The sequence below is a fragment of the Phasianus colchicus genome, chromosome 2 (genome assembly GCF_987193195.1).
Source record: "Phasianus colchicus chromosome 2, bPhaCol1.hap1.1, whole genome shotgun sequence".
Classification (NCBI taxonomy): domain Eukaryota; kingdom Metazoa; phylum Chordata; class Aves; order Galliformes; family Phasianidae; genus Phasianus; species Phasianus colchicus.
In genome coordinates this window covers 50,776,808-51,302,637 of record NC_143437.1, presented here as the reverse complement: position 1 = coordinate 51,302,637, position 525,830 = coordinate 50,776,808, and the positions used below count along the sequence as shown (strand labels likewise).

Below are 525,830 nucleotides of genomic sequence, written 5' to 3'. Positions count from 1 at the left end.
CTCTGCAGTTAGCTGTCTGCTTGTAAGAAGACATGGAGCAGGAGAAACACAGATCAGCATTATGTTAAGAAGTTTGCACATGGCGATTGTATTTCTTGAGCTGCTTAAGGGAAGGAATACCACATATTCATGAGGATTATTAGAACAAACAAGCTTAGGAAATGTGTTTATGCAAACCTGTTTTTTTTGTTTGTTTGTTTGTTTTTTGTTTTTGTATTTATCTTAAATTTCTTTTCTTTTTTTTTTTTTAAATAAAAGAGGCCCACTGAAGGAAGTCTACCAGCCACAATTGCTTTGCTGTGAAATTCTGCATCCTGGCTGTTGCAAACTTCAACACAAAGTAAACAGTGCCTGAACTCAGCATTCACAATTTAATAATTCTGTCCAAATTCTTACTTGTAGTCAAATTAAATTAGTACAAGCAATGCATGCTTCAACTGTACCATCACCTATATAACCTACTTACTTGCATACATATTTTCATGGCCTCATTTTAAGAAGCTTTGAATATTTGATACCAGAATCATTAAAATTGGTCTTTTGAACGAAAACGTGTCTACTTTCAGAAAGAGATAACAATTTTAGAAAAGATAGCTGGTTGTTTCTGAGTAGCTATATGTAGATCACTCTGTTTGCTTGTGTGCTGTAACAGTGACAGAGAAGGAAGAAGAGATAATGCAAAGCTCTTGTGTAAACTGTACATGAAAGAATTACATTATATTAAGTTATATAACAATGTCAATGGACATAATTTTGCTGAACATTTTAAAGCAAGACAATTTGTTTTATAACACTGAGAATTTTAAGTTCCTCAGAAAGACACAGTGGATTTCATAGGTTTTATGCCCTACTTTAAGTCTTTGTGAATGATTAATAGGGACAGATCTTATCTGACTCTCTTAAATGTAGAATCTTGGCACTGTTCAAATCAAGATTAAATAACATTATTATTCCTTTTTCTCATCTCTTTCTTCCTAGTCCTGGAGATTTGAAAGAAAGTGACTTACTGATTGATGCGAACTCAAAAAAACTATCCTAAGAAGAAAACCTATCTAGGATTTTATCATCAAAGACAAAGACAAAAAACAAATTATTATCTCTCAAAGCTCAATGATTCCTCTTGCAGATACAGTGGTGGTCTTGGCACAATTTACAATCAAAATGTATGCATTGTTTTAGCTTTATGCATACTAATAGCATCTAAATACTAATATATAGTATTTAGAATCACAGAATGGATTAATAGGCTGGAAGTGACCTTAAAAACCACTGAGCTCCAATCCTCCTGCTGTGGGCAGTATTGCTACCGACTAGATCCGGCTGCCCGGGGTCCCATATTTATATCATATTTGCTGTAGCTGTCAGATAAAACAAAAAGTGGTATATCCTCCCTTAGTGTTGTCACCCTGCTGTTTGAAATTCCAAGAGGTTTTATTATTTGTGCTGGAATCATAAAGAATTACAGTGCTAATGCTACTCCAAAACACACAATCATAGAATGATAGAATTGCTCAGGTTGGAAAAGACCTCAAAGATCATCAAGTCCAACCACAACTTAAGCATACTACCCTAACTCTAACAACCCTCTGCTAAATCATATCCCTGAGCACCACATCCGAACGAATTTTAAACACATCCAGGGATGGTGACTCAACCACCTCCCTGGGGAGCCTATTCTGTGCTTAACAACCCCTTCTGTAAAGAAGCGTTTCCTGATATCCAACCTAATCTTACCCTGGCGCAACTTGAGGCCATTTCCCCTCATCCTGTCACCTGTCACCAGTGAGAAGAGACCAACCCCACTCTCGCTGTAAGCACCTTTTAGATATTGGAAGAGAGCAATAAGGCCTCCCCTCAGCCTCCTTTCCCCCAGACTAAACAGCTCCAGTTCCTTCAGTCTGTCCTCACAAGGTATATTCTCCAAGCCCTTCACAAGCCTTGTTGCCTTTGTTTGGACCTGCTCCAGCACCTCAATGTCATTTTTGTACTGAGGTGCCCAAAACTGAACAAGGCACTCGAGGTGAAGCCTCACCAATGCCAAGTACAGGGGCAGGATTACTTCCCTAGTCCTGCTCACCACACCATTCCTGATACAAGCCAGGATGCTGTTGGCCTTCTTGGCAACCTGGGCACGCTGCTGGCTCATATTCGGCTGACTGTCCATCAGTACACCAAGGTCCCTTTCACATATAGGACCCTGGGGTGCTTTCTCCTAATGGAGGAAGACTGGCAGTTAGTGAGGTGCTCTCAAAAACGGAGCTGGGGCTGATGAGTCAGCTGTACGGCAGTAACAACCGTATTCCGTAACAACTGCTGCTTCGCTGTGTGAAACGCTGTTCCACTGGCATAGCACATGCATTAGTAGGAAACGGCTTCGGATTGGTTTGCAGAAGTACCACGACCAGGAAGTTTCCCAAAATACTGATTTTTTGCCTAGCAACCCAATCCCCTGCAATCAGACCCCTAGATACACACTATAAACGATCACGAAGAGGTTCAAAGAAGGAAAGTGAGGAAGAAGCGCTTGTGCTCTGTTTAGATGTGTTTTTCTCCCTCGGTGTGGTGCCAGATCCGAGCCGTACGTCAGTCACCCACACTGCTGTGGGAAGCAGCGCGCACTGACACAGTGACTCTGCCACGGAGTTTAAAACGGGAGACGCAATCTGGAACCTCGGAACGTATCTCACAGCAACGACATCCGTCAAGACAGCTCAGTGAAATTCATTGGGAGCAAAGATTTCAGTTTCGTTTAGTGAAGTCCATGACGCTGTCACTGAGATTTACATAGAAATCCCTTCCGAGCGTGCTCGTATAGCCGTGTTCTACGAGAGGCTGCGACTTCTGCTCATTCACCCCCGAGTTACGAGGTCACTGGGTAAGCCCACGCCACCCACATATACGGGCGCCCACAGCGGCTGCGCAGCTCAGGAGAAGGAGGAGAAGATGGAAGGGCGGCCGCGCGTCTCTGCCCCGCTCCTTTTCCTTCCGGGTTAGCTGCCGCCGCCGCGTCCTCCCGCAGCCCGGCCATGGGGGATTCCCCGCAGGCTGCGACTCCGCTGGACCCCGCGCTGGGGACGCCTCTTCCCCGGGGCCGCGGGAGCACTGCGGCCCCCCAGGACAAGCTCTTCCTCATTAAAGGTGCTGGAAGCGCCTCCCCTCTCCTCCCCTCCCCACTCGGGTCACGGGCGGGCGGCAGCACGTGGGGCGTGCGTGGCTGAGCCCTGAGAGGGCGCGCTGTGGACGCGCGGGCTGCGGGAGTCGGGAGACGCCGCCCCGGGCGGAGGGTGCTCAGTCACTGCCTCCGGGTGCTTCTCTTCGTTGTAGTGCTTTCCTGGCCCAGGTCCCACGGCTGGAGGCTGTGCATCAAACTCCTCCTCTTCTTTGGGCAGAAATTAATTAAAAGCCAGTTGCTATTTCTGTAATCGGGAAAATGTTGCTGCTTAGCAGACCTTGAAGCGTAAAATGCAGTGGGCACCCTGTGTTCTGTCAGCTTGTTGGAGGTCCTCCTGATCCCAGGCTGCATGTCCTCCGCACATCTCACTGACACAGCTACAGCAAACTTCTCCATCACAGTAATATCACAATTAAGTTTTAGAAAGCGAGACCTGGCATAAGGAGATTTTGATTCTTGCCTTCTATTCAAGTGATATATATATTCAAACTTTTTTACTCAACAGATATTTCTGTTAGGAAAAGAAGACAAGCTGGGTATCAAACAACTGCAAAGGCAGAGCTTGTTGCCTCTACTGAGGGCATTTTGGTGTGAGCCAGGTGCTGTACAGTGCATTCAGGGTCCATAGGAGGCCTTTTCTTAGAAGTGGTCTGATATGGCTGCAGGTCCCTTTCCAATGCAAGAAGCAGATCCCAAGTGGCTGCAGAAGATCTGGCAGCGAGGAGTACTTTGTATCTCAAGGAAGCTCATGTGGTTTTGTTGGTTTTTAGGTTTGTTTGTTTTTTAAATAGATGATTAGAACATAAAGCTGACAATGCCAAAGAGAACGTGTTACTTACAGAACAGTGTTCCGAGGCAGGTTTTCAGATGGCTGTTTGAAGTCACCAGTGGTGCAGCAGGAAAAGCACATCTTGGAACACAGAGCTGATTTTAGCATCCTGATTCTGGAGTGAGGCTACAGAGGGAGCATGAGAATTTGGAAGTGCTGTGAAAAGGCATCCTGGGATGTGGGTGACTTCTGCCTTGTGCAGTTTGCAAATAGATGCTTGCTATTTGTTTTCAAAAGGCTCCATTTCAAAATATGCTTTCCTCCTTACCATAGGTAGTTAATATAAATAATTTAGACAACTGTTCCTTTCCCCTCAGTATATGCTAACAGACCTTTCTTTTTCAGGTGTTGCTTTCAAAACAAGTTGCTTTTTGTTATTCCTCCCTCTAAGAGATAAGATCTTAATTTTTTTGTCTTAAACTTTTCTTGGCAGGTGGAATTTTTCTAGGTACGGTTGCTACAGCAGGAATGATAGCAGGTTTTGGCACCACGCTTGCCATGGCAAAAAAGAAGAACCCAAACTGGTTCAGTAAGGTTTGTTCATTTAAACTGTTTCCCAGTTTTTATACACAGGAAAAAAACAAAGCATTACTACAAAGCACTTTATGCAGATATACGTACAGTTTGGCTGTGCAGAGTTGATGGCCAGAGCACTAGACTTCATTAAACGTTTGCTAGGAATAGTGTATGATTTCTGGTTGCTCAACTTAAATACTGCAAAGTGTAGAAAGAAAATGATACTTCTTGTGAAGGTGTGATAGGCGAGTGATTTCAAAAGGGAAGGCTAGACTTTATGAATTATGTAACTGCCTATAGGGGATCTCTGAGGTTTTGCCACCAAAGAGGTAAATATTACTTAAATTTATAGTTAGTACAGGTCATTGCCTGTTATTAAAAATAACACATTATTTCAGTAATAGAAGCATAACTATAAATAACTAAGGGTAATTGCATCCATATTAGACATTTGACCCCGAAATAATATGTTTTCCATTTAGGATGAAGCCATAGCTTGACAGATACTTCAAGCAAACATAAACCAGCACTGCTGGTCAAAGAAGTAGTCCAGCCATCCCAGAATGAATGCTGGGAAGAAATGCAAGACCCCTTCTTTCACCATCTTTGCTGGCTTGTGCCAGCTTTTGTGTCAGTGAAACTGCAGCATGAAAAATCAGAGTAGAAATAAGAAACAAACACAGTACAGTCTGTGACCAATTAAAATAGATGAATCGGAGAAAAAAAATAAATAGCAATTTAAAAGGGAAGATGTAGCATCACATCATCTTGGCTTCATGATTGCTTTCAGACCATATGACAAGACTTGTCTTACAGAACAGCATCAGTGTTATGGGAGAGAGATAAAGCTGAAAATGAACTTCTTCCATGTTATTGAAATTAAGTAAGCATTTATAGAACCAGACCCCAAATTTACTCAGAACTTTTACTACATCATCCTGTTTTGTGAGGAACCACTGCAGAGACTTTTGTTTAAAACATCTTTTGGGAAGGGGGAACGTGTATTAAATTTAAGTGCTCAGATGCAGCAGCCTTCTTGTGAGAAATGTCCAATTTTACCATCATTTTTCCGGGTGTTTAGTTTTAGAATAGTTTATAAACTGATGAAGTTGAATATATTTATTTTAGGCACAGCTTCCTTTCAGACACATTCTTGTCCACAAGGAGATAGTTGGAAAATTGAGGCCTTTATCATTGCTCCTATGTCCTCCAGAAATAAATTAAGTGCGTAGCATATATTTTGGGAAACAAACCAGCAAATCCTGCCCTGTATTCTACTGGCCTTGTTTTTTGTTTTTGGTTTTTTTGTAAGAAGATTTGAGCATTGTTCAATAGCTTATTTTTTTTCAAATCAAAGAGGTTTTTTTCCCCTCCCCCCCAGTATTGGAGCAGTAACAGGGAGAAAACAATGTATAGAATAACAGGCTAATGATTAAAATTCTGTTCTCCTAAAAATGTTCTTTTCTTAGTTACACCTTTTTCCCCCATGCTGTCATAGTATTCTACTGTTGTCCTCTTAATTTTTTAGCATTTCTTGATCAGCTTTCTTGATGCTCTGAACAGCATATTGGATAATCTTATAACTAACTGTGGTGTTTACAGTAATCCCTATCTTTATACTTAACATCCTTTAGCAATCAGCTTGAGACAGAACACTTTTTGACTGCTGTTAGTGAAACCAAATCAACCATTTCCACATAGCGCTTTTTTTTTTTTTTTGAGACAATCTAGCATTTAAATAGTGGTCGAGTTATTTTCGCCAGCAATTTTCACAGATAATGACTCCTATTTAAAGATTCAGTGTAGAGGATATTTTCATCCATTCTTTTTCTATCTTCCAAATGGAAATTCTACACATTGTGTATGCGTTGACTGTTGAGGTAGGAGAATGTCAGAAATCATCAGCATTTTTAAATCTACTCAATACAATCTCTCCTGAAAGAGTTAGGAAAGTTCAGTAGCTGCAGGAAGAAAATAGTAGAACTCGGTTTAATGGTCTGGTTAGAGAGCTATTGTTTGTGCCTGTGTATCTGTGTGTATATACATAGCTAACATTATTAACAGCTTCCACTTTGGGATGTCCAAATCAGAACAAATGAGAAATAAAATGGATTTTAGTTGTGTCCTTTGCATGTTGGTGTTTGTCCTTGGTAACTGCCCAGAACCATATCCAAAGGACAAATGTTAATACTGAGCACTGTCTGAGGATCATTTTAACATTTTGATGAATACAAAGCCAAGAGGAAAAAAAAGAAATCCAACCACTACTGATGCTTTTTCACTGGCCAAATACCATTCTGATAGACGCTGTACATGCATTTAGTTTCATCAAAGAAAGAAATTGAAAGGGACTGAAGCTGCCCTGTAGCAGCTAAATACAGTGTAGGGGGCATTGCTGTCCAAGAATGGCTGGCTAGCAGCAAACTAGGCCATTTGGTGTGGACTGACTGATGTGAGCCACCATGTGTATGAGCCCTTCATAGCTGCACCCTATACTGATGTGCTGTGACAAAAGTTTTCATTGTGGCTGGGAGTCTGTCATGGTTGAGACTCCATTCCTCTTGGCCTGAGATGACTTTCCCAAGTTTTTTTTGTATTTTTGCAACACATCTCATGGAAGACTCAAGCAGCAGAATCTCAAAAAACACCCACTGTTATTTCTGACAAAAATGGGAAGTGTGAAAATGGAATAGTGCTATCTTTGTTGCCACTCAGTGAACTCTGCAGGGAAATGAGGCTTAATGTTGCTATTTGTTCCTTTCAAAATTTTCCTAAACAGCTTCTAGAATTCCTTCAGAGTTGCAGCATCTCAAAATTGGTCACTGTTACATCCTACATCAAGCTGAAAAATGCATAGGTTCCTCCACTTTCCTAATCTACTTTTACAGGAGCTTAGATAAAGATTTACAGGCTAACGGTCATGCCCCACTCACACCACACCTGAAGAAATCATACCAAAATCAATTCTATAGAAGGATTGTGTTCCAGTGCAGCTGTCTTGTTTTTTAGTCCAGTTGCAGCTTTTGAGTAGTGTGATAACTATCAGATTCTTGTGCCTATTGAACAGTTCATTTCAGCATCTTCAGGTATTAAAACTCCCCAGAAGCTACTGACAATCATGAAAGCTGTTCCTGGTGAGAAAGCAGCTCATACGTCCACTTGCTTGCACTTTGGGCCTGCTGGCATCCATAACAAGAGTTTCTATGGCATCACATAAACTGGCAAGAGAAGAAAAATTCTGGAGCAATAAGTTAACTTGTTTCATTTCTATTTTTCTTTTTTCCAGTTGTTGTTCACTTCGCCTTGGTCTTTTTTTTTTTTCCCTAGGGTATCACTGCTACAGCTGCATTACCTGAGAGCGGCTCATCACTGGCCTTACGTGCCCTAGGATGGGGTTCTCTGTATGCATGGTGTGGAGTTGGATTACTAAGTTTTGCCATCTGGAAGGCTCTGGGTGTTCACAGTGTGAGTAGCAAATACGATTCTCCAAATACTGTATTTTTTCCAGAATTATTCATCATATTCTGTACTACTTCAACCTGGCAGTACCCTTGATTCTCAACATGTACAGTGACTAACCAGAGGGCTGTGCAGTCTGGAAAGTCATTTTTGCATCTTTTGTAAATGGGATATTGCAGAGAAGACACTTTAGGGGGAACAACTGTTCTGTCCTGCTTGTATTTATTTGCACACATTTCAAGTTCTTCAAGAGTCAGTGTTCTCCTTTAGAGACTAAAATAGTGGCTGCAGACTTTCTGCATCCTTTGCTCATTGAATTGAAGGCTACCCCCAAATCTTCTTTTTATAGCTGTCTATTTGTCTATTTTCTGCATCAGGACATTGAGGATGTAAGAAAAATGGGGATGAAGATAGCTTTCTTCCTAGTGCATTTCTGTAAGGAGCAAAGGGGCAGAAATTAGAGGATTTGCGTGTAACAGTGTGATGTTCCATGATATGCCACATCAAGGCAAAGAAACTTGGGAAGTACCTGCATGCCTCAAGGGGCAAAAGCTATCTTTAATAAAGTTCTCACGTTCTACTATATCACTATGTTGAGCGTGAACACTGGAGTTATGTAAGCGTTTTGGCTTGCCCCCAGTAATGAGCCATGACTGAAGAGACACCCTGCAGCTGGCAGAACTCCACTTCCTTTTAAGGAGTAGGAATGAATAGACTTCCCTTACCTTCTATGAAAAATTATTTCTATTTCCAGCAGAACATTTCATGATCTCCCAACACTAAGAGCAGCAATATATTGTTCCACCCTAATGCTATTCTCATTAATACCTTAATTCAAGTTCTCGCTTCCTATCTACTCTGCTAATGAATCCTGTGAGTTAGCCATTTGGGTCCTGTGACAATCAGAAACATCAACACAATAGAACAGTGATACAAGAGGTATGATGACAAAGGGACTCATGCAATAGAAAGGTGTTAAAAAAAGAAAAAGTGCTCACCCATCTCTGAAGATCTAGGCTCACAATAGAAACTCCACAAGGAAGGGATCTCCAACCAGAGATCCTTCCCCAGTGGCAGTCAGCCCTTATATGAGGTCTAAGAAGGGTGCAGCCAGGCTCCACCCCTTCCAGTCACACAGCTGAATTGCCTTCATCTGTGCTCCCAAGGCTGAGCAGGTCCTTTCCCCAGGTGCTCAATCAGTGGTTCAGGCCCTGACTCAACAGTTAACCATACTGGTCCCAGCATGCACAAATTCCTTAGTTTCTAATGTTGATTCTCAGTAAGAACCAATAAAGGAAAACGGGATGTAAGATGCTCAAGTCCTGCTTGTTAGGCAGTAGAGGAATAGCACAAAAAGGAAGAAAGCAGGCATACCAATTTATACTGTGTGCTGAGCTATGCAATCTAGCAGCCTGCTGAATTTACTGTCACCTACATCATCAGCCAATAGGATTCACTTCACGCCATGCTGCTGATTCTTGTTTTCACTCAGAGTACTTCTGGTCCTGCTGAAGGACACTGTGACGCTAGTCAGCAACTTACATTAACTGTTTGTCAGTAGCCTTAATTTTTATTTCCTTAGAAAATGCTGACCCGGACACACAGCTGCTTCGTTTTCTTGTGAGGCTGCTTTCACCAAGACTATATGACAGGGAAGAAGAACACAAGCTTGAGGTGGCTAAGTGCAGGAAATGTCACAGTCTGACAGCAGGATCTCATGTCATAAGGGCACAGCAGCAGTGTTAACAAATGCTAACCATTTGTCATCAGAAAGTCATTCTTTATTTTATTCTGTGTTGCCTTAGTGTTGAAAGGAGATAGGGCAAACTTAAGAGACTCTTGCAAACACCTTTTGGTATTGGTTTCTTTATGCAGAATGCTTTTGTTTAACAGCGTGGCACAGTTAGAACTGCAGACACTGAAGGAAGTGGATTTCTGTCAAGAGGCTGAGGCTACAAATAATTTTGAACCACCCTCTTCCTCTGCTTTTCACTGACATATTTATTGCTTTCGCTATGGATTTAAATTCATAAATTGGAAGGAGGAAACTCATATGATAGTGCTACTCATTATAGCATAAATGCAAATTTACATTTCTAAGTTTCTGCCATGCATTTCTTTATCCTGTTTTACTGTATGTGTTAAATATATGTTTAAAAGCAGAAATGTCTTGAAGATGAAATATTGATGACCAGAGAAAAGGGACTCTGGAAATATAATTCTAAAGAACAAGTAATTTTTGATTGTTGTTAACACTTTGCATGCTGCTTTAACATAACACTGAGGAGGAAATACTATCTCATGGAAGATGTTACTTTTATGCATTAAGTATCATCTTCATGAGCACCTGAGGTTAAATAAGTATTACGAGCTGGCTGGCACATCATTAGTTCAGGATCCCTAGGAATATGCTAATTCTGAGAAAGGGTTTTCCCATTTCAGAGAAGCACAATAGTTTTGAAAATTCTTTATCTCTGCTTCTGTGCCAGCAGTAATATACTAGCAATCAGTCAATTCCAATGCTAACTTTTAGGGATGAACAAGATACATTTGTATCTTGTACATAAAACTAATAATTGTTAGATAGTCACAAAAATAAGTTTAATTTTGTGTGAAAATATTTACTGGGGTTATGGTAAAATAAGATTTCTTTAAACATTAACTTTTTAGACCACAAAAGCTACTGCAGGTTTTATGTTAGTCCCAATATTTTCAAATGAGCATTTTAATTTCAGTTGAGCAACTTGAGAAAAATCTGTTGTAGGCTTACCTGAATATAAATACCTTGATTCTTCAGCGTAGTTTAATTCTATGAACTCCATTACTCAGTAACAACTGCAGGTTCCCCATGCCACAGCTGTGAAGAATGTGAAGTTAAAATTCCAAGCTAAGCACACTGTATGTATATTTGAAAGCTCTGACATTAAAACAAATGTTAGTCTCTGAAAGTGCTGTTTTATACATGACCTTAGAGAAATTTCAATTCATCTTGATGCCTGGAACTTTTGTGATCTTAATAACTAAACTTTTGGCAGCTGAACAAGAAGAGCTTGCTGCCCTGTTCCTTTACCTTACTGCCTTCAGCAATAACCAACTGCCTTTGGGATGTGCTGATTAGTGGTCTGCCCCTGATGCTGTCCTCTCTCAGCTGGGCACTGACTTCAGTTGTTTAAGAGCTGCTGGTAATAATGATAACATTATCAACAGCTCATATGGTGTTTCAGTATTGTTAGGCATAATAAAATTTTAATTGTAAACAACACAGATGTTTTGTTTAGCAAACAAAAAAGTTTCAACTGTCACACTTAAAAGTACATTAATTCCAGTGTGCTCTCAAATCCATCCACATGCTCTGTCCTTTCCAGTGAGCAGAAGACTGACTTTCACTTACAGTCTGGAGGAGAGTTCTGAGTCTAGTGAAACCAAGCTGCTGTGTTGTTTAATGCCTAATACTGTCTCAGGGAGTAAATCTTGACAAGAAGCCACAGTGGAAAATCAGATATGATGGGTCGGAGATCTCACAGGAATGGCTGTGCTACTGAGCAGTTCCACCCCTGACTGATTAACCCATGTGAACTGCTGAAGGTCATACACACCACAGCTTGCTTTGACTCTGCAGGAGAAGAAGGGCAAAGGTGGGCAGTAAATTTGGAGAAGTGCAGCCAACAGTGTGTTTGCCCTTTGAACCCTGCTCACTTTGGCCACGCTCTGGTTTGAAACAGTGCACTGCTGAGCTGGTGTGAATGAATGCTAGTCAGTGTGCCTGCTGTGAGGCCTTTCATAGCTGCCTGCATAGGAAGAGGTGGTGAGCATCTTCCACACACCAAAAAAGGGCAAAACTAAACCCAGCGATGGGTCTGCTACAATGCGATGTGTAGTTGTTGTCTTTTCTTTTTAAGAAAAAAAGTCTATATTATCAGACACCTATCTGCTACACCTGCCTGGGCAAAGCAGACTTGGTGCGAGAGGGGCAGGGGATGTGACCCTCCTACACAGAGCTAAAGGGCTTGGGGATGTGTTTGTAGTTTGTTCTGCACTGCAGCTACATCTGCTGGTAGCAGAAGAGAAAGCCACTATATTTAGAATGTTCTTAAAACACTGCTGTCACAGTGCCTCCTTTCAGCTCTTAAATGGCTTTATTGATAAAGGTGGTAAGCCTACCGATTTTTATGCTAGCATGAAAACTCAGGAGTGAGAGTAAGAAACTGATCTTTATGTCTTGGTAAGGGATATAAAAAATTTATGCAGTCTCAGAATGGGTTGTTAAGATCCCCTGACTGCAGTTGTTGCTGTTGTCATCTTTGAATAGGGTACTAAGTAATAAACCCTACTAAATTTCAGTGAGCTCCTATCCCTAAAATGAGAAGTGATGGGTCAGTGAGGACTTGTTTTGATAATAGTTTAAATTCTATTTTTCATGAATGTAAAAGAGAAATCTTCACTTTCAGATCCTAGGAGCTGATTGTTTTCTATTTTCACGTACATTGGGCCCCATGCAGAAATTATCCAGATGTTGTTAACATGTCATTAACATGTCATTAGCATGACTTTTTAACTAACTTCCAGTGAACTCTTAGGAAAGCAGTCCATCTTTGATGTCAAGGTCCAGCAGTTCTGTCGGTGTGAGCAAGTGTCAGTGACCAGCAGCACTGGGCCAATGAAGCAGTTTGGGCCTGGGGCTCTAATATCTACAACCATTCCAGGGGATATTTTAAATTTGAGCTGACGCTAGCCTTGTCCCACGATGTGAATGCCTGTTTGCAGCTGGAGTACACTAGAAGTGCTCCTAGAACATACCTCCAGTTTTGTTTCACCCTAAAGACATCCATCTGGGGTGTTCTGAGACTGTTCAGCTCATGCCCAGTATGGACAACTGGGAGATTCACAACCAAAGCACATTCCTGGTCTGAACTCCAGTGCTCACCCAGACATGCCTGCAGCCTCCCACTATGAGGCACTTCATAGAACAGAAGAATGTATGTAATACTAAACACAGGCCTAACAACTGACATACTACTTTGAACAACAAGTATATTTACTATCTAATAACTTTCATATAGGTACAGTGAGCTGACTATATCCTGATGGATAACACAGAGGTGTTGAAAATAATTCTGTAGAAAATAATGGGTTTGGCATGTTTTTCATTTCATTATATCTAAGAAGTCATAGTTGAAGCATCTTATTTTATTACTCTCTATACAAAATACTTCATGAATTTTGAAATCTTTAAGAATAAATGATGTTTCAGTAAATAAAATTTTTGTAAGTAAAGAAATAAAAAAAAAAAATCTTAAAACCTTGTTATTTCAGTTGACTTGAATGAGAAGTTGATATAAAAAAAATGAAACCTTTCTGATGTTGTGTCTCTGTTCTACAGATGCTGTGGTCTGCCATACCTTTTTGTTGTTTGTAAGTCACAGTTCAAAGTCTGTATTAAAATGAGTTCAGATGTAATTTAGTTTGAGCAACATTATATCTTAATTTGAATCATTAGGCAGTAGAGCATTAGAGGCTAGCCTTGATCCAACAAAAGTTTTAAAGTATGTGCTTAAACTTAGGTATATGTTAAAAGAAGGGCTATAAGAAAGAAAGGGATAGTCTCTTCAGTAGGGTCAGTTGTGAGAGGACCTTCAAACTGAAAGAGGGGAAATTTAGACTGGATATAAGAAATATTTTTTTACAGTAAGAATGGCAAGGCACTGGAACTGGTTGCCCGGAGAGTTGATGGATGCACCATCCCTGGAGACATTCAAGGTCAGGCTGGAGCGGCTGTGGGTGTCCCTGTTCATTGCAGGGGAGTTGGACTAGATGACCTTTAAAGGTTCCTTCCAACTCAAATGAGCCTATGATTCTATGATATAAATTTATGGTTTAATAAATATTGTAACGTACTGTAGCAGTGGTTTCATGTTCAGATCAGTGGTCACACCTGATAGAATTGTGATTCCTCCTCCTACATTACTAGCTGCCCAGACAATGTATTTATAAGCATAGGGTTATCAGAAGTCAGAGGGAACTGATCAGAAATTAAAGGACATATAGTCCTTTATAAATTATTTTCTGATGATAAATTGTCCAAAGTTAGTGGCACGTAGGCAGTTCTAGTCTCAGGTATGTCCTTGAAAGCACATAGAGCACTGCCATTTGCAGTGACAAGAGAGCTGTGTCTGCGAGGATTAAAGGGGACCTGCAGTTACAATACTTGAAGAAATTTATGGTCACAGCATAGTCTTGGAAACGGAGGAAAAATATATTATTTTGTCTCTGAACAAGGCCCAAATTCTGTTGTTTTATTTCTGTAATATTGCTTCATTTTGATCTTTAATTAAGCTAACGTTATAGTAAAATAATAAATTAAAAGCCTAAAGCAAAGCAGGGTTGCAGTTGGAGTGATTTATCTGGTCTCTTGCCTTTTCCTTTGCTGCTTAAACTGATGTTTTTTGAAAGGCAGAAACATACTTGCTTGTCTGTACAAGCAAGATACACACTGTGGTGACCCCTTGCTTTATTTAATGAATAAAATGCATACGGTCTACCTTTGTGATATAAATTATTCCTTGTTTTTCAAAAAGGTCTTCCTGACCTATCCCTCTATCCCCAAGTGTTTCGTTCTTCTTAATCCTCAACCTGCTGACTTTGGAGAGTTGCAGAGTCTGATTCTCACATAGCTGACTGTCAGCAGTATATTGTTTAAACTTGTTTTGCATTCAGTGTGCTTATTTTACAGGAATAACTGATGTCGATAATCCTATTAAGCTGAATTCCAGTTTGCTTACAATTTAATTGCCATTAGTCAACAGGACCAAATCCTTCGAAAATATTTCACAGTTTTCTAGAAGTTAAGTTGTAAATCCTCACTTTAGATAAGCAGTTTTTCTTTAAATTAAAAATTTGCAGCAATAGAATACTTGACAGAGTTTAGAACATATCTGTGAATGCTTGTTGTTCCTTTTGAATTAATTTGTTTTTAAATAACAGGGATTTTGAACCTTTTTTTAAAAGAAGAAAAGTGTTTCAATAAAACTGAGCCACGGAACAATTAACAAGCAAGATAAATTGTGCTTTAAGAGCCCTTTTGCTCTTCATGCCCTCAGTAAATTTCCTCAGAAATGAAAGCATTTGTTCTCCCAAGGGAAGAGGGCCAGGATGATTCATACGTAGGTTTGTTGCTTATATATCTGTTCTATGGAAAGCTGAGAAAATACTGAGAACTAGTAATTTGTGACTAATATAGATACAAAATATTAGTTATCATTTTTATGGTGACTCCTAATGAAATATCCTTTTTCATTGATTATAACCTTTAAAATATTAACAATCTAACACAATTGCACAGCTGTGTAGAGACATCTAAAGCAATTAAACACAATACAGAGATTATATGCTTACTATGGTTTTGTTGGTAAGGACAATTCCTACACAAGGTGCTTTTATCTAGAGGAAATCTAATTTCTGAATACTCATTTTAAGCAAAACAATACTACCATCACCCCATCTACTTTGGGAGATATTTGATAATATTTTTGAGACTGTAGTCACAAGTACATTATAAATACAAATGAGTATTGGGTCTAAGGGATGGATGATTTAAAAATGTAAGTACGGAGACATAGTCTTCACAAATTTTTAGCATCCATAAAAAATACTAAGATGTACAGATCTCAATCAAATACTGACATTTTGCAGAAGCTTAAATTTTTATACTGTTTTGTAGATGTCCAAATGCTGCTTGAAAGCAGTGTATCTACTAGAATCATTCTAGGATCATCCTAAAGTCATTCCTAGATTGCTATTATTTTTAATTTTAGTTTTATTTAATCCTCCTATAGATTTAGTACCAGTACAAATTAACACTTCCTCCTTCTATTTATACACGTATTGTCTGTACTGCTTGTATTATCTAATTAGTTTGGTGTGGAGAAAACTTGCCTCCACACATATGTACTGCTTTTATTTTGCAGAAGGAGTAGAATATATAATCAAAGAACCTATGAAACTTTGCTCGTACTTGATAATGCAGAATGCTTATTCAAGGAATAAGATCATCTTTTTCTTAGTGGAAAGCTGCTACATCTGCATTGTCTGTAGGGACAGCTGTAAGTATTTCAAGAATATAGGAAGACGGTAACTGTAGCTCTCTTGAGGAATTATTTCATTGTCTTGGAAGAGACTCTTTAATGTCAGCTGACAGCAAACTGTTGGAAAGTTAGGTAGGTCTTTCAGTTCTTGAAGGGAGCTTATAAACAGGAGGGAGACTGACTTTTTACAATGTAGTAATGGTAGGACAAGGGAAAATTACTTTAAACTAAAAGAGAGGAAGTTTAAGTTGGATCTTAGGCAGCAATTCTTTACTCAGAGGGCAGTGAGGCATTGACACAGACTGCCCAGAGAAGCTGGGGTGTCCCATTCCTGGAGGAGCTCAAGGCCAGGTTGGATGGGCCCTGAGCAGCCTGACCTGATGGGGGGCAGCCCTGCCCATGGCAGAGGGTTGGAACTGGGTGGGCTTTAAGGTGCCTTTCAACCTAAGCCATTTTGCGATTCCATGATAGAATAAAACAACACTCAGTCTTTGGTTGGATGTTGCCTGGAAGTAGACAAGTGGATCCGCACACTCCTTGGCTCTGTGTAATGCAAACTACAAATATATAACTAAAATCTGAATAAAAGCTTACCTGATTGGTGTAAGTTTTTATGTTGCATCTCAGTACTATGACATCTTCAAGTGTGGCAGCATGGCCATCCTAGTCATGTGCTCCTGTTTTCATGCAGGTTGCTCTGCTTGCCTGAAAGTGCATGGTTGTCCGCATTCTGGCTCTGTGTGCAGCAAGAGCTCCAACGTGTGGCCTGCACGCAATTCAGTCCCATTCCAGGCATCAAGTCTTGTGAATTGCTTAAGGCTGAGGCTTTGATTTGGTTTTCTCAGCCGTGGCCCTCATTTCTGGATAACACATACTAGGAATTCCTGGTCATACAGAGGAAAGAATTACTCAGTTTACCTTTTGAAAGAACTGCCTACTTGCAGACAATTCATGTTTTTCATTCAGTTCAGAAATCCAAATTACAGCACACAAGAGCTTGTGCAGTGGGAATGCTCATCCTGATGCTTTGGGTCCATTAACTAGCATGCTTCATACAGTCACATATTTAACTGTTTTAAATTGTAGATTACATTAATTTTTCAAATTGTGCAAGATGACTAAGGAGAAATGAGTAATACACCATAGAAGACTAATCACGTGGATGTCCTTTTCAGGCACCCAGATTTGAAAGTAAGACTCTGCAGAAACAAATGGAATGTTTGTCAATGGTTTAAAAAAATCACTCAATTTTTCTGCATCATATGAAAGCCTTTTGCAACAAGCAAGTGTAATCCAAACTTTGTACTATTATTTTTGTTTGGAAGTCTGATGCAGCATCTAGATCTGCACCAGCATCTGGTGAAATCAATAGAATCACAGAATCACCAAGGTTGGAAAAGACCTTCAAGATCATCCACTCCAACCATCATAGCTATAGGCTTGAGACTGAAACACTAACATTGTCTGCTTTGAGAAATCATTCACTAGAACAACTTCAGCTCTTGGCCTTCTATTTCAGAAAAATCATCTTAGTTATTCATAGAATTTTAAGGCATACTCATAGAGCTCTAAGTATAAGAAAGTAACTGTTTTTTAAGATTGTAGTTTACAAGACTACTGCCCTCATGTATATAAATGAAAGTCAGTTTTTCCCACTGAGCACAAATTGCTAAGCATCTCCTTTATTATTATTATTTTTAAATTCAGAGTAATCACAGCAGCTTTCTTTTCTTTAGGCTTTTCTACTGGTCTGGCATCTTCTTTCTTTTACTACAGAGGTGTAGAAACAGACTTCCAAGCTACCAGTTAACAATCCCAATATTGAGAGCTAAGTGCCATTCACTCAGAAATTGGACTGAAGTGAAGCTACTGCAACGTGCTCATGATGTAGAGCAGGGCCTTACCAATGAGAGATGCATGGACTCTGAGTAACCTGAACACCTTTGCCAATGAAGTATAAGATCTAAGAATATGAACCAGAGCACTACTTTCTGTGCCTACTGTAGAGGTCAGCGTACAAGCTGGTACAAGGTGACCTGCAACAAGCACTCCATTTTACCGTGGCAGTCAGAGAATTGCCTTCAGCCAGCAGGCTGTCTGCTCTGCTCTTGGAGTGCTGTAAAGGTTCAGTGCATGCTGTTTTCCACAAATAACCTGCTATTTCTGTATGCAGACCTTGGTAAGCGTTAGCTGACAAGAGCAACAGCAATCACTTTGAGATTTGGGAAAAGGTAGCAAGAACAATCCTCTCTGATGTTCTTAAATCCAAGGCAGCCTATCTCATCTCGGGTTCCTTGTGAGGTGAAAGGTGACTGATGAGAATGTAAGACGTGGACATGCTGTGTTGTGCTCTCAGTCAGTATTCCAGTTCAGGGGATCTAACCTCATTTCACTTGGAAGATAATGTAAGCAGTTCTTACTGGTACAAGCACTAAAATAGGAAACTAATAATTCCTAGAATTTGGGTTGGCCTATTATGAATGTCAGACGTTAAAGAGAACATTTCTTTGCAAGACTTTCATTCTAGGATTCAAACAGACTTTTTTTAGCCTCTCTTCCATTCATTTTAATATGAACGGCCACATAAGTGCTCTCAGTAATAGTGCTATCCCAATTTTTGTGTGACATTCTGTCAACGATGTACATTAAAAAGACATTATTAACTGCAAGATGCTTTTAGGTCCCCGTATTTTTGCCACCTGAGGCAGGATCATTAGGTTAAGATAGGAAAATAACAGTGATCTGTAGCTATTACAGATTATTTAATGCACCAAGGTAGATGATACCCTTTTAGAAAGAAGCCTGACAGTCAGAGGTGGAGCAGTTACTGTAATTTATTTGGCAGGAAAAACAGTATCAAGCTTTGCAATGTCTGTGATTAAAAATAAAAAAATCACTTGAGTGAAATTCACTTTTGAGAGTTGCCTCCAGGAACGGAGGATGCTGGAATGTTAAATCAGGAAATGTGCTACAAATCGTTCATGTGCCACTGGATTCAGAAGCAGGGTTTGAGTGAGTGGTCTGTGATCAGGAAGGCAGCCAAAAGAGGTAGAATACATTCAGCTTTTAGCACACATTTTACTACACTATTAATTGGGGACATCACAGTTGAGCCGACTGCCCCAGGGTCAGTGTGTCTGACAATCATAAAAAAGCAGCTACTACTAAACGTTCCAGTATTTAGTACGTAGGCATGTTAGCTTTTCTAATTAAATTAATGCTTGTTGATTTGAGACCACTGGCATGTGTATTATGGAATCTGGAAGAAATACAGGAGGCTTCTGGGTTGGACAGAGAAGAGACCTTCTAAGCAATTTCTGAAAAAAAGGCAAGGCAAGACACGGGTTCTGAATTGCAAGGTTTCCCTCATTAATCAGGGTGCAATATTCATATAATATAAAGCCAGGTTAGTCATCTTCAGAAGAAGCTCACTCCAGTGCATGAGGCTGACTGGATGCCAGGAAATCCAGTTCACAGGATAACTCATTTGTATCTTTGCTGAAAAACAGGGACTCTCTGAAGTTGCCATAGGCCTGGGTTGATGTTACCAACCAAATGCAATCAAGAACAAATGCGAGGCCAGCATGAGTTAGTTTGGAGGCCAAATTTATTCTAAAAACAGGTTGGTCAGTCAACAGCCAAGGTACAGAGTGCATGGTCAATGACTGAGAGAAGTCACAGCCTAAAATTTGATACTAGAAGGATTCACAAGCAGCAGACATTGACACTGGGAGAGAAGGAACTCTGTTGCAGTTTTCATCATGATTTATGTCTATGGTCCCACTCCATCAGAGGAAGGTTTTTTGAAGCCTTCTCCGTGTTTTTTGGCAGTGTGGCTAGGGAGCTGTAAAGGAGCTTTGTGTACTGGGAGGACAGTGGCCAAGATTTGAAAATACATTGAGTTTATGTAACTAGCACAACTTGGAAATGGAGGAAGAAACTCAAAATCTGAGGGCATTAGTGGTGCAGATGAGAAAGAAATACCTTGGAAATCCTATTCCAAGCTCTAGTGAAACCCTACTGCACTTTCTTACTGGGAAGAAAGAGAAAAAATAATAAAAATCTGTGTGAAGTACCAGTTACATTGCTTAATGTATTACTCAAAAACTATTGTGGAGAGAAATAGTGGGATGTAGGATTTTTAACTTGCATTGAAATGAGAATGTCAAGTAATAGCAGCTGTGACATTTGTATTGTGAACAAATTGACCCCAGTTAGACACACCAAGAAGATATCAGGTACTTCTTAGGTCCACGACAGTCACTGTAGAGAATGCTTTTCCTAAATAGCTGACAACCTAAGGCATAATGTTGAAAAGTCAATCCACGCTGGTGATCAGCTTAGTATTATGATTTATTAAAGTAGTTCACTGTTCAGCATGGAAATCACAAAAGAAGAAACTCTGAATAAAAATGTAAAACAGTCAAGCCTCCGAACTACAATTAGAAATATTTTGTATAGATAGGGGTCATGGAAAAAGATGTAGATGCCTGCAAGAGCAAAGTGATGGCATTAAGTCTGGCATTGCTTGCAAAATGGTTTTACAAACAAGCATCGGAATCTGAGAAGATAAGGCTGAAGAAATTCATCACAGGGTCTTAAAAATGAACAAAAAAAGGCATTAGATATTTCAAATTCTGTCTATGTGCTAAAGGAAAATTGCTTTTCCAGAAAATGAATTGCTTTTACCTGCAGAACATAAGTTAGCATTCTGAGAGAAGTCTGAGTATTCTTAAATCTACAGTTGATAGCAGTGTTTTGGTGCTTTCTAGATACTTTTATTTTTTCTTTCATAATAGACTTGTAATATTTTATTTTCTAGTCAAGCTTGCTTTGTGCATCGTGGACCAACATAATAAAATAGGAGATAATTGGAGCAGCCCTTGTATGTAAAAATATTGGAAGAAAAGAACCCATCAAATCTAAACAGCAACTTTTAAGAAAAGTGATTTTTAATGAAATTAATTCTCAGTTCTGGCCTGACAAAACAATAGAATCAGCCATTAAAATGATTACCATAAATATAGATTTGGTGTTTGATTTTAATGCATTAATATGTAGAATATGAAGACAGCAATCTTTCTTTTTCAAAGCACACATTTTAATTTATCAATCAAGAAAGAAAAGCATGGTCCTATGTATAATTATGAATTTTCTTTTCCTGTCTATTAATAAATAAATTTTAATAAGATTTTGTTTAATCACCTGTATCTATACTGTTGGATAAACTAAAACTGTCAGAGCTGAACATTTTCTTTAATCTTGTTCTAAAATCCTCAAACAGAGCTATTATAACAGATCTTCAATCTAGAGAAAGTGCAGAATAAGGCACTGCGTTGAAAATATGACTGCATTCTATTGAAGTAATTTTACACAAACAAAAAAAATTAACATTTATATATATATATTCACACAATAGCTCATATAATAGTAGTGAATCATTCAGACAAGTGGTCCAAGTTAGACACCCCAGTGTGATTCTTTAGATGTGGGATTTTGTAGCGGGTCCCTTTCATACTTTTTTTTTCCCACTTAATTAATTGAACCAGTATAATTAAAGGGAACATCTTACTTTGCTGTTATTTTTAAGGCCTTTTTACATCTTCTTTACCTCAAACAGCTATATTTTGTGGAGTAAGCCTCTTATTAATAGTTGACTACTTTTATTTCTTAACCTCTTTTATAGATGAAAGAATTCCGAACTAAAATGCAGTCAATGTTTCCAGCAATACCTAAAAATAGTGAGTCCACCGTTGAATGGGAAGACTTACTTAAATCAAAGTGAAAGAATCAGAAGCATTTGGAGATAGCTTTTTCAGCAAGAAAAGGAGCAGAAGCATCAGAAGAGTCTCATCTGAATGAAAGAGAAAAAAAATCAGACTGAGCAAGTTACCAATTGAGTTCACTGAACCTGGGGATGCCAAGTTAACATCTCAGTGGCAAGATAATTAAAATAATAATTTATACTGTATTTCTTCAGTGTGTTTGGTATGGCTGATTTGTGAGAAAATGATCCTTCCAAGGTAAGTTGGTTCCAACTTGAAAAAAGGCATTGCATTATGAAGACTTAAAAAAACCAACAGCTTTAATCGTTAATATATAAGGACAGAACCTCAATAAACTTTTATCCCATCCTGCCTTTAAAGAGTAATTTTAGGTTATTTTTCAAGGAAACAAAGAACAATGCTTTCAGTGCCATTTACATGCATCATTAGGAATGTAAATATCAAGATAATTATAAAAGGTCCATCAGTGAGCCTGAAGATAAAGGTTACAGTGCACTCTTCTAAAAATAAAGGAAGTATTTAAAGTTGTATCAAAAGAAAGTGTCTAAAACAAGCTGTTTTTGTCTGTCTGATTGGAAAGTTTAAAACATCAAATACAGAAGTAATGACCTGCTGAGCTCCTCTGCAGAGCAGCAGTAGAGACCTCAATGAAGTCACTATTTTTTCAGTAGTAGCTTTTTTATTGGATCCCACAATTGTGAATCTGACCGTCTGTATAAAATCTATTATATTTGTATGAATAATGTAAGTGAAAAATATATAAAATAGTGTTATGTCCAGTCTGTCCTACACAACAGATATTTTCAGCCAACAAAGCGTGTGTTTTCTGGGGGGTGTTTTTTAGTGGTTCCTGTGGCTCTTCTATTAGGAAAAGCATTGTGTCATTTTTCCACACTGCAGTAATCTCATGAGGCATAGGCATAACTAAGAAGAATAATATATTGTACCCAAACACTGTATTTGCAGAACTGGAGATTTGTAAAATTGCAGAAATAAAAAAATAAATTAGTACCAGTAAACAATTCTTTGTTGAGTGAATGCTCAGTTATCAGGGCTTTTTTTATCAGTTGCACACATTCCAATTAAAACAGCTGCCAGATTTAATAAAGTCCGCTTAGAACCTGTCTTTTGTGATTAAATCTTTATATTTCTAGGAAAGAATGTTAAAAAAAAAAAAAAAACTTTATATGTCAGATAAATAATAGAGAAGTGTAGTTTTCCTATGAAACATGACAGCACTAGAATAATATCTTTAACACAACTGAAGTATAACAGATGACATCTTTTCCATAGTTTGATTATTGTAATCCGGTATTAAATAAATTGTGAATGCTGCTATCCTATGCACATGAGCAATGGTACTATTTCCATATTTCTATTTGTGTGCATGGGGATTGCCTGTAGTGCCTATGCTTATGCATATTAGTGCTGAGTCATCAAGTTTAACATGTAGCCATGCCATTAAAACTGATCAGGTACTGAACTAAATTCAATAAATGCAAGTCTTATTATGCTCTTAAAGCTGACCAACTTTAGTTTTTAAGGTGGAACTCAAGTGACTTGGATTTATCTGTTAAATTAACTTTCAGTAAAATCTCATCTGAGTTAGTCATCCAAGCTCCCTGTACCATCAATGGAGAAAGACAGGAGTGGTCAGAGAGTGACTTACTCTGTGCTGCAGTGAATGACCAGTCCTGGAATTTTACAAATCATCTGAACCATGCCAGCTGCCTGTGAAATTTGCAAACAAATCTTTAAAACAGGACGTATATCACATATAGAGGACACGAACAGAATGATGTAGTAAACCAGTGCTAAGATAAAAGGCTTTGCACAAAACATCTTCCAAAGAATGAGAAATTCATAGATTGTCATATTATTCCAAGCTTTATTGTGTGATTTTGGCTAGAAATGGGTTTTCTGTAGATGAAGGCTCATATAGAAGAGTACAATCATAATTTAAAAGTACATCAAGTTTCATGCTGAAATTCACAGGAATTTTAATCTTTGCACTGTGCAACTCTTTTTCACTAGGTGAAAATTTTGTCGAATTTGGGATGCTGCTCTTTTTATGAAAATATTTAGCACAGTTACCCTAAACCACAACAAAGCACTAGAAAATTTGCCATTCTCTGTACAGATAGAAGGAAAAAGCACATAGCGTATAAGTAGTAGCTAGACACCTTAATGTATGTGGCTAATGCAACTGAGCAAATAAAGCCACAAACAGCAACAGACAAAAATAAATAAATAAATCAGGTTTCAAGACTTAAATTCTGCAAGTAGATATTGGACCAAAAAAGTTGATGGGTCCAGCGACTACTCAATTGCTCATTTATTAAATAATAATAATAATAATAATGATAATAATAAAAAAAATCTGACCTTTTACTTTCTTTCTGCATCAAGGGAGTATGAGAATAAAACATGGAAGAGGAGGTTCATTATCAGCTTTTCCTGTGCAAAGACTTATGCTAAATAATGAGATGCTTGCAGCCCTGCAAATAAAAGTGGGTAATGTACATGAGTTACTCTAAAAATAATGATTCCTTGTTTATTTCCATGGAAACTACAACAGATACAAAGAGCACAATAACGCTATTTGATAGAGCAGTTTCTCAGCTACAAAACACTATTTGTCAACGCAGTCACCACCATTAATCATGCATTTTTGCCAGCAATGAGCAAGAGCCTGCATGCTACTCTCCTAACAATTTGAACCAGTGGAGATGACCACTGCTACTGTTGCCACTGCTGAAATGCACCACCCGCTGCCTCACTGTGCTCACATTCACTGTTTGGTCTCCATAAACATTCAGCAAGTGTTGATGAACATCAGTGGGTGCTATTTTTTCCACAGAGTGATACACTTTAGTTTCATACGCTCTTCCCTGTCAGACACCATCTGTCACACAGCAAAAAAACGTGATGGAATTTTGGCAGGAAGGTTCAACCTCTACTGCCATAGCGCCGACTTCTGCCTTTGAAGCCTAGGCCAACATTATAAAATAGGAGGCACTTCTTTCAGAGCAGCCTTCACAGCATAATGAGTTTGAGCAGGCCACTGCGTTTCATTTGCAGTGTCATTCACCAACTTTCTGATCACAGTTAGTTATAAGAATAGCAGAGGTCACGTGTGTTGCTAAAATTAGCCTATAGGCTAATACTATTAATAAGCTCCCTTCTTACTGTATTTCATAAAAGCAAAAGGAGATGTGGGAAAATGGAGATGGAGAGCAGAATAGGCACAGCTATGCAGGAAGCAGTGATGGTGCAGGCACAGCTCCCCTCTCATAGTTAGGATGGAAGCCTCCACAACGCCACCAGCCCCAAGGTCAGCAAGAGTGCTTTTGCTGCAGAAGATGACAAATGAAAACAAACTGGAAATGCTTGCTTTATTTGCTCCACTGCCCCCTCTGGCAAAAGTGTCTCAGGGGTTTTTGCTGTGATTTTCGTCACTGATGGCATCTGCTGACTTAAACAAGGCTCCTCAGAGCTCATCTCTTCTGAAAATTCAGGTGACCTAGTATACACGCAGAGAAGAGTAGCTTTCAATATTTAAGCTGCCATTCAAAAATCTCTGGAGAGTTAAGTGCCTGAAAATCAATTAAGGCTGAAGAGCTGAATCAACACTGCTGGAGTCTGGGCTGGTGGCTGCAAAATTTCTAGATGTTTTGAGCCTGATAGGCCAGGAAATAATCCCATCTGGGCAAATGGTCTGTTTTAGCAGTCAGGATTAAGCTGACAAGTTTTCTGTGATTTGTCTATTTCGTTAATAGCAGGGGCATATTGTTAATTTAGCTAATGGGAAGAAAAAATGTTTAACAGTTAATTCAATCCTTTATGTGGAACACCATCTGTGTGCTGAATGTCCCTGGATGCAGAAGAGAGGAAGTCATACAGCATTTCAACCTTCTTTACTGTCATTATCTTGGGCAAGTATGATAAACAACCATATTTATTTTCTGGAGCATATAGAGTTTTAATCAACCTATTAAGCAGGGTGACATTTTTCACAAATGTTAGAAGGCACAAAATTGACATTATCTCCCTATACGCAATGCAATTCATGGGCGCTGAGCAATAGAAGCTTAGACCAGAGCAAACGAGACAAGTTGTTTTTCCTTTCACATCTAAATAAAGCTATTTGAAGAGACTTTAGTCAAGCATACTCACAGATTAATCCTGGAATTCTGGAAGGAAGCAGAGAAATCGGCTTTTGTAAACTGTAATACTGAAAGTGTAAGAGAAAGTTTTAATCCTCCACGTCCAAAAATCATCCTTTTATGTGTGGTTGAACACATTTATATGAAATAAGTTTTGCTATTATTGGAGACTCGTGAGAATGGTTCAGTTATTCATCAGTCTGGCAGCTGAGAATCCCGCTTTCCTTCCAGTTTGATGTGTGTTCCTGATTGTCAGCAAAGCGGGTAGGGGGCACTTAACAATTAACACTTTGGGTGGGAACAGTTCTAGACCCAAACTATGAAATAACAACTGTGAGAAGGCAGAAATGCCTTTTGCAGGTTATGATAAGACATGCATTTACTTTCTAAATGTCAGCATTGATTACAGTGCCTTGTAGCAGTACTTAACCACTGCAGAAGTGACACCAGAGAACAAGGTAAAACCATGAGAACATTTTTTGCTGACACACAGAAATACGGAAAAGAGAATAAAGCCTCTCACAATTTACCTATGGTATTTTAACTCTTCTCTCTAGGGATTGGATGAGAAAACTAAATCAAAGCTGAATTTTGCCACCTGAATTTGCCCATTACCAAAATGGCGGTGGTTCCACAGCCCTCTCTGCTATTTCTCCTATTCCTTCAGATTGGATTCACTGTGGATAGCGGAGAGATGGCAGTTAAGTGAGAGGACTCGTATGGATTGCATAGACAAGGAACTGTAATTTCTTTTCTGGCATGTGTTTTGTGGAAGCTCACAATGGCATCACATGGCTCTAAAATCTACAACACCAGAGATGAGACAGTTTCTTAATGCCCTGAGAGGTTTGGTCTCAGGAAAGGCTGCTGGCACCTGCAGGCTGGCACACACAGAGCAAGGAGGGAATGTAAACCCTTCTGCAGCAGCCTTGTGCATCCTCTTGTCCCCAGGACCCACCTCTGTGCTTGCACCCACACAGTGGTGCAAGGCTCCCCTCTCCTGATAGAGAGGCAGCTGTCACTGGTTTGTATAGCCGTTAGGCCAAGCACAACAGATACATATGTGGTGTTTGTTTCTTTTCTGTTTAAGTTGATTACCAACACCTACTGTCCTAAACTGACTTAATGTTTCCTGCTTTGCTCTTATTTTGCGGTTTTTCCTAAAATATATATATCGAAGTAGAGCAAATAACAGAGATTGGAAACATTTGCTTTCATGGTTGGCTGGATTCTTCTAGTATGGAAACATTTCCTCTGTTATCCTTAAAAAGAAACATTTTTCCGTTGACTGAATTTTTTTAATCCTGTGCCACTGGACTTGATTTACATTCTTCTTGTCCATAAGGCCCCTGGAGGTTTTGCAAGCCATAGCAACTGATTTAACCCAGTTCCCAATTCCTATACTTTCCCTTGGCTGTTGGACTATGACTTTATATTGATAAAGTGTACCAGACAGGTTATTGTTCTCTACTCTGCTTGGCTACTCAGCTTCTTTATTGTTTGCTATGACTTATCTCCAGAGTAGCGTGTGGATAATATGCAGAAAGTCTGGAATTCACTCATATATCTGGGTTTGGCTCATTGCTTTCATACTAAATTACTCTACAGAGACCTACATAGATCCATACCAGTTCTTAGTACTTCTCCTCTAATTTAGATTCTTTTTGCTTTAAATAGAGTGGGGAAAAAAAGATAAGTGACTTTAGATGTTTGGATTTTGGATGCTCGTAGTGAGAGTTAACCAAATAATATTGACCCACACCTTTTGCAGCACTTTAAAGGAGAAGGATTTTTGGATTGAGCACTCAGGGTCACTTCGACTTTTTTTTTTGTTGATTTTTTAAAATTTACTTTTAATTTTGGCTTATTACATGATGTAATATGCCTATCTGTATGTGACCACAGTATGCTTCTAATTTAAAAGGTATTTTTATGGGTCACAAGTTTATTTTGATGTCACTTATGAGAACACTCTATGTTGCAAAAAAATAAATTGCAGTTTTTCAGCTGAAAAATAAAAGCTCACATATCACAGACCACTTTATGCTAAACAGTACCCTAATATCAAAGGACAGGGCATGCAGACATTTCTTTTCATTGAATGCACTAGATTTATGCTACCAATTCCTACAGACACTGAAAGAAGCATACTTTGCACTTAAATCAAATGTTTAAGAATTCTGAATTTCAATGTAAAGTGTACAAAAAAAAAAAAAAAAAAAAAAAAAAAAAAAAGCAGCAAACCATACCAGAAACAGTATAATTAATTGCATATGTTTTTAGGCCAATTGCTAATGTATACTCACAAATGAATAATAATATTGCTAGCAGACTGAAAAGTCACAACAGAAACACTTATGTTTTGAGTTAAACTTCTTTTCCCCCTTTACTGCTAAGCAACATTCTTCCTCTCCAAAACTTACTGCTTTGGGCCATCACTGTCATTGAAAACACCACAAGTTTTCTCTCAGGCAGCTATCACTGGTAGACAGAAAAACGTTGAAGAAGAGGGTGCGAGTCCAGGTCAGAATTGTATGGCACTTGGCTGGCCTGACCTCAAACCAGTTGCAGAGTGGTGGGTTGTTAGGGTTTCTTTTGTGGGGTTCTTTTCAGTTTCTTTAAAGCTGAAACTTTGAAGCTCAAAATCCTCAGAAGGAACAGAAAAAGAAAGCTCATGCAAACAAACACGACTGATCTTTACACAGCTTTGATCTCTTATATATCTATAGTGCCTTTCATCATGAAGGAGCCCAATAAGATTTATAAACTGCCTTCAAAGAGAAATCTCTTATCCTCTATATCACAACGTGCACACCACTGAAAACCAGCCTTCAGAGTAGATGATGACCCGTAGCATAATGTATATTAACAAGCAGTAGGAGAATAATTAGCAGATAGTGAAGAATACGTTACTTGGTAGGAGCTGTAACGCCAGAGAAAATAGTAAAGACCTCAGTTTTAATGGTACGTTTACCTAAACTGAAAAGAAACGCGTCTGTGAGAGAGATTCATACTAACCACAAGGGCAGCATGTCTGCACTGTCACCTCAGTCCCAGTCACTCCCTCAGCCCCAACTGGCCATTATATTCAGTTAGTTTGAGACTGCCTTAAAGTTTTTGCCCTGGAAAATATTCCAAGAGGAAAAGACACAGGATCCAGACAGTTTCTACACATGAACACATATGCTCCTCAGCTTTCCACACTGCAAACGTCCCTATACCCCTCTACATTTCAAGACCCTGCATGACCGACAGTACACGTGGGGACAAGCAGAACATTTGATTCCAGGAGGCAGAACAGCCCTCCGAGCACCATTTCAAATTCCTGATGACTGTAACCCTGGAACAGCTCAGCAAGTGCTGAGTTACACTGACCTATCTTCAGAACAGGGGATGCCGCACCTCTTCCACACATGCACTAGCATCCCACTTTGGCATGGAAAATTTTTATAGGCACATTTGTGTGCTCTCTCTGGATCTCTCTTGGCCTTAGGGAGCCCAGCTGAAACAGCTCTTCTCTCTCCTTTCCATTAGCCAGAATCTTTGATTAGCTGAGCCTCCAACTGTCTGAAAATTGCAGGCACCCTTGAAGACTTTCAGGTAATTGCAATCTCTACTGCATTTCAAAGCTAAAGCTTAGGTTACTAAGCCATCTCCATAATGTCTGATCAATGAAGTGATCAATTAAGAATGGGAAAACGAGCTATGGTACAGTGAGTGGAATGGCTAATGACCTAACACGGAGAAGTCCTTTAATCTCAGGCTTCCAGGACTGCATGCCAATCTGCTCTGCCAGAAAGCCAGCAGGGTTCTGCAAAGTTGGAAATTGTCTTAAAAAAACACAAAAAAACAGAAAACAAGTGGATACTAGATAAAACCTATTAAAACTAGAAGCATCTTAAGGACCTAGAGCGGGCTGAGGAAAAATTCCAAATGTTTGTTTAACTGATACATGAGATTGTTTGCCCTAGTAACTCTGTCTGTTTGATATGTATGAGGCTTTGAATATTTTATAACAGTGATGGCTGTGTTCACTTAAAGGCAGCTGCTTAAAAAAATTTAGAATTCCAGAAAACACTTTGTCTTTCAACTCAGCATTATGTAATGTTTCAGGCTTGATACTCATTTTCTTTGAAGGCTTTTCCTACTGATAACATCAGAAGCATCACCCAAGAAAGATGTGTCATCTTAAAAAAAAAAAAAAAAAAAAAAAAGGTGTTGTTGGGTCTTTTTGGTTTTGTTTTGTTTTCTTTTTTATTCTGCTGACAGATAATGAGTGCTAATGCTTCATCTGAAACAAAAAAAATGATAGCTGAATTGGAAGAGTGCTAGAGAGGAGGGCACTGGGGAACGCATTTGTGAACCATCACACAAATTCTCAGAGAAGCCCAGGCAGAAATTCAGAACATCACATCTTAATAGAACATAATGTACTCCAGAAAGAGTAGAGATAATGTATCTTAATGTATTCAATATTTGCCTTTGATGTAAGCTTAAGCATTATTCCATATGCTTTACTCCATCACTAAATTAATTTCAGTTGGAAATCATCATGCATTAATTAACAAATATGACTAAGCTCCAGCTCACTTGTTTTCCTGGGTTATTTGATGTTGGCTGCAAGATGGTTACATCGCAGAATTTTCTTTATAATAGCTGTGGCTAACACAGCTATTTGTGTTGCCAGATTTGCTCACTGTTGCTCAGGCACAAACATAGCTCAGCTGTACATGGAGGAGAGGGATTAGGAAAGGAAGGACCTGAACCTCTTCAGAAAATTTGCACACATATAGGATTTTCAATAAAGTAAAACAGAAAAAATTAGAATCTATTTTTACAGGGAAAGGATCGACCCATTTGGACAAACACTCTACGTATTCAAAAGGCAATTACTGCAAGCAAACGCTTGCTTGAGTAAAGTCTGTGTTACAGACCACTTCCTGACCTAATGCTGCAGTTTGTTTTGAACAGATTTTACGTGAATTTTCAAGAACATTTTAAATAATAGATGTGCCATAATTACAGCCTGTGTTTCTTACGAGAGGGGTTTTACTATTCAGATCTTGTCATTTTAAGATCAAAAGATTTCTATTTCAAAACTGTCTTCCTTGCTGAGCTCTAGACAGACAGAAAATTTTGTGAGTTGCCAGAACCTTAGCTGTTGTAAGCTCCATTACCATTAAACTAAAGACACATTCCTGAAAATCCTTTCTTACTCAAGCAGCTTATTGCACTATTGACTGTGTTTTTTAATAGAGAAGCCCATGTTCCCTCTAAAATAAATAAATAAATAAAAAATCTAGGGAGCCTCTTGTGTGAGGCATACTGGTGTTTTATATTAAAGCCACTATAAAAGAAATAAAAAAAAGTACCCAACAGTAGAACTTCCATTTTTACCTATTTATCCTTTAAAAAGTATTTTTGGCCATATTTCATGGCACCTTGTTGATCACCAGAGATCCCTGAAATGCACGATAAGAATACTGTTGTAATCAAAGAAATCGAGGGGCAAAATCTATTATTCAGGTTTTCTAAAACTTTTATTTGTTGATAACTCATCATTATAAAGTACCTCTTCAGCCAAAGGATCAAGGTTCATAAATCTAGATCCTTATAGGCACAACTCATCCAATCTGCCTCACTAGTCAGATGTGGAGAAATTGCAGCAGCTCACAGGTAGGGGAGGCAGTGCTTGGATCACCAGGAGGTAGCATTCACAGGCAGTCTTTGCCTGCTCAAATTCAAGACCAAATTACAAAGACAGATTGAGTGCAATAACGATGAACACACAAATTGTTTGCAAGAGCTTCAGCCCAAATGTTTTCAAAGAAAAAATCTTTCCAGAGTGATGATTTTTCCTATTACACGTTGCTTTAAATCCTAAGAAAATAGAGCACTTCCAAGTTCAGGTTCTAATAAGTGAGTTAGTTTGGGTCAGAATGAAGCTGTATACGTTGTACTCATGACCGCTCTAGTGATGTGCCAATCTTGAACCATTTGCTTAATCCTTATTAAAATTCCTACTAGCTTTTAAAGGACATTAGTTAAAGTGGATATTACTGTAGGGAAAAGCAGCCCTCAAGCCTCCTCTTCATGAAGCCGCATACACCTAGCCATTGCCTCTGCTGAGCTAGCAGCAGCAGTTGTGTTGAGAGCCAATCAGAGAAGACTCAAACTGAAAGACTATTTCCCCCCAGAATTTTATTTCCCAGCTGCTCTGTTTCCCTGACCAAGAGCATCCCAGTTCCCTGTGCTGGCACAGAATACGTGGTAGGGCACAGATGAGGACTGGTTTTGAGCAGCAATGAAATGCTAGGCAAACAATGACTTTAGAGAAGACAGACCTGGATGGTGCCTTTGGCTGTAAAAATCATGACCCTAACAAACAGGAAAACTCATTACAATTCCGCATGTTTGAGCAAAATTTGGTAAATTCTATTTACCAAAACTTCTATAGTCAGTGAAGTCTCAATTAAAGGAAAGCTTGATATACTGGAACATAAGGCTGAACTGAACAAGAGTGAGTGGTAAGGAGGGAAGAAAGACATGACAATGACAGAGGCACAATAATTAATTTTTAGAAAGTCATTTTGAAAAATAAATCTGACCAAAGTATTATGGGCTGAGCACTAGAGTCTCATCTTATAATACAATGCCTGGAATTAACTTTTTATTTTTATCATCCTGCTGGCAATCTGTTAGCATTATTACGCTTTCCATTTAAAAAGCCTTCTCATCCGTAGCAGATGTTCAGCTTTCTACATGTATGTTCTGTAATTCCTCTTAACTCTACTAATGGGAATTACAAGTTTTCTTACATTACCTCCACAGTGCCTGTAGCATCCTCTTAAAATTTGAATTGAAAGCTTCTACTGGCGTTTTCCTACTTTGACAAAATAGTATTTAAACATCCTCACAAAATAGCCTCTGCAGTATCCCTAATGGGCAGTAGCTGTAACCCCTGGAGCACCTATTCATTTTGAAATATAAAGTTGAAAGCCTTAGCTGGCTTTAATAGCTCCAAGCTGTCACAAAAGAAATGGGTTGGTTATAATGTGGTAAGGAAAAATTTGAGTATGAAATATATATACAGTACTACTTGCACTTGCCCTGAAATAGTTTTTCTGCTATTTTGTATCTTGTGATAGAAGTCAACGTGTGTGATTAACAGTATAACAAGTAAAGGAAGCATCTCAGAATGCTGTTTGTTGTCCTGCCAGCCAAATGGAACATATGGGGTGCGTGCCTCCCATATGATAGGTAGAGGTAAAGGAGGTCAAACATACACTGCAGCAGAATGCTTCCTGACATTAATAAGTTTTAATTTTCCTAAAATAGGCAGGCAGTTTTCTCCCTTAGTATATCTGTTACCATTTTATTTCCCCCAATTCTAAATTCTCTTATTTTTGAAATAAAATATTTAGGCAGTTAGGCTCTGCACCTGTGGTTGGTAGCAGAAACAAGAGTAGAAACAGCAGAAAAAAGAAGAAATGGGTGTTCGCAGTGGGTGAAGAACATGGATTAACAGAAGGCCAGTAAGACCAACATCTCTAGAAAGGCCACCGTCTGTGTCCTTTCCAGTGTCTAAAGAAGTGCTACAAAGGTGGTGAAAGGCTATGAAGCAAGATGTATGAGGAGAGGCCAAGGTCCTTGGGTTTGTTCATCCAACCCAGAGGAGGCCGAGGGGAGGCCTTTGGTGGCTGCAGCTCCTGCAGCAGTGGGGCAGTGCTGAGCTCTGCTGTTTTGTGACAGCAGCAGGCCCTGAGGGAATGGCATGGGGCTGTATCAGGGGAAGGTCAGGTTGGGTGTTAGGAAAAGGTTCTTCACCAGAGGATGATGAGCACAGAACAGGCTCCCCAGAACAGTGATCACTGTATTCTTGCATCATTACTGTCTAACAGTTAAAATTTCTACGACACAACTTGCTCCCCCAAACCTGCATACCTCAGCTTTGCAAATTTGTTCTTTTACTTTCTTTAATAGATTTCATGGTGATTTTCTCAAGAAAAAACAGCACAAACTAAAATGTGTCTAGCACAATACAACACAAGCTCTCTCAGACCCCCTGCTTGCTGGAACATTCCAGCCACCCCACTTATTTATGCATCTGTTTTCACCCTTGCTGCCACTCCCAGCAGGGGCACAAGGAAGGTCTGCAACCTGTGCAGAGCTTGGCTGAGAGTTGTAAGGGAAGTGATGAGGAGAGCAATTTTAGCCATGAATATCTTAATGAAGCTTCTGCGCTGACCTTACACACTTCTGATTAAGCAAATATGCAAATGTAAAGCAGTACAGAGCTGGATTAACACTCAAAGATTTTTAAAAAGCTACTGTGGCTACATGCAGAGTGACCTTTAGGCCTGCTCAAATCTGTTAGAATGCAGATGGGGAAAAAGAAAGATGATATAAAGATAGGCTCCATCTTACTATCTATCTTGCAACCACCACAAAATGGGCCACAGGAGAAAACGAATATCCAGATCAAGGTTTTACAGCTGATGCAGTTTCAGAGCAAGAGATTATTCTGCATCATACCTGGGGATGGCTCTGCCAGTACCTTCCAAAACCAAAAAGGCAGCTCATTAGTCATTTTATACTTTACACGACAAGAAAGGAGAACTAGTAGATAAGATTCCAAAGCTGGGTTCCAACAGTGCTACTGAGATTCAAAGTGGATCAGGAAATCCAAGGGAAGAAGTATGCTCAACTCAGTCACAGGATGCCATTCCATACAGATCTAAGGAATCTGCTCTCTTCTGATATTGAAATAGTGACTGAAATAGTGACTAGGAGCAAATACCTCAAGTCATTTTAGAGAAAACTTCTGTAATGAGGATATACATACGTATTGTCAGATGCTATGGTCTGTATAACTCAGTTGTCTAAGCTGTGGTTCAAAGGGGTGGATACCAAGATCCATGGATGCCAGAAAGCTATTCTAATATTTTTCTGCTAAGAGAAGTGGCTAGATATGGAAAATGATGTGGAGGAAAATGTTAAGAAGCACAGTGGCAAGATTAAACGTTAGAACTATCTTTCTTTCAGCAAGTTTTCAGGGCAATTTACAGTCAACTACAACTACATGCTATTTCTAGTAACACAGCAGTGGAGGAAACCTCCTGGGTTCTCAAGACCCTGTGTTAGCAAGGGCCACATTATATTCCATATTTCCTAAATCAGGGATTTTTGTTGCCTCTGTTTTCACTATTCTCACTCCTTTGGGAAAGGCTGGTCCAGTGGCCTTCCCTCATAACTGGAATTTGTCTTCTAATTTCCAGCCTCAGTGTATTCATAGCTAACTTCTGCCCATTTGTATTGAAATCTGATGATTTCTTTTTATCAGTGCGTTTATCTTCAAGAGTTATTTTAACAAAAAAGGGAGTGAAACAGGAGAATATTATAAATGTGATGAGATCCTGTACTTGTATAAGCTGGCCTGACTTTAATACTAATACATATTTTGCCTTGGAATTTAAAAAAAAATCTTCATGTGCTTATTTTCAGGCTAGGTGTGAAATCAAATGTCTGTGCTAAAAGGCTATGAATATATCCATAGCAAACACACACGAAACTACACTTCCAAATAAAATTAATCCAATTTTTCCCCCTAGAAAAACTGAACACTAAACAAAAAAATAGGTTTCCTATTCCAACTTCCGCTAATATTTTATTAAAAACACTTCTTCATTCTTGATCCCATTATAATCCTGCATTAATGTAGCATGTCTATTACTTTTTATTATTTTCATCAATCAACTGTGCATTACTAAATTTTGAGAGTGTTGTGGAATATACTTCTTTACCTGATGTGTACTTGAGGTTCCAGAATATCTTTATACAATTGGCAACAAAATATTATAATGCAGTGTGTTATTTTTACTTGAAGATAAACAAATAAGGTTTAAGATTCACCACAGCTCAAAACACTATGAAATGTTCACTTATGAAAATGCTCACTATGAAAAGTTACAGTTAAGAGGCCTGAAAAGCATCTTTTATACCATAGACATAATCCCTCAGTTTTTGAATCTGATTCTTTACAAGTGTTAGTCATTCTTGAGTGGTGTAAGTAGTTATGTTCCAATACTTTGATAAATCAAAGGATAACAAAAACTTTGACAACAATAACAGGAGCACTTGCTTTTTTAGTAATAACAAAGCTATAAGGGGAGCAAATTTTCGCTGCTCTAAGGAAGTAGAAATAATTCCCTTTTTCTACTAATTATAGAGCATATTTCTTCCTGTGGCTTAACCCCAACAATTTTTATTTACAAAGTCGCTACTGCCATATTTTGTGCATTTTGTGATGACAAATATCACATAGGCTTTGAGGTAAACCAAAACAACTCGGGCTGATTCAGTATTGGGTCCGAGTCCTACAATAAAGCTGACTGCTCTGTGGTTAAAACAGAAACTGAATTTTCATTTGAAAATACAAACCAGATTTTTGTACCTTTACATGTTATGAATCGTTACGTAGTAAATATCCTGCCTTATTTCTGCCCAATATGAGAAATTCATATTGCAGCAGGGGGGTTAGTATGGCTGATGGCACTAGTGCCATTTCTGCTTACAAAGTCTATAAACCAGATTGAAACCTTCTTTATTAAAAGAAGGTAGGAAAAAAAAAAAAAACAAAACAAGAGGACTCTGTGAAACATAATTGGGATCAATAGAAATAACTAATTCTCAGATACATTCTTCAGGTTTTTAGACCATTCTTTATTATTCAATACTAAAGGCATAATTATACATTAAATTATAGCAGATGGCACCAGGAACTTGTAGAAGTATCATTTGTTAATATATTCTGCTGGTCTTATTCAGCAAGGTAGTACAACTTGGCATAAATTATACTTTCTTCTGGCTTTCTGGCACGTCGGTTATGTTGCATACATTCTATTGTGGCCGTACTCCATTCTTACCCTCTAAACCACAACTAAAATGTCATCTTTTTAGACTTAAGTTGGGAACAGTGAAATCTTTGTGTGTCAGAGACAGAGATTCCAATGGCTGGTTAATCTTATATCCAAGTCCACTCATCTCCTTCCTTCCAGACTAGTCAGTCACCCTCAAAAGAGTAGGTTGCCAAGAGGACAGACTGGAAATATTCTAAGGGAGAAGAATGAAAACTAGAAGTGGATTCAGATCCAAGTATGTCCCTTCAGTGCAAGAAAACATCAGATGCAGGACAGCAAGCATTTGGATCAGCTTGTTATGATGGTGCAGGGCTGAGATGAAGGTAAGAAGGGCTACATGCAGTGTCACCTCCATACAGTGGTTCTTCTCCCAGGACACTGCCTGGGCACAGCAAAGACTTGCTTCTCAGGAGAAAAATGCAGGCAGCCATGTTACCTGCCAGATACAGAATCAAATTTAGCAACCCTCGTGAGAGATAACCATCTCATGTTTTGTTTGCCTTGTAAAGAAGTCTTGAATGCAGGTAGGGCAGCTTGGGGAACCGTTGCAGCTGACACTGAGAGCAAGGAAGGCTGAGCAGCAGGACGGTAAACCTATGCCATTGACACCTGCAGTCAGCTCGGGAGAAGTCACTCAGAGAGTAATGCTGAATATTAAGCTGTAATGTACCAGCTCTCCAGCAGAGGGTAGCATTCGTATGTGGAAAAAAAAAAATGCATCTCTAAAAATGCTTTCTGCTGCATCTTTTACAACAGCGAGGAATCTCAGACTTCTCCCTTCTAATTAGTTCATAGGTAGATGAACTCATCATCCAACCACCTAACCCTGAACATTTAAAAAAAAATATGGAAAAGTACCATATTAAAAAAGTTAAGTCAAGATTTAAGATTACATATTTAAATGAAAATTATCAGCAATGAAATAATTAATATTCCAGAAGCAAAGTTGACATGAACTCTATCTATATCTTGCATTCTGCATATTTTAGAATGCAAGGAGTATTATGGTATTGATTAAATACAGACAAATTAGGAGCTTCTAAATCAATCCCAATCAGAGAAGGGGACCTCAAATAAGAAGGTGTTGAACACTGTGTGTACGTGTATGTGTGTAAAATCAATGAGACTGTGTGTGTTCCAGCAGACACGTGCCTGAGGCTCCTGTTTTTGAAAAAAGGGGGAGCAGGAAGATAACTCAATATGATTCCTGAAACCAATTCTTTTACCACAATTCATCTTTGCAGTTTCATTCTTTCAGTCATTTTATCTGGTTGCATTAGTCTATGTAGTCTAATCAGCCTACCTATAGAGGCTGAGCCATTGCTGGAGCTACTCTGCTTGCTTGTGGCCTTTTTTCTAGCTGTTCATTTGTCTGAATTTGTTTTTCCAATGTGATAGTACGTAACTTTACAAACAGGTCACTGCCCCCCAATATAAAGATGCTGGAAGGCAGGCAGACAGTTTGAATGTTCCAGTCACAGCACACAGACGACTGATCTACAAGGCTACCACCCTCTCCAAGATGACAACTGTGATTAGGAGATCAAAAAAGATTTGGGAAAGGGTTACTATATAAACAGAAGTCAAAGGGACTGCTGAAAGCAGCAGCCATGTTTTAAGATGCTGAATTAACCTCCGGACTTCAGGAGCCCACCTATAACTGTGTGAGATTTTTCACTGTCACACTTGCTTTCCATAGATGGAATTCATGGTAATGGGTAGAATCTGACTGACTGAGAAGAGAACAAATCAGTAAATTTTATGTATGGTTTTGAGACACTGACTATCAAATTTACTGATCTTGTGGTTTTTGCCATACTGCAAAATCATGATAAAACATGAATCACAGTGCAACCTGTGGAGATGAGAATACAGCATGAAATGGATTTCTGCTCTGTGTCTTTCTGATAAGATATTGATGTGAAAAACCCTCAAAAATTCAATTGGCTGTGTATGCTACCCTTCAGCATTCAGAATAATAAAGGTTTACACACTTCTGGTGTTTCTAAGACAGAAAAAGATCTGTTGAAACACTAAGGTTTAATATCCAGGTCAGTGATATTTTATTCCTAAACCTGCAGCACTAAATTTGCCCATATATCAAAAACACTGTTGATTTCAGGGTGAAGAGTCTTGTACAAGGGCTTACAAAATCAAAGCCTAGGGATGGATAGAGAGGAAAATCAGGAGTTAATTGAAAAAAGATGGGCAACAAAAACACGCAGAAATAAAAAGAAAGTATGCCAAAGTACTAGAAAATGGAGGAAAAAAGGGTGACAAACATAGAAGACAAAATTTGGTATAATTTGTGGAATTTAGATGTCTTTCATAAATACAGTTGTCTATGCAGCTAAGAAAAGACTGTCACTGCAACACAAAAAGTGTTATTTCATTTTTCTATTTAAAATGTTCAGTATTTGTAATCTAATAGTCACAGAAGTAGTTTTAAATCGCTCTTCTTTCTACTACTCTTACTACTTCTTTCTTTCATATTCCAGCACTACTTCCTACTTTTACTTCCACAAGAACTCTAATCAAAGAAGAAAGAAATTGACATGCTCAAATGCCAACTTTTTTTTCAATTCTTCTGGTGCACTCTTGCCCTCAGAATCTCATCCAATTTTTCCAGTTCCAACTGGTCCAATGAAAGATAACAGTTCTTTCAAGAAATCTTGCCCTGCCTACAATAAAATATCAGTGTGATCCACTGTGACCTTCGTTTTTTCCTCCTGCTGTAATTCAAAGTTTCATTCCCCAAGCCTTTCAGTTGCCTTAATGACTCCATCCCCACACGGACAACTGGCTTCCCTGAAACCCACTTCCAGTCTGTTTTTTATCCTTCTTTTTAGGTACTCTGGAGCTCCTCACCCAAGAGCCCTCTCAGCTAGTTTCCAGCGCACAAGAGTAAAAATGCCCACTCTTACTTTAAGCCTCTCCTGTTCCCAAAGGCCTTTGCCTGTTCCATCACATTTCTTTGCCTTAACATACTTGGAGTACGAGCTTTCAGAGGGTCTGCATGCATTCTTTCTTACTTACCCGTACCGAACAAAGTATTGAACAAAGTCATGTCTGGATCCTTGGTTAAATTTCCTAGGCACTGCTATGATCATACAAATAGTCTATTGGGAAAGTGTAGAAAGTTATTCTTTCTAAGACTGCATTAGTTAAGGATGAATATGTTCATCCTTCTAAATGATACATTCATTCATGTAAGTGCTAGAGTCGTATCAATTAGGCTAATTCACTTGAGTAAAGTTATACTTAAGTATTTGAAGGACTGAAGCTACGCTTCCACAGAGAACTCTGCCTTCAACAATTATCACAAACACCTACATTTTGCTACAGGGGAAAACTGAAATTAAATTAAAATCTGTTATAGAAAATAGAGATGAAAACACTCCCAGTCCACAATCCTGAAACATTCAAGGAAGAAACATTTGAAATAAAAATATTCATTTATCCCCCTTTTTTCCACAGATGAATACAAAGCTCAAGAATCCCAACAGTGGGGAAAAAAAATGTTGGAATTGTACTGTGGATGATACTTGCCATACAACCCACCTGCAGCAAACTCCACAGATGTTCAATAAGCTTGCCATGCAGAAATCTTATCTGATTTTTTTCTAGGTAGAGGATGATTTAAGCCTTGAAGCACAACCCTCCTTAAGAGTCAGAAATTACAAAGTGAAAAACAAAATTAAGAAACTTCGGTACACATAGAGGAAAATCTGCTTCAGTAGAGAAGGAGGTAAAAAGAAATGAACATTTCTGATAAACTTATTTGTCATTGCTTGCAGAACACCTTGTGGAGAAAAGCAAGAAATATGGGATCTTATGCTGTCCATGGAGACACCACACACTGTGAAGGATAAGGCTTTCCTGGTATCTTGTTTTTTACTTTCACCTTTGCAATGGCACACATTGTATCAGAAAGTTTTAAAAGCAAAATAGAGGTTAGATCCATTTTCGATACTCTAAATTAGAAGAATAAATGAATCACCCAACTGTAGTTAATGGGCAATTAACATAATTCTGGTCCTGTGTAGCTGAAAGATAATGAAAAAGCTGATTGCAAATGAACCAGCAGTAATGTGGGAGGTCATAATAGTCCCATAACTCTGAATGAGAAACCAATTTCTCCTCTAACACTAGATGTTTTGATTGGTGAAGGGCTTTATCGTACTATGAAATTTGCCCATGATAGTATGAGATACATAAAAAAAAAAGGTTCTGCTGTGCAAAGAGTGGATGGCTTATGGAATAGGTAATCTCAGAAACTGCATGAGCCTGTACTAGCTATCATAAACTAGAGGGTAATTAAGAGTGCAATGGTGAATAGAGAGAAGCATATATCTGAATAATGAGTTCACAACTGTACTACAACAGGGCAACAAAGCACCAGGAGAAATACAGCAGGGTGTCAAACTCTGTTCCAGCCTGGAGACTGGATGCGCTGTTGCCCTCTAACTCGGCCCACCTCCTGGAGACCACGTAATCTCTTATTTGTGCTCAATTTGTTCTTAGTTAAGAAAGGGGTAATGGGGTGGGATGAATTCCACCCACAGTGCTTTTCTCTTCTCTTTGTTTACTATCTATGTCCTGATCCTATTAAAACTTAAGATCTTGTTCAGCAAATTGTCATCAGATAAAGTAAATTACATTTAATGCTAGTGATAATGCTGTCAAAATCAAGAAAACAATTGTGTCTAGGGCAAGGACCGCCTCTTTCCCTAGAATTTTAAGTAAATCTATGTTTAGTTCCTTTGTGACTTTTGAGGAGGGAAAAAAGGTAAACATTTTAGAACTGAATTGAAATAGCAAACGAATCTATGTCCTAGAAACAGGTGACATGTTAATAAGTGCACACTCATACACAAAATAAAAAACTAACCTTCTGTCCTTCTATTTTTCTTGTTTTTTACCAGTATTCCTATGTCTTTCCTATCAGGCTGAATAAAATGATGGTAAATTTAACTAATGCTAAACTTTATATCATAACAAATCAATAGGTTATTTCCGCATCATGTTATGTGCAAAATATATGAAGTAAATAGATAAAGTGACAGCACTTGTTAAGCACTCAAATATTCAGCATAACAGAATGCACAGATTGCAAGTGACCATTTTAGGAAGATCTTTACCTCACCTGTTGCACCACTATCCTATTGTTGAAGTAAGTGGTAACAGAAGTCACTTGAACTTTCAGGATGACCATCTTTCTGGACTGCAGCTCTGACATGGAATCACCAAAGCACATGACACCAAGCTGTCATTACTATAGTAAATAACTCCTCTTCATTCACTCATACTGGTACATGTATCACAGCAGAAGTAACTCCTATTTATTTCCATTTAAATTATGACAGATACTAAGAACGCAGTAACAGACACGTAGAATCACCAAGGTTGGAAAAGACCTCCAAGATTATTCAGTCCAACTATCCACATGTCACCGACATCTCCCACTAAACCACATCCCTCAGTACAACAACCAAATGTTTCTTGAACATCTCCAGGGATGGTGACACCACCCCATCACTCAGCAGCCTGTTTCAGTGCCTGACCACTCTTTCGGAGAAGTAGTATTTCCTAGTATCCTACCTGAATCTCCCCTGGCACAACTTGAGGCCACTTGCTCTAGTTCTATTGCTAGTTATATAGGAGAAGGGGCCAACTCCCACCTCAGCACAGCCTCCCTTCAGGCAGTTATAGAGAGCGAAAAGGTCACCCCAAGCCTCCTCTACTCAAGACTAAACAATCCCAGTTCCCTCAGCTGCTCCTCATAAGACTTGTGCTCCAGACCCCTCACAGCTTTGTTGCCCTTCTCTGAACACGCTCCAGGACCTCAGTGTCTTTCTTGTAGTGAGGGGTTGTACCAAACTGAGCAGAGTACTTGAGGTGCAGCCTCATTAGTGCTGTGTATCTTCAGGAACAGAGGGATGATCACTTTCCTGCTCCTGCTGGCAACACTATTTCTGATACAAGCCAGGATGCCACTGCTGACTCATGTTTGGCCAAGTGTCAACCAATATACCCAGGTCCATTTCCTCTATACCATCTTCCAGCTACTCAGTCCCAAGCCTGTAGCATATGAAGTATCTACTTGATAGAACAAATTCTCAACTACAAGACGTTCTTTTTCAACAGTCACCACTATTAGCTGTGCATTTTCATCAGTGATAAACAAGAGCCCACATGCCACATTCAAAAACCTGCACGACTATCCAGAACGTGGCTTGTCTTTCATGTTGCTGTTGCCACTGCTGAGATGTACCACCCACCACCTCACGGTGCTCACATCCACTGTTTGGTCTCCACCAACTCTCAGCAAATGTCAATGAGTGTCAGTGGATTCCATTTCTTCCTCATGGAGCAATTTAATGACAAACCCTTACTTCATGCATATTTCCATGTAAGACACCATTTTGTCAGACTTCCTCTCTACTATCATCTGTCACATGGCAATGTAATGTAAGGGAATACTGGTGGGAAGGTTCAACCTCTACTGCTATACAACCAACATCTGCCTCATCTATTCTTCTTTGTGGAGTGTGTAACACAGTACATAGTACAGGATTCAATTAGGAGAAAAAATATATATCAGCTAACATATTACTGTCCTTCTCAGATAAAGGTTAAAGCAACATTTGTTGGAATAGCTTCAAAGCCATCACGTTTACCTACTGAGAAAATCAGTATTAGCCTAAGGAAGGACTAGTAATAACATGAATTCACTTGGGAAAAAAAGTCAGCATTGCTTTTATAATGAAGAGTCCTATCTTCCAAATTTACAAGAGGTCTCTAGAGATACCAACACATAAGTGGCTGTTAATTCAGCTGTCATAATCTACTTGGACTTCCAAAGGACTTGGACAAAATCATTCACCAAAGTTTTTAGAGAAAGCTAAGTGGTGATGGAAAAAAGGGAAAGATGGCTGCACAGGATAAATAAGTAGTTAAAAGATAAGGCAAAGAGACAAAAACCAAATGGATAGTCTTCGCAATGGTGTGTGTTCCACCCTTCAAATTCCTGTGAGATCTGAGCTGGCATCTGAGGTAGTTAATGTATTCATAAATCATTTGGAAAAGTGGGTGAGTAGTGAGTTACAAAAGTTTGATGATGATAGCAAGATAGCAAGGACAAGCAGTGACCAAAAAATCCTATAGATGAGCCTTATGAAACCAAGTGGCTAAGCAATTAAATGGCAGGTGAAATTTTGGTGAAATTCAATGTAGAGAAATGGAGAACAACGCACACAGGAAGAGCAGTTCACTTAGGAGACAGATCTAGGCTCATTGTAGATAGTCCTATAAAAATATCAAGCTAATGCTTAATAGCAGTCAAGGAGGAAAACCAGATGTTAGAAATTGTTTAGAAACATGTTGAGAACAAAACAGAGAACATGATTTTGTTGCAGCAGGAAAGCACCATTCAACCTCTGTTTGTGCTGAATGCCTCCACCTTTCAAAAGAATTCAGGTAAAATGAGATGTTTCAGAGGAAAGCAAAAAGAGTGACAACTGAAGCTGCAGAACTCTTAAGAAAATTTACTCAGCAACTACCTGAGGGGATATTGATACACTTATTCCTGGAAAACAGGTGGTCTGTAAGAACAAATTCTTCTCCACAAGGCTGGTCTCAATCCATTCTACGCTCAACATGCATCTGTGTTTGGACCAGGGCAGTCCCAAGCACAGGTAGAGCTTGGGCAGAGAATGGCTTGACAGCAGCCATGAGGAGAAGGATTTGGGAGTGTCAGTCGATGAAAGATTCAACATGAGCCAGCAGTGTGTGCTTGCAGCCCAGAAGGCCAACTGTATCTTGGGTTGCCTCAAGAGGAGAGCAACCAGCAGATTGAGGGAGGTGATTCAGCCCCTCTATTCTGCTCTCACGAGACCCTTCATGGATTACTACATCCACATCTGCAGCCCCCAATGCAAGGATATGCAAGGATATGGAGCTGTTGGAGCAGGTCCAGAGGAAGGCCGTGAAGATGATCACAAAGCTGGAGCACCTCACCTATGAGGACAGGCTGAGAGCTGGGGGCTCTGCAGCCTGCAGAAGACAAAGCTCTGAGGAGACCTTATAGTGGCCTTCCAGTATGTGAAGGGGGTCTACAGAAAAGCTGGGGAGGGACTTTTTGTGAGCATATATGTAGTGACAGAGTTAGGGTAAATGGTCCTTTCCAACCAAATCATTCTATGATTCTACAACATGACAGAAGTCTGAGAAATCATGAACAGAATGAAGAGAATGGATCTTGAGCCTTACCACATGAAAACTAAGGAATGTAAAATGAAGAAGGTACAAACTTCTTTGTACAATAGGAGGGACATTCTTTGAGTTTGTGATGTATGAATGAATGGATGATAAGGGGGGGAAATAGCTAAGTAGGAGATTTACCAAAAATGCAGACTACATCTAAAGAAAATCCTTTGAGCTGGGCATAGTTGAAGGCTGGTAGAGCAGCAAGAGGAAGCATCATGTAGAAACAGATGCTGGGCTAGATGGGTCTTTGGTCTTTCTGGTAATCGCTCTTAGTGTGATTTTCAACAGATTGTCCCATCTGCATTATTCAAAATACAATTGGCTGACTAAGATGAGGGAGTGAGTAACACATGCTATGTGACTTAGAGGTGGTAGGTTTCTCAAACCTTATGTCAATACAGATTGAGGATAACTGATAGCTGGCAGAAGTCAACAAACAGCAGAAGTAGGCCCTTTAAGAAATACATGAAGCTCCTTAACTCACATCAATCAATCTCTTATTTTCTTTGATTATTTAACAAGCCATTTCTTATACCAGAGAGATACTTTCCCACCCTCTACCTTCCAATGAGTTATAACAGAGATCATTTCCTCCTAGTGATCTATGACAATTTGTCAGGCTGTCCCAAAATGTTCCAGTGCAGTCTCCTTCTTAAACAAATATTTATACTGCGTTCACTATAATAAAATCCAAATGACTTCAGATAATGGATCCATCTGGGAAAGAAGAAAGGATCTCAATCTGAAAGGAGACCGAGCTTGGGGGGCTATATAAAAGAGATTCAAATACATTGCTGCTTATGTTGGACTAGACGATCTTAGAGGTCTTTCCAACCTTAATGGTTCTGTGATTCTATGACACCTCTGGATAGAACTGATATTTATACTTTTCTAAATTACTATTTTTTACATGCAGGACCCTCTCAATTTTAAGACCCTATATGGTATCCTGGACTCCATCAGAAGAGAGGTGGCCAGCAGGGACAGGGAGGTGATTGCCCCCCTCTACTCTGCTCTTGTGAGGCCCCATCTGGAGTACTGTGTCCAGGTTTGGGGCCTCCAATACAAGACAGACAGAGAGCTGTTGGAGGAGAGGGTCCAGAGAAGAGCCACAAAGATGATCAGAAGGCTGGAGCACCTCCTCTACAAAGACAAGCTGAAGGAGCTGGGCTTGTTCAGCCTGGAGGAAAGGCGGCTGCAGGGTGACCTCATTGCAGCCTTTCAGTACCTAAAGGGAGCCTACAAACAGGAGGGGACTCAACTCTTTAGAAGGGTAGATAACAAGGACAAGGGGAAATGGTTTGAAGTTGAGGGAGGGGAGATTTAGGTTGGATGTCAGGGGGAAGTTCTTTACTATGAGAGTGGTGAGGTGCTGGAACAGGCTGCCCATGAAGGTTGTGGATGCCCCAACCCTGGAGGTGTTCAAGGCCAGATTGGATGTGGCCCTGGGCAAGCTGGTCTAGCATTAAATGGGGAGGTTGGTGGCCTTGCATGTGGCAGGTGTGTTGGAGATTCATGATCCTTGGGGTACCTTCCCAATATACTGCGTTCACTGGCCATTCTGTGATTCTGCATTATGCTGCATAATTCCATGAAATAATTTCATGGATGTAGACTGTGGCAAGAAGCAAGGCAGTTTGCCCTATGTTATACTGCCTCTACCAGATCTGTTAATCTGAGAACTTCTTGGTTTTCCTCACAGCTCCTGAATGAAGAAATTGCCTGAACCCTGACTACTCTTTGTAGAAAGAGACTACTACAAGTACAGTGGAAATAAAGCATCCTGCAGAAGGACTATACCCAGTGCCTGCCACACTGATTTTATTCTGTAAAGGTGAGATCACCTGCAAAGCTCTAATGTACAGTGCTGCTTTGGCAGCAAGACATGCTGTTATTGCTGAGCCACACATAACCTTATCGAGATATCTCTCTGCCCAGTCCTTCCAGAACAGTGCTTGAGATGGGAGACTCTCTCCCATTTTTCTTGCTATAGATCTGCTTATTCTTTCTGTTATCACTGCTCCCAATATGCATTATCTCTGCGTTATCATTTACAACAAAGCCAAAAGAAGAAAAGCTCCCACTGTAAAATAGTGAACTTAAAAACCTAGCTTATCTGATCAAAAGCTTTGGCTATTTCCCAGGGAGAGAGCAGCCTTGGGTTTATTGCCCATAGAGAAGCCTGTTCTTATTAATCAAGGCACCTCAGCACATTATTCAATGAATTGCCATGCTCAGTGAAACTGAGCTAGTTGCTGCTTTTATGGATCAACACTTCCTAGACTATTTAGAAAAAGTATCACAACCTTGGCAAAAACCATTTCCTCCTTATAAAATACTTGCTTGTACTAGAAGCCATCTCAAGGCTTTCAATTCCACTTCAGAATTCTATTTTTGGAGTCCAAGGGGGATTTAAATAGTGCTTTGACCTGACACAAGCTTTCAGCACAAGGTTAAATTTAGCCTTGTATGGACTTGCTGCTAAAATTGCTGACTATAATGAATTGAGGAGGGCTTGTTCTACATACATCTTTAGTACGTACCTTAAATGTTCCATGGATTTCCATGATGGCTAAAATTTCCCTGAATCTGTGTAGCACAATAAAAAAAGACAAACAGCGTTTGCAAGATCTGCTCTCACAGTCAGCAATACCTGTGTTTCTCTAGCAAATCCAGAAGAAAAATAGCAAAACCTTATTTTAAGAAGAAATGAATTAGGATTCCCTGGTAATTTACAACTAAAGAAGCCGTCCTCATTTCACTCTGATATATGATCGTGCTGTTGTCAACCATGGCTCCGTTCCTTTGCAAAAAATTTGTACAGTTTGTCAACTTAAAAAAAATAGGAAGGACACAGGGGGAGTGATCTCATGGATATTAAGCTACTTTGAGTTCTACTAGGTAGGAGAGATTATTAATATCCTACTGGCAGATACGTGTTTGACCCATATTAAATAGTAGAGAAGACAAAAACAAGCATAGGAAGACAAATCACAGAAAATCAGACACAGCTGATTTTGTTGCTCACGGATAATATAGTTATGGGGAGCAGACACACAGGAGATCAAGACCCCCCTGTTCACAGTGTTGGCAGTTTTGTGTGCTGTGATATTTGTTCCAGATGCAGCCATGAACATAGGTTTTTAATATAATATAGATTAATAATCAGTCCTGAATATGTCGCCCAAGTTCAACCTGTAACAGGGACAGTTACATACATTGCTTCAAACTTCCTGATCTAGATAAATTTCTGTTCCAAGCTTGAGCTGGGGTAATGAAAAATATTCCCAGGATGGTCTCAGTTTCATAACTACACATCAGACATGAGCAAAAAGAACCTGAAACCAAACCAACAAAACATGAAATGAAGCCAAACAACTTACAGCAGTAGAACAAAGCAATGAAGAATGACAAAACCAATGAAGAAATCCACAATGTGTTCACCTGTGCCTCACAGTAATTAATGCTTTTTGAGATTTTAGATAAACTTTTATTTGTTGTAATAGAAACAGATTTCCCAGATCTCTTATTTCAGCTCTCAAGCTCCACCTTCTCTTAGCTTTGTCTGAAATTAGCCACATTTTCTACCACTTTAATAAACGTGAAATACAATTTGGAAATTATCTGTTTGCATCAGTGCTGGCAATAAACAATAGTTCAAATTTTGAGAGTCAAGGCTTCAGTAATAAGGCCTGATTTTCTTAGCAATCAGATGCATACACATGCATATACACACACAAATGCACGCACACCACATGTCTTTGTGAATAGGGCCCAAAACAGCTGCAACCTTCCAGAAATTAATTGGATTCTGGATCATTTGCATTTTTATATAGTTTACCAACAAAAGATGGAGATAGCAAGTTTATTAAAATGAAAAAGAGAATGAGAAAGAAAGAGAGGAGGAGGAAAGGTGAACGTTCTGGCTGAACCACTAATCCAAATTTTAATACCCCCAGTTCCTATTCACCTTATAATACAGCAGCAGATCCTCTAAGGTGGAAATTGATATGCAGGTCTAAACTGCAGGCAGCTGCTAAAGACTCCTACTGATGCCTGAGGCCTTTACAGTTCCTCATCTGGGTAGGCATTATGATTTGATAATGGCCATTTTCAGACAACACCCAAGGCAATTCTAGGATTTGCTGTCACAATAGACACTGAAAATAAAGTCAGTGTAAATAGATTAAGAAATTGACAGAATAACAAGGCAGAAAGAATTAGAATGAATACACAAATGGCAGATGACAACTCAATGCATTGTGCTGCAGAGATGGGATAAGGAAAGTAGAGCTGGAGAATTTATCTGCTGACTGTATGCCTTCAACCTGCTTCCTGACTTTGTGGATGTTTATTTCAGTGAGAAATGAAATCTTTATTAGAAAATTTCTTATCTCTTTTGTTGCCCATTGAAAAACTTCCCTTCTGCTCGACTGAAAGTGAAAGCTTCTGATCTGTAGAAGGACCAAGAATACAGATTGTCTATGTAGTCAGCTACTGACCAGTGGGGAAAATTGACACCCCGTTTCACTTGGGAATAGGAAAGAAATACAGAAGGCAGAGTGATCTTCAAATTATACAGGCATCAGAATGGACATTAGGTGACCAGGAGGTAGCCAGGGCTTTGTATTACATTACACAATTTATTTACAAGTTTCTTTGCAAAGCTTGAGCTGAGATGCAAATTAGGTTTAGTGTATGAACCGTCCAGTGGTATCTCTATTTGGTGTGTATATTCTGCTACAATAGGTGTATATATCTGCTATAAGTTTCACTCACTTTTGTTGTGATTATGACTTTATGCACAGTATAACTATGACTAGCAAATAGTTCATAGGATGCTTTTTGCATGACAGAGACAGAGCACATGCAAAGATAGACTGCTGGGCAGGGATACCCACTGCAGTTTTTTGGTAAAGGGACTAGAACTGCTACAAGGATGAAGATGAAATTTAGTTGTATTTTTTTGTGCTTGGTTAGATGAGGACGTAGAGAACTTCAATTTGATGTTAGTGCAATAAGTACTCCCCTCACTAGAATTTGAACCCACCAACATCCACCTCTGACATAACTGGCCAACTTAATAAAATAGGAGGCATTACTTCTGGAGCAGCCCTAGTGCCTGTTTTTCTAAAATAAAATAAATAAATCACTGAGAGGCTTTTAAAAGACCTCTGGCATTCGATCAAGGCAAATTCTTAACAGTTATCACAGAATATTCAACCAATACAACTTAAGTAATCTAGAGGAAGCTTAGACTTATCTTGAATAAAATACTTTTTGCTTTTCTTCATGGGAATTAAGCTAGTGCTGTATTGAATGGGAACAAATATATGGTGTGGGTTACATAGATAATACTCAAATCTTTCATATTTTATATACTACTAATATCTTATGCGGATCTCATGTATACAAATTTTCCATCAAATTCCTTAACATAACGCAACATAACAACCTTTTATTTCCCCACCTTTCTCCTCCACATCTTCTTTCCATTTGAAGTCTGACCACCTCTTGCGATGAAAGTGGGAACTAGTCAAAGTTGATATACATCTCCTTCCTTTTCTTGTTTCTTATACTCTTTGTTTTCCTCCCTTAGGTGTTATTTTTCATCCTCTTTCTTTCGATGTGCTTAGCCAAAAGAAAAACCATTTTTGCTTAATTCTCTCTTGCTCTCCTCTTACTCCACTTAATGTTACAGCCACTTTTTTTTTTGTTTGTTTTTTATACTGAGCACCCATGAGCTCCCCCTTAATCTCTGTATCTCTGTATCTCCATAAGGTTAGAATAAGAATAAATTTTATTTTACTTATGGCCAGAGAAATGAGAAATCAGGCATTGAGAACGAAGCAAAAAGAGCTGAACTGCCACAGAACCTTTAAGCATGAGGAAGGATGAGGAAATATCAGTTATGAAAGGAAGAGAAGGGAGGGAAGATTTCCATGAAGAAGATGGGAGAATGACAGAAAATGTAGGGGTAAATGACATTGTATTATTTTTATTTCCCATTTCAATGCTCCTTCACTCTTGAAGGACCCTGAGGCTGCAAGGAATATGTAGCTCTATTCAGCCTCAAATCAGTCCTGTTAAAAGGAATACCTTGAGTATACTGAGCATGCCAGCATTTAGAAATTAGACAGAAATGTGGCCTGCTCGTTTCTGACTGAATACACAGATACAGTGAGACATTATTTGGGGACATACCAACTCCTTATTTATCTAACTTTCATTAACTTTACAGGAAGCCTGCCAAAGTGTTCTGATAGTCCTGAACAGCCACGCAAGTAATAGGTCTTATAACCACACTAGATGTTTGCATGGCACAAATCAGGGTATCTTTTTTGCTTGGGGGTCCAATAATTTCCTGCTTTCAAGACAGTTAAGAAATGCGAGTTCGAGCTTGAAATCCTTGCCCCACCAAAGTCAAAGGCAGTACTTCCATTTAGCTGCTGCAGTGCTAACAACAGCTGGTTTCTAACCTAAAGGGAGCTAGCTGAACACAGTCTTTGTGATTGCATCTGATTTACATGAGTTAAAACACCAGAGGAAAAAACCTCAAAGCTAATGAATATTAGGGCAGGAATGATGGAGAAACTACAGGCACAGCAAAATCATGGAAGAACCAGAGGCAGGAGAGCAGGGGAGAAAGGATCCAGACAGGAATGGGAAAGGAACAGAAGAGAATCAGAATTGTCATGGACTACAGATTTGGTAGAAAGAGATAGGTAACAGCTCTGAGCCACTGTAAACAAACCAGATGCTGCTTCCATCAAGTGGCCTGAACTGAAGGCTCTGACAGAGGCAGCCAGACTTAGTATGTCTGTGGAAGGAGAAGCATTCTGCACTTGTGCTGGACATCTGACATCATATTGTCAAAGCTCACTTTGTTAATTTAAAATCTGCCTATTTCCTGTAACACCTGCCCCCACCCCCCCCACCAAATTATGAAATTTCTGTACATCTTAAACATTTAGCCTTTGTGGCTCCTCTTCTGCATGAGAAAGGTGACACATGTGAAGTCTATCTGGAGTCTGCCTTCTCCAGGTTAAGGAGGTGACACCAGTAGCAACTGCTTGTGTGAAAAGCCATATTTCACTTTTAGAAACCTTGCGGTTCTTCTCCAAGCAGAAATACAAATATTAAGCTGCTACTTCATTAGGTAATAGTAACCTATTAAATTACTTTACCTATTAATTTACTTTCTTCTCTGTAATGGGGAAGTGCTAATATAGAACTAATTTCACTCCTTGAGAGGTAGTAAGAGGAAAAACTGTTACACCTTCAAAACCAAATCTCAATAACAGACTGTGTTTGATGTTCATTTCTTATTGCCCTGTCAAAACTAGTTTAAACTGCCAGTGGACAGGTCACCTGCTACTCCCAGGAGTATATTCCCTTACTCCTGATGTCTTCGCTTTACACTAAGACAATTCTTTATCATTTACATCCTTTAAACATCTACAACTTAAATGTCATCTCAGTTATTCTTTCACAAAGCTGCCTAGACACTGTTCCGTTGATACATCCAGGCTGCTTTGTCTTCCTGTTGTTCTTTCTCAGGATTTCCCTTAGTTTATTGATCGTACTCCAGCAACATGCTGAATGAACACATACCTCGTCCTCCAGCCAGGCTACAACAGAACCACACACAGAGGGCTATTAAGCCAGTGCTCAGTGATGCACAGCTTTTGCAGATGCAGCCTGAAATTACGCTACACTTCATTGCTACTGTGTTATGTTACATATGCATGCTTAATTTTCTGTTCACTAGTACATTTTAACAATATGGAAGATGGTGGTATAAAGCTATTCAGCTGATTTACACCCTTTTCTGAGCACCGCTTGAATGCTGGTAATGATGTCATTAAAAAAAAATTCTGAAATCTGAATTGGGCTACTGGGGACTTCACCCAGAAAATACAATTGTTTGTTCTTTTTTTTATGCCATTATATTATGAGAGGTCTGAAGTTTAGCAAAATATTTACCTTTTGGAGCTAATGGAAATCAAGTTTTCGCTTCATATAGTATAAAAAAAAAAAGCCTGCTCAGATCTTAAGCTACCTGAACAAAAGAAACAGTTTTTTACTAATTAGTAAACAATCCTAATGCTCCAATGGAGCAGGCTAATTCAAAAAGAACTTGAGATTAAAAGATTAAAATTGGGATTGTACATAGGCTTTGTAAAGACTTCATACAGCGCTCTCCTGGCACATTATTAGCAGTATATTGTTGCATACAAAATTAAAAGTTCTTACAGTAAACTGATTGGTCTTTTGAAACATAGTTTATAGAGGAAAAAGCCCTCCAGAAATAAGTACATATAGGTGGCTTCAAATAGAGTCCTATTTTTGCAGCCACAGTGCTTTATACTGTTGTAGGTATAGGTATATAAAGGTGTAGGTACATATAAAGGTAGCTTTAGATGTAGAAAACAGGGTCTGGACAGAACAACTTGTAGATGGAAAACATCCACTATAGTACAAACTGCTTCAATAGTTTTTATATGCCATTGGAGGTAACAGATGAGAAGGGGTGAAGAAGGAATGTTTCTTCCTTCAATATCTTTGTATTATTCCTCTCCAAAAGGGAGGATGCTTTAGCAGCATGCATGGTTGCCTTGAGAAATCATGTAAACGTACCAATGCTGCTGCTAAATTAGCTTCCCCCAACAACATGGGCAACACTGCCAGCTATTCAGCTATTCACGTTACCTGGGATCCATGGTATGCAGTCAGATGGTTTGTTCACATGAAATCTAACTCATGTTCCACTACATTTCACCACTTTAAAAGTTACAGTTGCTCATGAAACAATTACTCCTTGTTGCAGTATAGACACAGTCAGCACACAGAAACAGTGCTTGATCAGCCAGCTCTTCTGTGATCCTCGTCACATCTTTTCCTACATTGACTTTCAACTCTGAATACTAGCAGCTGCAGACCAGAAGCAACGCCTTTCAGCTGCACCATCCTCTTCCTTTCAGATAAAGACAACACAATCACATTGAGGCACTCTGTAGATGAGAAGCCTGCAGTGCAACATTATCTAATAACTTAGTTTTTCTAAATCTTTTTCAAATCAGAGATGCCATAGAAATCAGCTTCTTATTGGCTCTTTAATCAGGTTTGAAGTCGGTAAAGCTATCTGTTCCACAGGCCAAGCCATCTTCCCTACAGATTTAGAAGATGAGTGTGTATGTAAGCTCCACTAAAACCAAGTCTAGCTGGAATTGGCAGCCCAACCCACAGTTAAATCAAAGCAACACAGAATATCTTGCTTTTATGCCAAAGTAATAAAAACTGTAATGAGACACACAAACACACACCCCTACCACAACATACATACATTGTGTCCAAGCCATACTTTTAATCTATGTCTAACTTTTTTCATAGTGACGAAGCACATTTCAGTCATTACTAGAGCCATTAATTTAAGTATCAGCAGCGTCTGGATGTACTGTTCTCCTACAGTGCCTAGTATGTCCATGCAGCCATTGATTTAAGAGACAATATCACTTGCTTCCAAGTTTATGAGGCAATAAACAGCTCCCGCATATTGATGAATGTGGAGGTGTTTGCTCAGCACATTTGCAGGGGACGTTTATTACCCAAGTGCTGTGCTTTAAAAGCAAATGAAATTGCAACTATTCTCACTTTCTTCTGTCAGGAGGGGGAAGAGAGAAAAATACTGTTGTTTTTAATTTGTTCCTCCACTTTCCCTCCTCCTGTGACTCATTAAAGTGACTGACACAGCCATGGACGCTTCCTTCATCTGTGCAGTTGACAACTACAGGCATTTTTACTTCGGTGGCTTTGCAGGAAACTGCTTTAGAAGAGGATGCAATTGTCAGACTATCAGAAAGACATGATTAAGATTATCCCTTAGTGCTTTATTACCCCATTATCCCCTTCCAAGGGATTAAATTAGCTCATCAGCATAACCACACACAGTTGTTAACCCTACGATAATTTTCGATGTTCTGACCATATAATATAAAAGTGAAATAACTGTTAACCTGCACAAAAGGGATCACGAGTGTTAGCAATTTAAAAGATGAGTCTTTGGATTGTACAACTGGCAAAACACTTCTTGGAAACTAAACCCCTTTTAAGTGTATGATGTCAGGAAGAAGAGAGGGTGAAGGAAAGCAATGAGATTGATTGCAAAGCTGCATGCCAAGTGAGTTGTTATGAGGACGCCAGAGAGAGTGATCCATGTAAAATGCAATAACTTACAAAAACACAAAACTGATCTATAGTTGCTGTAATTTCTCCTTTACTATTTGTTCCTATGAAAAGAGTGTTAGTGATGGTATTTTCCTCACAAGAATGTTTCTTAGCCATTATTAAAATATATAAACATTTTAATTTTTTTATTTGACTAGATTAGGAACTAGAGAAGATAGATAATTGAATTAAAACATCAATACAAAATCCTAAAGCAAACAAGTATTTTCCAAATCCTTGATAAGAACGGGTCGCTGAATCTTCTGGATTGTAAAATAAGTCTTTAACAGCAACAGATCTGACGTTTCAAGAAAAGGATGTCTGCTCCACTGGAAGTTTCAAACAACTCCATCCTTATCCTTACAATATGAGATTAGAAAAAAAAGTCAACTTTAAATATTTTGTAATGCACATTACTTCATTGTTTGTCTCATCATTCTTTTTTAATTTGACTCCTAGATATGTCAATCTGTATGCATTTATATGTACATTTTCATCTGAGCAGCCTCATTAAAACCAATGGCACACACTTTTGGGACAAGCCTGCTGCTAGCACAGCTATGCCAATGTGTTGTTACATGTCATTCTTCTCCTCAGTGTTTGAAGAAGGCCTTCAGCTCATCAAGAGGCATAAAAATTGTAACATTAAGAACAATTCAAAGTAGGGAAACTTTCATTGGTCATAGTTAACGAGCTCACAATTATGCTGTTGCAATATTCCATCACACCTGCTTTAATTCATATGTGTTGTCTTTTTCATGTTGGTCCTTTTCTCTACAATACAAAACACTTTCAAATAAAAATGAAGGAAAAATTCAAGTGAAAAGTCTGAAGAGAGTAGATTTGCTACGAAAAGGGAGCTTCAAGAAATGCTGACACCTGTTCTGTCTCAGTGGTCTTTTGCAAACTGGCTTCAACGTGCTCTGCTCTTGCTGTCCTTTGCCTTCTTATTGCTGTATGTTGCAGAGTAGTCTTTGCTATTAGCATAGTAATGTTAGGTTACCATATGTTATGAGTGAAGGAAATTAAAAGGAACAAGTCTTCTTACAGGTTTTGATCACCTCACTGATTGCTGCTTGAGGTGTTCATTGGAAGAGGTAGGGCTGGTCATAGAAAGCCACCTGTTTAGATGCTGCTCTAACATACTGAACTGGCAGCAAAAAAAAAAAAAAAAGCTTTCCAGAAAGTCAAGAAACTGAAAGTAACATTTTTTCCCTGCCTACTATTTTATATAGTAAGTGGAATTCTGAAATTGGATTTTTTACTTATTTATTCTTAAGGTCCTATCAGCATTTATACCTGTGCTCCAATTTAGAAATTGAAGTGAAACAGAGTGTCATCATATAATTGTTTAAGCTAGCTTTAATTACCTTAAACGTGAAACAAAATGCTCTCCTTCAGAACCATACTCCTTTTCCTTTCATTTCTCCTCTGCAAAGGGTCTCAAATGGAAGCAGTGCACTGTAGCTAGTATACTTCATTTGCAGGACAAATTTGGAAAGCCTCTGTATTCCGTACAAAGATTATGGGTTTCCCCAGAATCTCACACTGAATGATTATTTACTAGTAGCAAACATGTTTCCAATTAATTTCAACACAAATTATTTCAAAATACTCTTAGTCTGAAAGTTTACACAGTCGCTTGTATTTGCACATATTGCCTGGCCCAAGGGACATGTTAGTACTGGCAGCTAAGGGAAATCAAAAAAACCCTTTTGATAAAAGGAGAGAGGAGTGGTACAATCAGTTACATTTTCTAATGCTTTGCTATTTAGAGAACATGCAAATCTCTATTCCAGTCATAAAACAAACACAAGCCTTACATACACTCTCAATTGTCAAGTTTGTCCTCCCAGCCTGTTCCGTGCCCACCAAGTCTTCTCCTTTCCTCTGCTCCCCATTAAGAGCAAGCAAGCACCTAGTATGTCTACCTATTGTTGGAGAAATCCCCATAGCACACAGCCTAAATGTGTAAATGGAGCATTTTGCTAGCAAAGGGAATTATTTCCAAATGGGGTTTATAGAACCTTCCCTTTAGCTAGAACTAGGGTTTTTCAGCACACCTTTATCTAGAGCTGTCGTGGCCTAGAGATCACAGCCTTGCTTTACAGCTCCTGCTTGCTTGACAGCAGTCACTGACACTTTCCAACACAGCTATACTGTATCCAGCTACAATACCATGTATGATTTCATTTCAAAGCCCTTTTGTTCCTGTAGGGGTCCCATCAAGAAAAGCATATACCAAAAGTATAAATCCATAGAAAACACTGGCTCTCTGCATGAGTAAGAGATGTGTTGAAGGGGAAAAATAAAAAGGAATTATATCTGGCATGCGGCTTGTGTGATTTTCATATTTATTAGCATTATCAGATTTATGTTTATTCTTATGCATCTCTTGAGAAGTAGAGTTGATTTTTTTTTTTTTTTAATAGTAAAGGCAGCAATTGAAAAGGGCAAGAGCCTAGCTCTGGGACATAGGCATACTGCAAAACCATGCCCCCAGTGCAAGGACACCTTGGATGAGCCAGGACAAGTGAGATATGAACACTGGAGTACTCTGGAGGCCCCAAAGGGGGAGAAATCCCCTCCTTAATCAATTTGGAATCTTTGCCTACTGAATTTGTTCACCTCACCATTCCCCAGTTAACAGCCCCTTCCCCCCCCCCCCCCCCCACACACACACACACTTTGCTCTTGAAAACATCTGCACTTTGTGATGTGTTTTTAATACCATTTGTTATTTCCTGGGCAAAGCTGAACTGTGGCTCACCCTCCAAAAAACACAGACATAGACCTATAAAAACTATCGTGCTATAAAGGACTCCATAAAACAGTATGTTTTAATTGCATCCTGGTTTCAGCAAACTGTTTTGTACTGAAAGTTAACATTAGGTTGACACTTAACTTCTTTGGGCTTTTTATTCTTTTCAAACATAAATTATCAGAAGCTATTTGTTTTCATGAATGGAGGTAGCATTTGGGTGACTGATTAAGCATTTCAAAAAGCCATATAACCTACCCCAGTTTTTAATTAGTTGCACAAATTATCACCAAACACCATAAATTTAATGTCACCTCTTTTACAATAAGAAAATAAATACTGAGCAAGTAATAACACATTTATATGGATCAGCCAAGTATCCCGTGGGTAGGTTACTGTTATTTCTGATGCAGGAAAATGGGATTGAAGGAGGTGCCCAAGGTGATACGCCTGATTGATGGCTTGGGCCCTGCATCAGGGAAGTGACAAGGGAAATGGGGATGTTTGGCTTTGTGTGGTGATGGCCACATATTTTTCCCCTGGATAGAGATGTTGCAGAATCACAAATATGATCAGCTCAGCAATTACTGTCTTTCTTGGAAAATCTGTTTGTATTGTACATTTAATGATGTGCTTATTCTTGGCCAGGTAAATATTTCCCTCAAGAGTTCGCCTTCTCTCAGATTTTGCGCCTGTGAGATTACTACTAAGATGTATCTAAATGGTTTATTAACTGACTCCTCTGAAATCCACTACAGCAAATTGGTATCATTCTGCAGAAAAGATATATAGTAGCTACTGAGGCACAGTTTATCTCTCAAATGATATACCATACCAACTCAGGAGGTTAAAATCAACCAAGTGAATTTTCACATTACAGATTCTCAAAAGAATCAGATGGAAACTGATAACATGCAAGAGAACTGAAAGCACGAGAACTACTTCTGGTCAATCTGCAGTCAGTATCAGCCTGTTCCCCAGTATCTCATGGCAAACAAACAAACAAAAAACCTATGGCAGATCTGCAAGCACAGAAGGGTCCGCAGATAGTTAAGACATCTAGGTTTAGGAAAGAACTGACTCATTTTTCCCCTGTGGAACACTGTAACACACAGAGAAACTTACTTCAAGTCAGCATCCCATGAACAACCACAAAAACAAGCCTACATCATCTTAAGAGTTAACACTTTTTCTGGAGTGATCAAAATTTTACAAGGTAATGCAGAAGCAATTTCCCATAAGGAGCACTCATACAGACCACTCATGTTCACAGGAGTTAACAGATCCAACAAAGCCAGCCATAGCAGCTTGGCATGGTTTTTTTTTTTTTTCCCCCCCCAGCATGTCAGGATGCAGCTTTTTGTCAGGGATTACCAAAGAGCATCTCACACTCCCCCATCAGCCCAGCACCACCACTGGAGGCCCATGCCATGATGGCAGGCCACTGCCTAGGCTGCAGGCTCTGGCAGAAGCCTAGGCTGGCTCTGCCCTCCTGGGCCAGGCCTGCCTGCTGAACGCACTCAGGCACACTACAGTGCATAGGCTTAACTGCAGCCCCCACAGGTAGGAGCTTTCTGCTGCCAGATATTATGCAGGACCCCTGATGGGCCCAGCAGCCTATGTCAGACCCTGTGAAGTTCTAGTTACTATCACACTGCAATCGTGTATCTGAACTGCAGGCTACAATTGCACCTTAAGAGGAGCAGCACTGAGAGAACATCAGAGAAATCCGTCTAGCATACAATGCTATCAGTTGATGGCAGTTGCCTAGGGCAGAATGTAACAACGCAGGTACTTGGAAAGCCAGAGGTAGCATCACAAATGCCTCTTGCAGGAATCTGGCTAATTGCTTTTTGAACTCACAGAAACTTCTGACTGCTACATGAGGCCAAGGAGGTCTAAGCTATAACACGAAGTTAAGAAGCATCGCATCTTGTTTTCAATCAGCCATTTGCTAGCTCTAGTAGCAGCACCTGCTCCTTAGATCTCAAAAGGAGCAACTCCCTATCCACTTCTTTGACACAAGCTCATTGATCTGGATTAGCATCAGTTTTAGGCATTGCTCCCCTAGACTAAACCAACCTGGTTCAGCAGTTTCTCATTTGGAGGTTATCTCCTATCATTTTCCTCGCTCAGGGGGGGAGGCAGCACACTTTTCCCTTGCCCACCACTGGGTTCATAACAGCCCACAATGTTGGTACACAGGCAGGAGCAACAGCCCCAATGACCCTGCCTAGGGTCAAGGGATAGCCATTAGCCCCACAGCACCATGCACAGTGCATGTACACCTACTGCCCACCTCCCCCCAGCCCCAAACATTTACTCTGAGCTATGTTCAGGTGTTCACAGCTTCTCCCCAGCCTTTCAGCAAAGAGCTAAAATCTCCCCATAAAGGATTGGCCCACTGGGTTAAATTCACTAAATTAACAAGATTACCTCCACCTGAATAAGTTCTCTATTCCAATTATAGCTGGTTAAAGGAAAAGGCTGCAGAATCAGTGCTTGTTACAGAACACAGCTGACCCACTTAATGTTCAAATTAAGAAACAAATAGTAGGTGTTTCTTCTCTAGCCTATAGATCTGCACAGGGAAAAGGGAGAACTCGAGGTGTGAACCTAAAACAAATCTTGTCAGGTTGTCGGGCTGCACAGTTCAGAGCACTGAGACAAACTGCACAAAGCTGTGGTGGTTTTATACATTCACTCAGGTCTAAGTTCGTCACTATTGTGCCAAGGTTACATCTTCAGTTTCAGTGTTGTACAACTGCAGCTTGTTAAATGAAGAACAGAACAGTGTTTTTGCTTTTTTTCCTTAAAGGATAAACAATCTTTTTAAACATAAAGCTTTCTAATTGCTGGAAAACTGTGCAAGGGAAAAGCCATATGGTTTGCAATATTATTGGTCCAGTAATGCTGTGGAGAAATATGACATAGGCAATATCATCCCTCAATTGGCTACATTTCCCCAAACTTTAAACAAAATTATAGTTATAAATGCCAAGCAAATAATTATACCATGGGAAACATCAAATGCAGTCTTAATTCTTATTTTTGTCCCCCAGATTTTTTTTTTTTAAACATTGGAACTGAGGGCAAACACCTAATGTGTAAAATATATCAGAGTCTGGTAATTATGAAAGGAGAAATGTAATTAGTCATAATAATTCTAGGGATCAGTCTTTCTCAATTAAACTTGCAATTTATACATTTCCTGGAGGAGATGCTGAAATGTCTCAGATCTCAGTAGATTAAATTCTGTATGACAAAAAAAAAAAAAAGGCAACACTCCATAAAAGGTTGTCACAGAGCAAAGCAGAGATTCTGTCTGAACTCTTTGGAAAAAAGAAAAAAAACTGCTCAAATTTTGGAGTTTGCAATAGAACAAACTTTCAGCCCATAATGGGACTGTTCCACTGCATGCCCTGCCAGGGATAAGCTAGCCTTGAAGAGGGAGTGCAAAGGGAATGTGTTTTGACCTCTCTGCACTAGCAGACCCTCATCCCTGTGCACTATTAGCTTCCTGGGCTGCTGACAACATGTGTTGTAAGAATTCACTTTTAAAATACTGCCAGCAGTTCTAAGAGCAAAGGCTCTCTTTCACTCAGGAAAAACCAATTTTTATAGTGAATGAGAAACACCACTATGAGCAGTATTGGGGGGGGGGGGGCGCATCCACAGAATAATTAAACCCTTCAAGCCCTTGAAAAACAGGAGGTGTCTTTAATTCTATCCCACCTATAAGCTTTGTCCACACAGCAGAACCATGCCTAAGCCCAGGAACATTTTCTAGAAATATGTTCTACCCAGTACCAAACCTAATCGCTCTGCTCACTGAGGGGGGCACTTCTCAATGCCTCACAGAACCCATGACACCAATGGCTCTCCTTCTAGATCAGCATCCTTGTGATCACCTTGTGATGCACATGGAGTAGGAAGGCAACATCACTCCCCTCCACTGCATATGTGATTTGTAGTAACGCGTAGCTATTAAAACATTTGTTTGATCACACAGTAGTGCGATCAAAGGCAACTATAAACGGAGCCTGAATCAGCATACTTTGCCCTAAACTATTTATGGATGTTTCTGTAAATATTTTAAGCTAGATGTGTCTTCATTTGCTTTCAAAAGGTATTAATACATTTTTTGTATGTCTGCATCATCTGTAGGCTAAACTCTGATTAAGTGTCTGAGGAACCTAACCAAAATGAGTTCTGCTTGCAGAAAAATCACTTGTTTTTTTTGAGATGCAGTTAGGAAGAGAAGCATGGAAGTATCTAGATGGGAATCAGTTATCATACTGTCACACATATAACTCCCAGGTTATTTGTAAAAAAAAAATTCAGATCCCAGTCGGTACCTGTGTGCAAATACTACAAGAGGAAGTTTATCCTGGAGGGCCACCTCTTTCACAGCCTCTCCATTTTTAATCCTTCATAACCTTTACTTCCTTCACTAACGGTTCCTTTTTTTTGCTTCTAATTCTGAACATATTTGGACATATTTGGAAGTACAGAGCATTCAAGTATATGAACTACATGAAGATTCCCCACCCCCCCCCCCTCCAGGGAACAGGCTTTTAAAGTACCAGTTACCTGAAGAACAGTATGTGGAAGGAAACATGGGTAATTCTCTTAATTCCTGTATCAGTGTGCTTGAAACTTAGGAATCCTGCACTCATCTCTCAGTAAGGTTGTAATTTCAGATACTGCTGGGCAACTATCTGAATCTCTCTCCATGTTTACGTGGTCTATTCCTACATGCTGACAGTTTCACATCTGTAAATCTGATTAGCAGACAATATTTGACTTGATTAGTCAAGTGCAAAGCTCAATGCAGTCAGACATTTGAAATTAGAGATTTTCTGGGTCTGCGTTAATAGATTTGAGACCTGAGTAGGGTGCAAATGAACAACATGAGCCACGCATTCTTACAGACAGTACTTCATTTCCTCATATTCACAAGTACTGTATCAGGAACTGCTTGGAATTGGTATGTCCTTCCCTTGATAAGTGACCTGAGACCATGTTTTGCCATCAGAGCTTTCCTGGAGCTTCTCTAAACAGAAAGTAGTGAATTTGTGTAATACTAACCAGCAAATTCCCATTTCCTATTGTATACTGCCTGTACATTTTATATCATTGGAAGTCTAAAGGCTGCTTTCAGATAATTCTTTCACATGAGAAGAGCACAATATTCTCCATCCAGCCATTTACAAGGCTAATCTATCTGCAGTCTCTAAGCTCAGCCTCTTGTTTCCTTATTGCTTTTCCATTCCTATGACTCCCATTTCTCCTCAAATTGATGCCAATGCAAAACCTCTCTTCTAACAACTCTATCTCAGTGGAGCTTTTGTGATACCACACATTATGAATGCTGTGAAATCAGTTTCAGAGTAATGATATGCTATGTATGCTTAGAAAAACACGTTTCTAAATATCTCCTTGCATATTATTAAGGTTAGCGAACCAAAAACATGAGAACTTTTGTCACCGTGAGGGTAGAACACATTGGAAGATACATGTGACTATAGATGCAGGTCAGTTACGGCTTGGGAGAAAGAAACAGGAAAGGCTGCCATTTATTGTTTAAACCTGCCCAAGATATACATGATACTTTGCTGTCCAGAAAAAAAGATGTGGATACTTGCCCCTCAATCCTACAGAGCCTGGAACACAAGGTAAATTCACACTGCACTGAAGTAATTGTAGCATTGAAAACCCCTAATACTGAAAAAGCTTGCAAGAAATGAAGCAAGATTTATGACCATGCACTACACTCTGTTACTCACATCACAGTGATTAGCTTCAGGAATAAGTTTCACTCTCTGGTAACATACCCCAGTATGGTACCCATGTGTATAGATCCTGTTATCTGTATTCAGAGACTCTGAATATTATCCTAAATCAGATTAAAAATACAACACAAGAGTAACAGGACATTATGACAGTGCAAATTAATGGTGTAAGGAAAAGATCGATAAATAGAAAGAAAGGCTGAAAATTGCTTTGGGGTGAGGAGAGTTATTCCCACAGAAAGACTGTTTGCATTGATTTAATTTCTGACATGCTTTGTTTTCGAGATTTGTAATGATCTATACTATTACTGTTCGTTCTGAAGCATTGTCAGAAGGCCTGAACAAAGACATGAGTAAGCAAGAATGGGAAAAAACAGATTTTACTGTCTGCATGCCACCTATGAAGGGCAGAAATCACCTATAGGCACACAAAAACATGAAATGGATGAACAGGATTGGCAGGAGGCTGAAGCAGACCAGAGTTCAGAGTGCAGAAGTTGAGAGAAGTATGGCAACTGAGAAAAGTTTCCCAGACACAGTGTTTTAATAATCACTGACCTTGCACAAAACAGCACAGGAAAAAGCCAGTGCTCCTCAGATTAAATACAGGGCAAAAATCAACAGAACTGACATTAAATGAGCTTCCCTCTCATGCATACTTTTACTCCTCTATCTCCTTCTCCTTGGCTATATTAGCTGTGTGCCATCCTCAGTAACTTAAATCTGCTTTTCCCTTCCCCCAGACAACAATTCTTTCACCCTCTCTCCCCTCCCCATCTCTCTGAAACGCACAGGGTAACATCTACATCCAAACCAACGCTTTCATAATATGAGAGAGCCATTTACCAATGAAAATTTGTAATTTCTGAGAAAAGAGTTTAAAAAGAATCCAAACCCTGAAATCACAACACTATATTTAAACAGCGAGAATCCATGGAATAGTTGGCTTTCATTTGGTGCTCATATGAATGCACAAATGCATACCAAAAGACTTTTTCCTAGGTCATTTGCTTTATCATAAAGCAGCCACTGGGAAACTTAGCAGTTAAATTGCATCAAGACCAATGCTAGCTATACTGGTATTTTGCATCACAGAAGGCAATTCCAGCATTTGTTTGCTTTTGGAGCAAAGTACTCCTTCCATGTGGACACCCTCACAATGACGACTATATTTTTACAAAAAGGCCACCTTTGGGTTTGACTTCCCTCTGTCACTCACTTTTACGTGTTCTACTTCCTTCCTCATTCCTGCCAGGACACACAGGAGGGCCCTGGGGCCTGTAAGGATGAGATACCCATTGGTTCAGGTAAAAAAAAAAAAATATATATATATATATATATATCAGTAAGCAGTTGAAACGTGCAGTACAGTTTTTCCTTTCTTGTTTTGTCCGCTGCAGATGAGAGAGCTCACACACATCTCCCCAGCAGGGCAGCAGGGAAGGGACAGCAACAAGCAGTCAGTGGATAGAGGTAGCGATGGCTGGAATCAGCACTGCCAGTGAGGAGAACAGCTGTGCTCTGGCCATTTGTCAGTACAGTCAGTGTTTGTCAACGCAGTCAATGAGGTCATTTGTCAAAGCAAAACTCTGCTGAGTTCCCAGATGCCTCATTCTTTGATGTGAACTTCCTTAACATAAGTGCAGGAATAAAAATGATGTTCTTCTCGTTACAAGAATAAATTCATTAAAGGTTAGAGCAAAATTCAAAACAATTACAAGGAAGCATTTACCTCTCCACAGATAGCACCTCTTATTTTTGCCAGCAATTTGGAAAACTAATTAAAATAATGGATTATTCTACTTGATGTTTTAAACTAATCAGTAATGTTAATATTCCATGGATTTGCTCTTTCCTATAACACTTCTCTCAAAAGCCTTTTTAACCTGACACTTTTAAATAAAAAAAAAAATCTCGCTCTTTTAAATTATTTCTAATCCAGCAAATAATGAAAGGTCAGCTTGCTGGTATTTGCATGGGTGCTGAAAAGCACAGGTCATTGGGCCTGGGTGGCTGAGGGTGTTTAATAGCCCAGAGTACCTTTTTCCAAGGAGAAATGTCAGACTCCGATCTCATGATATTGATGTACAAATGCAGGTTCATCGACCGACACAGAATCCCATTATCTCAAATGGGGCTTTACACAGGCATCTGCCCTACTAGCAAGAATCAAGAACTTTATGATTGGAACCTCACTCTTGAACAACGGGAGTTCACATCTCATAACCTCCTCCCTCCTGCGTGCTCCATTCCCATGTTGTCACACAGTTGACAGATTCTGAAAATTTAGGAAAAACAGATGCAGAACTCCCTTTTAGTCTACAGACTGACTTTTCACTATCACAACCTGAAGCACGCTTACTGGTTAGTACAATAACTCCCATGAGGCGACTTGGTCTGTAGATAAATACTGGGGCTCGATCTCCAGGAAAGGTTTCCACAACACCTTTCAGGTGCCAACTGTTTCATCGCAGCTAACCTTCTAAAGGGCCCAGCTCCTTCCAGATGGGCTTTCCAGAAGAGAAGACTGCTAACCTAGTGGTCAGGCTTGGATACCTTGCCTGAGGTTGTTTTCACAAGCACTACCTATATGTACATGCTGCTCAAAGCATCCATCTCTTCTACTTGCCTAAGAACTTAAATAAGGGAAAGAGATACTCAGTCGGGTTATAAATTATGAATAGTTCTTCAGTGTACTGAACTTTGAAGCTTAAATAACAGAGCAGTGAAAGATTGGAAAACTGAACCATGTACAATTTCAATATAGCACTATCCCAGAAACTCAGCTAAAACATCTTTATTTACTTTAGCTGGAATCTTCACTGAACCAAAAGTGCCTCTGGGGAATCAGCGAAGTGTTTGGTGAGATCTGACGAAGATTCAGGGGGAGGAGGCCATGGTTGGGGGGGGCAGGGGAGACTATCCACACTTCAAAGAGTTCCCTTCAGCATCACTATTTCAGAATCAGAATTACAAAACGTTTATTATTTATATTTTAGTTACTTAAACACTATATATTACTTAGCTAAGAACAAAGAGTTGGAAAACTATTTCTATGCTGTAAAAAAATTCTTTTGGACTTACTGTCTCATTTTACATTCCTTTTTCAAGACTTGTTTTTTCAAAAAGGAAACAAAAATAATTTTAAAGTTCTCACCTGTTGGTTGAGGTTCAAAGATTTTTTTCCCTTCATTTTGATACTATTTTTGTATGTGGCAAATGCGATCAAACAAAGATCACATTTGAATTTCAGTGACAAAGAGTCATAAGAAGGCAAACGCAAGAGTATTTGATACACACCCTAAAAAGCCTGCTGAAAGAACAAGTCCAAAAAAGTAAAAAACAAAATGGACACGACTTGCTGTTTTATTATGGCACATCATTTGATAATGACATAAATGGGGAAATACTTCCTAAAGCCAGGATGCCTAAAGGTGTTCAGCCACTGCAGCTATCACCTTTGGGCAGAAGGATGGAAAAGAAATGCCTGGAATTTTCAAAGCTTTCTGCATATTTGTCAAATTCTTTAAGTTCTTAAAGTAAATACTGAATTTCAAAAATAAGCTTGAATTCAGTGCACAGATATGTGACCGTAGGATGTGCTTGATGCAGACCTGAGTTTGCCTCAACATACCACAGCACTACTTTTTGGTCATCACGTGGCTGCCTTCCCACAGCTCTCAACCCAGCATGGAGATGCATGTGCAGTGGTCTCCATGTAAACAGTGATGGTGAAGGTGAGTTCCTATGGCTCTACCTAAAGGGCAGCAGCAAATCAGGTGCTCTATAATGGCACATTGCACATTTTAGCATCACTTCAGTGGAGTCATTGTCTATTGATTAATTTTATAGCCATATGTTAGCTAGATTGAAATATATGGCAAGCCAGACCTGAGTTACTGTGCCAGGGAGACAGAGGGGCCCTGCCAGCAAGGTGCTGTAAAGCTCTGAACTCCCTAACTCTGCTCCAGGTGAAGCAAACAGACAGCTGGTTACCTGCTGCTCTGCCAGTGTGACCAGAACTGCTCACACAGCTGAAAGGAGTCTCCTAGAAAAATAGCAATGCCTTGCCAACAGCACACTTCACTTTATACAGGCTATTGCAACCTTCATTTGCTTGAAATAGCAGCTATCATTTTTGGGGGGAGTACAGAAAGCAGAGATCTTAGGAAACCTCGCAACCTCTGCCTAAATAGAACAACTTTCCACCTTGTCCAAGAGTTGCTTCAGATCTTGAAAATGCTCTGGAATGCAAGAAGGTAGAATCAGACCATTTTTTCTTCTAGTTATAAAAACCTCATTTACTAAAGTCTCTGTGCTGGAAGCTCAGTCACTGTTTCTGCTTACTGTTGCTCAGCCCAACTTTGTTAGATTCAGCCTTCTCTTACTTCATGACAAATTAATGAAATACAGAATGTTTCCTTAATGTGACAGATACATTATCTGACTCAAGTCCAAAGAACCCACAGCCTCCAGGGCGAGTGCCATGCCAGGCTGGTTTCAGTTAACACATTTGATTTAACAATAGCAGTAGCACTGTACAAGCACACACAGACATTTAGGAGCAGTCAGCAGGCCACAGCCCAGCATATGCCCTGGGGTCCTTTAAACTCTTATCAACCTTTCTTCAGGCTGAAGAAGGGAAGAGAGGCGCTCAGAGCACTACACACCTTTTGACTGCTCCTTAAGAGAGTGATGTGGATGGCCAGTACACACAGAGCCCTGTGGCCAAAAGAATCCAGCTCTGCTGTTTCCACATAGTATGCGAAGACTGATCAGTGTCTGTTTACGCTTTCTCAGATTACATTGCTGAGGAGAAAGTTTAGAGAGCAGCCAACCTACTTTCTCCATCTAGTCTAAGATCTGAGAATATTATTGAGACCTTTGTTACTGCAGTCAGTTTTTAAATATTTACTTAGTCAATTTCTACCATTTTTGATGTTAAACATTGCTGCAAATCATTTGATCATCATTTTATTTCTAGTAAACAAAATAAAAATAAAGATTTGCTTAATATTTTACCCTAAGACCACCCAATGCCTCAAGCTGTAGGAATACCAAAAACCAATATTTTGCTTATTACCATACAGTCAAAGGGCAAAGTAGTCATTACTAATTAACTATCAAAACAGCACTGAAATTGAAAAAAGTGTACAAGACAACGAAGATATAGTAACATCATTTGTTTTTAGACTTTGACTTATGTACAAGTGCATAACACAAAGGGAAGCACAGTAATAACAACAGAACAAGAACTCAGACTGCAGCAAGCAATGACTTACTCAAATACAACAGCAGTTAACACAGAAAAAATTAGGAAAGAAGCTACTTACCATCAAAAGACCTCAAATGCATAGAGAATCCCAGAGAGATACTTTTGTCTCAACTGCCAGCCCTTAAACAAGGTGTGGGAAGGGGTGCGTCCTTGCTTTATCCCATCTGGTCACTCAGAGGTATTGCATGCACCTGAGCTCTCCTGGGTTGGCCCTGCCTTCCCACCAGGTGTTTAATCACTATTTCAGGCCATGACTTGGCATTTCTACAACAAGGTGATAACACTGATACATAATTAACTGTGGCAAAATCACTGTTTGATCTTGGGTGTTGCACAATGAATGTTACCTGTTGCTTTTCCCTTACAGCCAAAGAGCTTTAGAATAACAGGAGATGTTTCTGTCAACATTTGAGTCCGTGAAATATCATCATGCCACTAAAAAGGTTATAAGGTGTTATGTATTATCAGATACTTATAAACACGAGGTAAGATTTCCAATTTTTAATGGTTTAAGGATGATTCTTAAGTGGTTTTTCAGTCAAAGACTTTTCCTCGTGTTTCTTTCGTTATGATATAAAGGAATTCTTTAAAATTAGAACAACCTGATCTTCTGTGTGCATAAGTTTGACATACTGCATTAATTGCAGGGTTTTCATTGCAAGGCCAATGAAAAAAGCTTTGGTCATAAATAGAGATCTCCTGTGAAAGGAAAAAAAAAGTAATTCCAAGATATATATATACGCTTTTATACTCACCTCCCCGTTATGAGTCGCTGTGAACAATCATTCCCCTTAACTTGATTTTGTTCTGCATAAAATAAAATAGTATTGACTTTTCAGGAAATCACGGATGTTATTCAACAGATGAAATTTGATTAAAAAGGTGGGTCAGAGCTGCACAGTAAGCAGCTAGGAGGTGCATTGTGGGTGTGTGTGCTGACAGAGCCCAGCAGCGGCACAATGGCTGACCTGGGGCCTGTCACCCCCAGAGCCTGTCACCCCTGTCCTGGCAGCCCCCACAGGCTCTGCTGGTGCTCATGCTTCAGACACAGTGGTGCAAGCAATATTTTCCCTATGCAAATAGACTTGGACAGATTGCTGAAACCTACTAAATATTGATTCAGCTAAGACTTCGAATTAAGGTTAATGTAAATAGTGGATGTAAAGAGTTTTATGAATTGATTTCAAATAACAAAGATGTATTGAAATAGCGTTAAACCCAAGTACTATTTCAAACAATGAATTTAAGCTTACAGTAATTGAATTATGAATATGAATTATTGAGCACAGCTGAAACACAGTCTTAAGGGGAAAATGCACACTGCACAACACTTGGGCTCCCCAGAGAGAGTCCTTCAGGTCACACACTGCCCTGGTGCCACACGGCTGCTCCTGCTGCCAGCCCTGAGAGCAACTCTCTGAGTGTACAGTCATGGCAGCTGTCAAATTGTCCTGGGTGACAAAAACAAGCAAACCCAACACCTACATGCATCCAGCACTTAACTCATTCTGGCCTAACTGGGTTTAGAAACAGCACCGTGAGCAGCAGCTGTCATGTTTGCAGGAGTGGGTTGAGGACAGCCACCCTGTCACTCAGGTATGATCTCAGCCAGATCATTCAGACTGCAGCCAGAGAAAACAAGCTTATGGAAGAGAATGCCTGCTATTTCTATGTGAATAAATGCTAATGCTCAATTCCATTATGCTATGTAACTTCTGGGTTCAAAGGCAGGGAAAATGATACACTTGGAGATTTACTTCAGGACCGGGGCCGGAAGCACAAAGGTTCTAACTGCAGATCAAGGAAAGCAGGACACAGGAGAACATCTTCAGTGTAAGCACCTGTGCTCTATTTGCAGTTACTGCAAGGCATCACGAGCCTCTCCTGTGCAGTAAAGCAAATCATGTGGGTGGGAGAGCCCAGTATGAGCAAACAGATGAGCTTTCCCCCTCTACAGGCAGGGCAAGCTCTGCTGCTGGTGTAGGCCAGCATATCTGCCCAGGCTTCTACAGGGGGTGAGCGGCACATCATGTGGCTAGGAATACTAAATCTGGTTCCAGCTATTCAGGCAGTGCCTCTAGCTGTGGCCTCCTTCACGTCAAAGCGATGCTACCAGCACGCCTGTGCTTTACTATGGACCGTCTTTCCTACTGGTAGAAATGAGCACAGTGCCTCAGGGCATATTTGGACTTCACGGTTTTCCGTATAAGAGAAGGTATTCAATGGAATTGATCTTTGTGTATGTGTTACACGTGGATATATTTTCCTCTTCACGCCCTACACAAAAAATCTCTCTCCACTGATGGCCCACCAGTTAGTGCCTTGCTCCACAGGCTGCCTTGTCCAGGAAAGGGATGTGTATGGAAGAAGGCAAGAATATGCTGGGCTGATAGATATGGATGAGCCATATGGGGCACAGAACAGTGGCAGAGTTGACACAGGAGGCATAATGTTATTTTCATGGTGTACGACAGTCAAGCATCTAAGTGCTTTTAAACTGGCAGTTTTATTGAAATTCAAAGAAAACTATTTAATCAGAAGACCCTGTATAACAGAAAAGCCGAGGAGGGTAAAACTTCTGACTGGAAAGGCTGGTTATTCCTGCTCACCGAAAATAAGAAACATGCCCGTGTTTTGAAGCATGTAGGAGTGCAAGATGTATGACAAAGCCGTTTCTTCTTTATCTCTCCTTGACAGATCTCAACCACCTCCACACTGCTAGGGCTGGGGAATGACTGTAGTCACTTTTTCCTGCAGGATGAGAACCCTCAGGAGATGCCGCTGTCTCAAGAATTGGTTATAAAATTCAGCACAATGAACAAATCCTTCTGTATACCAAAAGGTATCAATAACAGACAAACTCCAGGCAATTCAGTTACTTAAAAGAGTAGCATTTGACACTAATGCATAGGGGAAGGGAAGGAAGCTACACGAATGGCTTAGGGAGTAAATGCTAGGCAAGAAAAGGAATGAAAAGGAAGCACTTCTCCTGCAGTGCTCAGTTAGATGTGCCAGTGAAAAATGCATGACTGTATAGAGCGCTCAGATGGAAATATGTAGACTTTTGTGGACGGCTACAAGACATCAATAACAAATAGGTTGTTAGCACAACTCAGTCTTTCTTAGCAGTGTACACAACGTACAAAGCCAGTTCTGCTACAGAAGCCTTGCTGTTCATAAGTTTTGATATTTCTTGCTCACTGTTTCTTCCTTACAGAGCTTTGCGTTTTATATAAAAACAGAAACCTAAAAGAACCTTTAGTGAAGAATTCACTGTAAGCTTTAGCAGTGGTGATAAACCAACGGAACACTATTTCTTTGCAAATTCTCTTAGACAAGGAGAGATTTAGTAGTTGACTTCATAGTTTTGTGTTACAATGAACACGAAATGTACTAGATTCAGTTATTTTTCTTTTTTCTTCTCAGTTGTAAATGTATACATAAAACTGAGAAACGATTTGCTGTAAGTGGAGTAGAACTGCATCACAGAGTAAGCATTTTCTAGCATGTCCAACAGTTTTCCATGTTAGATAATCTCTCTTTGTCCTGGCATGATTATATATAGACTGGCCTTCTTAAAATATTCTGCAGTGGAGCAGAAGTCAGAATGTTTGTCCTTCAGGAGTCTCTGTGCAGACATGGATAAACAATATGGAGATGCCTGAGCCATTTGGGATTCACTCTGCCAGCAAGGCAATTCCACCCCATCACCTTTCAATGTAAATAACTATCCTTAATTAATGGAGATGCAATATATACTAGAAGTAATGACAGACGGAGTAAATCAACAAATGCAGGGCAGGATGTTGTAGCTCCGCTGAAGGCATTTGGTGAAGATCTTCCCCCTTCATCTCATTAGTTTTGGTCAGTTAAAAAAACAATGTTAAGTAAAAAAAAACACAGTTTTTACGCTGTACAACAGTGCTGAAATGAAATACATTCCAGATGTCTGTTACAATAAATAGCTGGAAGCAGAAACCAAGCTACTCAGACATGGAGCTAGCTAAATCTCATATGCAGTCCAAAATGTCTGCAGCCACAGTTACAGAAAGGAAGGACAAACTTTGAAAACACTTTTCTGATGGTGCACAAATTAACATATGAATGTGAACTCAACAACAAAGTCAATATTAATCCTTCCCCATTCATGCTGTACTGGGGATTTGAAAATTAAATGTAATTTAAAGTTAGACGTAATGTAATTAAAGTTAAGTTAAATTTACCAGCCTGTGGAAGCTTCTATTTTCCTTCTCTTTCCCTCTCCCTACTTCTTCTACCTTTTAAAATCTCTTTTAACTTCCTTTTTCTTTATACCAACCACCAGTGAAATGCCAAATTCTTCTAGCTTGGTTAATTTGTTTCTTTGGAATGACCCAAATGTGGAAACTGAGCAATGCAGCTGAGACACAGGGATGCTCTTCTTTCAGAATGGTTTTCAGACTCTGCCTCCTTTTCTACAAATGGCTTCTTGTTCCTCTCTCCCTTCAGATTAAACTGTCCTTAAAAATATCCTTGCAATGGATAGGAGGAAAGGAATTGGGCACGGGAAGTGTTAGATTTCATGATGAGAAAAAGGAAGTTGGGGAGCCCTCAGAAATGTCACAAATTATCCTGGGAAAATGAACCTCACAAGTGGTATGGGTCTTTAATTCTAGATCTTCATAATTTCACTCTGTATGTAGTTCTCATATTTTAAGTTTACTGTTGCTTTTTTTTTTTTTTTTCCCCATTTTCCCCCATGTGTCCACCTGCAGTTACTTATTCATGACTTGGAACACAAACCGTTTGGAGCGGGGGCTGCTGTGTGCTGCTGTGTGTGGTTTCCCCATGTTTCCCCAACGTGGTAACACCACATCAGTGGTGATAAAAATAGCAGTCATCGAACCTCTCTGGAGATTTCTTGTTTCAAAATTTGAGATTGATCTCCCGTTTAAAATACTTTGTGATTATAATAGTGCTATTACAGAATTTGGGCAGTAGGTGCGAATTGGTTCTTTGAGTACACGCATAGTACTACTTGCAAAGTAATAAACCAGCACACAGTACGGCTTCATGTAAGGCTGAACAGGCCTTGCGTGTGCCACCTCACTTCAGCGCCGAATTCCAGTTCAGTTCCACATTGCCTCAGACATTGGCACTACAGACATCTACAGCTCCTCTTTTACATGGAAGAAGGAGGAGACAGTGAGCGATTTCTTCCTTGGTACCAATTAACAATGAACAGGAGCTTCAGAATGAAATAGCTGAGTAAAGCACAAAGACAAACGGTTACAATAATGGCTTTTAAATGTAGATCGATTTTTCTTCTGCATCCTTCCTTTTGGGTAGTTCAAAACATGGCATTTCTCAGCAGGTTATTTATTCACTTATTTTTTAAGGATATTGTAGGGAATTACAGAATCATAGAATCATTTAGGTTGGGAAAACACCTTTCAGATCAACAAGTTTATCCACTGACTTGACCTCTGCCAAATGAAAACCTGTTTTCCTGCCAAAAGGGACAGTTGTGTCTTAGTTCCAAATGCGACACTAAAGGTCAGGAAGATATAGGGATTCCATTTGTCTCATTGCTGCTATTTTAATCTGTAAGCAATCTGTTGCTTGGTCCTGTCCAACAACACTTAGCTGATTGATACAGTTAAATATCTGGGGGTTTGACTATTGCCTAAAATACTAACAGGCTGCTTCTCCCCCTGTAACTTGTGGGTTTAGAATTTCAAATACTGCAGCCTCTCATTAGTTCTTAAGAGTTCTTCTGAGTTTCGCTATACACTAGCCATGATCACACCAGCTCAACAATACAGATTTTTTAAAACTGGAAACACTAAATCCCTCTTGCAGGGACAGTACCGACAGCAGCTCTAATTTGCTCAGGTTTCAGCCAGAACACAGTAAGTTCAGAAGTTCCATGAGCAGGTCTTCTCCAAAGGCTTGAGAGAACATTAGTGGGAGAGGTGAGACCGTACACAGACAACGGAGTGAACCGGAGTTCTCATGCTTCACCTTTCTTCCAACAAATGTGTTGTAATATTAACCAGCGATTTTGATAATTACTGTTACTATTATAAATCATGTTCAGGCAGTATCTGTGTTAGCAACCCTTCCTCTCTGCGTTTCCAGTTCCCCAGCTAGTTCTATTACTTGGTCCACCTGGAAAAGCAGCAGTGATGTTACATACACGTGGACATCATATGGCTGGCTGGTGTCTTTTTTTTCTTTCCCACCACACTGTTAAACTGGGCTCAGTGCAGCTCTGAATATCACTGAAGCTCTAGCTGTGACAACTGAGTGCTTTGCCACAGGTGTAGCTTCCCCTGGAGGACTCTGGGTCTGAATGCAGAAGAGGAGGTACGAGATGTCCTTGAGAAGAGAGGGGTGAGCACCGCCCTGCAGAGGGTTTATCCAACAGCTTGCCTGTATCCATGGGGTGCTATCAAGCAGTAAAATGTTAGTAAGAAATAGGCTTAGTACGGGATACTGCTTCTACGCTGCCCCATATTAAGCAGTAAAAATCATCCCTGAAATATGACTCCTTCTGTGATGAAGAGTTACAAGCGAGTTATAATTTGCCATGTATTTCTGGGTACATTGTTATGCAAGGGAAGAAAGACTGCTGCAGCAGCGGTGTGGGAGGGGAGAGATTACTGAGTAAGGAATGCTAGAAAGCAAAATTACTCCTCGTGACACCAGGGAGTCACGTTTCTAACTTGCCTGATAACTGTATGTACTTCAGCTGTCTTGGAAACTCTCACACATACATGAGTGTTATAGCAATCCATATGAACAGGATGGGCAGTGCGCCAATGGGGGTTGTAATTTTCAAGCACCTCTGCATTGCAATTGGAGAGGGGAGGAGGATGTCCACTAACAGTGTAATTATATGGCAATTCCAGGGAAGTTGATTATTATTAGCTTTCTATGATCACGATAACAAAGTTAATGGTCCAAGATGAAACAGCAAAAATTAGTGCTTGAACAGCATTCAGCAACAAGGTATCACCAGGTGAGAGTGGATGTATCTGAAACCAGATAGTTCCTGAAACTGCAACGGCCATCTCCCACCAATTACAGCGATGGATGTGCTCTGTTAAAGCCTGATCCACTTTAATGGGGGAATCCCAGGATGAGAGGCCATGTAAGTATGCAATGACACATACAGTATGGAGAAGCGGGTGGGTGTTTATTCTAAATACCCACATCACGGGGGTATTTGCACCTTTAACCAACAGAGAGAATTACAGGTAGTGAATACAGATCAGTTTCTTCAAGTTGGTTATTGCTTTAACAAAATCTTCTGTCACTTTTTCTAACATCCATCTTCAGCCCCCCCCCCAGACAAAGCAATGAGACTGGATATCTGCATAGTCAGAACTATCATTTGCCAGCCATGTCTTCCCCTCTGAGGCTCTGTGGTTTTATAAATAATAATTAAAAACGCTTCTCTGTGCTGTGAGAAGGTTCTTCTAAAAGGAGAACAAGTTGCTGCAATACTTGAACAATAGAGTAATATTTTTGAAGGTCATAATAATAAAGTAGGGGAAAGAGAATAATCATTACTGCTCTTTCTTGTAATTAGTTTGCTTTCTGATATCCCACATTGCAACTAGAACATTATTCAAGAACACCCATCACAGTGCTTAACAAGATTTAATGTACATTTATTCTTAACATGTGGAACATATAAAGATTTTATACTGAATAAATGAAATTCATTAAGCCAGAGGAAAAGGAGGAATTTACATCAAGTTTTTTCTTTTTTAACTACATTATCTTGAAATACAAATGCAGATTCTTGTCACTGAAAAATCTTTGAAGTTGTGTTTCTTCCTTTTTTTCCTGTATATATTTTTTTTGTCTGTAGACTGGTAACCATTTTCTTAAATCAATCCATACGTAACCATTTCCACACCTTGATTTATAAAGCAAATTGTGATCGGCTGCTCTCCCGAAATAGAGCATGACTTTATACATACAGAAACTTGTACATTACCCTCAGTTGTTGATTTTCTGTGTTGGGTTTTTCTTTTTTTCTTTTTTTTTTTTTAATTATTTTTTGGAGATATGGCCCAAATGAAAGAAAAATAATTCTACTATCACTTTGTAGATACCACATCATGAAAAAGAAACTAAAAACTTCGTACTAAAAAAAAAAAAAAAAAAAAAAAAAAAGAGGGTATGTTTAATGTACAACTTCTATATACATCACGGCCCTTAGGCAATAAAAAAATATTTTAAAAAATGATTAAAGGAATTGTGAAGAACTGTCATTGTGGAAGGTCAAAAAAAAAAAACCAGATGTAGACAAGACAGTTCTGGTGAGGAAGCAATTGATGTTTATCATTAGGTTTTGTTTCAAAATCTTTCAACTTGAACTTTTTGTTTTGTTTTGCTCCTAGCCTAATGTTACCATTTCTCCAGAGGAGAAACCAGTATCGTTTTGTATTCTGACTACTGACTGACACCCTCCTTGATCCCCTACACCTACATCACTAGAATCTTCTATTGCACAGAGCTTTGGGTGATGGTATACAAGTTTTTTTTAATTTTTTCCTTATTTGAAAAAATAAAACACACAGGAACTTGGTATGTTGGTTACTTTTCACCTTTTTGTTTCAAAGTGGTGAGATTCTTTCCATCATACAATGGTTTGCTGTAACATTTTTTTTTTTAAAAAGACACTAGTTCGCTTCCCAAAAAATATGCAATACAAACATGGAAAAGAACATTGAAAAGGATAATCTATGGAAAAAAAAAAAAAAAAAAAAGTGTGACCTTTGAATGTACTAGACAGCAACTTTGGTTAAAAAAAAATAAAATAAAAAGATGTACTTATACACATAGACAGCAAATATTAATTTCGTAACTGTTCAAATTAATAATTTCTTTAATTCCCAATTGGTAAATAGTGAATGGGGCAGAGGAGCAAAGATTCTTTTTTTTTTTTTTAACCTTCTTCCTACGTTGGATAAACAAGAACAGAAAACAGCCAGTTATATGTGACCCTCTAATCTCCACTCACACATGCTTGGCTTCTCACTTATGTCATAACTGCCCAATCTGAAAAAGTACATCACAGATGACAGATGCAACCAGAGAGTTCAGGACAGCAGATATTGAGATATCCAGCAAACGACCCTCGTGCAAAAGGAACTCTGAGCGGTTCTCGTCCACTCTAGCCATGGCCAGCAAGGCCTTGGCTGCCCTGCACATCATGTCTACGCTAGGTGGCTCCAGAGGCGGAGGCTGCATGTGCATGAGGTTATGCTGGCTCTGCTGGTACTGGGCCATAGTGACCCCATCCTCCAGGAAGCTTATCAAGTTTCCGATGCTTCCCTTCTGCACAGCTATTGCCCTTGCTGCTAATGTGTCCCCCTGGGCAAGGTTCGATAAGAGCGCCATGGACATTTCTCGGCAGACCGGGTTTTTGCGGTCTCCAACGTACCTAACTAAAGTAGCGTAGAGTTTCTCCTGACGACTGAATGGGGGGGTGGCCAAGATAAGGTCCACATTATTGTCCTGGATACTGAGCTTACACAGGGTCTCCAGCACAAGTCTCTGAGGCGAAAGAACTGAGTTGGGCCCCACGGTTGGAAAAGGATCCTGTGCCTCTGCAGATGGGCACACCATCCAGTGCAGCAAGCCATCCAAAATTGGCAAACAGATGCTTTCTGTGTAAGCAGACAAGTCTAGCTGCCCAGAAATGTTGGCTAACGTGACCAATGTATTATCCCTCAAGACCTCGAGGCAGTCCCACCACCACTCATCCTTGCTGCAGGCCACCCCTTTGTCCTCCTCTTCCTCCTTCTCGTAAGTCTGCGGCGCTCGCTTTCTTTCTGGATGCTCATGGTGAAGAAGGATCAGCTTTCCCAGGATCAGCACCAAGCCTGGATGTTTGGACATTTCGGTGTCATTGCCAGGCACAAAAGACAAGCTACGGACGATATTTGACACACAGATGCAGCGTTTGGCCAAGGAGTCTTGCCAGTGAGTTATGGTGCATAGAGGAGTCTCATCCCGGCTCCTTGGCTCATCCTCTAGCAGTTTAATATTCCGGTGGCTTTTGGCTTGATGGATCCCAAAGGGAAATTTACTGCTCTCTGTTTGGGAACCAGAGTTTGAGTCTTCAGGCAATGCTCCTGGCCGAGCTGAGAGGACATCATCAATGGTTGCTGTTATACTTTTTTCTTGTTGTTCCTCAAATTCACCTTTCCCCTCAAGGTCTTTCTTTTTGCTTGGAGAGTTTGAGGGAGGAGGGGCTTTCCTGCGTGGAGGAATCTCCATCTTGCTTTCGAAGTGAGTCTGGATATGCTCAGTTGTGTCACCACCACCAAGCTGCCAGTGGAGAAGTCCACTATCAAATTCCTGAACGCGTCCAAGTTTGTCAGATCGATCAACAACAAATAGATTATTTTTCTTTACAATCTTTATTGGCAGCTTGTCAAATTTACTGGCTTGTTTTGGCCTTTCGCTTGGATCAGCAATGGCACCAGGAGTGGAAAAAACAATGCTCTTTTCTTCTCCTTCTACGTTTTCCTCATCCCCCTCCTCCTCCTCTTCATCAAAACAGTCAATACATTCGTCGTTCTCCTCTTTTCCAGTATCCTCTGCCAAGGACTGGCTATCATCTTTCTTGGCTGATTTGTGATCAAGTGCTTTGTGACCTGGATCTCCCACTTCATATTCCATAAGGATTCCAAAAATGTCAATCAGGCATTTTCTAAAATATTCTACTAAAAGCTCAAGAAATCCAGACAACTAAGGGGAGAAAAAAAAACAAACAACAACATAAAAAACAAATATTTTTGACTGCATGGAATTTCATACGGAACACTGAAGTGTGCAACTTCCTTCCTTTTGCTGTGGACTTGTGGCTAGGTCCTGTATGGCAGAAGTTAATCAAACGAAATTTTTCTAGTTTCTGTCCAACCAGTATGTAACACCAGACCATCATGATTCCATCTGCTTAAATTGTAACAGGTATGAAAAGTACAGTACTTTCATTCATATGCAGTAGCACCTTAGCTACTAGTTAGCCTAGTTGTTCCATCCTGGGAAGTGCCTAATATAATATATTGTCTCTTCAGAGTACTGAAGTTTCTAACCCTCTTTGCTTTTCTGAACTGTATATTTATTAGATTCTGGAAGTTGAGAATTCTTCAACTCTTCCTTTGTCTCTCAGTCTCTAAAATCAACTGTTCCATTAGAATCTGCAGTTCAGGCTCAAGGTACTGATATCCCAGATTAATAACCCATCTCTACTGGCATGGCTCTCTTTTTGCCTGGCAATGTTTAACAATTGTCACTGGAGCCTAGTGGTGTAAGTTATCCTTCAGAAACAGTTTTCATTTAGCTTTAATCCTCTTAATTAACTTGTAATCACTTTCTCATGGAAAGGCAGTAGTTGGACTCGGTACTAATTTACCCTCAGTGGCTTTATTATTAAAAATTCTTTACTGCTATGATACATCCAGCCCAATTGCCTGCCTTTTAATGGTTGTTTTAATTGTGGGTTAATAGGTGTTTAGCAAAATTTCCTTTCGCCCATTCTGTATTCCTACCATTGCCAAAAATCCCAAAGAAATGAGAACAAACAGACGCTTATAAACTGCAGGAATTATCAATCATCATATGGACTCCTGACTGACACTGGAAATCAAGTTCAAGGCAAAAGCAACCTCCAAAATCTAAAATAATCTGGTATTCTGTGCAATTTGCACAAGGTGTATTAATGCTGTTTCTAACAGAAATCAAAGGAAACTCATCTCCCTTAACTCCAAACACCTGCAACAGTTACAAACTGAACCTAATTGTCTAGATTCTTTTTATAATCAATGATCTTTTAGAGGCCATTTCTGGGCTATGATTCATCTGACCTATTTTAGATCTCTACTTTAGGATGAGATGAATTATGCTACAGATCTCCCTAGTTCTAAAGTTAGGTGGGATGAAATGTATCATCTGTGTCTGTATTTTTTTTAAAAAAGGTCACTCTATTTAAAAAAAGATGAGTTACACTATTAGTAGCCAGGGAATGAGTGGAGCAGAGAAACTGCACAAATTTTAGATTATGTGCATTACCAGCACACCATCTATAATAACCACCTAACAGGCTGATAGGTAGAGCAGGGTTGAAAAATGCTGGGAGGGAGGAGGCAAAAGCATACAATGTTAAATCGTATGTTACTATCCTGTGGGCAGACAGTGGATTTTAACCTTTTAACTGTTCGATAAACCTAGTATTTTTGTACTTTGTGGGAAAAAGGAACAAAAAAAACAACAAAGTATCTCACAGCCTAGCACAGGACAAATGAATAAGACAAATAGCCACTGAAAGTCTCAAATCTAACATCATTCTGCAATGATTTTTTTTGAATCTTCTTTTAGGCAAAATTACTAATGCTGCTATTTTCTGGGATTATCCTCGTTCAACAACAAATCTGAATTTACACATTAGTCTTTTGCCAGTGTTAAAATTCTTACTTTCCTATGTATCCCTTTCCACAAAGATGCTCTCTTTTTAAGCTTATTATTTCCCCAATTCCACTCTCAAGTACATTTTGCTACTGACTGTTATAGATCATTACAAATTGAACTTTTGCTGTATTCTGACTTGTGTTAATATATTTTAAGAGACTTCAGCATTTTCATATCTACCTTATTAACGATTTCTTTCCTTGGAAAGTTTAGAGGTGTATTGCTTTCCCACCTACCTGAGAGAGGTTGAATGTAGCAACAGTGCTATCATCGTATAGAAGAATATTAATAGTGTCTAGCGCCCAGGTACTTTCAGCCAAAAGACCAGATTTAAGGGACATCATCACTCTCCAGGCCTCAGGAGTTACTGGAGAAAGAAAGGATAAGCATAAAACAGTATTAGTGCAACCTTTGAGAGTTGAAAACTTGGTAAGTTTTGAAAGAATAGACTGTGACATTCTGAGGATGCAAAATATATAGGAAATAGTTACTGAATAGTTACTGAAACTCTGCTTAGGACTCTGGTTTCACCATTTAGCCCTGTTATGTTTTTCTGTAACTGTTACTTAGTGCTAATTCTGGAGAGCATGTTAATGGGGCCATTCTTCCTGACACTGCTGAAGAAATCATCTTACAAATTTTTGAGAAACTGGCTATAACAAACAGTACATAAATACAAGTAGAATATTCTGTCATGAATATGGGAACCTGAGCTATGGGAACTTGAATGTGTGAAATGTAACAGGAATTCAAGATAAGATACTTAGGAAAGAATTTGGAGAGAAGCAAAAGTGACAAATAATGTGGTCCAAAAAAATGGGCTACTCAAGTAAGGAAGACACTGTAAGGACACAGACCAATAGCTCTGTTGTGAGCTTCCACAGAACGAGAATGTGGAAATCTTTGCTCACCTAAATGTTGCATTGGTGATTTAACAGATATTCTGACGGATCTTTCAACAAATAGCATTTGGAAGCCCGAGACAAGCTTTATTTTTAATGTAATATTATACTTTTTGAGAACTCTGGTCTCCATAAAGAAAACTGAGTTCATATAATGTTGAACTTGCTGGTATGAGATTTGTCATCTGCACTGAAACTACATTTTTAGTGAACACATAATAGTTTCCAAAGTTAATTACTTGTCAAAGCAGTCTTAACATGTAAAAGAAAATAGAAACCGAAGTTCCTTTCTCCCAACTTGTTTTGGCATTTGGCTTTTGTTTTTATACTTACCAATATCTTTTGAGGTAATCTTTCGTCTTGGTTTTAAGACTGGTTGCGATGCTTCTACAGAGCCTGGGGGGAAGGTAATTTCTCGCCTTATTGGTGGTGGTTGGGGTGGAGGTCCTGTGACCTGTGACACTGGAACTGTGGGTATAACCTTTTGCATCTTCATGGAGGGTAGGAAAGGAGACTTGCTTGGAGACATACGGTTTTCCAAAGAGCGTTGGAAGGATGCTGGACTCGGAGCTCTAGAGATGTGATTTGGCATAGAGGGTGGTGTCTGGTAGGATGACTGAGGAGGCCTAGTGATAGGCTGCATGGAGGCTGAGGATGACATATAAGAAGGCTGACGTTGGTTGACATGAGAAGGCCACTGACTCTCGTGGTTTATCCTCTGGTCAGGTACCATCATATCATCAGTGCGATTCATCCCTGGATACGGTGGGGCCTGTGCAGGGCCTCCTGGACCTTGCCTATTCTGGTAAGGGTAAGGCATATCGTTTCGTGTTGGCCACATGTTCTGCTGAGGACCTTCAGTGGAGGACGATGACTGCATGGGGCCACCAATCATCTGGGGAGGTATTCCATGCTGCTGCATTTGTCCTGGGCCCTGCATCCTCTCCCTGTTATACGGATACGGATATTGTCCCTGCATAGGCCTCCTATCAGGCCCAGAGTAAGCATTGCTGTACTGGTTATACATTTCTTGTTGCTGGTTGCCATACTGCATGTTATACATATCCCCTTCGTGGCGTTTGGCTGGAGGCCCATACATGCCATCCATGTGTCGCTTGTAGTTCTGAAAAGAAAAATCAGAAATAAAATTTGTCACTTCTACTACATACACAATAATAGAGATTGGCTGTAAGCTCATTTAAAAAGCTGAAGACTCCTAGTTCTGGAGGGCTTGTGCTGATTCCAGTCAGGCACACATTGCTGTGATCGAGGCTTTCTATTTTAGCCTCTGTTGTGCTGCATTTACAACTTAATTTTAAAAGGAAACTTATCCTTGGGCTAAATTTTCTTATGCTTGCTCTTGTGTTCCCTCCTTTCCCTTTCCTATTCTGTCTGTCAGAAGAAATTCCATTGGCCACTTAAGACATGCATGAAAAGGCAACAGTCCTCACCAACAAGATATTTTCATTCCTTTTTTTATGCTTAGTCTGCTAAGAAGACAAATCTTAAAAAAAGTCAAAACCACTCAATGACTTAATCTCTTAAAGGGACAAATAGTGAGTGAACTCTTAAAATAACAAGACATGCTGCAAGCATGCATATCTGAATGCTGGATATTATGACAGAGCATAAGAGACACACAATGTATTTACCAGTAGGAGAAAACGTTCCCCTGCCTTTGTTACTCCGCATAATTCTCTGAAACACAGTCCTGCTTGGGCAACCAGCCCTCCTTCCCAAATCATCCTAATCATATTTAATTTATTGGAGATTATTGTAGCAACTGCTCACATCACAATGTCCTATTCTGGCTTATGCAGGTTCTTACACTGCTGATCAGTAATGAATGAAGCAACGTTCCCTTCTTGTTTTTCACCCTCTCAATTGGGGAATGCTGTGTGAGGTAAGCTGTTATACAGTCAGGGGAGTCGAGCTGTTTATAAATCATACAACTTGTCTGCATTTAAGACAGCAAGACAAAAAAAGATGGGTTGTGTTTTGAGGAGAAAGTAAGTGGTAAAGTTTGCAGGGGTCCTTAGATCCTCAGGGAGTCTGATGCACAGTTCAAACTACCTCGAATGCTCTCAAGCAAAAAACATTTGAATTAAATTGGCAATTCCTGAATATATGATGTGTGGTAAATTCAAAGTTATGGTTCCCATGGTATCTATATCTACATATAGATAAAATTCTGTATGTATTCTATATGGGTCAGTTAAAACAGCTCTGGGATTCATAAACTCATCTTCCAAATTTGGTGCACATAAAACTGCTACTGCTGAATTGCTTGAAAGTATATGTATTTTTAACTTGCTATAGAGCTGCCTGGATACCTAAGAAAAACCTATTTTCAGTCTTACATAAACTACTTGCTGTGGTAAATTCCACGCTTTGGGCCAATTCATACATTAAGAACTGACTCAGTAGATGCCACACCTAAAAAGAAAGTGTTTGTTTTGCTACAGTGATTCCACATGCTTAAAGCAGACATCCAGGAATGAAGCAAGTGCCTTTTTAAAGGCAGATCAAAGCTCTTGTCTATGCAGTGGCAAGATGCTTAATGGCAACCGAGTGCTGAGGACAGTGATGCACCTCAATTCCCACTCCTGTGTAAGGGTTCAGCAGGTGACCAAGGCTGCACAATGTGTGTCTCTCCACTGGGAAAGGGGAGTTGTGAGACCTCGCAGAAGACAAAAACACACTAACACTGGTAACCTGCCGTGTAACAACTCTCAGCCTGTAAGCATTCATACAAGAACTGAAAAACCTGGCTCAAAGTGCTTTGTTAGCCCCAGGGGTTCATGCACAAAGCACCTCCTTCCCAGCCATTCCCTAGCCTTCAGGCTACAGATAAAACTCTGAAAGGGTTATTTTTCACATTCTTCTTGAACCACTACAGGGTGAAACCTAGGAAATTGAAAGAATAGGGTGGGAGCAAGCTGGTCTTTAGCTAGGTGGAAAAGGGGAATGCTCTGGGAGTGGGAGCCCCCCCTGAAGGGGGCCAAGGTCAGGATTCTCACCCTTCACTCTTCTATGTTTTTTTGCATTCATGCTTGAATGCATTATGCATTCAAGAGCCATTATACAAAATATATAAACAGCAACAGAGACAGGGCCCAACGTATACTTTCACAAATTCTAGTTGCCTCTTTCCTTTAACGAATATGTAGTTCACATACAACCTACATATTTTAGCATGGAGTATCACAAACTCTTCTATTATGCATCTTCGCAATTTCCCCACTAAATCACCTTGACTGCTCATATATGTTCATAACAAAGAACAACAAAACATTTTTTTGATTACACTATCTCAGAGATCCTATGAACTAGAGATAGGCAAGAAATCAAACTTCGTAAACATTTTTAGTACGATGTAAGCTAAGATCTCCATTTTTTTAAAAATTTTTTTTTAAAGTCTGAATTTCCTAGTGAATCACAGAATCACCAGGGTTGGAAAAGGCCCCTAAGATCATCCACAGTTCAACCATCCTCCTGTCACCAATATTTTCCACTAAATCACATCCCACAGTGCAACATTTAAATGTTTCTTGAACACACCAGAGGTGGTGATCCCACCACCTCCCTGGGCAGTCCATTCCAGCAGCTGACCACTGCCTCAGAGAAGTGAAACGCTAACCCAGACAGAAAAGGATTATCTGTAAGTAGCTGAAAACAAGTGCACTTTGATAACTGTATCAAGGAAATGCTTTCTATTTTGGAAGCTAGCTGCAATTACTCTGTGACTAGAACTGACTTCATAATATACAGAATGAATCTACAACCTTGTTGGAGTCATCAGTTTTGTCATTAACTTACAAGATGTTATTTTACCCACAAAGCAGTAATGATACATCTCACAAAAACCTTAACTATTAGTATCATTTGTATTTGCAAAGATTTTATAAACAGAGACTGAAATGTACAAATGTTTAAACTATTATTAACACTAAACAGGGAAAATGCCATCTGATATATATTAAAGATACGTAACTCAGATGACCCACCACAGCATTCTAAGTAACTGTGAGTACTGCATGTTCTGATCTGTTCCAGTTTTCTGTTGGGTTCACTTGGCTATGTGATATAATTTGAGTCATTCTGCCAGTCAAGCAATACTTTCCAATTTGCCTCTACTAGCCTATTAATTATACTTTCCCACTCTGCTGATTATTAGCTTGGGACATTCACTTGATACACATTCAAAGCCACAAAACTTCTAGAACTTCTGTTAAAATATATGCCCTTCCAGGTGTAAAGAGCATAATCTCCTATAGCTGCATATATACTGCTTATCCTTATGGGCTATGATTCTGACCCGAACTACAGTGCCAAAAGACATACATTCCATCAACAAAGTTTTGAGTGTATACAGAATTTTTGAGCAGCATTTATTAAAAAAATATTATGAATGTAGCTGTTTTCCCTTCTCCTACCTGCTGCTGTGGATACATTCCAGGTTGATGTCCTCCATATGGTGGCTGTCCTGAGGGAGGTCCTTGTCCTGGATACTGCTGCCCATATGGTTCGTGCCTAAAATGAAGCATTCAAATCAACACTTAGAGCTGCTGGAGTTTCTAAGACACCAGAGAAAGGACACTGCTCTCATGATCTTGCACCATGAAGATACTCGTCATTTGGAATCGTGGTGAAGACATGGTGTGGGATGGTCCAGAGACTAATACAGTAAGCTCTACTGGAGCCGGCAGTGGAAGGAGGAAAGCAAAGCAGATAGAAGGAAAGAAGCAATGAAGATTCAGTGGAGAGATTTAGGAGTAGTGTTAGAAATAGGAACAGTCAGCAAAGAGGTAAGAAAGGCAGCTGCAGTGACACTAGGAACCAGTCATAGCAGGATAAATTCCTGATGTACACAGCTCAAAGGTTGAGCATGTCAAGATTCTTGTTTTTTACAGCGTAGGTTTCCAAGAAGACTACTTTCTGGATTAAGAATGTAATAAATGTATAGGTATATAGGTTAAGTATACAATCAATACCTAACTACTAATTTGAAAAGAAATTCTAAGATTCTAAATTGTGATACGTGCTATAGTATGTAGCATTTAAGCACATCTTCATTGAATAAAAACAGTGCTCTTACAATTTTGTAATCAATCATGTAATTTTTGACTAAAGCTACATAATGAGGCATACACAAGAGGCAGAGCTAAGCTGCACTTGGAAACTTACCTGTGGCCTCTTATGACCTCTGAGGGGCACTGCAGTGCAACTGCAGTATTTTTAGCACATCCGAATGAAATTTTGTTTGCGGAAATGAGGTACTTGGAAAGTATTAAGACTAAAACATTAACACTGTCTTGCAGACCAGTACGTGAGTAATTACCCTCTGTACATAACCAGTAAGAACTTTTCTATTTGAGTATAAGAGTGGAAATAACATATCACAGAGAGCCTGAGAAACAAAACAGGATTAGGGAACCCGATGTGTTAAATGATGAGACATGGCTTTTTCAAAAGCAGAGAAAATACATATATTTTTGTGCCTTGATGAGAGTGAAAGCAATAGTTTTTCAGTATCTCCTAAAACGTTGATGTAGATGAAAATACCTAGCAACAGTTAAACAAACCATATAACTGACAGGAATTGCTTACAGTCATCCAAGATTGGATGTATAATTAGATGAAACTGAGCAAAGGTACATGTATTATATATATAAGGAAACTTTCTAAATGTTAGTTTGGTTAGGCACAGGATAACCACAATACAAAAGAAACTGTGGAAGCTTCAGAATAGGTGTCATTCAATGCTGCACTGAAGAACTTTGGCCTGTACATTCAGTTCAATGTTGGCAAGGTGATACACAAGGTAGTATGCATGCTGCTTTCCTAACATCTATGATTCTATAGCTACATGAAGTCAACCGCTTTTCCCAATCCTCTGTTACCCTCCAGAAACTGAACCAATGGTAAAAACCTAAATAAGAGCAGGCAAAGCATAAGCAATACCAAGAAGTCACATATTCTACGTGCCCTCATAGAGTCTGCTAGCACTCATTAGCTGGTTATTGAAGATATTACAAACAGAGAAATCAATGTTCACCTTTGCTGGCCAGGGTAACGATTAGGAGAGTACATGCTTGGGTCACTGTTTGAAGGCACCATGTTGCTTTGACCAGGTGGTCCCATACTGCCTTCAGGACCCAGCCCATGATCCGACCTAAAAAATGACAAAGGAAACCCCATTCCGTAAAAAGTACTTATTCTCCAAAATCATATCCCTTAAAGAAAACATTCTCTTGACTTATCATCTTCCACTTTAATCAGACTTCCCAGCACATGACGAGTTGAGCAGCATTACAGTTGTGTTACTCCGCACACCTACTACTTCAAACTATGAGAAAAAACTCTGCTTCACTGCTGCACTTGAAAGACTCACACTGCGTAACTTTGGCTGCCACAAGGAAACAAAAAGGGAAGCTAGGGTACACAAGCTAATGACAGTAAAAGTGGGAATATTGCCAGACCTGCAAAAGCTACTCAAATACTTAATATAATCCAAACATTCTCCAATGTCTCTGCTTGCTATAACAGTGTTCAGTTGTCAGATGTTTCACTCTTCCTCTTTTTTATTTTTTTATTCCAAAGGCTTTCCTGAGATAAACAAAGAGAACCAAATTTATTTTTGCTTACTTCACTGAAAGCAAACTTATGAGGGTCCTGACAGACTCACTGAAATACTAGTGCCACTACAGCTCAGACAACAGACTCCAGAATCTCCAAAGACAATTCACTAACAGACCACAAACCAAACACAGGCTGTGCATTTTGTTTTTCAGAAAAAGCCCACCAACAACTGTTTAGGTGAAAACATGGCAAGAATACTCAAGTGCTACTTTCTGCCATCATAGCCCAGCACAACAGCCAGCTGAAGGCAGCTGTCAAACACACCCACTTGCTGATCTGCTGCAGCTTGAGTGATTTAGAAGGTTTAACAATTCCTCCTTATTAATTCCTGTGAACAGCTAGATGCAGTCATTACCAATGGTTTAACTCCCAGTGACTTAGTACAATGCTGTAGGAAATACAGGCTGCCACGTTCTCTGCAATGTGAGATGGGAAAATGAGAGGGGAGATGATAGCTTTCACTAATGGTCTTTGCTTTTTCCTGAAGAAAAACTCACCTCCTGTCATAGCCACTTCCATAAGAGAACTGCTGTCGCTGGCTCATGCTCATGTTGGACATGGCTCCAGATGGACTCTGGTTATACATTTCCTGTATTCCACTGTTAGGCATTTGTCCAGGGGTCATGAAAGGCTCGTTGCTTCCAGGCACTGCAACAGTAAAGGAAATTAAATATATTATTCTGGGTGTTTGAAGATATCTTCCTATTAAATGATATATTTTAAAATGCTCAGATTTCTAACACTGCCAAGGAGAATTAGCTGGTGTCTGACAAGCTCTCCAGGGCCTGATGAAAACTCATGAAGTACTACCACTACTAAAATGATGGTTATAATAATATATAGGAGCTGCAAGTGAAGAGAATAATCTTATCATACCAAACCAAGCTCATCAGGCACTGAGGCAGCTTCTTCCCTAAGGTCTTTATAGCTGAAGATGAACTTGCTCTTGCTCTTTTCACCCCCAAGAATGCTAAATATGAATTCAAACGTAAACCTTACAAAACAGATGAACATAAATCTCATAGTTTGGATTATAAAGCTGCAGGAATCAGGCTCTTCTTCTTTCCTATAAAGCACTCATATACATATATATACACACACACATAGACTTGCTTACAGAAAGCTTACTGTATCCTAAAGTAGCTTCTTGAGCAGGATGGGCATATTCTAAAGGTCCTAGAAAAGGCACATGTAGTACTATATTTCATATAAATCCCCAAACAGACAGAAGAAGTGACTCCATCCTTTAGTCCTTTCTTGTAGATACTAAACAGACAGACATTTCTGTTTTGACTTAAGGTAAATATGATACATATGACAAACTGCAATAAACCCACTTAATCTCATGTGGATACAATAATTAAATTGAATCTAGGACAGAGAAGACCTCCCTCTTATTCCAAATGTGCTGTACTAGTGACTACAGTTCCGGTAACACGATTTAAAGGAAAGGTTTGAAAAAATTGTATCAGGATAGCTAGCTATCTCCTCACTGCAACACATATGAGGCAGCTTGATCTTGGTAAGTCCCTTCCAACTGAACTGTTCTAGACTAGTCTGGTCTCATCTGGTCTGGTTCCCTCTTCCTTTGATTTCTGGACCTCTTCTTCCTGTTCCTCCATTTTGTTCTCTTTCAATTTCCACTTCTTAATTTCACCTCCTTCATCCGCTCTTCTCTTTGGAGCCAGTGTGAGTCCTGCTTATATTCTGACTTCCCACTTTCCAACATACACGGTATACAAGATTGATTCACTTTAAGCACATTTTACAATATCCACACAAACATCTGTAAGTTAATTGCCCCAAGGGACAAGAGTCAGGCTTGACATTAGTTTTGGTTTTTGCTTTCTAAAAAGTGTGTTTATCACCTTTTGCCAGGGGTTGTTCAAATGAGAACAGAGTTAGTTTTCCCATGCTGAAAAATATGTAAATTAGGACAGCATTAGGAGACTTGCTCAGTTGCACACAGTGTTCAGCTATACCACAATCAGGCCTGTTTCTTCACAGCTTCATCCTCTAGCATCGAAGTCCAGCATCTGATAGGCAGAGTTGCTACCCACATTCATAAAGCATACTGCATTGTGTAAAATCAATTCCTAGGAATTTATGCCATCATTCCTGAAATTTGTTTCTCGAAGCAGTTTTAGGAAACAGTTAAGCCTAAAATACACAGCATGACCCTGAGACGGGAAAATATGACCAGAGTAGAATGAAACAATTGCAATGGATCCACCTTTTTGCTACAAGAATACCATTTTGCCAACAGCAGAATCAGCTACACATGCAGCTCATTCCGATGAGAAGAGTATCCCAGTAACATCTATGTGAGTAGGGAAGAAGAAAATACCTTTTCTCATTCCACCAAAAGGATCTTTATTCGGCTCGTATGGCATCCTTCCCATCATATCTGGCATGTTTATTCCCTGCTGGTATGGTGCATTTGGCGTCATGGAGTTTCGCTTCGGGAATGATGAATCACTTACATCAGAAAAGGGATCATGCACACTAACTGCGCTGTTTCTAGCAGATGAGAAAAAAGAGGCATTAACATCATCGTGTGTTCATAAGAACTGTGAAAACAGACCAGTCTACAAAACACTGCTGCGTTTGTCAGTGATCACCACAGGATACATCTGAGGAAGAAGCAAACAACTTTCACCATCATGAAAAAATCTATCCTTTTTTTCCCCAAGCTTATCTGGGTACTTACCGGAATGATCAGGGTTTTTCACCTAACTGTGCATGTTCCTATAAGCCATGTAAAAGTCTAAACTTTTCTGAAATTTCCAAAGCTGTGTTCCTCACAATAACATAAGCTTCATACGCTGTGTCAAATTAGTATTACTTTTTATCTGTTTCATATACTTCTCCTAAAGACTAAACAGCTACTATATTTACCTTCCTAATATCATTTCTGAAAGGGATGCCTTGGTCTGTCCAGCTGAATTCTCTGCCATCTCACTGCTACTGTAATTCTTTTTTGATAATACTCTGAATCTGTGCACCCAGGAAGGAAAGCTGTAGTTCTAAGGTGCTGCTACTGGGTTCAACTTCCCACCCCAATACACATATTCACATGCTCTAGCTTGTTTGATGCAGCTCCTAATCCTTCCTCTCTTTCCTTCTCTTCCCTCAAGAAAGAGATGATTTTTTGCCACTTCTAAGGCTGGGTTGGCTCACCACAGAATCAGATGAGTGCCTGTATGGTTGAGAAAAACTAACTTTAACTGCTATAGAATAACAGCATAAGAGAAAATGAAGCAAAGCCTATTTCATACCTGCCACCCTGCATAGGTGTCATCTGTCCATGAGGTGTTGATGCTGGTGTTGGAGGCTTCAAATCGCCTGGCACTTCTGTCATGGAATTACTGCCAGTAGACTGCGGAGTCTGTGGGCCTTGCAAGGAACCAGAATTAGCTGGAAGATTAAAGAAAAAGGAAATATTAGAAGGTAGTAGCCAAATTACTGCAGAAATAATAATAATCAGTGAGAGAAACTGGTTGTTTCCCTGATCGGCCTGCTTATAGCATGCATCTCTACTTCCATAAAATCCTCTGAGACCAGGATATGCTGTGAGGTAATAGCCATCATCTTTCCTTGAATCACAAGTTTAAATCGCTGCCTGAAGCAAAACGAATAGAAATCATCTAGATGAAGGATCATTTAAATCAGAGGTCAGAGGTACAAAGTTAATTGTCTATAGATTACACCAGAGTAGATGAAAGTTGTTCTTGGGCACAGCTTCTTTATATATATGATCACTACCACAATACAGATATTTATAAAGCAAATTTAAACCAGAAGCCTTTTCTACAAATTTAAACCACTGTATTAATATAAGAACATAATCTATTTTACTACTAAAAGGCAGGCATTTCTGAGATGAAACATGGCTAATGGTTAGGGGCACACTGCAACCCTATGCCATCTTTGAGACAATGTGGCACAAGATTGAATTCAAGAAATTTAGAAGGCCATCTGGGGTAAGAAGAAAGCATAACATTGTAAAAATAGCGATGGACAACTTAATAAAATGCAGCTAGGATCACTGTAGAGCACGTGTAACAAGATCAGGTCAATTCTGCAAAAATTTTTATGCTGAGATCTCAGACAGCAGTGGAGTACCTGCACTACTGGCCTCCTTAACCATGGTGAACAGAATCACAGAACATCCCAAGCTGGAAATAGCTACATTTTTGATGTGACGATAAATGGAGAGAAGCATGTAATGTTCTACTCGAAACTGAGCAGTAATAAGAACATTAAATGAATTTATCATATAAGCTAATGATAAATTACATTCACAATAGTCTTTTAAAGTAGACAGTGCAGTTTCTATTTTCATACAAATACTGAGAAAGTCCTCCTCCAACATATGATGTGGCATTTTTCTCAGTTAGAAGGTGATAGATGGGCATCAGTAACAGTGCCTAAGCTTTGCATCACACTGCCCTTGTCTACTTTGGTGTCTGAAGCAGGAATTCTTCCCGAAAACTTGTAGGATCAAGTCTTTGGATGCCATTTTCCAACAGAAAAAATCACAAACCTAATAAACTTAGAAAGACACGGCATTGGCTTGAGAGATCTTTTTTCTTATACAAACCTTCATGTGAGCATTTTTAAGTGCCTGACTATTGTCATCCAACAACTAGTTAACAAAACTTTATAAATTACTGTTAGAGGAAAAACTGGAAGCAGCAGCATGGGCTGTTCTTCTCTATGTGAAAGAGAGAGTAGTTTATAATTGACTCAGAATCCTAGAACACACATCACCCTGACAGGCAGAGCTTGTTTTTAACCGAAGAACACCCTTTTTATGTGTTTCATTTGTATCTGTAACACATGTTCCACTATCTGGAAATCAGTCTCAGTAGCGAGAGCATACGTAAAATGCACATTTTGTAGACCATGTTGCTCCTGTCCTCACCTTTCTAAGGTGTGTTTGGATTATATTCACACTGTAATGAGGTTCAAAAAAAGGTCAAGAAAAGCTCTCTGATAGCATTAATACAGTTACAACAACATATGCAACAGTTAATGTTACAGTTGACTGAGGGCTTTAGTGCCATAATAAAACATACATGTAAAATAATAAAGAAAGTCATCACATTCACATAAAATGAGCCTTTTGTATATAAAACCCCTGGGTGAGACAGGATCATTTTCCTGCCTTTTTGTATCCTAAGGTCTACTGCACTTTAAACACAATGCTAGATTACTTCTAAAAAGCTTGAAAGCATTTCTGAGTTGTCACATGCCATCATCTTGTTATATCAGAACCATGTAAGCAAACATCTTAGTTTACCCATATACTCACAGTAAAAAATGATATTGCATCATCCTGCACATTTCTCTGATGACTGGCTTTTAAGCACCAATTAAGTTCTTCCCTATTCTACCTGAGCAAAGAAATTAATTCATATCTAAAATAAATCTAAATAAAGCAAGTAAAATGCTCTTTGGTATTAATGGGCTGTGCAAATATTCAGAATCTTTTTTACACATAACTGTTATTTTTAGATGCCTTTTTTTACAAGGAAAGTTTTAAGAATGAAAAGAAGACATCCAACTGAGAACCTGCAAGCTACATTTCTATCTATTTGGTGGTAGTTATAGTTGTTCCCCCCTATCCTGACACTTTTCTAAATGACTGCTAACAAACATATGAAAAATTGAAGGCAAATACTATTTATAAAAAGTGCAAAGTTTCTGGTACTGTTTAGTTAATGAACTTTGCTCTAGGCCTCTGCTGGGTCAGGCACACTCCTACAGAGAAGGGACTGCAAATGTGTCAACCTCTGGATTAGGTCATCAGCCACCAAAAAGAGCCCAAGTGTGGGTGTATATATATATTTATCCATGTCATATGCTCATAGGCCACTGAGTAGTTCATCTATATTCTAGTATTAGTGTCAGTGGAAAAAGCACATCCTTGAGGAAGAATAATCTAAGTGCATACTTGAAATGTTTACTACTGGTAGAGCAGATATAATTTTTTAAGTAAGGTAACTCTTTTCCTTGTAGGATGTTACTTAGAGCTTTGCAGTGTTTCAGCCAATCACAAGGAAGTTAACCAGATGGATCTTCTCCTCAAGCTCATTTTTTTTTCTTGGTCCTCTAACAAAATTCTGCACAATCCCAGGCATATGAGTGAAATTAAACTTTTTACAAGAGTTCTTAGATGTGTGGCCCTTTTTCACAGTGTCTGAAATGCTGATTTGTGTCTGGGCAGAACAGGAGAGATCACACAAAGGGCAAAACATGGCAAAACTTAGAGAACTGTCACTCAGAATGATACTCATGACGTAAATGTCTTGGTGGTTCAGTTTTTCTTATCTGCAGAATGGGAATCACACTCCTTTTTCTCTTCAGCGGCTACTGCAAAGGCTGATTAATTATTTTATAAACTTCATACGCGGTTGTAATGAAGACCAAGAGAATAAAACAAGGAGTGAAGTTACAGTCCTCTGTTTGAGTCTGACTGAAGACAGTGGCACAAATAGAGGCCATCAGTGAGAACTGAAGTCCTACACACCGTTCACTCAATGGCAGAATCACAGCACTGCTTGGCTTTTTCCTTGCAAAGCCTGCATAGCAGTGTGGGCTGCTTTCAGGAAAGACACTTTATTTACCAGAGCAGAAACACGAAGATTAAAAAAAAAAAAAAAACCCAAACATTAAAAGAAGCATTTTCTTGCCAGCAATTTTTTCCCTCAAGGAAAAAAAAGAAAAAAAACCCAGCAACCTCTTGAAATGCCATTAATATGAGGCCTGACATGCTCTCTAGGATATGCCTACCTTTTGCCAGAAGCTACAAATGTATACTCTAAAGTAAACAATGGAAAGGTTACTGAAGGTTAAGCACATTCACACACTCCAGCCCAGCAACCAGCCGCCACGCTGGGAGGATAATTTACCCGGCACAAACCCAGTGCCCCACTCTGGCCGGCTGGGGGCATTGGCTAGAGCAGAGTCCCTCCCGGCGGGAGCGGGGTGCCCTGCCTGCCCCCCTCCTCCAACCTCTAACCCATCCATCTTCCGTGGGGATTCCCTGGCTGGCCTCACCACTCGCTGATGACATCACCTGTCTGCTAAGAATAGCACTTCAGTCAGTCAGCCAAGACGGATGGGTTTGGTTACAGAGGCGCCCATCAAAGGGCTGTGGAGTGCCGCGTCCCCCCGCTGTCCCCTCCCCAGGTCTTGTTTCTCTGCTGCCAAGGAAACGCTCCCTTGCTCTCCTCCCAGAACATGCACATGTTCTCCAGGTCTATTGTGACTCAGCCTCTGCTGACACCGGGGCCAGCAGCTGTGTCTTACTCAGGAGCATCGCCCCTCCCAGCTGTGCCTCAGAGCCCATCCTGCCCCTTCGGCACAGGGTAAATACCTCAGTCTGCATTTTTGAGAGTCACACAAACTGCACAATGCAGCCAGAAATTTACAGTGCGTTTGCTGCTGGTAGTAGTGATGGGAAATCCCAACCATGGTGCTACAAGAAAATGGACTAACACATGAACCCAGACTACTGCATCACAGTCCCCTAAGTTCAACTTGCACATCACATCTTTCCCTTGAGGGGGGCGGGACCTGCCTGCTCCAGTTGTCACACTGTATTTCCTAGCATGCCCACTACAGTGCCCCAAGATTCACTTCTGAGGCAGCCACACAGCCACCCCTTTGGATGAGGGACATCTGCAAGAACAGACTTGCTCTGACCCTGTGCTTCTGCTTGTACATTCCTGAGCATCTACACTGAACAGGAACTTGATTCTCCCCTGTTCCAAGAAGGTTGGTACAGAGCAGTTGAAATATTTATTTTCAGAAATTTTATGAAGATCAGCTGGTTTTTAAACTCTTGTGACCCAGATCTTGTAGCGTCAGCTGTAGAATTGAACAAAATACAACAGCCCTTCTCTGAGACAAGTCTCCCTGCTTTTTTTTTTTTTTTAAATGCCCAAAGCACTAACAGTGCCACTAGCTCTCTGCACATGGATTTGGCTTCAAAGCTGCTCTGCCTATGCTGAGCTAGCTGCGCAACAGAAATGAATGGTTAAAGCAAGGACCCTCTGACGCTACTGTTTCTTGTTGTATTGGGCTCCTGTTTCCTCTGAATGCCAAAGAGTAACAGATTATCCGAAATACATCCACAACTCTACTTCTTTTGTGCAGCTAATGCTGGCATATACTGAAGAAAAAGGAGCAAGAAAAAAAGCTGAGTATTAGAGAGAACAGGCCTGTACTCTCTGCAGCGTCTATACCTCAGCGGGATTTCATGTACTGAAGCTGAACACACTGGGAAAGCCTTTCTCTGTAGAGAAGTGCAGTCCATTCAGTGACACGAGTTCTTTTCTAGCCAACAAAACAAATCTTGAGATCTTTGCTTGCTTCCTCCTCTACTAGTTTCTATGTCCTGCTGTGTTTTTATTTTAGAAAAATAGTTTCAGTTCCCCTCATAGACGGCTTCCTTGAATGTTATGATAAATTTAAACTCGGACTTTGTCATTTTCATCTGTAGTGCCCCGATACAAAGGACTCAGTAAAATGGTACATCTGGTATTTCTGTTCCTTTGTTTCCTGCCTATGTATTTAAATAAGGATTCTTTAACTCAAACTTCAGCTGATTCACAGTGATTGTCCCTGAACAAACTGCTGAGAGCAGTGCTGGAGGGGGATGGGCAAGGGAGGATACCGCAAAGCACAACATCCTTTCATTTTCAGTACTGCTGCTGTTTTCTAAAACTGCTGTTTTAGAAAGAGATGAATTTCCTCCTCACCCTCCTTTGTGAGCCTGAACAGTTTCATGCCCCTTAACTGTCTTCTCAGAAATGACAGGTAAACACAACACCTTTTAATTTCTGCACTGGGAAATATTCTAGACATACATGCTCATTTCAGATCAATAAACATTTGGACTATAGGTTTCACTTCTTGTGCTGAGTGTATTTCTCCATCTTCTGAACTAACCTTATGAAGTCATCTACCTACCTTATGTATTAGGCAATCAGCATTGGGGTACCTGATAAGTCTAAATGCTAATGGGGGAGAGGAATTATTTAAGGATTTACACAAGGAAATGTAGCTAGGAAGATTTTAACTAAACACTTTCCCAAATCCTTATGCTGAAAAATACAGAAAAAGATCTAAGCATTATCACCTTTATCTTCTGTAAAGGACAAAGCACTATCATACAAAATGGCCAAACCTCTTTTACATGATGTTAAAGGTTTTTGAATTTTCTGGTATCCACAATAGGAAATCTCAAAGTAGTACAATACAGCCTGCAAACCCCTGGAGAGGTTGCTGGGTCCCTGACTCTCAACATCCCATTTTCTGCCAGTGAAGTGAAATACCATAAGTTATTAAATACTTTTCTGTTATTGCCGTTCACAGGGAACTGCTGTAAACATTCCAGGAATTACGTTCTCTTGGCACTAACACAAGGTGATCTGTGTAACAGTACTTGTGAAGGTAAGTATTAGCAGAATTATTCTGTTGCTCAGAAAAGTCAAATAACCAGCAAATCAAAGGAAAATTTTCCTCTTCCATGGGCAGTCTAGATGTCAATGTAATAGAATAATACTTATTACACCTTTTCTTAAGTGCTTAAATTTGTCACTGCTAAAGATTTTCCCTTGAATATCAGTCATGACTATCAAATCTTTTGAGTCTTAAATTAAATTAATTTAGGAAGAAAACTGTGGTTCCAAACACCACACTGTACACGTAAAGATCAGCCAAAATTAATCATTTCCAGTTTTGATTTTTCAGAGAAGATGAAAACGGTAATGCTAACAACTTATCTGGCACACAGGATTAACAACAATAGAATAAAGAGCGTGTGTCCCTCCAGACTACAATGTCTGGCGGTGGGGATACACCATGCTCTCAGCTCTCTCCATCTGCCATACATTCAACATGAGCCACATCAGAGCAACCATCTGAGATCCACTCATTAGCCCAGCATCTGCCATCCTGCCTCCAACTGAAGCTGTACCGAACAACAGCCAGGCTGAAAATGCAGCTTCAGAGTCGTGGTAATCAGTGTGCAGGCAAGAGGATCTCATCTTTAGATAAATGGACAACCCTAGTGTTGGCTGCCTCATGTCACACAGCACAAGCACATCCTTGCAGAATTCTTTCATCTTGACTAAAACAACGTAACTCTTTGAATCTTAAGGGTATGTTGGCAGACACATCTTGAGCAGCAATTAGATATATAACTGTGGGTCACATATCTAATCTGACTCAATTCAGGAGCCAGATCAAGTTTAAAAACAATGTATTTATTCTCACAGTTTGTCTAATATTAGCAAGACATGCTTCTAAAGATATAAACAGCAACCCAGTGAATATCTTCTGCGTTTAAAAAATGGTTGTGTAAGAGGCTGCATTTTTTTTCGCTTACCAGGAGATGGCGGCTGAATCTTAGGTTGTTTCTTAGTATCTCCAGTGCTGAAGACTTCTGGAGGGGGCTCCTCCCCTCGCTCGATCTTGCACTCGAAGGCAAACAGGTACTGAATGTACTGTTTTTTCAGGGAGCTGGCTGCACTGCTCGAAGTGCCAACGTTCAATGTTGTTGCAAGCTCGCGCCACTTCTTGTTTTTATTAACCTAGCACAATAAATGGCAGGATCATTGGTTTGCAGCAAAGTGGTTTGTTTAAAAGTCAGGAGACAAAAAAAAAAAAAGTACTTAACGTCTTGGTTTACTTTTTTTATTTTTCTCTTCTAACTAATGCTCATTACGCCCACATGCAGTAATGCATAGACAGCATTTACAGTTATAAAACCATTAAGGAACCTGCTGATAGCTACATAAAAAGCTTTGTTCAAAGTCTTCTGCATGGTGCATCTTTTAAATGCCTTGCACTCTTCCAGGGCCTCTGCTCTTCAGTTAGCAATTTATCTCCAAGCAAATGCACACTCACTCTCACTCTGACACCCACCCACACCCACCCCATTCTAATTAAAAAGCAGCTTCTGAAAACTAATTTAAAAAGCAATAACAGCATTATTCTGCAATTTAAGTGTTTGAGCACTGATATGAAAAATATTTTTTTCTCCAGAATAGCCACCAGCTGTCAGACAGTTTAGCCTATAATTCCTGGTTTGAGTCCTTTCACTTCACAGCATCTTGCAGGGACAGATCAATGATCCTTTGGCTAGATGAGATGCAGAGTGGAGTGAGGCCCTTTAATTAATTATGGCAGACTTCAAACACACAGGGCTAGTCCAGCAACACCCTGTACTGCAGTGCTGACTGCACAACTCTGCTGTGAGTCTTGTTTGCAATGCGAGGCTGAGAATATCCAAAGATTCTCTTCCTGAGTTCCTCAAACACAGCTGATCTGTAGTAACAGCTTAGTTCATCTGTCATCCTGGATGATGCCACTGGCTCATGCACCTATATCAGACAGAGTATTGTTTTTTCTGTACAATCTGATGTCCCAAAGTTCATTCAACCAGTTGTGCAATTGTTAGGTATGGTCCAAGGGAGCACTGACATAAATGGGCCTTGAGCATCTGGGCCTTTGTTGAGGAAGAATCCTGATTCTTGCATGCTATGATGCTTAGGACTTGTCCTGAGGCCTGACATTCTATAATTCCAACTTATCTTCACTAGCCTTTACAAAACTACAGCCTAACTACACTAGCCTTTACAAAGGTTATCATTAGCCATACTGTTCCTACGCCCATCTGCCAGCAAAAGAAATATTTCTTAAATTTCTCTGTGTTTAATAACATCAATACTGCTGCCAGACTTCTGAGGATAGCATTAGTAGCAGGCAGATTTGAATGGCTATACAAAGTGTTTTTATTTCTCTGGTAGATCTCACAAGAACTCAGGAGTTAAAGAAAATATTTTCCATAAATTGCCCCTGCTGAGGCTTGAAATCCAGCTACACAGCCCTTTGTGCCTACTGACGTACAGCTAAGTGGTACATAATGAACACATTGCATAATGCAAACAGAAATATTCATGCCTAAATGCCCACTATATTGGCATTTGAAAGAAGGCTGCCAACAGCTGGTCTGCTCATGTTGGGACCCCATCAAAAGCACGTATTTGGAGAGCATGTACTGCTGCTGCACAGCGACGTTCCCTGTCACTCTCTGGGCAGAATCAGGAGATGTGCAGTGTAGCAGCTGGAGTAACAACTTTTTAGGAGAGCGTCACTCAGATGCATTTAAATAAATCTCATCAAGCAAAGCACTTTGCCTCACAGTAGGCCCAAACAGATAAACATGGTGATCATTCATGTGGGCATACCAGCAAAACCAAGAGCCCTTACTTTCAGTGTCAATTCTTATCAGTTCTGTAGCACACAATTTTGTAACTCAAGTTCCTTCAAAAATCAGTGTAAGTGAACAGCATCTACACTTTGGCAATACATAATATCTGTCATTGCAAATTAACATTGAGTGCCCCAAAATAAAATGAATTTCCATGTAATAAGCAAACACTAACAACTCTCTAGAACACCCCATTTGTCCCCCCTGCTTTATTTTTCATTCTAGGAGTCATGCTGTGGGCACAATCATGCTGTATGAGGCAGAGCAGCTGCATGATACAATTTACCTGTAATAAAGTTTCTCAGCTAAAAGTAATCAAATCTTTATGATGCTGGGGGGCATGAGCTGATCACTAAAAATGTCAGGATACCATCTCTTGCCCATATATAGCATTTAACAACAGGCAAGGTGAAGTGTATTAGGTTTCTCTGCCTTCCTCTAATAACAGGAATAGCTAACACTTCTGGACTTGGGTCAGTGATTTAATTCAGCAGTCAAGTCCTGTGTTGTGAAGCGTACTATTAATAACAGCAGTAATAATGGTATTAATTAATGTTGGAAGTTTCTTTCTTGAGCTAACCAGATAGATCATTAAAATGTGCTCATTTTCTAAGGAGCTAATGTGACTTGCTATATTTTTGAGATAATATTTTCTAATTATTGTAAAATGATATATATTTAAATATTAAATACTCCATAGACATCTATCTACACCCTTATCTTTAAACCCTAGCAAAGCACTGAATATGCACAAATGCTCTTGAATTCACAGAAAATAAGGATCTCAGCTTTTCACAGTAGCTTCTAGCACCTGGCCAGACTGACCCTGTAGATGAAAAGGATGCTTTGTAAGCATTAGGAAAGGAGAACTAATGTCAAATACAAAATCTAAGTTTGCAAATACTGACAATTTACTAACTTCTGATATTGCTAGACAAAGGAACACGTAGTTTTGCTCTGTGGAGGTCAGTCATACAGAACCCTATGTATGTTATTTCCACGCATTCCTTTGCTAAAGTTCCAGCTGACTGTTGAGTACACAAACAAAAGCTTCTTCAGTCTGTGGCGTAACAAATATGCCCAGGAAGAATAAGGCCACAGATACTGTACATTCTCTATTCTAATATAGCACTTTTTTATTCTCAGCTCTGCCTACTTTCATTTCCCTTCTTCACAACTAAGAAATTCATCTTTTCTTTGTAATGATTATGTTTGCATTGCAAACCAAAATATCCTGTAAGTGTTTTCCAAAGACAGGAAAAGCACAGTCTGTGTCTAAGACACAAGTGCACTGTGTAGAGACAATCGGAAATGAAAGATTTGGGATGAAGGACTATGTTTTCAAGAATCAATCTACCACTTCTCTGGAGAAATGAACTGATTTGTCCCAGAGGCAGTACATCTATCTGGGAAGGATGGATTTCCAAATCTCTTTTCTTTCGGCTATTTCCTTTCAGCTCTATCATCTGCTTTTTACATGCGAATTTGATGCAATGGCCTTTTCCTCTCCCCTTTTCTTAGCAGCATTACTGGAATACCGTGAACAGGCAACAATGAACTGTCTACACCAATGATCAATTTTCTTTCAAACTGTAGACTTTTAGAGCAATCACATAGCCCAAGATGAACTCCAGACAATCATAAAAACATACATATGATCAAACTCTACTTAATTCTGTTTTCAGGGCTGTAAATGTGATTGTGTAACCAGCAGGAAGTATTCCAGAAAATGGTGTGCTGACTTCCCCAAAGATTTGCTGTGAGGCATCTCTCACCTGCGCTAAACCTCCAATCTCTTTGACGCAGACATACAGCCTGAACAGGTCCAAGGGCTTCTTGCCCACAGCTGGCAGACTGGCCACAGGTGTGCCCCTCTCCTCCATGAACGTGAGATACCGGTCTACCCACATCTTGCGCTCTGGTTCATTGCCAAGTTCGTAGACTTTTGTGATCTTCTCTCCAGTTGTGGTGGAGGAACTTGATTTCTGAATGGCAAAAAGAAACAAGAGTTGGGGGAAGGGTGGGAAGGGGAGGGAAAAGAAAGTAAGAAACTCACAACACTGAAAAAGAGAAGATGTCAAACAAACTAAAGCTATCACACAACAGTCAGGAATGAAGGCTACTAGTTCAGGCACAAACAGTACATTCTGTCCATATACTGAAAATTCAGCTTTTTAATTAAAAGGGCCCAAACTCCCCATTCTCATGTTTCTTTCACCAATCTGAACTTTGGATCCCAGAAGGCAAGTTTCTGATGTTGCCTCATTTCATTTTAATAACAGATACCTCTCACATAGTGCTTCTCATCCACTTATCTCAAAGTGCTTTGCAAGCAGTAATTCTGGCAAAATTGAAAACAAGTTTGTCCCACACAGCTTATACTAAAAACAAACTAATCAACACTCTCCCTTTCCACCTTAAAAAGGGCTAGAAGACTTAAAAGTGTTTCAATGGAACAGGAATTGCATGAAGATAGCCTAATGCATGGATTACAAAAATCTAGTACCCTAGTGGGAGTGGTACCTAATTTAGAGAGTATTGCTTTACTGTCTGTTCGCGCCACTGTTGGCCAAGAGAAAGATGATTAAGAGTGCCTACAGTACAAGGAGATTGGTGGCAATATTCTTTGAGAACTGTGAATCAGCTGCTTGAGCCAATAATGCTCAGGAGTAGGTAATACTCTCCTCTCTTAAAAAGACAACAGAAGATGGTCATTTCACGTGTCCTGCCTTGGGAAGAGAACGTGCATTGTGACCTGGGGAAAAATAGGATTCACAGCAATCAGAGCTGAAGCACCATCAGGAAAAGTGAAAGAAGTGGAAAGAGTAGAAGCACAGGCCCAAACTCTTTCTCTTGCTGCTATTCTGACTTGACAGCTAACAAAAGCTCATGCTATCTCAACAAACTTTTCTTTTTTTTCTAGGGACAGAGAAAGCACTGAGGCTGCTACACAAGCTGGAACACGTAACTTCTCACCATATCCTCTTCTTGCAACTGTCAGCTGGGCTCTGTGCCATGTGTGGATGGACCACACACCGTCTAAGGCCTCTGATCGGACAGCAGAGAGGAGCTGCTACCACTGATGGCAGACCCTCCCACTTGCACAGGGTGAAGTGATTTGCCCTGCACTGGAAGATGGAGTGTCTTAGAACTAAACACAAGAGAGAAAGACTGATATAAAGCTTTGGGAAAGGAGCCAAGTACATGAAGGGAAACATACTCTTTATACAGTAAAATCCTAAACTTGCTTGTTGACTGCAGTAGATGTGTCAAAATCATCTAGTCAATCACTCTTTTCCTCCTTTGCCTTTCCTTACTTTGAACAGGAGACAGTACTGCTCTAAAGAAAAGAACATCTTAATTCTAGTTGAACACTTCTAAACAAGACTCTAGAAGTGTCCCATGGGTGCTACAGCCACTTGTGCATGCCCCCACACTGTGATGGTGAGCGCTGGCACTTGACACAATGAAAGATGCACCATAATAGCATCCAACTGCCAATGATTTTAAAAGCATTGCCACCATTCATCTTGCACATTAGCCTGGAAAATATGACAGACTCTGTATCTCCCTCCAGCTGAAACTTGGCAATACTGGAGGAGAGCCAGAAGAAAAGAAACACGAAGCCAAGAGAGTGTGATCCAACAGTTCCATGAGCCATTGCTGTTCTTTCCAGTGAATGGATATTCGTTTTAATTAAATAAATAGCCTCCCATAAAGTTTTCTGCTTTACTTCCTGCAACTCCCTTGCAGTAGTCCTTCCTACAGACAGATAATATTACCTTCTTCACTTAGAAACGAGATACTGCCTTGAATTCACTTCAGTCAGATTCACTTGTGTTAGAAATCCTAGTAAAGTCAAGGCTGAATTTGTTTTACTAATATTAAGTGCCTGGCAAGAAAGTATTCTGATATGTCCTGCAGATTTTGATTATGCAATGGAAGCAAACTGATTCTGCAATGGCAACCACTTTACTCAAAACATCACTTGTTATGTATTCAGGTGTTCAAGAGAATTAATTTTTTTCAACAAATATACTTTGTCAAAGATTTTTTTGGTGGTGGGTGCAGTGAGGGCTGTAGGCAAGTCATATTGCTACTAATACGATTTTGTAATGTAAGCAGATAGATGATTTCATAGACTCAAACAGCAGAGTAAATTGATGCTCCTCTACAACTCCTCTACAACTGCAGTAATAACAAGCTACATTACTGTTCATCAGCATTACCATTAATTTTAATTTGCACTTAGGAAGCTAAGGAACTCCAGTAAAAATGAGGGTAGGAAATTTCACCTTTTACCCAGTAAATATTGTATGCCCTTGTATTTTAACATGTAAGGCAACAAAGAAGTTTCTATTTCAAATTTATGGTAGTTCACCATTAAGAATGTTCAGATTTACCAGTTTTATGCTTTGGTTTTTATATGGTAAGATTCTCTTTTTCAAATCAGACTCAGCAGAATGGAAGCCAGTAAAGAATTTCATTCCGTATTCTTCTACTGTACATCTCAAATAATGCTGCTTTTCAGCAATGCGGCAGCAGGCTCTAAAATGACAGTATAATCTGAAAACTTTTCACAGCTTACAGAAGGTAAGAAGTGTTTCTTACTGTGTTAGCTTTCAGGTTGTCAGGCTTTGTAAAATGGGCACAATTTTCTTCTAAACTGAAATGTTAACTTTAGAAGAATGCACTGGTGGGAAAAACGCTATTCCTCAAGAGTAAAGATCTTTTTTTCTTCTCTATTTTTATAAATGTAAACATATAAAAATGACAGATGTGTGCAAACTAGTCTACACACAAACTTCAGATCCACAAGGGCGCATTCGGCTGGAAGCCTAAATCTGCCTATAGGTCACTGTTAACTCCCAGAAAATACAGGTTTATTACAAGATGACACCATTAACAGATCCTTAGCTGAAGTGAGTGCAAGCAAGGCAATGCTGAAAGAAAACAGATGATGAGCTTTTCTTTGATTTGTTGATAATTCTGGTAAAAAATATTGGTGCAATCCTGTTGCATATACCTTCGTTAACTTAGCTGTATCCTACTCTGCCCTCAATTCCCAGTCATTCTACAGATGTTACTATCCATCTTTAAATGGATGATAAAAAAACACAAAACAACAACAAAAAAACTCAACAAAGAATACAGATGCCAAAGCCAATTCCCCTATTAAATTTGCCTAACCCCATACTTTATTTTCAATATATCTATCCCCTATTGAAGTTGTGCAGCTTTAATACAGACTGTGGCATGGTGAAGCTACCTAACCCTTCAGAGCAACAAAAACTTCTTACCATGAAATTTTCACATTAAGGCAGTGGTAGTTGTTTCTGCACATTTCCCTATCTACCTGTATTTATAGAACTATCTACTGTTCACTTTTCCCACTTCAGTAAAGGATTTGCCAACACTACACTTACTACACAGTGCTCTTTCACTACAGAACAGTGTGCATATACAGGTAGTAAAACTGGCTGCAGGCCAATCTCAGACAGAGGCTGTCACAGGACACAGTCCTCTGCCAAGATATATCCTGGAGGACTTTGCAAAGCCCCTCAAAGCTAGCACCACAGAGACACAGTGCTACCCAGGTGTCTCTACTGTTATGTTCATGTGTAACTACAAACAGTGGACAGCATTTTATGGGATTTTCATAACCTACTGTTTTACTCATGTTGCAGTGACCATGCACAGTGCATACTCATTTTCAAATTCTCTTTTGAAGAATTTTAAAGACACTTAGCCACTGTGAGGGACACAGGCTACGTATAAAATTCACACAGCAAAAGCGAACTTTTATCTTAACACTTAAGAACCCTTACAACATAATGGTGAACGATTCCTTCTCTACATTTTCTCATGCCTCAATTCCATACAGAACTACTCAAAGAGAGGACTCACTTTGTAGGATCACAAGTACATCGTGAGACCATTCACCCTTGCTTTTACCCTCTGCTGAAATGGAGAAGTTGCAGCACAAGAAGCTGCTCTGGGATTTAATGAACAAATCTGGTCTGTTTCCAAGTGTAACAAAACGACTGCAATCAATCTTCCAGTCTATGTCAGGCTGCTGTTAAGGTCGATGAAGTTATCCAATACAGTGGCTTTCATAGGTAAAAAGAGATCGGCTAATTTAAAGCACTTATTTTTCTATCATTCTAAAGCACTGTATTTATCCCAACCTGTGCACCAAGAAGCTAAGTGGAGCTAAAGATGTAGCAGCATTTGAACAGAAGGGTATTCAGAAGAGAAGCTTTTTACACTGAAAGCACAAACTTTGTCCATTTGTTTTTTCCAACACTATACTTGCTGTATTTACATGGAAAATACTCCACGGTGGCTCTAGGATTTATTATGTAGTTCATACAATGAGCTCAGGAATGCGCTGTAGAAGAATTTGATGGGTTAGATAACCTATGCAGTAGCCTTGCTTTCCTCCCAGACAAGCAACAGTCAAAACATTACTACAAACAAAACTAACCCCATTTTTTTTTGTGTCCCGCCCCCTTATAAATGTTGCTAAGAACAAAATGAGATTTTGTGGGAACAAGTAACACCAGCTGCCTTCTGAGACTCAAAGTTGCTGCCAAATAAACATCAAAACATCCAGGTGGTGTGCTTCATGCCATGCTGCTTCTCTGCTCAGGGCATTCGTTAATGTCTGGCTTTCTGAAGGGAAGACCTTTTTTCCTCCAATTGGCCTTCCTCTAATTTCCAAGACACAGTCATCAACATAAAACTTTGTGAAAATTAAATTGTTACCAAGGAATTGTTGGTATTTTAAGTGCATGTTAGCATAGGAAGAAGAAACTTGATATTCCTCACAAAAATCTGTTGCAATATTTTTCTCAAGTGAGAAAATATAATCATTATTTTTAGTAGAAAGAATAGGAACTACATACATTTTCATGATAAAAAAAAAAAAGCAAAAATAGCTAAGTGGACACTTGCTCCCCAGAAGCCACATATTCTGCATTCTCTTTTTTTCTGTATGTATATACACGTACACAGATTTTTCTGTGTGCATATATAAATATATGCCATTTATATTTTAGCTCCATGCATCTCTCTCAGGTTTTTCCTGGACGAGAATGACTAAACACGATTCACCTAAAAATAGTTTTCTAAAAACTTACACATATCATTTTTTTTTCTACCCACAATCTGGGTTATTTCAAAACAACTGAATGAAGCAAATCAGAAACAATTTTGTTTTAGATTGTGCCCTGAGAACTCAATAATCATATTTCCAAATACACAATTCAAAATTAAAAATGCTTCAAAAACGCACATGGCAGCTTTTTTTGTGGCGCTAAGGCTACAATTCAAATGTTGCTGGATCTCAGTTTTTGTTGTGTGGGATTTATTTTTTTATTTTTTTATTTTTCCTAAATAACACTAGCAAAGACAAGTGCAGCAACCAGAGTGAAATCAGTTGTGTGAAGGAGTTTGGGCCCAGGAACAGAAATGGAATTGTCCTTAACAACACAGTCGGCATGCTTGGAAGCTGATGCATTACAGGATGTTTTCTTCACAACAACTGCTGTATTACCAGACAGCACATTTGCATGATGCACACGATTTTACTCTTTCTTATTTTAAAGTACTGTTGGGACAAATTTTGCCCTTGGAAAAGCATGCTCAGGTCCCACTGAAGCCAGGCAGTGGAACTTACAGCCATGTGTCCAAGAGCAGAATTTGTACCCAGTGTTACAAAGAAAGATAACTGTTTAGTGGATAAATAATGAAGAAAAGGAATTTATAAAACAAACAAGCAAGCATTAAAATAGAATTAATTACAAAAAAAATAAACAAAAACCAAAAAAATCAGAGCCACTTACAGGGCTTGATGGAGTCTTTGGCCAGCCTGGGCTGCTAATGCTATCACTTTCATCTCCATGAAATGAGGAGATGCTAGCAGAGCTTGGGGACATTGGGGAAGGGACTGGCAGGTTGCCTGGGGTTGGGGGCTGAGAAATACCCTGAGAGCTGTAGCTATCCTGTGGTAGAGGAATAAAAAAAAAATAATATGACAAAGGCAGGGAAAACTTTATTAAAAACAAAAAAAATACATCCAGTTTAACAGAGTGACCAATTTTTTATATATAAAATATATATAAACAGAGAGACACATACAGAAAACACACACATATATAAATATATTTATATATATATAAAGTATTAAAACAACATTGTTAATTAGTATAATTTGGAAAGTTTGCTGGATGCTTGGCTAAAGTCACTAAGCCACCATGCTTATTTCAAGCTCACATGGAATGCTAAGCATGGGTTTCCCCTTATGAAAGAAAGAAAAACAACAAGCTGTTCACCTTATTTTGTCAAATAAGGCAAGAAAGCAAAATATTAAAGTATGTTGCTGCTGCTGAGCCGGCCAAAACAGGAAGCCATAACTGAAGGCAGAGAAAAATGGCTGCAAGTATTGAAATCAGGCAAGACCCTTCTTCCCCACCCACCTGGCACAGCCGAATCCCCACGCAACTTTTGGCTTGGGTAGCTTTGCCCCCGCAAGTTAAAATGCCGTAAGAACTAGTAACTTTCAGATCCACACAATGAAGGAAAAAAGGAAAAAAAAAAAAAGATAAAAAAAAGAAACAAACAAAGAAATTGCACGTGAATGGAAACGCATGCAGGAAAGAACAGAAGTGGGTAGGCCAAAACCAGAAGATGGACGACAACACAGCAGACTCCTGCGGGCTAAACCAACACCACGTGCGGAGTGGTAAATACCTTTGACTTGCTCTCAGGTTGAGGGGCTCCTTCTTCTTTGCCATCTGCTTTGAGAGGAAGGGGTAGTTTGGACTCACCAGGTGTCATCATATCTGCAAGACCCATAGGTGCTAATCGAAAACAGGAGAAACAGTTAAGCATGACTGTGTTCGGTTTGCTAGGAAAAAAACGCTTCCTGCTGCCAGACTGTGGTGACACGTGGAGCAGAGGTTATCCCACCTCTGTCCTTTCATTTTGGCATCCGGAAACCTGCACACTTCTTCAGTTGAAGTGAGGAAACAAAAGAAATGAACAAGGGAAGAATGCAAGCGCCACACAACAACAATATAAAACACTTTATGCAGAAAATAATTTTTCACACCACTGGTGGTCTACAGCTGTCCATGGATCTGACCACTACGTTTTACCAGGGCAAGAATCTACTCTACCAACTACTCCACTTTTCCTTTAGTAATAGACTAACAGAGATGAAAACAGTGCAGACTTTGCTTGCAATTCTGAATCTGAGGAAAAGGCTGCATTTCTTCTGTATTAAAACTGGTGTCCAGGAGATAATCATCGTCCCTGTCTTCAGGGCACATTGCTCAGCCTTGTGAGCCTGAACTACAGAATTACGAGCTGCAAACTCTGCTCTGTTGGAGAAGTGGCAGTCAACTTTTCCTCTTGTGCCAAAATGAGGTAGGACTGTAACAAACACACAAATGTCTTGCTCTGATAGTGGAATGCAGTTAACTTCTCAGAGCTGTGAGGGGTTTAAGGGTTTTTATTTATTTATTTTTTCTTAATTTCAAGTGCTAAGTATAGTGCTATCGCTGCTGGCTTCCTGGATTTCTAGAAAGATACAAGAAACATTCAGATAAATACACAGAAAATACTGGGCAGTGCAAGAAAAACATGTGCTCAGCATTTGTGGAAGACTGGATTATCTCCCCTCCCTCTCTCTCTTTTTTTACTCCCTCCATGCCCTGTTTTCAAAGAAGAATCTGAAATAAATAAAAACATAAGCTAGAATAACCTATATGGCAGTGGAAAGGGAAAAAATACATATCCCAAACTCACAAATTCTAAGAATCAGCAAAGAAGCATTTCTAAAAAAAAAAAAAAAAAGGAAAAAAGAATGTGATCATTACCAGACTAGTGTGCCTCTGCAAAATGACAATGCTGGCTCACACAAGGCAGGAGGCATGCTGCATAGCAAGCCAAAGAGAGGAGGGGGAAAAGAAGCTTAAAAATGCTTCACAGATTGCCCACTACAAAATGATTATTGCACATATTCATGTATTACTATGTTTTAGAAAATAATTAGTTTTAATTACAGCAGTGAGAGCATGAGCAGGACTCTGGTGAATACGCTGGCAAGCTTTGCAGTGCTAATTTGCTAATATCTTTAGCATCACTGCAGGTTGAGACTATGGGTCTGCCAAAAAAACCTACCCAGCCATGTGCCATGTGAGTTTACAACTGTATGCTCAATATTCAGCTTTGAACAACCAGTGTTTTTCACGGGCACATTTTCTTGTTTTTTTTTTTTTTTTTTTTTTTTCACAGTACATTTGTAGCCCAATCAAACCCTTAAAGTCTTCACTACACATAAGTCATAATTGATATTTTAAAAAAATTTACTTGCAATACTTAAGAGTTCAGGAATTGGAACAAAGAGCTTTTTTCAAGTGATGCAGCTGCAGAGAAAATCTATTGGGATCAGCTAAAAATGCTGTTATTTTTATGTATGTGTGTGAAACCTCAACAAAACAGCCAAGCAATATTATACTGGGAAGCCAGCATCCAGTAAGCGTGTGATTTGTATGCATTTTGCCCTTATAGTGCTTGAAGAACTGGGGTATTATGAAGTGAAGGATGTCAGCTTAACACATTTTAGTTTTTAGATCTAGAGTTTAAAAAAAAAGTTACATTTCTTTTAGATATGTTTTTTTTTAAATACAAAATGGACAAATATATGCCACAGTCTGGTTTCAAACTGGGATGCAAAACTGTTACACAAAATCCTTTTTAACACATTTCATGCTGTGAAAGCACTGAAGAAGACATCTCAGTTTTAGTTAAAAGCAAACCAAAAATGACCCTTCCCCTCTAAAGCAATTTTAGAAAGGTCAAACAAAGTAACGTTAAAAATCATGTTTCTTCACTGGAATTCAGCATGGCCAAATCCTCTGCTGGTCTCTCCCTGTTACGACGCTGACACATTGCTTTTCTGTTACAAAGAACAAAATACTTCTGCCTATTCCTGGCAGCCCTATTTCCACCAGAGCTCCTTTACAAAATCTCTTTTTCAATGAGGTTTCAACTAAGATCTCATGTAAAGGGCAAGAACTCCAGGCTGCAACAAAAAACAGCCTGACTGTATGAATTATATTCGGGAATATAAAAACAACTTATTTTGTGTACTGCAGATTTCTTGTTTTGTGGCATATGCATATATAATTTGGTCTCCAACCAGAAGTTGAAGAAAATTACAAACAAAAGACAAATGAAGCTTTCCAAATTCTTTTTCACTTTTTGTTCTAAACTATTTGCTTCACATGTGTAATTTGCTTCTATCCTAACGAGGAGAACTGCAGGGGTTTGACTACCAAACGTTAAGGTCTCTCTATAGCTTTTATCTAACACATTTCCACAGCTACTTTCCATCCACTGCTGAAATGCTGTTTCATAACTTCTTGCAAATGTACTCTCCAGTGATTTGCAAACAGACACTCCTTCACTTTTCAGCAGAGCAGTACAGCCAGAACACTGTTTTGACCCTTTCTGAGCAGCGAAATACTGTTATTGTCACGAAACTGCTAAATTAAGACATGCTCTCTTTCTACACAGGCACTGATAATTCTGCGTGTGAAGTGCAGACCGAAAGAGAAAACATTTTAGAGGAGAGGGTAACAGAAAAACCTTGACTCAGAAAGTGCTATAGTGCACTGTGAATAGGTTTCAAGTACTAGCCTCTGGCTTATTATAAGAATTTAAGAGCTAGAATGGTTTCAAAAAGCAAGTATGGGTCAAGGTCCTGAATTAACTATTCCACACTGAATTTAATGTACTCAAAGGCATATATTGACATGAGTGAAACTGCAGCAAAGTATTCTTTTTTGCTAAAGGCTGTGCTATCAGTCTCAGAAGATGATGAACTACTGTAAGAGCAGCAATACACAAACATTGTTTTTCTCTTTATTGCTAGCGCAATAACAAATTACACTCTACAAAACAGAATATTACATCCTTTGTAAGACATTTCTCCCTCCCTCCTGCCCCTAGCACTCTCCCTCCAAAAAAAAAAAAAGAACAAGAAAAAAGAAAAGCAGAAAATGTATGACTCGTGAAGCTGGCAAAAGAATCCCCACTGCTTTAACACCCACAAAAAAAAACAGAACAGGGACAACAGCATTGCCTCATATCCTCCCATGAATGGCCATTCCCTGTGGGTCAAAGCACAGCCTGGGACACTTGGCCTGTGTTTCTGAGACAGGCACTTGGGCAGCCAGGATGTCAGCACTGTGCTTTCCACGTGCCTATCCAACCTCCTGACTGAGGGGTGACCCAGGCACGTGGCTGGGGATGTAGGCAGATGAACTCCAAGAGCTAACTGATTTGTCACATTGTGAACCACAAGGTTATGGTCATCCAATTTAGAGTCTACGGGATGCGTTACTTCAGGTGTTACAACTGCTGGTGCCCTCTGAAAGTTTTATTTAAATGGACTTCAAATAATTGCTCATATGAAGGCATATATTAGGGCAAAAAAGAAAGAAAAAGGAAAATAAATGGAGGTCTTCATTAGTCTGAAAAATGAAAACCAACCAAGCTACAAAACAGAGAAAAACAATTTACACTTCTAAAAAATGCTTCACATTTATAAACATAATTGCTTTCCTTCTCAGAGGTCCAGCCAAATAAATACAAATTCAAAAACATATTATATATGAAAATGTGTTTTATCTACTTTTAAGAGCATCCTTTTAATTTCTTCAGTGCAAATAACTTTTCCTAGAACTTCACATTTTATGCTAAATACTCCTATGCTAGAGACTTATTGGGAATAACAAAACTTAGAAAAATAAAAGGTTTTAGTACAGCAGAGGTGGCAGCAGTAAGGAGATGAATGTCTTTTGACTGTTTTGTTCACCTTCAGAGGTAGAAGAGGGTATGAGTACAATATGGAAGTCTATGAGATGTAGACTCCATATTACTTCTCTTTCAAGCTCGTTTTCACTTGAATTTCCAAGGTTCACAGCATTTTTTTTTTTTTAATTGATGTTGGATTTGTAAGTTCCCTTTCATTATGTTTTTTAAAGCCTGTATTAGAAAAATGGAGGGAAAAAGGATATAAAATAAATATGGGAATGTGAACCTTCATATAACACAAGGACAGTGGAGGTTTTTACCATTTTTCTGTGTGGCAGTTTGTTCCATAATTGTGAAGGGATCCTGGCTTGAAGCTTTCGGGATACTCTATTAGAAGGACTCAACTACATTAACCTCATAATTTCTGTGCTCCAAAACTGCTCTATCTCAGCAAAAGCTGCTGATGTGCTGTTTGACCAACAGCTGCTCCTGAAATATCAGGATGCAGAACTGCAACACGATATTCCTTTTGATTGTTACATTAATTAAAAAAAAAAAAAAAGCAAAATATTAAAATAAAAAAAAAAATTTAAAAAGCAAAATAATAATAATAAAAAATTAACTGGTAATAAGGAGTTATAAACAATAATAAAAACAGGTGGCAAGAAGCATTATATGCAGTTGTACAGAAGCTCTGCAACCATGTAAAAACAATTCCAAACAGAATCTGCATCTTCTACTTCATAAAGCAAAACCTATCTTTCACCTTCCATTCCCAAAACAGGCAACTGCACTCTCAAAACCCAGAAAAACCAACAAGAAAACAATCATTCCCTGTTGCTTACCTTATTTTTGCATTGACCTGTGATTGAAACAACAGGTATCTATGCTCAGTGCTTGCCAGCAAGTTAACCCTCTCACTTGACTCCATCAGCAGCTACTCAATTGCTTGCTTTTTTTTGGCCCTACACACTGACTGAACCCTGTTTTTTTTCTCTGATTGACATGGCTTTATATTAGTGGGAGGAAGGCTCAGGAGCTGGCAGTGGATACCATTTTTAACCTATATGCAGGCACCATCTGCATGTTCTCCACCTCATCGCTTGCAGCACCTAGATGAGAGCAGACTCTGCAGTGCCCACCCTGCACAAGCCAATATCACTTGAAGTGCAGTAGTGACACTTATCTTAAGCGCAGCACTTCGTTTCTTTGGTCCAGGCAGAACAAGTCAGCACACAGGGAATGCCAGGTTCCCACTGCATGTGCCCCAGTGGTGTACTCATGCCCCATTTTCTCTTTTCCCCCCTTACCAGCAAACTCTGTGAGCTGCTGGAGGCTGCAAAAGTGACACAGTATAATCTAGATGCATGTCTGCTCACACACAGAGGAAAAGAGGTGCGCTGAGCTCCTCCAGTTCATCTTGTGCTTATTTTCTATTGGGTAACCTTTGAATTAATAAAAGTGGAACAAAAGAAAACCTCACAAATGCACCGGCAGAAAAAAACCCTGATAAATGTTTAAATTATTAAAAATCCAATATTTCAGAATGCATAACACAATAAAAAGAGTATGACTACCCCATACAAAAGACTGCTAGGATAAATGGCCTTGCATTGAACAGATTTCCACTGTATGAAATAACGAATGGCTGAATTATCTGAACAAAAAAACCTCTGTGAATCTTCCTTTAAACTGGTTATTCCTTAGGAATACATAAATCTTCTTAGGCAGGGCACTCTGCCATCTGTTTGCTGTTGGTTATTTTTGCAGCTCTGGGGGCCGAAGGAAAAGGGGGGGAAAATTACTTCTGCTAATAGCAAAACAGAATTTATAGCACAGTTTCAATGCTCAGAAGTAATTTTATTTCAGCAAGCCAGACAAAACACATAACTACACAAACAAAACATAATATTACCTGGGACAGCTCTGGTGGGGGAAGAGCCAGCTATTATCTAATGGTCTTTTCAATACCTTTTCCCTCTTCATTCAGATGGTAGAAGTGTGCTGTCTGGACTAACCAAGAGGTTTCAAGACAGACTGGAAAAGGCCTTTTTTTTTTTTCTTCCCCCCTCCCTTTTTATTTTTTTTTCTTCTTTTTAAAGCTTGCTGATTAACAACTTCTATTCAGTTTCTTCAGCTAACAAAAATGTAACAGTATTCTTGAAAGATAAGACAACTCCTAAGTATTTCAGGAGTTCCCATACATAGCAAAGAAATGCTCTGGTCATACTGGACACCAGAATTTCATATGATCATTTTCTGTCTGAGAAGCAGGGGAACATAAAATTGACAAGAAGAGAAAGCTGGAAAGAAGGCAAAGGATGAAGGAATGAAACAGGCTAAGCAGTAAGATACTGAAACACAGACTGTTGGTTAAGACACAATTTAAATAGTAAGGTATCTTTAAAGAAAGAAATAAACTAAATAAAAGCAAAAAGTAGAAATTCAGCTTTCAAAAAAAATCTAAAAAACCAGTTTTCAAAAAGGTCCAATGTAATCAGTAAAGCATGCACAACACCTCCGTGACTGCAGTAAGTATTTTGGAAGAACCACTTTAGAGTACTGAAACTCCATCTGGACCCTCCCAGTGAAAGAACTGATCTTTACTGAAGAGTGGAAAGGTAATTGTTAGGAAGCCAAGCTGAATATGGATTATAAAATATTTGCTGTCTTTGAACTTGCACACAAATCTGCAAAGAACTCTAAATTCACAAGTCACAGTGCTAAAGATAAACCCAACAGCTATGCTAAATATGCTTTGTTTGCAGAAGGAAGCTATGATTAAATTTCAACACTGATATTTAAATAAGTAAATGAAGAAACCCTATAGATGGTTATACAAATTCTGGAAACCCAGTAAATATGGCCTATATTTTCAGAACAGAGTAATTATTTTAAGTGTCCAACTTACAGCATCTTCAAGTCAGAGCAGGTGCACACTGTTTCTTTAAACCAGCATCACATTAAATATCTGAAATTGCAACTTTAGGAAGAAAGACACTGAAAAGCAAATAGCAGCCTCTTCAAAGATGAGGTTTTTCTTCTCTTTCTCTCTCTCGCAGACACACACAAAAACACACTTTTACTAGTGAGTCAACACCTATGTCAAACTGGGTCCAGGTGCCACTGCAAATTTCAAAGCACTGTCCTCATCTACATGCTGTGCAAAGGACTTCATGAAAAATATGTTATTGTACAAAAAACATGACTATCTCAGCCTAGTTTCAAATCACTCCAAAATACCCCAGCAGGGGGGTGAATCAAATGAAGAATGTTATCCTATGCCATCAGCTCAGGGCTGGTAACTTTAAACAGATTTTTTGGAGGAAGGCCACTCCTGAAAGGTTACCCACCATTACCTGTTGAACTGTTCACCATGTTAGGTGCCATGCTGTATGGAGGAGCCTGTGGGTTCATCAAGCCCGAGCTGTTGTTCATCGGCTGAGTGTAGGGGGAGCTGGAACCCATAATACCACTCTGATTCATGGCAGGAAAATTGCCTTGCCTACGAGAAGAAAAAACACACACACAATGTCTCATTACAAACCTCACTGCAGAAGGTGCTGTGGTTTGTCAAAAAGTACATCTCTTAATGTTTGCAAATAGCAAAGGAGAAGGCACGCAATTAATTCACCTTACCTACATTGGGAGCTATTCGTCTTGAATCAGTTATTGTACATCTAAGAATTGGATGGAACACAAATTTCAAGAAACTGAAATAACAGTATATGGGGTGTTTATAGTCACAATCTATCAGCACAGAAATACAGGGCATATTATTTATCCTGTAAGTAGACAGTAATGTGAGTCAAAATAACAGCCTAGGTTTGGCACAAAGAAATTTTGGAGCAAATGAAAATTTTGACCATATAATACAAGTCCTCACCTGCCACAGCTCAGAACACAGTGAAATGACCAGGAGAAAAATGGGTGCCATGGAATCTGTTTCAGATTTGTTTGTCTGATGTTATCAAACACACCTTGTTTCCTGTGAACACTTCCAGACTCAGGTTTCAAAAGAGAAAACCAACTGCATGCGAGCATCTGCCTTGAATGTGATTCATGACCAAAAGTGGCATTCACAGAAGTCCCAATGAAATCATATAAATGTAACTTCCTGCTTCGCTTCTCCTTCAAAACAGATTTTGTGCGTGGATGTTTTTGTTTTGTGTTTCTTTTTAAAATCACACAACAGATGTTCCTGTTTCCAGTATTGATTTAGGGCCCAAAGTCATAGTTATTTAGCAAATACCATTAAAGTGACCAAAGACGTGACTGCAGCATTGAACAAAACGTCCATTTCGTTGTACGTGCTGCTTAGGTCCAATCTTTCAAAAAGCTCTGTACATGCTATGCTATACACTGTCAAAACAAGAAACCTCAACAAAACCATTTCGGTTTTGAAATAGTGTATCTATAAAATACTTCCATAACTGAGATTCATTTTTGTCTGGAAAACTGGAAGAATTCTCCACATTTTCAAACATGAAGATTTCAGACCAAATATTTTTAAGGACATAAGTTCAGATGCTTTTCAGTACTTGTAATGCTTCATCCAGCTTCAAGAATAGCCTTTTATTCCTTTTATCCACTATTCATTTATCTACCTTTTCTTGGTATCATTAAAGACTACACATTATATGACATGTATATGGGCTTATGGCTACACATATAAAATTGTATCTATAAATAAAAGCACAAGCACAAATATACTTATTTGAACATCGATAGCATGCATAGGAAAATAAAAAAAATCAGACCTCTTTCTTCACTGTGCCCCTGTGAACTTATGCTGTTTTTCAAATACGTAAGATAAAAAAGGAAACAGCCACATTTTGTCTTCCATAGCCTCGGTACCTGCCTGCTTTTTGTCTTCCTCCAAGAAAAAGAGAGCATTTAATTTTACTATATAGATGGTGCAAACTGCATGTTCTTGTATCAAGATGCAGTTTTGCTTTTCATTATTACAATTATTTCAATCAAAACAGAAAAAACCCCAAGCCAACAACCCTGAATAACTTCAATGGCTTCTTGTCATCCCCAAACTCATGGCAGATTCTTAACACAATTGGTTGAAATCGATTTTTTTTTATGAGGTAGAGGAGGAAGACCATTAAAGCAATATTTGGCCTAATTTTTCTTGACACACTGTGAATTTCTTCAAAGGAAGAGAGAGTGTGTTATCTAAATAAAGCATATTTTTCCAAGTCAGTTTTGTCCTTTGCTCTCTGAAGACAAACTTTTCTTCACTCTCGCGAAGAGGCAAAGGCTTTCTTTTGATATGAAGGAGACAACTGCCATACAATGTCATTTCCCTGATGAAGCTGGTAATGCATAGCGGAGGGAAAAGATTTAAAATGCACAGTGGTACAATGCTCCAAGGGAAAGTTACAAAGGGAAAAGAGAAGAGCAGGACCATTTGGCAACAGCTTTAAGAGATTTCAGTCATACAATATTTACATAATAAAAGCTTGCTTGTATCTTAACACCCTCCTCCCCCTTTTAATTTAGTAAAAAAATTCTATATCTCAATAAATGCTGTGAATTGAAAAGTTCTTTCCATGCTGGATAAGTGAGATTCTTCCCATTACTGGGCAAAGATATGAACGAAGATGAAGAAAGTGTATATGTGCATTTTTACATTTTAAAAAAGGAATAATAGATCTTGAAAGGTTCTTTTATGGAGTGAAGATGGGATTCTGGAAAAGACAGATGTCTCTACAGGTATCTGTCTCTCCAATGTCCTTCATTTGCTTAAAAAATACACAGGAGTATTGTACCTTGCAGGTAAGCTGAAATTGGTCTCGATCTACTAATATTTCAACACTATTACTTCCTATAGCACGTACATCTTCTAAACTGTGGGTCTGTTCATTGTCTCAAACTGAGGTACAACCTATTTCATGTTACCCACTTTGGATATCAATCTCAATTGTAGTTCATGAAAGCACTCTGCTGCACAACAGCTTTAAATCAAAAAGTAGGAAACTATTTCCAGTTGAGACAGAGTGTAAATTAAATATAAGGAATATACTAGCTTCGGCCAGGACAGCAAGAAAACAACCAAAGTCTACAAAATTGCTTCTGTACCCTGAAAGATCTGAATGGCAGAACCTCGCTTTAAAATTTTATCTAGATAGGCAATGCCTTTCCTTGTCATACTCCCATGTAATGTCACACTTAAAACGGATACCGCTCTGTCTCTGGAAAGAGCTCTGCAAGTGACGGACTCAGCACCATCCTTGCACAACCCTGCTCTTCCCCCCTCTCCATGAATGCATGAACCTAGAGTATGCAGGAGCTAACTTGGCAACTTCGAAAGGTGACATCCTGTAAAAGTTATTTTATTCTGAGATTGGGTACAGTGTGCAGTACGGAGCTTCTACACATATTATTCTGCTCTGTGATGGCCTGGAATGGAAAGTTTCTTAAGGGAGAAATAATCAGGTATTACTTCAGCCTTTAATTCTCATTCCACAGTGAGCCTCCTTTGAGTAAAGACTGCCGACTGTGACAAATTGTGCTGCATCAGTGCTGTAATATGAAGTGGAGTCCATTAAGAACTGAGCTGAGATCACCAAATTCATTTTGATTAACCTCCAGGTCACTAAACACTTATAAATATGTTACATAGCAGCTGCTAAACATATTTATATATGCTTAAGGTCACAGCATCATCTGTTGGTTGTTGGAGTTAAGTCAAAAATCTTATTTTCCTTCTGTGCTGTTTTTAAGTAAAGGGATATCCAATGTACTATTTAAGAAGTAGTTATCTCAAAAATATACTACTATACTCTCTTCTACATCTCCCAATTCCCTCCCCCATTTCTTCTGGGAGACTAAACAAAAATAAATACTTTCAAAAACTGTTTGTTTGCTGTACATATAGTGACATCTAATGGCAAAAATTCAAGTGACTGCCTATGAATTCTATGGCTTAACAAACCCCGTTAAGTAAATGACTTCACAGTGTCACAAACTCATAGAACCATCTGAGTTGGAAGGGATCTTTAAACATCATCTAGTACAATGCCCCTCCAATGAATAGGGACACCTACAGCTAGATCACATTGCTCAGACCCCCATATTTATCATATAAGCACTAATAGTTGGAATTCTTACAGATAAACCAAGTGATAATTAGGAATAATGATAAGAAATTAAGACAAGAAACATTTATGTTGAGTATAATAAAAACGTCTTAATGGTGAGATGCAGTTGCCCTCCAAGGGAATGAATGAAATCCCAGTACCTCACACACACACACACACACCAAATCAGAAAATGCTCTGGTCAGAGAAATTCTGCATTACATAAGTACCAGATGACCCGTCAGTTATTTTCCAGCTGTAATTTGTCTTATACAGTGATTCCAGATCATATATTTTTCTGCATTTGGAAGAAAAAACATCTAGCTAATACAAATTTAGGATTATGCTATAAGTTTAAGCATCATACTTAAGCATACACGTTTCTTTTCTTCTTTCTCCTCTACTGTTACAAGTACACCTCCAACTATTCTGCAAATGGAAGAGATTAAAAATGGGAAAGGGAGGAATCTGATTACTACTCTGTTGAGAATATACTAATTCACAGCACTTGCATAATGTCAGAGCCAGTTGATACGCTCGAGGAAAGGCCTACCACCCAGGGAGACCCAGAAAGGCTAGACGAATGTGCTGATGGGAACCTTATGAAATTCAACGACAGGTACACCATGCAGGGAGCAGCTTTGCTGAAAAAGCTCTAGGGGTGCTGGCAAACAGGGAGCTAAGCATGAGCCAGCACCATGCCCTGGCAGCAAAGAGAGCAAACAACATCTTGGGCTGTGTGACCTGGAGATTTAAACACAACCAGAGATTGAGCAAAACGATCACCTCCTTTTCAGCATTCATCAGATGGCATTTAGGGTATCACGTCCTGTTTAGGACCCCCAGAAAGGGAAAGAATGATAAACTGGAGTAACGTTCACAGAGAGTCCTTAGGAAGGCTGTAGTACTTGCTCTGAAGGGGCTGAGCTACCAGGGCTGGTTCAGCCTGAAGAAGACGCAGCTCTGGGAGATCTCACAGCAGTTCCCCAGCACCTACAAGAAGGTCAGCAAGAAGACAGAGGTGTGTTCTTCACAGTGGGGCAGGGTGGGAACACACAAGACGACAGACAATAGTTAAAATATGAGAAGGGTGGACTGGAAGTAAGGAAGCCATTTTTTTCAGTGAAAACAATAATTTGTTGGGGTCTCTCTGTCCTTAGAAGTTTTCAAGACCCAAATGCATAAAGCTCTGAACTCTCAGGTGAGCCTGCAAGAAGAGGCCAGACCAGAGATGCAGTGAAGTCCTTTCCAGCATGAATGACCCTGTGATCCTAAACTACACCTTCGCTGTGCTGCCAATGGTCTGATATACACTGTCAGGTCCAAAATAAAACTGGTCAAATTCAAAACATTCCCTTTTAAGAAGGCCATGTTCTGCACTTTTGTTTTCCTTCATCTGCAATCTACACAACGCTTAATTTGCACTTAATCTTTTTTCTCTGCAAAATAAATAGCATCAGATCTAATTGTGTCTTCTGAGCTAATGCAGAAGTCCACATATTTGAAAAGAGGGGATGACATGCAAGATCTGGTCATCATTAAAAAGCAGAACAAAAGAAATAATGAGAAAAAAGAACACTGACAGTACAAAGAAGCACACAAGTGATCACAGCTGCTAAGCAGTGTCTCTTATATGGAGATGTCTTTCTTTAATTGGATCTGAAGTCACCAGTAGGTTACTGTGCTGTCTATGACTGCTACAAAGAAGTCACTCTGCAGCACTGAGACCTTGCGTTATGTACTTGCTGGTATGTGATTTAGGTCCCCCTCAGAGCTGCCATATGATGAAGGTTTTTATTGCTGTCTTTCTCAGATTTGAACAGACAACTGACTACAAAACGAAATTCAGAGGTGAGTCCACTATAGTTGTGGACAACAATGAAAGTAGACTAAGCTTCTCAGAAGAACAAATGAAGACACAACTTTTTGTATGGAAACACATCCAAGCCCAAGCTTGTGCTGTGGGCAGAGGGATCAAGTTCTCTGACTTAATGTAAATCTTCTGGCATGAATTAGGATCTCTGCACTCTCCTCTCAATCTAGACCTATAAGACTGGAAGCAAAGCCCTTCACATAGTCAGAAAAACTGATCCAGTTCATGAAATGAGCCCTGCGGCAGCCAGAATACGGGACGTCAAACACTAAGAGCTGTAGGGTACAGCTGAAGGCTTGAGAGGTGGACAGTCTGGGTGGGCTGGAGGCGAGGAGTTTGGGACAGAGATGATGGAAATAGAGTAGGTGGAAAAAGAAGAACAAACCACAAGGATTGGGAGTACTGTTATGAGGGTGTTATGGAGGGGAGGGTGGTGGATCCACCAGAGGAAGAAGAAATGGAATCACAGAAGGAGGAACATTCTCTGATAGAGAGCTGTCATTCCCAGAGCGAATGCAGGGTAGGGCCCTCCAGCAGATGTAGGGCCTCTCAGACAGGTCTGCCCACAGGACAGGAGGGCTTCAGAGGGGAACCTCAAAAGCAGGCTGCTATGAGATGTGCCTTCCTGCAGCTCCACAGCTCGGGTCCCCAGCATGGCAAGACCCAGGCTGGCAGCATGTGACAGCGAGGTGACAGCGAAGGAAAGCTGCTGGAGGCACTTGGGGAGCCACAATTGCCTCTGCAGCCATGGGGGGTTGGAAAGATACGGCTTTGGTCTCTGTGAAGCTGACAGTGCTCTAGCAACAGGGAATGGCTGGTGAAAATGAGGATGCATGGTTTTTGTTCCAGCCTCCATGATGGGCAGGCAGGGGACAACACCAGGGAGATCCGCAGGTGTGAGCTCAGGTCAGGAAGAACTGTCACCGAGTCACACATATCGTAGTAGCCACAAGCTTGCCTGGCCACTGGAGCGACTGGCTGGTAGAGGAAATTAAAAAAAGGCCCACAACATGAGCTCATGGAAGCTTGCCATTCTCACTCCAGATCTTTAAGCTACATCAGTTTTGCAGCAAACACACTGTAGTGTCTCTGGGGAGCAATTTGTGTAAACATTTTAAAAGGAACATTTTTTTTTTTTTAATGCTGACACACTGCTAAGGTGGCTACCTGATTGCAAACTGTGAAAATGACTGTGTTAACCTGCACTCACAAATCACAGCATACTGACCAAATTGCCCTGTGCTTATCTGTGCCAGGTATGCAGCATGACAGTATTTCCTCTCTCTTTTAAATGTCAGAGTATGATTTGGGAGCTTGTTATTTAAACACACTGACCTGCACAATAACCAGAAGTACTTTATTTAAATCTGTCTTCAGCTGGGACTAGCCTTAAGCACTTATAATCTGTCATACTTTGACACCAAATGGATTATTATAATGAGAGTAATTCAGGAGTGAGACCGGCAAATGTCTTCTCCCTGGAGAATTCACACATAAACATGTGCATGCAGATACATATGCTCTTTTGTTATGGGTTTTCCTTAGTGCAATAACACCATGAGCTTCCCTGGAGAAATCGTTTTTGTCATCAGGGGACATGGGAGAACTGGAGGAGGGAGAAGAAAGCAAGGGAAAGTACACAGTAACATCACTTGTTTTGCTCTAATGGGAAGTTCATCAGTGAGTCATCGCTGTTAGCAAAGGCCAGTACACAGAAAATCCAAATACTGGCTTGAAAAACTATAAAAAGGCATTAAAGGCAATTCCCAAGCAAATAACACAAATTCAAAATCACTATGTATGAAAGCAAAGTATCTCTCTCACATGTTAGCTGCTGCTGTAGATGTGCTAACCTGAATTTCCATTTCCTCCCTTTGTTGGGCAGGGAAGCTCACCATCACAGTAACAAGTTTTAGACAAGCAACCATGGTGATGTCGCAGGTGTTAACTCTGCCATGAAGGCTTTGATGAAATTCATTTTTCAGAAGGAGAAAGAGAATGTTACACCTATGTGTGTGCATTCATGAGAAGAGAGGCCAAAGCTCTGCAATGCACATGATTCTGAAAAAAAAACATGAAACAAAAATGAAAAATCATCCAGATTTGCGGTCTGTGTGTGCGTGTGTCTGCTGACATTCAGCACACAGATTAAGCACTGGACTGTTCTGTGCATCAACCAGGCCTAACAGGCAATGCTAAAATGGGGAATCATTTTCTTGCATCATTATTACATGATAGTGCACATCACCTTGCAATCCACTGCAATCTGACCAAGTACACTGCCTGTTCTACTGGTCTGACTGATCTAAAGATTATTATATGGCTTACTTTTTGGGAAGAATAACAGAAATTGCTTTTCTAAATATACCCATTTTTCTTCTGATTACGTAAATACTTGTGCCTTTAGCATCATCACCATTACATATATCTCACTAAAAAACTACTAAGGAGGAAGGGAAACTCAAAGAATACCTATCAGACTGCTTAGCCCCCCAGAAAAGCAGTCACAAAACCTTATGCTATTATCATCACGTTAAACATTTCTGCAATGTAAACATACATCTGACACCAAACACAGGAAGAGGAACACCAGAGGCATATGTAATTCATGAATGTTTGTGCTAAGACAACACGGCCATGCAACATCTGTACTGCTGAATGCAGGTTGAAATCATAATAAATGTCTCTATCCTATTTTATAGATAACAAAAACTGAGGAAGAAATCCAAGATTAGTAGTGATCTTCAAAATAAGGCAAAAAGAATAATAAAATAGTTGAATACAAAGAGGAAAACAGCAGAAGCCTGCAGAAATAAATCCTTAACTTCATTCAGCAGGTCAAGGAAGGTGATCCTCCCCTTCTGCTCTGTACTGGTGAGGCCACACTTAGACTACTGTGCCCAGTTCAGGGCTCCCCAGTTCAAAAAACACAGGAATTTCCTAGAAGGAGTCCAGTAGAGGGCCACAAAGACGAGACAGGGCTGGAGTGTCTCCCGTATGAGGAAAGGCTGAGTAACCTGAGTCTGTTCAACCTGGGGAAAAGACTGAGAGGGGATCTGAGAAATGTATATAAATATCTAAAGGGAGGTGGGAGGCAAATGGATGAGACCAGGCTCTTCTTGGTGGTGTGTAGCTACAGGACAAACTTGAACATAGGAAGTTTGGTACTAACATGTGGAAGAACTTCTTTACAGTAGGAGTGATAGAGCACAGGAACAGGTTGCTCAGAGAGGTTGTGGAGTCTCCTCCTGTAGAGACATTCAAGACCTGTCCGAATGCCTACCTGTGCAACCTTTTGCAGGGAAGCTGCTTTAGCTGGGGGGGCTGGACTTGATGACCTCTTGAAGTCCTTTCCAACCCCTGCAATTCTCTGATTCTGTGATACGATCTTATACCCCATATTTGTGTGTGCCTGAAAGTCATGAAGGATATTAAGAGAAATACTGTAGTATTCTTTTTTTTTTTTTTTAAATCTTTTTATGTAATAACTATTCCCCTTATGTTTTTATAAAGCTCCTTCTGCATTAATTAAAGTCTTTGTGGTCCAAATTTCACAGTGACCACAGCACATGGTCACTAGTCTTTAAGCCTAGAATGATTCCCTGAAATGCCCTTATTAAACAGTATTCTTACAATTGCAGCCAGACCTTCACAATTGAATTTATTTGTATAAGAACAAATTAAGTCCTCTGTAGTCAGTGCAACCTGTGCTAGATAAATGCAATATAATCCTGTGTGACAGAAAACACAGGACTACTGCAAAGCGGGCCAAGTGAAATGGCTTGTAATCCCACTGAAGCGCTGCCCTTAGTGACCCCTGCCTACCTGCCTGACAACGCAGATTTAAACAGCAGCTCTCAGGGCAGCAGCTGGCATGCTGTCCCCATCAGATAGAATATCTCAGCACTAAAAGGAGAATCTGTTTCTGAGTCCAAGAGGAGAGTGTGCTGGGTAAAAGAGGGATGTGTACAGCAAGCAAAAGCATGCATGAACTGGGTTTCTAGAAAAAAAAAAAATATATATATATATATATAATAATTGTCCTGTACAACACAATGCAGCCAAGATCAATGAGAGCACTGCAAAGAGTGCTTTAGCCCTGTGTGACTTGATACCAAAGTTAGGAATGACTCATATGACTCTCTCACTATGTACCTTCTATTTTTGTGCACGTTATAAATAGCTTTATTAAAAAGTCGGAAGGCCCTATGAACTCTCTCCCAGAATGATGACTTGAAAGTGGGTAAGTATGTTCCCAGTACACTCATAGCCCAGAGGTCACCAAAGCGTGGTGCTAAAAAGCTGCAGGAAGCTAAGGACACAGTGTGTATCTCATCGATCCAATTTCCTTGGGTGTGGCCTGACTCCAGTGCTCCCTGCTCTTTCATCTGGGGATGCAATTCTCTCGCTGCCTCTCACCTCCCTCCTTGCAATGCTCAGTCACAGTCTTGCACTGCTTTTGAGCACCACTCAGCTCCACTGAGCTCACTGTGCTGGCAATCAGCTGAAAATCTAATAAAATCCTGATCATTTCATGGCAGCTCCTCAATGTATCTTTTCATAGTAAATGTCATCTGGCTGACAGCATGCTGAACGCAACTGTGCATGTGCAGCAGCATGGAGAGGAAGTTCTCCAAAGGGATTTCCCAGCAGACACATTTTCACTTACCTATCTTTGCCCAATAGCCTGGAGCTATTACATGTTTATCAATATTATTACTACCACTATTACCGTCAGTCTCGGCATTTTGGCACTCCAGACAGTTTCACAGCAGCAGACTGGTGCATATGTCAGTATAGTTTCAGCTGGCTCTTTTCTTCATTTTTGGCTCAGGAGATGCCTGAAACCTACCATGACAACTGCAACAGGTATTTAATTAATGTGTTAGAGGCAGTGGTGGCTCTCATTAAAAACAAAAAAAAACACACCCTACTGCTGTTACTGTTTAAAATGACTCTTACAGTGTTACTTACATGTCCAGTTAGAACAGATGCTCCATTCCGAGCTCCATTACTATAGTTAAGGGCTCTCTCCATTCACATTTCCCCACGCAACACTGCTAAAAATTATTTAATTTTCTCTCAACCATCACCATTGTAAAACAGCACAAAAGCTTAAAACTGCTGTAAAACTCAAAATCTGCCTAACATTTTTTACGTCTCTCACTTTCACAAAAATCCAAGTCTGTTCAGTCACAGTCCCGTACTTGCACAATCTACGCGCCAAATCACACACGGCGGTCGTGGCACTGGCTTTCTTCATGAGTCCCATTAAACAGATGGCTATTCTCCTGTTTTCTTCTGACTACTTCAGCGGTTTAAACTAGTAGATCTTCTGGCAAATAGACAAAAGTGAAAATCTGGCTTTTTAACCTTAAACATTTCTTGCCAGCCTAAAAGGAGTGCTCAATCTAAAGTCCTCCTTTGTTTTTATTTTTATATTGAAAAAAACATCAATACACCTTAAAGATCACATTTTTAAGTTCAGAAATCCTATGTAGCATCTGATTCTAAGGCAGAATGTTAATGAACTACAGCATGATTTTGTTTCAAAATCTTCTTCTACAGCTCTCCTAAATAACCAAATCAAGCCAAAAACAATGATGAAACAATAATAATCAAATTAGAATAGTCTTTAGACGACCAAAAATTCTCATCTGTGAATTCTGAAAATCAGCCCTCCTTCCCAATACACTTCCACAAACTAATTGTTACTTTCCAAGGGAGGAAAGAAGTAGGACTTGAGGTCTCTGGTTAATCTCTAATGGCATGAACAGCATTCAGCAGTCTACTTGATTGATGAGTAACCAAAAAAGAAAAAAAACATATCCCCAAATCACTGGTTGCCTGCATGAGCTCTGCAGCATGGTGACATCCAGGGCTCCAAAATGATGGATTTACCTTTTAGTGAAACAAAATTCCAGATAAAAACATATTTCTCTCAGTCTCCCACAAGAAATGGCTTTGGTGAGCTCAGCATGTAAAGATTCTTCCTATCCTTACAGAATTTTATCAGCAATTTTGAGCTGATCTACAAAATGCATCTCCATTAAAAAAAAAAAAAACAACATAATGGTGAAAGAGTGGTTTCCAGCTCTCCCTTTAATACAGCAAGTGCATACAAGCTAAGTTGTACTTCACTTGTCCTAACACATTTCAGAAAAAATCAAAATATGGGTCTGCTCTAAAAAGTAAAACATGAGGAAAAGAAGTCCCCCCCCCCTTTTTTTTTAAAAAAAAGAAGAGCAAATAAAAAAAACCCAGCTTGATACAAATGACTATTTCTCATTATGAGGGAAGAGGCATGGGACCTTTTGAAAAAAAACGTCAATACTGGTTAATAACCCCATTAGAAATTACAATTAAAGGAATCGTTGATATTTGGACTTTAACCTCTCAGATCTCACAAACTTGGCTTAGGAAGAAAATATTCCACTGGTTGCTGAAATGTAGCCAGCTTCAGGTGGTGCGAGTGCAGCAGCTCCTCAGAGCTCACAGCATCACCATGCAGTCACTTTGGCCAAGAAGCAGTATTGCTTCATCCAGCTGAAATTATATGGAGCCTTTTTTTTTTTTAATTTGGAAGCCAAAATGGAGTTTCACTGACTGAAATTCAAAAAGCACTACCAGAAAGCAAGATGGGGCTCATTTCATTGCGATCTGTCAGGATCCCTAAAGGAAATCACAGCTCTTTGGAAGAGTGAGGTGCTGGGGAGAAATAACCCATGTTTTGAGACTTGAGAATTGGGAATGGGCTGAATTTGAACAGGAGTGACTCCTTCTCGGTAACCGTATACAGAATATTAAATAAAAGACTGGGCCGAAAGAGCCTTTCTGCTAGGGGCTTATTTCAAAGGCAACAGATAACGCACCCCAGCATTGGCTCCAATTATGCCTCCCAGTTCTATCTTAGCCTCGTTTACTTTGGGGATTTCACAGTTGGCAGCCTTTCATCTAGAAGTAGCCTGGTTTGAATAAGCAAAGAGACCTGAATGAGTACTTAACCTTCCTGCACTCCACTGCACTTCCCAGCAGAGAACAGCACCTCGGAGTCTAAGGGGAAGAGAGAAAACAATAGAAAATATATGCTCTCTCCAGGGATTAAAGACATGAAGTTTTACAGTAGCACTTCAAGTCTTCCTGCTACCTAACTACAGCTTTTTAAAATCACAATTAGAATTTTAAACCCAAAGTATCAAGATCAAAAAGGCTAGACTGGAAAACGCTGCATAGGAGTTGACAGGATCTAAGATGTAAAATACCTGAAAGAGTTTGGTCTTTTATTTATATTATTATTCTTTTTAAAAAATTTATTCACAATTTCTGCCTCGTTCTTTTTCCTTTTGACATTTTAATGCACCATGTCCATTACTATATTTCCTCACCAGTACCTCCTCGTCCATCAGAAGTGCTGCATTACCCTGCTGTTGGAGAAAATAATATGGAAAAAGTGCTTTGCTGGCACCAGCAACACGGAGTATGAATTATACATACACAGCAGTAGAGAAATGCTGATGGAAGGTTAGTCTATGTATGCGCGCAAGTGTGAATGTGCATATTTACACACACAGGCTAAAAAGAAGACATAAAATATATGTTTAATCTCATTTATGCTAATTTTAAATGTTTCGCTGTACTACAGAAATCCTCTAATATCACCGTAGCTGTTTCAGATCAGTCTGGGGACAGAATGCAAACTAATCCATATTCTTTTGAGTTCACCATGATGAGGCTGTAGTAGCTACTCTCACTGACCTGAACATGTATTGGGAATCAGTCATTCACCAGCAAATGTAGACACTGTGGGCTCAATTATCCATTAACAATGGACAAAACAATGTACCTTCTCACTGGAGAAAAAATATTTGTAACTAAATATACTTCATCTGTATATTAACCTGTAACTTAAATATTTTAAGATTTCATTTTATAAAAAGATGGACGTAAAGCCTATTCATACACAGCTGCACACACTCCTTATAAGTAAGCCCCAAATACCTCTTCCCTTACGATGCGAGCTCTCTACTCACCACAGCTAGTAGGACCCTAAAGCTTTTGTTCTTCCTGAATCTGGGAGAATAACTAAAGTCAGAGTCTGTCCTGTGGCTCTGGAAGCCTTAAAGTAGCAGACCCTCCAGGCCTCAATATTCCTAAGGATTTGTCTGGGAAAGCAACAGGTGAACTAAAAATCTGAGAGTTATGAATTTTGCTTCCGTACAGCTACCCTGAAACTTCAGAGTTTTTATGTTTAAGAATCACAGAAAGCACACACATGTATGTGTAATGCCTATGATTACCCACCTCTTCGTAACCCACTTTGCTCACATTATGCTGAAACAACTGCTGAGCAGTTGAGACAGAGCCACATATTACGGAGCCGAAAAATATGTCAAAGCAATGTTACACTGTACATTACCACAGAAACTGAACACCATTTCACCGGTGGCATAGGGAGCAGCAAACAATCATGTAAATATGTACCTTAGATTTAGCAGCTTGGAGACCGGGATTTAAAATGGCCAGAGGTTGCAAATATCTAAGCTGGGTCCCAATTCCTCAGTTTAATAAACTATTCTGTCTAAACTGTATCCTCTAAAATCAATGAAATTGAATTCTAAAGTCAATCTTTTAAAAAAAATTGCTTTAATTTACAAAATTGGAATATGCAATCCCAAGAAGCATATTAAGGCAGGGTACACTGGGTTCACAGACACTGCATTCAAAGATAGGATTGCTCTTCTCGTAGGCACATCAAAACTTCATTTAGTTCAGGTACAGGTAACTGATAGTTGCACCAGCAAAAGGCTCACTTACCCATACAGATGAATGTGTAAGCTAGTATGGAACTAAGCCTCCCTTAAGCTGCACTGATATTTCAAAATTATGTTTTTGTATTTCCATATGCAACAGTCACATCTTCAACTGCTTAGAAAACATGCTCTGAAAGAACTCCTTGCTGGTGAGAGATAGTGAAAATGATGGTGACAAGCAGACAGCTCCAAAAATGTCTATTGACTTCAAGTGTCAAGCTAATCGTTCTCTGAAGTCTGCACTGTTGTAGTAAAAGCAAGAGCTCACAGACAGTGAACACAAAGTCCCCACAAGTTTCAAGATGGGCAAAGTGAGGAACTCAAAACTGGCTAGAATTTTGTGAAGATATAGGCTAATTTTGCTGCCTTTCACATCCCCATTAGGAGAGAAAATGCTATCTTGTTTGCTTAAAATTGCTTATTTTTACTGAAGACTCACTGTGTTGCAGATCTGCACATACAAAAATACTTATCTATCACTATAAATACATCTATTATTGTAAGAACTATAATGTGCTAACAGACGGTATTTTGATACCATCTAGACTTCAGAGGTCTCCACTGAGCTGTAACTTCCAGCAGCAGAACCAGCCCTGGTACCCTGGGCAGCGCTCATATAAGCTAATAAAAGTCTCTCCTTGGAGTTCAGTGGATATATTATGCTTTCAGAATACAGTCCTTATCAGTCAACGGGTGTATTGTGACTAAGACAGATACAATATGAAAAACACTACCCTGCAGTCCTTCTAGACTGCCTTCTTGAAAATAAGAATTTAAACACAGTGTATTAGTTATTTTTCTTTCCCAATGTAAACTGTTAGCCAGACTAAGCCTAAATATCTTTGGCAGTGTGATGCCACAGATACTACTGGTTCAACAAAGAGATTTCTGAAAGAAAGACTTCTTATTCTTTCAGCTTGATAAGTGAAATCTCATTTGGAAATGCTGCCTGTGTATACTAGTACACTGTAAGATTTCAGGTTACAGGAAAAGTATTCTGTAGCTGTAGGAAGTAATCCAAGCTTAATGTAGAACTGATCTCCTGATGAGGTCAAAGGCTAACTCAAATGGTGTAAACCTACTATCTTCCACAGCCACTGCTTCTATTTTCTTGTTTTTATCTTTCCTAATTAAATTGGCGGCAGCCTGCAGAGAATGATACTCTAGGTATAACCAGTTGACACACATCTTGATCATTTAGCCCTGGTTAAATAACAGTGATTTTCAGCCCCAGTGAAAGCAATTTCATTCTGATGCATGCCATTTAAATTCATTCTACACAGGTACTTAATACGGCTTGGCAATGCAGAGGCAAACCAGCTTTCTGTGTCTACATGAGAATCCTGTGTTGGTAAAGGACAGATCTGTGGATTAGCAGCTGAAGATATATTACTTTCTCTTACTGATACTTGGCTACTGATTCAACTTGACCCTGAAGGGGATCACAGTCAACTTGTACAGAAATACTGCTGTGTAACCATGACTCAGACACAACCATTTCATCTTCCCTTCAAGTGTACATAGAGGGGTGTGTTTTATGGTAGTAACACCCCAACAGTTTGTGAACTTCACAGCTGAATCTTATCAACTCAAGGCATAAAAAGGTTGGATGCTATTAATGTGTTCTGGCATATAAAAGCAGACATCTTTCCATTAAGAGAAAATAGTATGGTGTAAGTCTTCCCCAATTCACTGACTTTTGCTTTTTAAATCAAAGAGCCAGTAGATTTCTGTTCTAATTTTTTGTTTTGCTTTTCACTTTATCATATACACATATACGAATAATGTTATTAATGAAAAAAATGTGACACAAACCAAAGCAGCTATAAAACACTGGTGATTAAAACTTGCTGATAACTATGAAGGCAGCAGTAGGTTGGATATTAGACGTTTCCTAGGGAAGCAGTAACTGAAGTAACATGATGATGGTCAAGTCCACGAAACCCAAATCTCAGGTGAAGCTAGACTAGGTCATAAGCAAGCAATAGGCCACTGTAGTTATATTTTCTTAGTGATTTAACTTATAATACAGCTACAGATACAACAGTGGGAAGGACACTGCTGAAAAAAACAATGTAGCTATGTTTCAGGGAATTTTTTGGACTGAATACTTGATGCTTCTTAAAATCCTTCTAGTGACTAACAAATATTTCAAACACAAGTATGCTCAATTACAGCATAATAAAACTTCTCTGAAAATCCCATTAAGAAATCCCGTAATCACTTCGGCAGTAAATCACCAGTCAGAAAGGCAACACACTATGGGGGAGTGGCTCACTGAGCCCCAGTGACAACAGCAGGAAGAAGTCAGAAGAATGACATCGTGCAGCACAGCTGCGAGGCGAAAACATCAACAACAAGGGAGAGAGATGTTGTTGGATGGAGGGGAGGATGAGAAGAGAAGGGCATCCCATTCTTTCTCAGTGATGAGCTTCTTCATTTCCTTCTCAGGCAAGAAATAAAGAAAAATGCTGAAAACCATGTACAACATGTGAATAAGTGAATTTAGTAAAAAGAAAACGAAAAATGAAAATCCCTTCTATAATGCAAGTATCTGTGAATCACATGATTTTTATATTGCTTCAGCTGACAGACTGCAAGCTCATAAATACTAAAAACATTGCCAGGATCACGTAGCAAGTCCAGTTTACATGACCTGTAAACATGAGCCTGTACTGGTCAGGTTGGTGCCTCAAGGGAATCTGAGCACAGCCAGTGTTGACACACTGTGAAAAAAACATGGGGCATCTGCTAGCCCCAGACTGGCTGGGGTAAGCAAGCAACTTAATGTATGGTGGCCTAAAGCAGAACAAAAAACATCCTCTTTGGATTTGCTTTGTATCAGCAATACGGATTGCTGTCAAGTACATTCCTTCCATAGACAATGGATGGAGGACTTGCAGGAACAGCTGAAAGCCATTATTGCTTTCGTCCCTACATTTGACTAGAGATCAAGGGGAAAACAGCGTGTTTGTTATCCTGCGGCATTAGAGGGGCTTCATGAAATTTGCAGTTTACTAATAACACTTTTGCCAGTATTTGCAATAGATATTTGATGACTGCAGTCCATTAACAAGTGCTTGATCATAGAATGGGCATTATGTGATGACATGGCTCTGAAATGGTGCACTTTTGCCCACACAAAGGTAGAATCCAAAAGCATCTTTACAAAACTGACTTGGAATGAAGATGTGAGATAGGTGTGGTGATCTCTTAATTTAGTTTTTGAGAGAACAGCAAAACACTATGCTCAGTGTAAGCTGAATCACAACTGAACACCTTACACTTAGAACAAACCAAGTCTTGTAAAGACGTGTCCTTCTCCTCATTATGTGATTACACAGCCAGTTTCCCTGCAGCTAAAGCAATGGCCCATTTATTCCTTCCTGCCTGACCTATCAGTTTGCAGCCTAACAGGCAGTCCAGAAGCAGAGTTCTGTAAACTCGACTAGACAGATTCACTGAAAAAGCCAACAAACTAGAGATAACTTTTGCTTCACAGGAATCTACAGGCGCAGTGTCGGTTTTAAGGGAGTGTGATGCTTACTGAAGAAGAATACGAGGTACGCTAAATTTACTGTTAGCGCTTCAGAAGTTTCCTATTGCTTATCAGTGGAAGCCACCTGCCTTCCAAACTTATAAAACAAGAAAGCAACAGAGAGAGGGATGCATTAGCTTTCTATTTTTGTTTCTATATTGTGTCCTGGAATCTCATAAACTCCTGTGTCCAGAAACAATGGCCTTGATTGATAAATCACACAGAATGCTTTGAGTTGGAAGGGACCTTTAAGATCATCTGGTTCCAACCCCCTGCTATTTGGCAACCAAACCAGGTTGCTCAAAGCCCCATCTACCCTGACCTTGAATGCTTCCAGGCAGAGGGCATCCACAACCTCTCTGGGCAACCTGTTCCAGTGTCTCACCACCCTCACAGAAAAGAATTTCTTCCTAATATCTACTCTAAATCTGCCTCTTCCATTTTAAAACCAGGTATACCTGTATCCGTATAAGTGTATGTATATGCATAAATAAAGGCAAGATGCTCAGTATACACACACACAAACTTGTTTACCAGAACCAGCTTTGTGTAATCTCAAATGTAATAGAACTTCTTTCAACAGGAAAAAAAAAAAAAAAGGAAAAAAAAAGATAATAAATACACCAGAATTATTTCATTCCAGTGAAATGCAGAAATTACTTCATCTGAAAAATTTCCCAGAAAATATGATTTCACAAGTATTCAATATTCAGTCATCTTAAGAATAGCCATGGACAGAAAAATGCTGTTGCCAAAATCCACACACAAGTGGCAACACAGAGTTAATGCTGTGAGAAGGGGAGACAAGAAACCAGACAGCGGCTCCAGTCTCCACAAGTCTAAAAGTACGGGTTCTCTTTTATGGATGCACAAGTGGCAGTGACCAACTCCAGACAACTGGACATGCTGACCTCTTCCCACCAGAGATCAAATACAAATACACAGCTCATCGGTTTCAGGTTGTACAGGACTTGTTTTTAACTCCTAATGTCACCACAACATCGTGGGTTTTATTTAAGTCTACTTTGCCAAGAACCAACATGAAAGTAGTTGTCATCTTCACTGTCACAGCTGTTTTTGAGAGGGTAATTCAATTGCACAATAGTATGCTTTCCCCTTGCATTTAAAGAAAAGTATTCCTCCCATACACCTACTCTTCCCAGAGACGGACACAGACAAAACATCTTTAAATGCATATGCATGCACCTCTACAGCAGCTACTTCAGAAAAACGTTGAGAAAACGTGAGAAAAACGTTGCCATTCATTTCAACTCCTTTCACCTGGTTGCATACCTGCTCTGAGCGGAGTTTGCAGCAGCCTGCATCACTGCAGCAGCCGCCTCCTGTGCCTTACGGTTCACAGTTGGCATGGGTGGGCCCATTCCGGGGCCTCCCTGCTGAGACATGCCAGGAGAGTTGGGGGTCATACTGCTCATGTTTCCAGGAAATGGTCTGCTCTGCATCCCAGCTGATGGCATCCGGCCAAGGGGCATGGTACCACAGGGCTGGCTTGGCCCCTGTCCATGCATCTGGCTGTTGGCATTTATACCCATGCCGGGTCCAGGGCCACTGTAGCTTGTGTTGGGCACGCCACTGTATGTTGGTGGTCTGGAGTAGTTTCCTGAACAAAATGATAAAAAGTATAGAGAACAGCATTAAATTTTTGAGCAACTATTTCTATTTAGGAAGTTAGTAGCTGTAAAAGTTACACACATGAATTGAAGTGAACCATACAGTACAGCTTTTTCACTGTGAGGACATGCATACAACAGAACAAGCAACCCAAAGAGGTTGTTCAGACTTCCTCCTTGACGGTTTTCAAGAGCAGGATAATGCCCTAACCTTCTCTGATCTTATGCCTGACCCTAATTTCAGTACAAGGTTGGCCAAGAAAATCTCCTGAGCACCCTTCCAACCTGAATTATCCCATGACCCTGACTTTCACGTACCCTCAAGCATTTTCTGCCTAATAAATGTCATGGGATAACAGCAAATACAGAAAACCACAGCCTCCAGAGGTTTAACAATGCAGCACACAGTAAAAAATGCTTTGTGCAGCAGAGATGTGTGGCTTGTAAGAACCCATTACAAAAGCTCAAGAGAGAACCTTATTTTTGTAATTTCATGTTCTCATTCTTCATCTTCCTGCAATTTCTGCAATAGGTTATTCTCACTGGATCCTTGCACCTAGTCATTCTGTCCATTTCTGCCAGAGACGCTTCAGATTGACCACTTGCCAGGCCCCTAGGAATATTCCCTCTCCCTCCCTACCCCACTAAGTGCAAAGCCTGGCTCTGCCAGCAGGAGGTGGGTTAGCTCACTGCGCACCTCTTCTGGGAAATCTGGTGTTAAAAAAGTAATCATCAATACCCCAAAGCTGATAATATAAACAGGTGCTCCACTACAGAGGATGGCTTGAAAAACCTGCCTGAGCCCAATCTCTGTTTTGACAGAAACAAACTGCACCACTCATAGCAGCAGCTTAAATAATGTGAGTACTGACTTTCTTATCATATTGAAAGCTAAGAAAAAGCAAGTGTTTGGTATTCTGTTTTAGAAACAAACTCGAACAGCATGAGAAAGGAAAAAAAAAGCAAAGATATGACAGAAAAGTATTTTAAGAAATGGATTGTATTACACTGCTTCAGTCATCAGTTCTGACTTGTCTTTATTTCCATCTCATCCAGCTTAGTGGAAACACGACCCGTTCCCCCCCTGCGGGATGCCGCTGAGCAGTTTCCTGAGTGCTCCCAGCTATTCCCACGCTCATGTGAAGGCAGCAGGCAACAGACTTCCTGAGCGTGGAAATCAGCCTCCTCTCTCCTCAGGCCTGAGCTACCAGGCAGAGGAGTTGCTGGCATGCAACTCCTGTTTATATTTAAAGTAAATATATGCATTTGGCATTTGAACACACGCATAATTAATTCATACGCTCCTGCTGCTGTGCTTTGGCGAATTCTCCCCTCCTCCCCACCCAGCAACTGACTCACTCTGGTACAAGTTCTCTTCAGCAAAAACATGTGTGACCTATGCTTTCCAAGGAAATGGAACAATGCTTCACTTCTGTTTTAGAAACCCAAATTGTGCGTGCGGCTTTTTCACAGAAGGATCCCCGATACGTGGTTTAGCAAAGATGAAAGGCTTCAGACTCAGCTGTTTGCTGCCTTCAAACCACCCTGTCATTTCTCCTCCTCCAGGCTCAGAGGCTGCTGCCTACTGACCATTTTCTCTTCAGCGAGCCACCGCTCGCAGCCACAGTTTTGTCTGCTGAGACCTACGCTAGCCACACCTCCAACCCAACAGCTGTGCCCACAAACTGAAGGGCTCACTGGTTTCATATTGTTCTGCTCAGTGTTCTACCTGCAACACAGAACTCAGTTGCTCGTTTCCCTGTTCTATCTGCAAGAAAAGGACAATACAGTAAGCTGGAGTGTATGTGGCTCAAGGACTAGCCAGTTAGCACATTTATGTACATGCTATTAGAAACACTGCTTCCAAAGTGAAGCAAATTCACTCCCTGCACTAGCAGACCTGATATCCATAATCACTGGGAGCTACTGTCAGTCCAATTTACATAAAGCCAATTTGTTTTGTCAGTTTGGCTCTACAAAGTACAGTTCAGCAGCACACTTGGAGGAGCAAACACCAGTGCTAAATACTATTGCTGTTTTGATGCTATTTTGAATTGGGACAAAAAAATCTCTTCTTTCATGTTTGGCTTCTCCAATGTAAGCACAACACAGAAAAAAAAGCAGTGGAATCTTCTCCACAGAAATATGTGGCTGAGTTAAAATAGCTCCTAATCATTCATCTCCAGGGACACACGTCCAAGAGCACAGGGAAGTGCTATTTTCTCAGTGTGGAAAACAAGTTCCAATGTTTTTCCATGTATCCACGTAGTTTTTTCCTAAGCGTTTCCTCAATATGCCTCAAGAACTAGCTATTCATATACCTTTCCTAGATCACAAAAAAAGGCAAAATAAAAGCCAAGCGAAATACAAGAGGAATTGCCAGGAATGAGGAGTGCAATCTTATTTCCGTGTTTCTCTAATAGATTAGTAATTTGTTGGCACTGGCTTTGACAGAAAACAGATGGATGCAGCATTAAACACAATGAATGCAGCAGATGCTAGGCCAGCCCACATCAGCTGGACGTGTCAGGCAGCCAAGTCCAAGAGCCCACACTTTTCAAGTGGGTACAGGCCTGGCAGCAGTGGCTGCACAATACCGCCGAACAGCTCCTCCCCTCCGTATCCAAGGGATTTTTGATTGCAGCTCCCCCCAGCCAGAGCAGAGTTGTGCCCACAGACACAGTGTCTCAAATTCATTAGAAAAAAAACAATGCGGTAACTGGAATCAGGAAGAAAAAAAAAGAACCGTAGCAAGGATATAATATAAAAAGCCTACTAACAACCTGCCAAAGACAGATGTTCATGCTTACTGCTGAACTTCAATCCACTTTGTCCAGGTTTTCTGAACAAATGCTCTGATGCCTTGCCATTTCTAGGCAAGCCAAAAAGAAGGAAATGTGAGAGCTGCCTGCTAGTTTTACTCTCTGCTTTAGGGACATAGGTCAGATTTGTGGTATTAAAAATAGTATCTTAAAGACATTTTAAAATTGTTTACATGTTCACTTAACCATTAAGTCATTCCCCCTCCACTCCTTGCAGATACAGGCAATTTAAATACATTGTACTGACTTCCTCTGAAACTCACTTAGGAGGCATGGTTACAATTTAAGTCTTCACATCTTCACCCCACATACCATAGCACAGGTGGGACTGGACTCTGAGGCCCAGACTCTCAGGACACTTAGAGGAGCTCATCATTAAGGTGCTACCATTTAAAAACTTGGCTCCTGAAATCAGGGGAGCAAGACACCAAAGTGCTTCTGTGAAACGAGTTTAATTCCGGCATTAAGGGTTATAATGCACAAATACTCATCTCTACTACAAACATGAGGGGGTTTCATTTTCTGTGAAGTTCTGGGGTTGGGGCTCAAATGTATTCAGTAGCAGTTCATCTCTCTGTTATACTCAAACAGAAGTGTTACTGCTGAATTCAGTAGGAAAAGTTAGGGAGTTAGGATGTGTTTCTGACACCTTTTACTGATTTGCAGTGAGTTTTTCTCTGCCCCAGTCTTAAAAGACCCAACTGACTGCAGTGTCTGACTGCTCTCCAGAGAGAGTGCTTAAGGGCCATTCTGCAGTTCGATACCTGGGTCACAGACCAGAGTTTCTTTGTTAGCTCATCAGCTAGATGTTTCCCAAATACAAAACAGAAAGACTGCTTCAAAAACAACTCCCAAGCTCACTCTGTTTCTCTTTATTCTTGTGGACAGGAAAATGCCAGGGGTTAACAAAAAACTAAAATTAACGTTCTGTACTGTATGCTCCTGGTTTATATCAGAGACATACAGAAATGCGCAGCCTACATCATTTTTTATTTTTCTGGGAAATGCTTTCGCAGCATTGCCCTAGGTCCCCAGTATGGAATTGTTTCCTGGACAAATACATTCTATTCTTCCAGATCTGTAAGTATCACATAAATACGTGAAATACAAATCAACTATACGTATTTGATGGATCATTCTGCTCCTGCAAACTGTGGGCTAATTCCTCCAGCCCAAACTTACCAGTGTAATCTTTACCACAGCGAGCAGTCCTATTGCAGAGAAAGACACTACCAGCACTGAGTAAAGGCTTACAGGCTTACACTAAGCATGCAGTGAAATAGAATATTTAGGCTATGTTTAAACTCATCATGTAAACTTAACGTCACAGAATAATTCAACAAATATAAAAATGCAAGTGGTCCTGTCCACTGCAGCCTCTGCGTAGCAATATTCTAGAGGAAAGCTTGTATGAACAAAACGAGAAAAGCAAACGAATCCTTGACAATTACTGTAGTTTAATAATGTAAGAACTAGTTTGCATCCCAGGTGATTTTTAATATATTTGTTATTTCGGCAATAAAAAGCAAATGGAGTAACATTATTATATATTCATCATTGCTGGCATGTAATTGTGCTTTGTAAGACGGTATGTTAAGAGATGCAATTACAGATTACTTTCATGAAAAATGAAAAACGCTATTAAAATCTTAAATCCAAGTAAATACATGACTTTGAAATATCACCATATTCATCCCAGTATATTATTAATGGTCACATTAGCCCAGTGAAAAAGCAGTATCCTTCTGCTCTGTTTTGTTACCTGTGGAGTTTAAATACTGCAGGGCGCTAATTTTATCATGACCAGTGCATGGGATCACCAGTACTCTCTGAGAGCTGGCAGAAGGACATGCTTTTCATCCATCACACTATTCAGCAGACCCCTCTGAAATGGCCTGTTAATGACAATGATGCTCATTTTCTTCCTGCCCCTCAAGTTCACTTTTTAATAGCAGTTTCTTCCTGACCGCGACCCATAAAATCATTACATAGGCACTTTCATCTACACTGAGAGGGAAAGAACTGCTGAACTAAAACAAAAAATAAAGTAGCATTCGGCGTGTTACTTAAATGCATTGATTTAGTACAAAAACTTCTCCACTCAATCAGCGTGGATGGCTAATGTTTTACTGCACTTGACACCCACTATTCCCATGGTTTGGAATCTCAGCAGCAGCAGTACAGCTGGAAGTCAGGATAGCACATCATAAATCCACTGGATTTTTACCAGTTAAGCTAGTTGCTCTCTGTGCAGATAAAAATAAGTACTTGGACAGCATTTTATGGCCACAAAATGCTTTTCAAATAAAAGGAAAGCGCCAGTCAACTGGAGTTAGGTAATTAATCTTCACACATGGCTATAAGGCATTGCTAGCTCCATCTTACAGTTAAGGAAAGCAAAGCAGAGAAACGAATCTACTTGCCTAAGCTGAAAGATGGAGTAAAAGGCAGAGCCAAAATTACAAAGCAGGAGATCTTGGCTTGTAGCCCTGTGCTCAGACAACTAAAACAAATGTGACCCAGAGATGAAAAAGAAAGGAACACTGCATAGGGCAGCAAGACTCCCTTCAAACAAACAACAGAACTGGTTCTCAGAAACCCTGGAGACTAAAATAACCATCCTTGCTAGCGTGTGCAAGCCAATGAGCCCTTACAGAATTTCCCACAGCTGGCTCCAATCCTTTTTGAGGATTTTAAGCAAGAAAGCATTTGTAGGAAGTGCTGAAATAGAAGAGCTTATTGATGTATGTTTAAAGAAACACTGTCCCTCATATACTCTGACTTTAAGTTCATTAAACCCCTAAACACATGCTTGCTTTATAAAGGTTATCCATTAAAGAGAAAACAATAGACAAGTTCAAGGTTGTAAGCATTGAATGTCCAGGGGCAGGAACTGTTACTTCTATTTTTGTCTTAGTTCTCCAACAATTCTGTCAAACGGCATAATAAAAGGAACTGTCTTTCTCAGTCTGAAAGGTTAGTTAAAATTAACAAACCGTATGCATGAGTGCTCAATATTATATTGCCATAGTAGCCACTGTATTATTATGCTCGTTAGGAGACTTTAACCCTCACAGTCACTATGCAATCTCACACTGGCTTTGGGATTCCATCTAAGAATCCTGTTTTGGGATTGGTGTTGTGACCCTTCTTCCATGCTTGGCCAAACTCATCCTCATTGCAGATATGACATCCTTGGCCTCCTGAACAATGGTCCTGGCAATCCAACAGATTTGTAATTTCCTTGCCCAATTTACGATCACTGTTCTTACACTAAAGTGTCAATAATAAAAGCAACTTCTTCCACAAGGTGCAGCTCCACCTCTGAATTAGTTTCACCTGTGATTTTTTTTTTAGAGGAGAACATGGGGGTGTTTGTGTGTGGTTTTTTTTATGTCTTTTTCATTGCAAGAAGTCACACACCTGTCTATTTGCCTATTTACATACCTAATACATATATATATTTTAAATTTACATATATATATATATATATGTGGGTGTGTATATACATAGATGTATTAATAAGAATTTTACCTTGTGGTCCATACTGGCTCATCTGAGGCCCATAAGTACCACTTGAATTACTCTGCTGAAAGCTACCAATTCCAGGATGCACTTGGCCACCAGGTGAGGGGTGTGGTGACATGGAAGGTCCAGTTTGTTGAGGTCCATACTGTGACATTTGGGGGTTCCTCTGTATGCCTGCCATAAAACCTAAAGGGAAAAAAGCACCAAAGTAAAATTTATATTCAGATGACTGTTTTTTATTTAAGAAATCTCTGACATAACAAAAAAAAACCACAAAAAAACCTCAAAACTGCCTTAGCTTTTTGCAGACTAAAGATACCCAGAAAACTGGGTTCCCGTAAGAGAAGTAAAGGCACCTTAAAGTCAGAAAAGCTGTCTCAAAATCCACAACCTGTACAGAAGAGTCACAGGCTTTTATTTGTAAAAGAAAGATGAGGAGTCACGCTTAGTTACAAATGGCTGCTGATTTTAAAACTAAAATGATCTTTAGAAAAAAACATTAATGGCAATCATCTGGACTAACTAAAAAATAGCAATGAATTTGCCTGATGATTGATGGTAGGAGTATTGTAGCTTCCAAAATTATACGTTGCTACCAAAATACACACATTTGGCATATGAAAGTCCACTGTAAATACTCCTATAGTCTGCATGCTCTCGGGAGCTAAAATTTCCCTTTACGTTCAGACTAGCTGAACAAGCCGGAAAAAAAGGTCACTTTGGTCTGTATCTGTGCTCTAGGTCCTTCTACCACTCTGTCACCAGTATGTCTGTACTGACTTCTCTCTTTTTCCCCTTTCATAAATGTATCAATTAATCTCAATTTAACTTAAATTTCAAAAGCTGCAGCAAGAAACCTAGTAAAATGCTCTAAAATCTGGAAGCTTCATATAAAGAAACAGAACTATGTCTATTAAATGGGAAGTAGAAGAAAGGTTTTTTATTTAAGATTTCATAAAATGAGAAAAATGCAGCAAAATCCTGCCCACTAACCATGTATGGGAGGATGCTGGTTTTGTAATATTTTGCTCTGAAATGTTTTAGTACTGCTTTCAATGCTGAAGAAGATGTACTAAAAAGACAGCAAATTATTTCCTGATTTGAGGAAAACTGCTTTCTTATCTTTTCTCTACACGTCAAATTCCATCTATTCCTGCAGAGCAAAATATGGTTGTACTGAGGGACAACACTGAGGCTGCAGGTGGCTCCACAACAGCCTCCTGACAGTGGGTGCAGCGACCAGCAGCTCACCCTTGCCTGGGGATGCGTGAGATACGATGTGCTGCTGCCAGACAGGAAAATGTGCAGGAGCTAATCTGCCTTTTGGCTGCCTCTTGGCTGGTCCAGGCACACTGCTCTGTGACTGTGGAGGGCTGAAATATATTTTCCCTGATTTCTCCTCTTCCCTGTTCATTGCCTCTTCCCTGTTTGTAAACCAGCGACAAAGCGCTTTGCGGAAGGGGACAGACAGCATTTCCAAGTTGTACAAATGAAAAGCGGTGAGTGCATGACTAGGAATTAGGTTTTGAGTCCAAAGAAATATAAAAAGCTTTTGAGCCCTCCATAAATCTTTATTCCGTAACAGAGACAATAAGCTCAATGCCGCAGGTTGTAAAGAAAAAAACAAGCACTAGGATGGTCTCATACTCCCTTGTGCCCAGTTCTTTCCAACTATCAACAGTTCAACTCGTAACATGCTAAAACTCAAACAACTGTAAGTTTTAGCAGAATACGCATAGAGTTTTCCTGACCCCTGTGGGGGCCCTAAGACAGCTGACTTGATCACACTTGAACTGTGAAGTCAAAGCTCAACACCTGCTCTGGAGGAAGCCCAACCATGTGCACTGGGATGCAGCGAGCCAAGTAACTGAATGAGAAATGGTGGCTTGGGAGCTAACAAATATTGGCTGGGAAGCCCCAGCCTTCTGCAAGAAAAGCTCAGAAGAAATTCTCCACTTAGCTTGATTTTGAGACAGACCCCTCTATTTTTAAACTAGTTCCACTCTCACACAAATCTTATTACAAAGTCTATGTCTGCTTCTGACAGTACTGTAACTAATTTAAAAACCTAATACAATCGTACGTCTTTGTGAAATAAATGCTTGCATTCCAGACACACACACACACACCCATATATATATCACAATCATGGGATCCATTTAAATGAAACATTTTGTACCGGTCACACTAAATTTTTTATTGTAAAGATGGCAAATTTAGTCCTGTATCTAGTAAGAAGTGAGGGTTTTCTGTTCACCATGGGCCTTTTAATCTAAATGAGATAACTTTGCAAACGTTGTTCTAGAAACAAAGGGTTTTCAGACCAGTAGTTATCACAAGCAGTACTTCCCTTAACACCACAAGAGTAGATGATACATTAACAAACTGCTGCTTGCATGAGTTGTAATGATTTCCAGTCATGATGCTGAGGAATTGCTGGTTATTGAGTCTAGTAGGGAACATGGACAACAGCTTTGGCCAGTTCTCCTGTGGTCAGAGCAGCTCCTAAGGGGACTGGAGCAATAAGTGAAATGGATATTTCCACTCAAATGACCTTTTCTTCAGGAAACTTCTAATCTGTTTCTGATGCTGTGGAATGAACTGTCTGGCCATGTATACAGTCATGAATAAAACATGCCAGGACCACTCCCTGGCATAGTGAGTGGTGTGGGACACTTGTTTCTGTCCAGCTAACCCTTCCCACTCAGTCCTGGCAGTCTCATCCACATCTCTTGTAGCATTCCCTCATGCTGCCTCATCCATGTCTGGGCTGTGTCTCATGGAGCACTCATCAGCATTGGATAAAACCATGCCCTGGATCATGCCAGAGATTACACAGCAAAGATGACTGTGTGACAGTACCTGAACTCATCCTCTGACTTCAGTTTAAACAGATGTTGCAGTAGACACGCAGCAAATGAGCTCTGGAACTTGGATTAACACAAGAGCAGAACAGACTCCTTAAGAGCTTTTGACATGAAGCACCAATGCCACCACTCCAAAGGATGTCAGATCACTCTCAAATGATGTTGGCTTTGCCATATTCTGAGCATGAACAAGGAAAGAATTAAGGAGAAAGGAAACCCGATATGCAGGAAGAGTATCTGTGCCATACTATCTTCTATTATTGTCTGTATGGTACACTGAAACATAGCCTTAAAATAGGATATGTTCCAACTTCCTTCCAGAAAGGAAAGGAGTCATTTCAGTTACAGAAGTGAAGAAGGTGAGATCAGGTCTTAATGAGATCAAAATTCCCTTAAAACAAAGATGTGTCTACCCTTATCTATCTCAGTGAGAGCAGCTTGCATCTTCAGAGATCAGTGCATAAGTCTGAAGTGCTTCAAGCATTTGCAGAATGCTCAGACCTCTTAGAGAGGAAGAGGATTCGTGGTCAAGACATTAACATGCTTTCATCAGAAAGAGAAAACAACATCAATTCTATAAATTTGATCAGAAACGAAAGGGAGCAGCTGGCATACATTCATTTTTCTTTATTTACACACATTTTCCCCAGTGTTCAACTTCATTTTATAACCGATACAAACAGAAATAAATTTTCTTTCCAGAAAATTAGATGTAAGATAAAGCATGCTTTTGTAAAAAAGGGAACTAGAATTGCATTAGAAATGCACTGGAGTAAAGGCAGCGGAATGATTAAACAGCCAGTCTGCATCTGACATGTCAGCCCCTATGACAACAGGGTGGTTTTTTGTTGTTGCTTTTTTCTAAATAAATTGCTAGGAAACAGCCATGAGTTAAGACTTTAAAAATTGCAATGACAACATGCTCATCACAGAACAAACCTACACCCTTCCTCTGATATTAGTGATAAAAGAGGTACAGATGATGCTTTACTTGCCATCACAACAAGAGATTACTTGCTGAGAAAAAACTTGAGCAGAATTCAGCAAACTAAGCTATTTCGGGAATAGATGAATACACTGAGCCTTCCAAAATTACTCTCGTGTTTTAGCTATTTTTATACTATATTTTTACAGCTAAAGAATGATCTCTTTTATTGAAACCCAATTGAAATTGTAGTCATTTTTATGTGTTTTTTTTTTTTAGTGACAGTAGCATATTATTAACAATTAGCTCACTGCTACAATGACCACGTGTTCCCACATTCAAACAGAACATACACACAAATTTCCAAAAAAGTCAGGCAGCATCATATTTTTCTTTCTTTTTTAGCAAAACACAGGGATATAATACAAAATAAGCAACAATTATTCTATGTATGATAGAAGCGTTTCTTCTCCTTTGATAAAAAGACAAACATGAACTTCCCATTGTAATTTATATTACTAACATCCTGTAGCATACATACAGCTAATATAATGTTTGACGCTTTTGTAAAACACCTAAAATCTTGGTTTTTTCCTTATGCCTACACGTACTTAAAAGAGAATTATGCACCAAGGCTTTCAATTCCATCTGCACAATGACCAATACAAAATAATTTGCTGAATACCATCTCTCTGGCTTTAACCACAATAAAACGCTATACAACTGGCTGTTGCAGTAAAGTCTGAAATGGATTCTCCTGATATTTTCATCTTGGTTTGAATATGAAAAAGCCCTTCCAGGAAAGCAGGAGTTCAAATACAAAGGGAGTGACTGCAAAGTAAGGAGTTATTGCATATCAGCTGATAGACAGTAACTATCTACTGGCACACTTAACCCACAGTCAGTGAGAGGCCTTTTGATTTAGCCAGGAGTACTTCATTGATTTTTATGAATGAATCAAACCTGAAAACACACAGAACACTTACCCATTTTAAGCTCAAGAAAACCTTGATGTTTACAGCAATAGGAGATCATAATTAAATTACACATTTAATAAATAAAAAATAAGGACAGATAAAACATGCCATAGTACTTTGCAAAAAAAGAGCTTGTGTGAGGAAAAATTTCATCAGGATAATGCCATTTTTAGAAAGGAATGGCTGGTGGAAGAGTATTGGAACAAAAAAAACTCAGCAGTTCTTCAGGATAGGGAATGGGAGAGGCCCTCTTGTTCAAGGGCAGACACTAAAGAAGGAGCTAGACCTGGTTATCACTCTGGAAATCACAGAGTGAGAAAAGAAGAAACATATTGTATATATTTTCCATTCATCAATATTCCTACAAGACAGCTCAAAAGAACTAATAAAAACAGAGCTGTTTTTTGCTATCTATAAGGAAAAACTTTCTGGAAGCATAGGGAGGAAGTCACACAAATTTCCAATACTTGACATGTTAGCAAGGTACAGTCCAGTACCCTGGAGAAAAAGAGAATAAATGCTTGCACACCCATGACACAGTTTCTGACAGACATTCCTTCCTTAGGCAACCATATTGGTTGTATTCACTATCTCAGGATTTCCATCAGAGACTACAACAGAATTGAGATGATCTAAAGCAGCAACTCCTAAATGCACTCTGCCCATAGGTGAACAACTCTGTGTTGGAAGTAGCAGGACAGAGCTGAACAAACAAAAAAGACTACTCTGTGCAATGAATATAATAAAATGCAACAAGCTGTCAGCACGGCAGGATGTTCAGGAATTCACACCTAGCTTGAAACTCTCCCTAGCGTGCCCATCTCAGATGGCATCTCAGCTGAAGTGGTCTTTGGAGTGGTGAACCATGTCTGGGTTAGCATTCAGCCAAACAGGTCCACACCTGAGAGCACCACGAGGAACCATTCAATAGGATATGTTTCAAACACTAACAGAGAGTTTCAGTACTAGGAGAATTTGTTACTGAGATATCAGGACTCTGAGTATGAAACCAGCTGTCTGCACAAATAGGTGATGGCATTACAATGAGTGTGTGGTCATTGGAAAAGACACAGTGAGGCATGTTAGATATTGGAAAAAAAACCCAAGCAGTCAAAAGTTGCATGCAAGTCTAAACAAATAACAGCAATGAAAAAAACGGGAAAGGTTTGACCAATGTACCAGAATTCAGCCCAAGTAAATCCCAAGTGTAATCATGTGGGTGGCATAAGAAAACTGGCCTCCAGAGCAAGCAGGCAAAAAATTTCTTCACGTTAAAGATGATGTACTTTTCTCAGCTTTTACTCTCACTTTCTTGAAGACAGCCTTATTAAAATAAGGAACTGACAATGCCACATATGAAACCTACACTTGTCATGTCTGGAACCTACAGCTCAGTAATATATGCAACAGAGTGATGGCATGAAGATTAGCTTGTGAAGTGGAAACCTCATTTAGATTATATGAATACTAATTCTCAGTATTTCTGTCCAGTTAATAGGCTAGTTAAAAAAAAAACAACAACAACAACAATAAAACACCTTCACAAACAGATGGCAAACAAGACTTCGACTCTATTTAGAACAGCTAAGTTACAGCACTCTGCCAATAAAATATCTTTGGATGGCTCTAGTATGGGACTGTTAGCCAAGTTCCAAGCAGCAACACTGACAGGGGTAATACACAGGTAATGACTACACTAACCCTCTGCTAGTACCCCAGCTACTGAGTGAACACTTCTGGTGAGAAGCAACTCATTCAGCTGAAGAGCGACGGTATTAAAGAATGCATGGAGACCACTGACACAGGAGAAATTTAAATACTTATTCTTTAGCCTCTTATAATAAGGCTAACAATCTTCTTGATTTTTTTTTTAAACTTTAATAAAAGTTAGAAAAGATTTTTAAGTCCTCACATCTTTCTCCAATCACAATCTATTTTATAAAGAATTCCAAACATCTTTTCATTGTAATTTCATGATTTACTGTGAAAAAAATCTTGATTTCCCCACCAAGCAATTTCTTCAGGACACATAACACCTTTCCTTCTCATAAAAACATCTGAAGTTCTCTGAACTAGAGTAACAACTACATGGATTCTCTATGGTACCTGGACACATTGGCATCAGCCAGTATCTGCAGAATGACTGCCACGCTTCTTCCCAACTATTCCACAAAGAAGTTTTTTTTGCATGCATATTATGGAAAGCATCGCTTTAGCAAAATCAGTGCTTCCTGCAAAGAGTACTGAGGTTATTTCTCCTTTTCACAAAAGGACCGATATTCTATTTAAGAAAAAGCACTGACTTGGCTTTACTTATTTTAAAATATTCTCTTATTATGCTATACTATCTATTTCACAGTCTACTGTTTATTTGTCCGACTGCTTCTCTTCACAATGTGAATAGCTTTGGGGAAGCTGGAAACTAATGACCTAGCTAAGGTTTTAACCCTGACCCCCTAGTGTTTTACCAGCTGTGCTATTAGGTTAACTGGCTGAAATCTCTCCCCTCTCTCTCTCTGATAATACAAAACCCTCTCTATGTATAGCATGCAATAATGTTTAAATTTTTCCCACCCCTAAACCTCCCTCAGCTACTGCCTAGCCTTGAAATTCATATAATCTATCACTGATAAATTAGAATCTGGGGAAGAATCAGACAGATTACCCATATGGTACCTAGAGAAGAAATATCTAACCTTTCCTAATGCAAATCTTGCCTAATGTTCTCTGATGTAAATTTTAAGTGTGGAGAAGGAAAGACATTTGTGGAGAAGTTGATAAACAGAGCAAAGACACACTGCTCATCTACTGTCTTACACGTAATTTATTACTGTAGTATGTCTTAAGCAAGATGCTTTTACTATGGTGCTTGGAAAATCAGGGTAATGGTGAACTGCAGTACAAAAGCACCCTTACAGCTCTTCCTCCACCCCCACCTGAACTTGAAGCAAATCCTCAATTTCACTGGGTAGCTTGGGCTGCTGGAATTAATCTGAGCAGCAACATGAAAAACCTGAGGAGCCTGCCTGCTTTGTACAATCAACATTTGTCTAAGTTTCCCTAATAACATGCATACTTATGAAAATCATGGAGGAGACCAAAGAAGGAACAGCATTTTTCAATGCGTAATGTGCAAGGCCTGCAGGCTTAATGGTCTAAATTTCAGGTTTGAAAAATTTAACCTCCCCTGAGACTCCTGTTCAAAGGTTCCACAGCTCAACTCAGATCTTCCTTTTCATGAAGTAAATACTCTGAATACCACGGGATACATATGGATGTTGTGGACAGAACTCAAATATACACAATGTCTCATTTCTGTCTTGGATGCTAGTAAAATAAATCATAATATTTTTCAAAAATACAAAATCAGCACGTTGTCCTCAATCCCAAATGTCTTTGTCTCAGTTTTATTCTACCATGAATTATGATTCGACTGATTCTTCCCTGCCTTGATTTGCAGCTGTTCCTTGACGAGTGTTTATTCTGCAGCCTTTTGGGATCCTTTGGGATGGAAAGAACTATCTGGTGCTAGCTATTAATACACACATCATTATATAGATTTCAGCTCACTGCCCTACATGTGAACTTTAAAAGGCATAAAGGACCTCAGACAAGAAGTTCTTTATTTTTAGAGAAGCTTCATAAAAAGGTTAACTTAGGTGCTGAGGGAGCAGAGCGCCCTTGAAGTGATGACGCCATTGAGCAGGCTGAGCTAGGAGTTCATACGCTGCGATGGGAAGCTGTCCCTGGGACAGGGACTGCACTCACAACTTTACAGTGAACCTGGTGACAGGAACATTGAGTGACACTTTGTCAAGTCCTCCATCAATGACTGCTTACAGCTTATTTCAGTCCCTGAGCCCAGAGGCAGGGAATCTGAACTCTATCAAATGAAGTCAGTGGAAACTTTTCTATTGAGAAGTCTCTGTGCCAGCGACTGTATAAACTCTCTCAGAATGATTCAATTCTACTCCCTAAACTCAAAAAGAGAATCTCCAATTTAGTTTAAAAAATGAAATAAAGATCATCCCCAAGTATAACAAGATTTAACATCGGCAAGAAGAAAGCAATGACCAGCTGCTAGTATACAAAATTTACTTCGGAGACCTGACTCCGGATTTTGATTGTACAGATATTATCTCCTTTGAATACTATTTCTGCAGTTTTGCTTTCTCCCAGAGTGGCCTATCACATGTAAATCATACCCATCCTCTTGCAGCTCTTTGTGCAGATGGCCAACACTGCTGTATATTTAGTGCACGCCACAACTAATCAGATCAACCCCAAGCTGACTCTGGCTGGTGTATGTCTGAAATCCAAGTACAGACTACAGCCAAAATCCTCAAATGGCAAGTGATTCCTTTAAGAATTAGCCTAGTTTGGCACATATATATAATTTGTATAATTTCAAATACTTTTAAAGCAAGAAATGCATGCTTTTCTTCAGTGCACACTAGACAAACTGGCACTATACTATTCTCTCCCACAGCTCAGTGTGAGAATCAGTAACCTTTTATTTGAAAGATCTCCATTACTCATCGTAAGGCAGATATAAGCTTTCTGCAGTGCATTGTAGTACATGGTGTACTACATTAAAACAGGTACAAAAATGGGGCTCCTGGGTGCTACTACAATAAAAATAGCAAAGAAGAATAGTGTGTTTACAGTAAAAACAAACAAACAAACAAACAAACAACAAAAACACAAAACCCTGCTCATCAGACCAACACAACTTTTTGAATCAAAGGAAAATTAAATGACATTTTTATATCCAACTTAAGGCATCAAGATGTTTAGAATCAAATTAAAAAATAAAAAACAACAATAAAAAAACTATGATGGCCAGATCCTTTTAAAGACCGTTGATAAATTTAGTGCTCATTGAACTGAGAACATAACTTTTTGAGACACTGAAGCTCATGGCTCAGTGCATGGCTCTGCCTTCACAGACAGATCGACTCTGTAGTTTCTGTGCATCCTTTAGCAGAAGCAGGGATGGGAGTGCTGATTTGGTCTGTCACGTCACTTGTGATTAAAGAGATGCTTTACACAGCTAACCTTGTAATGAAATAATTCCTTCTAAAGATCTGTGACAGCTTCAACTGCAGCCTGCTTTTCTTCCTTACATGAAGCACTCTTCTGGCTATTCAGGGCACAATTCACCCAGCTCTAGTTTTATGGGCATGAGATTTTCTCCCAATCTGCCATGATGTTTCTACATACCAGCTGGAACTCAGCTTCCCTGCACTGACCCACTTGGAGTGCAAAAGAGGCACTCAAACATACCTGTGGCTTTGCACTCAGTGCATGTCTCAAGCACCTTTCTTTAAGAGCCTGAAACACTTCAGTCTACATCAAGTAAACTTATTACCAAGTCTGATTTAACCTTAAGTGGTGTCATCGTTAACATAGCAAGCAGAAGAATTTTAATGACAAGAATCATTTTATTCTCTAGCTCCTCAGTGCTCTGAATAGATCCCAAATCCCCAGATGAGAGCAAAAAATGTATTCTCAGGGAAAAAGTCTTCTTAAGATCTAAAAGCAATTTGTAGTAACTTTTCTGTTGTAATAATGATAGTTTGATCTATTTTCTTCCTTCTGGTTTCTTTTTTAAAAAAGAAAACAGATTTCAGGGCAAAGAATTTCTAACTCAAATGTCAGTATTAAAATGTAAATATGATCAGGAATTGGGGGCAAAATACCAGGCTGGCATTCTATGTCCTCCATGCAAGCAGAAACATTTATATTTTGTTAGAAGAAAATATATGATGGTGGAATTCACATGATGACCACGTACAAATAAGTGTGCCCACAAAACTGTTCAAAGGGATAAAAATACCCATATGAAATCTAATGGGCAAATTAGGAAACTGTAGTTACAGAAATTCAGTTGCTACTTAGCGTTTATAGGGAAGCAGAAAGAGAACATCAAAATGCCTGATCACATCCCATCTGTTACTACCTCTTCCTGGATAACATCTTAGCTGCCAAAAAAGCTATTTAAATTTACTACATTGTAGCTACTGATAAATATCACTTCTGTGAAGATCTAATACTAAATAAGGTCTAGATCTAATGATAAAGCTTACAAGCACTTGTATCAAAAAGATTCTAGTTTTGTTTAGTATAACGCTTGTGCTTCTACAAGCCTGTAGTTTCTTACTCCACGTCCATGTTTGTGAGAGATTTTTAATAGTTCATATAACTGTACAACAATCCTCGTAAGCTGCATCATGTCAATGACAAAAAGAAGGAAAGCCAGAATGCAAAAAATGACTAAAAAAAAAAAAAAGGAAGACAGAAAAAAAAAAAAAGGTACTGTGAGGAGGAGGTGATGGAGTGGAGGAAGGCTACTATTCAACAATTTTGGAGGTGCTTACTCCGGGCACTTTCCACACAGATCTGACAAGCACAGAATGGTGCCATGAAACTGCCTCCAGCAATGGAATACATTTTCCAGCACATCACAGCAGCTGCAGCGGCATCAATTCTGCTTGCAATCCATGTCCAAACAGAAAAGTTCTCAGTGGTCCTATTTCAGCATATCTCAAGGACTAATTAAATCCTCATTACTATCTTCTAATTATTCCAGTGCTCTGGGATTTCACTGAGCAAGTCCCCAATGGTGCATTAGATGAAAAGGGTTAAATAACCTGTGTTGATTTTGAGGCTCCAGATCTATTTCAGACCTTTAGCATATCATCAGCATTATCATGAATATTTAACTACATACCGCTGTGAAAATTATAAGGGGAAAACAATTAAAGATTTTTTAAAAATTAATTCTGACCCATATACATTTGCACTAATAAATAAGGCTTCTTTAAGTATCCCCATTATGAGAGTGCTTGCCAGAGTAATAACATGAAGTCATTAACTGTTTCCATTAAATTCAATGGTTTTCAGGAGCTCCCAATTCACTATTTTAATATGAGACTGAAACATGATGTGTGCACATGCAAGTATGAAAAATGTTACTTTAAACTGGTACATTTTGGAAGCTTTTTCTAAACTAGGTATGGAACTATTCAGTTCTCCAGGAGTGAAGGTGTCTGTTTCAACACAGTAGTGACGTGTTTTCTTCTGTTAGTGTTTATATATGTGACTACCAATATGCATCTCCATTGGTCTGCAAACATAGGAGTATAAGCTAATGGTCAGGATAGAAGAATTTTTTTCAGCTAAGACCTTCAGGAAAAAAAAAAAAAAAAAAAAAACTAGTTCTGTGGCATAATTTAGAAATGCTAGTTCCTATTTCATCCATATTTTTTTGGCCCACAAAGCAGTTTTGGCTACTGAGCACACTGTCAAACTGTAGCTTCCAAAACTCAAACAGCTGACATAGGTTGGTATAGTCGATAACATGGAACGCAAGTGACTATTTATGAGGGTTGCTCCAAAAATAATGTCTCCCATTTTCAGGATGTCAGGGGTGGATGTGGGTGATGGGGCAGTAGAGGTTCAACCTTCCCACCAATATTCCATCACATTTTGTTGCTGTGTGACAGATAGCAGTTTCCTGGATTGCATCATTACCAGTGATGAGACGTGGCATCACCACTATGAGCCAAAGTCAGAACAGCACTCCATGGAGTGGTGATGTGAATTTCACATCAAAGTAAAAGTTCAAGAAATAGCTTTCAGTGGATAAAGTGATGAGCGCTGTTTTTTGGGATAGGAAAGGGGTAACTATCCTGGATTTCTTGGAACCTGGACAAACCATCAACTCTCAGTGTTACATCACGAGGCCAGCTAAGCTGAAGGCTCAAACTTCCAGAATCAGGACAGAGAAGGAGACCACCTTTCTCCTGTGACGCAGTAACACCAGACCCCCATGCTAGTTTGAAGGCTGTGGAGCACACTGGCAATCTTGGCTGGACCATCCTACCAAACCCACCACATAGTCCAGATACGACACCTTTTTGACTTCTATCTGTTTAAGCTGATGGAAGACAGACTGTGTCTGTCTGTTTTCTTAGCAACAATGCCACCACAGCAGCTGTGAAACAGTAGGTCACCTCTGCTGGTACAGATTATTACAAGTGCAGCATGCAAGCTCTTGTTTACTGCTTGCAAAAATGCATGACTAATGATAGTGACTATGTTGAAAAGTAGTGTTTTGTAACTGAGAATTTGCTATATCAAATAGTGTCCCTGTGCTCTTTGCATCTGTTGTAGTTTCCATGGAAATAAATAGGAGGCATTACTTTTGGAGTGACCTACATACTTCAAGAATTCTCCAAATTGATGTGACAGCTGAAGTATCACTGCTTCCTTACCTGTAGGGTCTGTAACTGAAGTTTATAAAGAGCTTCAACTTCAAGAAATTCAAAAAAATAAAAACTCTGCTTCTGATCATATTTTCATGTGTTATCCCTAAGTTATGGTAGCCGCTAGGATTCAGAAGCAGTTAAATGCACAAGTTGGTGAGCTGGCATGGCTCACCAGCTTCTCCAAGAGACACATGACTCCCATCCAGCACATCCTGCTCCCTCTATCTCCACAGCTCTCTAATTCCTAACAGTTAAATTATATGGGACTTACTTCAACTATCAGTCCATTCAAAGACTTGTGAGCTGAGACACAGGTTATACACAAAAATACAAAGAATTTCATACTGACTACATAGATAAAGTATGTTGGTAGAACTGAAAAAGTTTTGTTTACTGGACATCAAATATCAGTGACTAGAAACTGCTACTGTCATGAGGAGAGGTGGGATTCCTATAGCAGCACGTTCCAGATCTAAATGTACTAGATTAACATGAAAAAAATTATTTTTTTTATATGTAAGCATTTTTATGTTATCGTTATGAAAAGCATGCAACAAACTGTGTAAGAAATAAGCGGAACAGAACAGAAAATCCAGTCCAGAGTCCCAAAAAATTCCTATTACTGTACATATATATGTACGTTAGCATTCCTCCTCCTCCTCCTCTCACACAGGATGCACATGTAAAAATACATTCACTGATTCATACTGCACTGTATGACAGGGATGTATAGCCTTAGGCAGGCAAACATAAAAGATCCCAGCTGGGTGCTGAGTAACCATGGAAAGTAGGACAAAATATAATCAAATACTTAAATAATAAAATAAAGGTGTGTAAACCTAATGGTTCAAAGTAGTGGTTTAGCATCCAGAAGCGCTACAGCTCAGACTCCACCTGATAATCAAATTTCACAATAGCCGATAAATAAGATAAGTATTGAGAGCAAAGGATTCTATTCAGGAAACGATTAGCAGCCTGCTCATTCAGTTATCTCTTGAAATAAGGAAAGAAACGTTATACAAAGTACTAAACCAAATGACTTTACCTTATCGTATGGAGGGTCTCTAGGCTTTTTGTTTTCATTTTCTTTTCTTTTTTTTCTTTTTTTGGTAGAAAGTATATCAGTAAGCCACAAGTTTAAATTACTGTAACAGATGCCTATGGATCAGATGTCCTTAGCAGAAACGATTTTCTGCTCAGGTTTTTATCAGTAAATGACAAGCACCTTTCCTTTGAGTCTCCATCACTCCCCCTCCTTCCTTTCTTCAAGTTCAGTGGAAACCAGTTCAAGCAAGCAAAGGAATCAACTAATGTAACAGCCTTTTTAAAAGGTGAAGTTTTCCATTTCAAAGGAGCCTCTAATCAATGACAGGGCGCAAAAGGGAATGCACGCATGTTTATGTGCGTGCAGCACAGACTTAGAGAAAGAAGCTTTGGGGAACACGTTCTGCAAAATCAATATCACCTAGCTAGTTACAAATTCCATATCTTTTGCATGAAACAAATAGATTTCTTGTACAAGCTGGGTCACAAGGATCGTGTGTATTACACCAGATTTTACATATGAAAGGTGCAAAAATTGTATTAACATTCCTAAATAATTTCCTCTAAGAACATACCCAGAACCCTTCCCCCCAAAGATGATTGATACAAGACTGTATCATCCTGTAAATTTTATTTTCCCTCACTGTTATTTACTTGATCAACTTCCCAGTTACGGTAGCTATCTTCTCTGTTCTCCAACTGTATAACCAGTTTTGTTCTGTAACAGCAATCAAAAGGTTTAGCCAAACTTTACAGCTTTGTCAGATACACCTAGCTCATCCCCCCAAAGCCAGGTGAAGAACACAACACTGTTCCTCACTATTACTGAGCAGTGTCACATTTTGTGCCAAGACCCAATCATGCCAAGAAATGTGCGCATCTTTCTGAAGAGCTTGGGTCTTCAAAGCCTCAAGCTGATCCACTCCCACTGTCTTGTGACATTCTGTCCTACAAAACATAACACATTTGCATGGAGTACTGAGGTCATTCTATTTCCACAAAGCGTACACGTTACTCTAAAACAATTTTAAAGAGAAAATCAGTTCCTGCACTAATAACTGTGTATGAAGAATGACCTGAAAATGAAATAAAACAAATGAATTGGGTGTGGAATTTTCTATTTAATGTTCTCATTAATCAGCATTCCTAGAGGAGGTGACATCCAGCACAGAAAAACAGCAAAAATCAGGACTCTTTCCTCCTCTTTGTGAATCCACTTAGTTCTTTCTGGATGCTGTCCCAGAAATTTGTCATTCTGTGAGTTCAACTTGTTTCACTGTGAGAAAACTTCTAGTATTTATGGTATCCCCATATGGTGCTACTTGGAATATTTCTGGTAGCAAGACATTTTAGGAGGGGCATTTCATAAATAACTCCGTGTTTATCACAGTTATCATGTATCTGTTTTGCAAGCTTGTTGCTGGCACATGTTAACCACTGCATGGATGGGGTGCCCAGTTTACAGCAGTTAATCATATGGCCACGTGAAAAAGCTGTGATAATTCTCTTTTCGTGAGCTAGGAAGGAAGGAGGCAAAATGAAAAAGGTTTGAAGTTTATAAACAGTAATATTAAGAGAAAATAACCCTCTGTTTATTTTGGTGAGCACTTGCTAGGAAGTTATGTTTCAGAACAGTGCTGCTGCCTGCAAGGTTTTTCTTTGGAAATTCCAAATCTTTGAACCATTTGACCTAAATAGCTGATTTCCCTTTACACTTAAAGATATTTTTATTTCCAGAACTGGCCTAGAGGACAAGCTATCATGTCCATGCAAAGACGTTAGAGAACTGTAAGAACAGGATCAAACCGCAGTGCTTGCAGCTACTACTATTTCTACAATACTTTCTATAGATCTCAATTCCAAGAGAGACAACAAAAAGGTGAATTTTCTAGGACATAAATCAAGCATCTACAGCAAACTGTTTTTATACTCGTAAGAATTCACTGTATTTTAAGAAAGCCCTGTTTCCAATTATGTTTTGGTAAAACCTGATATTCAGTTGCTCTTTGCACATAGAAGAAAACACTCAGACAATAAGGATTGTCATTATTTTCTTCGGGAAAAGGAACATAAATACCAGCAAATCTCACATTGTTAATGCACAACTTGAAATGAAGGCTACATTTGACACCAGCTATAAAAAGACCCAAACACCTAACAAACCTCGGTCCTGTGGCATTGGTGACTGGCTCAAAGCAGGGTGGGAGCTGGATTCTGACTGGCTGCCAGGAGGCTGTGGTGGCATCTGACTGCCTGTAACACACAGAGAAAAAAAAAGGGAAAACAGACTTGCTTTTAACATTACAGTGCACAAAACGAAGCCTTGCTGCATTTTTGAACCACTCAACAACAAAGGAAGTACCAGCTGTATAAGTTGAAGACAGAGTCCTACAGGTCTGTCTTTTTTCAGGATACTTTACTCTTTCTTTTAGAAACCCAAGGAGGAAACATGCATAAACATATTTAGCAACAGGCATGGTGAAATGTACAATTTTGCATTGAGCAAGTTCCCAACCTCACTGACATGATCCAATTTATAGCTGCAAATCTCCTGACACATATTTTTGTTAGAGAGTTTAACAAAATTCAAGTCTGCTGAACAATAGGGCCCATCCTGCCGAGCTTAAACTGGCCTCCTGCCAGGCAGACATGGCCTGCTGCCAACAATATTACCAACCAAAAATTCAGTCAATACAAAAATGACTAACAACAACAGTTTAAAAAGTATTTCAATGAATCAGTGGTTTTAATATTATTTGACTGTCCACTTAGAACTTGGGAATAAAGAGTAATACACAGATGTATATGGTAAACGTGAAGCATATTTGAAAGGGATCAGACAGAAAAGGGGCATCTTACTATTCAAGTAAAGGCAAAGGAAAGATATTAGCTTGCTGAAATATCCACCCAGAACAGACAGACACATTTCTATGGCCTCGTTCAGAAGATACTCACAGTTTATCCACTGATGTCCGTCCACCCACAGAGGAAGAACGGCACCCACAACGCTGTCTGTGAGGTGCAGGACACCAGATCTCCCCTTTCAATATGGCTACACGGTGCTTAATGCTGGTGCACATTACACTGGTGAAAGAAACCACAGAGTCCCCTCTGGGTCTCCATCCACCCCTGTGTCCATGCTCCCACCCTAACAGTGCTACCATGCCCAGCATCCAGCCTGCTGCAGCCTGGGCAGGGGGAGGACTGGGGCAGGATGGCTTCTGGACTCCTGCTTTGAGATGTGGCTGCTTTCAATAGCCAAAGCCACTTGAAGACCACCTCAGGTTAGGCAACAAATATATATTTTAAGCACTTAGCCACTGCAGTGACGAGCATGTTATAAATAGCAGCAGACAGATTTATATCCCTCATCCTCAGAAACTGCTCAGATTGTTTTCCGTTTAAAAGAAATGGAAAGAATAAAAACACATGAAATAGATTTGTGCCTGCTGAGAATCATTTCCTCGTGCTTAGCAGCCACCCTTTTTTAATGGCTGAGGCGAGGTTCCTGTGGTTATTTCTGGAGCTGGGAGCCCAGCTGAAGAAGAGCCAGCAGGGGTTGCTCTTTCTTTAGAGCTAAGAAGGCCTGAAGCTGGAACTGAACGGAGGAAAGGCGCAGTGCCTGCCCTACCCCACTTGCTTCCCAGCGTCCTGGCCACCACCTATGACCAGCCTGCACACTGACACCAAAAAAAAAGAGAGAAGTGTAGTGAACAAAAGGAAAACCCATGAAATGTGGTTGTGTAACCACTGCCCAGCTGACGTGTCTGTGCACCGAGAAACGCACTACTGCGGCCATGCCTGCGGCACCGCTACCAGGCAGAATGCTGCAAGAAAATCTCAACCATGTTTTTAAAATCGTTTTTCCCAAGAACCACTGAAGACTTTCAAAATACTTAACGCTACTGGTAGAGGCAGAGGTACTCCTGACTGCACCCCACAGCTCCCAGTGGGATCCTGTCTGATGGTGGCTTGGCCAACCTTAGGAGGCATTAATATAATGCAGAAGATAGATACAAGGCAACATACTCCAAATACATTTATAGCAGGTGTTTAATTTTTTACATTGGTATTAAGTTCAATTACCTGACAGGAGCCCTATCCTACACATGCAGATGTGCAAGCACAGACAGGGAAAGTCAAGCTCTAGAGCTGAGCATACACGACATGTTACAGAGAAATCATTTCCATCTGCAGTCTTGGAAATACACACTCAGTTGTTCTACAAATTCAGTGGAATTCTCTACAGCCTCTGTAAATATTCATGCTCTTTTTCAGTTCACTTTTTAAAGCTTGTATTCTAATCATGGTGGTTTTTTTGTTGGTTTTTTTTTTTTGTTTTTAATTGAAAGAAACCGGAAGCCTAAGATTTTGTTCACGAAACAATTTCATAAACAAGACAATCACCTCCACATATACACTAAGAAGGAATTAACGCGCAACAGAAGTGGCCATTACGCTAATGATCAGGGGGTGCTACAAATTATCCAGATGCTGGACATGCCAAGTATTGCACAAAAATATTTTCAGAGGACCTGCTGTTTTATCCTTAGAAGTGATGTGAAAGGTAAAAGGATGTTAAGCACCTAAATGCCTTTGAAGGCTTGAACTGAACTCTTAATTTGGGTATCTAACTCCTATTGATTGGAAGAGGATGACAGGACTTTAAAAACCTTTGAAGATCCTGTCTGCCACGCTTTTTAAGTTTCTTTGTCAAGAAAAGAAGTGACCTTAAAGATTTTTCATTTCTTTCCTTTAAATGATATTAATCCTCCTCCCTTTCAACCAGTATTGTAGTTGGTATCCTTGGAAGTCGCTTTAAATAATACATGAACAGACTTTAGTATTTCATTAGGGAAGGAAAACTTCTACAAAAGAAAACAACCTCTTTTCTTTTTAAACATGAATTCTACAGCTTTTTAAGAGAATTAAAAAACAATACATTTTTTTTTCACCGACAGGCTACTGCCTCCTTTGACTCCCTGACACACAGATGGAAGTTTAAACAGGAATGACCTTTTCCCATTTTTTGTATAGTACTGCTGCCACATTGGTGAGATAATCTACCTGCTAACACTTACAGAAAGCGAACATCACAGATATTTCACAGTATTTTCATTATGCAAAATCACAGCAAATGCATGTTAAAAGGATACGTAATGCCACACTTGTTCATTTACCTAGATTTAATGTACGAGCTAAATTATTTCAGAATGTATACAGTTATCTTAAAATTAATTGTTAAAACATATCTTTTTTTTTTTTTTAACAAAATCAATTAAAGAGGTGAGAGAATCTAAACTACTAAATAACTTAGCTTTAAGCTTTTTTTCTGTTTTTGAAATTGCATTAGAAATGCCTTTAAACATTTAGTATGAGACTTTTAAAATCTATGCTTGAAATAGAAGAGACTGCATTGTGCTTCTGGAGAAAGGTGGTCTGTGAAAAGTACTAAATGGTGATTGCATTATGACTATAGCCATGAAATCTGCAGTTAAAGTGTAAAAAGTAAATTCCTTAGAGCCAACATAGCAAGAAAGAGCAGACCTTTGATATCCTGCTGAGGAGGGGTCCTTGTGATGAATTACTGCCCAAATCAGTAACGTTTTGAAACATGCTGAGGGCTCTCTGCTTCCATCAATGTAATGACACTGGAGGATGCTCAGCAGCAGTACTCTGTACTGCTCTGGACAATACCTCACGGAATTGCGCCTGAACAATTGAATCAAGAAAGCACTTCAGTGATAACAGGTTCCCCCTGGGAAATTACTGGTTAAGGAGGAAAGGATGGATATCAGTACAGGAATTTCAAGATGCGTGAGGAACTGGGAAATGGGGATCAGGGGGACTGATCACAGAAACAGACTGTGCTGAAAGGGGAACAACAGAATCAAGCTGCAGGAAAGTCAGTAGTTAAAGGTCTTGTGGGCTGTCTTTGGGGCAATTCTCAATCTAATTTAGGAATTAAGCCCTAGAACTGTATTAATGACATTGGTTAACTACAAAATAGGCAAGTATAGTCAATACAATAGATGGTCAAAATACTACCTAAGAAACTGGAACAAGTTTAATGTTGGAGTAACAAAAATGCAAAAATTTGTAGTTACAGATCAGAAAGAGGCAGTTTCTAATTGAAAAGCTATAGGATTATCAATTAGAAATTGCTAAAGGCAAACCGGAAAAAACTGAACATATTTGTTGATGATTACAACTAAACATTTACTGTGACCCTGAATTAAACAAATATATTATTAGGATGAATTAAGAGAATTATTTCTAGCAGAGGTAAGGAAACCGATGCACTACTACTGAGCCTTCAAGCACACAAAACTTGGACTAGAGGGTCTTGGAGGTCTTCTCCAACCCTGGTGATTCTGTGATTCTATGAAAACCAAAAAGACTTAATACTAACTGGAATGGGAACTGAGAATGTCTATGTGCATGACAGGAGACCAAAGGAATGCATATTATTTATCATGACAAAAAGTAAAGCTCCAATTTTGTGAGTTTGTTTTAAAAATATATCTGTGGCCAAATATCAGGGAGAAAAAAGAGCACAGTGTTTAGGATGATAATCAGACCATTATTGGAATTTGAAACAACTTCCTCTTAGGAATAATGAGGTCCAGGAAATCTAGTGAGTACTAAGATGAAATCTGATAAAATAATGGGATTGTATCACAGCTAATGTGACAGTAGAGGCTCACAGGCCGGAAGGGACACTTGGTTTCAGATCCCTACATCAGATCATAAATAGGCTTCTGTATGGGATTGTTTTAAATGGGCTTTTCAGGAAATTGGAAGTGAGGTGCAAATGACCCCAAAGGAAAGAAGTTCTTCTATGGGCAGCATAAAGGCAGGCTCGTCATGTGGTTTATGTTATCTCTTTCATCTTACAAAGCTATGACCCCTAAAAAAGAAAGATTATTTTCTTCCTTAATTTATACTTTGCAACCAAGCTTCCTGTTGTACCAGTAGTATTTTTAAAGCAACTTACTCACCTGAATAATAAACAACGGTTGTCTGAATATCCCTCAAATTAAGATACACAAAACATTAATACTCTCCTCATTTCCACATGGAAAGAGATACTTCAGAAAGCCAGCAGCACGGGAACCCATTCAGATTTCCAGGCCCATACTCTGGCTAACCAAACAGCTGGGGCACTGCTGACCACCTCAGATGGCAATGCAGGCACCTGTGCCTGAACCAGGCCTCCTGGCCCCGCTCAGTACCACACTACAGCTAATGGCTCTTGCAAGCAATAGCAACTCTGGCAATTCCCTGCTGCCTTCTCACTCAGGCATTTTCTGAGACGTGGGAGTTCAGACAAGCTCAGAGCCCTCCAGCCTTGGGATGGTTTTGGCCACAGGATGCATTGCTTTCTAAAAGTGAGACCGCAAGTAGTCGCTTTGTTCTTCTGCAGTGATGCAAAGATGCTTTCAGTGTGAAGATTGTCAAGCTAAATCCATAGATGCTCTGCACTGGAAAGTTATTGAAGATATCGTTAGGCTAGGTCCTGATTTGCCATAGTGTCTCTTAACAAATGCATTATTCTCCAAAGACCCAGGATTAGATAACATACACCAGTATCACACACGAGCCACACAAAATGAAATCACCAAAATGTCCTGTTCTTCAAGTGCACAATTTTCTGACAGCTATCCTTAGAATTTACACTCTACATTATTTTGCTTGTTTGTATTATACTCAACATATCAAGAACTGGGTTCTGAACAAGTTTCACATGGTCACCGTAACCAAAGTGCTAAATTCTTCTAAAATCTGCATTAAAAAATGTGCAACACTGAATTAAGGTGGCCTGCAGAACCTCTGATCCAATTTTTCTTTGCATATATGCAACAGGATAAACATTTTTATTTCAATAGCAGAAGCTACTTGTTTGACACAATATAGCATTCAATTCTAAAACAAAGATGACAGGATGAGGTAGCTATTTGATATCTTGTTTCATCCTTATTATTCAGCACGTGGTCCCAAGGTATTACTTATGGAACACCATCCAAATGTCACCCTCACTACAGAATAATTCATTGTATTATGGACCTTTGTGTTTTTGCGTTTTATTAAAGAAAAAAGGAAAAAAAAAAAAAAGAAGAGAGAAGTGGAATCTGGCAAATTGGACATCCAAACTATATTCCCTGGCTGTGTAACCCCCGAGAAAGGCATGGAGACTTGCAAGAAACACTCTAGTATAAAGTGAAATAATTGTTAGCACTATCTGAGCTGACAATGGGCTGAGCGTCAAGTTGCAGGAAAGCAAGTACTGCCCTGAAAGCAAAGGCATCTTTTGCTTGGGAGGGAAGGGAGCAGCAGTGGCGGCAGCAGGAGGCCCCGTTTCATCTGTGTCCCATCCAGGAGCCACCTCAGCGTTTGGACCGGAGCATCGTGCTGCCGTGTCACAGATTCTCTTTCCCTGAGATTTTGGCAAGAAGCCCAAAGTTGGCTGTCAATGGAAATTTTCAAAAGTGCATGATTCATCCAAATACAAGCGGATTTTCATAGGCCACAGAGAGCACCTTTCTGCCCAACAACAAGGATTCCTCTCCAACAAATTTCAAAATCCTGCTGCAAACCAGGAAGGCACTAGAGCCCCACAAAATTAAGGACACCACATTTATTTTTATAAGTGAAGGCGTAAGTCAGCTTAAATCCAGGGATCACGGCTTCCCTATCCTCAGTAACAACCCACCCTCGCCCTTTAATTTCACTTTACAGTTATGAGAAGTTTCATTTCGGGGGATCAAATTCTTTCGGCTCTCACCTCTCTGCCTAACTCCACATTCATTTGATGCGTTATTTCCATTAAGCTCAGGAGAGCTCGCAGCACACGATGTTTCTGCTGGAGGCCAATCCAGAACCACGCAGCCCAGGATAGCAACCAGTTAAGTCTTCCCTAATCCCTGCATTCAGAAATGGTGGCTGATGGAGGCTGGGGCGCAGGAGCTGAATAGAAGTAGCAAACTCCTATTTCTCTCACTAGGCCAAATTAATAAAAACAAAACCTGAATTCTCCTCCTCGTTTCCCTATTCTTCCACCTCCCCAATATTTTTCCTCTTTCAAACACTTTTTTTTGTTTGAGAAGCTTAATGTTTGGCTGCCTTCTGAAGAAACGGGCACAGTGACAGATGAAAGACTGTATTCAGCGTATAATTCAGAATAGGAAAAAATCGACCGCTGTGCATTTAAGATTCTAACAACCTTGCAATTTTGTATAGCCGTTTTCCCCAACCCGTTCTTTTGAAGAAATCTGCTTTTATTCTGTTAATAACTAACCACAGTTGCAGCAGCATGGATCCGATTAGCAGTTCTTACGGTACAAAGGAGAGAGGGGGAGGGTTGTGAACAGGGTTGCCAATTTGTCCACCTGGGTCCCCATGAGAAAGATTAGATGAGGCGCTCGCTCCTTTCTTCCCCACTCACTCACTGCTCCTCACTAGAGAAACCTCTTCAAAGCTCAGCCTCCGACTTCATTTTTTTCCCCAATTCTCATTCAACCGCCCCGCCACATGTTTTGCACTTTGTGCCACCACCTCCCTCCAGAGCACGGAGCAAATTGGGGCAGGAGGGGCCGCAGGGCCAAGGCAGCAACTTGCTCAGTGCATTCTCTCCCGTCTCTGTAGACCCCAGGCTTTTTCTGAGGTGCCGTTCTATGAAATGCATAAAACATCGAGAAAAAGTGCTTATGGTCTTTAGCGAATGATCCCAATCCTGTAAACATACTGTATTTTTTACACTGTTCCTTTAAGCCTTTCACAAAAATGATAGCTTAGCTTGCATTTAGACTAAACGACTGCTTGGATTTAGTCATTCGTAATTAGTCGGGACGTGACATTACATGTTTGTTAATACAAAAAGCATATGCTTCAGCTCAAGAAAAAACACTCTCAATTTCTTTATAAAATGTCAATTAACCAGAATGTTAAATTGTTATTGATACAAGTGCTAAAAAAACAAAAGCTCTCAACAAAGGACAGGGTACATTTCCTCACTGTATTTTGCTCATTTCTTCCAGAAATGAAACCTATCTTGTCACGCACCTGAAATTAAAAACATAATAATTCAATTTAGGAAATAAATCCAAGTTCCCAAAGAAATAATTTTCTATTATCAGTGTTCATTCTCTGCACTGCAGTCATAACTACAAAGAGAATTTTTCTCCAAACCATTCCTCATGGTGTCTGCTTCTTGTAGAGCCTGAGAAGCATGAGAAATGTAGCAGACATACACTTCAAGTATCTGCCATCTGATAGAAATCCTCAGTCCTCAATTGAGCATTGCCAAATTTTAACGAAACTGTTTCTCAACTTTCATTTATAGTATTTCTACTGTAAAATCATGCAAGATACCAAAGAAAAGGTAAATAGGAAATGAAAGTGCTGTTTCTTATCTGTATTTCTTTTTCCTTGACCCAGCTCCGTGTAAGAATTGTTCAAGATCAATATTAATCATCTGGTGGCGTTGGCTCTGGTGCGTTTCACTCCTCCCTGCTCCCAAGCCTCTCAAGTTCAGGCAGGTAGGTGGAAAGTGGAGCAGAGCTGGTATGTGGCAATGAGCTATTTTGCTAGGCCTGCCTGCTACCTCTTGTACTACTCCATCACCTGTGATTAACAGGCATTTTAGTAGTAAAATGCATGTGCTCTCATTAATGCTATCCTCAAAAGGAACAAACTCTCCTCAGCTGATCCACACTTCTTTCTGCGTTAAAATGCACACCGCACAGCCAGTGCTGCTCTTGAGGAAGAAAATGGCGACGTGCACGCACAAATGCTGAGGCAACCTGCCTCCACCAATGCTGAGGCTGCTCTCCCCACAGACAAGATCCATCCTGCCACACTTTGGCCTGCCCAGCAGCAAGGAGCTCCGCACACCGGTGTGAAAGCGGCTCCTCACTCATTTCAACAGTTCACGACTTCCCTGTGGTTCTGAAGGTCAGGCGGGTGGCTGGCAGCTGAGCACCCAGCCCGCAGCCACCGCTGCTGTGTCACTTTCTGTTTGGAAGGAGGACGATCAGCATTAGCAACCCCTGGTTCTATCATTTATAAACATGCAGATGTGGATTATTAAAGATTAATGCATTTTGGGATTGGTGTCGGCATTCCGTTTGTCTCATGCCGAAACCAATTCTGTTCTTCATTAGTCAACGACAACCCACATCACCCTGTTGTGGAAGAGAAATCAAAGGTGCAAGTGTGAATTGAGAGTAAGTGATGAAACTGATTACTAAGAAACTTAACGGCTGTAATCAATCAACACATCACAATAATTTGAGTCCACTATCTGGAGACAGGGAGTAAACAGGAATGTTTGCAGTTACAGACCACTGATGTTCTCTGTTTACTTCCTGAAGGCCCACTTGGCATCTCGAGCTTTGTGTCTACCTGCAGAATGGAGCTGTTACAGAGCTGTGTGAAGCTCTCCACAGCTCAACCTGCATAAACTCTGTCCCTAAAGAGAGAATGCTTTGCTTTTCATTAATCTTTCTAAAATATTACCTGGAAATATTGGAAATGTTCTCTTTTTGAAGTTAAATGTCTCTTTTGTAGCTGAAAGTAACTCAAGCTGCCTTTGCAGTTGCTGAGGTTCCTTCTCTAAGGAGGGCTGTGCCATGTTCCTGTCCAGGCAGTTCTGACCCTGACTCTAAGGTACAAAGGTTGCTATACATACGCCTGAGGGCAGAGATACACAGTCCCCCACCAACACCAAAAGCTCTAAAAACCCACCTCACCATGGGGCAGACTGCATTATGCCGCATTTTGCCTGGGCATAACAACTACCTGTGAACGTGAACAAAATGTGAGAGGTTTTTCCCATTCATTCATCACTGCTTAATACCGCATTGAGTAAGGGAGTAAAAGACAACTTGTTCACTTATGACAGTACTGAATGCACTATTTGCAACACAGGAAAAGTAGTACTATGTATGGTCAAATAACAACCACAGAAAAAGAAAAAAATCAAACTTTAAGAAATCAATACACGTTATCTTAAATTTCTTGCAAAAAATCTAAGTGGGTCTCACAAAAAAAAAAAGTTCATTAAATGTAAACAGCAATAAACCAATGATGGCCTTACAGTACACAGCTAAAACTAAAACCAAATAAACCTGTCAAATCCTGCCAGCTCTGCTAAGTACAGTTGAATTTTGATGTGTGAACCAGAGCACGTGCATAATTATGCAGAGATTTTAATTGGATTTCAACAGCCTCCTTTCTCCAGGTGAATGTGCATAAGTGCAGGGCAAGCGGGGCTGCAGGAGGCGGCCTGCCCTGTGCATGCTGCCAGGGCATATGGCCAGGGTGGTGAAAACAGCTCCAGCAGGGGCAAAGGGTGACAAACAGTGCAAGGGACAAAGCACAGCCACGGATATGCGTCGCTCCAGGGCACATTCACATGAAGGGTTTGTAAGGTGCTGGATGCTGTGCTCTGTGAGTCTGCAGGATGATCTGTCGATGGGGCATTGGTTCTTCATCACTCTCTTGCACAGCAATTACAACCCAGCACTGAAATCACTGAAATGTCTGACTATCAAATACAAACGCTGATAGATCGGGTATTAAGCAAATGAAAACACTGCAAACTAAAAAATAAAAACTATCCCTAAAAACCATCACCCAGGGCACACTGAGTTTTGCGATCTTTTTGTTGCTTTTCTACCCGAAGCTTAACTCCAAGATGATGAAAAACAGCAGGCTGATGGTTCTGGAATACAAAACCCTCTGTCGTAAAGACAATACAACAGGAGGAACTTGAACAGCATGTCTGTGTCTCATTTCATTTCCTGCACCTGTTCTGGGAGGAACACCTCTGCAGAGAGGCCCCCCTCCCTCCCTGATCTCTGGCCAGGCTGCAGCAGAAGAGCAGCTCTCACAGCACCTTCTGGAGCACAGGTTCTCCTCGGGAAACGCAACTGAGACTGTTTGCTTATTACATGATGCCTTGGGACAACAGATTGTTAATCAGTGGTGATCCAGGCTGAATTGCAATAGAAAATATAAATCAGCTGCTTCATATCCCAGAATCAAAATTTCCTCCAGAAAGAGGGCCTGCAGTTTACCTATCTTACTTCCTCTTAAAAAAAAAAAAATTAGAAATGTTGTTCAAACTTTCAAAGAAAGAGGTTTAAGTGATTGTTACATGAAACATTCATGTATTTCATTCGTAAGCATTTTAGAATTGCAAAACTGCTGAACAGATATTTTGTGCAGTAGCAGTGATTAAGAACAAAGCTACGTCAATGGCATTTTGTGTTTTGTATTTTTTCTGGTGTGGATGCCAATGAACAGCATGCATCTTCCTTGCAACAGCTTGTTGCAAGGTTTTTGCCTCCGGAGAAGCCGAGGGGGAAAATATTGATGTATGTGTTAAAATAATCTTTCTAGACAGGGGGACCATGTCCATTTCAAAAGGATATAATCCTCTTTCTTGTTTTGCAATTATGTGGAGGTATCTGTAAAACTTCAGCAAAGAATACAGCATTACAGATTCACTTTTGTATGGTACTTTTCCCTCCCTCAGTGTTTGAAAACGGTCCATGCTCTATAATATACCAGTAGTGGCGGTCAATAGAGCAAGCATGTGGAATAGCTCATGCCAAGAAAATTTTTTCCCAATTCTTGTTTAAAGCACAACCAGCGTCATCAGCTTGTCTTGCTGCAGCCACTTCTGCAAACAGTACAAGTCTATGATTTCTCCTTTTATATAGCATGAAATAAACCACTGCCCTACTCAGATTTTAGTACTAACTTTAAGGCTATGATAGACTAACCATTATTCTTGTTTTTTCTTTTCTGTCACTGTTTACACCATTAGTCAGCCCACACACTGACTTACACGTACACTAAAGGAAGAATTCTTGTTACAGCGCTCTCTGAGCACCCCCATTTCCCTTTTCCTCCATTTTTTCCTCTAGTGCTATTACAATTCTGACCACTTTAGGAAGGAAAGATCCCTGGTCTGAAGAGAGCAGAGCTGATCACAGAATGGAACACACCCACTGCCTCATATAATTACTAGAATTAAGGATCTGGGGTAATTTTAATCAGAGGAGGGTGCTGACCACTGGGCAGAATAAATCGAGAAGATTGACAATGGTGTTCCTACGTAAGAGTATCCACACATGGATTTCTTCCTGAAAATTCTAACTCCTTTATGAAAAGAAAGACTCCTTTATAAAAGACGACATTGATATAATTGTAACAGTAAAAACTACAGTGCAGCCTGTGCTTTACAGATTGAAAATAAGCTTGTTCGTTCAGAGAGTAACCTAAAATACATTGAAAGTGTATGTCAAAATACTGATGTACGTAAAAAAAATACTATTACACTGTAATTTCTGAAGGCAGCATTTGCTGTTAATTATTAGTACAACATACTCTTATTTTCAATACAAATAAAAATTACTGCAGAGGTTTTAAAATAGTATAATCTATTAACTCATACAAAATCTGCTCATCCATCACATGTTAAGAGATCCCTGGCTTATCAGCAATCTTCAACACAACTCTTAATATTAAAAATTTTTGCTGCTTACACCACAAGGGAGAAAGAGCTGACAAAAGCCTTTGGCCACCAAGATCAAAACTGGAGATGTGGGAGGAGGAGAAAGTGGAGTTTAGTGTATTTACATTTTTGCTTTGTTGGTAAACCGGAATGGTTGGGCAGGAAGCTAAGAAAAAAAGAAGTGAAATTAACATCCACTAGGTCTTCTGGCAACAGCAGTGCATTTTGATGATGTGCTGTGTCAGCTTCCACTAATGGTTTAGGGTTGAATCAGGCACGGCTAAAGACCTAAAGCAGTGCAGGGCATCGCATCTCATTTTTTGGAAGAACATGAACTCTAATTACAAAGATGGCTACAAAATAAAGAGATCGGGAATTCTGGCAAAATAGAATAGTGAATCACTTATTAGGAACATCAGAATACCATTTCACATCATTAAAAATTGTAAAAGAGTAAGATTTCAGTCCTGTAACAAAAGTATGTCAGAAAGAGAAGTGTTAACCCTTTTGAGATAAAACTCTCTCAAAACAAAACATGCCGAAGTTGCTTTTCCTGCTCTTAGAGATTAATCTCCCTGATCTATTCCAGTAATATAAATGGAGACAAAGGCTGTATATGTGTGCCACTTACTGCACGAAATATCTGTCCAGTATTTCAGAGTACAGAAAGGAAATGCCCACTGAGCTAGGGATGTGCCAATGTCAGTGTTGCCAGTGCCAGTCCATTCCCATGAAATTCACAACGTGTGACAGAAAGCAATACGGCAAGGCAGACTTGCAGTGGGGTGGGGAAGCGGCTTAAACAGGCAGTGGAACTGAATCAGCCATTTGGGAGGTTTAATAGGGGGTTGTCTGTTTTCCTGCCCTTTTGATGTTAAATTAGTCGTCAATTTTGTTGCAATGAAGGAGGCATGAGGAAAAGGATGCTTCTCTTCCAGTAAACCCTGGGAAAGCAACACCTTTATTTTAAAGGCCTTCCCACCAAGAACCCCCTGCAACATTTTGGCTTTCCCTAGCCGTAGCTATCAGCAACACAACAGCTGCTCATTTTACAATGACTTGCTGGAGAGAGAATGATTGAAAGAGCCAATCTATGTCACATGGAGAAGCTGTGGCACAACATTGCAGGAGGTAATAGGAGAGGAATGAGGTCAGAACAAACAAGGGTAGGGTGAGAAGAAAGAGGAAAATAGGAGTGGAACAAAATTATTAAAGGAGAGACGCCAGACTACACAGTATATGTTCAAAAAACAGCCACAACCTGAACACTGCAAGCAGCCCAGAGAAATGCAAGCAAGCTCTATTACTTTTTGCCAGTGTCCTGTGACTACAGCAGATGAAGAAGCCTATAAAATCCTAGTAATGAAGCACAACAGTGGGAAAGCAGGTGAATGGGGAGAAACGATGAGCACAGTGGAGCTCACATGGCCTGGAAACCCAGGCATCCAACAGTGTCCCAATAGTCACTGGGTTTTAAATAGCAGTTCTACTCATTCCATTTTGTAGCTTGAGAAACGCAGCAGCAGCAGAGCTAATGAAGCTGCCTGGTTTTCCTCAGAAGACAACAGTGCACTAGCTCACAACTGAGAGCTTACCTTTATCAAAACAGGTAGAGAGGAAGGTTGCCCAAGCCAGGGAATCAGCGGCAGGCAATTCTGATTTAGTGCCGTCCCTAAAAATACTTCCTAATACGTCTTTTCTGTTACCACAACAGACTAGAAAATTTACATTCAAACTGGTGACACATCTTCTATGAAGAGCTAACACTTTTCATTAGGTCAGCAACGGAAACAAAAGTTTGGACTCAGCTGAAGAAAAGTGACTTTGATTCTGACCTTTCAGCCCACACCTCTTTTTACCCCAAAGAAGTTAATTTGATAAAAGTTACTACTTTCCCCTACAAATCATCCTGCTCACACCCTTTTCTGTCATGGCTACAATAAAGCTATTTTCACCTTCACAACACTCCTCCTCTACTCAGCAAGCAGGCAGCTAAAATATCGATCAATTTATTTGTCCAAATCTGACTGTTTAGAGATAAGCAAAACTGAATCAAGCTGAGAGCTTTCCAAGGAATCAGAACCTCAGTTTACAACCTAAAACAAGACAGGAAGGAAGTCAAGATTTCCCGTAAAGCCACCAAATTGGGTCCTGATTGCAAAGTGCAAGGATTGGCTTAGACTGTGGGAACAGCTACCTTTCCAGCTGGGTGGACTGTTTGACTTCACTCAATAACAGGAAAGGGTTTCTACACTGCGCAGTGTGAGATGCACAGCAAATACAAGGTCACCATCCTGACAGAAGCCTCTGCTTGTCACTTTTCCTGCTGTTCCTGCCCCACCTGAGCACATGCTGCCAGCTAGAGAGGCTGGAGGGAAAAATAAATGACTGTGGGGCATATGTGCTGCATCAGGGCTTGACACACTCATTTCAGATGCAACCAGCACGAGTGCACTGCGCTTACTTGCCTTTGCTTATCTAGTTCAACCTCTGTATACAGATAGGCATGTACATTTCCCTGGTTTAACCTTTGTATGGAATACCAAAAACCACACTGCATCTTAACTTGCATTTGGTCCACAGCACATCTAATGATAAAGAGTTGCAATTTCTCTTCCTTTTAACTGAGCTTCATGCTGATTTGTTGTGCTTTTGTCAGCAACTGATGTCACCTCAGAGTAATGCCAGTGCTATCCAACTACTTGGAATTTCTCTAGCATTCAAAATGTCAGAAAACAATACAAGAATTGAGCGTCAAAAAGAGAACAAACTCATGTGAAATACCAAATATCCTTTTCTTTCCTTTTTCTTCTGAGTAGCTTAGAAGTTTTTCACAAATTTCTGAATATACGTGGATGATGTTGTACCAACACTGTCAAAGGAGAGTGAGTGACAAACATAATACTGTTGTTTAAAATACTACTGGGTCTGAATTCCTAGTAATGTGTTGATCTTTGCGAGTATTAAATAAGATCTCATAAGAAATTTCACATTCATTTCCTAAACCCCATTTTTGAAAGACAAAGTTGAAAAATCTATGCCTCAAACTAAGGGTCACAAGTCACCATACAACTCCAAGAGCTAAAGACAACAAAAATACAACGTAAAAATAGAAAAAGGATCCTGTAAGTACGTGATAGATAGATGATCATGAACCAAACACATACAAATAGTATTAGTTGTCTGAACTGGGCCATGAAAAAGACATTTAACAAATACACTCGTGGAGTCAAGTTCAGAGTTTTGAAAGCTCTGAGGACTTGGAAGCTGAAATTATCCCTGCTCATTTATGCATTTCTTAAGAGAAGATGACGCTAAAAACGCAGAATTCTCCTAGAATTAAGAATTATCAATCTAGAAGTAATTTTAATATACAATTATAAATCTATTAATTGTATTTGTTGCAACAAGCTTACCTGGAATACTTGCTGGAGAAATGGGACCAGACCTAGACTGGTTGCTTCCAACAGGAGAGCCTACAGGGGAAGGCGATGGGCCCCCAGGGATGCCAGAGAGATGTGGTGAAGCATGAGGGGAGAATGGAGACTGTGCAGGGTTGCTCTGCTCCCCTTGGCTGCTTGTAGAGCCTGATGCGCTAACAGCTGAGCTCAGCGTTGCTTCAGTTCCAGTCGGCAAATCATCAATGGATCCAGACAAATCCTGAGGAAAAAGGAAAAGGTGCATTAGTTGCAAGAACTAATCTACGAGCCACAAGACATAAAAACTGGCATGGTGACCACGTTTCCTTCCTTGTTTACTTACTACAGAAGATAACTAAGAGGTTTTTGTTAATGCTGGTTCATGTAGTTAAACAACGTCAGTAAATTAGGATAGTATGCACAATTCTCCACTTAATCTCTAATTCTTTTGAGAAAAAGAACTAGCAATGGTAACAAATGAATTGGAATCAAATTCCCTCAGCATTGAATTTAACCTTTTCCATCTGGATTAAGCTTTCAGAATTAATCCCACAAATTCTACCTGAGTATATGGAAGCTAATAAAAATGAGTTATCAATTTCACTTCAACACAGTATTTCATGTTTGGGATTGTTCCCGTTAGAATCACAGCTTATATACTTCACTCTTTAAACCATCATCAGAATGACAGAAGAAGAGTGTAAAATACACAGCCCTCATAATATTTGCGTTCAGCTCCTTCACCTTGCAGGAGAGGGAAAACAAAAATGCCCTGCCCTCACCAGCAATCCAGAACCCATTGGCCACCTGAGAGTAAGGAAAGCTGCTTCTGTATTTCCATCCAACACCAGTACTGGAGCAGCATCCAGTTCATAGTTCCTCTTCAATTTCATCTGAGTATACTGCAAAACAGCTGCTCCATTTCACTTCAAAAATGCTGCAATTTTCAATGTTTTCAATGAGGAATTTCCTTCACTGGTCAACGCACTTCCAAATTCTAACTACAAGTTGTTGGGCATATCTCATAAAGCTAGTTACATCGATCTTTGGATCTGTGGGAGTAGTTTGGTTTTAAATCACTGTAAAATTAGATGTGAAAAAATAGGAATGTTGTGATGTGCCTTCTAACTTTCAAGGAAAAAATGTCGATTCCTAAGCATGACAAGGTGATCGCACGATAAAAGAAAAGAGAAATGTAGCTGTGCTTCTATCAGTATTTGGCAAGACGCAAGCCAAGGAGCATACTGCTATTTCTATTAGTGAATTAAGGCAGAGAGCTATTTCACATATAAAACAAGTCATGAATTGACCTTTGGGGCTTCAAATAATTGGGATGACACAGAGCATGCTACTCTGGTTGACAGTGATTTCATTTGTCTGACTCATGCCAGCAGTTCCTCTGGAGACAAGGGGCCAGGCATCTGAGGAACACAAAGACAGCTGGGCTCTGCCTGGGCAAAGAGCTCAAGAAGCAAGGACTAACTGCTGTCTGATTTTCATAACAAAAATAAAGTTATTTTTAGAAATTACAGAACTTGGACAAAATTCAAAGTGGTGTATTCAGAGTAAGAATGCTGCCTGATCTCCATCAAAAGAGGCTCACAGCTAGCCTCCCCTAATAGACAGTCAGTCTTCCAAGGCACGGAAATAGTAGGATTAGCACTTCAAGCACTAGTAACATTCATAAAAAGCCACCTAGAACGTTATGTGTTATTCTTCCTCATACATAAAGGTGTACATAAATACAACTGGCCCAACTTAGCTCTCTCCAGGACACCTCACAGCCCCTACTCCCAAACCTGCATTAAACACAGTACTCCAGGCACAACTCTCACTACAGGTTAATTTTGCTTTTTCTGACAAGCACAAAATTGTATTTGTATTTCATTAGGCTTATGGAAAACAAAGATTGAAGTTTTCAAACTTAATTTATGTGTGAACTCAGCATTCACCAGAGAACAGTTCCAAGTCCCTATAAATGGAAATTTAATTGTGATGTGGTGCTGGCAATAAACTATTTTCATTGTTTCTTTTTTGAAACTGTTTGCTGTAGAAAATGTAAACAAGAAATAACACTGCTTGATACTACATAGAGTAACGCTGGAAGTGTTCACAGTAGAATGCATCTGACAAACAGGTAAGCAATTACTGCTTTTCCATACATCATATGGTATTCTTTTAAACGGAATCAAATCTCTGCTGTCGTAATGTGTAACGAATGCTGCAGGAAGTGCTGATAAAACAAATGCTGCTGAAAAGCATATAATCAAACTCCAAAAGCCGAATGCAGCAGAAAAGGGCCTATTCAAAATGAATACGGATTCTGTGTAAAAAAGTAGATAGGCACCCAGCTGATAAAAGATACAGAAAACACACGGCTTTGCATTTAGAATAGCTAAGTTTTTTAAATGGTGTTTGGACTAAAGCTTTCATTTGCTTCGGTAAGCCGCAAAGTGCTTGAAAAACAAACAAACCAAAACGAGAAAAACCTTGAAGCAGTTAGCAGCGTCCGTGATGAAATTATCGGTTGTTCAGAGATCAAGGCACAACTTGACAGTTCCCCCCAGCACCTCCCTGGCATGCTGAGCGTGTGTGTGGAAGAACGTAGGGACAAGAACTAAGTTCATTTTTCCATCAGGTCGCATTATGACTTCTCATTTTGCTAATCTCCCGTGGGGGTGGAGTGACTGACACGTCCCAGGCATTTCCTCAAGTGCATGCCTTCAAGGGATTTCCTCGCAAACCTGACGCAACTCATTCATAAAAGCAGAAAAGAAAGAGGGAAGCTCACAGGACGCCAGCACGGGGCTGTGCCACCCTCCTGCAATGAACACAGGCCCTATTGTGCTGCGCGCATGCGTGCAGCAGGATGTCCTTTTGAGGCTGGGTAGAGCACATCGACACGGCCATCCATCCAGCTCCTCTGCCGAGGAGGTTATCATAGCAACGGTATTGATCACATCAACTGTGACAGCTGATAATAAGGTTGCTCCCAGGACTGTATGAAAGGTCTGCTGTCCATTTAGGTGCTTGGGCTATACTATACAACATTTACTTTGTGTTGCCATGGGGTAAATGAGAATTATCAGCCATTCCGTCCAGGGTGATTTGCAAACCATTACTGTGTACTCTTTACAAACATGCACTTCATGGACTTACTTCATCTTTCCAGGTAAAAGTATGAGCAGGTGAGCAACTGGGAAATTTCCAGCATAAAAAGGCTTTAGAAACACCTCTGTTATCCACGAAAGCTAATTGGGAAATTAAAGAGAAGAGGAAGAAAGACCTTATGGGAAGCACCCAGACCGAAATAGCAGAAGTTGGCTTACCATTCTCCTGATCTCTGTATTTTAATGCTTGTGTTTTTCTTTAGTGTAGCACAACAGTAATGAAATCGTGCAATTTCTACTTCACAAACTCTTATTTATATAGAAAGTATTGTACACGTACACATCATATGCATAAATTATATGGATATACCTGCATTTACTTAATATATCCAGATGTAAAGCTATTAAAAAGCCTGCTAATAAGAGAAATTCACAGTGGTTTAAGCATACAGCCTAGTTAACAAAGAAGCTCTGTAACTAATACTCCTCTAGAGGACAATTTAGTCAGCAGGGCACCAACTCTATTCTTCTTTTATAAGTGCTATCAGATCTATGATTCCTGTAAGAACAGAGAGACCTTACTTACTGCATCTCATTCAAACCAAGGCACCTTCAAGCTACAGTGCCTCCATTTATCTTGTTGGAAAGTTGGCAGGTTAGGTAATTGCAGGGATTCTTTTAAGGGGCTGAAGTCCCCATACCCTAAGGCACGTCTTAAATTTTGCCTCTTTTCAGAGGTCCTATCTGGAAAGCACTCGTTTCTTTGAGTAAAATATAGCAAGTCTGGAATTACCAGAAACCTCTTGTTATACAGACCTATTTCTTGCAGAATAATCTTAGTACTTTTGCCTGTTGATACGACTGTATTTTCAAATGTGATACCAAATCTAAGAAAAAATAGAGGACATTTTTTCCCTCACTCTGTTACGAGCCCTTATCAACATTCTGTATTCTCAGTCAGTGTCATGCTCTGTATTATTCAGGATATCCCAATCAGCTTTCGAAGTTCATTTCTAGGCAATACTTTGATTAGAAATGAGGATGTCCCAGCACAGGATTTCTCTTTCAACTAAATGTTTTATCTTCCACTATCTTCACTTCTAGCCTCACTTTCCACCCATACACAACCTTTATTCTTGTCCTTGTGACAAGTACAAGAGCTAAAATGAACAGGATCACATTGTGCACATGACTATAATGTTATGCTTTCCTGGTGGCGTGATCTTATCGGCCTGACAAGAAAGCCACTCACAACAGCACACCAATTTACTTACTGGCAATGCAGCCAGTACGGAGTAGAAGGAAGTTAACTGCACAGAGTCACGAAACCCAAAGTTGCTGACAAGCAGAACACAAGGAAAACACAGAAACTTCCACATAATAATACAACACAGTAACCTACCCAAGAAATAGTCCTAGATTGAATAAACGGCAAAAAGGAGACTACAGTAACTTGCTAACAACACCATGATTTTACACAGCACAACAGGAAAAGAGCACTCACTGTGAAGCAAAAATGTACAGTGAACACCTTGTGCAGCTGCTGGTTTTGCTCAAGAGTGTCCCAGCAGCCATAAAACATAAATGAGACTTTACTAAAGGAATCCCCTGCTTGATACCTACAGCTGAAAAATGATGAGAACCTTCTGTGAGGTCAGCAAAACAGAGAAGCGTACAGCAGACCCAGCAGAACACCCAGCACCTCACTAAGTAAGGTCCTATGTTGCTAAATGATAGCTAAATTCACTGACAGGTTGCTATGGTCAGGGGGCTTCTACATAGTGTGTACAGCCTAGGAATTACTTCAACTTCCTGGCTATTGCCTATCAGTCTCTTTTTGCTCAAAGAGCAGAAGGAAAGCCAAGGTGTTCTGCAGATACTACAAGTAAAGACGCACAGTACCGCTGGTCTCAAATAAGCTGAGGACCGCGGCCCCTGGCTGTCAGCTTTGTAGCAGCACAGATCCCAGCACAAGGCCGTACTGCAGGGCTGCCTGCGGAGTCAAAGCTGTTGCCACCTGGCTCAGGCCTCCAGGAGTGTTGGGATGGAGGACGGTACTGCTTACAAGACAGAATCCCGCAGGAAATATCCATCTCTTCAAAACGAATCACCACTTTGAAAGTGAAATTATATATACACACCAACATATTTTACATTTAAGTATGTAAATATACATTCAAGTAGACATCCACTCTGCTATTGTTTTGGGACCGTGGGGGATTATGAACAATACACTCTGTAATTGAGATTAACTTTGAACAAATGATTTGGCTGACAAACACACACCCGCACACAAAGAAAAATCCCACAATGGCGCTGCTTAAATTTGAAGATATTTGTAAGACCTCTTTTCATCACAAAGCTGCCTATAATAGCACGTTACAAGAAGCCTTCCAAAGGCCCTGCTGGTCACATTGTCTAGAGGGCACTGAGCTAACAGCCTCCATTTCCTGCACCACTGGGAGAAGGCGCAGGCACCGGGGCCATGGGGAGTGCCAGGGAAACCCCTTCATTCCCAGCAGCCCCCGCTACCTCCTCCTACAGTGAGATGCTGCAGACCTCAGCCAGGCATGGCAGTCCTGCTTCATGCACATCCTCAAACATTCATGTTTACTGAGACATGAGCAAGGAAAGAATCTCACGTGCTTCTTCAAAACATCCCACGTACCAACGTTTGTGGAAAGGGCTCCTATCAGCACCCAATAACTCCTCTGAGAAGTGACACTGGGAAGCCTCCTAGGATGCAAAATCTTTCCCAAAAGCCCAATATTCACTTAAGCAACTGAGTAAAAGTATAAGCAAATAATGCAGTGCCAGTGCTCTGCCTTCTATCTTCTCAGCCAGCGTGGTTCTGGAATCACATCAGTATTCAAGAAATTATCCACAAGACGACAACCTGAAAAACCAGATTCAAGTCACAACTCACTAATCACTTCGTTAATCACTGAGCAAGTGACTGCTTTGGACAGTTCTTACTTTTCATTTGGATATGAAATTAAATCCTAGCCTTAAAAAAATTCTCTGATTAAAGCTGTACAGAAAACACTGTTTTTAGGAAATGCATAAAGATTTCAAAAAGTCCATTATTTTTCCAGGAATTAATCCTAGCATAACACTGTGTACATACAAGACAAAGATTGTTTGTGTATTTTAAGGTATTTTAAACTATGTTGATAATTTCTCTCAATTTTTTGAGATGACATATGACTGATTTATATCCTTGCGGTTCCAGCATATCCAGACCCATACAAATCGATCAAGTACCACACAACAGCAATCTAATCAGATAAATCCATATCTGTTAGACATGAGATTAGAAGTTGCTAAGACAGATACAGCCATACTTCTGTGCTTGTGCTCACTCCACAACAGGATCTTCCCTGCTCATCCAGACAAGAGCACTACAGCAGAAACAACTTAGGAGAATTAGAAATTCAGAACTGACACAGTAGCCTCAAAAAACACGTGAAAACACCAACAGCTCTGCTCCTCGCTGACAGAGTTGAGTGCCAGTCATTATGTGGTCTGTAATTCCCTGACAGGTAATGGGAAGGGGAGTCCCGGGTCTCCGGCTGCATCAAGAAATCTCCTAATGGCATAAAAAAGTTGATACTTCACAAACATCGACTCCCGTGCATAAAGCAATAAATACTAATGACCCATGTGCTATCAGAGCAAATTGACAAAGTCTAGCAAAGACTGTAAACAGGTAAGACACAGAGCTCGTCTGGCAGCAATACTTTTTTATGTCAGAAGTAAACAGTAAATCTCCAGAACAGGAAAACAGTAACATTGCATCTCTCAGGATACAAACTCCACTGTTTACCTCTGAAGCAGAATGCTTAGCACGTAGAATTTCTGGGAATAAAATTTAAAAAGTAGAAAGCCAGGAACCCTTAGGAGCCATTTGTTTCCTCAGTATTGTAGCAAAGAAAAATTCTCTGCCAACAACTCTTGCAGCTACAGCAAATAAATTATCAACATTTAAAACAATCAAATCAATGGAAAACACAACAAATTGCCCCCAAGTCTAGGAAAGAAAAGTTATATTTGCCTAACAGCAACCAAAGAAAATCTAGTCATACTCATACTCATTCAGTTTCCCCGGTGTCAATAATAACACAAACGTAAAATCCCTTCCACTAAAGCTAAGTCTTCTCATTTAGAGAGCAATTAAATAAGACAAAAGAACCTCCTTTTATTGGACCTCTTTGTAATACAATAATTTTCCAGACCATGTATTACTTCCCTGGGGAGAAGATAGACTAAATCAGCAGCATAAAGCAGAAAGGAAGATTGAAGGTAAATATGCACTAGTCTAGAATCTTTCAAGCTCTCAAGAGCTTTCTATTTTGGAGACCACCATCCTTCTTCTTTTCTTCAGTAGGCTTAGAATTTGCACAGCCATCAGACAACTCGCTGCTGGTCAGTCCAATCTGCTTCTCTAGGTGTGTTTCTGACTGCAACAGTCAGTCCACACTGAATTGAGCACCACAACGCCACAAGGAAAACACAACACACCCCCTTCTTCCTCTCACATTGCTTACTTTTTCTGTTTTTGTAACTGGTTTTGAAAGAATTCTGAAAAAGTACGCAAGATGAGGAATACTGAATCACAAGACAGACAAATACAAATTTGGACAAAAGGGTAAGAGAAGAATAAGACATTCCAAAAAGAACGTATGGGTCAGTAGATTTGAAAAACCATCTAAAACTTCAGCAGGAGCAGCAGCCATATGAACTAGAAATTACTGCTTACTCCCTTTACTGCATTTACTTTGGCTTCCATATTTCTGGAAATGCAGTGCAGACGCAGTCAGAAACAAGTCATCTATCCTGAGGTACACATTCAAAAACCTGAGATTTCACAGGTGCAGCTCAAGCAAGAAGCAAACATCTCTTCAGGATACCATAAAATAGAATGTGATAAAATTCACAATATGCCTATGATGCAGTACGTCTACACTTGATTGCAATGCAGAGGTTCTCAACTGGTCTGTGAAGAGTAGCTCATGTAGGAGAAGCTCTTTAATTATAGCCACACAATCTCACACGGTTCAGCATACCTTACTGTTTACTACTACTGTTTCCTACTGAGTCTCAACACACCCATCTTGCAATTAAAAGCTAATGGCTTTCCATATGTGCTTCTCAGATTACCCCATATTACATTCAGAAGGCATCAGCCAGGCTGCTAAAAAAAGTTTACATTTACAGCACTATCTGATTTGGAGACTGAAATCGAGAAAACAGAAAAAGAGTTGGTCCAACAACCAATCGCCTTCCCATCACTGAAAACGGCTCTTTTCTTCCCACAGAAGATTAGTAAATTAGGCAAGTTGATAGTTGTTTTGATAGCCCAAAGCTATACGTGGACCACAGTAAAGGGCAAAACCAACCAATGAATCAGTACACCTAAGCTTTCAAAGCTCTTGTTCTACAGTGCTTGTCTTTCATTTGGCATATTAATACCCTCTGTTGCAGGCATGGTTTGATAAAGGAGACGTCCCAGCAGGTTACCGTGAGAATAAAGACCTACAAAACACAGTTTTTCATTAGCTCAGGGATTGTGCATGCATCATATTGTGCTGCTTCTCTCTCTCCCCCACAGATCTGTGTAACCAAATACCACAATTACATGAGATGGTAAACAAGCCACAGACACATCTTAAACTTCAAAAACACAGGTGCCCCAATAACTTTCCATCTCTTCCTCTTTAATCACATGCTGAAAGTAAGTGAAAAATGTATATGCCCGCAATAGTGGCATATGTTAGAAAAACATGTTTCATAAGAGATGGAATAAGGAGACTTACCCCAGAGAACAGTATTAACAAAGTTTTATTTAAGAAACCGAGATATGCTGTTATACTTGGGGACCAGGCAGGAACGAGTGCCACAATGTTTGCTGCAATAAATTCAGCTACATTTGCTACTCCAGAATCACGCAGGACTCTCTCATCCTCCTCCCCCCTGGGTTTTCTTTCATTTTTTTGAACCTAGCACAACTCCAGCAGTGCATAGTTCAACATCCAGTAAAGCGCAAACAAACAAGGCTGTGATTATTCTGACTGCTTTGCTTCGCCCACATCCATATGTACACAAACTGCTTTCTCCTTTCTGAGGTTTATGGGCCATAGCAGCAAAATCAAATGATTATGCTTCAAGAGCTGTTCACTTACCCCTCCTACCTTTTCATTTCCAAGTAACCTGGGAAAAGGATGGGAAATGAAATCCAAGGCAGTAATAAAGCAGAAAATAAACTTTCAGATCTTTTCTCACACACACTAGCTAGAACCAGATTCCCTAATCACCCCAAATTCTAGAGTTCACATCTCCTCACAGTAATTCAGTACTGGCTGGGCATACTATTGTGCAAAATAATTGAGCTGCAAGAGAACATGATATTTTGAGATGATATGGTTCTAACAGACTTGGGTAAAACTTCTGTTTCAGAAACCTCTGTATAAATTTCAAAAGGCTTTTGAAATCTAAGAAAGGTGTCTCAGCCTCAGATTTCTTTTGAAATAGTATCCTGATTACACTAGTAGGAAGGATAGCTTGTCATGCTTCCTTCAATTAAGCTTTAAGAAAAAAATCTCAAATGCCAATGCCCCCTCTGACTCCTGTTAAGTATGCTGTCCGAGCCATGGTATACAAATTTTGTTTTTGGAGTGGAAAGGTTTTTCTTGAGGCTAAGACAACACAATCATTTGTCCTGATCTTTGAGTGCATTAAGCTAACCCTTATCCAGCAGGTTTGTAAATTCCAACAATTGAGGAGAAAAATGAAAAGTCTTTACGGATGCCTTAAACCATATAGACTGCAGTCTACAGAAGAAGCCATATACCAATTACTACTGTTTCTTAATTAGTAGATTATAAAAAGAAAAGACTTCCACAGTGAATTGTGAAAGACAGGTTTTTGTGAGTTTTTGATTGTCTCAGCACGCTTGAAAGTTGCAGCTTGTTCTCCTCATAGGAAATACAGGGGGGCCCAGATCTTCTAGATCAAGCTTTCAATTAGATTGCTCCTCCAGAGTTTTTGTTGGCACGAGGTCGAAGCACTGTAGTTCTAATAAACATGTTATGAAAACACTCCAAGAAAGCAAGAGTAGGATGTGCATTGTATCGCATCAGCCAAAATGTGGCTGCTGCTCCACAGACTGCCATGAGTGAGTACCGCACGTTACCTAGCCTTGACCTGATGTGCCAGCTCTCCTTCCCCAACAATCTGCCAGGCTGTAGACCTGCTGTGGTTTCCTCCAGCAAGCACCACTGTAGTACCACAAAGCCCACATCTGGAAGTTACTAGTATGAAATATTTCCAAATAGAGTAACAGAAGAAGTTTTCCCATCCGATCTCTATTCTAGCCACCCTGAATTTTGAAGGTGTTCATGCACAGGAAATAATCGGCCAGAGTGGAAATGACTGGCTGCATTGGAAACTCTTCTGAAAGATGGCCTACCAGGGCCTTGTAAGGCAGCAGTCATTCCCCTTCCTCAGTTGGTGTTTCCACTCGGACACCTGCATGTTGCATAGAGCAAACTGCTGAACCTCTGTTCTTGTCCACAGCCACACTGAGTTGTTGCAAGATGAAGGAAGGACAGACTTCATTCAGCCCTACAAGAACTTCAGGTACTGCCGCCTATCTCTTGCTGAAGCTCTAACTTTCAAATCTGTTTGAGCACTGTAACAGCTTAGGGAGCAGTTCTAAGTGGTCTACAGGGGCGTGTGTGTGACAGGAAGATGGGGAAAGAGCCAAGTGCATCACATTTTGGTCTGAGAAGAGTATGGTTCTTAGTTTTCCATGTGGCTTGTGAGGTCAATGCTGTTTAGCTGCAGCACTCACTCCAGTCCGCATTCATGTTCTTCCACATAGTAAATATTATAGATAGAGGCATCATTTCTACGCTGTTGTTGTTCTGTAGAAACAAAACACAACAACATCTACCCCATGACTTCTGAGATCTAACTGATGAACTACTCAAAGAAGTTTTTCCATCTTCTGAACCATTCAGCAGACAGACCACCAAAAATGGGGAAAAAACCCACATCAGTAATTTGAGATCTTCACAAAGTCCTGAAATAATTCTGAATGGGCTTGTCAGAATAAACAAACGTTCTAAAGGAAAAAACAATTTTATGAATTAAGTAAAGAAATAAATAAAGAAAAAAAAATGTATAAACATTTCAACCATCGTGCCAATCTGTTAGGAGCTGTACCACTGCCAGTTAGTGGGCCTCAGGGCTCCGTAGGATTTCTCAGCACAGTGCCAAACTCCAGCAATATTGTTATGGTTAGAAAGGAATTTCTCACAAGAGCTAACAAAGGCAGAAGGTCATAAATAAACACAGCAGGATTGCCTTGTCAGTTCTCATTATTAGCGCTGCAGGCACTTGCTTTTCTATGGGCTGCTCACAGGTTCATTTAAGTGTAATAGCTCCTCCTCAGAATTTCACATACTCATAAATAATGAAAACATTTCTTAACTCATGAAAGAATAACACAACCAAGTTGGTTTTTTTTCTTTTACTGTTTTTCTGATGCATAGAGGTACAAATGCCTGAGCTTCCTATACCAACTCTGTCCATACACCCCTATGCGTGCTTCCTGAACTGACTGAAAGCTAACACAGTCAGCCCAGAAGTGCAGCATCCTTTCAGAATGGCCTTCCTTACACCGCCCAGGCATCCGTCTGACTTCAGCCATAATGAACGAGAAGAACTTACTTACTGTAATAATGGTCACTAGAATTATGTCTGGAGAGGAAATGAGGCTGAGCTCCTAAACTGATCCTGACGTGCATTATAAAATGAGGGAAGCACAGCTGTGTGATCATTACTGCAATTATAAAATGACATTTAGTGTTAACTTTCTTTTGTTGCTCAATTTTAAAGCAGAGAGAGGACAGCATCTATAATTCTAGGGTTTATGAACATGCAAAGAGGGAAGCTAAAAGTTCTTAACGTTTCAAATGCTAGTCCTTTATCTCCTGTCAGAAGGCAATTGAAAGCACCTTACTTCTTCCATATATATACCAACCTGTCTGTATATATACACACTTACAAGGCTGAACAGTGAGATGTGTGTAAAAACCAGATATAATTTAAATAAATTAACACTATAACATAATGCATACTGATTTCAAGATGCATACTTAGGGCTTTTCAGAATATGACGTTAAATGTGGATGTCAGCAATGCTGTCTTGAGAATATTTATTTTCTATTTATTATGCTGGGATAAAGACTTGACAAAAACTCAAAGGTTCACAACTTTGAAAATAGCACCACTATGTAAAACAACAGGCTGTACGTACAGCATGTCTCTCAAGGTTTGTGGAGCAGGTAGCTCAGGACGCCTGACTACAGGCAGAGCTCCGCTGGGTCACAGTCCCTTCCAGCACAGGAAGTGGTAGAGGACATAATTACCCACCTGCTGGGGAGACCAAAGCACTGCTTCCTCTGTGCACAGTACCAAACACTAATGTATGCTTCAGCTTCCCTGGACGTAATGAAACAGCCACAACTATCATACCAGCAGGCTAGAATTTGACCAACGTGACTGATACTACCACCTGTGATATCTCAAATCCTCACCTTTCAAAATAAATTGCACGACTGACAAGATAAAGGCCTGACGCTCCATAGAGGAGCTGAGGAAAATAATTTTCCTTCCAGCTTGCTTCCTGCCCCACCATCTCCTATCAAAGGAAGCCGGGCTGTTAGTAGTGATGCGTTACAACGGAAAAGCCGTGTTCAAAGAGCTGCTCCTCTCAGCTGTGTGGCTGTTCATTACACATCATTCATCATCATAAACATCAAAAGCCAGAGCAGCTCCTGCGAGTGGAAATTCTCCATATTTACTTTCACAGCCTGTCAGCAGGCCGTCCTCCTTCCACTGGTGCTCCAAGCAGCTCGGCGCTCCCCCAACAGCCGCGGCAGCCCACCCGAGCGGGGCAGGCCTCGCCCTCCCGCATGCTGTGGCGCGAGGAGCTATTTTCCAGATTGCTTACCCTTTAAAGCTGGCTTCTACCAGACACAATACCGGAGGTGTTACAACAGCAGATTTCTTTCTGCACACCGGCAATTGTGTACTCTCAGCTCTAGTCTGCTGGAGAGGAGAGAGCTGCTGGAAGTGAAAGAAGCTGGAATAAAAGATAATTGATTCCAGCTGGTTATTTCTCAGCCTCCCTCTATCACCAGACAAGGTGCAGCCAGAGCACAAGATGCGCCGTAATCCTTTCTGCAAGCACAGAAACAGAGACTCTTTTTTATCCCCAGTCTCTTCTTTTCAAAGCTGCTCCCAGGTTCCCTGACTCCCCAGCACCCTGCCCCAGGCCGTCCGGCACCATCCTGCTCCAGGGCACAGCTCCCTGAGGCAGCCCTTGCATGGCCCTGTGCGCAGCACCTCTGGCTGCAGGCCTGGACGAGCTGGGGCTGGGAGCCCACAGTCTCCCACAGTCACTCAGATTCTCTCTCTACTTTCTTAATGATTAGCCGTAACTACAATAACCCTCCACGTCACAAAAGATTAATGTGTAATCTTAGGGAAAAAAAAAGCCCATAATATTCAAAGGCACTAGCCTTAACAAGGAGCCCTCGCTGAGAGGGCAGCCCTCCTGTGAAGGCACACGGCACGAGTGCATGGCCAGGAGTGGCATGGCCACAGCTGAGCTCTGCATCTCTCTGGCTTGTGGGTCTCAAGCATCAGGGCAGGGTGGGATACCCTAATCAAACAGCACCTATGTTTTCCCCTTGATTTTTTCCTCATTAATATTTTAAAGCAGTCACGCTGCAAGTAATTCATCTCCTCTGATCAAGACGTGTTTACTTCTCTAGAAATCAGTCTGCCACTGATTTCAACACAAGAGCTAAGTTTTGGCCCACTAACTCAAGTGCACGGTAGTGCTAATTCTTTCCTGCCTCATACATAATTCCAGAAGGGAACAACCCCATACACAAGAAATATGGGAGTGGCTTCAGCCTCCCAAGTCTGGAGCATAAGCACAGGATCTCTCCACCCGGTAATTGCAGGCACACAGGGACCAGTTTCTAATCAGCAGAGGGAAATTTCCCCTCTGCAGGAGCTATTGAAGGCAGGAACCCAGCACGGGCTCTGAATCATCCTGCACACAGCAGCTCATGGCTGCAGAGAGAGCGCTTTGAAGTCAGTAAAAAGAACTTCAGGTCTTACACATTAATTTTTTTTTTTTTTTAATATCCCCAGTACAAACTGTTTTGTTCTTCAGTGTTTGTGGTCATATTTCAGTAGTATGACACTCACAGCTTTTTGGTATTTTATGCTTATTTTTATTTTACTTTTAAGTTCATCATGTTTTGAATTTTCCTGTTAGAAAAAAAAACCAACATTTTAAGGGCTACAGATTTATAAATGAAATCATTAAATACTTCCTCATGTTAAATGTTGTATTTCATTTCCATATACGTTCTACTGAGTTTTTTCTCTAGAAGCAGGAAATATTTATTACATACACTCTGAAAAAGGTCATTTTACATTCCTGTTGAGTTTAAGAGTGAAAAAATTATGCAAAGAACAATTGAGAAAATGAAAAAAGAGCAGAGCTATATTTCTCATAAAAATTATGGAGGTATTTTCTTGTTACCAAATATCGTTTGTTATTTTTCCATCAAAGAAAACTACAAGGACAGACTAAAAAGGTGAACTAACCACTCTAAGAAATTATGAACGTGCCAAAAGATCACAAACAGCACATTAGAGTCACAGCGTGGGCTCCTGTTGACTTCTCAGGAATTTAATTTTACTTTTTAAAGGGCAGAAAGAGGAGAGAAGCTGAGGTCCGTCTCACCTACCTTAAATTTTTAAGCTTAAAAAAAAAAAAAAAAAAAAAAAAAAAAAAAAAAAAAGCCTGAGCTATATCCATGATCTGTATTGGTTTGTACCTGACCACTTCAGCTGTCCCTGACACTTGACCTGCTTCAGAAAAGCAAGAAGTCCAATTTAAGTCGACGGTCCTGCAGGGAGGTAATGGTTTGACCCTTGGTCCCTCCACTACAACCATTCCAATTCTCTAATGATTTTCCTGCAGGGTTCATTTACCAGTTCTGGGTCAAAGACCAGCGCATCCATGAAGACAAGGGGCAGCACAAGCACTGCATGATGGATTTGAGAATAAGTGCATCGTAAAGGAAACCTCCATCAATTAGGGGTGGCCTTTGAATTCAAAACAAAAGGAAGCAAAGTGCAAATCATAATGTCTACCCTGCTCACTTCAGCAGCACACAGATACAAACGTTAGAGATTTATTTTAGCCTAGGTGCAGAACCAGCAATCATCCCAGAACAAACAATTCCAGCTCATTCTCAGATGAGATGGCCTTTCTATCACTTTCAGCAACCGGGAAGTGGAAAGGATTCACTACTTGATTTCTAACAAGCTTTTGCTGTATCTCTTCAATATTACACACCTAGTGACTCTAGATGGAAATAGTTAAGGCTTGCTATACTAAAAAGAAAAAGATCATTCAGATGTCATTCCACTTTTACTGTTTTGAATCTGTGCCCTAATTTACCTTTATAGGAAAGAACAAAATTATCACTTACAAGTACTGCTGCTTTATCCATCCATTTTCTGGCAGACATTAGAACAGATGCACATTACAAATATTTTTTTTCCAGTGGTCCTCAACAATGAAATTCAAAATGTGCTTTTTTTTTTTGATAAAAGAAATGCATGAGGAAGTAGATTTATCAGTACAAGAGGAGATGCAATAAAAGCATAGAAATATGAACACTGAAGAATATCAAAGATAATGTGTGTTTGTTCCTAATGGAAGATGGAGAAGCCAAGAGAATTATGCCCCTTCCCACCACCAAATCTGCAAGCTATAATAAATATAAGAATGATAAAAATGACTCTTAGTAAGATCCTCACTATCCAAAAGCCTGCATGAAGCAATCAGGCAAGGCCACAGTAACAGCTTGGTTGATACCAACATTTAGAAGCTATGGCCATGACTAGTGTGCACTGAGCTTTGATCTAGTAAATGCAGATCACATGTAACAATAAGAAAGGGCAGCCATAGCCATACATGCAACATGTGTGTTAATGTTACAGTTAAAAAAACTAAAATATAGACATGGAAGAAACTCTATAGTGTCACAATGTCTTCTTTTTTTATACACCAGTCTTTTAACACATTTACATTTTCCTTCCTTGTCTATTTTAAAAACTGGAAAAACAGTTTACCCAGAGTTCAAGATTAAGTGCTTGTTAACCATGCTTCTTGCTAAGGCTTCTCAAATGGAATGGTGATTGAGATCCTGTAAGAAACCTTTGACTTTCCAAGAAGCCTGAAAAGAAAGGACTTATCCATAGAGTTTCAGCATCAGCAATTGAAAACCAAAATTTGTTTTTGAACACTCTTCTTGTGCACAAGTATTACTCTCTCTACTATTTTACCCAATACCACTATCTGCCTATTATCTTCTAGCACAAGAAGCACATAAATTTGTGACTAAAACAGAGAGAGAGAAGAAAAAAACCAAAAAAAAAACAAACAAAAAAAACCCACCTTTCTAACATGCCTCTCCCCAACACTACATCTGGGAAAAAAAAAAAAAAAAAAAAGAACAGTAAGAGCAAATGCTAAATTCAGACTGGGAGCAGAGAGATAATGAAAACAATGCAACATCCCAACTTTCTGTTGGGAACAACAAAACTTTCTGTTTACATATAAAAAACGTAAAAGTTACATAAAACCCCTGGTACTGCCCATCAGGCTTGCTGACCTTGAATCTCATGAATTATCTCCTTAATCATTTAGCATTTTCACTCTTGTTTTGGCAAAACTGAGGAATGGACAACAAACCCTGGAATCTAATTGAATAGCTTTTGTATATGTGACTGGGCTGGCTGAGAACAACGCCTTGCTGCCAACCATTCCATATGTGACAGGAAACCTTCTGTTAATAAAAGCCATATTGATGTGCTTGTTAACGATCTGAACACGGTGATTGAATTTAAACCAGGTAACTACATATTTTGCTCTATCAACCCACCTCCTCCATCTCCTCCACCCCTGCACTGTTTAAAAGCAGTTGAAATAGTTTTACACCACCACTCCTCCCATCACAACCCTTTCACATTACATGAGCTTGGGGAGCCTAGCATTTGAGCAACTCATTTGAAGTGCTCTTAACTACTTCTCTGAAAGAACAAAGCAGCTTTACAACTCTTCTCTATAAAAACAGAAGGCACTCATCTTTTCTTATTTTCAGTCTAACAGAAAGTGACACTAGCACGCTACAACTCCTGAGTCGGTCCAACCCTGATCTCACAGGAATCAAACACGTTAACATTTTTATGTTATTTTTTTTTCTTTATTTTTAAATTAATAAAGATCAATAATCACCTCCCTAAACCACTCAAGCCCTAGTATGATTTTTAAAATTTTTTTTAGATGTCCTTATCAGTGACATTATTTGAAATTAGTAGAAGGACATAGTTAGAGAGAGAGAGACAAGTTTTCAGTAATTCATATATTCTGAAATAGCAACACTTCAATTTTTTTCCATTATTTATTTTCCCTGTGAGCCAACACAAGGTATCTGAGAATAGCAGCCTGATACAACACTTTTCTGTAGGCCAAGCGATTGCAGCTTACAATCAGGATACAACCTGTATTCAGAAACACCCTTACTATCATTTCTGTTCTTAAGTGAGGCTTAGTGTTATTTCTTGGGGGCTGGTAACATTTTGCTTTTGCAGTTGCATGCAAAGAATGACACGCTACAAGCATTATTGGAAAGAAATGACCTAATTTGTTTGTTTTTACTGGAATTAAATTACTCTGTGTGCACCTTGTTTGTCTCACGCAGACGACAATTTACTATAGCCATTTATTTAAACAAATTGTGCACCTGATGAACTGTATTGTTGAGCACACACAACAGAGAAACCAAAGACCTTGCCCTCGTACAAGTTCCCCTTGATCCTTCAGTTAAGATGGGAAGAGAATAGCAAATTGTTTCTTTTTTCTCTCCATACCAGGTCTGAGGCCATGCAGCAATCATACGTGTTACAACAGGCTTGTACAGCATTTGGGCATCTTCTCTGTGGATTGACAGCTTGTCTGTGGAGATGTGAACTTATCATGGCTCTCCTTAGTGTAGACATCCGGACAAACAGTTGGCAGCAAGGTTTCTTCTGCTCTAATTACATTCTTTTCCAAAAGTTCACCCTGCCTGGGTGTCCAGGTAATTGCAATTAAGGCAGGAATCTGGTAATTAGAAATTCAAGCGCCCTGCCAAGAACAATACACTTCCTTTTAACGTGCTGCCCAAAGAACTAATTCACTTGGAAAGAACAGAAGCTGATGTGAAGTGGCAGAATAGATGTTGATTAAGCAACAACCACAGAAATAAATTCCCTTCCCCCTAAAATCAAATTCATTACATCTCATTTAGACTCCTAGAAAGTGTTTTATTACCAGTGAAACATTGAAAATAAATGAGAACTCAGAATTTCAGACCTCCAAACAATAGCATTTTCTTCTCACCAGCTCCAGAGGCTGTCTGGTGAGAACTGCAGGAACATTTTTTTCCAAGCCACAAATGCAGCGTGTTCATACTCCCCTTCAATCTCCCACCAAAATACTAACTTTGTACCATGACTCAGCAACTACTTCTGAGAAACATTATTCAGTACATACCAAATCACTGAGTAACCACTGAAGTATGTTTAACACTTTTTTTTTTTTTAATTATGAAATAAAGCCAGCCAATACAGCACTCTGATTGGACAGGAAGATTTTACACTGTTCTTTGCATTCAGAATAAGTACTGTTTGCCAGAGACAAACGACAATTTTTCACTCTCCCTGTACATCAATTCCTAATTCACAGTTGTTCTTATCAATTCAGAATAACGTATCTGTCCCAAACCTTGGATTTAGCGTCCTACACTGTATACTAGTTTTCTCTTTCTGTAAACACAAAAGCCTTTTTCCATTGCAGATGTGGGAATTCTTCAGTTTTTACTTGTATACTTTCCACTATGTTAACAAAACCATAAATTCTAGTATAACGTCATACTATCATTTGGTTAGCTTTGGTTAGGAATGAGAAGAGGCAAACACTGGCATCCAAAGTCCAGTAGAATTCAAGTTCACTTTAACAAGAAATTAAGAATGAAAAAACAGCTGGACACTGACATGAGGAAGTAATATTGTGCTTAAAATCTAAACTTTCACATTATATGCTTTAAAATCCATAGAAAAATCTTCACCTACAGAAATTACTGTCATTACAGTTTGTCATCTACGTTAATGGTAAACATGGTTGGAACTATCTGAAAGGATCAACAGAACCACACAGGAGAAGGGCTCCAGAAGTGCTCCTGTTTTTCTGCAAACCAAGGATTTGGAATCATGACTCTGGATTTAAACACAGCACTGTCCATTTTAATATAGCTAAATAATTTCAAATTCAAAAGAGAAGGGATCTGAGCCAAGGCTTTTCAGAATTATTAAAAAAATGGGTGGGTAAGGAATTCCCTCTCTCTCTTGAAAGAAAAACCTACACAAGGTCCATGTTTGTTAGATGACTCAAGGAAAGTGCTTTCCCCAGTTCTGTACCCAGTGGTTGCCACATAAATTCTTCTGGATGAACTGCTACTTCTTCTAATTAGCTACCTAGGCATAATCAAAGCAGCTTCAGCTTCCTCATCCTGCATTTCACCCACTAGAGGCTTCAATAAACTCCCACAACCGGGATTGATCTAAGGATCAAAAACCAACAGAAGTATAACTCACATAATTCGGAATGAACTTCACAAATGGAGCCTACAGCCGTGCCATAAAATGTATATAGAGCCCTGACAGAAAACGATGAAAAGGAAAGGATGCTTTGAAATTCTCAAGACTTGTTGTTGGTTTGCTTTTATAAAGTATTATAAGATCAGTCCTGTTCCCTCCCCGTTCCCCCAATGTTTTTAAGCCTAAAAAATTACTCAGTTCTCTCATGACCTCTGTTTCTTATTGCCTTAGTGGGTTTTGAAGATTCCTTAGATCATACCCAGACATAACTACTAAAGGAACAAGCTGAGATCATCAAAACCTTATGACTGAAACACTGGAAACAAAATAAAATGTACAGCTTTCACCGCCCACCCCAGAAGTATATCTAGTGCACAGTAAGAAAAGCGTACAGTAAGAAATTATCTCCCATGCACTGCAGCAAAGCCCTAGGAGCTAATAACACAAGAAATAAAACCACTGTTTTGATTGATAGAACTGTTAAAAGTTTCTTATTGCTTACTTCCAATGTCAGTCAAACATGTTTCATCTTCTATCAGAAACAAAGTTATTTTTGCCATGGAATCTAAATTATAGATACTTAAATGTAGAGAAGTAACACTATGCCAAACAACAACTGAGGAATAATGTTTTCCAACTGACCTAATAATGTACTGTAAAAACAAAACAACAGAGACTATGATGAACTAACATAGGATTCTTTCTTAAAATTAATTTCAGCTGATCACCAGTAAGGTGTTTAGTTGAAGTATTTTGTTCTTTGTTTCAAGTTTACCTACCACAAGTACAGATGGGAAGATATCTCACAACAGCACTACTAGATATAGCAAATTTCAGCTACAAAACGATATTTTTCTAACAGTCATCACCATTAGCTGTGCATTTTTGCCACTGATGAACAAGAGCCTGCATGCTACATTCAAAATCTTCATGGCCATCTGGAACATGGCTTGTCTTTCATGTTGCCTGCAGCCACCACTGAAACGCATCACCCACCGCCTCACTGTGCTCACATCCACTGTTTGGTCTCCATCAGTGTTCAGCAAGTGTCAATGAACGCCGTTTTTTCTGCAAGGAGAAATTCTGTTCCACACCTTTACTTCATACGCATTTGCACGTCAGATGCCATTTGCCAGATGACCCTTCCACTGCCATCTGTCACATGGCAACAAACTGTAATGAGATATTGGTAGGAAGACTCAACTTCTACTGCCATATCACCAACACCTGTCTCTGACATCATGGGCCAACATAATAACGTAAGAGGCATTACTTTCAGAGCAGCCTGCATATGTAACAGTGACAAATCTTTTAATTGGCAGAGGTGGGTAGTGGAAAACGTGTCATCTGCAGCCTCGCTACTGTACCATATTTAAAAGTTACTGTTCAATCAGTATGAAAACCCTTTATAGTGCATGCTGACTTCATGGTTATGCTGCAAGTCCTCTGATGCTCCGAACACAGCATAATGCAGCAAGTAAAAATAATGCTTCCCACTGAATTCGGGCTACATGGACAAAGAAAGTTAGAAGTCCTGCCCGGCTGTATCTCCACACGCTGACAAGGAAGCACACAAACCTCTCACTGCACACACGCTGGCAAGGTCACCTCAGGGGCTGCAGGCACATCTGACAGGGGAGCAGGATGGGGCCCCACTCCCTCCCATTGCAGGGGGGGCGCAGTTACCCAGGGCTGCTATAGCCAACGTGAAAGATCACAAACCCACAGAAAAGGCAAAAGCATTCAGCCTCCCCACCCCCAAAGCGTTATTTGCTGTGTTAGAAGCTGCCAGATTCCAAGCAGGCCCCGCATTCAGACAGCTCTGCTGCCGCACTCCCAGCGGCCGGGCGCTGCGCCTCAGGCAACGCTTTCTGGATGAAAAAGGCCCTGCTTACATTACACATGCTATTACAAACCAAGTCATGTAGAATAAACTTTCTCTTATAACATCTTTAAAAATGGCTAATAAGGGATTTTAAAAAGTTAGATTTTTCTATATAACACTCCATAAAACAATAACATTAGAACGTTTTACTACTTCTTTCTTCAAAGATACACAGCTTTCCTGAGAGCTGCATCCATTCAACTAATGGAAAGGAGCCAAGGCGCAACCAGAAGCACTCGCATTTTGAAATCCGAGTGGTCATTTTACAAAAATTATATTAAGCAGCACATAGCAATATAAATCGCTCCATAAAAGCAGCATACTGCCTTATAAACTGCTCTTTTAAAACCAACTTAACAAAAAAAAAAAAATAAAATTAAGTTAACAATAGGCTGCACAGCTGTAAAACAAGTTGCCAATCCCTAAGATGATGGAAAGCAGCCATAAAGGAATTTTGGTGAATTGTAGAAAGTAGAAGACAAGGTGATGATTGTATCTGGAAGAGGGGAGGGGTGACCAGACCCTATAGTCTCTACCTCAGCAGCAGAGCAATAAGTCCATCTAACACTGGCACGATACTCCACTCAAATCCATTATCATTCAGTAACAAAGGTTTAAGAGAGGTTATTTTCTGAAAAAGTGTTCTACAGTGGGCAAGCAGCAGCTTCACACAGTTCCACTGGTTCAGTGATCATTCCCTCCATTTTATGAAGTTTCATATGCCTTATTTTTCCTAGAACATCACTACTGAAATACAATGGGTTAATCATGGGCTTGCATTCTCCATGAACATGCTTTTTTAGTTTTTTTTTTTTTTCCCCCCAATAATAGTATTGGAATCCTCACTGCTTATGCATCCATCTTCATGGAACTTATGAGGTTGTTCTTTTGACTGCATTTTGGATGATGATGACAAAGTGTCTGCTATCAGGATGCACACACAAGGCTGCAAACTTGAAGCCCTTCACAAAACCCTGTGCCGCACCACATGCATTCACAGGATGGACTACAAATGTTTTCCTAAATCATGAGCCTGTGTCCCAGCCTTATACATGGAAAGAATGCCACAAATAAAAAATTGCTACAGTTTCCTTCACTGTATTTCACAAGGTAATTTTTTTTTAGAGGAAGATTCAGTTCCTAATGACCTTCCCACCCAAAGGGTAAGAGCTTTATCACTCGTGAGTTATTTGTATACTCTTGCTAATTGTATTGCTGCACTCCTCCAATCTTTATGAATATTCATTTTATCTCACTCCTCTGTGTGTGCACTTATTAACCGCATAACACATATACTCAAGAGATTTTACATGTGCACATACATATATCTGTGCGTGATGTTATTTATTTATGTAAATCTGCATCAGGCCTGTGCACACAAAACACAGTATCCAGCAGTGGTAGGCAGTCCTCAGAAATAAGGAGTTGCAAGAGAAATTGAAATGGCTCCAAATTACCAAAAATCACCTCAGATAAAAACAGCTCTTTTAATAACATTTTTTTCCTTTTTTTTTTTTTTTTTTTTTGCAAGGATATGAACTCACAGAGCATTTCTAATCATGATTACTAATATTATTTACTGAACAGTAACTGTGCTTTGTCTTATATATTTAAATGAAGGGAGTAAGCTGGGTGGAAGATCTTGTCTTGTTGTGTTTCCTTCTATCTGCTGCTACAGTTTTAAAGCACATTTTCCTTTATTTCACTTTTCCACAAGCCATAAAAAACCTCATTTCTAATTCATCCGTTCGTTCAGCTTAACCTCTCTTCTCAGCAATTAAAGCACTCTGCGCATCCCTCATCTATCACACAGCCAGCTAAATAATGCATTGCGTCCTCCGCTCATCTTTTATCATCCCAAATGACAGGTATTAGCATATCTCCCCAGTCAATTACAGTGCAGCGGAATAATCACAGCATAATTGGGCGAAAGCCACTCTAATCACCAACCCTGCAAACTCGCAGAATAAAAACTGAGTGGCAGTTCAGACAGGCCTTGCTCTTGTCCATGACTCCAGCCAACAAGCTTGGCAGGTCTCCATTTCTTTCTGCCTTTTAAAACTTATTTTTCAGGGCTAAACTTCACAGCGCATACATACACAACTCATTTGGTTTCCCTTAAAGGAGGGCCACGCAGGTTGATAAAAATTACCAAAATGCTGTTTGCTAACAAATGCAAGCTTGTAACGCAGAGCGTCTATTTTTTGCCCTTCAGATCATCCAGGCGGGCTCTGCTTTACAGACTAGCTTTGACAGATGGGTTTGTAGCTTGAGGTGGAAACTTTTACATTTCATGTTAGAGCAAGCAGCATTTCTTTTCCTTTAAGTATAAAGGTTTTAGTAGATCTAACACAGTTAGACGCTGCTTTAGATGGCAATGCTTACTGCAGACAGTAGCCTCCTGTTTTCCCGTGCTAGCAAGATGCCCACAAAGCATCATTTTTATTTGTTGCCTGTTTAAAACATCTAGCTTAAAATCCAGCACACATACATTTGAACATAAAACAAATGCTTCATTTGTTAAACAAATAAACATGAGCAAATTAACATCAAATTGCTGTCTCTTGTGCTCAATGTGAGCCAATGGGTGCATCAACACTCATAGCCGTGGCGGTGGGGTGGCACTGCCCAAGCCCCATGCGTGCTCCTTGGCACTGCTCACTGCCAGCCCCATACGGCCCAGGGTCCCCTGGGTGGAAGGAAGCTTAAAGCACATAAAGAACTCAGGGAAAAATCAGGGCATGTATTCAGAAGGGTCTTTGATAATACTTCCTCAGGACAGCTGAAATTTTCAAATGTGTTGCAAAGGTGGGGAAAGCTGTCTAGAATCCAATGGCCAAATTCTCTTCTTCAAAATTCTAAGTGAGATTTATTAAATGCACGCTGTTGGCATCAGTGATAGCACATTTTGATTGTGCATATTTAGATGATTTATCTGTCATTTACCAAAGACAGAATGAAATGCTACTGGAAAAAAGAAAAAAAAAAAGTCAGTGAGACTTACAGTCATCAGTGCAGCAACCTCCTGCTGCCTGTCCAAGATTGTGTGTAACCACCAGTTCTACTCACTTTAAGGTTAAGTCGTGCTAACAAGGAGAAGACTTTCTGGAAGCAAGGTTTAAGCAAGTCATGTATGCATTTCATAGAATCACAGAATGGTTTGAGATGGAAGAGACCTTAAAAATCATACAGTTCCAACCCACTGCTGTGGGTAGGGCTGCCACCCACTACATCAGGCTGCCCAGGGTTGTTTCACTCTAAAGGGAGGGGGTTGCTTTCACCTGCTTGTACTAAATGGTTCAGCTAGATCACAACACTGTAACATGAACACAGCTTTCACTGCTTCATTTTCTTCCCCTAGTTATGGGGGGAGAAGAGGTTAAAAATAACATTCAGAACTTCCCCTTACCTTGTTGCAACTTCTTTGTAACCAACAGAACTGCAGCAAATACATTTGATCACTGGTGACAGTCCCATTGCTGCTTCCCAAAATAGAGCTGAATAAGACAAGGGCTTTTTTTTTTTTTTTTTTAAAAAGAACATCTCATCTTGTGCAATGTCTCATACAGCTCTGTGTGCCAGCACTGCCATACAGTGAAGCCAGGCAAACAGTTTGGTACTGAACTACTGTAGCAACGCCAGAGAGAACAAAAGCTTGTGCAAAGACCCTCCTTAACACACACACACCTTCCATAAAGCCCAACCTATAGAGCAACACCTTGCCATGCACAGCCTGCTGCAGCTACAGTGCACAGCAAGAGGGGGGAAGAGGCTTGCAGCTGTCTGACATTATGGAAATGCTAGTGGAGGATTCTTGGATTCCTCCCCCTCGATGGAGATGAGTGTCCATGAAGATGAGGCAATTACTCAGCTTTCAGAACTGCTTCTTTCTTTTGTGCTACTGAGGAGCCTCCCAGGGCCAAAGCCTGTCTCCTCTACTAAATGCTGAAGAGCAAAAGGCATACAAGCCGTACCATTCCAACTCCTATCATCTCAAGTTTTTCTCATTCTCATTTTTGCTTAAAAATAAGCATAAAGTAGCTATACAAATACAATTTTCACTGTTTTTTTTGAAGTCCCAGTGTTACTCTGCTACATCTCCAAGCCTGCTCACTCTATACAAAGAGGGAGACGATGCTTCTAGACTCCAACTTACTACCCCTTATGTCAGGCACTATGCTACTCTCAACAGATTCACTGAAAATGATGAGACCTGGGGAAAAGCCAATCAATCAAAAAAAAAAAAAAAAAAAGCCATTAAAAACTGGCTTTGAATCTTGGCTTTGAACTGATAGAAAACTTAAATTTTTTTTTTCCTCTCCTGTGATCGCTGATTTCACTCCTCTTCTGTACAAAACCCAGTGAACTAGTTCATAACAAGTTATGTCAAAAAACCTGACCCACCTAAGTTAGATGCTGTTACAGAAACCTTTATAAAGGCCCACAGACATTGCTTTTTATTTCTACGGTGCATTTACTGCTCATAAAATGTGTTCAATTGCTACTGAGAAGAGGCCTCTTCATTTCTCTCATGTAAGAAAAGCATAGCATCACTCAACAAGCTTTACCAACACTGCCCTTCACATCTCTGTGCAAAGAAAAGCACCTTCTCTGTTCCTGTTTTTCCTTTCATCTTTCTGTTACCCTGAAGATCACCATGTAGTTTTATGAAATTAACAACTTCTCTGTGAAGAAACCCACTAAGTGACCACATGCAATTTTGCAGAAGTGTGTCAGAAGAATTTCTAAATAGATGTATGTGGAAAAGAACAAAAAGCATGGGATTATGTAGCTCACGACAGGAAGTTCTTCCATGAACAGATGATGTATTTTGAGGTGCAAGCAGTCCTGTTCCTGTGCCTCACAAAAATTACAACAGATCTACCTGGGACAGTTCTGGGCAATTCCAGCTATCTACCTCACCACTTCAATGCTTTCACAGAAAATCATTAAAAGAGAATGAAAACGTGTCCCTGATGTGCATGAACCCAAACCGAATCCATGTTTCAAGATATGATTTGTGATTCTCTGGACTACTGCAGCATATCTCCATCTGTCATAAGTTTGGCAGCCTCTGCAGTCAGTAGCTGGGTGTGGTAACACCCTGCACTTGTGCCATAACATTTGTCAAAACACCTCCCAGTAGGTACCTGATCTAAAACATGCAAAGATCCTCAAAACAACAGAACTCGCACTCACCAGCACTGCGTTACACTGACTGATGTTGGCTCACTGAAAGAAGCACACAAAAGGAGGCTCATTGCATGGTGTCATCACAATGTTAGCCTAAGCTCTGTGTGTCACCTCCTTAACAGCATGATCCTATGTCTTATTTCTGATAAAGGGATAATTCATCTCATAACAACTTCCAAAACCATGGACGAATAAAGGCTCTGCAATAATAAAGGCTCTGGAAAAGATAGCTTCTAAGACAAGATCCCATAATTTCAGATGGACAGTGAACATGCCATAGAAATCCTTCCAATGACACCTGGAAAGAAAAACTGCTTAAAAATAAGTTTCCAAATCTCTATTATTTGGACAACCAACAACTGAACTTTGGAAACAACATTTCCTTTCATCCAAGACCGTGATTCCGTAAGCAACAAATAGATCACATTCCACCTCCATTTCCTAGAGACGCAGCATTTTAATACCTTCAAGATGCATGCAAATTTCTATCCAGCAAGGGAATTTCTGTGTTGAGGTTTAGGATGTGCAAATGTGACATGTTGCAGCTGCCTTGCACATTATGAGATACATTCTCGTCCTTTTGGACAATGCCTGTCTGCCAGACTATAAAAACAGAGACATAAGCTATGTAGCACTGTAGTCAGAGAAGCAAGCATGGAGGAAAAATAAAAAAAAAGCCTATCACCCATCTCAGCTCTGCAGCAACACCAGGGAATTCTGTATATGAGTCTTTGCTTCTGAGAACACTGTTCTGGTAATAAGCATCACTATGGTGTTTGAGTGCCAAAGACTGGTCTGCAGAGAAGGCAAGCAAGATGAATCCAAGAGCTGATGGGAAGATGTATTCTTTGAAGTGTTTAGTAAAGAACCACAACCTGTGATTCACACTAGAACTTAAAGAGTAGTAAAGTGTATGGATTTGCAGAGGTGTTTAATAACAGCGCAATTCTCTTCCAGGTGCACTCTTCACGTCCTCACTATGGATGGTCTTAGAGAAACAAAGAAACACGCTCCTTGCTTCACAACTGCACTGGCTTATGTATAACAAGTGAGGCAGCAGTATCCCTTTATCACTGAACTTTTATGATCGTTGTAGAGCTATAATTTATTTGAAAGTCAGGTTTGCATTTGTTTCATAGACTTGAGAAATGTTAAAATACTGACATTTTTATTAAAATACTTTTCTTCCTTTTATTCTAACAGATTTTACAACCCTAATGCTTATTTATCTTTTTCAAGAATGCTCTAATAGTGTAATAATTATGACCTATGTTCAATTGACTTGACAACTAATGAGCCTTCTGTAACCCAAGTAAAATTCCCATAAGCTTTGATAAATTGCATAGATGTAATGTCGTCGCAACACTCAGCTACTGCTTTCCTGGAGTGAAACAGAACCAGTGAGGCAAAGCTGGGAGTATAAATTCCTTTACTAGAACTTTGTTTTCCCACTGTGAATTAAACAAACGTTCCTGCTCCTTCTTTCTCTGGGAGGGGAGAGGGGCAGAGCAGGCAAAATATGCATTTCTGTTCCAGCCCCCAAATCCTCAAATATGAGAAGGTTGGAAACAACAGGATCCTCCTGCTATTTAGAAGGACTTCTGTGCTAGCTGTATTCTACCATTACCAGGAAAGCTGCCTCATTTTTTCCATAGCTCTTTCAGCACAACCACACCTATGACATGGAGATACCAATGCCTCAAAAGTAACAGCATTTTCCATCCCAGACAAAATAAAGCTGTTTTGAGGTCTTACTGAAGAATGAAATACTCCATGATTTAGTTACAGCTTGGGAGATTTTAAGAAAAACTTTGATGGTCTCCAAAACAGACTAGAGTTCCCCTTATCACAACAATTGCTCTAAATACATGCCAAGCAATCAATTCCACACATAGCTCGTCTTATCCCCTTTCTACATGTGCATGAACAAAATGGAAAAGCAGACACATGGTTACTTCATTATCAAGGAAATGATATAATCTTTGGCTATCTTGAGCTTTCAAAATTCATATTATTAAATAACTTCTATAATCTTAAAGAAAGGTTAGCAAAATTACTATTGTTTTCTTCTATAACAATATTAAAGAAATAGGAAAATCAATAAGATAACTGAATCCAGGGAATGATCACAACAAATGTTTTCTCTAGATGGAACTGCTAAGAACCGCTCATGAACTCTTCTTTGAAGAATATCCCAAGGCTCTGATGATGTCGGAATAATATTTTGGAATTAGATGCCTGCTCCTCACATGAGTTACCTTATAATTACCTCGCAGGCTGGTTCCAGGTGTATTCAAATATTTTTAAGTTAGTGAAGATGATACACAAGCTATGGAATAAAAATAGTAACATAGGCCCTTTTTAAAACCTCTTCTTAAAATATTGCTTGCTTTCTGATTTACAAGACTATATTCATTTAAGAACATAAACCATTTGTAACCCCTTTAATAGTACTTCCTTGATGGGAACGTACTAGAGATATCTATATTAATAATTACGAAGTAAAGCATTTGAAACTGAGAAATACTATGTGATTTTGAATATATGTCAAATATCAAACTTGCATTCAAAGTTTGTACTTAAAAGAAGCTATCTTTCTATTGGTGCACAATGCCTTAACACAGAGAGCTTTTCTTCTCTGCCCCTTTATGGCAAGTGCCAGCTTTGAGATCAAGACAAGCACCAAAACATTAAGCAGCCCTTCTGAAACTCTCAGCTGGTATCCAAAATACTCCTCCTAAATTGATTATGCTCTTTGTTTGAGCTGAACAATCACACATCAGCAACAAGCAATGCTGTAGGCTATCTACAGTGACAATCTCAGGAGCTTCTTCATTTTCACTTTAGAATTTACTACTACTGCCATCCACAGTACCAGTAGGTACAAAATGGACCCTAAGTATACAAAAATCTTTGATTGTGTTACTTCAGGTTGCACATACACAGCTCTACAGATACTCAGAAGAACTTTATACACCTAAGCCTTTTCTAAGATCTTCTCAATGAAAGCATGAAAATTTAGAATATATGTATAATAAAGTTAGAAAATTGACAAAAACCAACTCAGCTTTTCCATGTTCTACAGTATACAGTGGAGAGCTGTAACTTTGAAACTCTAATAGACAAAACTGATTTGAAACTGTTTCTCATTATTTGGAGGTGCCTCTTCCTTTTTTTATACAGTTTTTGACAATAAAACGATAAGGGGGCAAGAACAATTATAGAAACAAGGCAACCTGCTCTTAAATTGATTAGTCCAGATGTCAAAACAGTCACATTCACTCGCACTGAATGTCCTTCCAGCAAAGCAAATCCACTCTCTCTTTTAGTCCAAGTGTCATATACAAGTGTACATATGCAAATACGTACACTTCAATCCACTGACTGGTGTTTGATCAATTTACAAGTGGCTCACTCAAACTCTGTGATTGAGGTTGCATGTCCCAGAATGTACAAAGCTTGTTGGCATTTGAAAAATTAAATTTAGGAAAACATTATTTCGCAGCTCTTTCCTTTAAATCACTAAAATATTTCTGCGTAAGAAAAACTGCACCCAGATACGGGCATAAATCAAAGATCAAGACAACAAACTTGCATCAAACATCAGCCCTTCTCTGTACCTCTCATCTCCTTACCAAAACCTGGAGAAGATATGAGCCTTAAGGGAAGCAAACCCTGAGTGAGACCAACCAAGCCTGCTGAGGTATGCAAGGAGACTGCACTGATTTGATCACATGTATTTCAGTGTAGCAAAAACCATCTTTCACTTCTAAATTAGAACACACTGAACTCAAATAACTTTGCAGAGTAAAACTGGAAATGCAAGACTAAAATAAGAAGAGACAATTTTAACCAGGAGAAAGATCTGGAAGTCTGTGCAGATCACAGAGGCTTTTTTTGTTACCCTAAATATGAGCCAGTAGGAAAAACCAGAATACTAATTTTTCCTCTTCTTGTAAGCACAGCAATGGGCCTCACCAAAGGTCTGTTTCAAATTCGGCATACTGTGGCCCCCAAGTTTAGAAAGACTTCAGGATCCCCATAACTTTCAGCATTTGAAAAATACCTCCAACTGAGAGCTGCTGCTATTTGGCTAAGTAGGAGCACACTGCTTTGAGGCTTTTTGAAGGGGAAAATGAAGACCCAAAGCACTGACATGAGCTAGATATGCTAGCTACTCACCAGATAAAAACCACGGAAGCCTACAAAGAGGAATAAAAGGGCAGCAAAGGATATAAGAAACCAACAAGACAGAAATCCTCTTAAAAAAAAAAAAAAGTCAGAACAGCAAGCTCTGCAAAAGCATCTGACTGGCCAAACTACAGCACAACGTGAGAAAAATCCCTGCCTCCTCACAGTGACTGAATGCTGCCCACACAGTGCTCTGAGCACTTTGGAGCTGGGCAGTGCCTGGGGAGTGTCCCACAGGCTCAGTAAAGAAACAGTGAGCAATAGCTGCAGCTGAAAAAATGAGAAAAGGCACCAGATGACAGCACATAATATTGTTCTTAATTACTTGCAATTATATCACAAGGTAATCTGATATTCCAGGAATCCCTGCAAAAAGAACTCACTGCAGACTTGTGAAACGTTTCTCTCCTGGACTGAAGATGCGGTTCTGCCTGGCAGCTTGCAGGAAACCTGTGGCACTCTGGGGAAAGGAGCCTGCCTTGGCCTCAGCTACTGGGGGTTAGTCAAGAGGGAGATTGTGTTTTGTTTTGTTTTTTTAAAAAGAAACCTCTCTTCTCCCAACATTGCATGGCAAAAGGAATATGACCTAAGAAAGCTGTTTCTAGCACTAGCTCCAATAAGCACAGGCCCTGCAGACAGAGGGCTGGTGGGCTCCTTGCCCCTTGTGTCAAGGGTGTGGTGGCTTCCTTCTTCCAGTGGTCCCATCAGCCCAACACACTGCCAGGGGAAAGTACAACTGCAACAGATCCAGGATCCACCAGTTACTTCAAACTATGCGGACTCCCTGATGAAGCCAGGGGAGTAAGCTGTTCATAGATCACAGCTCAGCACACCTGGATAGGCCTGACACACCAAGGAGATCTGTATACACAGGCCTTAATGATAATGCCACTCATACTGCTCTGCACCCCTCTATTTCAGATTCATAACTGTGACACAAAGCAAAGTGCACCAAGGTGCTGCAGTGGTTCAAACCTGCAGGGCTTTGCTGTGAGCAGAAGACCCGTGGTGTCTGTGCCATGCTGGGGAGCCCACACCTGTGTAGGTCTCCATCAGAACGGGGGAGCAAGCAGAAAACCCTGAGAAACTCCCTGTGTACCTTGTGGGAGGGTCCAGTATGGCATGAACAAGCCTAGGAAAACATGGTGAGATTGGCAATTATCACTGCTTTCAGTCCATTTTAAAATCCTGCTAAAAAAATGAAACTATGAAGTTAAATATAAATGCATAGGAATTAAAATTATACACAGACGTGTACAGAAATACACAGTTCTGCATATATACGTTCATGTATTTGTGTAAAAATACAGTTCCGAGGGTTTTAATAGAAATGAGCACAAATTGATTTAAATTAACCTCTGAGCATACTGGCGAGCCTGCACAGTAATTAACTGTGCTATTTATTAATTATTATAAGCAAACCAACTGTCCCTTCCCTTCATCTCTCCAATAAAAACAATTCATTCCTAATCCACTCCAGCTGCAGAAACTTTTATGAAATGTTACATAAGGTAATAAAATAGCTCCAGCTTTAGGTCTATGGTATCCAGTTCTGGCTCTCAATCATTCGTGTCAGATTATAATCTCCAGGAAAGAGGTCTGCATTATGCAAACAATCCAGTACCTCACTGGCACACGCAAGCACAGCACCAGATTTTTTTATTTTTTTCAAATTACACAGCAATAGACACTGACTATCAGAGATCAGTCACGGAACAAGCTAAATCTGCATGAAGGAGAAAGACCAAATGAGCTGGGGGGGGGAGGGGGTGGGATGCAGTATGCAGTATCAGGAAAACGAAAGCAGAATCGAAAAAGGAAGAAGGACCACAGGAATTTAGCTTCGTTGAAAAGGTTTCTAGCAATATCTGCTGGCAGTTTCTTTTTACCGATATTACCAGTTAATCTACCGCAATCAACAATTTGAGTAGGTACAAAACAGAAAATGTCTAGTGATTTAGATCAACGCAGGATATAAAACACAAAATGGATTTCCAAGTGCTAAATTCAGCAATGGTTACTGCCATCCACTTGCTTGTATAGCATACTCTGACTATTAAGGTAGCAGGCACAGGGAATATGGAGCAAGAAGGCAGGCAGAAATGTGTTGATTCAGATTACCACTTACCAAATTTGCTTTTGCTTTGCCAGTATATTAGTTAAATCTTTTTTCTGTGCTTCATAGCACGATATATGTTTTGAAGATGGTTGCTCATAGCAAGCTCTTTATTTTGTTTTTGTTTTAAAACAGCCGTAATTTGCACACCCTGACACCTGCTGATTTCATGCCCTGCCTTTTCCTGTCAAAGCCCATTCTCTGCTCTCCATGCAAGGAAATCTCATTTATCAAAATTCTGTTAGCGTAAGGGGAAGGGCTATGCTGAGCTGAGCCGTGGCCTTCATTAAACATGCAGAACATAAACTGCTGACACTAAGCATAGTCAACTTGCAGTGTGGCAGAGGAGGAAAAAAAAAAAAAAAAAAGCATTGGTGTGATGGGGAGATGGGAATAAAAGCCACTGTTTTGCAAAGCATTTAAGTCATACTGAAGTCAGTGAGATTTAATCACAGACCTGAAGTTAAGCGTGTGCTTAACTTTGCCAAACAGAAATAGATCACTAAATAATGAATGGATCGTTCTATTTCTGTTTCAAGGAACACGGACACTTTGTTCTCCAGACCATTCCCCAAGGGAATGAAATAGTCGAGGGGAAAAAAGGTAACAAAAAGGAGAAAACAGTCCTCTCTTCAGCTCAAAATACTGGTCTGCATAAAGGAACTATATGCTCTGTTTAATATGAGATTAAAATGGCTGGTATCCATCATTCAAGTTCCACTGAAGAAAAACAATCACCATTACGTTCACTAATTTCAATAGGCTACCAGAAAAGGTTTTTCTGGACAAGAAGGAAGAAAATTTTGTAAATTTGGAAGAAGAAAGCACATAAACAGAAATGCAGTAGAAATCAATATTAGGGCTGAGGGGGAACAAAGTGGCTTTTGAAATTTCCAATTCAGCTACCGTTCTTCATTTTTTTCCCCCTTTAATTCTCCAGGATAGCTGTGTAATGCTGCCTACAATAGAAACTTGAATTTAATAGGCACGAAGCAGAAGGTGTGTAGCATTTTCCTCTGATCACAAGGAACAAGCACTTAGCTGTAAGAGAGATCCACAATGAGTCACTGCAGGGAGGAATCAAATGCATCACAGGTACACGCAAGCCTTTTTTATTATTATTGTTCCAACTGAAAACACGTTATAACTTAGAGACCTCGAAAAAAAATATACCTACTTTAAAGCTCCTAGTCTTATAAAAATACATACTATCCCAATCACACATGCTGGCATTCATGCAGCTCCAGTGGAGGCTGAGGAAGACAGATACAAAGGAGAGTGGGGAGGGAAGGTCAACCTTTTCTCTGTAACCTTTCTTGCTATTTATCAATAAGCTAAGATAATCATTTGCAGTTGAAGCTGTCTAAATACCAAAAGAATGACTTTCCATCAAATTTCAAACAGCACCTAAAAGCTATTTTAATATTCATTATCTAAAAAAAAAAAAAATCATATTAACATTTTCTGATACTTTGACATCTCTTAAATAGTTCTCCAAAGTTAATGCAAAATTAAAAGTACTGCAAAAGTAATGGCCAGATTCTGCTACCCTTTCACATACTGAACATCATTGTATGCCAGAAAGAAAGAATTTCAGCACTTAGTTCTAATCAACCAACCCCTAACATAATACTTGTTTTTCTTGCATCTTTTAGGGCTCTGCGTACGCGTAGTCTAGATAGAGAGAGCAGAAAATACACACACTTGTGGCAATGGGGCATGCACATTAATCATTCCCTGGAAATAATTTCTGTAGATTATTTTTTAAACACACGCTGCACACACTTAACAGAAATCAATAGCAGCTTTCATAGTAAAAAGCCCTAATGATGTTTTTTCTTTCCCTAACATCACATATAAACCAGAATGGAATGGCCCAATTCTTAAATCTTGCCTTTGTATTTGTAAACCTTGCCATATTTTTCAGCTTTTATTTTATTTTACCTTTTCTCTGGTCAACAAGATACTGCAGCCTTCCAGACAGAGCTGCACACCACATGGCACCATTCAGCTGTATATCTAGGTCAGCTTGCATTTTTAATGTGCTCCATTAGCTTTCCCTCACTCACTGTATCAAGTTTAAACTATTACTTCTCACTTTCAAACCTTTGTATAACTAAGCCTGGTAGCACCCAGGATCCAAAGAGTATCATCAATGTCTGCAACATTTGTTCCACCACAGAAACCAATTCTAATGCTATTTAATTTCCTTAATTTCATGCTATTTCCAAGCCCAGCATTCCCAAATTTCTCCTTCAAGATTCTCTTCCATAATGCCACGGTAAAAAAAAAAATATATATATATATACACACACACACTTATGTAATACATAAAATAGAATTGCTTAAAACAAAACAAATGAAGCTTCAGCTAACATAACTCTTTCCTCAGCACTATTTGGGGCAGCTTAACAACTCTGACCTTGGCAACATTCTGCACACACCAGAGCTAAGAACTAGGAGTTAATAACCATATAAACACCCACAGTTACACTACTGTAAAGCTTCTGCATGCAATCATACGTGTTACAATGATATTAAGTTACTTAGATGCTACAAAAGCCAGTTCCACACGATTCACTTCATTGCTTTCCTTCATAAACAGCAGCTCACAATATCTTTATTAATTTTTAAATTAGTATGTATTCCGTGTTGTTCTCACAAGCACTTTGAGGGCGTGTCTCCCTCCACCAGAGCACAGCCCTTGCACAAGGATTAGAGCTGTAAAACCGCCCAGATATAGGTTACATTTACGAGGTAATCAGTACATCTGTTCTGACACGAGGAATAGCACTGTGAGAACGTATCACAGAAGGCTCAGGAAGATTCAAATAGATCTTGAAAAAGAAGGGGGGGGGGGAGGGAGGAGGGAATCAGCTGGTGGAATGAAAACAGACACTCACGTTGCATTGATGCTGAGCAGTGGCACTGATGCTTATTCTGCTCCAGATTAAAATGTTAAGGCAAGTTTTACTACAGAGATTATAAATCTGCTTGCTTTCTATTCCAGGTAATACCAGGGACTCCGTAATAGAATCGCAAGATCACTGCACTAAAAATGTATCACAATTGTTTGTGTGCACATCACGTTAAGCAACTGAAAGCACTGGGATAGTACAGAAATTACACCAAAACCATGTGTAATTTTGATCTTCCTACTAAAATACATTACTAAGATACAGAATAATTAACTGTTCACTCAGAAAAATCAAAGAAATGACCTTGAAAAACAAAATTTTCCAGTGTCATTCTAACCCAACACAATTATCCATCAGAATCTCCAATTCATATATTCAATAGAAAACCCATCTCATATGAAGAATTTCCTTTAAAAAAAAAAAAAAAGAACTGAATAATTGAAGATTTCAAGTTACAAGATGACCCTTTTGCAAAAGACACGTGCATTCAGTAAATCCCAAGCTTCTAGGCTACTGGCATTGTTTTTCCCCCTTGAAATCCACTTTTTCTTGCAAAGTACACTCTGAAGCAGGCATGATACACGTCTGACCCTGTCTCAGAAAAAAGGGAACTGAGGTCCTCGCTCACACCCAACAACTTCCTCATGTTCCCCTGCAATTTCTATTCTTCAAGCCAGCATTAGTTCTAACAAGCTGACCATGCAGCTGGTTTAAGCAGAGCCACACTGCAAAAATCTCAATCTCGTTCTACGTGTGCATTCCTGGTTTGTGTTGTTAGAAAGAAATAACGTCCAAAAAAGCAAAAGGAATAAACAGGAGGGAAATTTTAAAAGCTGCGGTTCCTTTGTTGTTTTGTTCCTCGTTGCTTTGAGGCGCAGTGTGAATGGGCGCCTGCTTCCCGCACTAGGTGGGGCTCTGGCCCCAGGCGGCGGTTCTGGTCGCACCAGTTGCGCAGCCAGGTACAACTTGCAGAAGAAAAAGAAAACAGGTCTAACCTGCTCTCCCAATCAAGAAAGAACAGCAAACTATTTGCAAGCCCTCGGTCCTGCCCTCCTTCCCACCCCCAAACAAAGAGACCACCTGCCTAAACACTTAAAATGTGCAGGTATTTACAAGCAGGCGCTGCGTTCCAGTTGTCAGATGAGTTCTCAGCAAATCTGATATTCCCTCCAAGTTCAAAACAACTGCATAAATCAAGCGGGCCACACAGATCTGTGAAGGACCCGCAGCACTGCAGAACAGCGTACTGGTTACATTTTAACAGCCTGAAGTTCAGCCGGAGACAACCATTAACAGAAGGCTGAGCCCAATACTGGCAAACCCACGCAGAAATACAGGGCTGCAAGGCTTCAGCACTGCCACCAGCTACAAGTGTAGAGTAACAAAAGAAAGACCGAGAAAACAATATATACTTTTTTTATTTTATTTATTTATTTTTTTGTGTGTGTGGTAATTCACACTGCATTGTAGCAGTTGGTGTGAAATGGAGAGTTCCATCAGATCTTTGAGCTGATGCATGTTGGCATCACAAAACCAGTATTAAAGGCTGCACTTCGCTGATCCCATCTGATTGCAAACCACAAACCTGCAAGTTTCAAGTGCTGGGAGGCAGGCGTGACATTCCCCACTCTGCTCACACCAGCCCTCCACAATGCTCTGCAACTTTGGAAACAACAGCTTCCCAGTCCTGGTCCCCAAGCCTCATCTTGAGGTCTGCAGCATTTATTTGTCAAACACCACAAGCTGCTTCACACTGAAAAGCTGCATTAAACTCATATTTACCAGCACTTTGGGTCACTGGAGGAAGTCTAGTATTAGAAGTAGGAAGGAGCTGGGAAGAGCAGGGCACTGCGACAAGCAGGTGCTTGGCGAGTGGGTTTTGATGGGGCACCACACTCCTAGTCTGACATCATCCTTCAGACTCCAGGTGGTCAGATACACTGCTCTGCAGCCCTCAGGAAAGAGCTGGAGGACAAAAGGAGTTCCTCTCCACCCATCTAATCTGTTGGTATTACCTCTTAATTTCTATAAAACTAATCAGAAAATCAGATTTACTGAGACTGAAATTACCCAACGTAAAGAACTGGGTATTTGGTTACGTAGGTGAAATTTTCCTAAAATATTATCATAGCTGTTCAGTTCTGTGTTTGCTTGTCCTGAATACCAAGCAGCGCTCTGAACAGGCCCAGACAAAACATGCTAAAGTCACTGCTACTCACTAGTGCAAAATGCTCCGACACATCTGTGCGGCGTCCCTAAGCCCTGCTGAGAACCCTAAAAGAGCACATCAAAAGAATACCTTCTTCCCTGCTCTTAGCAAACACCCAGCACAGAAGGCACTCAGAAAACTTCAGCAATCCTAAAACATAGCTTTCAAAATGACTCAAAGAAAGAAGGCTGGAAAATCCTTTTAGACGTTTCTGAACACCTCAGATAAAACAACTTCACAAAGAAAACAGCAACAACAGAGCTGGTGAAACATGTAATCCTAATTCTGCTCTGAGCAGTGAAACAGAAGCTACCGGAGGCTAATATGAATATCTATTCTTTTTAAGCTGCAACAAATCCAAGAACTTACTTATAACCCTCAAGATTCCTAAGTCAACAGTGCACAGATCTAAATTAGGGCTCATTTCTCTATACATTCCTATATACTAAAGACACACACAGACATTCCAAGTGTCAACATATCAAGACAGAGCTAATTCAGACACTTCAAAACATCCTCTTCTGAAAAGGATTAACTTCAGAACAATTTTATTTGCCTTTGAAGATGCAACTGTGGTAAGCAACCACCAGATGGCAGAAGCAGAGGCTATGAGAGTCTCCAACAAAAGAAAGCTGTTTTAAAAAGGTATATATTAGAAGAAAACAATTTTTATCCTTACTTTTCTCTCGCATGGCTTCTTTCCTCCTGCTTTCCAGGAAGTACTATTTTGTGCCAATCAACCTAATAAACACCTCCAAAAAAAATACAATTAACAAACACAACAGTCTCCTGAGAAGATGTGTTCTCAGTTTTCTCAAATGGCATCTCTACTCCATCTCACAGCTCAGGGCTTCCGTATTATGGATACCGTCAGAACAACGCTTTCCTTCTGGATTTGCACAGTTATAACTCACGATCAGTCACCGAATATATTCTCTTTGGTGTCCTACACTTCAAATCAGAGACCAGACACGCACTTACGCCGTGCAGCTGTGTTTTCCCTCGGGATCTCAACTTCTGGTACCTGGAGTGTGGAAGCAAGCAGGCTGCAGAAATGCACTGTAATGCTCTGAGTATTGGAATAAAGCAGCAGTTGAAAGGCGGACAAAAGCAAAACAAAATCTTAGTAAGCTTGTGTAAAAGCAGTATGGGGTGGGAGGGAAAAAGAGATTTTAGTCCTGAGCACAATTGATTCTTAAAACCGTATATCCTGTGTCAGAAAAAGAGCATTAAAAAAACGCAACCCAGCAGCAGACATTTAAAAAGTCTTAGGAATAGACTCCGTCGATAACCTGCAGAATTAAGTGACGGCGATGAGGTCACCGCTTCACGCTGTGCCACAGAACAACACCGCGGCCACTTCCACCGACACCACCGGAAGCTCCACTGGGCTGACAGAGCCGCACCAGAAATGCCACCCCCAAGGCACTTCTTTACCAGAGCTGCACTGCTCCGATTCCCCCACCCAAGAGTAACCTTCTTCCTGTACTTCTCCCCAAGGAAACATAAGGTCACCCAGCAGCGAGCTCATCCCTCGGGGCTCAGCAGCGGTCCCGCAGCAAGGCCCCCAGCTGCAGCTGGTCCTACGCCCGAGCGCAGCACTGCGGGAACGTGCCTCGGTGCGCTACCAGCACCCCTGCCAAACACCGCGGGGCTCTCGCCTGCCCCATTTCCAAGTGACACCTGCACATCACTAATCCAGTTGCCGTTTATTTCCATATGTCAAATTACAATCTTTACTTGTGCAAAGCGACATAATAGTAATGATTAAGCCAATTACATCACAACACAGCTTAAAAGTACACACAATGGGAGGATTAAAGCTGGCTCCCGAGCAGGAGAGCCCTGTTCTCTGCGAGCTCTCCCACTGTGGGGACACCAGCGTCTCTTTTCCCGCTGACACGCAGCCGCCGGTTGCCACGAGCACAGGTCTGTGTGAGCACCGCAAGGCTGACCCCGAGTGCACAGCACCGACATGGCTGCAACCAGACAGCTGCATGGGTGAGCGGATCCCGGCCCGTCCTGCCGGGTAAAGCCACCTCCACCACAGTATGTGGGTCAGGTTGGTGCTGGCAGCATGGGCCCTGCCTGGGGAACGGAGGGGAAGAAGGGATAGAAAACCAAGCACAAAGAGGAAAGAAGCCGGGCGTCTCATTCTCTCCATAGGGCCAAACACGGTTTTCAAACCATCTGAAGTATTTACCACTGCTTTCCACACCGTAATGCCAACTAACACCAACACCAGACTCCCATAGCAACGTTTGTTAAATCTTTACATGATAACCAACCTTTCAGACTAATAAGTTTAATTCTAACTATAATTGAGCATCTGAATCTCCTAGGATTTAAAAACCTCAGACAGACACCATTATTTTTATTTGCTCACTGCCTTGGTGTTAAAATCGGCATCACTCAAAATGGTTAAACCTTCCACCTCCTATTACTGCTCTGCACACCTTACTCCTCCTTCTTTTTCATATCTTCATATCCCTCCTAATTTTCTCTACCACCTGGCAGCGTTGGTTCCATCTGCCAAAATCTATCTCCCTATTCCAGCTAAAATCAACACAAAATAAATCGGCACTGTTAGTATTTTACACGTCATCATTAGGCTTTAATAAGATTAACAGGGCTGAAAGAACTTCCAACTTTTAAATACATCCTTGTGTGCTGACTGCAGACTCAGGCAGACACTGCTCTATCCAGTCACGCTATGTGAGGTTCTCCACAAGTACAGTTCCAAAGAAACACATGCATGTATAAGCTTATACTCAGCAGAATTGAATGCAGTGTGCACAACTGGCAGGTCTGTCCCACATCACCCATCAGCTGCTCATGATTTGCTGGGTGGTCATTTCACCCACATCTCTCCATCAACAACCATGCACATCACAACTGTTTTAAGTACCGAATCAGCCAGAAGCTGGATTTGTTTTTTCTTTACAATATATACATGCATACCAACGCACACAAAAATGCATATGTAAGTAAAACTGAATGCCCCATGTGCCACCTTAAAAAATGCTAATTTTGTGAACTGTCAGTTTGCCATACTAGCAAGACTAGTTGCAAAAAAAACCCCAAAAAACCTGAGTGCCTTTGCTTCTCTATCATTCAACCAAAGGACAGAAGCAATATCAAATTTGCACATATTCACACTTATCAAACATCACTTCTTATTTCCATGGCTTAAACTTCTGTGATCCATAAAAGATCCTGATCTCACATATGCACACACACACACACACAAAAAGAGTTGTATTAAAAATACCTTTTTTACTCCATTGTGCCTTATATTCTACCTTTGTTTTGGGAAGATTGCTTTCTTATTAAAATAGTGAGATGGAGGCAACATTCTGAAGGACAATTACTAATGGTCTGCAGTTTGCACCTGTTCTGTGTTTACAGAGTGAAAACAAGACTTGGCACTTCAAGGTACCTCTTCCCTGGGCTTATTTACAGTGTGAAACAATAGCTTTTGTTTCAATTTTCTTTGCTAAAATAAAAGCCTATTTTGTCCAACCAAAATGCATATCCTACATCAAATACACCCTGTAGCTGACTTCTACGCGTGCTTATCCTCCTGATCATCGACTCAAAAAACTACATCATCCAGATCTCCCCTTCGCAGCCAACAACTATGGTGAGGCTGAACAATGTTGTGCTGTCTCATTTAGCACGTGTTCCTGGGAAATGGCCCCATTCACTGCCAGCAAGCAGTGAAGGAGAATTTAAGACTAAGAGATAACATTGTAAGCTCCTTCTGCGTTTTAGAAATACTCCTTTTCAAACTCAGTATTCCATCATCTACAGGAAACACAGCCTAAAACTAAGTTGTAAGTGTTCATAGATTGGTGGAATGGGTATAGTCAAGAGATCAGACACCCTCTGCCACAAATTATGTTTCTGCATGTGCATACAGACTGGACTTGAAATGTTAGCTGCTGAGCCAGATGCTCCACCCAAAACTGTCAAGATAAGCCCCCCAACTGCCTACATTAAGCCTGGCAAAGAAATTCAGGCTAAAAGCTTGTATCGAGGAAAGTGCTGTTTCGTGAAAACTATGACCTTACATATTCCTCAACTATGCTGTATGACATTTTCCATACAAACCTGTTTTCCATCTTAAAAAATAAAAAACATTTTTCCTTTTAAAAATTGTGTTTGTATGCATTCTCCACGGGCATACCAATATAACAGAGTTACTAATGCTTATGTCTCATTGCGACAGACAACAGAGGAAGTGTTTCTTAAGGGAGAGGAGGCTTTCACAGAATGCCTAAGTAGACAACTAAGATAAATTCTGAGATTAATGAATTTGGAATGATACACTTACCTTTTTCTTGATTGAGGGAAAAAAAAACACATGAAATTCCTACATATATCTAGTTTATTACACAGCATAAGAATACTTCTTTATGAGAGTAAAATAACCCAGATGATTCTGAAACTGAATCTCACAGATTCAGATCTTGGGACTCCAGAAGATGATGTTAAGAGCTAGCAGTAGCACTGATTTAGTTTTGTAAAACTAAAGCTTAGCAACAGAACACTCTTAAAGCCTTTGGTAGTAGGAAGGAGATTCAAATGATGAAGACAACTGGAAGACTGAAAAACACCCTGCAAGTTTAACCATAAAAAAAACAGCAAGAAGCCTCTTCCACAGTGTTTCAGTTGTAAGAGTCACTGGCTACAATCAGCTTCAGTAATATTGCTGTTTACCCACCTAGTCTGAAGGATTATGGAGATAACTGCACAAAAGCTGACTCTCGAGGTTTATTAAATATTCAACAAATATTCTGTACGCATGCTGGGTATTAAATAATAATAAAAAATAAAACAAAAAACAGAAAATGCTGCAGAATATTATACATTAAATACTTCAGATAATACCAGAGTAGCGCAGTTCGTAATAATTATTTTAAATCACTTTATCAGATATCAACATAAAAATGTACAATACAGACGCAACTGTAAATTCTGGCATCATGAATATTTAGATGCTTTTAAAGCTGTTTTTTTTTTTTTTTTTTTTCTGTGGGTTAATTTTGCTTACAGTATTCTTGCATAAACTTAGAAAACTCATTTCATCTTTTCTTGATTTTTTTTTCACCTTGGCATTAAGTAATAGCACTGTTATTTTCTCACTTGCTGTAGTATCACAGCATGGGGACATTCAGCAGCAGGAAACTCTTCGTTGTCATGCTTTAGCCTACTGTTCTTCCCATCTCCTCCTTCCCCTCCCATACCCACTCTCTTCCTAGTTAAATAGATGTAGCCTACACACAATCTGCCTTTTCCTAAAATCATCTGCTAATAATGTTCAATTAAAACCACACTTGTTGCCATAAGGCTCACTGGCCAAAGAAACTCAGGCAATAACTAGGGTACTGCCTACCCACTTTGCAGAGCAGGTTTCAAGTGTTCTCTCCAACACGCGTGCTGTATGCCGTACACTGATCTACAACTGCACACAAGGTGATGCAGCTGTTCAACATACTACTTTCTATTTGTGATGCACTGTGAAAAAGGACTGTGAATAAAGTAGCTTACTCAACAGACTTCAAAGCAGCAGGTAACAAGTGAGATTTTTGAGTGTAAATCTATGAAACACGAACAAGCCCAGCAACGAGTCAACTTAAAAGATAGTACGAAGCAGAAGTTCCCTGTTTCCACATGGCCTTGCCCAAGTAATACCTGCTCAAGTGCTCTATACAGAGTAATAGAGCCCACATGCCCGCCTCAGAACACCAAACCTAGGGGAAGGTTTTCAAACTGGTGGATGTAAGTCAGAGGATTCTCAACTCTTAAGCTGACAATTGCCATCTTTCGCGATACCACATCCAGCAATTTAAACAGATGGGACCTATAGAGCAAAACTGCATTAAACTACAGACCTTGTGTCCAAATGTAGCATCCTCGGAGGCCAAGACTTCAACCTGCAATTATAAGGAGAAAGATCATTTCAAATGTAGCCACTACCAGCAACCTCTCCTGAGCACAGCACCACGGTCCAGGCAGAGTAGAATTTTCCACAAAGGACATCAGCTTGGAACAGCCCAAGAAAATCTACGTAGAATGGGACGTGCTGAACTAGCAGCTGCCAACAAAGTCTCACAAGAAAGGAAACAGAAACTCAACCTAAATGGTGTAAAAAGCATCTATCTAGCAGTACCCCAACATATAACAGAGTGCAACTGGAATGCTGCTCTCCAAGCAGCTTCTGGTTACACCAAAAGACTGCCTGAGCACAACCTGCATCACCTGCTGTGACAACTTCCTGTAAAATTAAAGACTGGCAACAGCTGAGCTCTTCCCTTTGCATTACCACCTGATGAGGCCTACTGCACCTGCATCAACACCAGTTGGAAGCTCCTTGGCCCAAGTTTCACTCATAGGCCCCTTTCCTGCCTTCAGCAAAGCAAATTCTTTTAGAACTGTAGCGTTCAGGGAAGATGAACTGCTCAGAGGCCAAGACTACCCAGGAGCACAATACAGCAAGCATCTGAAAGCTTGAGGACTGCAAGCTGTGAAGTGACCTAGCGATGCCCCAAATCCAGCACACCTTGCTGGTTGCCATGTAGCCACTGTTCCAAGAGCTGATATGCATTAATCTGGGACAACAGACGCAGAAAAACAGGCACACCGATTTTTCATTAGTCTCCTTAAAAATACTTCATGCTTCAGCACCTTTCACCTGAGAACCTCAGTGCTTTTATGAATTCTAATTAATTAAGCTTCCCAATACACTAGTGAGGTAGGAAAATGTCATCATCCCAATATACAGAAAGCAGAGTGAGGCAGAAAGAGGTTAAATAATTTCTTAGCAGTCATGTGCCAAACAAGGGACGTGACTCAGGAAAAGAATCCCAGATTTCTACTCCCAGGCTCATAGTTTAACAACTAGGAAATTCTCTATTTCTCTGATTTACATCCTATTTAAAATGCCTAGTGCTGCATTATAATTTATATAACTAGTATAACTATAACTAATGTATCTAATCTCCAGTTTAACTTAAGAAGAGTGAAGGATTTAAAGCAAATCAAGACAGAAAAAATGAATGTCAAGTTTCAGCCCGAAGCACATTATAATGCCAGAGTTATAAACCCCTGAACAAGAGGGTTTATAATGGAAAGGCTGATAAACTAACAATGATGGCAGCACTTAAATATATTTATGTCATGATCTAGTAACATATGGTATCTCTTCATCTCTAAATTAAAAAAGGGAAGGAAAGGGGGGAGAAGAGAAGAAGCATTTATAGGAACTAAGAATAAAAAGAAGAAAACGAGCCTGAAGTTACCTAATTGTGACCTGTCCAACTGATTAGAAAAGGCAGTAAGAGGCTACAAAACAACATCTCACTGAACAGGAGGCAGAAAAAAAAATCCAAGTAAATAAAACCAATCTGAGATGATATGTAATAGCTACTTATATTAAGCTTCTAATCCTTTAGGCACTTTATAAATATTAAACAATCAGTCCTGGTGAGACTGATAAATATCCATAATATATTTTACAGATGAAGAAACAGACAGAGGGTTAAGTGACTTGCCCAGGGCCAAAAAGAATAATCAGACACTGGATTGGAAGTAGAAGAATGACCTGCTAGTATACTATGCCCAATTCAGTCCCTCAAGTCGCTTCTGAAAGAAGCTAATTGCAGTGTCAGAAGCAGTCCACCTAGGGTTAACACAATACCTATCTAAACTGAGTGTTGTGTCACCGGGCTGCTTTGGTATAACACCTTGCTACATACACAGCAAAACTCTAACAACCTTGTTCAAAATCTACTCAGTTATCTCTACCCGATACCGTGCTGTTCATCTATCTCAGATGTCATCCTACAGCACTGGTTCCAAACGGAGCTGGTCACTGGTTATCACAGAGACTCACTAATGAAAGTAGAACCTTCCCTGTGCCACTGGCTCCTTCTTGGGTCCCTCCTTGGATCGAGCTATGCTGAAGACCCCAGCTCACTCTGTCTGCTTTGCCCTGCGGTCCCTTCCTCTCCTCTGCTCTCCCTGTGGCTCCAGCTGGGCTAATGGCTCACAGAACCTCCCCAGAGCTGCTCCTCTCTGCACTCCTCCACATTCGGCGCTCCCGGTGTTGGAACACAGCACAGATAGCACAAAACTCCTGCAAAGATCAACTCAAAGTAGTCTTTGTTGGGCATCCATGCTTTGTCCTGTGGGGAGGCCACCTCACTGCATGGGAACATCACCACGCAGGGAAGTGGCACTGTCAGCACGTGGGCTGTGCTAATTAACCTTCTGATCACTCAGTGATGAACAAATGGTTCAAAATGCAAAAATTAACACAGCATGTTTACCAAAGTCAGGTCTCTTTTCTTTTACCAGGATGTTGTGAAGAGGAACAAACTGACATCAGACAGCAAAACAGAAGTTTGTGTTTCTGTGCTCTCTTTTATAGATAGGATTTTTTTGTTTAATGCTTAGAAATGTAAGGCTCACAGAGACAATAAAATGGTTCAGAGTGCAGCTACTGGTATAGATGGTAATTCTAACAAAAAACGTTATTGAACAGTGTGATAATACCACTTCTGTTTTTCCAAGAGCAATCACACCATTTCTGCGATAAAATCTCATGTTGAGGATGGTGCAATAAAACACCCTCTGTATGCTTAGTTACTACTGTGTTTACTCCTGTATTACCATATTGATCCATTCATTTTGGTCTTCACCTCCGTATAAAATGCAGTAAGAGACAAGTAACTGCTGACACTGTAAGATACATGACATAAAGTACTGAAACAAGCTGTGAAACACTGCAATGTTTTTCTCATGCTGAATTTCAGAAAAAAAAAAAAAAAGAAAAAAAAACAACCCACAAAATGCATTACAAGCTAGCCTGAGAGGACCCCCCTCTAGTGGGAATCAGAGTGTACTTCAAGTAACACCCATATTACCCACAAGGAACAGAAAATGTGCCCTTAAGAATCAGGCAAGTACCATCTTTTCTCTTAATCTTCTTCAAAATACATCACTTCCATTCAAAAATAAATAAATAAATAAATAAATAAAAATATAAAGAAATCAAACCAACAAACTACAGATTCATTACTATTTCAAGATAATCAGACATAATAATTAAGAACTTCTGATTATATACTCATTTGTGGCAGTTAAACATTTCCCATTTAAGTTGCCTGACTGTAAATATGTAAATACACAATCCTGGAAGAGGGGCTGTTTCCTTGTATGGTGAAACATTTCACTGCATTATTAAAAAAGTGGCTTGGTTCTCAAATGACACACTGCTCGTTCCATGTGCCTGCACCACAACATACCAAAACACTTCGCCTGGTGCTGCTCTGCACCTTTGCTGAACACCCTCCATCAGATCCACGTTCTGTTTCTCTCAGTGTTACAGTGACATGTCTGCTACCCAGCCTCATGTTGAAGCAGAAGTATCTCACTACTGAACCATCCCTGTCCTTCCTGGGCATCCCACTCCTTCCACACCCAACTCCAGGGAGAAGGGAGCTGCTCTGCGCAGCCATGGGCTGAGCAGGATGGGGCCAGGCAGTACCACAGCCCTTCCAGCACCTAACAAGAGCAGCCTCCCATCAGTTTTGTATTTATATACATATGTGTATTTCTGTAATATATGTAATTATATATATAAAAAGTGTATATTTTGTAGACATTTTGTAAAAATATATGTAGACATACATGTATTTCACTAGATTGCTCCAAAAGTAATAGCTCCTGTTATGGAACTACAACAAATGAAAAGAGCACAATAACACTATTTTTCAGCAGTCACCACCATAAGCTATGCATTTTCACCAGCGCTGACCAAGAGCCTGCACACCGTGCTTGTAAAAATCTGCACAAGTGGAGGTGACCCACTGCCACTGACTCCACTGATGAAATGCACCACCACTGCCTCACTGTGCTCACATTCACTGTTTGGTCTCCACATGTGTTCAGCAAGTGCCAATGAATGCCAATGGGTGCCATCTTTTCTGCATGGAGGAATTCAGTAGCACATCTTTACTTCATATGTACTTCCATGACAAATCCCATTTTGTCGGACTGCCCCTCTGCTGCTGTCTGTCACATGGCAACACAATGTAGCAGAATACTGGTATAGAAGTTCATCCTTTACTGTCACACCCATCAACTTTCACTTCTGATGTTGTGGGCCAACATCATAAAATAGGAGACATAACTTTCAGAGCAGCCCAACTCCCACACATGACCAGCATCCCACCTTCACAGTCCACCCAGTCTCTGCAATGGGTGACCTGAGCAGCTGTGGCCATCACCACTAATACTTAGGTAACATTCTAGGTGTTCAGAGCAGAAAACAGTAGCATTTAATACTTGCTAATTAATTACAAGATGGAAGAACTTGATAAGCTGCGAGAGATCCTCTAGAATGTCCGGAGTACCCTAAAGCAAGTCGGGAGTAGCTTTGAGTCTCTTTTTATTCAAATAAATGACATTAAGTATTTGTGTCTTGCTCTTACAGGACTCACAGAGTCCCTAGTCTGAGAAACCACACTGCATCACAACCGTAAGATTTAAAATAAATCATGCACTGAGAAAAGGATTTGTAACGAAGCAAAACCTTGAGGAGCAATGCTAAACAGTACTCTCTGAAACAGTTGTACAGCGTTGTGATTAGATGACACAGGGAATTACAATAACGTGGCCATCTCCAAAGCCAAACTCAGCAGTGATTTGCACCTCGATTCTCTCCAACTCCTTTCTGGCCCATCAAGGCTATGTTTGAGTTAGGATTAGCAGAAGCTGAGCAAGAGCCACAGGAAGTGGAATGGCATTAATAAAAAAAAGAATGAATGACGGCTATGCTTAGTACTCACTGTAATCCAAACAAGAGAATGTGAAGTGGCAAGTACTCGTGGACAAAATAACTAACTCACAGAAAATGTGGGTTAAATGTGGGAAAATGTACTTCTCTGTATTTTTTTTCTTTTGAAACTTGAAAATGAGCACTAACAAACATTTCAGGCATATGTCCCATATAGTATCTTAATGTCACTGCTGCACAGGATCTTCAACCTGCATTTATCAGTCAAAACCTGCTGGTCCAAGGCACACTGAGAGCTGTTTTCATGCTCTCTGAAGAGCCCAAGCCCAACCACGTCACTACAGCAAGGAACACGTAGGCTGGTGCAACCCTGAGCCCACTAAAATACGCAGAACGCACTTGCTGTTTCTGCTGGGCACATATGAGAATTTGCCCAGCTGGCTGCAAATTTCACTGCTTTCTACTGTCATTTTTCTGACACTATTACTCTAGAAAAATTATAGCTCGTGGCCTTTCTGATACCTAGAGGGGTTTTGCCAAGTGCCTGCTTACTATAAAGGCATGCCTCTGGCACTTCTAAAGGATGTTCAAAACAAAATACATGTGCATGTAAATGCTATCATTTTGTAATACTTTTGTATTCACTGTATTGTAAAGATCAAGCAGATCAGCAAGGACTCTTCCCCATGACAACAAAATTGTAACAGAAGGAGGAGACGTAGGGTTGTCTCCTGAATTACTGTGGAATCCCCTCCTGATCTCACCTTTTTTTAAACAAGAGGGACACACAAAAAATCCTGCTTTCATTTCTGAAAGTCATTAGTAAGTTTCTCTCAAAGACGAGTATTGCGGTAGTTATTTGTATCTTTGAGAAATCCAGCCTGCATAGCTGTAACATCTGCATTCGTTGCCTGCCTTTTAAAGCAATTCAGGATTCAACAGTTGTAGAATATGGTCGCCACACTTCTCATGGGAGCAGGGACAAACTTGCATGACCCACGCTAGTTTTTGGCAATTCTTCAAGGACTCACTGAGGCATACACTGCTTCAAACGTATGCAGGACTACGCAGGAATAAATGCTGGTAACTGAGACAACCTTTCCTTCCCCTTTCCTCTGCTAACTGCCACAAGTTTATTTTTAATGGTTATCATGCATGTACTTTAAGACAGGTTCCTGTAGTGAGGGAGGATGGGTGTGTTCCCTGAGCAATCCCTGAAACAAACATACAAATACACACCTTTGCTATAATTCTGAATCTGTGTCTGGAACAAAGCAGGATAGTTGCATAGTATCAACCCCATGAATTAAGGAGAGATGAGATTTCCTCACTTTTCATACAAAATCCATCAGAATTACTTAGTCAAGGCCCTTTGGTTAAGTAAATGCCATGTCCTTACAGTATGACCTGTGCAAAAATTGGATGGTATGTGACCCAGTTCAGGAAAATTGTTCTTTAAATCTAGCACCTACTTTTTCCTAAGCTTTCCCTTTCTCTTTTGCCTGTTCTTTGTGGTACCAATCATTTATCTCTTGGTTCACCAAGCCTAAAAAAATGAAGATCAGAGTTCAAATTTCTGCACCCGCAACTTCTAGCTCCAGAAATGCACATTAAATAACAAAATGATCTCTTTATAAACGATAGAGTAACACTGTGCTATTTTGTGCTAAAAAGGTTTGAAAGGTTTTTCAGAAAGTATGCTGCATTTTAAACTTGCTTATTAATTCTCCTCATTCTCCTTATTAGCATGTACAGACAACACAGTGGCTCAAGGACACAGCTCGCTGAAGCAGCTCTGTGCTTGGTCAGCCAGCGTTAGAGATAAAGCACAATGATGCCTCATGTTCTTCAAAGCTGTATAGTGGAGCAGATCTGCCCTCCTCATATTTTTAAACCTTTTTTTTTTTTTTTAATGTCAAGGTTTTTGTGGAAGGTGGTGTACAATTAAAAAAAAAAAAGAAAAAAACCACCAAAACTAAAATCAAGATCATTCACATCTTCAACATTGTGTCTAATCCACTTTCTTGGCCATGATATTGACTAACCTGCTGTTTTAGTCTCCCAGTGCAAATATTTTGCAAAATCCTGGGAAGAAGGCCAACCCCTAAGAAGCAAAAAAACAGACTCTAGGTATTAGCTAACTAAAAGCAATAGCCATCAGCCTTGTGGGATGCAATATTTACCACAGCACTGTATATATTAGAAGCAACTGGGGAGAAGAAAAAAATGTGGGTCACAGGGGAATGGGACAATTCCTGTAACCTCAAAAAGCCAGAAAGAGACAGAGATCAGCACCGGGTAACAGCCATTACGAATGCTGGATTGACATCAGAGATTGTGTACATGTACAATCTGTGTACACTCCCGAGTGGCTGCAGGGGACCCACGAGGACTATCTGTGAGCGTGCTCTTCTCCCTCCCAGTCCTGAGGTCACTTGTTCCTCCACAGTTACCACAGACAACTGATGAGCAGCAAATTCACAGCAGTAACACATCCACCTTGCGCTTGCTGTTAGAAGATGAAACAGGCAAGGTACATTCGCAGCCATACCCACGCACACGGAATCTGTTATTAGCATAGTTACAGTTCCAATCTTTTCTATTTTTTTTTGGCCAGACACTGTTTTTCATGTATATACAGAGATAAATAACATGCAATTAGTTCTCACAGAGCAGAGTGCTGCATGAAACAGTGCAACTGCACTGAACATTACCTTTTGATATTTATTTGTTTGACAGTGTAGAGATCAAAATGATTTTTGTACTGAGACTGAAATCTAGGAGCAGTCGCTATTTAAATGATCTTAAGAAAAGGGTGGTAGATATTATTAAACATAAAATCCAACCTTTCACCTGAAAGCATTCTAATATGTGAAAAATCCTGAAAAGCTGTCATTGTGCCATAAGACATGAGGAGTATCAATTACTGCAAGCATTAAGCCTTTATTTAGGTACTGCATCTGCATCTTTTCTAACCCATTTATATTTCTTACTCTTTGTTGAATCCCGTTACTTCCTTTTAATTCAGCAGTTCTAAAATTGTGAACCACAAAACCTTGCCTCCCAAAGCCCACTGCACAGGTACATATGAGCAGCCAGTACGTGCACAATGACACCGTCAGCCTGCAGAACGACAAGCTACAGAAAGCACCAGAAATGGTTAAAGCATAACTGCCTCTCCTCGCAGGGCTGGAGGTTCCACTCCCCACCCAAACACGCCCCAATAACCCTTTTCAGACACAGTCAGGTTGCCTGCTGCAAACAGGAGATGCCCTCCACCAGCACTTAGGCGGCGGTGATGAATAGCTGCAGCGCCGACATGTTTTTAGGAATTCCAGAAAGCTCCCCCAAGGCACTGGGGGGAATTTCAGTGCCACCCTTGCCAGCAGGGAGGGCCACTGCTTCGTAAGGCTGCAAGAGCTGCAACTCCTTGCTCCCCTGCCTGCCTCTCTGGACATCCGTACGTGCCACCTAGGAACGTGAGGGCAAATACAAGTCCTAGGTAAAACCGCACGTCTGAAACAACAACCGTGCCTGAGCAAAGCCTAACCGTTCACAGCAAAACTGGAGATAAGTGACCAAGGACAAAATCTTCACAGAAACAAAGCTTTAAGTTTCCACTCTACACCATTCTGTCAGTAGCTTTCTTATTTAATTGAGCCAGTATACACCCAACATCAAAGATACTAAGCTATTTTCTGCTGAAAATATTGGAAGCATGTTAGGAAGAGGTGGCAAACAGAAAGGATCTGTCAAAGGTAACAGATGTATCAAGGGCACCGAGCACTGTGAAGAAGGCGTTAATTATCTATGCTGAAAAAGAAAAGGTGTTTGAAAAACAGAAACTGTTTTCAAAAGATTCAACACGTTCCTATTGTGCTCAGGAGAAAAAGCTTCCCTGCACCTTAGACAACATTATTTTGGGTATGCGGGTTAAAAAGATTTTTTTAGCCGAGGAGGTAACACAATATAGAGAACGCTCTGCCTCAGAAATGTGGCTTTAACTTCAAAACCTTTGCTGCGTCTCACAACTGATTCCAACTGTAAATTAAATTCTTTATTCCTGCTTCTAATGGAATGGGTGACTTACACAACCCAGCCGAATCTCAAAAATAACAGGAAAAGAACACCTTCTTAAGCATCTTTTTGTAATTTAGCACAATCTCCACAGTACTTTCAACTCCTGCCCTACAAGGACTGCCTCGTTTTTTCCTTTGCTTTATCTGGAAGGAAAAAAAAAAAAAAAAAAAAAAAAAAAAGGTACTTTTTGAGAATAAAATGAATATGCAAAAAAATCACACTGAGGCAAAACTTGTCACCAGAGGACCTACCCTAAATAAAGCTTACGTTCTTATTAATTTTCTTTCTAGATCATATGTGGTTCTACTCGCTCACAACCTAATTCTGAGTCAGGAAAAAAACCTGATTCTTTATTACGACCCTATGCCCCATCTCTCCACTTTCTCTCGTAGGACCGATAAATCAGAACTTTCCAAAGTGTGATTTTGAGAAAATTGGTTAACACAGAAGTGACCCTTTTCATTTCATTTGAAAAGAAAATCGGAAAAGATAAGAAGGGAGATGAATAACAATTAAAAGCAAGAGAAGCCTCCACCTTCGTACAAAAAAGGCCGAAACATATTCCTTTGAAAATCATTAAAACAACCTAAAAAAGATGCCCGATATAGGAGCGATGTGACCAAGAAGAGAACCAAGACGGCCGCGTCACTGTAAACTGCAGGGAATGTGGCCCATGCAACTGTCAGCAGCGATGCCACCAGCCCTGAAAATACGATCCCAACCTCACCACCCGTCAGCAAGTTCTTCCTGACGCCCGTTCCTGCCATATCAATATCTGACCATATATAGAGGGTGGCTAATGCCGACAGCATCTGGGAAATTCACTCGGGCATCATCTGGGCATCGTCAGACCGAGGGCGCAGGTTTGGAAGGGATGGTTTCCACAACAAAGTATCAACACACCTGCCAGAGAGTCACACAGGAGGCATCCCCTGGGCGATGTTCCGTATTTCACACTCTAACTTGAAAGGGTAAATCTGTGCAACGGGACTCAGAGGAACTGAATTATTTCTGCCAGTGATCTGAACTTTTTTCTTCAGTTGTTTTAAGCTGCACCCTTGCCGCCTCCTCACAAGGTACAAAGATTGATAAATACTCTGTCTGGATTAACTGCTTTAAAAATTATTCAGATGTCACAGCTGGCCAGTTTTTGACCCTTCTGGTATCAGGATTTAGGAGTTTACTGGGAAGGAAAGCAAGTACTCCAGTCACTGCCATAACTCCTCTGTGCTCAGAACAGCGAAACACTGCCTCAGAAACGAAGGGAAAAAAAGCTCCCAGCTCCAGCCCAACCCTGTGCTGAACATTTCAATGGGGCAGTCAAAAATAAAAACATTCCTAGGAGTCACTTCAGCCCCAAGCAGAGCCCAGCATAATAAGAGCCTAGATAAACGGACAAATTGTTTGTGTTCTTACTCCATTTTACTCAAGTTCTCTATCCATTGTAGTAGGGAAAACTGAACACGGCGCTGAAAACACGTCCTCCAAAAACACACGTTCCACAATTCACATACACAAAGCCTGAATTTGCATACATGAATCAAACAATTAGGTTTCCCAAATGCCTGAACTACTTGCACAAACTGGGACTTTTATTCAGCCAAGTGAATGAGCACACAATGTACAATTCTGCAGAACACTCCAGCATTTAACATTTTCGATATGCCCACAAAACAAAAAAAATTAAATTCTTCTCAAAGTTACCTCTAGCAAACAGCAGCTCACTTATAAAAGCCTGATTAATTGCAGAACCTTGGCTTCAGAATTCAGTTACATTCAAATATTAAAAATTCTTGAGTCCATAAACAATGACTATAAAACTGTTTATAGCATTTTCAATGTTTTATTTGAATACTGTAATGGGAACTAAAAATGTTGTTTTTCCTGCTCCCACCTCCCTTCTTTCTCATTTCTTTGCTGCCGTTCCTTCTTGCAGGCAGAACAAGCGTGACGCTGAGGGACAGAGGAGATGAGAGAGGATGTGGCAGGCCACTGACACTCCACCTCCACACAAACTCTGATTCTTCATTGTGCTCCGTGCCTGTTGGTAAGTTTTGTTCTGGGTCTACAGGAGTGTTTCTGGATAATTACAGGATACAGGCATTTTTTTTTCCAGCCTGCCTCAATTTCTAAGTAACCCCCCTCTTCATGCTTGTATTATTATTCAAGGTAAAGCAGCAAAACAAATCAATTGCTAACAGCCTCGTGCAGCTTTCTAAACTTAGCATTTCTGGATGACAGTGTGCATATAAGGCAATATCCCATGCACTGGTACGTGTTCAGGCACGAGAACCTTGTATAAATCTTAAACTTGGACAGTCATTCTTGTGAAGATTTCTTCTTGCACAGGTTAATCGAGCAGACTAAGATACAGCAAGAATCTGACCCAACAATTCTTCCTGTAATTTCTCCCAGAGAACTGTTTTCCAATTACAGCATCTGCACCAATTGTTAACAGTTAGTTTGCAACCCTGGAGGCTGGTTTTTATATTTATTTAAGCTCATTTTGCTCAGAACGTAAAGAAAAGCTTGAACTGTAATCTCAAAGGTGAAAGGCTGGAGTCCTAATTTCTGAACTGCAGAGCTCTGGCAGGTCTTTTCTAACATTCAAGCTCTGTGGAGTCCATTTTGTTTCCTTCTGTATGTGTTTCTGCTGAGGTTCCCCTTCCCCCTTGAACAAAGAAGTTACCACTGCATTTACAAGAAAGCCAGTCATTGACAGCTTCTGTCCTAGCTCATTTCTAATGTCCCACTCAGAGTTTACAAACAGCTGTCCCCCATCTCCACTGGATACAATTTTAGACCAGAGGGGAAATCCAAGCTACTGTTGCTCAAACGACGTAAACACGGGAAGATTTTCAATCAATCACTGCATTAACAGGAACGCATCTCATAATATAAGGGGAGGGCGTTTTGGAAGAAAGCCTATTTCAGAGCCTGGAACAGTGTAATTGCACGGTATTGTTCTTGTGCTAGGCAGGGCTATGGAACTGCAGAACAGATTTTGGTGCAGTGGTGGATTTCAATAAAATGAGCCTTGTTTCTCCACACAAGTGGCTTTCAAGACCACTGACAACTCTGAATTAAATAGTTAACAGACAAAATAAGACTTGCACAGCACTGGCATTCATCTCTGCTTTGATACAATCAGGTCAGTGCCTGCACAAATATATTGCTTGTGTGGCCATTATTTCTGTCTTTCTTCAAGTTGTTTTACCTGGGAAATGGTGTTAAACACAGCTACTAAAATATTATTAATTTCTTCCTTCTCTCTTCTATGCCACCCTGCTGTCTGTCCCAAAACATACAGGAAAACTGCTTCTAGTTAGTGCACTTATTTCTGTCTCTTGCATTTTTAAAGAAAAAACACTGAGGCCTCCTCTCTTACATCTGCGGTACCCACACACCTACTCCTCACAAAATAAAATCAAATAAAAATGAACGGCCTTAATTCCACAGCTTTTTTTCAACGGGAGAAGGAAAGGAGCAATTCTTCCGTCCTTATTTTTTGTTCAGGAATAATAACTGTCCTTTCATCAAGAAGCTCAGTTTACACTCATGATCTCAGATCAACTTTTACCAGTGGGTGTCAGTGTTACAGTATAACGATATAACGGGGGGAGGAAGGGGAGAAAAAGCAAGAAGAAATGTAGATTAAGCTTTATTTTTAAATGCCACATATATGTAAAGAAGAACAGAGAAAATGTTCCAGCAGTGGCGTATTCTGTGGGGAGCCTCTAACTCTGTGCATGTTTGTGTCTGCATGCCCAAAGTGTCTGATTTCAGTTTTTGTTTTCCAGACCTATGCGTGCTGTGTACGAACACATGCACACAAACGCAGACAGGCAGTACATGTCAGGCACGTAAACCTCTCTCCTTGCTCCAAGAAAGTGGGACTGTCTCTTTAATTCACATTTCACAGCAAACGGTTAAGAGGCTCTGCGGACCCCAACTTATTAACCTGTGCCAATTTAACTACTATTACTCAAGAGGTTCAAAAACCTAAAAATAGGCGTTAATCTGTGCAGACTGACAGCAGCTAATCAGTACCTGCCCTGTCGCTGCTTGTGTCCCTCCTACACATTGCATGGGTGGGGGCAGGGAAGCACATGGGGAGGTAAGAAAAGGAGAGACCCCAGTGTTTTCTACCTTGTGTTCAGATTTAGTGGAGGAAAAAATAAGATGTCTACGCTGCAGAGCTCGATTTGAAAACTTATTTCCGTACCAGCAAGCAATGGCTTCCTGAAAGCAAGAGCTGTGCCGGTGTCCAAAACGCTAAGATCCTTTATTTCCACTCGCAATGAAAACAAACACTCAGTGGCAGTGCAGGGCCTAATGAGATGCACGGGCAGGCACCTCGAGTTGGGAGCGGGGTGCCCTGCCGCGCCGAGGGCAGGGAGGTGACAGCACGCCAGGTGACAGCGCAGGTCCTCTCACCAACGCCACCAAGGGACGCCAGCCGCGTTAGCTGGGTGAGAAGCCACCGGCTGTGGGTGTAGGGATGGTAGAGCTTGTTCCTGACAGACTCTGGAAAAGGAAGAACCGGACTTAATTTTATCTTCCAGAAAAAAAAAAGGTCACTTGTGCCACCTCACAACTGAACTGTCAAAAACAACGCATGCAACCAGGCTCGGGCTTTCCGTGCACGACTCGCACTCTCCGGGATATGCCAGATTTCATTAAAAGGAAGAAGTATTTTTCCGAGCGAGCCGTCACGGGCAGATTTGCAGGAAGTACCAAAATAACGTACAACAGTTCTGTAAAGCCATTGTTAAGAGAGGGAAGTAAACAACACGGGCTTGGGGGGGGGAAGGGTGAGGGGGGAGAGTTGCTTTGCGAGCCTCGTTTGTGCGTTACTGAAAGGGGGGGGGGGGAGCACGAAGGCCTCGAGCGCGCCTTCCCGCGCGGCCGCCCGAGAGAGCAATGGCCGCGCCGCGCACAACTGCCGCCCCGCGCCCGCTCCCGCAGCTGCGCCCGCTCTCGCCTCGCGCCAATGGCGGCCCGCGCGCCCCTCCCCCGCGCGGCGCGACCAGACCTGTTTTTGTCTGCCTCAGCAGCGCGGCCGCGCCGCTTCCTCCCGCCCCCCCCTCCCCCCCCGGCCTGGTTTCCATCCCCGTGCAGCCATCAGCCGCTCGTTTTAATTACGCGGAGCGAGTCGCAACGCGTCCAGCCCCGAAGTCGTGTTAAAGGAGCGAGCGGGAGCGCGGGGAAGGGCAGAGGAAAGCGGGGAGGGTGGGGGTGAAGCCGGCGTCGGCCTCGGTGTTAACGCAGCGCTTTATCGGAAGCTTCCCGGGGTCGGCAGGAGCCCCTCGAGGGCAGGGGCGCCCCCGGCCCCGTCCCGCCGCCCGGCCCCTCGAGGGCAGCGCACGCCGGGCCCGAGCGCCGGGCAGCCCCGGCAGCCGCCCCCGTTCAAGTTTCCAAGTTGCCGGCGCCGGGCCGCCCCAGGGTTCCGCCGGCCCGCAGCCCCGGGGAGAGCGGCGCAGGGCGGGGAGCGGCCCGGCACTGCCTCGGCGCGGCGCAGAGCCGCGAGGGGCGGGCGGGCGGCCCCGGGCCGGCCGCACAAAGGCACATCTGTGCGTGCCGGAGGGCCGCCTGACGTGTTCGCCGCTCGCAGCAGCTGCGGTTTCTGAGGAAACAAGGCTGATTTTCTAGTCAGGCCGGGAGAGGAGAGGGATGGATTTTTTTTTTTCTTCCCGTTCCAAGCGCCTACGTGCGGGGGAGGGGAGCGCAGCGGCGGGGGGAGGAGAGGCCGCGCCGCAGCGGAGCCTCGGGGGGCGCGGGGGAGGGGAGGGGCGGCGCGGGGGCTGCCGGGAAGGGCCCGGCCCGGCGCTGCCTGCCGTGTCGCAATCGCCGTCCGCGCCGCGGCCGGCGTCGTTTAAACGCGGCCTTTGTACCGCGCCGCCGCCTCGACCGAAAGTCCCCTTTAATCCCGCCAACGCAGGGGAAGCGCCCCGCTTCAGCGAGTCGTCTCGCCCTTCGGTTTTCCCCTCGAAAAACGCACCCGCCGCCCGGCGCGCTGAGAGGCAAACGGTTAACGCCAGGCGTTCCGGCCGCGCGCAGCCGGCAGATCTCCAGCGCGATAGCGCTGGGACGGGACGAGCGCGGGCGGGGGCCGGCCTTTCTCCCTCCCAGTTCCCGAGCCCTCGCGCGGAGCCCGGCCCTGGCAACCCGTAAAAATAGATAAATCCTCGTGCTGCCGAGCGATAAACTCCGGGCTGACGCGCGGGCCGACGCGGAAAGAGGAGAAGGGGGAGCGAGCGCGCGGCGCGGCGGGGCGGGGAGGCCGGGGGCCCGAGCGGGGAGCCTCCGCCGGCTGCGTCCTGCTCGGGCCCGCGGCGCAGCCACCGCGCCGTGCCTGGGTCAGGCGCTCGGCCTCAGGAGCCCGAGCCGCACTCCGGTACCCCTCATAAACGTCCGCTAAAAAGGGGGAAGCCGCGCCGTTCCGACGAGGACAGAACGAAGGCCAGATAACGCGCGCACAGGAAGGCTTCTGCTAACTTCAGTAAATAAAGTATTAATCGACTCTAATAGGCGAAGGTGGGAGATGAAAGTAGTGCTTGCTGCTCTTTGTTCTGATACTAAAAGTGTCAGATAAAACTTTAAAACTAAACAGCTACGGGAGATTAAAGTGTCCAAACGTTTTCCTGTGTGCGCACCGTAACAAATTAATTTCACCGATGTTTGGCACTTGAGATCGCATAGACAAGCACGGCATTGATTCCCACATACAACGGCTAACGTTACCGATGCTCAAACTGGATTGCCTGCTATCAGATACCTACACTCATAGGTAGTCACTGAAATAATTGGCCTAATTTTCAGAAATGATCGGCGCTCACATTTTCTATTAGTTTCACTTCTCTGAAAATCAGGCTACCATGCATCCACATTTGACCTGGATTTGAAGATTCTGCCTCTACCTCTGAAGCAGAAAAAAAAAATCTTCAAACTACGACATATCCAAATACTGCCATAATTGCTTAATGTTCAATACAGGGTGATTAGAAAGGGAAGGGATGTATTTATTGGGTGACGGTATCTAACGCCACAGAAACCACATGACAATTACATGAAAAAAATATATTCAAAGCTCCACTTGAATTTGTTACTTAGACTCGTTCCAGTTATTGCTGTGGAAAAGGTTAATATAAACAACCCCCACCCCACAGAAAACAAAGCCCCCATTTACAAATTGTCGGGACTGACCCAAAACCTTTGGCCATATTAATCACACTTAATGCACATTTTCCCACAAAGGAATTCAAGAAAAGAATACCTCCTCTGCTTTAAAGAGGAGGAAAGGCAAACTGGTTAAGGACTGCGTGTATATCTTGCTGCAGTAATCGAATGCAGTTGTTACTTGTAGCTGTACTGGGGCTGTTTTCCCACCATTTGAAATGAACTTTTCTGTGAGCTCGGGCAAGGCACAGGGGTGGCTCTAAAGACTTGTATTAGAAATAGCGGAAAAAAAGATTCTTGAGAAATGCCCAAAATAATCATGTTTCTTGCCTTCTGCCAAAACCGGAGTCAATTTTACCACCAAGTGGAAGCACTCAAAAATCCTGAGTTCAGGCTCTAAACAAGGAAAATGAAAAGCTTTACAAAACCTGGAGCTTTTTGGAAATGACTTCAAATTCTCTTTTATACAGCTCCTGAACCTGTAAATAGGTACTTACATGATTATTTTCACATCCCTCCCCCCTCATTTTACAAGAGCTAAAAAAATGCCCCCCTACAAGCACTGGAATGCTCAGGCTTGAAGGGCTTTTTTTTTTTTTTGCTGTTGTTTTTGTTTTCAAATTGTCAGAGAAAGAAAAATTCAGTCCCTGTTCTATCCTCATCTGTTCCCCTATGCCCTGAAATGAAAACCCTTAAGCAGCTTCCCAAGCCAAGAGGCACAGGGAGCAGGCAGCCGAGGTCTCCCAGAGGAGGCAGGCTTCTGCCTCAGCTCATCTGGGACACTGCCGGCAGCCATGCCTGCTGCCACGCTCACCAGAAAATGGGAACCTGTCCCTTGATGGGATCCGTAGGTATTATCTAGCTTCCTCTAGGTCATCTGTGCGGGGAGAAATATGCCGCAGTGGCTAAAGAGTACTAGAGCTCCTTGTTAGAAGGCCTTTGGGCGTGCAGACTGCAGGAGACAGTTTTGCAGGTTTCCCTCTGGGAATGCTGACCCAGTGCTACTGCAGCCAGGGACGGTGGCTAGCAAGGGCCAGTTGCATGCTTCTATTCAGGATGGCCAACACAAGGTAAAACTAGCCACCACCGTGTCGTTTTTAAATCATTTAACAAAGATGAAATTCCTTAGAGAAACCTAAGGGTTACCTTGACCTTCCAAATTGCTTGAAAAACCCAAATTAAATATCTCGTACTTGTCCTGCTTAGAATGCTGCTCTTTGATGGCCAGCCCTTACAGGCACACTGGCCAATCCCATCCACCCTACTTGCTTTACCCCCAACTGCTGTGGGAAGCCCTGCAAGAATGATGATCTATATGTTAGATCATCATTTTTATATGATTCTGCAGGCTCTCTTAGACTATCTGAACTAATGGCCAGTGTTGAGGGTTGGGGAAAAACAAAACAAAAAACCACTAAAGCTTCAGGTACAGAAAAACATGGAAAGTAAAAAAAAAGCTCATACTCTGATTGTAGGAGAAAGATCACAAAAGAATGTCCACCATCTTTGGAAAAAACACCTACACTTCATCAGTACTTTAATACGGACAAGAATAAACTCAGTCACAGTAACTTGTAAGCAGTAGATGTGACTTTTAAATAGGACAGAAGGTGCTTCTTTTTCAGTCTTGTACTGAAACAAGTCAGTAAGAACGACTAAAAATCAAGCACTACAGCTCACAGAAAGCAAATGGACTGTTTATACTAGAAAAATCAGACACCTATTACATAGACTGTATTGGCTTACAACCCTTTCAAATGAAAACACTAATTCTTTGTATGTATGACTATCTGTAACTGTCAACAAGACCATTACAAGATAGAAAGCACAAAAAACTCAACAGTAAAAAACAACAAATGAAGAAATAAATGCCATCCCACCTTCAGTGCCTGTTAAAGAGAAAGTGACCCCACATTCCTTGCAAACAGCTTTCCAAAACTCTAGAAAAGCAAGAAAATTCCCTTGCTGGCAACTAGATCTTCCAAAATCCAATAGCAACATTTAACATACAAACAAAACGCTCAGAAAAAAAGAATTCCTTTTAAACAGAAGTTCTAAGAAGGACTCTGTTGCCTCCTAGGAATTATTCACATCTCTCTCCATGCTGTGGAATGAACGCTTGAGAGAGAAAATAAGGTAGATATGTATAAATATTTGACATACTAGTCCAGTCCTCTTAAAACATAGGAAAATGCAGAACATGTGAAAGGAGCCAATGCAGACGAATGCCTGCATGATTAGATGAGTGCTGTCTTCCATCCCCTTCCTTTTACCACTAAATGAAATTGTCATTAGCAAAGCGTCAGTCCCAATATCATCAACTTGATAAAGCAAGATTGAAACAGAAGACTAAGCCAGTTAATGCAGTCCTCCAAATGCAACCCTTATCAGAAGAAAAATGTTTGAAAGCCATTGCGCTTCTAGAGGAGGAGCAACCTAGGTAACTACCAGGCAACAATTCTTGAAGGAAAAAAATAGCCAAGATACTTGCTTCCCCATACAGAACACTGAAAATCTACATCTCATGAAGGCACTGGTAAAGAAGAAACATGAGAACAATACTGAAATGCATTATTTATAACTCAGTTTAAGCATCTCAGAGTTCTTCAGTAATGAATTATCTGCTGAAAAGAAGTAGATAGGTTAGGAGACTACAACATTGTACTCTTAATTTTAAGAGACTAACTGTAAGATGAACTGCCACTGGTTCTGGTTATCTTCTTCCTCTCCCTCCCCCCCCCTCCCCTTGAACTAATGTCATCACCAGTGTTTACACGAGGGGGGAAAAATCTCCAAAACACAAATAAGCCATTTACTTGCAGATCACAGCAATCTGCTGTATGCAAGAAAAATCTTCATATGGACTACACAGATTCCCTAGAAGGGTTTTTCTGAAAAGAAATATGTTGTATCAGATCATGATCACTGGAGAAAGTTGTCTAGAAACTGGAAAGCTGCAATTGTCTTAGTTCTGTACAAAAACTAGGCACCCAAATGGATATGAAGAAAGCCGAAGAAACTTCAGCTTGGTGATTCAACAACCTACTGAAGTTCTCATCTTTCACCACGCATCAAGAGATTTACAAACAGAGCTCTACATGCTCCATAGCGCAATGGGACCAATTTCTGAAACAAGAAACCTGTAACAAAGCTAATTTATCCCATTAGAATGAAATATCTTTCATTAGGTTCCCCACAACCTTTCACAAACATGGCTTTTGTTTGAAAATGCTCAAGCATAAAATTCTTCAATAATTCTTCTTAACAGCATATTTTACACTCACAGGTAACTGTTCTTGTATATATACTATGTCTATGTGTACATTCTCGTTGTGAGTGAAACTACGCGCAAGCACAGAAAGCCCAAGAATTTTATAATCTCAGCAGTATCTGCAGAGGAGAAGACAAACATGACCCCCTCCATGTGCCCTGCATACTGCTATGACTTCTAAGGGATTCCTAGGAGAGAGGTAAAGGATGGTTTGTGACAGTAACGTGGCTCAGTAACAGAATGGCTTTGAGTAAACAACTCTTCTCCTTTTAAATGTCTCTCCATGTAAGCTCCAAGTTGCAGTTCTCATCAAATACCATTAACCTACTGGAAGGTTCCAAAGTCCATGGGAGATGGAAGCTCACCCAAAACTGGCATCAATCACAGAGGCTCCAACAGCATGTAGTGCTTGATAAATATATGAAAAAATTCTGGGTGATATCTCTACAACTTGAGAGAGAAAATCTGCTGGCGTTGCCTGAGGTATGGTGAAACATACTTGGGTGGTCATACACCTTTTGTAACTCACCCTATCCTTACCACATCATCTAACTAGTAACGGCCTCTGAGTTCAGAACGCTAGGCACTAAGATATTCTAGTCACAGATCCAGAAAGCTGCAGGAGTCCTCTTAATATACATATATCTTTTTATTTGATTACAAAACGTGTAAGACATAAAAGGAAGCCTTGGACCCTAGGATGAAAACATAACCGTGGAAACCCCTGGGACTCAAATGGAGTTGTGATACTGCCTCAGGGAAAAAACTTAGCTCATGTCCTAGAATTTACTTTGTCCTAAAAAGTAAGTAATGGTTCCTTCTGAGGCCTGATCTCTACTCTCCTTTTTGGCCAAAGGGATATAGACATGATGAAGACCATCGGCTTCTTTGTAAAAATAGCAGAGAGGGTAGGTGGATACTGGTTGTAACAGATGAGTAATCCAGAACGTAAGGATGATACTGACATTTCACTGAAGGAGCTGAGTACAGGTCCTTCACAGATCTCCACAGGGTGGGATGAGTTAGCACCAAGAAATCACTACTTGGGAGTTCCAGGCAGAGCAGGAGAGCACGCACAGCCTGAGCAAACTTAATTAACAGAGCCCCTCTTCTCTTCAGCTCAAGCAAGTAATCTGCAATACTGGGCAGAGCAACCTAAACCAGGGGTCGTGTTTGTTTTGTTCCTCTGCTGATACTGCTGAGAAAATACATTTTTCTGGCTTTCTTTGCATGCATATGGGTTCACTCACAACTTCAGCCACCCACCAAGCTTGAAGTGTGGTTTATTTGGCTATATTCATGCATTTAAGATATATTTCCTATCTTTGGTGACTTTTAACTCAAGACTTTTTGAACCAGAGGTCACACCTTTGCACTAATTTTTGATAAAAGTTTTCTTTGTCCAATTTGTCCAATTTATTTTGAACCCATATACTTTTTTTCATCATCTGCAACATCCTGCAGCAGACATCTACAGCTTAACTGGACATTATATAAAAAGAACTCTCATTTACTTTCAGTGTGCTACCTTGCTTTAGAAGGTATCTGGAATTTGCAAGTTTCTGAAATTGCACCTCAATTTCTGAAATGGCACCTCAGCATACAATTTTTGCACGTGCACATTTAGTCTCAGAATGCAAATGTGAATCCTAAAGCAGTAGACATACTTCCCTCAGAAAAATCCCCTACAAGCTAGTCACCCAAATACCGATGCAACACACAATACATGTGTGTATATATATATATAAAAAAATAAAAGCAGGGTAAATGTTCCTGTGAAGAGGTCAAGTGGGAATCAGAGGTTTCCCAGTGCTGCACAGTTCCTGCTCCTGTCACTTATTTTTGTTACTAAGATGGGCCAGAGCAACAAACTGCAAACACCAAAACTGATGCCACGACACTTTGATGTTGCTATCTGAAGCTAGGAGTGCCCAAAACATGTGCCAAAAAGTAGTTGGGGTTGGGGGGTCAACATTATGTTGTCCTAAAAGGCACCACTGGACAGAGTCTGTGTACAGGAAGCCTCTTCCTGAAAAGCCAGGCTATCCAAATTGGAAAGTACACTTTGAAAGGTGAAGTCACTTTGGTATTTGAGATAAAACAGCATCTTCTTACCCTCTGCCTTAAGAGAAGGAATGAATAATTATTTTAACTTGTTACATTCTCTAATATGCGCTTACTTTACTAGAGGAGAAACGCTGGAATATCTTGGTGAAACATGCACTAACTGACTAAATGCAGAATACAATTTACTGTGTTTATGTACTTATATACCTAATTCTGAAAACATGTAGTCAGCATTATTTGTAAGGAGAGATAAATAACTCTTAAGGTATCAGCAAAAATTTTGATATAACTGCCAATATTTCATTCCTTTCCAAGGTACTTTTTTTTTTTTATTTTATTTTGAAGAAAAAGTAAATTCAGACAAATCAAAGCCATTAAGATCACCTTAAAAGAAAAAAAAAAAAAAAAAAAAAAGGTTTATCATTCTATCAATTGAGATAGGCTGTAGTAGCAAGCAAGTTATTATAAAGTTAATGGATCATTTTTTTCTTTCATCTTGATTCCCTCCTCCCATGTTACAGTTTTATCAAGAGTAACTACAATAACTTTTTAAGTCGATAGCTCATGTTAAGTAGCAGGAAAGGACAACTTGCTCTGGCTTCTTTTGTTGCTTGTCTTCCAGGAGGCTTGCTGAATATGAAGACAATGAGTCTAATCCCATTTTAAATTGGTCAAGTAACTACTGTGATGTGGTCAGACTTCTTGGGATAACAACAAAGACAAACTCTTCAAAACAGGAGTAAAATACATGGCAACTTCTACTACTAAACAGTGTTAATTCAAAGCCGGCTATGACAGCTCAGAGCTATCAGGCAGATGTCTTCTCACCTCCACAGCATTAGCAACTATGTATCTATATATATATGGGTATAAAAATAATTTCTTAATGCAATTCTTTAACAGAAGCTACTGTTCAAAACACTACATGAGTTGGAAGTTATTTTAGGCAGAGAAGGATGATGACTGCAAAGGTGAAACAGATTTACATAGATTTAGGCTTTGGATCTTACAAACTGCTTTCCAGTGGAAAATCATTTCTGTTGTATTGGGCACATAATTTACTTGTCTTCACAAGAGGCAGCTGACACTAACATTACAAATAAAGGCTTTTTGAGTCTTAGTTATGGGAATAAGCTGCATTTGGCCGATTAGATTTTGCTCCCTAGCCTTGTTGCGTCCATGCTACAATGCAAATTCTGACATCAGTCAGAACACAAAGAACAGAAAATGTTACATTCTTGGTAAAACAGCTTTATGTATATATATTACATATCCCCAGATGTAGTTCTCGTCCACAGATCTCAGTTAACATGATGCACAAACCTTTGCTTCTATGGAACTATAACTTTTGTTCTCTCTTAACAGTAATGGTCTAAGTCCCCGTTACCTTACTGAAAAACTATCCAGGCTTCTGTGTCACAAAAGCAAAATCTCAAAACCACAAGCAAGCAAATTGAGATCCAGAGTTCTACAGTGTAGATAGCATCATATTTAATAAAGAGCTGTAGCTTGCAATGTGTGCATGTTTCAGCACACAGTGCTCCACACTGCACTTCCATAGGGTCAAACACTGGGATGGCTGTCTTAAATCTCCTGCATTTTACAAATATCAGCAAGTAAACACTACTTTTTTATAGTGTGTGTGTGTTGTGGTCTTAAGTAAACTTGTGTAAGAACAGTTTTTGTTTGCATAACACAGGAAAAAAAAATCATATCCAACTAATAAGAAAGACTCCATCTAACTCATTCCTCTTTTGGTTGTAAATACAAGAAAAATAAATTGTCCAATTCACAAAAGCTGTTATGTTTAAAGTAACTCAGAATGAGATGCAAAACATGAATGTAACTAAATCTCTTCATACCTGCACTGTTGTGTTCTTTTGTTTGCTTCTTTTTTGTTTTGGTTTGGCTTGGTTTTTTTTTTTGCTTTGGTATGTATGACAGTAATAGAATATAGTTTTGCAAGATGCAGTCAGAGTTTTCCATGTCTTCCAGTTTTCTGCATACACACACAGAATCTCTTCTCCTGATGGATGGTACTTGGACAGTTACAAGGTTTTAGTGAATCAAGCCTGATGAAAATTCCTTTAACTCCCATTTCCATTTTACACAAACATCCAGAAGAGCAAAAGAAGGGAAGGTTCTGCTAACGATACAGTTTTGCTTCTGGACATCAACATCTCAGTTCTCATTTCACAAACACTCCCCAGCTGGTGCACTTCAGTGACCAGCATACAGCACCTAATTCAACAGTCCATGAATGAAATAAGGAAAACACAGAGACAAGGTTAATGGAAGATTGGAACTTACTCATATTCACTTTTCAACAGAATTTGGTAGAGAAAATATATTCCCAGAAGCAGTAGGATATTAGAAGTTATTTGGTTAATTCCATTCAGAAGAGCACTACATATTTATGTTTTCATGCAAAATGACAGGCTATTGGATAGCTGTTTGTCTTTGGAATTAACAAAATAGCCATGTCATCTAAGCTATAAGCGTATGTAATTAATAAATGAGAATTTGCTGGCAGTAACCATTCTGGATTTTTTTAAGTACTCACTCCAAAGTCCCAAAGAAATGTTTATATGAATAAATGAAATAGTTCAGTATAATCACAACCTCTATGCCTGACCTCCCCCTTACACATTTTGTTCTGCAGTATGACTGAATAGGGCCAAACGGTGCAGGTATTTACTTCTGCCTGCAGCAGCCCTGCACTGTGGGGCCCAGTGGTGCAACGTACACTCAGCAGGGCTTATGTTCAGTGCTCCTCTCCAGATTTCCCATCCAGCCTGCTCTGTATGAAGGAGACGATGTAAATCAGACTCTTGCTATGCCTTGGCTTTCAGAGATTCCATATTCCAAAATGGAATAACAGGGATAAAATCCTACTTGTTCTCTGTCAGATTTAATTCCTAACTCTGGTAACTCTAAGAAAAAAAAAAAAACAGTCTACCTTAAAAAAGAAATAAAAATTTCATATTGGTATCTCCCACACCACAGCCCCCAAAGAAGCCAGCTCAACAGTTGTGTTGCATCAGCAAAGAGGCAAGGAAATGAAAAGGGAATAGGAAGACAGGCTTGTAAGACATATTGCAAGTTGAAAGCCAGCTCTCGTAAGTGGCATGTTAGCCTTGGGGCCTTCTTCAGGCTGTGGAAAAAACAGAGAGCAATTAGCAGGTAACCAGGCTGAATGCTTTGTTTGCTTCTTTGGGGTTTGGATTTTTCTTGTTGGTTATTTTTTAATACCGAAGAACAGAGATTATTCATCACTTGTAGATTTCCTAAAAAGCCAAAGCAGCCAAATAATGTAACACTGTTATTTGTGCTTGTTAGCAGCAGCAGCAGCAATAACAATATGCTAGAAAAGAAGAGACAGTGGGGAAAGGAATATGATGTTTCCTTTCTTCCCCAGCATTTGGAAAATGGCCTATAGGGAAACACTACTGATTATTTTTCATAGAAAAAAGAACAGAAATCGTGCTCAGTCCCCCACCACTGAGGATTAGCTGCACAGAGACAAGATTTTTCATTTTCACACATGCACACGCTTATACACATGCTTAGTTTAGATAAATTTGCACAAGCTGCTTTAACTAAACTGGTGGGAAGCTGGGCTGCATCTGAAATACATGGTTATTCACATGGACAGGAAGGTGGGTACTGCATGCATGTTGTGCAGAATTGGACAGCAATTTAGGACTTCAGACTCATCTGTGAAGAGCGACCATGACTCTATTAGGGCTCCTGCTAGGAAACAACATCGTGACTGTGGAAATAAACCAGGATGCAAGCATGCGTGCAAGTGGGAGCAGAAGAAGGACGCTTTGACTCTATGCACCATTTTCCTTTCCTGATTTTAATAAACACAACTTAATTTACACAAAAGTACATCCATTTAACTATGTTTTGGTTCACAAGAGAGCATCGTTCATCTCTTTTCTTTCATCCCAGCTCCTTTCACTTGTTACCTCTTTCCATGCCTTCGTTTTAGTCAGATTAGCAAAAAATGAACATTTTATTACAACGTTTTTCAGAAGTTATGTATGAAATCTGTCTGAAAAATCTCCATGTCCGTGGAACCAGAGCTCAGGAGGAGATCACTTACCATTACTCACTATAGTAAGTAATAAAATGCTAAATGTTAAAATGTAGCTAAGTTTCTGCAATAATAAATTTAAAAAAAAAAAAAAATCATTCCCAGCACAGTAAGTGTTTTTTTGCATTGCCTGCCAGATTTAAGCCTAGCTCAAAAAACAATGATGGGACAGAATCCACCCATCCTCCACTGCCAGGAGCAGTTCAGTGGCATCAAGTCCAGGGAGAAGAAGGAAGAATATCCTTGAAGATTCAAGTACAAGCCTGATGCTTTCTTTGCGGCACTGCTAAACTGCATTTCTAAAGAGACTTTTACAGACTCATGGTAAGTCACATATACTCTGTATTGAATGTAACAAAATAAGCTTTAATCTTCGAGATACACAAGTGCTGTAATATGTGACAGCATAATCTTCTGTAAGAATACCGAATCCCCTTGCTATTATATATGCCTTTTGAACTCGTACTAGCCTTTCCTTCTTGACCATATAGTAAGCACATTTTACTCAACTTTCAGAAAAATTCCTGATTGCGTAGTGTATTCTGGAGGAAGATTAATAGCTTCCTATAAAATACATACTTCAGCTTCCTTTGCTGTTCTGCAGTGGCTACCAACTGCACTTCAGTGCACATCTGAGCACATCTCACAACTAGCAGCTTGCTGGTACTTCGTATTTTCTAGCCAGAAAACAAAATTGAAAAAACAAAGCACAAACAAACCAGAGTCTAAGGGCACTTCACACAACAGTCTGAAAATTCTTCAGTTTATGCAGCCACTGTCATTTGCAAAACAATGAAAAAGGACTTTCAGAATAGTTCTTGTCCTGCCAGGTGCGGGGAAACCTCTGGTCTGCAGGCCAAGCCTGGAAAGCGGCCGCACAGCAGGCACAGGGCTGTGCCCACACCTGCCAGCCCGCATCCCTCCAGACATCACACCTGTGTGCTGGGACAGCCTCATCTCTTCTGCTGCTAGTTTGCTATGGAGCCCATCCTGACTACAGGTGGCCCGACTTCAGTTTTATATCTCCTCTGAAGGACGGGGCCAGAGGCAGCTGTACTTGCTCGAGCAGTTTTTCTTCTATGTGTCACATCTAATCAGTATAGCGCAATTCTCACAGCTGCTAGGAAGGCTGATAACATTTTCTTTCATGGGACTAAAATTTAATTTTATTCAGTCAAGATACTAGCATTGCTAGGAAGAAAGGCTTTTACTAAGATCTGGAAAAGTATTAACAGAACGTTATGGGGCTGTACGGCCTTCTACATTCTGGCCAAGCTGAAGACCACTTAGCAGTAGTTTATGCAGGGGGACTTTGCTCATAACAGAGAGATCTCCCTTCCCCCGATGGAGCGCAGAACTGGGCTGTGCAGAGCCGTGTGACATACACAGCGGAGCACCAGCACTTCCCATCAGGTCATCTTTTTACTTTTACAAGTAATATCTGAGAATTTTTAGATCTCATTTGCTGTTCAAAACAACCTCACATGAATGTTCTTTTAGTATTACTGATAAATTTGCACAGCCTCCGTACAGCATGGAACGCTGAATCCATGTGGCTACAAACCGGTTATGCAAGCAAGGCATATGCTTGAGGGGATGAAGAAAAATTGGCAAGATAGAGCTTGCCAAAGCATGCCACACATTAGCTCTACTTTAAAACTGTTAGCAAATTTCAGCATTTACAGATTGTTTTCTCCAAAGATATACAGACTGGGTTGCATCTACTTTCAAGAACCATCACGAGATGCTCCTCCCCTCCCCCCCTTTTCCTCCTCTATTTTGATCACATTCTGTCTTTGAAATTAATAGTCACCTTTCTCAGATGATGTTATCTGTGAGTTAAATAACACTATGTCCTTCATTGCTTAAAATTAAGTATGAAATAAAGCAAATTTTTTTACAAGCAATCACTGCATGTTTGTACAACATACAGCATTGTTCTCAGAAATGGCTAAAAACATTGCACAAACATAGAAAAACCACACACCCACAGGATGCTGAGACTTTAAAATAAACATTATCTTTACATTAAATTGACCTCTTCCCCCCCCCTCCCCCCCCCCTTTTTTTTTTCTTTTCCTTTGGAACCTGAATTATATTCTGAATTGCTTCTAATAGTAATGCTGGTATTTAAAGGGGTGTGTGTGGAATGAGAATACCAGAAACTTCAAGAAATGATTATCACCTACAGTGCATCCTAAGTAAGTCTTTTGTAATGACCAGCTAAACAAAGCATATTTTCTATAGCATGAAAGAAATTAGAATATTAAAAGAAATGTTACTTTTATTTGCAAGTAGCAGAAAAAGCATGCATTAAGCATTGATTCGATCTATGAAGGTTCAGAATGGTATGGAGAAGTATTAACCTTGCATGGAAACAGAAGCTAGAGAAACACAAGAAAGCACATAAAGGGAGCACAGTGTGGGGGGAGCTGCCTGAAAAATACACAAGAATTACAATAAAGTAAAAGAGCATCAGATTAAATCACTGACTAGTAATGTTAACACTGCAGCTTTTCTGACAGTAAAATATCCAGAAAGTTTGAGTTGGGTTTTTTTTTTTTTAATATCTAATTTTTAATACATATATTTCAAAATGTTAAAATTAATGTAAAATACTGCATTGGTAAAAGTTTTGCTAAATATATCCAGAGTATTTTCCTCCTCCCCAAGGTTACAATTAGCATTCTGCTAACTTCCATCAATGCAGTTAATATAATTACTGAGCAGCAATAGATTTAAGCTTCTGCTTTCAAAGTGACCATATATGTTTACAGTATTGCACCTGGAACCCTGCAAGCACAACAGGAAAATCAAAACAAGCCCCCCAGTATTTTAGATTAACATTGCATTCAACCAAATTCTTGTCTCTTTCTGTGTTCTTTCATTTACAACTTTTTTTTTTTTCTTTCCTGAAGAGGCAACTTAATTTCATTACTACTAATGATGCAGATCACCTTCCTCCTCCCACTCTTCTATTTTCATTCCTTTGACCATACACATGACTGTTGCTGTGAAGCTGATTTCAGCCCAGACTTTCTGAGTTCCAGACACACTGCTATTCCATATAACTTATACTCCATAAAGCAAAGAGAAGCATAGGACAACTTCCATGTGACCCCGTTATTTTCTCCCCCAATATTTGTTCATATATGATAAAAATGACCCCATTTAACATTTTTGGGGTTGCAAAGCTATTACCCTCACTAAACATTCTGCAAACGTGTAATTTGCCAGGCAGCATTAGACAGAGTTCAAGCTCTTGCTTGGCATGCATTTAGTATCCCCAGCCCATGACATTTCCATGCAAAGCAGGCTGCCTGGGAAGTAAACTAATGCTAATCAATAGATCTGACTCAGTGAGAAGCCTCAGCCTGATAAAAGAAGGCATCAAACATGAAGACAGATTATTACCTCCTCTAGCAGCTGTCTGTCATTTACAGCAAGGTGTGAAACTGTTCATAAAACATCACTTCAATTCACTTCCAACTGAAACACTATTTCAAAAGCAAGCTCTGTGGGTTCAGCACCACTATTTTACTAAAATTGGTCAGATCCCACTTCGCAATTGCCAGAAACCATTGTTATTAACACTGCTCAACATACCTGCACAAAGGCTGTTTTAAGTCTCCATGGAGAGACATTCAGATATCCCCTTTAAACTCAGGTACTTTAAGGGTAAAAGAGGAAAAAACCTCTGTAAAAAGGCAGAACATTTTTTGCTGCATAAAAGGCTGTAGTCAAAATTGATCAGGTTTTCTCCCTTTGCACGATATAACAGGTGTTAGCAGAGACAGCAGTTAACTCTCGAGTCCAAACTCATTCCTGATAAAAGTATTTATTTGCTTCACTGAGCTTTCAGGAGCGCAGATTATTTTGGCTCCCAGTGTGAATAACAGCCTATCAGCAGAATGGTTAAGATATTTAAATTTTTTATTAAGAGGTGAAAGGAACTATATTAACATTTGGAAGAAAGGAGAAAAGGCAGTATGAAATCCTACCTTTTTTAACAAAAGGATTCTTTATGTGCCAAAGTCCTGCTGAAAGCTGGAGGAGCATGGTATAAAGCAGGATTCATAACTAGCTTGGGAAGCGGTACCAGTAAGTCTAATCATCACATCTAACATGGCTTTCCTATCTCCAAAAAGCATCTCAATAGCCACATTCACTGCAACTCAAGCCACTACATCACTTCACAAGCAACATCATAGACACAGCCAACCAAACCTGAAGTTCTGCAATAGAAAGATGCCATGTAGCTCTCGTGAGGAGAATTTCAGATACGTAAGTCAGCTTATTTCTCTGAACTCTTCCTTCTTAAAAAAACAAAACCACAAATCTCGAGATGTATCACAACTGTTCAGAATACGATGACTGGAGGCCATGGATGCCCAGTATGTACTTCATGAAATCAGGCTGCATTTTTACAGATGCTCATACAGTATGGATACTGTATTTTAATGTCCACACATACACAGAGCCCTGTCTGTTAGAACACTGCATCAGGTCACAGAACAGGAACAGAAGTTAAGACATGAAAGTCAAGGTTGCTGATATCAACTCAGATACGGTCTTATTTCCCCACTGCCTCCTATTTGCTCATGTCTTCAGCTGCTCGTCAGATCTTTACTTTCTTCCTCCTACCTCTGCCCCTTCCTCCTGCCAGCTGCCGCTCTTCCTGCCCTCCCTGCAGCTCCCTCTGTGCTTCATCCTCAGCTCAGGCCTTGCTCCTCAGGGCAACTGTGGGAGCCCTTGGCTGCCAGCACAGAAGGGCTGTGCCCAGAGCCTCTCTGAGGAATTCAGCAGTAGAGCTGGCATGAACCAACACAACTTCCAGGCAAATTCATGGTAAGTGCTCCATCCCGCACACTGACCACAGGCAAAGGGATGGGTCTTTTTGTTTTTGTTTTACATTTTTGCTAAAAACAATGGCATTTGAAGAATTGGTTTCAAGAGATGGGTTTTGTTGTTGTTATGTTTGGCTTTTTAAAAATACCAGGTCTAAATAGATTCTTCTTTAAAGTCATTTTTAAGAAAAGCTGTTTTTGTGAAATTTTTGATGCTTAAAGAAAATATCTCTGTAAGCACCTTAAACCAAGCTCTTACGATAGGAAATGTCAGATACCCTGAATATTAGCACTATTGCACCTGCTCATATTATTTCCAAATTACATTTGGATCTCGTGGCGTAACTTTACCACAACAGATTTCCATAACCACCAACCAGTAACTCTTCTTTTAATTTCAGAGTGCTGTGTTAGATGAATTTGTTCCCAGACTCAGGCTGTGAGGCCAGCATCCCCAGAGACACTCCCACCTCTTCCTGGGGATAAACAAACCAGCTCTGGGAACATGAAACAAACAGCAAGAAACAGTATTTAGCTTTTATAAATTTTAATAAACTACAACATAGGACCGAAAGCCTGATTTCTTATTTACTATTACCCTGAAGTGAAAATAAAGGGGAGAATATAGCATTATTTTTTGCATAAACTTCAAATACATGAATGTACCATATTTGCAATTCAATACCCTTTGTCTACCCACTTTTTTTTTTTTTTAATAGCCTGGAACTAGGCAGAAAACTGCCTTTTTTTATCTACAATAGAAAGGTATCTACAGTAAGCTTCATAATCCTAGAAGCTATTTGTCATAGTCATTCATCAGTTTATAAATTGGGCAATTAAAAATGTCACTGCAATCACCATTTTGACCACCACATGTGAAGAAGATGCTGCTGTTTTGTGAAACTTGTTCTAGATTCTGTCCTCAGAACTGCATATTTATTTTTACTTCCTCCCTGCCTCCATTTCTATAACATCGTTAACAATGATGCCTATAGTCCTATGCACTCTAGCTAAGTAAGCAATTTCTAACATACTTAAACATTTAAATTCACATAGGATATTTGTAATTAGAAGTGACATCTCAGCTCATTTTATCATTGCATCATTAATACTTGTTTCCAGCTTACTGCTGCATTACAGAGAAGAGCACATCAGGTATGTATTGCTGGGCAGGTGAGGGCAAAGGGGAACATAAGGGCGCATTGAGAAGGTATGCTGGAGAGAGTGGAAGACAACAGGCAAGTTATAAAGAAATTCATTAGATATGGTTGGAAGTGGTTTGGAGTCAGCTTCTGAAAACCCAGAAGCTGTTCTTTCATATAAATGGGAAATGAGGGGGCTGCAGATGGTAATCACTCCTCTGACCTTCACCTTCCTGGGCAATGCAGTCAAAAAGGAAAATTGTGTAAATAGCATTAGCAAGAATGCAACAAATCTGAACATCTCAAAATACTTCACAGTACACTGGCTCTCAAGTGACCCATGTTAGATTTTCCCCCCTTCAAATGGGCTATCTCCTCCATCTTTTGCAGGCTCCAAAAGCCTACGGAAGAGAGAGCCGCCATCTCAATGTCAGCACTTCAGCCATGTTCGTCTCTCCCCATTCCCCCAGCTATCACTCCGTATTCGCTCCACAAGGCGGAACAGCGAGCCTCATCTCTTTGAACTTCTCTCCACTATTTTCAAAAGAGATAGGGGCAGTGAAAAAAGAAGAGAGGGAGAGAGGAAAATAGAGAAAGAAAAAAGCAGAAAGGACACATCAAGGTGAGTTAGATTTCCACATCATTTATCCTACAAGAAAGCACACGCTTTAATCTACCCGAGCCAGACACAGGCATTGTTAGGGTTGCATTTTGTCTACAAAGCTGAAGAAGTGAGTGCAGTATTATGCTGCTGTGTCAGGCTAGTTTGACCAGTTTCACAAGTTCGCTAGAAAAGGAAGTGTGACATTTTCATTTAGAAGAACACGAGCAAAGCTTATGAACATGGCTAGGCATGTTAAGAGTAAGTGGGACGGTGTGTTTCTGAACAAGAGGGAACCTTGTTTTAAAATCAATCCAACTTTTTAACCATCGATGACAGATTTGCCCGAACTTAAAACTCAAGCACAGCAAAACTTCCCTGAAGATAATTGGAAACAACAAAGAGAGATTTCAGGAGTGTAAGAAAGGTTATATATAGCCATTTCAGTCCTTTGATATACACAGCTCATAGGAACTCTCCCACAGCAGGTCCAGATGCACCCTGTCACTGTTCCTGTCTGGCACATCAATACGTCATCCCCCATGATTATTCCCTGTGGGACAGGGCATGCTCCATGCCACTGTGGCTTCTGATCCCATTGCAATGCAGGAGTTTCCAAAGAACTGTCAGGTAGCAAAGGGAAGGGAAGGGAAAAGGAATGCAAAAACTGAACACTCATGTGGGCAATGTGCTGTAAAGAACTCCATTTAACAGAAGCTTATCTGTTTTCAAGCCCACCATTACACATATATAGGGTGTAAGTGGAGAGGTCCAGGAGAAATCCCCGTGCATGTTCACACAGTCAGCAGCGGTCAATGAGATTTTCAGGTAGAGACCTACTGTGGCCTTCCCTTCCAGCACACCATTTGAGCCTGTGAAGCCTGAGACAGAACTGAGCTCCATGAATTTTTGGGCAGAGTGCCCCAAGGGGGACTTGTAAGAGATCAGAAATGGTGGCATGGTTCAGCGGGGCCACAGAAGTAGCTCGAGTTCACTGTCACGACAGCAGGGGATTCACCCTGGCGATCTTGTAAGAGACTTTAAAACATCCAACTGTTTCTACATGGGCATGATCTCATTATTTGCTACTAGTATCCCCATGGACTGATATGCTTCTGCCACTAAGTGAAAAAGCACCTTCAGACATGGCGGATATGAGGAGGTGCCTTGGCAGCAGAAGCAAACAGCCTGGCTACACGTTACACAGCGGGAGTTAAGCAGAATTCAAAAACACCCCGTGTAGAAATTCCAAAGGGGGCACAGAACCACGCTGCCCAGCAAGGACATGGCCTGGAACAATCCGCAGCAGCTGCTAGGATTTCTTCCACCTCCCTGGAGAAGGTACCTGCATAAGGAAGGTCACCTTCACAGTTACGTGAGAGAAGAAACATTCTTGTGGCTTGCAGGGTAGGCCAAAAGAACTGAAAGAGAGCACAAGGGCTGGTTTTATCTATCGCCACACAAACAAGATCCTTTTTAAAATGAGCTAGAAATGCCTGTTCATTTCACATGATCCTGCCATCAAGGACAGGAGTAAGAAATTCCACTCCCTCAGCCTTACATGCTCAGAGCCAAAATGTGTTCCTTAGTTACAAATGCAGTATCTGTCACAACAGACCTTAGCCAGGCAGAGAGGAACCGTTTCCAATGTTAGGGCTGTCCTGTCCTGAGCAAAAGGCTTCTTTACTGAGGGATGGACCAGTTGTCCGTGAGCTGTCTCCACATACCAAGGGAACCATTCCTCACAAAGCATAAAACAGCGTAAATCCAGGATTTTAGGTTCCACGTCCATTTATGAAGCTACATGGCTCAGAAGGACTTAGCAGAACTGTATCAGCATGAAAAACAGTCAAGAAGCCAAGACAAACAAAACATAGCCTAAAGTCTATCCTGCCACACAAAGACCTTTGAGCCACTGAATCCTGCCTCTACAATGACCTTTAAAGCCTGGGTGGAAATTAAGCTGTTGGTTGTTTGCACTCATCTTCATACTTCCAACTGTTAAGACATAAAACACTATTATAGGAAGGCTGGAAGTGTCTTTCATCAAGCATTTGCTCACATAAAGTGAGAAAGACCGAATTCCCAAGATGAGGACAGCTTAGTTAAGCAGCTCACTGTAGCAGACAAAGAGACAATTTGGAATTAGAAATGGTCTTGCCCACCTTAAGACAAAAAAAGCATCTGTGGGATGCTCTCACAGCTGTATGAAACAAGAAACCACAAGATCAGAAGACATAAACCAGCCTTTTACCTCAAAGGCCAAGAATCAGAGCAGCCACTGTCACTATCCTGAGCTTGAACTTCTGAATTGCAGTGCTTAGTTTTTCTAAATGCAGGAGGAATTTGAATCTGCCATTCCTCTTCAGGTCAATGAAATATCTGTTTTAGGTAATTCATATACTCCACGGTGTATGAAAATTATCTGTAGAGCAACTTAACATCAGCAAAGTATTTCCTATTTATGTGAAGATACTCTAGTGAAATAACCAAAAAGAGGTGAAAAATTAAAAAGAAAAAAGGGAGGAGTTTGGAGGGTTCAAAATGTACAGTTACTTTTGATAATGGTGTGCCAGACCCATGTATCTGACACTGCATAAACTCTGAAAATGTAAGAGGCAAAAACTTGGGTTTCTGCTGATATAATTGGTGTGTACTTTCTACACAGTATCACTGCAGGGGAAGAGAAAAGATTATATATAAAAATATATTTCTTCACATTTAATCCACACGACTTCTCAAGGTATAATAAATTTTAACAGTTTGGAATTCAGATGCTATAAATAACAACATAATAACCATGGACAGCAAAAAGGATGTCAGAAGTTGAGCGGCTCTGAAATAATGGATGTTGTGTTACGAATGGTTTCCAAAACTATTACTGTACAGAGAGCTACTTCTAATCCATGGAAAAATTAGGCTGCTATTTTTTATGTACCTCGCTTGTTACAAATGAAGCATACCCGTTAAAAAAACTTACAGTGAAATGAGCTACCTAAATTAAAATCATGCCTGGCAAATGCATCAGGAGATAAATACAAGAGGGAAGATAGTTAAGGAAGAGAAAGGCACAAGCAGAAATGAGAATTAACTCCCAGTCAAGACTGCATTTAAGCTGGAAGTGAGCAAAAAAGTTCCTAAGTAATGGAGTCATCTTCCAGTCATAGTAATGAACTCAAGAAGCTCCATGTTCTGCGTGAGATAACACAGTGTGCTACACGCAGACTCAAGTGAAAAGATCTTCTCTGGCCTTACTTGAATCCAGCTTAAAGTTCTCCATCTGTCCCACGTGGATAGGGAACATGTCTGACATTGCAGAAATTTATTTTCAGTTTCTTTCTCCTATTCTCTCTTTTTTTTCCCCTTTTTGCAGGGGGTAGGAAAGGAGGTATAAGGTTAAGGAGGTGGGTGAGAAAAGAGCATGGGGAAATAAACTAAGAAAATATCTCAAGCAAACTGGACATCATACAACCTGAATTACATGTATTATTTCAAGAATAGAATATGGTTGCCCATGCTTCTACAGACAAAATAAATTTTATTTTTTAATTAATGTAAAAATGATGCATCCAACTTTATTCTATTTGCCATTCCTCAAAGGCACGGTGCCAACACAAAACAATTCTCTTAAAAAGTTCTGAATGGTAAAAAGATCAGCCTCAAAATAAAAATTAATCTACTTCTACTATACCAGTATCCTTTTACACAAGGAATAACAGAAGCCCTCAGTGACTTCTTTGCAAGAGCTGATGTTTCTCTTTCTGTTCATCCATTTATGTTCTATTACACTTCAGGCTAAGCATATTTTGTTGATTATGCAGCAGTAGAGAATATATGTTCCATTCACATGTTTTTAATTAAAAAACAAACACACACAGCCAATAGGTAGGTTTTTTTCTAGTCATTTAAACCTTTAAGCTCAGGTCAAAGCCTGTCCAGCAAATTATGCAATTATGTTTTATTTTCCTGCACCTACTTCTTCACTGCAAAGGAAAAGCTGATGACTTTTTTTTTTCATATATTGCTGAGGAAGAAGCACCTACAAGGCCAAAAAAGATTGCTATGGTGGCTCAGAAGTACCCTAAATAGGAATGTTCATCTATAGCTTATCCCAGTGTTTAGCTATAAAAATGACCTGTACAAACAGACAGACCACTGGGGTATCAAAACACCACTATAAAATATGTGACACGCACTATCTTGACACAGTCTGCCAGCGCATTGCCATCTCCTTATTAAAACCTGCCTTCATTATGCTCCGTGTGACAGGAGTTCTGGCACAGGCAGCACTTGGACATTATTACCACCATACCACGTGGCCTGTTTACGGCAAGTCACAAAACGATTCAATAAAAACGCCAGAATGCAAGCACCAGCAGCAATACAGCTGGGAGAGATTTCACAGATATATCTGTGAGGCCAGAGACCACAAAGAAGAATTATCCAATATTAGAAAGAAATTGTACAGGAGTCCTCACAACAGACAGGCGATATATTCTCCTGAAACATGAAGAACAAATAAAATTACCAGGCAACTTCATCAGCTAGCACCTCACTTCACAACTCTCATTCATCAGCAAGCATGCTTTCACAACGACTTTCCATGTCCTCACCGCCATTTTCACCCTCCTTTTGTTCTATACAAGCTTTTTTCTGCTGTTTGATCTCAACAAGTCCCTCCCTCAAAGCCCCAAACACTGCCATCCTCCCTCGTGTGCTCCATTTTGCACAGTGAGACCTGACATCTTTGGAAGGGCAACACCACCACGTCAGGGAGACCACGTAAGTAGAGAGAAAGTAGCCAGTTTTTTTCAGAGAAACATATAAGTGTGTGCATTTGTATACATTCTGCACTTTTCCTAACAGACTCTCCACAGAACATCACATCTCAAAGAGCACTTGAAATGTAATCCTTAGTTTTGAGATCTAATGAGAGGTCAAAACCACTGTCAGAGCTGCAGCTCTCACTCCAGCCTCACCCTAATGATAGAAGAGAATGACAAGAAAGAATACAGACACGCACAACAGAAAGACCCAAGCAGGAAAGTCTCATACACCTATATGAAAAGTTGTAACAAGAGCCATCAAGCCACTAAAGGGAAGAGAGGGCCATGTACTTTGAAGATGCTATTTTCATGTGTCTCGCTTAAATAGTGTCTCTCAACATCTGCAGAGCATGTTGATTTTATTTAAGTGCCAGGTTTAAATTTCAGTAAGTTTTAGTACACCCTTAATTATTTGATTCATTTAGAAAAAAAAAAGTTATTTCCAGACTTTATCATGCTTTCCTCCGGCATCCATTTACTTTAATAAAAAACAACACCGTTTTCACCTCACCATTGCTGATAATGTAATGTTTAAATAAAAATAAAAATACTTTCACTGACTAAACAGAAGAACTTATATCTCAGTATGAACTATAGCATTGCTTCAACAGTGCTATAATAATTAGAGTTAACATAATGAAAACCTAGTAAAAAGACTATAAATTCACCATATGAGCACATATGGATGTGAAAAAGGAAATCAAATGAGTTCTCCACACTAAAATTAGATTCAAAACAGAACAGCATCCCACAGAAATAGCACAGACCTAAAAAGTCTATATAAATTTACTATGCCAAATCCAATTTTATCTAACATTCACTTTCATCTATCTGTATTTCCACAGTGTACTTAAGGTACTGAGAGTGTAACTATTCATATAAGTCTTGACTTCAGTGTAGCTACTTCAGGTAGATTTCCGCATTTCAAACAAATCAGAGCTGGGCTCATTGTAGTGCTATTAAAAAAATGGAGTTCAGTGAACATGATTTTCTTTACCTAGCTTGCGCTCTCAGATTTTGAATTGCTTGTTCCATTTATGTTTTTTGTGCAGTTGAATCTTCCTTTCTGATGACTTCAATACAATGATTAATTTAAAATATACTTTCTCAAGAGTGATCCCACCACAAAAAGAGAGAACAAAATCCATTTATTCTCTGCCTTTGTATATATATTCATCTAAATACAGTTTTAAAGCAATTCATCTGTGAAGATGAGCTACCTCTCAGTTCAAATGAAGATGGTTTTGAACATGATATTGCTTTTCTGGTAGCCCCTACAACTTTCTGCCACAGAACTTTGGTGTATAAAGCTTATGACACAGCTCTTAGCATTTTTTATTTTTGTTTATGCTGCATCTTTGTCAGTTTAAATTGCTGCATCCTGCATCTTCTAACATGTCATAAGCACTGAACATCACGTAAGGCATCAACTGGGGAATCAAATCAAGCAGCAGCAGTGTGTCCAGTTTGCTTCTGGACTACCCCAAAGGTGTCTGTTGCAACTTAGGCCAATCATCAGACTGAGACTCTGGTAAACTCAAAGGCACTTCCCCACAGTAGTACTGTACCCCCACCAAGACATCCAGGGATGTGAGATATATAACCCTGGCTGCCAGTGAAAACTGAAGCAAAAAACTCATTGAGGACCTCAGCCTTTTCCATAACAGCTGTAGCCAGTTCTCCTTTCTCATTTATCAGAGGGGGCATGCTCACTTTGGCCTGTCTCTTCTGATCAGTGTACCTATAGAACCCCTTCTTGTTTTAAACATCCCTCACCAGGTTCAGTTCTATCTATGTCTTGGCTTTCCTAATCCCACCTCTGCATGTCCAGACAGCATCCCTGTATTCTTCCCAGGTGACATGTCCTTGTTTCCACTGCCAGTAACTGCCCTTCTTTCCCCTGTGTGACCAGCAGGTCTTCTTCAGCCATGGTGATTTCCTGTTTTCCTATACTGGGGGACAGACAGTTCTTGTGCTCTCAGGAAGGTATCCTTGAGTAACCAGTTTCCTCCACTCCTTTGTCTCTGAGTATAGCTTCTCAGAAGATCTCATCCAGTAATTCCTTAAACAGCCTGAAGTTTGCTCTCCCAGTTCACAGCCCTGACTCCGCTCTTTGCCAGGCCCACATTCCTTGAGATCAAGAACTCAACCAGGGCATGGCTGCTGCAGCTCATGCTGCCTCTGAATTTAAGGTCTTTAATGACTTCCTCCACACTGGTGAGCATCAGGTCTAGCGGTGCTTCACCTCTGGCTGATCTGTCTGATACCTGAACCAGAAAGTTATTGCTGATAGTCTCCAGGAGTCTCCTGGATCGCTTGCAGCTCACTGTGCCGTTTTCCCAACAGATATCCGGTTGATTGGAATCCCCCAATAGGATGAGAGTCTGCGAATGCTATACCTCTTGCAGCTGAAGGAAGAAAGCCTCATCAAATGGCTCCCCTTGATCAGGGTGGCCTGTAGTAGACCCTGACCACCAGCTGTCTTTTATTGGTCCTATCTCTAATCTTAACCCACAGGCTCTCGACTTGTTCCCAACTGTTTCTCAGAGGAAGCTCCTCATAGCCTATCCACTTTTCAACATAGAAGGCAACTCTCCCACCCCTCATACCTTGCCTATCTCTTCTAAAAAGCTAATAGCCCTCAGTGGGCTCCTAATGCTGCTCGGCCACATGTATGTTCCTCATTCATCTTCCTATTCGTTTCTTTTTCTGAGCTTTTTATCTTATGCCACATCTGCCTGCTCTCAGCAATACTCCTCTCCAACGTTCCATGTTCAACTACAGATTTTAAGCACAGAAGACAGTAAATTTTTAGGACATGAGTCGTATCACTACTTTTTTTAGTTAACAAGTCATGCTGCCTTGAGAGGAGGGGGAAATGCAACCAACTTCATGGTTTTAAATAACCACTGCACTCATGAATTCTTTGTAACAGCCGCAGTGTGCCTACAACAAAAAGCAGTAGGGAAGACACCACTTAGAGCCATGGTCTCTCATGGTTGTCAGTGCCACCACGATGTTCCAGCAGCTAATTATGTGATGTTGCATGAGCAAAATATCTCTGGGCTTTATAATTCCTTTCCAAGCAACACAGTAATAATTTTTCCTGTCTGCAGCAATCACTTTAACTGTGAAAACACTGTTGTCAGAGAAGACACAAAAGGCCAGTTACAATGGGAGACATTGGCTCTGCGTTGGCACAGCACTGTGGGACTGTTGCACCAGCCTCTTGACTGGACTGCATGCATCCTGACGTGATGCTTCTTTGTGGGTCTAATAGAAAGGCTGCAGGCCCACAGCCAAGTCCCACAGTCCCTGAGCCCCAAGGTTGCTGTGGGCCCACTGCTGGGACAAATGGATTAGCAGCCCTCCAAGCCAGCAGCCGCCAGCCCCGACAAATGGGCACCCATTGCAGAGGCCCTGTGCTGGCCTGCTGTGCAAAGGGCCTTGTGCTGTGGTAGACAAAGAAACTGTGGAGATGAGCTCATGTAAATTTATTTTCTCCTGGGCTAGCTATACATATGAAAGTTACGGGTGTTTTAAAATTGAGTACCTCAGCTCTACCCAGCAGAAATACCTGAGACAAACTGTTGCAACATGTCCAAAAACTCTGACTCTATGGTTGCTATTTGTATTCATGAAACTTAAAAATCCTTTAAAATCTCAGAAATAGAAAACAGACTGAAGGGAAAATATACCTATTAACTGTCAGAAAAAATAACCTTCCTGGTGGCTATGCCACATTGAAGTACATGCTACACTTATGCACAGCAGTACAAAACAGGGAAATCACACAATTACTTAAAAAACTCTCAACAGATTGCTGTATAGCCAGGTAAAAGTTCAGTGGGGACAACAGCAGCCTTTGCATGTATTTGTAAGGATGCTGTAACCAACCAGGAATTACACATCCATATACATAATTTCTCTCACACTACATCATATGAGCCAACACAGTTTGCTTCTGTTTCCCACGAGCAGAAAGGTGAACAGTATTTAGAAAAAAAATGCTGTAGTTTGCCAGCCTGGTATGTAAAAGTTTTCTGTCTCTCACTCTGTGAATGAGCAGCACAGAAAGGAATGTTCCAACCTAACCAAAGCTGCTTCACCTAAGAAAAAGTCTTGCAACTCAAAAAAGCTGTCTACCTTTAAGCAAACGAAGGATCTAAGATACTGTTTACCCAAGTTACACTTGCACACTGTGGGAAGAATCAACTTTAGTTTTTAATTTCATACATACATTTCTGTTAGAACTCAAAATCAACCTTCTAACAACCAAAGATTCTCTATATCAGCACTCCATTTCTGCCCACAAAGATCTCTAAAATATAGTTCCCAATTAGTTAATGCATATTCAGACTAATTTTAACCTACTTAACTTGAAAACATTTATTGCATTAAAAAAGTCAAACTAGTGCATTAAAAAAAACAACAGAGAACTATTAAGAAGTACTGCAGTGGAACCTGTTGGAACTTCCACTGAGCCAAGATATCTACAACTGTCTATAAATTATTAATTCTGCTCAATTTTTTTTTTTTAATTTTTTATTTTTTTTAACATTTAAAGACAATGATTGTTGTATTCTAATGTAACTACACTTTGAAGGCAGTTTTCTTATGATGCGTTCTCCAAAAATTAAATTAAATGTCTTCAATATATAGGAAACAAGACTATGGATTTACTTAGGCAATGAGCAACCAACTTCTTAAAGAACCACCAACAACTTCATTCTGAAGACAGATCAATACTACTTCAGCAAATTACATAAACATTTATACAGAATCTTACAAAGTATCTCCTGAAAAATAAAACCTATTGCTCAATGAAAGAAGTCAAGGTAAAGAAGAAAAAGGAATTTATAGCAACTTGACGTCTCAGGCCAGAAACTACATAATTCTTTATGGTAGATTCACAACTACAAGAAACACTTGAAGGGAGATTTTAATAGATCTGTTACGTTCCCATGGAAAAATGTGTATTTATTATCTACTTAAAATTGTGCATTATTGTGCTTAAATACTGCTAAGTTCAAACCAACACTTGAATATTTCTCACAGCCATGAAAGCCAGTGTGGGCACAAATACACTTGGAGACATGTAAAGCATATGTAAACAACATTTGAAAATGTGGCACTTGTAAAGTCTTTCAAAAGTTGTTTTGAACAGAATAAAGGGTTCATCACCTAAAAACAAAAGCTTAAGATTTGTACTGGGGTGTTCTCCCCAAACTTCTCATCACCTCATCGCTTTGCATATATATATTTCCTGATACAAAGTATCCAAAGACGTGGGGGCTTTCAAGACACATTATCTGAAGTTGTTGGCCATTCTCTTCTTTTTTTAATTTTGCAACACAGAGGAATTTATGAATACTGCTAAGCAAATAACTTCAAATTGAAGAGTTTGGGGTGGGTTCTCCTTTGGGTTTTTTTTTTTTTTTTTTCCTCTTTTTTTGGGGGGGAGCAAGTGATTGTCTGTAAGTGCTGGAAACTGCTGTCTATCCACATTTCATGCCCTGTAATGTTTGTTTGTAGTACACTGACCTAGTTACGTTTGACAGCAACACTAAGAAATACAGCCAACAAATGCAGCAGAAGAGGGACACACAGCTTTCATGACGAAAGAAGAACTAAGCAACAACATAAAAGATAGTAGTTCTCTGCCACTGACACATCAAACATCCAGAATTGACCCATGCAGTTGCATCACTTATAATGTTCGAAGTCCAGATGCTTTCTAATTCTCGTTACAGAGGCCTAATTAGTGCTGACAGACAATAGCTCACAGTGAAGGCTGCAGATAGCTCAGTCGAGTCTACTTCAAAGACAAATGCAGGGAAAGAAAAGCAAAAACAGAGAAGACAGTTCTGGCAAATATTGGAGCAGCTATCCAAACAGAGCAGAGCAGGTGCAAGAAGGCAATCAGATTTAAGATGGAGCTCAAGCAGTTTGTGAAGAGGCCTCCGTGAACTAGCTGCCTACAGTGGTCCCCAGTTTCTCACTCTTCCACTGCAACAGCAAGTGCAGCATGTCTGAACATGATGTCCTCATGTCTGGGTGTCTAAGTGGTTCAAAACGGGCTTTTATGTCATTTTAAGTAATAGACTAAGCTTGCAGAAGATCATGAGGAAAGGAGAAATGACAGATAATGAAATCTCTTTAGGCAGTACTAAAGCTGTTCTGTTTTGTGGCAACTTCATGAGATATTCCATCATAACTTGACCCATATGTAGAAAGTGCAGTGGCAGTGCTCTGATGTCCTCTCTCCTGCTGTAGGTCACTGTGGCTGACAGTTACAGCTACATACAAAAATCCATACGCATTAGCAGCAGAAGCAAAGCTTAAATAACCATAGGTGAAAAACAGGTAATATGAAAATGCAATCGTATCACCAGAAACTCAACCACAACTGCTATCACTGAGGGACATCAACTCAACCAACGAAGATGATGATGACTGGATAAATACAGAACAAATGAGGCTGTGCTTAGTTCCCAGCTAATTTTGGACCAACACTTTCCTTGAACAGCACAAGGCAGCAGGATGTTACTGCTGTTTTAAGGCAGTTAACCTGATGTGAACAAGCTTTATGTGCAGCCATTTCCTTTGTAATGAACACTTTCTCAGCTACTTAAAATACTGTGGCAATCCCAAAGCTTGCTGAAACCAGAAGTAGTAAACATCTGGATTGCTTTACAGAAAAATTAAAATACAAACTCATGTTAGAAGGTTTATCTTTTGTCAGTGGTCTTCTAATGCATCTGAAATACAGCTGTCACTAACATTTACATCTCAGTGATATCAATGCAATGAAGGTGGTATACTGTATTCAGTGCAGAAAGCACTCCTCTCTGCCCACTGAAACACAATTAGAAGCCACCTAACAAAATTCCAGTGTCCCGCCCTAGAGAGGAAAGCGTGGCCACATGAGTAAGTTGCAGTGCAACAAGAGCCATTTGCCCTTCTCTGCTGAGGACCGTGGGTAGCACTGCTCACAGTGTGATGCACCAATGGGGACAACAGATTGGGAATCAGTCACAACTTCTTGCCCTCAGTTGCCTTGTGGTAACTCAGCGTGTCTATCTATGTGGGAGCAGGGAGTGCCCAGATGCTGAACAGGCCGCTCAGCCCAACCAGAAGCATCCTCAGCTGCTGCAATCTGCTCACTGCAATTGCATAATTCCACCAGCAATAGAACTGTGTTCAAAAAAAATCTGTTTTAAGGTTTGTTTATTCCAAACAAGGGATCAATGCCGAGGAACAGATGGAGAGAAAAGGTTTAAAGGAATAAGATAATAAAAAAGGCGTGTGATAGCCAAAAGCAACATCAGCAATTATTTAACAAGAATTGAGTATTTAAAGTACGATGAGAAGAAAAACTCAGAAAAAGCAAGGTGCAGAAAAAAAGTACGGTTTTAGTTTGCAATGCAGATGTTTAAGATTTACAATCAGTATGGTTCGCTTTTTCATGCTATAAAATGCATGTAAAATTATGCCCAAGATGTGTGTAAATGTTTAAATATTAAAACAAAACAGATATTCAGGATGTTTGATGTTTGTTTTTGGAGAGAGAAAAAACCTATTTTACAAGGATCCAAGCACTAAAGTGAAATTAACATAAAACAAATAAACCAGTGCAATAAAATAAAAAGCTCAAAACCAAAAGTTAACCGAGGTCATTAATGTCAGTTAAATGGCAAAGATCCACGTTACCCAATGTTTAAATATCAATTAAATGGGATAAGACTGCCTTGCAATTACACTTCAAAGATTTATTTCTGCTGCTTCTAAGGTTTATATTGTCCTCACGAAAACATGTGTTTCCTTATATTCCTTAAGCTTAAATTTTGTTACATGCATTGTCACAACTCAGAAATTTCAGATTTCTTTCTCCTTGTTTTCATTTTTATTTCCAAATTAGAAAATATTAGCAGTGATCCAACTGTCCTACCTTTTCTTATGCTAAGTCTGTAATCTAATGAATGAATCCCATATGCTGAATGGGAGACAATCTCTTGCCTATAGCTCTTCACTCCAAAAATACTCTACAGCTTAAGATCATGAAACACAAATGACTCAACAACTGGTAGTGCACATTCACAATGTTTTGCTGGCAATAAAAAAGGTCCTTCCACAGATGGAAGTCTGAAGAAAAAAGTAATTGGTAAGAAGGTTTCCTTTGGTACCCTACCTCTCAATGATACTTACTGAATGGAATTTACAGACAGCTGTGGTCTAAAAATACAGAGCCTGAGGATGACAAAGAAGCTGCGTGGATTACGTTCAACTCTTACAAACCTTCTTAGCTGCACATGAAAAATAATGGCCAGAACACCCATGGACAGTAATGTTCCTTCTCCTGTCCTGTTAAATTTGAAGAGAACAGGTAAAATGCACCAATCTACAGGACATGAAAGTCAATTGCTGGCCACTGCACAATGTTCACATAAAATATTCACATGGCAAAATGTCAGTGCTAACAAGTGTTCATACAATATACACATGACCAATCTGCAGAGACAGGTGGATTTAGGCTTTTCTGTTGTTGTTGTTTTGCTTTTCTAATTTTCATACTAATACTGCCTTTCTTTTTCCAGCCTAAGGAAGTGAAGTAATTCCAGCTATTCTAGCTAAATTGGCCTCATGGGGCCTATCCACATAGGATGGTGTCAGTGCTCTTCTTTAAGAAGACAACACAGCACCAAAGGATGGTCTTTTCATTGAAATGAAACAGCGTTCACAACTCTTTTCTTTCCAGGCGTCAAAATAAAGAAAATGACTTTACTGTCAGTCCTGGCTTCACCCTTCTGCATCCATAAACAAGTTCAAAAGCCAAGTTACTTACTGTGCCAGTGGAAGTATGGACAGCACTTAAGACCACATGACTCTTTCCCATTTAGGGAGTGGGGGAGTGAGGATGTTTTTTTTCTTGGCTCTTCCAAACACTTCAGCAAGTATATTTTCAAACAGATCATTACTTAATTTGATTTTATTGATTCCTTTCTTGGAACAGAAAGGTTCAAATTTGTCCAACAACAGTCAGAGAAGCAACCTAGTTTAGGAAAGATGTTCTCAGACTCCTGCTTGGCATACTTGCATAGACACAACTACCCCACAGAGCATGACAGGATGTATATGCAATCTGTAATTCAAGGTGAGGAAGATCCTTCGAGTAGCACTGAGCTTGCAAATGTCAAGGCACGGATTCCAAATATTCTTAAAAAACACCGCATAACACTTCAGCCCCTCAAACTGAAATTTGTGGTCAGCTGAACGTAAACCATATGCACTGGAAGCATCTTTAAAAGTGTTCTAGTGCTAGGAAGTAATTTTACATGAAAACATATTCCTAGCTCAAGAACCATAACTGCTGCAAAGACTTCAGTTCCTCAAGTCAGCAGAACTATTTCACATTCCACATAGTAACACTGGGTCAAAGGTACTAAGTCTTCACATGAAGCACCAACTCAGAAAACTCATGAGTAAGGGACTAGAACACCATGACCATGATTTAGTCAACAGTCATAATGTGTGTACAAAAGGCAAACACTAGTACCGGTAAAAAACGAGCTTTCTACTAACAGGAAACAAAAGAAATTCCTTGTGAATTCACCACCAGACCCAGACAATCAGGTTCCTAGTTCTCTCAACCACAAAAACAAGCTGTTCAACATTGAGTCCTTTATGTAAATGCAAATTAGAAGTCATCTGATGGAGATCTGACAACTGCTCAGCATTTGTGTAAACACCTTGAAAATAAGGACTACACAGTAGGGTGGGGTAGAATAGAAATAGGGTACATCCACTGCCCACCAAAAGACATCAGAGGATGGACAGAGGTGTATGTTTCCCGGACTGATCTTCCTGAAAACACACAAGAGCTGATATGTATTGCTTATGCCTGACACTTCAAAAAGGACTTTTATCATTTCAAGTTTTCAAGAAAAGACCTGTTTTGCAAGATTTTGGGAAGAATATTACCAGTATAGGAAGAGGACAAAGAGAGTAAGTGTTCACAACACAGAGATACTAGTAGCCTTCTTTCAGCTCCCAGTAACGAGGAAGGAGAAGATGAAAACTCAGTATAACTTGCTTGAAGTTCAGTCTCCAGCCCTTTTCAGAATAACAAATGATAAATAAATAAATAAATAAAGGAAATGCATTCTGTGCATTCAGAACATATTCCCACATTCAGAAGTGTGGGAAAATTTAAACAAATGAAATTCTTGATTAGGTGTTGTGGTGGGCAAGTGATGGGCAGCTATGTACCACCATACTGCTCTCACATTCGCCCTCCTTAGAAGGATGCAGGGAAAAAATCTGAAGGCAAAAGTTTGCGGGTTGAAGTACAGTCAGAGATCACTCACTGATTACTGTCATGGGCAAAAGAGACTCGTCAAGGGAGATTCTAATAACTTTTTGTCTACTGATAACAGACTAAAGCAGTGAGAATCAAAAGCAAACTAAAAGCACCTTCCTTCCATCAACCCTCCTCTACCTTACCTCCTCCTCCCAAGGAGCACAGGGGAATGCAGACTGCGGTCAGTCCGTAACACTTTGTCTCTGCTGCTCCTACATGGTCGCTGCAGTCCCCTGCTCCACATGGGGTCCCTCTCACAGGACTCTGTCCTTCCCCAGCTGATCCTACGAGGGCTTACCATTGGCTCTCCAAGCACTGTTCCTACACGGCTCTGTACCCTGTACACAACCCGCCCTTCAGGCACTGTTCCAGCACAAGCTGCAGCCGTGGGCAGCAGCTCCCCCAGCCCTGCAGGCCCTCTCTGTGGGCTGCAGCTTCAGCCCAAACTGTTCCTGCGGGGTATCCATGGGCTGTGCCTTCTTCAGGCCTCATTCACTGCTATGCCGTGGGCTCCTCAATGGCTGCATGTGGAGATCTCCGCGCAGTCCTCATGGGCTGCTTCTGAGGACAGCCTGCTCCTCTGTGGGCCTCTGCTGGGCTGCAGGGAGTGTCTGGAGTACCTCCTGCCTGCCCTCCTTCTGCACTGAACTCTGTCTGCAGAGCTTTCTCTCACATTTCTCACTCTTGTCTCTCAGCTGCTGTCGAATCCAGCTATAACAGGCTTTTATCTCACGGCTTCTCATGACTGGAAATATGAACATGCAGACCAAAAGCTCTGACACTACCAGTCTGCTCTCAGGGTGGGAGAGGAAGCAGTTAGAAGGCCCCCAGTGCTCATGGTGACCACTGGATAAATGCAGTAAGTACTCTCTGAATGCACAAAAGCATTGGTACTAGCAATCCAGTAAGCCAACAGAACTCTAAGGTGCTTGAAAGTTAAAACGTGCAGGTATTCAATGCGGATCTTACACCAGAACTACAAATTCCTCTATCTCATTCTGCAGTTTATACAGACAGCCTCGCTCCTCTCCCCCCACTATCAGTTTAAATTTAAATGGAATAATCAAAAGCCCACATCAGTATAGAATGTTCTCAGGTTCCAGTGACTCAAGTTGAAGCAGTAAATGAAATCAAATTAGAGAAAAAATAAAATAAAATGAAAAATAAATATCCAATGACTTTTTTTTTTTTTTTCTTTTTAAAGCAGTAACTTCTTATTGTGACTTTTTATACAAATTATTTTTCCTTGCATGGATTTGGTCAGGGATATCTGAATGACTACAAGTGCAATGCTTTTTGAATGCAACCTGAAAAACTAGGTTAGCCCAGAAAGTGAATTCCATCTGTCCTGGTTGTCATCAGTAAAAGATACCTATTCACTTCCTTTCAAGCATATAATCTAGTATTCTGTCTAAAATAGGATTTTAAAGACTTCTCTTATCAGCTTTTAGCCTTACTTGAGTAAGCAGAAAATACACTACTTCAAGCTAGTGGTATACTGAAATTGGAGAACGGAGTATTTTTTTCCTCAAAGGAAGAACAAGTACAGATGATACAGGAGGTCTATTCAAGAACAGATGCGGACAGAATCTGAAAACTTTGCAGTTACAGTAATAAATACCATTAGCACTTGCAAGAACTACATAGCAATCAACTTGGGTGGGAAAAAAGGGTATTAAATGATTATCACAGCCTGAACAGAATCACTGAAAAATCTATTTTGCGTACAATGAAATTATTTCATAAATTTGCTCATTTCACAGGAAACATAGCATATGAAATTTAGGAAAAATTTGTTACCTTTATAAACAGTGAAAACAGAAAGTTTGTCCAGATGTACAATCTTTTTTTTTTTTTCCCAGTTCGATCCATTTATTCACAAAGTTCCCAGCATGCTTCAGCTACTAAATCAAGACTATGAATATGATAACAGCTCAGGTTGCACTAAAACCTGTGTTACTCCCTATAATACCTCCAAATATTCCATTTCCGTACAAATCTTTGCAAACTGAAATATCTTCATTCTCAGTTAGTTCTAGGATTTGCCAAGACCAGTAGTCCACGTCACACATAAAACACAAAAAGCCTTTTTCTAGCTAAAAACCAAAGTAATATAAATAGCACATTATCTATTGTCCTGCAGTAGATTTGGATGATGCAAACTCTAGTATTTCAGCACTACTGTCGCATGCAGAGAAATTCTTAGAAACACGAAACAATATAGACAGTACTCTGCAGCTTTTACACTTTCCAAGATTTTGGGAGGAGTCAACATTGCTATCTGTGCAACTGAAATCAAGGATTTCACTTGTCAGTATGCCTGGCTATAAAAATCAAAACTGGACGAGCAGGAAATTAAAATGCATGCAAGTAAAACAGAGCAAACTATTGGTTCTTCAATATACTGCTCCTCAAAGCTGAGATCAGTTGAAAGATGTGGCTGTGCCTGTGACAGTAGTCCGTTTCACAGGTTTACCACGGGGAATGAGATGTGAGTGCAAGGCTATGGAGGATAGAACAGAGAGGGAAAGGCCACCCCAATTAGACAGAGGGCAAATGGCAACCCTCCTGGAACAGCTTCATCACCTTCTTGGTGATGAATCAACTAAGGTCTCAGCCCTGTCTCTTACAGTAGTCCTGCACTGACTGCCACTGGCTGAAGCCTAGCAGCCCTTTGACCAATAATCTCCTTGTTTACTCACCCAAACTGTAAGCATACAGGTAGAAGGTCCAACAGTTATTTTAAAATAAACCAACAGGAAGGACAAGCAACAGCGTTTGAAAACTTTGAGACTGCAGAGCAGCTACCATGCATGTGCTTCACCTAACAAACTAATCAAACGACACTACAGGCTTGACTCAGATTTCACAGCAGCTATAAGCAATATTACAGAAATGTGAAATCAACAGATTCTTCCCCCCAAACATCTTCTGTTTTGGAACACATCTTCTAAGGCTCATGATTTACATCTTGTCTCTTTTAAAAGCACAGAAGATGTAAATTCACTTTCTGCTAGCCTACTCATTTAATGTAGACTAAAATTCAACTGTAATTCTTCACAGCTGTGTAGATTCCCAAGAAAACCTTGAGTATGAGAAAATAAAGTCCAATCCCTAGCTGCTGTAAACCGACTTTGACTCATGTGTGCTACGCAACTACTGACATATGAGTTAATACGAGCAAACCAAACTTTATTCGGGAAAGAGAACTAGGTTATTATAATTGCATTTGATTCTCATTCACTCACCAGATTCACTCTGGAAAATGAAATAAACCATGCCAAAATACATTAATTCTCTTCAACGTATCAAAAGTACTCCACAGAAGCAGTGTAAAGATAAATAGCTATTGTTCTTATTTTATTTCTAGTCCCCTTACGCTCCTTACTGTTATGAGAATGAAATTCAAACACACTGAGTAGCTGTTTTGAATGTCTGCAACACTAGTGAAACAGAATATGAGCACGCTGCAGCTACATCCCGACTTGCCTGCCTGCCATCCACCCGTCATTTGGATGGGTAATTTCTCCCCTCGGGACCATATGCAGCGCTTAAAGCTGAGTCAGTTTGCCGTATGGCATTATTCTATAAAAGCAACAAGACATTGCTGGAATCTGACCTAGGAGGGTAAAGGCTTCTACATATTTGGCTCAGTAGTTGCTAGACATGTTAAAGAAACAAGAAAAGATTTCCAACATTTGCGTAATCCACTTTTTTACACCACATTTTTCCTACCAACAAATGCAAGCTTTACGCTGTTAAGTAGAAGAGTTCTGAACATTACTCTTGTTATTATCTACATCCATTTGCACGCAAGAAATGAAAAAAATATAGGATGCACAACTAATTACATTACACTAAATTACACATCTACAACTGTATTATAAATCCGCTAAACATTATCTCTGATTTATATGCTTTTTTAAAAAGATATTTCTGTCTTATAATTTACACTTTCCATCTCCGTTCAACTGTAGTCCTTTTCCTTTCAAACATTTTACATAAATAATTTGGAAAATGCTGGACATCAAAGGCTTCTAATAAGCAGCTGATGGATGCAGGCTGGCATATTAGATTTGTTTACTAATATTCTCTGAACTTATTTTTGTTTTAATGGAGCTACCTATTTCAGCTTTTTACTGAGCAGTGGGAAAGTAATTATTTCAGAATGCTGTAGACAGAATCATTGTCTTGTTAAATGTGTCCTTCTTGAGTGCAATACAATAAAAGCAAGCTAGGGAAGAAAAATAATGCAAAAGCAGGAGTGTTCCTTTTCATACTTACTCTTGATTTGTTTTCTGTCATAAATACTGCTAACGTTGTTTAAGATCAACAGAAACAAAAATATTAGGAACAACCCTGAAGCCTTTATAGATGCTAGCAGTTCCGACAACAGGCATTTGCCAGCCCATCTCAGCAGCACAGTGTTGGTTTACCACTCCTTCAGACATCACAGGCAACAATCTCTCACTAAGGTGATTATAGTAAAAGGCCATACATCTTTATAAAATTCTTTCTTGCCCCTTTTCTTGTGGAAGTTTTACTGTGCACATGTGGAAAGAAAGCAAGGAGCATTACGGTGTGTGTGTGTTAAAGTAGGCCTCTGCCATGTCTCCACCATTCAGACAACTGCAGCTCAGAAGGGGTCCAGCCAAAATGGAACACGTGTGCATAGTGTAACCCGCTGGCCTTGACCACGGGTATTAAAATATTCATATCTCCTTTCAATGTCACTTACATATAAACAGCTTTTCCTCCTCCTTTGAAACATTAACCTCTGCTCTCCCAGGTGATACCAACCAGTCGCAACATTAGTGCTGCCTCTCCGTACAAAACAACCACTGAGCTAGAATGGCAGGCACTGTCACTTCCTCACTGCTGCCTCCTCAGGACTCAGCTCTGTTAGTTCCAGCCCACCTGCTCCACCAACATGCAGACCAATATGATGCCTGCATGTGGACAGGTTGGCAGGCATGAAGCCCTACTTGGGAACAAAAGGGACACTGCTATTCATCCCAATCTCGCTCTCCCCCCTAGCCTGCAGGACTTCTTACAAGAGAAACTTCAGCCTTTACACCCAATGGTTTACTTTAAAATGCTAGTCTCTTTAATGCCTCCTTTGTGACACACTAAGGAAAATGAATAATAACCTGAGGATTCATACAGATTTATTATTAGAGGGTTTTCTAAGATAAAACACCCAGAAGAGCTAAAGCAAAACAAGAAACTACCTACCGTAGTCAATCTATAGTGCATTTATTAGGGAGCTATCCAGATTATGGGTTTTTTTCTTTTTAAAATACAACAGACAGAACTATATTCATAGAATTTGAAAGCCCAGAATGATATTTACTCATTAACCCAAGCCAGGAGAGGCCTAAGCCAACAAATATTTGAGCCAACAAACAACGGAGCCAACACGCCGGTCCCCAAAGCCCACCCCCAGCCAGGTAGTATCAGCTCCTAAATGAACAGCAACGTTTTGTCAGATGGCTGTTCACCAGAAATCAAACTTATATTAGCCCCCCAAAATATGGCAGGAAAATATTTACTATAAAAATCCTGTTCCAAATCTGACTGAAGCTTAACTCTGGTTACAAGGCAGCACATCAGTGTAGGCAACAATAGAAGGATGCATCCTGCTCAAAGCTTTCACTGCCCAAAAAATGGGACATCGGGAGCATTCCTTCAGCATTTCGCTTTTTATTTGAGCGTAACTGCCACAGTGATGGATGCATCTGAAATGTACATAAACCAATTTTACAATCGAGAACGTAATGCTCTCCCAAAGCCACGCGGCAGACCGACTGCTGAACTGGAAACTGCACTCAGGTTGGTAGGACCATTAGCCAGAGCCCTCTTACTTATAAAAGCCTGCAAATAAACGTGGGCTAAAATAAACAGCAAGTCAGATGTTTTATCTGGGGATGTTACCTCATTAAAGGCTATATATGCCAACTCCAATTCAATTTGAAGTAACCTTACGAGGGAAGACATCTCCCCCCCAAACAGAATTAGATCCACTTGATCATTTTAATTATACCACGCTGCTCTTTTCAAAAGAGTACTGCGAGCCTTTATAGGTTGCTGTGTTCCCCTTTGAAATTAACAAATTAGGCTTGTTAATTAGAGAGTCAAAATGGTGTGTTATATTGTTTGGGAGTGACAAGGGATTTAATACAGTTTCGTTTTAAGCAGTTTTCAAGGTTTAAAGGTAAAATACTATCACTAATCACGTATGCTCCCATTTTCCACCTACGCTGATTAATATCTACACAGTGCACTGCGATAAATTTCTCAGCATCTTAATTAAGAACATTTCAAGACAGATTCTTCCAAGTTCTGTTCCATTGAAATGATGCTGTAAATATCTTTTAAATGTTATTTACCAGAAGGAAAAACTTCTAGGGTATAATGCTAACTACTAATTTATCTCAGAAATGAGAAATCACTGTTTTTTTTCTCCTTAATACACCTGCTGTCAAATTTGAGGATGTCACTGAAGTCTGATACACCAATTCAGGAATATGGCTGAGTCACCACTCCTTCTCAGAACAGCTCTGTGCATTTGCTCGTTGTCAAATAAAGTTGAATAATTTACGTTTCTTATAGTTTGCACTACGTAAGATTATGCTGCAAGCCCTAAATTGATGACTATTAGCTACATGGCCTCTGCAGAAGGGTTGCCATGATACTGACCGATGATGGACGATACCAGCATCAGATCTGAGAGAAGCGTGCCAGAATAAATCTTTGGGGAATACTGGCCTACGAGGCCATAGGAGGACATTATAGCATCCGTTTTTTCACCTCAAGCTCTCAAGCCTGTTTATACACACGGCTCAAAACAACTTTCACATGATATACAGTGATAAACACTAGGCTATCTTGGCACTAAGAACTGCAGTGGGAAAGCTGGGAAACAGAATTAAAGAAACCCGATGCATCCCTCCATTGTCCTTCCATAGCAAATAAGGTACAACATGTTTTGACACCGTGTAATTTTTCACTTACAGCAAATCTAGAGCAACCATATGATGCTGACATCTTATTGTTTTCAATACGTTTGTTCTTCAGCAAAGCCACTAACTTTCTGACAGCACACAGAATAAAGGCAGCACAGCAGTATTTCTCATAAAATTTGCAAAACCTGAAGCATAAGGTATTTTAATTCTATCCTAAGTTTTAAAGCACATGGTATATAGACTTTCTACCCCTAAGTACGTTTCTGAGCTTGCATTGTGTAACAGTAGGTGCAAATGTCAGAAAGGAGGAGGGAACTTGGTGCCAAATATAGGATCAAAGAATATGAAACACAGGAGACAATAAAAAGAAAGCAAGCAAGAAGAAGAGGTATTAAAAAGGTATGATGAATGGCACATACATCCTTGTGATAATTCCTTCCCTGCTTTATTGCTTGGTAATGATCATACAATACTATACTTCATTGATCACTGCTTGAAATCTAAGCTTCATTTCCTTCACATACGTTAAGCACCTTTGACTGGAATTCACTTCATGTAACTTTTCAGTCCTTTTCTTTTTAGTCTAAAGGGAAACTGAATATAAATACTGAATGAAGGAAAAAAAAATCATTCAACATTATTGTTCTCTAACATCTATAGTGTTAGGAGATTTCTTTGAGGTTCAAAAGCATCTGTGGCAAAGCAGGGCACCACATCAAGGCCCTTCATATATTAAGCGCGTGCCTTGGGCTAGTGATTGAAAACCTACTTTGACCACGAGCTGCAAAGCCTTCATGCAGATTTCCCCACAGCCAAATCACTCACGGCCTGGATAGGAAAGACCAAGCCTCTTCTTTGAGCCCACGAACAGTTAGAGCTTGGGGCAAGCCAAGATATGTGCTCGCATGCAGCTGCTCTGCATGCCGGTCTCCCAGGACTCTCCGAGGGACGGGACTCCTCGTAAGCAGCGCATGTACACACAGTACATTGAAGGTGAGCGTGCATGCAGCCATTTATTACAGAGCATGACCGACTGCTTTTCACTACATACACATTCTCAGGTGCCAAATGAACAAATAAGGATGCTGGCAGCCCTGTTACACAGATAAACTCCAGCTGGAACAACAATTTACGAGCAGCCCCTCGCTGCATACGCTTCCCTTTTAATCAGCTGCTAATGGTCACCGTGGTGCTCCCCTCGGACAGCCGCATCCCCTGCTTGCCGCGGAGCACAATGACGCCGAGCACATGAAGGCACATAATGGATCAGCTGGCTACTACCAGCTAATATTCTTTTGACAGTTTAATCATTTATTATGATGAATTCTCTCCCACAGAAACACAGGGGAGGAAATATATTAATTAAAAAAAATATCTATTTTGCTTATATTGCATGTTCAGCAGTCTGACTTACTCAATGAAACAAAGCATGGCTACCTATAATTTTAAATGCCATATATATAAAAGAATGGACAGCACTTAAACCTGGGGTCCCTAAAAACCATTTTTTACTGTGTCTCCATTCAGGACAAAGCACACACCGGGTAATGACTGCACTGAGGCAGAATGAGGTTTTCAGAACCACTATAAGACAGGCAGCCAAACAAGCACAGTCACAGGCGTGTGATTCAGGCGTCTGACCGGGATGGGGAGTATCTCGATACAATTCCACCTCTGCCTCAGGCTTCCTCTTTGACCTTGGGCAAATCAATTCATCTTTTTGTGCAACAGATACTCAGCAGGGATGGTAATAACAGACATAATAATACAAGTTCCTACCTCCCAGAACTGTTGTGAGAAGAAATTCACCAGTGCTTGTGAGGCCGGCTCCCCACCTCTTAGGCCATACAGATTACTATCTACTTTTTTACAGTACCAGAGCACTAATGACACTAATCCCTAATAGCAGGGCAGCTATTTTACAGATTGTTTTATACACTGAAGAACCTGAAATTCTAAAGAAACCTGAATTAATTGCGTGACAAAGTACAGTAAGGGTACATTATGTACTCGAGCTTATGACCATCAACCACATAATGCAAACCTGAAAGAGCCAGTAATTCCTAAGCCTTTATCAGATATCTGTGTGCTTGACTGGAGAAGTATTTGCATCTGTGGCATCTAAAAGATATTTATTTCACACACAGAAAATATTTAAGTATATACACAACCAAAAATAACACAAAATTCAAAACTAACAGAAAAGTGAAAGAATTTAGAGAACTAGACAGCATAACATACGGAAAAAAAATGGAGATCACAAGTGGACTTAGCATACAAGACATCTGCCTACATTCACTGAAAGACAAGGGGAGTGGCTGCTAAAATATTCTGTAAATCAAAGTTAAAAAGAAGTTCTTCTAAAGCAGGCCTATAGCAACAATGTTTAACAGTATGGGCTGTAAACTGATCAAAAAAGTAGCCAATTTTTCACAGGTTTCTATATTAACTGAGAATCAAACAGAAAAAAAAACGACTGCTTTTTAAGATGGTCCCACTGACACCTTCAACCACATGGACAGAAGGAAGTGCCTCCTCTTACAGGAGCACAGAAGACAGTGACTTCACCATGAGTTTATAGGTCCTGCACTCGTCTAAAGAAGACTAATGCAGGCCATGCAGGCAAACATGGCTCCACCACGTGTGAAGGGGAAGGAGGCAGAACACAAGGAAGTGCAGGAAGACAACTCTTTGATCTGACAGCCACTGAATAGACCATCCAAGATCTGAAAGGCTTGAACATGCTTCAAATTCAAACGTAACTGCTCCATCCAGACCAGTGGAAAATCCCCCTTCCATAAAGAACATCAAATGAATGTAGCTTTGAGGGCTTCAGCCTTACATTCACGCCACTGGTTTCAGTATACACGGGTGCAGACGCAGTGCACTTCTCTACTCTTCATTCCAGGCTATCTTGTCCCTTATATAAACGATACAATAAGTCTGTTTTATTCTTTCTGTTTTGAAGGAAGAACCAGAAATACTTTGTTTTCTATGCTTCAAAGTGCACAATGAAATACATTGTAAGGTATGCGAATAAAATAGCTAGACAAAAAGAATAAGTATTCCGTCTAGTCAAAACAACACTTGATATTTTTATAAATATTTCTTTTATTGCGTACTTCAAAGAAGAACACATTTTCATTTTCAGCAGCAGGCTGGACAGGTGAGTACCAAAGAATTCTTGAATACAGGAACAGAAAAAGCAGTGAGGATGCCTTAGGTCAGCTTTGTGTATCTCCAGGTTTTGAGCTAGCTCGTCCTATTACTGTAATTTAAAATTTCCAAGATTATTTAATTTCCACCTATGTGCCAAAGCACCCAGGAAGTCTAGAAAGCAGCCATGAGACAACGTAACACCGCTACAGAAATTCCCTCCAGTCTGTGTATAAAGGAAATGTAGTAGAGCAGGCACATCACCGCTTTGCTATCCAAAATGTGTCCTAAACCAGCACAATTCTTGAATATCCATACAGACCATTACACATGAAACACTTCACCATACAGATCCCCTTCATGCAGCTCCTCTAGAAAGAAGAAGCTGTACTAAGAGTAATCAGCCATTTGCCTTGTTATGATAACTTTCATCGTCCAGGAACAAAAGCTAATGAGTACTACAGCTGTGATGTATCACTGAACAGCATTTACCAGTAGAAGCAGAGGTCTCCAACAGTTGTGTTTTCATTGTAAATTAAGTTTAAAATATTTTACATCAGTCACAAAACTGCTCTCAGCACCAATTATATTAGAATTCTTAAGATATTTTGTTTTCTGGGCTTTTCCTATCTATTAGACATAAGAGTGGCCACTCATCAGGACATACTAAAGAACAGTTTTCAGCCCATCCATGGCTGAAAACAAGGAAGGGGAAATAAAAGGAATTTAAAGCTGCAGAAACCTAATGTCTACCACATGAGGCACAAAATAAGCATGTCGTTGTATATTTGATGAAAAAATAACTGTTATGAAATATTCATTTGAAAAGTGATTAAGCTTCGCAATTGAAAAGCTAACCCTTCACAACACGAAATAATCATGCAGCTTGGGAATGAGCACATCCTGTGTCCTCTGGTGCTCATTATAATTTATGCAACAAACTCTATCCCAATACTTTCGTTGCTTAGATATTTTCCTCCCATTTCTAACATTCAAATGAAAATCACTGTTTCTTAGAAGCATTCCTTAAACCCAAAGAACAAGATTTACCATCCTTCCAGGCTTCCAAGCATGCCATGGTAACATCTGTTCTGAATAATCTGCAGGGGAGAGCAGAAGCCCTCCAAAACCAGACAAGGGACTCCCCAGGTCCCGCTCGGAATCCCCCTGCTCACCAGCTTTGCTCTCCAGTTATCCACATATTTGCTCAGCAGCAGCAGGTCCAACATTTCTCCTCAGGGTTAGGACAAGTGACCTTTCCAGACAGAACTGCCAGCCTGTTCCCTAAACTAGGAACGATTCATTCAGTAAACAGCGAAGAGCAACACAATCCCACTTACTTTCATTGAGCATTTTGGGGGATATTTAACTTTTCATGCAAATGCTATACTTTGTACACCATACATACGCAGACATTATTTACTTTATAAACCCCAGTCACGGAAAGCATGAGTTCCAAGTTTTCCTTACAATGAATTTCATAATCAGCCCTTCCGCAGTCAAGGCACACACTGAGATCGAGGATTATTCATTAGAGGAAGGAATTAGCAGGATTTTAGGCTTCAGTGGCCTGTACAGACTATTAGCTCGCATTTGGCTATTAGGTGGGTAAGCAGAGTGGTCTCTAAAGCGCCAGCAAGAGCCAACAATAAATTCTGTCAGTGACACTCAGCACCAGCTTTCCTGGGCCTGGTGGAATAGGGAAGGCTGGTCCAGCAGCTCCGTGGGGCTCAACAGCCAGAGGTCCCACCTGGAGCTGACAGCCCTGCTACTAGGCCTCCACAGCACCAGGCCACAGCACCCAGCAACACAGTGCAGGCCTGTGCGGCCATGTGCAACAGAGGGAGCTGGGGAGTGGACCAGGGTGGGCGGCAGGGCTGGCTCGGGGCTGGCAGCCAGCCTCCTTCCGTCAGGGTTCAAGGACGAGAGAGGAGCACTGCAAACAGCTCAGACGCCCCATTTCCTGTGCATACAACGCATTTATTCATCCTGAGTGCCCGTCTCCACCTTCTGATAATGCTGGCCGATACCTTCCCGTTAACAAGCTAATTCATGGCTTCAAGACATGGGAAAAATGAGTGCAGTTTAACAAAGGTCTCTGGCTTTTTATTTTATTAAAGTTAACTGTACGACAGGTGCGGGATGGAAGAGTACTGCTACCAAAAAACACAGGGCAGGACCACTTAGTTCAGCTACAGCTAGGGCATAAACGGTAAAAAACCAAGGGATCTTGATTTAACTTCCCTCCCCCTCTGCATTTCCAAGGCACGCAGCAACAACCGCATTAAATACAGCTTCTAAGAACGGAAGTGCTGACAGATAAGCAGCATGAATCCAATCAGGAAAATGTCTTGCAGCTCAGTACAACATTTCATCCTCACCTGGATCTGTAAAACATTTCAACCAGAATAAAAGGCACCATCAAAAGAGCCACCCTAATTCACCACTCCTGCAATTTTGTATCAGCATAAGTTCAGTGATTTCAAAGCAATTACACAGATGTAAAACAAGGATGATCACTGCAATAAATCAGTCCCAGCGCAAATCTAGAGGAACTCTTCCATGCCTCAAAACATGTACAAATAAAAATATTAAGACAGAAATTATAGGACGACACACACTGTTGCATATAATTGTAAATACACATTCCTCTAGATCTCTGTGTCCAGTGACCAAAAGGAGCTTTGCTTTGTTCCCAACCATTTACTATTAGATTGTTTAAATGCGATTACAACAGGAAGGAGAAAAAAAGGGACAGATCTTTTAATTTAGAGGAGACAAAGATTTCGTAAACAAAACACAGTAAATAAAGAAACAGAAGTTCAACTGATCCAAGCTGCCCACATTCATTAGAGCCATACATTGATTTCTTAGCTCACATGAAAGGATTCTGAGGAAGCTGAATGGAAAGCTTTTCTGGATATTGATCAAACAGAATACCTTACATTAAAAAAAAATGTAACTACGCACAAAATAATTTGAGAAACTTTTCTTGAGAAGAAACGGAAGAATCTGCGAGATGCAGGGAAAGGAAAGAAGTGGTATTCTTGTTACAGTGGTAGGACAGAGAAACGTCTTTCGTTTCATCCTTTCCTCTAAAGACAAACTTGTGATTTTTAATTAGTCACGATGTTTAGTCCTATGGTATCACTTATCTCAGAACAGCATCAGTGCGAATGAACGTTCAGCACTGTTATTTCCTTTCTCTCTCCTGCATTTTTACTTCAAAACCACGAACAAAGCAACCGCTCACGAGATCGAGGGGTTTTGCACACCATTCTGAGAGCCACACACAGTTGTACTGTGCAAATCTCTCCACTGCTTGTCAGCACTGTTCAACCCACAACTTAAACCTCCTTCACTAATTCCAACCCTGGACCTTACTTGCAAAATGAGTACTAATTTTCTGACGCTTTTTTGAAGGGGACAAAAGGATTCCAGGAGACAGGAAGGAGCTCACTTCCACTCGAGAACCGATCAGCCTGTTTGAACCCGGCTCTTTAGAAGTAACATTTTCTCATTCTATGAAAGCCTCCGCACATCCCTTTTCAGATCACAACCAAATCATTAAGGCCTGCCACAAAACCTATCAAAGTCAAGGCAAGTCACTCAAAGACTTCAAAGGACTTGGATCCAGGCGCGGGGTGAAATGCAGCCTGACGGCACCTCTGGTGCAGAGGAAAGGCCGTGCCACGCTGGCCACGGAGGGGCTGCTACTCACACCATCCCCGCAGCCCTGGCACAGGTCCAGAGACTGAGCACCCATAGCAAGCTAGGAAGACGCTGGGGCACATTCTTGCAGTTTCATTTCATCCAGAAGGAACTGGGTGTGCACTGGGCCCGCTGGCTTAGACAGATTGACACCTGGTAGCAGGGCTCAACTTAGAGAGCCTCTTCAAAAGCCTGCTCTGATACAAGAGAGAGGTTCATCCAGCCGCACTCCAACACCAACACAAATCAAACAGATCCAGCCACCACTGACACGGCGAGGCCAGCTTCTGGGAAGGAAGGTCTTTAAGGAGCCAAACAGATTTCCAGAAATACTGCAAACAAGATGGTTCATTTCAGCCCCCGCAGCACAGCCAGCAGTCCAGAAAGAAGTGATGTGCTGCAGCCTGTTCGGTGTCCATAGCTCAATACCACCATCTGAACCCAGAATCAATGGCACCATTCTCCTTCTTCAGGTTTTCACACAATTTTCTGCCATTTTTTGGTTTCTGACTGATGATCATTAATGTTCTCAACACTTCTCATTTAACTGACATGTCTTGATCAGAAATTCAAATTGTGTTTCATTTCTAATGCTTGCATTTGTTCAAAAATATGCTATGCAAAAGTATTCGTTCAGAAAGAAAACATAAGGAAGTACCCAGTGTTGTCTTTCACCAGATTGGCTCCAAAACTGTTCCGGTTTTCCAAATCACAGAATTTCAAAAATACAGCTGAGTTCTTTTTGTTGTGTCAACAGATAAACATCTCAACACACTGCATGCAGGCTGATTTTAGGCTGCAAAAAAGAGAAAGTAAAAAGGTCTTTCATGCGAAGCCCTCCTCCAAGCTTAAACCATGTTTCATGAATTTTACTAAAAGGAAATCTGTGTTGAAATGGAACATTTACAGATGTTCAACACCTGCTTAAGTAAATGAACCCTTGAGTAACTGTTAATCAGTTTCATAAAATATCTATTTTGTTCTGTACTCTGAGCAATTTCATCCTAATTTGGGGTTACAGCTTCTTTTCTGAGGTATAAAAGCAAAACTAACATGAAAAAGAGACAAATTAGTGTTGTCTTTTCATTTGGTAACTGAGTGAAATTAAAATACAATTTCATGATGGCAGCGCTAGAGCAAACAAATGCACAAAAAACACCACAGCAAAACCAAACTACACACTTAACCTACTTCTGAAAGGACACATCAAACCAAAATGACAATGTTATATCACTATTATTAGCTTTAGAAATGAAGCATTTAGAAGTAATTTCAGTTTTCAGCCTGTTATCCTAAATGATGGCATATGTAAAAAGAGCATATACAGAAATGTAGTTTGGAAAAGATTAAGAGATTATTTTAGAAGCAAATTACTCCATAAATAAAGCACAAAGGGAACACAGCATCATTCAGGAATGGACATCTGTCACCCGAGCAGATACCACATCACACATTCACAGCTTAATTCTGCATGTGGAAAAACAAGACTTATAACAACACATAAAATCTTACATGCGTTACATTTATTTGTATATTTCTAGATCCCATAAATATGCAGGCACCAGAAAGTACAAATAGATGAAATGGTAAGGAATAAAACGAAAAAAAGAACATAAGAAAAGCAAAAAGTCACAAAGAGTTAGAAAAATCTAGCTCTACCCTGAGCACTGCTCAGCACTGCTTTGCTTTTAATGGGGGAGGGAATGAAGAGGGAAGGGAAGTCACATTCAATGTCATCTTGACAGCGACCTCTTATTCAAAAACTATTATTTTTCCATCTTGAATAAGAGAGAACCAAGTGCTCTTCATAATCACATAAATGACCTACCACTCTCTAAGTGCTCCCTCTTAGATCAACAAAGAGCTATCGGAAGCAGAAAGTATTACACACTACTCCCCTGTCGTCTCAATCCAAGATGTAGGCACGGTTCAACCTTACCATAAGAGAAGCCTTGAAAGACCAAAAGCTTTAGAAAATACACTTATCAGGCTATCCTTCCTCCTCACAGCAATCTTTTCAGAATTTTGAACTGTTAAAATGATGAAGACACAGGAGAGGAAAAGCATGAGATGAGAGTTAACTTTTATTTTTCTGGGGGAAAGAAATCGATGGCTTTAAACCAGCATTTGACAAGGGTGGGAAGAAAAGTTTCCTTTGTCATTAAGGGTCGACTGCTAATGCTAGGTTGCAGAAGATCCTTACAACTAACTTAACCTAGCAGCTCTTACTGCCAGGCACTCCACACCCTTACAAAAACTCTCCCTGCCCTCACTAAGGAGGACTCAAGAAGGGCCCATCCCAGTAAGGTCAATGGCAATTCTACGGCTCCTTAACCCGGAAGAGCAGCTGTTTTTTGGGGGGGATTGCTAGGTTTTTCTTTTTTCTCAGGGAAGGATGAAGCAAGAAATCCTGTTCATTTAATTGTTTGCAGTTCTCCCCATAAAATTACATGGGAAAAGTACACACAGGAAAAAAAAAATGCATTAAGTAAAAGCAGAAAAAAGAAAAAAAGAAAAAAGGAAAGTCTGTCAGACAACCGTTTAACCAAACACACAAATATCACACAGGCCTTCCTGCTATGTTGAAATCCAACTGCAAATCAAGTCAGTTCAGTACGAAGGAAGGATCTGGTGCACTGAGTGACTCAGCGTGCCAGAGCTCAGGCTGGCTCCCAGGACAGAGTGCAAGGCAGCCCACGTCCCGAGCGCCCTGTCCTGCCTGCTCTGAGTGCTGTGCAGCTTTGCTGCTTCAACTATTCCAGAGCAACCCACAACCTCCTATTCCACCTGGAAGAATAACAGAAGGGTCGTGGACTGTAGGAAAAAAGAAAGTCTTAACCACGGTACCTCAAAGGCTTAGTCATCAGTAATGAAAGCTTACCTTCACCAGTCAGGTCAGTGTGAAATACTGACTGCAAGAACTTCCATTCATCCAGCTGAATCACCCCCAAAGAGTGCAAAACAAACTGTTTCCAGTAGATAGATTTGCTGGAAATTCAAATCCTCTAAAAATGGGGAAATCACAGCCAAGAAATAATGTCTGTTGAAACATTCGGTGTTCACAGGACTGCAATGCTCTTACAATAAAAAAGAGGAATATACAAAGGACCATGGCAGGCACCAGGATGGCTCAGAACTCCTTCAAAAACTAAATCCATAAATTCACCTCCACCACTATCACAAAGCAAAAAGATCAAATGTACATTATCAGTAGGAGGAACCAACAGGCCATAATGCTTTCTTCTGCTTCTACCAGGAGAGAGCATAATGAGGCGCAAAGGAAGAGCAAACATGAGAAAACCCTAGGAGAATCCTTGGATCTGACCTTCTCTCCACATTCTCCCTCCGTCATCTCTTTTCTTTTTATTTTTTTTAAAGCTTTATAAAATCCTTGCTGTATTGCTGACTGCAGAGCACTTCCTGAAGAATGCATAATTACATCTCTTTAACCCCTTGCTCTCACAAAGCATACACTGTGCTTGGATCCATTTTTTAAACATCCCCTAGCTCAAAACGATGAGAAGAATGTGCACAGGCTAACAGAGCTGATATAGAAACATTGCCAACAATTCTAACCCATAAAAATTAAGACTATCCATATTATTTCAGTCGCAGGTGACCTCATATATCCTTCTCCTACATACTTTGTTTTGGACTGCTCGCATACGGAATAGTCAGTTAAAAGCAGGGACATTTCAGGCCCAGCACCTTCTTTCACTTGCCTTTCCACACAAACCTTGCAACGCGCAGCCCTCTTCACTTCCAACACTTCAGTCCCTACTCTGGAGAAGCTTGAGAATCTACTCATATGCTGAAGACAACAAGCACTTCCTGTGAATTTCACTCGTCGTCTAGTGCCTGAAGTAATGAGCAATTCTTCAAGTCAGTACGTAATTTTGATTTTTTTATGGTACTGGTGAGAAATCTCAGAATACAGCACTTGCATTTTCCAAAATTCAAGAACTAGCATACTCTCTAAAACAATTTTTTCTCAAGTAAGTATTTTTGCAGACCGCATTTGCTGCTGGTAACGGGGCAAGAATTTGTTCAAAAAATAACTTAAGTACTAGCTGCAGCGTTTTAATGGACAGGAGACCTGAACTAATAAGCATATGCGACCACAGTGGCAGTGAGTAAAAGTGATGGGAAAACAGACATCTTGGCCTAAAAGACTTAAACAAAAAACTTCCCACAGACTGTAAGCTAATGAGGAGAGTTTTTTCCTCTCCAGTTTGTCTATACTTCCAGCTAGTTAGAAGAATTGCTGGAGGCTAAGGAGTCTGAATACAGACACTACTTATATAAGTAATGCTAGTTTCTAAAGGAATTTTTCTTCATTTACGAATGGTTTGAAAATATATTGTTTGCAGCAGGACTTCCACCCGTGCTGAAGAGTGCGATTATAGCTCAGCCAGAAGGCTGCAAGTGTTAGGAATGAATGGGAACTGCACTTGCTGGTCACTAAAGGTATAACATGAGCAGCAGGAAACCAGGTTTACAGACCCTGTCCAAAGAAAAAGGCCCAGAACAGATGTTAATGCAGAAGAGCACGGTGAGAACCGGGCAGCATGAACATAAGAATTAATGGGCCTAATCCAAAACTCGTGGAAAAGGCTGATTTCAATGAAGTTTGAACTGGGACATCAAGGAATAAATAGATAGAGGAAAGCAGAGGGTAGCATACACCAGATCGGTACTACTATAGCTGTTGTTTGTTGGCTGATTTGGAAATAATTATTTTAAGCACAAGTCTTGATCTTGACTCCACGTGGTATTTCTCTTTTTAATAGGCTCCCCAGTCTGTTCCCTTGACTCCAAATCACTAGGTCTCAAAGACTAGTATCGGTTACAAATAACCAATATGGGGTTCTCATATCTACACATTCTTGTACTATGTACTATGAATTACTATAATTAAAAACAATCCAGTTTTATTCAAGTAATTTTAGGTAAACTGTTACAGTTTCATGAAGTCAGCAAAGATACGAAAACTTGTATCAATTACAGTCTTAGCCAAAAGAGTTAAGAGAACAAAGAAAATGAAAATACTAGGAACTCTGGAAAAATCTGAGGCAGGAATAATTTTAAGTTGTTCTGAATTCTGCAAATACAGCACTAAGAAGAACATTGAGTACCTAAATAATTAAAGTTTATCCTCTTTATTGAAACAGTCCATGTTTGAGAATTTGTGCGAGTCTTAATGTTTAATTAAGGGATTTAAACATTGCTGTAAGTGAAATCTCTACACAACCTTAACTGTGGATTCACCAGGTCACTTCCATAATATATTCATGTTGGGAGACCCAGGACCTAGCAGTTACTACAAACACACGGTTCAAATATCAGTCACAAGCATGTGAAAAATCAATTTACAAGGAGATGAAAAAATAAATGTTCTAGGAGATAGGACATGCTAATGAAAATGAGTGTAGTGTGTTTGCTTTTTGTCCACATCCAGGTTTTGGTTTCACATGCAGCAACTGCTGAGACATATTTGTTTAGTGATTAAAATAGAAAAAGATTAAGCAGCAACTTTGAAAAGCCCTGTGCAGATAAAGATATGCCTGTTTTATAAGCAATTAGTAATTTCTTCTTAATGGAATGTAAACTGTTTTCTCCAGTTTTCCTAAAATTTGCACATTCAAGGAGAACGTAACTCGAAGGATGAAATTTATCTCCACAATACCTGGAAATGAGAGTACAGATCTAGTCCAGCCTACTTAACGTACTGTACAATAACCACATGGAGTAGATTTAAAAGACTTTTTTAAAAACAAAACAAAAACAAACCCATGTATATAAAAGAAAAGCTTTTAAAAACATGTTATTGCCACATTCTTCAACACTACATAACATTAACTCCAAGCTGCACCACAACGCAGCCCACAGCTGCTGCAGGCCAAGAGGGGGGACAGGCTTTGTGCTGGTTGCAGGCGACCAGGAGTCAGGCTGACCATCCATCCTTCATCTCTCCCACTGCCCCCCTGAGCTAGGGAATGTATTTTGCTTGAGTTTTTCCAGCCAGCAGTATTTACTGAAGGTGCCTGCTGGCTTCACACGCTGAATGGGAACAAACGTGGCAACCAATGCCGTGCTTTGAGACGCTGAGCACTGAAGGTGGAGGTCTCGTTTACACCAGCATCACTACAAAATATCATTGAAAAGGGACGAAAACTGAGGACTGCCTTTTCCTGAGATGTGCTTGGAAGTGCTTGGGCAAGCAGGGTTTGTGCTAGATTCAGAGGAACAAAGTAAGGTCCTTAGGTACCAGTAAGTACCTCTCAGAACAACCAATCCACAACTCCAAAACCTAAAACCAAGGGCGTTAGGGGGAATTATCAGTGCTATGTTTGCTTATTAGCCTTCAAGTTTTTATACAGAGACTGTGTCTGCAGGGACAACTGAATCCCCGTATCCACAGCACTTGACGGCACTTGGATATATGCCTCCTACTAGAAGCTAAAATGAAAGCTATATTTTACAGCTCTGGAAAAGCAAAACAAAGCCCGCAGCTTGTGTTTATAATAATATTTCTACCTATCTAGATGTACTTCACCAGCTCTGCATTAAAGAGGAAGGTGATGGGGGTAAACTCCGCATCCTCAGGATTGTTCCAGATTTATTTGTCCTGAAGGTGCACCTCGTTTTAAGGCTGCTAACAAAACTCCGTGTATTCAGAGAATGGGACAACACCACTGAGAAGAAAAGATAAAATGGGCATGCACATTAAAACATGATCCCAGAATACGTCCTTGACTTGAAACCTTCGCAGCTGCACCACAGCTCACGTGCTGACTTTGGTATTTGCTCCAGTGACATGATGGCACCACAGCAAGCTGTGCTGCATTCTAGAATGCTTCAAAAACATGAATTCTTTAAAAAAAAAAAAAAAAAAAAAAAAAAAAAAAAACAGTTAAAAAGAAGAAAAAAGAAAGCCTTTTCCGGTTAAAATTTTAAATGGGAGCTGTGGGAAGTGCTCAAGGCTTCCCTCCAAGTTTTTTGAAGATTGAGGAGAGAAAGGGTTAATCCGAAAGAATAAAAGAGCAACAGCAAATCTGACTACACGTTTGAAAAAGCCTATAAAATGTTACAAGCAAAACAGGAAAGCTTGTGTTAATAATGCATAAACCAAAGGGGGGGGTGGGGGGGGGAGCTCCCCGTTTAATGGAATGGCGCTTTCTCCCCGCAGTTAAAACGAAACAAGCCGTGGCTATCAATCCGCGACACCTCGCAGCAGCGCGGCCCGGAGCGCTGCCCGCCCGGGGTCGGCCCCGCGGCCCCCGAGCCGCGGCCTGCTGCTGCCGGGCGCTACATACCAGCCCGGCTCAGCGGAGGCCATTACCCGCCCCGTCGCCATGGCGACGCTAACAGTGAGCCCGACTTCAAAGGCACGGCTGTAATGTCAGCCTGCCAGCAGCCAGAGGGAGCGGTAAGGGGACCTGCCCGGGCGGCCCCAGCGACAAAAATACACGGTCGGCTCTGGGCAGTTCCGCCGTCCTGAGGGCTAGCGGCGAGTCAGCAACGGAGAGGGAAAGTAGCCTTCACTTTTTTGTTCTGGAGTCAAAGAGCACGCGTGCGAGGCTGATTCGGAGAAAACTGTCGCAGGGAAGGAGGAAGCTGGCTTTCAGATTTTGTCGCTGCGCAGATCCCAGCAGTAAAGACCAACAGTAATAGAGATAGATTGCCTCAGCCTATGCACTCTTGCCTCATCAACACGCTCTTACCAAGCACGACACATCTACACACTTAGAAATCAACGTGTGGAGCGGACCTGCAACCCAGCAGCAGGAAGGCACGCTGCCCTGCAGCCACCAGCTTGGTTATGGCTGCTGCCAGCCTGCCCTGCCTGCCCTCCATGGGGTGGTGCTGCTCTTGTCCCTTAGCCCGCTTCCCTTGGAACCGCTGCTGCTCATCTCAACCAGGGCACGCAGGAGTCAGCCCCTTCGCTTCCCTCTCCACCGCCCTGATGTTCCTGCCCTCACCAGAAAGGCACATTCCCTGTGACAGGGCCCTGTTCGGTCATCCACATCCCTAACAGCACCATAAGGAGCACGCTGCTCCTTCTTGCCACTGGAGCACAGCACATTGCGTGGCTGAACCACGCAACTCTTCCCAGCTAAGGCCAACCCAAGGCAGCGCTTGCTGTTGGCTTTTGCCACCCAACCCTTTAAGGCTGGGACACACACATGCTTGAGCTTAGTCTGATGCTTGAGACTAACCAATTACCCAACTGAGTTTGGAGGGGCAGCAGCAGCCTGATCTGCTCTTGGTTGATCACGTATGCACGTGGGTTGTGGGCTACAAAATACAGCTCTTGACAAAACTGAGCCCATGGCATCTATACTAGAGTATGCTGGGATCTAGAGCCAGTGAGACATTCAGATAGACACAAAGGGTACGCATAATGTCTTAGACTGCTAGGAAAACAATTCTTTTTAAAGACTAAATATAAATAGGGTTGGGATTCTGTTTGTTTGTTTTTGTTTTTTTTTTAAACTTGAACATATAGCTGATGGTGTTTTGCTTCCAAATTACACTTTACATGGATGTGGGTGGTGAGAAAAAAAAAAGTGTCAGTCTATAGGTGCTCTTAATTACTCTTCAAACCCATAGTGTCACTGCAGACTGTAAGTGACAGAAGACAGCGCTCACTCTGCGTGGCTAGCTGACTGCAGCCCTCTGACCACATCTCCATGGAAATGGAGGTCAAGCAATCAACATTATTATACAAGAGGTGAAAGTTCGTCGTTTTTCTGGCAAAAATAAGGTAAAGGTTCTGCAGGATTTACTTCAATCTGGCCTCTACTGCTGTGAAAATAGGCATTAAAAAGCAGGCACTTGTTGGGTTTTTGTTTTGTTTTGATTTGTTTTTGTGACAGGTTCTTCTGTAAACTAACCAGTAAAAACAGAAGAGCTCAAGTGTATGTAAGAAGTGCCTTTCATGGGATCTGGTATGCGACCTCTGCCTCTTTGCAGCTGAGGAAGATCGCTCCATGGCAGCCCAAATGGCCACTTGCACTCCAAGCTGCTGACAGAGCACCAAAGAGCCCTCTGGCCAGAGGCACAGGAAGACTTAGAGCCAAAAATATTCTCTACTTTGTCATACCTCAGAATAGGAACAAAAAGGCTGTTACTGTGATTTTCAGCAAGACAAAATGTCTAACGAGCCATGCCGGAAGAATCAGCAGTCATTTAAAAACAACAGTATGGTGTGTATGCAGCCTTCCTAAGCCTTCTTTAAAAGCACAAACAGAACAAAGAGTGAAGACAGGGGAAAAATGGACTATAAGACAATCCAAATGAAGCAACAACTATGAGATGTTATTAAAAAAAAAACAAAACACAGATCCTAAAATTTTATAGCCCTGTTTCAATAAATCCTGAAGAACTGTGCTGAAAATTGCACTGAACAACTTTCCTTTTTTTCCCTGCTTTCATGTAGGCTTCTAATGATACAATAAACAAAGAGGATGAGGAAAAAAAAAAAAGCTTTTATGAAGTTTTCATTAAGCACTATTATTAAAATCCTGACACGGTCTGTAAATTAAACAAGGGAAAGAGAGAATCTGGAGTTTTTCTTCTGTCTCCACTGCAGTATTCTATGAAAAACTGGTAAGGCTTTCAGTTAATTATAAAAGTCAAAATGGAAAGGTAACATTTGGAATTAAGCTACCTTCTGTATCATAATGAATTAGCTGACTAAGGCTTATGTCTGCACTTAATCCATACACCGTTTACCTATATAATCTTGTGAAGTTATTGTGATTTTACAAGTAAATCTATGCTTGCAGTTCCTTTATTTCCTGAAAACAAGTGCTGGCCACAGTCTATTTGCAGTTAAGTAACAGCAAGAATGTTTTAAACTTCTTTCATTATCTTTAGCACAACGTGCGTTGGCAAAATTTGTCATCTATGATACTATAAATGTAAATGCAAGCTCCCCCTTCCCAGTGCTCTGACATGAAACAAGCTTTGTTCTCCTAAAGAGGTCCACAACTGTGCATTCAGCAAACCGTACTAAAGCTTATGGATGCATAAAGTATTACTACATGCAAACACATAAACTTATACTCTCATGTTTGCTTATCTTTATATTACTTCCCCAAATGTTAGCTTAAATAACATGGCGGAAGACGCACTATGAAATGAATTTCTCTGTCGAGGGGGAAAAAAAATAGCATGTTCATTTATAAATTCATGCCACTTAACTAAGATGTGAAATAAATGATCCAGAATGACATATTTTCCTATACTAATGCAGTTCTTCAAATGTGCCTCAAAATTCAGGCCCTAATTCTAATTTAGCACAGTAGGTCTCATTTCATAGGTCGAGATGATTAAAAGGGTCAGCTGCAATTGTTTGCCTGGAAGGAAAGAGATCAAAAGTCTAAACAGTGGGGCACTGCAAGTAGCCTTTTCCTGATGTTACCAGCTTTTCTATTTTGATTCCAACCCTCTACGATGCTTCACCCTCTGAAATTACATTGCCAATTCAAACAAGACCCTCTTGTATCAAGTCCTGTGAGACTGGAACCGTACTTGGCATTATGGAGGAAATGGCACATATTAATTTGCATGGCGTTCAGGAAAACCAACGCAATGAGCTACCGTGTTAGCAAAGACAAATGAAGAAAAAGGCCTTCACTCGGTATTTTTATCTGTCTATGTATGTTCAAGGTAAATTGATAGTGGTAGCCTATTCACATGTAACAAACACACATCAGAAGCACTTTTCATGTGCACAAATTCTACAAAAGCCATCATGAGGGAAGACCTCACAGTGAATCTAACATACGGCTCCAGCCAGGGAAGGAAGGTTTCAGAGAATTAAGCATTACAGAAGATGTTTTCTTGAAATCTAATATCTGAGAGAAATTTTTGAAACTGTTTCAAACTTCAGGAAAGGAAAACCAGAATAGCCTCCCACACTACAGGCCTGACTTCACTGGGATTCCAGCCTAGCACTACAAAACAAGCAACACACAACAGACACTTAGCACTTGTGCTATGATGGTACCGAATCCCCAGCAATTATGGATGGACTATAAACAGTCAGACAAAGCATTGTGAAACCCGGCCTAAGCACAATGCTATGAGCAGTGACCGCATGGACATCTGCTTACACAGCAAGAGGACCACTCAGAAGCCAGTTTCTAATAAAGACTAATCATGTTCTTGGTTTGTTGTTTTTTTTTTTCTTTTTCTTTTAAAAAAGGAAAGTTGCATTAATAGCACCGGAAGCCAGCACATTCCCAAGCAAGCAGGAATGGACACTAGAAGAAAAAAGAAGGGATCTACTGCTAGGCTTCAGATACTGCTGGCTGTAAGAAGGTGCTGTGTTTAGTCAAGATTATGAAGCCAAGGTCACCTTTCAGGATGGCTGGTGTACCCGTGTAATTCTGGAAAAAAATAATATCCTATCTTACAGGAATACTTCAGGTAAAAATAAAGCAAAGAAAAAACATTTAGTGTTTCAAGTACTTCCTGAAATGGTATCCGAGTAAATCACAGTCTTTTGTCTTATTTTGTGTGCCAAAGGACACAAAGGACCCCAAGGTTCCAAAAGACATGAACAAAGATATGGACCAGTGAATATATCACATTTTGCAATTTATAGTATGCTATGCTATCAACTCAAACTTTACAAACAGCCAAATCCATTTTGAGGCTTACGTGCCTTTTTAAACGCTGTATGTATCTACACATATTGCGTAAAACGTTCAAAAAATAAAAATAAAATATTCCCCAAATCCAAAAAAAAAAAAAAGAAAAGAAAAGAAAAGACAACCACCCTCCAGGAATTCAAAAGTCTGAACCAGTTTAGAATTAGGTTCCCACATGCGTAACCTAAAAGCACTGACTTGGAAATGGAGGCAGACAACAAGGACAGCTAATGCAGTTGCTGTCCCTGCAGCAGGCACATCTGAGCTGTGCATGCAGAAGCAGCACACTGCTGCAGTTTCAGGCCTTGCATTCTATAGCAATGTGGGGGGCTTCAGCTCAACCCCCAAATCACGCTGCAGGCTCCGGTGGTTTGGGGACCAACTGTGCTGTCTGTGGAGGACAGCAGCCTCCAGAGAGGGAACAGCTAGAGGAGAAAAATGCTTCCACCCAAACTCAACCTTGTTTTTTCAGTTCTCAAGTCAACACCAATACTGTTTTGGTATTTGGAGCTGCAAAGTACATTGAGGCAATTGCTAATGGCTTCAAAAGACACTGCAGGAAAAAACTACTAAGACTTTAATATTCCACCCAAGACAATATTGGCCTATTTAAACACAAGTTTTTGCAACATTATCCACTACTGGGATCTATAATCCCTTATCAGGTTTCCCAAGTAAATTTCATGTAGAGGTCAAGCTAAGTATTTCTTTTCACATTTCTAAATTTTTCTAGATCCTAAATGAGTGATTTTGTTATTATAAGGATACTAAAAACACTCTGAAGTATTTTGAAAATGGAAAACTTTATGGAATAACCAAGCATCTTTTTTTTTCTTTTTTAACAGTATCTAACAAAATCAGTTTTAATACATCAGTAGCAGCCTTAAAGCCATTGTTAATATAAATAATATCATCATTCCAACAAGGAAAACCAAGCAATTGTGTAAAGCTCAAAACACAATTCATTAACAGCAGAACTTTCTTTTCACATTACGAAGTTTAATTTTAATAGCAAGATACTCAATTCAAGAAGAAACAACTTTGATTCACTGTGTTTATCCCTACACAGACAGCATGTGTTCAGGGCAGCCCTGCACTACTTTAATCACACTTTTGCTTGAAAATGAATGTAAAAGTTGACTCTCTCAGGGAATTCATCTGATCAACTATGTGAAAACTTGCCCCCACTAAAATCAAATGTAAAAATACATGAATGTTGAGTGGACCAGGATCTTCAATACCACAGCATTAAATGTAAAGTCATTCCTCCAATATATCACAGAGAGGATATTATTTCAGAGGAACTTCAGTGGCTCATATAGGATCTGTCTCTCGATGCAGACCCACTCCAGGCCATAAACAGATTGTTACATACAGAATCTGTAGGAACACAAGTACCAACCAATGCTCTGCACCTCAGAAATACATACACTCAATACCTCTATACTGTGAGTTGCATGAAACTTATTTGTGCTACAGGTTTATTACATAGAATAATAAGACAAAAAAAGAAACAAGCCAGCAACTGCACTTGATCCAGAATTAAAATGACTTGGAGAAAACAGCAACTTTTTCCAACTCTATGCATAATGGCTAAGAACAGCATTTGAGAAAGCTTAGTCACTTCTTTGCAACTTGAAGCTTTTTTCCTTTTATTCCAGGCTTAAACAAAGTTCAGTGGGGCATCAAACTGCCTCAGTCTTAAATTACAGTCTGTACTTTAAAATAGAATGCATGCACCACATGTTCCTGAAGCTAGAGGGTGGGAGTGTTATTCACTGAAAATTGAAGGCTTGTTGAGTCAATAATCTTCTTTCAGAGAGTAACAATTTTCAGCTAAAATTTCTTGACCCAAACAAAGGAAAACAAGATCATTCAGTTATTTTACAACACTGCAGAAGAAGAAAAGTAAGTGGGAAAGAGGCACACCAGTCTTATCCTACTTGATGGAAAAACAATGGAAAATTTAATTCACAAGGATTACTTATATTTCCTTTTTGTTCATACTTTAACCTACTCCCAGTTATTTGCAGATGGAGACATGCACAGAAACAAGTAACTACAGGACAGAACTTACACATACATCTATGAACTGCCCACTGCTTTTACCTCCCAAGAATTACCAGAAATTCATACAGGTCCACACAAACCTCCTTTTTTCTTAAACTGGAAACAACATCCTGAATTTTAAAACACCACTTAAATTTTTAAATTTTTGAATTTTCTAATTTGCTTATCTGCAAAGAATCCAACACTGTCTATAAAATGAGAGGGCTGCTGCACCATCTCTCCTTTAATACTCATTTTTCCTTACCGAAGGGGTTACAGTCCTAATTAATATTTACACTGTGGTTGTGCCCACACCCTCAACCATGATCAGGATTACTGAGCTAAGCTTTTCATGAATGTTACCAGAGTCCCTTGTCCCAGGAGTTTAACCTCCAAGAAAAGAAGAGGTATTTCCTAACTGTCAACTACAGTTTCTTGAACTATGCTGGGAATTCTTTTCCTGGCTTAAGACTTCAGCCATCAACAACACTTGTTCAGGGAGAACTCCCCTCGCTGGAGATGATTTTCCAAGCTACTTCGTATTCTAGAAGTTACACAAGGAACGTGAATTCTCAAACCATTCCACGCATTTCCTCACAGCCAGTAACTATTAAGATACATCCAAAACGATGTTGATCCATGAGCCAAGTATATCTAGTCTTGTATTTATTGCTCACCACTTGTTTTCAACAGAGGCCTTCTGAAATCTACAATGAGAAAAGCATGCCACACAGAAGAATGAACATCCAGCACTCTATACGTCCTACAAAGGCTCTCTAAAAATGAGGTAAAACACAACTATGAAGTAGCTAATGAAGTCAGGAAGGAATTGCTGAAGTACTGCTTTCCACAGTGCCAAGCATAATGAAACAACACATCTTAAAAGGGTTACCTATCCAAACAATATGTACTATTTGAGGCCCACCTTACTTTGAAGCTCATACACCAAACCAGAGCCAGCTAGAGTGAAACTTGACAAGTCATAGTACTGCACAAGATACAAAGAGCGTTCTACCTCTGTGCCAGCTATTCTTTTGCTTCACATGAAAATACTGCTTCCACGTGAAGACACCCAGTGAAAAAGTGGTGTCGTAGAATTAATGTGTAAGCGCTCCAACTCTGAGTGACCTACCAAGGCACCAGTTCCCTCCACTTCAGATACAACTTTCTGCCTTCAGAACCACATGAGCAATTACACAGTGATTCAGCCCAAAGCTAACCCAGAAATAAAAAGAATTACTTCTTAGCTAGGTCGGTTCCCTGAGTCACAGCAGTGACAATGGAGGATGTGAGAAGGCACAGATGGCACACTGTGGGCACACGGCAGGGCTGCAACCAATGTAACTTACAGCAAAGCCAAGCAGCTGCAGGACTTCACCTATAGGCAGCAACCAGAAGAAATCAGCAGAAACACTGGTTTCAAAAACTTAGCAATCTTGGGTAGGCCATTCAACCTCACACATCAAACAAGCACAGCTAGCACTGAGCAAAGAAAGAAAAAAAAAATCTGAAATGACTTTTGTAATGATACCAGTAAAAAATAAATAAATTCATCCATGTCTTCTGTCCTTCATTCTCCCACCACAATCCAACATGAACAGGGACCAAATTACTCATTACGGCAAAACAAAGTATTTGTCTTTGCAGGCACACACACACAACCAATGCTGACATAGGCTCTTTTCTTGCAAGAGCAAATTTGCAGATATATCGTTCAGAAGATTTTTCCTACAAGTCTGCTCTATCTTTCCCACAATAGCAGAAGTGTGTATTTTGTATTATCCCTTAAACCTCAGTAAATATATTCTGTAGTAGCTGTTCTCCAGACAATTGCATTCAGGCTTCTCCCCCTTTATTCTTCCACTCTAATAGGGAACAGTTTCTGTTTATTACTTCCTTTCCTTCACAGAGTACCTAACTCCCATGTTTTCTCAAAAGCTTGAGATTTCCTTCTAATTGTGACCCCAACAAAAGTGCTTGGAGCACTATTCTCTGCAACTTTTCATTTGGGCTCTCGGTGACTCCACATGGTAAAAGACCTCTGGGTCAAACCCTTCAGATATCAGAGCATTTAGGAGAAGGAAAGCAAGCATTGTATAGAATCTGACAGGCCATTAGAAGTAGCTAATAAAGCCATATTTTGTTTGTAGCCATTTGTTACCAACCCACATTACAAATTTGTCTGCTTTGAACTTTATGGGAACGTTCATGCCAGGACTTTTATATACAACGTGTGAAGGAAACGGAACAACCATTGAGCTGTTTAGCTGTGCTTACTGTGACACAAACCTGCTGAAAAAACTCTCTAAAAGGATGACACAAGTCAGCATTCAGTGCTGCGAAAAGTGGCCAGCTCCTCTTCAAATCCATCAAAGGGAAAGTCTTTTTTTCAAAGCCACATCAGAGAACACCATTCAGCATGTAGTATTACATCTCTTTTGTTGTTTTTAGAGATTCGTTTAAGCTTGCTATGATTTTACGTAGCTGCTGTGATTTTACACAATGCCCTTAAGAAATAAAAAGATAACGGGCAAACTGTATAAATATCAGAATACCATGAAACAAAACATACCCAAATTTTATTAAAAGCGTAACACCACTGCTCTCGTTTCAAGCTTTAATATACAAAGACTTAGTGACTACCCTCGAGAACAGCATTATCTTGAAAACAAGCTTAAGAAGCCACATTTAGCATCCCAAAATGACACTATAACTAGGAATACTAAAAGAGAAATAGTGATCATTGAATTTCAAAACCAGCTGAAAACTGAATGCAGGCCTCTTGCTCAAGGGGGAAAAAGTTGTTTATATGGTCAAACCATCCTTCCCCCCAGTACTAAGTATTCAAGTCTTCACTACGCTCACCGTACTTCGAATGCATGGGCCGTTCCTCAGTTCTAAGGCATTTCCTTTGGAAGGAGGTGAGTTTACTCACAGTACCAAAAAACAGTGTCACAATATATGAAGGGCTCCAGTTGGTCTTAAATTTGGCAAACTATACTGCCTCCCATTTTCCTCCCTATCCAAATGGAGGTTGGGGTGTTTGGTATATAAAGATTCCAGAAGCAAAGGCTCTGAACAACAGCATTTACAACAAACCTACAATATAAGCTACACTGTCACAAGGTTAACATTCACTGTTAATACCACCAGCTTACGCATACCTAGAATAATAATGAGCTACTAAATATACCGAACACTTAGGGACACAGATAATACCCAACAGTCTGCTTAGATACTATGGTGATGGAGGTAGGAGAGAGCGTGGATTAAAAGTAGGACGATTGTTTAAGACAAATCACTGGCAAATTAGAACGTTATTTAATAAATAACTAGTTCTGTCTGTCCTAATAAACACTGTTCATGAAAAATTGAGGTAAGAACTTCATTTTAATATATATATATATATATTTAATAGCTGTTGCCTAAAGAGTTTAAATAGCAGTTGCCTCCTGTTTTTAAAGTAATTGCCAGCACTCATTTCTGAGACCTGTTCAGAGAAACTGGTCTTCTTAAAAAAGGTTTCCTGTCAAATTAACACTGGTTCAAAGTAAACGGATAGCTTTTCTCACACCAGTTTTCATAGCTTCTCCTGAAGCAGGCACGTCTCAAACATCATGTAAAGAATTTGTGGCATATGTACTCTCCTGGGTGCCTAAGATATAACTTTAAATGCTGTGAAGATGTTTACTACCCTTCTTTTAAGAACTGACAATAGTGCCATGTGTCAGAGGGAAAATATACAACAAACTGCCAGACTTCACACATACATTTGGTGTTTTGATAGGTAAACTCTTCAGAAGAATCTCTCTGCTAACTGGAAATTAATATCCAGTAAACTAGCGAAAACATTCTGTAGGTTTGCAGTGCATTCTTCTGAGCTAAACGTCACAAAGCATATAAACAGTTTCCACCTTTCAAGCTGAACATAATGTATTCTTGTTGGTTGAAAATCAGGCTATTTTTCTAACAACAAACAAGAAAATCTCCAAACCAGCAACAGAATACAGAGACAAAGCCAAAGAGTACTTTGGCAATTACAGTAAAATAAGACCTTCAATAACACAAGTAGCTGCAGTATCTCTGTAAAGTGTATTAATGTGTGCTGTTTTCCCCCACAGCAGAATGCAGAGAGCTCAGAAAACAAAGAAAGGTTATTCCAAAATAATCTCCCAACCAAACAATCAACCAGCCCAAGTATCACCATCATTCCCACTACTACACTTCTGTCTGTAGTAGTAGACCGTTGCAGAATTAACATGTCAAGCTCATTATTTATGCTTAGGGTTTGGAACAAATAACTCATGGTGTCAGCATTCTAAATCAAAATATACTGAAATCCTTGGAAAACTGCGCAGAAAAAAAGCCTCTTCCTCATCAGATTGTTTCGTGCAAGTACGGAATTCCTAAAGCCCAAAAGAAATATCGATCTATTTCCTCTATGCAAACATAAACGTGCACAAATACAAAACATGGATGTGGAATGTGACATTTTAAACCGGTACAACCCCTAAGCTAAATCCACCACTCATATACAGGTTCTCATCAGCCTGTGAACAACCTTGTTTATAATTTAAAAATACTGCGCTCAAAGAAAAACATTGATTTCTTACTGGTAAGCTCGATGGTCTTTCTTGCTGGATTAGGTTCAAGTCTTCATGGTTAGGCTTTCCTGGGGCCATAGGGGCTTGAGATCTGGTTCCATAGCCTTCCTGAGACATGTCCTGCAAAAATAGATGTAACAGAATTATTAACTTGACTCAGTAATTACTATTAAATTCACTTCACATAAGGGTGAAAATATAATGACTGCAATGAAAAAAATTAAAAAATATACACCAAGTTTTTACTAGTTAAATCAACTTGAAAAATATCCATAGGTACCACTATGACTAACAGTTTTTCAAGAAATCCCTGTGGTACAGTGGCAGCCAAACATGCCTACAGGTGGCGTGGAATCAGACCACTGGTAGACAGACCAACACATGCCAAAAAAACAACAAACCTTCTCAACCAATGACCCCCTGTACCACAAAAGAGGAATGAGCACCAAGTAGTCAAAACTTTCATCCTACTCTTAGATGAGTTACCAAGCCTTTTGATGAAATACTGAGCCAGGTAGAAGGACTAGACTGCAAATAAAGTTGTAACCCTGCTGTGTCATCAGATGCCTGTAACAATCCTGGATTTACCAACACTATGACTGACACGGCTTTCAAAGGCTACTGATCAAATGGTGGTAAAGATCACATCTGCTGGAGATGTGTTGCATCCAATGGCTTAGAAGGAAGTATTTAATTGAAAGCCACTCCAAAGCCTGTACCAGCAACCGAGGGATTTTCCTCCCAGTGCAAGCCCAAGCAGCCTTAGGTAATGGTCTGGCACCAGCCCTGCTGCAAAGGGGCCAGTGGGGGCCAAACAACCCTCTCCCACCCCATATCCCACAGCACAAACTTACTTCACATGCAAGATACTTGCCTATTACAAAGCCCTAGATTCAGGCTTCATTGTAGCTGCTATACTTCACATTGGCAGCTCCTACTAACTCAGCAAGGAAAACAACTGAAAGCACAGTACCTCCTTCAGCATGGGTAACTGGCAGGGAAAGCTGAAAAACCAGTTCTTGACTGCTAGAAAAAAGATATCACACCTTAAATGTTTTTCTTTGTTGTTTCTAAGTTTTTCGATTCTCTCTTTCCCTTCCCAAGCACATTGGAGGTTAATTTGCTCCAGTCATCCCCTTGAATCTAATGCTTCCATCAAAGCCTGCAAGAGGCCGGGCAAGGGGAACAGGGAGGGACAAGGAGCTTTCTCTGTGCCACCCCCACCTGCACTGTGTGATCACACTGCTGCTGCTTGCAGAGACTGCTCTTGCAGTCAAGTGTCCGTATCCACACAAGTTATTGCTCGCACACAGCCTGCACAGACCAGTCGCCTTGCAGAGCAGGAAAGCGTTCTGTCTCATTCTGAGCCCTGCTCCTGACAGAGACATTTGTTAACAGCCACACTGCTTCCATTCAGCTCCTTCCATTGCTTTGAGCTCTCCTGAGTTACTTCAAGGGATGCAGAAAACTCAGCGAGGCTCATAAAACAAAACCCAGCAAAGCTGGTCGGATGTAAACCCAACAGCGAGAGATCCGATCCGCAAGCCTGTGCCAAGCCAAATCAAGAAGCACTTAAAAGGCCAGCACTTCAATGTGGTTACCAGCAGAGGGTAACAATTAGGCTTAGGGGTGACAAAGGCTGATGGCTGAATGATGATTATCCCCTGTGACCCCCCGCACGCCCTCCGCCCAGACCGCCACTTGTCACACAGCTCTCCTGCTGCGCGCACCAGCAGGTTCCTGTGGATTAGTGGCGAGGTTTAAAACCAACAAACGGCACAAGGCCGCCATTCAGCAGCCTTCACCCTGCCACAAAGGAGGAGAAAGGTGCAGGACAGCTTCACAATAGGCAAACAAATGAGCAAACCTCTGCTTTCCCCCTCATTTCAAAACACACGCGCACACTCGCGCACACGCGCACGGCTGTTGTCCCTGTGCAGATGCTGTAACAAACCCTGCCACGGAGATCTGGGCTTCCAGGTCACCTTTCTGTGTGCTTCTCTAATTCTTTACAGATGAAAAAACACTGAACAAGAACCATTTGTTGGAAGAGCAACAGAAACAAAAGCAAAAATTATCCAGAAATAACAGAAGTGGTTAACAAAAAAAGATAAATGTAATATTTGCTTGGGAGACATCATTCTGGAAACACAATTACTCCTTTTTCTAAAGAGACGGTACAGGCTTAGGACAGTTTTTCTGAGAAGGAAAAGAAAACCCAGGAGCCTTTAATTCCTCACTGAGTACCAAGCATGGATTTCCCATTTGCTAAATTTCACTTGAAACCTCATTTCCTACTTAAATTTCTACGGGAGAGGAAGAGGAGAGTAAAGAGCACAATTTTTCATGAGAAATATCACATGTTGAATGGAATTTACTTTTACCTGAGTATTGAAAACTTTGAGATGTCTTTCTGCATACTGAAGTGCACATAAAAGAATATGAACATTACAGCCTTTGTCTTTTTAATTGCACAACTTCCATAATGTCTTTCTTTCTGACTGTTAAAAAATCAAAACGATTTGCTCAATATTCTGTATTAGGTTTGGAAGCAAATACTGCAGTGTTTGTTATGATGAGGATACTTGTGCACTCCAAACGAGACTGAGACCACACAGTTACTGCCCATGCTCACTGTAACGCCACTAGATGCTTTGATGACTGCAAACTTGGGAAGTGGCTCTTAAGTGAAAAACTGGTTTGCTCTCTAAGCTTGAGGCACAGGAATCTTCCTGAGGATATGTGCATGGGATTGTGTGTACAGTTTTCAGTGTTTATACATATGTGCTGTCCAATAAAAACAGTCAGCTTACATAATAAACATGATGACAGTTAAATCATAGCACGTTACACTAAGAGGTTGGCTTCAAAACCAATGTAATGTTTAGTTTCATTCTTTCCGAAAAACAGGAGAGAGAAAATCCCTAGTGTTTTCCTTCAGTTCTTCATGTTGGAAAACGTTAACATACAGCATATTACTGAACAGATAAAGTGGATTTTGAGAAAGAAATAAAACATAAGGACAGAGGTATTAGGGTAAACTGTCCATCACTGAAGAAATGCACATTCTCTCTTTCAGTTTAGAAAGGTCATTTTTCTTTCTAGTATCTAGGGATGGATTTATCAGGAAATGACGGGAGGGAAATTAAGGGAAGAGGAAACATAATGCTATCTGTGCTACAGACGTGGCTAAAAGTCCCCTACTGATATCAGAGCTCGGTCTTCTCCCAAGATCCCTGATTTTTTCCTTTGACTTCCAGTATACCATCTTTCAAAGCTGTGATTTTTTTATGAATCACAGAAAATCCTTCTGCCCATAGAAGACAAGTATGTGAGTACAACACAGAGGAATCCAAGCTTTCATAAACAGAAGGCTACAAGTTTCCACTCAGAACTTCCCAAATTGGCACCAATCCAATCATATCATAGCTGGTATAGCACAAACTGTCAACAAAGTTGTAAAACAACTAAAAGCAGGGTTTCCCCCATCAGATTTTATAAAAGGTGCTGGGAGAAATAATCAGCAAGTCATAAACATGTACTCGACAATATCTGAAATATAACCTGTTTTTAAAAAAATCTTTATACTGTGAAATAGGTAAGCCAAAAAAAGGAAGAAGGAAAAAAATGAATATGTCTGTGTATACACAGCCTAAAACCTACATATTGGTTAAGTTGTCCAGACATCAATCATTAACAATTACTGTATGATTATGGACAGTAACAATAACTAACTGCTTATCATCCACAGAGCCAGTTGTTTACCTCTTGCTCACATATATTTTTAGCTTGGGCTACATATTGCAGTGGTATATGCAGCTCATGATACGTAGTCTGAGGAAGAAAGAGAAAGGTATTTTCTTAGCTCTTGCTCTCTGATGTTGTATTTATTTTACAAACTTTTTGTCTTTAATTCTGGTATGGAGTGTCACTAAGTCAGAGCTTTCAAGTGAAAAAACTGGGCTGCAGGAACGTCAAAGGATCCTGTTCTTACCTCCCCCAGTCTTACAGCTGGTACTGTGCTGGGTCTTCACATGGCCACTCTGTGAAAAGGTGCAACTTAAAGCTTGCCAAAGATTAACTCCCTGCCTCCCAGCTTTGTTCATTGAGCAGGACTGGCCTGGGAAAGGTTGGGTGTTTCTACCAGTCACCAAATTGCAGCTCAAGTCAACTGCACAGCAACCACTCTGGAGCCAGCCGCAGATAGACAACCTTTTCCTTTGTGATGAGCAAAATTAGTGTCCTGCTTTTGATCTCTAGCTGGACCCAGTTTAAAACAACCAAATCTGTACACATTTATGTTTTCTCTGCAAAACTGAATGAATGTAGCGCTAGTAATGTGCAAAGCCATGTAGATGAAACACACTAGTTTTAAGTTCTGATAAAGAAGATAAGATCTAATTATGATACAGTTTGAATTTTTTTTTTTTAATGGGTAATGAAAACATAGTAAAATCGTTAATGTTTTAGGGAAACCACATTTAAAGAAAGGCTGAGTGAGAAATATCACTCAGACTTCATCCACTTCTATTGCAGTAAATTGCAGAGGGATAACATGGCCACTCAGGAAGGTACGTATCATAACAGTTAAACTGAAGCAAAATAATTTATGGAAAATAATATTCTACTCTTACATTTTAAAAGCTGATTAAAAACTATTCTAGTGCTTGTATCCTTGTTTTAGTTAGTTTATCCCTAGAAGACCTCAACTATGAGAGCACTGATTTCTACAGCAATGGAACAACAGCAAAACTGAAACCAAATGTTATTTTTTTCTTCCCCCACACCACCTGAGAATGAAGCTCAGGGCTCAGTTAAACACTCAAGATAAATATACAGCTCTACTATATAAGATTATTTTACTCTGATGGGATACTGTGGAATAGAAAAAAAAGCAAGTGATATATTAATGGCTATAGAAAGACGCATCTTGTTATCACTTACCAAAATATCTTTGTGTGCTGTGTCATTACATAAAGATTAAGACATTTCTCTTTATTTTCATCCTCATGCAAAAAGCTACAATAAAAAAAATATTCCTTACCTAAATGGTACTATATCCCTATACAACCAACCTCGAGCACAATCCTAATATCTAAAACATCAACTCCCAGGTTGTTCACTGCTTGACAGCACAAGAAAAGCAGCAAAGGACAGACAACCTGTTAGAAGAATATTGCAGATAAGGCTGCACTCAAAAAAAAATGTTATGCCTTATGCAACACTGAAGTTCACGGAAGCAGGCAACAGAATGCAGCCCTGTGGGGAATGGTCCACAAAGGACAAAGAAGTACAGAACTTCACCTGAATCCCAGGCAGATGGTCTGCAGAGGTCCTACGGGGCATAGATGGACTCCTGCAGAAGATCCTGGGTCAAGAAGAAATACATACATGTGCCTTGAACTTTGAAGTTCATGAGTCAGAAAGGGGGGAAGAAACAAAAAACAACTAAAGCCTTAGAGAAAAGGAAACTGGTATCTTGCAGCTGAAGAGCACTGTGTTCAAGTCAGCAACCGAATCTCTTAACTGCACAGAAAAAACAGGTGATGTCAGGAAGGAAGGGCTTGGTAGGTCCCACACCACCAACTGATTACCAGTGCAATACAGTAATCTTCTTCAGCATGATAGTATATATTTAGGTTCTGAAATAAACTCTGCTCATTATCAGAATACCTAGATCTTTTCAAGCCAAACCGCTACCACTGCCAGAATGAAGACAGCTGTCCTGAGGTACAGTGAGTACCTGAAGAAATCTGGAAAACCTGCCAGTTTGGATATTTCAGGTGTAGACCAGTCATCATCAGAAAGACATCTGATCTTCCCCAATGTAATTAATGCCATCTCTTCTAAGATATCTTCTTAGATATCTTTCATTCTGACAACTTACTGTTTCCTAGATCACTTTTTTAAACTAATTCAAATACAACCTACAATGGGAACACCATTTTTTTCCCTTCATGATCCCCATTACCACAGAATGACAACCAAGCTAAGCCTCAAGACACAGGAGGGAAAAGGAAGAAAAAAAAAAAAAAAGTACTTCTTGCCTCAACTGCTGGCTGTTACAAATTACCTTAATTAAGCAAATACATGATTAAGGCTAAGTCCATATGCCATCTACTCAAGAAGCTATTAGAAACTCAGACTACCTAACTATGGAAGGTTTTTTCCCAGTAGAATACTGGGAAAATGCACTGAACGCACACAGGGTCAAAAATAGCATCCCTCATCCTAGAGGAAGGAAGTTATTTGTTTGGACAGATTAGTTTAAGTCACATATCAGGTAATCTGAGACAACTAACATGAAAGATGAGTCCTTCTTCCTAAACATTCTAGTCCATTTTTACATACGTCTTGTCTATATGGCCTCCAGGAGCCACATTAAGCTAGTGATGCAGGAAGAGCTCAAAGATGAAATCATTCTCTGAAACCCTTATCTTGCTATTCTCCTTCCCCCACTGCTGCATTCCACGGATCACAGAGCATATCAGTAGTGGATTTAATCAGAAACAAGACATTTCTTCTAGTTTTCTTCTCTCACACTTGGAACATTCCACATGAAAAAAAAAAAAATCAAGTTTGATGGTTGTATTAGAATGTGACTTTCACATTGCTTTGCCTGATAAATGGCTTTCAATTCTTAATTTACAGGCAAAACAAGCCCAGTATAGCTTCTCTTTTTTCTACAGACGTAACATTCAAGTGTGAATAAAGAGATGATAGCAAACCTGAAGATGTAATCTGGGAAATACAAATATAACTTGGGTAAAGCAAGTATTTTATTTCCACGAATTTTCCCATGTTTACAGAGCTTTTTGAACTTTTCCTAAAAAACCATACAAGACCAGACCATGCGACCACGCTTTCATTTTCTACACCCACTATTTCCTTTCCCTGCCCATCCTTTAAGTGACAAAGCTATATTTAAAAGAAGAATGAACAAAGAAAAGAGTGCTGGCAGCTTTCATATGTCCTTTCAGGATGAACCACCACACGAGCGCGATGACTTACAGGTCTCGTGCCACTCAGTGTCCTGCCCTGCCTTCCTAAGGCTCTGAGCTCTTCAGCAGGCCCAAGGCACTGAGGGGGTCTGCCAGCCCCAGAGGAGCGCTGTAAACCCAAGACTGAGCTGAAAGCAATAGAGGGCTGGAGTGGAGCAGCACTTCAAAACTGCCATCTCCTCCAAGTTGGTGGCCCCGGGGGGGAAAGAGCCATCTTCAGACGCCTGTTGGGGTGGAGGAGGCTCTGGGAGCATACGGCTGGCTGGCAGAAACCAGGTCAGGGGACTGCCCGCAGCTTACCGCGCGCTGAAATCCTGCAGCCAGCTTACGGAATAAAGAGAAAAGCTGCACTGAGAGCAGCTGCTACCTCCAGGCGAACAGAGTGAAGGACCCAGAGACAGGACTTCCGTGCTTGAGGCTGAGAAACATCTTTGCAGCATTTTCTTTGGGGCCTGTCTTTATGAGCCAAGACTTTACCCAAAGGCTCATGAAAACCTGAGACTCTGTAAGGCAGAGTTGCGAGCAGCACTGAGAACATTACACTGTGGTCACATCAAACAGGGAGTGATGAGGGGCTTTGGTTGGTTGGTTGTTCTGTTGTTTTCCTTCCCTAAATATACACCTAGATTATGTTACAGGCAACACCTGTGTAACAGTTCAGTGACGCCCATCAGGTTTTTCCCTAGTACTCCACCACAAAGCCTCTTAAAAGAAATGACTGGTGTGAGGTTTGACTACTGTTCAACAACGGAAGAATCCTAAGAGATGGAACCGAAATTAAGATGAAGAAAAGCCTGGCATAGAGGGTTTTCTCAGCCCAACCCTACTATCTGGGTTAACTGTTGAAATGTGAGAGGATTAGCACATTTGGGGCTGCTGCAAGCAGGGCAGTAGCTGCATTACTGTCCTCTCTAGCTCTGCAGACTGTGGAAAAAGAGTACCATAAGAGCACAAGAACCCTTAAATCCAGCCACCACATGGAACAAGGAGTACAAAGTGTGCAGAAACTTACAGAAAGAGAACAATTTAAAGGTGGAAGCATCCAGCAACAGAAGCAATTCAATGGACTGCACAACACAACATTATAGGCCAACACAAGCAAGCTATTTATTTCATCTTTGTGATAGAAAAGCCTTCAACACCATCACCACAACCACAGTGTTTTCAAGACAGAGTATTCCCAACTGGGCTGCTGTTGGGAGTAGCCAAGAATGGGAGGATGTGGAGAGCAAATGGTGAAAACTTAAACCTCTTCTGTGACCAGACCGCTGGTCTTTAACACATCAATGAAAAACAAATCAAAAAAAATCAAACCAAAACTGTGACATTCACTAAATGTTGGTAAAGGATTTCTAGGAAATAAAGGAACAAGAAACCTCTCTTTCTTTGTGAAGATGACAAAGCAAGACCTTTGTGAACTCTGTAGGCAGAGAGCCAAAAAACATAAAGCCTTTATTCATAAGGCCAAAAAACATTTCATTTTTTATCTAAAAATATGTATGCAAAAGACAGGTTGTAGATGGGTACTCAGCCATCAGGGAGAAGTGTGAGGATGAGGCTGGACTTTTCCGTCGCCTGATTACTGAGGAACAGCATTCCAAAAGCTGTTCTAAATTGCACTGTGATAGGACAGAAATGCAGTAAAAGGGAAGTACTGGAATGGACTTCCTTCCCTGTGACTGTAAATAATGTAAATGCTGACCTATATTCAGATAACATCATCTTAGCAACAGAATCCCAACTCAAAATGCAAAAATAAAACCAAATGTATGTAGTGCAAACATATTTGAATACTAAAGAAAATATGAGCAGTGAAGAAATACGGTGGTAAGTTTTATGCCAGGAAATATTAACACACTTATTTTCCCCACCTCTGAGGAAAATAGTATGTGTTAATTTAAAGCCATAAAAGAACACTGCTGCATTGCAGCTGACCATAAGGTATAATTTACAAGACCGCTAAAATTTGGAATATATACTGCTCTTATAGAAAAATAAATCGCATAGATTTATTAACACTTTTCAGACTTCTTAACTTCATCACTTAATTCTCTCTACTGTCTCAATTATATTTCAGATTTTTTCTTAGAACAGGGTTTGTGCACTTACATTATAAAATATTTGCATATGCACACTTGTCTATGAACACCCATTAGATTAATGGATCATAAAGTAAATGGTTATTATGTGATCAGGTACCTTTTGAAAAACGTACTATTCTGGTTAACTTACAACTAAATTTCAAAGGTACAGATAAAATTATTTCTGGGATATTAATTTTGATCTCAGAATAATAGTAAAATACTCATTTAATAATAAGGAGAGTGGTAAGAGGAACAACACTAGTTATGATCACTCATCTCCTAAAACAAAATAGTTTTTTTATCAGTCTGCATTCCAAGAGTTTTACTATCAAGTTAATTAATAGACTCCTACGCTAATATCTAAATGCCAAGCAGTTAATGGCATTGAACTATAAATGGCTTTGTCTTTGCTCTTGTAAGGTTATTTTATAAAGCAAATGCAATTCTATCACTTCAGTGATTTAATGCAAGCTTTGTGAGGTTAATATTCCCAAGAAGTTGTAGAATAAAGAACCGCTTTAATTAACCTTCTGTGATTTAAATACTGAAGAAATCAGAATTTAGAAACTTTAAACAATACCACAACAACAATACTACCATTCTGTGGATCAAAGCCAAACCACTAACCGATTTGACAACACCGAAAAGCACATTTACACATGTGCATCTCACTATATTTGTAAATTGAAAAAGACAAAACACACTTTTCTACACAGAACACACAGAATTAATGACAGATTTCACATAGTTTTTGTAGCTGAAGTGAGAAGTCTTTCTGTTCAGGATTATTTACTTACAAATACTATCTTCTTGAGTTGGTGAAAAATAAGAGCTGCTTTTGAGATGAGAGATTTTTTGTTACTGTTCACTGAACCTACAAACTCGTTGCATGCAAACAATTGGCTGCTTACAAAGAAGTAGCGAACAGGAGTTAAGACTTCCCTCTTCCCCCAGACTAATTTGCTCTTTTTCCAGTTTAGCAAAGAAGAGGCTCATATTGCCAGTGGTTCTTGATGATACTGTGCACTAACTTCATTTCAGTACAAGAAAAAAAAAATCCCTGATCAGGACTAGGGCCTCTGCATAGTTCATCTTAAAAGCCAATAAGCTGTGATACACGCTTACCAAGTTTAGAACTATAAAAAATAAAAAAATTCTCCAAGTCTGAAAAATTAACAGCTATTATAAATCGAGATACAAACCACTAAGGAAAAAAAGAGAGGGTTTTGACACTCTTCCTGGAATGATACAAACAGTGCTGAACAAACAGCACCTTCCCCAAATGGACAACAAGCAGCTATTCCCACCAATGGGGGAAGATGTAGCACAGCAGGAGTCACAGTTTCACCAAACTCCTGAGCTGATTAAGTAACCTCAGCCAGAGGTAAACAGTCACAGGCTTAGCGCTAACTTGGTGTTACTATAGCATCATGCTTACAAGATAAGATTTTATAAAAGCAAAAATTAGACTAGCTGGCAAAGATATCAGTTAAGCATTAATTGAATGTATACCAGTTCAAACGTCATATGCCATTCCCGAAAACATTACACACATTAAAAAGGAAAAAAAAAAAAAAATTAAAATTAAAAAAAAAAGGTAAAAATTAACTTTATGTACAAATATTGTTCCTAAATTTTTCTTTTTCTTTTCTTTTTTTTTTTTTTTCTATATCACAGCAGTGTTTAGCAAGGTAAGGAGACTACTTTTTGTGAGAGAGGTTCTGGCTATTGGTGGCTTGCCTTGAAGGTGTGTGAGTTTGGAAGCCTATTGCTGAAATCCTGCTTTCCCACTCCTTCCTCTCCACAAGTCTATCCCAGCTTCATTACAGATACAAAAATCAAAGCTGTACCACGATTTCTGATATTTGTCTGATATCCCTAAAGCAGGTTAGCAACAAAGTGCTCAGTGTACCAAGACAGATGTCTTTATTAAAAAAAAGAACTTATACTGTTTTTTGTTTTTTTTTTCCATGACTCTAAATTCAGGCCCCATGGAGAGGAGGCTGGAAAAGAAGTAGTTATAGAATAGTAACGTATGACGACTTTCACCCGGCCACTTGCTTGTCCAAGATTCCTCTGCTTGCTATATACTCTCAGATCTATCTTGTACAAGCCAACCAACAAGCATTCAACAGAAATAAGAGTTCTTAAAGCTACAGATTTGGGGTTGAATAGTTTAAAGAAATAACTTCTTTGTATTTCTTTACCTTGGCAAGAAAATAATTACTTTTAAACGGAAAATAAGCCCAGCATTTCAGAACAGCATGCAAAGAGGCACTAGACACCTCTGTTGTGAAGAGAACGGAAGCCATGAAGGATTTATGGTGCACAAGAAGCAGTTGCCACTTGCTGTTCATGATGGCAGGCACCAATCTCTTCTGAACATTAAACTTGCTTATGGGTTCTCATATAACTATAATAGCCAACATTCACAAAGAATGCTTTCCTATATGGTTGGCAGCAAACGTCAATTTAACACACAGGCATGTTCTTTTCCAGATTTCCTGTGGTTCATAACACAACAAATGCTAAGAGCAGCCACTCACCTAGTGGTGGACGACTACAACACAAGAGTTAGAGGACAGAAGACAAACAATCCTTATTATAACTTTAAGCCTTGGGCAGCTGCATGTTACTTGCAAGCCCCACGTCTAAATTCTGCAGGAGTTCAGACTGAACTATGGTACAATTGAATGCTAATTCTGTGCCAGTTTCTAATAAAAGAGCGGGAATTTTATTATAAACAATAATTGAGTTTAGGTATAAAGCTTTAATTTGTACTTGTTGAGAACTATCTGTGTTACTAATGTATTTTGATATTTGCATGCTATGCTATTATTCCTAACTTACAACAACGGCATTTTTTGTACAATTACACCCCAAAACAGCTTGCCAGCATTAATTAATGTGCTGCTTATTTCACTGTTAAAGGAACTTTAGCAGCTCGCGTGAAATTGGAAAACAAAACTTCATCCTCATGGTACCAAAATCACTTCAATAATTTGACGCATTTTGCCACAATACAGTTTGTTCTGTTTTCGTGACAGTCATACAGCTTGGACATGAAAACACATTAATTAGTTTCACATTTTGTTCACATTTTCAAAGACTGTTTCAAATGGGGGTAATGCTGTCTCTGTCCCACCTTGCACTGACTCAGCGCTACAAACAGATGTCCGCAGGGAACATTCCCACAACAGTCCCAGGCTGCTGACTGAGACCAGCTCAAACCATGCTGCCAGTTCAGAAACAGACCTGAGATTTATGGCTCTCAGAGCCCCCTGAACAGAACCAAGTCAATTTATTCCAGTTATTAGTACGAAACAAGCATTTTATGAAGAACAACATGGCTCCTACAAGATATCTGTTCAATGTATGGCCTCTCTCAACTCTCTTCAGCCTTCAGAGCAGCACCCCATCACCGTTTTCCCACCCCTGTGGCCCTAAGCCTGGGCTCTCTGCATGGGGTCACTCCTGAATGGCACAGAGGTCTGTCGCCTGCAGGCCTCAGCAGAAGAAAGCAGTCCCAATCCTGCTCTGACTCCTGCTCTCTGTGTGCAGAAAGCTTCGTAGGGCACTGGAAAGATCCGCTGATCCACACAGGGTAGCACATCACAGGATATCTGTGACCCCACAGGATAGAGCTTCCTTCTGGAGAGTCCTTGGGGCAGTGCCCAAGTGAGACATGTGTGCATTAATGCATTTACACGGGCAAACAGCGTTAGCGCATGGGAAAATGGCTTTAAACTAAGAGAGAGGAGATTTAAGTTAGATGTGAAGAGCAAATTCTTTAATCAGAGGGCAGTCAGGCACCAGCACAGGCTGTTCAGAGAAGCTGTGGTGCCCCATCCCTGAAGGTGCTCAAGGCCAGGTTGGATGGGCCCTGGGCAGCCTCAGCTGGTGGGGGGCAGCCCTGCCCATGGCAGTGGGGTTGGGACTGGGCGGACTTTAAGGTCCCTTGCAGCCCAAATCATTCTGCAATTTTATGATTCCTCTTCCCCTTGCTCGGTGGACATGAGCATTGAGTTTCCACAGATGGGAAAGATGGTTCTCCACGGTAAGCTCTAGGGTTTGGGTTCTAGCTTTCAAAACTTATTTAAATAAAATGTGTTAGTAAGGTCATCTTGTTTGTTTGCTTGTTTATAAAACATTTTATCCTTTTATTTAAAAGCGGCCGGAAGGGCCTGGCTGTTCCTTTAAGGCATTTTTTAAAAAGTTGCAGTAACCACAAAGGAATGGTTTAAAACTACATACACACAGCTATTTGTGCACACTTAACCATGGAGAGCAATCCCCCATAAAGGTTCAAGCACCTGACCCACATTAAGGATCTGCCACACCATTTTCACCTTTCGGTCTCATACTTGTCTTTGAGAACAAGGATCAGCATAATTCTGCTCTAACCTGGAAATCAGAGAGAAGAAAGCTTCCAGGAGTGCTTCAAACAAAAGATGACTTCAGGGTAACAGTAATGGGCATAGAATAAAATCACCATTTTTGTTCTAACAAGGTTGAGATCATAATTATTTTTTCAATTCCGCTTTTTCTGTCAAAAAAAAAAAAAAAGATAGGATCCCAACTCATATAATAACATATTAAATCTGTAAGGTATGATCCTTTCTCAATACATACAAACACATGCTACATACAATATATAACACAGCTATTTCAAAGCTACTTGGAAAGTATAATAACCCAAAATATACATCAAACTATCTTAACAAAATAATGTTTAATGATGACAGTTTAAGCTTGCAATTACATTACATTCTTGAGAAAAAAACAGCACTACTAGTTATGGCAAAAGATTTAAAACTGCAAAAACAACTGAAGCGTTTATTCATTTATATGCCATTTCAAGATGAAAAACCCTGCCAAGGGCAACACTCTAGTAGTATAACACATCCTTCTCTTTTTTTTTTCTTTTAAAGAGCAGTAAAGGTTAAAAAAAAAAGTATTAAAATGCACGGAGATATCTACATCTACTGGCAATATCTGATGATCAATGACTCTGATGTTCCTTCAATAAATATGCTTAAAAATAAAGCTCTTCCTTTAATGCGTTTTACACAGCAGGTCCTGATTTGAAGAGGAGATGACTGAGTCTGGCTTACAATACAGCTCTGTAGTAAACTATGCCAGTATTAGTATCAAATCACCCCTTAAGAAACTTCCTTTCTGCCACCAAGCAATCTATTTTACAAAGATCTAAATAACTTATAGTTTAAACATTCAAATAAATTCCATTCTCCTTCTTCCTCTCTATATTTATTTCAAGAATGAGAAGCCACTAGTCACTGGAGCAGACCCAGAAATTATTTTATCCGTTTACTTTTATTGACAAGATTGCATATTGCATCCAAGTGAATCAAAGAAAAGGAGCAATAGCCTCATACATCCACAATACGTGAGAAATGGAGATGAGAACCAATTCAAAGGCACAACACAAAGAATTATACCTGACTGCAGAAGCTCACTCACATTCTAACAGTGCAAAAATACAACATTATCTGTATGAAACTTGGTATCAGTTTTCTTCACATAATAAAATAGTCAATACAATACACTGCAGGATTTCACATAAAATGAAACTGGTGGCACATAAAAGCCCACCATCAACCCAGAATAAACCCTACTTCCAGTTTGATAGTCTCCAAAACAAACACACATGCCTTGTAGGCATAAGCCTACAAAGGAAACAGAAAATACAGTGGGAAAAAGAAGGCAAATTACCGAGCAGTCCCCTTTCTCTAGCCTGGACTCTGTTATCTGGAAGTAAAACCTGGTGAATTACACTTTCATCACAAAGAATGCAGTCATGGAGATGGCTTATTTACCCTAAACCTTTTACCCTTACAGAAAACTTCTGCAACTCACAACTCCCCTGTTACAAGCAAGTTCAACTTCCAGTCTGTAAGGAACTGAATAGGATTCACAGATGCCTACGCAGACTGAGTCAGGAAAGCTGATCAAATTGCACAGGACATACTCTTATTTGCATTTGAGAATACTTTAATATCAGTTAAGACTTATTAAAAGTTTTGTAATTGAATTTTCTAATCAGCTCAGTCAATCTATATGTCTTGAGGAGTGCGTGCAACTCTTTTTTTCTGACAGCAAAAGTGAATGAGAAGGATCCTCTTAGGCATTTTCTCCTACCTCAGTACTTACAAGCAAACAAATCTTGATTCTCCCTGACCATAAAGTGGAGTGAAAAATAATTTTTGTTTACCTGTTTCTAAGTGGGAGACTTTGTGCCACCCAAACTTCAATAATCATTCACAGTATTTGTATTCTTTTTCCTAATTTTTTTTTTTTTTTTTTTTTTTTTTTAACTTTTTTCTCTTCAAAGTCATTTCCCTTGTCAAGAAGGCAGGCAATCATAGTAAGCATTTTCCAAGACTGGGAAATAAAAGAATACCTCATTTTAAAGCTAATGAGCATTTGGCCATCATTCAAGGTACAGGTCATGAACCAAGTAAATGGTCTTCAAATGCAGTTTTCCACCGTAGCAATAGAATGAAAGGAATATCCTAATATGACAATCAACTAAATGAATGCCTTCCATCTTACTAGCTACCTTGAGCAGCACTGTCCTTTTATTTATACCTTGTTACTGATATACTTTATCTGTTGCCACATTTAATATTTAAGCTGTAAACGTTTTGGAGGCAAAGACAACCTTTTTTGTTATGTACTTGTAGAACACTTTGGATAATACAGTAGTAAGCCACAGATGAGGCTTCCAGGAGCTACTTCTTTATTATTAGAATGATCTCTTGGCCATACTCTCTAGGAAGATGAATACTTGCAGTTTACAGCTTACCTATGATTCCAACTAGCCAGTATGTAGCAAAAATGTCTTCAAAGTCCACGTTCTCTTCTCAAGATGCTGAAAGTATCAACTTGTACATTCCTCAGAGTTGGTACAATTCAATAGTAAGACTTGCTAATGCCAATTCTGAGCACAATAAGCAACAAAAATCAGGATTTTTAAAAAACGGTTAACGGAATACATGAGACAGGAATTGACAAAATTCCAAAAGAAGAGCAGAACTAAGGATGACAGAACTAGTCTTTGTAAATTGTAATTGAGATTGCCTCACATTTTCTAATTGACAGTATTAGATAAACAGGAAATGGTGTTTTAAGAGGGGGAGAGAAATCAAGATATGCTAACTGGTGCATATGGTGTATATGGTTTTATAGTTTATTTTAAAATTAGAATATATAAAACTAATATTAAAACAGCCATGAAGCCAATCTGGAGATAGGGAAAAGAAAAGAAGCAAGACCAAAGGTGTTACAAACTACAGCTTTTATCTCTAATGAGGCTCAACAACAAGGTGCTGGAACAGGCTGCCCAGAGAGGTTGTGGATACCCCATTCCTAGAGGTATTCAAGGCCAGATTGGATGGGGCCCTGGGCAGCCTGGTCTAGTATTAAATGGGGAGGTTGGTGGCCCTGCATGTGGCAGGGGGGTTGCAGATTCATGATCCTTGAGGTCCCTTCCAATCCTGGCCATTCTGTGAAGAACTACATTAGATTTTTAGTTTTATATGAAATAGTTGCATCTACACATAAATACTCCTGGAGAAGCCTGTGTAATTCAGGGATTGAAGTCCAGCATTTAAAGGAAGTTGAACATTACTGAAGAACAGGACAGTCAAAGCCATTTGCATGCCATGAAAAATTTCAGGTGTAATTTCCAGACTAAAGATTACCAAATGCAAGGCTGTGTACATTACTCCTTACCAACAATCTGCATTTGCAGATGCAGGCAAAAATGTCTGTTTATCTTGAGACCACAGTTTCATGCTTGGTGTCTAGATTTAGACAGTCAGATCCTCAGAGTAGTAGAGTAGTAGTTACAACAAGACTGCTATCTTCTACCTCTGAATCTCTCCCTGCCTTCTTCTTCATCTAATATCCCTGAAGTCTGTAATATATGGGAGGTTTTACTCCCATTTTGCCTTTACCATCTTCTATGATTCCTGCTCTTCTACAATACCCTCCACAAACTCTCACTTTACAGGCTAGGATAACAACAACAACAACAAAAGTAACTGGAATGAGTATCAGCAGATTTATCAGTATCTTGTTATTTCGTAAGTCCTGTATAGTCAGCATGTCTTCTATACTTCTAAACTAAAATACTCAATCCATTCAACTGACAGTATTTAAAATATGAAAAAGTGTCCAAGGCAGCAAAACCCATTTCAGTTTCACAAACTGTGATATGTAGACCGGAAGAGCTGTTTTTCTTCTCTCTCATGGGCTGTGTTACTAAGAATTCATCTGCTAAGATTTTACCAAGATGCTTATGAACACTACTTCCAAGTTACAGACAATTCAAGCATTTAATGCCAAACTAAGAATGAAGAAAATTGAAGTCAAGTGCAATATTTGAAGTCAGTTACCTATAACTGACTCCATTATAACTTGAAGATAGTTACCTATAGCTGACTCCTATAACAAGAGATGGAAAGATATGACATTTACAAGAATATCACAAATACGATTAAAAATTCTATTTAATAAATGATCCAGCATTTTAATGAAAAACAAGTTAACACTCTCAATGGAATTTTAAAAAGCAGATGAAGAAAAATTAACATGTAATTACACAGTGAAATCACCACAGCTTAATTTTAAAATCAAAGGAGAGGAGTCTCCTGCATCACTGCTACTTACAACATCCTTTATTAAGTTTACTTTGTACAATATCTTTATTCCAAACTGAGATTTCTACATTGTACCAGCATTATCCCCCAAAATTAATCAGCCACACCTGACAGAATTTCTCCTAGTGATCTGAAGCAAGTGCTGATGCTTTCACTAATACCAGTCTTGAGCACAACTCACTTTTCTTAGATTTCCCAGAATGGAGAGCAAGCTTTAGCTTCATCCTTCCATTTCCAGACCAGCTCTCTGTGATTAACAGAGCTACAAACGTCCATTTTGTTCAGTATCTAAAATCCATGTATTTCTCAAGCTCTAGGACATTACCACTTCTGATCTTAGTTAAAAACAGAATCATTTAAAATGAATTTTAATAGCTAGCACATAAGATGCAATTCGAGAACTGAAATGCATATTGAATTATGGGTTTTTACTAACCGGTTGGGCAAAAGTAAATAATCGAAGTAAAAGCTGTAATGTCAATTATAAAATTATCTCTTAGAAAGCTCGCACTGATAATGCAGCTGCAAAATGCCCTTAAATCGTCTGTCCTAAAAAATGAACCAACACTAAGAACAAAATAACACTGACCATATTAGGTGTAGGAGCTCTCGAAATCTGTTTTGTGAGGGAAAACAAAACAAAATGAAAGAAAACACCCTCAAGCTCCACCATCATGTAATCCATACTTGTTTTTAAATACAGAATTAGTAGTTTCTGGGGTGTGAATACCGGCCACATTCAAAAAAGCCGATATAAAAGAAATCCCAAAAGCGTGCATCCATGTGCATATCCTCCAAGACTTTTCAGAAGGATGTTGAGTGACTCTGTGTATTTCATTTTGTTTGCGCCAGCATAATCCTGGAAAGAGGTCAGGCAGGCTCTGCTCACCACGCACAGAACATTTCATGCTCCAGGACAGTGCTTACCTGCTGGGCCTGGTATCTCTGCTGGGCCTGTGACAGATACTGTGCCTGGGGCGGCAGGTGCTGCGGCTGCTGGTTGTAGTATGGCTGCTGGCCCTGCTGGCAGTAGCCACTCACGCCTTGCTGACCATACTGCGGCGGTATCTGTTAGGAGAGTCAAGCAAAGCAAATGGTGAGTTGAGACACAAAGCTGAGTTCAGTTACATCTGTAGGCTAACCAGCCTGGCAGCGATATCCTCAGCTGCAGCCCTCACCCCCCATATCTCATACTCAACAGTCAACATAAGCTCTTAGATCCTCCTGCCTGAGCAAGAGAAGCAAGCTAGAGCACTCTCTTTAGTCTCCCTTTTCAGGGAGGACTTCTGAGGAAAATGCCATCCATCTGAACATCACAATCCCATACTGTCCAAGCTTAAAATACACAGGCAGTTATTTTAAATGTTTGCTCTCCGTAGGCACACTACTGAGGTACATCTACAGAAGAATCATTCTGCTGCAATGACCCAAAAGCAGAACTGGATGTAGCAGCACAACTCTAAAATAGACACTGAAAGAGAAATACCGATCTTTTCCAGAGCAAGAAAGTACTCATCTTTGTGATATTTTCTTTTGTCCATAACGCTCAAGCTTTTAGCAGATGTACGAGTGCATTTAAGCTTTACAGGAAAAACTTAGGGTTTGGAGAGACTTGGTTTTTAGGAAGTTCAATCTCTTTCTCCTACACCTACTATGATAAATCATTTTAAACAACAGACAAACCCAAAAAGAGCACAGCATAAAATAAACCATTAAAAGTCCTATGAATGAACAAACATGTGCATGTATTATGCACTGAGAAATCCTCCCCACACACTGAGAATTAAAATTATAAACAAAATCAAGTCAGTTACATTCTGTTATACGAATTTTCTGTAGCAGTTTAGGTGGTAAGCTTTTTGTCAATAGATATTGACATTTCTTGAGATATTTAAAAGAGCAAACATGCAACAAGCCCAATTCTGTCTGTATTACCTATTTTAGGTATGTTTTCTCCCACAGACAGTAGTATTATTTATAATATTTTACATGAATGCTACATGCAACACAGGATTTCTCCCACCCGAAATAGATCTCCAATTGGTCTTGCACATCTCTGCCCTAAGCAAATATCTCGGATACCTGAGTACCTCTGAAATGTTTTGATCTTATAATTGTTCCCACTGAGTCTCTGATACTCTGATAAATCTGTTTACTCAACACACAAACACATACCTATTCTACCTAAAGTTAGCTTACTGTATTCACTCAACAATACAGTGATATTTACTGGGCAATAATAATAATATAAAGTCAAATTTAAACACATGTTTAGTTGTTTGGTTTTTTTAAACTATCACAATTTCATCTGTTTTTACATCTTATGCCAGGAGCCGGTAGTCCTACATCTTGGTAGCTCCTAAACTCAACACTTAAACCCAACTTTTTCTCCTTGCACTTCAGTTTCCTTTGGCACTACTTCACCGAAATGTTTGTGTTACCACGTTAACCCTTTTTAATGAATATTTTTAAACTGAAGGGATGTGTTAAGAAGACTACATGGTTCAAAAGCATGAACCATGCTACTGCAAATGAAGACATGGAGATTTGGGGTTATTGAGTGAAGCTGGTGAGAAGAATGAAATAATGAAATCAGGCACACAGGCTGTAGATTGATCAGGGTGACGAGTAGTAAACCCAACAATAAATTGCCTACTACACAATGGGTGAAAGCAGCGGAGAAACTGGATCACTGGAATATCAAGCCTCAGACTAAAGCACTAACCAAAGTCCTACGACAAATCCCATAGATGAAGTCAATTACCAGGACAATTTTGCATCATCCCAGGAAACAAATACAAATGAAAGGCAGCTGATGACAAAGTAAGACTTTAAAGAAAATGGAATTCCACCTCTTGAAGCAGGGGCCTGGAGTTTGTTCTCGTCAGGAAGAACAAGTGTTGGGACTGCCAGGCATGGACAGACTATGGCTACACTGACAACAGTGTGCTATGAAGGATCATAGGCAAATGGAAGATTTCAACTACTTGCCTGTAGACCGAACAAGCGGAATAAAGTGCAGAGCCTGAAGTATTAGATCAATGCCGAAGGCTGTTCCACAGAGCTGTGGCTAAGAAAGGCCGCACAAAGACCCACTGCCTTTAGCTGAGTCCTGAGCTGCAGGAACCATCTTGTTCCAAGTCTACAGCTGCAGAACCACAATGTATCAGTGACCACAACACAGCTAAATTGAGCATCCCTACAGGAACAATGAAAACCCAGGAGTCTCCTGTTGTTGTTCTTAACTTCAAAGAGTCTACCTACATAAAAAGGAGAAAACTTGTTAAAAGGAAGCTCGAACAGACAGCTAGGAGAAATAAAATCTGACTGGCAGCATCAAAGCTGCTTAACAATAACCACATGGAAAGCAGAGAACCAATATTCACCAACTATTAAAGACCTGAGAAGAGCAGACGGACATCAGCATGGCTCATAGTTGGTTTCCACAATCAAAAAGGCATCCTTCGGTAAGTCAACACCAAGCCCAAATGTAGAAAACAAAAAAGACTGTAAACTCTGGCACTTCAAATGTAATAAGGCAGGACAGAAGAAATTGGAAGAACAGCTAGAAAAGGGAAACAAATGAGCAGTGAATCATTTCTTCAAACACATCAGGAGCAGAAGGTCTGCCAGAGAAGTGTCAAGTGATGATCAAGGTATACAAGGAGATTCAGAGAAAACATCACAGAAAAGCTTAATGATTTTTTAAAAATTTGTTTATTTTTGTTTTGCATTAGCATGCACTGTGGAAAAAGCTTGGGAGTCGCTGGAATCGCTCTTCATGAGTAACTCAAAGAATATGTCTGACTATGATGGAACTAATCATGGAGCAAACTGACAAAAGAACAGTAAGTACTGCTGAACATGATACACTCCATAGATCTAAATGGACTCAAGAATGAAATATTTAAATTATAAATGGTGGTATGTAATCTCTAATTCAGAGATACCTTGGTATGCAAGAAATGAAGAACTGTTTAAAAAGAAAATTAAGACTGCAAAGAACTGATGGCTTATACTCGTTTATCCAGTACAAGCAAGAATGAAGATGCGAATTAACAAACGTGGCTTTCCAAAGGAAGAATCCCTCTCTTCAGACTTCTTAGATTTATTAGAGAGGGTCAAATGCAAGGGTTCTGAGAAATGCAACAAGAATGATCAAAGACATGGAATAGGGGGTACATAAGCTAGAATCCTTCAAGTCTAGAAAAGACAGCAGGAAATGAGAATATAATGGAAACTTACAAAGTCACTGCGTCCAACACAACTAGAAGGCACTAGATGAAGCTAGAAAAAGCAAACTTCAAAATGAGATACAGGAAGGTTCTCTAATCACAGAGGTAGTTGATGTTTTAAACTTCTTGCCAAACAATGTTTTGAAAGATCAAAGTTTATGAGGACTACAGCAAAGACTGGACAATTTCAGAGAAGATACATCCTCAGAGGGTTACCAAATATACAGAGCCACATCTGGCTCAGGAAGACTCTGAGCTGAAAATAGCTGGAGGCTTGAAGAGTGCTGGGGGAAGTATCATATGCTTGCTTTGTTCCAACTCTTCTCCGGGCATCCAATTAGAGCGTCTGCTGGAGATGGGATACAGGCTACATGAAACCTTGATCTGACCCAGTGCAGCCAGCCCCATGTTCTACCCGTCTCTTTGCAAAGCGTGTTTCTCTCCTGCAAGGGAGAAAAGCAAGGGAACGTTGACCTGCAGGATACTTCAGTAGTAAATTAAATAACCTGAAGGGGAAATAACACCTTCACTGCCAATAGCTGGGGGACTGCTCCAAGTTTATAAATATTTTCTCTAGCGTTCTACTTCCAGACAGTGATATAAAAGAGGGTACTGGACTCCCCTTCTGACCTTAGGTATCGGTTACTTACATTAAATTTTTCCTCCATGTTCTTTCAGTCTAAGTTTTTGTGTGTTGTTTTTTTTTGTTTTTTTTTTTAAGAAAAACAACAACAACAATACAACAACAGCAACAACAAAAGCCCTCACACACAATAATCCTGATACTTTTGGATGTCATATAGTCAGTGCAGCGACCCATCACTAATGCCTTAGTAGAACTCTCAGTATAATTTCTGTGGCTATTTAAATAAATAACAAACAACAACATGCAAATTAATCCTCCTGCTTTATTGATGTGGATCACAAGATACCGCTTATGGACAAATGTTTATTAAACAGCATATAAAGAAGCTTAATTAAAATCTCCCCAGAACAAAACAAATCTGAAGCCAATTACTTACAATGCCTGGAGTGAATGACCCAAGCATCATCTTTCTTCTTAAGGTAATAGTTCCCTCCCTTTCTGCCTTACACCCACATTTGTTATGATATACACAACACAGCAGACCAGGATTTGGGAAACTTCAGCATACCAGTGGTAAGACATAGTTCTTGGGACAGCACAATGAGAATGAGTTTGAATATATTTCTATGCAAGCACAGAAACTGTAAAAATTGCTTTGCGTCCTACCTGACTTGCAGAGCACAAATAGCATTATTCTGGGAGAAGTACGACTGACCACTGTGATTAAGTTGCTCTGGTGGCCAAGAAAAAAAGGAGTAGAAGAAAAAAGAAGAATAAAAATGGCAGACAGAATGAGGAGGTGAGAGAAACCCAATTAAACCTTAACTTAGCTCATTATCTTTAACTCTTGCTTGAAGAAGGGGTCTTGTGACAGACATTCTTTGTCCAGGAAATGCCTTGATAGTAATGGAAGTTTTTTTGCATTTTTTGCATGCATAATCCATAGCTAATGTCATAGGAGAAGGATTGTTAGATGACATTACAGTCATAATTTTTAAAATTAAAATGTAGCAGAATTAGTGTGTTAGCACAAGTACACTAATAATACCAGCAATACGCTGCTACTGCACTTTTAAGCCATCCTAATGGCTAGGTCCAGTCAATAATGGAAGGGACTACATATGTTCCCTATGACAAAATGCTCCACTTTGGGTCTTGCCTGAACAGCATGAGATGCACGTACTGAGGAAACAGCCCTGGCAGCACTGGCCATTGCAATGCTTCTACCTGCAGTCTGTCTGGTGCTCAAAATAGGAAGGCAGGCCCTGCTCAATTTCAGTAGCAGGCATCAGCACAGCTCAGAAGACTTGAAGCATATATTCATAATATAAAAATCTGAACAAAGGGCAGCATTAAGCCACATTTCCAGAAAGAGAACTCCAATGGCAGGGGAGACAGTCAGAGGAAAAGGTGACTGTAGTGACTGTATTTGATGCAACAACGTACTTTGCTGAGAAACGGTGAAACAAACTCCAACACTGTGAAATAAGTATTGTTTTCAGAAGCAATCATCAGTAACATTCCACTTTCCTATTAACTGTAACACTGTAATCACATAGAAAGTAAAATACAAAATTGTTAGCAATTGGGATTCCCAGGGAGGTACACCTGATAATTCACTCTAAGAATTGAAGTAGTACATTTGTGCAGCCAAGAAAACGTCATATCCAAATTTAATTTTAATTATCTTAATTTTACAGGGGTGACTTCAGTACTAACTATAAAGCAGTTGTTACACAGTTCCCATAAAAACATCAAATAAAACTCTGGTCACCTGAAACATATGCCCCTTCAATCTTAAACGTCCAAAGTCGGGCATCCACCAAAATGTAAGAATTTTCCCCCATACATTTATACCAGGCATTTCTCCTTACATTTGAATAGGAATAGTCACATGGGAAAATTACCCTTTCACACACTTACAAAAATTCAGTTTCTATCTAGAACTTTCAAGTTCACATAAGCACAAGGCTTGAATAGTGCATTTAGCTGCATTACAGTAAGAGAATATAACACGCTTGCAGCATAGGAAAATCCTCTGGCACACATTCAGTGGCAGTGAAGACTCTAGCAGTTAGTACACTGTAGAACTGCATCCAACCCTAGTGTGCTTGTGCACGTACAAATTTTTCTCACAGTGGCAAAAAAAAAATCTAAAAGGAAACCAAGTAAAAAGCTGTGTTAATGTCAAGATTATTAATGAGAAGTATATAAGAAATCCCGATGCTAAGGCATTTTATTCAACAGTCTACAAATTCTATTACTACTTATCACTTATATCTTTGACCTTCTGACAAGACATTGGTTACAACACTCACTTATGTGACTGCCTTTCCTAGACTACCTGCCTTCACATTTCTGTGTGAACTTAAAAATCTTATTAGAGACTTTAAAATATTAACACTGGGTCTGATAGGAGCTTACCCTGACCCAGACGCACAAAACAAAGGGGTAGAAATCACATTTATGTCACAGCACAATAATCCCGACTCCAGAACGTGCAAGGGAGCAGATTTTGCTGAGTCATTAAATGCAAGTCTACGTCGAAGACTGCAGTGCAGTACGCCGATCTGCAAACCAGCTCAGATACAGGAAGAAGTCTATACCAAAATCCACGCTACGTTAATTCACCTTCCTCTGCAGAAGGGTGAAATAGGTCATGAGGAGGATCATGCTCTTGCAGACAGGATGCTTCTTGTACGCAAGCCAGTTAGTTTAAAAAGGCAGCTCGAGTATCTTCACACTGCGCTGCAGTCTGCAATGCAGTCATAGCCTGTACTACTGTAATGTGCAGGACGGAAAGGACAGGACTTCGAACACATGTCTATAGTTCCCTTTTCCTCAAAAGGTGTACAGCAGCATGTGATTACACCAGCTGTCAGAGCAATGTACATGCCATCAAATACATACTGTCACGAGGTGCTCTATATACCACCTTATACCGTAGTTTAAATAAAAGCAACATGAGCTAATCCGTTATTAGTACAGGCAATTTTCCTCTCTATCAAAAAAAGAGAAACTATAAAAAAAAAAAAACAGAATGTAAAAAACTACTAAGATTACACGATTAAAAAATTCTCCAGTCAGAAAATACAGAAGTTATGGTTCCAAAAGCAACATTAACTGAGCCATGCTGCACATAGAAAGCACCTTCTATTCCTGATTTATGTTGTCAAAGACATTTCATAAAATATAGAGGATGTGAAATGTGGCTCAGTTAATGTGGCCGCTGGAATCTTATCATTTATGTTTTCTGACTTCTTAGCTGTGCAACCTTCACATCTTATTAACATAGTTTTTTGCATAGACTGTAGTATGGAATAGTACTTATGTTTTATGTATTGACATATTTTTGATGTACTGAGGTTTTGAATAAGTTCGCTATTCTTCACGATGAGAGCCAAATAAATAAAGACTACCACCACAAAATACTCAATCATTTATAAGGAAAAGCAATATCTCGCCTTCCAAAAAAGAACACTTTGATTCCCTTGTCAGAAATTGATGAAAACTACCTCTGCTGTAAATGCTAAATCTATGCCACTATCAGAACCACCTTCTGCCCCCTCCTTCCCCTAAAAACAGCAAACAAACAAAAATAAAAAAAAGTCTGCATGTTTCAGATGAGCTAAAATTAGTTTCAAGGGAGAAGTAAACAGCTGAATCTAAAAACAATAGGAAGATTTTTTTCCTACTTAAGAGATTGGTATTGCTGATTTGTACACTGATTTAGTTGATACTAATACAACATTTGGTCCTTTTTGTAAAGGAAGAGATGAAAATATGATAATCTCTAGCAACAGAATTCCATATCATTATATCCATCCCTTCAGACCAATACCATAGAGAATATTAAAACTTGGCAGTATTTTTTTTTTTTCCAGAAGAGCTATTTTGGTATGTTTTATTAAAAGTACAGAGAAATCAAAGCGTCTGTATACACACACACTTAAATGAGTCACATATCTATTCTTATACTCTGCTTTCCTTTTTTTCCTTCTTCTTCTTCTTCTTTTTTTTTTTTTTAATGATAAAAACAAATGGGATCATGTAATCTGCTTAAGTTTCCATTTTACAAACCAACATAAAAAAAGCACATCAGAACTGCCACAACCAGTGCCAGCTTTCCTGATCTCTACATTGTCTCCAACGGTGCTTCATTAATAAGCATAAAGAAACCTTATCCCTCACAGCATTAATAGCGCGAAGCTCACCTATGAAGCATCAGCCATTAGCTGAAGAAAAACACAAAAGCTTGTGTTTAACCTAATTTTTAATCATATACAGAATAATTTATGAAACTTCTTGCGCATCTACAAACTATCCAGAAATCTTTGGCTCCCAAATCCTCTATTTGCCATTTATTCTGCAGGAAGGAGTGCAGCAACAGCTTGACCAGTATTTCATAAACGATGGTTAAATAAATGAGTTAAAAAAAATACACATCGAAATTTTTCTTCAGACAAGCTGTGTAGTGCCATTCAAATCTTCTAAAGCAAGGAACACAAATGAGAGGTATGGGCTGAATCTGAATAGCAGGTAATCTAACTGCATGAGTAATTTTCCATTTTTATACATTTATACAGAGGCCCGACACAAGTCTTGGAAACTGAAAAATCTCTTTCATTCTACATTTCTTCTCACATACAATCTTGGTAGCTGGAAGAAATGCAAATATTATTATTTAATTGCAGCAGTGAAAAAGGGAGAAACGCACACGCCTTGTTTACCACTGCTTCCCCAGCATCTTGCACACCCTCGAGTCTCCCTTCTTTCTTCCCATCTCTTTCAAGATTGAAGGAGAGTGCTTTCTAATTCACTTACGTGCTTCTCCATCTTGATGAATGCTGTCCTCGCCATATCGAAGTTCAATGGCTATCAGAGCTAAATCATCTGAAATCATTTAGAGCCCTTCACTGTACCTCTTACAAACAGCAAAAGAAGCATATAAAATGTTTTCCACGGGGAATGATACAGTGTAATCTTTAGCAACTCATGCCCTTCTTCTCTTCCTACCTAAACTTGTTGAGTTTCACTAGACTATGGGGTGTCATGGACCTTCACAGTGCATATACTCACTCTCCTATAGCTGCTTATTATATCCTTTATTTATTCCTCTGCCTCTCTACTCCCCTACTCCACTCTGGTCCATTTGAGTAGATCTGTGGTGATGGATGTGTTTGCTTATTCTAATATCTCACTTTTGATGTTCCAGAATTTCAGTTTCCATCCTCCTGGGGCTCCAACTTCCTTGAGAAGTAAGTTGAATGTAACATTAAAAATCCACACATCCGTTCTGGGAAATCATCATGCCAGGGTGCCTCTCTCAAGTGCCTGCACACAAATGCATGCAGCATGTGGAAAAAAATACGGTCAGTTAAGAGATGCTGGTGCAGCTGCACGTGCAGACATCATGGAAATGTGGGGGTATGGCTCCAATGACGGGAGTGCTGCAAAGGAAGGACACAGACCTTTTGGGAAGGGCAGGACGGGAAGGTAAGGAGAGAAAGTTGACCTTTATTTGAGAGAACAGCTGAAAAGTATGGAGCTCTGCTCAAAAATGGATAATGAGGGGCAAAGACTGAAGATCAGACCAGTATGGGTGACAGTGGGTGGGCATCAACTATAGGACACCTGACCAGGAAGAAGTCAATGAGATGCACAGCTGGAAGCGCTCCCATGTTCACAAGTCTCAGTCTCATGGGGGATTTCAACCACACTGGTATCTGCTGGAGGGGCAACACAGCAGGGCCTAAGCAACCCAGGCTGTCCACTAATCCTGGACAGCAGTAGTGAAAACATCTTGACAAAAAGTAGAGGTCCTCTGCTGGATCTCATACTCACAAATAAGAAGGAGCTTGCTGATGATGCGAAGGTTGAAGGTAGCCTTGGGGACCATGAGAGATGCAACAGAGGAAGCAAAGACAAATGAGCTAGGCTATTTTCAGCTATGCCCAGTGCCAGGACAAGAAGCAATGGGAATAAATTGGAACACACAGGAGATTCCCTCTTAACATCAAGAAATACTTCTATACTGTGTGGATGATAGATCACTGGTACAAGCTGTCCAGAGGTGTTATAGAATCTTCATCCTTGCAGATATCAGAAGTCAACTAGACGCGGTTCTGGGCACCCTGCTCTGAGTAGCCCTGTTTGAGCAGTGATAGGACCAAACAGACACAGATGCCTCTTTCCACCTCAACCAGTCTGTGATTCTGCCTTCTATCTATTCAGCACAAGTGATGTCACATCAGTTCTGGGCTCCTCAGCATAAGAAACACAAACCTACTAGAAAGAGATCAATAAAGGGCCATAAGGATTATGAAGAGACTGTAGTTGGGACAGCCTGGAGAAGAGAAGGCTCAGAGAGGAGCTCATCAATGTATGTAAGTATCAGAAAGGTGCAAAAACAACACATTAAAGCTCCTTTCAGTGATGCCCAGTGCCAGGACAAGTGGAGTTGACACAAACTGAAACACAGGAGGTTCTCTCTGAACATCAGGAAACACATATTTACTATGTGAGTCACTGAGAACTAGAGCAGGTTGCTCAGGAACTTTGTCGAATCTCCATCCTGTTCTAAGTGACCCTTCAGGACTGTTTGACCAGATGACCTCCAGAAATCCCCTCCTACCTCAACCATTCTAAGATTCTGATTTAATGGTGTGAAGCTGCCCTTAACATACCTCGATTTAGTGTACTGGTACAAAATTCCAAAGGACACATCCAGTTTTTGGTATTGAACAGAGAATTCCTCTGGTTTTGGCCCAGTCTCCTTTAATGAGATTGACACGTTTGGGTTAGCCGTGTCTCGTAAGCCAGGTTCTGAAGCAGTGGAGCAGCAGACTATTGTTATGCAAGTCATTGCCATTTCACTTTTCTATGGGATATCAGCCTTCTGAACATGAAAAACTTGCTACGTCCATGCAGCAGGAGAAAAGACTTATAGCCCTTTTTGTTCTCATTATGGATATCAATCCCCAAATAGTATCCATAGCATAGGAGGTCAACACGAAAGACATAACCTCCCAAAGCTATAACTTAGTTTTAGCAATTTCTGTGACAAATGCAGTTATTTGTACAGTCCAAGTTCTGGTAGTTCCTCCACTAAAGCAAGATTAAAATCATACTTGTCATGTGGACACTAAAAATTCCCCACAGCAAGGAATTCTGAGGCAAACAGAATGATTGGCTGAACCAACTGGAAAAGAAAATTTGATTATGTCTCTACCAGCCTGGTATAATGCCCTGCTGGATGATAATAAATTAACTGCCTAAGATGAGGATTTCACTCCTACAGTCCTATCCCTTAACACCTATATTCCTACCAATATTGGCAAAAACTCTGAAGTACTTATGCTTGTTTGGAAGAAAAAAAAAAAAGAAAGAAAGAAAAAAAAAAAGCCTCCATCCCAAAACCTTCATATGCAGAGGAAGATTCAAAGATGTAAATCTTTGTGCTGCCTTTTTTTTTTTTTTTTCTCTCCCCTTTCTATTGGGAACAGACAAAAAACAAGTCAGTCTCTTAAATAAGATCACTTACATAATGGGCTGAACACTACATCTTACAATTATAATACAGCTATGACTTCAAATATTGCTGGAAGTATTTTTAAAAGAAAATTTTCAGCCTCTTCCCTGTGCTCAAAGAGTTCAGATATTTGAATTATTCTACTTCTATTATTTAATTTGACCTATTACTTAGCACTGGAAAACATCAAAAGAACCCTGACAGAAACATCAAAGACATCAATCTTTTAAATTCACAGTTGAAACCATATAGCACACAATAATTCCTTAAATAATTACATTTTTATTATACTCAAAATAAGATGATTATTGTAAATTATTGCTCCTATCTGTTACCACAAGTAAGTCTTAGAAACATCTGCTAAATATAAGTATCTGACTACAGATAATCCAATTCATGTAAGATTGTCCTCAAAATGGAATAGAAAAACAAACAGGAAACTTTGTAACTATAACATCACTCACCAAAAGGCAAGTACTGACAGACTGAAAACTGCCCACTTAAGAATCAACCATCCACTTCATTCCTTGTGCCAAGCTACTTAAATTCTTTTTTTTTCCTTAATCAACCTCAACTCAAATGTTATTTTATTAATCAATCTTTATAGTATCTACTACTCTTTCAAGACATCCAAGCATCTTCAGTGTATCTATACATACTCCTTCCCTTTCTTGGAAACTTAAAAAAAAACCCCAAGCAAGTTCGGTCATTTCGTGTTACAATCCGAACGCCTACTTTTGTTTTTGAGCATTCACAAAACAAATTCTTACATAAAAGTGAAATGCTTCCTTCTCATTTATGGCCAGGCTGAAGTCATACCTATCCGTAAACAAAATTAATACACAAGTGTATAATTGTAGTTTTATGCTCAAGTGCCCCAATTATGCACTTTAAAACATTTGAACGGATTTATTAGGAGCAGTCAATACCTCCAAACTACAAAGTCTGAAGGAGTGTCTTCTGTCAAAACTGCTGCATTAAGGGGAAATTTTTCACTTAAAATCGAAGAAACTAAATCAACTTTGGCTTTTTATTCCAAAACATCCTGATTGTAAGGAATGGTGGAAGCTGTCTGGTGCAGTGCATTTCACCAAAAGTAACAGTCAAGCAGGAAAACAAGAAGTTCATTTTACTTTTGTATAATAAAGGTGTCCCAGGTAGCTTTATCTTACACTGCTTACTACAAAAGGGACCCACACTAAGCTGGTTCAGTAAAGTGCTTAACAATGTCTATACCATTCCAGCAAGGACTCTGCATCTTCCCCATTTCACTCCCAAAATGATCTTAACTCCCCACATGTATTCTTTGGATGTGTTAAAAGAAGCTTATTTAAAAAAAAAAAAAAAAAGGCTGCATGAGGTGACTTTTTGTTTGTTTGTTGCATAAACACATTTCTCTGCATATATGGTAAACAAAGGAAACAAAACCCATATGACTTTGCACAGATGTGCACTGCAAGTGCTGACATGATGTGCCATGCTTTTTCATCCAGATCGATTTAAATGTGAAAATTCCTGCACTGTATAGTTTCTCTATGAATTCTAGTTTGTTTGTTTGTTTTTAAAAACTCATAGGAACAGAGAGGAAGATAGAGACAACATGATTTTTAAGAGCTGATAAACATAATATCAAGTTCTTAAAAAGTAAGAGGTTGGGAAACTTGGAATGACAAAAATTGCAAACATAACTGTAGACACTTCATTGCATTAAGGAGCAAAATACAAAGTAAAGAGCTTCAGGTTGATACAAAGATGTTAACAAACACTTTCCTCAGTGAAAAGAAGAAAATGCACATGGCAACGTATGGAGAAAAAAAAAAAATCAGTGCTCTGCACAAATCACACGGGAGATGCATCACCAAAGAGATGTGGAGAGCCTACAGTAGGGCCACAGTCCCAAGCACCAGCCAAAATACAGAAGTTGTTCTTGCAGTTCTCAGGGTCAGGGTGGTAAACTCTCCCAGAGGTAATGAAAAAAGCACACATTCTCAGGATAGAGCCATTCAAAGCCACAGCACAAGAAACAAACAGCTGGATGCAGAAATGCCCCTGAGCTCTACACCCACCCCACAGCATAAGTTCTCACCTCAGGAACACCTCCTGCCCGTCAAAATGCATGGTGGCCCAGGGCAGAAAGGTGTTGTTCCCTGACAGGCAAGGTGGCACCACAAAATGCAGGACTGCCTCTTCTGAAAACACAGCAAGATACAGCAAGGGTTGTTCACCTTTTGTACAGCACATCAGAGACTGGAACACTGAGACACCTCGCCTACAGCACCGGACTAACCCAACTGTGGCTCCAGAGGGCCTGCTGCCTTCTTCTTTTCCCCCAGCCCATCAGCCTCCCACGGCTGGCCCTAGAATTTGTCCAATACTCTACCAAGTCACTGTATCACACTTACAGCTTTTAGCGGAAAAGTTATGGGCAGCCTTCTGCTTTGCTGGCTTAGAGCACAGAGACAACTCAACATGTTCTGCTGAACCCAGAGGTGACACAAGAGAAGTGGCACTACAGCTACCAGTTGGGTTGGTTTTGGTTGCTACTGAACTGCAGAGTCCTTGGTTTTGGTTTTCCTGGGCTCTCCTGATCCTGTGCATCCAAATCCACAATTTTCACTTTCCAAAAAAAGCACAACATAACATCTCCCAGTACCCAGAAGAGAGATACCGTGCCACAAGAACTTTGCAGCCCAAAGCTAAGCTGCAGAAGTCTCTCTCCTTGGCTTTCAGGAAGGACACTGTCTTTTCAGGTCTCCTCAAGCTCAGACACAGCCATTCTGCCATAAAATACAGCCCATTTTATGCAGCAGAGCAGTCATTGCAGCTCTCACCAAGGATGGCACCCAAGGGGAGGGACACGCACACATAACTCTTCTCTCCTGCCTTGCAGGAAGCAGAAACAAATAATGCATTTCAGGGACATTTTTATCATGACAGTAAAGCTACTTTAAAAATGTGAGTAATACCTATTTTAATTAGTTTTTGTGTAGTGATCACTACTGTATGTTGGCAGTTAGAGATGTAGATATCATTCGGTTCAGCAACATTTTCTTGCTGGCTGCAACACTGTTCAGGAATGAGTCTGTAAGTTTAAATTAAACTTCTGACTTTGACACTGCATACCTATTCAAAACATTTCAAACAACAGGTCAATATTTCTCAGTGGCTGTACAGAGCTTCAGAGCAGAGAGTTCACATGTTCCAAACGATAAGAGGCAAGTCGAATTTCAATTTTAAAAGCAGGTATTTTCACGACTTTGCTGGCTCTGAAATATGTAAAGCTGATTTTTGAGAGTATAAAACTGGGGAGAAAAGCCGAGGAAGAAGCACTGTCTGTTTTGGAGGGAGTACTTACCCATCTGCCCTTCTGGCCAGAGATTTAATAGATTTCTATTTTTATAAAGGACATAAGGGGAGGGGGTGGCTCCATCAGTTTCCTACAGAAACCCAGCTGCCAAACTGGATGTGCCAAAGGGGAATTTTAGGGAATTTTAAAGAGATAACCTCTGCTGAGACTGCAATGTCAGCTTTGTAACCTCATGACTGGAACATGTGCAGTGAATGCTGGATTGAAAAAGCTGTGCTATGGGAGTTGGAAGAAAGAAAAGGAGAAAACACGAACAGCGTAAACTGGGATCATTACTCTGTGATGAGAAGGGGACTGGAGCTCAAAACCACTGTTATTTCACTATGAAAAAATACATCTATAGAGAAAGCTTACTTTGATTTCAGTATTTGTTGATAACCTATGCTCACTCCCATCCTCTCAGACCAAATACACTCTGTGCATTTTATGCTGATACCATCGTTTCATTTAACAGTTCAGTTGCAGTGTATTTTAAACAACGCATGGAGCCAAACTGACCTCCAGTTTAAATATTCAGCACAGGAGCTGGGGGGAGGCAAGGATTGAGCAGTGAAACAAAAGGGAGAGGAATAGGAGCACTGGAAATTTAAAAACATAGACAAATAAACAACAACAAAAATCAACAAATACACAACAAAGCCTATGCTTTTTCACAGTCTAGTTTTTCAACTTCTACTCAGCTTTGTCCTCTCAATAGGTTAAAAAAAGACAAAACGAAATCTCCTCAGTTTAAAATAATCAAGAATCTTTCAAATGCTGCAATTTTACAAAGAACAGATAAAAGTAAAAATCTATGACATGTGATACTATTTACTCACCAAGGTCATGATGTCTGAGGAGATTTAGTAAGCTAAGAAATGTCTAAAACAATTGTGATTCAAAACCAAGATCAACATTCAAAACAGAAATAACTGAACCAACCCACAAAGACAATAAACACAAACACCCTCAGTAGTTAATAACAATACTACTACCGAGGAATAAAATCAGAAGAATTTTAGAAGAATTTTAATTGGGGATTTAAAAGGTGAAATTGGAATTTTTTACTTAGATGAGACAAGTACATTTCTTGCTGCATTACAGTAACAGAATGGTAAGGGAAATCTCTATTGCATAAGAAACTACTACAAAACTATTTATTTATTTTTATGACATCCTTTTTTTTTTTTCAGCTCTTCACATACAGCAGCAGCGTGCTTGCAAAATGCATCTGTTTTACTACATCTAAAATAGATGGGAAAAGATGATGTCACCACAGAGAAGTAGTAATAAATACACTTTTGCAGTGAAAGCAGGAATGCTTTATGATAAAATATAATAGCTCTTTAAAATGAACAGGAATGTTAGAAAGGTAAAATAAATTAATAGTCTAAGTTGTTAAAAGTGATCTACAAATCTTTATAATCCAATTCTCTCAACAGTTCTGATTAGTGATTGATGAATCCCCTTAAGTTATAAACCTACAAAAAGAAGCTGACTTCAAACTTAAAATGTGTGTGTTCTGCTTAGATTAGAAATTTGGAAATATTAAGAAAAAGCATTCTCAACATTTTGAGTCAGGTTTTGGGGGAGCTTTGTTTGTTTGTTTACTCTTTTTAAGGAAGTTATCAACTGAGGACTCTTAAACACAACTCAAATTTACAGTCTCACAGCATAAGGAAAATGCTAGTAGATGCCATCTTAAAAATGTGAGTCTAGGAATTTAGTTGCTCCAGCGTTTTTCTTCTTCCTGAGGAGCACTTCATTGTGGGTCTGCTCACTTGAGAAAAGACAGTTTGATTTAGTGTAGCATCTTTTCAGAAGAAAAGGAATACAATCAAATAATTAGCACCCAATCCAACTGTTCTGTGTATAAAAGGGGCACAATTTAAAAGCACTTTGTTGCTCGTGAATGATCTGAAAATAATCTTATTTCATCTTCAAGTCAAAAAAGAAAGCAACTTGCAACACTCTGAGTGGCTCTTCCAGTGGCTTTCTACAAAAAAAGCTTGGCAAAGTCAGAAATTTTTGCTCTACCAAAAAAACCCTATTTCTACGGTATACTGTAAATCTTTACCTCCCTCATTTGGGAGGCAGGTTTTTATGCCTTTCAAAATTTATTACGTCTGCTTGACTGTGCTTTCCTAAAGATCCCCTTCAGCTGCTGTTCCAACAAGCAAGTGAAAACTCTCTCAAGTGCAGTAATATAAAAGGAGTAGGAAAGAAATTCAGTACATCAACAGGGCAGGAACACAATGTAGTGCAGTGCTTTGCAGAACCTCACAAAGCACGTTACAGCTGGATTCACGAAACGAATGAAGTCAAAGTATCACAGAATCACAGAATCACAGAATCACTAAGGTTGGAAAAGACCTATAAGATCATCCAGTCCAACCATCCACCTGTCACCAATGGTTCTCATTAAACCACATCCCTCAGCACAACATCCAAACGTTCTTTGAACACCTCCAGGGTCGGTGACTCCACCACCTCCCAACCAAGTAGTTGCTATGTAGGTCTTATAATTTATTAAAGTTTATAATATAAAGAAAACCATCAAGCAAATCCCAGCTGAAATGCATAGGTTTCCAAAGAAGCCCTACAAACTCAGCGCAACCTAAAACCTTTCCTACACATCTCTGACACCCACATCCTTATTTATTCTCATTACTGCTATACTGCATTACTGCTATACATCTTTAAATTTTAATCATACTAATAGTGCCACAGAGCTCAATGGTATCCATAACACTAGCACAACTAGTGATGCACACACACAAGGGTATGAATTGAGGATTTATGCTGCAATATCCTTGGGACAAGGAATATGGAGTTGTTTACATTTTACAAAGAAGCACATGATTCTGTCAGCAAAGAGCACATAAACAAAGATTTCAGTTTTAAAATATTCACAGATCATGGATGTGAAAGAAAGCCACCACCACACTCCTTCCAGTGAGCCCAAGAGGTATAGAAGAAAGCCCAGAATAAGCTCTGTCATGAATCAGGTTAAAAGGATCTCCGCAATTATTTCCTGTGATGACAAGGAAGTCAGGAATGGTACTATCTGAGCTACAATACAAGATATTTCTAATTATTTGGAAGATGAAGCAGGAACCATTTTTTCCCTGCTAGCCATTCTCAAGTGTTTTTTCCTGCTTTTGCTGAAAGCAAGGTAATTCCAATAACATAAAAACAACTATACTACTACTAAAAAAAAAAAAAAAAAAAGGCAACACTGACTATTCTTTGCTTACATTTTTCCTACTTTCACGCTTATTCATTTAATACAAAGAGGGGAAAAAACAAAAGCACTATCCGAGAAAAAAGTAATAAAGCAATACTGTTTCTTTTTTTCTGAAATCTCAGCATATATTCTACAGTAGACATTCAAGACCATTTCCAGTCTTGAGTAAGTTCATTCCTCATTTACAGAGAGCACAGCAAATTCTGTCTTGATAATTTTAATTATTGGCACTCTGGTCATGGATTTCTAAACCGAACCAATAATGAGGTGCACAAAGCAAGCAATGTACACAGAAACAAAAATCAAAGCACTTTCAGCAAAATTTATACCTTGCTAATATGTGAGGATTGTAGAGTTCGGTTTGACTGCCATGTATTAGCAAGCATATCAGCAACTTTTAGAAGCTGAATTGATTATTAACATGACATTTTAACCACAAGCGAGAAAGTAAAGCCACACTACAGCAGAAATTTTCTATGAGTTTGACAGCAGTGATTTTGAGAAATAGCTTTTCAAGTTCATAGTAAAAGGATTTTTTTTCATGAGCTGAAAATAGTTTTATTCCCTTATGTCAAATAGCATTTATGTTTGAATTACGTATGTGTAATGTGTACCATACAAGAAGGAAGACACGAAGCAAAACATGACCTTACAGACATGGCTTTATCATCGCACAGAACTGCTTTATAAATAATGCTGAAGTAAACAGTGTATAAATAACATTTCTCATACTGACTGTTAAATACACCGACAGAACCAAGCAGCAGCAAAACGCTGCTTATCGTAAAAATATCCCTGCTTTTATTTTAAATATATAAACAAAATTGCTATTTTTGTAACCATCAAAGAATTCTGGCAGCTGACTTCTGATTTCATCTATAAGGAGCACAAATCTATAAATAAAGAGGAAAAAGAAGGGGGAGGCTGGGGAAGACACAAGTGAGCTTTCATACTATTAGCAAGGCTTATAATCCAGAAAAAATTGCCACGTGAGCCAAGGCATGGCAATACAGTGTTTAGGCACATCTAGGAAAAAACGCTTGTAAATTCCCCTGGTCCAATGAACAGAGACACAGTTTTCATAATTTTATCATTGTACTCCATGGCTGACTGGCTGTCAGGCCAATGGCAGCGCACAGGTTCCCATCTGAATGACATATGGGCTCACCCAACCAGAGAGATGTTAGAGCATTAAATACCACAAACAGGACAGGACAAGAATACAAAAAGCCAAATTAGCACTCGCACAACCGCACGCGGCGCGCTCGGCCCGGCGTGTTTGCAATCGCCTGGTGCCGCCAATGCCGTATCCTCTGGGCAGCGGCCTCACACCTCGTAAAACCCGGAGACGCTGAAACACCCAACTTCAAAGGGAGACGGCAGCATAAGGAAACGTGTATTTTGAAATACTGGAAAATGGAGATTTAGATACGCGGAGAGAAAGAGAAGCGAGGAGGAATTACCGCTTCCCACAGTAACTCCAAAAGGCACCGTGGAAAATACGTTTTACCTTTGCAGAAAGCTATTCTTTAGACAGAAGTGTTTAACACATTATATAAACACGTTATGCAGTGAAATGTAAAACACGGGGGAATTTTCATCACATTTATTGCATTTGTTGGTCAAAACACAGTAGTCTCGTAACCGCTGCCACCAGTGCACTAAAACACCTCAGAAATATTAATAAAAGCAGTGCTTTTATTGCGCTTCTTGAAGGGGAAAGGAGTTACACAGAGCAGTGTTGACCTAAATCCAAAAAAGAAGAACTGAGAATAACAGAGAGCTCTGGGGGAGCGCACGCAGAGGGCATGGGCCCCGCTCCACAGGCAGCTCACCTGTGGTCACAGCAGGGCTGCTCCATGAGGGGCCGCTCGGCCTCCCCAGTGCACGTCTGGCAGTGCAGCAGGCACAGCCACGAGCTAACACTGAGCCAAGGAAGTCTAGCTTCCTCCTGCAGGCTTCAGCTGATAAACACCCAGACAGAAGCTCCCTGCTGTTGTGCCTGAGGACTGCTGGCCTGACCCAGCCACCATCCAGCTGCAGCCCATCAATGCACAGGGCACTGCTGGGACAGGAGGTGCTCACTGCTGACTTAAAGGCAGCTCCTCTCCTCGCCTCTCTGTGCTCTGTTGTCATTCTTCAGGTCTCTCTGGACATGGTCTCCTTCAATTTATTTTATAGCCAAAGAACAGCTTGGGTTGGAAGGGACCTTAAAAGACCATTCAGTTCCAATGCTCTGCCATGAGCAGAGCTGCTCTTCACCAGCTCAGGCTGCCCAGAGCCCCATCCAACCTGGCTTTGAGCACCTCCAGGGATGGGCATCCACAGCTTCTCTCGTATCGTATTTTCCTTTTCTCATTTGTTTTACTCTCCCATTCACATGTTTATTAATTAAAAAAAAAAAAAAAAAAAAAAAAAAAAAGACTTAGAAGACCTCCCTGGGACCTGCAGCCTTCCGCAACAATAGACTCAACAAGAAGGGGAGATTATCATTAGGCAGCCATTCAAAATAGCCGCTAGGTCAAGGGTCCTGATCAGACACTGCAGCTCAGTCAGTGACAATTTCTTCCCCACTGAGAAATAACTACCCAGCAAGAACAGCAATTCATAATATGCTTTGCTTATAAAGATTTATTTAATCACACATAATTTATGTTTTAGGTAACAGAATTTGCACTTCACTAACTAAAAGTTGCTTTGTTTTTCTTTCTTTTAAAAAAAAAAAAATGATTTTTTTTTTATGGCAATGAAGAATTTTCAGAAAAAAAGCAACAAACCATTTTTTTCCTTAAGAATTCCAGCATGACACTACAATCTCCCACCCTTTATTTCTTTTCAGTGTCTCCAAAACTTCTGTAAGCTGTACTACAGACTAAGCTCTACTCCAGAGGCATATTTTTACTTCTGAATTTGTTTTGCCTGAGAACTTCATATTCCAGCAGGACTTCCAGTTGAAGACACACAATTACTATCCTCCTGCCTTCTTTTTGTGGTTAATTACTAAGAATTTATTTCAGAACTATAGACACCAAAATACCAGAAGAAAGCTCCTCTGACTCAGGGAAAAAGCCCAAACAAATCCATTTAAATTGTTCCCTAATTGTTTTTCATATAAGCAGGCAGTACGTCATCTGAAAGGATTAGATTAAGAGCGAATGAATCAAAAATGAATAAATGTATTCTTAAGTTATTTTAACATCTAACAGTAGGAAATTGTTTTAAAGATCCAAACACATACAGAGAACAGTAGTGGAAAAACACAAGAGAACTGAATATGAAGGAGAATTGCGAGCAATGTCCTCCTTAAAATGCTGTCTTAGAGAATTACTCTTGTACCCTCTAGGCTAATCCATTCCCATGCTCTGTGTTGGAAGATGATGCTCATATCAGCAGATCTATCACATCCTGCCTTGCCTCAGACAGGGAGGGGAATGCAGCACAGCTACTGGAGAGAAATCCTGTGAGCCATAGACAGAGCCACTCTCCTTTTGCCATTCTCTCTCCCCACTCGACCACATTAAAGAAAGTTGGCAAATAGAGATAGGAATCCCAATTCAAAAATGCAGGAGCTTTCACAAAGGCTTAGGAAATGTGAAGAACAACACTGAAAAGTAATAATACCTTCAGAGCTATGCAAAGTGCATGCCAAATAGGGGACGGGGGTAGAGGAAAAGATACCTTTGACATGTCAAAATTGAAAAAAAAAAAATGCAAATAGCACTTTTCCTAGAAGTTAAAATTTTAAGTTGCATGGATGCAAATTTCAGTGTCTGATATGCAGATGTGAGAACTCCCAAGGGTTGTTTGTTTTTGTTTTTGGTTTGTTTTTTTTTTTAATGTGCATTATGAAAGCATGGCAGAAATTACTAATAGAGTTTTGGGAAGATTTCAAACAGAAATGAATGCAAATTCTAGGTATATACAAAAAAAAAAATCATAAAGTCTGCCAAAAAAAAATCTGAAGAAGTTAGAAAAAAATGAATATTTAGATTTGACCATAATTGTCAAGAACAAACAACTTGTACATTATGACTGAAAAGAATCACCAAAAATACGTTCTGGAGAAAACAAAACCAAAAACTTTTCAACTTCCTTCCATCCAAAATATTTCTTCTGGAAATAAATTTTCTTTCAAAGGTCATTTGACAAAAAATTGCTGTCTGACAGAAAATGAACTGTCTACATTTTTTACAGCAGTTTGCAAGCATTCCATTCGATGTATCACTGTACACCATCCTACTTAGGTAAAATTCAGCTATATTCAAAATCAAAAAGCACTTAATACAGATGAAATTAATATGGGTTTATGATACACAGCAAGTAGCACAAAACTAAGCACGCTGACTTTAAATTTACAGACTCACAGTAGTTTAAAGGTGTCTCTGTAAACCTGCAGACAGACAATGAACTGTGTCAGAGTGGAACATGACTTTCTTTGATGTTACAATTCTAACATGGGAAAACGCAATTCCTGTCTGCAGCAGCTCCACAATGTTCATAGGCCTGCTCTAACTCCACTTCTCTCCATTACAGGCGCTTAGACATCAGTAATATTAATTGAAGGAATCGTTCTCACAAGTTAATGGAAACCAAGTTATGATTACACTACAGTATCTGGCAGCCTCTCTGTCCAAAATAACTCTGAAATCAAAGGCAAACCTCGAGTGGCACTGGTGAAAACTGTTTTCAGATCAGAAATCATGCAGCCTGACACTCAATATTTGGACAGCAGAGCTGATGGGTTTTTCGCAGAGGAGATTTCAACTGAATTGTAAGCACTGAGCAGAACAAAGCCTCAAAAGCCACTGTTTCTCCCACCCCACAGTCACAAAACCACCTCTAGACTATTCCCTGAACTCCTAGCCAAGCAGGTGTTACAATACCCAGACATGGTGCTTCGAATCCACACACACCTATACACAGAAGGATTTCAAGCTGTAAGGACAATATCCAGAAGCTCCCGACCCTGTACCCTCCCTAACCTAATCTGTGCAATGGGCTGGGCTAGTAAGAGCTCCACTGCAACGAGCAGCTGTAGAAGGGAATGGCTGTCCTCAGTGTGTACCTAACCCAGCTGAGACACACTGGAGTCACCACTGCCCTCCATGCAATGACCTTGCTTCCATTAATGATATGACAGAAAGGCAATGGCTCTACTGGCGTGGGAGTATGGAGTCAGTGACAAGGCAACAGTGCTTGCAACTCAAAAACGTTATTTCATTTATAGAAAACTGTAATATTAAGCCATAAAACTGTTTCTAGATTAAGGGTATCACTGAAAAACTAAGTCAGTCTTAAGCATTCAGCTAGCACAAGGAATATTTCAGTTTTTAGGATGTTCTGCAAATGTATGCTAGGCGGTGAGTTAATGATAGTTTGATAGACTTGATTTATTAAAAAAAAAACAAACACACACACACAAAAACCATGAATAGACAGCAGTGACTGCCTATTACTGCAAAGTCGGCGCTGAGTTATTTCAATTAACACCCTGTGTAAACCCTTACTACAATAGCTGTAAATTACCATTAAGAACTACTAGCTACATCTTCAAGTTAACCATTTTTCCCCACCTAGAAGACCCAACGCTAGAAGCTGCTGCTTCTACTCCTTACTTAATAAAATATGGTATCACAGAAAGCTTCATGTCTTTTTAGGTTTGTGCTAAAAACTACTGATGTAGGTCCTATCAGAAAGAAGAACAAAAAACTCACACTAGTTGAATAGATACTCACGAAACAAATGTCTCTTTGCTATATGGGCCAAAGAAGACTGGAAAAAAGTGAATATACTATATGACTGCACAGCAAAACTAAAGGGCTCCTGGTATTTGATGCCATCTTCAGACTGACTTAAATCTTTATCTTTCTCTTTGTTTCTGAATATGCTTAAGAACAGAGAAATAAGGAAGACCTTGTCTTGAAAATGCAATTTTTTTGTGGATTGATGTCTCCTCTTTTAAAGAGATATAATTTTACAGTCCCTTGCAGGTGAGATAGTGGGTTTGATATCTATAGCAAAGTACATATTTGCCTTTGTGTCAATCTATGTGAAAGAGAAATCACTGGGAAAATAACAATGAAATACACGCACTGCAGGGATCCATCTACATTCTGATTTTGTGGCTCGGATTTGAAATATTTTCCATATTCAGAAAGGCAGTATTTCTGTATGCACACACATAAATCTTGACAAAAAGATCTTATTTCAGTCACGCTGATCCTATTTTTAAATTTATTTAATGCTCAGCTATAAAAGTAGAATACTATTTTATAATTGAAAAGAACATCACAGTCGAGAAATATTCCTGACTGAAAACACTATCTATGTGGATAAAACAAAGATCCTACTGCCGTTCTTTTAAAAATCAATAGAGTAAGACAGATGTGCAGAATCTGTAGAAACTAATAAACTAACTGCAACAGAAAACTGTTACCAATTCCCTTCCCCCCCCCCCCCCCCAACACACACTTTAAATCTCAATCTTACATTTCCCCACAGTACTGTGAATTTAATAAGAGATCACACTGTGTACATCTATGAGATACTCTAATTAAGAATTTTTAGATGTTTAAGGATATCCACAGATTTCGTTACAGGCTGGCAGTTTAAAAAGAAGAACAGTAAAAACTCTAGGAGGCAAACTGCAATCTCTCTTTGAAGAAATGTTTTACATCTGTTCTCCTGCGATGCAGAATCTCTCATTTTATATTGGTTAACTAAGAAATCCCACGACAGTGTATTGGTTATAGCATGGCCATAACAATAGTACTGTAGAGCTATATGCTACCTCTCCCCTAAGAAACAGTGAGGAACAAGAAGCAGATTTTTAAAAAAACTGTGCACCAATTATGACAAAAAAAGTGACTATTAGCACAGCTACAATACTGCAGACAACATTTTTAACAACATTTGCTTTCTCCATCTGTCTTTTTTTTACGACTTTCTTCAGCAGTGAGTCAGATTTTGGACAACATTTGATGGAGTGCCATTTAAAAAGAGAGAAATGAGAAGTACGAAGAGCTTTCATGAAGTCGATTCTTCTGCAATTCAAAGCAGATATGGAATATGACAACAAATTCACGTCAAATGACAGGCTGCTTGATGTTCAGACTCATAGTTATTATTTAGCAAATGCAATAAAAAGAAATCAAGTTTTCCAACAGTCTTGAGGAACTTAATACGCTAACGCATGTTGCACATTATGAGAAAATGAACACATATATGATTTTTAAGAACTTTATTTGCCTGGTTTTCTTACAGACACCAGACTGCATGCTGACGGAGGACCTATCATTTAGCATAAGGTCAACAATTTTTCCTTTTGGTGTAGAATAGCCACTACTTGTCTACAAAGACTGCAGTAAGAGAGCCAACTACTAGGATTTTTACCCCTTTTATTTTACCTCTGTGATAAACATTGCACAGATTCTTCTCAAAATTAAGGAGAGAAAAACATTTCAAATAGGCAAATGGGGCAGAAAATTTTTAAAGTTGATCTCCTGCACAGAGACAGGTTTGCAAGCTGAGTGTTATTTCAGTTACTGAAATGTGAAAGTGCACAAATGACACAAAGGAAATCTACTAGTTTAACTGCAAGGAATGCCTATCTAAAGAATGCTTCTATAGCAGCCTGCCAAAACATGCCAAATTATAGCCAAAACTCTGCAGTGACCTCACTGCTTCTGAAACGGGACTGTCAAACAAAAGTCCTATGCTAATGTATTTTATAATGGCTATCAGTCAGTCATCCCTCTGAATACATCTGGTCTGAGAATGGTCAGACAAAGCATCCTTACAAAATGCTGTTCTGTAAGAACATTAAAAAAAATAACAGAAACACATCAATTTCTTTTAAACATTCATTAGGTCCTGAATGGAATTTCTGGACAGAAGAACACATGGCATCACCGTACAGCTTTGGCAGACCCAGCCACAGCTTTACACAAGGACTTGAACTCTAACTAGCAAATTACTGCTTCTTTCAAATTGTTCTGACTGTGATAATGCAGCAAAGCATGCTGATCTGACTGCCAGGTGCCACAGGCTCACCTCCCTCTCCATCTTTCTGTGCTGCCCTGGCACCAGTCTGAGCCATTTCAGCATGCATAACCAGCAGCAAACTGAACCTCCTCCCTTCCTTCCCCACCAAAAAGCCAAGTCTCCTGTCAGTTCAGCAAAGCACTGCTAAACTTTACTCAAATTAGGCACTGTACCTCTATGCATCATCCACACGGAAGGCAAAACATCCAAACTCAATCAACGTGTGCAGTACAGAAGAGAAAACTGTCCAAAATATAGGAAGCTGCTTCCCATAGCACCCAGACTCTGAGTCAGATTAGTAACGCCATCAAAATGCCACGCAACAGCAACGTGGCTGGAGCATGCTGTACTTTGCATCATGCAAAGCACAAGGCGCATAAGAAAATCTCAGGAACAAAAAAGTACTCCAATATCCAAGATATATTAAATATTATATACACACACACATATACTTAACACAGACGCCATGTTGTTTTGTTAATGATTAGTCTTTCTTCTGTAAAATCTTCAGTAATGTATAACAAACCACAAAGCATACTGGTGAAGCTAGTGTTAGTGCCTCAGAAGGCAACATAATAGATCTTGCCTTGAAGCCTATGGCAGAGCTATGAAATTCGACCCTTACTCCAACTGCTAAAGAACAAATTCTCCCTACACAGAATTACATTTTGCCTGTTCATTTTCTAATGATATAGTTGACTAAATATTTTTTCCCATTTCCTTTCTTCCGCATACACTGCAGCATACCCAGCGCATGGTCGTTTTTGACACACTTAAGTAGTCAATGCACATACATAATCCAAAGTTACAAAGTATCTTAAAGGATATGAAAGGCCTTAAGAAAAACAAATAAGGCTTTAGGAGCTTTTGGTTCAGCCTACCAGCCTGAAATTACGTTGTACCAAGTACTTGCATGCATTCCTAGACACTTTTAAGTATGCATTTGAAGAACTGAAACAATAAAGAATTTGTAGATTTTCTGTTATCCCTGCAAATCTCTGCAGCTCTGCAGTCAAGGAAGCCCAATGGTCACCTCCTGGTTGCTCCCTGAACTCAGCATTCGGTCGGCATCTGCTATTCAGCAACAGCTTATTCCAGCAACTGAACAAAACCCAAAAATTTAACAAACCCAAAAACATCATAACAAAAGCCTGCCGAAACCACTGGCAGAGGAAAGCCAAAAATGATCTGAAAGTCAGAGAGAAATTGTTTTTTGAAACCCTTCAACTGAGATATTGCCCTTCAGAAATAAAAGGCTGGCATGTAATTTATCCAATCTGAGCCTTGTGTGTCTGCACGGTTACAAAACTCAGCAGCATGCTTAACATTTTCCCTTAACATTTTGTGTTTCAAGAGCAGTTTTGTGAAAGATGCAACTGTCTTGTAGGTGAAACGTCTCCAAAACAATCCACTTCTGCAGTGGCAGAAAACAAGGAGGAATGAAGGAGGAAGACAAGCTTGGATGTTTAATATATTGCCATTGCTAAGGATATCAAGGTAAAAACTGAAGGGATGAATTGAAGGTACGCTCTGTGCTCAAAGCACATTTCTGAAATACAAGATAACAATTTGTCAGAGAACATCTTCTCTTTATCTCCCTCAGAGGGCTGCAAGATTATTAATCTTCAGAGCACTGAACACTGAAAGACTACAACTCCCGATGTGCCCTGCAGCCCATTCCATTACCACAAGCGCAGAGCCCTTGCTAGGAGGAGGAGGATTAGATTTAAGGGAACAGACCTAGCTCCTAGTGGTTAGGCACGTGTTTTCCCCACGCTCGATTCCTCTTGCAGAAAAAGAGAATTAATCAGCCGAGAGAGGCTGAATAATGCTTTTGTTTTCCTGTGAAAGAACAATCTCAAGGTGGTACTGCAAATATATAACCGCTCTGGGCACAGATTTCAGCAGTGCCTTGAACACAACTGCACGTGGCATTGACACAGCAGCCTCAGGACACGGGGCTATGGTACTGGATGGCCACTATGCTCCTACAGAATAATGCCGACTGACAGAGTGCCAGCAGGCCCAACAAGATAGATGTGCAGCATCTGGAAAACAGAATGCCTAAACACTGGAAAAATAAACTCTTCTATCCAGGAGAAAAACGCCTACAAGTCAGAGCTCACACACCGGCTGCTTCCTTTCTCTCAGGTCTGTGCCTATTACATGGTTACAACCATTGTATGGTACTGCAGAGTCAGTCAGGGGGTGGGAGGGAAGGAGGACAACTGATGACGCGCTCCGACCTTACTGCTCCATACTGTGCGGCCATTAATTTACCTTACTGCCTTTTTATTGGCACAAGCCCCACTTTCTAATGGCGTTCTTTTCCTGACTGTGAGAAATTATTGGGCAGCTTACGCTAACTGCTCTCCATCATGTTTCATTTCCAAACACCATCTTCTGTCAGCTTATTCCAATTCCACCCAAAGCGACTGTCAGTGTGAATACAGATGATCTGTTCGTTTTTATAATAATCTAGTGCTGGCAGTAGTTCCCACCTCCCCTCCTATTTGAGCTCAGAAGACTAACAAAACTGAGAACTGAAAGAAACAGGAGCAGCCTCACCTTGGCATTAGACAATGCATCCAGCACATGGCATTTAATGAAACTGCTTTATGCTACTTCAGGATGAAGAATTAAGTGGGGGAACCAACAAGCCAACAAACAAAAATGTCACATACATCATTCCACTCCAATCTAGAATGTTTTATTTGCATATAAACATTTTATACCATAAACAGGCATACTCTGTTCTTCTATTCCTGCTTATTCTGCTGAGTTTCAGCATGTCACCAGAAGCAGAGGGGCTGCGCACAGAGTCCCTGGCATCTGTCACCCCCAGAATCACAGGAAGACTTGCATCCTCACTGGAAAAAGGCAACAAAACTCAATGAAGACTAGGGGGAGGCAGGGGAGGGTTAAAAAAAAAATAAGGAATCCCTGGAAACCGTCCTGCTCTGCAGACGTGTAACCAGATATCAAAGGTGCGAAAGCTAGAGTGAAAATATTTGATTTGACAGCTCTTCACCTCGGTTGTAGTATGCCCTATCTAAATAGCAGGGGAGCAGATGGTAATTTTCAAGCACATTTAGACCGGAATATAAACGATACTTAAAAATAAATACATAAATAAACAAATAACAGCTCACATGGAATAAATAAAGCAAAGCGTGTGTAGGGAGAGATGTCTTACTAGGCTAACCCTGGGAAAAAAACCACACGCGCAAATTTACAGTCACATGAATCCTTCTTCAGATCTGACATTTACAATTTATTCCTAAGCTAAACCACCAAATTGTGTAAGAATGCAAAGATGCAAGCGCTTGTCCTGGCAAAAGCCTCTCTGAAGCTCATTGGTATTAAATCTGCAGCCTGGTAAGCTGTGAAAACTCCGCTCTGTCCTTTCGAATGAAGCAGCTTTTCAACACTTGTTTTGAAAATTTAAAGTGAATAAGCAGACTGCATAAAATTTGTTTAAACACCCACCGCTACCTAGAGATTTATGCAATGTCAGAGGAACCCTCAAACTCCAAACGATTTTGAAGATAAGAAGCAATAAATCATTTCAACGCTAATAATGACTGATTTCAAAATGCTGCCGGCTCCACAGAAAATGCTGAATCATTCCCCAACTGTCCCATCAAATAAATCAATATCTGGGGTTACGGAAGAGGTGGATTTGTGAGCTATACATGGTCTGTATTTAATTGTGACAGCAAATCCCTGATTTAAAGCATCACCCAGCCTGCTGCAGAGCCAAGAACAGCCAGTGCTGTTATAATGTAACGTTAAAGACAAAACGTAGCAAAACTGGGACCAGTTGATAAGACAAATACATGATAAATTGTTCTTAGGGCACTACTGATCAACAGTACCGCTTGAAGGAGATGCCCTCTCCCTCCCCCCAAACTTTTCCTATCTGTCCTTCCTTCCAAGACGGCCTTCTGCTTGTCAGCTTTTAGGATTACTACCTATTCAAAAGGTGTATGAGTAACTTACTTGCTGATAACTAATTGGAACCTGATTGAAATTTTATGCTTAAGCCACCCTTTCGTTTCTCAGAGTGTTTTGTGGTTTTTTTTCTTCCTTAAACAGCCATAAAAACAAACGGCACTACTTAACTAAACAGAACTCATAAAACTTCTTTTTACACATACTGCTCTAACACATTACAAGCACATGCACACATCTTCAAAGGTCTCAGCTCATCTCCAGACGCCCTCCTTCACCACTATGAGGTTAAGGATGAACTTGCATGCAGCACAACAAAACCAAGCTGCTCTGAAAGCCAATGCAGAACCCTGGTGCTGGACAGGGGCAGTTCCTCTTGATAGGAACAAGGCACATTTTTGCTCATCACGTCACCTGAGGCTGAGAAGAGTTCAAAGCAAGACTGCATTACACACACACACACACAACAAATTAACTGCTGTGATAAAAGCAATTAATTTTCTTCCATCTACAACACAAGTGTTTCCACCTGACCTATGAAAGCACACTTTTCCAAAGTCTGGTAGAATTCCAGCATGTTTTGAAGTTGTATTTCAGTTCCATAGTTGGCAAGAACATCATTTTTGCTCAGTAAACATTATTTGAATAAAATGTTACTGAATATGCAGCACCAGGTAGCTATTTCATCATTTATTTGCAAGTATCATGCATTTTATAATAAATTAGCATAACAGTTCAGCAGCAGAGTCAAAATTTGTACCCAACCATCCTAATTACCGGGATTCTTTCTATATTCCATCTCTAATGTGTTATCTCATTTGCTCATTAGTATTTAGTATACATGCATCTCTAAAAGCACAAGCAAATGAAATTATCATAAATATATAACTACAGTTACATTTTTATTAGGTTTACAGACATTTGAAAGGAAACTGAACTGCTAAAAACAAAACTTACATGTAAATTTGTAATAAATTGCATATTACACTTAATTTATTCTCTAAAATACTGGGGAAAAAAGTTCCAAAATGAAGAATTACTTTTAATATAAAAAAAACAGTAATAACTGCCTATTCACTGCCTACTAGAACTAGAGGTTATTATCTGAAATAATAACTTGAGTATCTTGAAACATGGCTCCCAGGCACTAAAAAAATATAAAACCATTTATTAGCTATTAATAGAACCAGACTAAATTGATACGATTAAATCATAGTTTAATCTACTGTACAGTTCTATGAATTTGTTTAACTTGCTTCCTTGTGGTCAGCTTTGGAAAGTAAACTGTCGCTCAAACAGTACGAAGTGAACTACTCCAGTGTATGCGACAACAGATAAGAACAGGTACAGAGGAATACTCAGCATGCGCACGTTCGTCTACATTCTTACATACACCTTTGGTAAAGTAAGCTTGTGTTTGTCCTTTTGTGTGCGTGTGCTTCTCTTCCTAGCTTACCAAGCAGAGAGAATCAAGCTGCTTTTTCTCCTCAATGATGCAGATATTAATCTGCTCATGATTTCAAGCGAGCCACAAAACAGCATTTCTATGCTTTCTGAATTCTTGTAATGTACCTAGAGTAGTTTAAAAGAAGTAAAAGTGTATTCAAACCCCAGGATTTCCATACCGTCCACATGCATTTTAAAATAAAATCCTTGCCTGACGGCAAACATCCCAAGTACAGAGAAGCAGACTGCATAAAAAGTACTCCCTTTTCCTCTGCAAAATTAAGAACCACTTTACTTTATTTTCAGTAATTAAAGTTCCTTGTTTCTCAAGGCATAACAACGTGTTACATGTTTAATAAACTGGCCACACCACTGGAATGTGAGATTCACGTACTCTGACTGCAATAATGTAGAAAGAAAGTGATTTCACATATACATCACTTAACACTTTGAAGGCCAAGCTAATTTTCAGATCTTTTGGAATTATTTTTGATCACATGGAGATATCCTGTAACATCTGAAGGAGACAGCATGACTCATGCAGCTCCTGCATGTGGTCACAGTTCTCCCGTCAATGTGCCTTCCTTACCTGTGAAAGTACAGCCCACGCTGTATACTTGAAAGTTGGACTGAATAATTCTTCTTAATAATTTCTGTTCCACAGATTTGGACATCTAAAGATTTGGGCCAACAGATCCAAATCACCCATTTCCCAAACTAAAAAGATACTCAGTTCTTGGGATCTCTTAATGATGGACAATGTTGCCCAGTTCACTGAAGCCACTGTAGCTCTTTGTCTACGTTCCATCTCCAACAGCCACTATGAAGGATCCAAAACTAGATTCAGTTTTCCGGTATCACTTTCTTTTACTCAGCCAAATATCATATTAATGCTTTTAAACTGCAGGATTGCACAAGAAGAAACCTGCATTCAACGGATTATCTACCATGACCTTCAAAGCTTTCTCTGTCACTGCTTTCCTGAGGAAAGAGATATCCTGTAAGCGAGACCTGTAGTTCAGTTCCTAGATCACAGAAGGCTGATTCAAATCAAGGTATTGGGTATTAGTCCGGTCTTATTTAAATTGGCAAGCAGGAAAATCTGGCACGAGTCATATATTCTAATCTTGTTTTGCATTAATTTTTTTTTGTTACTCTTTTAAAGAAAGGTTTAGTAGCGCTGGTTGATAAATACTGCATTTTGTTTATTGTTAGCTATAGCTTTCCCACTATGCTCAGCAGGCCTTTTTGCTAACCAGAAAAACACATTCAAATGTCCACACACACTTATTTAAGCAATTATGCACTAAGACAAATATTTATTCAGATCTTAAGCTTAACACACTTATTACATTAGAAAAATGGTAAACATAACATTTCTTAGCAGGTCATTTTTTTCATTCGCAATTATTGCTCATTCATAGTTGAAGCAATTTGACTCTCTTTAAAAACGGATCTTCATTACTAAAGAAACCACTTTAAAATAAACTTGATCCACATTCAAAATATCGTTAAACAAAACAAGAAATAGCTTCAAGGACTGACAGTATTTTTTCCTACTAGTTTTAAAATTCTGCCAAACATTGGAGACAGAAACAGCGGGAAAAAATTAAGTTTTTCCTCAATTATTCTTTTTTAGTAAAATACTTTTAAGCCATTTCCAAGCGATGCCTATAGAATCTGAACAAAAAACTTCCTCCCAACTGATTTAAACAGCTTATATTTCTCATCTTTGTGTAGTTGTTGCTCTGAAACTAATAGACGTGTTGGCACATGTATGGAATATATCTATCGATCTACATGCATCAATGATCATTTTTTTTAATTTATTTATTTTTGCTTTTTTGAGCTCAATTCTTTCTGCATACAACACAGTTGAATCAAGCTGTGGTCCTTAATTAAGGAAGCTCTGTAACAAGTTCTTCATTTGACTTTAAGCCTTTCAGCATTGAAAGCAGCATTTTAAGGTAAGTTATCACCTGCCTTTACACACACTATTTTTATAAGAAGTCAGTTAAGGCTTCAATAGTGGCAGCACAAGGGGTTCAGTCTCTGCTCCCCCTGCCCTCCCCAACACAAGTCTGGCCATCCTGCTTCTGCTGCTAGTAGCTAGCACTCTGATCTCATGCCTTCTTTGCCAGGACAATAACTCAGACACATTTAAGATCATTTGCTTTTGAGTACTCAGTGATTCAGAAATACATAATATCACTCTGGATATAGAGTACCACTTTCCCTCTACTTCTACACATTCAATTCTCTCTAAATAGGTTATAACCATTTATTTTAACATTCCGATCCTGTGAACCTTCCCACTAGATTTCAAGTAACACCAAGTAGATGAAATTTATAATCGCAAATGAGAAATTTCAGCTCCCCTTGTTTATTACCCTGGCTGCTAGCATTATAGTATAGGCAATTAGGTAGGTTTTTTCCGTCCCTGTCATGTCTGAGTACCTTGATCACTTTTGCTCACAAAACCATGATGTAGATTTCAATGTGTGCTTTTCTACCTTTGCTTTAGTTTTACCCTCCTCTCTTACTGCTCCAGTCTGGAGTCAAAAGTGGTTTCTGAAGATGGGGATTAGGGTTGTTTTTTAAGGTTCTTCCACCTATAGGGAAAAGTTGATTTTCTTCCATTTCATGTGACATTCTGAGACTCGGGAATGTCCCTTGAACATAATCTTCTGGAAATCCCACCAGTTCTCCAGAGTGTGAGCCGTACTTTCCTTAAGTCAGAAAAAAAGCTGTCTAGGTGTATTTTCTGTTCAATGGGGCAATTTAAAAGCAGTTCAGCTCCTATAAAGCCCTGTAATCCCTCAACATGGATTTCATCCACTTATTTCTTCTGCCTTGAAAATTGTCTGAAGTACTCCACCCTTTTTCAGGAATAAGAAGCCACTGCCTCGATATATCACATGGTCCCAGGAGATTTAATACTCCCCATGAGCAGTACAGCAGTGTAGCTGAAGATGGGACAGAGTCAAGTTCAGATGAAGAGAATGAACTTCAGTGTCCAGACAGCCATGTGTTGACACCAGCTTCATTCAGGAGGATTATCAATGTTTTCTCTAAGATCTACATTTCCATACTTATCTTCACACAGTAGTCCTTCTTCTGAATAGCTATCAAAGCACACCTCCATCAAAATGACTGCCGTTCTATGTCTGCATGGAGATGCATTTCTCGTAATGCAGGTTTATATTTTTCCCACAGCCCGCTGTCACCACGTTACCTAGACTGCCATACGCAGAAGGGGATGCGTGGCTCTTTGGGATGCATCAGCTCACAACAAACACAGCACTTTAACTGAGTAACCCCAAAAGCAGATTGCCACAGGAAGTGTAGGCAGTGGCATCCTCTCCCCCATTGCCTGTGAACACAGAAAGCCTCCAGTGCAACTGGTTGAACCATAGTCACAAAGGCAAAACCGACAGGAATCACACAACCTTAGGCAAATTTCACTGGAAGCCATGGAAACCAAGGGCTGAGGGGTGGCATTCCCCAGCACAATGAGGGCTTCACAGGGTTATTCCCCCCTGCCCCCCAGCAATCACCATTCCTCACGCAGAGGGGAGAGCACTGATAAAGTGCCCAAAAGTCTGTGCAGAAGATGGTTGTAAACTTTCAGGATTCACTTATATTTTCCTCCACAAGTAAACAGAGTGTAACTAACAATATTAACATTGCAATAAGGGTAAACAAGTAAACCTCTGCCTCAGCTGATAAACAGATTTGCAAGGCTAATTTCACCTGCAGCTAAATGGAGAAAGTTGCCTCAAGTCAGAGTAACTTGAAAAAAAAAAAAAGATGAGAAAAGTCCATCAAGGTAATGGCATGCAAATACACCATTGTACCTTGCTCCAATAAGCAATTATGCTGACTTTGGTTGTAGGAAAAATTACAGGATGTCCTTTTGGAGGTCTCTGTCACCCAATTCATTCTTCCTTTTTCAGCACAACTGGGATCTTCACAGAATATCACATTCCAGAGTCCGAATATCTCAATTTGCAAAAGATGATGATAACAGCAGAGATAAAAGAACTCCACAATTGAGCTAAAACAAGACCAAGCTTTATTCAGCCACTGCTCAAATACCAGCTACAATCTCTCACCCAGTGCACGAACATAACAAATAACAGTTATCTCTGATGAAAAATACTCAGTCATAATACTCCTACTGCATCCCTTAGGTGAGTCACTCCCAACATCTGTTTTCATCTGTAATTTGACATACTCCACACCACGTGCATTACTAGATTAACAGTACTTACTACTGGAAACAACAAATAGTGTGTTTCAAAAACAAAGACAGCATAGCAATGAAAACATACAGATTTATCTCATTATTCAGTGCAAAAATATCTCCAGGCTAATCACAAACTCTTCCAGCACCCTCAATATTTCCCACTACTATTGTCTCCCTTTAACAGAGAGGAAAAAAAGAAGAAAGCCATGATTCAAAATGGAAGTTCAGTAATTATTAGCAGCCCAACATGTGCACAGTAAAGTGACAGGCAAGGCTCTCAGCTCGGATGCAGGCTCACAAGGCACTCCCTCCCCACAGTAGGCGGCCCAACGACAGGTAACGATGTGCTGGAACTTGTCCCGCGCTACCTGTTCAAAGGGAGCTGCGCAAGGTTTCAAGCTCTGACAGATACCACTTTGTGCAAAAACATCCACAGGAGTATTACAAAGAGAGACAGCGGTGATGTTTCAGCAACCTCTGTGTCAAGAAAGGTGCTCTCCTGCATTTTTATTGACACGCACGCACAGAGCGGGTGATCATTCCTTACATAATCGGTACTAGCAATGCTGACACCGCTCATCCACTGGCCCTTTTCCCCTTTTGATTTTCTCCCAAATCTGCTATTTAAGACTTAGCACCCTTTACTTCAGAGACCTCCAGTACCATCCAGTGAAATTTTGCCTCTCGGAGACAACAAAAAGTGCTCAGTAAAACCACAATGCAGAAAAAACCTATCGATAACATTTTACTACTACAGGATTAACAAGTGCCAAAATGTTTCATCCTTTCTTTCAGCAAATATTTTATAAATCTTGAGGACACAACTTTATTACACGCAAGGATTTAGGGCACAACCATTTCTGCCTATGGTGGCAAGCTGAATACATGAGATCAAGCCCATGTATAAGAAATACTTTTCAAGTAAAAACATGTTTTCCTCACTAAGCAAAACACTGCACAGTTTGCATCTTCCCATGTTCTTATAAACAACAGCCTTACAACCAGGTTTCGTAACAATAACTAATTTTTATCCTCTGGGCTATTTTTTTTTAAACCAGTTTGACAGAGCGCAGAAGTTTCAGAGTTCCTGCAGACAAATCTAAAGCAACTCATATGTACACAGGGCTCTGATATTTAGTCAGGTTTTTAATTTGTTCTACAGGATCAGAATGCACGCCAAGGAAAGGGGCATATTTATAGACACTTATGTATATGAAAGATAAAAACGAGATGACAGAACCAGAAAGAGAAAGAACAAAGAAAAGCCTACACCCAAAGAATATATACTCTTTTCCCGGTTATTCTTAAATTACTTTTTGTGGTTATATTCTGCTTGTAACTCCTGAGTTATAGGCCTAAAGTGACGTTAGAAAACATTACTTTTCCTGTAATGTGAAAAAAGGAAGGCCAAGTATCCACACAGACTTGGCATTTACTGAATCTACTCTTCACCATTTACTCAGGTCATAAAACAATCTTCCGTTTGAGAAGGATACATGGGATTTCTCCCAGCATCACCCCAAAGGACTGAAAAACCACCTGCATGCTCTCTAACATCAGGAACGTTTTCCACAAAGTTTCTGCAAAACTGAAGGTTGATTTAAAAAATGATAGTTTCCTCTCTAGGACAACTTTTCAAACATAAAAGGACCATAAATCTATTAAATACACACTTCCCAAATCTGTGGAGGGATACGTTGGCCTCTGATACTCTTCAGTTTTGCCAAACTGTAATAAAACGAAACCAATGAAAAAAAATATCAGCCAGTCAATACACGTATTTAAATACTCTCCAGTAAGTTGGAAGAGTTAGAAAACACCAAATTCAGTTCTGCCAGATGAGAAAGTTAGGACCAGAAGCAGAGACATGTAGTGGTATCCCTGAACTGAATACAAACAGGAAGGGGAACTGCTGTTTCTGAGTGTGGGTAGTGATAGGACAAGGGGGAATGGTTTTAAACTGAGACAGGGGAGGTTTAGGTTAGATATTAGGAGGAAGTTTTTCACACAGAGGATGGTGACACACTGGAACAGGTTGCCCAAGGAGACTGCGGATGCCCCATCCCTGGAGGCATTCAAGGCCAGGCTGGATGTGGCTCTGGGCAGCCTGGTCTGGTGGTTGGTGACCCTGCACATAGCAGGGGGTTGAAACTAGATGATCATTGTGGTCCTTTTCAACCCAGGCCATTCTATGATTCTACAAACTGCTCCAAGTAGCAGAGCTGCTTCCTGAGGAACTCCACGCTTCTTCCTCTATGCACAGATTCAATGTGTTTTTGGCATCAATTCTCACCTCCTTATTTTCTACCGAACACCACTTGCTCAGAACAATGGAGTTTAGAGATAGAGGTGAACCAGTGCAAAGAACAAGGCAGTTTTGTTAACCTGTCCTGTAAAGCCCGCATTTGCCAAATCAGGCCTGTAAAACAAACATGTACGTAGACTCAAGATAAGTAATGTGTCTTCTGTAATTAAAACAACATCTTCCTTAGTGGCTATATAAACCATGTTTATTTTGATTGGATTTGTGCCTCAAAAGACAAGTTATATTATAGTTTGCCAAGAAATAAGCAGAAATCTCTTCATCATTGCTTTGTGAAACATACTAACACCAAGTGTAATTTGTCCCTTTGACATACACAACAAAGCCAAATTCACACTTTCCCAAAGGCATGTTTGAATGTAAGATGCAAATATGCTTTTTTAATATTGCTCACTCACTAAATTACTATGTTATGCGTTTGCTCTTACCACATGAATGCAAAAGGCATTAGGTAACACTATTCAGAAGAGGAAAAGGATCAAGCTCACAAAAAATAGAACAGACACTGATTTCCTCCTCACTCCTTTTCCACACCTCCAAAATGCATTATAAGCTTCAAAGATCAAACACTTACCAGCTAGAATGCGAGCATTTAACAATGTGAGCATTTAACACGTTTTTCTATTCCAAGCAAAGCAAGGAATAAAAAGCCCAAGTACTAGAGAAGCACCTAGGAATGGGGTCACACAAGGTAAGTGAAGAATAAAAGCCTACAGAAATGGAATGAACTGTAGCTTTAAGTTATTCCTTAAGTTCTTAAAACCTTCTTTCATTGTTCTTGAAAAACAGTGAAAGACAAAAAGATTAAAGTATTTACCCTAGGATCTTTATATGCCTCTAGTTACTACTGTCATAAGAAGCAATACAATCGGTTTTAGAAAAAGTGACCTAAGGAGTATGTTAGCAGTTTAAATATACTGAAGATTTTTTTTTTTTTTAAATAATAGATTTTATAGTTCATCTGTCCCCAAAAAAGCTTAATGCTTTCGGTGATAAAAAATAGAACACTGAAACGTTAACGAGCAAGCTTTGATTATACTAACATGAGATTTAGAGTAGTATTTTACATAGTTTTATCGAAGGTAAATGTAACAAATTTCAATTTATAAAAAAAAAAACAAACAAAAAAAGCACGGTGTGCTGGTAGCACTGAGAGTTTTATTTTGAACTCCTGAAACATCAGGTTTTCCTGAAAGGTCAGTTCTCCCAAGAAGAAAGTTACTTGCTTCCATCCCACAGTCACCAAAGTGAAAGATGCTGACCTGTGTTTCATTGTCAAACAGTGTTAAGTCTTTACTACGCTTAAGAGGCCAATTCTGCCTATGCTGCTATCAACCAAAGACTGCTCACCCAGTAACCCCAACTATGTAGAATCTGAAGAAATCATGGCTCTGCTGAAGTCACGGGAAATTTCCCACTGACTTCAGTCAGGTTTCACCTTATCTTTAGCCCTATTTTCAGCAGTGGGAAACATACTCCCTATTTTTAAAAAGGAAATTCTACTGCCTCCCTTGCATCCTCTAAGCAAGATCAAATTTATGGGCAACTGATATTATCTTCTGAGAAACTTATATCAAGACTTCCCAAGAAACGCTGAGTTGCCCCCTGGGATGCTGCAGAAAGTATGGTTACAAAAATCCTAATGTGTGCACGATGGGTTTGGATGTAATTTTGGTAGTTCGGGGTGAAAATTATTATTTGATGATTATGTGTGTATTATTTGACGAATATTATTAACAGAAAACTACTATGAATATACTATCAAGAAAAACGGTTAATTATTCCTCCTGGCACAGTCACTGCATGGCAGCTGTTGAATAGAGTAATGCAGCAGACACTTCTTAAAGCATAATGCTTATTTTATTTCAAATGTAAATAAACTCATGTCTCGTGCTGCCATGTAAAATGAACTGTTCACAAGTAAACGGTTTTGTATCTTGCTGGTGCAAATGCAAATACCCTCTCTATTCTCTCACTTCTGATGACCAAAATTTATTTCCTCTCCAAATCCAATTTAGGCTGACAGCTAATACTTTCAGTAAACAAATTTCTCAACAACAGAATAACCAGTGCTTCCATAACAGCAACTATTTTCAAAGGACCAACCCACAGGCTTTACTTTTCCTCTCTCATGGCCCCACTTCCAAGCAGAACAGCAAACGTGATTACAGCTATTAAGTATTCAATGTGAAGTACAATCATTTAGCAGTAACAAAAACGAATTTTTATTTGCCGTAGCGTGTCGATGATTGTGACATGCTTTCTATATAAACGTAGACCAAACACAGCCATTTACTCCAGGACAGATGTAAAAATTAGCATTTACTGAACATCAGTAAGTGAAGAGACAAAAATGTTGACCCTGTCTCAGTTCCAGGCAGTCTATCAGCAGATGAAGGATCAGTTCTTTTTTCCTTTTCAACCTATGTTTTTTCAGAACCATTTCAAAGAAATGATAGAAGCTACTGAAATGTTTCTATTTACCATAATAATGCAATTCCGCTACTTCGGGGATTTTCTTTGGTAAACAATCTCAGATGACCAGCATTAAGATGAAGAGCTAAGCTACCATAAAGACCTGAAACTTATGTCAAATTTGATTCTGTGATTATCTGTAATCTGTGCTCACCTCCCTCTATAGAGTGAATGGAAGGGATAATTCTAATGGAGACAATACAACATAAAGCCCTATGCTGTCACGAACTAAAGCAGCAGCCTCTTTTTTTCAATTTACTCAATGAGGCTTAATATATCCAAAAGAAAGAACCACACTAAACATTTTCCTACAGTCTGCACAGGCATAGTATTTAGCATTTTCTGAAATCTAAAATTTTAAAACCCCATTTCATTACGTGACAAAGAGAACCAACTGTTCTTTGCCATTATTAACACTTGATCATCACAAGACCCGTTCTTAAAGATGACCTTACAAGAAAAACAAATAGCTGTGACTTCTTGTCCCTTTCTCTGATTCATAAAAGGAATGATTCACTTTATCTATAGCTTTTTTATGCTGCAAGTTTATCTGACAGAACAGCAGATACATCATTGAAGAAAATACTGTGAGAAATTATCTTTAATTCAAAATATTTGCATGTTTTTAATAGAAGAAGAAATTGGAACAAGATTCACTGTTAAGAGTTTCAGCCTTTGCTTCCTAGGAATTTCTAAAAAGGCTCATAAGCTACTAATAGGAGCCTCAAATAAACATCCAAGAAAAAAAGCAAAACAAAATAAACAAACAATAAAACTATACCTACAGCAAATCAAACAAAAATCCTGGGGAAGGGGGGGGACATTCTGAAGTATGTGATGATCAAAGCTTTACAATCTCTTTTTACGTACATGTATGAAATGCAGCTATCAGTCTGTAGAAAAAGACAACACATCTCACTATTTTGTCCTCTGCTGGCTGTTTTTGAGATTCAATCATATTGATTCATTCTCCATCTTTGCAAAATAAATAGGCTAAAAAACAAAAATCCTGCTTATTTTGTTTATCTGCTCCCTTAACCAGTACCAACATCATCTGTGCTAAAAGCTGCTGAGGAGCACAAAAAACTGCAATCTATTCAGTATTCTTTAGCTTTAGCCTGTGAAGGCAATTATACACACAAGACAACAAATGTATCACTTGACTAGCACTCACTGTACGCATGCACTACATTTACGTTAATAGTTCACTGTGAAACAGTCAGCCTCATTTTCTTGGCATCTTTCAATCTTCTAGAATAAAAACGATTTCAGAAAGGAACACGTACAACCAGCCACCAAACAGTAAACACATTCGTACTTGCTAGCTTTAAAACTACCTGCCAGGCCAACAGTCAATTGATTGCCTTGGCGTAAAGTCGACATTTCCAATCTGGGACATTACCCAATATGAGGACTGTAAACCCATTCCTAAATGAGGTAATCACATTGGTGCTGCTATAGTTCTGGTTGACTTGCAGTTTCCATTACAATAAATCCTTGCAGCACATTCCCGGAGGTTTTATAAAACTTCCTTGCACCTTCAAAAAAAAGTTACTCCAAGTTGAAACCTGTCATGTAAGACCTCAAGAAAAAAGAAAAAAAAAAAAAAAGGAGCAAGTTTTCCATACTTAATCCTCAAAAAAACTTGTACAAATTTACATTCTTCAGATCAAAAATACAAGAAATGCAAAAGGACAAGTAGCACACTTTGACTCTACAGTATTTATACAGTGAAAAAGAAAAAACAGACCGATGCTCAAACCTTAGTACAGTCAGGCTCAAACCTCTCAGACTAGCACACAATCAGTACTGAAAAAGTACTGAAACATTGCATTTTAAATAGCTATTAGGAATGTCTTTTGTACAAATCCATGCAATTGTCCTTCATAAAGGAATTTACTATGTGTTATAGCAACACAATCCTATTCACACATTGAGTTGTTGTTCCAGTCCATCAAGTACACAAGAATTTTTAATGCATCCCAAAAAAAAAAAAAAAAAAAAATCAATTAGGCAATGATCATCTGATTAAACAGACACATCATGCCATTCAATTCTTTCAAACATATTCGTAAATCAAAGCCTTCAGACTTCGCTGCAAACATCCAAAACCTATCCACTCATATTTCAAGGAGCTGATTTTTAACCTTAATGAAATTCCGCACAAACTGAGTGTTACATGCTATTAACATGAAAAAACAACATCTCAGACAACAGCTGAAAACTTTTCTTTTTGAAGACAGACTTACGAGTTCTTACTCTTAGCACAAATCTTTTTATGAAATATCAGAAAACTTCCCAAAACAGATAGCACAGGAGCACAGAAACACTTTCAAAGGGCATCAAAATTTTTAAAATGGAGAGCTGAATGATTAGGGCATCACAGCTGGCTCGGCTGAAAGTACAAAAGGTGGGGAATACAAATAAAAAGGAAATTACTTAGATCTTTATACTTAGATCTTATTATTCGCTCTGGAACAAAACATATTGCAAAACTACACCTTCAGTAGGCTGGTGCTAAGTATTCCTGCACACTAAGCTTCTTAATTTTCACATCACCTCTTTATAATACCAAGAAACATTTGAAAGTTTAGAAAGTTAAACCTGAAAGGATGTTTTTGTTTTGTTTTTATATATGTACTATTATCTCCCTGATGTTCTGGGAAAGGAGTGCTATGAATCCTGAAAACCACATTCCTCCTATGCAAAACAGGAGAAAGAGTACATGAGGTAGCAATACTGAGATTTAAATGCAAAACCAGCATTTTAAAACTCTGAGATGCCAATGCTGGCCTTGTTGCAACTTGTGCTTCTATCATGTTGAAAACCGACAACATAGACACAGGTGAACTTGCTGCCAGCTCTTCCTTGCCTCCCCCTTTCCTTCTCCACCCACTGAATAGAGAGGGAAGCGAAGAAAAACTAAGTTTCCAAATAACATTAAGAAGTCATATTTGTTAAGTAATTCATTGACCACACGTATCTCCTACTGCCAAAAGAGAGACACGCTGTCAAGTCTGTATCCTATAAATAAAATGTATGATTCTTCCAGTAATAGCTTCCTTTCTTATACTTGCCTTCTTATGCACTTACTCCTAGAAAATCATTTGATTTTTAATCTCCTTAGCCATTGAGACAATTTTACAGAAATCAGTCCAAATGCTTTACATATTTACTGATCCTGAATTAACTGGATGCTCCCTTAACATCTGAAAAAATGCTGTGGCATTCTCCAAATTGCTAAGCATTGTGTTGCAACAGGCTACCATGCGTCTTCACATGCTCACTCTGGATCCCTGCTGTCAAGCATTAGGAAGAAAGAGAGAACCATGTTTTACTTTTCTTTCCTACATATGTGTATACATATATACACACATATACACACACATCAGCCTTTTATCCTCAGTTATAGATATCCTTAGTTAGTAATGCAAAAAAAATTGTCCACATTTCAAATACAATTTAGTGTTTTGTTACGTGGCTTCTATTGATTAACTCCTGAGAGACATGTTCCAAGTTCAAATGCTTTAGAAGATCTCCCTTCATAGCACTGTTTGTAATTACTACATAGAATCTATCATCCCATACATACTTACCACACCTTCTTCAACACCTTGGCATAGAATTCTAAGGAAATTTGCGTCTTATTTGCACCTTCCTGTTTGGCATCAAGCATGATGCCTAGAACATAGTTTAGTGGTATGGTGATGATGGGGTGACAGTTGAACTGGATGACCTTAGGGGCCTTTTCCAACCTTAATGATTGTATGATTCTATGATTAGCAGACACAGAAAAAGTCCTAGGAGAATGCTTACAGCACTACATAGAGATGGCTTTTTCAACAGGTTAGCAGGCTATGCTAACACTTATACTGCAGGCAGACAGGATGACTGCACCTGACAACACTTCATCTTCTCCATGTCTACTTAATTGTTCTTACGCCAGAGGCCTCCCTTCTTCATGAGTCTCCCTGCACCTCTGGGCTGCAGAACTGGGCTTCCAACAGGAACACACTATTCCCTGCTGCAGCATGACATACACCAGCTACCTTTATCTAGACAATTAACTTCATTTTCAACATTTCCTTAATTTTAGATGGATCACTAGGGTGTTGTTTTTCATCTGCTTCTCCATTTGCATTGTCCTGCAGCAGAGCCTGCAAGTTAAAATCTGTGAAGTTCCATAGTACTAACCTCAAGCAGTGGAACTGACAGACAAAGAGCCAGACTTAACATTTTAAAGTCTTCAAAATGCAGATACCTTCACAGCCTAACAAAGAGCCTGCTGGTTTCATCCAAGGAAACAGAACAGACAACCCCAGCTATCTTTAGGCAACAGCAAACTACAGCTTAAAATAAGAATAACCTCCCTCATAAATGTTTCCCTGCCTTTCTACAGTGTGGCACTTCCACTTTCATAATCCACCTACCCAATGCCCTTTCTGCATGATACTTCAGTTTAAAAAAAAAAAAATATATATATATACATATATTTTAAGTAGGCCTAGTATTTTTATTAACCAATCACATTTTCAGAAGTCCCTTGTGGTTTTCATTAACTCAGTGTGACACTGTAAAAGACTACAATTTTCAAAATGTGCTGAGATTCATCTTCTGAAACTTTTGCAATATTATTTATTTTGTATATATTACATCTAGAAGTAGGCACGTGCTATGCAGCTGATTTTAACAAGCATAGCTAGGCTTTCCTTATTTAATATTCATGTCACAGGAGTAAAAATCCAGCCAGAAATCAAACTGTGGCATCCTGTGCCAAAGACAACTTACCACTCAGCTGGTAAGTTGGCAATTCAATTTACAAACCTGCATTCCTGCATTTTAATCCTTTGTAGAAAGGTGGTAATGTATGAGCAATATGAAAAGAACTGGATTCAGATCATTAGAGGTTCACAAACCGAACACGCGAGTCTTTGGAGGCAGTCCAAAACAAAATCATGCCTAGGTGGTGATGTCCGTTCAATAAAAATTCAATGTCATAATTATCCTCTCACTTTTTCCCCAAAGAGCATTAGTGCTCAGAACTGTGCTGCTGCTCAGCCAATTACATTAATGCTGTTAGAAGACAGATAGGGCCGGCAGCCAATCGCTATGCCAGGTCACTGCCTGCTGATGGATAATTTACAATTATCAAGCAATTAGCAAACGAAGTGAAAATTCAACACTCATCTCCACAGAGCACAGAATAACTCATTTTAAAATTAAAAATATGTTTTAATAACTTTATTTGGCTGCAGCCACACAGAAAGCCATCTTCTTCCAGTTTTTTCTCCCGTATGACAAAATGCTGTGCTGTCTTCAGACAGTAACCAGATCTATCATTTTATATTTCTTAACAAAACGGCCACTTCCTTGCAAGAAAATATTTAACAACAGGAAAGATCAAAACTGGTAACTGTTGATAAAGTTACTATTTGCTCAACTATTTGAAACTGTTAGTTAACGAATCACTTGATGAAGATCCTGTACAGGAGGGTGAGTAGTAATTATAATTAGCCAAGCACCTATCTGTCTGGGACTCCATAATTTTCTTTTCTTCTCTACATTTGACAATAAATGGCATAAAAAGAAACTGATTTGCAGTTATTCTGTTGCACAAAACAAAATGCTGCTTTCCATCCATCATCAAGTTAGTAGCTTGCAATGCTCACAACAAAGTCTTGTAACATCTATTGCCACCACTCACAATCCTAAATAAAAAAACTAGTAGAAATTTGACAACATCATTCCTGGATAAATTTCCTTTCTAGAAAGCTACTGTGTCTTACTTTGTATACACATTATGAACACTGTAACTGACTTTGTTTTAAAAGGGCTGGAAAAAACGTGGACGAGACTGTCATTAACAGTGAAACCAAAGTAAATTAACACAGATTCCCACTGGAATTGGAGGACAATCTCATGTCCTCTGATACCCCAAAACCACGCTGACCTTTGAGAGTGGATCAGGGAAAAAAAAAAAAAAAAAACAGGAAAAATTAAAGAAAACTCCTATCAAAAGGAAAGGGGGAAAAAAAAAGAAAAAACTGTTGATATCAATATGCAAATATGTTGATAAAAACGTGTATGCTCTGGACAACACTAGTCTTACTGTGCTAATGGAAGCTTTAGGTTTTCATCTTACAGATAAATAAACCTGAACCAGAGAGAATTAAAAATATGTAAAGTAAATACACAAGGCTAAGTGGCGTCAACTGAGAAAAAAGAAAATGGATGGTGTTTGACACATTTCTCTCTCCAAAAAGATACTAGCAAGACACTAAAGCTCTTTTGTGACTGTATGGAGTGTCAGAAAACATTTACGCTGTCAACACAAGATATTTACTTTTAAAACAGTCTCTCACCCTCTTTCTGGAGGAGACATGCTCATCTCTGAATTTTGTCCTTGCACCCCTCGGCACTACCGCAACGTCTGAAAGCAGAGAACCGAAAGGAACGGAGAAAAGCCCTCCACAAACCTGTTGCTGTGGATACTGCATTCCTCCCATGGCTGCCGGGGCTCGTCCCTGCATCCCCACTGGGTAGCGCTGGGGGCCGGGAGGGCCGTAGGACTGCCCAGGGTAGGGGCTGCTCTGCTGCGCCTGGGAGTGAGGGTTATTGCCCATGCCATATAGCTGGGGTCTCTTCATGACCATTGGATCCATTGGGCTGCCCTGTTAATGAACACAAGCAAAGAACTAGTTTAGAAATGCTGGAAGAAATAGGTCAGAACAGTCAAGTTGATTGCGAGCAAATCATGCAGGTGTCTTCTCAATGCTTTTACGTCATTCTTACAAACACATCAAAAATGGATCTGACATACAAGCAGGCACAGTACCATATTATGGCTTCCATTATGTGGATGAGTTTCTGAATGGTGAGTTTGAGACTTCTGTTACATTTAAAAATAAATAAAATGAACGAGACAGTCAAATTTAGACTTTCTCTCTCACATACAAAAAGACAGGTATAGTAATTTCCCAATAAATTTCAGCTTACAAAACAATTAAATAGACTGTTGTACACTGACTTGAGTGTATAAACATACATAGAAGAATGTCTGCCAAGAGAGATATAACTAATGGGCAAGTAATTCAAACTTGAGAAAGTGTCTGTTTGCTTTCCTTCAGGGAAAAAAAAAACAACAAAAAAAAAACGGGAAAACGTAAAGAACAGGTATTTCCCCAAAAGTGCAATGCTTACAGAGTGCTGTATTTCAGTGCTCTCACATTGCTAGCACGTGCATTAATAAGCTTCCAGATCATAAGGTAAGTCATAACCCACAATTTACACAGACGGCTATTTGCCTTTTTAATAGACTTCAGAAAATCCAAACTGAAATCACTTATGGAGGGGGGAGGGGAAGTTTTATTTTTAGACTTTTTGGCAGGACTTACCAAGCACCTTAACAGTTTCAAGATGGGTGTCAACCATTGTGTGCCATTACTCTCCTGTTTTATTACTGAGAGCTAACTGAACTAGAAAAAAACACCACTACTCCAATTGTAGAAGCGCTGTACTGCTTATATGGCAACCATTTCTTAACCCCTGACTAACAAGAAAACTTAAGGAGTCTATCAGAATCTCATCTGAATGAGATATTCCTCCTTCCAAAAAAACTTCACCTACCCCCACTCCAGGAGTCTTGCTCATGGCATACTTGGTACTTGTTTTCCTACAGAAAACTTCATTTTTAAGTCTCCTGTGTAACACACTTCTACAAGGCCTTTTTGGATACTATATTCTGACATAACAGCTCTTGTGAGAACAAATTACTTTCCCTCCCTGTCCTTATTTCTTTTCGTTGTTACTGTTTGTACTCCTAAAACACTATTCTTCCTCCCAGTACAGACAGATGTGTCCCCCTCTAGTCATGCTCAACAAACAGTATGTTGTTCTTACTACTTCTTCCTTGAAAGTGAAGAACTCAAAGCTTCTCATTTTTTTCATCCATTTCCCCCATTTCTACCAATACCTATTTGTGAGCAACGTGACCAAAAAGAGCACAGTTTTCCAAATGCAGTCAATGCGTTGATGGGAACCGTAACCTCATTCTCATATGACAGCTCCATTCATTCCAGAAGTGGGCTGCCCTTTTTTTTTTTTTTTTTTTTTTTTTTTTTGCCACCACAGCAAACTGCACATTCAATTCTAATTTTGGCTAACTATTACTCAGCAATTTTCTCTTTATTATTTGGCTTTTTTCGTGGCCGGATTTGAAGTTTCTGTTTTTCACCACTAACCATCCCTGGGTAATTTACTAGTTATATTTCACACTTTTAAATATCGATGGTTCCCAAACCACGTTAGGCCACCTGATCCCTAGCAACACACTCAGTTTTTCTTCAACCATCATGCACTGTCATCACACTCTTAACTGAAAACAGACCCATGTAAGGGCTCAGAAGATGAACCAGAGATGCCTTCTTATAGGCTCCCAGGAGACAAGTTAAGTTTCCTTTCTGCAGGCCAAGATACTTTCTCTGTGTTTATTTCTGTGTTTTAATGTTCACTCTTGCATACCACCTGTTGTATTCCTCTCCTCAAATATAAATCCTTGCTTAATGAAAGTTTTGGGTTTCCTTCATGAGATGCTCATGAAGCCTAACAGCACTGCTTATTGCACCATCTTCTGACCCAGAGCACTGTTTCTTAGTCTCACTTCCCATAACAACATTTACTCAAATTCTCATTAATTTTGAGCGTAATATTTTCTGTTCCCCATCCAAAACTTAAAAAGAACTACAAAACAATGCAGATAATTACAGCTAAAACAGTTTGATACTTTCCATTAGGAAGACTATTTTCAGGTGCATATAAACCTTGCCAAACTTCAAGCATTTAGGCTGAAATTTTCCAGGCCATATGTATGCCTGAGGCTGAAATTCTCTGGAAAATTCAACTGAAACAGTTCAGTTATGTCTTAGAATGAGGTCACAGAAGAATACATCATTTATGTTCTTACATAAAATACTTAAAAATACTGCTTGAATACCATGCTTTGGGGCAGAGGATTTTAATTCGCCAGGGTGACAATGGATTTTAGAGAAATACAAGACATGTAGCCCTAAGAATCCCTGAACTTCATGGCTTCCTAGGAGTGGAGGAAAAACAGAGAGTGCAAGCTGCAGAGCACACCGAGACCGGATCAAAGGAGTTATGAGGTGTAAAGAGGTGGCCTGAAATTCACTGGACAAAGAAAGGACAACAGGTTAAAAAAAGCAGTGGAGACAGAACTGGGGCAGAACGAGTTGAAGAGGAGAAACAAGGTCAGGAGGTTAAATTAATACAGGCTAAACAGCCTTCATCCACTGAAACCAGTGACCTCCAAGCAGTGGAGGTTTTCTGCTTGTTCATTAGGTGCTTTGGGAGTGAGCTTTCCTGACATTCCATCCTTCTCTCCTTTCCTCTTCCCAGCCCGCTGTCTCTCTTTAGTTCTCACTTCTCCCCGTCCTACCCTGGAGAGCCTACCCTCCTTCCCTCTGGTGAGACAGACTCAGAAAGAACTCCAGTCACTGGGGCCTATGGGTGACCTATGCCATGCTGTGGTCACCGGATGCAAGTAACAATGGCACGGGTGAAGAGGGACCTGGGCATACTCAGAACTTACTCTGGACCTTGCCAGTGATACATCAGAATCAAAGGGCAGGACAAGCCAGAGATACCTGCCCTTGGTGTTAATACTGCTTGTTCCCTTCATAGCTTCAGGGAAATGGTAAGAAATAGTACAATAAAGTCCTCTGGATCATCATTAGGTGGAAAGTAAGATCCTGGTATTAAGTAACAGGATTCAAAGCCATGGAAGAGAAGGATGGTCCATCTTTATTTCTTGTCCAGAGAAGCATGAGGAGGTAGACGGTCATAAGGGAGATACTAAGACCAACTCAGCACTGTACACACCTGAGCACACTCAGGCATAGACAGGGAGGCCTGTCCCACAGGTGGGAAACACATTATTGGCAATACCACACAAAAAACCGCAGCCTGAAATGAAACCTAAGCGTAAGCAAACTCCCAGGAATCTTCTAGCATCAGAGAACTGCAACATGTAACCCACTGAAGACACAAGTCACCTTGTGTGCTGGCTGGACCCTATGGAGGAGGCATCCTCTACCCTCCATCTACCATGGTTTTTACCTAAAGCTGAATAAATTACTAAAACAATGAATTTTCAACATACATCAGTATAAGGCATCCCTCTTTCCCTGACTTGAAGTCATAGTATTTAACATGCAAAAATGTTTCATATTTACCAACTGAACTACTTTTGAACTTGATGAGATATGATTTGGAGACATTTTGAAAAGTTGTGCATTGCAGAAAACTGGACCTACAGCCATCACAGAGAGATCACAGACAGGCTACTCAAACTTCCTACTGTAATGCCTCAGTTTCCTAACTGCAAAAGTGGAAAAAAAAGAAAAAAAAAAATCATTACATCTTCACTAGAGAGGTGATTTTAAAATTTAATATGACGGTGATCAATACCATACAAAACTCTCTCAATAAAGAGCAGATTTTGTCTTCAGAACATTGTATGGTAAGAAAGACCTGGAGCCATACACTTAACAAAAGAAATGGCGCTCACTGAGTATTGGGTGTACTGTACACTGGAGGTAGAAATTTAATTATAACTTTTTCTAACTTTATCACATGCACAGTTTTCAGCTTCAGCATTCTTTTAAAGTTTCTTCTTTAGAGGAGTTTTTCTCACTCACAATGTTTTGAATTCTTATTTCAGAAATACGTATTACAATCCTACACAAAGATTCCTTTAACATTTGTTAAATTTAAATATTTTCTTTTTCACAGTAGTTTTAAAAGTTTTCAAAGACAACTTTTGGGCGACAGAATCATGATGGAAGTGTCAATCTCTGCATGTTCCAGGGATCAACAACCAACTCCCCCACACCTGCACACAAATGCTTTTCAAAAATGACTGCTGCTACAACTTCAGTGAATTTTCCTACCTCCCAGTGGACTTATATTATCCTGAACGTTGTTTATTTTTTTCCACACCTTCCATGCATTTACTTAAAACTGAGAAGTAATTAAAACTAAAATACAGCATTTAATATAATTATTTTAGTGTCACTGCAACCATCAATATCCATCTATTTCCCTGACACTAACTTGTTGCCAATTTAGTTTGCTCACCCTAATTTCTACTGCCATATTCTGCCACACAAGCCTAAGAGGACTTGGAATTTTCTTTCTGACTCTGCACTTCCTCTTCAACTTGCTGCATTTCATTTAAACTTTGCACAGATCTGTAGGTTCTTCAAAATACCTCAGTTTTGCTCTTCGCTTCAGTCTGTGTAATATAACTCGCACCTTCTTTATTGCAGTGCCTATCTTGTATCACTATCGAATTCATTTGCGCATGTACTATCAGGCTTTGTGAAAACAGAGTGCTTCATAAGAGACCTTGCCCATTGTGTGCCTTGTGAGCACACTAAAACACCAAAAAGAAGGTTTGCTAATGATTTCAACAGGACCAAGGTTTCATTCCTACTCCTCAGATTGATAGTGCCACCATTAAGACAAGAAGAAAAGCTGACATGCCCCCAGACAGTAACCAAAAAACCTTTTCTGTTACAAGCTCCTTCCTTCAATGTTTTGCACAAAGGAAAGCATCAACTCAGCATCACTGCTTTAAGCACAAGTGGAAAAATTAGTATCTACAGTTGTAAACTCAGTATTACCACCACTTCCACTCACCTCCTAGGCAAAACACATCAAATAAATCTCCTTCTCCACAAAGTATCTGGGGATTCAGCTTTACCTCTTCTAAAGTAAGATAAAAAGTTTCTTTTTTCTTTGCCATTTAACCAGTGTTTTCCTGGATATCTCATCTTGGCTCAGATCTAAAGTACAGTGCACACTAGAGTAACTTCAGCAGCTGGCTGATCAAGATACATTGGCTCCTTCTTTTACGTTATGCATTAAATATACTACTGAGTTACCACTGTGTGTTTCATTTCTAATGCCACAATCTTTATTTGAAAGACATTTACAAATATGAACAACATTGGTCACAGTCCCAAAATAGAACTTAATTATTTAAAGATGTCACAAAGAACCCCGCCAGTGAAGTCTTAGGGCAGGGAAGAGCAGGAGACATTACAAAGGTCACATTCAGAAGATACAGCAATTCACTGCAAGACGAGAGCATTCACATGAGCTACAGCTACTCTGCAGAAAGAAGGTGTGGTTTATTTTTTGTTTAAACAAATAAAAGTAGTGAAAGAAGCACCAGTTTGGCTGACAACAGCAAATGCAGCGACGTAAAGAGCCTATAAGCCACAATGCATCCCAACAACTAGTGCTACATCATTTGTGTCTGACATGAACTCAACACTCTCAAATAAGCTTGCCCTCAAACTCCTAGAGCTACTGAATACAATAACTCTTTGTTTATTCATTGATCTACAGCCAAAGCTTCTGTCTCTGTGTTACAAAATAAATAAATAATAAAGAAGCTTTTTTTTTTTAATACTGAAGCTTTGAAACCTCATAATAAAGACAGCTGACAATCAGCTACCAACATTCCAAGAAAGATGGGCATGGAGCTCACAGCTCTGGGTCAGACACCAAGTTACAAATTTATCGCTAGAGATAATCATAAGTATTCACCATAACACAATGACACAGCTGGCATGAGGTCGCAACTGGGGAAAAGATAATCCATTCCTAGATAATGCCATCATTTGTATGAACACGTACAAGGACTCCTCAGCCAACATTTTTACACAACAAAAGCATGAGCATCAAAACACAACTTGTTACATATTTCAAATAACTATTAAAAAAAAAAAGATGCAAACAACTGTTAAAAAAGTATGAATTCACACTATTAAAATTTGCCTTATGTTGGTATTAAAATCTCAGAGACGACTGGCAAATACGCTTCCTGTTTCTTTTTCAAATAGGAAGCATACTACCTGTGCTTTAGGAAAACTTTAGAAGAAGTCAGTTGCACAAATACAGCAAGGAAGAAGGAAAATCCTGTGAATGAAGAAGCACTTACTAGCAGAGATTTAACAAAAATGTTGCCATTGTCTTGAAGGTGCTGCATATTATTTCAGATGCAAGGAGACATCAAAAAGAATTTCCACTCAGAACAGAAAGTATATAATTAAAAAGAGGTAGAAGAGAAAAGCAAAGCTATGCCCCACCAAAAATCAGCTACTTCTCCACTAGAACTTTCACAAAGAAATTAATGCACACAAGTGTCTCTGCATGGCCAGGAAGAAGGACATGCGTATGCTTGCTATCCAGTTTTCCTACCGGCTTCCCTTAACCTAAAAACTGAAAGGTCAAAGAGACAACCATCCTCTGGTTATTGTTTTGTAGACAGATAAACCTAAAACGACGACTGAAAGAACAAATCACAACAAGCAAGGCAAAGAAATCTGTTTTTAATGAACAACGCACAAGTAATCTCTTCATGTTGCCACTTTGAGTGCAAACAAAGGTTAAGACAACATCAAAAAGTCATTATACACATTTACCACACCTTTAGACCAAAACAATCCCACGTCACTGACAATTTGACGTGGTTATACAACTCACAAGTGCTGCCCTTCAACTCATTTTTGTCATTGCCAGCTGCCAACATACAGGTAGTAATACCCTGATTGCTCTCAAGTCAACTCAAGACGCATCATCCTTCCCCACCATGCCTGCAGCCTCATCCTCTTCTGTAACCTACTTTCCCAATTCCAAACTTCTTCCAGAAGGATTTGGGAATTATTTTCCCACCTCCCCACCCCCATCCCACGCCCTGGTCTCCTAAATGGAGCCCACCTTCCTTTAGGCATGCAGAAGTTCTCATTCCTTGCTGTAAAAGCACTCTACAAGATATCAGTAATTTCTACTGCAGCAGAACTTATGAGGCTTCACAGATGTCTTTCAGAGAAGCCATCTGCAACCATCCAACATGCTATCATTTCCAACTGCCTCTCCCATCTGCTGCCAGATCACAGCCAGGTGTTAGCCACTTCCATTCACAGTCCAGCATCTGAATTTAAAATCATCATCACAGGGTGGGTTTGCACCAAATCAACAGCTTTGGCACAGCTTCGTGCATGAGACATGGGTATACTTCTCATTCTAACGTTTCTACTACTGAAATCGCAACCCTTGGCAGGAGAGCAAGGCAGATAGCCAGGAGAAATGGTATCTTGAAGTTTTCAGGCTAGATTCATCAGAGGAGGCATCACAGCCCTAAGGCCTCCTCAACAGCCAATGTTGCAGCTCAACAGGGAAGAGGAAATCCATTCATAAACCCAGAAAATTGTAGGTTAAAAAAAGCAGAACTCCACCCAGAATACCAGTTACTTCTATTTTGTCTGGCAATGAGGTTCTCAGCTTCCTAGACAAGTAAACACCTTCACTCTCTGCGCACGGCTGCCATCTGGAACTCAAAAAAAAAAAAATTCCCTTACCTACTTTGTACAGCTCTTACACAAACACAGGGTTAGATGGACAGAAAAGGATGTACTAAAAATAGTGTCTGTCAGGCAAGGAGCAGCAAGCAGCCTCGAATGGAAGGCTCCCTGCAGAGATGTCCTGAAGTAGGAGGGGAAAAAGCAAAGTCCAATAAGTGACAAAAGAGAAAAAATAAATCCACATCAACTTCAGATTTTAAGGAAAAATCTTCCTAAGCCTAATAAATATTCATGTGGATTTGAATAGACTTTCTCAGTTACTTGGTCTTTTCAGTAAAAATAATAATAATAATAATTACAGGTTAGATGCATTTAATTGCTGGGGAGAGCACTAGCTGAGAAGGTGACATTACCAACACTGGGGGAAAACAGTGGACTCACAAAAATGTGCAGCCCGTAACAAGTAGGTCAGAAGGCAGAAGTACTGCAGGTAGGCGCAGGTTGTTTTTTCTGTTCTGAGCATTATATATAGTTCTATATTAGCACACACACAAAAAAGGTATGCTGGTCATATATCCTCAGCATTTATGGCAAATTATTAATCAAGTCCCACCTGAAACAATTTGTTAAATTGATTTTAATCACTGGGCCTCTCATGTGAAGCTTTGTATAATCAGCATTTCATTTACAAAATTAATTGCCTGATTGATTCTCAAGAGGCAGTAGCTGTCATTACACTGCTGTCATAACTTTTGAGTAGGGGTGTCACAACACGGAATTCTGACAGTATGAAGAGCACTGCTATTTAAAAATTGAGGGCGGGGAGGTGGGGGGGGAAACAAATACAGTGATTTCACCGAATTGCTCTTTAGCCTGATAGAATGTTAAAACCATTTCCTATGAGTTTCAGACAGCCTCCTCGTTTTCCATTCATTGAATAATGCAGCACTCAGCTATTCAGTCTCTTTTCTTAGAAGCAGGTCCATTTAATTCAATTTTATCAGTGGTTGCATAAAATGAGTTTGTTGTTGAATATACAAGAGATTTAATCACATGCCACTCCAAGGTTGTTTATGGAACAGAGTTTGACTTTGAAACGCATGGAACTTCTTCCCCATCCACAACCTTCTGGAAAGTTATTTTCAGCTAGACGTTCTTGTGCTTCTGAACGGAGCAAAACAAACCATACCTTCGCAGAGCTTCTTATCTAGGGCCTCCAGTACAGCGTTTTGTTGGTTTTTTTTTCCTTCCTCAGTATTTTAGTTCACGCAGGAGGCCTGAAGCCCCGCAGGATCTGGAAGCACAGCTCCTGTCCTCACCACAGCCTCCTCTTTGCCCATAGGGCTGCATTCCTGGAGAAGGCCGCTGCTGCGGGGCGGCCGTACGGGCCAGCGGCTGGGGCACTGAGTCATGAGACTGGGCTGCTATTCCTGGCTCAGCAGCTGACCTGCTATGCAAACACAGGCACAACTTCACCTTTCTGTGACTGGGTTTGCACTCTCGTTATAGCAAGTACTATATGCTCTCTTAACAAGGAACAAGATGTGAAGATTTTTAAGATTTTGAAGAGGCTGATGTCAGTTATCGTCAACAAGAAACAGGCTAAGGAGTCAGGAATGGGTAGGCTATGGGAGAAGAATACCTCTGAAAGGTTTTAAAAGGAGAAATCACACCACGGGCTCCAGTAACACACTCCAGACTTTCAGAAAGGTATCTCCAAAAGGAAAAAGGTCTCTGGAAACTTGTATTAAACAAACAAAGCTAAGCTTCAGCTAGAACACTATCAATGCCTTTGAGAGACAAAGCCCATTTCTGAGATAACTCCAAAAATAAGCTCCTCGACTTCTCAGCTTCAACCTTACGTACTAGATTGTTTCAAGTATTCCTCAATGAAACAAATGTAAGAAGGCCATGCTCTGAGACTACAGTATTAGAAAAAAGCAAATGACAGCTCTTCCAAAAAGAATTGTACCTACTGTTGGCTTTTGCAATGGACTTCACCAGGATAACTGACAGACTAGATAACACTGGAATCTAGGGGATATTCCAGAAAACACAACCCACACCCCCAAGCTCCTACTCTTATCCCTGACTGCTGCCAAAGATCACCTGGCACAGCCCTCCGCAGTGCCCTGCCACGCACACAGTGCAGGTTGCTTTGGTACAAATAGAATGATGCAATTCCCATCTCTTTTTGCAGATCTCTGAGTACATGATGAATGAAATCAGAAGAAAAAAAAAAAAGAAAAACAAACAAAAACAGTATCAAATTTGCAAAATAGAAAGGAGATTGAGATAAAGAGGCATCACAGGATAACAGAATGGAAAACTCTACCAGGCAAACACAGCAGTAAGTTGCACTGCTTGTTCCCAACAGTAAGGTGAGATTGCAGCTGGAGGAAGTTCAGAAAGTTCTGCCCCCACTGAGAAATGGTTACCAGAGAGTTATGTTCCTCTGATACACCAGGAAGAGAAGATCAGAAAAAGAAAAATCAGCTGCCCAGCTTGCACTGATAGACCAGGATGTTAAAAAGAAGCGTAAAGCATTGGCTTCATGTATTCACTTGTTTCTAGCCTCTTAGCAGGTAGTTTAAATATTAAACCAGCTTTTTCTCTATTCAAGGCTTTTTTTTTCCCCATTACGTAAGAAATTGTTTTAATTAAGTAAGAAACCAGGGGAAAGCCCCCAGCCAGAGCCAATACACACAAAATTCCTAAAGGATATATTTAGGATGGGGATAATTAGAAGGCAAATTCAGATCTATAACAGAAGCCCTGTCACTTCTCCAACTGCCAAGAAACTGTTGCTCCTGTAACATATTTTCTATGTTAAAACTGCTTCCTGCAGAGACTGGAAAAACTTGTTGTAAATAGCACAAAACATTAATAATTATCTGGAAACTAACTGGTTCTGTTTTTTAAAAATATCTTTTGTGCCACAATGGATCTGTATCACATTGGTGGAACTCCACAAAATCCCCGTCCCAGGCAGAAACATGCCAGCAGCTCAGTCCAAGGGTCAGCCAGAGAGAGGCAGCAAGCTTGGGGCCCGGCACCCTAACTGTGGAGCTGCAGCAATGCCATTCTGCTCAGTTCTGCCTGGGACTATTTTGCATTTGTAATGATCGTCCTCATCAACACAGGCACTGTCAGGAGCATGGAACTAACTTTCTGTGAAGAAGCAGAACAAACGCACTCAACAGCAGCAGGTGATTTAAATCATTAGAAAAGGAAATAGCTCTTTTCAGTAGCTTAAAAAAAAAAAAAAATCAATCACTAGAACAAACTACAGTTATGAGCGGAAGTTTTCATCATTGATTGAAAACATTTAATAGTTAAGTAATAAATCAGATGAAACAGCAGAATGAAGGTCAAAGCCTCTGTACTACTTGAGAGAACAATGTGATTGGAAACCATGAATTCACACCAGCTCTTTTGTATAATGTAACTGATTCCCAAGTATCATTTTACAATTCTGATTAGGTCTTACAAAAATCTTGTTTATTAAATTGCTTTCTTTAGGCATGCATAGCTGCTAATTTGTTCCTGAGTAAATCATGTATCATCTGAAAAAGATTACACTGCAACAGGGAAACGGCACTCCTGGGATTACGCTTCATCTGGATTTTAGAATTAAAAGGACAGATATTACAGGAGTTATAAATTTCCCTTTAAAGGTGGTGGTGGGAGAACTGCCTGCAGCACTGTAATTCTGAACAGAAAGAGGAGCGCACCTCACCATGTGGCAGCCCTACCAAGATGCACACAGCTAGTCGCAAATGCACAGTGTTCTGTTCACAGACTTAAACTTTGAATTCCTCAAGGGAAAAAAAAAACAAAAACAACACCGATCTTTAGATCAATGCAGATATATTTGTGAAACATACTTTGTAAGCAAAATAAATAACTTGCAAAAAAAAAAAAAAAAACAACAACAATAAAGTTTTGCTGGTTTAAAAGATTACCAGCTCCAAAACTCACAGGTTTTGAACTTAAAAAGAATTCTCAGAGGTTTGAGAAGCACTTCCAGAGAACTGTACAGAAAAGACCTCCAAAAACTTATTTGCATACTAACACAAAGTTCCCTGTGGCTTACTTTGGAAAAAATTCTGTTCTGGGTTTAAAAGAGACCAGACTCTGCTCTAACCCCGGTGACTTCACAGGCTGCTCACCAAAACCAGGTCCTCAGTGCTCTTTTTGCCATCTCTCCAGAAGGGACAGATTCCTTCATAACCACGAGCAGACTATGAAATCATTTAGAGCACCTCAGCACAAGGAAACACATACATACAGCACATACATATGGATAAGAGCAGAAACAGAGAAGTGCGATTCATCACAGATATGAACAACTCTGCAGTAAGTCATCCCAGATGATCCAAATTAAATAAGTGGTTTTAGTGAACCTACTATCGAAAAAATTCATGTATGTACAAAAATGATGTATTTTCCAAAACATAATCCACTTCTAATATCACACCATTACATGAGAAATCAACAAGCAAGTCATATATGGTTTGAGAAGTATAAAAACAGAAAAGCTGATCCAGTTTGCCAGTGTTTGTCATAAAAAAAAAAACTTAAAAGGAAATCTGAATAAGCCATATCGATAGGATTTCCTCCTCTGTCCCACAGTAGAAACCATTATTTACAGATTTTGTCTGCCTGAAAACTCTTGGCTTCTGTCCACCTCTATGCCCATCTCTTATTTCCCAGACTTTGAGAGCCCACAGCAGCCATCGTGCAAAAATACCAATGCAGATTTCCTATTGGCACTTCAGAGAAAGTCCTTTACTTGCCAGAGAGGATACCAAGAGCTAATGAATCCCGTTCAGCCACAACCCAAGATAAAGTATTTGCAGCTTCTTAAAAATTACCAACTCCCAAAAGGAGTTAGCAATCAACAACCAAATTAAACATAAAGAAATGACTGCTTTCAAAACACTGAGGCAGCACATGTGCAGGGAATCTCTCCTGTGTGTCTGAGTAAGCAATTTCTGAGGGAAACGGCAATTTGAGTGTATTTACATCTAATCTTTCTCCCTTCTCTAAGGCTGCAACGTACAGCCATCTCCTCCTGCAGCTGATGAGGGCTGGAGACGGCTCATCCTGTCAGAACCACTTGGCCTAGTCAGAGGAGGTCATTTAGCAGCAGAGACAGATGTTTCTCAGCCGACATAACTGGAAGGAAACACAGAGCAAACAAGCCTGAAGACTCATTTTATCAACAGGGTATCTGCAATTCCAATTTTACGTATTGTTCAATTTAGAAAGATGTTATTCATCTGACACTCATTTGCAAACTTCAATTTGGGATTAAAGGGATACAGAATACCATGCGTAAAATCCTGAAACGTACATTCTATTTTTTCTTCAAGGGAAAAAAAAAAAGATGTTTCTTAAAGCCACATTATCCACTTCATATCTGACCTGGCATTCTAGCTAAGCCCAGCTCTTGCTCTTCTCCCATTACACTCCTACCCCGAGTTGTTGGGGTTTTTTTGCTCATCTCTTTCACACAAGAGATTGAATAAAAAAGGAAAACCAAAACTAATTATACACCAGAAGTACTGTCAAATATGAAAAGAAAATGTTATGCATTTTTAAAGTAAATCTCCTAGTGTCCAAGAAGATGAGACACCAGTTAAAGCCAACACAGAACAAGAGCAATTTCAGCAAGAAATACACCTGAAAAGCAGAGCAGTGGTTATTTTTAGAAATGGGTATTATATTTGACTCTACACAAACATAATTAGACTATTCTGACAGAAAGAACTGTTTCCAAAAACCAGAAAAACAACTCATATACTTAAAATAATCCTGTACGATTCTCTATATCCTCTCACACTAATTCTATGCCAAGTTCATCTCGCACTGAGCTTCGAGGGGGTAAAAGCATACGTATAAGTAATTTTCAGCATTCCTTTTTGATCAGTGTTTTACTACTACATGACAACAGGATACAGCAACATCTGTCATGAACGGTTTATGTCTGCCTCATTCTGCATCAGAGCGGAGGGATGGATTAAATGACCTCTTGATGTCCCTTCCAGTCATGCTATTCTATGATTTGGTGATTATTACATCATCTTTATTTTAAGGCTTCTCCTGCTTCAGCAATTTGCTTTTCATTTGAAGTCATAAACTTCAACTTCTGGCATAATGAGACAACATGGAATTTATAACACTACCGGCATACTAGAAATATTGATAAAAGAAAGTTAAGGGGATGAAAAAAAGTATGTTTTCAAACTAGTTATTTCATAAGTAAAAAAGATTAAAAAACCGCTTGTGAAACACTGATGTTGCTGTTTGCAGAAACTGCTTAAATAAGAAGAGTTACATTATTCTACTCTGAGGGAGGTGTGCAGATTAAGATGAGTGAGGTGTGTTCCAGGCAGCAATGGAGACACCGGCAGAAGAGAACCAGAACACACAGCTAAAGTCAAAGTGGTATCCACATCAATGCCCAGCTCTAGGTACCCGCTTCCAGAGAGAGACCAACCCTATCAGACATCTTCTGCACATCTCCACCTTTCCTTGGAATGCATCACACACAGAAGAGTAGCTACGCCCTGCCTTCCCTCTGCATTCAGTTTGAGGGGCTCCTCGCACAGCTTGTGCCCAGCACATCAATTATGATCCTATCTGCCTTGTGTGAAGATCAGTAAATTTCACTAATTCTCCAAACAATTAACATTTTTGGGAGCATTTTTTTCAACTTCATCAAGGAAGCCACTTTCAGAGATCCACAGAGATGCATGCAATTAGAGGCGCAGCACAACAGAGCTCAAGGAATAATGAGGAACAGGAGACAAAAAGTGTCCAACACAGAACTCATTATTCAGCCACAGACAACTCCACCTGTTGTGCTGTACGCCGAGTACTTGTAAAACCACAGAAGGGGAAAAACTGCAGATATATCCAAGCAGCCAGGAACGTGAATTTTGATCCCTTTTTATATCCTATTGTTATCCACGACCCAGGAACCTGTTAATTGGCCTAAGTAATTGGTTTAAAAACCCAAGCCCCATCACAAAAGCGTACTAAGAAAATGCTTAGACACTTATCACGACCAAGAAATTCTTAACTAAAGTTCAAAGCTGAAAAGACACCAGGGGCTTGTCTACACTGAAGGAAGAAAATGCATAATTATACCAATATAACTAACTCAGAGTGGAAACTTACTCCGGTGTAAGAGTACCCTTCTCCACTGAAGCCTACGCGCTTTGGAAGCAGAATGAGATAAACCACGAAAACTCTTATTCTGGTATAAGAGGGTCTCTGTAGGGAGTTACACTGGTATAATTATAGCATATAATTATAGCACGTAGTTGTACTGGTAAATTTCCTTCTGTAGACAAGCATTAGGTGCCCAGTTCACATAGATTTCGTAGCAAAACAAATGGTTATCAAATTCCAATAGAGGCACATGAAATACTTAGCTTTTATTTTTGTCTGATGAACCTTCTTCATTTTAACGTGATGAATTACTTCAATTAATCTTCCCTGCAAGTGCCTCTCTCTCTACTATCCTATATGGTGACAGATTATTCTTCTGGCAGAGGCATCGTAAACTAACACTTTGAGAATGGCTGTGATCTCTCCCATACTGATTCAGGCTCCCATAACATAAAGCGAGTGGTGAGAAATCAGGTTCAAGGAGAGAACGTGGTGCTGTTTACACATCTAACTGTTAAGAATCATGCCTTTTATCACACATTGAAGCTACTTTAAACAGTCAGTGTTTCAGTAATTTAGTCCCATTCTTCTGACAATTCCATTCTCACCTTCCTTGCTGTAGAAGTTAAAAACATTTCAGCCAACCTTGAGGAGGCCATGCTTCCTCCTACCCTCATTCATGGGGGAAGGAAGAAAGTACATCTAAAAAAGGGTGCCACCAGTTGAACTTCAAACTATAAAAGCCTCTTTCGAAAATATTCAACTTTTCAGAGTATACAATATATAAATTTTCAGAGCTCAAAAAACCCAAGTTTAAAACAAATACACTGTCTCTTTATCAGAAAGATCTCTTAAAAATGGAGCTCTGATGGAAGGGCTGGAGAGCAGGAGTACCAATGTGGGCAGCGCCTGCAGAGAAGGGGCCGTCTAGTTGCAACCACACAGAGCTTTGCAATGGATCATGGAGCAATACCTGCCTGACAAGATCCATTTTCCAAAGCTTGCACCTATGCACAGGAACAGCATCCCTAAGCGTTCAGGTCAACTACTCTGAAAATTCATTCTGCTGTTTTCAAATGTGCCAGTATGACTCCTGTCTACAGATGTGCTTCAAAAGAAGCGTTGACAGTTCTCACACGAAAAAATGTAACATAAGAAGAGCAACAGTAAAAAAAACTCTGACCAGGTATTATAAAAAGAACAAGAAGAAATGTATCTTAACAAGAAATTGCTATTAAAACATTAGTTTTACCAGGATGATGATGAGAAACGTTAGTCCAGAGCTCCAAACAAAAACCTGGGTTCACTTGCCTGTATGATTTGAAAACACTACAAACAGAGGAAGGAATTAATTTTACCTGCCCTATAACACCAACACCTAAGCCTGTGTGCTCAACACTTTCTCTACAGTGAGTGGGAAAAGGTGGAAATTAGAGGTGCGACTCATCAGACCTGCATGCCACATCTGCTTTAAGATGATTCTTACCCAGAAATGACTGTTTCCCTGCACCTAAGACAAGGCAAGCCCTCACAACAAGATCAGGTATAAATGCCTGCAATACACACGGTCAGATGAGTCCCACCCTTGGAAGCTGGCTTTTTCAAAGATTGTGAATGCTCATTCAGCCACTACAGTCAATACATTCTCTCCAATTACCATCTTTGGGGAAAGAAAAAATAAAATAAAATTCTGGCTTGATATCCACACAAAAGGCACATGCCTGTTTTGTTCAATACACTTACGTGCTTCAGCCTTTCATCTGCTTATTTGCTCTTACTTTCAGCCCCTAATCCTTGAAAGTCAAAAGGAACAAAAAGCCTTCTTTTTGAGAAATATCCACTGGATCTTCTGATAAGTATCTAAAGATTGAACTCTATTAAAAAGAAAAATTCCTTGCTTATTCCCAAGCATGAATCTAAAGTGACAGGCAAATCATGCCACTGAATGCTTTAGATCAGATGTGGACTTGGAGGGGAAAAATAAAACAAAACAAACAAACAAACGGTATATTGTCTCCCACCATCTAAAAAGTTAGACATAACTCTTCTATTTTCAAGAATAATTACAGTTCTACCTACTCTTGGCACCCTGTCTGAGGCAACTCTATAGTAGAGCAACAAAATGTGAGTTCAAGGACTTCTAAAAAGGAAATACTCCTGAAATCAGAATTGTTTAGATCTTCTGTTACGATGCCATGACCAGCTGCAGTCTTAAACAGCAAAGTATCTACCTTCTTCCTCCATCACTTCAAGGGAATGAATCGACCCAAAGCAAAGAAAAAAGTCAAACCAAAGCAGGAGCATAGAGCAGGAGCAAACAGGATGAGTCAGGCTCAGCTTTTTCAAAGCCAGAAGACCAGTAACTACCACAGGCAAACCTGAGATTTTTCTAACAAACAGCAAGTGTTGTGAAGATATATCTCAGTACTTTAGGGGCAAAGCAGAACTTAGAAATCACCACACAAGGAGGAATTGGCCTCTACTCCTATTTGAATTGTTAAGATATTTTCCTAGAACAGCTTTATTCACCAACTTAACAAGCTGCATCCCCTGAGAAAATACGGCATGGGGGAATAACAGGCAAACATCACCGGCAGTTTGCTTCTTTCTACGCCCCTAATCTTCCGATGTATGATTCCTCCTAATCCTGTTAGGGTTTGGTTTTTTCCACAAACACCACATAACCTGCAAGGAGAGCAGCCTACATAAGGAACTGCCTGGCCATCCTTCCCCTGATAACTTTTGTGAGAGATCCCCTTGAGAATAAAGAGAAGCAACACAAGTCACAGGTGGCGATGGGTATCAGGAAAGCTCAGAAGCCATCTCTACTCAGATGTGTGCTCACACTGCTTGCTCTCACACAACCGTAAAATGGAAGAAGACTTCCAATGGGATGGCTTCTCCATCACCCCAATGGGTTAGAAAGTGAGAACGATGAATTCAGAGGTAACATTACATTTTAAAAGGAGTATCAAACAAGACAAAGGAACAACAACAAAAATCACAATGTTTGGACAAAAGAAATCTTTGGTAAGGAAAGAAATGAGATAGAAGAAAGTACTTGACAAACACACTTCACTCTCCCTCCAGAACACAAAACAGGACAAGCCCTGAGCAACTGTACTCCATAGGACATAAAGCAGCATGGCATCCTCAGCAAAAGGGAAGAACAGGCATCCAGGGCCCTGCTGCTGCCCACAGCCTCCTGAACAGCAGCACACCCAGGCCCTCTCTGGCCCTCCTCCCCTCCACTAGGAGAAATGAGCTCTGAAGAATTAAACTGGGGGCAATGCAAGACCTTCTTGGGGCAGGCAGCCCCTCATATACAACCCAATCCCTAACCTGTGAGCCAACCAACGTGTGCATCTAAACCTCAACCTTGCAGAGGGCCTCAGGGAGCTCTGGTTGTCAGCAGTCCTTGCACACAGAAGTCCTGACAGCTCAGGCTGCAGCACACTCAGAGCCCTTCCTAACCTGTGGAATAGCTTCTTTCCATTGAAATGCTGGGGAGCACAGCAACACGTTGAGAACTTGAGAGACGCTGCTCCAAAACACCAGAGAGCTCGCTACAGATGTGCCATCAGTCCCTCCTCATCAAAGGAAGAGCTCAATTAAGGCAGGAATTCTTCTTCTGAATGATTTTAAATGTCTTCTTTCTCTTTGTGGTCGGATCTCAGTTAGTGTAATTGCTATTTATATCAAAACATTAAAAGGTCTGGTTATGGGGTTTATTAGAAAAGCAAAATGTGTTTTTAATACTTAAAAGAACCACAACAAAATACTTCGCAGTTGCTCTTTCCCTGTATTTGCATACCACATGTTCAACAACAACAACAAACAGCATTTCACAGAAAGTCAAAATTCCAGAGCTATCACGGAAATAGCAGCTCCGAGGGCTCGCTCGCGGGAAAACTGCCGCTGTGCCGGGAGGGGGACGGCAGGTGATACATGACAGGTTCCTGACTACGGAAAATACATATACACCGTCAATCGAAGTACAGTGCGAGCGAGGAAGCGGAGCCAACGGGCAGCGCCTCCGGCCCGCAGCACCTGCCGCGGGCACCCGGGCACAGCGCTGTCCCGCAACGCGGCCGGGGAGCGGCGCGGCTCGGGGCCGTGGCCGCGTCCTGGCGAGCCGCCCGGCAGCGCGATGGTGGAGCAGCGACAGATCGCTGCTGGCAGCGGCCGAGGGGGGAGGGGGGAAATATTTTGATCACGTGACGCGACACAAACGAACAAGTTTGCCGCACGTGCGAAACTTTTACAGACGCTACAAATACCGCGTTTATAACCGGCTCCGCAGAGCGGCCTCGTTCCCGCGGAGGAGCAGCGCAAGCCGCGGGGCCAAGGGCGCGGACCGAGCGGGACCGCAGCGACCGCCCCGACTCTCCTCCCCACCCCCGCCCGCTGCAGAGCGCCGCGCCCCGCCCCGCCCCCCGCGTTTGTCCGGGTACGCCTTCTGGCCAGCCGCACCCGCCGCCACCTGCAAGCGTCCTAACGCGGGAGCAGCTCCTGCTTCTCGGCACAGGAATTTCAAGTAACTACGGCACGGTGAATTTATATACGTATCGCAAAGGTAGTTATTTCCCGTAAACGATACCTGAAAGCAAGGTGTCAACATCAGTATTTCATATAAACAGAATATCCAAAATATTCACAACACAAATTGCTACACGGAAGAAATAAATAAATACAGAATTTAAATTCTGTCTAAATCAAAGGCTGCAAATAAAGCAGCCTGTGCCTTTCAGGCTGTCAAAACAAACCTCCCTATCTTCATTTTTAACTTTAAAAGAATAAAACGTAAGAACCACGAATCCTGTCCGTTTGCTCCCCTAGGAGATGCTGAGAGCTGACGCCTCAGTGCCCGCCCACCAGCAGGTCCGTCCAGCACTGCCCACATCCCACCCAGAGAGAAGGAAGGCAGCGGGACACCCACAGCCCCACGTGCAGCGTTTGGGCACTTCATTATCCCACGTGGCACTGATCATTTCAGCACGCTGACTCCCAGCTATCACGGAAGGCAAATATTACCCAGGACAGAGCCAGCACCCCAAAATGGAAGGGCTGTGCTGCCAGCCAAGGGTGCCCTCAGTGCCCTGAGCCCAAGTGCAGCAGTGCAACTGGGCCACATGGCCTTCAACAGGCAAGTAACCCTGTATGACAACCTTGCAGAAGCAACCCATTTTGTAACTAACACAGGCAAAAAAAAAAAAAAAACCAAAACCAATGCAACTCAACAATAACCTGCTACAGAATGGTTTCTGAGTAAGCAGATAACTAAAATAAATTCCAAGCAAAGTTCTCAAGGAAAAAATTCTCTGCGTAACAGTTTGGAGCACTAGTTTACAAGACCCTAACTGTAGTTTTACATTGAGAGTTTTCCCCAGGTTTATTTGTTTTCTTGGTTTTTTTTTTTTCCCCTCTAAGCAAACACACTGAAGGATACGAGTAACAAACAAAAAACCCACAGCTATCTGATCTATTTAAAAAGAAAAAAAAAAGAAAAAAAAGTAGAAAAAAGAAAAAAAGACAAGATTCCTTCCCCCCAGCTCAGCAGTGGCTCCACAGGTCAGAGAGAGGCTGCTGGGATGGCCGTGAGAGCCCCCATCCCGTGGGGAATGGGCTCAGAGGGGCTGTGGCTTACAGCAGTGTCTCACACACAGCCACAAGAACACCAACCCACACGCAGTGCCTCTGAGCCTGAGGAGGCCCCAAGGCAGGCACGTGCCCAAGGCAACAGCCAGCTCTTAAGGGCAGAGCACCAATGGGCAGTTTGGCAAGTCCAGTCCAGGTGCAAAAGATAACTGACTGATAGCTCTCGAAATTGCAAAAAGGACAGGAATAGATTACACACCTCTATGCATGCTCCATCCCTCTGACACAGCTACCAAACCCACCATGACTCAAATGCAAGAAGCAATATGAAAGTAGATCAAACCCTGATAGCTCTGTACTGAAAACAGCATCTTGCACACCCTGCAGAGCAATCCCGCTCCACCATGCACCCAATGGGCTGCTGCCATTCAGAAACTGCAGCCCCACGATGTGGCACAGTAGTTGTTGGAGAATGAACATTTCTACCAGACTAGGAGCACAATGTATCAATACTCCAAGCCATACATGCTGAACACTTCTACACAGATTTCATATCTGTTTTAATAAACACACAAATGAAACATTTTGATGCCAAAATCAGGATAACGATCCTTGATTACACTATTTTCTGAACAGTTGCATGGGCCCTCCAGATGAAGCTAAAAGGTACTCTACTGTCACAGTAAGGACAATTCCCAGGGGAAAAACAATCCTTAGGCAAAACACAGAAACTCATCTGTGAACAAAAACCCTGCCTCCTCTGAAAGATCAGAACTGGAGGGGTATAAGCAGACGCTTGGTTTTGCCCCCCACACGACAGGGTTGAAAACACAAGGTCCCTTTGAGCTTTTTCCACAGGCACAGTCAGCAGAATTTCTCTTTAAAAAGGCCATACACGCAGCACAGCACAGGAGGACACCTTGCTTCAGCTTCTCATAATTTCCCACTCAGAAGATTAGTAGCACCTCTGATAAAGTGCAGCTTTGCTTTGAGAAGTTGCTTATCACATTCTTGTGCTGTGCATTCACCACATCCCAAATGCTCTGACCTGGGACTGCTCCCTTTAAGGACAGCAGACTGTCTGTGGGTAAAGCAGGCAGGCCTGATGGCAGGGGAAACCCCATGCACTCCATTGCCCAGCACAGGGTGTTCTCACAGTGCACTCAATGCACTCATTGGAGCCACTCTCTGCAGAACCTACCCCACACCCAGCATATGTTCAACCCCATTTTGCTTAGAGATCAATTCTGTGAGAAATCCCGTGGCTTTACAGAGATGACACCACACTGCTGTAGGGTTCTTCTGAACACAAGGAATGCCAGCACTTCTGGTGCCGGTGCCTGATTGCAGGGGAGCCTGCACTGACACAACAGGCCAATCCTCAGCTGCACTCAGCCTTTTCAGCTGTCTGTACACAGGAACTACATGAATGCCTGTAATGCAGACATCCCCCCAGAACAGAATGCAACTGCAGCAAGACTGCATGTACCCAAAGCTAACGCTCACAGCACCAAAGCCCTGTTTACCCCAGCCTGCAGCTGCACCCAGGTGTGCCCACCCACCTGAAAGCACGTATTGCATGGCCCCATGTCCCGCCCTGCACATGGAGCACCGCGCTGTGCCGCCATGCTCGATGGGTCAGGCAGGATTCATGCTGTTACTGAGGAACCAAAGTCAGCTGAGAGCAGTTCTGTAAGCACCAGGGGTCTCCTGCGTCCAGCACCGCATGACTATCCTGACACGAGCCAGTTCCTGAGGACGCCGTGGCAGTAGGGGAACACCATCCCAGGCAGATGGGATCTTTTGGAGCCAACATGCTCCCAGTGGTTCACAGCTTCAGAACTAGAAGAAAAACAAAATCAACCCCCAGCCCACCTGCGATGCTCGTGCATCGCAGCACTGTGCCAGCCCTGCCGTGTAACGCTGGATGAAGATGTGCACCATTAGGCAGCAGGAACACATTACAGAAATTCAGAGGGTAACCTTATGATCGGAACACCAGAATACAAATCTGATGGACAGAAACCTTCCAATTTTACAGAAAAACATTTACATTTACAGGCAGGGCTTCTGTAAAATAAATTTTATCCAGATATGATTGTCTCCACAAGATTTTCATGTATTAAATGTATTTGCCTCTCTCTGCAATATAAGAACAATTGCTGCTCGATACCACTTCTCTACAACTGGTTTTCAGAACAAATTCGAAAACCACTAAGGTATACTTCTAATTTAAGTTTAATTAAAGTCCTCATTCAATCTTACCAAAACATGTATTTAGCACTGTGTAAATAGCCCCAAAATTGAAAGAGAAAAAAGGTTTTTTTTTCCCAAGTACCTTAATAATCACAATTCTAAAATACATTCCAGCAAGCAAGCCTACCACAAACACATGCTGCTGAGATTGTAAAGCCTTGAGCATGCATGCACAGCGAGTGTGGCAACATTGCTTTACATATCCACAGAGAATCCTCCAAGCCTCCTGATAAATGGCACGTTTAGAAAAAGTAATGAAATGTAACTTGCTAGGACACAGGTACAATCCTAAGGACACAACGATAAATAAATGACTGCCATCCTCACACAGGCAATGGGAATCTCAAATACCTATGATAAAACATTTGAGGCACAAATGTAAGAAAGAAAAAGACCTAACAGCAGCTGTAACTCGTTTTCATTGCATGAATTTCATCTAGTTTTAGGTAAGAAGGTATTTCAGAATGAAACACACAATCACCTAATACACCACGCTGAGTAATTTTGAAAATTTTATTTTATATGTGTAACTGAAAGAGATAGCAGCAGATCAAGCACGTTAGTTGTCCTCCCCGTGGATTTGGATCAGAATGCCAAAAGCCTGTTGCCAACAACTTGGTGACAGAACTGGTACATGGCAAAGCCGGCAGGACAGCAGGCAGGCCTGCATCTCCCTTTCCTCACCATACCTTGCAGACAGGGTCCTGCTGTTTGACATGTAGGCACAAGCACTACTACAGAAACCCAGGACTGAGCACCAAACCGCAATGTGTCAAATGCAGTCGTAATATATATATATATAGATGCTACTGACTGAGAAAACTATTTGCAGCTTCTAAATGGAGGCTATGTGAGTAGTAAGCTGTTTATTCAAAAACACACAGGAAAAAAAAAAATTTATTCTCCCACTGAGACATCAAGAATCTATTTGCCACACCAACAGCTGCTAACGGCCTTCAGACACACACACAGGTCGGGGCTCCGCAGCCCTTAACCAGAGCTCCCAGCACAGGCAGCCAGTTTGGCACAAAGAGAGCTACAGAATGATGGGGCATACTCAGTTTCCCTGTTGCAAAACAGACGGCTGAGCCATGTGCACACCAACTCGGAGCAGCTCGGCAGATTTTCTCCAACACCCGGTCAGCATCCCATGCCCTGCAGGCATTCCCAGAGAGACCCATGTTCTGTGCATGCAGGGATGTGCATGAACATCACACACGTGCACAAAGGAGAAGAGGTTCGTACGGCACAGACAGCCCGATGTGCTCAGCTGCTGCAGCACGCATCGGAGCAGGAGAATGAAAGGAGCCTCAGGATGGTACTATTTGTGCATTGCTGATGAGTCCACTAGCAACCCAAATAGTAGGGTCACCAGGCTTTGTGCTGGCACCACAAAACCCCTCCACAGCTGCAGCACGCAGCAGCATCAATCTGCTTTGGTAACGTGTGTTTCTTCAGAAACAGGAGGCCTCTTCTTCCAGCTGACATTTCCTCTCACTATAGGGTATGGAGATTAAATGAAACTGAAGCAAAATTTCCTTAAATAATTTAATAGGCTATACAAACACAGATTTCAGTGCAGAATGGGGCTCCAGAGCCACCAAACTGCCCACTGAGGCAGGAACCTCCTGCACGAGCATCTTGGTGCTGCGGGCCCCTGGCAGCCCGGCTCTCTGCTCAAGGCACAGCAGTTCTTATAGGCGTGGGGGCCAATCACTGCCTGCTTTGCAAAGACACATGACAACTGAGTGTTTTCTAATGCGTCTGTACCCACACATAGCTTACACACAGGTGACTATTAAAAAAAAAAAAAAAAAAAAAGAGAAGCCTCGTGTTCAGCTGCTGGACTGGATCTTACCTTCTGCTCTTTTAAAAAGCCTCCATTTCTCTGTCTACTGATCTACACCTGGAGATGGACGCTTGGGAATTAACAGTAAAAGGCAACGCACAGAAATAACTGTGTTCTGTAAGCTAACGGCAAGTATTTTCTTTTTTTTTTTTTTAATATTTGATACAACCTATTTTCCATGTTAAAAATATTCATCTAAAAGCTAAGAAAAATTCTTATCTCAACCCGAACGCTTAGATGGAAAAAATCTCAGTATGAAGAACTGACGAGCTGCCTTTATTACTATTATTTTGAGAAAAAAAAATAAAAATAAAAACATTAAAAAACAGCATCCCTGGGAGGCTGCTCTTTGTGAGCTGCACCTTATTTCCTACAGTACTAGGGAAAAAAAAAAAAAAACCACCAAAAAAAAAACTGTGAGAGGAGACATAAACCTATAAATATAAGGAAGTATTTCTAAGGGTCATACTGAGGACATAATGAATTTACTCTCACGCCAATAAAAATAAAATACTTTTAACAGTTCGTGCCATGAGAAATAGCACTCTGAAGAACCATGCGCTGTGCCTCTCAGATCACGATTTTCCCAGCTTTGGAAGACATGGATTCCAAACTGCCTGTGTTAAAAAGCAAGCAAACAACGCGGTGTCCTTACACAAATTACTAACGGGTACGCACAAGGAGCCTTATTCCCCTGTGGCTCCCAGGGACCCTTTTATCAGTGCAAGATCAGGTTAGAATTGATGCTCAAAAGGCATCTCACTTCTGTGGAAAAAATAAAAGGAGGTGGAATGAGACCTGCAGGCAGGAAGGAGCGCTCTGTAGGCAGCGGACAGACACAGCCCGGGCTTCTGCTACTATTTTTTATGCTCCACGCCTCTCCCACAGTATCACCCCGTCTTTTCTCCGGGTTCTGCTGCTTGAAGAACGCTCTGTACGGGCACGCCCCGCCGTCGGAGCGCCCAAACATGTACGCCCGCGTTCGCTCTTGCCGGTGCTCACTGCTAAAAGCTATTACCGGATTTAACAGCTCTTTAACTGCAAGGTCTCGCTGAAGGGAAAAGCGAGCCGCGCCGTCCTAGCGCGCTGCTCCGCCTAACACCATTCGCCGTCCTGCAGGGAACTGGAGCGCAGCCTCCCACCGGAGCAGCACGAGGGGCTCCTCACGCCGCTCCCGCAGCGCTCCGGCCCCGCTCGTGCCGCGCGGAGGCACGGCGCCGCTCGCTCCTTTGTACGGCGCCCGCCGTCCCTCACGGCACCGCTGCGCACAGCGAGGGGCGCAACGGGAGCCTGAGCCGGGCAAGAGCCCACACCGACGGCGTCAAGTTTACGGTAGGGTTTTAATACCCACCTAGACGCATAAAAACAAAGTGCGCGTTCTGTCTTCGCACAGCCCTCACCCCTTGCGTAACACCCGCAGCTGCAGCGCTGCGAAGCGCTTCAGGAGCACAAAGCTTCCACGCGCGCAACTCGAAAGCGGCCCTCAGGGGCCGCCTCCCCAGCACGTCCCGTTAGCGCGGAGCCCGACGACCACCGACGCCCGCGGAGGGCCGGCAGCAGGAAGGACGAGGGAGGGCGGGAGGGCCTCCTCGGCCCCGGTCCCGCGCGGCGCGGTTCACCCCCCCCCCTCGTCGCTCGCTCCCGCGCAGCCGCACCCCCCACCCCGCCCGCGCGGCCGCTCCGTGGCGGCGGGGCCGTGGGTGCCGGCATCGCTGCTCGGCGCTGCTATTTACATCAGCGGCGCGAAGTGCCCAATGGCGAGCGGGGAGCCAATCAGATGGCAGATTAGATGTCAACTCGGAGGCAGCTGTCTGGAGACTGTTGCAGCCCGTTTACCTCCACAATTCAAATTCCAAACCTTGCGGAGGAGAAGCGGAGCCGCTCCTCGCCAACGAGCTCCGGCCCCGGCGGCGACGCGCGGCGGTTCCCCGCCGGAACGAGGGCGGAGGGGCGGCTCTCGGCAGCGCTCCGCGCCTTAACGCCCCCCCCGGGCCCCGACCCGCCGGGACGGGCCCAGCGCCCCGCGGGTGCGAGGGGCGAAGCGCGGCGCTGGGGCCGGGGCAGCGCCGTGAGTCAGGCGCACAGCGGCGCGCACACACGCGCTCTTCCCACAGAGAGAGAGAAAAAAAAAAAAAAAAAAAAAGGGGGGGGGAAAAACCACACACACACACAAACCCGAGCTGCGCTGAGCGGCGCGCACTGCGGTAACTCCGCATTAGTGACAAACTACTTTGTGCGGACAACTCGCTCTGTTCGGAAATAAAAATAAACCCCGCGCTGTTAGAAAGAGAGAGAAAGGCGCAACGGAAAGCCCCACGGGAACGCACCGACCCCGCACAAGGCGGCCGCACGGCGCCCGCTCGGCCGGGCCGCTCCCGCCGGGCCCTCCGCCGCCGCTCCGAGGAGCAACGCGGCCCCGGAGCCGCGCGGCGCGGTGAGGCCCGGCCGGAGCCCGTGCCCGCAGCACGGCGGGTGCCGGGAGGGGGGCAGCGAGCAGCGGGAGCGACCCGCGGGGAGGGGGGAGGGGGAGAGAGAGGGGGGAGAAATAAAATCCAAATAAAAATAAAGAAAACAAAAAGCGGCGTGGGGACCCGCGAGCGGTGCGCGGGCCCCGAAGCGGGCGCCGCGGGGCTTACCTGCGTCCTGCCGATGGGCTGCGCGGTGCTGCCGGGGCTCATCGCCGGGTGGTTCCTTTGTTGCGCCGCTGCCCAGGCCGGGCTGGCCGCCCCGTACTGCGCGCCCATGTCCTTGCCCATGCCCATGCCCGCTGCCTGCTGGCTGCCCGGGGCGGCCGGCGCCGCCTGGGGCTGGGGCTGAGGCTGCGGCGGGGCGCCGGGGCCGCCGTAGTCGGGGTATCCGCCGCCGTAGCTCCGCATCATGGGGCTGGGCGACGTGAGCAGCTGGTTGAGGGTCGGGGTGGCCCCGGACGGGTGCTGGTTCTGCCCCGAGAACCGCGCGAAGCCGCCGGCCGCCGCCGCCGCGCCGGAGGCAGCCTTGCCGAGGCCGGCCCCGCCGCCGGGGCCCATCATCATGCCGCCGCCCGGCTGCCGGGGCGAGCCCAGCACCCCGTAGCCTGCCGCCGAGCCCCCGTAGCCGCCGCCGCCGCCCGCCACGGCTCCCGCCGCCGCCGCCGCCGCCACGGCTCCCGCGCCGCCGCCGCCCGCGCCGCCGCCGCCGCCGCCGCCGCCGGGCCCGCGGCCGTAGGGCGGGTAGTGGTTGTACTGGCTGTTGGGGTACCCTTCGTGCGAGTTCTGCAGGGGGTCCATGCTGTTGGGGGCCGCCGCGGGGTGCATTATCCCCATCCCGGGGCTTTGTTGTCCGCCATGTTGATCAAAGCAAGGCCCGGCGCGGCTCGCCGTAGCGCTGCTGGCAGCGGCAGGGGCAGCGTTGCCATAATAGCTGTTGAACTCCGAGACACCCACCGCGGAGGGGCCGCCGCCGCCGCCTCCCCCGCCGCCACCGCCGCCGCCGCCGAGGCCGCCGCCGCTCCCGGCGCTCGGGGGCGGCTGCTGGGGCTGCTGCTGTCCGCCCAGGGGTCCCAAGCCGGGGTGCTCGTAGCGGCCGCCGATGGGCTCGCCCATTTTGCCGGGCATCTCCTCCTCGTCGGCGCCTTTATTCAGCATCTGCTGCGGCGGCTGCTGCGGCGGCTCGGCCGGAGCGCCCAGGACGCCGTCTTTTCCTCCATGTTGCTGCTGCTCCATGTCTGCGCCGGGCTGCGCAGCGCCGCCACCGCCGCCGCCGTTGTTGTTGCCGCCGCCGCCGCCGCCGAGGCTGCCGCTGCTATTCTGCGCGGGATGGTGCTGAGGCGGCGGCTGCTGCGGCGGCGGCGGCGGGAAGGGGTTCAGCGGCTGCGGCGGAGCGTGGTGGCGGTGGTGCGGGCGGTGGGCATGGTGGTGGTGGGCATGGTGGTGCGGGTGGTGGGCACGGTGGTGGTGGGGCGGCGCGGCGGGGCGATCGCCTCCGACGCTCTTCAGCTTGTGGTTGGGGAGCAGCCCCGTCTCCATGGCCGAGCCCGGGGTGGAGGAGGAGGAGGAGGAGGAGGAGGAGGAGGAGGAGGAAGGCGGCGAGGACGACGAGGAGCGCGCCGCGGAGCCGCCGCCGGCCTCCTTCAGCGCCGGCTCCGAGGAGGGGCCGCCGGCCGCGCTGCCGCCGTTGGGAGCGGCGCGGTGGGCCATGGCCGGCTCGCCGTGCTGCCGCCGGGCCGGCGCGGGGTGCTGCTGCTCGGCGGAGGGCCCCCCCCCCGGGCCGCGCTCCGGCGGGCCCGGCGCCTTGCCCTGGCTGTTGTTCGCCCCCGCCGGAGCCGCCGCCACTTGCGCGGCCATGATCACCGCCACATCGCGAGGTCGGAGGGACTGGCGCTGGGACCGAAAAGACCAAAAATCGGGCAAAAAAACAGACGGAGCTCGGCCCCCGCGCTCAGCGAGGGGGAGACAGCCGGGGGGAGGGGGGGAGACGAGCGGGGCGAGAGGGTCGGCCGGGCCGGGGCGTCCCTGCGGGCCGCTCCGCTCCGCAGAAATCCCCTCCTCGAGTCCGTGGCCGAGAAATGGTAAGAGCGCCTTACGCTGCGCGCCCGCTCCCGCTGTGTGACTTCATGTTGGAAGTTTTTTGTTCGGGTTTAAATGAAACTTTTTTTTTTTTTTTTTTTTTCCTCCTTTCCTCCCTAACCCGGATATGGGTACGCGCACGTCTGGCTGAGCCGCGCTGGCCCAGCATGGCAGCAGCGAGCGGGCGGGCGGGCGAGCCACGGCAGCCATCGCCCCCTCCGCGCCCCGCGCACTCGCAAAACGCGGACTGGACTCCGCCGGCCCCGGCGCCCGCTCTCCGCGCCGGGACCTGGAGCGACGAGGGGCCGCGGATCGCGCTGCCCCGCGGCCGCACGGCGCTGCACGGACGGGGCCGGCGGTGGAGCGGCTGGGCTCTGGCCGCCCGCGGGCGCTGTCCCGAGGGAAGGGAGGAAAGGAGCGGGCGGCCCCTAGCGCGCTGCCCCGCGCCCGGCCTCGGAGCTCCGCAGGCGGCAGGCAGAGTTCGGAGGTCTGGAGAAGAGCTCCGTTCCGTTCCTCTGGCAGGGAAATGCTTGCTGTTTCGCAGAAAAACACTGCTTTCTATTCTCTCTTTTTCTTATTTTTTTTTTCCCTCCCCCCCTTTTTTTTTCTTTTTTTTCCCTCCCTGAAATTTTCAGTGCTGACAGCTACAAAATGTAACTTAAATTCTGCAGCCGTACCATTGGTGCCATTGTCCGCATTGCCCAGCTGTCTCCAAATTCTAATGGTCATTTGCGCTGATGATGCTTTTATATATAGGGCTGTTCTCAATATGTTCTCTGTACTTATTTGCAGATAATGGGAGCTGATCAAGAAGAGAGAGGCATATAGTCTCGTAATTGTTTCCCCAAACAATGTAATTTCCCGTACGCACAGGACGCTTGTGAAAACACAGCGATACCAGGACAAAAATCCAAATATGTCATCCAAATAGCACATGGAAAGTTGTTGCAGATGACCTACATTTTTAAACCATCCTTCAGAATGGTTTGGGGGATTTTTTATAACTATTCTGATACAAGAGCTACCCCAGCATAAGAAAAAGTAAACATTACACACTACATTAAACTAATAAAAGCATCTAGAGGTCAAATACTCTACTAAGGAAGCAGCTAACAAACTGAGATGTTAGCAAGCATTTTCAGTGTACTTAGGGCCTAAGAACACTGTTTTAAATGAATATTTCTAGGCATGCTGTTAATAATCACCACATTTCAGAATAGATAAATAGGAAACCCAATGATACTGGTAGAGAGAAATGTAGCATGTCATGGAAGATGCTGTCACGAGGTGGGCTGCAGGTGGACTTTATCATTCCCATTGTGAAAGCATTAAAGAACAGAAGCATCATGCCCTGACATTGAGTTACATGCCGTGATTATTGATCCGGTACGAACAGTGCAGTTCCAATCTCTTATTAATTTCAGTTCTGTCTGAAAAGTCAGAAGTACTCAGAAATACCCCATTATGGAGCCAGGTTTGAAAAGTCTCAGTGTTCATCAACCACATCGCGCTCACACTTCTGTTAGAACCGCATTTTTGCTTTCTTTTGCAAAGAAAGCAAGTTTGCAAGTGCCGAGATATTAACGGCTACTAGAAAAAAGAGTGGCGAAAAAATGGTGAGTGAGTCTAGCGGGGGGAATCAGGTGTGTACCCAGGGGTCATTATGGCTGGTAACGACAACAAATTGCAGTTCCATGCAAACTGCTCGAAAGGGGTATATCATCTTCATAGGAGAGAGAATAACAGAACTGTACGATGAATTCATGCCAAATCATTCATCAGCTTTTGCCAAGAGAATACTACATCTTTGTTAGTGAGCCTTTTTGACATTTTCTCCTGGATTTTCTTCTTTTTTACATTCAAATGTTTGCTAATTATACACATTAAATCGCATACACTGATTTTTTGTAGCCTTTCATATGCAAATACAAATATAGATGTCTACTTGTGTGCATTTATTTACATGTGTGCTCTAAAATAAAATATAAAATGGACTACACATTTATACACATTTTATTTGAGCAAAAATGTATAATACATTTAAACCCCGATAACATCTACTGATAGCACCTCGCAGTGGCTCAGAACTTCCCAATGTGCTCCGCAACTCATGATCAGGAAAATAACCCACAAAGTTTAACAGAGATTTACTTTGAAATGTTTTCTCCAGGAAAAAAAAATAATAATAAAAATAAAATAAAAATAAATGATGCTTTAAACCAAGGAGTTGGTACCACTCCTCTTCCTTCCATGTGTTTCAGCAACTCGGCTGCAGGATTGGAACGAAGAGCCTCTGAAATAGAGGCCCCCAGCACAAAGCAATCAGGCTGCTATAAAAGGCAACACATGCCAGTTTTCCTCCCCAATGGCAGATGCCACACCCTCAAGCAGACAGAAGGCACTGCAGTCTGTGCACGGGAAGCACAACACAAAGCAGCGATGGTTCGATTTTGTAGATCACAAACAATGTTGAAATTCCTTTTGCCATCTTTGCTCAGATGATGAGTGGTAGTGTTTGTTAAATTCAAAACCTCCTTTCCAAAAGCTCTCGTTGTATGCATGAATTATGAATTTATTATAATATAATGTAAGAAAGCTCTAATTGCCATGCATATTATCTGCTGCAAAATGATTGCGTTGATATTTGATACCACAAGCGTGCAGTTTCAACTTTCATTCCGTTTTCATTGTTTCTTCAATGTAATAATTTTCCATACACCAACGTTGTCCAGGCATGGATTCCTTTCTCAATTTCTGCCCTGATGAATTACAAACTCCTGTGCTCTGGGATCCTTTTCCAGGATAAACAGTAAAATTTTCTGAACTTGTTGTTGGCCATTGGTGTGCAACATTGGCTGTGATGTCTGCACAGGCCCCTGAGCCCTGGTGAAAGTTAGCAGTGTCCCTGTTGGGTCATTGCAGTAGCTGTTAAGTCACGCATTGTGACAGCAAAGAGAGATACAGAATGCAAACCAATGGTTTAAGAGCTCCAAGATGTTATTTTGAAGATGCTAGAAGAAACAGCATTGTTGAGCTGCTTAATTTGTATTTATGTGTTGCACATACATATACATGTTATGCAAGAACACAGTCAGAGGTTTAGGAGCCTGTTGCATCTGACCTGGTTATCTACAAGAACCTTAAAAATCCCTTTATCCCTTATTGTTTGGTTCTTGTTTTGCTTTCTGTTTAAATCCACTGTGCGGTTAGATGAAACAGTTGTCAAATTCACTGTAATTCTCAATTTCCTCCTTTAGACTGGCATTAGAGTTAATGAGCAAAAAAGAGAGAAATATGTGGGCTTTTATTAAATTATCGCTTCTTTTACTAGTTAAACACCCAATCCAAATTGTTCCGAAGTCAGTGCAAATCTTTTAATTGATTTCAATAAGACATAAATCAGATCACAGAAAAGTAAGCAGCGAGCTCCAAGCTCTAGTTTTATGCTTTAGCTTGGTATTTGGTGCTCCAGTAATGGGATTTTCCCTTTAAGAGAACCTTTATGTGGTCGACACACACATAAATGTAACATAGCAGTATTTTCTTTATTATGTAATATTTACATTTCAGTCGCAAATGGAATATGTAAACTATTGCAGTTGATACCCAGCTGATAAGCAAGAATCTGTTAGGTGTAAAGGCTGCTTGTGAAGTGTAATCATTTTATTTCGGCTGGTCATAATGCACTTGGAAAAAACACGGTTTATGCCAACAGATTGTGGCCTAAAACATGTACAGAGTGACACATTCTACCATTTAATTAAAATCCATTCTTTAGCAGCCACTAATCCCAGGCAATTTAATTTTTTTTTTTTTTCTGTCAGTGTGTAAACAAAAGGACTTCAAAACATTACCATCTCCATCTCAAGAATGTCACACATGATTTTATTATGGAAATGCAACATTAGCCATTTTTCACTTTGCAGGAACCACTTGAACAGAATGTTTAAATCCCGCAGTCCTACAAATGCACATCATCCATTGAAGTCAATAAGATCACTCACTTCCTTAAAGTTAAACCCTGATTAAGTGCTTCTGCAGACTGAGAGCTCCAGGAACAACATCTCCAGAGTCTGTACTTTGGTGAGATAGCAACCCGAGTGATTTTCTAAATCAAACCAAAATCTACTTGGCAGTGAGAGAGGAGGTGGTGTTGATTTCTGCCTTTATCTGCTGCTGAAATTTGAGCCTTTAAACTGAATTTCATCAACATTTCTGGATCTTTTGTCATTGTCTGAGAATAGCATTGAATTTTGGAGAAGCCTAGGAAAAGGGCAGCCTTCCTTTAAATGAGAAATTGATGGTCTTGTTCATGTTTAAAGGGGAAATCTTAAGCAGGATTCAGTGCAGTGGTTATCACAGAGTTCTCTGCTATTTTTTTTTCCTAATTTTTCTGTCTTTTATGAATCTTTTCTTTGCTGATGTGCAAGAGACAGAACTAATCCATTGGAAAGTAAAAAAAATATTTGCCATTAGCTGCACATTGGTCAGAGATTCTTTCTTTTGTCAGCTGCAGCAGGCTGGCCTGGCTGATGAACAGAAGAAACAGTCAGACTCTTAACATAGAGTTTTCAGATGCATAAAATAAACAAGATTAGTAACTTAGTTGTAAATAAGTTGCATCTTCCAGGACTAAAGAAGTAGTCTTTTCCTAACCTTTTTCTGGAGCGTTTTTTATATGGCACAATGCAAGCATTATCTATAGTCTATAATATTTATCAACTGCTGTTTCTAGGACCAGATTACAGTGACTTCTATGTCTTCACCAAGAAAAATAAGTTTTTGTAGAATATTTGTATGTACAGTTGGAAATGCATGGATTTCAGTAGGAGATAGCACTTTTTTTCCTTTGCAAACTGAATTTCCTTTTCTGTGTTCCATAGGTGATATGCAATTCTGAGGAGGGAGTAACAATTAATTTTTTTGCCTGATGTACTCTATTTCTAACCCATTTCTGTAGTAGTTGACCATTCACAAGCTCTACTCCAGGGGCTCTAAGTCTTTTAGATGGAGCCCCACCTTCCCCTTTTGCAATGGTTATTAATTCCCTCCTTCCCACACCTATCTTCAATCCTCACGCTTTTGCATGTACATGCACGTTCACACTCTGGATAACCCCAGATTCTAGCAGGCAAATTTTTGTTTGTCTCAACCCCCCCTAGTTGGTGGACAGTACTCATGCTGTTGCTTTCTCTCTGAATGAGTCCCACCCTCCGAGTTCCAGCGAAGCTACTCCTGGTGCCATTTTCCTGTGGCCTCTTTGCACAGGAGACACCAAATTAAGAAAGGGAAGCACTGCAAAGGCTGGAAGAGGAGGAAGGAAAGCCCAGATAAAGCTTCCTCAAGACTTCTCCATCCCAGCCACCCCTTGATTTCCCAAGTGAGCCACATCCTGGCTTGAAAGCTCTGGCTTTGACACATTTATACTTTAAGCATGCCATCATACTGATAATTTCAGTTGTCCCTACTTCACCATTGAGGAACTGAGACCAGGTGGGAGGAAGGCTGGGTGCACAAACATTTCTCTCAGCTCCAGCAGCTCCAAGTGACTGCTGTAATGTTCTGGCATGGGCTTTTGGGCTGTTGGAGCAACTGTGATGCAGCTGCACCTGTGCAAGTTACTCAAGGGGGTAGAAATAATTAATTTTTATCCAGATCCTTGCAGTGACTCACCCAATGGCTCAGCTTTGGCATAACAGGAAAGGGGAAGAGATGGGACCAAACACACATGGCGTTACCTGTTTCTTTCTGCCTGGCCTGTGAGGAGGTCTGGAGGCAGGGGGAGATAAATAGGGCCTGTCCAACCAGCAGTATGGCCAGAGGATATGTAATGTCGTAATATTATTAAAAGGCATCTCTTCCAAAACCCAGCAGAGTCAGCAAAAATTACTGTCTCCCCCTTTTTTTTTTTGCCAGTATTACCCTTACCAAATACAAATTCTCCTCGCATCTGGCAGTGCAGGTGCTATTATATGTGTTCCCAAGCACATCTAAGATTAAATGAGCCAGGTTACTGGACTTACTCTGCATTACCTCAGACCCATTTTCCTAAATAAGATTAGGATAAGTCAACCAGCAGATCTGAGGAGACAGCTGACTCTGGCAGAGGGACAAAAATGGCTGGTAGGTGGCAGTAAGCACAATGTTTATGGAGAGTACATCCCTCTAGGCCCTAAATGTTGACTGTAGTGATGCAGAGTAGGGTGTATGTAAGGCATCCTGCTGGACCAGGCAGCTGAAATACCCGTTGTCAGTTATACAGGCCCTCCCTAAGGCCTCCTGTCCCAGAAGACAGGACGTCACCACCAACTGCCATCCGAGTGCTTTGCTTTCACATCCTCTCTGCCACAACACGTCTGACTGCCAAAGCCACAGCCAAGTCCTTGCTATGAGAGTAAAGTATTTCTCAAGAAAAGCAACTCCCATGGTTGGTTCCCTGCTCCAGCTGAGAGATGAACTGTGCGAAGAGGAGAGTGGATGTAAACTACTTCAAGATACACATCTCTATAAAATCTCAGTGTGTTACACGTATAGGGTCTGATCCCCAGTGCGTAGTGATTCCTGTAGTCCTTGCTCCTGTTAAACTATAACATTTAGTGACCGAATCATGTGGTGAGGACTGGTCTGTTTAAAACATCTGTTTCTTCTTGTTTAAATTTAAAAAGAAATGTTATTAAAATTAGAACGACCATTTCATTAATCCAAAATATCAACTACTTATTTAACAAAGACTTAACAACATGAGTCATCTGCATTAACAAATCCAGATGCTATAGTCAGAGGCAGCAAAGACTCAGGGGCTGACATAAAGCTTGCTTTGTATACTAATTAATTTTCTGCTGTTTGTTTTTCATTCCAAACAGACCATCCCTATTATTTTATCTCTTTTGGTGGATGTTAGGGACATTATAGGTGAACAACAAAATACCAGCTTCTGTCTTTAAAAAGTAATAGACAAATTTTATTAAGATTTTTCTAATCTCAATTTTGTCTTTTCAGCGGACTTCATAAAAAATGAAATGTGTGCAGATCTTTTTGCCATGTTACAGCTGTTTTTCTTCTCACCCAGAGGATTGGACAAACGTCGTTATCATTTAACTACATTTAAATTTAAATTGCCACACCATTCTATGCTGGGTGTAAACTTACTGTGCATATGTCCAAGAAGAAAGGAGCCTAATTTGGGAAGTGCTATCCATGGTGATTCTCACCAGATAGAAATCAGGGACTGCACTCATTCTCAGAAAAGGACACAATACGAAAAATCATCAAAATTGTTTTCTTTTTGCTTTCCCTGAGGGGCTGGTCCTACTGAACAGGCATTTTCAAAGTACCTCGTGACAGCAGAATTAGAGTTCAGCAGGAGTGAAATGAGGCCAATACTAAACACTTTTCTGATTTAATTTTAATATGTATCGTTTTTATATAGGGATCCTATTTGCACAGCTCTGTTGAGCCATGTATTTGAAAAGCACTCCTGATTAATTGGGTTGGATCAGTATGAATGAATTAGGTCATCTCTATTTTATGTCTGTTTTGAAGTTCACTATTGTGATCTTCACCCCATTCAGTGCTTCATCCTGCTTAAAAGACTTATTACTAACTTTACTTGGGCAGGAAAGGGAATCATTAAAAGCACTATGCAACCTCTTGAGTACAGTCGATTCTATTACAAATTATAAATCCAGCTTACTACTTAGCTAAGGGAAATGATTTTCTAAATTTTAAAAGCAGAGGAATCGTGAGCTGGCTGGTGTGAAACTTCTGTTCTTATGGAACAGACCTGAATCCAAGATCTCTGTTCATAGGGTGATGTCTATACCAGCTGTGTTTGTGTATATTTTGCGCCTATTTTCTTTGAAGACCACAAAACCAACTGATTTCAGTGTTTTGAAATATTTATCTCAATTATTCATTAAAAACAAATTCATGTTTCACTTAGACGTACAACTAAGGTGTAACATGCTAGACTTCTCTTTTTGTTTCTTTACTTCCAGATCAGGAGTTCCTTTATTCAGCCTGACGTTAAACTCACTTGTATTAGAGAATCCTTTTTATCTGAACAAATCTTATTCCTTCACAACGAATCTCCGAACATTGTAGGGTGATTGTATAAAGCCATTGCTTTTTCTTTATTGCCCACTAAAGAAACATTTATGATTAAATGGGAAAGGGAACTATCTCATTCTCTTGAGCTGGAGATATTGGACTCTTTAATGTCCTTTGTACGTGTAGGTTCTATTTCAGCTAACCTGCTAGAATTGCAATATAAAATTGTAAATCAATAGCATCAAACACCTGTGAAGATGAGTAAGATTGCAAGCCATTTCTCAGATAGATTTGGAGAAACAGCTCCCAGCCAAGAACTCTTTTACATGTTCTAAAGGGTCTGTCCTAAATTATCGCAATAAAGTCTCTTGTTATACATCATATTGAGAAAATTACCAGCTGTCTGATGTCAAGTACTCATGAACACTATACAGAGGGGCACTTGGACATTGAGGCATGTGACAGACAACTGGATGTTAATAAAAATCAAGTTACAGGCTATTCAACTGGTTATTTGCAAAGCAAAAAATTCAGCCTCTTCTCTAGTAATAAAAGTGTATCCTGAGGAATTTGTTCAGATCTGTACTGTTTAGCTGGAAATGCAAAAGTGCATGCTTCTCTACACAAGGTATTCCTTCATTGATTACTTCAGAGAAGATAGGAATAGTTAAACTGAGACGCTCATAAACACTTTATGGGATAGAAAGAATGAAAATAAAGGGGGAATTTTGTTTGTTTTTCTTGTCTTTCTGTCATCGCAATGGTATCTCTTTTAAGCTTGTCATCTTCTGCTTGGCTGATTCTCTTGTAAGTGCTTTAATAATATGAATTTAATATGAAGTGTACGTTTGTACCTACAAATACACATCAGTCAAAACCCTAACTCTCTCTCTATTTTAAAATAAACTTATTAAGATTTATATCTGTGAAATATCCCCAGCCCTAACAAATATTATTGCCCAGGCATGCTTATTACCTTTACAGAGCACAGAAATCAGCGCAGTATGCATACTTGGCCACCAGAAAATATAAAATAGAAATAAGCACCACCCAACTGATGGTATTCCAACCTTCCTCACAGAGCTGATGGTATCCACTGAGAATGATTCTTTCACAAGGAGTTCACCCACTCACTGCAGAGGATACAAGAAAGTGGGGGGTTAGTTGTCTGTCTGTGCTTCAACCGGCTGTTTTTTGCTGCTCTGGGGGGGGGTATTGCAGGTTTGCTGCTGGAAAAGATAATGCAATGTTACCTAGAGGACTGCAGTTAGAAAGAGTGTAAGAATGGTCAAAGAAAGGATGAGAGAGAGGAGGAGCTCCAAGGAGAGGTACACGCACAGAAGAGGGCATCACAGGGGTCACAATGTCTTATTATGACCCTGGATTTGATAATGTGAGGCAAAAGTTAATAGGCTAGTAAGGAAAATGCTGATTTCTTCACTTGGTATCTTTGACTTAAAAGCGGTTTCTGGAAGATGCTTGCTCATCTACGAATCATTAAGGTTAATTGCATAAAATTGCCTGACCTGTGTCATACCTCCATTTGTATGACCTAAAGGTATCTTCTGACCTTAAATTTGATGAATCTACAATCTACATTAAGTAGCTGTAAGGAAGGAATGGCAGAATAGAATGTTGTCTCACTGATTTGAATTACAACATGCATTTGCATCTTTATTTGCATTTACTGTCTTATAAGTAACTGTATTGAACACAGTTGTGGGACAGGGTTGTCACTGAGCTGAGAAGAGGTGAACATGGGTTCTGAGAAACCAAGACCATGTTTACAGGCCTGACATCTCCTAGCACATCTGTAAAGATATTCCAGCCCTGACAGGCATAGCTATGTCAACAGAAGCCTCTAGTATAGACACAGTTGTGCCAGTAAAACTATATTTTTACCAATAATATTTTATGCCAGCGGTGGGAGATAGTTTTATTCTACTAGCAGAAAATATTGTTTCGCTGCTAATAGAAGTATCCACACTAAACTGCCTAGGATTTTATTATTCATAGCAAAGCACTCCCTTCAGCAATTCCTAAGCCAATCAATTTTGTTGGTATTGTTAGAGACAGGGCATGAAACTGGCCCTGGTTACTGTCAGCTTTGAGGTACCACACGTGAAAGCATTACATAGGGAGAATGCAGAGAGAGTTTCAGGAGAAGACCGGGCTAAATCTGTTTGCCAAAAAGTTATGTCATGGAGTGAAAAGATCAGACTGAATAAAGGCACAAGAAACAATGTGTAATGAAAAAGTTATTTTTCTAAAATAGATTCTGTCATTTGGAGCAAAGGTTTGTCAATACCAGCAAAAATGACAATAGAATAAATTGCACTGCCTTTGTAGTTTTAGTAATTACAGCTATATGTACATAGAAAATCTCCTGTGGTATAAACTAGCTCTCAGAAGAGACCCAAGGGGAAAAGGTGAAGAGTGTCAACAGTGCACTATCAGGAGCAGGGGATGAGGAGGGAATGTAACAACTGTGGTCTTTATGTGTAGGCCAGATGAACTGTCCTGGTCAGACTGTATGACCTGCTCATAAGCCTTGTTTGCACAGGTGCTGCTCTTCACTCAGCTGTGCTCATGGGCTCTGCTTCCAGAGGGCCCCCAGGATATGGCTTGCGGCTCTGGCACCAACCTGGCAGATGTAGTGTATGTAGATGTAGATATAGAGCTGGCATGTGTAAGTGCAGTTCTTGCTTTTCACAGTTCATGTCTAGGCAGTGCTTATTTTGGAAGGGCATGACCACTAATCAACCTTTACATTAACAGCATTTTACAACATTCCATGTTCTTACTTTTTTTTTTTTTTTTCTTCTCAATAAACTTCTTTAAGCCTCCTGGTTCTCTGACACAGCTTTTCTCCTTCACTGCTTCTAGAGCTGTAGCGGTGATTCCTCTGGCCAAAACAGTGCCTGGCTGCCTACTACAGCTGTCACTCACACCTCCGGAGTTTCATTCTCCTTCCTTAGCACTTCTCAGGAAGGAACAAGACTCAAAGGCCAAACCTCAGGGGATCCAGAAACAATTCAGAGATGATCATGGAACGATTGGGAATGTGTTTTCAAGCCTGGGGATGCATTTTCAAGCTGGGGAACATGTGTGTAGAGCTAGGTGTCATGGCCTGGGGGAAGCACAGCACCCTTGCTGCTCTCACTGCTTCTTGCATCTCACTCCTTTGCTGCTGAGCCCCCAGCACCTTGCAGAGCAGCGCTCACCCATCACAGTGCTTCACTTCTCCCTGTTCCCAGCCCCACAGCTCTGACGAGAGGCAGCCCAGAGACCCAGCAGGGCCAAATCCTGAAGGTGAGGAGGGAGACCATGGTGGGGCTGTGCCGGGTGGCTCTGTGGGCAAGCGGCTTCAGGCTCGGGCTGCCAGCACCATGCGGCCGCGTTGGGACACCCGGGCCGGGAATGGGTTTCGGGGCATTTGCAAGGATCTCTGTCAGAAGCGAAAGTGCTGCTCTGCTGGAGCTGTGTTTGCTTTCACTGCAATATGAGAGCGTGATTAATAAAACAAGCCACAGGCTGAAACAGTGAATTCAAGTATCACATATACCCTTGTATTGTAAATTTCCTTTACAAAAAATGTCATTTTAACACAAAGATTTGGGGATTGTGAACAACATAGATCCCAGACTATCATAATACACATAGTATGTGCAGCACTCCTGACTTTAGTGGGCAAATAAGCGTGCAGCTTTAAACTAATTCAATCCACCGCGACACCGCAGCCCCGGATCTGCTGCTGTTTACTCCGAGCCCAGCACACTTTACACAACAATAAATTAACCGAGGAAAACGCCGTGCCAGAGCCAGGCACCCACAGGCACCCCGGAGCAGCTCTGCCGAGCGCCATCTTGTGGCCGCCCGCCCCGTGGTGGCAGCCCGTGCCTCGCGGAGGAGCGCCGCGGTGCCTGCCGGGAGCGGCAGCCATGTCGCGCACCGCAGGGTGCGGGCCGGGCCAAGGGGTGCCTGCTGCCGCCTCGTCCCGCTTGTGGGGGCTCGGCGCTAACTTTCTGTACGTGTGCCTGTCATGCCGTCATCTCTGGACCAGAGATGAAACACTTCACACATGTTACATGCTTACTCTCTTTCTATATTCAGAGTATCTGGTGCCCCAGGTTACCGCTGCACGATGGAGGTGCAGTGCCTTGTGCCACCTGCTCACCTGGTAACGCTGCCCTCCAGGTTTTTTAATTTTTATTTTCATAACATCTTCCTCCTCACCCATGCCTGCACCTCTTATTCATCTCAAAAGTAAATGTTTTTCTAACAGGTTTGCCATTTAAGTTCCATGTAATGGGAGCCAGCAAGCTTAGCAAATTTAATGTCAGCAGGGAAACACCTGTAGGAGTTGTTATACATAACCCAGTTCCTCTGAAGGAATATAGAAGGAGAAAACAGCAGAAGAGTTCTTTTCTATAGGGTATAAAGAGCACAGAAGTGAAATTTTTCAAAGGGTTGTAAACACCAATGCAAAATCAATAGAGATATTAAACAAGAGTGTTGGTTTCATCACATCTCGAATGCAAAGTTTGTAAGTATACAGCAAGACACTTGCTAGCCAGCATTCTCAGTACAATCGGTGGCCCTGTGGAAATGAAACCATTTTCTCCCTAGACCTCAAAGGGCTGTGGTGTCTCACTGCTCTCCTCCCCACCTGGTGGAGATTATTTCCTGATGTTTCTCCTAGGAGAGATGAGGAAGAAGTTGTGATCCCACAGCTCCACAGGGCAGCCTTGTCTTGCGTTGCCATTGTTGCATGACTTTACCGGTAAAGTTACAACAACAGTCTTGATGGGTGATGCTTCATAGCAACCCACTGTTCTGCAGTCTTGTGGGAAAAAAAAAAAAAAAAAAAAAAAAAAAAAAAAAAAAAGTTTTATTAAGAAATTTCTGTGTTTGTAGACATGAAATTGCTGAAGTACACTTTTCAATTGCTGGAGTGTCAGGAGGAACTGACAGCTAATGCTTCCATATTGGACTGAGGAAGGGGTCTGATTCCTGGTTGTGCCATTTGTTTGGCAGTACTACCTAACACTGGATTGTGTCTTGATTTACTAACTTTGTGTGGACAGGCACATAGTGTGAGTGACAACGCACTGCTCTCCCAGTGTCTAGGCTTCTGATGCCAGGAACCTGTCATGGACACCTTTCTCAAATCATTGTGGCTCACACTGCTGTCCTCTCTTTGTGAGCTGTGAGCAGCCTGTGTGATGTTTCCACCCTTCTGTAGGTTACTGACTCTGTAGCGAGCGATTTGCTGAGATGGTTCTTCTTAGAACGTACCTATGAGGTACAAACAAAGTGAGGACAAAGTGGGCTTACTGCATGATTCTCTGTGCATCTACATATATGCATGGGGCACAACTTCTGAGCATCTTATCCTCCAATACAAAATACTTAAAGGACTTAGAAAGAAATTTCCTATGTCTATAGAATAGCTCTATGTTATTCTGACTAGAGAACAGGGCTTTCTCTCTCGGGTTTTATAAAATGTACTCAGAATGGGGGCCAGAGAGAAAATCAATGATCAGAGACACTATATGCTGATTTACAGATAGATTAGGGATATAAATATTACAACCAATATGGATGTTTATGCATTGTATGTACTGCCTTTATTGCCTTCATCTTATCCATAAGCCTAAATCACATCAGAGATTCCCGAGCATTTTAAAATAGGAAATGTTACATAACTGACGAAGAACAGAAAGATTCTGAAGAATATAACTGCCTTCTTGGGCGTGTTTCAAACCCATGATTGTAGGGAATGGAAAAACAAGTTCATGGAGTTCAAGTTTTTCTCCTTTGTAAAAACGAGAGCAACCTGAAAGACAGTGTAAGTTTTAAAACGTAAATGGCTCATGTGCCTTTCTCTATGAGTTGGAGGAAAGAACATCTTATCCATACCGCTACCACTTATGTGTATTTAAAAATAGACAACACAAAGACTCTGTGTATTCCTTATGTGACTTGCACAGTGAATACAACTTTGATCGTTTATGCAGTGTCCAAAACAAAGAGTTCCCATACGTTCTGCTCCAACAAAAGAATTTGTCTGAACTGCGTGTACTTGAAAAGGAGAGGGGCAAAAGCACAACTGAAACCAAGCCATATTGTTCCCCCTACTCTAATTCAGCTGAAAAAATGTCAGTTCCCAGCTGAAATCTTGAGAGAATCAAAAAAGGATCCTTCAGTTGGATTGGATTTTTCAGAGATAAAATGTAAGAGGAGGAATATTTTCCTCTGCACAGTATCTTTTTATGTGGCTATCATGTAGATAACAGCAGGGAATTCCACTTAAGTAGATCCTTAATGGATTTAACTAATGGTTTCTTTGTGATGCTCTCAGACAGTCCTCCTGTAATGTGGATCCTCTAAATATTTAAATCCGCCATTGAAGCATTTAATAGGAAGAAAGTCTCCTACCACTGGAATAAAGAAGAGGCTTTCATCTGGAAACAATACCCAAACAAAATCTGATTTGTACAACTGCATCAAGAATCTAAGCCCACTTACTCTCTGAAGCAGCTGATAAAACAAGGACCTAGGGTGCCAGGTAAACAAAAAGCAGTCACTTGTATATTGAGACAATCTGTGCCCTTTCATGAGTCTCTATGTCCTCCATATTTTTGAAGCCTATTTGTAGTGATTAATGGTTTGAGTGAGCAATAAAGCTGGTAAATTAATATTGCTGCTTACTGTTGGTAGAGGGTAACTGCCTAACCTCGGGGCTTGTGGAATCTTGAAAATAATGGATGGGTTAATCTGGGTTGTTTCTCCTTCTTTCAGATTTTTCTTCTGACATGGGCTCATTGTAATCTTTCTCACTGTTCTATCCATTATCCTCCTATTTTGTTCCTTTTACAAGTTGAGTCTGATATTTCTTCAGTTCCATAAAATATTTGAGCTGGAAGGAAAAACCTTTTAGAAATCTACTTCATGTATTGTCAAGACCTAATTTTTTCTCTCTTGTGTCTTGCTTGGGAGGAACAGTCACTTCAGAAACTAACACAGATGTTTAAGCTGCCTGCATAGACCGGGGTTTCCCCAAGTGTTTCCTGCGTGAAGAATAAAATCTGCTGTTTTCATTCTAGATTGTTTCTGAAAATGAGAAATAATGGAAAAATAAAAGCTCCCTGTGTTTTGCATTCCACTGAACATAAATATAGAGCTGCAGTTGCCCCATAGCTGCTTTTGTGGTATGTAAGGTGCATCTCCTACCTCTTGAAAATACAGAACTCCTCAAAAAGAATAAACTCTCAGCTGAATACATGTGCTTGTTCTTCTCTGCACAGTTTGATCTGGAAAGTTTATTTCTGCAGATGGTATTAATAAATTTCTAGAAATTTTCTGCAATCACTTCACAATCCATGTTGTTTAAATTCGTCTGTAATTTGTTCCATGTCAGATCCCGAAAAAATAGACACTTTGCATTTTACTTTGTGATGTTTCTGTAATACAATCAGTTTCTGCATTTGAGTCACTCGTCATTCTACTTACACTAGCATGTAAAACCATTCTGAATTTCTTTGTGCAAAACTGCAGTATAAATAACATACAGTGTAGGTAGTATAGGTTGTCTCTTACTATGGAAACTGGCCATTCAGAAAGGGTTCCCTGGACCAGCATCTAGATGGGCAGCTTCAGTGGACGTAATGGGAAGGTTCTCCATTAAAATGGACATGCACTTAGATTTTCTTTCTTGTGGCATCTCTGTGCTGTTACAGATAATGCATAACTATCAGCACATTCCTCTTGGGCTTGTACTTTAAGTCTCATGGATATATTCAAAGGCTCAAATGAAAGGCTTTCTTGCTATCCTGCCCGCTGCTAGAAATTGAGTACCTGTTTTTAAAGCAACTGGTTGTTTGTTACTCTGTGTCTCCCTTTTAGAATCATAGAATCACAAGGTTGGAAACGACCTGCAAGATCATCTAGTCCAACTGCCCTTCCATTACCATTGCTATCACAAGCACTAAACCATATCTCATAGCTCCTCATCCAGATGCCTCTTGAACACTGCCAGTGACGGCGACTCCACCACCTCCCTGGGCAGGCCATTCCAGTGCCTGACCACTCTGAGAGAAAAAGTTTTTCCTCATGTCTAACCTAAACCTCGTCTGGCACAACTTGCAGCCATTTCCTCGGGTCCTGTTTGTTGCTTGGGAGAAGGCGCCAAACCCCTCCTCATCACAACCTCCCTTCAGGAAGTTGTAGAGTGCAATAAGGTCTCTCCTGAGCCTCCTCTTCTCCAGACTAACCGTAACTACCTCCCAACTTGGTGTCATCTGCAAACTTACTAAGGGTACACTCAATCCCTTCATGTAGGCCATCAATAAAGACATTAAACAAGATGGGCCCCAATACTGACACCTGGGGAACACCACTTGTAACGGGTCGCCAGCTGGACATAACTCCATTAACCACTACCCGTTGGGCACGGCCCTCTAGCCAGTTCCTTACCCAAAGAAGGGTATACCTGTCCAGGCCACGGGCAGTAAGTTTCCCCAGAAGAATACTGTGAGAGACCGTGTCAAAGGCTTTGCTGAAGTTTAGGTAGACTACATCAACAGCCTTCCCCTTGTCTACCACACTGGTCACCCAGTTCTAGAAGGAGATGAGGTTGGTCAAGCATGACCTGTCTTTCATGAACCCATGCTGGCTGGGCCTGATCCCCTGGATGCCATGTACTTCGTTATATAAACCACACAGAATCAATGGAACATGGCTGTCAGGTATTAGCATCTATGTAGATCAATGTGGATGCTAAACGGATAGTGACACCAGCAGAATATGACTACTCCAAGTTAAAAATGGGGTGACATTTATTTCAGGCGAAGGAAAGTAGTAATGAATGACTGCAGAGGAGCAACTGTTACTGAGAACCATTCAAACATTTTTTTCCAGGTTACTATGTGTATTATTTACATAGTGGTTAAAAAGGAGATAATGTAAGTATTAAATTCCCTATAAAGGTATAACTCTCTTTTGTATCTTTGGAAACCTCCCATTCTTACCGAATTTCTTGATGTATTTCCTTTCAAAAATGTTGCCTATTCTATCCATGAAAGCAAAGAAAGGGTATAGTACTAGCTGGAGTTGGTACAGGAGCAAATACCTAAAAAAACTGATTTTTATTTTATTATTTTTATTTTTTACAGAGGCCCATCTGTGAATTGCTGCTTTGTATTGACTCACAATTTATGCAGCTTTTGCACAAATGTATCTGAGAAAGCCCTTTAAATGGCTTAAAAGTAGTTTACAAGTATTATAGGCATTCAGTCAAATTAGTCACTTAGCCAAATCATTCTTTCAACTGGTGCTTTCAGCAAATGGTTACAACAGCATTTGGGGAAGGACCAGGTGTATGATCTAATGCCTGAAAGCAGCTCATGCTCAATGACATAATCCCAAGAATAAATGTATTCTAAATGTATGGCAAACACAAGAGAGTATCTGTCATCAAGTAGCTGGAGGTGCCACATGCTTTTTGTATCACTGCACTTCATCTGGAGCCACTGGGACCTGTGCAGCACTTTCAGCTCCTGAGAAAAATACCACCTTCTGCTTCAGCACTTCCTGGATTCAGGGCAGATACTTTTAAGGAATCTTTCATTACTACTTTTAAGGAGTTCTTTACTCACTGAAGTAAAGACTTGCTGGACCTTTCCTTCTTGATAGAAGAACATCAGTAGTGCAGTAGTGTCACAGAGAATCCTGTATATGGGGATCAAAATCTGGGTCCACTGCTGGCTTATTCAATATCAGATTAACCACTTGGCATCTTTATGCCATGTTTCTACAAGTATGGCAGGATAGCATGCAAGATGGAAATTTGTCAGAAGGAAGCCTGGAAGAAAGGAACGGTATTATTACAATTACTGTTACAATTGTAGTTGTCTTTTCAGAACTCACTTAATGATCCCTCATTTAAAGATTATTCCATATTTCTCCAGGAATGTTTCTTGGACTGGTTCTCACTCCTTACCCCTATTTCTGTCTTCTTTGTGAATATTTTCAGCTCTGCCATTGCAGAACTCTGTTTTAACAGATGGTTTTTAGCTGGACTCATTGCCCTTGTCTACTTGCTTGTTCTTGCTAATCAGAGCTTGTGCTAGAGTTCCGTGCCTGTTGATATTTCCCTTCCTGGAGAGTAGTATGTCTCCATCTAAAGTTTAAAAACCAACACACGGTGTTAAATCACTGCTGCAAAATGGACCTAAAATAAATGGTTGTACTGTATGCAAAGCTGATAAACCTTTTGACCCTGCCCTGCCTCTTTTCAGAGCCATGTTAGAAACAGCTGTGTATACAAATTGAGGGTACCCTGAATCTACAGACACTTTCCTAGGACCTATTCCAGTATCTGAGAGCTCATTGCCACTCTGACCCTTTTCATCCATCCTCTCCTGCTAACACTGCAGGTGGCTGCTTGGCTTACCTCTCTGAGTTCCCTGCCTCTCTGTCTGCACCACCACCATTACCAGCCATAGATACTCCTGCCTCCTCTCCTACACCTCACTCCCCAGGCACTCTGCCTTATGCCTTTCTCCAATGGCCCCTCTGGCTGTCTATTATCTCCTCCGTTCAACTGAATTGCTGTTACTCAGCTAATTTTTCCAGATAGTTTTTAAAATTTCAAGACAATTACACTGTTTTATTAAAACTGAGGAATGAAAATTCGGAGAATGATGAACTGGAGCTCAAGTCATTGTGGATTTTGCCTTTCTGAGGACTGGGGGAGATTAATGCGTCTCATTGTTCTCAAATAGTAAGCAAAGGCACTTTATGAAAAAAATAAACATACTTTGCATTTCATTATGAGAGAAAAAGGAAGGACATTAATTGTAATAACTTGAAAGTAAGAATGCAGAGTGGAACCTGTTTTGGGGCCGTACTAGCAATGGTGAATATGGCTCATTCAGCAATCACCTCTTCTGGATGATATGACACCCACAGTATGCCTGGCTTTTTTTTTGCTTTTGTACAATTGGTTGCTGTGGGGCGACAGGGGACCAGGAAGCCTCTACCTGCACAAGCCAGACCTGAATTCTCAATCTAGTTACTGAGTAAAAGGAAGAGAAGAAGGAAGAGAAGAGGGAAGGAATTTTTCTGCTGTCTTTGTTTCAGGAAGGGAAAAAATGTGAACGGGTCTTCCTTTTTTTTTTTTTTGTCCTGATACAGGACAGCCAGCTGGATCTGCGCCTGGATGGTTCACTGGGGAATCTTTCACAAAGCCCTGTGGTCTGGGAAATGTCAGGCAGGCTGTTTTACCATTGTGGTGAAGATCTCCATAGCATAGAAAGAGAGGCAGAGAAGAGATCTGCAACCTGAGCCTCTTATCACACTGGTATTATTTCCCTCAATGTGGAGTGCATATCCTGGTGCGCTTCCGTGTGTGTGTGTCTCTTGGTGCGAGTGCCATGGGAGGAGCAGCAGCAGGTATGGGCACAGAGCAAGGAAGGGGTCTCTCAGGAGCCTTCAGAATTTGTGAAGACAGAGCAATGGTAGATCTGAAAAGGAATACTAAATGTGAAATATGGAGGTGGAAGATTGAAGCTCATTAGTGACTGTTATAAATAGCAATTACTCTGCAAGCGAGACCTTCACAACCCAGTTACCACACATGGTTGTCTGCAGTCATTGTTTTTCAAGCTGTGGCTTTCAAGGTATGTGTCAAGCACTTTGTAATACCTATGTGTGACAAAGTTGATTTCACACAGTCCTGCCCAGTTGCCATGTGTAATCATTTAGTGATTATTTTGTATGCCTTTCTAATGTGAGACTTTGAGCAATGGTAGATACTCCATTGATTTCTCTTTCTGTAAAATATTAGTGTTAAGTCTGTAATCAATTTATTACCAAATATTACTTATACTGAGCAGCTTTGTTTCTGATGGTCATCTCCTTGGTTGTGAAAAGGTACAATCAGATGACGATGAGACTCTCTCAGCAGCACTTCAGCAATTCACACTCAATATGAATAAAGTGTTCTGAGCAAAAATAATTCCTTTTTCTACTAACAAAGTCCTGGGCAATTGGTAACCACTGGTAATGATGGCAATACTGCAGACGCTCCTAGAGTAGTGAAGCACTGTTGTCTGAAAAAGTTTGTAGCAAGCTCAGTTTAACCAAGCTTTCTGCATACACTCATTTTTCACTGTTGGCTCTGACAGTCTTTTCTGAAGTGTGCGTGTCCTGCTTTAAAGCTTCTTTCTCCTCACTGCTCTAAAACTGTCAGGTAAAACTTAATCCATGGTCTCTCTGAAGGCAGCTATATCCAACTGGCATCCATGGTATCTAATATACTTCAGAAGTTATGCACAAAGGTACATCTTCTTTTTTCCCCCACATTTATATCTTCCTGTTAGCACTGAATTTGTCTATCATATTTATAGTATTGTATTTCTCTTGTGTCTGTTGGACAAAAAGTGGTCTCATGGCAGGAAGATCTGTAAGTATTCTGGTGCTTTCAAAAGGGAGTTAGTTCCACATCCAGCCCTCTGCTTCCTTTGCTGACATCTCTCATTCTTGTTGCAGACAGTGTTTCAGAGAGATGCCTTGAGAAGCCATGATACTGTCAGCTGAAAAGCTTCCTAACAAAAGGCTTTGAAAGTTGATGAGAATCTTAAAAATTGTTAAACAGTGGCTTTAGAAGATACATGATCTGTATTCCGTAGTATAAGAACTCCTGAATTTTGCAAGACTGAAGTTTTTAAAGTTTCCTTCCCTGATGCATATGACTCTTGAAATCCACAAAAACATAGCTATACAATATCCAAGGCAGTATGTCATTGTGCCCAAGATTCAATGCTTCTTGACAAGCTATGGTCAAGTCAGGCTGTTACTGAGGTTCTTCCTTCAATTGGCTTCAGTCCTGTCGATGTGGAAAAAATTAGTTTGTCACAAGTGGCAGTGGACTCTAGGATAATCACCATCCTCCTGTACACTGGCCATCACTTGAACATGCAGGTGACCCAAAATAATAATTCAAAGTGTTGAGAACTTCCACATCGGTATCAGTTATGATAATCATGACCATTTAAGCATAAATTCTGACACGTTAAGTCTCTCAGTCACTAAGTTTTACAACAGAAGAACTAAGATCAAATTATGAAGACCTGCATTGTCGGTGTGTGTGGCCTACATTATGTCACAGATAGGCATGAATGGTATTTAGGATACTAGAGACAGGACCATACAACATTTTCCTCCACTTGCTCCCAGCTGACAAAAAAAATAATAAAATGTCATTGATGTGTAAATTATTTAAATCAACTATCACACTGAGAACAAAAACTTTCTCAAAACTCTGCCTCTCACGTGCAAAATAATTTTAAAATGAAGAAAAATATTTTCCTTTGCATTTCTGCAGAGTTAAAATGGCTAAAGAAATCTTCATAAAATTTAAAAGAAGAAAATATCTCTGGGCAGAAAGGGTTAATGAAGAACTTTAACCACAAGGTGATATTTTGAGCAAGATCTCATTAAACAGGGAACTGTCACCAAAGTTTTTTTCTCATTCTGTTACCAATAGATATTAGGTTTTCCTTTCATCTTCTGTATGATACCTCCCAGAATTGCATCCGAGTCCATCATTAAATTCCTGATTGCTAATTAATATAAGTTATAATTTATTGTTATTATTAGAGAAGGAAAGGACTGCCTTCCTGTGTCTGGAGAGTCTGCTGTTATATCTGCTCTGCGTATTGCTGAATTGACTATGCTTCAGCTTCATGCAGATGCACTGTGTCAGAAAACATCTGCTAGCTGCTGATTTTATGCATATTACAGAGACTTTATGTACTGTTAAATGGACAACTTTTTCATTCCAAACCATAATTTTCCATGTGGCATCATTTGATCTGTCCTCACTCCAGCATTTGGTTTGATCAAGTCATTTCTTCCTACCCAATGTGTGTATAGTAACTTCCTCAATGACTCTGTACATGTGTGTGTCCTGTCTGTGACTGGAAATTATGGCAGTGCTCCTGTCATGATAATATGGTGCTAGGGCAAAATATGCCTTTTTCATCAATATATTTTATTTTCATTAGCTTATTTCATCACTGAGCTTTAGTCAAGCCAACATAATTATGCCAACTGATGCCCAGCTACATAGGGACATACCAGGCTCAAATGCACTGTTTCAGAAGCACAAAGGGTACTTATCAGGTCACCATGTTTAGAGCTTTAATGCAGCTGGTGAGGGCTGCATGTGCTCCACAGAAAGGGCCCCAGAATGAGAGGGGCAGGGGGGCAGTTTGTTTGGGCTACTACTTTTCTGGGGGCAAATCTATCCCAGCCTTGCTATTACTGTCATGGGAGCTGAGCTGTGAGGCCACAGCAACAGAGAGTGCAGGAGGCTGAAAAGGGCTCAGAAGGGGACAGTTCCTACTGGGCTGGGGCACGCTTCACTTTAACTTTTTTTGGTTTTGTCTTCTTGTACTGTTTCATTTAGTGTCACCTCCCTTCTGCTGAGAATAACGTGCATTGCAGTGCAGCCTTTCCCCATGGTTAAAGCTGGTGTTACTGCTGATAGTTAGCCTGCTGAGGCTGCCTGCTCATGGCTGCTCCATGTGGGATCTGCAATGATAATTCTTTGCTTTCCATTCCAAGAAGTTCTCAAAACAGCAAATAAACAAAAGAACACATTATACAGCTCTTTTCATATTCACGGTGCTTTATAAATACTAGATAGTTAACTCATCTCAGCAATACCTTTGTGAAGTGGGCAATTTCTATTCAAATATTAGAGAAGTGTTATTGTGCAATTTCCACTAACTTTTTAATGATGTTTTAAGGTCTGATGCATGACCTATACATCCGTGTATCTAGAGAATCAGACACTGATAACTGAACATAAAACCATTAATTTTTTATATGAAACCAGAATAAATACCTCTTTTCCTTGTATAATTCTTTTCCAATCCATTTTCTCATGCAGTCAGGGAACCCAGCAGTGATGGTGGTGGGGATATTGGAGTGTAAAACCCTAAGCTTATTTGTGCTTGCCTTGCGTGCATGCGTGCCTGCATGTTATTGTGTGCACACTTCTGTGTAAGTAAAAACTGCTGGTTCCTATTCCAGATCCTTTGCAGTCCAAGTATCTGGTAAGAGACAACAGATGGATGCAACACTGAGACAGGGACATCACGAGGTTACAGTGAGAGGATTACAATTACTCTAAGAAGTGGTGGCCATAGCACGCCAGCTGTTGAACCATTCTCATATAGTATATTAGTCATCACAAGAGTGAGAAGAAAAGAATGATTTGCACAGTGTTGATGAAACAAACAGGCAGACTTTTGTAAGGACTTCTTTTCATCTGGGTTGTATAGGCATAAGAAAATGCCTGTATAAGAAAAAGGGACGAAAAATATTTTCACATTCAGCAAGTGAGGTGAGAGCTAAGGATTCTAATTTACAGTATGAAATCATGGTGGGTGAGACAGGAAAGAGGTGAATTTGGATTTGGATTGTGAAAAAATAGGTGTGCACCAAGAGTGAAGTAAGGTGGCAGGATTGGAAGGCAGAGGCAGAAGACAATAGGTGTGTTTTGATAGAGCTGTTTGCTACAAGATGTCGCAGTTCTGAGGCTGTAAGAGCATGTTTTTCAAAATCTTTGCCAAAAGGCTCATGTTTCTTTGCTATTCTGTAGGAAATTGCGAGTACAGTCCTCTAACACTGACTTTCTGTGGCCTCCACCACATGGACTCCAGTTCTTTATTTTGCAACTGTTTCATCAAGACGGCAGCTTGCACTCTTGTTTGGAATTGAGCTAAAGCACTCACTGTGTTTGCATAGGTTCCTTAAGACCCAGTTGTAACACAGAGCGAAGATTTGCATACCACATTCATCTGTGATCTGTGGTCTCCATTCTTCCATGCTCACAGTAAAGCCCTCTCCAGCCCGAGGCTATAGGTACTTTGCCCCCTAATAATGCCATTCTAGCCCTTCCAGACAGCCCGGGCACGGTGGTAGAGCATAGCCACACTGCATACCAAGTTGTAATGTAAACATATACAAGCCCACTTTAAATGGGAAGCAGTCGCACTGTGGTAGCACAATCTATCCTTTGAAAAAGGCAGTAACCCTAATTTGTGTGCTATTTCCAGTGTAAGCATTTGGGCTTTGATCAAGTAATTCATGTGCTTGATGGGAGCCCTTCCATTGCCTGCAGTGGGCTTTGCACTGGAACCATAATCCGGACGTCTCACATGCGTATGCATCCTTAATTAAAATTTTCTAAATTGCTGTTACATAATGAGGATCCCAAACCTTCTGTGAAGTGCTTCCAGTTAAGCCAGTGAAAGAAAAAAAGCACCCAGTATCTTACCATCACAGTTAACATGAACTACAGCAATTTCCCATTTTGCATATTAACAAGATAGATGAATTATAGGTACATGAAAAACACTAAGTCCTGACTTTTGCTTGCATGCAATCTATAAACAAAGCTGGTGTACCATAATTGTACCACCTTACACACATACAGATAAATATACACTCACAATTATGATCGGCTTTAAAAATAGGCTTAGAATGAAAATAATACATCAGGCTTAAATATAGCAAGTGCTTCTGCTGTAATTATATTCATTCTGTTTGCCAGGCATATTTTTATGAATGTATTACAGTTTGCTACACATTTTTACCAAGAAGAGGTGCACCCTGTGACAGCTGCCCATCATTAGCCACAGAATCTTTTTGCGCCAACCTGTATGAAAAAGCTGAAGGACACCTCAATCAACACCCCTCTGTTGTGTGGCAAAAGCAGTCGTTCAAGATTTTATTTTTTTTCAGCAGGAAATACCACGCAGGTCTCACAGAAAGTGCTTTGACTTGGATTTATCTGACCTGCTTTCTATTCCTGGCTCTGTCTCTGGGTGACCTTAGGAAAGTCATTTTTATCGACTATTGTTTTTAAATGGGCTAAAAGATGTTTCCCAGCAGAATGGGCCAAACATAGATAGTTTTTGGGTTTTTTTTTTCATTATCTCACCTCAAAAAAATTTCCCCATGAAGAAGCTACATACCTGTACACATACGAATACCAGTCAAGTAAGTGGCTCTTCTCTCTCCCTCTTGCTCTTTTTTTTTTGTTGTTCTTTATAGCATGCGGCAGTCACAGCAGAGAGCCTAAAACATGTTCTTTACATATACATAACTTGAAAAACCTAGTTACATATACACATTTCTGCTCTGGCAGGCTGAAGTGATCTCTGAAATCAAATACGATATGGACCAAAGTGTACCTCAAAATATTTCTGGGCTTACTGTACTGCTACACACAGCACGTGGTAAGTATTTTTTGGAAAACTGTCTTCCCTTGTAGCAGTATAACTGTCAGACAACAGCTCACACACGACAACACAAAGTCATAACTTGGGAGATAATCTTTTATACTCTCCTAACAATATGCTCTGAAATCCTACACTTAAAAGGGGTTTAAAAACACACAATACCCTAAGACACCAAATAAGCAGTAAAAGTAACATGCAGAGCCAGACACAAAACCAGAATGAAAAAGATTTTTTATTATTCTCCTCTGTATTACCATAAATGACATGCTATATTTAATTTTACAGTGCCCCTGGACAAATCATCAAATACTTTAATAACTACACAAACATTAATATTTAAATACAAGAGATCCCCTCAGTTCCTGAATAATCATAACTCTGGATTGATAGGGTACTAAATGGAAAAATCTTGTTTAGACAGTTGTAAGAGGGGGGAGGGTGTTTAATGAAACAAGTTTGATGGTCTTGTCATCATAAAACTGATAGATATTTGGCACAATTTGTATCTTTGCTGAAAAGAAGTTTGAGAAATGGAACAACTGTAGTGAAGATTAATTTTCCCTTCTTCTGCTCTGAGAGCACAGTCCTTTAGGTCATTAGCTGGAGTGTGTGACATAGATTGCACTTTACCCATGCAAATCCTGTCCTGACTCCTGGAAAATGCACATGTTAAATAGCTGTGACTTCTATACTTGTGGGATGTGCTGCCCAACTATCACTACAGCTAGCTAGACTCATTTCAAGAGAGTGATGAAAATAGATAGTAGAAGAGACAGCATACTGAGTTCTAACAGTCAGTATTTGTTAGACCTGCCCACCTATTCTACCCGCTGTCCTCAGAGGGATTTTTGTTTAATCCAGATTTTGTATTATTATTTTAGTCACTCTCCAGTTCTACCTAATAATGGGAGCTCAACTACTAAAACACAATGGGAATAGCAAATTGCAAGGTATTTTTGATCACTCTAGCATAAAACAAAACAAGACTGAAAGACTTGTAAATGGAAGTAATCCACATAAACATCTGAACCAAAGCTCTGAAACCTTACTAGACTTTTGTCTCCAAATCTGGGGCAATGTTCAGGTGTATCATGTGTCCCGAAGCACACATCTGACACTAAACTAATGACAACATTTGTTCATGACTGGACAAAGGCTAGTCTCTTATTTATATCATATTCTGATTAAATGTCACAGCATTTGTAGCTAAATGAAATTACTTGGATGTTTCCAGTAGAATCTGTCTCTGCAACTCACCTTAAAATTTTCTTTTTCATTTTGGGGCAGCTTCTCAGATTCTGTACTTTTCAGAACTGAATTCCTTTCTTCATCTTTGCAGTTGAGCTCCATGGATATAGTGTAGCTCCGTCTGTAATGTTTTTGGGGCTTTTCTCAATTGGGAAATACTCATTTGAAGGAAGTTCTGGGGAAAACACAAATACCTTTACATTCTAGTTTCCAGGGAAGAAAGAGAGAAGAACCAGTTCATACACATGGGCCTGTGAATAATAGGTTGTGGCCTGTGGGCTGATAGACCCTGGAAGCAGCGGCATGAAGGTACTCTTCCACATGCAAACAATAATGAAGGCTGCACTAAGGCCTCTTATGATGAACTAATTAAATATATTGCTCTATATAATAAAGGAAGCTGGAAGAATCCAAAGCCATCTCTAAATTACTTACTCTGTGTCCTGCTTCTCCTCTATGTCAAACATCTATCATGGTAGGAAAGGTGAACAGAAAAAACAGTACATCAAAATTAAAGTACTGAGACAGATGGAAGTTTCTGTACTAAGAAAAAAAAGTGTGCTGTCTCCAAATTCTAATGAAAAAATACTATGGAAACTCCAGAGCTACAGGCCTGGAATCAGTACTAAAGCAGAGCAAAGAAGGTTAAAACAGTGCAAGAAGTTAGCATGAGCACTGTTGCATAGATCTGTGCAAATCTTTAAGCAGGTAATTAATTTCAATCTTGGCTTTATATGCTAAATCGTAATTTGTCATTCAGTTCTTGTAACTAAACTTATTTTTTTCCCTTTCTCTTGTTATGGGATAGCAATAAACCAAGAATGCATTGTAACTGTGTTCTCAGCATTAAGAAAAGGGCCAGTGATTACTGGCTGAGACTTACTCTGGGCCTGGGCTGCCTCCACCTCTGCTGCTGCAGTAGTAATGTGTGCTCCCTTGAGAGGACAGATTTAGCCACTGAGTGCAACCTCTTTTCTAGGAGAAGCAAATGTAAAGAGACAGCAGTTCCTAGCAATAAAATAAAAAAACAAGCAACATAAAACATTTCTCTCTCACTCATTTATCTCTCCTTCACTTTAGCTTTTCTTGAAATGTACAACCCATGTGCATTTATGAGATTTTGAACTGCTTGTGATTATCTGTGGTGCTTGAGAGAAAAGCTGATTTTGCACTTACATGTGAACAAGAGAAAAATACATTTTCACCTTTTACATTGTTACAAAAATCTACCTGAAGCATGCCTTGAAACTAGAAAGATGGTCTTGCAACAAACACACTGTAACATTGTAAGGAATGAAAGTCTACAAAATTGCATTACTTTATGATAAAATTGTGAATGATTAATTGAACCCCCTCAAACTGTAATCTGGTCTCTTCCTTCCCCTGTATGTGCATGGCTGTTTATATTTTTCTGTCAACATCAAAAGAAAGCTGCTGAAATAGGATGTTTTAGTGAAGTCTTTCAATTTAAAGTTTTTTTTGAGGTGCACGTATATTTCTTGTTTGGCAAAGTATCTTTCCAAGAAACCATTAAAGTAAATTTGAAGGTTAGTGGACCTTTTCCATATCACTGATCCACACTAATTGTTTCCTGTTCTGTGACAGAGATAGAGCTAAGCAACTATTTTGTGGAACTGGGGCTACGCATGGTCCTATGTTTTATTGGAAGCTTGAATGAATCCTGTGTGGCCTAGGAATGCAAATAGGAATTCTGGAGAGAAGTCTTCTGCTGACCAGTACTGCAGCTCACAACTGAGGCTCCATCTTTTTTAAGCCTTCTGTGAAGTAAAAGGTACAGATATTTGTTTATATGCATGACACTGGTGATGCCTAAAGCAAAGACTTTACTAGTATTTTTCAGAACTCTTGTCTTCAAAGATGCATTCAGGAGGATACAGAAAGGCACACATTCACCTTAGAGTTATAAAATATGGTCAATCACTGTGTTGTATTGACCACTCCCTTGCCGGTTTATTGCCATAAACTCTAAGAAAGCACAGATTATTTTTCTAGAGCAGGCTGGATTTTACTTAGGATATCACATTACACTAATGAAGTTAAATTTAACTAGGCAAATAAAACAAATTTTTTGCAAACTTCTTACACAAACTGTGTGCATGGTCAAAGAGTTTGGAAGAGCAGTCACAGTGGAGAGCAAAACTAGATGACATGCGCAGTGTTGGGGCCGCTCTATAAAGTTGCTGGACATAAAAATCATGGCTTCATGGTCAGCAATGAATACTTTCATTTAATCACAAGACTAGAGGCTGATACACTGCATGCTAAACTAACATCTCTAGAAGAGCCTGTGGCTGCTTGTGTCAGGTTGAAGAGCCCCAATGGCTGCTGTTCTAGAGTGTCTCTTGAAACTCCTGCAGTCTTTCTGCAATCTTGTGCCTCTGTTCGGTTCCCTGTTGGCTGTTGTGTTTTAACAATGCTTAAGTATTTACTGAGATGTAGCTTGTTTTGAGTTGTCTTTCTTCAAACTTTTTTTCAGCACTATCTTCTATTGAACAAGATCTATATGTTGGTATAGTATGGTACAGTAAATATCTCAAGAACTGGCCAACATAGAGAACTACCCAGTGTTCATCACACTGCGTCCTACTGAATTGGTTAAGCTTACCGAAAGCATCAAAGACAAAATAAAAAAAAAGACTGTCATATGCTATGGCTCATGTGCCCATGGTTGAACTACCATTTGTTTTAGGCAACACAGTTGGAAAAATTCCATCATTTTCAACTGCAGTGTTACTTGAGTAACAGATATTTTCTGAGCAACTTGAGTAATGGCAAGAAACGGCACCAAAGAAACTAAAAGTCAACTTTTTCAACCAAATGTTAGTGAATTAGGAACTCACATTTACCTTCTAGGAAATAGCTGCACAATCAGTGAGAGTCTCCTTGAATTAGTGTATACTTAGGACAAGCTACCCATATGTAAGATGATGTTATTAAGATGTTTTATACCATCTTTGAGATTATGTAAAGAGTTTTGATTCCTTAAAACCAGAAGTTTAATTCCAATTAAAACAAAGGAGAATTTGAGCTTTGAATTTTTAAAGTGGTCAACATCGAAGTGCAAGATTTAAAAGGAAAAAAGAGTTAAAAGTAAAGGCCTCTGAACTGGTGATAACTAGGGAAAGAAACCAACTCATGGGAATATGTAACAGAGATTTCTTGATGGTAGTTACCCTTTCTCCTATTTCTTCAAATTCAGCAGGTTCCTGATAATTTTCAAAGTTAGCTTGTGCATTTTCTGCAGTGTTCTATCAAATTTCTGGGGTAGATCACTTCATATAATTCAGCTATTGTAAATCCACAGCAGCTTCAAATAGCTACAAGATTCCCTCTTTCTGTCCTTAATTTTATTGTAACACCACTGTAAAGCTGAAGGAGACAGTGTTATCGCTCAGCTGAAGAGCTAGCCATATTTCACTGGTGGGTGACGAGATTCCTGTAAATATCTTGCAAAGTTATTTGAGACTCTTTCAGTTGGAAAGCATTACAAAACCCAAGAAATTATCTATACTATTAAAAAAAAAAAAAAAAGGGACAAGGGAAAGGAAAGACATGCTTGTCTGCTGTTAATGTAAGACCTGTTCAGTTTCCCTCATACTAGAGAAACTGCAGAAGAACAGTGAGGTGTGTGAAAAATGTGCCCTCCCCCTCCAGTAATGTTGCCAAGGTCAGCAAGACCTCCTGGGACCTGCTGTGGAAGTGTTGATTACTTAGGTTAATAGATGCTTAGGGGCTGTTTAAACCCTTTTTTTTTTTTTTTTTTTTTAAATAAACCTTATTTTTCCAAAATGCTGGAAAAGGAGACCATCTGTAATCTGGTCTTTATGGGCCAATGTCTTCTCTTGCTCTTTTAAATTTCTTCCTCCCCTTCTGTGAACAAGTTTTTCCAAAGCCTTTACCATGCTCAGGAAGGGGAAACACCTTTAGATTTAAATGAAGTGGCTGTGTTACAACATTCTATAAAAGTACATAAGGTGAAAAGACTAAAAGGTATGTAGTTGTAAGTAAAACTAGAAAGCACATCTACTGGGCATGCCCAAAGGATAAGCCGCAGGAGAGTGAGGTTTCATATTTTGGCTGAGCTGATCTGCAGTTTGCAGCTGCCAAGAGGGAAAATCCTGTTCCATTCATCTTTCCTCCTGCTCCCTGCTCTGTCCTCTCTCTCTGTTGCCCCTGCTGGGCTCATCTTTCCTGTCAGCAGTCATCCAGCTCACAAAGGTGGCAGAGAGCTTACCCAGAAGGAAAAATGGAATGTAGTGACCTGAGCAATTGAGTTAGCAGTCAGATGACTGGAAGCGCTAGTGCAGAGGAGAGGATACAGTCATATCCAGAAAAGGGGATGAGGAAATGGGGTACAGGACTATGATTTCTTCCATCAAAAAAACTGCCAGGCTTCTAACAGTAGGTATACCAAAAGTGGCATACCTCTTGCCGGGGCCAGGTGCACACTACAACCGTATCCTGACTCCATACCAGGGTAAGAACCAGGCACTTCCTCTTCCTGTCGCTTTGATGCCTATGTTTCCAAGGAAGACATGCCTGAATGCTTCAGCTATGTCTCTGGTCTGGATGCTAGCACAGACAGGACTTTAAGGCATGTCATGTGAAGCACTCTTCTCAGTAGAGACAAAGCTTAAATGTCTCAGCTTTCGCCAGAGCTACAAATGGTTCCATTCAGTATGAGTAAGAGCTCTTTTCTTAAGTGAATTTGTTTAAGAAATAATTAATATTCAAATGAAATTTCCTCCGAACTTTCATTTCTGCCAACAAAGGAAGTTGTCATGGTGAGGTATTACTGCGAGTAACTCCAAATGGATACCAGTAGGTAATGAGATCATCAAAACTTCACATCTCTATGCTCCAGGTGATGTAATTGTATCCAGTAGTTTGGATTCTTGACAATTGCCTTCTTTTATTTCTTGCTGGAAGAGGCTTAAAAGCATTGGTAGACTCCAGACTGTAATCTCTATCACTTGGGAGTTTATATTTTCAGTACATAACAACGCTGTGTTCTTACAACAGAGAATCTGAGATCTGTACCTTCTTTGATAGATGCTGATGTTTTCAAAATCTTCAAGTAAAATCCAAACCTGGTTTGCCGTAAGCAGACTGCACTGGTTTTGGTTGAGATATAGCCTTTCATATTAATGCTGAAGGAAGATTCCTTTACAGTGTGACTGTATTTCAGCATCACATGTCAGGTAGGATGCATGTGAGTAAATCCCAGAGCTGCAAAGCCTGGAAGGAGAAAAGAAAGTATATTTATTTAGGAACATAAAAATAATCTCTGGATTTAACAGCCAGTTGAACTGCCATTGGTACTGTCAGTTTCACCAGGTAGCTCTCGTTCTACTGTGACAAGAAGTCAGTCTCTGTCATCACCTCTGTCACAAAAAATGCCACCAAGCTGTTAGAGCCCTCCATCCCCACACTCTGGGTTATACAACCGTATCCAATAGTTTTGATTCTTGACAATTCTCTTATTGTGTATCTTGCTAGAGAGGGCTGAAAATTAATGTGTTTTACTGGTGGATGTGATTACCTTGATCCTTCTGAAGGCCGTGGTGACTTTCATCTGTTTTAATAGCTGCTGTAAACATGCAAGAAAACCAAACTGTACTGTGAATATGGAAAAGAATCAAATCATCTGGTTTTGATGAAGGTGTGTAAAGCTGTAAAGCACACTTGAAGAACATGAACCAAAAGTTTATTGAAAATATAAAGCAGCTTGTCCTCAGCAAATTTATGATTTACATCAGATTTAAATGCACCATAATACACTTGGCCTAGCTTGAGAGAGTTGGTTTTGAATGTCTGGAATAATATGTAAGGTGTAGAAAAAATGTGCATTTGCAGCAAATCTACTCTGATGGAACAGCAGCAATAATGAGACCTCAGATCTTTGAGCTCCTGGTGACATGAGGAGGATCCCAGGGGCATAAAGATCAACAGACAGATGGCCCATTTTCCAAGACAGGTAATAAGGATGCCTCTGAAAATCTGTCTGAGAAAGCTGATATTTGTTATAGGGGGCAAATCCTCCTCCAGCTGGGTATCTCCTATGGCTGCTGAGAAACTCTATTGCTGTGTTCATTTACAAGAGGCTGTAACCCTTAGAGCAAACCTGAACTGTAAATGTCTCTAGGATGGAATGCTGTCCTGCACCCCAAAATGAATATAAAGGAAATTTTTCCGGGAGTGTAAGAATACAAGAATCACCACAGTGGACCCTACCTATCTGGTTCAATGACCTGTCTCAGGCTGTTACCAGATAGCTCAAAGAAGGGTGAAAAAGCTACAGAAGTTCACCTCATAGTTAAAACTGGATTAAAGCCAGAATCAAAGTTTAATTCTCTTTGTTATTATCTCTACATATGAAAATTCTGGATAGTTTAGTCTTGATGCTAAACTTGATAAATTCTTGGCATTGGGGGTGTCCAGGAGTGAAAGTCTTTACTAGCTAATTACTGGTTACCTGACACCATTTCCTCATTAGCTTTGAATTCCTCACCTGTGAACTTCACTGCAAGTCATTTTTTTCTTTAGTCATGATATAGGGAGAACAAAAATTCCTGACCTACTTTTTCTGTTCTGTTCATCTTCTTGTATCATGCAATCATCTACCCTTATTTGTTTAATTACTTAATTAAGAACTCTTCCATCTACTCAGTTTCTCATCAGCTATTTTACTTAAAACCACAGCATTTATTTTTCTGGTGACGAAACTGTTGTTTGCTTCTGACAAGAAAAGGAGAAACTGAGGTGCCTACAGCTCTTTGTGGGGGCAGGGCACTGACTCTATGACATATTTTTTTTTTCTTTTTTTTTCTGTCTTATGTGCTCTTCCAATAACGTGCTGAACACAAATCCAAGACAAGCCCTGGTCTGCAAGATGCTCAGGTCCTGTTCCGAGCTGGTATGAAGTTTACAATTGTATTCTAACATAGGACAGATGAAGAAGGTAAAAATTCTGTGCCTTCTTGCATGAGCTCGTACAGAAGTACCAGATGAAACCGAGTCCTGCCAAAATCATGAAGAGACATTGACCATTTAATACAAAGTAAGATCCCTCAAATGCTTTCTTCTTCTTCTTTTTTTTTTTTTTTTTTCCTAAAACAAAGAGAAGTGCACATTTGGATGAAAAGTTTTTAGTATAAGCCAAAATGTCTTTCCTGTGTCCAAAACACTTATCTAATAGGAGTGAAGTCATGACATTAACCTTTTGTCTGTTGAAGATAAAAATCACAAGCTTCACATCTAGAACATCAGTTTTTGGATGGTCCATTCAATGGAGCTTGGCTTCTTGGAGCCCTTCTGAGAAGCATTCCCACTGAAGTGACGATGAAACAGAGGCACTGAGCACTGGAGATTCAAGGAAGTGTATGAGAGGGCAGAATTAGGCCCTCATGAAATCTTAATGCATTGTGAAGCTTTCAGCTCACATGCATACCCCAGTGAGACTGGGAAAAGCCTAGTTCAGAAAATGTCTAGCAATGTGAGAATATGGTTCAGTTCTGCCTTGATCTAATGAAAGATGAACCAAGCTTCTTAGAAGTCTCGTAGGATTTTTACCTCAGTTGTTACAGACAGGTATGTAGATGAATAAAAGCGGAGCAGGAGGAAGGTCTGGAATTAATTAAATGCCTTCTCTTGAAATAGCCCCATAAAACTTGTCTGATTAAAGTCCCTACAAGCAAGGAAAAAAAAAACAAAAAACACTTTGTCTACTAAATAACTGAAATAAAGAAAAGGTGTTCTAAAGATGCCACCTTATAATTAAGAGAATTTCCATGAACTCTTGGCATAGTTGGCTGGCAGCCTTTTTTGAATGGCAAATGCTTGAAGGCTCAGTTTTAGGACAGGTTGTTAGTTGCCCAAATTGACTGAGTGCTCCCATAGGTTGTTTGAGTGTGTGGTTAAGGGCTTGCTGCTCAGACAGGCTATATAGAAACACTCAAAGGACCCTGTGTGCTCTGCCAGATCCTTCTGATTTATTTATACGAATAAGCCACCAGGTCCAGACTATGCTGTTCAGACACTTCTCTTTTGTAGGTCATTCTGAACATTAATCTTTCCTCGCAATCACCAAGCAAATTAATATTAGCATAGATAGGCAATACTGTTGCTTTTGTTAAAAGCCGAACACTCAATGTTGAGAGGGCTTTGGGATGTAACATTAGAAAATTAGCAACCAGACCTGGAGTCTTTTTAGGAATGGACATACATGAGTCTGGATGGTGTTACTGACTGGGAAATACAATACTGACTTTGTGAACACAGAAAGATTTTGCCTCATGTTTAAGCTGGTGGACACGATCTATCCCCTTATAATTATTACTCTGTGACTGGTGGAACACAGATGATTTGGGCTTGGGCCAGTGGCCACACCAGGAGCTGCCTACTGATATGCAGAAAGTATGGGGCATGTTTGACAATCAGCTTTTAGTGCTTTTAAGTTAACCATTACTTGTACTCATACTGCATATGTTCTGCCAGGAGCGGACAAGTAATGAAATACAGGCGTGTCAGGTTTCTCTGCCTCTCAAATACATTATCTTCCTTTTGACAACAGTAGGAGTGAACCAGAAGTAGTTGTGAAATGAACTACTTTCCTCTACAGACTTGAATTCAACTTCCTAAATTAATTTAATATCCTAGTTGCCTTACCATCACTCTTATTTTAACTTAATGTTAATTTCGGCTTGTTTACCAAGGTGGGAACACAGCTTCTTGTTTATTGACTGTGATGAGCATCCACACTAGACTTGTTTTAACCTCAGTTTGGTTACTTCCCAACTATGAACAGGTCCCTGTTCATTTGATCCCAGCTACTATTTTTTCTAATTTTCCAGTGACAAAAAGGAGCCAACCACATCCACCTTCCATAGTATAAATATCAACTAGCAGTCAATAGACCAGACATAGGAAAGCTGTTACGCAAGCAAATCCTGAATTAGCCCACAGTTTTTGTTTTAGGCAACAACAGATACTGACCATCAACCCTATGGGCTCCCAGCTGACTTTCAGGAGACCTGGCCTCCACAGCCATTTCTCCTTTGAAAGAACAGCTGTATTCCTACCTGACAGAACTGGATGAGATTGGGTGGAAGTGATCAGTACTTTTTTCTGAGCTGGGTGAGGATGGTATGTAGTCAGATAGGTTTTGGAAAGCTTTAAGTCAGCAACTGTCGGCAGCTGTGTCCTGTAACAGAACCAGGAACCAAGATTTAAACATGGCAAATAAGAAGGCACTCAGGAGATGAACAGTCACTTCTCTAAAAGCGGCAGAGTATCTATGAAGAGTAACTGAGGAGAAGTTTTGCCTTGCTACCAAATGCACCAAGTGAGGCACAATTATGGTGAGAATCTGAGCATTATCATAATTATCATAATGAGGAATGACCCACCACTACATGCCCAGCTCTCCATTCTCTGTGGTGGTACTCTCAGGAGTAGCTGGAAGTGATTGTTTCCTTAAACCATACAGTAAATGATAGACCACAGGCTGGCCCAGGACAGCCACACAGCAATCTTCTGGGTAGCTCCATGCCACAAGTCTCTGCCTAATTGTCAATGTCCTCCAGCTGCTCCCATTTCCCAGGCACCTCTATGAAATGGCTCCAATAAAGGCTGAGGCACTAGAACTGCTGATGCTTTTGGCATTCAGAGGAGGCATCTGCAACATTTGATTTTCTTCTCTTCCTACTTCTCTACCCTATTATCCCTGAATCCTGCCTCTACCTTTTTCTTGGTCCTGTCCCTCTACCAGCTGCTTTGGCCTAAATGCTGTGATTGTCACTGAAAACCCTCTCCTTATATGCTGAACATCTCTGCATGAGCAGACCTCATTATCATGTGGCAAGAGGTCATTTACATATGCAAATCAGGTTAATGAGAGCAGAACTGTAAAAGGCTTCATTCCAGATGCATTTGCATATCTAGCTTTAGAAATATTTGAGTGCTCTGCCCCTAGCTGTGCAAGCAGGACACGGAAGCCCTGGCAGTATGTCTTCAGTAGTGATTATATTCACAGACAGCTGCCATCCTGGTTTGCAACAGCCACTATCTGAGGTATTGGCTCATTTGAACACAGAGGGTAGTTGTGTAATATGTGATTCTGCACCAGACTACTGAGAGGCAGTTAAGCCTTGGCCCTTATTGGGGCAACATGTGGGCTTCTGACAGGTAGATGTATGCAATTTAGCATGAAGAATACATTTCCTATGGTGCTGTCACTAATGCATGCCTGGTGTATGATGAATGAGGAAAACAATGCAGGTACCAGGCGCAGATCTCTAGGAAGGATATATTCCGTGTGACAGGGCACCACACAAAACACTGCATTCTATCTAAATTCTAACTGGGTGTCTAGCCCCCAGCATATAAATAGGGCTGCCTTTGGATTTTGCAAATCACTCACGGGAAAACCCCAGCTCCCCCCCTTCCAACCTCTTCCACAGACGGGCTTGGGCAGCCTGCTGTCCCTCTCACAACAGGATTCTGGACAAGCGTGTGGTTGGTTTCTGAGTGTTTAGCAGCCAAGCACATTTACACAGAGTTCCTCAGAAGAAGCATCTTTTACTGGTTCCATTTTTTTCAGCTGATTTGTTTTTCCCCTATACAAATTACTCTTTCACAGCAAGACTTTCTGTCTGCCAGGGACTTCCATGTCTGGTTCCAGAGAGAAAAGACAATTACCTCATAATTTCTGAGAAAAGTTACTCCTTTGCTCCTACCCAGTCCTCGCACATCCCAATGGCGAATTTCAGAAAAGAAACAGCTTCATGAAGGAGGAAGTTCTCTGCTATGACATTCAGAGCTTGCATGCTACAGCTTTCCACATGGCCATCAAGCAATGCCAGGAGTGTAGCCTCACAGTACATGCTACAACCATTGTGATTTGTGAACAGAGGGATGCTGTTACAAGTTCTCTGGAGCAAGTTATTGCTGTCCCTGCGCCCTCAATTAGCAGGCAGAGCTACACACATCTTGCAGCAGGGCAAACACACAGTGATTCTACGTGCTTGTTGCACACACCTAGTAAGGAGCCTGTATGTATTAGGTTGGAATGAGTTGGGATCTTTACCAACTCCCAGAGCACAGTATGTAAAGCAAACTTCCCCTTTCATCCCTTCATTTGGAATAATCTACCATAATTCAAATAACCTTGTCCAAGAGGTTATTGTTGTATCCATCCTCACATGCTACTACTGTCTATGGATTTTCTCTCACTTTGTCTTGCATTTCTAACTCTAATGCATCACCAAAGGTCAAACTTCACTGCAGTGACTCCTTGTTGTTGCAGTACAGTTGTTCCTGTACTGCAACAACTGTAGCTACTCTCAGCAGCTCTAATATAACTGAAAAGATGAAGTATCTATGCCCATAGGAGTAAGAACTGTACTTACAACTTTTGGTGTATTTCCTGTGCCTAAACTGTTTATTCCTCTAAGCTACTGGCTATCATAGAAGACTGCTTCTGTCCATAAATAATATCAGTATACAAATCAGTATGGCTTGTGTGTACTTTGTGATACATCAACGGATGACTATCGCCACCTAATAAAGCATGCTTTTTGCATGGAGCCAGTCTACAGCCCGAAGATGCAACTCTCACAAAAGCACAGATTTACCTACGTTCCTGTAAGCCTCCTTAAGGACTATCCCATGCACCCTACGTGCTCACATGTCAGAGTTATAATCATGCATCTGAGCAACATATCTTACTGATAGCACAGCTGGATGTAGTCATGACTTCATCACTGCCTGCATTTCAGGGCTGAGCTGTCCTTCTTGTTCAACAAACTCTATCACATGGGTTTACTAAGAAAGAAGAGCAAAATTCAGATCGGAAAAATATATACCTATGGGGCTAATGAAAGTTGATTTTTTTCATGTTGGAATTCTACATTTCACCTGTGAAAATTCAAATTTAAGCGATCTCAAACTTCCCATCTCTGTTATTTCTGGAGGTGTGACTTTGTCTTGGTGCATATCCTTCTTCCATTATGTTCACATTTAAAGCTCCTTACACAGAATACAATTTACCTCCTTGTGTAGCATGAGATCGGAATCCAGAGATTCTGTTTAGTAAATTACAGTTTAGGAGGTGTTCTGTTTTACATAAGCAATAGCCTAAAAGCAGCCAAACCAGAAGGGCAAAGAAATGTAATCGTTTCTAGGAACAGGGAGCAGCCTTTTCATTACCATTCACTTGCTGGAAATATAATATGGAATTTTAAAAGTATTAATAATAAACAGTTTTTCACTCACTTGCAATTCAGATCGATGACATATCTTCCATATTTTGCTTAAAATACAGCCCTTCCCATCTTAAGAGCACTGAACTGATTTTATTGCCAATTCTGAAAAGTGTTAACAGGAGTAAATCACCCCTCGCATTGCTGCTGTTGTTCCCTTGCCCTGAGCCAAATTCACTGCTAAGCACCTCTGACCACACAGCTCATATAAATGTTCTTAATAGAGGGAACTCTCAGGAACTTTCACATCTGCTTATTCTCACACAATTAGAAAAAAAACAAAAAAAACAAAAAACAAAAAAAACAACAGCAACAACAACAAAAAAAAACACCTTACAAAACTCTTTGCTGTATATTTGGTATATACACACATATGTTTGGTTATAGCTTACTTTTTCACACCATATGTTCAATATTCAGCAGAAAGTCAGATATGGAGATGCTAAAAAAGTGTATAACATAAAAAAAAAATAGAGGGTAAGTAAAGCCATTTGATGGTGTCAGTTTTCATTGTGCACTATAATGTGGGAGAGCTTTTGAACTCTGGTATGGAGGAGCTTTATTAAAAAGCAATTCTCCTCAGTGACCTCAAGAGGCTTGGTCCTATATGAGAGCAAGCTAGGTGCCAAAACGAAAGGGGGAAAGTCATTATGTAGAGGTGCACTTCTGAGGTATGAGCCAAACAGAGGGAATTGCAGCAAGTATGATTGCTACAGATGAACCTAAAATATTCCTGCGAGAAATGAAAAACGTTTCTTATTTTTTCCATCTTCTGTATTAATTTTCCCTATTCTACTTTATACTTGTTATATCTGCCTCGTTTTGATCTTGCGTATCCTGTGATATACTGTTCCCTTTCTTCCTTAATCATTTGCTCTTGACGTCTCCTATTTCTCCTTCCTAATTCTCATCTCATTATAGTCTTTCCCTATGTCCTCTTTTATAAAAACTTTCCTCAGTTTTTCTCTTTCCTTTCCTTGCTTACTCTGACTTAGTATGGCAAAAGTTCATATAACAGTTCAGCAACATAACTATGAACTTCAGGGAAAAAAAAGTGAAACAGCAAATGAATTTGCATTACGTTAGCTGAAATTAGGAAGCGCTGATATACAATTCTGGTTCAACAGGAGTGCCATCGCTGAGATGGTATCTGGAGAGTGGGAGTTTCATCTCCTTTTTGGTGCTGTCCTTCTCTTGGTCTTTGCAAATAGACTGAGAAAGCCAAAGCAACCTGGTTGAACACGAAATGATTTCAGCAAGTGTGAAATACTGCATGACAATGACCAACACAAAGCTGTCATTCTCTGTGTTTACATCGGTACTGATTCTTAACAGCATGCTGCTAACTCAGCATAAAACTATGCTATTCTAAAACAATTCAGGTAAAAGGACAAGATTTTTTACAGCCGGTTGTGCTTCATTCCTGCAAAGAATTGTTGTATCACTCTAAGCTGGCATGTAAGCTAATGCTTACCCCTCAGAGCTTAAATTTACATTTTGACCCACAGACTCTTTAATGTCTTACGGCTGAAAATCGTAACTCCTGATCAGTACATCCACATCCATGCTATCCCAAGAATCAATGGATGCTACACTGTTATACATACGATCAAATCCAGTGCCTTGTCAATTAACCCAGTATGACACCTGCATGCAAGATTTAAATAAGGAGCATCATATTATGCTGCATGGCTGATAAAGTGAAAATGCAAGCATTGACAAGGCTTACAATTTGGCCTGCTACCACAGCATCTATCTCTCTGAATGGAAGTTATTTATGCTCCCGCTGAATTATGGCTTGTATTCAAATACTGGCAAAGCTGCAATGTACAAGAAAATGTACCATCCACAGTATGCTGTGGTTGGATACAGCTCTTGGGGATAACTTGAAAGAGTAGTATCTCCTTCAGGAGCATGTCTGTCAGTCCAGGACTTACAGGTGGATCCTTTTAATCTCAGACAAAAAGGTGCTACTGAAAAATATACTGGTGTGGCAGATGTGTTCCTCAGCACATAAATGTACAGTGAAAATCTTTCACAGCACTGGCTAAACATGAGAACTGCTAATTAGAAGGAATTCTGACTTCTATAAAATGAGATTTGGCATTTTTTCCCCCTCAGGAAAAGCACGAGCTGATGAGGATAATAAAATGCATCACATTGATGAATGAGTTGAATCTGGACACTAAAAAGCAAAGCTCCTTTATCATTTACAGTAGCACCCTGTTTCATTAGACATCCCACATGCAAGTGGTGTGAGAATGCAGAACAACTGTCCTCCCAGTTAACTTGACTGCAATGGCACTGGATTCTCCAGCTGGAGTGATGCCTCCTGCTCTTGAGCAAACCACTGATCTAGAAGGTCTGAGTGAGAGAAAAAGAAATCTCTCATGCTGAAGGGCTAGAAACAGGTAAGATAAAGTATGCTGAACGTGTTCCTACTATGCTTAGCTCAAAATTTAAGCTGTCAAATAACTTGTTACCAACTTAACTGTGATAGAAGTGCTTCCATTAAGAACTGTTCCAGTGGAAGCAACTTTGGTTAAAAGACAGATAAACTTCAGCTGTACCTGTGGAACAAAACTGTGGCTTCCGCACAAGCCAAGTGTGATGCAGATTAGAGAAAGGAGGAACTATCTACTCTCTTTGCATTGCTCAACTCGAAGGAAAATCAGAACAGAAATACGGGTCATGAAACTGAATCTGGGAACAGAATATCTACATCGGCATTATAAAGCACACACTACTGCTGAATGCAGTACTGTCTGAGGCTACAGATTGACAGCAGTGTCAGTGCCTAAATCCAGTGCCACTTCAGGCAATAGGAGATGCTCTATTGACTTTGATAGTATAGCCTATATGGCTCCATGAGAATTTTTTTTTTCGTTCTCCATCTTTCTCTTTCATAAAACCATTTTTGGCTCATGATGTTTTAGTCCCCCCCTTCTGTGTGCCTTACTTCAAACTCTTGACATTTCTCATATGAATGTATGACTTAGTAAGCTCTATTAAAGCAAAGCAAGACAAGTAACACCTGAACATTCTCAAAATTCAAGATCTCACTAAATTTGATAATTTGTCTTGGTACAGCGGGTCAGCAAACCAAAATGTTTTCTTTCATACTCCCTAGGTTCACAGGTGTCCAAGTATGGGGCCTCAGAGGAATCATATATCTTCAGGAAACAGGCAGCAGAAAGACCAAAGGATAATTTTTTTCTGTGCTGCTTTAACAGTACATGAGAACTCAAATGAGATTTTTGCTTTATAAGTATTTTGGCTGATTTAATAGGACAGAGCCTTCCTTAAGCAGAAACTAAATGAACCCTCTCCACCTCTTCCTTTTGTTCAGCTCTTAAATGAACTTCACAGCACTTACATGTAGCCTTCTGCTCATTGAAAGCACAGCCGTTTTTGTACATGATAAGGGCATATTTTACTGAATAGCAATTTACGTATTTTGCAATGTGCTTATTTCTGGGTTAGATGAAGCCTCTGAAAAACAAGGCTGCCATGGAAAATTGGAAGACTCACAAGGATTGTAGGCTGCATCTATGGAAAGTGTTACTATGGCAGCAATGGAGTGAACTTACCCTTTCCTCTGCCATAAAACTTGGAGCCTGTGTGAGGTGCATGTTGCAGACAGCCAAACAAGGGGGCATAGAGAAGTGGGAAATGGGAACAGAACTGCAGAGAGGTTCAGGCACTCAATAGAAGGATGCTCTGGGCTGTGATGGCAGCTCTGCAGACCCTTGATAAAGAACGGCTGCTCCTCTCTAACTGCACGACAAGTATTTTCTGAAAGATGAACAGTATGTGTATGAGTGGAAGGTAGGTGGGCAATGTCAGCCTGGCTGTGACAAGGTGAGGAGTCAAAATGATTAAGGGACAGGCAAATGTTCTCTTGGTAAAAAAAACACAGGAAGATTTGCTTAATAGCTATGGAAAGATATAACAGCCTATCTGCTGATGATGGAGAACTAAGATATGACAAAGTCAACCAGTACAAACCATTGTCTCTTCCACTTGTAGATTCTGTACGGAAGCGTCTGAGAAAAAGAGGGGCTGAAAAACTGCTGAAGAGCTCACCCACAGCAAACTGAAAAGCTACAGCAAGCTACAAACAGTCAGAGAAAAAGGCACTTCTCCTAATACAACAGCCTTCTCTCTCAGCCTTCTGCTGAGATACTAACCTGTAAAAATCATAAATGACTTCTTTTTAAAGAAATGTAATCGTTCAGATAGGACCTTATACTCAACTACCAGAACTGCACTCCCTCAAAACAATGAAAGAATAGAAACACGCCCTGATTTTGTGGAGAAAAACACCGTGACTCTGTATGTGTCACAGTTGTAAGCGTAATAAGTAATAACCCTTATTTGTCTCATCTGAAAATATACTGGAGACAACTATGGAGACAAACAAGGAGCTGCGTAAGTCTATTTACCTCCATCTTATATTAAGTATTGCTCAGTTATAAAGAACTAGAGACAGAAGTATTAAGAGAGCTAAAAGAAAATAATACCACTGATGACTGTAGTAATACATTTATGTTCTTTCTTTTCCTTATGATTCTGGAGCCGCTACGGCACACATTTTAAGTTTTTGCTACAAGTAAGCAGACCAGAAACAGATTTTTTTACCTCTCAGATGAAAACCAAAATTCTTACCTGACTTGTAGTATGGGAGTGTAACAGAATTCCTACCAGATAAAATCAGCATTGCAATAAAATCTCAAGAAATGAGAATATTGTGTTACAAAAGGTTCAGCTATTAAATGAATAAAAATTGCACACCGGCCTAAAGCGCAGCTACACCTTGCTCAAAATGAGCCACATGCTCAATGTCAGAAATGGGCAGGACTCCAAATAAGATGTATACTTGTCAATTAGTGGATTAAATTTAATATGTAAGAGAAGATACATATTGCAGAGAATATGGCTCTCAGTAAAACATCTTTCATGTTTCATTGAAATCCCAGGAAAGGTAATGGCAAGCAATACTGGTGACCACCAGATGGACAGCTTCTGGCTGGCTCATGTGAAATAACGCAAGCAAAACACAGACAGGCCCGTAGCTCCGTCAAACCTACCAGCTCGCTTGTGCAGGACCCATGCCTCGGCAGGCTCAGGCGAGTTTAATGGCACGTAGAAGGTCTGCATACATTTTCAGAGAGGAGCTCGAGGCTTGACAGTGAAGTAAGCCTGGACAGCAGTGGTTTCCACAGTGCCCGAGGGAGGGTTAGGGGGTAGCCGGGCACTCTGCTGACCTGAAGCCCCAGGGTTCTGGGGGGCAGCTGGACCCCTGGTGCAGAACAAACACCAACTGCCTGCACCTAGACTGCCCTGCTCCTGTGTCAGGGGAGGGTTAGGTTTGGGGTTAGGGAATTCTTCACCCGAGGGTGGTGGGCATGGAACAGGCTGCCCAGGGTAGTGCTCACAGCCCCAAGTGCCGGAGTTCAAGGAGCACGTGGATAGCATTCCGAGAGATAGGGTTTGGATTTCGGGTGGGGCTGCGTGGAGCCAAGGGTTGGATTTGGTGATCCTTGTGGATCCCTTCAGCTTGCCAACTCCATGATTCTACAAATTAGCTCTGCATCTATACAGCTCTTCTAACCGGGCGGCTTTGCAGACGGGTGAGGTGCTCGACGCACAGCGGCCGCCACGCCGCCTGCCCGCACCTCCACGCTAGCGCCTGGAGCGGGGCAGCCGGGGACCCTCAGCCAGACCGCGCGACGACTTGGGGAACTTGCAGGCTGGCACGGGGGGCGCCGCGCTCCGCGCACCAGTCGGCTCCAGGCCGGGATTTGCGCGCAGCCCGCCCGCTCCCCCGGCGAAGCCGCTCTCTCCCCGCCGCGGGCCGGAGCGGTCGCGGGAAGCGGCGCTCAGAGGCGCGGGGGCGGGGGCCCAACGGTCGCCGCCCCGCCCCTCGCAGAGGGGGACTGAGGGGAGGGGGGAGCGTTTTCCTGCCGCGTCCTCTGGCGGGTGGGGAAATGAGAGGCGCTGCAGGGACGGCGCCTTCTCCCCGTTCTGCCCCCTCCCTCCGCGGGCCCCAGGCGAGGTGACCCGCAGCCGGCAGCGCTCCCTGCTCGGCCCGGCGTGCGCGGGGCTGTGCGGTGCGCGGAGCAGCGGGGGGTTGGGCTGCCCGCAGCCGTGGTGCGTGAATAGTTGTGGGTAACATCAACCTGACGTCATCCCCGTGTAAAAAGACCCCTCTTTTGTTCTCCTTCCCTCCCACCGCTCCCCCCTCGAAAATCAAAAGCGCGAACATTTGCAAAAAAAATAAAAACTAATGAGGGTTCGTCTCCCCCACGTTAATGGCCGCGCGCGGGGGACGCTGCGCTGAGGATCCCGCCCGGGCCGCGCCGCGCCGTAATGAAGGCGCGGGGCCTTTGATCCGGGTGAGTCACTGGTGCCGGAAGGTTGGCGCACATCCTGCCTGCTCTGAAACCCGATCGGCAAGAGGGGGCAAAGGGAAAGAAAAGCATTTTAATGGCAATCGATAGAGGGTCACAGGGTCCTGGCAGGAAAGAGGCGGTGATTTAAAAATGCTGTGTGTCGGGTTTGGGCGTTTTTTTTGTTTTGTTTTGTTTTTTTTTAATTCCTTACAAATAAATAAACAGCCCAAGCCCGCCGGCAGAAGCGGGAGAGGGCGAGCTGTCAAACAGCCTTCCCAATCGCCCGCGTGTTTGTTCCAGCGAGGCGCTCAGCAGACGCGGAGTTTATGCATCGCTTCGAGCTGCGGCGCGCGCACGTGCGGAGCACTCGGCTCCGAAGGGCGCGGGGACGCGCAGCGCGCTGCGCTCCGTGCCCGGCTGCTTACTGGGGCGTTATTAAATGAAACCCAAACACGCGGTCCCCCTCCCCCAAGCCAGCTTGCTTTTCTCTCTTTCCCCCCCTTTTCCTCCCCGCTGCTGAGCCGCAGGGATCCGTGATACCCGGAGCGAAAGGGCAAACCCTCTGTTTTGTTGCAGTCTCGGGTTCTTAGAGCTAAACTTTCCAAGCACGTTTCCACTATTTAGGAAATACCGAGCTGGAGGGTTCTGTATACATTGCCTGACTCTGTGTGAAAAAGAGGGAATTACAATTGTGTTGAAGAACATTTTTTTGTTCAAAAGGAGGTGAGTCAACTTCCTACACAAAGACTTGAATCGCCCGCCCTGCACGTTAACAAGAGCTGGCCTCTCTTCCAGCCTCGTGCTCCTGCACACACGCACCGACCGGGAGGGAGCACAGCTGCCACCCTGCAAGGAGAGCCGTGCTGGAGCGAGGGGATGCTGCCTGCCCTTGTAGAAGGAGGGCTTTGCAAGTGCAAGGTCGTGTTTTATCCAAACGGGAAATCACAGAATCACAGATTCATTAGGATTGGAAAAGAGCTGTAAGATCATCGAGTCCATCAGCCCATCCCCAACCTTCCCCACTAACCACGTCCCTCAGTGCCGCATTGACATGGTTCTTGAACACCTCCAGGGACAGTTACTCCACACTCTCCCTGGGCAGCCTGTTCCCCCAAGCATCAGCAAGTGGCCGCTGAGGATCTGAGCACTATTCTCAGAACCCTTCCTTCTGTTCTTTCAAGCATCATGTTCAGTTGCTGTTTGTCCCATTGTCACCATCTTGCATGGCTCTCCCATTGCTGTGAAAGCCTTTTCCAGCATAATTCAGAACTGTTGCAGTTAACTGCAATGCAGGAATGTCTACCAGACCTATATCAGAGCAGGAAGCAGGGTGCTGGCTACAGAGCTGGAAGGAAAATGGTCAGCATGGATCTTTAAGGCCACTCCTCATCCATGTTGTCTCACCAGGTGTTGTTCAGACATCCCTCGGTGAACTGCAATACCAGTGAGGATTTTCATTGTGAATAAGACATGGGAAACACTTTTTCTATCTTTGTAGTTTTTACCTAATGCTTATATGAACATAATGGCATATCTTGGAGAGTTCCAAAAGGCAAATGCTTGTAATCCTACTGTGAAATCTGGTCACTCTAAAAAGACTTTTTTTCTAGACAAATGATGCGGAATTATAGGCGTGAGGGCCATGTTTGGCACTGATAGATTCTTGGGTGATGCCAAGAAGGTTTTATAACATCTTTTCTTTTGCATCTGGCAGGAGACACCAAAAATGTTCACCGACATAGCTTTAGTGGCTAGGTTTTTTGTTGTTGTTGTTTGGATTTTTACTTAAATGTTCAGATCTCTATTTGTTAACCTTTAGTTTGGTGGCCTTCGGACAAAACTGGTGGAAAGGCAGTGTTAGATAACACGACAAGTTGAGGATGACTATTTCATATAGCATGATGCTTTTTTCCACTATTAAATGTAATTCATTTATTTTAAAATTATGATGGCAACAATAATAAATAATGTAATAAATAAATAAAGACATACGACATTAGAATATGGGATATAGTAAGCTGCCATTGTCACTTATTATCCTGCAAACACATGGAAGACAATGGAAGGTTAAGTATCTAAATTAATTCTTCTATGTCTGTGCTCACGGAAGGTACCAGATTAACAGCTGAAGAGAATGAAGGACTTCTTTTATTCTCAGAGCAGCTACAATCATGGGATCTTTCCCACACCTTACCTTATTCTTCACTGCCTCGAACCATTTTTGGGATAAACCACAATTACACCTGGAGCCTGCATAGACTTGTATACTTAAATGTATTTGTAGAGCTAAGTCATTAGTACTAAGAGGCTGTGGAATCATCAGAGGCCATGGAGGCAGAGCTATCTGCTGAGAATGGTGAGAAAGTTGTGAATTATTCAATTTTTATGTGGATACTTGTGAAATATCACTGGAACACTTTATATAAGCCAGCAAACAGCAGATTACCTGCTTCCATGCTGGCCTAGATTTGATCTATGAATGAATGGCTCTCAAGTCCTTCAGAATGCCCTGGGCAATCCTGCTCTATTATCTCCACCATTGTTTTTCCATTCAGATACCATAGGGATGAGCACAATCAGTGGAGAAAATGAAAATCAAATTGCCTACCAAGAGCTGACCATATGGGGCAGCTGGTTGCTCCCTCCCAGCCCCCTGCCTAATGTCTCTTCCCTTCCTCTGACAATGTGATGCTGAATGGTAGTCAGCCTGTCACCCCTTCCAAATCTGTTTTTATGCTGCAGCCAAGCACGTTTCCTCAGGTTTTACATTTTCTGACAATGTATCCTTCTTTTCCCTTTGGTTTTCTTAGACTTCTGCAGGCTGCCTCTCTTTTCTTAGTTCTCCCTGCTCCCTTTTTCTGCACCCTTAAATATGAATGGCAAACCCAGAAGTGAAGAGAGGAGGCCAAAAGGAAAATGTGTCTTACTGAGACTTGCCAGCTATCCAAGTTGCATGCAGAGAGACACTTTCAGCTCACGTGACTGGCTTGGACAGCAGCATCAGCTATCAAACACCCTGTTGCCTGCCTTGCTCCAGGCTGGAGTTACAGCCATGGTGAGCTGAGGGAGCTGGTGGGGACTGCTTCTGTTGCCTCTGCATTTTATGTTACGTGCTCAGAATGAGGGCGCTGGCAGAAGAGCGGTGTCTGCAATCACAGACTGTCACTTGTCAGGCAGAGGGGTGCAGAGCAGGCTTCTTCCTGCCAGCTCATCCCACTGCAGTTTCTGGCCTGAGGTTTCTATGGGACTCTGCAACAGTGAAATGTGGTAAGTTATTATTATTGTTTACTTGTTGCTTCATTGCAGTTCACACAGCCCAGTAAAAATTGTATCCCTCTGTGCTTGGCACTATGCTAGCTGTGGTACTGTGTGGTTCCTGCCATCTGAGGAACTTAGAATCTAAACAGATAAGTACATGAGATAGAGGCATACAAAACAAAATGAAACTCCCCAAAAAAACAAAGAACAACAAACAAGACAAACCTGAAGCAAACAAAAAACCCCATGCAATGACTTATAAATGGTGTTCCCTGACAGTTCCAGAAAAGAGTACATGGTAACATGCTGTGCAGTTAGATAAAAACACCTTCCTCCCCTGGGGAAATTAACAAAAATTAACAGAAAAAAATTCTGAGGTGTGTCTGCCACAGTACCTTAACACACTCAGCTTTGCTTTGTGGTTCTCAGCCATTGTTCTCAGATTGTGTAGTGCACAGGTTGTGTAACACCTCTGACTATTCTGGGACACTTAGGTGAGCACATTACTGCTAGCGGGGTGCAGGAGGAACCCTATAATAGCTTTAGCTGTGAGTGCTTGACTTTTACTGTTCGTTTGTGTCCTGATTTCCGTTAATCTCTGAGAGCCTGAGGACATACAAACGTTCATTTGTCTGACAGTTTTGAAAATGCCAGTGTTCTAAAGGTTAATTATATTTTTTTACATATTTGTTTGGTCTGTAATTTATTTTGTACAATAGAACTGTTTTTACAGCACTCTCCATACAAACACTACCTCATTCCACAGACTTTATTGGCACGAGGTAGCTACCAGCATGTGCTTCCATTAAATAAAAAAAAAAAGTAGTAAAACCACAATTACATTAATAGCTTTCTATGATGTGACACAGTAGCAGAGTTACTGTAGTGTTTGGGTGCACTCTGTCCAAAATACCAAGGCTCCTAGTTTCTCCTGTGTTCTGGCAAGGAAGCCACAGAGAGAAAGAACAGCAATTCCAGATTCTGTGCTGCAAGTCCTTTCCTTTCCCAGAGGCTGGCTACATCCATGCGTGTAGAGCTTTTGATTAGACCTGCTGTTTTGCCTATGGCAATCCTCACTGCAAACATCCTTTGTCTATACATCATTTGAGCATCTATACATGATAAGATTGCCACCTTTTATTACAGTAAAAAACCGGGAGCTTTCTTCTCAATAAGCTTTCCCCCTTCCTCAGCTTTTCAACCACCCCCAGGAGAAGTGAGAAGGACAGGAAAACTTTGAAAAACCTTTCACTTCTTTGTTCTCCTTGGAAGAATATGGGAGCAGTTTTTTGTAAGGAGTAAGGTAGACTTTCATGAAAGGCATCTTACCTGGATGGCATAAAAATGTGGCAGTTGGTAAAGTATGTATGCAGAAATAGACACTCACACAGAGCACCATATTGACAAAATCACATTTTTCTTTGAAAGGAAAATTATACCTGTGCATTTCTTAGCTGGTATACCAGTTTCAACCTTTTTTTTCCCTCCCTGTTACTTTTAATACCACGGTCCTGACATAACACAATGCACGACAGCGTTAAAGGCTTCCTTTTTCACTGTGAATACACCTCTGCTGTAACAAGGCAAGTTCCAGTGTATCACAAGTAAATGAGTAAAGATGTTAAAGTACGGAAAATGTGAAAAAGAAAAGTTGATAGACATAAATAAGCAAATAGATAATGTAGTCACATTTTTCTTAAGATAAGCAAAATACCTTTATGCAAAAGAATCGTGTCACTAAAGGACCATGTCTGCAGAAAAAGCTGTATTTTTTTGTATGATAGCAGGTCATGCATCTAGTTGTCTCTGAATACTTGAAGTAGTCAGTTCATGCAGTCAGTTATATTTTACTATACAATAAAAATTTGGACTAGGATTGAAGCATGTGAAATGCATTCATTTGAATAATATTACTGTATTTTCAAACCCACTAATAGAGCAAATTCATCAATAGAGCTGTGAATCAGCATAAACATAGAATCAAAGAATTAAAGCATGAAAATGACTCCTTAGGTCAGGTAGCTCAACATCCTGCAAGTGCACGATAGTTTGCTGCATTTTGCTTTGGGATGCTTTACCCTCTCAGGTTTTAAATACTGTATTTGACAGCACTTCTCATGTTTCCTTTTGAAAATTTTCTTCTAGGTGACTCACATAGCTTTTGGGAAACTACCCGGTACTTTGTCTGAATTTTCCTTAGTTCATCCCATTACTTGAGCTGTACCACTGCATGTGTTATCAACTGAAGAAATTCCTCTCCATTCTCTCTCTTCATCTTTCATATATTTCTAGACATTTGTCACTTTGCCCTTGTCACCTAGATTTATAAATCAATCCCCTTTCCTTGTCTAGTCAGTCTTTCTGCTCTTCTCTGAAGTCCTGTACAGCATGCTGGCATCCTTCCTTTGTAGAGATGTCTAGAAGTGGATGCCTTATTCAACAGAAGTCTTCCCATATTTGTAGACAATCATTTTATTGTTCTGACATTACTCCCCTGCATACACAGGCTAAAATTGCATTGGTCTTTTAAACTGATACATCTTGTGAACTCATATTCAGTTTGTTCTTTGCTATCACCCTTACATATCTTTCTGTCCAGATGCTTTCCAGGTTTTGCCTCCTCACTATCTGTGTTTCTCTTTATTTTTCCTCAGTGTATTAGTCTATGTTTTTCCAAGTTGAATCTCATTTTATTGCCTGCCTACATATCTAATCTTGTTAGTTTCCATTTATATTATTGCTGTCCTCTCTGACGTTTGCAAGCCTCCTGGTTTATTGTTATTTGTGAATTTCATTAATGTGCTATTTACCTCCTTTTCCACATCATTAATTGAGATATTAAATAAGAGCGAACTGAAAACATACTCCTACAGCAACCCAGCTCAATACATCACCTCCCATCATTACCTGCTGCTTACAGTATTCAGCAACCTTTTCCACCCAGGTCATAGGACTCAACTTCAAGTCAATTTCAACTAGATTTTTGTAAGAGAGTCATTTCAGTTTTTATGGTGCTTTATAGGATTTAGCTCCATAACCTTTCCTCCTTTCTCTTCATAGCACGGATGTGAGCAATGCTCTTTCCTTCTATAATAGCAATAATTAATTAAACAACAGCATGAAGAGAGAAATGACTGCTTTTGGCCAAAAAACCTGGAATGCAAAATGGTCTCTAGTCTTCATCTTTATTTATTTATTATATACTTCAGAGTTGTCATATTTTTTCTTCCGTTTGTGTCCAGACTAATGAGGCTTTGTTGCTTGTCTCATGCTCATGTTTGCAAACACCACTCTTTATTTGCTATATTTTCTATTAATCACTTTGTTTTATGATGATGTGCTCCTCTTTACTCTGCAGACCTCAGCCAACTTTGAACATTGGTGATTGGCCTTGTCTCCTTTCCTTGTTTTTGACGAGACAACCATGTAGATAAACTCAATGAATGTTTATTTTTATTTTCTGTATTTTTATGATTAAAAATCAAGCAGTACAGAGAGTGTTCTTGAACCTACCTCCAAAGTCATCTTCTGTTCCCCTCTCCTTGGAGCAGCATGACCTTTTGGCCTGCTGGAGTGGGGAGGGAGGCTCTGTCAGTATAAGAGAAGAAGCTTCAAGACTAAATCAGAGGTGTTTTCCATGTCTACCATATCATGCAGTTTCTCCTGTGATGGTCTGATTCCTCTGCTCTGTATTTCAGCAGAGCAGCTGACCAAAAGTACTGTTGCTTACAATATTTTGAAAAGCAGCTTCTTGCTGTTATTTAAGGTCTAGTGTTCAAAATTGTGCAGTGATAAGGATGTTTTTAGGGCTACATGAGTTAGTAGTATCATTATAAATTTAGCACATAGTAATAGCCTGCAAAACAAAACAAATTAAAACAAAAACATTTATGGTTAGCTGATTTTAGTAGCAAGAGTCGTGGAAGACAGTGGAAGAGACCAGAAGGAGGAGAAACTCTGTGGAAAATGCTTTTCTTCTTGTTCCTTTTCCGAGCTCTACTTTTAGTCTTTTCTTTCTGATGAGTGATGAGCAAATAATGCTGCAGAGAAAAATGTCATCCAGGAGGCATTTAGGGACAAGTCACCCTAAAAACCCCAGCATCTAAAGAGATCTTTTCTGATTCCTTCCGCTATCAACCCAAGTTTCTCACTGCTGCTATGTTCCTTCCATTTCTGACCTCAGCCACTCTTCCCCTTCTCTTTACTTTTATTGCCATGACTATATAGTATCCCCATTGCTGAAGAAACTTCTCTATGCAACTGGTTGTTGATGAGAGTAGGGTGTGATGCAGAATTGCGTATTGAGTTAATGGAAAAGTAAACATAGCCAACGTTTAGGCTGTGACTTGCTAGAAAAAGACATTGTATTTAGTAGAGATGTTCTGGAGATATCAGTGGTCCTAGGTGCACATAGATAACTTTGAGAATCTAATTTCTAAGCCCAGAAAAGGAAAGATTCAGGTAGATTTTTACTACTTTGAAGGTGTTGAATTTTCTGAAATCAGTCTCTGTCTCTTTCACTAAAAGAAGAGGAGAATCTGTGGCTGACCTTTTTATCTACTGTTATAAAAAGATCAGTAATGATACTGCATAGGTACAGTTTTTAGGGAAGGAAGCTATGAAGCCCAGTAATGTATTTATGGTGATGACTGCTCATTTCTGCTCTTCTCTGGGTATAGGATCCTGGTGTGATCTTAAAGATGATACTCGTCACAGTTTCCTCATCTGGAAACAAAAGTAATCATACTCTCTCCCTGTCTTTCTAGGACTCTAGTATTCTTAGTCATTGAATGCCTTTGCACACTGTTTATCTTTCATAATTCTGTCTGTGGCATCTGATTTAACAGCTGCTGAGTGTCCATTGCTTGAGCTGAGTTCAGCTGGAGCTGAGGGGCTCAGCCCTGTTCTAATTCATGCCAAGGTGGTGGAAAAGGCATCCAAAAAGTTTTTCTTTTCTGCTGTGCTGCTCTGTAGCCATTCACTGTTCAACACGGTCTTTTTTCATCTTCGTAAGAGATAATGGCTATAATAACTATAAACATAAACGTGAACTATGGTCCTCTAAAATGTTTGTTATAAAATGCTTTTTTTTTTTTCTTTTTCTTTTTTTTTCTTTTTTTTTCCATTAAACTGAAAGCCTGTCTTGTGGGTAAGATGTGCAATAATGTTAGAGGCCAATGGGAGGATAGGGTGAGGCAGGAAGGGGTGAAAGTGATAGCTTGGTCAGTGAGGGCTTAAGTCTCTACTAATCTTCAAAGCAAGATACAATTCAGGATTTTTCTTCTGTTTCTCTCCAAACTAAGGCCATTGTGCTTCCTTGCTTGGCTGTGTCAGCAGTGATAGCCCTTTTTTCCAGCATTGATTGTTGACTTCCCCTGACACCATATCACAACCCATTAGTGCTGAAAACTGACAAGCCCAGCTGCAACAGCAAAATGGCAAGTTTAAAAGAAAATATACAAGGGACAGGCAGAACACTATTAGTATAAAAAAGTAGTTGTTTTTTGCCCTACCTCTGTAAAGGTCAAGAATGCAAACGTTTTTTTCTCTTGCTAACAACTGCTTATGTATTTTTTTGAACTAACGAAATGCCATTCTTTTTTTTTTTATTTTTTATTTTTTTTTTAATTCAGGCTGCATCATAGGTTTTACAAAAGCAACCATGCTGAAGTATTATAAAAGGGAATCCTTTCTTTAGAGAGCTTACAAGAAATATTTTGCTTATGTTTGTATAATATATAGATATATCGTGTTTTTTTTATTTATTTTTTTTAAGGCAAAGACATTTCAGATTAATGGCTCAGCAGATCCCAGATTCTGAGGTCATAACTTCAAGCTATTGTGCTGTTTGTGAGTGGGATTTTTTTCCTTCTCTCTCTCTCTCTCTTTTTCCCTCTGGAGTTATATGGTGGGTGTCAGCACTCTGGAAGGTGCACTAACAGTAAAGGCAAATGTTCCTTCTGATTGTACAGGTGATTGCCTGAGGGAAGAAGGTGGCAGCCTCCATATTTCCAATTATGTGTACTTACAGAGATATAGGACTTGAGCAAGGGCAGGCAACTTGTAAAAGCCTTCATTCCAAGGTTCTTATTTGATAGCACTCACTCTCAGGGCCTCATGCATGTTTTGCTCAGCCAAAGCCCAAGGGCTACTTCAGTCCAACAAATAGACCCCAACATCTGTTTTGACACCACAGTTTGTTGTAAACAGTTGTGCAGGAGCAACATGGTGAATGGGAAACTGGTGAAGTACATTAAGAAAAAAAAGACAAAGTCAAACAGAGTAAAAACCATTCCAAAATATATTTGGAACCCTGTAGAGGGCAGTGAGGATGCAAAAAACTTAGGTTATCAAAAGTAGTGAGTTTGGTTTTGAACAGGTGGGATCATATAGACTTGGTTTTCCAAATTGATAGTTATGGACACAAGGGCATTCACCTCAAGTTATCTATTCAGGTAACTCTTTAATTACAAACATAAATGAGTTCTTTCAAACTCATATCTGTGATCATTTGTGTGTTAGTAGCTGGAACATCTGCCATTTTGCCAAGATGTTGCAGAAGAATGGTTTCTGCCTCAAAGTGCTTAAAACTAAAACAGTACACATCTGTGGAAGAAAATTAGTCTTTTCCCAATTTTGTGGATGGGAAGCTGGGATTTATTGACCAAGTGACTTATCCAAGGTTAGAATTTGACTTGTCTTAAAGAATGATTTTCATGTGCTTAGGTATGAATTTCCAAGGTCCAACCTACTTTGTAATAACTTTTTGGTGATTCTCTAAGCATCTGTTAAAATACTTTTGCATTACTTTTGTAAAGTAATTCAAAGTGAATGTGGGCATGGAGTGGACCACATTGGGGTCTATATTCAGTTAGAGCAGTGGAGCTAGAATGGAATCAGTTTATATCCTGTTTTCCCATGTGGCATCTTTCTCACTTATTCAAACTGAGACTATAGCTGAGGATGAATTGAGCTTCATCCTCTTTTATTCGCTGCTACAGAACAAATCTGCCTTTGAGGTTTCTTTGTTTCTCCTCACTTTTCCATTTAACTGACCAACTCAGGGACTTTCTGAAATACTCAGGAACCGTATCTGAAATTTCTTTTTAATGCATTGGAGTGCAGTGCAAGCTTTGTACATCTAGCTACAGTTTTAATTGTGGGTCAGATTCCAGAGGAATTCTTCACTTTTTTTTTTTTTTTTTTTTTTTTTTTTTTTTTTTTTTGTGGATTGTGTATAAAATACAATATTGGATTTATACTGCAAATGACATGCTAGTCATAGCCTTATCATGGCAATCCTAGTCCAGTCATTTAACAGCAATCTTCATCCCAGTTTTTCAGAAACCCTCAAGTACCTTAAATCTGATGTACTACTTACACATTCCCATTTTACACTGGAATGAAAGCACTAAAGCTGAGAGAATCAGACTTCAAACCTCCTTGAAGGAGTTCCCTCTCAAAAAGGGAAAAAAAAAGAGTAATGAGATCTTCAAATAGTTTAAAAAACGGGAAAACAGTTAAAGGCATAATTACACCAAGCCTAGCTAAAAGCTTGTTTGTTTAATGCATTTAGCTAGTCTAGCTGTCTAGGTCTGAATACTTGCTGCTGTTTTGTGCTATATGAGGAACTAGATTTACTTTATGGCGTTGGACACACATGAACTGGTTTCTGAGATTTTCTATTAATACTCAGTCATCGTTTGTCGACTTTACAAAGCAAGCATGGATTTAGTGGCAGGAAAGCATGGAAGGAAGGCTCTTCATAGTCAGAATTAGGCAGTAAGGCATTTCTTTGTCTTCTTCAAGGCTCAGTGCTTTCACTGAGCTTGCCCATGTCTCAGTGAGCCAGTCCAACAACAAACTTGTGAGATTTCATCTGTCTGGTTAACCATTAACTTAAACTGTGATAAAGCTATCATAGTTCACTTTGACAAAAATAAAAGTTATACGAAATAAATAAAAAATTAATGTTTATTAGGGAATGAATGGCCGTTGAAGAATCTATGTCTACTCTGTAGGTGATGGTTGATTGTGAGTTGGTCTTGACAGTAATGGAGGATGGTTCTGAGTCAGTGGTAATGTCAGGGTTCATGCATTTACAGGTGAAAGGGTAGATAGATGCAAGTGAAACTTGCCTTGTGTGATGCTCACTCCTTCTGGGCATCTGTGTTCAAAGTCTGACATACTGTGTGCCAGCTGTCCATACTCCTGAGAAGTTTCAATCAACCATACTCCACATTGACAGGTATCTAAAATCTCAGTCATCTGAGCTGCTCTATTCTGTGCACTCCTTTTGTGAGATAGCATGGGAGAGACCAGTAGCTCTAAGTAACAAAGTGGTCTGCAATGTCGCACATATTGAAAGGAAACTGGATATCATGGAAGTTGTCTTTGGAAATGTACTGTTTCTCTCTTAAAGCAGCCCTCTCACTGCTAAAATAGACACTAAATGAAGAAATAAAATATCTATGTCTCTGAAAAGTTTCTAGGACTTTACTGTATTTTGTTTTCTTTAAGACTGTAAAAGATGGGCTTCTCCTTTTAAAGGGTGATTTAAAACTGATTCTATGTGTGCTTCAGCAAGAATTGTCATAATTTTCCTAAGCAGCAGAAACTTTGGATGTAAGGTAAAGCAAGATCATCATTTATTTCCCTCAGACTGAACTATTCCCCCTTACCTCTAAATGAGGAGTGGGTGTCCCTCATCCACTCAATATATCCTGGGTGGTCGTGTTTTTTTTAATATATATTTTCGATTTTCAGTAGAGTGTGATAGATGGTCCATACACTTCTTGGGATATCTTCTACCTTTATGTATTATGGAATTTCCATTTTGGTAGAAGGAAAATCCTTTGGTTCTTCTGAGAAATTTTAGTTGATAACCTGTCTGTCATTAAAGCCAGAAGTAATGGTGGCACAAGGGAAGAAAAACAGATTTCTGGAAAATCTTGTAAAGCAGTTGCTTTACATGCCTTGGTTGGTAGGTATTGTCTCTCCAAAAGAGCTGGACTCTGATTTATGCAATGAATTAAATTAGGATTTTTTCAAATGGGTGCCACATATTGAGTTTCAATGGAAACCCATATCTTATTTTGGTATCTGAGATTTGAGCTCTTTTAAGAATCTGTCTCATGAGTAACCTGAAGGGCACTAAGTCTTGCATACTTATGTTTTTTCATGACTCTCAAGAATTCTTCTATGAAAATTCTCCCTCAGAAATGTGTTCTTCCCTGCTCAGAAGCCAAATTCTTCCTCCTAATATCAGTGGCATGCAAATGCATGATAGAGGTTACAGATGAAGATATTTTTGCCTGTGAAGGAGAAAGGCAGCTTACAGATATGATGGATTAAGCAAACTGAGACTATGCCCTGAGGTCCTAAAAAAGTTAAGTCATGTACACCCTTGTGTAACACCAATTGAAATGAGACGGTGTAAAATGGTCTCATTTCTGTTTCCTTTGAGATGGACAGCCTTTTCAGTCATGCTACTGCTTTCTTACTGATTATGCCGAACTGGCAGGTAGCTACAGAATAGGAAGAGACCTGAAGTGGCCTTAAAACAGTTAGCTCAGGTGCAGGGAGTAGTCTGCTGGTGGCAATGCAAAGATCAGTAACCCTTGCTAATTAATTTGCCATCCCCACTTGTATGTCTTAAAAACACCCTATTGCCTTGAAAACATACCTATTGCCCCCCTTCTCCTGTGAAAAATCAGAATTTGGCTGCTTTTGTGCAAGATGGTTACTTTTTTATAGTTAGCTGCGAGTAGGTTTTCTTATATCATGTTTGGACAACTAAATAATTAGCTTACTTTGGAAAATGCTGAGTCTACAACAGCTCCCAGTGAAGTGAAGTGAATTACAGACTAGTCAGCAATCTGGAAAACAAGACCTTTTGCTTATTAAACATGGAGCTGGGAACAGAATTTTTTGCTGTTCATTTTTTGAAATTTAAGGCTGCATAATGGTTACAGATTATTTTAGGTCATTACATATAGAAAGTTACTAACGGGTTAGTAAATTACTAGTAACCATTTCTATTAATGACTGATCAGTTGCTACAGTATCCAGGAAGGTTGTTTTCTTTCTTTCTTAGTAATGCTTAAAATGATCTATAATGCCCCCATTCATGTACTTTTGGTGTACCTTTGACCTCTGTAACATAAAAGTATTGTTTCTTTGTCAATTTTATATCTCCAGAACATCATGTGTGGCCACGATGTATTTGTAGAAGGGATTCTTTGGCTTAAATGGCTGCTGACTGAAGTCAGCTGGGTCTGACTTCAATCCAGCACAAGAATCAGTTTGGGGACACAAATAATGGGGCACTGTAGTCTTGTGGACAGCTTAACCAGCTGGAGAACGGAAGCAGGTTCTTTGAATAGCGTTCCTTTGTCCACCATCATGAAATCAAAAAGCAAATCTTGAAAAACACAAGGCAATAATTCCCATGGGGCTTTCCTAGGCTCATCCATCATGGAGAAAATCCAATTTTCCTTCTTTCTCTATTATACTCCAGGAAGGCTCGTGACCAGTTAGGTCATTTTAGCTTTAAATGTTAACTTGTCTAAGACAGTTTAAATTAGTAGATGCTTTTCAAAATCTAGACTTTAATCTTCTGTTCATATCCAGAGAATAATGATACATACTTTTAATAAATTTCTTAATCTGAGTGAAAAGTATTTTGTTTATAATGTTACTGTTTAATAATAATTCATATTGCCATTGTAACAGATTTTCTTAAAGGCCTGGAATGCCTGTGGCTTCCCACCAGTGAATCTATTTGGGACTGTTTTACTGTGTTGAAGTCTACTTCTATGGATATTTATATGGTAACTAAATGTCAGGCCTACTATTTCAGATAGGTTATATCCCAGCTACACTACTGTAGTAGCAAAACTACTACAAAGCTCATTTATTAATTCATTCATTCCTGACTCCTTCTGGAATGTCCTACAAAGATATTTCGCCAACTTTATTTCCATAAGTTCTCCATTGTGCTTTGCATTTTTATTAAATAAAGGTGGTGTTTGAAATAGCTTGTAAATTGACAGGATATAAATTAGTGGGAAAGCAAACGTTAAAGAGCTGGTGATGTCTCTTGGTGAGCTTTGAAAAAGATTCTATTGAGAACCAATTGTGAAGATGTATCATTTATTTTTCTACTTTTCCCCTTCGCTCATTTACTATAACTAGGGAAATTTGTATGAAAATTGGATGTGTTTTTTTTCACAATGTTTACTTGCTTCAACTATTTATTTTATTTCTGCAGTTTTAATGCATGTCTTGTGACATTACTGCTTATTGCTGTGCAGACAAGAGTGATGTTGGTGTGAAGTTATGATTTGAAAGACTAAAGGCTTTTTGAATCCATGCATGAAAATAAAGCCTGACTTTCTTTTGGCTAGTTGATGTCTGTTATTCTTCTGTAGAAAGAGAATGAGAGCCTAAAGCCAGTATCTGATGGTCAGTGCACACGTATGTAGCACAGTACGACTGATCAATGTACAGAAAACTTCACAGAAGATAACCAAGTGTTCCTCCTCATCCTTAGTCAGGCCATAGATTTATCTGGGGATGAGGACACGATTGGTGTTTGCCTTGTCTTTTCTGTATATCATTTCTATATCCTCCAGCAATCCAAATCTTTCCAGAAAAGAAGTTCCACTAATCTAATTTGGGGAGGGTGGGAGACAGTGGTTTTAGGTAAATGAATGAACAGCAGTCATATTAACTATATAGGGAAAAAAAACCACAGTTGATATATAGGTTTATGTAACTGTGAAGTGACAGAAGCACAAGATGAAAAGATCTACCTAAATACAGCATATTTTCCAAAATGTTCCTGGAATTTTCAGGTACTCTTTAAAAACGCCTTGTCTTTTCTAGAACAAGATGGATCACAAGACAGACAGCTTTTGGGAAACCAACTTCCTTTGACACATTTAGAAATCAGATCTCCTAAATCCAGACCTTGCTGGGCAGAAGCTGGAAAGAGGATGAGTATTCCTTCACCTTTTGTCCTTTATGCTCCAACTCATTTTCCACGCCACAGCAACCTCCCTCTGAAAGTGACCTCTTGGTTGAGTGGCAGTCCCTCACCTGCAGCAAGGAAGACAGCGGGACTGCTCCTTTTGCAGCCTATGCTGGTCACACACTGCTGTGCACCCCGCAGGGCCATCCTGTGAGGTGACTCAGGCTGCTCTGCTCTTCTCCTATGACTCGGTTTGTCATTTCTGTCAGTCTGTGACACATACACACACAGCAGCTGCCAGTAGCCTGGAGCCTTAGGATCCTCTGTATTTTTGTTTTTTTTTCTGAGCTTACTTCTCCTGCACACCAGCTTGCTACGTTGATGGCTTTTACGTGCAACAGTCTCTGACCTCTTTCAGTGCATCCTGGAAGACTGTTGCTTAGCCTCACTGGCATGCATGCGTTCACTCAGTTTGCTGGTATCCTTCCTCCCTTTCAAGCCACCTTTTCAAATTCCATTTGGTAGCAATGACTTCAGTTTTTCTTTCTTTTTTGGAGATGCTGGTTGTCTTTGATAGAAGAATTTATTTATTTATTTATTTATTTATTTATTTATTTATTTATTTATACCACAAAGGAAGCAAAGATGTACATTTGAATAATTGCTAAAAATAAAATGAAAGAATCAGGGCTCTGCTCTGCAAAGTAGTTTCCAATCCCCTGAAGAGCAACATGGCTCTTTCTGACTCCACAGAGGCAGACAGGCCTAATTCAGCTGTCTATTGCATGGTATGTTTAAGTGGTTTTGTAAAACAGTGTTCCCTAAATGTTGACAGTTTAATGGATTTCATTAGTGCCTGCCTACTGGCTGAGGGCTCAAACCTGCCCCCACCAGGGTTAGCTCAGCTGAGCGTAGAAACGAAGGACCACCCTCATCTCCATCAGAGCTTTCCAGGAACTGCATCTGCTGCCCTGGGACATGAACAGGCTGTTTGGTGCTCCAGCACCTGCAGCCCACTATGGGCAGTGCCTGACCATGTGCTTGTGGTCATATGTCCACTTGCCTTTGTTCTCGTTAGGTAGGAATGGCTCCAAAGTTCCACTACACGTCCAGAGATGTGTGGGTTTTCTGAGGGGCTTCTTTCACATTACCATGCAACTGAATTGCATGAGGTGAGGGGGATGGCTCTGTTATGCTGAAACATGCTTATGCTTAATTTCCTATGCCTCTGAATCCTATAGCTGTGTAGAGTGTCTAATGATCCTCCAAGTCCAATTTCCATTAGGAAATAATGCTCATGATTTTGTTCCAGTCACTGCCTGGTAAGCCAAAAAACATTTGAAAGAAGGTATCTTCAAGGTAAATAACAGCTGAATCAGGCCTTTGCACTCTGTGAGGTCAGAGAAAACTTGACTTCTTTGTTTGAGGTGTGTGTGGGACAACACTTTGAAGGTGACAGCATGAAAAGCAATGAGGTGAATTCTTAAAATAGACAATTACTTTATTCTTTCCCCAAACAAAACACAGAAAAGACTGTCTTAAGAAGCCGTGAAGGTAACTGAGAGCCTGGTTTAGTTGTCTTGTAAGTTTGGCTGTCCCAAAACCAAACTGCAGTAGACACTCCAATATTATTAAAAGTAACTTAATATTATGCTGGCAAACCAAAAATCTAGAGAGTGATAATGAACTGTAGGGATTGCTGAAGGCAAGTGCTATAGCTAAAAATGAATTCCAACATCTACTCTGTGATGTCTAACACTTTCCTCAAATTTCTTTTTCAGCAGATGATTGAAAATCCCCATATTCAATTCTGTACAAAACATGGTTTCTCCATTACTATTCACGAGAAGTAATGTGTGAGATACCCCACACTTTGGCACTGTGAGCATCAGGATTGCAACTTGCTTCTCTCAGGTCCAGACCAGTTCCCAACTCCAGTCCATTGCGATGTTCCTCATATTCCTCAAAAGATCTAAGCGTAGTTCAGTCTTGCATCTCTGTGCTGCAGCATCACCGCTGAGCTTTCAGGTAGAGGAGGTTCCCTGCACATAAGGGAGGAGTGGCCTCTGCCATTGCACTGCTTTGTCTGTGGGTATGATCTTTCATAAAGTCTTCCTGGGTCCTTTGCTGGAGAAGATCAGTAATCAATGCATTGTTCATTCATTTACTAGACCAGCTGACTACAGAGCTTAATAGGACCTATTTTACTACTACCACCACATCATGTGCACTTTTTTTGCTCTTTGAGGAACTTTTTCAAGCATAGGTTTCTTTTGAAGCCACAACAGAGCAGTGAGACTTATAAGCAGGTCTTTCATACTCCAGTAGAGGTCAGATACCTACCTGCTGTAAAGGACCTACTTCATTACAGCAAGATAGATTATAACAGCTTATTTGGAGCCCTTATTATATAAATCACTTAAATGTGTATTTACATAACATTCTTATTAATTACCACAAAGACTGTAATGACTGTGAGCTGTTCCAGTTTATCTTGTAAATATGTATTTAAGCAATTCTGTAACAGGTAATATTTAATCAATAGACCATAACAGTTCATTAATCATGCCAAGCCTTTGTGTAAAAAGTGAATTTGTACTGGCGGAGTGTAATGGATTGTTGGAGTACCGTGTAACATATTACACCACTCATATGAAAACTTCACGTTGTTGCTCATGTTCCATGTTAAAATTTCCAGTGTGACCTCCTGTGTGGTAGGTCTGTACTTTGACACATGAGCTTGAGGTAAAGAAGCAAAGAAGCTGCTCGGCAGTGCTTCTTTTGGACACTTGCAAGGAACAGAAAAGACAAGCCCCAAGGGCTATACTTTTCTTCCTTCCTGGCTGAATAGGTGCTATAAAAAAAAGCTTACGTAATGTGCATATGCACTCACCCAGTATCCATAGTTATATCTGAGCATCACAAAATAGTGTTTTACAGCATCAGTTATGGCAACAGCTCTGAAAAGTAGAGAAACATCAATATCAGCATTATAAGAGGGGAAAAAAAAAATGAAATAGGCCATGCACAGGGCAGGCGTGCGCAACAGAAGCATGAAGATCTCACCCATGCTATACTATTGTTGTTAAGCAGAAGACTGTCCTTAATTTACTTAAGTGTAGGCAGGTAGTAATACTGCTTATATTGAAACCTGGGGTATTATCGTGAGGGAAGCATGTGTACATTCAGGAGACAGTGTTAAAATGGTAGTACTTTGGTGGTCTTCACTGTCTTCTTCAAAACACAAGTGCAAACATGGAGATCACGAGCAGGGACTTATTTCTTAAAATACCTGATGCACAAAGCAAATAGAAAAGAGAAGTAAAACTCCAAGGAGCTTTAAAGAGCTCCAGTGAAAGTCCTGAGAATTTTGTTTCTCTTGCATAGTATGGAAGACTGGCTGTGCCATGAAAAAGCAGGGGATTTGAGAAGGAAATCCTGCTTACTCTACCTGGGCCAACAGCACAACTGATTTTAAACAGACTGTTCCTGGGAGAGAGGTGAGCAGGATGTTTCTGCAGAACTGAATTATCAAGAATTTTAGCTGCACCACTGAAAATCCACTTGATGTACTGTGAGCATGCTTGCCAAGGTATCCTGGGAAGCTGGCTTCAAGCTATAGCTGAAGTCATAGCTGACAGGATGGAGCCAAATCTTTCTCACATGAGTTAGTCTGCTGCATTAGGAAGGACTACTGCACAGTTAAGGTAAGCAGGGTTGGTTCCCAGATCAGGGATGTAATTCTAGAAACTGTTTCTCCTGTGCCACGAGTGTGCCTTGTGTTTGTGGCACAGAGTAGTGCCTCCTCAAGGAGGATTCATGGCTAAATAGTAAGAAAGTCTTAGTCCATGTAATGTATTGGCAAAGATTTGTAGGAAGCCTGTACATCCCTGGCCCTGGCCAGCTCCACTGATCTTGTGCTTTCATAAGTACTAAATTCACTTAATTTTTTTAAAAAGCTTTTATTAATGGTTCCTCTGGAGCTTTTGCAATCTGATGTCTAATGCAGGCTTTGATGAAGTTTTAAAAAACACCTCTGCAATAACATTTCTCCTGTGTAATAACTAATCAATATATGCTAATCATTTGCCAAATGTATTTCTTACAAGGAAGTCGTTGTGAAATTAGGTAACTGCCAAAAAAGAAAGAATAAAAGTAAAAATCTTCTTTAATTCCTTAGCCAGCAGGTATTCATAAATGTAAAAGATTAACCATTTTTGTGTTTCTGCCAATTTGTATAGAAATTTTATGAGCTGGCATGAATATTCAACTCAAATGATTTTTTTTTTTTTTTTTTTTTACAGCTAAGTTATAAACCCCTAGAAAACATGGGAGACTAACTCAGCCCTGAATATAGTGGTGAATCTGAGTGCTGTGGTAATAAAGCAATCTATTAAAAGGTTATCTTTCATATAAGATAGCTTTCCCTGAGCACCTAGGCATATTAACAGCATTTGAAATGCACTTGTAATTATACACACCCCAGAAAAGATTTAAAATTGCCTTCTTTGTCCACACTTACAAAAATATCTCAGTCACTTTGTGATCTTCTTTTACCTGTGCACCTTAAAGCTTGTAAAAGCAAAATGGAAGAAGCAATCACCCATCAGAGAATTGCTCATAGGTGAACTTTGGCTGTCTCTAGTGGCATTAATTTTGCTCTCTGTGAACTGCTCTTAACATTCTTGTAAGGTCTGAAGAATTTTTCCCATCTCTGACTGGCCTACATCACTACTGCTTTGCTCTTTGAAGATGATGCACTGTGAAAAAAAGAAATCGTTCATTTGGTCTCTGAAGATCAGCTGTATGACAAAATCCTACAACTCTTTGGAAAAGACTGCTCTTCGCCCATTCAGCTGGTGCCAATGGAATTTAGCAGTCTACTTGCACGGCTGAAAATTCCAGGACTGGGAACTCAGTAAAGAGGAAAGCGTGCTGCTTTAACCACATCCTAATACTTGAACTCTAGCCTCCTTTTATCTGCTTGCCTACCATACTAATGAACCAAATGCCCCTCAACACTGTTGCTATCATCTTTCTGTATGCTGCAGAAATATACAGTCTGTAACACAGTAGGAAACATCTGTAACTTACTTCTAGTGTGGTATATAGTTCCCGGACCAGGCACTGAGGTCAGCAAAACACAGTTTCTGAAAATGCGGTCCCACACTGCTGAAACAGAAAGGCTTGAACAATACTGAAGTCTTTAGACAAAGTTAATAATACTACTTTTATAGTTGCGATGCCTCTTTGCCTTGTTAAAGATCTGACTTTGCTACCCTACTCAGACAGAAATACCTTTAATTTTAAGCCCTAGTAGAAATTCCAATTGAAAATGTTCAGCTGACTCCATTTAGCAGCCAGGTTTAGGAAGGAACGTTTTTATCTCCCTCTGGTCTTCTGGGGCTACTGGTTATTTGGTGGAGAGCATTTGAGCTAATGGAGCTCACTTGAATGCCCCTTAGGAATTAGATTCTTTCTTGAGTAAGGACTGCAGGATCAGTTATCAGCTGTTCTGCTGAACAAACTGAATACACACGGAACTTTTTAGTTTTTTCTTTGTGAAACCTATGGCTTTTAGAAAGGTCTGTGGCGGTGCTGGTGATTTTTGTTGTGATAATGCCCCTAAATGCCTAGGCATAGCTGAGAATTATACTAATATACACCATTTGTTCTCTGCAGAATTGTTGCAGTAGAAAGCAGGGTCCCTGCCCTCAGCACTTCATGTGCAGAGTTCTACTTGCTGGTTTCTGTTTCTAAAATGATCTTATTTCCAAACGTTAATTTTCACAACAAATCAGTTTTAAATGTATGTGTTATTTAGGGTATTTTACTAATCTATCAAGAGGACTTCCCAGCATCTCCTCTCGTGATTTTATTAAATGAAAGTATTTATTTCCTACTTTGGGAGGGGAAAGAGCTGTGTAGTTTGGTTCTAGCAGTAGCAAACTTACACGACACTTAGGAAGAACTGAATGGAAAAATCTTGCAGGTTTAAAAACAAAATAGCATCTCCACCACCTGGCTTTGTGGGATCATTCAAAGAAGAGATTGGCAAAATTTTACACCTCTGTCTTTTAGGAGCAATTTCTGGAAAGATGAATATTGTCTTTACCATGAAACTTACATCAGTGTTGAGTCAAAGAAAACTATTATATTTTTGGATTTGATCCTTCCAAGATCCAATTAGAGATAAGTGTCTAGAGAAGGTGGAGGGAGGTGGCAGATGTGTTGCTAAGCTGTATCTATCTGTTATATCACACACAAGAAGGACAATCTTGCATAAAACTTTTCCAGGATGGAGAATGTAGTTCCTGATCCTCTTCTTTCTTGAAGGACAGGTGTAAGAAGTGCTTTTCTAGTATTAAGGAAGGATAGTGGCTGCAGTGGAGTCTCAGCTATTAGGAGTGCTTAGATCAAGGCTTGCTCTTTATCAGCCATACCTAATGGAGCAGAAATAGATGTAGGTTGAGATCTGTGGCCCATGCTGCGTGGCAAGTCTGGTTAGGTAAGATGTTTGCAGGGGTCCTTTTGACTTTTGACTGATATAGAAAATCCTAAACAGTATTTGCATAGGATAGTGTCATTACATGTGCTTGCATTTCTTAGGGTACTGTATGAATTGTATAAAACCATACAGAGTTAAAAATGGTGAAAGTATTCGGCCCACATTCTACTGTTCTGGTACAATGAAGGAATTAATTTAAAAAATAATTTTGATAAGTAAACTGAAAGAAGGCTAGGAAGTGCATGCTCTTTCAGACAGTGCAGGAAAGTTGCTAATTGCTCTAAACTAACCTCACTGAAGTGCAGAGCAGAGAGCAGATAACACAAAAATGTATTACTTGCCTTTGTTGCAGTATAAAGGACTGTGGCAAGGGATTAGGTTTTTCTGTTCAGTGAAGGAATGGACTTAGTTTTTCTGCCGTTCACATGTCTGTAGTTCAAGAATCTTAAGAAATTCAAAACAATTTGGCGGCATCCACAGCACAGTTTGACAGCGCTCAGAGTGGCACTGTGCTGCCCCACGGAACAGTTTCCTGATGGCCTTTGAAGATTGCAGCTTATGAGCCGGCTGTACGCTGAGAACATTTTTATGGGAACACGCAGGCAAACAAACACAGATGGCTGCAGTTGCCTTCCCCCTCCCCTTCCTCGGTGGGTAATTGGGGCTTGTGTTAACTCATGCAATTATTGGGGATAATGCTGCGTTATCAGGTCAGGCAAGTTTTCGTCATGTAGGTTCTCCTGGTAGGCAGTACGTGGTGATGGATGGGCTTTGTGTTACTTCACATTACGTGGGACTGGCAGCGGTCCAGCCACCGCCTGGCTGCTGTGCCAGGTACTCGGGCACACCCAGGCTATCAGGCGGTGCCTGCCCGGGCCGGTCTTCTGTGAGAACAGCTGGGACCTGTGCCATATTCAATGTATTCCTGGGGAATGGTGGATAAAAGCGGCTGGAAACGTTCAGCTGCACTTTGAGGGCACGGTGCTACTTCTGGCACTTACTGGGAAAGAAAATAAAAAAAATGAATTGAATGCCACGAGGAAGCTTGGAGACCGAAGTGGTGAGCATGAAAAGCAGCGGTCGCAGCACAGCAGTTGGCTTTCAGCTGAGGCAGGGGAGGAATGTGGGACTGTTCCCACAACATCTCGCAGCCTTGGGAATCTCTTCCGTTCCAGCTCCGCGTGCTCGGCGCTGCCTCTGAGGGCACAGTCAGATGTTTCCTTGAGAAACAGCTGCGGCGGTTTAGCAAGTTACTGCTTGATCAGCTATTTGGTGCTGCTCCCCTCTGCCGGGTGCAGTAACTGAAGCCGTGGGCTCTCCCCGGCTGTTGCAGTGTGGAGGAAAGCGGGCTTGCTTCAGCTGCGAGCAGGTAGGGAGGGGAGGGCTGGTTGCCACATCTGAGCTGTGGGGGCAGTGAGAAATGGTTATGGGGCAGCCACTCTGTAAGCAGAGGCAGCTGTCTCCCAAGCGAACGTCTGACTGTGCCATAAAAGACACTCGACACCATTAAACATTGGGCTGTCAGCAATAATTACAGAATGTGTTCGCACTATTTAAAAAAGCAAAAACTACAGAGAGGAAGAGAAGTGACATAAAAATTCAAATGTGAAGAAACTAAATAATGACACTTGGAAAAATAAAGTGTTGTTTACGCGACTAGAGAGTGTTGTTCCAAAAAAATGCAATTTAGGAGCAAATTTTGCCAGTGAGCCTATCATGTTGGAAGTGAGAATGATGAAGAGAAAAGCTGCCTGGCCATTTTTCTGTTTGCCCCTTTCTTTCTCTTTCTGAGTGTTGAAAGATAATCAATCAACGCTGCAGCTTTGTAATTCTGATCATTTAAAGTAGACAAAGTATTTCAGGCACACATAAACCCACCTGTCTACTGCAGTGTGCAGGAGATACTGCAAAGCAGGCCTTCACCGTGGGCACTGAGCAGTCTGCAGTACATCATTGTATCTTGTAGTCAATGGGGGAGCACCTTCAGCAGAAGTGTCACACTTCAGGCAATGTGTGGCTTTTTACCGATGGTAATCATAAATGTTGTGATGACTCCAAGGGCTCCCAGTCAAAGAAATCAATGAAAAAGCATGGGTACTCAACTGGTTTATGCTAAATGTTTTCTTTTATTGCAAAAGCAGCTTTGAGTTTCTTCATCCTGTCCTGTCTGTATGACTCTTTACATAGATGGGAAGGCGTGAATGTAAAACCATAGGCACTTGCAGTGGACACAGGAGGAGGTGTAATGCTGCAAATGTATTCTTTTTAAGTGATTAGATTTAAAACTGCTGCTGACTTTCCCAAGAGAGATTCCTTTTGATGCTCTACAGCACTCTAGTTCAGATAATAGTAAAAAAAAATAATTCCAAAAAATGCGTGTAATGTCTTATGGAAGGGCTATTCAGATTGCTCAGTATACTGGCTTAAGTAGAAGCACTTTAGAAACAATTTTTGAGCCTTGAATTCTCTCAGCCCTCTGTGGAACCATTTGGATTTCTCACCCTGCATGGGACTGCCTGTGACTGTGCTTCTTGCCCAGTGCCCTGGCTGTGATACCTCTGTCCTGGGCTGACCTGTTTCATCCACATAAGCTTCAAGAAAGCAATAGGTACTCACTTTGGCCACACAGTTCCATGTGCCAGCACCCAGCTACTCTCTGTACCATTCATGACTGGCATAGAGTACCCATGCAAATCTGACAGCACAACCTGTTACTTATTCTTACACCTTTATACCCTACGTGCACACCCACCCATGCCTGGCAGTGCCCTGCAGCCTCCCATCATCCCTTACAAATAGTTTTTAGGCTCTTATAGAAGGATCTGTCTCTTCTATGCTCAGAAGCACAGATTTATTCCCTACTCCTTGCTGCTGTTTGGAGCAGGATGTCCTGACTGGGAAATTCAACCGGAGGCTTCATGCAAATTAGCCAGAAAGTGGTAAATTAGTTCATTAACCCACTTACAAAATCAATGTATCATACAGAGAGCTGAACAAACCTTGGCAGCTCTGCCTGTATCCCCTTTGCACTGGGGTGTTACTGACTGAAAAGATCAGAGCTCTTCACTCTGCTTTGGCATTATGCAGTAGCCATGGACCCTCACCAGGATCTTCAGTGCAAGTCTTGCTTGCTAAGCTAATGCCTGGGCCTTTTTGTGCATAGGCTGTTCAGCTGCAGGAGGTTTTTCCTTTAGTGGAACTGAAGCTTCACATAGAAATAGGTTGATCTTCCTGAGTCCCCTGTGGCACAGGTCCCTTTGTGCAAGGTTACTTAGGGTCAATCCTCCTGATAGCTGCAGTCCTGATGGAGTGGTAAATCCATTATTAATTCTCAATATTTAGTCTACTTTCCTCTATATTAATCACAGGGTTAAAAAAAAATACCTCATAGCAGAACTCATGTTTCATAAATGCCATCATTTTCTTGTACAGAAAGGCTGGTCAGAACGTGGGGCTGGAAAAGCATGCCCCCCCCCCCCCCATGTTGTGCTTGGTAGGATCCTCTTGAAATTATGCACTGACGTGAAAGGATATGGCTTTCCTGCTGACTTCAGCAAGAGGTAGGGCTGTTTAAACAGTTTTCCCTAGTGTTGCTTTAACCATATGTGCTTCCATGTGCAGTGAGGTTAAAAGACAGAACGAACTTCCCAATTCTGCGCTTCAGCACCGTGTTTGAAAGCGATGGTGGTGGGCATCGAGGGGAAAAGGAAGACGCTGGTACACAGTGAGATGCTAAAACCCAAAGAGCAGCCCGTGCTGCACGTCCCCACTTCTCGGCAACCGTGAGTCACACGTGTAAAGCCTTTGCGCTCCGGTTGTGCGGCTTGTCCCTGGAACGCTTCAAACTTTTTATAGCTGCTCCCACTTGCTGCAGTGTCACCTGCTGGTGAGATCAAAGCACTCAATAGCACGCTCCCCCGCTCGAAGCTAAACAAAGTCACCGAAGCCCTTGAAAACTCCTACAGATGTTTCCTCTCTGAAGACAAAAGGATATTTTTCTCCTCTCCCTTCCTCCTTCACACCAAAGAACAAATCCTATGCCTCACTGCGTTTGTACCACCTCAGATTAATTGGCACTAATGCAAATGTTCGTGGCTGTGTGGGGGATGTTGCTGAGAGCATAATGGTTGTCGTATTTGCTTGCATGTGGTTACTCCACTTCAGATGTGTAATTCATTGCTTTATAAAGTGCTTTACAATGCACGGCAGTACAGGAAGCTAATCATATGCTGTAGCAGACAATGCAGCAGAAATTCAGAGTTACTGCAGGTCTCTTAAGGCCTGTGCCCTGAAGTCCCCGGTACTTTTTCATCAAAAATCCCCCTCGAGTGAGTGTCTATTTTGCCACCCGGAACTAACTGTTAGAACCGCCAGAATGTCTGGAGCTTTTCAGCAGGCTCTCTGTGGGATTCCCTTTCGTTCCTTTTTGGTCTAATTCCTGTTCCCTTCACTCACACCCTGATTTTCTCTCCCTCTTTTTAGGCATCTTATTGGCAGAGTACTCCAAGCATAGCGGTATGAAGGATGTGCAAGAGTTTCCATTAAAAGGGGGTTATTTTGAGTTGCTTATGTTTCTGGCTGCAGTTTTGAGTGTTTGATATCAAGCCCAGAAGCAATTTTTTAATTGGAAAGTGTAAGCTGAGATAGGTACAAGAACACAGATTTCTTTAAAAATGACACGGCCTATGTAATTTTAACAGTTCTCATAGATTAGTGGATGTGAGTTGGACAGCTCTTTGAGGCATTTCTTCGCTGTTCTGGTACGGTTTATTGCTATTAGCTAATGGTCACAGGTGTTTTCTAGATACCTATGTATCTAGGTACGCTGGTACCAAGCTTGCATTTGTAGCTTAGGAAATCTCTCTGTAAGACAACCGGGAAGAAGGGCAAGCTCCTGCACTAGGCAGTTGCGTTAGGAAAGTCAGACTCAAGGGAAGCAGTGGATCTGCCCAACTGCACAAGTTTTTGTGCTGGACTGGTGTGCTGGCCCAGCAGAAGCTGATCAGTGTCTAAGTTCATCATTTAATTTGATTTCTAAAAATGCAAGAAATTCTATTATAAACCCTGCATGACAAGACTATTGAATTGAAAACACTGAAAAGCTGAGGAAATGACAAATTTGAGCTTGCCTACCCAGTCTTAATTTTCTTTCCTGGCTTGTATAATTACAATTAAATTTAATTAGATTGTCGCATAATATTTCGGGGAGGTGCTGGAGCGGGGCTCCCACCTCATTCATTTTGCATGCTAATGCGGCGCATGGCAGTGTTTTATGAAACACTATATAAGGGCCGGAGTGCCTCTCTTTCTGCAGGGGCTGTGTGCCGTGTCATAAATAAGCTTGGTGATTGTAGCAGGCAGGAGCTGTATGGCACACTGCATAGAATGATAACAAAGAGTTCAGATAGGGATGGGATAAACACTTACTCCTTTATTTACCCTGCAAGCTACCAACTGCTCTTCCAGTTCTTCCAGTGCGTGGCTGAAGAATACCAAGCTGATCCTCCCTAACATACATCCCCGTGCTCTGATTGCCTGGGAACCATTCAGCAGCAAATGTCAGGATGTTACTGTCCCAGTTCTGAGACCAATCCTGAGGGACATGCTGACCCGTTGAAGTGCCCTGTGGTAAATTACAGCTGTGGGAATGACAACTGCTCCACGTCTCACTGAGTCCTTCACTTTAATAATTATGATCTTGCTGCGTGGTTCTTCATAGTTAGAGGAGTTTCTTCATAGATAAATACATTAAGCACGCCTTCTCTTTTCATTCTCAGGCAGTGGTAAACAGAAACTTCAGTGTCATGCAGTAGAATCAATTTGTATTCAGGAAGTCATTACTGATCCTGGTAGATAAAGGGTTGGTGGTCATTTATTTGAGGGGTCACCTATCAGTCTTACCCATTCACGGATAAGGCTGGCAATTGCTCCTCAGGCAAAGATTGTGTATTTTCCCCCAGATGGTCCTCTGTTTACTTCTAATTGGTTTTAAATGCTGGAGTGAGCTTTCCTTTTTACTACAAATGCCATTCTTGAAAATTGGAGAAAATGATGGTAGAACATAAGCATAATAGAAGAAAGCATCTCTGCTCTTGTAATTTCACTGCCTCCTTCCCATGGTCGTCTGCAAAAGCAGCAAAATGCTGAATTGCTTCAATATTTCATCTTTGGGAGGCTAGAAAATACAGTCAAGGACGACGAACCACATTCAGATGAGAAAGGGCTCCCAGAGCACCAAGGAATGTTTCCATTCTTTTAGTTTCAGCCAGCACTTTTCTGTTTGTTGCTTCAACTTATGCAAATTACTAGAGTTCAAGTAGATTTAATATTTATCATCTAAGACAGAAGGGGTCAGCCCTCTATTCTTTTACATTCCCTCTGCTGGTAAAGTTTAGTTTCAGTAAAATGTCAGCATTTGTGATCTAAATATATTTCAGCAAGAAGATTTGCAAATTGTTATTTCTGCTGTCCCTTCCACAAAGTGTCTTTCTCAAATAATAAGATCCAAGGAGTGCAGCAAGACAACCACAGTTGGCACATAGCAAAACTTACAATCTGTTTCCTTTTTTAAAGCTCTTAATGTTCCTTGAGAGTTTTTGGGTGAATTGCTGGAAAAGCTACATCACATTAATAATGGTGATCTAGGGGTGTCCAGCAGGATCCTTCCATAGGGTCCCCTTTCTAGGAGAAGATCAATAGATGAAGTGACACAATTATTCACTTGATTGTTTTTATTTGGAGACATCACAGTCTGTGCTGAAAAATGTACGCAACCTGTTATGTCACACACTGAACACACCATGAAGTCCTGTGCTCTCCCCTTGTTTCCACAATAAATAAGAACATTTAGCAAATGTGAAGCTAGGTGTGATGTCAGTGTAAGAGCCATTCTAAAACCATGCCCGTGGTTTGCATCTTAAATACCTAGTCTTGGATTGGTCCGATTGTCACACCAGCATTTTTTTCTATTATTACCAGTTCCTAAAGAGCACAGGGTTTCATTACAGAGTTATGCCATCTGATTGCTGAGATTATGCTTTTTACAAAATGTGTTCAGCATTGCTCCACAAATCTAATCTGTGTTTGGAAAAGCAAATACTGTGGTATTACATTCACTTTTCTGGCCTCCTCTCTTCAAGATCAACTGGCCTCTTAGTTACTTTTGCTCTGTGCATCAGGTTTCAGGATATGTGGGTGGTTCTGGGCATCCATACATCTGCAGTTTTTAATGGCATCGTCCTGCTGATCTCACATAATTTTGTTGTGCAAGCTTTGTCCTGCTCTTCATTCTTCCTAGTCCAGGCTTCAGAGGACCTTCTTCCTGAGCACCTCTCCTGGTTCTTGCTCTCTTGCAGGTTAGTCCCTGACAGGCAAGTTCTCTAGGGCTCTATTTACACTTCTTCTGGGACAGAGCAGAAGTCAGGAATACAGTTCTCACCCTGCATTAGTCTCTGTTTCCTTTGGTCATGGGAAGTGCTCCTATAATCAACACTTTTTTTTTTTTTTTAATTGAAAGTGGTGTGTTTATGCTTACTTATTTTTCTGATCTTAGTACAGTTTCACTGTTACTGAAAGCTAGCTAGGAGAAGACTTAGCTGTTATAATTTCAGTTATTACTGTAAAATTTAATGTATCAAGTATGATACATTTTGTGCTGTGTCCCCTGTATCTTACTCCTTCCTGATGTGGTGCAAAACATGTAAGCTGCCTCCTGATGCTGGCAGGCAGCTACCAGCAGATGAAAGGACTTCCAGTTCACAACACCTGGTACTGGACAGGGGAGAGGCTACAAGAATAAACAGTGAGTGATTGGGGCTGATTTTGATGGCCACAAGGCACGTTAGATGTTTGATCAGTTGTGGTCTAGCCATGTGGTCTCCTCAGTCAGTAGGTGACTTGTTACATCATTTGGTACATGAGAAAGTTTGGGGAGCATTCTCCATTGGGAAGAAAGCTGAGAGGCTTTCCTAAACAAGTTCACCCTGCCTTTTGATGACTTTTCTACAAAGTTGATGGTTGGAAGGAAGGTTTCACATTTCTTCCTCCCACTTGGCTCCTTCAAAAAACATGTTGGGGCCTTACAGCAAAAAAAAAGCCCTGAGAAATCTATCAGCTATCCCTTTAACATTGCTTTTTGTTTCCCTAATCTTTCTGCATTTCTGTTTGCTTGGACACTTAAGCTCCCCTCTCTCATTTCACTTTCAGTTTGCAGCCCCTGTCTGGCTCTCCCTAGTAGGCCAAATGCCATGGTGTTTGCATTTCTAATGCTGCAGAGGAGACGATTACCTTGAAAAACAAAGCAAATGTTTTCTTCTGATAGGTGTCATACTGTAAGAAAACACCCAAGCGTGCAAAGAAATGAATATGAATATACGTGTGTACTTGTCCCTCCCTGATCAGTCACAGCTTGTTGAGGGAATGCTGTGCGTGAGGGAGAATGGATTTAGCTCAGTGCCACAGCTGGGCTGGCAAACCAGTGCCTGCAGGGGCAGCGTGAGGGAAAGAATTAAAATCAATTGGAGACAAAACCTTTCACTTCCTTCTAACAGGCTGCAGCTGGGGAAGCCAGGGAAAGGAGCCAGTAAGTAGAGTGAGGAGATTCACACACACAACTGCAGTGTGTAGGAGGGAACAGTGCTTGGGATGGGGGAGATTTTAGAAGTTAAGATATGAAGAAAGCAATGAAAGTTTGTAGGTTTATTCCTGGTTGAAGTCAGAGATCAAAAACACTACTTGCATGGTGAATGGAGAAGAGTGAAGTCTTCTTTCTTTTCCTAAGAGTGATCTGGAGATGATTGAGGTTTTGCAGAGAGGCATGTAATAGCTAACGTGGGGAGGAGGCTGGGAAAGACGTAATGCTCTGGGGTATCCAGAATGGGAATTTTGTAAGCTGGCTGCTCTCAGTGATGAATGGAAGGGCTGTCAAGAGTTGTTATACGTGGTTAGCTCAAGAGCTAGGATGTACTCTCCTCTTTGTTACTTGTCTAGATGGTTCAAAGTAGTACTTTCCTGAGATAGCACTCTTGTGCGGAGTAAGAAGAGGAAGAATAAAATCACTGATCTGATGGCTTTGAATAGCAAGAGATCCATTCAGTGGCTAAAAGTGTACTGCCAATGAAGTCAACTTATTTATGTGGAGTATACGGTATATACTTTTGAAATGGTTGTCCCCCTTTCTCCTCTCCTCCACTTTTTCTCCTTAAAATCTTCTATTTGACCATTAGGAATGTCTGTTAAATAAATGCTAGTCCTTTGCTTATTACTGGATAGGGAATAAGGTTGTTATACATGAGCAGCCGTAAGGTGTGTTCTGTTTTTGTGGACAAAAATGAAAAAATTTACTGTGACTGCAAGTTAACTGGAATCAACAAACACTAAACAATTTTGGGCTTCAGTGCCCTTAGATCTGGGTGTTTTGGGTCTGAACTGTATGTATAGAGCAGGAGAGATGGTGGAAATGTGCACTGTTTGTGTAGCACCTAAAAAAGAAATTCAAACCGCAAAATGCCTCTACTCAGATTCTGATTTTTAATCCACTCATTGGATGGTGTGTGTGAGCTCAGGTACTGAAGTGCTCTGGGTTGGACCATAATGCGTATCTGATGGGAGAAGTTAGCCAAAGTTGGGGGTACTGCTGTGCTTCTGTGTTAGGATAAGAGATCAATGAGACAATCAGGCGGTCTTGATTAAATCTTGTATTATGACAAAGAACACAGAAGGAACTGCTCCCTTGAACCCATGGGGAATCAGGCAGGAAATAATCTCTTTACACATGGGGTCAGGTCTCTCTGCCCCAGCCAGCACTCATCCAGATGCTGCTTCTTTCACATTTTGTTGGAGTTGTTTTGTGGTCTTTTTTTGTCTTCCTCCTCAGCTTTTCTAGTCTTGCTGTTTCTGTCACGCACAATCCCTCACAGGATAATTGCCTGTGAAACCTCTCTGTCCACATGTGTCTTTGTTTTGGGAGATGGCATGTAGTTATGTTTGGGGTGGAGATCATTATTGTTTCAAACATCTGGCGTCATAAAGAACCTTAATGGCTTCTCTGAATTTATTCTGAATGAAAGGATGAAGTGTTACACCCATCATCTTCCACTAGCTTTTACCCAGCTTGTGGCAGTAAAATGACTGGAAGCTGCTTTACCTGTCAGGCTGCTTATTAAAGAAGATGTCAGGAGAGGGCTATTAAACCTCAGCACAAAGAGGGACATGTGATGAGTGACCTATGCAGCACTTGTGTTGCTGTGCTGGAAGAATGAAGTTCAGGGGACTCCTTGTCTTACAGGAAGGGGTAGGCTCTGTAGTCAGAGGAGCAGAGAGATGTTTCCCTTAAGGCAATGACAAGGATGCATGTTGCCCTGACAGTGTTGCTATGACCTTGATTGCACTTCTCCCTTGCAGCAGGCTGTGGGCGCAGATTTCGAAGGAAGAGGCCAGCACCATTCCTCCAGATCCATGGAGGTTTCAGGCAGGATTATAGCTCATGGCAGTTTGACCTCTCCTTGTGCACTGAGAGGTAATGTGTAAATCAAATCCTCCTGCCCTGAGAGGAGATGACTTTGTGTGGTGTGAATCAATATATGTCCTGAAAGAGCTGCTTTGAAATACGTATCTCTTTAATGTGTGTGCAGATGGGGAATTATATCATGTAAATGCTAATTTACACACACTGGAGACACAAGTGAGTAGTTAGTTCATCCCCCTGACACCAGAGGAGAGTTCTGAATAGAAAGCACGTGAGAAATTAAACTGGCATGACACTTAACCATAGCTGATGATGCATGTGAGGGAAACACCACTACTGGTGATGGCGAAACAAGATGTTCAGTGATGCTCCTAAAATTTTGTGATACAAGGCTAACAGGATGTGAAAATGAGTGTCAAGGACCTCGTACCTCAGTCTTGGAAACCCTTTTATGGATAGAAATGAAAGAATAGGAAATGTATAAAAGCTGCTGTGAAGATGCCTGACTAAACTGAGATAAAAGATGGGCAGCCATAGACCTCCTTCTTATTTCCTTGCTTAAGGCAGCTATGTGCCCCCCTGCAGAGCCTTAATTTCTGGTTGTTTGTATGAAGGGTCTTAGCAGTTTCTGGCAAGTTGTTCCTTCCAGTGAGAGGCTGAGCCAGTGGAAGCAAGCTGCTCAGCAGCATGCTATAGAAATGCATTATACATGACATTGTACAGCAGGGTTCCTGACGGGAAACAAACTCAAGAAGTGGAGCTCCATTAGTAGGAAAAATGGGTAACAATGCAGTTTTATAGGTCCTGTCATCGTTGGATCTTGCAGGATATTGTAGATAGAAGCATTAGGTAAAATTAGATAATATGGTGTAAGGATTACGGCCATTTAACCTAACAAAAGGTGCACTGAAGAGTTAAGGCAGTGTTTTCAAAAGCCTTTCTGTCTGCTTAGTTTAGGGCCCTCCTTAATCTTAATGTTTTGTTATTTGGAGAGAACTGGAAAATGAGCATATGTGTGTGTGTTGAAAGTAAAATATTGTCCAGACTATCCACCAAATGTATCGGCAACATGGGTCAATATGGGATCTGCTGCTAGCACCGTATGCTTAACCCTTTTGTTCTGCAAAAACCAAACTTTGCTCTTGTATGGCTACTGTTGGAGATGTGGGAGACTTGCATTGACTAAAGCTGAAAAAATCAGGCTGAAGTCGCACTAAATTTAGTCCCCTAATGTGGCAATTGAATTTAGAAAAAAAATACATGAATGATACCTTTTTCACTTCAAGGTGAAAAATGAATGCTCCTCAATCACAGTGAAGTAGTTTTAGCCTCTCCACAATGCTACCTTAAATGTAAATAGTACAATCTTTGAGACAGACACCACTTTTGATTTTGCTAAATCACTTGATTCAAACATTGATCTGTCCAAGGCTGAACATCTAACGGTCTCTCTAGAACATTTTCCTGTAATGTGGAGCTACTTGCTGTATTGCAGTTCTGAGGTGTGCTGTTCTTTCGTGAATGCAAGAGCTCGTGTTCATTCATCAAACCCTATGTGCTCCATGTTTTTGAGTCCGTCTTCCCCAGAGGATCACCTCATTGAATGGTGCAAATTGAAAACATACTCTGTGTTTTGTAATATTTATTATTTCTGTGAACATTAATTTTGCTTTTGAAATTAATGTTCTATTGTGTTTTATTTTGTCTGTAGTGCAACAAAGACAAATTTTGCAATTAAACCAAAATAGTTCATTACAAATGACACCAATAATTGAACAGAGACGTTGGATAATGTCTCTCCTGCTTTACAGCAAGTATGCACAAATGTCACAAGGTTATACTGGATATAAAAGTCACATTACAGTAAAGGAAGTGCATGAATCCTTAATCTGGATGAAAGGAGAAAGAACATCGCTGGCAGGAACAAAGGCCATTTTAGACTCACAAAAGTGTAATGAGTGGTGAAAAAGAGTAGAAAGTAAAAAAGAGGCCTGCTTATACTATCAGCCTATGAGAATGCTGTAGGTTTGACTGAGATATTAGGCCAAGAGTTATAGGAACATTTAATCTTATGTCTGGGCCAAAAGAGTTGAGGAATATTTATTGTTAGCACCATTACATCTAGGCTTCACCTCGGTATTTCTATCTGATCCTGTTCCTGGCAATTAATATGTAAGAGAGAGACCATATTAATTTTAAATCCAGTAATAAGTGGTACCTTTGTTCTAATATGCATAACTTCAGTGTAGCTGGAAAGATGTAAGGGAGGTGGAGATGACCACAGGGAAGAAGACAGAGTATTTTTGGAGGCAAGTTTTAAAATACCTTTTCCACTAAAACTAAGACTCAACAATATGGCTACATTCATGTTAAAAATAAGGCCCATTTTTCTTCTGCTCTTTAGAGTTAACATTTTTCTTTCTCTATCCCACTATAAGCTCTTGGAAATTACTCACAAGTAACTACTCACTTATCACCATTGAGAAGAACAGGAAAGGAAGGAAAATTAACAGGTACATTTATAGTGAAGTGTGAGGTACCCTCTTTAAAAAAAAAAAAAAAAAAAAAAAAAGGTCACACAGGAATTACATCAGCATGCATACTGGGTAGCATTTTCAGGAGTGCTCAGCTGTTACAGAAGCCAGTAACAGCTTCTCTGTTTTGTAGGTGCAGTGTTTTGCCTCAGTATGTCCTCAAGGTATCCAAATGCTTCCACTGACCTGCACTGCAGCTGCACAGCAAACGAAGGCCTACATAATTTATTTCTTATCTCCTATTAACAGCTGCAAACCCCAAATTTACCTACAATTATTAAAAAACAAACAAACAACAACAACAAAAGCAACAACATAAAACACAGATCTTTTTCAGGTAGCATTGCACAACTACTTTGCATGGAAATTTCAGGGATTTGGAAGCCATTTCTGCCTTGGCCACCATTTTGGGAATACAGGCAAGCCAAATCTCCTTGCTTTGTGCACCTCCTTTTAATGGGCATCATAGTTATTTATCTCCCAGTGGTGTAATGATGTGTGAGCTGTGAATACCAGAGAAAATACAAGTTCCCTTTAAAAAATAATATTATATTGATGTTCAGAGCAACTGATATATGAGGATTGTAGTATACACAGACAAAAGTTGAAAGCAGAAATTCGCTGTTAGGACTTCCTGCTGGTTCCAGGCTGTAATGGGAACAAGGCTCAGCCATCTTACAATTGTACTCTTAAATTTTAAACAGATTAAAAAAAAAAAAAATTGGTGGTAAAAATGTCTGCTCCTGCTTTATACTATATCCACGCATGTAACTAATTACAGATTTTGGAATTCCTTCTCCTTACACAGAATTTTGCAATGGCAAATCTCCACAAGCTCCACAAAGTTAAATACGAGAATGCCTTGGCTTTGAATGCAAAGGGTCACCTGGTGAGTCAGGACGATGGCTCCGGAATCCCAGGGGAGCCCTACTCAGGAAACTGCTCTGTATCTCTGAAAAGGAATTTGAAAAACTCACCAATTAGCGTTTTCTTCTGCCCTGCTTCTCTCTCTTTTTCTGCTTTCTTACATGTGTTAATTTTGCTAACGTTGTTCAATGATATCTTGAAAATATCTCTGGCACTGGAGGCATTTTTCACATTACTGTTTTGTTGTTTTTCTCAAGCACATGCAATGAGTTCTTCTTTTCCTGAGATAACAGCCTTGCAGAGGTCTGATAGTTCAATTCCTAAATGTTGTGTTCTATTAAAAGACACACCAAAAAGAATACAAAATGCCATGTATAAAACAGTATTTTGGAATATAGAAAAGCTCACTGGGCTTAGTGTTCCACAATATGATTATTTATCTCAAAAACAGTGCTACTTATGTTTTTTTCCTGTTTGAAATGTCCTGCTTTACATTTTTTTTTTTTTTTAATTTATGAAACAATTGGTTGTAGCCAAAATATGCAGCAAAATATTCAGGGACCCTGAATTTATTTCTGCCTGATCTGCTACATCTCCTCTCTCGAAAAGAAAAAGGCTTGAATTTTTTAGATACAGCAGTAGACATCCTTCAAAATACAAACTTAAAAATTAGCTCTAACATAATACAACTAAGATGCTGATTGTTCAGTTTTTAGCTAGTGGAGTAAATTGGTTAAGGAACTGGAGCTTCTTTCAGGAAGACCTTTTAGCACATGCTTACATTTGAGCACACACAATATTTTCTTAAATTAGAGCTTTAGCTTCCTGGGGATATAGATGCAGGACTTTCCAATCAGTGATTGAGCTACTTCTCTGTGCACTGTTAGGGCAAAGGGGATATGAGGCTAGTTTATAGGTGTGAGTTTTAGTTCCTTGAGGTTTTGCCTTAAGCCTAACTTTACCTCAGAAGGTTGCGTGTTCTTGACTGGCTTTCTGTTGTTTGCTTTGGAAGATGTAACTATGTATTTTCTTAAGTCATTATTAATGTGGAGAAACATTCTTTTCATACTGGTAAAAAACAGACGCATCCTAGCCAGGACCAGAACATATGTGACTGGTTCCATCCTCTGTACAGCATATTGCTGTGTGAAACAGGGAACGTGAGACAGTCATCACTTCCAGTCTCTCTGGACTGCGATGCCAGATAAAAGGCATACATCCATTTTTTCCTCATCCTTTTTTTAGTCCTTACTCTTATATACTGATTAATTTTGAATAGCCATTTTATCGCCAGTTCTTCTAGCTGTGATCATACCTGTTTATGCTGCTAGATTAAGTTAAATGAAAGCAGCAGAATCAGGCCCCTTGCTTTCCTGTTGCTGGCCTGGGGGAGAAATGTTTCCCCCTTCCCTTTCTTCTCTTGTTGTTCATTAATAAGATGTAATTCTTTTGTTTAGTAGTTTTGATGAGGAGGTTTGATGGTGACAGTCTAAGAATCTAGACAGAATTTTTTGCAGTGCCAAAGCTCATTGTGTGTAGGAAGGTGCTACTAGTGATATGAAGAATGGACTTGGATCTTCTCACATGAAAAAAATCTTTCTAGAAAATTCACGCCTTTACTGTTTTGTTTTGCTTTTTTTCCCCCCTTGTTTCTCTTTCTTCAGAGGGAACCACATATTGGATGTAAACAGACAAACCTAAGACCCACACCTAACTTGCATCTGTAATTTACCTTTATTTGCACATGTTGTCACTCAATTCTGCATCTTTAAAACAAATAGTACTTTTTACCATTGAATTTGGTGTGCATGAGATGGAGAACTGTATGTAACTATTAGACACCTAGTTTCACTGTCTAGTGACCTTGAAAATATAAGCTCAGTTTAGGCACGCTGGGTGGCTGGATACATTATCCAGCATTGGTCCTTGAGTGAACAGTCATTACCTTGTATCAGTAGGAGATCTCTAGTTCTGGCTCATGGGTAGCAAAGAGAGAAAGAAATTTCTACCTTTCCTCCATTGGTTCAAGTCAGGACCTAATGAATAAATATGCTGAGGAATACAAAATGCACTGAAATTTGAGAAAATTAGGTTTCCGTTATTGGAATAGTACATGACATTGAAGAGTCTGTTCTTTATTTCCCTCCCTTTCTTCCTCATTTATTTACTGACTTCTGGACAAAGTTGTTTGCCATGTGGTGCAAATCAAAATGAAACCACTGAATTTCCATGACTGCTTAGGGTACTGATTTCATAAAATCTGCAGAACGTTTAGAATTAGCAGACACACAAAATGTTTATCTCACTTGTTAGTTTGGTAAAAGCCCACTGACTTTCTGAAATCACAGCAGCAAGCTGTAAATGATGTGTGAAATGAAAAGTCTTTGCTCACCCAGCAAACACAGAGAAAACATTGAGGAATCTGTGCCATGCAGACTAGGCTTGGTGGAGAAGAGGAAAACAGCTGTGATACATGAAGAATTAAGCCCAGATATACTGGCAACTACAGAAAATAAATCAAGTTTGGTGTCATTTTTTAATTAATTTTCTCTGCAGTTTTAATTCCCCATCTTACTCTGCTGCTTTTTTTTTTTTCTTTTCCTTTTTCTTTCTTTTTTCTTCTTCTTCTTCTTCTTCTTTTTTTTTTTTTTTTTTTTACCAAGAGCTGCATCTAGGACTGAATGGTGTAGAGCTGAAAGGTTCACATCTGTGTGACCTGCATGAAGATTTAAATTCAAAACGATCATTGATTTGTGCATTATGTTCCAGTATGTTGAATAGCATCAGGCACTTTGTTTTATTTGTATACACATCCGTGTATTTCAGTGCAAAACCACATTGGCAGTGAGCTCATGATGAGAAAGCTGAACCTGAACAGTGAATACTGTTTTGAGCGCAGGATTATTCAGCTTTCCTGACTTGAACCTGAGGTTCTCAGACAGAAGAGGAAACACATGGGTATTAAAAATTTGCATAAGGGTGAAATTAAAGGATGGGACACACTTTAAGGTTGGAAGGAGGCATTCACTTTAAAGGGTGCACGCTTGGGGAGGAATCAGATGCTGAACGCATCTCTAATGGAACAGAGTTGGAACTGCATGCTCTTCTTGTCACCAGGTGCCAATATGTTCCAGCAGTGACTGTATCTCTGGCCTTCCCAAAATTTACTGATTCCCCTCCAGCACTGATCCAGCAGAGGAGGAATACAGACTTAGAATGTTAGCTGGGTCTTGGTTCCATGTGAGAATGGTGGCATGGCTTCTTAAGGGATCTAGCTGCCCTGCTCCATTCCAAGTGTGAGAAGAGCAGGCGTGTCCGCACATGTCCTTGTAAATCTACTTTAAATAGAGCCTTAAATTCGTATCTGGAAAATAGATTTCAAACTCTTTGGGAAAGGTGCTAAATGGCTTAACCTATCCCGAGATCTCAGCTTTGAATTGGGGCCTTTTCATTTTAATAAGTTTCAGTTACCAAAAAAACAAAATGCTGTGTTGTGATGGTCCCTAACGATATGGTTTGCAGTATTTTTTTTTTTGCCATGTTTTGGCTTGTTACTGTAAAATACTGTGACAGATGGAGCATCATCTGTCAACAATTCCTATCTGACACAGAGTAGAAATTATTGCTCTGATGAAATTATTGATCCTGTATCTTTACATTCAGGAACAAGGAAGATCTTCTACTAGACTGAATAAAATCAAAGGCACTCTAGTTTAAGATCCAAGAAGTATTTTACTCTGGAAAGACCCTTAGTGACTGGTGGTGGGACAGATTTTAGTCTTGGCAGACACAGCTACATAAAACCAAATTTAGCTGTTCAATTGCTTTCTGTGATATGTCAACACCAGTATGGATGAATCCATATTCTGTGTTTTTCACACAGAACTAGGGAAGATTTAGTATTTTTTTGATGTTCAGTTCTTTCACGTTGCTGGGAACCAACACACTTTTCCCATGAGATCTCTGAGCAAGGGGAAAGCCTGACTAGCCAGGCTCACAGCTGGGAGAATCACAAGAGAAAAAAGTGTCATGAAAGCATCATTAACAAAAAAGATTTCCAAGAGTTGGCTGGTAAAGATATGGATGTGGCATTAGTGTGATCTAATGTGACAGTAATTATAGTGTTAATACCCTCTTATTAGTGCCCAAACCCAGGATGCTTCCCCTTTTCAATGGCCAGTGTCTTTTAATCACTGATTTGCTACATCATTTGCTAATGTTCTTGCTTTTAGTAGTTATGCTGCAGAAACAAGTAAGGGCTTAGTCAAAGTGATAAGAAAGAACTGCAAGGATCTGACTCTTAGCAGTGACAGTCCTTGTGCCTAAATGAATCTCCTTAGATTGACCCTAGAACTATAAAGGAGAGCTTGTCTGAGCACTGGAAAGTGAAGCTAGCATCATCTGGTAGATAAAACATCTTGGTATTTGTATCTTGGAAGAATTAGAAAGGTGAGTGGGAAGATTCAAGCTCTTCTGCATGTTTTTTTTTTTTTTTTTTCTCATCTGTATGATTTTTAAGTGTTTGTTCAGGTTATAGCTGAATAATCCCGTTCCTTATAGCTACCCCATCTAGCACTTGTAAGAATTCTTATCTCTTTAGCAAATAGTGATGTTTTTTGTGTTTCATGTGATTACCCCCAGAAGCAAGCATGAAACTTGAGCATCTTCAGCCTTGAGCTGAAGGGCTTATAAACTTTGGTCCAAAAGTCTTGGCAACATGATCCTCCTAGGGCATTTCTTTTTATGAATTTTTGTTGGTTCAGAAATACAAAGAAATAATTCTCTCTTCTCTCCCTCCTGTTAAACTAAAAGGACATACGCCGTTTATTTATTTATTTACTGCAAAAACTTTATCCACGTTTGTGGATGGTGTATTTGAATTGGTTGTTATTTTTTTCTAAACCTGCCTGTCCTTAACAGTGAAAAGAAAAGAGTGTTCATTAGGTGATTAAAATAAAGTTATAGCAGCTTGGAACAGCTCTGAGGTGGATTTTTCTGCCAGAGAGTCTATTAGTAAATGCTTTGCTCTTCCAGAGCGCATAAGTTGTGCATCCGCAGTCTTGCAAAGAAATCTTCTGTAAATTGTACATGAAGAAATGTAGGAGGGAGGCATGTGTAGTGCGTGTTCCAATGGGACTATTCCCTAGTCATCACTTGCTTTGGAAATAGTATTAAAAAGTACAATTGTTGGTCATTAGGGTTAGCTTTGCAAAGCAGGCATGACAGCATTAGCAGGAAATGCTTCCTTGATTTCAATTAGAATGCATAAATTATACTCTTTTTCTGTCTTATCCTTGCAACATTCAACAACAGCATTTCCACCTCAGCCTGGGGAATAGGATTTTGCACATGGTATAACTTCCATTGCCTTAAATAAGGCCTCCCCACTTTTATCACTGAGCGCTCACAACGTTCATTATTACAGTTCAGCCAGCAGAAATTAGTTGCATTTAGATCCCAGTAGGCCACAGGATGCATGCAGCTTTGAGATTTGGCTTCCATTTAGTCTTGGGAAGCAGTCTTAAAGCTTGATGATTGAATTACTAGAACTACTCACACCCTCTGCCAACATTACAGTAAAAAGCAGAGCTGTCCTGGAGTGTGAGAAACAGGGAAAGAGAAAGATGGGACCAATCATTCCTTGCTATAAGACCAAAATATCTATGGGAAAATCCAGTTCCTCTCATTCACTTTCATCTGGCAGAATGCTTGCATGGAGAATGAGGCTGAGATAATTTACATAGTGGACATTGTATTATTTACAGTGGCTTACTCATGAAACACAAATACTGGGCTTGGTGGTCTTGTTGTCTACATATGTGAGAATTTATATATCTTTATCTGAAATATTTGTATTATTTCTCTGGCCGGTTTGGGTACCAAGAGCTGTGAAGCCTCCTAAGAGCATGGGCTTTAACCTTGCAAATATGTAAATGAAGTCATTGATGTGCTCCAACAGCACGACCCCCTCGTGCTGTTGGAGAGTCACTTCTCTCAGTAGCTGAAGTAGTTACTTCTCCCTTTGCTACAGTCCTGCCTCCCGGTATGGTGCAAAAATGCCTCACAAGTATTAATGAGCTCAAACAATGAACTGCTCAACTTATTGTGTAAAATCAGTATTTCCTTCACTTTTTGTATTGGAATATTTATGCATGTATGTGGTTGTAGTAGAGGGTTTTGCTGCTTGCCTATGTTTAGCATACATTTGCTAATAGATTTTCAGTTGAAATGCCTACGTACACAAAAAGAGGAGTTTATTGGTATTGCCTCCATGGAAGGCTAAAATTACAGCTCTGGAAAAGAAAAGTAAAATGTTCAAGATGGCAAGAAGTACTGAACTGACACTGAAAAAATAAAGACCAGAAGTTTTCTTCTTTGGAAGAAAACCACTTTCTACTTAGAGATCTGTTATTCACATCTTTTAACTACATCGTTAATTGGAATTGTTCCATATTTATGTCTCAATCAGCTCTTCTATGATTATTCTCCTCAGACAAAACAACAATTTCCCAAATTTGATTCTGAACTTTTCACAGCCTTTGTGTGCATCACCAAAATGGTTAATCCAGAGAAAACAGTTGCCTGTTTTTCTGTTTCCTTGTATTCTGAATTTCAGCATTTAAAGAAATGCCTTTAGCACTGGTGAAACATTTAACACTGAAAGCTTTGCACAGTTGAGCACTGAATTCAAATAATTCTAAGCTCTGGCATGAAAAAAAAAAGTTCAAGGATAAATTCATATTAGGAATTTACCTTCTTGTTAAATAGGCTAAAGACAAACATCTTGTGATCCTGAAGGAAAATGAGGTAAAATGCTCTCTTTAAAATTTAAAAATGCAAAAAACTTAGTTCTGCCATGCTATCTAACCAGTGTAGAGCAATGACCAGAAAGGATGCCATGACTGAAATGTTATATGGTAAAATAACTGAAATTGGCTTTTCATCTTTTTAGGCAGGTAGCCATGCTTGATTTGTCTGTTTTTCTGAATGTCCTTTTCCTACAGAAACGAAGCTAACACTGGGTTTAAGAAGCATGTGATGTACTATATGATGTTCTAGACCTTGTGCAAAATGGGGGGAGGGGAAGAGGGCGGAGAGAATCAGTATGTTTGTAAAGCACTTTCTGTTGGTCTCAACTTACTGTGAAAACATAAACTCTGAATTAAGAAGTGCTATTCTTATATCCAGCCTACTGATGGGTAGCTAAGGCAGTAAGCACCAGCAAATCATCAGTTCAGCTAGGAACTAAAAATCTAGGAACAAGACAAAATCTGCTGCACTGAGAAGATGAGAAATATTTCCCATCGCTCATTCTATGGTATCATTTGAATATATAAGGGTGCAGTGTTTTCCTTTCCTTAACAGTTTCTGATGTGGGAGACAAATGAGTAACATATGTGCAATAAAACAAGTTCAGACTTCCTTTTTAATAAATAAATAAATAATATCGTTGAGTAGCAACTCTTGATGTGAACATTTGAGGTATAGGTGACTGGGTGTGGGAATCTATTCTTTATCCCAGGTCTTAACAAAACCTTTTCCCTGCATGCAAAACAGCTGGGGGTTTCTCCTTATCACCACTTTCTTGCAGCTGTTCCATCAAGCTCTCAGCTTTACTGTTTCACTTGATAGCTATGATTGCTGTGACAAAGAGTGAAGTTATTCTACATTATATGCTCCTATTTACAAGTGGCTTAAAATACTATTTTGGTTGAATGTTGCATGTAACCATCAGCTAAGAAGCAAGTGTTTGACACTGAGAGGTCTTAGTGCCTTAATGCCAGTGGCCATAAATAATGGTCACTGATGCACTGAATCCAACCATTTGCTCAGTTGTTTACATCTATTATGAATATTTTCCATACAGATTATGCAGAACATATTTACAATTTCCAGCGCACCTTATTAATCCGGGAGAACACATGCAGGTTGGAGAACCTTGTGCGGAGATATTTTCACATCCACTTGCCACCTCTTGGAAACACAGAGATTAAGTCTCACAGTGTTATACTCGCATGCTGCCTGTAACTGAGGTGACCTTCTGTTGTGCTCTTTTTGAATGTTTTCTCTTCAAGTTAGATCAAACTTGTAAACAAGGCGCAGTATCTTACAGACAAATGCTCTGGCTATCTTCAAAACAACACGGGCAACAGCAGTGTCAATCTGTTTCTTTTAATAATGGGATTGTGCTGATTATCCACTTTACCAATCATCTTGTAGGCTTGTTCTTAAAACAGCGATACTTCTCTTCCTTATTTCTTAACACTGCAGCATTATTGAAAATTTTATAGTATCTCTCACTACTGCTGTCATCCAGTGTTCATACACTTTTGCCCACAATACAGAGAATGGGAGATCTGGAATGAAAATGTAATTAAATCATATGCAAATAGAGAAATGCTTTGGCTGACTTCATAAGCAGGAGACTGTTATATCAAATACTGTATTGTATTTGATTTCAATATTAACCGATAGGATTAGCAGAGATGAAATTTACCCTAGAAAGGTAAGCCTGCCTAGAGTCGCTGGTGAATGGTTCTTACAGTTTTTGTAGTTTTTGCACCTAAGAGATTTTTTTCCTTATTTTGATGCAAATACAGTCTTTCTTCCAAATGGCCTCCAAATGAGAGGGCTACCTTGATGTGCCACAATAGGCCTTTTCTTACCTGACTTTGGATTCTCTTTGTTCCATTTCTTTCACTTCTTTCTCTCCTGCCCTGACATGGGAGTGTTGATTCCAGTTGATAGCTGGGGCTGCATTCCTACAGCCTTTCCTAGTAGCCTGAGCCAGCAGTGTGTCTTTGCAGCAGAGGAAGCTTACTGTCTCCTGAGCAGCATTAGGAAGAGCACTGCCAGCAAGTCAAGGGAGATGATCTTCCCCTTTTATTTAGCACTACTGAGACACATCTGGAATACTAGGTCCAGTTATGGCCTCCCCAGAACAAGAGAGGTGTGGGCATGCTGCAATGAGTCCAGCGAAGGGCAACACATGTTGAGAGGACTGGTGCATCCTTGGTAAGAGGAAAGGCTAAGAAAGCTGGGGCTTCTCAGTCTGGAGAAGAGAAGGCTGTGGTGGAAAAACATTGGAGCAGTCGGCCAAAGAAGGTGTGGAGTCCTTGGAGATGCTCAGAACTGGATGGGTTGCAGCCCTGGGCAGCCTGCTGCGTGTGACTTGGTTCCGGACAGGCGACTTGTGCTGGATGATCTCCTGAGGGGTTTTCCCACCTCAGCTACTCTGTGATATCTGTGATTCTCTAGCAGAGACTGAGCTGTGACTACCCATGCCTCCATTCAAGAGGCAGATTTAGAGCAAGAGCCACACAACCTTTTCATGACAAAGGTGGCTGGAGCTTTCTTCTCCATAGAGATGTGCAAGTTCAGTGCCTTATTAGAGAACAGCACATGCTTGCTGTCTGTGGCCGTGAGCTCTCCATGTCAGGATGGGTCAGGAGTGTTCCTCAGCAGAGGAGGAACTGTGAGGGACCCTCCCTTTCTGGTTCTGCTGAGTATGGCTGAGGCCAGGCCCTGTGGCACAGGAATTGCTTGGCCTGTGCTGTCTACTGGTGCTGCCGGGCATGTGGCTTTTTTGGCCTGCTACATTTATAAACATACACCTTCTGTGTAAAGTGCCTTGGGAGCCCAGTAGGAAAGGTGCCACAGAAAATGTAAACTTGATTTAATTTGGTTTGATTTATAGTTTGAGAAATGAAAATTTTTCTCCATACCTAAGACCCCTGTACCATTATTGCAGCTTGTTTCTGCTGCTTGCAAAGCTCCTTGCATTCCCTCTTGGATCACTGGGGATTTCCTTGACACCTTTACATTCCTGTTCTCAATAACTCCATTCCCAGACATAAGTTGACACTTTCTCCCTATCTCTTTCTTTTGTGTTTATTAAAATTGCCTGCTCTACAGATATTAAACAGCCAATCCAAGCTGAAGAGCAGCTGGCCATAAAAATGGCTTCATCTCCCTCCATTATGTTCTAAGACAGGCACTTATTCCTCAAACAAACTGCAACACCTCCAGAGTCTAGAGACTTCAAGGCCCCGATAACATCACAGGTTTAAAAAAATTGCAGAAAATTTCTGTCAAATCCCTCCACTTCCCAATTTTTTTTTCAGCTATTAATTATTTTACAATGATGTCACCCTGCTTGGTACTGCAGTCCCATATTGAAAGACACTTTACAAGGAGTTGCAGAGGAGTTGCCCCAGAAACCATATATTTAAGCAGGCAAAAATATTGACAAGTGAACAGAAGTGCAGAAAGGTGAAGTGATTTGTTCAAGGCCACAGAGCAGCTCACTGGAGGGCTCACCACAGAGCCAGCTTTGTGATGCTGTACTCACCACCGCTGCCTGCCTTTAAATATCTGAATTCATCTTTTAATCCTGTGGCATTCACAAAGATTTAAAAAATGACTTCACTGGATTGAGGAAACCGGACGGTCCTTAAAGTGAAAAATATCGAAGAACATGACTTGCACTTGTAAAATTAAGTTGCTTTGTGTAATGCATTTGTGGCAGCTTGTACCTCTGAAAAGCAATACAGTAACCCTGGCTCCCTTGTCAGCATTTCCTAATGTGTGACAGACTTACAGTGAAGGACAGGAGAAAAATGGGAATGATATTATTTCTTACCACAAGGAACTGTCAGTGTTTGATATATAGTAATAAATGGTGAAACTACACTCAGACCTCACCAGGGTGGGCACAACTTTGGATTTAAATCTAGGAAGTTCTCTTGTAGGTTTAAACAGCAGAAAGGTATTTTGGAGCAGAATATGACTTCTTGGTGATACAGCAGACAGAATAAAAAGCTCAATAATTAATTTTGCAAAAATGGTATGCAGTTTTGGCATGATTTTCAACAGAAGCACTGCACTAGCCATCAGTGCGAACTAACCCTTTCCTTGCCTGAAGCAAGCAGGAAGACACAGCACATGGAATAGAGGACTAAGCTGGGTCATCCTTAAATGCTGCATGGATAACACTGGCACTGCTTTGAAAGTGTCACTTCAGCAGGGATTCATCTCATCTCCCCTCTGACAGGCATTGAATTGAACCTCGAGGTCTGAGGCCCTTCTGTAGTTATGGGAGGGCTCTGTGGAAAGAGAAAGAGAAACCCCTTCAGAGGGCGATTCATCCTGTCTGCCTTGGGCATCCATCTTTGGAAAGGATGAATCTCTCTAGAGAGGATTGCTCTCTATCTGCTGAGTATAAAGGGAGTCTGGATGACTAGAGCTCTCTGCTCACTGCCTGGACTTCCAGGGAGTTATACCAGGGGAGATCAATCCCACCTCTTCATGTTCTTCATTTTGCCATCAGAAATGGTAAAACCTGCCAGTGGCAGGCTGTCAGTCTGTGCTTGTGACTGTTGTGCACTCCAGATTTCAGGAACCGGTCCTACATCTCCCTCCTCAGTGTCTTTGGGATGCTGTTTTCAACCCTGTTGCATCTGTGGGTGTCTTTACAAGTTTCAAGGCAGGCTACTAGTTGGAGGAATTTTTTCTGTGTCAGTTATTTCTTGGGGAGACATAAATATGGCACAGTTACAGCAAAATGGAGAGACAGGTGGGGATGCCTATTTATATTTTTTAAAACTGCAGATATATGTGTACATGTGTATATACATGGAATTACCCAGATTAGTCAGAATGTATGGCTTAATCAAAATCTAGAATTTTCAGAGTGCAATTGAAGATGAACTTGGTATAATGCTTTTTTTTTTTTTTTATGACCATTATAGGTTTTATATTTTTTTCTGCTTGGTAAATTTCAAATATAATGTTCTGGTTTTTTTGGTTTTTTTTTTTTTTTTTTTTTTAGAACGATGGCAGTTTTTTTTTTAATAGAAGAATTTCATGCAGAAAAAAAAAAATGGTACTCTCAAAGGCTCCAAAACTCATGTAGGTAGCTTTATCTTCCTGCTCAAGTCTTAGTGTGCTATTTATCTTCCTGCTTATATATGCTGTGCATGCTGAGGCCCCATCCTCTTGCACATGTGTCAGAGGATCCTTGGCTCTGACTGGGAGCTGCAGATACCATCCCATTACAATTAATAAATGGCAACAGTGAAGGTTTCTGCAGAGACTAAGATAAGCATTTGACCAAAATTATTCTGCTTAAGATGGGCCAGCCTTTAAAAAAAACCAGTGTCTTCACTATCTCATCCCTCATGCTTTTCTGTCATGCCACTGTGATGTGTTGAACTCCTCCGTTAGCCTCAACCCCCTATATTTCCCTTGTCGTGCCTGCAAGGTGGCTGACACCTTGTCCTTCACTGATCCACAGCTCCAGAACCAGGCCTGGCTTTCTGCTCCTCACCCTGGGGCAAAATGCAATGTGTTCTTGGAGCACACGTGGAGACATAGGTGTCTTCTGCTTTGCAAGTGTTGAGGAGTGTCAGAAACAGCTTCTTCAAAAGGAAATGTCCATTGTTCATATTATTTTACTAAAGTAAGGAAAATACACATTTTTTACATCATTTATAAAAGCATGCTGTTTGTAAAAGCAGTAGAGGTCTCTGTGTGTGTGTTTCCTCTCCTTAACCTTTAATTTTCCCTTGCAGGTTTTTGGAAGTTCTCATTTCCACCTCCAGCTAGTGTGCTCTGTGCTTCCACACATTCCCTCACCTGCTGAGGAACCATATGTGGCAGTATATGAGCAGCCCTTGCAATGATCCTGTGTGCCCTGCTGTAGTCCAGACTCAGGATCCTGCAGTGATTTAACATGTTTATTTGTAAGCTTATCTTGGGAAGGATCATAGAATCATAGAATGGCTTGAGTTGGAAAGAATCTCAAAGATCATTTAGTTCCAACTCCTCTGCAACAGGCAGAGTTCCCAACCACCAGATCAGGCCACCCAGGCCCCCACCCAACTTGGCCTTGAATGCCTACAGAGATAGGGCATTTGCAACAGGCAGACAACATCAGTTGCCCTTCCTTGAACGACTAATGCCATCACTTCATTGCAGTAGGCCTCTAGAATGGTCTGTATGATCTGCCCTTGGTGAAGCTGTGCATGCTGCCTTAGATCACCTGCTTATTTCTCGTATCTTCCAGGATCTACTCCATGATCACTGGGATGTGTGTCATTGGGCTCCATAGATTGTACACATTCAGTCTCATGAGATAGCCTTGGACTTGCTCTGCTCTTAAAGTGGGAGGGATTTTGCTCCCCAGCCCTCACCTAGAGTTTCAGAGATGTGAGGTTCAGGCATGTGAGAAACACAAAAAGCCTGGCTACCAATAAGACTGAGGCAAAGAACTTGCTGAGTTTCTCAGCCTTCTCCATGTCTGCTGAAGCCAGTTGTCCCTTCTCATTTATCAGAGGGGGTACACTCTCCTTTGCCTGATTCTGTTGACAAATGTACCTATAGAATCCTTTCTTGTTGTTTTTTATATGTCTCGCCAAGTGCAGTTCCATCTGCACCTTCGCTTTCCTAATCCCATATCAGCATGTAAAGACAGCATCCCTGTATTCTTCCCAAGCCACACATCCCTGCTTCTACTGCCTGTACATATTCTTCTTATCCCTAAATTTACCCAGCAGGTCCCATCTTCAACCATGCTGATTTCCTGCCTCCTCTGCTTGTTTTCCTATACTGGGGGATGGAGAGCTTGTGCTCTCAGAAAGGTGTCCTTAAAGAGATGCCAGCTCTGTTCTGTCCCTGTGTCCCTAAAAAGAATTTCCCAAGGGATCTCGTCCAGTAATTCCTTGAAAAGACTGAACTTTGCTCTTTTGAAGTTCAGGGTCCTGACTCAGCTTTTTGCCACACCCATCCACCTGTAGATCACAAACTCAACCAGGGCATGGTCACTACTGCCCAGAGTGCCTCCAGTCTTACCCATTTAAACCAGCTCCTCTGCATTGGTGAGCACCAGACCCAGAAACTTCTCCTCTGTTTGGTTTGTCTAATGCCTGGAGCAGGAAGTTATCCTTAACACACTCCAGGAGTCTCCTGAATTGCTTGCAGCTCACTGTGTCATTTTCCCAGCAGGCAGTGGTTGAAATCCCCCATCAGGATGAGAGCCTGTGAGCATAATGCCACTTGTAGCTGAAGGAAGAATGCCTCATCAATAGGCTCTGCCTGGTAGACCATGGTAGACCATGACTACCAGATATCTTTTATTAGTCTGGTCCCAGATTTTCACCCACAACCTCTCAATATGATCATGGATGTTTCTCAGAGGCAGCTCTTTGCAGGCTATCAAACTCCTATCACAAAAGGCAACTCTCCTGCCCCCTTTTTCCTGCCTATCTCATCTGACAGTGTTTTTGCCCTTGATCGTTGTGCTCTGAAACATTCTTCCTGACGAAGTGCCTGGTGCAATGGTGAGCTGGGGCAGACCCCCAAGACACAACAGTGGCTGTGGGAGGAGCAGCACGTGTAGCTGAAGGAGCAGGACTGCATGCTAGAATACCACCTGAAAGTGAGCGGTGTGACTGTTGTGTGCTGGTGCTGGTGTGTGGCAGCTGTACAGAGAGGTGTTGTGTGGCGGTAACAGCACACTGGTTGCACCATGGCACTGTATGGTGGTACCAAGCCTGCTTGCAATCTCATGGGATCCTGAGGCACTGCTGCAGAAGGATGCCCCGTCCCTGGAAGTGTTCAAGGCCAGATTGGATCGGGCCCTGGGCAGCCTGGTCTAGCATTAAATGCGGAGGTTGGTGGCCCTGCATGTTGTAGGTGGGTTGGAGATTCATGATCCTTGAGGTCCCTTCCAACCCTGGCCATTCTGTGATTCTGTGATTCTGTGATTCTGTGATTCTGTGAAGGGCTTTGAGCATCAGGTGACAGTGCTGTGGCTGCAGAAAGAGAAGCACATGAAGGTGGTGATGGTGTGTAGCACAGCTCTGGATCTTCTGGGTACCCTGGTCACACTATTCCTGCCCAGTGTGGCAGACTTTGTCACCAAACAGATGCACTGCACTTTGTATCTTGTCCCCTGCCAGCATTCTCTGTAATAATTTAGTGGCACTGCCCAAATGTTGTCATTTTGGGGAAGTGCAGAGTGTTTCAGGAAAGGAAAATAAACAGCTGCAGAGGGTGGGCAAGGAGGGCTGGGTGCTGGCTGCACTTTCCCTCTTGAATTCCACACTGTAATGGCAGCAGACATCAGCACAGCCATAGAGGCTCTGGTGCATCCAATGCCGGCCGCACTCTGCTTGGTGTACAGCGCTGGTGATGACATGCTGTCCCTTGACTCTGTGGCACTGTCAGTGCTGAGTGGTGTCACCCAGTCCCTGGTGATGGTGGTCATCACTAGACTACAGCGTGTTGAGAATTTCTTCCTGATGAACTGGGATGTGCAGGAGCACACTGGTGAGCTGGGGAGTGGACCCCCAGCCATTCTGGACGGGGGGTGGTGGTGATGGTTACATTGTGAAAATGATGAAGTTGTAATGCAGTGACAGTGGTGATGTGGTGACAGTGGTGATGCAATGACAATGGTGACACAGTGACAATAGTGACAATAGGGTCCCAATGGCTGATGATAGAGCTGACTAAGCAAATGTGTGTCTGGATGGAGGATGCCAACCCCACATCCAACTTTGTCTGTGTCTTCCCTGGCTTCGTCTGGGCCATGCACACTTCACCCTTTGGGTGGGCAAGTGGTCCATGACTGAGGATGAGTACCTGGAGACATGCTGCATCTGCAGTCCAATACGGCTGTCATCGCGTGTCCCTATGTGTCACTGTGTGTACTTACAGTCAGTGGCACTGTGCTGATGGTGACAGTGCAGGGAATGAGTGCAAGGTAAAGGAGCACAACATTAGGACAGTCAGTCTACAGTGAAGACTTTTGCTTGTTCTTTTTGTTTTCCCCAGGAACTCTCATGTTTGTTAATGTTTGTTAATGTTCAGCTCTTCCTGTTTGCTTTTTAGCAGAAAAATATATGCTTGCTGAATGCATGAGGCATTACGAGCATTATGCAGAAAGTCTCTACCTCCTATCTTCACACCTAGGATTGATGGCAGGTAAACTGCGAGACAACTTCGTGGGCAAACTGAGTCACAGTAGGTTCATCATTTCAGATACTCTCCTGCAACAAACCATCTCTCTTGCTACCTTCCCTTGGAGTTTTCGCTTTCCAGGTTCTTCCCCTATTTTTGCAGGTAGTAGCCAAACTGACTCCACCTGTTGGATAACTCATGTGCTGGGAAGAGAATCTCCTTGTCCTGTAGCCATTTTTCCTTATATTTACCCACTGTCTCCTCCACATCCTCTCCCTTCCACACCATCAGTTTCTGGGTCTGAATTTTTTTTTAACTTCAGAGAGGCCTGAAGGAAACAAGTTACAACAGGATATCCATGCTGTGAAACTGCTAAGAACTTTTATCTACCACAGCTTTGAAGCAAGACATCAGTGCCTTTTCTGTGGTGGAAGGAGTTTGTAAGAGGCGACATTAGCCACAGTTATGGAGGACCTCTTCCCCTGGGAAGAGATCGAGCAAAGTGTCCTTGAGTTTTCAAGCTGTCTGAAAGTGGGTGAGATAAGGTCTGGGGTGACTGAGAAAGAGGGGGGAGTTGAACTGCATTTTCTGAATCATTCACCTCTGAATGAGGGACCAAACAGGCCTGAAGCAGCAGCTGAGATTTGGAGAAACCAGTGAAATGAATCATCTTTTTTTTCCCTAGGAAAAAATGGTGGGGAAAAAAAAAAAAAAGAGAGAGCAAAACATTTCTTTTGCTTTGCATATTACAAAAGGCACAAAATGTAGTAAAGAAGAGGAGCAAGTAGGCTGATAAGAGATTTCATTTCATCCCCCTCAGGGTGCCGACTTACCAGTGGTAACCTCATGGTCTGCTGATGTCATTCGCACAAAGCAGTTACTTCTGAAGAGACAGGTTTCCTCAGATTTTACCATCTGAGGGAAAAATAGAGGAAAAAAATGTTTGAAAGGGAAAAAAAAATGTTAAGGTGTCTGTGTTTTACCAAAAGCCTTTGTTGGAGGTTATTAACTTCAAAGGAAAACTAAATTTATCGTAACTTCTCCCCCCTTCCCTGTGTTTCTGAAAAGAGCACTTGCTGTGAATGTCTGAGCCATTAGGGGCTCCAGGAAGGGCAACCAAGTCCTGGCTTCCATGTCTACGTGCTTGCTGATTTATAAACCTCTCTGTAGGTAGCAAGAAGAAGGTGAAATTTCCTTTCTGGTGGCAGATAGGCTCCAGAGGCTAAAATACAATTATTATGCAGACTCTCAACATGTAAAAAATGGGGAAAAAAAATCTTCCTCCAAGATACATATGAACCAAACTTTTTTTCAACTTCTCAAGAAACTGCAGATTTCATTACCCCAACCTTTTTCTTCTTTTAAAATAATGATCCCTGGAAAGAAAGATGAAATTTAAAAGTAGTTTCCAGAGGAGAACCACAGATGCCATTGGTTCATTTTGAATGGTAGCCTGGATCCACACAAACCTGCAGCACTATCCACACACCTGAATGGCATTTTGAAGGAAAACTTTTTGAAGTGTGCTGTGGGGCTGGTGGATTGGAGATTGGTGTTCTCTCTCACATTGCCTGCTAATGCCTGTAATCTGAAGGAGACAGAAGGGTAACTGAATTGTTCACACTGTTGCTGGTGCAAGCAAGTTAAGCTGGCATGAAGCAGAAGGTGGAAGGTTTTATAAAAAGCTCGTGTCCTGTAGAGCTTTGTGGTGCCCACAAGTGAATCTCCTATTGGTAAGATGTGCTTGCTTTATCATCAAGAAGTGTTCTCCTCCTGATGCTCTGATCAGGTCTGTTTGCTGCTTTGATCTCTACAAACCCAATTCTTGTATTCATGGCAATGCCACAGTTTGGCAAAGCTCACCTCCTCAGGTCCCTGCCCTCCTCTCCTGGCAGCAGCATGCATACATTTAGCAGCCACTGACCTCCTGGGGAGCTGCAGGTTTAGAGTTACTGGTCAGGACTAACTGCCTCAAATGAAAGCAACACTAAATTCACTGCCAACAGGACAGCAGCTCATTACACTTGTCTGGATGCAAGAAGTGAGATTGATCTTGCTGTTGTATAGGCTCTGATGATTATAGGAATCTGAGGCATTTCAGGACCCTTGCACACCCAGCTGTGCCCAACCTGATGAGCGTAGGGTAAGGAAATTCAAGAAGTCTTTCCTAGGGGACATGGGCATTTCAGCTTGGATGCACTGCTTCCAACCAGTGTTGTGAGCACTGCCAGCTACTTGGGAAAGAGCACGCAAGGGCAGAAAACCAAATTGGCTGCATCTGGAAGGAAGAACAACCTGTGGCAGTGGGAAGGACTAAGGAGTGGCTGCTATGGTAATTGCCACCTGTGGGCACTGTGCAGGGGCAAGTGAACATGAAGGGAAACATGGAAAACAAAATAAACACTGTGCATTGGTTTGTACTTGCCCTTGCTTCAAATAACTCCAAATAACTCCAGTGGTGTTATGGGATGGATGCTTGAGCAAGTGACAGCAGAGCAGAACTCTGTGTTTCTTGCGCCTCTGAAGGTGTAGCAGCGCTTAGGAAATGGGTGATTAAAAAGCCCACATATCCCTGAAGTAACCTTAGCTGAAAAATAACTCACTTAATTAGCATACAGTAGATACTTATTGTTAAGTGAGAATGCCATCCCCTCCTGTAGGGATTTGAGTTAAACATGATGATTGATAAATTGTTATATTCACACAGTGTCACTCAGTGATATAATCATGGCTTTTGTAAATATTTAGTCAAGAGAGCATTCCAGCTGTTCCCAGCCAGGTTTCATCCAGTGTCAGCCAATGCTCAGTGCTGCTGATTTATTTCATGTGTTGCTTGAGCCTTGAGTAAGATCACATTTTTATGAGTCTCAAAATACCTATGGTAATAAATAGTGAGAGTGCTGGAGCTAATGACAACAGCAGAAATAATTATAAGGAAAGCTATTACCCAGGGTGCAGAATATGGTCAAGTACTTAACTATTTGTGGTTTTTCAGGACACCTACCTAGCAGCTTTTGCCTAGATCTCCAGCAATGTAGTTCTCACCAGATGCCATTTAAAAGGGAAGATGAAGGAACAGTTTTTTGGGAGGATGCATTTCCCAAAGCTTGACTTCACTGTTAACAGAGGACTGGGGTTTAAAGAAGTGTTGGGCAAAGAATGGAAATTCCATTTTGCAAAGGTTTTCAAGGTTTTAAAATTTACTTTGGATTCAATTGGAAATGAAACTTGCAAATTTTCAAATTCCTTCTGACAGAAAATTTAGGAAGGATTCACTCTGACTCAGCTGTGCTGGTGCTGATATCAAATGTGGTATTAAAATGTGAAATATAAAGCATATGTATAACGAGAAGTCATTTTAAGAGGAAACACTGACACTGTTAGCTCTAAAGGTGTCCAAACCTGACATACTCACAGTGCTGAAGCTTTCTTGTACTTTTTTTCCCAAACATATTTCCACAAAACTGACAGTTTTGTAAGACATTTCAGTTTTAATGAATCTACATTTTCTGATATCTCTTTTCTGACCATGTTCCTGTTTGAAGAAACACCCATGCAACTTTTCCTCACTCATCTGTCTCACTTTTATTTTGGGAGCTCTTCAGGAATAGCTTTTGTTCTCATGTCAGTTCTTTGTTGAGAAACTGTCTGTCGTGATGTCCTTCCCCCAAGACTTGGAAGTGATTCATAAAAAAAGAAAGTTAAAAAAATGACACCTAGTTTGGCTTGTATTACGTATTTGAGATAGCATGCTTCACCCACAGGACAAGATGGTAGTTGCTGATTTTAACTTATTCCCACTAAAAAACCTCTACAGTGACCCATATAGACACCTCTTATTGACAGCAGAGAAACAAATTGTCTTTACTGCCATGGTTTCTTTTCCAGAAAATTCAGCTTTTTGTTCCCTCTTTGCAATTTATATTCTTTGTTGTTCAGAAGCAAATCATAACTATGGGATGTTTCTAATTTTCCAGGGAGCATAGATATTTTGAAAAGGAATACAGGCTTGAAAGCTGTGGGGTAACCATCTACAAAAAGGTAAGATTAGATCAATACAAGCATGGCCTCTTGCTAGCCTGGATCTTAAAGTAAGAGGAGGGTAGAACTCCAGGAAGGGAGCAAAGTCTAGGAGGTGCCTGAAAGCAACTGTAGCTCACTGACAGAATGAGGTGAGGTCGTCCTACAACACTGCAGTCAGAGCAAAGCAGAGACTTTTTATTCATTGAGTGCATGGGAACATCTGAGGCAAAGGAAAAGCTGTTTCAAATGGGCATTAGCATGCCTGTTGGCACTCTCAGGCTGATATCAAGGGCGCCCTTGAGCTCACAGCCAAGTGGAGGTATACCCCTGGAGAACCCAAGGTGACAAAGTGCAGGTGGAAATGCTGTTCAAATGTATATTTAATGGACATGGGGATAAGCTGTGTTTCAGCCAGTGAAAGTAAAAAAAAAAAAAAAAAAAAAAAAAAGCACACAAAAAAACCCTAACAATATCTCATGGTCGATAGCACTAATGGGAAGCAGAACTTTGAAGCCAATAGAACTGCTCACACCCAACAAATCCAACTGCAGAAATGAAAGTATGAGGAGAAATTCTTTACCTATTGCCCAGTGCGTCAAGTGTGTAAGTGTGTTATCCTTTGTGCCTGAAACATGGGGGAAGTAAGGCAATTAAAATCTTCACCTGCAGTGTCCATCTCAAGTTGTGTGGACTTTTAATTTATTTTTTAATCTATCTATCTATCTATCTATCTATCTATCTATCTATCTATCTATCTATCTATTTTCTTCTCTAGGTCTTTATTCTAATTTTTGTTGTGTCTAAGTGAAAGTTATTCAAATCAGCACTGAAGTAAGAATTACTCTTTTGTCTTTTTTTTGGCTATAATCACCTTTTTCTCAGTAACTGAATGAATGCTATAGGGAAAGTAGGGACTACTTCTAACTTTCACTGCCATCAAGTATATTTTAAACTAACCATGGCTGCTTTAGCAATGCATATTTGGTTATTATGAAGAGCCCTTTGTGGAATTGCAGAAATTTCCAAGTGTGATAAGCCAGTTCTTGCTTCTACACAGGAGCTGAGAATTTTGAGTTCATGGTTTGCTCTTTCTTATTCCTATCCAGCCATCATGTGAAGTCTTCCCACTCACTTGGTTTTTGTGGGCTAACATTCACCACGTTTAGCATTCATCTCACCTAATTGCAGTTATTCCAAAATTACACGGTTATCTGAGTAGTCTGGGCCACCTCTGTAGTCAGGGGGTGAGACTCGGGCAAGGTGATTCATTTCATCCTCCAGGTATCACCCTCTAGAAGTGCCCGAGTCTCCACAGGGAGACAGATGGCTAAGGTTAGTTGAGGTGAACCTCAGCCCCAGTGTTCAGCAATAACTGCTTGGCTTGTGCCCAGGACACCTGGGGTTCCCTGGGGAAATCACCCATCCAAACACTGGTTAGAACTTGCACCTTTTAGCATCCAAAATTAAAAGAGTTTATATACTTTCTTTCAGTTCAGCAAAATTGTACGTTTTGAGTGTAAAAGAAAATATTTGCCCTATGTTTGACCTACAAACTTATGCACAAATACAACTTTAAATAACATATTGAATATTTTTGAAAATGTCTGTGTGAACATGCACATATTTTCTTCATAACAGTATTCAAATATATAGTTCCCTATGATATTTTATTACTAAAGTCCTGGCAATATGCTCAAAGCTTTACAGAATACAGATAAAGGCAATTCCTGTCAGAAGGAGGTTGTTGCATAGATGAATGTTAGATTCATAGAGAGTGAGAGACTGAAAGATCCTGGTTTCACTGTTTGTTTTTTAGCCTCATTTCCCTAGAAAATGAGGATTGTGTGTTGCTCTGAGTGTGGGTGAGTCGAGGTGAATAGCTGTCCTCTCAGCGACTTTTGAACTGGTTGGCCAACTTCAGCCAAATGTAGCTAGAGGGCATGTGGTCTCAAGAGAAAGTTCTCATAAGAAAAGGCTGCTAGTTAGGTAAGAGTGTGCAGGAAGTGCAAAGCAGTATTAGGTGCTAGAGGATCTGCACAGGACTCTTATGGGGAAATCAAATTATGGAGAAAACATCAGCTGTGGTGTTGTTCTAAGTTCCCTAGGGAACTGGGCTGGGAGACCCACAAGAAGCAATGTTTTGCCAATATCACTGCAGAGGAAAAAAATTATTTTATGCTGTAGTGGTCTTTACCTTTGAATTTTCCTTATGAAGGAAGATTGGAAGAGTTCTCAAAAAGTGAGGGAGGATCTTGATCCTGTGGACAAAGCTCACTGACTGAAGGAAGGAAGACAGAAACAGGAGGTGAAGCTGAGGATTGACAGAATGAAAATGTAAAAACAAAGAGGAATTTAATATTCCTCCAGGCCTCCACCATTTTCCATGTGCAGAAGTATCTATCTTTTCCAATAACTATTGTGTTACAATTAACACTTTTTTTCTTAGATATTATGTTCTTGGCTAGTCTTAGCTGTTGAGGGGACCTCTGATTAGTGGTGCACTTAGATTTCTGCCTGCTATTATAGCCCCTGGTGTGTAGAGAGGAGAAAACTCTTCTCCTCTGCACTGACATTGTTTCGAAGACACAGCATCAGGTTATGAGAACTGGTAGATATGACTGTCAGAAGTAGAAGAGAGAATTATTTCTCAGTCTGGTCCTGGACTGGGTGTTCCTATGAATACAGCTTTATCAACAACAGGCAGACCCGGATGCAAACTGTTTTCTTCCCTGCTTGCTGGTGCTAAGAATTAGGAGTATCTATATCAGATATGGAACATGTACCTGATGTATGTGAGCTGCTCTGAAAGTAATTCCTCCTATTTTATTCTCTTGGCCCACAGCATCAGAGGCAGATGTTGATGGTATGTATGGCAGTAGAGGTTGAACCTACCCAACAGTATTCCTTTACATTTTGTTGCTGTGTGACAGATGGCAGCAGAGGGGCAGTCTGACAAAATGGCGCCTGACATGGAGGTGCATGTGGAGCAAAGGTGTGTTACTGAATTCCTCCATGAGGGAAGAATGGCACCTGTTGGCATTCACTGACATTTGCTGAAGGTTGGTGGAGACCAAACAGTGCAGATTGTGAGTGATGTGCTTTAGCAGTGGTGACAGTGACATGACAAGCCACGTTCCAGATAGCCGTGCACAGCTGTCACATCACAAAATGAGCATCTCCATCAGCTCATCAATATGAACTGGCTAGTGGTGGTGACTGTTGAAAAACAGTGTTTTGTAGCCAAGACTTTGGTCTATCAAATGGTGTTACTGTGATCTTTGTATTTTTTGTAGTTTCCATGGAAAAATAAGGCATTAATTCTTGTGTGATCTATGTACATGATGTCATTTTTGATTCTAGACAAAGACTTCTATCCCTGCTCTTCGCTGTTCTGATGATAAGAAGAGAGGGGCTAGGTTTCTAATTTGATGGCTTAGCTGGAGAAGATTTTCTTATTATTTTTTCTTGGTCTTTCTCAGTACAGGGACTATCTGTGATTTAGGTTGTTGAACTGGATGAGATGTTCTGCCCTTTGCAAAGCCTCAGCTGTCCCCGATAGCTCTGGATGATCTGCTCAGGGCTACATGTGCAGGGTGCTCTGTGAATCTCTTTCTAGGCCATTTTGTAGCACTTCAATCAATCTGTTTTCTCTGTCTTGCTGCTGTTTTGAACATTGATCTTCCCAAGAAACCTTCCCATAGAAAGCTGAGAGAGAGACATAATGGCATTGACATTGAATGTTATTGGTGTGCCTCCCAATTGCTCTGCAGTGGCCTCTGGAGCAGTGGAAGTTTTCTGATCAGTGAAAGAACAGATCAGGCTGCGGACTGTAAGGAGCAGAACTGTCTACCACTTTTTCTGTTTCCTCTTCCCTCGAGTCTTATCTTGGGTGATAACCCAAGATCATATCAATCAGGGCATGCTGCGCGTGCAATCAGTGAGGTATATCGTTAGTTCTCATCTTCCTCTAGAACATGAGATACTGGCCACTAGATTTGATTTACAATTAAATGGCAAATCCTACAGTATATTCCCAGGACCCCAGGAGTGATAAGTCGTTTGAGTTGTATTTTTAATAGATTGTTATAAATCATTTTTATATTGCCGTAATTGAATAAGGTGTTTTAGAGAAACAGAAGATTGTACATTCCCTGCCCCTAGGAGTTTGCTTGCTAAGTACATCTTGAGGTACAAAAGGTACTCTGTGTAATTTTATGCAGTGCAAGCCCTTACTACTAATGACAGTGCTCTAAACGTGGCCCATATCCTGCAACAACTTAATGTGTGCTTAACACGTGCCTCCGGATGAGCGTGATGATTCATGCTGGAGAATACAAAAGACTGCCTTGTCGGCTGCTCCACCTGCCCTTCTGCCAGAGACTTCTGCCCTGCCACAGAGTCAACACTTGCAAGGGTGTGCCAGCTTCAGAGCTGCTGCACCTCACAGCCCAGCACACCAGCTCAGGACTTATGAGCAGCTGTGCTGGGTCAGACCAAAGGTTCATCTAGCTCACAGTCATTGTGTTTCTGACAGCGAGCTGGGAAAGAGCAGAAGGAATAGGGCAAACACAAAATGACTCATACTCTGGCATATTATTCCAGCTTCTGACAAAGAGCATTTTAGGAATCTTGTGAGCCAAACCCTGTTTAATGGGCTGATGTTGCTCTCTTCTATGTTTAAGTTTAAACTGAAATCAATATAGTTGCACCATGGTCATATTCCAGCCAGGTTAATTCCATTCTGTATATTCAACTTCCCTTGACACATCTTCAGATAATGCATTCAAGCCCTAAAACTGTTGCGTAGTGTTTGCCAGTGCCGTTTCATAGCAGCTGCACTCCACCCCAGAGATAGGTGCATTTTGTTGGTAAGTGATCCTTAGATTTAAATAATCTATAATTCTTTGGAGTGCTTTTTGGGCTTGTAAAAGGTGTTATACAAATCAATGAATAATTTTCACCCACCATTGTTTGTAATATATTCTTACTCTTCAGCTGAAAACAAAATTTCTTTTCCTATTGATTTTCTTCTTTTATGTTTGGGCAAATTGATTTTTCCTTTTCCTAATGGAGCAGAAGCGAAGATATCTGGATTTCAGTTACTTCTCTCTTTCTGCTTCAGCATCATTTAGGATATCAGAAGGCATAAAAACAGCTCTAAGGAATAGTATTCATTCATTAACTTCAAGAGAACTGACACAATTTTAAGATACAGTGTTTTGGTTTTGTTTTGTTTTGTTTTGTTTTTGTTTTTTTGTTTTTGTTTTTAATTTCATCTGTGGATTTGTAGCTGTTCTCTAAACACATATTAAGGAGACAAGTATAAATATAATGTTATGACTGTAGAGGATGAGGTGGAAAAATTAAGCACAGTTTGAGGTGGGCCAAATTGTTGGATGCCAGAAGAAATGTTTGGATATCTCACTGAAGATGTGAACAGAATTTAGCAGGTTTTTGAGTATGTGCTTCCATTTCAGCACACTGCAGACCTTCTAAGTCTGGCTGCAAGATAACTACTCTTTTGGTGTTTTCAGCTCAGCTTTGGTCAGGACAAATCACAATTCTCTTGAAATACCCCGTTTCTGTCAAAGCATCAACCTCAGTTGGAGGCTTGATTTTGTAAGATGCCAAGCACTCCTTTCTATTTGGGAGATTAAGAGATTCTTTGAGTAGCTGAGAAGTGCTGCGACCTGAGAAATGCAATCTTTAGCCTGAAAAGGTTGTGAAAGACTAGATTATCCCCCCCAGAGTAAAAAGCCTTATCTGAATGCATCTTCTGAATCAACATTCATTGAAAAACTCAAATATGATTGGAGGCTTAACAGCCAGTGAATATATATAATATTTCAGGCTACAGTAGAGAATAGAGAATATTGAGATAGACTAAGAGTTTTTTAATTCATCGGGCCTTATGAAATTCAGGCCAGGATGCTCAGAGAACTGGCTGAAAACAATTCCAGGATGTTCAGTATTTATCCCCAGAAATCATGGAGGACAGTTAGGTTCTGGAACATGGGAAAGGAGCAGAGGTAATGTCTATCCATAACAAGGAGATTACAAATCTAGGGATTTGTAATCAAGTCAACTACCTGCCCGTACATGGAATGATCAAAGGATCGATCTGCAAGCACCTTGAAAATGTTACAAGGTTTTGAGTGGAACAGCTGGCACCAGTCTCTTCCTCCTGTGACAAGGCGACAAACCTTCTGAGTAGGAAAAAGACATTGTATGTCACATGTCCTGATTTTAATGAGGCTTTTGATACTGTTTTATGAGACATTGTCATAAGCAACCTGGAGAGAACTACAAGAAGAATCTGTCATTTTACGACAATGCAGGACTGGGCGGCAAGCTGTGGTCAAAGAGCAGTGATTGCCAATGATTAACCATGAAACTGAAAGGGGATTTTGAGTGGGGTTCTTTGGGTTCTGTGTTGGGCCAGTGTAATATTTTTTTAACAGCTAGGGTGCTGGGACAGAGGTTTCTTGCTTGGTTTGTGAAGTAGGATGATCTGCAGGCAGGGAGGAGAATGGATTCAAAATTAGAAAGAATCTGCACAAATCAGAGGAGTGTCCTGAACAGACTGATGTGAGACAAATGCAAAGCTCTCTACTGAGGTAGGAATACTCAACACCATCAGTGCAAGAACAGGAAATTACTGTTCAAAGCATCCGTACTGGAGAGAAGTACCTGGGTCTCTGTGTGGATCATCTTAGAATAGGTTTCACATGAAATGGGTTACACATGAAATATGATTCAATAGTGTCACCTGATTGCAATCAACAAGAAAGATGATCCTTGAGAGAAGAGTGAACAAACTGAGACTGCCTGAAGAGGAGGGAAGGAACATGATAAGTTTTGAAAGACAAATGGAAAGAAGAAAGAAATAATCTGTCGTTTTTGTCTACTGGAACATGGGGTATTGGTCTTTTATTGCAGTGAGAGAGACATAGCTTAGATGCCAGCAAGATCCTTCTACTAGTGATAATGGCAAAATGGAGAAATAGGCTGCTTGGAAGCTTACCAAATGGAGGTTAGATGGACATCAGTCCAGGATAACGTGGATCTAATTCATCTTGCCTTTTGGAGATGGAGATGGACTGGATGACCTCCTGAGGTGCCTTTCAGCTTAAATTTCTTCAACTTAAGCAGCTTTTAATTTCATTTTTATTCATCTCATTTTAATTTATTTTCATTTTAGTCCAGATAAACCTTCCCAATTTACGAAGAGTTAAGATTTCCTTTGTTCCTCGGTATCTTACAGAATACTGTTAGCATTTAGCATCAATTAAAATGGCAAAACCTTACAATTTGTTCTCCACCTTTGCTCAGCCTTATCCATTACTCTTGAACCAGTTAAATAAATATGGTTTAACTGCAGTCTACTGAATAAATGTTCTCTCTTCCTTTCTCTGTATGTATGTCTATACATATATAATATCTCTCTCTATATATTTGAAATTATGATTCCATTTATCCTAAGTTTCTGGAACTTATTGATTTTTTTAACAGTGTTTAAATTACATCCACTTTTATGGAGACAAATCTGTTGAAGAATTAAACAGCAAAGTTTGCTCCAATCTATAAACATGACAGGGGGATGATTTCCTCTCATTTGCTAAATATACAGCTCCTTAGTCGGAGACATAAATAAGAATGTTGCCTAAGTAGGTCAGATTTGAGCTAGGGCTTTTCAAAAGACATGAAAGCAACCACCGTGAATATACACTTCAAAGCCAGAACCCATTTTTTTGTGCACATTTTGTTCCCGAGAAGTTTTCCATCTGTTCTAATGTCATGGCTTTGCCACAGTGGCTCGTCCTCAGACTCCGTATCTCTGGCAACTCATATGCTTTATGTTTTAATGCGGCAGGTAAAGGAGATAATTGGAAGACCTTCAGAGCCGCGGGATGAGGGTGGGAGGAAAGGGGGAATCTTTCAGTTCTAAATGGAGACTAAGGACAGACATCCTCTGCTCCTTGTTGTTAGTTTTCTAGTTTGATTGGATGCCAGGAGCTAAAAGGAGGGAGCATGCATTTAAAAGGCTTTTCTACAAGCAAATCTGAAATTAAAAGAGATAATATTTATATATTTATATTATTTATAATCATTTATTATGAAGTTCATTTCACTCCATTCTCTGTAGCAGTGCAGTTCCAAATTCAGGATTCTTGATGGATTTAAACCCTTTTTTTCATCAGCAATAGCCCAACATGATCTGCCTGTCACTTTTTCAAACGATGTCTTTCTGACTTCTCCAAGAAGCTCTGAAAGGGGAGGAAGCTTCCTCGCTAATATGTCACTCAACCCACCCACCCAGACACCCACAGCTTGTCTGAAGCCAGCGTAAAAAAAAATAAAAACCACCCTGGATTGTAGCCGAGCTGAAGAAAGCGCTTCTTTAAGTATCAGAGAGCACTGGTCTTAGGAGTGAAGCCGGGTATGAAACAACTACTTACTGATATCTCAAACCAGCCCTCAGTCTTAAGAAATAAGGTGAGCTGCACTTTTGCTATTTTACCTGCAGATTGGTGACAACCTTATTCTCTGTTGTGCTTACACAAGACCTTTTATTCATTTGGATTGCAAGAGTGCCTGCCAATTTTACAGGAACTGCTGGGTCACCATTGGTTGCCATGTGACTCACTTGTAGTCCTGCATAGTTGTTGACACCTCTGTAATGGAGAGCAGGGACAGGTAGTACACCCAGGGGCTCGGGACTACATAGAGCAGACTGCTGCGCCTTAGGTGATGCAGCAGTGCAAAAGATGAAGCAAAAGGTGGGGAATGTGGGAAGGAACCAGAGGTCAGAAGGAGTAAGGATTTCTGGGGAAGCAGGAAGACTGTGAACCTAAAGACCATGTTCATGTGCCTGAGGAAGTCTGCAGTCCACAGCAATGGACAGAATGGCTGAGGGGGCCTGCAAGTCATGGCTCTAGGAGAAGGCTTGCACCAGCCATACCGTATCTTTTCCATGTTGGCCATGTTTAGTGCCAAGGGAGCAAAACCTCTTTCTAAATGTCTAAAGAAGGTCTTCTGGGACTATCTGATCATCACACCCTGAGGCTGATAACATCCACCATCATTACCGCCACCATCATTGCAGACAACCCTGAGACAAGTGGGTTCATTTCGTACATTAACACACACACACAGAGCAACTCTTTGGGCAGCATTTGTGTTTGCAGGTCTCTAGGGAGAAGGCAATTTGCCTTTTTTCATGTGTCTCAAAGTGTCTTCAGTACACTCCTAGCAAACATATGAAACACAGTCAGGATTCAGAGCAGGATGGACTGTCACCTGGTTCACAGCAACACCCGGCAGCGGGTATACTGCATGTATAAATAAATTAATATTTTACCCATGGAATTAAGAATTTGCTTCAAAGGACTCAGCAATTAAGAGCAAAATAAATATGAGTCATCTGTCCAGCAAAGGCTGTGCCAGATGCAGATGCAAAGTAATTCTGCATGCTAATACCACTTACGCAACATTGGTCCTATGACAGGGAACATTTGCTGTCAGTTTGTGAAGAGGTACATGCACATGCACGCATATGCAAGAACATGGGTATAATTTGGAGTTGTTCGGTTTGCTGATCTGTCAGCTATTCCTCTCAGGGTATTTTTAATAAGTCTCAAAGTAATTTGGAGGCTTACAAATTTTGACTCTTGGCCCAGAGAATATCAATATAGGCACAGAATATAAAGCTGGCTAAAAAATAGGAGTTTGGTTGGAAGAAAACGCTATTGATTTTTCCTGGAATGTGTATTAAGGCAAGTAAACTGTAGGAAGGAGAAAGAAATTCCTGGCAGCTCCATTGGCTCTCCACTGCTCAGTGGGACAGAGAGCAATGTGAGATATAACCCATCAGTGAACTGCCCAAGACTAGGAGGCACTCCAGGGCAGTGCTGAAGGAGAGGAAACCCTGAGACTGAACTCATGTCCCAAGTCCCCAGGCTCATCTCCAAAGGTGGAGTGAGGTTCCTGGAGAGCTGAGGTGGCCACTAGGTTTGGGAAAGCAACCTAGGAATGAATCAGTATTTTTTGGTAGCAAAATTTTTGAGTAGCTTTACTTCAGTAGACTTGGGCATTGTTCTGTTTTTGCTGTGGGCTGGGAAAGCTACTAAATCCCTGTTTCTTGAATTCCTTGAAGTTCTCAGATATTTTGATCTCTGTTTGAGCACCAGACTATTTGGAGGTGGTTTTGTTGATTTGAAACAGTGGCCAAAATAAAATTTGCTCTGTCAGTTCTATTGCAGATGATTCCTCAGGTGATGTTTGTAGCCAGGTAGAGACCTAATCTTGCTTAGAAATAATCTCACAGCACGAAGCTGGTGTCATTTGTACCACCACTGCAGTCTGCGTGGCAAAAGAGCTGCTTGTTAGGCCTTCTGAGGGAGAAGAGGAGGCTCAGGGGAGACCTCATTGCACTTTACAACTTCCTGAAGGGAGGCTGTGATGAAAAAGGGTCTGGCCTCTTCTCCCAGTAGGACCCGAGGAAATGTCCAGAAGTTGTACCAGAGGAGGTTTAGGTTGGACATTAGGAGAAATTTTTTCTCTCAGAGGGTGGTCAGGCACTGGGATGGCCTGCCCAGGGAGGTGGTGGAGTCGCCGTCCATGGCAGTGTTCAAGAGGCGTCTGGATGAGGAGCTACAAGATATGGTTTAGTAGCTTGTTGTACTAATAGGAATGGGAAGGCGGTTGGACTAGATGATCTTGCAGGTCGTTTCCAACCTTGTGATCCTATGATTCTATGATTCCTGGAAGACAGTGTCAGCCTTTTTTAGTGATGGTTAAGACACAAGAGCTGCTAGATGTATGAGTGGGAGATACTGAACATATCACATGCCTCAGGCTACTTGTAACAAAGGCAGTAGACGTGAGAGTCTTTGTGGTGCTGTGGTGTGACTTACCAAAATATTTTCCATGCTTACCATTTCATTTACCCTCACTTTGCCGTATAGTTTGGTCAGTCCAGATCAGGAAATCTGTCCACATTGGAAGAGGTAGGACTCAAGAAACCTAGGTCCAGGATCTTATGGAAAATACATGTTGTTTAGATTGTGATCAGTTACGAAAATGAAAGAGAATTAAATGATTCTTTTTGCTTGCTTGTTGATGGGTGCATGTGTCTCATCTTCTTCATGCTATTTCAATGAAAACACCTGGAAATTAATTGTGGGTTTGAGGATTTGGGAAAGGAAAATGAGCTGCCTATGCCGAAGGCAGCCAGGTTGTGTAGCAGGGGACTGCAACGTGCTGCTGCTTGCCAGGCATTGCTGGGACATCAGGGAACCAAGGAGCATGGAGGTCAGGGTTATTAACTCTGTGTGTTGCATATGTGAGTGAGAGCAGGGCCATTTCAAACCCAGCAATTAAATTTTTACAGTATTTTGCTGATTTATTACATCTTCATTTTTAATAAGGAGGATTCACCTTTGGTGAAGGATAGCCCTAAGAGGAACCAAGTGTCATCACACCACTGGATCTAGCAGGGATCTTGCTGAATTCAAGGGAGTGGTCCCATGGACAGAGTCACTGACTCAGGGTTAGCCTTTTTGTGGGACAGATACCTGGCTTCTCTGTCTTGCCACTCAGCTTGCTTGTGAAACACACTGGCTGTGAGCACACCAAATACCAGAGTGTGAAATAAATTCTAGCTTATAAGGTGACCAGCTTTAAAATCCGCCAGCAGCAAAATGTGGAGTAATGATAATTAACTTGCAGGAGAGCAGGCTTTCTCATTTCAGATCATGTTGGACTCTACAGGGGCTTTGATGTGAGGGGCTGGAAGTGCTGCTGGGGGCATATGGGCTGGTGGTGGGCCCTTGGGGCCAATGGCTTCCAGGAGGAAGTGAATAAAAGGGCACTTCACTGCCTTCTGGACTCCTCCTGCACCTCCAAACGTCGCAGCTGCTTGGAGAGGCTGTCAAGTCAGAAGTTTGCTTCTCCTGAGTGCTTGCTGTAAACAGTACGTGCAGCCGTGTTGATTATACACCAGTATGCCAGGCTAACTATAGCACAGTAATTAAAGGGGTGAGAACATTTTGGAGTACTTTCTGCCGCTTGTTGTGTGCGTAATCCCCCTGTGTTTGGCAATAAATAGAACTTTTAAGTTTAATTAGTACACTACTTGGCTGGCTATCCACTTCGAGCACACTCTGGTGGCCTGAGACGTACCCATCTAGGCACAGTGTTGGTGGCAGAGAGGGTGAGATAGCAGAGTGGCATAGGGCAGTCCCCAGCAGGCAGCACAGCTCCGCATCCTAGGGAATGGGGTCAGTGGGTACCGGCACCTGGGTGCAAAGGGAGGAGACAAGGGAACTAATCTGCTTGTCTCCCAAATGTGAGGCAGTTCTTCTAATTTCTTTCTGAACATGGGGTTTCGTCACTCATAGAGAGGGTGTCAGAGGGTCAGATGAGTCTTGAAAGATAAGCAGGGTCTTGATTCTTTCTCTCCCTCTTCAACTTCTTTTGTGTAGGACATTTTAAGTCATTGATTTAAAGATTTTTTTTTAGTTATTATTTTAGCAGAAATAACAAAAACAAAACAAAAAAAGGGTTTTGGATCGGATCAAATATACATTCCTTCCCTCCTTCTTCCCTGCTGGGATGAAGCAAACAAACAAATCATGCCATTTAGCACAGTTGTGTCATTTGCCCTGAATCAAGACATTTCGTTTGGGGTCGGATGGGATTCACCTGAGAGAGCTGAGGGAACTGGCGGAGGTGATAGCCGAGCCGCTTGCCATTATCTATCAGTGCTCCTTGTTGACTGGTGAGGTCCCAGAAGACTGGAGGCTTTCCAATGTGACTCCCATCTACATGAAGGGTTGTAAGGAGGATGTGAGGAACTACAGGCCTGTTAGCCTGACCTCTGTGCCAGGGAAGGTTATGGAACAGATTGTCTCGAGGGAGATCATGTGGCATGTGTGGGACAGCCAGGGGATCAGGCCTAGCCAGCATGGGTTCACGAAGGGCAGATCCTGCTTGACCAACCTGATCTCCTTCTATGATCTAGTGACCTGTCTGGTAAACAAGGGAAAGGCTGTTGATGGAGTCTACCTAAACTTCAGCAAGGCCTTTGACACTGTCTCCCACAGTATTCTCCTGAAGAAGCTGGCAGCCTGTGGCTTGAACAGGTACACTCTTGGCTGGATAAGGAACCGGCTGGAGGGCTGGGCCCAGAGAGTGATAGTGAATGGAGCTAAATCCAACTGGCGACCTGTCACGAGTGGTGTTCCTCAGGGGTCGGTGCTGGGGCCTGTCCTATTCCGTATCTTTACTGATGACCTGGATGAGGGCATTGAGTGCACCCTCAGTAAGTTTGCAGATGACACCAAATTGTCTGGAAGTGTCAATCAGCCTGGGGGTAGTGAGGCCCTGCAGAGGGATCTAGCAGGCTGGATAGCTGGGCTGAAGCCAATGGGATGAGTTTCAACAAGGCCAAATGCTGGGTCCTGCACTTTGGCCAAAACAACCCCAAGCAACGCTACAGGCTTGGGGCATAGTGGCTGGAAGACTGCCTAGAGGAAATGGACCTGGGGGTATTGATAGATGCTCAGCTGAACATGAGCCAGCAGTGTGCCCATTGGCCAAGAAGGCCAATGGCATCCTGGCTTGCATCAGGAACGATGTTGCCAGCAGGAACAGGGAAGTGATTATCCCTCTGTACTCGGCCTCACCTCGAGTACTGTGTCCAGTTTTGGGCCCCCCACTGCAAGAAAGACACTGAGGCTCTGGAACGGGAGGCCTACAGGGAGCAGGAGGAAGGATCAGGGAGGATGAGGGAAATATTTAATTTAAATTGGGGAGAGATGTTGGTAATGAACTGGGTTTCCTCTGTTGTACCTTTTGCTTTTTACTTTCTCCAATAGTATTTTTCCAGTGATCTCCCTGCCTCTCCCTATGCTTTGCTCCATGCCTTCTCATCTCTTATTCCCAGTCCTTTTTTAGCTTCTTAGCCTTTCCTCTTAACCAGATGCTTTGATCTGTGAAGCCAAATTGGTAGTCTAGGGTGCAAATCACCTTCTTACACTTCCTAGGACTTAGTATGTTTGTGGCTGTGTATTTTGAAGACCGTGGGGTACCTGTGCCCAAGGGAACACCATGCTGTCCCTGCTTGGCACAGCCACATCCGTAAATCTGCAGATTTAATACAAAAGTATCTGTGGCAGGGTGCATGGGCCTGTGCTGCGTGACTAATTAATGCACTCACCCTGTGGAAGTGCTCTGAGAGATGAACTTCTGTCCCCTGCATGCCTGCTTCCTGCATTCAGGAGCACAGGAGGGACTTGTCACATCTTGTGCATCTCCTGGCCTGTCATCCTGCCTGGCTGCAAGAGCCAGCTCCCCCTCACTGACACGGGGCAGCTGCTTGCTGTGCGGAGACCTCTTCCTTCAGACTTCCCTGTGATACTCAGTCATTGCCTGCTGTACAAGGCACTGGTTGCTTGTTAGTGCTGTGCTTCTTTTTTCTCATAGAAGAGAGCTGCCACTGCACATCAACAACCAAAGACACCGATGCGCTTCTCTTTTACATTGTGAACACTTTCTGCTCTGCACACAAAATGTAGCTTCTTTTTGATAAGTCTGTTTTCCCCTCTGTCAGGAATTTATTTTTCATACTGAGGCTCTGGTTTATTGTACCTTCTTTAGAACAACTCCACTCAAGAGATGAAAGAGCTCAATTCCTAGATTACAAGCTGCACATTATTTTAATTTAAACCTGCCTCCTGTTGCAACAGAGAATCAAGGTGTTAGTGTGTAAAGTGTTTTGGAGTCTTGTGATAAAAGACCCTATAAAAATATAAACGTAAGCAGATGGCAGTCCCAACCTGCCTGTTAAAAGCAACACATGATTTCACAGTAAAGGGTGCAAACTCTATTGTTGTCTTGGGCAACAACAAATGTACACTTTGCCAGAGCTTGCTTGTTTGGTTTCTTTCTAATGTAGATCTCTCTATTTCTGATCAACTTGCATTGGCCTTGGAGCCAAACTAAATTGTCTGGGCTGCAGCTTCAAGCTGTGTCAGGCATTCTGTGCCTGTTCAGAAAGGAGTCCACGACTGTGGCATGAAACTGATGGCAAAGCACCATCCAGCTGGATATGGCATTTCAAGCTGTGGATATGGCTATATCTGACTGTTTTGATGCTGATGTCTTCTAGCAGGGAAAAGCCCCAAATGGCAGATCCATGGATATAATATCTGTTACCAGTTTGTGGCTAAAATCAATCTGGGACATGATGTACAGAAATGTAAAGTGAAAACTACTGAGTGAGACATGTAGAGATGTGTTTGCTGAGGAAAAGAGAGAGCTGATCTTTTTCCACTCTTGCCTGTTCTTTTAAACACCATTTTTTCCAAAGGACGGATTTTCTCTTTATCTAACTTGGCTTTTTTCCCTGCTGTGAAATGTTTTGGGTCAGATGATATTTTGCTGGGCTTTAGAAAACTGCTAAGAATTAATTAATCTGTAATTAAATTGATGAGACATACAGAACTGTTAATAGAATTATGTCCTCAAAAGGAACAAAAATAAGACAGTTTCCTTTCTTTTTTTTTTCTTTTTTTTTTTTTTTTTTTACAGTTTGTGGTCTGACAGATTTCTGACCAAGTTCAAGTGGAGACAAAGTGCATGTGGCAAAAGTTGGAAGTGTTGTAATGCTGCCTACTGTGATTTGAATAAACATTTAGGATCCCCTGGAGAGAAATGTAATCCAGGGTTGCCTGCTTACACAGAAACACTCAGAACAATATAATATTTGAAAGAAAAGAAACATCTTTAATTGGATTTGTACTGACTATTTTTGAAATACAAAAGCGACACTTTATCCAGTAAGCTACAGATTTGTTTGCAGTCACAGGGAACAGGCAGGCCTCAAATTAGCTACAGGACAAGCCTCTCACTTGTTCCATGAGCCTAGCAAAATGCTGAAGTTAAACAGAAAATTCTAATGATACAAGAAGACTGTAAGACTCTAGCCACACGCTTCTCTAAGTTTATGCAAATCAGACTAAATGGCTCATGTGATTTCCTCATGTATCCCTCAACTGACAAAAATATGAAAACAGTTAACGGTTTGTCTTCCAACTAGAAATTTGCTCCAAGATGGCTTGACTACTGATGTTGCTTTGTGTTGTTCTCCTAAGCAGGTGGTGTCAGGCTTACTCACTGTGGAAGCCATCTGAAGACCAGCTATCTTGCTATGAATCCCTTCTGCCCTGGGGGATAACCTGCCCTGGTCTTAGCATCCATCATCCTGCAGCCACCAGGAGAGAGGAAACTCTTGGCACTGCTCATGTTTTCATGCTGGGCTGTCCCCTTTTTTATTAGGAAAGGACAGGAAAGGAAAGTGCCATGGTTTCATTACTTTTGAGGAGAAACAACAGCAACTGAGAAAATAGCGCTCCAGTGCAAATATCCAGATCTGCAACATCGCTTGACTTTTGTATTAACAGAAGTTTGATACTGGAGGCTTTTATTAATTGAATAAAGCCTATTTTATTTTTCTTTTCAAACCCATTATCATATATATACATATATGTTTTCCTTCTTTGCATTGAAATTGTGAGATTCATCAGTACTGGCAAAAGACCTGATGTTGTCAAATGCTGCACTCCCCTTAACATCAGTAGAGGCTGGAGAATAACCAAACTTGATGCAAGAGTAGGCCTCAGAGAAGATACATTGCCCTGAAGAAAATAAAAATTACATGCCTCTATCATTGTTTGTATTTATTATTTCCAAGTATTCAGATAATTTTAAGATGTATTCATATGAAAGGAAAACATAAAAGCTCAGCTTCACTCTGTCTATCCGTTGACATATAATGGATATCCCAAAATAAGGTATATTGCCACTTAGGCTTTCCTTTATGTAACTAGTGAAATGAATGGATATCTTCATGGAAGAATTAAAACTGTGAAAGGTTTGAAAACCCTGATGAAGGGAACTGTTGCTTCAGTGACTTGAGTGTCTACAGTCCTAATGTAGGTCTCTTGTCCATGTGATCATGGTTAGGAGGGATGAGCCTAGTCCATATTCACTGAGATGATAATGAAAGTTAGGACAGGACAACCTGTAAATGATAAAATTCTTTAATTTCTATTTAAGAAAGGTGCGCACTTGAATGGTTCCAGTAACTGTTTGCTAGAGCTGTGAGCACATGAAGTCGGGAACAATGTAGCCAACCAAAAAGGAATGATTTTTCGGAGGGAATCCTAGAGAGTGGGATTTTAGTGGGGACAAGAAGAGACAGTGAGGGAAAGTAGAATAAGAGTAAAGTCTTGGAAGTAGGGACAAGAAAGTTAAGCTGAATGTACCTAACTGACATATTAGTAAATGCTAATGGTCACAGCACCTCTTCATTAAGGACCTCAAAGAAAAGTTGTTTTAGGGAAAGAAAATAACTTCTCTTGTACATGGATGATGGTCCCCTGCTAACCTATGCTTTTGAGTCAAAGGAAAGAACTACTGCTTTTAAGGAAATGCTTAGCAGTTCAGCTGAGCTATTTAGTGTTTGTTTAGGAGTGAGATGACTCCTACCTTGCCTGTTTCTTTCTGTTGATGAAAATAAAGTGAGGGCTGTTAACTCAGATGGGGAATCTACAGTTTATCAGATGCTATCAAGCAATCTGTAAACATGCATTCACCTCCCAATAGCTAACTAAACTGCCAAACAAGAATTTTCTCAACAATTTTTGTTTCTGCATAATCTGAGTAGACTTTCAGGGGATAGAGGAGACTTGCAAGGCTGATACATTTAAGAAAAGATTAAATGAGATATTTTTGGTAAATTGCATTTCCTTATTAGTCATCACATCTCTTTTCATTCTGAGAAACTGCCCTCTTCAGATGTGTTCATTTTATTTGGCAGAAATGCTGATAACTCCAGATGTTGCTGATTCTTTATCAGTTCATTGCCTCAGGAAACTGCAGTTGCACCTGAGAGAAAATAGAAGCCAACCTGGAAGAAAAAGAAAAGAGATATGTAATAGCTTTGCTAGAGGGAAAGGAAAATCTGGTTAATTTATACGCTTTGGATGATCTCTAACTGTTTCCTTACAGATGAATTAAAAGTCTTTTTATTCACAAAGAGCTGAGTTCTGGGCAATATACATTTCCTATTAGAGTTGAAAACATCAACGGTAAAGAGTTGCATTTTCTATCTCCTCATAAGGATTTACTACTGCAATGGAAAACAGATTACTAAATGTAGCAATTGTCAGGTAAGCAGAAGTGATAATGTGCTTTGATATTGAGAGCAATATCTTCAGCTGACATAAACAGGTGCCATCCTAAGACTTCAGGAGAGCTGTGCTTTTTTTCCCTGTCTGAAGATCTGGCTCCTAGATTCTTAGCTACGGACTGTTGTAATTTCAAACCTGGAAACATAATCACTTTCAAACTTTTGAAACTTGATGGAGAAAGGATATTCTTGCTGTTGTAATCTACAAATGATAAAGCCTGAGAAAACACTGTGCATCGAGTTTTTTCTTGCATCTGGAGACCTTTTTTTGCTTACATTCTCTGCTGTGTCAACAGAGGGTGACAAGGTTAATGACATACAGAAACTTTCCTCTCTAGAGTAGCAGTTCATCTCTAGTTCATGCTGCTAGCTACAGAAAGTCATTTCACCTAACAAAAAAAAGATCTCATCCAATTCCTGGCAGGTAAGCATTCACAAGTCTACAACTGCTGCAATGGAGCTTTTTCTGTCACTGAGCAGAGTGAGTGGGCATGGCAGCCGAGTGACATGCATAAACACTCCACTGTGACACTTCTGGAAAGCTGGGCAAAAATTTCCAGGGCTGGAATACATTGAGATTTACAGGCTATTACCTTCCACCAGAATAACATTCAGTCCAAGATACCTTGTGCCCGCCGATGAAAGTACTTCCAAATAAATAAATGAAGGAATGCTTTTCTTTGGAAAAAACAATTCTGGTATCGCTTCTGACAGATAACAGCAATTGTGATGAAGAATAAATACCTCAGTCACAGGATGATGTGAAGCACGCTGATGCACACTGGAAGCAAAACCACAGACCCGCAGCTGACGGCTGAATCACTGCTGTATTTAATTAGGCACATCAGCTCAGATATGCAAGCTTCCAACCATCTGAGAAGGGCTGAGATCACTAATATCAATCTGTTCTTGTCCTCACTGCTCAGAAGAGGTGTGGTGTTAAGATTGAAGAAACAGCATTTTGTGTCTGTTGGGTCAGTTATGTCTGGGTGCTTGCTGTGTGGAAGGTGGGACAGGAAGCTCAGTGCTGTTACCATCACATTGTCTGATTTGGCCCTCTAGATAATGTCAAGGTAAAGAAATAAATTGCTCCTATTTACAGTGTCAGTGAAAAATAGCAGCCCCTCGGTTTCATAATTCAGTGTCATTTGAATTGTATATGTTATTGAATCAGACAAAATATGTATTTATGCATTAGGTTTCTTCAAAATTCCTAGTGTGTTTTTTAACAAAATCAGGGAAAATAAACTGAAATGCTGATCTTTTATTCCTAGGTTGTTTGTGACAGATATTCAGCAATGCCCTGTGCTGAACACTGTTCACATAATACACAGACAGTGGATACTAAGTTTGAAAGGGGTCTAATCAACAGTTTTAGGAATAAAGAGGAATCTTAACTCAAAAATGTTGATGCATGAAGGAACATAATTTTCTCTGTGCACAGTTACTGTTCAGGAGACGTTCATACTATAGCAACCACAGTGAATTAGGCCAGTGCCATTCAAAAACAAATTAAGTTGTAAAATCTCACCGTATGTTTATGTGTATATCTAAGTATATGTACAGAAATTATTTATATAGTTGCTACTTTGCTTAATTTTTTCCTCTTCCTTTGTACTCAGTTTATCCCTGAAATCAGTCTATTGAAGTTACCAGTGAGGTATCAAGGAGGTATTTTGCTCTTTTTCCTACAGTTTTCGGATGAGACCTTCTGTAATATCTGACAAGACCACACGCTGCTGCCAGGGCTGCTGCTCTCAATCAAACAGGGGACTTGGAGCATGGAGGAAAGTCTGTGGCTCTGGCCCAGTGATAATACGACTTGTAAAAGATGTGAAGAGTAGTGGAAGGACAGGAATAGTGCAGGGGCTCAGAGGACTGAGGCACTTTCTCTTATCATGAAAAGGATTCTGTAGATCTAATCCAGGCAGTTCTGGGTAGGGCATGCAGCCTCTTTGCTGTGTAAATGAACACAACAATGCAGTGTCCTCTTAAGAATGAGGGTGCAGCTTCATGTTATGGATCCTTCAACAGGGATCCTAACCCCGTCTGCCACTTGTTCCTGCCCTGTGCAGGGGGCTGCTTGCTGCCCTGCTCCCATGCATGGTGTGTCTAGGAGTGATGAAAATGAGCTATCTAAAAAAAAATAGATAAAATACAGCAAGAAATGCTTAGAAAAATAAGTGGGTAATAGGAAAACTGTTTCTTCAGGACCAAGTCATTTTATAACTGTTTTACATAAGCTAGTGCAAATGAAAGGAATAAACAACTCTTCTTGGGGACAGGAGATGGTAGGAATGAGGGTGAATTGTGAGGGCAGGGGAGAAAACTCAACCAATGCTGCTACCAAAGGATTTGAAACATTATCATCCACACTTAATTAATTGGGATGGGATTCATCTAACTTGTCCAGAAACCAAATATGTATACGGGCACCAGGCACATCTTTAGAGTGAGTATCATATGCCATGTGATAAATCAGCTTCTGACTGCTGAGTTGCTCCTTCTATCCTTTGTGAGGGAGTCCAGATGCCCAGCTGATCCAAGTGCTTAGCTCTTAGCTAAAGTGAGCTCAGATGAATGCTACTCTTACTGTTCAATTAGGTTATTGTCTGAGTTTACAAATAAATCCATTAACTAGTTTGATTATGAACAGATTCTGTAAGCACCTAAAATTGGACCTATGTTAATGATGGAAAAAACTCTTCTCTGTAGATTACTTTGCTAAAGAAATATGATCATCCTCCATTTTGTATAATTCTTTGCCAAATGTAGTTTCTTGCCAACACTGAAAAATCATGTTCTACTGCAGGAAATTCCTTAAAGGCTTGCCATCTCTCAACATCACTTCTCTCTTCTATTGTTTGTAGAAGGAATAAAACTCCAGAGTGCTTTAAGCAAAAAACGACCACTGCTTCTCTTTGTCATTTGAACATAGCTTAACCTCTTCTCTAAGGACAGCTTGCTTTTCATTCTCCAGAAAGGGATGAACCAAACCCATGAGATTAAATTGCTGGGACACCTTACCCAAAGAGTCATTTTATCTAATCTGGTACCAAAATTACTGCAGTGGCTTTATCATTGTTTTATGTTTACTGGATGTAATAACCATAGGCATTTAATGTGTTATGTACTATACAGTATACAGCAAACTCAATTAGAATTAAGGTTATCTAGGTACAGATTTGAATATCATTTGAAATTATTTCTTAGGTTTAGAATACTTGGGTTGTAGATAATTGACTATGTAAAAGACACTCTAAAAGATAAATATGTACTTAGTCATAAGGCTATCTTGCTACAGCTTTTTTCTGGTGATTGTTACAGCACTGTAATGCTGTAAGTCAGCATTATGGTATGCAATAAGTTGTTATTATCTGGCCATTGATCAGATGAACTGTTGGCTGCTTCTCCAAGCCACCTGAAGCTGGCTGTGCTTTCCCAGTGAAATCAGTGCATACATGTCTGACTGACCTGAAGACCTGTGTTTGATTTATTATTATTACAATAAAGTTGTTTGTTCATATCTAAGGGATTTCTTCCACTTTTCTTTATGTTTTGTTTATAAACTGGATTCATTTCATTATTATATTCTTACATGGAACAACCACACATACTTTTATCGAATCCTTAGTTGTTGCTAAGCTCTTTCAATAACCCATCTGAAGAGTTTGTGGTCTTCTGCATGTAGGGAATAGAGGGATGTAAACATGTGCATCATTTGTGTACTACCACATGAGCCATTTTGGAAGACTTTGGTGTCCAGACAGTGTGGATCACCTGCCTTTTAATGAGTAGGCTTGTGAATGTTTAAATCTCATATGTTAACTTTGAAAATGGATTAATCTGTCTGAGTCTACTCGTTATTAATTATTTTTTGTGGGTTTTTTTTTTTTTTTTTTTTTTTTCCCCCTCTTACACTGTGCACAATAAAGGGAAGAAACTAGCAAGTTCACTTGTCCTTTTTGTTGTTTGAAACTTCTAGGTTTTGTTCCTTTCCTACCCTAGCATCAGCATAAGCTGTAGTATACAGGTTTTCCCCCTTCTTTCTTTCCCATTAGCCGCTCTATTAAATATGTTAATTGTAGTGTCCCAGATTACTGGGAGCTCCTTAAATCAAAGCCATGAGACTTGGTAGCAAGGCGCTTAGCTATGAGCTTTGCAGATGATAACTGCATTATATGAGTATTCATACAGAACTGATTGAACCCCTGAGGCCAGATGCTAGAGCTGTTTTGTGCTACTCCGGCACCATAAAGCAAACTTGAACAGAGTTTACAGGTCTGCTTGAAGGCTATTTCTGAGTGAGAAAATCCTGCCATCATGGATTTGTTGCTGTCAAGAGGTTGTTCTGACCTGGTCAAAATGTGGCCTTCATTGGGAGGAGGGAAATGGGCCTGAAAGATGTAATCCTGTGTTCTGGCCAGGATGGTCAGTTCCATTCACTGAACCAAGGGGAGCCTGGATGACCACTATTGTTTTTAAAAGTACAGACTTGGAGAGGTTTATGAGGTGCTGTCATAAAAATAATAATTTATAACAATCAAAAATTATTATTATTTTCCCTACACACAATCATCATCTCACAGCCTTGGAACTGTACAAGCACATCTTGTCTGAAGAAACTTGCATTGACAGCGCTAAAATTTCCTTCTCTGTGCATCTCTGATCCAGCTTTCCATTTTTTTCCAAGGTATATTTGCTGAGATGGGCAGGCACATGCTATGTCTTAGAGCAGGTACAAAAGAGCTTTATTTGTACTGCCTGTCATTGCAAGCTGGAGGAATTCAGTATCTGTGTCACTGCCTTTGCCATATGCGGTTGGGTTTTCTCCTTCCCCTCTGTAATTCTTCTGGGGGCACTGCATAATAAAAGTCTCAACTTAATCAAGAAAAATTCAACATGTGGCACCGCAAGAGAGAGCATCAGGATGTAAAAGCAGAAAGCAAACAAACAAGCAGGCCCTTGTGATGTCAGACTAATAACACAGTTGCTGCTGTGCTCTCTCGCTTTCTGGTGTGTGTACTGTTTTTCCTGTACAACATTGTTCTGTGCTTTGTTTCCTTCGGCTTCTTAGCCCGAGAGGGTTAGCTGCTGTCAGTGAGGCTGCTGGGACAGCAGCAGGTGTCTGAATAATTGGAAACAAAATTCTTTTAGAAAGAAGCAGTTCATGGAAAAGAAAACCCTTTTCTAAGATTAAAATAGTAAAAGAAAAAAAAAAAGAAGAAATCGTTTTCCAGGGCCATTAGCAGAGTCAAATCTTCCCATTTCTTACTTAGAAATAAAATTAAGACACATCAGAAGGTATGATTGTTCCAGATTGAAGCAGCCTCAGCAAAATGTACAACATGGAAAGCCTCTTCCTGTGAGCCTGCAGGAGGTGGAGGTGGTTTGTAGCATGGAGACCAACATTGGGGTTCCTGGGCTGGCACCACAAAATGAGATTTGTCGTACCAGGCAGCATGGTACCTGAGGCCATCCATTTTACACAGTCATAGTGTTATTTAAACACCAATTTCCCACAGCTCTTTAGCAGCAAGGATTGTCTGCTGCAGGAGAAAGTGGCTGCTTAGGTGCAGATGGGTGTGGGTGCCATTTGCTGCTTAGGCACTCATAACAGAGAATAGTCCAGAAGGATGTTGGAGCTGCTGGCCAGTGCAGTGACAGGGACCAGATGCCCTTGCTGCCCACAGAGAAACCACCAACGTCTCCCACATCTCATCCCTTCAGCCCTGAACTCCTGCTTCTGCTGCACACTCCTTTGTGGCTGGGTGCTTCAGGAGGGAGGGGAGGCCTTCCCCTTGGTGTAAAAAGGATGTGGTGTGCTGGGTGTGGGGACATCTGCTCCCCAGGCTGTCTCACCAGCCCCCTCAAAGGCCAACGGAGGGGAGTACCTGAGAAGCCACTATTTGTAAGGAATGTCGATGGCAGGAAGACCTGGCACATTTTATGGCACCTGGAGCATGATGAGTCAGGTTGCTGAGAAGCCCCTAGGTTGGAAATAGTTTGGTGCTGAAGAAGGGCAGCCTGTCCCCTGTAGCAACAAGCAAAGCAGAAGAGAGGAAAGCAGGCACAGACATAGACTGGGGGGGGATCCTTGGACTGGTGATAAGCACAGTTTTAGTGTCAGCCCCCCAGGTACCTGGTACAGCAATAAGGACTGCACCCAGAGTGCACACAAGGGCACTCACAAGGGTTCCTTGAGTGCTGGGTCCCCGCACTTTGAGGACAAATTAATCCCCTCTCAAATGTATTATCTCCTCCAAAGCAATCTTAGAGTCCTGTATATTGTGTAATATATCAGGAATCGACCCCCATAATAAAGAGAGGTGGAAGGATGAGCAATGGTTAAAAAAAATCCCAATGGAAGAATAACAAGAGAGCTGGGTCCTTGCATTTGCAATAGGGAGGGGAGAAAAAGGGCTTATTGGCTGAGCGTGTAAGAGCCCCATAGCTTCTCAGATCATTTTGGCATTCAGCATGTTTATGAATAATGAAATAAACTGGTGTGACATGAGGGAATAAGCTGTAAAGTGTCACAAAGCACCAGAAACAAAATCCATCCAAAATGCTTCTTTTCTTCTTGAGGAAAACCTAAAACAACTTTTCTGATTACCTGACAGTCCATTTAATCCCCAGGAAACATTCCTTTGTTACAGTTTCAAGGAGAATTACTTGAAATAATCCTTTGTACAATACGCTTGGTTCTATTTTAGTTTTAAATCATGTCCCTTTTCTTTTTTGATTTTTTTTCTTTTTCCTTTTTTTGAAAAGAAAAAGTAAAAAGACATCTAATCACTGCCTATGGAAGAGCAGAGGGTAGGTTTTCCAGGACTGGAGTTGCCTTTGTCAGAAGACCCTTGATTAAAAAAACCACAAGACTTCAGAACAAGAAATAATAATAATGATAATAATTAAAACAAACAAACACAAAACAAACAAAAAAACCCTGATGCCCAAATTTTTGTAGTTACATGGTACAGACTCAGCTATGGCTGTGTCCCTGGGATGAGGCAGGGTCCTTGGCAGGCCTGTGTCACACACAGGTGCCTTCAGCGGGTTACCAGTGTTACCAGTGACCTAGATTCAGAAGGAGACTTGGGATCTCCAGCACAGAGATCTTCAAGAATTTTGAATGACACATGGTCAAGGAGGAGAACTGGGCTTGTGCATGGCTGCCGCCATCTGCCTGCCCTCCAGCAAAGGTCACTTTCCAGGAAAAAGCCACCTCATCTCTTGGAAAAATATACTGCTGTGGTGAAAGGAGAAAAATTAAGGATGAAAATCTCAGAAATAACAGATATATATAGGTCTCTGCATCCTGATGAGCACCTAGCTGTGCTAAGTAAGGAATACCATGAATTAGTAATTTTAACAATAGGAAAAGGGTGTAATCTGGAAGATATTAGGGTCTATAACGTTGACATTTGAATGATCTCATCTTTTCTCTCTTGTATTGACTTTGGGCATTCATTTTCTCTTCTTTGATATAGATATAAATCTTATTCATTTCATCAACACGTGTCAGAAATTACTGTGTCCTTATCCCAGACATGTGAAGGCATTTTGCACACACAACTTGAAAGATGTTTTCAGTAAGAGCGCCCTGTAAAAGACAGAGGGGATTTTGTTTTGGGAAAGGTGGATCTGACTCTTTCACTATTGCTGGCTTAGGAGGTGGTTGCATTTTCCCTACAACGTTATGCTGCTAGACATGGAGAGAAACTTCACGCTACTGTTTGTGGTCAAGATTTGTCTTTCTTCATGTTGCCAGCTCTTTGCTGAACTAGAAAACAAGGTAGTGACAAAACCAAGTGTTCAGTAATACTCCAGACAAAAAAAAAAAGCCACATCTGTTTCCTGGACGAGAGCTTTCAGAGTTCCATTTAAGGGAACAAAAAACCCTCCCTTAAACAATCAGTGTCTTCCAAGGTGGGGAATCAGCACCAGCTGAGCTGGAGCAGGAACTTGAGCTGAACCCAAAGCACCTGTGTTTGTGAGTGATCTCCTGTGGGGCTTCTCATGCTTGGGTCTGCAGCAGCAGGTTTCAGCCACATTTGAGAGAAGGTGCTGCAGTGCTGATGAGAGATTGGAGAATGCTGTTGAAAAAATTCCCTTCTACTCTAGTTCTATGCACATCACATTGGAGGGAAGAATTAAGAACTGCTGCCTAGGCCACAGGTTATTCCTTCTGTTTTTTTTTTTTTAACTTTCTTTTTTTTTTTTTTCTCCTAGAGAAGTAAGCTCCTTCTGATCTATAAATAGCTCCTTAAGTCAAAATAACGGGGCAACCTTAAAAATATATTATAGAGGTGTCATTAGTGATTGTGTTGCTAAGTTTATGTTGAGGTGTGAACTTCAAGCAGGACTGATGTTCCTCCTTTCATGCTCCAGTAACTGGATATGGTGGCTGAATTTGGCACAGAAAGTCTTCACAAAACAATTGCCTTTGCTTTGTATTACTTTAAGGAAACCCTGCACCTGTTTTCTGAGAATTGTTTACGTGCTGACATACATCTGCTGGATATTACTTGCTTGCTTTGGGCATACAAAATGGCCTTTATGAGAGAATTGCTTTCTCCAGGACTGAAGTATCTTCTTTGCAGCTGAAGAACAGCTTGGCCTTCTGGCTGCTTCTCTTTGCCAGTGCTGTGGGGACTTTCTCCATCACAATGTGGCCCAGGAGAGGAAGATAGCAGAAAGATGGGGATAGGGGGGAATTGGAGAAACACTCTGGAGTGCAACGTGCGAAGAAAAATGGAGGACAAGGAGGAAGAAGCAAAAAGTTTGCTATGGGGCTGGTGCCTTTCCTGCCAGTGTGTGGAGATGGGTCACGAGGTGGGGATGATGTGGGGGGTTATAGGACTGGGCAGAAATCAAGAGTGATCTCCTGTGCCACAAACTCTCTGAAATGCCTTGAGAGAGAAAGAAAGGCTCCTGGGAGGAGGAACAGCAGTAAGCACAATGTTATTCTTTAAACAAATACCTTTAGAAATAATATCCTATTTGGTTCAAACAGAGCAGGAAAAGAGCAACCGAAAAGGCAGTTAACATGGAAGGCACTAAATGCTCATATGAAGTTGCCAGCACATTATCGTTGTATCTTTAACCAGGGAGGACTTCACTTGCAGAAATGGCTCTTGACAAAGTTAAGTGGCCCTATATATTGTTTGGGAAATTGCCCTTATTTTGTGCGCTTCTTGTTCCAGTAATGGAACCCATGAGCAGAGGATAATTGCAGCAGTCTCATCTGTCAAATAATATTAGAAGTCAACAGCTATAATCTCAGCCACTTGCTTTACACAGCTTTTCTCTATATTTTCTGTTCAAATTGTCAGTTGTTACATGTAAGTGTCCCCATTCCCTGTGGCTGATAAAAGTAAAAGATTTAAGTAAATCAGGAGGAGTGCAGACAGGGGGCTTGGGCAATGGCTCTCAGTGCTAGCACAGTAAATCATATGACAACAGCACACTGGATATGAAAAATTACAGTCTGAGCATAGTGTTACTTGTTACTATTATTGGCAAAGCAGGGCAGCTCTGAATGGTTCGGCTTTGCAGGGATTTGGGGAAGTACTGATTGGTTTTGGCTTGTGTGGGTTTGTGCTTTATGATCTTGAATTTTAGTTCTGGGAGATGAATGGGTCCCTGAAAAATCAAAGCAGAGCTCAGCTGAAACCATCTTTTCATCTGCGGGTCAGATCCAAGCCATTAGAAAATGGCTTTGTTGGGATGGCCATCCAGCTGTGACTGCAGCTCAGGGTGTTTCCCCGGGCTAGGGGAAGGAGCGTGGATGCGGTATGGTGATTTAATCCCCACACCACCACCTCCTGGTGAGGCACTACCTTTGCTCTGCCTTACAGGAAGGAGGAATGCACCTCTGTCTCCATGCCTTGCTGCCTCACAAAAGAGGCACCATCACTGCGTCTGCTGTATTTTTGTGAGTGTTTTTCGGCTCTGTTAGGAGCTGGATTGAGACCACCAATGTATTTTTCACAGCCATTGAATAATTATCAATTGGCCAAAGCCAGATCGTGAACAGCCAAAGCCATATTCATCCTGCTGGCTGGAGGGAAGGAGCTGTGTTTGCCATTGCCAGCCTCTGTGCAATAGGCAAGGTGGCTGCTCTGCAAAAAGCCCAAGCAGTGCTTGGCAGCTTCTCCTGTGCTCCAGAGGCAACTCCTCCTGGTTTAGCTTAGCAGCGTGAATTACGCGCACCATTGCTGTAATACCATGAGAAAGACTTTCAAAAGGAAGTTTGAAGGCTATTGTGATATAGATGTTAAACTCCAGCTCTCCATATAGAAATTGTTTCATCCACTCAGACAGACTTATGTGAATTTGTTCTATCTCAGACTATCAGCTTCCACATTGTGCTTCATACTCACACCCTCACATGTTTCACAATAGCTTCCGTGTGCCGACAAGCCCTCAGTGGCCAGAGCTCTCTTATGTTGCCTTCTTATTGATTGCATCCTGGGGCTATCCGAATCCTTGCTGTGGAGTCATATGATAGGTGCCACGTAGAGCTCTGGACACAAAGCTGAGGTGTATCACTGCCCACATTGTGTGGCTAAGTCATTGTTGCTCAGGTGCTCTGATAGTGTTGCTGCCTTGTTCTGCTGAATTTCGTCTCTCTGGGCTAGTAGGCTGATGACATCAACTGCCTCAGATCCTTCTTTGTCACTTCTTTCAGTATGTCTGCAGGAAAAAAATGGGCTTTCTTCAGTGCCCTATTTGTATGTATGTGGTAATACGGGTCACAATCAACAGGCTCCACAGTCTTCCTTTTTTTTAATGTCAGAATAATAAAATATCTGGTTCATCAGATTGTTTGCCCTGATTGTTCTGCAAATGCATTTAACATCAGAGCTACAGCTAACATATATGTATATGAATACCATTTTGGCAATTATTGTCAGAAGTGACAGCTGATTGCAGGTATTGGAATGATGCAACTTGTTCAAACTTAATGTTATCTATTATGAACTCTACTTCATGATGGTAATAGCTGGAAGGCATTGATTTTGTTTTCTGTTACTTATCTCGAGCCCATACATTTTGCCTGCGTTATTGACTTTTCTGATCATTTCATGCATCATCTCTTCAGAAGATGTGTAAATCAATGTTGACTGTGCAATGTATGTTGTTTATTAAGCTGCTGTGTAGGTTTACACCTTGAAAAGAATCATCAAATGCAGTCCACATCACGTGCCTTGCATAATTGTTGATCAGGCCTGGCAAGAGAGGGCAGCCTTGGAGCACGCTGGTGCTGGTGTGGAAGAGTTTAGTTAATTATTTATCTGGGCCACAGTATTTGCATGCCTATATGAATTTTTTATGAAGTTAATTAGCTTTTCAAGATGTTGAATCGGTTCAGCGCAGTGATGATTGCAGGCCGGCACACGGGGTGAGCGGCTGGGAGAGTCTCAGACTGGAAGGCAGGTGGGAGGCACTGCACACAGGGGGAGCACATTTAGACACTTTCAACAGGTGGCCCTTAAGACTGCAAAATCTATTGTGTTTGTGGTCAGCAGACCAAATACATAATACAGGAAGGGGCTCAGGTTGCACCTAAGTCTCAGGCAACAAATTTAGACATTTAGGCTGAAATAAAACTCCACCCAAATAAAACCCAAGAGGCTGGAATGAAGAGGGACTGGGGAAATTAAAACCCCTCCCCTGAGAAGGGTTCAGGCAGCACAGCTGCTGCACAGGCTATTTGCTCAGGGCTGCTCTTTGAGGCTGGGGATGGAAAAAAGCAGTCATCACCCCACTGCACCAGCTGAGGCCATGGTGCAGTCCTAAAAGCAGGCTGTGTGTCAGGGATGGGAATTCAGCTCCACAGCTGTGCTGGGGAGTCAATCCCAGCCAAAGGCTGGGAGGCAAATCCAGAGCCAGGAACAAGTGAGGATGGTTGCTGCAGAAGCTGGTGTGATTGTGCAGTGTTCAATGGGTAATTCAGGCACAACAGTGCTGGCAGGGACTGGCCCTGGGTCTGGTAGGGCTACAGGCTTTCTGTCCTTGTAAGGGTGAGAGGCAGCATCAGTCTGGGCAGAGTGTAAACCTCGCACAGTATGTATTTGTGTTTGGTTTAGTGGAGAA

At 40.6% G+C, this 525,830-nt stretch overlaps 2 protein-coding genes and 3 long non-coding RNA genes across 19 annotated transcripts; 3 read left to right on the top strand and 2 right to left on the bottom strand.

Moving 5' to 3' along the window:
• The first annotated feature begins 2,893 nt into the window (after positions 1-2,893).
• On the top strand, positions 2,894-22,842 carry TMEM242 (transmembrane protein 242). 3 transcript variants are annotated; one of them, XM_090135657.1, is made up of 4 exons: positions 2,894-3,138; positions 4,435-4,535; positions 7,845-7,982; positions 13,357-14,453. In XM_090135657.1, the coding sequence occupies exons 1-4, from the start codon at positions 3,027-3,029 to the stop codon at positions 13,390-13,392; spliced, it is 387 nt and encodes a 128-aa protein (XP_089991783.1). In that variant the 5' UTR covers positions 2,894-3,026; the 3' UTR covers positions 13,393-14,453. The 3 variants fall into 3 exon arrangements, with proteins under 3 accessions (XP_089991783.1, XP_089991782.1, XP_089991781.1); XM_090135656.1 differs by lacking the exon at positions 13,357-14,453 and adding an exon at positions 9,559-9,733; XM_090135655.1 differs by lacking the exon at positions 13,357-14,453 and adding an exon at positions 21,744-22,842 and having other exon boundaries at positions 2,903-3,138.
• Positions 22,843-77,271: 54,429 nt separating this feature from the next.
• ARID1B (AT-rich interaction domain 1B) lies at positions 77,272-394,593 on the bottom strand. 12 transcript variants are annotated; one of them, XM_090135650.1, is made up of 22 exons: positions 392,676-394,593; positions 365,241-365,435; positions 318,257-318,397; positions 299,570-299,680; positions 220,031-220,072; positions 175,709-175,952; positions 159,932-160,021; positions 143,689-143,868; positions 136,995-137,322; positions 117,749-117,894; positions 110,316-110,425; positions 109,409-109,567; positions 103,337-103,546; positions 99,675-99,879; positions 92,551-92,689; positions 91,620-91,792; positions 89,770-89,920; positions 88,689-88,805; positions 87,067-87,163; positions 82,964-83,753; positions 81,965-82,095; positions 77,272-80,009 (listed from the first exon to the last, which is right to left on the bottom strand). In XM_090135650.1, the coding sequence occupies exons 1-22, from the start codon at positions 394,359-394,361 to the stop codon at positions 78,297-78,299; spliced, it is 7,158 nt and encodes a 2,385-aa protein (XP_089991776.1). In that variant the 5' UTR covers positions 394,362-394,593; the 3' UTR covers positions 77,272-78,296. The 12 variants fall into 12 exon arrangements, with proteins under 12 accessions (XP_089991776.1, XP_089991770.1, XP_089991772.1 ...); XM_090135644.1 differs by having other exon boundaries at positions 117,743-117,894; positions 392,676-394,228; XM_090135646.1 differs by lacking the exon at positions 88,689-88,805 and having other exon boundaries at positions 117,743-117,894; positions 392,676-394,228.
• Positions 96,544-104,573, top strand: LOC116241093 (uncharacterized). 2 transcript variants are annotated; one of them, XR_004169449.2, is made up of 4 exons: positions 96,544-96,648; positions 98,660-98,737; positions 99,678-99,780; positions 103,247-103,333. It is a non-coding gene; the product is annotated as an uncharacterized LOC116241093 (long non-coding RNA). The 2 variants fall into 2 exon arrangements; XR_004169448.2 differs by lacking the exon at positions 103,247-103,333 and adding an exon at positions 104,485-104,573 and having other exon boundaries at positions 96,545-96,648.
• On the top strand, positions 288,176-292,520 carry LOC149919024 (uncharacterized). Its single transcript, XR_016464325.1, has 2 exons — positions 288,176-288,673; positions 289,858-292,520. It is a non-coding gene; the product is annotated as an uncharacterized LOC149919024 (long non-coding RNA).
• A 25,369-nt stretch (positions 394,594-419,962) lies between the features above and the next one.
• LOC149919023 (uncharacterized) lies at positions 419,963-438,942 on the bottom strand. The gene is made up of 4 exons (XR_016464324.1): positions 438,573-438,942; positions 425,648-426,460; positions 422,085-422,209; positions 419,963-421,376 (listed from the first exon to the last, which is right to left on the bottom strand). It is a non-coding gene; the product is annotated as an uncharacterized LOC149919023 (long non-coding RNA).
• Between the last annotated feature and the right edge of the window lie 86,888 nt (positions 438,943-525,830).

Excerpts from the sequence above, each read along its gene's own strand:
- TMEM242 (XM_090135655.1), top strand. The coding sequence starts at position 3,027 with ATGGGGGATTCCCCGCAGGCTGCGACTCCGCTGGACCCCGCGCTGGGG. Across the intron at positions 3,139-4,434 it reads CAAGCTCTTCCTCATTAAAG|GTGGAATTTTTCTAGGTACG; the intron begins GTGCTGGAAGCG and ends TTTTCTTGGCAG. Across the intron at positions 4,536-7,844 it reads ACCCAAACTGGTTCAGTAAG|GGTATCACTGCTACAGCTGC; the intron begins GTTTGTTCATTT and ends TTTTTTCCCTAG.
- ARID1B (XM_090135650.1), bottom strand. The coding sequence starts at position 394,361 with ATGGCCGCGCAAGTGGCGGCGGCTCCGGCGGGGGCGAACAACAGCCAG. Across the intron at positions 220,073-299,569 it reads AAAGACCATCGAGCTTACCA|GTTGAAGTCTTGGCCTCCGA; the intron begins GTAAGAAATCAA and ends TTATAATTGCAG. Across the intron at positions 175,953-220,030 it reads ATGCTACATTTGGACACAAG|GATTTGTCTGGATCCATTGA; the intron begins GTCTGTAGTTTA and ends CTTTTTCCTCAG.